Source organism: Pithys albifrons, chromosome 4, assembly GCF_047495875.1.
Source record: "Pithys albifrons albifrons isolate INPA30051 chromosome 4, PitAlb_v1, whole genome shotgun sequence".
NCBI lineage: Eukaryota > Metazoa > Chordata > Aves > Passeriformes > Thamnophilidae > Pithys > Pithys albifrons.
Window position 1 is genome coordinate 3118066 of NC_092461.1, and position 463692 is coordinate 3581757.

At 44.4% G+C, this 463692-nt stretch overlaps 3 protein-coding genes across 13 annotated transcripts; 2 read left to right on the forward strand and 1 right to left on the reverse strand.

The window, feature by feature from the left end:
- The first annotated feature begins 1390 nt into the window (after positions 1-1390).
- On the forward strand, positions 1391-47682 carry GMPR (guanosine monophosphate reductase). The gene is made up of 9 exons (XM_071553226.1): positions 1391-1712; positions 8586-8705; positions 9751-9834; positions 11401-11574; positions 20201-20282; positions 22469-22575; positions 28484-28526; positions 35201-35360; positions 42961-47682. The coding sequence occupies exons 1-9, from the start codon at positions 1626-1628 to the stop codon at positions 43139-43141; spliced, it is 1038 nt and encodes a 345-aa protein (XP_071409327.1). The 5' UTR covers positions 1391-1625; the 3' UTR covers positions 43142-47682.
- Positions 47683-51980: 4298 nt separating this feature from the next.
- Positions 51981-273810, reverse strand: ATXN1 (ataxin 1). 11 transcript variants are annotated; one of them, XM_071553216.1, is made up of 8 exons: positions 273532-273810; positions 267084-267203; positions 241163-241261; positions 209226-209347; positions 142258-142381; positions 136583-136691; positions 64154-66194; positions 51981-56742 (listed from the first exon to the last, which is right to left on the reverse strand). In XM_071553216.1, exons 7-8 carry the CDS (start codon positions 66032-66034, stop codon positions 56212-56214), a joined length of 2412 nt encoding a protein of 803 aa, XP_071409317.1. In that variant the 5' UTR covers positions 66035-66194; positions 136583-136691; positions 142258-142381; positions 209226-209347; positions 241163-241261; positions 267084-267203; positions 273532-273810; the 3' UTR covers positions 51981-56211. The 11 variants fall into 11 exon arrangements, with proteins under 11 accessions (XP_071409317.1, XP_071409318.1, XP_071409315.1 ...); XM_071553217.1 differs by lacking the exon at positions 142258-142381; XM_071553214.1 differs by lacking the exon at positions 136583-136691.
- A 151003-nt stretch (positions 273811-424813) lies between these two features.
- On the forward strand, positions 424814-435587 carry RBM24 (RNA binding motif protein 24). Its single transcript, XM_071552963.1, has 4 exons — positions 424814-425403; positions 425851-425974; positions 427042-427096; positions 433514-435587. The coding sequence occupies exons 1-4, from the start codon at positions 425236-425238 to the stop codon at positions 433845-433847; spliced, it is 681 nt and encodes a 226-aa protein (XP_071409064.1). The 5' UTR covers positions 424814-425235; the 3' UTR covers positions 433848-435587.
- Positions 435588-463692: the final 28105 nt, after the last annotated feature.

Consider the following 463692-nt stretch of genomic DNA (forward strand, 5'->3'; position numbering starts at 1 on the left):
TGCCCTGTTCCACATGGATATTTCTGTGGGAAATGCCCACAATGGCAAGGCTCTCCTGGAACGTTATCTGGAGTTTTGAAGCCTCAAGGCTTCCTGGAAACCAGATCCAAGGCTTCTCAACCTGGGCACTGCAAGCACTTGAATGCATTGCCCTGTATAAAGCTCCTGCTTGGTCGTACGGGATTATCTGGGACACTCCACTCGGGCAGAGAGGTGGAGCAGAGCTCTGTGGGAGGTGGGTGTTTACCAGCCCTGTGTGCAGCTTTCAGATAAAGGAGAGAGCACTAACTCACCCTGCAATGTGCCTGAGGAAGAGGATTCATTATCCTCCCTGGCTTCAGCTTCCAGTCGCTAACAAGGCTTAGCTTGTGTGCGTTCCAAAGCAGTCCAAATCTTACAACTTCTTAACTAAATAGACTTTTAAGCTTCTGTGGAAGTCATCTCCTGAGTTACCTGGTCATGGATCTCTGTGCCAGCAGCTGTGCAAGGATCAGCACGTGCAATCCTGCTGCTATGCGGGGCTTGTGAGTACGTGTTGAACCGTGGCTGACCACTGCAGAAAAGCAAATAAAACCACAAATCAGCCTCCTGTAAACTGGGGAGAGCGGGAAAAACCCTCCCCCTGCTGCATCCTTAAGTGCACTGCACAGGACACCCCCGCGCAGGGCGAGCTGCAGGTGCCGGCGCTGTGACATTTCCCAGCGTGTGTGACACCAACCCCACACTGCGGCGCCGCTTCCTCCCGGGGTCGCTGCAAAGCACCCCGGGAAGGCGCTTTTCCACCTCCAGAGCCCTTTTTTGCGTGGCTGCAGGCTCAGCATTCCCGGCCGGGCTGCGGCAGCGCCGACACAGCTGGGGCGCGGGGCGGGGACCTGCGGGGCGGGCAAGGTGTGCCATCGGTGCCATTGGCCCCGGCCAGGTGTGCCATCGATGCCGACAAAGTGGGCCAGCGGTACCATCGGTCCCGGCCAGGTGTGCCATCAGTGCCATCGGCCCCGGCCAGGTGTGCCAGCAGCCCCATCAAGTCCCGGCAAGGTGTGCCAGCGGTCCCGACAAGGTGTCCCAACGGTGCCATCGGCCCCGTCCAGGTGTGCCATCAGCCCCGGCCAGGTGTGCCAGCGGTGCCATCGGCCCTGGCAAGGTGTGCCATCGGTGCCAACGGCCCCGGCCAGGTGTGCCATCAGTGCCATCGGCCCCGGCCAGGTGTGCCATCGGCCCCGGCAGGGAGTGCCAGCGGTCCGGACAAGGTGTGCCATCAGTGCCATCGGTCCCGACAAGGTGTGCCAGCGGTGCCATCGGCCCCGGCAGGGAGTGCCATCGGCCCCATCAGCTCCCGGCCCGGTCGGTCACATGGAGGCGCCACTTCCTCTGCCCTTGCTTTGCCCTTAAGGCCGCGGCGGTGCCGCCGGAGCCGCCTCGCCCCGCACGGGGCGCCGCGTCCCGCTGTGCCCGCACGGACGGCGGGAGGAGAAGGGGCAGGGGCCGCCCGGCTAAAAACAACCCTCTCCTAATAAAGCGATGTCCGCGCCCTATAAATAGGCTGCGTGAAGGGCCCGCGGGCTTTGGCCGGCTCGGCTCGGCTCGGCTCGGCGCAGCGGGACCGGCTGTGCCGCCACCCCGGCGAGATGCCCCGCGTAGACGCAGATCTCAAGCTGGACTTTAAAGATGTGCTGCTCAGACCCAAAAGGAGCAGCCTCAAAAGCAGATCAGAGGTGGGCGCATCCAAACCCGGCATGCTGCTGCTTCTTCCCCCCCACCCCTTCCCCTTCCTCAGCGCCCAACTTCCTTACCCCGCCTTCCCTCCCTGCTTTGCGTTTGTCCCCCGGGATGAGGCAGCGCTGCCCTCCCGGGCGGAGCGGGGGATGTGCTGCCCCCGGGCAGGGCACGATGGGGCCGGGGGGACGGCGGGCGAGCCCCCCTTGTGTCCCCAGAACATCCCAGGGAGATTTGTGTGGGATTGTTGCGCCCCCCAGAACATCCCAGGGGGATTTGTGTGGGATTGTTGCGCCCCCCAAAACATCCGGGGAGATTTGTGTGGAAACGTTCACTCCCCCCAGAATGTTTGTGGGGCTCTGTGGGATTGTTCGCTCCCCCCAAAGTATCGGAGGGATTGTTCGCTCCCCCCCCAAAATATCTGGGGGGTCTCTATGGCATGGATTGTTCGCTCCCCCCAAAATATCTGGGGGTCTCTATGGGATTGTTCGCTCCCCCCAAAATATCTGAGGGGCTTCGCGGGATTGTTTGCACCCCTCAAAAATATCTGTGGGATTGTTCACTCCCCCAAACACACCCGGACGGCTCTGCGGGATCGTTCACTCACCCCAAAACATCCGGGGGGATTTGTGTGGAAACGTTCACTCACCCCAAAATGTCTGGGGGGCTCTGCGGGATTGTTCGCTCCCCTCAAGTATCGGAGGGATTGTTCGCTCCCCCCAAAATATCTGGGGGCTCTGGGGGGTTGTTCGCTCCCACCGCAATATCTGAGGGGCTCCGCGGGATTGTTCGCTCCCCTCAAAAATATCTGTGGGATTGTTCGCTCCCCCCAAAATATCTGGGGGTCTCTATGGGATTGTTCGCTCCCCCCAAAATATCTGAGGGGCTCCGCGGGATTGTTTGCACCCCTCAAAAATATCTGTGGGATTGTTCACTCCCCCAAACACACCCGGAGGGCTCTGCGGGATCGTTCACTCCCCCAAAACATCCGGGGGGATTTGTGTGGAAACGTTCCCTCACCCCAAAATGTCTGGGGGGCTCTGCGGGATTGTTCGCTCCCCCCAAGTATCGGAGGGATTGTTCGCTCCCCCCAAAATATCTGGGGGCTCTGGGGGATTATTCGCTCCCCCCGCAATATCTGAGGGGCTCCGCGGGATTGTTTGCACCCCTCAAAAATATCTGTGGGATTGTTCACTCCCCCAAACACACCCGGACGGCTCTGCGGGATCGTTCACTCCCCCCAAAACATCCGGGGGGATTTGTGTGGAAACGTTCCCTCACCCCAAAATGTCTGGGGGGCTCTGCGGGATTGTTCGCTCCCCCTAAAACATCTGGGAAATTCTTTGCTCCCCCCAAACAGCCAGGGGGCTCTGCGGGATTGTTTGGTCCCCGAAAACATCTGGGGGATTCTTCGCTCCCCCCAGAATATCTGAGGGGATCTGCGGGATTGTTCGTGCCCCTCAAAAACATCTGGGGGATTGTTCGCTCCCCCCAAAACATCCGGGGGGCTCTGCGGGATTGTTCGCTCCGCTCAAAGTATCTGAGGGGCTCCGCGGGATTGTTTGCTCCCCCAAAATACCTGAGGGATTGTTCGCTCCCCCCAAAGTACCTGGGGGCTCTGGAGGATTGTTTGTGCCCTCCAGAATGTCTGAGAGATCGTTCATTCTCCCCAAAATGTCTGAGGGGCTCTGCGGGATTGTTTGCTCCCCCTAAATATCTGAGGGGCTCTGCGGGATTATTCGCTCCCCCTAAAGTATGTGAGGGGCTCCGCAGGATTGTTCATGCCCCTCAAAAACATCTGGGGGATTGTTTGCTCCCCCAAGACATCCTTGGGGCTCTGGAGGATTGCTTGCTCTCCCCAAAATGTCTGAGGGGATTTGTGTGGGATTTTTCACTTCCCCCAAAAACATCCAGGGCATTGTTCGCTTCCCCAAAACATCCAGAGGGCTCTGTGGGATTGTTCACTCCCCCAAAACATCTGGGAGATTGTTCGCTCCCCCAAAACATCTTGGGGGGCTCTGGAGGATTGTTGGCTCCCCCAAAAACATCTGAGGGCTCTGGGGGATTGTTCGCTCCCCCAAAATATCTTGGGGGGCTCTGTGGGATTGTTCACTCCCCCAAAATATCTGGAGGGCTCTGTGGGATTGTTCGCTCCCCTCAAAGTATCTGAGGGGCTCTGGGGGATTGTTCGCTCCCCCCAAAAATATCTGTAGGATTGTTCGCTCCCCCAAAATCTTCCAGGGAGCTCCGTGGGATTGTTCGCTCCCCCAAAACATCTGAGGGGATTTGTGTGTGTTTGTTCACTCGCCCCCAAAATATCTGGGGGATTGTTCACTCACCCAGAAACATCTGACGGGCTCTGCAGGATCGTTCACTCCCCCCAAAACATTCGGGGGGCTCTGCGGGATTTTTTGCTCCCCCAAAATATCTGGGGGCTCTGTGGGATTGTTCACTCACCCCAAAATATCTGGGGGATTGTTCGCTCCCCCCAGAATACCTGAGGGGCTCTGCGGGATTGTTTGTGCCCCTCAAAAATGTCTGGGAGATTGTTCACTCACCCAGAAACATCTAGGGGGCTCTGTGGGATTGTTTGCTCCCCCAAAACATCTGAGGGGATTTGTGTGGGATTGTTCGCTCCCCTCAGAGTATCTGAGGGGCTCTGGAGGATTGTTCGCTCCCCCCAGAAAGTCCGGGGGCCTTTGCGGGATTGTTCGCTCCCCCAAAAACATCTGGGGGATTGTTCACTCCCCAAAACATCCGGGGGACTCTGGAGGATTGTTTGCTCCCCAAAAACATCTGGGGGATTGTTCACTCCCCAAAACATCCCAGGGGCTCTGCAGGATTGTTTACTCCCCCAAAAACATCTGGGGGATTGTTCGCTCCTCTAAAATACCTGGGGGATTGTTCACTCTCCCCCCAAAACACTCGGGTGCTTTGCAGGGTGCCTCAGGCTGGGACCCCATCATGGGATGCTGAGGCAAACCCCATCCCACCTGGTGGTTTCACTCTAGCTGGGGTTCAAGCCCCGTGTGCCCTGTGTGTGCAGGTGCCAGGGCTCTGTGCCCAGGGCCACTGGTAGCCCAGGCAGTGCCTTGGTGGGATCCCTGCAGGGAGCAGGAGGGACCACAGGAATTCAATCCCAACAGCATCCATTGCCTCCATAAAAAAATGGTGGCTGCCTCAGGATGGAAGGTGCCTTCTCGTTTACCAGGAATTCCATCCCAAGAGCATCCATTGCCTCCACAAAAAAATGGTGGCTGCCTCAGGATGGAAGGTGCCTTCTTGGTTACCCCACGTAACCCCAAGGTTAACAAAGGATTTGCTTTGGCTAAAGGAGGAATTATGTGGTGCTGGGGGATGGAAAGAGGATTAAGGTTTTCTCCAAGGGATGTGGAGTTGTAAGTGAGACTGAGGTGGAAAGGGAAAGGGAACGGGGAGACTGTGTTTGTTACAGGACTGTGGCCAGGGATTTTGAGGACAACAGCTCAGCAAAACTTCTTTGCTACTATGAGGGATAAGATCAGAGAGGCCCTTTCAGTAGAAGAGAAACCTCTGGCGAGTCATTTTCGGTTGGCAAAGAACAGAAGGAACTAATTCCTCGTTTACTGAGCCTGTGGGTACTTTCCAGCTTAGGAACCTTGGGGTCTGTCCTTAAAATTCCCTTAAAATTCCCTGTGCTGGGCTGGCAAACAGGTGGAGCTGTGCTCCACCGAGTGAGTGGCACAGGGAGGGCTCCTTCCAGTGCAGGGTTTTGTATATTTAGCTGTGCCAAGAAGGGCTGCTGGGCATGGAAAGCGATAGCAGGAACATGAGCTGAGAGGGCCGGGTTGTGCCGGGTGGCTGTGATGAGCTGTTAGAACATTTCAGATGAGAAAAAGTGCGTGTCAGGAGGGGGTCAGTGGAAAGCGAGGAAGGTTAAGAAACTGGACACCATCACTGAGGCTGTGGCAACGGGGATAAACAGTCTGTGAGAGGCAGATCCCAAATGGACAGCCCCAGTCTGCTTCAAAACAGGAATATAAATAAATAGTTCTGGCAGGGGAACAGAGGCAGCAGAATACAGTGCCTGTTACCCAACAAGCTGCTGCTTTGAAGCTGCTATCAGCAAGTGTCTGCCCCTCTGGTGTGAATGCCTCCTTTTGCACAAGGATAGATTTTTAAGCAGTAGGATTAAGTCAGCTTCTTAGAGAGGAGGTCTGGGCTGTTTGCAAATCTCTGTGTGGCTTTGCAATGCTGCAGGTTGGTTTTGATTCCTCGCCCAGTCTTCCTTTTCCATGGTTGCTCCCTCATTTTGAAAAGATACCAGAAAATTTGATGCCTGGATTGAATGTCAAAATTCTTCAAAGCAGTGATTGAAGTGGGAGCAGCATTATCTGTTTGTGGGGTCTTGGTATTCACAGAAATCACAGAAATCACAGACTGTTCTGACTTGGAAGGGACCCACAAGGATCATCGAGTCCAACTCTTCAGTCAATGGCCCATACAGGGGATTGAACCCATGACCTTGGCATTATTACAACCAAGTTTTAACCAACATTCCTGTTGCCTGCTCTTCTTGCCTTTGCTGGGCTTGACTTCTGCAGACAAGTTCACCAGACAAGTGTCCTGTAGAAAGTCATTAATTTAAAACTGTAAATCCAAATAAGCCCAGGGAGCTTAAACAGAGCAGTCAACATCCTCATCTATCAAAGATCCAGGTATAAGTTATTAAAGATATTTAATTATTTTCTTTCTAAAGAAACTTTTACTGTTGAGTGATGGTGAGCAATCACAGGAGTTACTTTCTCATAATGTGTAGAAAAATAAGCAGTGGATTAGCTGTTACCACTCAGGAAGGAGACAAAAATAGTCAGTGGTACTAAAGAAAACCAGGTAGCTTTTCTAGCTTTTGAGGAAAAGCCTAAATATACAAGGATTATTCAGTATGGAGAAGAAGCAGCTCTGGAGGACATGCCAGAAGTTAAGATTGGAGTGGAAAAGGTGAAGCTGAGCAGTGGTTGTAGATTGTCATAAAACAAGAAGTAAGAAGCACTGAATGTAATTATAAAGCAAAGGTAATATTTTTTTATACAACATACAACTCCTCTTTGGTGTTTATTGCAACAGAGTATGGGAGAGGCTAAAGGTCTAAGGACTAAAACAAGGCAAGTTCTTGCCTTGTCATGTCAGTGTCTGTTTTGCACTCTTTTGATGTCTTTTTTTAAACATATTCCTTTCTTTAAACAACTCTATTTTTTAAACATACTCTACTTTTTTCTTAATATTCTGCTTTCTAAAGTTCCTTTGAAAAAGATATTTTTGCTCTGTAGGACTTTAAGGCAGTGATTCTGGTACTGGTGTCTGTGTGGAACTGGTTGTGGGATAATCTCTTTCCCCCCCCCTTGATTCTAGTTAATAAATTGCATTAAAAAGGAATAAAACACATCAAATTTCCATACTTACTTCATACCTATCTTCTTTGTACTATTTTCTATGTTTGGTGCAGCTGAAATTCCCATAGGAATGTTATATCATCCATGATGGCTGGAGAACCTCTCTGGGAAAAAGGGAGAGTCTCCATTAAGATGTTTTAGTTTGTTCACCAGAGTGACCCTTCCCTTGTGGCTTGTACAAAATGAGAACCTGATTCACATGTCATCACTGAGGCACCAAGTTCTCTGTCTTACAGGAATCAATAATAGATCCTGCACTATATTAATTAGAATTTAGCCTGCAATATGACAGTGTTCAAAATGTCTTGTTGTAAATATAATCAGTCCTGTAATTTTTGTATTTCTTCCACTCTGGTGATGGATTTCAGTTTAGTTCTGGTTAAAGCTGCAGTTGAGTGTTGAAAACTGTGAAAGAGCCTTCATTTTCACTGTTACTAAAGAGACTAAACTAAAATCTTACAGTTGTGCATTTCTTTTTTCTTCCCTTTTTTCTCCTCTTTTGAGGTTTCTTTATCCCCCTTTTACAAGATGCTAAGTGGGAACTGATCTAATTTGATAATACCTCTGGCAAATGTAAGAAACAAAATGCCTGATGTTATCATGATCGTTTGAAGGTGCTGAAGAAGAAATAATTGGAAGGTGAAAGTGGATGCAGTTGTAAAACATTAACTTAGAAACCAGCAGCTTCATGGTTTAGTAAGCCAGGGTATGATTGTTCATATTGTGTGGCAAGAGTGCTGGTAACCATGACCAAAAGTAAGAGCATTCTTTGTTAAATTGTCATTTACATTTAAGGCTGGGACAAAGTCCTGTCTCAGAGAGGGAGTTGCAGTTCTGAGTTCTGTGGAGTTGGGACTTCAATGTGGGTTTCTCAGGCAGCCAAACAAACAGCTGATTTTACTTCTGTGTACAATAATCCACAGTGCTCCTTGTTCTTTCTTTTCCAAACCCTTCTGCCTTGTTTCTTTTTTTATTACTATTTTTCATAGAATCACAGAATCACAGAATGGATTGGGTTGGAAGAGACCTCTGAGATCATCAAGTCCAACCCTTGGTCCAACTCCAGTCCCTTTACCAGATCAGGGCACTCAGTGCCATGGCCAAGCTCAGTTTAAAAACCTCCAGGGATGGGGAATCCACCCCCTCTCTGGGCAGCCCATTCCAAGGCCTGAGCACTCTCTCTGGAAAGAGAGTAATTTTTATTTTGATTCTCTTTTTCTTAAGAAAGAACTCTAACAAAAAAATATTATTTTGCTTTTTCTGAAGGAAGAAGTTGTAAGGAAATAAATTAAGTGATGTAATAGTGGAATGAAAGGACCAGGAGATGTGAGGAAAATCAAGAAGCTGTGCCTAAACCTGCTGTATCTGAAATCTGTGGCAAAACTCCTGTTAGACTGGAGTCAGTTCCTTAAAACAACTAACTTTGTGTGTTTGTTGCAGGTCGACCTCACACGCACCTTCACCTTCCGGAACTCCAAGCAAACATATACAGGAATTCCCATCATAGTGGCAAACATGGACACTGTGGGGACATTTGAAATGGCCGTGGTCATGGCAAAGGTAAGTCTTGGCTCTCATTTCTGCAGAAATAGGGAAGCAGCTGGGTGAGAGCAAGCACCGTTTGTTGAGTAAAAGTTCAGAAAAAGAAAAGGCAGCTGTGCTTTTGCAGCAACACAGTTCCCACAGGCAGGGGTCCTGCTGTAAGATTGCAGTGGATGTGCTTCCATACTGGGAAACTCACATCTTGGGTGTAGCTCAGCTTCAGGTGGAGCTTCCAGAGCTTAGTTTTTGAGGTCTATTTGTGCTCCCTGCCAGGAACAAAAGTAGTAGCTGACAGGGAAAGATATTGAGGGGCTGGAGCGGGGCCAGAGAAGAGCAACGAGGCTGGAGAAGGAACTGGAGCACAAGTGCTGTGGGGAGAGGCTGAGGGAGCTGGGGGTGTTTATCCTGGAGAAGAGGAGGCTCAGAGGTGACCTCAGCACTGTCTGAAACTGCCTGAAGGCAAGTTCTGGCCAGGTGGGGGTTGGTCTCTTCTCCCAGGCACTCAGCAATAGGACAAGGGGGCACGATGGGCTCAAGCTCTGCCAGGGGAAATTGAAGTTGGAGATGAGAAAAAACTTCTTTGCAGAGAGAGTGCTCAGGCATTGGAATGGGCTGCCCAGAGAGGGGGTGGATTCCCCATCCCTGGAGGTTTTTCAACTGAGCTTGGCCGTGGCACTGAGTGCCATGATCTGGTAAAGGGACTGGAGTTGGACCAAGGGTTGGATTTGATGATCTCGGAGGTCTTTTCCAACCCAATCCATTCTATGATTCTATGATAAGTTCTGGAAGTGTAGGTTATTGGATAAAGCTGCAGTGGGTTCTAAGTTAATTAGCGCTGGCACATTCAGGATACTGAGAACAGCTTCCTGAAACACATCACAAACCTGATCCTGAAAGGCTGGCTAAGTGTGCCAAGTTACCTGTGGAAAGGTGTTTAGGGTTGTGTGGTCTCTTATTCACTGGTACTCTTTCTTCAAGGGGGAATTTCTAATGCCTTATTTTGTAGCTGAGGGAAAGATTGACTGACTTGGCCATTAATATCAGTTTTCTTGTTCTTTGCTAGCATGCAATGTTCACTGCAATTCACAAGCATTATTCTCTGGAAGAATGGAAACTGTTTGCTGCCAATCACCCAGAATGCCTTGAGGTACATTTTTGTACTGTAAATTATTATGCTTTATTGCCTTGTTCTGAACTCACATACACTGGAGTCTCTTGGGAAAACTGTTGTCAAGTGAGGTTCTGGAGAATGAAGATGTTTGCTGTTCTTAAATTCATCAAGGGAAGTGGCTTGTCCTGATTTAAAAAGAATGGCTATGTGGGTCCATTATGAAAGTGCTTATATTAAGATGCAAAAAAGCAAAGTTTATATATGCCTGGAATGGAAACAGAGGAGTATCCTGAACAAAGAACAAGGAAATACTTGAGAGTAGGTCTAAGTGCTGTGCTTCTGTTGCTGTTTGGAGCTTTGGTAGGGCACAAATGTGAATAACCTTGAGTAACCCAAGCACAAGCTGGCCCTGCATGCTCTTGTGCTGGGCAGAGTCTTTGCTGTCAGGAATTCCAGGGGATTGGAGGGGCCCAGGTGCTGGGCCCAGGCTGGGATGAGCACTGAGGGTTGTCAGAGCATGTGTGTCTTCCACTTCCCTCCTTGCAGTGGAGTTCACTCTGTGTTACTGCTGGCTGGGCTTGTTCAGTGTCCTAACCTAAGCCCTTAGAGAGAACAGGTAAATTCATTTAATGCATTTAAACATTGACTTAAGTTCTGACTTTTTCATATCCAGATTTATTCTTTATTCTTCTGGTAGGCCCCTCTGCTAGGAGAGGCAGTGTAAGTGCTTGGCTGTCTCCCCTTCTCAGAGTTCAGTGCAGTTTTAAATCTTTTTCTGTGTAGAAAAGAATATCACACAGTTGTATTCTGTCTCTACCTGTGGCACATTTCAGAATTACATTATAAAGGCTGTTGATGACACAATTGTCTGTCCTGACTTAGCTCAGTCAGGATTACTTACATGCCAGGGTAGAAAGTGGTCCCATGAATATCCTGTGTCTGAACACTTTCTAACTTGACTTATTTGTGGTTCATAATGACTGAAGTAGGATCTCCTAGTGATTAAATACTGACTTGCTCTCTGACCTTGGATTTCTGGAGAGGTTTTGTGGGCCAGCAGCTGTGGAAACTATTTTTCTTTTGGAAAGAACTCCTAGGAAGACAAAGGAAGAAGCAATCTGCTTGTTTTCAGTGGTAGCTGACCCTGCTTGAGAAGGGAATTGACTGTATCATCTCCAGAACTCCCTTCCAAACAAAACTGTTCTGTGACTGTAGATCAAAGAAGTGCTTGGTGAACTTAAAGACATAGATTTTACTCTCTGACAGTGCCCCAGATTTTGCCACTCTAACTTTCTGCAAGTTAGGGCAGCTTCTGTGTTTAACAGAGTATGCTGAAACTTCATTCATCTCAGCTAATTATATAACAATCCACTTGTGAATGAAAAGCTGATAAAATGCTCATTTCCCTTTATTTTATATACTTCAAACAGAAATAACACACTGATATTCCCAGGAAGGTATTTATTTCATATTATATAGTGTGGTTTTCACTGGTTTCTAGCACAAGTTTTGCCAAGACTATGCAGAAAAAGTCATACAAATTGTGTGTTTATCCCTGTTTTTGCAACCAACTACTCTGTTTTGTTCTCCCTGTCTTTTTAGCATGTAGCAGCAAGCTCAGGTAGTGGAAAAGCTGATCTGGACAAGTTAAAAAGCATTTTAGAGGCCATCCCACCTCTCAGATACATCTGCCTGGACGTGGCAAATGGATATTCAGAGCACTTTGTGGAGTTTGTGAAGTCTGTCCGTGCCCTGTTCCCACATCACACCATTATGGTAAGTGTGTACAAAGGGTGGAGGGTGTGTGTGTGTTTGTCAACTCTGTCCTGGACCAGGATCCAGGGTTTGATTGGTAGGCATCAGAAGGAAGGATGTTTAATAACAAGTTGGCATTGTCTGTCTTCCATTGCTGATAATTCCTGTGGGAATGTTTAATGTGTGCTCTGATACAGTAATTTGATGTTGGCATGTCAGGCTGTGTGGATCCATTTTTTTTCCTACTCACATCCTCCTTCCCACACCAGATGAGACCTTTAATCATCAAGTGTGTAGGTTTATTTTGGTGATTCCAAAGGGAGGTTTGCCATGGGAATATGCCAGTGTTTCTGGCCAATTTTCATCTGTGAGATCACTATGAAGCCAGCTGAGTGTAGACTGATCCTTGCCCATGATAGGAATCATAGGGGTGTTGTGCAGTTGTGAATGGCATTATCAGAGAGCAAAATGATCAATGCCAGGGCTTTCCATGTGCCTTCTGTGGCAGTGGTGTCCTATCTCAGACCATGCTTCCTCAGCCCATTTGTGCAAGGAGTGGGGTGTTTGCAAGGACACAGAACTCCTTGCAGGAGAGTGCTCCTGCTTCTTTCCCAGGGCCCTTGGAGAAAAGTGTCTGAATTTGGTTCCATGAGAATACCAGAACTCCTCAAACAAGCAGTGGATTTGTAATGAGGCTTGGCAGCCTTTCTTCAAATCGTGTGTGTAGGCAACATTTTCTCATTTTTCCATGCCAGCCACAAGTCTGAATGCATATAAAGGAAATGTGAAGTAAAAATCATGGTAAATGCACGCTCTGCTTTGGTTCAGTAGAGAACAGCAGCTCAGGGGAGACCATGTTCCTTTGTCCCACACTGAAGGAAGGCAGTGTTCTTGCCTCTGAATGATGGTGCAAGTGGGCTGGAATGCCTGTTGGATTCTGGGTTCCCATGGGCTAATGAACAGGCATCTTTCAGCAGTTACAAGACACATTTTGGTATGGGCATATTTCCCGTGGCTTTGGAGAGAGATTTTGGAACTCTGAAGGTGGTAGATGAGGGCTTTTTGAGCTTTCTGCAGTGAAGGAAGAAGCTGTTCCATTGCTTTGGGTGTGAAGTATTGTCCTTTGTGACATGATTACTCCAGTGCCTTTGACTTGAAGAGTTGTGGGAGGGACCTTGAACCACATAGTTAAAGCAAAAGATCTTTGCTGTCAGGAGCAGAAGGAAAATTTTGTGTCACACTCTCCTTCACCTCCCCATGGATTGCTGACTTTGCTGGCTGAGGAGGGAACTCAACCAAGATGAATTGCCTAGAAGACACAGGAGGTCAATGTCAAAGTCAGGTATCAAGCCCAGATTTTAGTCCAGGCTTCTTAAACCAATCTCATGCACCCACCAAGTCTGTTCAATTGTCTTCATAGAATCATAGATTGGATTGGGTTGGAAAAGACCTCCAAGATCATCAAGTCCAACCCTTGGTCCAACTCCAGTCCCTTTACCAGATCATGGCACTCAGTGCCACGGCCAATCTCAGTTTAGAAACCTCCAAGGATGGTGAACTAGTGTCTCCTCTTCTGTGACTAAGGTTATTGATACTTCAGGTCTCATTGTCCTGACAGCACCACCTGCTTGAACACATACATCGCCCTGACTAGTCCTGTTGCCTTCTCTAATTGTAGCTCCTTTCTCTGAACATGATTTAATATGGCTTCTTTTTTTCAACTGCACAGCAATAATGTCCATTCCTAAAAGCATACTATCAAACTTGGGGTGTTCCAAATCCTTCAGTTTTCCAAAGCCACCAGAGTCTGTGCAGTCCCTGAAAGCCTCTGATCCAACGAGGGACACGCTCCTCTACCCCACTCCAAATGAGTTTGCTTTAAACTCTGTGCTAAAATGCCCTTTTGGAGCTATTCCTGGCTCAAATGCAGGAACTGGTCCAGGCTTCCTTTTATGATTCTCTGGAAGACATGTCCTGCTGCTACCTGTTCTGACTGCTTTGATGTCTCTGTGCTGTGCCTGCAGCATGTTCTCTGCTGTTGTGGCTTTCAAACAAAAGGATTAGCAGTTAAATAGGAGGTGTAAAAATAAAGCAGCTTTCTCATAGCTGAAAGTGATCTCCAGGACCTTGTAGGCTGTCTTGTTTGCTTTCCTCAGCATGACCATTCATTCCTCAGTCAGCTGCAGTGCAGCACAGAACAGTAACCCAATCCTGGCTCTCAGGGAGTGTGTGTGTGTGTTCCCAGGGGCCTTGGAATGGGCTCAGCTCTGAGGTTGAAAGGTGATGTGCAAAGCAGCTCTGGTGAATGTACTACTCTCTGTGGCCAGTACTCCAGTGCAGATGGAGGATGTCTCTTGTGCCCCAACCTTCCACATGCATGTTTTTGTCTTTGGAAATACTTGTTTTTATAATCACATCACCTTATTTTCTTCTGCCTGGCTGTGGCACAAGGTTTTTTCATTCCTGCATTTTGTATTAATTTACAAAGTAGATCAGTTTCTCCATGAAACACAAAGTGTAGGGAACACAAGCAGGGTCCCAAAGGTACAACATGACTTGCCTTAAGTCACTTATTAGATTGAGGAGGGGGGGACTAACAGTGTTTAAGTCTTCTGGGTGTCTCCCAAATGCAGAACTGCCTCCAAGAATCAGGAGTAATGGTCCACAGGGTGCACATTATCATGTGCATCAACTGTGCCCACTTTCTGAAGTCTAAAGAAAAACTTCATTTGACATTCATGATGGGGAATTAAAACTTTTATATTACAGGAAGCATAGTCCTTATTTATTAGTGAAATTGTAGACATGAGGGTTATTCCATCTCACTGAAAGTCTTGTTTAGCGAGCTAACAATTTTGTCAGCAAAGTTTGCCAAGTTTTTTATTGTGAATCTTTCTTCTTGTAGTGTTGTCTGTTCTTTATACAGAAGAAACCCTGAGGGTTGCAGGAAGAAAAAGACTGGGGCAGGAGTGTGCTTGCAGATAACAGTAGCACCCACAAGATTGGGCCAGAGGAGGAGCCAAGCAGAACTGCAGAGCAGCAGCAGAGGGAAACAGCAGGAGCCAGAAAGTGTTGCTCCCCCTTGGAGTCAGTAGCAGAACTCTCAGGCCTTGGTGCAGGAGAATTTAGTCAAAGCCATGCAGGCTGCTCCCAGTTTATCTCTGGAACATGCAGCAGAGTCAATCCAGTCATGACATGTCTGCCAGGGCTGGGGTCTCCAAGCAGGGGGCTGGTGGGATCCCAGGGCAGGAGACAGTGATGCTGCTGAGCCTGTCTTGGGTCAGTCACAACACTGAGTGCAAACACCCACCAGGTATGGCTCAGCCTCACAAAGTTCATCATCATCCCTCCACCTGATGGTGCAGCACCCTTTGCCTTGGGTGGGTGGGGAGTGTCCTTTGGCCATGCTCCTGATAGTGAGGAGGCACAGACTGCACCTTCCTCTAGGGTAAGAGAAGAAAGTTTGAGAACTGTTGTCACAGACACTTCTCCCCAGCTTGGTCCACTGCCATTTGCCAGCAGCTTTCAATCAGTGCAGCAGTGTTCCTGTCTTAGTCAGTATGGGTTGGTATTTATAGCAGGCTTTTATGAGGCACAGTAGCAAATGCCTGACTGAAATTCAGAGGCACTGCCCCACTGTGTTCACTGGTTTTGTGTCCCTGTCAGAGAAGACTAGTCTTTGTAATCCTGTTAGGTGAAAGCTTTATCTCATTAAAGCCAGTAGGGAAACTCTCTCTGACTCCTCTGAGCCCAGGATTTCCTCTCAGGACTGACCCACAGTTCAACCATCCTGGATAGTTCTGGAATGATCCAGGGTGGCACTCACAGGAACCCTCACACTGAGGGATGGTACATCTGGATGTCACCCTGATTGGGCAGGACCAGGCCCACAGCCAGGGCAATTTGTTGTAACCCCTAATTAACTGACCCCACTGAAAGCACAGCACTTTGCCTGACTTCTGATGTTAATGGTGCTGTTATTTTACTGACAGGTAAAATAATGGTGCTGTTATTTTACTGGCAGCAAAGTTAGATTAGCACTAAGGTAATTCCTGGGCTATATCTCCTGCAAGAAAGCCAGTTCTGTGGCAGGTTAGAAAGGCAACAGTACATGGACTCATCATTAAGATGAGTGTAGTTTTCACTGTATCTCTCTATATATACACTATATATACATATATGTGTATATATATACAATGCTTGCATCAATTGCTGTGTATTGTCTGTAGTGACTTCTTTGTACAAATTCCAATTGCTCTACTTGCTTTATATTCTTAGTTAATTTTAAGAGAATTTCATCTCTAGTCTCAGTCTGTCTATATTGACCTTTTCAGATTATTTCCCAGTTCAAGTATTCTGGCTTTGCCTTGCAGGTGGGGCTTTCCAAAGTCCTTTTGCCTCTCTTCAGCTGTCATACTGACATCAGAGCATTGGTTTCAGTGAAAGCAGAGCTCAGCTGGATGTCACAAAACAGCTTTCCCTGTTCTTCAGCTGTGATACCAGGGTCTCTTCACATACAGATAGCTGTGCCTCTCTCATAGTGCTCTTTTTGTGCTCTCTGAGGTCAGCAAAAGGTGCTAAAAGATACAAGCCTGTCACTGGCAGGTTGAAGTCTGCTGTGTAGAGCTTCATGTCTTTCTTGAAAATTGTTAGTGATCTGCAGATTCAGAAAGACAGAACTCACTGGTGTGTGTATATGCATTCCAGGAAAGGGATGCATGCTGGGGACATCAGTGCTTTTCCCTGCTAGGATGAGCATTTTGAATCAACATATGCAGCTCCAACATTCTCCGGCAGTAACTCAACAGTAAACGTCTGGTGAGCATTTCTGAAGAGACAGTTTGACAAGTCTCCATGCTCTGCTAGCAGAAAGACACTGCTGCTTAAGTTAAATACATACTTGGGTCCCAAATCTCATGGAACCAGCAACTTTAGCACCTGCTCCTTCCTGTTTATGCATCTTCTGCACCCACTCCAAGCTGGAATGTGCTGTGTGTGGTGCTGCACAGGGAGTTCTCTGCCTTCCAGATGGAAGCTGCTTCCTTGCTGTGGCACACTCTCCATCATCCCACCTTGGAGTTACAGCCCTCAGTGTAACAAATCACCACTGAGCAGAAAGGAAGCAGCACTTAGCTGCAAACACTGTACCTGTTATATATTTTTTATTTCCTGGCTGTTCTAGTTGATTTTATTTTTAATCAATATCACGCTGCTTTGAGCAAAGTTAAGTGTTCCTGTGTCACAGACCACAAATTGCTGCCTTATGGTATTGCTGTTTTTGTAAGTGCTTCAGGTGGTGGCTTGTCAGCTGTTTCATGCTAATAAAAGGGGGAAGTAAAAGTCAGTAAAAATAAGTAAGTGGTGAAATAGGAGCCCACAATCAGTAAGTAGAGAATAGGCCTCACCCAGCATTCCCTGGGAAGCTCCTGTTGACTTCAACAGGAATTTTTCTTCAATAAAAACTAAGAAAATAAGGATTTTAGGATTTTCCTCCTGCTCTGCCTGTATCAGTGCTGCTACAAACACTTGCCAAGTTCTGCAGTATTAGTATGTAAGGGGTTTTCTGAACATCCTAAATTCACATCTCCGCAAATGAATAGCCCATTTTGGTACAGCTGCAAAACAGGAAATGTGAGCAACCAGATTCCTGTTTCAGGCAGATTTATTTTGTGCAGTTTTTCTAGTTAGGAACATGCTGTAGACATGACACAAACCACAGAGCTGAAATTCAAACCCAGCTTTTGATGGGATGATGAGCCCTGATGGGATTCATCCCAGAGTACTGAAGGAGATGTTTGAGCAGGACCCCTCTCAGTCACCTACCCAAGGTGAGTTTGGGGAGGTTCCTGCTGCCAGAAATCAGCCAACAGTGTTCCAGTTAAACACTGAGGGACATGAGGCACTGGCCACCTTTCTAGGGTGCCTGCTCCAGTGTTTGGCCACCCTCTCAGTGAAGAACTGATTCCTCATGTCAAGTCTGACCCTCCCCTGAGTGATGCAGCTTTTTGCTGCCCTACTCTGGCACATGTAAAGACCTTCACATCTCTCTTAAATCGTGGGGCACAGTTTACAGGGTTGCATTCCAGTACAGTGTTCCCTCAGAGTATGGGAATGCAATTAGTACAGGAGAGTGAGTCATTTCAGGCTGTGCTGTGTCAGCATTCCTTTGCCTAGTGCAGCCCTTTGCAGAGAGCAAAGCATGCTCTGAAAATGTACTGGCTAACAGTTTGTTTTCAAGCATAAAGCACAGGTTTTAGCTCATAAATCCTTTTTGAATCGGATTCAAATGTCATTTGAAATCTTTGCTCCTTGAAAACTGTCTTTTTCCTGCAAGTCCTCTGGACAGAGGACATTCCTGGCAAGGGAGTTAATCTCTAGCTCACTCTGACTGCTGACCCATCAGATCTACACTTGAACCCATGCAAGGGCCTGTCCTGTCACACTGTGCTTGCTTCAAAATGTTTCTTTAAGTGAACAGACAGATTGTCAGTTTTCTGCACTTACTGCTCCAGTTTACCAGCTAATTACCAAGTGTGTGCTAGAAGGTTGTTTCATAGTTTCTTTTATTAAAAGAAAAAAAAGAGTTGCTTTGGATCTGAATAACATCATCAGTAATTTCATCACAGTGACATTCTCAGGTGTTTTCAGGTGGGTGTGTGAAAAACCAGAAGCTTCAGTCCCTAAAGGAACTTAGGGATGCCAAAAAAGAGGGAGTTGCCTTTTAGTGTTGGCTGCTGACAACAGCATGGTTAGTAACCTTCCTCTTTACTAAATACCTGCAGAATTAATGTGAAATGTTGGTGACCTGTATCCACACTCCTGCAGAATATACAGCCCCACAGGCAGCAGTCCATGAGCTGCATTGCACCACCAGCGTTTCAGCTCTTGGAGCTTTTTCAGTCTCTGGGCCAATTTGGCACTTTCATCAAGGAAACTTCCCAAATGGAAGCTCAGTTAGTGCCAGTTGTGGTTATTTCCTTTCCTGGGAGGAAATACCCATTTTTTAAGTGACCAGGCTGACACCACTAACTTCATGTTCATCCATCCTATCCAGCCACTGAGGGCCTGGATCTGGTTGAGACTCTGTGGATCTGGACTCCAGAAGTCTTCTAATGGGTGAAAGCCTCCTTAACACATCTCTCAGTCTCCACCATTCATGCTTTGATGCCAGCAAATGCATGGAAGAGTGACATTCACAGTTAGGTCTTTAGAATTCAGATTGCTGGAAACCATCGTTCAGGAAATGTGGGTTTCCTTGTTGTGAAGTCCCACTTGTGCACTACATATTGTGGATTTCACAGCACCCATGAACCAGGAAAATCTGTATCTCATGCACCATACCAGCTGAAGCTCTGATAGAGCCCCTAAACCAATAAACTGTGCATGAAAACCTATTGTAGAAATAGGTAATAATGTCAGGTGAAGTGCCACGAGTTTCTGCTGCAGTTTGGAAACACTGGAGCAGGTAAATATTCGTGGAAGGTGAAGATCACAGGGTGACTGAGCCACCAGTGTGACACAGAGAATTCATTCTTGTGTGCTGGGCAAGATACTTCTGTAGAAAAGGCAAGTGTTGTGCAAAGCCCTGGTGAGAACTCAGTGGTACAGTTCTCATTCCTCAGGTTCAGGAAAGTCTGGTATCAAAGCAAACAAAGCAGTTGATTAGGGACATGGAGAGCCTGTAGTAGATCACTAAAAGAAGCAAGACAAAGGCTGGGAGAGCTGCCATCTCTTTCAACAAAGCTGTCAAGGGGGTAGGAAAAGAGCTATTAAAGTGCAAGATAAAAATGTGGCAAAGAACACAAACCAATTATGAACTTCTTTCAAAGAAGAAGTCACCCTAAGCAGCATGCTTTCTGTGTCTGCAGAGTTCATTCAGGGGGAGCCAAGCCCTTTTTTTTCCACTTGTGGCATCACCACAACCAAATGAATGTGTGTGGTATATTGTTTACATTCCCTGCATGTGCATACCAATTTTGGCACTAATGTGCAAAATTACAAGACTAGTACCTTACTTACTCTTTCAGTACACAAAATACTGAATCCTAAAGGGAAAAAAGAGGTTTTTCTAGGATTTTAAACAAGATGTGAGCATCTTCCCACAAAGTGAGGTAGGCACATGGCCTGGCTGGCTATATAGGCTGTTCAGGAGGGATGGGCAGGGCAGGAGAGGTAGAGAAGTTGCACTGTGTGTTAGGGATAATCTGGGTGAGGATTAGAGGGATGGATGGCCAAGTGGATATCCTGGTGGGATCCTAAGGATCAGGGTTGACTGGACCAATCATTAAATTAATTTGACTTGAGAGTTTACCTGTATTTCATTTCACAGAATCACAGACTGTTCTGAGCTGGAAGGGACCCACAAGGATCATCGAGTCCAACTCTTCAGTCAATGACCCACATGGGGGATTGAACCCATGACCTTGGCATTGTTACAACCAAGTTTTAACCAGCTGAGCTGATCTCAGAGTGTTGTATGATTGGTTTAATCTCTGTGGTGTATGCAATGAGCAGTATGGTGAGCTGTATTCCTCCTTGCTCTGTATAGTTAAACTAGGAAAAGCTCTGGATAAAACTCCTTGTCATTAGCCTTTATTGCAGGAGCCTTGAAATCTCCCATACATGTGATATTGTTTCTTCTGTCCAGGCAGGCAACGTGGTGACAGGAGAGATGGTAGAAGAACTAATTCTTTCTGGAGCAGATATTATTAAAGTGGGTATTGGACCAGGTAAGTCAAATAAGGGTGACTTTGGTAACAGCTGGAGGAGCTGTGCAGATGAAACCAGTGTGTCATGCTGTTTTCTTACCTGTTAGATCAATAAACTACCCATGCCCTTGCACACAGTATGTTTAACAACTACATGAAGAGGGTGCTGGTGTTTTGTACTGCAGGTGTTACATATTGCACCTTCAGTCAGTGAAGATCCTGTTACTGGAAGCACTGAGCTGCCTGAGCTCCTGACATTATCCCTGATAAATGTGTTTATGAACACTCCTCTAGCCTGTTGAAAAGAGTCATCCCAGCTAAAGCTCAGAGGATGTGAGGTGTTCAGGTATCCACTTCTGTCAAGGAAAGATGGGCTTCTGAATACCTTTATGGTTTGGGTTCTGTGAAGCTGAGCTTGCCCATCTTCAAAGATGAAATGGCATTCATTGTGGAATCTGCATAACATTGATCTACCTGTTACTATTGCCTAGGAGCTAAAATTTGCATATTAATGCACTTAAATGCTGTCTATAACATTCCCATAGGTAAATGAGGGGATTCTGAACTCCTCTTACAGTGTTTTTTCTATCTTGCCTTCCCTAGTATTTTTTTCTGGCATACACTAACATATTCTTGCCTTTTTTTCCCCTCCTTGCCCCTTTTTTCATGCACTTCTTCTTACCCTTCAGCAGGAGTCACCACTGTGGCTGGGTTTTAAAGTGGCTGACACAAGTGGCACTGACACCATCGCTGTGATCAGCCAGTGCAGGGCAGGCAGGTTGTTCACTCTGCCATGCCAAAGAGTTGTGCTGCATGAAAGGGTAACTTGAGCACAGAAAATGATGTAGTAAAGGTTGCAGGTGTGCCTGGGAAGACAGCAAACAATAAATACTGCAAAATACATGAAGAATCAGCAACTGAGGTGTCCTGGTGTAATTGTCACAGGCAAATTCAGATTTAAAGGAAGCATAATTATAGTTTGTAGCCTCAAACATGGAAATATGAGTAAATTCTGTATAGGCCTCCCTGGAGATCTTCCTGAGCACTCAAACCCACAAGGAACAAATGTTCCTCCCTCTTTTCCAGATAATGGTCCATCCTGTGGAAAATGGCAGTGATTTATTATAAAGCATTACACACACTATAAAGTACATGCCCTGTGGAGACTGTAGTGAAACTAATTTTCTTCCTACTTTGCAGGATTTCTTCTCAGTGTTATCAATTTGCCAGTTCTTTGCATGATCTTTGGGAACTTTTCCTTTACTGGTAGCTTGAGTAAACCTGGATATTAACTGGATGGAGGGGTCCAGATTTCACTGCATTTGGTTTAGAATCTGTTTTGAAATTCTTGTTATCTTAAATTGTAGAACCAAGACAAAAAGCAGTCCTCATTTTGACTCTTAATTTGAGGAGGAAAGTAAAGAAGGTGTTCTGAAAGATCTATAGCCCTGTTACTGTGTTGAACTATAATTGAAGTGTTTTTTTAATATATGTATATTTATTTGTATCTATACATACATACATGCACAATATATGTGTATAAATATTATAGTTTAATGATCAGATATTAGGATATTTCCTGTGATGTTACACTATACAACTTTCTGATGATTGCTTACCTCACTTCTTAAATGCTGTATGCAGATTTTTTTTATATTCCCAAATATTGCAATTAACCAAATATTTCTGCTTTAAGTATTAGATACAAGATGGGTTTCTCTTTCTTGAGGAAAGTCATCACCAAAAAAGAAAAAAAAAGAACAGATTTTCCCTGAGAATTATTTTTAAAAACATACAGAAGAGAGACATGTATTTATTGGAAGAAATATTCAGGTGTTAAATCTTGCTGCTGAGTCTCATGGTGTGTGACTCTGGTCCTTTTGCCCCTTTCCCTACAGGCACACACCTCAGTCAGGTTTTCTTGCTTGTGATGCAGTAATTCCCTCACTGAGAAGCATTACTGGTGAGACCTAAACTGGGACTTGCCCTGGAAAAGAAAGGGGGATATTTGTCTCCTCAGTCATGGCTCCCATGAAGTGGATTGAGAGCCTTTCAAACCTCAAGTTCCTTTGTGTTCCTTTGATCTGTGAGAAGCCAGCATGGCAATAGAGACTTCTTGAGAGAAAAGCAGTACTAGTAGAAACATTTTTTTCTGTATCTTTTCTGTGATCCTAATGGGATGTTTCTTCCTCTTGTTTCTTGTCCAGGTTCTGTGTGTACCACCCGGATTAAGACAGGGGTGGGCTATCCCCAGCTGAGTGCTGTTATTGAGTGTGCAGACTCAGCACATGGCCTGAAAGGACATATCATCTCTGTAAGTAACTACCATCTGCTTTCATGTTCCCACTGTGCAGATCCTTGTGGAATAGGAGGATCAGTCTAGTACCTTGCATGTTAAAGGCTGTCCTTCTGTCCATGTGATCCCTATACTTGCTCCTAGGATAGTCAGTGGAGGTCTGGATGTAAAGAAACCAACTCCCTTTAATGTTACAAAGACATGGGCATCTCCCTCCTGTTTGTGCCTTTGGAAATCTGCTTCTTGCTCTCTGAACAGAGTAAGCTGTTACAGGAACAAAATAGGAAGCTTGGTAGTGTTTTCACATTGAAGCAAACAGTAATTCCTACGGAAGATTTTGGAAGAAGGAGTGGAATGTAAACAAAACTAGCGTGGCCAGCAGGCCCAGGGCAGTGACCCTTCCCCTGTACTCTGCATTGGGGAGGCCACACCTTGAGTGTTGTGTTCAGTTCTGGGCCCCTCAGTTGAGGAAAGAGATTGAGGGGCTGGAGCGGGGCCAGAGAAGAGCAACAAGGCTGGAGAAGGGACTGGAACACAAGTGCTGTGGGGAGAGGCTGAGGGAGCTGGGGGTGTTTAGCCTGGAGAAGAGGAGGCTCAGAGGTGACCTCAGCACTGTCTGGAACTGCCTGAAGGGAAGTTCTGGCCAGGTGGGGGTTGGTCTCTTCTCCCAGGCACTCAGCAATAGGACAAGGGGGCACGATGGGCTCAAGCTCTGCCAGGGGAAATTGAAGTTGGAGAGCAGAAAACATTTATTTGCAGAGAGAGTGCTCAGGGATTGGAATGGGCTGCCCAGAGAGGGGGTGGATTCCCCATCCCTGGAGGTTTTTCAACTGAGCTTGGCCGTGGCACTGAGTGCCATGATCTGGTAAAGGGCCTGGAGTTGGCCCAAGGGTTGGACTTGATGATCTCGGAGGTCTTTTCCAGCCCTATCAATTCTGTGATTCTATGGCTTTCCCCAGAGAGTGGGACTGAGGGGGCAGACAGGCAGAAGAGAGTAAAATGAGAAGAGCCTATCTCTGCACTGATTGGATTGTCTCAGCATCCTCACAGAGCTCTCTGTACCGGGGCAGGAAGGTTTGAGGTGGCTCTTTTGAGCACAGCTGGCACATGAGCCACTTGTGTTCCCACATAAGCTCTGGGGAAATAACAGGCCAGTGGAGGAAACAGAGCATGTACCTGCACTGCCTGCTGATGGCAGCTGCCACCCTACCAGCAGGACCTGATTCAGCTCACCCAGAAGAAGCAGATGTGTAAGCGTGGCTTCAAACTGAGCTGGACTGCAGTGTGCAGCACCCAGAGATCCTGTGTGTGTGTGTGCTGGGGCCACGAGTGTGCCCCTGGCTGTGGGAGGCTTGCACAGTCTCTGCAGGCTGGCTGTGAGGCAGCTGGTCCCCAGGAGGGCAGAGAGGCTGCCCTGGGTGCTGCTCTCACAGGTGCCCTCACAGCCAGCAGCCTCCCTATGAAAGAGACCACTCTGAATTTCACATCTGTGCCAAGGGAAATCACTGGAAGGCCCTGGTTTGGTTGGCCCAGTTGGGACCAGTATCCATGTGAGGAAGGAGGAGAGAGGAGAATAAACTGGCTCGGGATGGACAAATGGTTTGACTGTACCTCTTTGAGCTATGGGTATAATGGAGCAGAAACACATGTTACAGTCACATCTTTCTTGCTGTTTGTTGTTAACACATGTACATTCCCTCCTCTCTGTGGCTCCTCTGTATGAATTTTTCAGGAAAAAAAAGAAAAGCAGTCTGTGATTTTTATGACTTGGGCAGTATTACAGGTGTTATGTCTGTAGCAGAGAGCAGAACGTGTGTGCAATAAGGCATGAAAGTCTAACTTGTTACTGTGAAGGCTGTATAAGTACAGGTGTCATCCTGGCAGTGGTGCTCAGAGACTCATCCTAGTTTTGCAATAATCATTTTCTGCCAGCAGCCCTCAGAAAAATGCCATCCTGATTGTGCATGAAAACAGAGTGTGTATTTGTGCTGTTGCAAAAAATAGATGGTTCTGTACCATTTCTCCTTTCCTGCTTTGGGAATGGATCAGTTCCTGACCTGTTTAGGTCGTGTTGGCTTCTGTGAGCCCACACCTATCAACCCCCTAGACATTGTGGGGGAATGTAGGAGGGCAGTTTGATACCTGGCTGCTACAACATCTGGAGCAAGAGAAACACATTCAGCTGCAGCTGAGGTCTCTTAACACCACTGCAACTCAACTCTGTCACCCAAGTTAGGAGAGAAAAACAAGGGTGAGGACATTATGCCTGAATTCTGGAGCATTCAGATAGGTATTGGTATGTTGGTAAGGGAAAGAAAAAGCTGGACTGCATGGTTGTTGCTAGAGCTCTGGCAAGAATATCACGGAAGAGAGGTGTCCTCAGGAGGGAAAAACACCATCTGGCAGCAATCCTAAGTATAGAATTGAGTCTAGTACACATGGCATCCCTCAAAATGTCTCACTGCTGTCTTTCTGGGGATCCAGGAAGGGGCACATCCTGCCTGAGCCAAAGGAGATCACAACAGGCAGCTATCTGTGTCAGTTTGTCAGGAGAAAATGTGTCCAGCAGTTTTTTTTAATATTGATATGAAAGTAGCAGGATGTGAAAAGATTCAAAGCCTACCAGGTAGTTTCATGTAGGTTATAACTATTGATGTTGTGTGGCTTAGTCTGTTGGGGCACTTCCTTGTATCCACTTCTGGCCTGTCCAGAACCTTCATCAAATTGCTCCTGTTTCTTGTTGTGTTGGCTCAGCTTCCCTATGAAGGAAAAAAAGTGTCACTCTTAGAAAGTGATGGTGCTGAGCATGGTGCAGGCACTGCAAGGAAAACAGCACAACTGAACCCCATTCTTCAGTAGCTCTGCCAGGATGGGGGCACAAACTGGGATTTTAACAGTCATATCAGTGGTTTTTGGAGCTGATACATTGACAGAGAGGCAAACATGATAGTCCAAGTAAATGTCTGGTGTCTCCCTAGTCACACAGAGGAGGGGGAGGTAAAACTGCACCAGCTTCTTTTCTTATGCTAAATTATCTGTAAGACTCAAAGCTCACCTCAGAAGTTAATCTTTCATGACTCACTGAAAGCAGAGAGGAAACACTGGCTAAGATAGAGGCAGTGTTTCTGTCCCATGCTGTTTGTCTGGGAGCCAATAGTCTCAATTTTCATTCTCACTAATCCATTGGCCTTGAGAAGGAGCAGAAATGAGTGGAGGGGCCAGTTAGCAGCAGAGCTCCTTCAGCTTGAGATAAAGTTTCTGTTTCTTGCAGGTCAGAGATTCTGGTAAGTCACATATTCTAGTAAGGCAGCTATGTGGGGAATGGAAAGCAGCCTTGCATGTGTCCTCTCTCATTTGGCTGTCATTTGACAGAGGTCCCTGCTCCCCCTTCCCCCTGCCTGGGTGATGGGTCACCAGCACTCAGGGAAAAGAATGACTCAGGGGTTCTTCACCCAGCTGCTGCCACACCATCTCTTCTTCCACACAGAAATATGCCCAGGATATGTAGTGCAGAATAAAGCATTCTTTCTGCTGCTGTGCATGCCTCATACTTCATTTATCTTCTGCATAATAAATAGGTATCTGTTTGCTGATACTGTAGAAAACACTGATTATACAGTTTATTACAAGGGTTGCTTGAAACACAAATCATAGTTATAAACTTACTATAAATTGCATATAATAGTAAATGTTCAACCACTCCATACAGGTTTTCCATACTGTATTTTTTTTTCTCTCAGCCTAAAGGTTCTTGCTGTAAAATGGCTCATCTGCCTGGGGACTATAACACTATTTTAGCCTCATTAAAATAAATCTGTTGACTGCAAAGCTGCTTTCACCTCTCCTTCCCAGCACCCAGCTGGCTCAGAATCATGCCCTCTGCTGGCTCCATGAGCACCCTTTCCACTAGGCTTGCTTCAGAATTACACCAGTTCTCCTGAATTCAGAGGCAGGTTTGTACAGATCATTTTCCCCAGAGTTCTCAGGCAGAGGCTGATTCTGCAATAAGCTCCATAACTGAAGCCCAGCAGTCCACAAGTCATTTTAAACCCAGACCCAAGCCCCTCCTGGACAAGCACAATTGCAAGGGGAAACTTCCCAGGCAATGCAGCAGCAGAATAGTCTTACTTTCTAAGCAGAATGCCTGATTTTTCACACAGAATGAAATGTTTTAATGCTTTATTATAGAGCATCTTCTGTCATAACTGCTCAGTACATTCCCTTTGTGTTTCCCTTTCTGTGAATCACTAAATTTACCTGCCTATGTGAAGTAAGTGGAGACATCTACAGATAAAGAAGTGCTATGAATCATCATCCTCAGTTCCTTTTATCTAAAATGGTAACTCAGGAGCTTTTGGGAAAGTCTCTTTAGGTGCTCAGCATTTTGTAATTTTGTGACATTCAAAGTGATATTTTTTGAAGCTGATGATTAATGGTTTCACATTAAGGGCTCCATCCCTTAACATGAAGTATCAAACCTCCATCACTGCCACTTTTGGGTTAATTACAAAAGTCAGACACTGATCCATCCAACAGCAACAGACTGAAACCCATCTACCAGAGCCAGCATGGCCAGCACCTCTCAGTCAGACAGCAAGAGTCACGCAGATTCCCGACACTACTCTTCGAAGATTATTAGACCCTTCTTTCTGCCTCGGCTCGTCTTTCCCTGACACATGCACATGCACTCACACCCTCCTCCAGGCTCTGACAGGCTTGTCAGAGGGAAAGAATTGCACAAGCAGAGCCTTTAACAGGAGAGAGATTCAGCTGTCAGCCCAGCATTCCTTTCTGGAGCTGACAGCAAGGGTGTCTAAGCTCAACAAAGGCATAATGTGCTAGAGGTTATTAGGAAATGGAATAAAAGCCTTTAAAGTTCTCCCAGGTGCTGTTTGCAGTGTGAAAAGCCACTCACTTTTGGCCCCACCTGCTCAGTTTGTGTCTGAATCCTTTTGTGGGCACACAGAGGGTTTCTAACCCCTACCCCACTGCCAGCTCTCCACGAGCACAGCTCTGACAGGGCTGCTGGGAGGGGTGTGTGCTGTGCTCAGCTGCAGCTCTCACACAGGCAGCAGGGAGGTGGGACAAAACCAAGTGCCCGTGCAGGCTGGGAGGCAACTTCAAAAGCAGGGAAGCTATGGGCAGTCTGCAGTGGATCCTGATCATCAAAGGAGTACTGGGGAGCCCTCCTGGTGCAGTGACTGTGTGGAGTAGAAGGATCTTTCATCTGGTGCTCAGACCTTTACAAAGCCACAGCACATGATGAGCTGTGCTATGTGCCATTCCTTTTTTACAGCTCTGTCACACATGCATAACTTCCCTCCCCTCAACCAAACCCCTTCATCAGCCATTTCTTTGCTCTACTGAAACTGAAACGCGTAGGTCTAAAATGCTAAAGATCTAAAGTGCTGCTGTTTCCTTACCAAACCCATAGCAAACAGTGAGGAGTAGGATGAGAGACTCATTTTCACTTGCCAAAGATCAGATTAACCAGTTTTCTTAGAGATTATCAGCTAAAAAGCCAGCATAGCTGATGGGATATTCCCCACACCCCTCCCACTGTGACCTTTCAGTGTATTGTAAACTGCTAAGAGAGTTACTTTAAATGTCTTTGGTGGTTTAAGGTAAAAGGTTGTGGTACATCTGTATCACAGAGAGTTTCATGAAAATGGCAGGAGATGATTCAGGTCATTAGAGGAGGGTTTTTTCTGGTTTCTGGGATTTAGGAAGTTGCAGTCAGGAATTTGCATTGCTGCTGTGTCCAGTGTTACTATCAGTAAATTATACAGTAGAGTAAGTCAGCCCTAAGGAGGGAAGCAGTGGAAAGGATCATATGGATTCTCCCAAGCAGGTGGCAGAGCTGCAGTGCTTGCTGGGTCCCCAAAATGAGCTCACTGCCACTCACTGTGCTCTTCTCTTTGTACAGGATGGAGGCTGCACCTGCCCAGGAGATGTCGCCAAAGCCTTTGGTAAGGACTGTGTGTCGTGACACCGGTGACACCCTGTGTGTCGTGACACCCTTGGGGTGCAGCAGTCAGCTTGGCCCTGAATGTGTATTCAATTAGCTGTAGGTTACATTCCTCTGATGCTTCAGATCTCACACCCTGTGAACAGAGACACTCTGGAGACAAGTTAATGCAGAAAGATATACAGGGTTTTATTATTGGAAGCTTCCGAGGTTCAAACCCAGAGGGATCTGACCCCGAGATCAGGAAGTTCACAGGTTTTATACTCTTTATTAACATCCAATCAGTAGTCTTATTTCTCTTGAATGCCCACCCAAAAAGGCCTGTCAATCTGCCCCCTTCTTCATGGGGGAGCAGTCAGGCCTTCTTCTGTTGTTTGTCTCTTGTTATCTTGCAGGTGGCTTCTCAAAAACATGGTGGCCTTGGTTGAGCCTGAAAGTAGCTCCTAAACTCGTGAGAAAGGCACTTAATATGCACACTTAAAATCAGAGTAACTTAACAAAGCCTATATGATTCTAAAACCTTTTAAAATTACATTAAATTCTTAGGCATCACCTCCCTGGGGGTGACTCCCATGAAATTAATGCACCAGGGGTGAATTTGGGGTTTGGAACAGAGTCCAAATCCTGCAGTGCAAAACAGAGTGGTCCAAGTGCTGTTTGGAAATGACCTGCCAGGTGTGAGATGCAGCCACTGGGGCAGTAATACAAAGAAAAGTGATAAGGGCTTCTTCTGAGTAGGGCTCAGAGATGCCTGTAATGTTGCCAGTTCTGGCTGACTGGAGCCTTAAGCAGAGGAAGAGCTGGTGGAATGTGTGTTGGACAGAAGAACAAAACAAAAAGGCAGGCCAGATCCCTGGAGATGTTCTTGGGATCAGCTGTCCACTTGAAGAAATGAGATTTTATTTATCCTGTATCCCCTAGAGCTAGGCAGATGTCTAAAACATCCAAGTTAATAATTAACAGATTTTGTTTTCATGCCAGTAGCTTCAGTGAATCGCACCAGCTCTTGGTGATAGAATGGAGAATTTAATCTGTGAGTGTTGTGTGTTGGGCATAAAAGTTACACTGTTTGGAGGGGTCAAGCTCATGATTGTCACTTAGCCATAACCTTGTTCTAACAACATATGGGAACCAGGCTTTAAATGCATCCTGAGAGGACAGAACATTTAAAGGCACTCCCTCAAAATACCAGACTTACAAAATGCCAGACTCTTTGGAGACATCACAGTGGGATGATACTTGGAATACAGGGGGGCAGCACAGTCTCTTACTGGCATTTCAGGGTGGCACCATAACAAGAGATAACACGTTGTGATACAGCATGTCTGCTCTGCAGGAAGCTTTGCAGGTATGGAAAGTGGAGACAGGCCTAAACTCGGATTACAGACCTGCCAAGAAAAGCTCTGAGCCTCCTGGAAAGCTTGAAACCAAAATCTGTCTTCTAAGCTTGCAGACAGCTCCTGTTTTGAGACAGGTCAGATGACAGGCAAGACTTAATTAGAGAATTTTAAGCACAGCTGTGGAGTGATGGCTACCAGTAAGGAATGTGCTTGGTCAGAGGATTTCACATCATCCCTGTGTTACCCAGTGGTGATGTGATGTGGGGAATAGATACTTCCAGTTGGGTGATTCCAGCATAGCTGAACAGCAGCATCCACCCTCTTTGCTAAGCAGATTGTATTAAGAAACACCCAACCCTCTCCTCAGTCCAGCCCACTCTGACACGCTGCCTGCAGTGAGGTCTTTGTTCTGTCTGACTTGCTCTGGCCCCACAGCTCAGCAGGTTCTTACTGGTAGTGTTGTCTCTGGGAGCTTGTGAACTGAGACCATGACCTTGCTGCATTCCCAGCTGCCTACACAGAAACCTGCCCTGTGCAAAAGGTCTTTTCTCAACAAGAGCATTTCCAGAAGTTAGAGCAACAGGAAGCAACTTCAAAGTGTTCCAAATGTTTTTCTTTGTGGTGTTTATAACAAGCCTGAAGGATCTATGTAGTCTCTTCAGGCTTAACTGAACCTAAACCTGCTTGAAAGGGCAGATCCTCTTTGCTGATTGTCAGGAGGTCTGGGTTTCACAGTGGTACATGACTGAAGGCTACCATGGCTTGTCCTTTGGACAGAGGAGCATCAGAAAGCTGAGATCATACTGGCACGAGTTGTACTCTTGATAGCAGACCAGACAGATCAGTCTGACTGTGTGTCACAGCTACAGGGCTGGAACTCATTGAGATGACTCCGAGGCAATAAAGTAACTCAATTTTGTTATATACAGTTGGGGAAGACACACAGTGTTCATCTGACTGGCTGGAGCCAGGTGTGGCAAAATAAGCTTTGAATCACAGTGTTTATTGAGTGCTGTGGAGGTGATTGGCTGTGTGAGTCTCAGGGAAAGCAGCATTTACAAGCCAAAGCCTTGGTACTGAATTGTCTAGCAGAGACCTCTGTGCTTGCTAGGAGCTCCATAAATATACTGGATAGCCAAGACTGGGTGATAAAACACAGGTTCACTTAGGGACAAAGGCCTGGGCAAAGCGTGGACAAGAAGCCCAAAGAGGACTTTTGGTTCAAGTGGTTGTGCTTCCCTTTCTGGTGGATCATTGTAAAATCTTCGTGTAAGAGGATGATTCACTATAAAGCAGTGACAGAGCAACAACTTGAATGATGGGAAGTGTGAGGGAGTCCCAAATGTCAGCTAGCACTGACAGATGGCTAAAGATGTGACTGGAAGCAGGAGGAGCAGAGTGGATTGAGTGCAAGTGGAGAATTGTGAAGAACCAAGAAGCAGATGTTGAGAAGCTTTCCAAGCGGAAGGTGACACCATTGGCTGGTGTCAGGAGTCAGAGGCAGGTTGGGCATTTTGGCAGAGGGGAAACAAGCCTATTTAGAAAGGCAAGGAAGAGGGAAGCACTGAAGGTGAGAGACAAAGAGTGACAGATCCTTTTGGGGAGACTGCTGGAATTCTGGAACTGCTGGATGAGAACCTGGTGTGGATTTGGTAAACTGAAGATGTCACTGCAATCAGGGTATTAGAGATGATAATGGAAAAGATATAGGTTAATAGGAGAGAAAAGAGCTCTTTGGGTGCAGGAATGAGAAGGGTGAAAGAACTTCATGTTCAGCTCTCAGATGGTTCATATAACTGTACCCTTGGAAAGGCTGATAACATGAACACATTTCTCAGAATGCCCCAGGGAGGCAGTACTGCCTCCTTTTTTAATGATGAAAAGTCAAAGCACAGAAATATTAAGTTCAATTGCCTGAGGTCACATATATTTTTGTGACACAGCCAGGAAAGAATGTGCCTTTTGAATCCTGTGCCAGCATCTTTAACACATTACTGCTGTTCCTTGCAGAAGTGGTGAGAAGAGATACAGGAGCAGGGAAGGGAAAGGAAGGAAAAATCATGTGGAAAAGTCACCCGGGGACATACACTGCTCCCAAATTATACCTGACAGATCACCACTGACTGGGGTTTTTTTCCTGTTTACAATAACTGTGTGTGTATACCTGCTGTTGCAAAGGCTTGCTGGCTCAGCTGGAGTGCAGGTGATTCCAGGGCCAGCTCTGGTCCAGGCAAACTTACAGTGCATCTGCCTGGAGAGCTGCCCAGCCTACAGGTCCAGGCTGAGTCCAGCTGAATTTGTGCAGAGCCAGTCTGGTTATCAGTACCTTGGATAATCAGGCATAAAAAGGGATCTGAGAGACTCTACCCAGATCCAGCAGAACTGTGTGAGTGCTGCAAGATTGGGCTGGCATCAGCACTTGTGTTGTGTGAAGGCTTGAAAGGAGCCACTGGGAAATGTGAATGAGCAAAATTAGCCCAGATACAGCACAGGCCTCAGGGGGGAAGCTGGTGCAATGAAGTGGCATTTTGTACAGACAGGATGAGTCCAGCAAACTCTGAGTGAGCTACTGGGCTGCTTGTGTGCAACATACCCCATCACATCCTGTAGTATCTAGGACATTGTTGGCAGGTTTTCACAGTCCCCCACAACCTAAAATAATGACAGATCCCAGACTATTCTGAGTTGGAAGGGACCCACAAGGACCATCGAGTCCAACTCTCAAATCAATGGCCCACACAGGGGATTGAACCCATGACCTTGGCATTATTACAACCAAGTTTTAACCAACTGAGCTAATCTAAGGGTCATGGCACATTGTCAGACTGTACCTGGACGCAAAAAAATGCAGATGGATGTTGCAAACATTGCCAGTGCTTCTGATGGTTACACAAAAAACCCAGGCATAACTTAAAAAAGACCATTGTACAAACTACAGCTTCCTGGTCAGATATTAGCTGGTGGGAAAGCAGTGGGACAGACCTGAAACCTTCAGATATCTTTGCAACACAGAAGCATAGTAGAAGGTTCTGGAGAGTGTTGGAGAAGTGTATTTAATATGGGCTTGTCATTTCTGGAGTGGCAGGGCAGCAAGCATGTGTCGTTTCAATGTTTAGACGTGCTGCATCTGCTCTAACATAGCTCCTCTCTTCTGGAGGAGCTTGATGAATTATGTTGTAGTTTGCAAAAGTTACTCAAGTTGGATGAGTTTCAATCCTGTAATTCAAACATATTTGCTTTCCTCCCAAAATATGCAGTCAAAAGAGAAATAATAAATAGATGCTGAAGTGCACGGGAACCAAAATCCTGCGATCCTGAAGTGTGGATTTCATGTGACTTCTGCATTAATAATTTGGAGGCTGTGAGACCCACATCCAGAGACAGCACTAGAACTGGGGATCAGGGGACAGCACTGACAAGGCAGAGAGTCCAGAATGTCCTTTGGCAGGCCTTTGACTTGTTTAAACACCCTCTCTGAAGCCTTGACGTCAAATCTGTCCCTCCTTCCTCATGTTGTTTTCCTCCACCATGAAGAAGACGTAAACTGGATTTCCCAGGGTACTTACTTTTTATAAGGATGGTGCAAGCTTGTGCCAGGTAGCAACAGGAATTTGCCACCAGTAATTAAGAATGTCTTAAAGGATGAGCATTCCCTTTGATTTTGGCAGGTTAATAGTGTCAGACATGAGTCAAACCAAGGCTTTAAAGCTCAGCCATGTGAAACGAGAGCTCAGGAGCAATCTGCCAGGTAGTTGGCATGATAGGACACCTGAATGTGTGCCTGGCTATAAATACTGCTTGTGATGCACTCAGCAGTTTTGCACAAGCCTCATTTTTAACATCCCTTCACCATGGACATAGTGTTCCTCTCAAGCAACAGCCAGGCAGAGGGAGGTGAGGTCAGCAGAGCAGCTGGATGCTCCACTCCAGGCACTGCTCCCAGGTCTGCTCTTTGGCAGAGGGCTGAAGGGAGGGGACTGGCACAATTCACAGATTAAAATACTCCCAAAATTCAGGTTTGGCAGAAGCTGAGCAGATTTGATAGCAATTTCCCCTACTTTTCAGATTTGGGGCTATTGTTTGCATAGTGACAGAGTAGAGCGAATTCCAGGATCAGACCTACCTAGCCTGGGATCTCACCAGAGTTTGGACACGTTCTTAAGAGGGTGGGTTTAGCTCAGGCTTATCTGCTTTCTGTGATGTGAGGTTTCCAGCTCTGTTCTGCTGCCAGTTGTGGGAAGAAGCTGAGCAGAGGGAGGCCTGTTCTGACACAGACATGCTGAAGAAGCAGAGGTTGTGAACAAGAAAATGCTTTGTTTCAGGAGTGGGTGACCACAGGCTCATAAAAGACTAAAAGACTAAACTTTTCCAAGACTAGATATGCCACAGTATCACAGGAGGAGCTGCTGGTGGAACAGTTCCAGCCCAGCTGGAAATATTGGAGATCACAGTAGAAAACCAAGAGCAATTCCAAAAACCTTCTTCCTGATCTTCCTCCTGGTGGAACTGATTTCATGATTTCCAAAGCCAGAGGAGATAGACAGACTGAACAGTCATGACTGAGTATTCAGGGCTGTTCCTCAGTATCTGGAACACATTTAGCAGTTGTAGCTCTGGGTTAGACCTCTTTTGTGGTGCATCCTGAGGGCCACAGAACCAGGGGTGGTGGTCCCTGGCCCAGAGTTTTTAAGCAGGAACCAAATGCAGACCCATTCAGATCTCTCTGACAAGGGATTATCAAGAACTACATTGAACACATGGCTGATGAGCTTCAAAAATGCATCATTTCAGTAAAAAATCTACTTGCTTTATGCTATTGTTGGGAGAAGTACATGATATTCATGAGTATGCCTTCCTTCAGGGTACATTCCCACTCACAGCTTGTGCCCTGAAAGGCTCTTGAAGTAGGAACTGTCCTATTCTCTGTACAGCATTGAGCTCAACAGGTCCCACCCTGTATTTAGGACTCCTGATTATTGCAGCCACAGGAGTAGTTACTGAGGAACTGTGCTCAGATATTATTATATAATAAAGGGTTAAAACTGAATTTGAAAATAAAGAGTGTGGGGTGGAGTAGAATAATCTGTATCTTTGTCATCACAACAGGAAAGGACTTTCTCAATTCAGAATACCACAGAAATTAATTTCATCAGGTGTCAGTTCTTCAGGAGAGCTTTTCTTCTGAGTTCCCTGTGTCTGTTACAGGAGGGGGGGACTCTGTACCAAACTCCTTAGTGCTGGCTATTGTTTTTGGAGATCACTGTGTTCTTGTTTTGCCTTCTTTCACCCTAATGTCCTTTCCCTGCTTTCTTATGTGTCACTTTGGTGATCACAGGGGCCGGTGCTGACTTTGTCATGCTTGGAGGAATGTTTGCAGGCCACGACCAGTGTGCTGGGGAGGTCATGGAGAAGGATGGCAAGAAGGTGAAACTCTTCTATGGAATGAGCTCTGAGACAGCCATGAAGAAGCATGCAGGAGGGGTTGCTGAGTACAGGTATGAATCCCACACAGGAGCAACTGCAGTGAGCCTTCCATGCAGGAACTCCTGGAGCAGAATTGTGCAGGAGGCATCTGTTGGAAACAGGCCCATGTCTCTACTCCCGTTCAAGAAGCTACACCTGGGACAGCAGGTCTGAGGGAGGGATGACATCAAGAGGGAGACAGGGAGAAAGAACTGGGGGTGGGTGGCTGAGAGCAGTGATGGTCACTCATTTGCAGCCAGGGGGATGTGCTGTCACTGTGTGGTCTGGGAAGTCATTAGGCACTGTTCTGACTTACAGGTCTCTCAGGATGTGTATGAACTAAATGCTGGAACGTGGCATATCATGCATTTTCTGTCCCTCTCTGTGTCCAAGTTGGGTGTCCTGTTGGTGTTCCCAGCAGCCCAGTGCTCTTTTCTTTGCAGAAAGTGGGTGCCTGGAGAATTGGTGATCCTGGGCAGCAGAAGCCTCCTGTACAGTTCTCCCACCCCTTTTTGGGTAAGAGAGCACCAGAGTAGCCTCAAGTCATGCAGGAGCTTGGGTTTTGAGCTGAAATCCTCAGGGGAGAGGAAAGGAAGACAGGCTCTGCAAAGGAATCTGTTGCCCACTGCTATTTGACTCTGGAATGTGCTGAGAGTTTTTGAGTTTCTGAAAAGCAGATGACACCAGAACACCTCTGTGTCTTTTCTCTTGTGAGTGGCAGCTTTAGTCACTGCCCTCAGATAACATGGCCCTTAACATACTTTTGTTAGAGAACGTTTCCTGTCTTACAGTATACACTATTTTTTGAGGGGTCCCCTTTGATTTTTCTCTGCTGGTGTAGATTCAGGCTCTGGTCACATCTGGCAAGCTGCTGTTTGCAAGAGTCTCAGAGACAGTGACCTTGGCTGCTGTTCCAGCCAGGCACTCAGGGTTGGTGGGGTTTGTTGGCCTTGTCTGCTCCAGCATACAGGTTTTTTCCAGCTGCTGCCACAGGTAAGAGCTGCAGCACTGTGAAGGTGACAGCTCAGAATGCAAAGCAGAATGGGATCCACAAACCAAAGTGGGATTCGTGCTTTGACAGAGAGACAGGCTGATAGGACCTCAACAGTCTCAGATACCACTCTAGATAGAAAGCTCTTTGATCCCACCTCCTGTTCTCTGCCCTGACATTGGCTCCTGCCCTGGTTTTTGTCTGTGTGACCATGAAATTGTACATTAGTTCACCCAGCTCTTTGCAAAGTGGTAAGACACAGCCTCCTTCAGAGCATTTACACCTGTCTCCTTTGGCCTAAGTCATGGAGTCATAGAATCATTTGGGCTAGAAGGGACCTTAAAGGTCACCCAGTCCAACCCCCCTGCAGTGAGCAGGGACATCTTCAACCATCTCAGGTTGCTCAGAGCCCTGTCCAGCTTGGCCTTGAATGTTTCCAGGGATGGGCCATCCACCATGTCTCTGGGCAACCTGTTCAGTGGTTTTGCTTTCAAGCACAACTGTTTATTTGCAGAAGAAAGAACTGCACGAGGGGCCCATCTGCATCTGAGACGAGCTGAAATGATGCACTAGAAAGATGTGCTTTCAAATCTCTGAGCTTTGATTCACTCTAGAGTTTTGAGGCAAATCTGCTTGTCATCAAAGCCTCTGAACAAATAGTCTGAGTGGACAGCACTAGTAAGTATCTCACAGTTTAAAACTGGCAGCTGCCAGTGGTGCTGGCAGCCTTTTATCTGAAGGAGAATTTCCTGTCCTTTGCTGAATTCAGTCAGCTGGAGAACTGATTGACACTGGACCCCCTTAAAAATTAGATACAGTGCAAATATTCTGTCTTAGAGGAGTAAGGGATGTACAGAGAGGTGCTGTATTTGGCTCAGTGTAGACACACCCTTTGAATTCATTATGGGCAATAATATATAAATTCTGCTTGATCCATAGCTGTATTTTAATTTGCATCCTTGATTTGAGACTCCCTGGGGCTCAAGTTCTGAAACCTTCTCAGCAACAAGGGAGAAGGAGCACAAGCTGAAGTTTTTAGTCCCTGGGGTTTTTTTGTTCATTTGTTTTTGGTTTTTTCACTGCATTTTTATGCCACTAACAGGTAACTATAGAAGGAGTCTCCCAGTCTATTGGTAGATACAACAGCTCCTAAATCTGTAAACCTTGGCTGTTAACTATGAAGGTGCCAGGTCTCATGTTCTTCATGTTGCAGCCATGATGACACAGATACCAGCCTTGGTCTTGCTTGGCCTGTTCCCAGCATGAGTGGTTTAAAAATAGCAGCTGTTAATTATCCAGGATTATAAATGTGCTGAGCATTGGAGGGGCGATTTGAAACATTGCAAGGCTTTGCTTTGAACTTCTCCTACAGAAAAAGTTACAGGAAGTTCAGTCACTTATTAGTTTAGCTTATGGCAAACTCGAACTGAAAGGGTTCTTAGTCAGCATTTTAAATGCTGAATACCCCAAACTTGACCCAAATAGGTCAAATCAGTGGGGATCCTTTAAGGGCATTTAAGAAGTCCACCTGTAAGTCTGTATCAGTGACCCAAATAAGCTGTTTTGTCTTTAAAAGAGCCTGAGCACTCACAGTGTTTTATTCAAGCAGTAGAGAGAGCTCAGTGTGCTGCAGAATCAGACCATCTGTTCCTTAACTTCATCTTCTCAAAATTACACATGTTGGCTGGAGAACCTGAGCTCACAGCAAACTATTCCATTAAAACTGACAGGTAAGGTGAGATGACTGTAGCAGGGAATAAAGTCAGGAGAGTAATTGTTTTTGTAATGAGTATGTCAAGCTGATCCCATATAATTTTGTATGAAATCTGTCTACCCTTTTATGTCATTTACCTGTTGGTTTATTTTTACATTTTTTGCCTCTTTCTCTGAGTAATGTGGATCAGAGCTGGGGATTTCTGAAAGGCAATTTTTACCTTTCTTTTATGGGAGAGGAGAAATGAGGCAGGCAGGAGCTGAGACTGTGTGCAGTATTGTTCAGTTAGAGCCAATTAGCTTTTGTTAATCCTTTGGAGATTTTATGGGGGGTGTGTGAATGCTGCACCTGTGCTGTGGTCACTTCACAGCTGAGTTTGGGCACTTTATATGTACTGCAGGGTAACATTTGGGCCACAGAGATAGGACAGCACCAGCAGCTGGTGCTACTTACCATCTTATTCTGCATCCTAAATGATAGCCTGGAAGACCTGTCCCCAGTTCCTGCCTTTGTTTTACTTAATGCCCCACTCATGAGGTTGCCTCCTGCCAGGGCAGCTTGACCCCTTCATTCTGACCCACATTCTGCTTGGCTGGTGGAGCACCATCACATGTGCTTTATCCCATCCACCCTGCCAGGATTCCCACCCACCACACACATCCCAGGGCCAGGAGGTGCAGGCCATGTGCAGAGGGTCTGGAGCAAACATTCTCCCTTTTATTCACCATTCAGTGGCTGCCAAGAGCCAGTCTCTGCTGAGGACATCTGAGCACACCTTTCCCAGCTGCTGGGAGCCTCAATTGCTCTGTCTTCACCTTTCTTTCTGAGAAGGGATTAGTTTTGGGTCATAACTCCAGGAGAGTTGTCAGAGCTGCAAAGCCCTCAGCAGTTCCTGCTGACTTGCTTGTGTCCCTCTCTGCCAAGTGTCCCAGCTTTTGTGGCAGCCTCTGCAATCCATTGTTGTGGTTTAACCTGGCAGGCAGCTGAACACCACACAGCTGCTTGCTCACTCCACCCCACAGTGGGATGGGAAAAAAACTGGGAAAAAGCCCAGTAAAATCCATGGGTTGAGATGGAGACAGTTTAGTGAGGCAAAAAAGGAAGGGATAATAACAACAACAACAACAATAATGTACAAAACAAGTGATATACAATGCTCACCACCTGCCAGCCAGTGCCCTGCCAGCTCCTGAGCAGTGGCCCCATCCAGCTTTCCACCTTAGTTCATACACTAAGCATGTTGCCATATGGTATGGAGCATCCCTTTGGCCAGTTTGGATCAGCTGTGTCCCCTCCCAATTTCTTGTGCAACAACTGAAACGTCAGTGTGTTATCACTGTTACTGTCATCCTAAATCCAAAACACAGCACTGTACCAGTAACTGTCATCCTAAATCCAAAACACAGCACTGTACCAGTTACTGTCATCCTAAATCCAAAACACAGCACTGTACCAGTTACTGTCATCCTAAATCCAAAACACAGCACTGTACCAGTAACTAGGAAGAAAATAACCTCTATCCCAGCTGAAACCAGGACATCTCTGCATGGTCTCTGTGTAGGATTTGTCGTTGGCAAAACAGTGTCAACATGGGGATTTTCTACTTGGCTTCATTTATTACCAACTAACCCAAACTTTTAATCACTGCTGGGTAATTGACCAAACTGTTAAGAAAACACCTTTCCTCCTCCTTTTCCAGGCTCCATTTAAGCCAGACACTTCTCTTTGCCCTGTCATACCTTCCCTTACTTCTGCCACAGGCCACACTCAGTGTGTCTCAGCTCCTTCAGAACAAAGGGGTGGCACAGGACATTGTGGTCATGTGTGTAATGGTTTCTGTCTGCTCCTCCTCCTTTTTGTGCCTGCTCCACTGTGAGTTGTCCACAGGCCACAGTCCCTTTGTGGCTGTCCCTGCTCTGGTGTGGGTCACCCAGGGACTGCACTCTTTTGGTATGGAGCATCTTTTCTTGAGAGTGCATCTCATTGTCTCCTCAGCTGTATCCAGGTGTGTGTCCTGCCCCAGTGGCTGCTCCTGTGTCTTAAATACACTGGTGCAGAGGTGCCCTGACTGCAGGAGGTTTGGTGGCTTGCTCCTTTTTCAGAGCCAGGTGGTACCATCTTGGTGACTGGCTCCATGCAGGCTGTGGCCACCTCCCACACAGGTCACACTGGCATCCCTTGCCACCTGAACTCTGCCAACACAGCACCCATGTGGATGCTCCTGTAAACTAACCGGTGCTTGTGTGTATTAGTCATGCATTAATTTATTCAGTGCTCATGCATGAACTAATTTGGCACTCACGTAGAACATAGCAAGCCCAGCAGTGTATGGCCTATATGTCACTTCTCACCTCTGCAAGGCACATATCAGAGAACTATTAGCATGTTAATCCAATATGAACTCTTTCAACATCATCACAGTCTTAGTGTACATCAGTTATAAACTCCACTCTTCCTCCCTCTGGGTCAGACAGCAGGGGTTAGTAGTGTAGCAGCACACTTACTAAAATCTCTCCTCCATCCTGACCACTGTGTTGAAGAGGTTACCACCACAGTTTGGTGATGGACCTGTATGTATCCAGACCACATCCCTGGACCACACTGCAGCAGTTAACAGTGCAACAATGTGTGCATACACATGGTAAAACTCTATTCTGTACACCACCTTTTCCTTCTGGAACATGGTTATTCCCAGCGTGTAGGGTGGGAGCACTGAGGATTTTAGACACTTTGTTTTCAAGGATGAGCACAAAACTGGACTCCAAGCACTCTCTGTGGAGCTAATCTCACCCCTCTCTTCTGGCATCCTTCCCTCAGCATGGTATATATAGGTTACCTCTTTATTAACAGGACACCCCACCAGCTCATGAGGTGATGCTTTGAGGAGCAGTAGCAAATGTTCAGCTGTCAGGGCTTCAGGGCTGTGTCATTAGGTGTTCATCACTTTTGTGGGGTTTAGTCTCCAAAGCCAGAAGTGGCATCCCACAAGCTCCAACTTCTTAACACCTCTGTAGCTACTACAGGAACATCTCCCAGGGGGAGTGGCTGTAAGTGTCCTGCATTTCTGTGATTTTGCACTGAATAAAGGACTGCCAAGTGTTCACGCTGTTGGGAGCAATATTCCCATCTCTGGGGTAACTGAGGCTGCCTTTGTTTGCCATCAGCTCTCTGCTATCAAACCCCAGCAACTCATGTCCCACAGGATGCTCAAGCATGAATGAACAGGGCACTCATGTTTGAACTGATGGGGCATTCATACATCAGTTAATTGGCCTCTCCTGTGCGAGGTGGGTGGGCAATCAGTGCACTAAGCCCTGCACTTCTTGCCCAGTGCAGCATGCAGAGCTCTTCACATGGCAGGATCTGGTAGGCAGGAGTCACACTGGTTTCCCCAAATCCCAGACATGCACTGTCTCTCACAATCTCACAGGAAGCCCTCTAGAGCCCCAACCCAACCTCCCAACTTCGACTGGGAGAGGTGGGCATGGCCAAAACCCAAGAATGGTGGCATGGCCACTTTTGTATTGTTTTGTGGGACAGGCCCTTTCCTGCTGGCAGTGGAGCTGCAAATAAAAGCCAGGGAAGTCCCAGCAGCACAGGGCCCACAACACATCCCTGAGCCCTGTGCAGTCTCTGAGAAGGCAGTGGTATGTCCATCTTCCACTGGCTGCTTACTACAATGCTAATTTAAGAATTTCAAGGAGTCAATTACTCATCAGATGTAGGGAGATTAATCATGGTTCTTTATTCACTTGGCATATCAACACTTCTCCCTTATTGCCTCCCTAGGGCTGTGACCTCACATTTAAACTAACAGGATGAAATATAGCCAGGCTCACACTGAGTACCTCCACATAGTTGCTGCTGCTGTTGCTAACGATTCACAAATGGACCATCCAAACAGGCATGCCCTTTCTTTCTTTTCTATCCCCTAGACAACTTGCTAAAGGAAGAATTAAGTAAAGCCACATTTGCGACAATGACAGATCCCTGCCATGATTTCTGCCTCCATTCTGTAGGGCAGGAGGAGAGTGTCTGCTCTTTCCTCCACATTTCTCTTGGACCCTCACTTCCCAAAGCCTGCCTCTGCAGAGGAGCTGGTGTGCCATGCAGAACAAGCTTGCTCTAAAGCCCAGTGAGATCAGCTGCTGACTGGAGGTCTCTGCTGCAGGAGGAATTGCTGAGCAGTGGAGAAGGCTGGAGGAGCAGTGAGAGTTACTTGCCTGGATTCTTCCATCATATAACTCTTCAGATGTGGCTGTTGGCAATGGTGCAGTCTGTGCTGGCATGCACCAGTACTCGACAGTATTCACAGCACTGCTGTTTTTCTGGCCTTTTTACCTGGCTCTGAATTATGCAAGATCACCTTTTAGCTTCAGGGGACAGCTCTGCAGCAGGTTTTCTGTAACAGGTTTCCCACTCCATCTCTGTGGGCCCTGGAAAATCAGATTGGTAGGAGACAGCCAGAGCATTCCCATCTGTGTCCAGTCAGTGACACGGGACAGAGCCCAGGGGCTGTGAAGCCTCTATGGAGCTGTGCTGAGTGGTGCCTGCGGAGAACCAGCTCCAGCATTTCCCTAAGTTGCCTGAGCCTGACCATTCTTTACACTTGCAGCTCTCTTAGTCAAATTTACCTTTTGATAAAGCTGGAAATTTCACTTGCTTGTAGACAGATGGTAGAGGGGAGGAAGGGGCAGATCTGTAAATAAACTCATAGGATATTGGAGCACTTACAAGATCTATGCTTCTAGTTCCCAGTGTTGGTGGTGAGTGGGGAGAGCACCAAGCAGCAACAGGCAAGCAGTAAAGCTGGGGGCACCTTTGTAAACTGTAGCTAGCAGAGTATTAAGCCCCACTTTGCTCCAGGAAACACACACAGTTATGTGTTGCATGCAGATACAAATGCAGTAACCACTCTGTCCTGCAGGGCGTCGGAGGGCAGAACCGTGGAGGTGCCGTACAAAGGGGATGTGGAAACCACCATCCTGGACATCCTCGGGGGGCTGCGCTCCACCTGTACCTACGTGGGAGCTGCCAAGCTCAAGGAACTGAGCAGGAGAACCACCTTTATCCGGGTCACGCAGCAGCACAACCAGGTCTTCTCTTAGCCTGCGATGGAGCACTGGAGACAGGGCAGAGGGAAAGGAGCAGCAAGGGCTGCCGTTCCCTTTGCCTTCTCTGTGTTGTGTTAATGGCAAACGTTCCTCTCTCTCAGAATGGCACTGTCAGAGCCATTGCCGAGGCTGTGGCGTGGGTTTGGAAGGGGAAGGTTGTGCTATTAACACAGTGCCATTGGTTTAAAATGCAATAGCCTCATCTTTTATTGTTGTGCCTCTTTCATTTTTTAATCAACATTTCTTTACCTGTTTTTTTCCCCCTCTGATAAATAGCTGCTGAAACCTCAATTAACAAGGACTTGGCTTGTACAGACGTGGCTGTTAATGCTTGCAGACATTCACACATTCCCTTTTTTAAGACTGATCTGTCAGCTACTGCCACTTCTGGCAGTGCACCCTCCAGAAATTGCAGGCTGAGAGAGAAAAAGACTCAAGGAATTGCATGGAGAAATAAAAAATCAAATTCTCTTAATCTTTGTCCTGCCCAAAAGGTTAGTGGCACAGCTGCCAGCCTGCAGAATGTCAGAGGTGGATGAGGCCTGGCTACTGGTGACTTCTTAATGTGATGGTAAAATTGCCAGATTTCTTTGTAGTCTCAGTTCCCAGGGCTGATATTGCTTTTCTTACTTAACTCTCCCTATTCAATGGACTTGCCTCTTCAGAGAAGCTGGCACTGAATGTAGCAAACCCGTGCTGGCCCCCCTGCCCCCATCTAGGAGATCATTCAGGAGAACACTTCTCAGAGCTTGCCTGCTTTTTCTTGAGGGCAGTTATTGAATTACCTGGGTTCCTGCTCTTACCTGCTCCCTGTGGACAGATCTTTGAGACATTTAAACTCAGCAACTATAACCCACCAAGGGGATGTTTCTTGCAGCCCTCCCTGTTCTCTTGGCTGTTCACATCCCTTTAGCCAAGATGGGAAAACGCTGTGCTGTGCATTGTCTGTGGCCAGGTGGAAGAGGCCAGAGGGATCCAATTGACTTTTGGTCATTTGGTACCACTCCTTTGCAGCCCTTGGAAAGCAAAAGAGCTCTTGGCAGAACAGGCTGATTGATTGCAGGACACTGGTGGGCTGAGATGGAGTTAAAGCATTTGCTCTAAAGGCAGTAATGAATGTTTAAGACTCTGGGCAACACTTCAGTAAAGTGTAATGGCCTGCTAATTAATTGATAAATCACAGTGAAATTTCTTTGGAAATACAGGTTGCATCCACAGGAATAGACAGTAGCTTGTTATATGATAAATGGTGTAAAAGTGAGCACCAATGAATTAATAATGCTTGGCCACTTACTTTAAACTGCTGCTGAGATCATAATGCTGTGGATGTTTCTTCAGCACTTCAGAGTCTTTCCTATAGACAGACACCTGTGGAAAGAGGCAGGCTTCCTTTGAAAAGCAAAAAAGTGATCTGCAGGAAAAGGAATAGCAAAGAGAAACTCCAGAATTAAACTCATATGCTGGACTGCTCAAAAGCCATGCACAAGGATGGGTACAATTGACCACAATGAGGAGGAAATCTGGGCCACAAGCTGATCCCTAGTGATTCTGAAGTTTGTTCTGCACATCAGAAAAAGCAGAGAATATCTTCTAAATGGCCTGGTATTTTAAATGTCTTCCATTTAACATGTAGGACATACTTGTGGGATGAGCTCTTCCTCTGCTTTGGAGGTGGGTACGGGCCTTGATGTGAGCACAGATGTGAGACAGGTGATGCCTGTGCTGGCTTTTTAAGGACCATTTGTCCTGCCCATATCATAATGTGAATGCAGAAGAGAAGCAGGCCCTGTGAATACAGTGCCTGATGTCTGTTCCCTGCAGCCTGGAAGCATCATGTTCAGAAGGTGCCAGGCTTCTTTTCCATAAACACCTCCATGGCCACATTCTGCTCTGACCTGCAGCAAGCCCAGAGTCCAGGCAGCATGACCTCTGCATCAGTACAGCTGTAAAACATCACTGTTCCTTTATTGATGTGATGCCAAGGGTAGAGGGTACAAAACAAGTGAGCACCTCCTTCAGGAGTGGGGTTAGACCATCTCAGTGCAGGCCTGGCCACAGGTGTCTCCACACTCGTGCCTTCATACGTGGGGAGTGCAGCAGTCTGCTGGGCTCAGGCCCCCTCTCACTGGCGCTTTTCTACTTTTTTTAGCTACATTTCTAAGTGGAATTTAAGAAATACATATGCATATGAAATATATATATATATTTGTAAACATTTTTTTAAAAGATCATATGCACACCAAACTGAGCAGGTTCATGACATGTCTTCAGAACAGTTTCTTTATCGAAGGGCAGGTGCTGAGGGCCTTGCCACGCTTACACCTGCTTCTCTTCCCCTCCTGCACATACCTCTGATCAGTGACTAACAGGAAAGGAGAGGGACAGGCTAATCTTAAGTTGTCCCCCAGATTCTTCAGGCTGTGAACAACTTTGATGCCATGAATAGTGACTGGCAAAGTTTTGACTTGGGGTATTTCTGCATAGCAGCTCTTACCATCCTTTTGATAAAGAGCATGTTTTCTGTCATTTTCTCCTCTCTCCAAAGTGAGCAGGAGAAAGAAATGGGCTGCAGAAAGGCTGAGCTGGTGGTACCTCTGCACCTCACCAGTTGTACGGGAGTTTTGTTCAGAGATATCCCTCAGCTATGTCAGTGCTCACCAGTGATACTGTACATGTCCAGCTCTCAGGCTGGAAAAAGAAATGAGCCTGAGCCCTCCCTTAACACCCAGTCCTGTGCTGCAGTTGTTGCCCTTATCTTCACTCAGCCCCAGGTCCTGTATCCCACAAGGAACTGTGGCAGGGAGAGCTGGGGGCACACTGTGCCTGGCAGGATGGTCTGAGCCAAGACCACAACCACTGACAAATGCCCCGTGCCATTTGTGGATCTACCTCACCATCTAATGTGGTGCCCTTCTGTGGGAAATGAAATTTGTAAGCATGTAATAATGGTTAATGTTGACTGATTCTGCATAACCAGGTCTTCTCTAACCCACCACCTCAACCCCATCCTGTCTAGAGGAATGCTGTGAGTGTGACAGCCTGTGCTGTAGGCCAAGGTTACACCTCCCAGGCAGTGGTTGAGGAGCAATGTTGAGGTTCAGCTTACTGGCTCCACAGTGATTTAGGTTATCATGCCAAAGATCTACAAGCAGGGATGCTGGAAAGGGCAACATTACATCATCAAAGCAATGCCTGCTCAGCATGTCCATCTCTGGCTTTTTGAAACATAAAGACACCTGTAGTAACACCTCAGCCGCTCCCAGTCCTGCCCTGCAGCATCTTTGGCAGGGTGGGCTCCTGCCCACACAGCCTGGCACAGCAGCAGCCTTGCTCACTTCCTGAGGGACTGTATGATGGCTGTGGCCCTCCTTGCAGGTAGAGGAGTGGGCCTTGAGCCAGCATCCTGGCAGATGTAAACCAAGCCAGGCAGGTCTGCATTTTCTGAAAGAAACACATGCCCATCTGCTCATTGGAACAGCCAGTCCCCACTGGCCATGGGACAGGGGCTTTAGCTGTGCCTTAGTGCAGCTTTTTTCTCCCTTAAGGCATGGTGGGGTTGAATGTAGGATGGGGACACCCTGTAAATATGGAGAGTTGTAAGCAGGGTCAGAAGATGCCTCTGTTTGCATTTGGAGGAGCTTTTCTCATCCAAAACGTGCCTGTGTCTTTCTTTCAGCTGATCAATAGTGGCGGTAGAAGGAATGGGGATAAGGAAGAAAAGCAGCAGCTATTAGCCCAGCCCCTCCATGCTGGGACAGGCACTCAGCTAAGGACACAATGAGAGTTTGAAGCCTTTTCTGAACCAAGCACTCCCTACTTTGTACCTATGGAACTCCACTCTCTTGACAGACTTGCTGCTACGCCTTGTTTGCCAGTGTATGTTGTGTCCATCCTTAACCTGGGTGATGGTGCTGTTTAGTTGCTAATACCAGTTTTATACCAAAAATCCTTTGTTTGAGCCAGGAGTGCTTTTTGCAACCAGTGCCAGGTTTGGTCTTGTGTAAAACAGATGGAAGGGGGGGTTAAAGTTAAAAAAAGCCAGGGCCTCAGAACAGCAGTTTCTCTGCAGTAGCCAGAGCTGGCAGGTGCAGAGGGCTGGCCCTTCCCTGTGGGCTGGGGGCTGATGGGGGCACAGGGCTCAGAGCATGTCTCAGGTAGGTGCTGACACAGCTCCACACCCCTAAACACAGCATGGACCACCCCCTGCAGCCTTCCCTTCACTTGCAGTCACCCAGATGTTTAAGTGAGCTCTCCCAGCGTTTGTTTGACACCCTGTTCACTGGTTGAAGTTTACAAACATAAATAAACAAACCAGAGTGCAGAACTCCTCGGCGTTGCCTGCGGTAACTGTGAATCCCTTCTGTGTAACCTCCCCCAAAGAGCTGCTGAGTGCTGAGTGCTGTCCTGCCCTGCTCGGCCCTGCTGGGACAGCCACAGCGCTGCCTCCCTCCCCTCTGCTGTGGCATCTTCCTGCTGTTCACACGTTGTACATGGAAAGTTTTTGTTATGCAATAAAGAGCTTCACTCTGACGGTCTGCAGAGGGGTTTCTGGTCATGGATGGTCGGGCACCCACGTGGTCTGGCATTGAACACTCCCAAATGCACTGCCAGGGCAGGGGCTGAGGGGTGTGGGGGCAATTAAACTGGGCAAATGATGTCCCTATAGGAGAGCTCTCTCCCATTCACTCATAACTCATAAAGACAAAACACACGTTTGCAATTGGCACTGTTATTTTATTAGTACGAGTATACTGAAACAATAAACTTGTACTGGTATACAGACAATTTCTTTAAAACAATTTTGTTCAAATTTTGAATCAAACATTGTTTTATTATAATAATGAAATAATTTCTACCTAGAAAACCTGCAAGCACCATCAAAGAAAGGGACCATAAAATTCAATAAACAGACGCGAGTGTATCCTACAAATAGACACACCACCATTAGAAAATAGAATATGAATTCTTCCATTTTTTTTAATATTTGTTTTAAAAAAGCTAGTGCAAGTACAATATTTTACACTGGAATTACAGAGAGTATGCACGCATATGGAAAAAAGTTCTCCTGTCACAATAAAAGCTCTTAACTATGTCTGTATGCACTTAAAATCTTCTCCTCTTTTCAATAAGGTGCAAAACGTTATTCCCTCCCTATTTCTCCTTTGTACTGGCCATGTCAGCTCAATTTCTCCCCAACACAAAGCTGCGATATCCCTTTTGCTGGGCCTACACTAGGAACTACACTGGAAGTGTGATTTGCAACAACCCTCATTAGTAATACCAGGCAATTTAAGAAAAAAAAAATATTACTTTAAAAACTACTGCTGTAGAATGGCTGGACCTGACCCTGGCACGGCCAGGAGTGGTGACATAGCTAGTACAAAATGGTTTTCAGTAGCTCACCCAAACTGAAAAAGGTTGGGAAACTCCCCCCTCCCCCACTTCTGTAACACTGCGAAAAGAACAGTGTTCAACAAGTTAATATATTATTAAAAAAAAAAAAACCAACAAAAAAGGAGCAAATACATACATTAGTGAGTTTCAACGTTAGCTGACTGTCGTGAAGAGCTGCATCTATGCCTTAAGAGATTAGTAATCTGCAAAGCGTCCGGCCCCGTGGCCAGACTGAAGACACAGACCAAGCCACTCGCAGCTGCCCCTGGCCCGTGTTTGCCCTCAGCTGCCCAGATCCAAACCCCATGGCCTGGGACAAAAATCCTGCAGAGCGTGTTCAAAGGGAGAGTCCCCGGGTCCTGGATTTTTAAAGCAAACGCCAGGGTGGGATGCCCTCGCTGGCAGGTGGGAAGGGGCAGAGCGGTGCTGCCCAGGGAAGCTGGTGGTCCCAGCCCAGCCAAGGATCCGGGCACTGGGCAGAGTGGTGCTGCCCAGGGAAGCTGGTGGTCCCAGCCCAGCTCCACCCCGGCCAAGGATCCGGGCACTGGGCAGAGTGGTGCTGCCCAGGGAAGCTGGTGGTCCCAGCCCAGCTCCACCCCGGACAAGGATCCGGGCACTGGGCAGAGTGGTGCTGCCCAGGGAAGCTGGTGGTCCCAGCCCAGCTCCACCCCAGCCAAGGATCTGGGCACTGGGCAGAGCAGTGCTGCCCAGGGGAGCTGGTGGTCCCAGCCCAGCTCCACCCCGGCAAAGGATCCAGGCCCTGAAGTTTCTGCCCATCAACAATCCTGTAGTGGAGCAACAACAGCTTCAATGAGTGACTTATGCTCGCTGCAAACAACACTTCCAATGCATACCTACTGCGTGGTCAAGGGAAAGGGCACAGGAGCTTTAACTGCTCAAAACAGAAACTAACAAAAAATAAACAACCTTGGATGAAGCCTCCATAAAATCCTCAGTGGAAGACTTGAGTCCTTTCAGCTAACAACAAGAAAAAAACTACGGAAACCTCAGAGACTGTTATTGTATAAATACTACCTGTTGGCTGAATGCACTTCACTGTAACACAGCTGGGGCTGGTGGTCACTTGGACAGGGCCAGCATTCCTGCCCCATGTGCCTGTGGGAGCTGAAGTTGGGGTCACCTCTGGGGAGGGGAAAGGGAGCAGCCTGAAACTTCTCCCACTCTGCCCTGCCATCGGCTCCCAGCTACCCAGCTCATTCTTTGGACAGGAAAAGGACCCTCTCCTCAGAAACTGCTTCAGGATCCTCTCCTTTTGGCTTCTGAAAAACATCAGTCTTGCCATCAGTCAAGACCATCACTGGAAACGTGCTCTGTGTGACCGAGCGCTCCCGGCGGCTCTGCCAGCAGCGGAGGGGGACAGGGGCAGTGACAGGGGCTGGAGGGCCAGGTCGCCTTGGGTACCACTCTGCTGCCAGTGGTGGGCTAGGATCCCTTGTTACAAGCACTTCTCGCTCAGGGTTATACTCTTTGGATTTCATCTGGAACAGGAAGTGCTGAAAAAATGTGGAACAGCATCCCCAGAGAGAGGAAAGAACGGGACCAAAAGGCTTCAGGTGGAAACTGCGCAGGTCGTGCTCAGCCAGCAGCACTCCCCACCTGAGGGCTGCCAGACACTGGCAGAGCCAAACCTCCCTCAAAACCCACCTGGACCTCTGGGCTGCCAAGGGCTCCCTGGGCACAGGCAGAAGAGACTTAAAGCCAAAAGACAACTGGAGAGCAAGACTCTAGTTTTGCACAGCAGCCACCCTTGGAAGTGCCTGGTAGCTGCTCCCAAGAATTGTTGCCCCAAGGTGTATTTTCAGCACAGGAATAAACAGTGTGAAGCATTGACTCCATTCCCCAGAAACGGGACCCATGTAATACGAACAGAAAATTAAGCACAGTTGTTCTTTAAGAGCCTTTTAAGTAATAATTCTTCCTGGCCAGCGCCAATACAAATCAGATCATCTAGACATGACATTTGCTATATACAAAAAACATGTAACTTTCAACCTTTCTCTGCTTTTGTATTTAAAAACTTTTTTTTTTACAAACAAGGTATGAAACTCACTGTTCAAACAGAGCCATCTCTTTTTCAAACACTGAATGAATCATTCCAACATTCATTTTTCTTTTGTGCAATTTTTTAAAACATTACCTGTACTCCTCAATGTGAGTGCTTCAAAAAAAGTTTCTATTTTTAATAAGCTTCTCAAATTAGGTTTACATCAAAAAATATTCCCACAAGGTATAGTGCTACAAGAAAAGATCCTATCAGTAAAGGTAACACATCTGAAGCGAGGTCGTCTATGTAAAAGAAATTGAACTCTGGAGTAGAGGTGTGCAACGTGTTTGGAATTTCCCTATGGACACAAAGCAAGGCTGTCCTCAGGACAGGGAATCAAGTGGACATGTAAAAAAAAAATGCACACATATTAAATTTGTGTGCAAAAAGACACTCCTGCCTTGGGGTGTGTGTGTACAAATGCATATCTGCATCAACAAATTCTCATTTTGCCATGTATTGCAGGAGCTGGGGGAGAGAGTGGGAGGGTTGGATAAACCAGAGGAAAGGAAATTACTGCCTCCACTCTGCTGGTGCATTCATTCCCCTTGCTCTTCACATCAGCACTGGCCAGAGCCCAGAGCGGACTCTGCTGCTACCTGTGATGGAGGGGAGGGAAGAAATGGAAACTGTTTGTATGAGTGCATGTCCCAGTTTGCCATTTGCCAAGTTTCTGGGACAGCAGAGTGTTCCAACAGGCCAAATCCCCTGCACCTGCCCGAGGCTTCCGCCCTGGCGAACCCCGAGACCTTTCCAGCTGCCTGATTAAGGTCAGGACCTTGCCCTGCCTGAACCACACTTGGATTTCACAAAATTTATACATGTGCTTTACAGCAAGTCCCCGAGCAGCCTTTGTTGGCCAGCCCAGAACTCCTTTGGGCACATGGATAAGTGTTTGCAGAACTGGGTCCCAGGTCCCACAGAGCGTTGCACCAAGAGCCCCCTTCTTTCAAATAACACCATTAGTGTTTAAAAATATTGAGGATTTGCTCTCCTTGATACAGGCTCTTTTCTTTTTTTTTTTTAGCAGTTGCAAGAACTAAGAGAATTTCAGCATTTCCTTTTTACTACTGACAACACACCTGAAAATAATATAAATCTCTGCAGAGAGTGTATTTTCATGATAACCAACAGCTACAGTTCGTGCTGAGCCTGCTGCTTTTGTATTGCAATCTAAGTGAGATCTACAGAGTTTAAATCGTGAGATGAAGGAAATCCAAACTTTGTCTTTACATTGTACATCCCTACTCCGGAGCAGTAAAAGTGCTGCTTCTGGTCACATCAGTGTACCACACATACGCCAGCCCCATCCCTGAGTAAAAGGTGTGAAAGGTTTCTAAATGTTCCTTGATTGAAGGGAAACAAGAGTAGTGATGTCACTTCCCCACGCCGAGAAAATGACGGGAACGACGGGTTGAACGAAACGACGGTGGGACGAAGGAATGAAAGGAATGAAAAAAGGACCGTGTGTCCCTCCCCTCCTCCCAAGGTCTGCGTCTTCAAGGGAAAGCAAAGCCTAAGGGCAACGTACAAAATGGTCAAACAGGTCAACAGCGACTCCAATTTGGGTCTTGACCAGAGGACTCGAGGTAAGTGACATCAAACTCAAATTCCCCACGATGTGGCCCAGACAAACTGAAACAATGCCTAAGTTAAATGCTATAAGGAACAGTCACTTTATATATATAGATATATAGATAGATAGATTAGATAGATAGATAGATAAGACAGATAGATATTTTTTTTAGAAATCCCTATAAAGAGGTTTTTGTTTTATTTTTCTTTGCCCTGACTAATTTCTTGGTGATTGTATGCGTTTCATTGTAAACTAAACAGGCCTGCTACAAAGAGAAAGAAAAGAACAGACAAAAGAAAACGACTGTTGGTTGCTATTGCAAAGTGGCAGCCACGCAGCACGACAAGAGCTGAGCCTCCTCCTCCTCCTCCTTCAGCTCCCCCTCAGCATCCCCGTGCTTGCCAGGGCTATTTGACACTTGCCCCAAGGATGGATGGCACTTCCTGGGCCTGGGGACTCGCTCCAAGGGACGCTCAGGGCTGGAGGGAGAGGCCAAGCCCCTCCTTGCAAAGGGCTTGGCCCCAGGAGGATGTTCCCAGTGGGAGTCGGCTCCTGTCTGCGTGTTGTCCAGGCAGAGGGTGGCACTGGGCCATGTGGCAGAGTGCCACCCTCTGCCTGGGTGTCATGTAGACATGAATATATCTTTTTTTCTTCTTTTTTTTTTTCTTCCTGGATCTTTTTAAACATCAAGTACAAAAAGGGTTCATGATTTCCCGGGGCAAGGGATCTTTTATCACATGTTTGTGGTTTGTTTGGGTTTTTTGGAGGGGGGAGGACAGGGAGGGAGTTATTAATAGGAAAAAAAAAACAACAAAAAAAAGGTAGAAAGAAGCCAGAAGAGAACAAAATGAGGGGAAATCAGAAGTGGGTATGAGATCTAGCTAACACCACATGGGTGAGTCTAAGTTGGCACGTAAAGTATTGCACATCCTACAAAAGCCAAAGCATGGAAAGGGACAGTTGTTTGAAAAGAACCAGTTATTTCAGAATTCCTCAGTCTGAAATACAAGCACAGAACTAATACATTCCTATTGCTCCAAATGTATTTTTATTTTTTCTTTTTTTTTAGTGTTAGTTGAATAGATCCAGTCAGTTTAATAGCCCCTGCTTCCTTATTAACCACAAATGTGTATGCGTATGGTTTTACTTGAGATTTCTTTTTTTCCAAGTACACGTGAAGTACAGAAATAGTGGTACGACTGTGAACTAAAATCTGTTAATTCTTTCTCTTCCTTTACCACCAAAGCTTAAAAACAAAACAGGAAACAAAACAAAACAATAAATTGCAAGTGCCCTGAGCAGAGTATATGGAAGATTAAGCAACTTCTCTGAGCAGAAATATTAACAAATAAGCACTAACTAAGCTGTGTGATTGTGAGAAAAAACCCACTCAGCTATTTGGTAGCCCGCTGAGAGGTTAATAAAATTCAAGGAAATTCAAAAAACGTTTCAAGCTATTTTAAACATATTTCAACTTTTTGGTGCACCCCAGAATATGGTATAAAAACAATTAGGTCTGGTGTGAGCTAAATTTCAAGTAACAAGTAACAAGAGTCAAAGCTGGGGTTTGGGGTTAACATTTCTTCTCTTAAAGAAAAGCGCTGCATTTTAGGGGAGAGGGAAAACAAGACTTTGAAATCCATTTTTTTCCACTTTAGGTCACTGCGTTTCTGACGACGGACTTTTTTATTTCCTTTTCTCCCTACGAGCACAGCTTCTTCCAAACCACCTGAAGGATGCCCACCAAAACCAAGGATGCCCACCAAAACCAAGGATGCCAACCAAAACCAAGGACACAACTGGAGAGCCCAAGGGCAATCCCAGTGGAACAAGTGGCATCTCTGTAGAGGCAGCCACAGGCTTTGAGCGCTCAGCCCCGACTGCTTCACACTCGCCCCTCCCCGAGGCTTGTGCAGGAGGCTGTGGGTGCACAGCACCCCAAAGGATCCAGCCCTACCTGGGGAAAAGAAACAACTGAGCGGCGTGAATTCCGCCCCCTCCTCCTACTTGGTTTGTACCAAAACTCTTGAAATGTCGCCTTTCCAATGGAAAACGATGCAATTAAAATAACAAATAATAATAATATTAATAATAATAATAAAATAACAATAGGTTTGTTTTCAAAACAAACAAACACCTTGCTTACTTATAGAAATGTTTTTGTTTTTTTGTGGAAAACTCTCTCAGCAAGTCTGAATGAAAATTCTCAGAGGTGTCCCGGTAGGACCTGGTTCTGTGTGGCAGATACGGCAGAAAGACCAAAAATGAACTCTGAAAGGAACGTAACCCTATGAAATGGCCTAGAGTGTAGGCAGGTTAGTGAGTAATTGCTACATTTGTTTATGCTCTTTCAGACCCCCCCACCCCACAACATTATTAGGTAAAAACTGCAGGAATACCACACAAATGATAAACTCAAGATGTGCAAATTGCAAGATTCTTTAAAGTCCATCTTTTTCAAAAACACTGGACAACGATTTTTTTTCCTCTTTCCTTTTTCCTTTCTCTTATTTTTTTTTATTATGTCAGCTCGCATATGCCTTTAACTCTTTCTCAAGCATTAAAGTTTAAAAAGTGCCTCCTATTAAGTAGTCCTTTGTGGACAATGACTGTCACATACTAGTTCAATAATTCACATTCATCCCTTTGAAACCACATTAAAACTTTCAGCATCTTGCCTGTGAGAAAACTTTACATAGTTGCATGTAGTTACAGTGTTGAAGAGATTTGTTTGTTTGTTGTTGTTGCTTTCCGAGCAGATTAAAGTGATATACAGTACGTACTGAGTGTTAGACCAGGATGCTCAGCAATAAAGTGTGAACAGCATTTTAAGTGCTTAAAGACATTCTAGGTTCATCTTCAACAGCGGATTCCCGTGTCACACCGCAATTGGAAACAAGTGGCACCAGTTCTCCATCACCATGAACCAAAACCAGTACTAGAGTTAAAGGTTTGCAACCCACGTGCGAACGATGGATGCCTGTGATCTCAAAGGGGCAGTATGCGTCTACCTTGTGGAAGCAAATGTCCATGGCGTGACCCGGGCGGTCTGTCTAACACTGCACAGAAACGGGGGCGAGCCAGAGGCGTCCCGGTGCACCCCACGCACACCCACGGCACACACACACAGCCAGCGCCACCCCCACGGCCAGGGAGGGGCACCGCGCGGGCGCAGGGGCTGCACAGCCTCCCCTCTGCTGGCTCCGGGCTGTGGGACTGCACTAGCAAGCAGAAAGGAAATGTGGGGTGGCAGTTGCTTCAGGAATAAAAATCAGTGCAGTCAGACCCCATGGGGGGAAAAATATATATATACATATACACACACACAAATATATATATATATATATATGTATATAGTTGAGCCTTGAGTAAGAGTTGGCTTGTTGTTGAAAACGTCAGACTGTCTGATCCTTTTCTGTAACACCCATGGGTTGTGTTCACCACCTGGGGTGAGGAAAGCTCTTCAGCAACCCAGCACAGCGTGGCCATCCCGCCCTGGGGTTGGCGTGCACCCACACACACACACTCACACACACACACCCACGCACGCCCCACGTGTGACACACACCTCTGCTACACATCCCTCCTCCTCACCTCCCCTCCCTGCCCCCCAAAACACTAGAACAGGAACCAAACAACAAAACAAACAGAAAAAAAAAACAAACACTAAAAAAAAAAAAAGAAAGAAACGGCAACAAAAAAAAGAAAACAAAAATCACAGCTGGACCCTGTCCTACACGAGGTGCTAGAAAACAGGAGCCATGACAACACATTCATTTCCACTAAAGGTGTGTGAAGCAGATACTGCCCCTTCTGTAGCTCTCAATAAACCTGGTCACTGACAAACACTTGTGGAAAAACATATGCACCAGTCTCCTGCATAATACCAGCTGCAACTATAACAACAAGGTTATAACATAAACCTAAAATAAGATGATAACATGTAAATACTGGGTTATTTAGTCTACAGTACAGTAATCTGGATAAAAATGACAAGGGATAGCCTAATTTCCTTTCCCCAAACAACTTTTACTTTCCTACGTTGGATCGACCTTCAATGCAAATCTTAACCTCCTGAGGAATAAAAGAAGGCTTGGGAAGAGTCAAAGGTGGCTCCTCTTCTGATTTCTCTAGTTTTCGTGTTTCGGGGGCTGACCACCTCCTCTTCCTCGTTGCTGGGGGCTTGCTGGGTTCTGTTTTGGTGAGCAAAGGTGCTGCAGGCAATCCTATTTTGTCCGGAAACTTCAGTTCACCGTTCTCAGCTAACATCTGTGCGCTTCCCTGATTAATCCCGTTTTCCTGCTCCGCATACCTGTGTCTACTTCCAGCTAGACTGTCATTCTTTGAATGCTTCAGCAAAATACTAGCTGAGTCCATGGGCTGGCCCTTTTTAATAGAGCCGTTCTTCAGGTTCTTGAGCGTGAGCGATATGCAGACGTCCCCCACCGAGAGTTTGGAGCATGGCAAGTCAAAGAGCTGGCTGGTTCTCTCAGGGCAGCAGGATGACCAGCCTTGTCCAAATACAAAAAAAGGGTATTCTACCAAGACTTCCACGCTGACCTGCAGAAAGAGAAGGGACAACAGAGGGAGACAGAGGGAGAGAGAGGGGAAAGTGTGAGATTGACCCATGTGCACTTACACACGTGCACAGCGGGCAGTGCTTGTCACAGGGGAGAGGGATAAAGCTGGAATTGCAAAGATGCTGTTCAGTTTCTCCTAAACCAGTACACTGGTCATCAGACTCCACACCTGTCCTTCTCACATGGGTGTCAATAGCTTCTCTGAGCTCAGTATTTCTTAACACAATACCTCAGTGGGAATCAAGCTTTACATTTATCCAGCCACTCAGAGAGGCATAAGAGGCAAAACAGCTTTGGTGTCTGGCAAACTGTTCCCCAACATACCCTTGTGGCACCTGGAGCATGTAATCCAAATCTAAAGATCCTTTCCAAGCTGAGGGTGGCTCAAGGGAAGCTCTCACTTCTGACATACAGTTTACTAAATGATCAGGGGAGTGTCAGCCTCACCTCTGCCTGAGCAAGAACACACTTACCAGTGTGAAACAGCTGAAGGCACGTTGATTTCCAGGGGAAGGCCATGAGCATGTACAGTATTGCAGCATAAGAACAGCCAGCAGGAACCTGCCTTCCCACAGCAGTCCTGTTACCAGTCCAGTTTCTTCCCTTCTCATACTTGCCTTTCCCCTCTGCAGCTGAGTTCACCTCCTGCACTCCCTCAGGGAGAGGATCATCTCCCCTCCTCCTGCAGTTCCTGCACTGTGTCTCCTTTTCTGCATTTCCCCCCACTTTTAAAAACACATCCAGTTAGGAATCCTACCTAACCATCTGACAGGGAGCTGCCATAGCCAAAACAGACCAACAACAGGTGCCCACTCCCACCTGACCTTGCAATTGCAAGGCCCTGAGCTCCCAACATGATAAAACACCTAAATACTGACTTATCTTTGCACTGTGTGGTGCTGCATCTGCAGGCTCGAACACTCGATGTGGGCTCATGTGAGTCACAGCCCACACTGCTGAACCCCCTCCCACAGCCACCACAAAGAGGGCAGGAAATTCTGATTAATGCTTCTTGAAGATCTGGCACATTTTTCACTGCTGTGTGTAACACCAATGAGGTCTGCAAGTGTAAGAGGGTGGCTCAGGCTGACAACAGATAGATACCCCCTGTTCTGCTCCCAAGGTCCTCGTGTCCACTGGAGTTCTTCTCAGGCAGGATCCCACTCTGATCATGCAACTCTTATTTGTAAATGCAAAAAGGCAGAACATGAGTGCATGTGCTCATCCCATTTCTGAGCCATTCAGGAGGATGTAGTACATCAGAGACCCTTCCCTCCCCGGGGTCATGGACTCACTTGAAAGGAACATCACAAAAGCCTTGCAAAACCACCTCTCACCTTTGGGAACGAGTGACTCTCACACCCAGCACAGCTTTGTATTGTTAAAAGTACATTTCAATGTTTAGGAATAGCAGCAGCTGGAGATGGACACTGCACTCCAGTGTTCCAGCACTTCTGTTCCTAATATTACGAGTGGACTTTGGGTTTAGGATGCATGGCCTGTCTCACGGAAGAGGTTGGACTCTCTGACACTTCCCTGCGGGTGCCCTCCAAGCAGGGCCCAAGGCAGTGCCTCTCACACCCCACCAGCTCCACAGCTCTTGTCAGCAGAAGACATGATCAGGGATGTCCTACAGCTCAGAGGCTCCAGAACCAGGAAACCAATGACTCCCATTGGATGTTGCCAGTGCCCATGCCATGCACTAGCAGCCAATTGCATTTATGAGATGGTTGGTTCTGTTGGCAAACACCTTACTGAGTCTATAAATATATGCCATGTGCTTCTGCAACCAGGCCAGTGAGTATCACTGCATCCATTATCCTGCCACTCCACCTGCCCAACACAGCAAACCACTGTACAAGGAATTTCAAAAGCAGCAGTTTAAAGGCCTAAGATATCCCTCATTGCATCAAATATTAAACCTTTACTGACCAGACCTGTTTGCCATCAACCGACTGTTGGCAAGGCAAAGTGGAAAGGGACCTGACTCTAGGCCTGGTTTAAGCTCTGAATTATGGAGAAAGTGGGATGAGGTAACCCTGAAAGCCCCATCTCTTCGTGCTGCTGGATAGAAACATGTCAGCAGCAGGATTTGCAGAAATATTTGCCCAGAGTTTGGGATCCTATTTCATAATATGCATCTCAGTCTAGCAAGGGATCTAACTGGGAGAAGGAGCAAGCATCCAGCATCCCCCATGGACTTAAATGGAAACTTCCACCTGCACAAGAGCTGCAGGCTTTTCTCCAGACATGGATCATCTGGTGGACACAGCTTTCTACTTTATAGTGCTGTTTCTCTCCCCTCTCTTTCTTCTTTCCTGCCTTCATGCTGTGTTGTTTTTTTTTCTTTTCTACTTTCTCATCCTTGTCAAAAGTTATTTGTACCTGTGGGAATCAGACCTGCTTGTGTGCATCATCCTCACCGACACACAAGTTCCTCTTGATGTTCCTTATTAACACACAAGCTCCTCTTGATGTGAACACACTTCCACCACACATTATGCTTTGGCTTTTTTTTTTATAATTGACCATCCAAAACACTTGCCTGAACTGTCAGTCACTGAAACAAATGCCAGAACTGGTGGTGGTGACCATGAATAACACCAAGCAACAAGGATGGTGAAATGCCAGAATCTCCATGGTCCTGTCACGGTGTGCATGTACCACAATTGATTTGAAATGAGCTCCCTCATGGATTATCAAAGCCTGTTTTAACTGGTTGTTTCTGGATTCAGCTAATGAGGGATTTGAGGTAACCATTCTCTACAAGCAATAGTAGTCAGACCTTGAAAAGGGTGAAATTTCAGTAAAAACACCCCCCCATAATTTTTTTCTGACCACTGCATTAGAACACAAAAAATAATTTTAAAAGCTTCCTCCTTCAATATCTTGCCATGATTATTGTGGGAGAGAAAGAAATTTGGAACTTGTTAACCCATTACTAAGACTGTAAAGCAAGAAACCAACATGTTGGTCCCTCTTGAAGTCCTCTGAGACTCGACTGTAAGCTACATTTATATCTCTATTTTTTTAACACTCACTAGAGACAACACCCAAAACACTTCCACAGCAGCCACTATCTGCAATTTTCTATAACCCTTTATAATTTTATTTCTCAGCCATACTCAGTAGGCAAGACAAGCAATTCAGATAGCTTAGGAAATTCCATCTGGAATAGGAACATGGATGGTATGTGCTGGAAGATCTGATGCCCAGAAAATACTCTTCCCATGATTTAGAAACACAACAACTTCAGTCTTGGGCCTCACTGCTGCAATCAAAATAACAAGGTGCCTAATGGAAGTGTTTCATGGGAACTGTATTTTCATAAAAGTAAACACACATTTTCCAATTAAGTGTTTTTCTCCATAATATTATTAAAATGTGATGAAAGTAGGAGTGGCAGGCTGGAAACAAAGAGGAGGAAGCTGTTCTGGAAACAATGTGCAATTAAGCAGCAGAGCTCTCTGCTGAAGGCCTTGCTGTGGGTGCTCAAAGATTCTTCAGGCCCAAAATCCAGCTGGTGCATCCATGGAATAGCAGCTCTCCTTCTCACAGAGCAAAGTCCCTGCAGTGCTGTGCTCCCACACAACCTCCTCTGCTCAGAAACTTTGGGACTGCCTGTGTTCCCCTCACCCTGAGGAAACTTTCACTGCCTTCCCAAGAGTGGATTTCCTGTGAGTGATTCACAGTATCACATGAGCTTTATCACCTGCTGCACTCCCAGAATTCAGTAACACATCTGAGGGCAGACCACAGCCACCCCACATCACCTGGAGACACAAGGACTCCACAGCCACCCCATCACCTGGAGACACGAGGACTCCACAGCCACCTCATCACTTGGAGGCACAAGGACTCCACAGCCACCCCATCACCTGGAGACACAAGGACTCCACAGCCACCCCATCACCTGGAGACACAAGGACTCCACAGCCACCTCATCACCTGGAGACACAAGGACTCCACAGCCACCTCATCACCTGGAGGCACAAGGACTCCACAACCACCCCATCACCTGGAGACACAAGGACTCCACAGCCACCCCATCACCTGGAGGCACAAGGACTCCACAGCCACCCCATCACTTGGAGGCACAAGGACTCCACAGCCACCCCACCACCTGGAGACACGAGGACTCCACAGCCACCCCACCACCTGGAGACACGAGGACTCCACAGCCACCCCATCACCTGGAGACACAAGGACTCCACAGCCACCCCATCACTTGGAGGCACAAGGACTCCACAGCCACCCCATCACCTGGAGACACAAGGACTCCACAGCCACCCCATCACTTGGAGACACAGAGATCACAGGAGGGGAAGGCTGGGAGAGGTCTCCATCTGCACCAGAGAACTGAGTCAACATCTCTCTTTCTGTGTCTGTTACAGTGCCAAAGGTAATGAAAAGGAAAGCTCAAAGAAAATGTAACCAATTTGTGGGCATGCAGAGATGTAAGGAGTAACCAAACTAGATGATGGTCTAAAAATTGTGCACCAAACAAACCAGCTAGGTCTACTAACTACATGCTCTAATAGGAGTTTTCTATCTCCAGTGGTTATAATTCTGTTTCTTTAAGAAAAGGAAAATTAAGAGCTGCATGTTCATATTTTCTTTTAAAGCTGTACTTTAGGAATGATTAGGAACTGAAATGCAGCATCTCAGAGAAATTATTTTGCATCACCTGTGTGTTCTAACCTTAACATCAATGGGAGTTCTGCTTGCTCCTGGCAGCCAAAGAAAGGACAGGTAATAATGATGAAAGTCTTATTACAATAATAATAATATGTGAAATTGAAAAGAGATGTGGATCCACAGGGCTTCTCTTTTAGGCATCTTGAAGGCAGAGGAGTAACAGATGGCCTTTAGGTTCTGGCCAGCTGATACTTACTTGCCTTCCTCCTAATCCAGAGCAGGGATGCTGTGAAATGGAAACCCAGCATCCCTCCAGGGCTAAGGCCAGTTAGTTCAGTTATTAAGGCCTTTAGGTGGGTTAATTTTCTTCTGGGTTTCCATACCTGGGAGAGGGCTGGATTTGCCAGGTGATTGGAGGACTGGGAAACGAGGGAGGATGACTTCTTTCTGCCTGGGTGCCATGCTGGGGAGGGGCAGCCTGGGCTGGCAGTGGTTCCATACAATGCAGCTCATGGTGCCTCCCTGTTTGCACTGCAGTTGTGTGTGCTCAGCTGAAAATAACCTCCTACCTCTGCCCCTCAAAGGGTGAGAAAATCAGCTCATGTTTGCACAGAGTCTGAAAACACGGACTCATCAATATTATTATGCCTTCCCAGAGATCTCTGGGAGGAGTAAGTGAGCCAAAGCTAATGATAACAACACTATTTTTGTATGGCACTTACTCCTTACAACTTACACTCCCTTGATAACCCCACTTGAAAAGCAGCATGGATGCAACTGAAACTTAATTGTAATGAAATACTTTGTGAAGCCACACTACACAGGCAGATGGATCTCCCCTGCACTCTGGAGTCAAGGTACATATGTCAGTGCAGCAGCACCAGTGCCACTGCTCAGAGCAGTGTGACTAAACACTTTTCTTTCAGCAAGCACACTAAGCCTTCTGCACTCAAGGCAATTTTCTACAAGTAATGACTCCTGCACACCTGCCAATAAGGCTGAATGATTTCACAGAGCCACGGCAGGCTGGGGGGAGGTCACAGAGACTTCAAGCACAGAGAAATTCTCCCTCTCCTCTCAACCCAGGCAAGGGAAAACCAGCAGAGCCGTCCCTGCTATGCCAGGACACAGCTGATCTGGGAAGAGACCCAAGTCCTGGAATCAGCAGGAAACCTAAATTAAACCCCCGTTTCTAATCATATCTCTGCGTGACTCGCCCTCCATTCTGGAAGCATCCCCGGTGGGAAATACAGCTGGGGAGTATTTCGGCTGTGGTGATGTCAGCCTGCTCCTGATAGGCTTCTCTGTAAGGTGACACTTGGCTGGGTGAGACCTGAGTGCCAGGCCCTGCATTTGTACAGCCTCAGGCTCGCCTGCTTTCTGCCAGAGGATGGCACTCCACCCCCTGCAAAGGCACAGCTCTTCCCGGTGCCCAGGACTACAGCACATCATCCGACCTGGCAGGGCTGAACCACACAGGGCACAAATGCCACCTGCTCATTTGTCCCTCTCTTCTGCTGATGCAGAGACTGCTGGCCTGGCTGCAGGGAGAGAAATGTGAGCAAGATGAACATGGCAGAATAGAGATTGCTACTTTGGAAACCTCATCATTCAAGGCACTGGGCAAATTATAGTAACTGGTCCTGATCCAAGGACAGTTCTTCAAATCAGGAAGCCTGAGAGGAGCCAAAATACAGTTAAGCAGTGGAAGAAAAAATCGAGTTTTTATACTGAAAGCAGCAGAGGCCCAGCTTCTATCAGCTGTGCAGATGCAAGCACACACATGAACAAACCACACAGGGAATCTGTATGTTTGACATAAGAAAGAGGACCTGCCATATGTAATGATTTACCATGTGTGTGCAATGGGGGAAGGACAGGCTCTCTCCCTCTCTCTCACTGACATTTTTCAGTGCTGAGGGTGCAGCATCAGTGGTGCAGATGCTGCAGTTCACAGCACTCAGACCAGCCAAGAAGATTTGCAACAGGATTATCTAAACAGAATACCTCTGGGAAGCAAAATGCTCCATGGTACATCTGAACTTTCCAGTGCCAACCAAGAGAATCCAAATCTCTCTGAAAAAGGACAGCACTGGGATACCGCTTTAAGATCAATATGTTCTCACTCTCAACCTAAAAATACCTCTGGAAAGTTACAGGTTTTCTTCCTGCATTGCAAACCGAGATGCAAAGGTCAGAAGCACAGCCTGCCCAGGCACCTAGATGGTTTTTCTTCCCAAATTTCCCTTGATCACAGAATTTATGTGAGCCATAAAACCACCTGAAACCAAAGCCTCAATTAAACTCTGTAGTGTGTTTCAGTAACTTACATCCATGAAAGCAATTCCCAGGCAGCTCCCAAGTTTTCAAGTCATGGAAATTCATGGCCTTGTGCCCTACCTATCTCTCTAGGATAAGTTCTGAGCTCAATCTAACCCAAACTTGCTGGTGTGGACAGTACAAACCACTTACCAAAATGAAAAACGTAACCTCTCATACTGTATTAAATCAAACCCCATGAAAATCGTGTAAGTCCTCCTGTGGGTTCTCCAGCTATAGAAAAGACCCATTTTATATCCAAGAGACTACATTTATCATCAGTGTGACCCTGATCTTCCCCAGCACGGTGAGAAGGATGATTTTTGGTCCACAGTTTGTCTCAGGGCTGGATGAAGAACCAACTCTGAGTGGATCCAAACCAAATGAGATGCACCCCAGTGTAACCCCCCCACCCCACTCCACCCTGCCATTACCTGTGCTCGATGCTCCCCAACCGCAAACTGTATCACGGCAATGCCTGGGCTATGGCTGTCTTCGATCCTCTCCACAGTGCTGGAGTCTATTTTCAGGTCATTGCTGATCTCCGCGCTCTGGATGAAGTCTTCTGTTTTCAAGTCCTCTACTTTCTTCAGTTCCCCGTTGGCCAGCTGAATGATGGACCCCTTCATGAAGTACGGGGGCAGCGTGGGCGGGGCGGCGGCGGGGGAGGCGATGGACTGCACCACGGGCAGGTGGATCTGCGCCTGCACCATGGTGGCCTGGTAGGCAGGCTGGGTGGTGAGGGGCTCCGCGCTGAAGTTCTCGCTCTTGGGGACGGCGGTGGTGACAAACGTGTGAGGCACTGCTGCAAACTGAGGAGACGACGTGACGATGGCGGGCGCGACTCCCGACGGCTCGACGTCCGCGCTGCCCACCGGGATGAGCAGGGACTGGGTGCCAGGGATCACCAGGTGCTGTGGCAGGCTGCTGGGGTACCCGATGGCTTGCTGCTGGCCGCTCAGGTAGCCGATCACCGGCGGCTGCGTCCCAGCATAGAAAGCCGTCGCCGGCAGCCCGACGGGGAGTTGCTCAGAGGCGCTGTGGGTGGTCTGGATGACGGTGTGAGGGGACAGTGTGGCCACTGCCTTCACCCCCTCGTGGCCCAGAGCCTGCTGCGGAGACAAGGCGTAGGACCGGTGGGTTGGCTTTCCTAAGTGCAAGCTTGCCTTGTCGTTGAGGGCTGAGGGGGAGGTCTCACGGTTGGTGGCCTGCTGCACCTCCATGTCTGCCGTGGGCGTGCTGCTGTTGGGGACCACCATGACGGAGGCTCGGACACCGGAGGAATCCCGCGCGCCGTACTCAGCAGGGCTCGAGTGGACCACCACGTGCCTGGTCTCGTAATGATGGGGAGCTGGTTTATTGCCTGCTTTGACCAGACCCATGTCGGCGGAAGGTGAAATGCCGTACCTCCGGCTCTTCTCTATCTCGCCGTTCAGGACCTCCTTGGCCTGCATCGCCTGCAGCCGGCTGCTCTCGGGTTTCTTGGGGGGATCCCTGGTGACAAAGTGGCCCCCTGAGTCCGTGTACTGCACAACCACTTGGGAGGAAGGGCCGAGGGTGAGGGTGTGCGGGATCACTGTCTGATGCGGGTGCAGGGGGACCGGGATGGTTGGAGGAGAGACATTTCTGACGGTGCTCTGAGAAGAGCTGGAAATGTGGACGTACTGGTTCTGCTGGGTGGGTGGAGGAGACCCAGCAGCGATCAGTCCAGGCGTCCTGACCAGGTGCGGCTCAACTTTGTGCCCCTGCTGGCTTAAGCCGCTCATGCTGGCCAGCAAAGTGGAATAAGCCTCCAGCTGGGAGCGCTGGGATGGAGTGGTCGCCACGGCTGTGGCCGCCGCCACGGCGCTGGTCGCGGAATTGGCTGTCGGGGAAATCAGCTGCGAGGGGATGAACCCGGTGTACGACCCGCTGTACTGGGGCCCGACGAACTGGAAGGTGTGTTGCAGGTGTGTGTACTGCACGGGGGAAACGGGGGTCCCTGACTGGGAGAGGGCGGGCGAGTACACCGTGGGGAGAGTGGTGGAGGCTGGAACGGACCTGGGCGCGCTCGGCGGGGAATAGTCCAGCCCTGCGGACAGCGACTTGTGCAAACCCTGCGCCAAACCTGCCTCCACTGATGACGTTCCCCCGGGCCGGTGCCGGCTCCCCAGGCTGCCCTGGCCGCTGGGGGTCGTGGGGAGCCATGCCAGGTTGTCTGCACGGTGGTTTTCGTTTGGCAGGACCGGCTTCACCTCCGAAGGCAGGCTGGTGGCAGGGATTTCTCGCTTCTTAGGTGGCAGGCATTCATTGCTCCGCTCTTGGTTGGATTTCATCTTTCGCCGTCCCCCCTCCACTGTGCTCGCTTCACTGTCTGGCTGGCTCTGATTTCAGTCTGATAAATGGAAAGTCACATTTGATTTCTGCAAGGGATCCAGTGACTTCATGAGGAATCATCTCCCTGTGAGCACGATCCTCCGACAGCTCCTCTGGATTCTGCAATGAGAGGGTGGGCAAGGGAGGGGGAGTCACATTGTCAGAGCTGAGAAGTGAAAACAAATGAGCAGGCACCCCAAAACAGCCAACAAGAAAAAAAACGTTTGGAAAAAAAGCACCAAATGGTCAGGCATTGCCACTCTCATATCAACAGGCTGGACTGCAAGAAGCAGCAAAAATTCTGGGCATGTCTGCTAATGCATCAGGAAAATGTTTAAAACTTTAGGCAGATCAGAAACTCCCTGGCCATAACTCACCACATTTAGCAGCAGTCATTTATTTCCCAAGGCCCTTTCTCCTTCCTCTAGGAAAACCCTCATGTGTCTATGGTGCATGGTTTGTTGTTCTTCCAGACCCTCCTTCCCTGGCAATGAGCACACTGCCTTCACCTTACCATGTCCTAAAAACCACAGGAGTGCAGCAGGGAGCCCTGAGGAACAGCCACATACACAATATTTATGTTAGCAATAAGTGCAGAGGGAAGGTGGTGGGTCACTCCCAAACCCTTGAACCCAGAGTCACCTGCAGAGTGACTTCACATCACACCATGCAGGGCTGTGGAGGCAGCAGCTGCCTCCTTGTCTCCCCTCCACACCACAGCTCATTACAGGCACACGTGCCCTTCAGCTACCAGTCTGGCAATGAACCTCAGCCATGTGATCTATTTACAGCAGCAGCACAGAGCCAGATATGGCTCCCAGCCAGGTTTTTGATGTGTGCGTTGTCTTTTTTTTTTTACCCAGTGCTTTGAACTCCCTCTGCTGTTGACACCTCATGGCCAGGTGTCCAGGCAGGACTCTGTGCTGGGGGAATACTCCCTGGCAACCACAGGATGACCAGAGCCAGGCGTTGGCACCATCACCATCTCTGGCAGGATCCAACCACCACGTTTCTCAGTGATTGCCAGATCAGAGGGGCTGCAGGTACCACACTCACAGCCATGGCCATAGGTCCAAACACGGAGCAAACTCAGCCCTGTGGCTGCCTCACCAGAAGATAATCACCTTTGGGTTTCTTGACCCAAACCAGGATCCCCCACCACTGCAAAAGCTCACATTTTTCTGTTGGGTTGATTTTGCTGTTGGGGAGCAGAACAGTTGCTTTCTCTGCTCTGCATCACCTAATTCACCTAAAGGCAATAAAGTCTTTCTGACTCTTCCATTATCTGCTGAAGAACATCCCATAACTAAAACACATCATGGTTTGAAAAGGAAGAGGTCTCTCCCACCTTCCTGAAACTTACCTGGCCTTGTCCCATTACAAACTTCATGGAGAGTGAAACTTCTGCCCAAGCCCCTGTCCAGCCACCACCTGCCATTTGCATTTCTGTCTGTTTTGAAAGTTATGCCAAAATGGGTGCTGAGAAACCTCACATGACCAGCAGCTTAACATGAAGAGCATGCATTACAGGTAAGAAATATGGAGAGAGAAAGAACTAAGAGTGGATGTAAAAGAAGATGGAAGTAGGATATACCCACTTTAAAGGGAATGCTGAGCAGCAGTAATGATACTTATCTTATGGCAAGTAATATTCCTTTGGGGGATTTCTTTCCCTGCTGCCTTGCTTCTAATGAACAATAAGCCTGATGTTTATATGTGTATGAAGTACTTTGAAGACACACTAGACTAAGATTAAACCTATCTTTAAGAGCACTCCTTACGTTTATGGTCCTCCAAGCTGCTGTAAGCCTGCAGGAAAAGTCCAAACCTCCTAATGGTTTGATACAATCAGTCTTAAGTTAATTATTCCATTCTTTAAATATTGATAAACAGTAATGAAACACCAAAAGCCAGAGCAGGGGGAGGGGTGTAAAGGGTGGATTCCCTGGGTTTGAGGCAATCCAGAAGATGAAAGGACTTGAGGCAGCTTCAGATGAGCAGTGATGGCTCGAGCAGGGCAGCCCAGGGACTGGGCACCACTATCCTGCCCTGCCCTGATCTGTCAGCGCTGCCACCTCGGCACTGCAAGGGCAGCCAGGAGACAGGGGCCCTGCTAGATCAGCACGGGTCTTCCTCCTCTTCCTAACAGTTGCTCAGCGTGTCTTGGCAACAGCTAAAATTATTATATTACACATGACTTACAGATTTTTCTTTTTAAGTTTGGCTAAAAATAACATTGCCGAGCTCACATTTGCGCAGTCATCCTTGGTTAACTTTAGCTCACTGTAGCCTCCTGCCCTGGGCACTCAGCTTGGGTAGGTAAGTCAGCAGATCCTTCTGCCCTGGGCACTCAGCAGATCCTTCTGCCCTGGGCACTCAGCTTTGGTAGGCAAGTCAGCAGATCCTTCTGCCCTGGGCACTCAGCTTGGGTAGGTAAGTCAGCAGATCCTTCTGCCCTGGGCACTCAGCTTGGGTAGGTAAGTCAGCAGATCCTGGCTGAGGTGCTGCCCTCAACATGGGGTGCTCCTCCTGCTCCCCTTGCCACAGAAAGCTCTTTCTGGGCTTGGACCATCCTCCAATCTCTCCTGGATATGGACATGAGCTGCAAGCCAGAATTTAGATACACTCCCAGAGGAAAAAGCTGGGAGCAGAGGGCTGGCTGCTCTGCCTTCAACAGAGCCAGGAGCTTGTACATGGGACCAAATAGGGCCAGTCTCTTTGGCTGTGATGGATAAACCAAGTTCCCCAAAGCTAGTGGTTCCAAAAGTCCAAGGCATATGGGTTCAACTCCTCCACATCCAAAGTACTACTATAAAGCTCGATGAAATGTGGCAGTTTCATTCTGCAGGAGCTGATGCAAAGGTTTTCTTCTCAAACAGCATTGCATTGAACCACTGAGTTTTAGGTGTCCCCCAATGTCAAAACTGACATCCTTCAAAAATACCAAATACTAAATCTTTGGGGACTTTTATTTTGTGTGTAAATCTTTCATATGACTGACTTCATCATCACTGATAACAAAGGGCTGCCCAAAACCTCCCAGAGAACATGAGAGGAATAAACAAATTTGAGACAAGGGATGACACAGCCATGGAGCAGTGAATATTGCCCCACTTTTCCAAGCCCAAACACTTCATAGTGAGACTTTGAACTCTCAACAGACACAGGATGAGATTTGTAAAAATGCAAATGTGCAGCATAAAACAGCTCCTACTTCTACTTCAAGACTTAGAAGTAAAATGATAACTTTTCAGCATAACTCAAGTTCCAGCAACAGTAAAGATAAAACAGGACCGATTTTGCTTGGGAAGCAATGAAAGAGAGACAACCCAAACATGAGAGTCTCAAAGGCAGGAGGTACAAGACCTGGTTAAACAGTTTTTTGCTGGCTGTCCTAGAAAGACAAACTCCTGCCTTCTGTGGTGCACCGCAGGCTTTGTTATTTGTACGCTCTTTTTTTTGGATTCGAGTCATTTTTCTGACTCTGGAGATTTCCTTTCTCTTTGACTGCAGAGCTGTCAATCATGATTTGTGAGACACACACAGGAGCAGCAAACAGCAGGTGATTCCTTGCTCCTGCTCAGTGCGTGTGTGTGTGACCCAAGTGCGTGCGTGCAGGCATGTGCAATTATGGCTGGGAAGGTAAAGGGGACAAAGAGATCAGGCAGAGCAGCTGGACTTTGGTATCTCTGGCAGTGAGTACACATGGAACATTGCTAAAGTGTCTGGACAGCCAGTGTCCGCTGGCAGCCTGCCCACACTCCAATTCCTGGAAAGGCTTAAGGCAGAAAAATAATCACTTGGAGGAGTCACCATCTGGGCTTGCTCTGGTCCCACAGGGATTGCTCACTGGAGCTCAGGATGTGCATTTTCATGCAAAACTCCAATGTCTCTCTGTAAGGCACTTTATATCTTACTATGTTTCCCCCAACAGTGTTTTTCTATTTATTTCATCTAATAAATTTAAAACTCTGGAGAGGATACTGGGTTACAGCTTGAGGAGCTGAGCTCCTTTATTTATCTGGAGTTCCTTGCAGAGAGGTAAAACCAGCAATGCAAGCCTCCAAACACACAGGGATAGGCACCCAGGACGAGTTGGGGGGTACAGAGAAGTTTGGGCCAAACTCACCAACAACGGCAGCACCTGGCTATGCAAACAGCAGGACTTTCACTGCCATCAGAAATGAGACACTTTTTGTGGTCCCACCATGCAGCCAACATCATTTTTGGTGTCTCTAAAACTCCTTAAAAAATCTGGTCCCTCATCCTCTCTGGTCCCTGACCTTTCTGCAGTTGCCAGCAAGATCACACTGACATGTGCTACCAGGAGCAAGGGTTGGGGCCACCAGGAGCAAGGGTTGGGCCACCAGGAGCAAGGGCTGGGGCCACCAGGAGCAAGGGCTGGGCCACCAGGAGCAAGGGCTGGGGCCACCAGGAGCAAGGGCTGGGCCACCAGGAGCAAGGGCTGGGGCCACCAGGAGCAAGGGCTGGGCCACCAGGAGCAAGGGCTGGGGCCACCAGGAGCAAGGGCGGGGGCCACCAGGAGCAAGGGTTGGGCCACCAGGAGCAAGGGCTGGGCCACCAGGAGCAAGGGCTGGGGCCACCAGGAGCAAGGGCTGGGCCACCACCCTGCTTGCCTTATTGAAAGGAGCAATCACCCAAGGGGGGCAGCTGTCAGCCTCCAGCTTCAGGGATGTCCAATTCAAACCAGTCCCTTACTGTTGGAAAGGCTCCTCAGATCCCAAGCCCTAATAACACACAGATTGCTACAACTTTTCAACTTTCACCTTCCAGCTCCAGGTATTACCAGTAAACACTCACATTTATCTGTGCAATAAAAAAATGGGGTCTTCCCTGCTTCAGACACCGTTCCCCTGCCCAGCATGTAAAGAGTTGAGGCTGATAAATGGCTCTTTGTGTCACTGGGCAGAAGCAGCAGCACAGTCTGATGCTCCCGCCTCAAATCACCTGCCCATCCTATCACGATAGATGACTGAGTAACTTCAGCAGCCTGGAAATCAGTGAGAAGGGAGGGCTCTTGGCCCCAGCTCTCCCCTTCCCTCCAAGGAGGCATCTTGCAAGATCAGATACAGAGAGGTGAAAAGACAGGCACATTGCAGAGGGCTCTGCAGCTGCACTCTGGCTCTCAGATCTATGTGCCAGCTTTCTCCCCCTGCTCTCCACCCTGCCCACTGCCAGCTACATATTCATCCTTGTAACTGCTACAGATTCCATTAGCCTTGCCATGTGCAGCTCAGCACACGCCAACAATAGCTATAGGAGTTTATTGTCCAATCCCACCAATTTCACAGCTCTCTGGCAGAATTCCCAGGAGGGCCAACTGCAGAGATCCATTAATAAGAAACATGAAAACCTCTAATAAAATTTGAAATTCTCCTCCCAAAATGAAAGAATTCCTGATCAACACGACGTCTGCAAGATGGATTGTCCACTGCAGTGTTAGCTCTTATTATACTTTTGGGAATCTGCCACAGCAAATTGCTCCAGGTTTTGGCACAGTGAGCAGCTTTTCTGCACGTCCTCCCTCCTCCCAGTCACATCAGACAGACTCCAAGGAATATAAAAACCAAGCACAGCACTGCACGTGAGATGCCCAAAGGCTCGACATTCCCATGGGATTTCATGGTGCAAGTATGTAGGTACTAGAGTTGAAAGAGGAAGATTTAGGAGGAAAATACAGTGTAATAAGACACATTCCCAAAAGGACAGAGAGATGATGGAGTTTCAGGACAGCCATTCACAAATGCATGTGATACAAATTGGCTAATAGAAAACAATTCCAGTGGTAAACTCTCTGTCTCTGCTACTTAGCTCCTGAATTTTGAGCAAAAGGAGAGACAACCATGTTTCCTGTTTTACTCTGGTTACTCTGTGGTTAAGGACAGAGTTATTATGTGTGGTAGGTGCTGGTGAACTGCACAGGAATATGGTGCTAGAATTACCTTCCATTTTAGTTAAGGCAACTGCTGAATGAAGAGTTGGAACTAACTTGCATAAGTTTGTGGGTTTCTGTTCACCTGGGTGCCATGCCCTTGCTGCAACAGGATAATGCCTCTATTTTCAGCATCTGCAGGAGCCATGCCATGCTCTGGATGCACAGCAAACCTGATACGAGTTTACAAATAGAAAATTAATTAAAATTATAAAGGCAAAGGGATTTAGTATTATTATTAGTAGTAGTAGTAGCAGCAGCATCATCATCATTATTACCATTATTATAACTGCTACTTCTTTTAACTTGCCCTGCTGCTTCATGAGGCCTTTCAGGCTCAAGGGCTCTGGCTTTTCTCTGCAAGCCACCAGATCAGAAACTCACTAGTTTAGCTAAAAGTGGAATTTCCCATCTCATCATTTGACACCAGGAACTGGAGTTTTGTGAAACAGCATCAGATATCTACAGACTAGCGATAAAAATGCAAGAGCTGACAATGCTGATTACAGTGAAGTTTTTTTGAGGGTGAAGGGCTGGACTCCTGAGCCTTCTGCCTCTACAGAGGAAGGGAAGGGATGCAAGTGCTAAGGAAGGGTCTGAGCCCTGGGGCAAAGCCATGGGAGCATGCACAGCTTGATGCATGGCTTTCTCTCTCAGCTGCACAGCAGCAACTGCACCTCAGCTGACCTCATGGGAAGTACCTCTACGTGCAGCCCCAGAGGAAAGTCCTGGGGCAGCTCAGGCCTGGGGCTGCAGCTCAGCTGACTGTGAGCAGCACAGTCCCACGGGCAGAGCTGATCCAGCTGTGACACTGCAGCACATTTCAGCAGCATGATTTACCCCCATGCTGCACTGAAGCTTTTATAGCCTGACAGATGCCTGCCAAACTCCTAAAGCCCTGCTCCCAAAGCCTCAGTGGCAGCTGTGCCAGGAGCATGAGGACCACCAACTGCAGGTACCAGGGAAGTCACAAACTATTCTGAGTTGGAAGGGACCCACAAGGATCATCGAGTCCAACTCTTCAGTCAATGGCCCACACAGGGGATTGAACCCATGACCTTGGCATTATTACAACCAAGTTTTAACCAACTGAGCCACTCTCAGGGTTTGACATGTACCTGGAGTCTGTGGTGGCAGCATGGAAGCCGTGGAGCAAACTCGTATATTAAAGTGCTCCTTCAACCCCATGGACACCAGGACAGAAAGATGGATCCCACCAATGCCACACTGCAAGTGGCCAGTGTAACACCTAACCTTTTATCTCCTGCACTGCACTGACTGCCCTGAGATCAGCTCAGTTGGTTAAAACTTGGTTGTAATAATGCCAAGGTCATGGGTTCAATCCCCTGTGTGGGCCATTGACTGAAGAGTTGGACTCGATGATCCTTGTGGGTCCCTTCGAACTCAGAACAGTCTGTGATTCTGGACCCTTCCAACTCAGAAATAGTCTGTGATTCTGATTCTGTGACTTCTGCCAGAGCAGGACATCGAGTTGGCAAGACCAGTTTGTATGACAGGGCTCAGCAGCATCCTTTACTCCTCTACCCATCCCCTCGAGGCGCTTCTGCAGCTTAAATGAGTGAATAGAGTTCATTTATAAACAAGTCTAATACTGAAATTACTTTGTTGATGTTTTTCATTTATCTAAAACGTGCCTGGCTACAATGGGAGCTGCCTACACAATTTTCCATTGAAAATTTCACATGAGTGACTATAAACGTAGCGACACCCACTCGCCACTCATTTTAACTTGTGACAGAAACTGTCATGCCTGTATGAACACATTTGTACTGCAGATATGTCACACAGGTCTCCTTCCATGTGTCTGGAAACGCTTGCTAACGTTCTCCTCCTTCTGCAAAACAAATGAGAGCAATGCCTGGCTCCGCTGCCAGGAGACACCAGTAAGACCCCCACGAAAAAATGACAGAAACTGGGGGTGTTTCACCCCTTTGAAGATCCAGCCAGGAACACCAAGAGGCAGCAGCCAACTGGGAGCAGCCATGTTGCAGATAAGCACAGGTGCTCCCGGGGAGGAGTGTGCCTTTAAGCCTGGCTGATAAGGGGCTGGAGAGAGAGCAGAGCTCCAGGGACAGGGTTGGAAAGGTCTGCTGCACACTGAGTGCCTTTCCCTGGATGTCCTCCCTGCAGACTTCTTCTCTGGTAGATTCCACATGCTAGCAAATTAGACTATAATTAGTCCATCTGTAAAGTGTGAAATGTGAATTGATGTCAAATTCTCCTTGAAATGGATTCCAACACCTTGCCTTCTCTCAGGCTTCATTCAGCAAAGCTTTAACTTGAGGCAGTTGTGCACAAGCCCTTGCTCACAGGCTCAGCACACACTCAGTGCCCTCCCAAATCAGAGCACTGACCATCACTGCTGCCAAAACCAGCACCAGCCGCTGACCCTGAACTCAAGACACGCAGCACATTCCCCCAGCACTATGGAGGGCTGAGAGAAAGTTCAACATCCCCCTCAGACACCTTTTTTCCCCCCCAGTTCTTCAATCTTTTCCTCTTCACTCATGGTCAGCTATGTTTGGGTGTGCCCTGCAGCACTGCCCACTCTGACAATCTCAACACAGGCGACATGTTGCAGTCAGTGCATGTGTGTGAACACATGTGGGCAAGAAACAAAGGCACAGCAACCCTTCTGCATCCCCTCTCCCCATGAAATGCCTGACCTGGCCCTGCAGCCCACAAAACCAAGTGGTTGGTTACTCCTCCTGACTCAGTGCCTCCCTCCTCCTTAATGGAGAGCATGGCAGGCAGATAAAATGGGCACAGAGCCCAATTCCACCACCACGTCACTTGATTGAGGCCAGCACGGCGGGGGTGAGACTGCCCTGACTGTTCTGACCAGGCAACACGAAAAACAATCAAAAGAAAATGAAATAATGCAGGATTATAACAACATAGCAGGCTCCACAGTCAGGCTCCAGTTGTAATTTAAAAACCCACCCGTTCCAACTAAGAATGCAAAGCACCATCGTTATTCTCGAGCAAGGAATGTTGACAAATGAAGGCGGTGTGTTAACAGGCAGTACTCTTAATTTAAGTATGTGAGAAACAAAGGTATGTACCATCCAAGACTGCCAGAAAGAACTTGCTTTAAACAACAATCAAAAAGAACTCTGAGGATTTAAAAATTATGTTCCTTACAAAAAAAAAAAACCAACAAAAAACCACAAACCAAAAATTCAAGATACAAGAAAACCTTTTGCTCCCCCCTTCTCCCAGCCAAGTGAAGAAAGAACAAGAAAACAAAAAAATCACACCCCTCCCATCGAGGTTATTTATATGGGAGTTTTGAACTTGGGAACTAAAAACATTCCTGCAGTGAACGTGTGGGTCCAGTGAGTCACAGCTTGGAAGTCTGAATGGACCTTTTGGAAAAGCCACTGAGCCACGAACATGCTTGCTCAGTGCTGTGATCACTTCTGTGAAAGCATCTTACCCAGGTGCCCCTGGAACTCCACGGCGCAAGGCAAGGACTCCCCAACACAGTGAAGTGGCCAAGAGGAGGATAACTGGGACCTGCAGCTGCTTGCAGAAACGCTGAGGAATCATTGCAGCCCTCTCCTGTGGCTCATATGGAGCACAGCATGGAGCTATAGAGCGTTATGCAAGTCTAATGTGCTGCCAGATCTCTCAGAGCAGGCAGCAGCCAAGTCGCTCCCTCCCACCATTGGCTCAGCTTCATTAACTTAATCAGGTATTCATTCATTCATTCACTCACTCATTCAAGAAAAAAAAAATTCCACTAAAGCTGGCAAATAGCCAGTGCCATGCATGCACAGAGCATGCTCACACTGGGGTGGAGAGGAAAGGGTAGTGTGACAATCCTCAGGCTTTGGGTTTGCTCAGAGCCCGGGCACAAAGGCATCTTTGCCTCCCTAAAAGCACCGAGGGCTTTGGAGCTGGTGGGGTCAGACACCAGCACTGGAGACCTCGGAATCCAGAGTGGCCCTGAAAGTCAGAACAGCCAGCAGAGTAGGGAACTGCCCCAGAGCAATGACTAATTAATTGGATTATTTAGGGGGGACAAAGGAGTTGTGGCAGGATCAACTCAACTCATTTTGCTGCAAGGTTGCTACCCTTTCTTTCACACATACCACAGACGTTGTATAGATTAATCCACACAGAAGGGACCAAAGCAGAACAGAAAGAGGAAAGGGAAAAAAGAAAAGAAAAATAAAAAAGAAAGGAAGACCACACAACCAATGTTATAAGCAATCAGTAATGGAAATCTGTCTGACCCCTGTATCTGTAAACATAAGATTTCCTGCAGGCATGTAGCACTCAAACATCAGTCCCCTCCCTTGCACAGTTCTTGCACTTGTTTTTCTTAGTTTTTACATGTAAGTTTGCAAAGAACATTATTACTTCCCTCTAGCTGTCATCAGACTGACTTTCACTGCATTTTTTTTCCAGAATGCTACAAGAAAGCTGCTTTATGACTATTCCAACAAGCAGGCCTTGAGAGTCAGCTCTGATTTTTCTGTGAAGAGTTTCATTCAGTGAACCAGGCTGGGCATTGGGGAAAGGGGAGAGGTGTTACATTTCCCAGAGTGGAAGCTGAGCCACAGCAGGGAAGCAGCCAGCATCTCTCCCCCTCCTTCCTGCCCTGTGCAAAGAACCCAGATGGCAGGTTACTCAGAGCAAGTCCATAATAGTCACATGGAAATAAAAAGCACTTCAGACTTTTTCAATACAGTGTTTATGGTTATATAATGAAAATGGACACACCCTGGTGCAAATCCTCAGCCAAAGACCTGGCTGTCATCCCTCAAGAGCATCCACACTCCCCACCTTTCTCCAGTGATGCAAATCAGGTCTTATAACCCTCCATCTTCTCTTACCATGGAGAACACAAATATTTTGTGTAGGAACTTCAACTGCCTCTTCTCTAGAGAGCCTACAAGTCACTGTTTCTCTTCAGGTGAGAAAACCCCCTCCTGAAATCGTCTATGGCCACTGCCACAAACCACCATACAAATGGCAAATCAGACAGAGACTTTCTAAAGGGGTTGTCAGTGTAAGGTCTGCAGTTCAGATGCACTTAAAGAAAGGATTTAAAAGACCCCAAACCAACACGTGTTACTCTGATCCCAGCTCCTCCTGTGACCACACCACAGAAGCCCATGGCTAACTCCTGGTTCCCCTCCTGAAGTTCTGTGTAGGTGAATGGTTCTCAAACACACCCAAAGTAACCAGCAGACAAACCTCTGGGACCACCAGCTATTGCCACATCCAAGGGCTACAAGGGAAAGTGAAATGTTGCAGCTCATCAGCGAGTGAACAGCAAAGCAGGCCTGAACATCCCTCCTTTGCTACGTGACAGCACAGAGGATTTGCTGAGAAAAGAAAAGCTACTTAAGATGCTTCTACTGCATTAACAGAATTTAAAAAAAGAAAGATGCAAAGGTGTCTGAAGACAACAAGTTTTGTAGCCCTTGGTTTTCTGCACTCCAAAGTGTGTGGGACACCAGCCAAGCAGCCCCAGAGTACCCTCACTAAAGTCAGGCTCCTTCACCAGAAGTTCAGTCTCAAGCCTTTCAATTATCCCAGCACTTAAGCACTGAGCCTCTTTCATCACCTTTGTCCCTGTCTCCAACACTTCTCTAATGGTGTCCAAAGCTCAGAGGCTCTTCCTTTGTTGCTTTACTTCCCTTCTCTTGCATCCCTGACACAAGTACTTCACTCAGGACACAAAGCAACCCCCTTCTCCCTTCCTATGCCAACTTCCCTCTCCTGCTCCAACAGCTGCCCAAGCCTTCTTTGAGGCAGCAGATTCCTTTCCTGGCATCAGGGCAACAAACCACCCCAAAATTCCTCCTCCTGAGCCTCTCCTCCATCCATGGAACACCCAGCAAGGTGGGATTCCTGACACAGCTACAGGAGTTTTAAAGCAGGTTATCAGAAGGTGAGGAACATAAAGGAACAGAAGAAGAAAACCAGCCTGGGAACACTATGAGAATTTTATCCCAAATCATCCAAACTTGGGCAGAACTTGTAGTTTGGTCTAGTGAAATAAAAGGGATGTGGCTTGAGCAATTCTGGTTCTTTGTATGAATAATTTCACTTCTGTCTCTGAAAGAATCATTAGAAGAATGTGGGGTTTCATGCTTCAGGACAGGAGAATGAGAAGGCAATATTTCAGTCCTGTGAAATGAGGCTTGCGTGTCTAACCACACTACCAGCTCAGAGTTCACTTCTCACAAGTGTCAAGTATATTTTCCATTCTGTATTTCTGCAAGCCCCAGTTCTGTCTGTTGTCATCACTCATGGGGATTTACCTAATCCCTGAAACGGCAGGAAAAAAAAAATCATCTTTTTTTGCCAGAGAAACAGAATCACTTCTTGAGCACACTGAGAAATTCAAATTGTACAAGTCATTCACTGCAGCTCCATTCATTGTGTTGACTGTATAAATACCAGTGAGGCCCATAACAAAATGCTGAACTGCAGTCCAATGTATTAGTGGTATTTCTCAGAGATTTCCACTCGCTTTTGCTGTCTCTCTGCTCACATTCCTCACTCTTCAGCATATTCAACAGCTGCCTGTTTATACAAACAAAGCCTGAAAGAGAAATGTTGATTCCCTCCTTCATCAAAGTTGGTGGCTTCAGCTGAATCCACCGGATGCAAAGGCAATCAAAAGTTAGTGATTCATTTAAAATCTATTATCTTGCAATTCAGCTACAAAGGGAGGCTTCACAACTTTCCAAGCACAGAGATTCACCTGTCTGGAATTTTATTTTAAACTGCAATGCTGATCTTTTAAATTCATTATATCACGTTATGCACATGGGTACAACTTGCTGCACAGCTCCTTTCAGACATAAATAAATGATAATGCAGTTCCAGATTTTATTGGCACTCCTTGGACCTGCAAGGTCCCACCATCCTCATTCCTACAGCAAAAGGGAAAAGAGATTTTTTCCCTGGGTTTATTTACATTCGTTTAGTTCTGGACCAAGTGATTCTCCAGCATCAAATGTGTTTAACACTCTCTCTCTCTCTCTCTGCCTGCTCTGAGTTTTCCTCCTGAATGCATAATGATTTTACATCTCTTAATCTGGTTTGGTTTCTTTTTCATAAATGGTTAGTAATTTGCAGACTCCTTATGGTAAATATGAAATAAGTGAATGAATGTTACATTTTCTTAGAAAAATGAAATAACTGCTGCCATGGGTGATACACTTGGGTACAATGATATGGTAGAAATACATGGAATAATCATGAGATCATTACACCAAGATGACTAAAATAACTTAACTGGTCAGAATTTATTCAACTCCTAAGAAAAAAACCTTGACAACACTGTATGAGGTTAGTGAGACTAAAACCAAAAGAAGGTGCACAGTCACTGCTGCCCTTGGGCTAAAATTAAGTCAGAACCAACAGTGTCTAACAGAAAAGTCATGAATTCTTCAAGGAAAAATTACATTAGAAAACATTTGTTTTGAAACCTGAATCTGTTGGAGGCAAAACTGTTTGAATGTATTTACAGTGGGGGAAAATTGCTGGAACTTTTTCATAAATATTTTCCCAGTAATATTAAAAAAAATAAAACCTACTTGCTGGGCCCAAAATGAAATGTTTTAAATATTTAATGAGGGTGTGATTGAAAAATGCTGTAACTACAAGAAAAATGTGGTTTGAAATGAAACCATCCTCTAGCTGGAATCCAGAGCTATGGGCATTGTTGCACAGTTTTGTGAAATATTTTTATCTATTACCTGATTTTCACTCTACCTTTAAATTTCCCTCCCAGTACAGCATGAAATGTTTATTTGAGATCTTGGAAATTTTGATGGGCAGAAATACAATTTCCCCTTAGCATTGATTTCTAATTAGATGGAACTCTTTCCTAGCTGGGGCAAGACCTACCCAAGCATTTTGCAACATTGCCAGGTTGATTACCCATATATATGAAAACTCACATTGTTGCTCTTGCCTGGCAAACCCCATGGGCAACACTGGAAAAAGAGTCTTTCTTCTTCTGTGACAGCATCATTCAACTCACCACCCAAAGGTCCAATCCTGCCTGCAGGATCTTTCCTTTCAGCTCAAATTGCTGCCAAAACAGCACAGTATTCTCTGCTGTGCAGCTGGGCTGAGGTGACAGCGACCACGCTGGATTAATGAGAGGGAAGAGAAGAAAGGGAGAGAAGGAAACTGCTGGACTGTCAGGTGAATTGGGGTGAAGGAGCTGCAGAATCTCAGCAGAAATTCGAGATGTTGGTCCATCCCCTTCAGTGGGGAAGGAAGGAGAGAGGAGCTGCTTTGGCCACCCCAACCCCCTGCAGTGCTCCAGGCTGGGCACAGAGTGGCTGGAGAGCAGCCAGGCAGAGGGACCTGGGGGGACTGAGGGACAGGAAGCTCAACAGGAGCCACCAGTGTGCCCAGGTGGCCAAGAAGGCCAATGGGATCCTGGCCTGGATCCAAACTAGCGTGGCCAGCAGGACCAGGGCAGTGACCCTTCCCCTGGACTCTGCCTTGGGGAGGCCACACCTTGAGTGTTGTGTTCAGTTCTGGGCCCCTCAGTTGAGGAAAGAGATTGAGGGGCTGGAGCGGGGCCAGAGAAGAGCAACGAGGCTGGAGAAGGGACTGGAGCACAAGTGCTGTGGGGAGAGGCTGAGGGAGCTGGGGCTGTTTAGCCTGGAGAAGAGGAGGCTCAGAGGTGACCTCAGCACTGTCTGGAACTGCCTAAAGGAAAGTTCTGGCCAGGTGGGGGTTGGTCTCTTCTCCCAGGCACTCAGCAATAGGACAAGGGGGCACGATGGGCTCAAGCTCTGCCAGGAGAAATTGAAGTTGGAAATGAGAAAAAAATTCTTTCCAGAGGGAGTGCTCAGGCATTGGAATGGGCTGCCCAGAGAGGGGGTGGATTCCCCATCCCTGGAGGTTTTTCAACTGAGCTTGGCCATGGCACTGAGTGCCATGATCTGGTAAAGGGACTGGAGTTGGCCCAAGGGTTGGACTTGATGATCTTGGAGGTCTTTTCCAACCCAATCCATTCTATGATTCTGTGATTCACACATATATTGCCTGAGCTGCTGTTGAAAGCTGCCTGCACAGGTAACACAAAGGGGGAATGCAGAATGGGCTTATGATAATCTCTAAATAATAATCTTATAGTAATGAGAGATAATAATCTGAATTGCTTCACCTCTGTCAGTGAAACCCTGAACTGTTTCAGTTCTCTGGTGGGCTGCAGGCAAGGATGGGAACATGCTCGTTACACCCAGCCACTGAAAATGCTGGAAGACTCTCAAAAAATCAAGATTTTAGCAGGTGATTCTGACAACCATGCTTTGTGTTGAAACCACTCCAGTGAGAGGCTGCAAAGGTGGGGGTGACACCACTGAGTCATCTGTGTCACTCAGGTTAAGAGCCTGCCCAGGATCCTGCTGAGGCCACAGGAGCTGGGACTCAAATTGCACAACCTGTGAGAGCCCTCTGGAACCAGTGTAAGTCACAGCATGGCCACTCTGTACCAGCACATAATGGCTCTCCCATGCAATTGCACTGCCTGCATCCATCAAAACCCCATAAATGTCACAGATAAATTACCAGCTGACAGAAAACCGGCAAAACCCCACCTGCAATGCCACCTACTGCACAGACCTAATGCTCCAATTAGACCTGGTGCCTCCTCGCACAGCTTAGTTCAGTTAGGCAGAAATTTCCAGTGGAACAGTGACAAATCAGGCCTGGGATCACCAGCAGCAGCTGCTGCTTTCTGCATGCAGAGTGTGGAGCAAATCAGCTGAGATGAGCTCCCGCTCACATCAGCATCTCCAAGATGGGGATGACAACTCCAGCTAATTAAAAGACACAGGATCAGACTAGAACAAAATTGTCGCTCAGTAGCTTAGACTGAACATCAAGCTGGTCTGACAAGAAATAGAAGCTTTTCCAGTTTTCAGTCTGGGGTCAAGTACTCTTTGTACAGTTCTGGTGTAAAATTATTTCTCCCCACACTCTGTTCTTTTCTGAACTACCGTTTTAGCATTTTTCTTCTTTATTCTCCTCATCTTAGCATTTCTGTCATTCTTGCTTGCTCTTAAATGTTATTTTCTGTCCTTGCTTCAATATCAGTTAAAATGCCACTATCACTAACAGCATGAGACTGAGTCAGAACTGAGACTGTGCACTCACCCATTTCTGACTCTAGGAAAAAAATTGCTAAAAGACAAAAAAAGTCCTGTGGGTTACAGCCCCTCTCCCTGATGCCCAGAACAGAAGAACTGCACTAGTACAGCATGTCATTAAAAATGTCTATGATTGCTATGAAGGGTTCTTTGTGTCACTCTCCATAAAAAAGTTTTGCTCTGTCCTGTCTGTTCCCACCCCTCAACTTTAAGCCTAAAGACTGGGAAGGTTGTCAGGCTCATAAGAGCATTAGTTCATATCTTCAACATGTTCTTAAGGCTGGGTTTGTTTTTTTTTTTTGCATCATAACAACATAAACCAGTGGTGCAAAAGCCTTCCTGAGGGGGCTTCCTTGTACCCCTGCAAGGGGAGTTTATTCCCTTCATGTTTATTGCAGAGAACCCACCCTTATTAGGCAGGGAAGTACAAAATTTCCATAAAAATTCAAACTACTGATCTCAGACAGAGGTTAAACAATGTTAAATATGCACATGAATTGCCACTTGTTTAGGATTTAATGGCAAAGATTATAATCTTTAAAGGGAAGAGCTGATGCAAGACAACCTCTCTGTTTTCCTCATTTCCTACCTGCAGAATGTGGCCTGAAGACATTGGATGCAGAGGAGGTAACACAATCAGGACCATTCTGGTAACACAATCAGGACCATTCTGGTCAGACAAAAAAACTTTTTGCTGGTTATTACCTAAAGTTTTTCTCCTTTAGTGCTAGGATTTATTTACAGCAATGAGCACAAGATTAGGCCTTCCTTATACTACAAATTTATTAATAAGCCAAATCACAATTAAATGAGCAGCAACAAACTCTGTCCATGAGTCCATTCATGCAGTGGCAGGGCTTGCAAAACAAGACAAAGTCTGTCCTGTGCCATCAGAAAGAAAAAGCCAGTGAAGAAAACAGTCTTTAAAAATCACAGTTATAGGAGATTATCTAATTACCATAATATTTAATATTATATGGCTTTAATAGTTCTCTGTTATCATCACTAGCACTGAAAGAAAATGGGAAATTGGCTCTGATACCAACTGATAATGAGAAGGAGAGGTTCTGCCCTCTGGGTCCTTGGTTTGGAGCCAGCTCAGGTTGGAAGTGAAAGTCACTCCTGCTGGCTCCTCTCTCAAGTGAGCTGATGTTGTTGGGCTTGGTCCAGTTCCACGTTCAGAGAATAAAACCTGTCATCACAGCAATGGCTGTGCTGGAGATGGGAATTCTTGAAAACATTTTGTCTCTGGCTTTTTGTTAGCATGCAAATAAATCCTAGCCTGGAACAAGGATATTTAGACAGGAATATTTACTGCAAAGCAAATCTCACCAATGGTGACTATATGAAACTTGCATGCATTTTATGTTGCTTTAAAACTAGAGTGACTTGCTTTGCAATAACAGGGGTGTTTTCACCCATTACTTTGGTGTGGGGCAGCAAACCTAAAGACCACAAGGTCTGCCAAGCTCCAGAAACACTGGTGTGCATCTCAGTATTATTACTGCTCACTTCTTAAACATCAGAACCAGGCTCAGCTTCAGGTGCATCCTGGGTCAGGCTGAGTCTGGAGGACCTGAAAACCTTCCAGAGGTTTTCCACAAACCTGCTGTGTTGTGCAGCAGCCCACCTTAAATCCAGCTCAACAGTTAAACCTGGTTAAATTAATGAAGGTGCAGGTTCATAAAGAGCCAAACAACTCTGGTTTTGGAGGCTGGATGCTGCCAAGTGTGAGCTCACACCTCATCCCTCTGGACTGCCCCTTCCTCAGCAAAAGTGCAGCACATGAACAGCTTGCACTGGAGCTGCTGTGCTGGCTCAGTGGATTAATGGAGACTTTGTCCTCTGGGGTTGTCAGCCCTGAACCTTTCAGGAGGAATGAAACCTCTGAGAGGGAAAAAAAAAAAGAAAACCAGTAGTGGAATTACAACTAGGTGTCTTTCTGACTTCCAAATGAGACGTGAAGCATCTTCATTTACAATTTAATATTTCAGTAAGCACTTTATTGGAAAAGACTATGTAATGGGTTAATTTCCAAATGTCATTTATCTTTACTCACTGGGGCTTTCTGTAATTCACTTGAGGCTCCAGCTCTCATAGATTAATACATCACCCTCCAACTTGAGAAGATAAAAGCCTAACAAGCTCTAACCTGCTACACAGGCTATATTTAAGCAGTATAGGGTAATGATAAATATCTCCCATAAAATGTGTTCTCTTCACACTTCCTGCAAAAACTGCTGAGGGAGCCAGCTGGTGAGATGGAGCCAACAGTCCCTGCTCAGCCCCACCACCCAATGCCATGAAACTGGAGCTCTCCCTTCCCCAGCATCCCCCCATCCCTGGCCTCGGAGTGAGGGCAGTTTTGGCACCAGCTGAGGGTACTTGTGGCTCTGCCCACACCCCACCAGTGCCTGCCACTTGTGGCTCTGCCCACACCCCACCAGTGCCTGCCCCTCGTGCCTGGCAGGCAGCAAAAGACTGCTGGGGGTTGTGTGTGCTGTTTGGTTTTCCTTACACATGCCCCACTTCCCAGGCTGGACTAAACATTCTGCAGAGTGAACTGAAGCCTGGGTGTCTCCCCAGCAGAGGGGGTGGCTGTGGTGGGCAGGGCAGGGGCAGTGCAGGGACCAGGAGGAGGGCAGACCATGCAGCTGCACAGGCCACAGGTGGGCCCAGATGCAGTTTGAATCACTTCTTGCTTCCTTCTTTCATATACAAAGATGCTTCTCTAATAAGCACGAAGGGACCTCACACTCAGATGTGCTCCTGCAAGGCCAAAGGAGGCCCAGGCCAGTCCAACAGGTCTCTGCAATCTGCATCATCTCCTGCTGACCAGATGTTACCCCAATGCTTTCCAGGACTGCTTTTAACATCACAAAGCTTTATCTGCAGCCAAGTGCAATGACCTCCAGCTGGAGTTGGCCTTCCTGCCCAAGGCCTGAAGACTGAGTGACCTAAACACAGCACCAGGATGTTAACCTGGCTCCTGACTGTATGTGGGAACAATCTTGGCTCTCCAAGCATCCTTCCAGCCCCACCTTCATCAAGTCCTCTCCTCACTTTCGTCACAGCATGACACACACTGATCTCTCACATAACCAGTCTGGAGAAACAGGACAGCAAAGAGCCTTTCCAATATGCTGAAGAGGAGATCTTGGAGACCTTGGCTACCGCTGTGTTTCCCAGCCATCAGACCTTGGATGTGCCACTGGGAACTGGAAGGGTAAACTATTATGATTAAAAATCATAGTTACCTTCTACAGACATAACACAAATCCCATCACAAACTTCCTCATCTAATTAATGCAGGAAAAGAAGCCACACTCCCACCCACCTGGCCATTTAATGGGCTCAACACATCCACCATAAAACTGTTCCATAGAATCACAGAATCATAGAATGGATTGGGTTGGAAAAGACCTCCCAGATCATCAAGTCCAACCCCTGGTCCAACTCCAGTCCCTTTACCAGATCATGGCACTCAGTGCCACGGCCAAGCTCACTTTAAAAACCTCCAGGGATGGGGAATCCACCCCTTCTCTGGGCAGCCCATTCCAATGCCTGAGCACTCTCTCTGCAAAGAAGTTTTTTCTGCTCTCCAACTTCAGTTTCCCCTGGCAGAGCTTGAGCCCATCGTGCCCCCTTGTCCTATTGCTGAGTGCCTGGGAGAAGAGACCAACCCCCAGCTGGCCAGAACTTCCCTTCAGGGAGTTCCAGACAGTGCTGAGGTCACCTCTGAGCCTCTGATGGTAAAAGTTCATTTATTTTGTTATGTTAAAAAGCTCTCTAGGCCTTCACTAAACCTGACTGTGTGGGAGCTGCAGAAGTCTCACTCTCCTCTCCCAGGGATGTGTGTTCTTCCAGGGCAGCCAAGATCAAAGTCTGATCTAGAAAAAAAGAACTCTGTGCTGGCCTTTGCCCCTGGCCCCCAGGCTTTAAGGATGCCCTCTGGCTGCAGCTGGCAGAGCACTCACACTTGGCTTCCCTCTCTCTCATGAGTTAGGAGAGCATTAGAAACAATACAATTAGATGAAGCCAATTCTATCTTTTCTTGCCAATTCTACCTATATTTTATCTAGACAGTGCATTTGGATTCCCAAGGATATTAATTTCAGATCATCATGATCTCACTGCAGTTACTGTTTAAACATGTCCTGACAATATACCATTGACCAACCACTTTTTTTCCCATAACATCTTTGCAGAGATGAATTCAGTTCTTCAACAATGGCAAGAACATGATTAAATACTTGCTGCAATCATGAGTTAGTAGCATCAACTACCCTTTTGTGTCTAAATTTTACAACACAAAGAGATGCAAGAAGAAATGAATGAGGGGATATATGAGTACATGCAATGAAGAAATCCTTAGTACCTGTCATGTATCTGTTTCCATTTTCTGATTTCAAATGAACTACTGAGACAAACAGCTTTTTAATGATTCTGCAAATAGCTTTCTTTGAAGACAGAAGGAGACACTTGGCCTCGAGTGTGTGAATCCAGCGTATTTTCCCTGCAACTTTATGCTGTGTCAGGTTTGGCTTCCTCTTGTTGTCCTGTCATTCAGACTGTGAGCATTTGCTGACACGCTCTGGCACTTGTTCTCACAACACCTCTGGCAGAACAAAGGGAATGCATTTTTGGGCACTTCATAAAGTGCTCCCACAATGATGCCACATCTGGCTGCCCACGCTGCTGGCACTGGGCAACACAAAACATTAAAAACAATAATAATAACACAACTAGGCACTCCTAAAGAGTGTAAAGCAGCAGAAACACAGCCTTCACCTCACCTGTGCAGTTCCTACTCGTGAGTCGCACTGCTGACATGAGTGGGAGCTGCTCAGCACCAAGTAAGATCCAGGCATGAACACGCTGAGGAAAAGGAACTCACTCCTGCCTGAAACCTTCTTTATGTGTCTGCCATTTTTCATAGAATCACAGAATCATAGAATGGATTGAGTTGGAAAAGACCTCCGAGATCATCAAGTCCAACCCTTGGTCCAACTAAAGTCGCTTTACCAGATCATGGCACTCAGTGCCACCGCCAAGCTCAGGTGAAAAACCTCCAGGGATGGGGAATCCACCCCCTCTCTGGGCAGCCCATTCCAATGCCTGAGCACTCTCTCTGCAAAGAATTTTTTGTGCTCTCCAACTTCAATTTCCCCTGGCAGAGCTTGAGCCCATCGTGCCCCCTTGTCCTATTGCTGAGTGCCTGGGAGAAGAGACCAACCCCCACCTGGCCAGAACTTCCCTTCAGGCAGTTCCAGACAGTGCTGAGGTCACCTCTGAGCCTCCTCTTCTCCAGGCTGAACACCCCCAGCTCCCTCAGCCTCTCCCCATAGGACTTGTGTGGAATCTTTGGCTCACGCTACTGAATGCAAAACGCTCATCAACAGTGGGATGGAAACCCAAGTTCAAACTCCTTTTCCAGTTACCCCTGCCTGCAGTTCAGGGCAGACAAACCTTGGGTGACCAGAACTTGCAGTCAGTCCCATCCCATGAGCAACCTGCCATCCTCCCCAGGGCTGCACAGCTTTAGGAACACAGATGAAATCCTGTCCCCAGAAGAAGGAAAGGTAAAACCTCTGCAGAATTTGTCTGGTTCAGGATTGTGCCACGTGCCATCTGGCCACTGCCATCAAACTGCTGTGCAAAAGGAAGTCACCTGTTGATACCCCAGGAGGTTCTTCCCTCAGGAAAAGCTTTTTTAGGCACAGCATCAGAACATCACCAGCTGCCAGGCCACTGATGTGGTTTTCCAGAAGAGCATAACAGTTTTACACATAAACTACATCTCTGTATCTTATGACCAGGATGCCATTTATGGTTGCAGGTATAATACAATAGATAGAAACCCACTGTCCAAGAGGAAACTGCATGGAATGTGGTATCTTACAGGGAGTAACTTAAATTTCTGTGTGGGAAACAACTGGACAAGGAGGAAAGTCTGGGTGTTAACAGGGGACAGTAACTTGTGTGCATCTTTAAAGCTGTTTAAAACATGGTTATATCCCTGTTGCTCAGCCCTGCTTATGCTTCTTTCATATATATGGAATAATTCACCACTACTGAAGCTTTGGTGGAAAAGCAAAGACCATTTTGCACAGTCACACCACCTCTTAAACTGCTCCACCCTGTCCTTTTTGAAAATTATTATTTCTTTTTCTTAACAGTTCCGAGAAAAAAACTCCTAGGAATTTTTCTAGGGGACTTTGTCAGGAGTTGGGTAGATTCATATGATAAAAATGCATTTGCCCTCAAAACTTGTATAAACAAAGCTATAAAAGTAAATAGCAGCCCTTAGAGTATAAACACTCCATTTTCATTTTTACTTATTTCCCTTATCTAGTAATGATTTTTTCCCTAGTAGAAACCTTTGCCCGTGACTAAACAGAAGGTTTCTAACACAGACCCAGCCACTGGATACCTCTGGGCCCTCAAATCCTGTTTCCAACTCTCACAGGGTAACAACACCTACACAGATCTTTAAACCACAAGGAACCTATTCCAAATTTTCACGATGTAACCTCACTGCATCCCAGCTGAGCCACAACTCTTTTTTTTATGGCTTTAACTTCACAGATGGGAACAAATGTGTGGAGTCCTTCAGGGGATGCTGCAAACTGGCACTGGCAGCAGGTTGCACTCAAAGGTCATGCTGAAAACTGTAGTGTTGAGGAAAAGACATGTAATCCCTTTGAAAAATCAGCAAAATGGGCTGAGGGAGTAGGAAGGAGGGGGGGGTGTGGACAGCTGGAAGGGGCTGCCATTTCAGTTGTCAGCACTGAAGTTCAGGCAATATTTCCATCACTACTCTTGGAAGCTTCTCACTGCACTGGCATGACCCATCCAGAAAAAAAAAACCAAAAACAGAACCACCACCAAACCACAAAAAAACCAAACCACACTTTCATACAGAGTAACAGGAAGAGTTAAGTTTCATTCACCATCAAAAATCATCATTTGTTTTAAAAAGGTGTCCCTTCAGACATGATTCTATGTTATCATTCAATTGTTTTTAACAGGGAAATGAGGTACTTTACAACTCTAAAACAGAAGAATATTTTCTGATATTCTGTTTTCTTGTAATAATACTGGTGATGATGTCACTGAAAATCCCTCAGTAGAAAACTCCAGCAGTTTCTCACTGACTCAGTATTTCAGGGCAATGCTGTCTTTCAGATTTGTTACCAACAGATTTTACTCCTGAACCTCGTTCCCTGATGTTCCTGAAATTACCCCAATCTCCTGGGTTATCTCCCCAGTCCTGGCAAGTCACCCCAGCTTTGGTTTGTTTTAACACTGTGTTTATCTCATCTTCCACTTCAGGTTCTCTGTCCTGATGTCACCCCAAAGAGCATCCAAAGAATTAAGACGGATTCTCGGGGAGAGCAGAGATAAAAGAGGAGGATAAAGGCAAGAAACTATTTGTCTGCAATCCTGTTAGTAGAGAAAATGCTTTACAAGGCCACCTCGTGGGGAATATGCCCTATCCAACAGCAAGAAACCCTTCATGGAGCTGCTTTGTAAAAATCCCAAAGTATAAAACACATCTTTGAAGCCAAATTAATGATCCACAGCACGTTGGAAATCCTTCTGACTCTTCTGCAGACATAACGTTTTTTCATCCTTTTGACTTTCAGCAGAGCCTCAGGAACAGACTTGCTCAGTCTGATGAAACTCAGGAAGAGAAAACACCAGCAGGGATTGGCACAATGGAAGCTGCAATGAGGAATTCAGGGCATGTATTGTGCCCACAGCTCTTCGTGCAAAGTTACTCCAGGCTGAACATTTTGGGATATAAAGGACGTATTTTGTGTCCATTTAAAATCAGTTAAGAATAGAAATGTCAACATAATTCTCTTCATCTGGTTTCTTAATGCTTTCTCTATGGTTTACCTGGTTAGTTTCCCTTTTGTTTAGCAGTAGAGTTTTAATTTGCATAATTGGGTCTGTGGAGAACTAGAAGATGACCTGTATTTATGAATTGCTAAACATTGCCACCAAAATTTTCTGCAACACTTTCATGATTATCTTAAAACAATGAAATTTCTGTAGGTCAAATCTTGCCCCTGCCAGAAAAAAATAAGGAAAACCAGCCAAACAAAAAGCTAAGAGAGCCTGTTCAGGGACAGGAGAGCTCTCAGCCCTTCAGCAGAGGCCCCTAATTACAAGTGAAAGGGTGGGTCTCTCAAGAAATTCATAGAACCTGGAGAAGATTTCCACTCCCTCCCTGTTGCCTGCCCTCCACTGGCCATGCCTTTCCAGCTGTGCACACCTGCAAGGGCTGCCAAGAGGATCACCATAAATTTCTGTGCAAAATTCTCCCAAATTCTGTGTGCATCAGCAGGTGGAGAACATCAAAGAGCTTTCTCTGAGTTTCTTCATAACTTACCAGGTCCAGTAATGACAGAGCTCCAAATATTGCTGTCCTGTGGGAAGGAATTGGCTATAAATCCCACTCTCCCTTTTCTCTCTAGCCCCTTACACCTGCTCTGGTCCCTTCAGAGGGTGATCACCTCCAGGAGCATGGATGAGGCTCCTTCCCAGTTATGTTTCAGGTAGAAATGGCTTTCCAATTCACAGCTGCTGTTTCTCTGAGGTGCCCAGGTTGGACAGCCAGGACAATTCTCCTCCTCTTTTCTGCAAGGTCCACCCAGAGCTATTTCTCTGGGGGCTCCAGACTCTGCTCTGGAAAATCCATAACAATCATGTATGTGAAACCAGCATCTGGGAGCATCTGAGATCCAAGGGATACCATGAGGCCCAAATGCCACTGAAGGAGGACCTGGAAATTGCTGAGATGTACTAAGGGTTGCTTTCAGTGCCTCTTAACATTGGGCAAAGTTTGGTTCATGTTGTTTCACATGATGTAAGACAAGGGCAGCCTTTGTGCCCTTGGGCTACTTGTCCAGTGACTGAGGATCTGATAATGTTTAAGTGATATCAGAGGAGCCTTAATTAAAATCCATTTCTACCCTATAAAAAGGGGGAGAGTGACTACAACAGTGCCTTCAGCCTTGCAGATACAGGGACCAGTGGAACAAGATGTGTTTATCAGTGCATCTTGCAGGGGAGTGCCATACACAGCACAGGACAAATGCTGACCTCAGTTGCCAGGAGACTTTCCATTTACCTTATCACAACTGCCAGATTTAGACAGATTTAAACCAGTTAACAACTTCAGCTCCTTGATTTGCCCTCCTTCTTGGGCTGGGCATATAGAATTATAGAATCATAGAATCAGTTGGGTTGGAAAAGACCTCTGAGATCATCAAGTCCAACCCTTGGTCCAACTCCAGTCCCTTTACCAGATCATGGCACTCAGTGCCACGGCCAAGCTCAGTTGAAAAACCTCCAGGGATGGGGAATCCACCCCCTCTCTGGGCAGCCCATTCCAATGCCTGAGCTCTCTCTCTGCAAAGAATTTTTTTCTGCTCTCCAACTTAAATTCACTACATGAATATAGTGAGAGGACTTGCAATGTCTGGATGGTTCCCCGCCCACATCTCCTCTTGGCCTGTTAGAAACCATTCCCCATCTCCTCCCCAACACTGGAGCCTCAGAAAGGAGTAAAGCATCACTGCAGTGCTTGGTGACCCCACACAACCTCAACAGGTGCCATGCTCTTGTGGAAAACACATGTTGCTCTGTCACTATTAATACACCCAGAGTGTGAAAGGCATATGCATGTTTGTTTGTGTGGGGAGCATGAATTATGGAGATCCCAGGTTTGCAGCCACCACCTTTGGAAGCGACAGAGCTGTTTCTGGGGACAGCCAAGGCACAGACCACAGGCACTTGGGCTGAGTGAGGACCAAAGCCCCACGGGCCAGGCAGTCCCAGGGAGTGTGCAAGGGCAGGACAGCTGACCCAGAGGGTTCACAGATCAGGGAAGACAACAAATTAATCACGTTGCCACCAGACTGCCTGGCTGAAGTCGCCTCTCTGTCCATACCTCATCACCACATGGACAAGCTGCTCAGTCACCACACTGTTAAGCACAAGGCAGGAGCTGTTTATTGTTTTAGATTTCAGAATTCAAAATGGCAAGTCAAATTGATTTCCTGGGAAGTGAGAAGAAGAGAAGTACTGTCAAGCAGTCCCTCCACTCCTCATCCAGTGATGAGCTGCAAAGACATATCCTACAGAGATAACAGCCGTGGGGTGACATGTCCCAACGACTGTATTTTAACTCTGGATAGCTCTGGAGCCACACACAGCAGAAAAGTAAGGTCTGTTTCTGTAGCAAGTTAAAAGGAGCACAGATCATGAACTCATGGACAGAAATCAGGTTATATGCACAAGGCACAAAACCTCTTAGCCTGACCACAGCTGCCACTTCCAAGTCACACCAAATGAGAAAAGTGGAGAGATGATGGAAATCAAAATGCTCTATGCTCATTTATCTCAGGATCTCCCAGTTTTATGCACAGATAGAGGAAACTGTGCCCCTGAAACCTTTCTCTGATGGCTGGAAAATCTCTAGTAGGTGAGAAAGGCATTGATTCCAACTTCACTGTGATCTTATCACCCCATTGATCAGACCCCACCACACTGGCCACACACAAGCAGTGCAGAATGAAAATGGAAAACACGAGGTAGGTAGCACTATTTTTCCCCCTTGAATTCACACAGCTGTGCTACAAACCTGTCCCTGCTCTAAATTAGTGGTGCAAGAGAAAGACAACCAGACAACATCCACATGCAACCTGACACCCCAAGTGTACAGGGGCCAGAGTGGAGAAAGTCTCCATCCTCTACATTCATGGGGAAAACAAAGATAAAGCAAACAAAAAAAACCCAAACTACCACCACTGCTGACAGCTAAAGGGACAGAAGACCAGCTTTTTACTGCTCCACAGGGATCATGGCTGTGCATGATGAAACCATGGCCATTAGCAACAGAGGGGAGATGTAGGAAGTGTTACCATCCATGACATCCTGTGCAGACACTTGGGAGTCGAGACCTCACACAGGAGCTGCAATTGCCCAACACCATCCCTGCCATTGTGGCTGTGCAGGCCAAGCAGAGCCTGGGAGGTCACACCTCAAGCTGCTCCTCACCTAAGGTGGCATTAAACCATTTTCTTTTTTTCTGAAGTACAAATAACAATCAGGTAAAAATAAAATAGAACTCAAATTTAATGGGTATTTGTAAAAATAACTATTAGATCAAACAAGGCAGAAACGTGACACTGTTGGGGCAGGGTTCTCTGCTTCTCTGAGATCAGCACAGTTGGTTAAAACTTGGCTGTAATAATGCCAAGGTCATGGGTTCAATCCCCTGTGTGGGCCATTGACTTAAGAGTTGGACTCGATGATCCTTGTGGGTCCTTCCACCTCAGAATAGTCTGGGATTCTGTGATTCTCTACCTGCAGACAGCCTGTCCTGCCTGGTCTCCTGCCTTTTCAGCTGGGTCTCCCCTGGAAGCAGCGTGGTCTGCAAGCCCCAGAGTTACTATTTGACTCTGCATGGCATCCAGCAGCATGTTGATCCCATCCATGGGCTGTTCCTTCTTCCCACAAGAAGATCTGGAGTGTAGTTTGTAGGGAAGGCACAGATCTGATGGGCCCAAATGATAACCTAGAGCACTGTATCCATGCCTATCAACTGACCCATCCCCTGTACAAGAGGAAACAAATGATGCTCAAAGCAAGCTCCCTTTTGCAGGCATGACAGCTCTTACATCACTTTTTGGCAGGAACTGCAGTTCCTCCTGCAGCCTTGTCACTCTCCACCCCTTTCCTGCAGCTCCTTCCTCTCCCAGACCACTTTTACTGAGCAAGCAGTTTGGGAAGGCTGATGGCAGCCCCAGGACACTTGGGATGGCTGCACTGCTTCCCTGCTCCATTTTCCTGATGCCTTCTGCCTGTTGGCCTCTTTCCTGAGCCACCTTTAAGCAAGGGCAAGGAAAAAAGCAAAGGATCTAGAAACACTGGACTGGGATATAGTCTTCAACTTCTCATTAATGGCATTGCAGTGGAAAGAGGCAACAGATGTGTTTTTCCAGCCCTAACCATCCAGCTTGCTAGAGCTCACTCCCTGCTTTCACACAATTGATTAGCTGGGGAAAAAAAAAGTTTATCACAAAAGCATTCATTTAATTTAACTATCCACAGAGGCCTCAGATAACTTGCTTCACAGGTCCTGTTCCAGACTCATAATGATCAGCTCAATCCCCTGCAGCCTCAAATCCCTTATTTAACACACACCTTTGCATCCCAGTACAGTATTACACGGCTGGCAAAGCAGCAATTAAAGAAATATTTTTAAAAGGTAGGGATGGTGAGAGAATAATCAGTGATACAATTGTCAGAGCCTTGTGTTAACTAAGGACACCAGAGAAGTATGGCTGATCCAGCCTCCTCACCACTTAATGTGAATAAACAGCTTACGAGTGGGAGAGGCTGAAAGGGGAGCAGCCTCCTTCCCTGTCACGGGAGAGGGAATGTGATGATCACCAAGTACCAAAAAAGCTCTCATTTGTGAAACCCATGAAGGGAAGGAGCCTTCTGCTCCTCCCCACAGCTTCCTAGTGCACATTGTCGCTCATCACACCATCACACAGCAAGTCTCACGCCATCTTCTCAATGCACAAACACAGCCAGGTTAAAAGGCAAAAGCTTTCTGAGGGCCTGTTCTTTCAGAGATGCTTCTGTTTCTGATGAATGACCAAAGTCCTTATGCTGGTGTCTTCTGAAAAGCAGCCTGGAATCTAAACTAGTGCCACCAGCCTTTCCCAGAGCCACACAGACAAGCCTTCATATCCTCAGAGAACACAGGCTGGGCACAGAGTGGCTGGAGAGCAGCCAGGCAAAAAGAGACCTGGGGGGACTGAGGGACAGGAAGCTCAACAGGAGCCAACAGTGTGCCCAGGTGGCCAAGAAGGCCAATGGGATCCTGGCCTGGATCCAAACTAGCGTGGCCAGCAGGCCCAGGGCAGTGACCCTTCCTCTGGACTCTGCCTTGGGGAGGCCACACCTTGAGTGTTGTGTTCAGTTCTGGGCCCCTCAGTTGAGGAAAGAGATTGAAGGGCTGGAGCAGGGCCAGAGAAGAGCAAGAAGGCTGGAGAAGGGACTGGAGCACAAGTGCTGTGGGGAGAGGCTGAGGGAGCTGGGGGTGTTTAGCCTGGAGAAGAGGAGGCTCAGAGGTGACCTCAGCACTGTCTGGAACTGCCTGAAGGGAAGTTCTGGCCAGGTGGGGGTTGGTCTATTCTCCCAGGCACTCAGCAATAGGACAAGGGGGCACGATGGACTCAAGCTCTGCCAGGGGAAATTGAAGTTGGAGATCAGAAAAAACTTCTTTGCAGAGAGAGTGCTCAGGGATTGGAATGGGCTGCCCAGAGAGGGGGTGGATTCCCCATCCCTGGAGGTTTTTAAAGTGAGCTTGGCCGTGGCACTGAGTGCCATGATCTGGTAAAAGGACTTTAGTTGGACCAAGGGTTGGACTTGATGATCTCAAGAGGTCCTTTCCAACCCAATTGATTCAATGACTCTCTGAAACAGTCCCCGCTCTGCTGGCGACAGCGCGTCTCCCACACTGTGAGGATTCTGCAGTGGGCACAGATGCTCAGCTAAGTCTGAGGTCTCCTGGCACAGCAGCTGCCCTCTGGCCACTGGCCAGCCATGTGCTGTCTGGGAGCAGGGCATGGACATCCTTGGATGTGGAGCAAACCACTGCAAGGCAGGGCTGACCGGCTGTGCCCTCTGTGCCGTTCGCCTCACGGCTGGTGTCGCTTAAATTAAAACACTGCCCATTAAGTTTGGTCCCTGGCAGGCTGCAGCGAGGCAAGGCTGGATCTCCCAGTTAGCTGAGAAGCCAAATAAACAGCACAGTCTTGACCTCATGCTCCTCTTGCCAATAAAGCCTAAGCAGGGAGCAAAAAGGACAAAAACCCAAGCACAGAAGAAATAGAATGGAGAGAAATCTCCCTCTGGCATTCAGAGGGCTGGCTCTTCCCCTGCAGAAGTGCTGCCATGCACTTCCACCACCAGGCTCTCTGTGGCACAAAGCTGGTTGTGTATCACAGAATCCCAGACTATTCTGAGGTGGAAGGGACCCACAAGGATCATCGAGTCCAACTCTTCAGTCAATGGCCCACACAGGGGATTGAACCCATGACCTTGGCATTATTACAGCCAAGTTTTAACCAACTGTGCTAATGCACAGTCATGCATTTGCAATAGAAGGCTCTGCACCTCACAGCCATGGGAAAGAGCTGCACTGCTGTCCTAGAGGTTCCCCTAAAAAGGCAGTTTTACAAGGAATGGACACTGGAGAACTGCTTTGCCAGTTCAGCAGAACAGTTTCTGTTGCCTAGGTTTCACAATCAGTTTTCTTCTCAAAGAAGAGGTCTGGAAAAGCCTCTAAATGACTCCTGAATGATAGTTTCGAGGTGAGTTGCTATCCTTCTTATAAAAACAGATTGAAGTGAAACATATGACAATAGTACAAATACCTTATGCTAAATGACTCAGAAGCAGAAAAATCCAGGCTTTCCCAAGAAGGGTTCAAGATTGGCCTGGGCTGTAGATCTGAGGACTGTAATAGCTTCTCTCTGCATCAGTGAGAGCACAGAGCATCACCCTCACCCAGCTCAGCCCTCCCACCGTGCTCCTGGCCTGGGAATACAGCCCTACTTCAAGCTGACATCAACCACCCCAGCTTCTGTAAACAAACTTATCGCCTGTTTAAAAGTGAAACAGAAGGGGAATGGGCCAGGAAATTATCCAATATGGTTCTGAATGAGCATTTCAAGTGGTAGAGACCTCAGGAGTCCCATAGTTACCACTGCTGGGAAACAATTCCCAGCCAACAAAGACATAAAAAGACCCACCCAAGTAGGGGAAGGGCTGCAAAGCTAAAGAAGTAGGAGAAGCCATGAAAGAAAATACATTATTAAGGGAAAAGAAAAAAAAATCAAAGCAAGAACACCAAAGGGGAAAGAAATGAGTCTCTAGGATTAGCAGGAAGAAGCACAGATTTAAGAAAGATCCATTGTGTGAGTACAACTTTATAAAAGCTTACAACACAGCGACCTTTAAAAATAGCTTTATTTCTGCTGCCAAAGAACCACCACAACCTGCATCAAATAAAGTTACAATTCGTCAAGGAGCTGAATGCACTGGCTTTAATGGGATTTCATGGAGCTCAGTAACTTGCAGGATTCGGTCCCTGCCACAAAGCGCTAAATTGTCCAGGAAAACACCCAGGAGGAGAAAACAGAACAACCTTGGAGAGCTCCACTGTGCACAACCTTCTACAGAGAACCAAACGCTCCCAGCTGTTACAACAACAGACAAATCCAACATCCCAAGCTGGAATTCCTCTGCCCAGGAAACTGCACTGTTTTCCTTAGCTGTTCCATGTTAGACCACAGCAAACAACCAGGGTCCTTCTGGTGTGCTTTGGGGTGGGGGCTTTACTGTTTATTTCAGTGATTTATTGTTTATGAAAACAATCGATAGCAACAGTTGGGTTACCTCCTATCCCAAACCATCCCTTATCAATCACCACCCTGCAAAGTCTTCAAGTCCAAAGAGCAGGTTACCTCAGACTGCTGGGGGTTGAGACTGGTGAGGTTATGGTCACATCCCTTATTCCTTGGGCCATACTCAGATTTAAATGCATTGTTAAAGCTGAGGCTGGCAGCTTCTTAAAGGATAAATCTTGTCACTGAGTGAGACAGGGTGACCAGAGCAGGGCTCCCCAGGTACTGCCTCATGCACTGGCAAGACTCAAGCAGGATGAACAGAATTTCAAACATTTTTGGTAAGAAAAGCACAATGGCACTGCAGGAGCAGGGAGATGCCATCCACAACATTCTCCTGCTCTGCCTTATTTCAGGGGCCAGGTCAGAGAGGTGATTTCCACAAAAGTAGCATCACGGTTTTTTGATACTGTAGTTTTTTATAATGGTTTCCTCAAGGCACACAGTAACAACTACAGAGGAAAGGATTTTTGCTCTGTTCACCTGGAGAAATAACTGAGAGCATAATTTGCACAAAATCAGGGGAAGAGATGTCAGCAGGTAGGGAACTGCCCACAGAGAGATCACACCGAGGTCACTGCAAAGGTGGGTGATGCTCTGGGTGTGGATATTGCTGCTGGCAGAGTATGAGGGGGACAGAAACACAGGAAAAAAAGAGAAAAAAGGGCAGAGTCACTTGCAATAGAAGAAAAGACCCTGCAGGTAGTCTGTCCATATTCAAGCCAAGCCTGCAGTGCCATCAGTGAGGACTGTGAAGCTGAGCCGAGTCTGAACTCACTGGCAGGAAGGTTATACAAGCAGAGCAGCCTGGTAGCCTGTGCAGCACAAGGCTGACAATCCCTGCTCAAGGCACTCGAGATCAGGACTGAAAGGGATGCTTGTAGGTCAGGTTTAAACCTCAAGAGCCTGTGGGTGGCTGAACAAAGAAGGGGTGGGCATGAATGTAAAAATAAGAGACCGCAAGACACCTGGTTTCTCAGCACTGCCACCAGCCTGTTCCTTCCAACACCATTAATAGCATGCCAGACTTCACAGAAACAAAAGCAACCAGCCAGGCTCTTCCTCCCTCCCTCGAACAATAAAATAGAATAGTAAAACAGAGGCAGAGATGGATTCAATTAGCCCAAGATCTTTTTTGATAAAGATTACTCAAATAAGCCCCATACGGAAGCTCTCTGCATCTACAACATTTCTGCACCATTATTTGTAATAACATGACACCTCACTTTGCAGAAGGTGCCACACTGGATACTAATAGCACACTTATTATTAGATTTTCTGCATGGTTACATAAGCCTGCAAAAGAGGAAAAATGTAAATGATTCAAGAAGATATTCTTCTTCTGGTTCTCATGAAGTCTTTAGTATCTGAAGATTGAAGACGATCCCTCCTGGCAAGAAACAATCAATTTTTATGCTTCATTAAAAGAGTTCTTTTAGTACTTTTAACAAAATGCTCAAAGGCAAGTCAAGCAAAGAATACGTTTTTTTTTTTAATCTAAACATTCTGTGCTAAATTTTACTCTCAGATCTTCCAAACTCTTCTAAAATTAAAATGAAGCTGTGCATGCAACTTGGTGGTTATTTTTTCTTCATAATGTAACCGATCTGAGGACATTTTACCCTGTCTAAACTCAGCTGTGCGAGCAGGCACCCATTTCAAAGGACATAAAAAGGGCAAAAGGAAGGGAGAGCTGCACTGTCTCTGGTAACACTGAGGCAAGAACATTTCCACCAGAATACAAGGTCATAAGTCAATGTCAGTCCCACTAGAATAACTTATCCATGTCAAATGCACTGGAGTTGGACCAAGGGTTGGACGTGATGATCTCGGAGGTGTTTTCCAACACAATCCATTCTATGATTCTATAATACCCTGCCAGCAGGTGCTCAGGAAAACCTGTCCAGCTGCAGAACCAAGAGCACTTCTCTTCCACTATTCAGACATGCACAGGTGATAGCAGTGTGATCTTAAGCACATGATGGCTTGTACAGTCCCCAGAGGACCTTTCCCCTGAAATCAGTCAGTGTCATACACTCATCCCCAAAGTCCATCTCTGCATCCACTGGATGTTTGTCTGCTGAGCTCCCTCTGGAAATCCTGTCCAACATGACACACTCCCAAAGGAATGGTGGACTGAGCCACTGCTACTAACCACATTTATCTGGTATGACTTTACAGGTCCCTCAGCCATATCACAACCCCACACACAGATCCCACAACGCAGCAGATGCAGGAAGGGTTTGCTACACACCACAGCATCTGTCCTTACCTATCAATGAGCAGGAGGCTAATTTAAGTGTCACGTTGCCTCATCCTTCACTGCTGTGCAAGTGGCATATAAATGCTGCTGTCACTGGTGCACAGCCTTTGCTCTCAGCTTAGATAAGTGCAGTAAATCTAACACAAGTTCAGAGGGCTGGCTGACAAGTAGCTTCATGCAGGAATCACTGTCCTCCTCCCTTTAGACAGAAATATAAACTCACTTTTTGGAGGACTCAGCGCTCTTGCCTTAGTGCATATGGAACAGTTCCCAGCCCAGGGAAGCCTCTGGCAGTAGCAGAGAACTGGGTGGACAACACCAGCACAGCAGAAGGTTTTGCCATTGCACCACCAGATCTAACACGTTTCTAGAACATGGAGACAGCACGACAGCTGGCTCACCTTCTTTCTGGCAAACATTACTTCCACAGCTCATATGCAAAGACATACAGTGCCTTCTGAGACACTCATGGAATTGCCCATGTGAGGGAAGGTTTGGGGTAGTGTGTCCCTGTACCTTCATCTACTGAAAAAAAAAGGAAGGAAAAGGAAAAAAAAATCGACTATTGTAAAATTGCTAAGCCTTTACAGACAGAGTAAATTCTGGCAAGGAGTTTTTACATCCTGCATCCAGCTTGAATGACCAATTTGGTACAGGAGGACAAATTTCAAACTGGTTTCTGTACCTGAACTACAGCTGGAAGTAGCAATGCTCTACCTGTACATCCCTGATAAGATGACCCATCATACCCACACAAACCAGGACACAAAAGGGCTTGCAAGGAGCTCTGGAGAAACCAAACTCATTTTTTTAAATCTTCCATGACCAGACTTGGGGATTCTTAGTGATGATCTCAGTTTGCAAGAGGTAAAATGATATTGGATACTGCAGGTCCTCAAATTCCCTGATGAATTTCCATAACTCTATGAAGTCAGCATTTTGAAGAAGGCTTTGTCTGTCCTGCTGTCCTCGAAGGGCTTGCAGGTAGCTCTGCACAAACATCAGAGTGCATCTGTGTCCCTACTCATTCATTGCCAAAAACAGTCTTCGTGTGGACCAGCATTTCTGAACCTCAGATACTTAAATTAGGCTTCTAAATCCATTTTTAGGAACCTGAAAAAACACTTGATTTTTATAAGTGCCAAGCAGCTGCATCTACTTGTTACTTCAACAGAAGATGCAGTTGTTCAGCACCTTTGAGTATCAGGCCAGCTTTATTTAGGTCCCCAACTTCAATCGCCCACAGAAGAGCAGAGTCAAGTGAGATTCGAATCCTTTTCAAAGTGTTTTGCTTTTTATACAAGCAGGAGATAAAGCTGCCTGTGTTAGTGAACACAGAACTGAACAGCTACTTGGAGCCACTTGTACCAGCGACATCCCACATCTAAGTAACTCCATTCAAGTGTAAATCAGGCAGATTGCAATTTCAGGAGTATTTACTACATTTGTTTAGTACAATCACCTTGCAAGAAGCCTTAAAGCACTTTATTTACAAAGAGCTGCAAAAATTGCCCCTGGGAATGTGGATACAAGGTGTCACCTTCCTTATTTTTTTTAAACACTGAAAAATACGAATAGAAAAAAAAAAAAGAGGAAAAAAAACCCACAGGAAAACATGCTTGGCAACCAGGAAGAGAGGTATAATATCCTTTTGAAAATGCAGCTCTCAAACCAAAAGGAAAATGCTTGTTCTTCCTGCAGGTGGAAGCTACCTGCACTCATGGAAATACAGAAAGTAAAACAAAATAAAAAAGGACTAATCTGAAATGTCTTGACTAACTTAATATACCCAGATTGAATTTGTAAGCAGGTTGTTATATTAATTATTTACAGCCTTGCCTTGAGAGGATGTAGATTTTTGTGTGTGTTTGCACATTTGGATTTTTAAATACATTTATAACTGCTGATATGAAGAGTTTTGTTCTTTTCCTCAGAAGAAACGATCTGATCCTGCCTTCAGTTACACTGCTCGAACTAAAATCCAACAGTTACACTGCTGTAAAATTACTATTATCAAGGGGAAGAACATTCTAAAATTATCCCTTGAGCAGAGAGCACAAAGCCTGAAACTCTCGGTGCTTTCAGCCCCATTTTATCGGGGCTGTGATCTCGGCACTGCTGGTAAGGCAGCCCTGAAAGGGAGATTTGTGCCCTGGCTACACACCAGGCTGTGCAGGACTTGCAGCTTTTCGACTGGCCCATGGGGGATGTTGCTCTTGGTAACACAGCGAGATTGATTCGGGTACAGGATAAAATAAGGGTGTTCAGGAAGACAGGGGTGAAATAAAGTTCCTCCCCTACGAAAGCTGCTACGGTGCATGCAAAGAAATAATGCCAAGCTGTCAAAAAAAGGCAAAAGAAAATATTTCAGATGTTCAACTAGGAAGGAGATTCAGAGATTTGTTTACAAGGGGAGAAAGCTCAGCCCTGTCTGATCCAGAACAAATGCAGTGTGATATCTCTGGTGAACCACACACAGACCTGCAACTGAACCTCCAGAGAATCACCCTGCCAAGGAAAACCCAACTCTTTCCACTTTGTTGTGACATTTGCCTTCAAGATCTTATCCTGACTTCTGCTAGTACTTCACTCAGCAGGAAGACCTTCCCTGGAGAGCTGCCCTCCTTCAGAAGGCTCCAGCAGACACATCCCAGCTGGGATGCCAGAGCAGAGATGCCTGCAGTGAACCAGCCTCCTCCCTGATGATCCTGTGTCCCATCTCTTCCCCTTCAGGGGATCTGGGCTTAGGATACAGCTTTTTCCTGGGAAGACAGGAGTAGAGGGGAGCAGTCCTGTTGGCCAGCTGAAAACCACAGAGGCAGCCCCTTCACAGGGTGCTCCCAGGGCAGCAGGAATGGATCAGGACCAACATTTCTGTTGTATGCTGTGCATGGGAACACCACATACCTAAAAACATTTTGTGAACTTTCCCATCACTGACCTCTCCACCAGGTGATATCTCACCTGGATCCACAGACATCTGTAAAATTCACCCTGGCATAGTAAAAATTTCACCAACAAATGTGCTAGTTGCAAAAGGCCCCAAACCTATCAGGTAATCTTTTCCCAAGATGGTTAAGAACAAATAACAGAGCACTGCAGTTTTACTCATCTGTCAAAAAGGGTGACTCACCGTGGGCAGGTGGTGAGCCCCCCACACCACAACTGGTGCCCTGCAGGGCTCCCCAACTCCAAACAAGTAGATGTCACTCTGCTACCTCCACTCTGCCCCTCTGTGCAAAGGCCAAGCACAGTCAGTCCTGCCTGACTCCTGCCTGCTCCTCACACTGGGCAGACAGGTAGGTGCCCACCACAGGCAGTGAGGAGGAAGATGCTGGTCTCAAAGAGGATGAGAGATGGTGATAATTCATCACCCCCAGTGCTCTCTCAGCCCATGGGATGGCTTTTAGACAACCTCCTTCACACTTCATTGCTCCTCGACCCCTTCATGGGTTTCAAGTTAGATTTTGGGCTGGGTAACCCTCTTTGTCCCTTGGACTTTTCCCCTTCATCTGTACTCCTCATCCACGTGCCTGTTTTTTAGCATTTTTATAGCTCCCCCTGAAGAGACACTTAAATTGTATCCACAACGAAGTGCAGATCGGACCAGCTTGACTGCAAGTCCCTGCAGAGACAAGCCCAGCGAGTCTCTCCCAATGCTATAAAGTTTGCAGAGCTGCTTTAAATATCCCTTCTCTTCAGAACACAGATTGGCTTGTCGAGGTGGTATATACACATTACTCTGTATACTCTGTATGTGTGAACATATGTTTGATAGCTACATCGCTCTATTCCAATACATAAAACCACGTATACACTTGTTCTTTTAAACCCTCGCTGCTGCCGCTGCCTTTCGCAGAGGTTCCCTCCAGGAATCTCACTCCCCTCTGCCCCACTCACCCCCGGGAAGGGTTTCCTGCAGCCACCAGCAGGACTTTGAGGTTGGTTCCAGAGCACAGCAACGATGCTGCGAGCATCAGCCAGAGGGGGCTGCGAGAGTGTGTCGGGAGATGCAACAGCCTCGGAGGGAGGGCTGAGGCTGCCGACTGTGCTAGAGGCTTTTCTCGCTTGCGTAAACCATTTCTTGAAATAATAACGCTTAAAATAGTGCAGCAAGTCTTCAGGTTTCTCGCTTTTTTGTGCATGAAGAATGAGGCAGCCAGGGCTGAAGATGTGGATCTGCACACTGGCCGGGTATTAGCACTGCATACCTGCGTCTGGGACTGTGTGTAAAAAGGAGTCAGGTTCTGATGCCACCGAACTCCCAGGGATGGTGCTGTGCCTTCCATCACCGAGCAGTTTGTCAGCACAGTCTCTGTCGCTCAGCTAAATGTCGTTCAGCTTTACTTTAACAGTAAAGAAAGGGGCCAGACTTCTTGGGATAACGCACTTGATGGTGATAAAAATGTTTCCATGGAGCTTTACAGCAAAACAAAAATTGCTGCCCTTTATCTGATGTGCACACATTTCATACTTGCAATATGTCTAAAGTGATTTTATGACTAAATCCTGGGAAAAATGCAAAGAATGCTTGGCTAGGAGCATACTTTTCCAGTAAAAACACAACATGGCTTATTAACTGCGGCACTTGGAGGAGGCTCTTCAGAATGAAGTGCATTTTTTTTAGCTCAAGACCAAAACCATGTGTTCGGATATACGTTTTCTTTGGCTTCAGGCACCAATTTGACTGACTCCATTAGAGGGGTCTCCAAACCCTTTTAACGAACACGAGCTTCACCACAACTGAAGTGGTGTTCTATTAAACAAGCCAGGGGACCGCAGCTGAAGGCAAGGTTAAAACCTCCTGACTTTTTCAGAATATATTAAGCCGAAATAATGGAAACAAAAAGCTCCATTAGGTACCTCGTTAAGAATTTTGTATTTGCTGATCAGCAGCCTTGTTATGGCAACACTTTTCAAAGTCACTGCAAAAAATGTTAATTGTGGCTCTGGCGGGTGGGGAACACGCACAATGAACTGCAGGAGCGGTACTATTAGTGTTACCCTGAGAACAGATTATGCCATTTCCATTCTATCTTTGAATTCGGGTGGGTGGAGGGTGATGTGACTCTGAGTGATGTCAGATTACCCAGCCTACATTTTTCTTGGAAAGAAGCTCCTTCCTCCACTTCTCTAGCGGGAGAGCTTGTAAGTGCCGTGCCTGGGGAATCTCAGCTCCAGCAGACTGAAACGATCCCTGCGCTATCTGGGATTTTTTTAGTTGGACAACTGGAAGGCAAACGCTTCTTGAATACCTGGAAACGCCAGAATATTCTCGCTTGGGCTTGTGAATTGGTGACAACTGATAACAAGGGGGGGGTTTCTGGACTTCAGTCTCCCCAGAGTGGGCTGAAATCCAGACGATCTCAGCCGCATTTGTAAGCGGGTCACAATGTCACTCCTCTCCTCTCCCATTAAAAAACTAATTGTAAAAGCTTTTGTGTCTAATCTGCAGCTAACAAACCGGCAAGGCTGCCCAAAGGGGGAGAGTGCAGCTCGGTCCAACGCACCCGAAGGGCACACCATCTCCACAGCCTGCAACTCCAACACACCAAACTGCCCAGAATCCAACCTGTCAGGAAACGCAACCAAAGAGTGTGTTTTGTTGGGAAACAGCTGTGGATCCGCACACATCTCCTCTCTGCTCCCTTCCCCAGTTTGCCCCAAAGAGCTGTGACAGAGGCTGCTCAGGGCAGTGGGACCAGCTGGGCACCCCCAGCCAGGGCTGCACACACAGCACCAGGTACCAACCTGGCATCTGCCACAGAGAGAGGGAGCAAATTCCTGCCCTCCCTGCTCCAACACGCACGCACAGAGGCTGCAGGACTGCTGGCCAAACTAGGAGGATTACTCAGTTTGTATTTGAGCCCCAGGCTGGGGCAAAACATGCTGCCTCCCCTCAGTCCTGAGGCACTTCCTTCTCCCAGCCATGTGGGCAGGTCATGCTGGCACTGGTTCGGTGCAACCAGGGAGTTTTAGTTTCCTTCCTTTTCTATCAGGACTGTGCTCCTGTGAGAGAAGAGATCAGAACAGGGTTTTTTTATTGCTGGGCTGTCACGGGTGGGGAGGCAGAGATGCTGGGCCAGTTCAGTCTATCACAGTACACCAAAAACCTGACATTTCTCCTCACTTTGACAGGGTGCTCCTCACCCTCCCCTTCCATATTGAGAAGCAACTCCAGTAACACTCAAACCAGTATAAACCATCTGGAAACAGACCCAAAATCAAGCCCAGAAGGAAACACACATCAAACTGCTGATTTCTGCTGCTGCTGAACTCAGGCAGGACTGAGCTGAGACAAACTACAAAGATCACCTTTTTTCTTGTGAAAATCACTTGTACAATTCTACCTTCTCTTCATTCCACATCAAACAAGCTCCTAGTGATACTAAAAGGGGAGCAGAGATCTGCTGATGCCACAGCTAAGAGATGGTGCCTACATTAATCATTTCACCTCCAGCTTTTTAAATGCTTGAAAAAGCCCCCTCTCACAATGAAAAAAGGAACTGCATGTGTCATGTTCAGAAGCATTTGTTTCTTTTTTGGAAGTAAATACAGGAACTGAATTACTCTCTTTTCTACAGAAAAAATATGATGCAGTTGTTTTGGGTTTTTTTTCCATTGGGTTAATGGAAAAAGAAGAAAATAAAAAAACACATCTGAAATCCACAATTCTTAAACTTTATATTTTAGCCAACTTTCCAATGTGCACTGAAGCTTTAAAAATGACTTCTGAAACGCATTGAAAAAGAAGAAAACCATTCTGCCTGCACACAAACTCTTACATAAGAACACATGTGCAAACTTTCCTACTAGAAAAGTTGTTCAGACAGGGAAAGAAATTTGTCCTCAGGTGTGCACAGAAATCCCAGTCACAATACTGGAAGGTAGAAGGATGGAGAGACTACAGCAGTCTTCAGAACACAGTTGTTCCAGCAAACAGCTCTTCCCACAAATAGGAATATTTAAATGTGATGGGAAAATAAGAGTAACAGCATCTTCCTCGAGGTGAGTCTGCTGGTAATTACAGATGTGTTAATGCCTGCTTGTGTAAAAGGCAAAGATTGTTTGTGATACACAGAAATGTGTTTTTATTCATCTCCAGACTGGTCTGTGGGGTTTTCCCTCTGCTGCACAATTATGATCAGCCCTCAGCTCCTCACATTTCTGCCTGATTCTCCTATAACCTTTTGGTGCCTGCTCTTTACTCCTGAAATACGGTTCCTGCTCAATCATTTATTTCTCATCCAAGCTGCTCGTCTCACACTTGGCACACCTGATGAGCCCTGAAGGGAACTGCTGCCATGTGAGGCTGGTTTGCTCCACACTTAGTGCCACCTCATCCGTATCCACGTCCCATTTACCCTCACAGCTACAACCCAGACCCACTGATACACAAATGTCAGCCTGAGCTCTGAGCTGTCTGTTGCTCATTTCCTCTGCCTGTTCAATCTGCAAGGGAATCTCTGAATATTCTGCTGACCCACTGCAGTTTTTCTGGTGCTTCTTAATTTTTGTGTGCTTACCCTGATCTATAAAACAACACTTTGCACATTATGGTTTGTTAGCAAAACATAAGCAATTATTCTCAAAGAGTCTTTCTCAAGCCTTTATTCCTCTCTGTTTTAGGTAACTTTCATCTGAGAACTATGTCAGACTGACAGCTCTGGAGATCAAGGTATTTCAATGAGAGGAGCCAAGGACAAGTCATAGAATCATAGAATGGATTGGGTTGGAAAAGACCTCCGAGATCATCAAGTCCAACCCTTGGTCCAACTCCAGTCCCTTTACCAGATCATGGCACTCAGTGCCACAGCCAAGCTCACCTTAAAAACCTCCAGGGATGGGGAATCCACCCCCTCTCTGGGCAGCCCATTCCAATCCCTGAGCACTCTCTCTGCAAAGAAGTTTTTTTTGTGATCTCAAACTTCAATTTCCCCTGGCAGAGCTTGAGCCCATCGTGCCCCCTTGTCCTATTGCTGAGTGCCTGGGAGAAGAGACCAACCCCCACCTGGCCAGAACTTCCCTTCAGGCAGTTCCAGACAGTGCTGAGGTCACCTCTGAGCCTCCTCTTCTCCAGGCTGAACACCCCCAGCTCCCTCAGCCTCTCCCCACAGCACTTGTGCTCCAGTCCCTTCTCCAGCCTCGTTGCTCTTCTCTGGCCCCGCTCCAGCCCCTCAATCTCTTTCCTCAACTGAGGGGCCCAGAACTGAACACAACACTCAAGGTGTGGCCTCCCCAAGGCAGAGTCCAGGGGAAGGGTCACTGCCCTGGGCCTGCTGGCCACGCTAGTTTGGATCCAGGCCAGGATCCCATTGGCCTTCTTGGCCACCTGGGCACACTGGTGGCTCCTGTTGTCCCTCAGTCCCCCCAGGTCCCTCTGCCTGGCTGCTCTCCAGCCACTCTGTGCTCAGCCTGGAGCACTGCAGGGGGTTGGGGTGGCCAAAGGGCAGGACCTGCACTTGGCCTTGTTGAACTTCATCCCATTGGAATCACCCCATCTCTCAAGGCTATCCAGATCCTTCCTGTATCCAAAGTTAAAGGTGAACTCTCTAAGCTCTGCACTGTTCTGTAAGAAATTGTGTCCTCTTTCAGTCTGCCTTAGCTGCTGAAATGTCTCTGTTCACCAAACTGAGGTTGTAATACTGGGCAGGTGCAAGACCAAGCCTGTCCACACAAATCCCTTTGAAGGACCAGGACTGAAATCCCTAAACCAAGCAGGATGAGTTGTACTGGTGAAGGAGTTGCTCTCTTCCTCTGTACAGTCCCACACCTCCACAGATGATGGAGTTGAGCAGAGAGCCACAGGGAGCCTGGAAATACAAACTGGGGCCAGGTAGAGCCTTCCCAGCTGTCACCCCAAGGAGTCACACCAGCAGAACGTCCCTGACTGGACTGTGCCCACACAGCCAAGACAGTTGGTGAGAGTGAGCATCTCACTTCTCACTCCCTCTCTGGGGGAGGACAAGACCCTCTGTTTAGCCCCAGAAGGGGAAAAAAATGGGATTTGGCCTTCCAGTCCTGCTGTCAGCAATGCTGAAAGCCAAAATCCTCACCTAATTCCTTCGGGAGAAGAAAGTGGCATTAAAGGAGCCAGAAGGGCAGCACTAATAGCTACCACTTCACAACCTTCCAAACCCACTCTTTCCAGTTAACTCATTTCTCCACCTAAGAAATCAGTTTCACTGAGCAAATAGAAATATTGCCATTCCCTAAAAAATTCCCTCATTCTGGCTTCCCAAAGAGACAGGCACGTGCCATAGAAATGGCTGCTGAGGAAGGCAGCACTGCAATTAAGTCATTAGGTTAAAATTAGTCTCCCAAAGGACGGGGCAGACAGGCATTTCATAGATTATTCTGTCATGCTTTAACCCCTGTTGGCAACTAAGCACCACCCAGCCTCTGGCCCACTTCCCTCACCCTCCCCATCCATGGGATAGGGAGAAAATGGAATGGATAAAAGGGAGAAAACTCATGGGTTGAGATAATGACAGTTTAAGAGGGAAAGCAAAGCAAAAAAAGGAATTAATTCACCATCAGCACCCAGGTGTTCAGTCAGGAAAGCAGCACACAACAGTGACTGGTGGAGACAAATGCCACCACTCTGAATGTCCCTCCCCTTCCTTCTCCTCCCCCCAGCTTTATTGCTGACCATGACACTGTGTGAGCTGGAATATCCCTTGAGCCAGCTGGGTCAGCTGTCCTGGCTGTGTCACCTCCCAGCTCCTTGTGCATCCCCAGCCTTGATGCTGAGTAAGTCCTGCTGAGCAGTAATGAAACATCCCTGTGTTATCACATCCTGTGTTATCATCCATGTTTTCAGCACAAATCCATAACACAGCTCCATGCAGGCTACTGTGAAGAAAATTAACTCTATCTCAGTCAAAACCAGCCCAATTCTTTTGAGATCCAACTGCAACGACAGACAAGTCCATTTAAAAAATACCTCAGAATCTGAGTCTAGAAGTTCTGCTTCCAGGAAGGCTCAAAATAATATAAGGAGAATCATATTTGTTGAATTCTACAGGACTTAGCAGAGATATAGCTCCTTTATCTAACCTTTCTTTACCTCTGCTGTGCTTCAGCTGCTTCTTGACTGTATTATGAAATTCAAAACCAAATAAAAAGCAAAGAACACCTCACTGCTCCTTCATTAGCTCAGTTGGTTAAAACTTGGTTGTAATAATGCCAAGGTCATGGGTTCAATTCCCTATATGGGCCATTGACTTGAGTTGGACTTGATGATCCTTGAGGGTCCCTTCCAACTCAGAATAGTCTGTGATTCTGATTCTGATTCTACAAAAACATGACCAAAAAATTTCAACTTTCCTCACAGGTCTGGAACATGGGCTTTAATTCAAAAGGTTAACAGCCATTTTTGAACCATCCTTCTTTTCTGTAAGCACACACTTAGGAAGATGCTGCCTGAGAGATGACCCCAACTGCTCCTTTGAAACAGGCTTACAAACAATGCAAACAACAAAAGCACATTGCCAAGCAGGGACATGGTTCATTATTTGCAGGCATTACTCAGTGTTGATAAATGCTGATAAAAAAAATGAATAAGTCAGGCAACCAAAGCCTAGTGTATTACCAAGTGACAAAATAAACCTTTAAAATCTTGATTTGCAGGCTAAGCCCTATTTTTGGGTTGCTGGAAGCAGCCAACCAGCCAGCAGCAGAAGATGATGTGCCCAGTGACCAACTGGTAGGTTGGTTTGCCAACATCCATCACACAAATTGATTGAATATAGTCTGTATCAGTCATTTAATACAGCAGAAATGAAGCCATTGAAATGGAATATAGTTTGCAGGCCCAATGCTTCCTGCTGAGGAAATAAATGTCTTGACACCACCTCGATAAATGTTTCTCTCTCATCCCTCATCTGTGTTCTGGTACTCAGGTGGCAGCAGGAAATCACTAACCTTGCTTTTCTGACACTTGCAGAAGTACAAACCCAGGTATGAAGACACACAAATCCTCTCTCAGGGAGCTCTTGGGAAGCCAAAGCCCAGCAGTGAAACCCCAGGCAGAGCTCCAGCTGCCAGGATGCTGCCAGCCTGGTCCACAGCAGAGCTCTGCACCGGGGACACCACCCAGGAGTGTCCCCCACCTTCTCAACACAAAGTATCTGAGAATGGAACCTGTGCAACCCCCAGCTCAACAGCCTGGAGCAGTAGAACAGTCTCAGCAGTAGACTTTTCTCTCTCCAAAATTTCATAGGAGGGACTTGAGCTGAAGAAAGTGAAAGGTTTTTTTCCTTAGATTATCCATGGAGTGGTAAAGAGAATAAAGAACCAGCAATCTAAAGTCCCACTGCCACAGCAGTCTGAGGAGAGGGAAGTAAAAACTGTGGAGGATACAGTGCTGCAAACATAAAAGTGACAGAAAAAACTCTGTAGGCTTATTAAAAAAAAAATCCTGAGTTTGCATCATACACATTGTAGCTTTCTAGCCATGCACTGGAAAATTCACCTTGTGACCAAAAACACAAGAGACATAACTATGGAGACCAAACTTCTACATGAAAAATGGAATTTGAGGACTTATGACTTGCTTGGATACAGCAGAAAAGTGAATGAGTAAAACAGGCCTGTTCTGCTCAGTCATTCTCACTTGTAAGGGCTCTGTGCAGCTTTGCCAGCAGCTCTTCCTCAGCCTTGGAGAACAGCTGAGGAACCTGTTCCAAGAGAAGTTTAAAAAAGTTTATCACTGGGGAGTTTTACTGTAAGGCAACTTCTGCTCTCCTTGGTTTTTTTGGGGTTTTGTACAACCAGCAGAGACAGAAAGCTGAACAGAGAGGGATTTGGGTGTTTCTGCAAGGAAATCCCTGTTCAAATATAGGCTAAAATACAGTGCTCTTAGAAATCCCCCTGGGATTTCCAGACATTGTCGCTGCTGGCACCGCCCACAGATGGCACAGGGGGGAGGGAGCTGTGCCCCAAAGGTGATGCTCAGACCCCTGCCCAACACAGGACCTCTCCTGTGCCAGTCAGAGAGCTCTGCTTCTGTTTGGTGCACATCAAAGACCTCGAGGGACGTGGCTTTCACCCCTCCCACTGGGGACTGTTCACAGTCTGACAGATCTTGCTAGCTGGAAGTGTTCCTGGATTACTGCCTACATTTTCTGCACTGAAATTTATCCCATTACTCCAAGTCATCCTGCTTGGACCACCCAAAACAATTCCTCAAATGTGGCTGTTTATAACCCCTCGGGTGCAGCACTGGGAGTTTTAACATCACCTTGTCCTTCACCCTCTTTGTCTCTCATTCAGACTAACTGCATGCATTTAATTCTTAATCTTTCTTCTCCTCTCTAGTCCATTAATCACTTTTGCTGTAGCTGTCTGAACTCCCTGCAATTTGCCAAATCTGTCTGGTAATTAAAGACCCACACACAGATGAACTTTCCATCTCTTGAAGCGCTGTCTGATAAAAGACATAAACTAATACACATGCACAGAGGAAAACACCAGGCATTTTCCAAATTCATTCTTTCATAGAAGGAGCTTAACTTCTTTCAGTCAGGAAGCAAAAGGCATTTGTCTTTCTAAGTCCCCTAACAGAGATGGAAAAGTAACACACTGTACTTTTTTTTCTTTCAGATAAGAAACTGCCTGACTCCCAACTCTTCTCCACAACTGCTCATTCAGCCTTGCAAAAGTAGCATATTTATGATGCTTTCCTCTTCTAGTTCTTTAAGGAAGTTCACATTAAAACATCATCTGGTTTTCAGAAATGGTTTGTCTTGCCTGCGGAGCAGTTCAGTGTCCTGCTTAACAGTAACCTGTACCTGTGTCTCTCTCCTTTGCCTCCTTTTTGCTATAAAAGCTGTTCAGGGAGAGAGGTCACAGATATGAACAACCAAATCTAATTCAACATTCCCTTTTTTCTGAGGATTTTAGAACTTCACATCTCTTATGAAGAACAAAGCAACACAGAGAAGGCAGAAATTCTTTTGAGGCTCAGGGTGAAGCTCCTGCCACCCTGATGTGGAAATGCATCTTTGCTCCACCAGAGACCCTAGGGCTGATTTTGGGCAATTACACCACTGTCCTCTGTGCACCTGTTACCTTCTCCCAAATGGGCCTTTATGTAGAATATATATTTTATTACATTTAATCCTGTACACTTTAAAGGCTATTCAGTGACTACCACCCATGGCAGAAAATTAACTCCCTATCTACAGTTTGGGATCAGATACACAATAAAGGCCTTGATTTTGCATAAAGATGTAACATCACATGACTTCAAGTTCTACTTAACTGCAGCAAGAATAGGAGAAAACTGGCAAGAGTGGATATGACATCCAAATGCACTTTAAAATGAACATTCATCAACTGCAAGGCAGGGAAGAGGGAGGGTGGTCTTTGCAGGTTGATGCCACTTAACCTGCAGGCAATTTCTTTCCTCTAGCAAGAGTTCCAGCATTAGAAGCAATTTTATTTCTTGCAAATGTCTAGGGCATTTTCCCAACAGAGAGATGAAAAAAGGAAAAAAAAAAGCATGTTTAAATAGCCACTGAAAACCTATTTCCCTTTTCTAGTCTATTCACAGGCTTACACTATCCAGTACACATTTTTATTTAGAAGTTAAAGACCACATCCCAAACTCTGTTCAACTCACTTGCTTCATACCAACAAAACATGTACATGCAAATATCCCAAGCATAAAGAGAAACTCTTAAAGCCATTATGACACTATTTCATAGAATCATAGAATAGAATCATAGAATGGATTGGGTTGGAAAAGACCTCCAAGATCATCAAGTCCAACCCTTGGTCCAACTCCAGTCCCTTTACCAGATCATGGCACTCAGTGCCACGGCCAAGCTCAGTTGAAAAACCTCCAGGGATGGGGAATCCACCCCCTCTCTGGGCAGCCCATTCCAATCCCTGAGCACTCTCTCTGCAAAGAAGTTTTTTCTGATATCCAACTTAAATTTGCCCTGGCAGAGCTTGAGCCCATCGTGCCCCCTTGTCCTATTGCTGAGTGCCTGGGAGAAGAGACCAACCCCCACCTGGCCAGAACTTCCCTTCAGGCAGTTCCAGACAGTGCTGAGGTCACCTCTGAGCCTCCTCTTCTCCAGGCTGAACACCCCCAGCTCCCTCAGCCTCTCCCCATAGGGCTTGTGCTCCAGTCCCTTCACCAGCCTTCTTGCTCTTCTCTGGACTTATTTGTCTCCTGAAGTGAGTCCTAATTTGTATGCACTCTGCCAAGTACTTTCTGTCAAAGCTAAAGGAATTATTAGGAAGTATGAAAGCAGGTGGCACTTCTGGCAAGTTGTAAGATGGCTTTATATTCTCAGTTGCAATGGGATAAAAATGATCCTAAAAAGAGCATAGCAGGCTATTACTTTCCATCCAGTATATATGTGAAACACAACAGTTGCTGCCTGCACTGCTTTTTTTCCCTTTGGTATTTGAATTAAAGATTCAAGCTCCTAGAAGACAAAACCTAAAAATATGTGCAAAATCAATCTCGTTTTGCATCGTTTCTATTTAGTTTCATAACCAACTGTCAAGCCATCTGACCCTCGTTTGCATGTGCAGTAAGGCAGGCAGAGACACCCACTCTGTCCCTGTCACTCCCACACTCCAACCTCCAGCCTTGGATAAATCTCTGCCCCTTCAGCACAGAGGGGACAGTGATTGTTATGATCACAGGGCCAAAACCTTTCCAGCTTCAGGGCCTAAATTCAAACCTCCACCTTTAAGCATCTGAAAAAGCTGCTGGTGTTTCAAAGGTGTGTTGGGCACCCAACACCTCCTGCCTGTTTCTGTCAAACTTGCCAAAATGAACATCTGCCTGTAATTAATTCTGAGAGCTGCAGGTACCACAGGACCTTTGAAAGCCATCCCACTTATTTCAGTCCCTAAATATAAAGCCAGGTGCCTACCTCTAGGCAGTCAACTTTTAAAATGCTGAAAAAGCAAAAAAAAAATAGAATTATTAACTAAATAATAAATTTAATAAAACCTTACATGAAGACGTTCTCAAGGCCTTTGGAGTCTTGTTCCATACTTGACATATGACGTGATGTAGAAGAAAGCAGATCTGACTTTGCCAGAAAGTAGCACTTCATGCTGCAACTGGAGTATGTACATTGCTAGTAATTAACATAATTATAGTAAGGAAAGAAATTCTGGGAAACTTTCCTCAAAAGCATCTCCTCTTCCTTGGATAAGCAACCAAGCAAACCAACCCCCCAGAGTGGTTGTATTTATGCTAAGAGTTTAGGGAAATTGCAGATTTACTAGAGTATTTATTATGCAAGTTTAGTTTATTTTTCTTTCATTCAGCCACACACCCACATTCTTGACAGTGTAGAACTTGAAAAGATTTTTTTTTAATTTAAAAACTGCAAACAGGAGAAAAAAAATCCAGGCTACCACCTGCCTCTGCAAATCCTTTGCATGTGCATTTGAGCATCTGAGCACAAACCAACTGACTACCCCATTAAAAATAATATCCAATATTATGGCAATATTCCAAAATTATGGCAATATTCCACCCCACAGCAGGGCACTGGCTCTAAAGGCAACATGACAATGCATGGACGTAAAATGCTGTTCTGCATCAGGGACCAGGAATGCCACACTGCAAGACCAGGAGATGTTCTCCCTGGGGCTGACCAGAGAAGATCCTGGCTCTGGAAAGGAGCTGTTGGAGTCAGTGAAGAGACTCACTGCTCTGGGGCTTCCCTGTTTCTAACTGGGACATGCCAGGTAAGTGTGGTCATGTATGTGGTTTCCTTGTGAGCCTGCAGGATCATGTCTGTGCTTTGGATTAAAAAAAAAAGGCACAAACCAGGCCCAGAGTAGATACACAACATGCAGTTAATCTGTACCTGTGGGGGGGAAAGGCTGGTATTGCCACATCTGAATCCACAGTTTCAGACTATTTTCTGAACTGAGCCACCAGAGGCACTAAATCCTCAGAACAAATAAAAAAATATTAGTCCTTTGATTCCTAGTACTTTATTTTCTAAAAAAAAAAAGTCTCAGATTCCAAGAAGGTTCAATCTTTAGGTGGGAAGAGAAGGGGGAAGGAAAATATCTCTAGGGAAATCCAGAAATATACTTAGAGAAGTTCTACATAAACCTCATGTAACAAGAAGGAGTAGGACACTCCTCTACAAAGGTCTAGTTTCTGCCAGGACCAGGATGGCACCTGGCCCTGCCCTGCCCACAGCAGACTGAAGAAGCTCCAATTTGCTGCTTAAGGTGAGCTGTTACCACTGCTGTCATTTCAAAACTTCTCCCCCTGCAAGCCCTGCTGGCACAGTGACCATGAGTGCCACCATTCCCTGCCACGCTGCACTCCCAGAGCTGGTGCTGCCCCACAGCCAGGATGGCACTGGAGGGCTCATCCCATTGCCCTTCAGTCTGCAAACAGCATTCCCAAATCTCATGCACAGCCTACCCACAGGCACGCAGGGATCACCAGCAGCTCCTCACCCACAGGAGCCCAGCAGGCTGCAGCCAAACCATGGCAAGCTAATCCCCACACCTGCTCCACTGGCACGTTGAAAATGGGTTTTTAATCTTTGCAGACAGGCAGTTGTTCCCCCCACCCATCAACAGCAGCCACATCTTGCTGCCACTCGCATCAAGGCAGGGAACAAATGCCAGAACTGCTGCCCAGCCATTCCCATCAGGTGCAGCTGCAGAGAAACGTGACCCGGAGAAGCAGCCAAGGCCATGGAGCTCCAGCACCAGAATCACAGAATCACAGACTGTTTTGAGTTGGAAGGGACCCATAAGGATCATTGAGTCCAACTCTTAAGTCAATGGCCCACACAGGAGATTGAACCCATGACCTTGGCATTATTACAGCCAAGTTTTAACCAGCTGAGCTGATCTCAGGGTCTACAAGCAGATGCTCCTCCTGTGCCTCCTCAGGCCACATCTCAGCTCCTCTCATGGGACATGCAGGAAGGGGAGCTGGGTACAAAGTTTATTTTCCATGCTCCCTCTGCACACTGTGATAGGATCTGCCTTGCACTCCCACCCTGCCCTTCCTCCCACAGCACCAGTGACCTGCCTGAGCCATAGAGGAGCTACAGGGGTGGTGGTTTAGGGATAAGAGAGGCTGGTCTTTCCTTCATACTCCAAGAAACTGCTTGACATGGTGCACACCTGAGGGTTGTGCATGGGTCGATGTCTGCCCAAAGTGCGGAGCAGGGAATCCATCTCACCTCCAGGCATTCCTCCTTCCCTTACATCAGTTTGGACCTACAGCCACAGCTCTCAGTGCTTCATGGGGACTGCAGTACAGCACAATCAGATCCTCTGCAACCTGACCAAATAACCTCTTTATGGGCATGCACACATGCCAGGCAAAGGGCTGCAGGTTGCCCACCTTGCTCAGGAGGAGGCAGCTGAGACACTGGAAAGCTGCTCTGCCCTGGCTCATCTCCACCACTGCTCCTCACACACAGCTCTGCAGCCTCCAGCACAGCTCTGTCCAGAGAGACCAGCCAAGGGGTCTCACCCACCTGAGTGACTTTTAGGGGACAAAGCTGCACTCTGGATTCCTGCAGGAAGACTGGAGGGCAGCCACACACCCCACTCCCACCATGGCTCCCACAGGCTTTGAGAGCTGGCCAGAAACACTACTTGGGTTGGGGGTTTTTTGACATTCCCAAACTGAGGAAACAAAAAAAGCAGTCAAAAATAGGAGGAACCTGGAAAGGCCACTGCATATTTATTTGCCATAAATTATGCTTAGGAGAGCATTAGGCCAACAAGTCATCACCCATCAAAGCAGGTTTCTGCTATGATCAGAGCACTGCACTACACTTCAGAAGAAACATTAACTGGATAGTGGCAGGAGAGGGGGCTCTGCTTCTCCTCCTCTTCATCCCCACTCCAATTTCACCAAAACATTTTCCTCACATTGCTTTGGTTATCTCTTGGAAAGGGAAATATTTGCTTTAGTGCACAGGAGAGTAAGATGCTTTAGGACTTAACAGGAAAGCCTCTACCCAAAACAAATGTGCTTCTGGTAAGAAACTTCCCTGCTAAATCCTGGAGGAAGCACAGAGGATTAAACACCTGTAACCCTCCTCAGTCCCTCATCAGAGAGAAAACACATGGGCAGCAGGATGTGCAAATGCAAACCTGCTTGCTTTGGGTCCCAGCAGCAAAGGCTCAGAGCTGCATCTCCCAGGGCAGACCTGTAATCCTGTCAGGAAGGCAACAGGAAGGACTAGAAAGTCCTGCAAGTTACTCACAAATGGTTTTGCTGAGAAATCTGCACATGTGATGAGACCAACAAACATTCCTACAAGTGTCCCACTAATGGGAAGAGTTATTGCTCCTGTGAGACCAGGCTGGTGGTGACAGCCCAGGCACAGCGGGCTGGGCTGTGCCACTGGAAGTGAAGAGACAGCCCTTGGGGTTGGTTTACTTTAGAGAAAGTGTTCTCCAGCAAGGTTTGGGGAGGGAACAGGACTGCATTTTGTAGGTGGAGAGGCGGTAACACTTCAGGAAGAAGCGTTGATATCTGCAACTGAAATAAACCCAGCTACAAGCTGGCGATGCTAATTTGAGAGCTTGTCACCTAAAGCACAGACAACTAAGTGTGCTCTCCTGGTGCTTCTGCAAGGGCTGCTGCCCTGGCTTCTCACACAGCCCTGCAACCAAAACACGTGTGTTTTGTGCCACAGGATCCTGTCACAATGCTCTGTTTGCAGGAAGACCGAGGAGCATCACTCCATTTCCTCCTGGTGACAGTAGGAAACAGCAGAGAGCTGCTGACAGAGCAAGGATATCACCCTCATGGAGGGTATTCCCAAGGGTGCATGCAGAAAAAGTCATAGGCACGACCCTATTTTGCCTGCACCTTCCCACCCCAGAAACACTCTCAGAAGGGTTAGTCCACCCACTGCAGTATTTCTGGTAATGACTCACAAAATCCCACACGAGTCTGATACCATTTGCTTGATAAAACCAGATGCCAACCTGAAACTGTGCATTTGGTGCTTGAAAAAAGAGAGGGCAAAGAGGTTAAAAAAAAAAAAAGACAGAACTAGGTGTTCTTAGTAGCAAAGTGGTGGAACATGAAATCAATGGTGTGTGGTGTGAGAGCAAAGCTGATGGCTCTGCACACTCTGCAGACAGGGAATGAGAGACAGACCTGGGACCAAGGACTTGCTGCCTTGTGCGTTGTGACTCACACAGATGTTCACTTAATTTCTAGCATGTGGACACCAAAAGGAGCATTAGTTTCGAGAATGATGTGATTGTCTGTGTAGTAAGCATAAGAATGGAAACTTCTAACATGTATCCAGTGAAGCCAAACTGTTCCCAAATGCATTCAAAGGACTCTTCGTGAAAGTCAATGACAAAAGTCAGACGAGACTTCAGAGCACTCTTTCTTCCTCTCATTTAAAAACCCAAATTAAATTACACTCAAGAATCTTAGGAGATTCAGGAGCATGAAACATATTGGTGCATCACATTGTTCACTCACCACTGCAAAACATTAACTAAACTTGCTCTGAAAAATGATTTGACTATTTATAGAGAAGCCAAGAGGCGGGGGGGGGGGGGGGGGGGGAAGAAAGAAGATGCTTGCTGGGCTGTTGGGGTTTTTTGGTTGTGTTTTTTCTTGTCAGACTTCATTTGAAAGCAGCCAAACTCCCTTCTGCTTCTGTAAGGCAAACTAAGAGAGCACTGAGGTCACAGGAAGAGAGGGAGCACTTAAGGTTGTACTTGAATTCGGGACAGTCTTGTAACAGGTGCTTTGCCCAAAATGTTCTGAACTCCTGCACATCTCCTTAAGCAGAGATGCTGCTTAATTACTGCCTTCAAGAGAGAGACTTCCAGAGACTCACAGGACTCCAGCCCAGAGCCTGCTGCGGGTCAGCAGCTGACATTTCATCCAACTCAAAGGATGCAGGGTCATGGCACAGGATCTGAACTGCACTTCTGGGTGTCCAGCAGCCCTCAGGATGGAGCTGTCACACAGCCCTGGGAAGGGATGCTGCAGCACAGTCACTCTTGTGACAAGTAAAGCCTGTCCAGAATTTTTTATTGTGTCCATTTTCATGGCAGAAAAGATAAAAAATTTTTGTTCAAATAGTTGACTCAGCATGCAAAGGTGGGTGCTAAAAATTCCTATTAATTGGACTGAGGGTTTTGGTTGGGCTTTTTCGTTGTTTTTTTTTTCAGTTTAAAATATGAAATGAATTCCTGACATGAAGTAAAACTTACAAGAGGAAACAGACAGGTAAGGTGATTTCAGAGATCCCTTATAGCAACACCTACAAAGCTTGCAAGTCTCTCCAACATCAACCAGCCTGCAAAGGGCTCTCAGAGTCGATTTGCACATCATCCTCCCTACAACAGTACTGATATCACCAGAAACCTCAAGTGTGCTCCCACCTTCCTTCTCAGCTGGGCAAAACAACAGGTCTTAAGAGCTCCCGTTGGTTCAATGAACTCCCAGGCTGCGAAACTGCACCGTCAGCTGCTTGTGCCATGTCGCCCTCCCCTGTTTAATGATCCTCACTGCTTTAATGAGCTGAGCACTCAGCCAGCAAGAACTCTCTATCACCTCCAGGTCCTGACATTTCCTAAAGCAAATGTTAACAAAGAAAGAAGTAAGACAGCAGAAGGGAGTTACTCTGGAAAGCTGAGCAGCACCAAACAAAACTGCTAATGTTCTTTTGGCAAAGCAAGAGCTCTGTATAACACTTTTTCCTCCTACTGAATGTATTTACTCTCAAAAATCGATTTCCTCTGCCGCTATTTATTGCTGCACGTTGCTCGGCGCTTCGGAGAAACTGCATGGAAAATCACAGCGTTATGCTTGTAAAATTGACCCTACACCACCAGGGCATCCATCACCCCAAGAGGCAAAGCTGCCAAAGTCAGGCTGTGAAATCATCACTAAACCCAAGACAAAATGCAAATTGGGCTCTATCGTAGCTGATTTGCATGGCTTTCCATCGGGTTTGTACAACCTTGTCGTGAAATGCCAATTTACTTCACTTTCCTACAGCTTATTGCCACTGAGAGCTACTTACAGCTTTTATGCAAGGCAGGTTTAGTAGTTAAAACATTAGAAGAGATAATTAGATGCCTTTTGGAAACAGAATATAGCCTTAAATGTGATGACACAAGGCACAGGACTTTGAGTGGGACACAGAAATGTTAACACCCCTTTTCAGAGTGCAGACCCTCCTCTCTTACGTGCTCAGGAGCTGCACAGCTTTTTCTGTTTTTCATCTGATCTGCAAAAGCAGAAATATTTGCTTGCAAACTATGAAGGGCCTGAATCCAGTTACTGAGTACACATTTTACTCACACTGATATCAGAATGGATGGCTGCCAGTTTAGTGTCTTGGCTGGCGTTCAAACATGCTGATTGCTGAGCCTCCTTGGATTCTGAGTTCAGGATTTAAATTAAAAAAAAATAAAAAAAAGGAGAGAAAAAAAATCCCTGAACACGAAATAAATTTCTGGGATACTCCTGGGCTAATTTTGCCCCTCTCCTCTTTTGTAAGCTGCCTCTAAAAGCAAACACATACAAGTAGCAAACGTGTACAAGTCACACTCTGTCAAAAGAAGCAACTGAGGAGTTTGGACTTTATCTCCAAAGCCACGATACAATGAACATTAGACTCTCCTCACACATGTACCAGGGGCCAGCCCTCATTAAACTTAGCAGCAGAGAAAAAGATCTGTTTACACTTCTTTATCTTCACTTGAAAAAAATAGAGGGGGGAAAAAACCAAAAGGGAATTAAAAGCTTGAAATGTTCTGAGACATCACAGCCAAGAGATGAGGAATGGAAAGGTTTCTTTGCCTTACACATACCTATTTTTACCTTCTTTTTTTCTCACTACCAAACTCCAGTGGGTTGCAAGGCAAAGCAAGAGCTCCTGGGGCTCCCCTTTTGATCTCCCAAACACCCCATGTCTGCAGATCAGCCCACTCAGACATTTCAATTGAACTTGACAGGTGTTTGTTAACAGGCTCTACAGTTCTTTTGGGAAGGGCTGCCTGGAATTGTAAAAGCTTTATTATGACAGTTTAATAAGCCCAGTGCATGGAGTTCATTGCTTTGTTTTGTAGGGCTGTAAATGTGACCAAAATCTGAACTGGCAATACACACATAACCTGTAACTAACCCAATTAAAGGTAAATACAGTCACAAGGTGTCTGCACAACTGGGACTGGTCCTGCCAGGTCAGTCTTGGAGCCTCTCTCTGCTCCTTGCAGGATCTGTCCTCCATGGATTGCCACAATTCCTAGAAATCAGGTGTATCTATTCCGTGATAACTGCTTGGACTAATTATTGGAAAATTCAATTTTACGCTAATTTGCCTGAGGGGAGGTGAGCATAAAATTAACTTGACACATTTATTTAACTTTTAACAGTATTATTATTACTTAAAATTTCTGACAGCATTGTGCCCAGAGGCCCCAGTCAGGATGGAATCCCAGAGTGCTTGGCATCCCCCTGGGTGTGCATTAATGCCCTCCCAGCATCATTTCCAGGCAAAGCCTCTGTCCTGCAAACTCTTCATGCAAGTCTTGCCCTGCAGACTGGGAGCAGTGGGGCCACTGAAATAATAAAAATAATAAAAAGTGAGGCAGGTGCCTCCACCACATCCTACTATGCACTGGCAGCACACACCAAAAAATATTCCTATTTTGGAAGAAAGTGACAGTTGAGTCACTTTGGTTTTCACTATTAAACACACAGACACAAACATCCCATTTCCCCTTATCCACTGCTGTGCTTTTTTGCTTCTGTCTTATAAACAGGACCATCATCCAGTGAATGAAAAGAATCACAGGCCTCAGAATAAAGATCCACGTCAGTAACTGACCCAGGGAATTGCCAAAATCTCACCTTTTGTTTTAGATACACAAAATGGAACAACACATTTTTCCCTTGCAGTGAACTTTGAAAAACCCTTTTAAGTGTAACTGTCTGAAAAAAAAGTAGCCAGCTGTTCCAGAGGAGATGGCTGATGTGCAAATGCCATGCCCAAAGGTCACCATTTGGACAATCATAACCACTGATTGCCCTTGACTAAGTTGGCCTTTTTATTAATATTCAATATATCATTAAATAGAAATAAATATGTCATTATATATATAATCATATATATCATTAAATGACTGTACTGTAATATTACCATATTAATCAATATGCTATCATTATTTTAATTGAAGCAGATTCAAACAAGTTGAATTTGATGATTCTTGTGGGTCCCTTCCAACTCAGAACAGTCTGTGATTCTGTGAAATATTTTACAGTATTTCATCAGAAATGGGGAAAATGGGGCCTTAAAATTAAACTACTCAGAGTAGCAGCTGTGCTGCCACAAGGTACACAAAGGAGTGAACAAAGAATTGCTGAGAAAGGGAATGGGGCCTTCAGGAGTCATTAGAAGACTGTAATAATTAGGAGAGTATTGGCACTAGAAGACCATCTCTTGTTTCAGAACCAAGCCAGCCACACTGTGCACTCTGAGTGTTTGCTGGGGCTGAAGGGCACCACACAGAGGTCAGCAGGGTTTAACTTTTAAGAAACTTCCGAGGCTCCTCAGCTCAGGGGGATGGGAGATGTCAGCAACACACTCTGATCCTCCCCACACCCCAAAAAGAGTTGAGATTAGCCCATAAAAGCAAAGAAAAAATAGAAATATCAGAAAAAGATTCCCCTGAGTGGACTGTGCTAAGAACCTTGTCTCAGCCAGGGTAAGGGAGGCACACTCACCTTTCAGGCTGCTCCTCCACAGCCACCTTGTCTCTCCGAGCCCAAACACTACAAAAAGCAAATTTAAACCAAACTCATACACTGATGTAGCAAGTGGAGTTAGGCCTTTTCCAGAACCTCACACTGCAAGTTTGGTTAATGTGTCTTGTGCCATCCCCTCCCACCTCCCTGTGCTTCTCTCTCTGCTGCAGCTCCACTGGAGCTGTTTCAAGGTTCAATTAAATATGTCAAGCCTTTTCCATGCAGCCTCAGCCTTGCAGCACAAGCAACACGGAGGCAGATGAAAGAAAGAGTCGATGATTTAGCCACACACAAATTCTGTATATTTTGCATATCACTCCTGAAACTCAGTGGCAGCCCACTCAAAAGGCTTCTGTTTGGGAAGAAGGTGACATTTGAGTCACCTTTGTTTTTCACCCTAGATATGAAGACAGCAAACATCACCTCCTGGGTAGTGCCTGCTTTTCTGTCTTCTATAAGGGCACGTATTTCTGTGGTCCTTTAGAGCAGTACCTACTTGTCTCCCTTTGTAGAAGGGAGAATTTAGTCCTTTTAACCTTTTACTCCTTTTAATGGCTGGTTCTATAATTTTTAATTCCCAAAATAATAATAACATGCATTCTTTGACAACAACAGGCCTTTATCAGTTTTGGGGTTTTTTTAAATCAAATTAACCTGCTTACTTCAAAGCCACACTCTCATAATTTTAGCTGGCACATCAAGAACAAAATGATCTAGAACTAACCTCAAACAGTCATCTGGAGAAAAACAACATATTTTCCCATGTCATCACTACTATAGCACATACTAACCACAGCTATTCAGCCTGTCAATTTTCAGTTTATATTATGATAACTTCACCTAAAACCATTTCATGGTTCAAAAACAGCAAGTGCAATACCAAGGAAACATTTGCTGAGCTGAGGAGTGTGGCAACACTGGTGTGAGGAATATGCTTTCTGCAGAAGAGAAAGCAGAGTTAGAAAAGATATTTCTCAGAAATTCCCCAAAACAGAGCTTTGGGTTGGCTTAATCCCACAGTCTAGTCATGGTGGGTTGTGAAGAAGGAGGTTTAGTTTGGTCCTCAGGGGTGAATTTTCCACAAAAATCTCCAAGAACTGTGATGAATGGGAAAAGGAACACATGAATCTTTTTCACTTGCATTGGCATCTCCACTGCCACACAGAGGAAGGTTTTTCACATCCACTGAGCATTTTAGAGAGGTAAAATAAGTACAGACTCATGTGAGTCTGGCCAGGGAACTGTGTGAAAGGCACAAAAGCAACCCATTTTACAAGGGTTTCAGCAAATCCACTTTTAGCTGTGCAATCCCCATTATTCACAAGGCACCAGGCACGACAATCTTCAGTTGCTGTCCTCATTTTAAGGAGGACAAAGGCAAATCTCTCGTTAATGAAGCAGAGTGGTTCAAATTCTATATTAAAACCCCCTTGACTTTGACAATCCTGTGCCCACACTCAGGCTTCAAAAATACTCTCACGCTGCAGCACAGCCTGTGTCATCCCTCCAAAAGAAAATGAGAAGTCACTGCAGAACATTCCAGTGATCCAGAGCAAGGAGAGGATTGTCATGACAGCAAGAACTTTAACTGTGTGCTTAGGTAGGGACAGCAAACCAAGTGAAAACACCTAAAGCAAATGAAAACAAACAAAAAAGTCCTGAGAAGCCTAAGAAAACATGCTGCAGGCCATGGTATTACTCTCTTCTTTGTACTGCTTTGCCCAAAGCTGGGCCACAGCAGCACCGTGCAGGTTTCCATTAGAAATTAATTGGTAGCTTTGCTTTTGTGGGCTGCAAGAGCACTCTGAGCCACTTTGCTTTGTACCTTCCCTGTTCCTCAGCAGCTCTGTGAGTTCCCAAGGTGCAGCTCAGACACACCACAGCAGCTGGGGACAAACAGGAATGGATATCCCCTTATTGATTTTGGTGGGAGACACACTGAAGGAGAGGAGTTCTCCCCAAGGATTTTGGTGGAAGACACGATGAAGGGGAGGAGTTCTCCCCAAGGACAGGTGATTACAGTCGTGGCTGGGCTCTAAACAAGCCCCCTTTAAAGGGTCACACAAGTCAGGCATTGCTCCCCACTCCTCACTTTTGATGAGTTAGGAAGGATGTGTGTTCCTGTGTGTTCTCTCTGGACAGACCTTCTGCCTGGAAGGAAGGAAGAATCATAGAATTGATTGGGTTGGAAAAGACCTCCAAGATCATCAAGTCCAACCCTTGGTCCAACTCCAGTCCCTTTACCAGATCATGGCACTCAGTGCCACGGCCAAGCTCAGTTGAAAAACCTCCAGGGATGGGGAATCCACCCCCTCTCTGGGCAGCCCATTCCAATCCCTGAGCACTCTCTCTGCAAAGAATTTCTTCCTGATATCCAACCTAAACCTCCCCTGGCAGAGCTTGAGCCCATCGTGCCCCCTTGTCCTATTGCTGAGTGCCTGGGAGAAGAGACCAACCCCCACCTGGCCAGAACTTCCCTTCAGGCAGTTCCAGACAGTGCTGAGGTCACCTCTGAGCCTCCTCTTCTCCAGGCTAAACACCCCCAGCTCCCTCAGCCTCTCCCCACAGCACTTGTGTTCCAGTCCCTTCTCCAGCCTCACTGAAGTTTGAGCAGACCCTCCCTGACCTCACGGTGAGTGTGGAGCACAGCACACCCAGCACTCACGGAATGCACAGCTGAGCTCCCCCACTGCCCTGCCAGGGGTTTGTGCCAGTGAATGCACTGCTGCTCACATGCACTGTGCCCCCACTCCAGATGCCAGAGCTGTGCCCAGCACAAAGCCAGGACTGTGTGGTGCCCTCACAGCTGCTGGCAGCTGGATTTTCCCCTCATCTCATGGAAGCTCCACCAGCAGAAAGGGACCTGGGATTGTTTAGCCTGGAGAAGAGGAGGCTCAGGGGAGACATTATCACTCTCTACAACTCCCTGGAAGGATGTTGTAGCCAGGTGGGGATTGGTCTCTTCTCTCAGGCTACCAACAGTAGGACAAGAGGGCACAGCTTGAGCTTTGCCAGGGGAGGTTTAGGTTGGATATCAGGAAGAAATTCTTTGCAGAGAGAGTGCTCAGGCATTGGAATGGGCTGCCCAGAGAGGTGGTGAATTCTCTGACCCTAGAGGTGTTTAAGGTGAGACTGGATATGGCACTGAGTGCCATGACCTGGTAATCAAAGTGGGGTTGGATTAAGGGTTGGACTTGATGATCTCAGAGGTCTCCTCCAACCCAACTGATTCTATGATTCTATATTGTGTCCACCCACTCAATAAACTAACATTCATTTTTTGTCCAAGTATTGCAACTCAGCATCTTACTCTCATCCCAGAGAGTATGAGACTTTCTTAATTTAGAACAACTACATACTATGTCAACTACTGAAAATCTTGGTGTGCAGAAGAAAATGTTTGGAGTCAATAAAATGAAAAGTGGATTTTTGTTTGATTTTACAGCATATTTGATGCTTTCACAATAAAACTTCAGATCTAGTATCAGATTGAAATCTCTGTTGAACCTTTTATTCTTTCAGACTGTGCAATATGATTTAGTTGTATGTAAAAAATAATAAAATAAAAAAACTACGTGTCACGGTTGAGGCTTTATTATATTCAGAGTGCTTAGACATGAATCTAACTTAAAACCAGTGAAGCCAACTGCAATCAAAGGGATGAAGGGGTGTTAGAAAGTTAAGTGTGCCCTGAAGTGTTGTCCTGAACAAGAATCAGACACAAGTATGTATTAGGTGTCTCTAAAATAGGTCTTTCATGTCTCATAATAAGTAGAGATCACAATATACCAGGTGTAGGAAAGGGTAGAAAAAGGCTGAACAGAGAAGAACTGAAAGCCTCTGGGCATAAGATGTGATTGTTTTATTAGAAGGAAGATTATCAGAGAGAGACCAAGGATAAAGTTGAAACTTGAAAGGAATATGAGTCAGGGAAGTTGTTGCAGATGGCAGAGCCATGTGGGATGTGACTTCACCATCTACTGTGGAAATAAAAAGGAAGAAATGAAAACTTGAGTGTTGCGAGAGCACATAGGACTGACAGGAAAATAAGAAAGAACTGAGAGCAAGAGAAGGAAATTAAAGGCAGAGTGATGAAATGAGGCCTTCAGAAATGCTGAAGTGCAGCAACACCACTTCAATCAGCCAGAACAAAAAAGGCTCAGTCACGTTGCTTCAGATAAACCTGAACATCTCAAAGTTTCAATGCCTGCCCAGAGCACGTTTCCTTTCCTTTGAGGTTTGACATCTCATGTGGACAACAATCTCAGGAGCATCTCTGAGCTTGTACTGAAGGGACAATCCATTTGCAGTACCCCATTACTGCTGATTCCATTCCTAGAGTTATATCCAACATCATAAATGAGTTAGAATTATATCAGGTGGTGTCTTGGGCTACTTAAGACTAATGAGAAATTTTTTAAAGTGACGATTAGGCTGAATTTTAACAACTCCTCTAAGGGAAGTGCAGGAAGCCAAGAGGTCTGGACACTGGGAACTTAATAGGACAAACCACTTAAAAATGCATTGCAGAGACCTGTCCCACCCTGTCAGGAAAACAGACACACACGATCTACATAAACAGGTCTGCACATCTTTTTCATGTGCGTGAAAATGAAACAGAAATAATAAAAAAATACAAAGATCTGAAACAGATTCAGATGTTATTTGCAGGCTGCAAATTCCCTTTGATTCAAAGGTGGGATTTTCACCCAGAAGTTCAAGGGGATCTTCCTGGACTAGTTAGTGCAGTCACTGTCCCACGGCTCAGGCCACCAGCCACGAAGTGACTGCCAAGGTAGGTGGATTTGGAAGCCAAGGGACACACTGCCTGAAACCTCCCTCCTCCTCCACTCACACACATACAAGCACATTCTGACTTCTTTGGTTTGGAGAGTCCTTTTGTTACCATTTATGTATTCAAATGCCTTGCCAAAATGGGCTTTGACTACAAACCTAATGCCATAATAGTAAGTCCAGTAAGAGAAATTCTGATTAAAATGACAGAGAAGCACATATCACACATCCAAATAATCCCTGAAAATTATTTCAGAGACGTGTCTGATCTTGACTATCTGCACTGAAAGCCTGGCCTAAAGTCTATCAAATCAATAAAGAGACTTGGAGACTTCAAAGCTGACTCTGAGCTCCAGCATTTTCCCATGACTGATTCTTTTCCAGTCGTGTTCCTTCCTGGTCACAGCTTCTCCATTTCAAAGCAAGTGAACTTTTAACCCACCTAAACTAACAGAGTTGAAAACAACTGACCCTGCAGGTAGCAAAGAGTCTTGGTCTCCTTTGCAGAAGCCACAGAACCTGTGGTCAGCTGCCTACTTGTTTACCTGTCCCTTCTTCCCAGTGAAAGGATCCTTATGTAAATATTCCTTAAAAACAAACAAACAAACAAATGAAAAAAAAAATCCCCAACAGGTAAATCTCTTCTCTCTTGCAAAGGATAAACTTGTTCTTCCAGGACACAAGATTAATCTGATTGCTTTAAACTCTCTTGGCTTTATCTGGGTGTGTAAATGAGACACAGAACTGCTCCAGCCACGTACATCAGCCTGCCAGACACAAAGCAGTGCTGAAAACCAGGCTGCAACTCTTGCATATCTTTCATGCTTATTCTTTCAGCCTTGAGGATGTTTTCTTGGTTAGTCAACTTCAAATCTATCTATTGTATATACAGCACTATTTAAAAACAGCACTCAAGCGTACAAGATAAACATGTGCCCCACTGAGTTACTAAACATGAGATAATAAATTTGCATCCTGGTGAATTTACTACTGCTGTGGTGGCTGCCTGCAATGCACAGAACAGCACAAAATCAGAGCCCTGTGCCAAGTAAGTGAGAGGCCTTGGGCACAAAAATGCCAATGCTTTGGAGGGACAAACAGAGGTGTGTAAGGGAGAAATTGAGCAGCCACTGAAAACAGGGCCTGCCAGGCATTAAAAGGGTATAATGAGGACAAAGAGAGAATCTCTTCATGAGAACAAGAAGGCTCTTTCACTTGGCATAGATGGGGAGAAGCCCCCCAGATACAGGGGAAGAAGGCAGCTCTAATTTTGCATGCACTGCAGAAGTGAAATGTGAGCAGCATGAAAGGGAAGGAGCACAAGAGCTTTGCCAAAGGTGCCAGCAAAGATTCAGAGCTCCTTGTGGCAGAGGAACCCAGCTCTGTGCAGAGGAGGAGTAAAAGCATCCCAGGAACATGGTTAGAACAGCCAGAAACAAAAACACCACCAGGATTTTTAACAAATTCAGCCAGGGCCCTTCTACTAACACATTCCATTCTCTCAAAGAAAAGAGAGAGCAGGATTTGTGCTCTGCCATCCCTCTGCATTCACCCATCTCCTCACCACCTTCCCTCTGCATCCTCCAACAGCCCAGCCTTGTTTCACATCCTGCCATGCTGGCCTGGCACGTGGGCAGGATGGTTGGATGCAGCAGGCACTGCCAAAGAGTCAGCAAGGGCAGGGCTTGGCTGCCCCTTTCCCCTCGCTGTCAGCACCAGCTCATGCCTCTCACTTCTCCTGCCTAATGAATTTAGCAATAACAAAAGAAATGGTAGGAATTTAACTGCCTTTGAGACTTCCTGCAGGATCTGGTGGGAATTAGCCAAGACAGTGTTGTGGGAGGGGGGAAATGGGGATGGACAAGCAGACAGACAGACAGACATCATCACCACCACACACTTCACGTCCTTGGAATCCAGGCTGAAAACACACAGGCTCTGGAGCAATAAATACTTATGAAAGCATTTCATCATGCTTTACCAAGGAGTGATATCAGTATCATTATCTGCATTTTATGGCTGCAGCACTGACTGGTCATGACATGCCTCAAGCCACCCATCAGAGAACTGTTCCTTCAGGCTCTGCCTCTGGCTCTGCTGACTGCAAGTCCATGCCCTGCCAGTGTAGCCATCCCACACCACAGGCTGCAAGAGAGGAAAGGGCTGCAGGAATTAATATGTGGATGTCCAAGCATCAGCTATTCCCTTTGCAGACAGGACAGAGAAGGAAGAATTACAAAGTTATGGTAATGCAATTCTCCTTCCAAAAGGCAAGACCTGCCTCTAAGAGGCTCAGAGCACTTGGCATTGCAGATGCATTTAATGAAAAGGCAACATGGGACAGGACTGGGTGTTTCCTCAAATTAAGAACCAAAGCAGAAACTCAAAGACTGAGCAAGGGAGAAGGTGGGATATGAATTTCAGCTTTGTGATCAGGTGTTTTCTCAAACTCCTGGGGGACCCACTCTAAGAAACCCATAATGTTTCCACTGCACTTCAAATCCAGCCATGCTTGGCATTATTCAGCCAAACCTTACTAAGGCTGAATTGTAACCATTTCCCTTTGTTTCTTTTGCATGTGAAAGGATAAAGTAATTGGTCAGGAATAATTTAAATGATAATCTACCATTTTTATCATTTATCATTTTTATAATTTAAATGATTCCTTGTTTATTAATAAAATGCAATTTCCCTTATCTTACTCCTTAGGTTTTGAATTCTTCACGTCACAATTACTTCTTACAAGTGAAGAATGTTCCCATCATCATAAGCTGAATCTAAAAAATTAAGAAAATAGGAAGACAGGAATTTATTTTTAATGCAAGAAATGGTATGAAAGAGCAGCACCAACTGTTTCTTTATGTCTCTTATTGCATATCTTCCTCTGTATCCACTCCTTTCTTACTGTTTTCAGGTAAAGATCAAGGATACAATTTCTTCCCTATTCCACCATAAAACAGAAGGCAAGGAATGAGCCCAGGAGGTCCTGACCTCTGCCATCAGTCTCCAACCTGCTGTCAGCCTCTCTGACATCAGTGGGGTGGAAATGCCTCAAACTGGATGCCCTAAGTTGTCCCACACTGCTGCTGATTTTACTGGTCTTAAGCCTCCTGGCCCACGCAGGTAATTAGATTTCTAATGACAAACACCTGAAATCAAAGTTTTTTGCAGTGTTTGTTTGGAGTTGCTGCATTGCTACCACTATGAGATATCACATATTAATGCAATGTCAAAAAGTACCATGTCAGGACACAGCCTTGCCCTTATTTTGTGACTTCCTTCTTCAAGGTATCAAATTCTCCTTCCTGGACTACCTTTCAGCTATAGTAAAATAAACCAAGTGAAAGGATGCTTTCAGAAAGGACAGACTGAAGAACACAGTGGTTTGATGGGAACAGTTCCCCAGGTGAGTGCTCCTCTCTGCTACAAGCATGTTCCACACCATCCCCTCTGCCCAGGCAGCTTGGCTGGATTAGAGCCACATGTGGCATCTTCAAGGGTCACATCTGCTCAGATCAGGCAGTGGTCTGACTAAGAGCCATGCAAAAGCCTCCTACAGTCTCTGTTTCGCTAAGATGGTTTACAGACAAACAATCATCAATCTGCAACATCTCATCCCCCACATCATCTTTGCCAAAATAGAAATGGAAAGTACAAAAAAAATCCCGCCCCCCGTCGAACCAGAAAGAGATGCTTTAATACTGCAGATCTTTTCTAAACCAAACCACTTGGGCTTTCCAGCACAATACACTGAGACTGAACTCATCTGAGTGCAATTTCAGCTTCAGCTACACTGAGACCACACCAGCTTTGCACACCCACAGTCCAATAGTTTGCTGTGCTCTTTGCAGCATCGTGAAGTCCTGAAAGGAACATGTAAACAGAAATGCCTTCACTGAGCTTCAGTGCATTATGTCATAAGCCTTATAATGCCAATCATAACTTAATTAAGGACCATTTGTCCTACTTCCATTCCTGAAGAAGCAATCACTTTACACATTATCTTTAGCACTGGTCTCATCAGACAACAGGCTTTGTGTTGCATGGTGGTTTCCCCCTTTGACCACGGATAAACAGCATTCCCTACTGCTTCGAGGCTCCAGCCCTGACATGCACAAGAGCTTGCACAGGGCAACAAGCAGGCTCAGGCCTCAAGTTCATAAGAGAAAAAGCAGCTACCACAGGCCTATGTGGGGTGCAAACACTGGGATCTGTCCCCTGCCACCAGTGGTTCAATTCTCTTTCACCTGCCAGTCCCCACTTTCAACCTCAATGCAGTTATTTAAGTGAATAAAACTCTTCCTTCTATAAACTACTTTTATGCACTTAATTGGTGCAGATCTGGGAGCAAAATGGGAATTGCCAGTCCCAATCTGACCAAGGAGCAGCATTAAATCTGCAATTCTGATTGAGTTGTCCTGTTACAATGCTCCTGGCAAGATCTTACTAGGCAGCTCAACTGAAACCAGCAGCTGAGATTTAACACTGGTGAAATACCTGCATTACAGAGAAAAATTATCTTACTTCTTGTTTTCATGTGTGGTTTATACAAAAGAGACTTCCTCTAGAAAACGTGGAGCACAGCTCATTCTGAGTGTAGCCTGTCCCACACATGCTCCAGGGGCTGCAGAGCCAGCACACATCCTCCTGCAAGAACAAAACACATCCCTCTAGTACTAGACACGTTGAGCCAGTGTTTACACACTGCTCTGCTAATAAGGAGATCTGGGAATTCCAGAACACGAGATTTATATTTACTACTATTTTACGTTACCAAGTTCAGGCACTTTAACTTAGGAGGGTTCTATTGCACAGTCCCTTATCAGCCTTTCACACAACTGCGTTGCTGAAGCATCCTGATAAGAATGTCTAAAATGTCTGCTATGTTTTAAAACAGCAAACTCTTCCTTTTCAGCTCTGACCCAGCCATTTCAGTCAACAAAGCTCCTTCTACTCTTTCAAAACATTTTCTACTCACTTAATGGTTGCGATCATACTGACTTGTCTTGGAAACTGCTGCTCCCAAAAATAATACAGTGCAGTTATTTATTCATGGTAGTGGCTTGACATGATATTTTGAGGACTACTATTTCAAAACAGGGAATGGAACACGAACATCCATCTTTTGACAAGAGAGCTAAGCATGAAGCTTCAGAACATCACACACAGAGCATTAACTCACCTTTTAAATGAAGGAAATTGGGAAACTGCGCAACTCAAACGACCAAGTTGCCAAACCCAGCATCCGTTTTTGCACTTGCTTTCCCATTCCCAGGCTCACTAAGATCAATATGTATATACAGATAGGCATGTGTGTATGTGTGTGTACATACACATTCATTCCCCACAGCATTTCCCAGGAAGGTGCCAGTCGGAGGAACAACAGTGAGGAAATTAAAAAGCCATTTCTACCACCATGAGCAAAAATAGTTTTCTTTGTTGTCATTTTGGGGTTGTCAAGGTCTTTGTTGATTGTTTCTTCTAAAACTTGTCATCTGTCAGCTCACTCAATGTCTCTGAAACAGTATTTTACAGCAAACTTAGCTATATTGCAATAGCTACAACCAGAATCAAATGTTAAAATACTGAATTATGAAAGCCATCTATCCCTGCACTCATTTCATTCTGCAAGAATCCCACCTGGGAAGGAAGAAGGGACAGGTGGAGTGGGGAATGCACAGCTAATTAGCGAGGTTTCACAATCTAATTCAACCTGCCAACCCATTTCTCTGCCAGTCCTGCCCACATAAATAGGATGAGAGGCAGGGAGCCCAAGTTCTTCACACTTTTATTCCTCAGTTTCACCATTTCTGTTCGTTTGCCTGGGTACCTCTGTCCCCTAACACACCATCCTCAACAACCTGGGGCTCCAGGCCACCACCTCCAGAACCAGGAAAGCCATTCACATCCACTAAAGAAAACAGGCAGTTGTTCAAGATCTTCCCTAACGCTCAATACCTTTACTGCAGTCCCAGGAAGCCCCTCAAGGCTGAGTGACCCTTGATGGGACACACAGTAGAACCCCAGGCAATACCTGTGCTGGTTGCACAGACTCCATCAGGCTCAGGCATTTACAGGGGACACTGCAGGGTAAAGCTGTACAGACACACTTGTTTGACTCTTACTAGTGTCAGGCAGTCTAATTAGCATAATCAGAGAAGATGTAAGAAGAGAAGCAGGGCTAATTAGCTGGAGCAAAGCACCTTGTCAGCTGGGGAATCTCTGCACGGGGCTCGGTTGCACAAATAGATGTACCCATCGTGACTGAGCTTTTCTTACTCCCTGCAGTCAGCAGGTATTTCATTATGCCCAAGAACTATTTGCTGCTGAAGAAACGTGTCTTGTCATGTGAGAGCAGAGTGGGACAATTCCTCAGTTCTTTATGCTGCTTTTTTGAAGCAAAGAGCTCCAGGGGTCTTACATATCAATGCATGATGTTTTCTCCCATTGCTTGTGCTTGGACAGATACTCTACAGTCTCCCTTTGCATAATCTTTTTTGAGGGATGAGGATCCTCTTGTGTTTGTCATGTATTTGTGTTTTTTTTTCTATTTCCTTGTATAGCATTTTAGGTAGTTGAAGAGGAGAGGAAGAGCACAATGCTGAGAATAGTTTTACTACTCCACTGTACCTTCCCCATTTCAAAACACTCTCCAGATGGAAAGAGTTTATTTGTAAGTAGGCAAGCAGAAGGCTGACTGAAGAAAAGTGATAATTACATTAGAATAATAATAACAACAACAAGAAAACCCAGAGCTAATGAAGACTGTCTGCTTCATTTAATTTTAGAAGAGACTTCACCCTATAATGAAGACACATAAAGCTCCACAGCTCACTCGCCCTCTCCATGAATGTCATCAGGAGCAGCAGGACTGCTCACTAAGCCAAACCCCTGCAGCTGAACTGGTTCGACTGGTCAATGATAACAAGAAGGAAGTGCTTGTACTTACAGTGCCTTGATTGCTCTGCGGGCTATCCCTCAGGTTGAATAAAGATAGTTATACAAACATTTTAATGGCTCTGGGTAAAGTGAAAAGGATTCTGGTAATTTGCACTGTGGAATTAACGGACATGTCTTAACTCAGAAATACATTCCGAGGACCTTCCCACTTCAAACGGCAGCAGGACGTGACTGAATGACAAAGAGACATTATTTTGCCTCTTTTCCCCATAAGAAGCTGATTCTTTACCCAAGTCACTTGCAGACCACAGTTTTACAGGAAAACCAACAAAACCACTCTTTTCAAAAAATGTAAAATAGACCCAAAACACCCAAAAAACTGTGAAGAAGAAAAGTGTTAGCTCTTCCAGTGCTCTTCCTGTTGCTCCAGCCAGAGTGCCAAACTCCCTTTACTTCACCAGAGATTCATGTTACTAGAAGTTTCTTTTTGTCAACTATTTGCATCAGAAATGCTAAACGAAGCTGTTGAGAAGACAAGTTTTAAGGTTTAAAGCACAATTTGCTCCCTGTCTCCATTAGGGACATCTCTGTTGCAAGGAATCTCCATAGCTCTGTTCACAAATGTCCACCTGCCCAGGAAGCCAACCCACATTTTGCCTCAGTTCCATCAACTGGCACAGCTTTGGTGATGCTTAAGCAGGATTCACTGCAGCCCTAACATTGGAAGGGAGACCAAGGCAATTCATAAATCACTACCCTGATTCTGACTGAAGGTTGCCTGGCACAGAAAACCACAAATAATGTTCCTCCCTTCATCTAATGCAGCCCTCACTTCCCAAACAGATTTCCTCTATCACTAGTGCAGTAACTCGGTACTAAGTTGCACTTGAGGCATAAACATTATTTGCCACAGTGGGAAGAGTTTTTCTATTATTTAAAGAGCTGCCAGGAAAACCAATTAGAAATAAATAAAATCCCAGCATCTCAGGTGTCCTTAGGCTGCCTCTAGTTCTGACACCTCAACAGGAAAAAACGCTAAGAGCAATCCTGACAACTTGCTTATCTTCTTCCTCTTGACCTTTGTGCCATCAGGTGCCTCTGAAACATTCATCAGTGTCTGTAGCTGGAAACACCAAAGCTGATTAACAATCAGAAACATAAAACTCACCTAGAAGGAACACTGATAGCATCAATACTGCCAGTTTCAAAAGGGCATCTAATATTCCTTCCCAACATATGCATCCAGGGTCAACATGCCTGGCAGGGTGCAAACAAACCTGCAATAAATATGAATGAACAAGTTGTTCAGAACAGTATTTTGCCACAAAGGGCTCATGATCCCTTCTAACTAACTTACCAGTATCAGCAGCCTTTCCTTTTGAATGCACACCCCAAACAGAAAATGGAAAAAAACCCCTTCCTCTCTGAGAGCTTAATTTATATTCTCTTCCTGCTGCTGCTGCTGCCACAAGCATTATCAGCTTTGAGAGAAGCATTGGCAGGCTACGAGATACTGTTGGGGTCATCGTGGGCGCAGCAAACCAGCTCACAAGTGATTCTAACTAGCACAGCAGCACAAGAAAGCAGCAGTGAAACACAGGAGAGCACAAGAGAAGCAGAAGAATGTTCTCACGGGCGTGAGCCACCTGTGTTTTGATCAGCTTCACCCCAGACACGACCTGCAAATAGTAGAGCAGCTTTCACGCCGTGCTATAAACCTGTGAAGGCTGGGCTTGCTTCCCAATGCTTCCCCTTGGTTTCACTGGAAGTCTCTTGGACCAAGCAGTGCTGCAGGCAAGGACTAGAAATTTCTCCAGTCAACAGCACCAAGCTAAAAATAAGAGCAACCATAAGCTACACTGCTGAACTACAGGAGATGCTTTTCTCTCCTGGACCACGCTGGTACTGTAATCATTAACAAGCACATTCACCTGCCTGCCTTGCTGTGTTTGCTCGCTCCAATGCACCAGCACCGCCTGGACTTCTCTAATGCCAAATCATGAAACAAAGCTGACAGCAAAAAGCTGGGGCAGCAGTTAAAGTGACTGCCAAAGAGAAATCTGTTTGCTCAGGCAAAAGCTGTTCTCAGTCCAAACATGGGAGTCATAATCTTACAGCCATTTGCTTGGAAGACAATGAAGGCAAGGCAGAACAGACTGGGAAACTCCAGCTTGCCACGGTAGAGAAGAGAACAATCTTTGTGCCCAGATTTCTTTGCTCTGCAGGGTAAGTTTTACAAAGCTGACAACCGGTAGCAACATGTAGTGGCCCCAGGCGTCATGCCTGCCTATCAAAGACTTGGATTTCAGCCTTGCAGAAATTACAGCCTCTCAGTTCTCTGGAAGCTGTACCGGACAAGAAGAAAGCAAGAGAGTAATGAATGACCTAACTAAAAATTATTTTAATACATGCATTGCATACTGTAAGCCATAAAATTAGCAGCTCAGGGAGAACTGAGAGAAGATGTGGAGGACAAAAACATCTCATATTGATGGGAACATCAGAGACACAGATGACAAAAGACAATCAACTGGGGCTGCTATGACAGCAAAGTCACCTACTGGAGTGGTAGGGATTGGCACATTTATATGTCCAACAGATAAGTGCCAGAGATAAAGAAGGAAGTTCAGCAGTTCAGGCTAGAAAAGAGTGGGGAAAAATAGGTTAGGAAGTCATGAGTTGAGAAGTCAGACAGCAGAAATGTTGTGGAGAAGAGAGAGGTAAATCCAAGGAAGCTACATAGATGTGAATAAAAAGGCATTTGGCTCTGTGGCAGTCCCTGAGTGAGTGCTGGAAGCTGCATGTTGAAGCCATCCTGGCCACCTCTCTGCTGGGTGGCAGGTGCAAGCAGGTCACAGCCCAGCTCTCACCTGCTGCCCCTGTGTTACCATACACTGACCACACAGGGGACCAGAACAGCTGGGCTGCTGCAGGCTGCCAAGGCAAGGCTGCCACCACCCATACAGTCTGAGCACGGTGGCTCTGAGGCCAGAGGAGGCGGTGACCCAACCTGATGCACAGCAACACCACCCACCACCCTCTCTGCATCTGCCCAGTTGCTCTGCTGTGTTTCTGCAACATCCATTTTAACCCAATGCTCATCAGTGAAAAACTGCCAAACTCAAGGCCCAGAGTTACAGTCAGAGCCCTTTTTCTTTGAAGCCCTGCAAGAGACTCAAACTGTTTCAGCTTCCTCTCCCAAACATCAGCCCTGAGCTGTTCTTGCCTGGCTGGAGGAAGCCTGTGACATGAAATAAAAGCCAGGAAATATGACTTTCTGAATAAACATTTATTTGGTGAGAAATACTTCTGATTTTTTGGCAGAGAAATGGCAGAAACCTGAAGCCCTATGCATAGCATGCCTGCAGAGAGCAATTTCTATTTAAAGGGAAGCTGCAGCTGTCTGTAGCTCTTAATGAAGAATAATGCCTAGGAATAAATTACCGCTGTTTCTGAGAGACATTTCTCAAATTAAAGTGATTCTTCCCTTCTTCCCCCTCACTATAAATACCGAGTGGCATGTGCTGGGCAGTTGTTTGCACGAATGGACACCCACAGCTCTGCTCTTTTGTCAGCAGCCTGGTAATTTCCACAGAAAGCCAAGAAATGGTTTAGAATACGGATACAAAAGCTACACAAAAGCAAAGACATCCAGAAACATCAAGGCTTCCCATCGCTCTTCCAAGGTGTGTACAGCTCAGAACAGACACTGGGCACCACTTCTAACCACGCCACAAACCCAGCACTGAGGCTCCAGGCGTGGGAGATGACAGCTCGCAGAAAACCACTCTGAAAGGCTCCCCAGCCTTCAATTTTCACCACTGGCATGTGCCTCCTGCCCGAGGGGCTGCTGAAGATGATGCTCTGGGGAGAGGGTGTGCCTGGGCTGCCGCCAGCCCGGCCAGGCAGCTCAGGAAGCAGCACTGACATCAGCTCCAGGAGCTGTCGCTCCCAGACCCGCCACAGCTCCACGTGCCAGGAAAAACAGCCGGCAGCCAGAGCGGGGGGATGGCCCAGATAGCACCAGGGGAAAGGGAGCAAGGAGGGCCAAACAGTGGAGAAAAGACACAGCAGCTCAAAAATGGGATGGAACATGGGCTAAACCATATGTGGCTGCAGTCCCTGAGATCCTCTGTGGAATCAGCCCTTACAGCAGCAGGTTCCCACTGACCGTGGGGCATGGAAAGCCTGTCCCAGAGAGAAACAGGGATGTTTACCATCCTCCCACCTGCAGTTTGCCCCAAATTATAGATACGAGATCAACTAAACACCTTTCTGTTTTTGACACATTCTGGATTTAGAGATTTATTTTCCATTTCTCACAAACTGTGCCAGAGGTTCTCGTATAAGCAGAAAAAAAATAATGTGAAGAAATGCCTGTGAGTGAGGAACATGAAGAGTTCATTCATTGCTCCTGTTAGAATGTGTTTGTGCTTGTGTGGCTACCACTCCAAAAAAGCTGCAGAATATGTTTCCAGGATAGGAAAAAAACCACCTCAGGATACCTAAATCCTACCAGAAAATTATGAAACTGTATGATGGAATTCACAAAGTCCTTGCCTCGTTTCATTTTTACCCTTTGCTAAGTGCAATAAATGTTCCTCCTTAACGAGCCCTCCTGACATCCCTTTTTCTCTCCCAAGAAGTGGAATATGGACTTGATTTGTACCAGCTCTGCTGTTCCAGAAATCTGCTTTATCCAAATGAAGACAGCAGGAAAAAGGAAGCGAGAAATTAGTGCTGTTTAGTAAACAGGCAGTTTCTAGGTGGATACAAGACACTGGTCCCAATTTACTGCACCACTCCCTCCTCACACTCCCCTTCCTCTGAAATTTGCCTGGGTGGCAGGAGGAGGCAGCAGCAGGGAAGAGAACAGCTACTGCTTGCAGTGGGAAAGGTTTGATGGCTTTCTGCACATCTCATCATGACAACACCCTGCAAACAGGGAGGAGAGAGCAGTATTTTGCAGTAAAATCACTGTATGCTGGCATTTTCTTTCAGGAGAAACACCATCCCTCCTCATCTCTGGTAATGTTGCCTCCCTGAAAGGATAAAGGAAAGAGGAAAGGGAAGAGCAGGAGTCTGGCCAACTGCCTCCTTCTTGCAGCAGTGTCCTCTGAGAAGAAGCCAAGTGACAAAATACATTGTCAAGGAACTTCTAAAAAGCTCTCCATCACCTCCAAATGACTCCCCAGAAGGAACCAGTCCTCGGTGCAGGGTAAGAGCCATTCTCAAGAACACTTTCCCCCCATCCATACCTGGTGAGAAGAATGGTGCTTTTTCTGCACAAAGCCAGGCCTTGTGAGTGTAATTCAGGGGTTTGGCTCAGCAACAGCAGAACACCAGGCTGCTTTAAGTGGGCTCATTTGAAACCATTTAGGACAGGGCAGAATGCAATGATCACACTGACAGCATCTTCAGGAGATATTCCATCCCCTGGAATGGCTGATGATTGCCTCCTTCTCTCAGGCAGTTTATCTGGCTCATCTGGCACACCACATACCTTAAAGGACCTGGGGAATGCTCCTCTCCACATGAGGTGGTGCTGCTGTTGCAATCAGTGGAGGTGATTGCAACATCTTGAGCAAACATCTCCTGTTACCCCAACAGCTCTGCATGCCAGGACAGTTTATTATTATTATTGTTGTTGTTATTATTATTATTTAAGGCTGTCCTCTTCTGTTCTAGGAATGCCAGCATGCAAAGTAAGCTCCTGTGGTTTCAAAGAACCCTTTCACAGTGTGGGAATAAGCTGATATGGCCACATCTGTTTGGATACATGGACAGTGAGAAGCTCCAGGTCTCAGAGGCCCCTTATTCACCTTAATGAGCTATTTCCTTGGCAGCTCAGTGCCACTGGTAAGCAACAATTCCAAAGTCAGCTTTGTTAACTATTTCACTGTAATCAAAGCATGCAGGAAAGGTAAAAGATTATGAAATTTTTCAGCATCTTCTCTAATATTCTAGTAAGTGGTTCTTGGGAAAGCAGCACCACTTAGACTCTGTCTCAGTCTTCCTAAAGCCTGAACCCAAAGGAAAAGCAGAGCAAAGGAGGGCATCCAACTTTCAGGGAGACAAGGCCCAACAGTCAGAAAATAAATCTACTACATTTATGGAAAGTGCAAAAACTAACTTGCTGAAACTAGGATAACCTGCAGCTTGTTTTAATATTATTACCATCTTGAAGGACCACTGCACACTTTGGGCACAAGGATTTAAATACTAACTCACCTAACTTTGAAATCCCCATTGTTCCTTCTTAAGACAAAAACAAGGATTATTTTAAAACCTGGCAGGCAGAGAATTCTTATTTTCCTCTTTTTGTGAGGCTGTTTACATTTGAGCTGCACGTTGGTCCATTTCCACCCAGAAAAGCAGTGGGTTTCAAGAGAAAAACAATGAACATAAAAAATATTTATGCCTTCTCCTTAACCACCCCTCATGGGAACGTTTTCTTTTATTAAATACAACAGCTGGATCAAGATCTTAGTTGAGTGACTGTGTTTCCTCCTGAAAGGTGTGCTACTCCAGTTCCCATGAACACAAACCTCTGAGAGGAGCTTTTGTATGGAAAATACTCAAATATAACAAACTGATCAATGGCAGTTTGGAATACCAGGTACAAATAACAACTTTTGTCTTTGAGCACATTGAAAGAAATTTAAAAAAAAATGTAAGAGGGAGAGAAATTCAAGTCTGGCTTTGCAGCCCAACACAAACACACCTGCCTTTGGTTTCAGCAGAGCAAGAAGATGCATCCCAGGGAAGGGAGAAAACACAGGGCAGATTCCACCTCCCAGAAGACACAAATGGAAATATTTGTTATCACTAGTAGGAACTCACAACATTCACTACGTGCTGCTTCGGGGAATTCTGGATTATCCTTTTGCATGAAGATTTTTCAGAAACTGCTGGGCTGCTCACAGGTCCTCACTGGCTTTTCTCGTTCAAATAAAGTAAGATAGAGCTGTAAAACAAAACCAAAACCAACTGAGAAAAGAAAGCAAAGAATACAAAGAGGAAAATCCATAAAAGTGTTTAGCAAATGCACAATTAATTCCTACATCTCCTTAGTGCAAATGCATTTTCAATGAGCTCCCAGGACAGAGATTCCAGCACAGAGTGAGTGTGTGGCAAACACTGATCTAGGATGGGAAGAGTCATTTGCATTGCACTTCTTATTACCAACAATTAAAACCCAGTTCAGAGTTGCTGATGCAGACACATAATTAAAATAATTCTTGGATACTTCTGTTGCTGTAACAAGAGGAAGAAAAAAACTACTTGGAGCTGCTGTTTAGAAAAGTGTCTGCAAACAAAGTTCGTGGTTTACAGAGAGATCCAGGAAGATTTTTGTTCTCAATGAACCTCTCTGAGGGAATGCAAACACCTGGTTATTTCTGTGGTTATCTGTAATACTGCAACAGAGGAGCACTGAAGCCAAAAATCACACACACACTTGCTGTTCCTCAGTAAGGAAGTATTTTTCATATCTGAGACTTTTAAGATTGTGTGCTTTTAATTTTTTTTAATGATAATTTCTTTGTGGATCAACTCTTAATTTTTTTTTCTGCTATACAAGGTATCTCAACCTTTTTCATGGGATGTGGGAAATTTGCTGGCCTTCATTTATTTGTGAACCCCACACACAATAGTTAAATAGAGTGTTAATTTCCACAAGTCCAAAATTGAACATTTCCTTCAGCCAGGTTCCCATGGCCTATTTGTGCTTCCCAAATTCTTAGTTTTGCTTTGTGCCACAAACCTTCCCCTTCGTGTAAGGTTCCTCATACACTTCACATGCAATTTCAGGTCTCATGCACACAAATCCCACCCTGTCAGCCTTATGGGGGAACTCGTGTCCTCAAACCAAAAACATGTGCAGGACAAACATCTACATAGAATCATAGAATTGATTGGGTTGGAAAAGACCTCCCAGATCATCAGTCCAACCCTTGGTCCAACTCCAGTCCCTTTACCAGATCATGGCACTCAGTGCCACGGCCAAGCTCAAATTAAAAACCTCCAGGGATGGGGAATCCACCCCCTCTCTGGGCAGTCCATTCCAATCCCTGAGCACTCTCTCTGCAAAGAATTTCTTTCTCATCTCCAACTTCAATTTCCCCTGGCAGAGCTTGAGCCCATCGTGCCCCCTTGTCCTATTGCTGAGTGCCTGGGAGAAGAGACCAACCCCCACCTGGCCAGAACTTCCCTTCAGGCAGTTCCAGACAGTGCTGAGGTCACCTCTGAGCCTCCTCTTCTCCAGGCTAAACACCCCCAGCTCCCTCAGCCTCTCCCCACAGCACTTGTGCTCCAGTCCCTTCTCCAGCCTCGTTGCTCTTCTCTGGCCCCGCTCCAGCCCCTCAATCTCTTTCCTCAACTGAGGGGCCCAGAACTGAACACAACACTCAAGGTGTGGCCTCCCCAAGGCAGAGTCCAGGGGAAGGGTCACTGCCCTGGGCCTGCTGGCCACACTAGTTTGGATCCAGGCCAGGATCCCATTGGCCTTCTTGGCCACCTGGGCACACTGTTGGCTCCTGTTGAGCTTCCTGTCCCTCAGTCCCCCCAGGTCCCTCTGCCTGGCTGCTCTCCAGCCACTCTGTGCCCAGCCTGGAGCGCTGCAGGGGGTTGTTGTGGCCAAAGGGCAGGACCTTCACTTGGCCTTGTTGAACCTCATTCCATTGCAATCAGCCCATCTCTCAAGTCTATCCAGATCCCTCTGCAGAGCCCTCCTGCCTTCCAGCAGGTCGACACCTTAGACAGTGCAAGCTCTCTCCATTTCCAGTGAAGGGAACTAGGCAATCTAGAAAATTATCAATTTGACCTGTGCTAAGCATCTGCTTTAGGACAGAATGAATCACTCTAGAAAGGTCTGGCTCTCTCCATAAAGTCAGTCTAGACACTGAGCTCAGATCAGATGGCCACAGATGAATGCAGATGAATCTCACCCTATGTGAAGGCAGGAAACAAGTAACAGATGGACAAATGCAGTTGGATGGGGGAAGAGCAGAGGGAAGGTAATGCAAGGATAAAAAAATTGCCATTCAAAAAAAGTTTACACCTTGGGGTTTTTTTGTTTGTTTTCATTGAACATTCAAAGCAACAACAATAAAACTTCTTTGCAGAGAGAGTGCTCAGGCATTGGAATGGGCTGCCCAGAGAGGGGGTGGATTCCCCATCCCTGGAGGTTTTTAAACTGAGCTTGGCCGTGGCACTGAGTGCCATGATCTGGTAAAGGGACTGGAGTTGGACCAAGGGTTGGACTTGATGATCTCGGAGGTCTTTTCCAACCCAATCCATTCTATGATTCTATAAAACCTTCTCAAGCCCAAACCAATACCTGCCCAGCTTTGGTGTAAGACTGCTCCTGGATTTAGTGGCTGAAGTTATGGAGCAGTGCCTGTAAACCAGCATCCAGCTGGCTGGGACCCCCCAAGGTGCCTGGCAATGATGACAGTGACAACAATGACCACCTGTCTCAGTTAAAAGTCTCATGTCCTCTCCCTGAGTGACTGTAGCAATGCAAGACACTGTTCCAAAGATCTTCCCAGCTTGAGGAACTCTTATGTTGGAAGTACAGCTCTTCTGGGACAGAGATACTGGTCCCTCAGGAGCCTTCAGGTACCCAGGCCCTGGCTACACTTCCAAGACTTTGGACAACAGCTGCTTTCCTCTACTAAATGAGACTTCACTGCTTATCTGACAAAAAAGACACCATCAGACATCAACTCACATGACTTTTAACTTAGAAAGCAGACCAAAGAAAGAAAAATAACCCAGACCATTTTTTAAGAAAACACTCAAAATTTTCCTTAAACCCAAGCCAGTTGATTTTCAAGCCATTTATTCTTTCTTTAAATTATGTGAATCTCATGATTGAAAATACCTCTACCCAAGTTCAAAATACTCAAACCACTTTGTTTCTCAGTGTTAAAATGAAACATTTAAACACCTTCAAAATAACTTCTGGGTTCACCATGCACAGAGAGATTTGCTGCTCCTTGAAGCACAGTCCTCACCTGAAGAGCAGAGCACTCAGTTCCTAACTGGGATAATCTTTTTGCTCTGCAGATCTGATGGGCTGCAATGAGATGCTCTTCTTGGAGAACGTGAAACAGTCACTACTTGGAGTGGAAGTTTGCAGTACAATTAGGTTTTAACCAGGCTTTGCAAGTGAAGTTTCAACATGATCAACAAATCATTATCACACACACAGTTACTGATCACATCTCTGCAGTAAATGGAAAGCAACTACCAGGGAAGCTGATTTTGATGGTTGCTCAAATATCACAGCACAGCCCTGTCCTTGAGTGCTAAAAAGGACATTGAGTTGACAGATTACAAGTGTAATTGAGACATAAACAGATCTCAAATCAAAGGAGTATTTAGAAACTAAAACTGGACCCCAGGGCAAGCAACAAATAAGGACTATAGTACAAGTGAGGAACTGCAAATTGGCAAAACCTGAAACCCAAAAATTGGCTCTGTGCAATATCCTGTATTTATTCCAAGGGAAGGTCATGCTCTCCATCTTGCTTTGAAGATCAGGCAGTGAGAGATTACCATTTTACTAGTCCTTTCCTGCAGGTTTTTAATTATCATTCCTTGCTCTCTTGCATGACATAATTTGGTTATTTCTAACTCACAAATCAGCATAAGGTAATAAAACTGTTTAAGAGATGGCACCATTGTGCCCAAGTTGTTTTGTTGTTGGCCATTATCTCACAACTAATCCTTCAACTCAAATAAAACCATAATTCATTTCCTCCTTTATTCTCCCTCCACATTAAATAGTTCTAGGCAGGTTCAACCCTGCCTCACCTCAAATGAGAAAGGTGAGGCTCTATTTTCCTGGAGCATAACTAATGTGTATATCATTTATGATGTCAGGAAAAAACTTTTAAATTATTTCCAACAGTTTTAGCTGCTTTACACAGAGATGAAAGATTCTAAGGGAAATTTAAAATAAGCAAACCCAAATAAAACAAAACAAAACTCGAAACCACAAACCAAACAAGAGCTTAATATCTTTTAGATTTCAAGTTAATAAAAGCTTCTCTACAGTAGCCATGCCAAACTTTACCCATCTGAAAATCTGACATTGTGTCTCGTATATAAAGGCTGTTCCTGATGGGGTTGAGTCATCTCTCCACTAATTGTTCTGCTCGTGTAAAAATGACTTAAATCTCAATTATGCCTCTAATGCTATGGTGAAGCAATATCCCCTTAGGACAAGAGAGGTTTCATTTCCATAAAACATAAAATGGTTTAGCATCCATTCCTCATCTGAAGTTTGATTCTGCACAGCTTTATCATGCAAACAAGCATTTCCCATGGCTCTGCCTGTGGTTCCACAGTGAAATGCAACAGCTTCTCAAGGTGTTACACCCACTTTGTGCAGGGTGAATAACTGTGTCTGGGTGCAAGGGAACAGTAAATCAAGTTGTCAGCACTTTTCATATCCTGCAGGTCCTAAACCAGAAAAACAGCACTCAGGTCTTGGGGCTCAGGCAAGGAAGGAATCCATCCTGCCCCGAAATCTGTAGCAAAGGGAAGGAGATCTGTGTTACCTTCCCCAGCTCTGTGAGCAGATCCACGGGGATGTCCCAGCCCAGACATCTCTCCTGTGTATAAAGCATTTCCAACAGGAGTGCTTGCTCAGCAGGAAAGTGAACTGCTGCAGGATGGGACCATCTGTCTGTAAACTGTGCACAGACAGGACCTGCTGCTCATGGGGCTGACAGGGTAAGGCTGCAGCTCACACCCTTCAGCAGGAGCTGCTGCTCAAGGTGACCACTGACCCTGCACAATTGAAGTTAATTGTTAGTCATCTAGAAATCAGTGTCCCAAGATTTAATCCAAAAACTATTATTCATCAGTGTTTCACCCACAGCAGGTATTTTTCATGAAGTTAAGGCTCAGGTAAACCACCTTCAGTTTTAGCATCAACCTATGCAGACTGACTGAGAATGGGATTTCCAGTCCTACTCACTGGACTTCCATCCATCCAGATCTCTTATCTGGAAACCATGGAAGCAACTTTGTTCCCAGGGTGGTCCCCACTGCTCTTGTTACCCATTTCCTGATCCCAACTCCTTTGAACAATGATCAGAACACACGTAAGTCCATCACAGTCATACACACAAAAAACCACATGGCAGGTAGAAGTCAAACTCTCTGTTTCATGATGCCTAATAATCACAGACTCACAGACTATTCTGAGTTGGAAGGGACCCAGAAGGATCATCAAGTCCAGCTCTTAAGTCAAGGGCCCACACAGGGGATTGAACCCATGACCTTGGCATTGTTACAACCAAGTTTTAACCAACTGAGCTGATCTCAGGGTGCAAACACAAATCTGACCAGGACCTCAGAGACATCACCTTTACAGAAGGAACAGCAATCACAACCATCTGTATTTCAGTAATAACCTGTGCTACAAAAAGAGTCAAGGTTAGACTGTGCTTAGCCCTGTACTTAAGTTTCCAAGTTATTTTCCCTACAAAGATAGCACAGTATTAAAGAAGTAAAGAGGTGGCCACTGGATGCAACACACAATGCCACCAACTGAAAAAAATAAACTAGCACAAGCATTTTGAGGTTGTTTTGCCTAAGAAGCAACAGGACACATCTGGAAGAAGAAAAAGACCTCCCAAACACCTCCTATCAGGTATCAATGATGTGTTTTTTAATAAAAATCCAATATCCCATTTACATCACCACCCAGTATTTACCACTTTTTCATGGCTATCAAAGCAGGAACAGTGGGAGGGAGGAGAGAGAATTTCAACAGATTTAAATTTCTCTTTGTTCATTCTTATTTTGTTCTGTATCAAAACTAGCGTGGCCAGCAGGCCCAGGGCAGTGACCCTTCCCCTGGACTCTGCCTTGGGGAGGCCACACCTTGAGTGTTGTGTTCAGTTCTGGGCCCCTCAGTTGAGGAAAGAGATTGAGGGGCTGGAGCGGGGCCAGAGAAGAGCAACGAAGCTGGAGAAGGGACTGGAGCACAAGTGCTGTGGGGAGAGGCTGAGGGAGCTGGGGGTGTTTAGCCTGGAGAAGAGGAGGCTCAGAGGTGACCTCAGCACTGTCTGGAACTGCCTGAAGGGAAGTTCTGGCCAGGTGGGGGTTGGTCTCTTCTCCCAGGCACTCAGCAATAGGACAAGGGGGCACGATGGGCTCAAGCTCTGCCAGGGGAAATTGAAGTTGGAGATCAGAAAAAAATTCTTTGCAGAGAGAGTGCTCAGGGATTGGAATGGGCTGCCCAGAGAGGGGGTGGATTCCCCATCCCTGGAGGTTTTTAAGGTGAGCTTGGCCGTGGCACTGAGTGCCATGATCTGGTAAAGGGACTGGAGTTGGACCAAGGGTTGGACTTGATGATCTTGGAGGTCTTTTCCAACCCAATCCATTCTATGATTCTGTGATACAGAGGCTTAATGTAAAAACAATTCTTCTATCTGCATGTTTGTAATACAGTCATTCCTACAGGTCTTCTGAGTGAAACAGATTGGGAAAAGAATGTAAATGCTCCATAGTAATTCAGGTTCAGAGCTGGTAATGTTGAACAGATATAAGCAATAAAAATAACCACTCTGGATACTGTTACATGACATAAATATTTCTCTTTTTCTTTTATGGAAGGTGTTATGCAAAAAATGCAGCTCAGCCCTGAGTGGAGACAATGAGTCTCCTGCATATTTGAAGACCTGCAGCACTGTATTAACTTGTTATAGGTGAGAACAATCTCAAGGGTTAGGCCTTCATTAAACATACAGACACCTCCCATGTGTTGACCACAACTCTCCTGCAAAAACGGTGTTGAAAGGAGAATTCAAATGCTGTGAGCCACAAACTGTAGCAGCACCATAACCAATGGCTGAGATTCTGTTTATCTGCAACATTTTAGCTGGTCAGAGATAAAACTTTCTGAAGAAGATTGTTAGTGCAACAACCCACAGAACTAATACCAGCAAAATGTCTTGATCTCTGGTGGCAGCAGCAACCCCAGCAGATGCCCACCCTGCCAATTCCCTGGTACCAGTGAGATTTGAGTTTGGGCCACAGTCTTTGCCTCAGTGGGTTCAGGCACAGGTTCTCACAGCTATTTGCCTGCCTACTTACACAGTTTTCAGGGAGCAGCTTCCCCAATCCCCTACCTGTACAGCACATTGGGTTGAGGAGGAGCTGCCAGGCTGGGGGGACAAACAATGCACCACGTGAGCTTTGCTTCCTTAGGAAACCAGCCCAGAGCCCACCCTCAGCCTTCTCCCTGCCTCCAGCGCAGCCACATCTTCTGTGCTGCTGATGTAACGTGAAACACAGTGCTGGAAAACAAAGGCACTATTGACTAACTTTTTTTGCAGGATTGAGATGACTACGCTGGCTTACAACAAAGATTTCAACGATTTCGACACGGAGCGCTAAGTAACAGGAACACGGCTTGGCAGTAAATCCAGAGACTACCTGTTGAAACATTAATGACAAACATCTTTTGATGTGGGCTGCTTTATGTGGTGCAAAAGCCAGCACTGTAATTATGCATTTCCTTTCTGTGAATCTAGTATTTAAAAGTAAAGTGTGGGGTGTGCACATGTGTGTGTTTGTCTCTGTGTGTGTGTGTGTGTGTGTGCCACAGGAAATTCTCTGCAGCTGAGCCTGTGATTTACCAGGGTAGCTGCACGTAGTAAATCTGCACCAGGGGAGCTCAGCCCATTCATTCATCCCGCACCAAGCAGAGGGCTAAAACAATTGCCACACTTAAGACAAATGTCAGCGTGACTCATTCCAGACAGAGTGCAAACATGTTTGCTGTCGAGTGAGTCAGAATATCACATCCTGAATTCATAAACCTTCCTATAAATAATAATTTCCGAAATTGTTGCATTTCTTTAATACAATGCAATTTTAAGTATGATGCCAGAACCATAAAGGCTTTCCTGACTACAAAGTAAATGTTTTTCCTTCTCTTCCCTTTTGCTTCTGATTACGTATATCTACCTACAGTAGTAGGTTGTCTGTGGAGCCTGAAGTGGTAATTGCATTGATTCATACTCAGGAAAATGCAAGCATGGCTCAAAATAGGTCCAAATGAGAGACATATGCACCCCTCACAAAAAAATAGAGGAAAAAAAAAGGAGATAACTAAATACAAGCAGTAGGACCTTTCACTTACTGTATCTGCTTTCTAAATCAGCACTTCTTTGATGCTGTCATTCTGACAGGCTTTAGTGTGTTTAGCATTCAAAGGAAGGTCAGGCTGGCATGGGACACAGACCAGCTGAGAAAAGGGGTGAGAAATGCTGGAGAAATGGTGAGAGAGGCTGGGGCAGCGTTCTGTGTGAGCACACACAGCAGCAGCACAGCGAGCTCAGCCCGGCACAGCGCGCGGCCACCGCTCCTCCCCGGCAATGCCAACATACCTGGGAACGAAATTAATGCGCTGTAATAATTGCCAGTGATTACCCGTGACTGCCTCTAATTCAGAAGTTATGCAAGTGTCTTTTGGAACTGGGCTGAACTCGAGGATGTGACCAAATTTATTCATGAGAGCGCTGATAAAGGTTGTGACACCTTTGTAAGCAAGGAGGGTTTGGTTCAGGTTGTGGGGGGGTGTTTCTAACTTGATTTTCAGTTGGCAATTTATTTTCATCACATATAAACCTTCTCACATCAAGGCAATCTTGCTTTCTGCTAATTGTTTCGTGGAATAACCACTCAGAAGTTCATTTCTGTTATCTTTCTCAAGTAAAATAAAAGGTCTTTTAGAAAAATGGTATTGCTAAAACAATGAAATTCTCCTGGGAATGACTTGGTTATGGAAATGAAGTGACAGTCTCTTTTATCTCGCCAAGCAGCAAGTCTGCATTTATAAAAGGCATTCTGTGCACGAAGTACAGTGAGTGGGAGGACATGAAAATGCTATTTTTAAACCAGATTTCAGCGTTCCTCCCATACAGATTTCCTGGAATAATAACAGCAACAACAATAATGATAATTAATAATGCCAAAAAAAGGAGTATCATCTTAAAGGTGAGTGGCATGTGAGAAAACAAATTGTAGTTAAGGACTTGTAAGATTTAGGGACAAACGTAGAGTTCTTTCGAATACACTGGCATTGTGCCAGGAATTCACAGGATATGAGGTTTTCTCTCTTAATTTTGTAGTGGGTTTTTTCCCCAAAAAATTAACATTATGTGCAACATATGCTGCATCTCTACTATTTGTTTTCTTGCAGCAATTGTTATTTTCAGAAACATCACTGAACGAGAAGTTAACTGGGGAGCTGATGCCATCGCTATGCTGGGGTAAGTGACCACGACAGCTTTTAGACCTGGGGAAGAAAGCGAATTTTGAGAAAATCCAGGGCCAAGAAATGTGTTCAAATGCACCAAGAACAAGTGTGGGATACAGACCAGACTTTCACCCAAAGCTTAAAAAAAAAAAAAGACACTGGAAAGATCCTTTGCTGCTTTGTTGACCTTTGGACCTGTCTCTCAGCTCACTCACAGAGGAAATACATTGAATTAACACATAAAAAGTGTGGGTCAAATTCTTCCTACCAGGAATACACTGTCTCCAGTAAACTTGGGAGTGTAATTATTTAGCCCCGATTACGAGGAGATTGTTATTCAATTGTGCGATCATCCACCAGTGGTAATTAGAAGAAGCATTTCACACCTAATAACAATTCAGGAGAACGAGCAGGCAGTGCCCAAATGCAGGGGAGGCAAAGGCACACCGAGGTGACGCGGGAAACCCACTGGTGTGATCGCACCTGGACTAACCCACTGCTGGAAAATCCCAATTCACACGGAATTAGAGCGAGCTGGAGGAGCCACACATGCAGCCTCGCCCTCTCTGTCACTCGGTGTTTTGGGGACTATATGCTTATTAATTGATAATGTTATTAATCGATATACCTATCATAGAATTTGCTTAGTAGTTATTATAAAATTCACTGTATAACATCCAGCAAAACTCACGAGGTACAGGCCTGTCCTTGAAGATGCCACACCAAGAGGCCCCAGAGCCTCTTGGACTAATTAAAACAGCCAGGATACTCTATGAAACGAAGATAAATCAGAAAACATGTCAAAAGAACAAGATAAGTAGAGAAATTCACCAATTAGACCAGCTACAGTTGCCAGCAAGTCTGGTGTGAAGCAGTTTTGAGCAAAAGGTAAAAAGTTCAGGAGAGGAAGACCACTGACTTCATCCCCAAAGACCACCAGAGCCCCCTGCCCCAAATTACCAGGAGGAACAGCACAGGCGCAGGAAGGAGTGGCACGGGGCAGAGAAAATGGAAATCACTTCTTGAAACTCATTATAATAACCCTGCCCTCTCTAAGAAAACAATGTTTATGTACAAAGAAATAATAAATATGTATAACATACTTGCATATAAACCAGTTGTTAACTCGACCAGGTGTGCATGTTTTTGGAGGAACTATCCCCCGTGCCCCTGAGCCCAGAATAAACGTACCTCTCTATAACCTCACTGGATAGAGAGTCTTCATTCCACACAACATGGGCAGCTCTAACACAGAAACACAGCGGAGTCTGGCACAGACTCATGTTTGGAACTCAGGAGCACCTCCCAGCGTGTGTGCCTGCACACAAACCCCCTGCACCCACAGCCTGCTCACCCCCATCTTGTGCTGCTGCCATGGGGCACCAATCTTGTCCAAGTCATCCAGGGTTTTAGTCCAAAACCCTCATAAAACGTTGAGGAACAAGCACCCTTGGGCATGTCCAAGTCCTCCATGGTTTTAGTCCAAAACCCTCATAAAACATTGAGGAACAAGCACCCTTGGGCATGTCCAAGTCCTCCATGGTTTTAGTCCAAAACCCTCATAAAACATTGAGGAACAAGCACCCTTGGGCATGTCCAAGTCCTCCATGGTTTTAGTCAATGCAAAACCCTCATAGAACGTTGAGGAACAAGCACCCTTGGGCATGTCCAAGTCCTCCATGGTTTTAGTCCAATGCAAAACCCTCATAAAACGCTGAGGAACAAGCACTCTTGGGCATGTCCAAGTCCTCCATGGTTTTAGTCCAAACCCCTCATAAAACATTGAGGAACAAGAACCCTTGGGCATGTCCAAGTCCTCCATGGTTTTAGTCCAATGCAAAACCCTCATAAAACGTTGAGGAACAAGCACCCTTGGGCGTGTCCAAGTCCTCCATGGTTTTAGTCCAAAACCCTCATAAAACATGGAGGAACAAGCACCCTTGGGCATGTCCAAGTCCTCCATGGTTTTAGTCCAAAACCCTCATAAAACGTTGAGGAACAAGCACCCTTGGGCATGTCCAAGTCCTCCATGGTTTTAGTCCAAAACCCTCATAAAACATGGAGGAACAAGCACCCTTGGGCATGTCCAAGTCCTCCATGGTTTTAGTCAATGCAAAACCCTCATAGAACGTTGAGGAACAAGCACCCTTGGGCATGTCCAAGTCCTCCATGGTTTTAGTCCAATGCAAAACCCTCATAAAACGCTGAGGAACAAGCACTCTTGGGCATGTCCAAGTCCTCCATGGTTTTAGTCCAATGCAAAACCCTCATAAAACGTTGAGGAACAAGCACCCTTGGGCATGTCCAAGTCCTCCATGGTTTTAGTCCAAAACCCTCATAAAACATGGAGGAACAAGCACCCTTGGGCGTGCTACCCACCCAGTGAAAAATCAGCCACCTAATGCTCAGGTGTGGCCTCTTTCCCAAAGCCATCATTTAAGGACCATTCAGCCCATCCTTGAAGGCACTTCCACTCTCTCACTCTCCTACAAGACAAATTTTCATGTCATTAACCTTTATTTGCCTTTTATACAGTAAAATGTAAGTCTATTAAAATATACAGTTCCAATTTGATATTCTGATCACCTCCATCTGCTTAATGGGAAACGTAACGTGGGAAAGAGAGAAAAAATATATGTAGGAGCAGAGTAAGTTCACGCTGTTTTCCTTTTTTGTCCATTACTTGCTGCCAAACATGCTGCTGGTCACTTGCCTCGCTCGCTGCCAGCAAGTGCTCAGCTGGGCACGTCACCAATATTTAACCCTCAATAAAATTAAATTGCAATAAGGCTTTGCACTCGTTTAGGGTTTTACATACCACAAACACTGTGTAAAAAAAAAAAAAAATTAACTGCTCACTCTGTAACATCCCTGCAAGGTAAGTTGAGTTTTATTATTCATACCTTATGCAAAGGGGAATTTCACTGGAGATGGGATAATTGACCTGCCCAAAGCTATGCAACACAGGTGCTCCTGTTTCCTGGTTCTCTCCTTATGCCAATAGCCCAGTTGCAGCCTTTCCTGAATTTCGGAAAGAGTTAGAGTTCTGCCTGGATTTTCTGCCTCTTTCAGCTGCTGAAGGAAATGAAGGAGCAGGTCTCTGGACCCAGGGCTATGAGTGGTCCATGGGTGGTGTAAGAGTGGTCCCTGCCTGCACTGCACTCCCATTTCCACCTCCCTGTGGGAAGCAAGGATTAGCTGCAGGGAATAATTTGGTCTTACATTACATTACAAGCCCTTTTCACAAAAGACAACCAAGTTTTAGCTTCTGCAAATGACTCCTTGTACTGCAAGAAGGACAGCAGAGAACTCAGCAGTGCACATGCACCACTCACTGCTCCTCGTACTATCCCTCTAATCCCCTCCACTGCAAAAAAGGGTAAGACTGAACAAATAAAGGTTTCATCCAGGATAAACTGCCTGCTCCTGTGGGCTGCAGCCATCCCTGCCAATTGTCACAAGTCAGAAAAGGTCACACTGGGCTTGCTTGCAGCCATCCCTGGAGCATCAGATGGACCTAAACTTTCCAGCCATTTCTTGAGGTGAAAACCTTCATGTCACAGGCTGGACAACAGAGTAATGTAGTCAGAGATTCTGTTACAACACCAGCTGTTCATCCTGCACCACTGCCAACAGCCACAGTGTAGGTGGGACCCAACCACACCTACTGCACAGAAATCAAAGCTTTTCTACCTGTAAAAGATCTGTACACTTATGTGCAGTAACACAATTGAAGCAGAAACCTTAACCTCTAGCACTGTGGATGCAATTATCCTGGTTACAAAGAGGGCTTCTACTGGCAAAGCTCATCCCAGTTCACAGATGAAGAAAGCCCTACCTTTGATTAAAGCAGTTAGACTGGAAAAGCACTTCAACACGTTGATCAGCTTCGGAGCTAAGACAAGGCTTAAGTACAGGAGTTTATCTCACCCAACCGCTCACTTTTAACCACGTTTGGTTGGGTCAGGGCCAACTCAGTGTAACCAGATCCTCAGCCCCAGCTGCAGGTTTTGATTGCCTTGAACTGCCAGCTCATGCCAAAGCCTCTTTAGCTATCCCACCTAAGAGCACCGTCAGCTCTGCAGATCCGCGGATGAGCTCCACAGTTTAAGTGGATTAGCTGGGCTGACCAGCCCTGCTGCATCCAGTTCTCATGGCTCGAGCTTCGGTCAGCAATGATCTTCCCTTCAGCTGCTCCACGAGGGTTTGCTGCAGAGCACAGAGCTGGGCTAAGGACACACTCTTGGAGAACAACGAGCTTGGTGGGTACCCCAAGATGCCCAGGGAGTCAGTGGTGTTTGAGAAGATCACCCCCTCCCACACCCTCTCTGGCACCAGAGTTTAGGGTTGGCTTTCCACTACAACGCGCAGCCTGGATGAAAAATATCAGCCTCACACACCACAACACTGCCTTGCCACGACTTCTGATGCAAAATCCTCAGCAGTGGCACAGAGCAGAGCAGTGCACAAACTACCACAGTAACAGAATGCCTCCTGATACCACCCATCTGAGCCTGAGAGGAACAGCCTCTGCTGTGTCTTAGCAGCTACAAACCTCGGGTTCCAGCAAACCTCAGAATTTCCCAGGTACACCATACCCTTCTCTCAGCCACTCCTCCCAAAGGCAGCAGGCAGAAGTGCCACGGAACATAATCAGGGTGAAGTTGCAACAGTGTGGGGGAATGTGGCAATTCATGGAAAATGCCGTCGACCAAAAGGCAATTAGCAGCGAGTCTAAATGCAGCAGCAGAAGGGAGTGGTTTCCTAAAACAACAAGCCTTGTTAAAAAAAAAATAAATAAAAGAAAAAAACAAACTTGCTTTCCTCAAAAAAGCAGCATTCTCAAGAGACTGAAAGCATGTGAAGAAAATACTTCTGCGAAGCTTTCTGTAAAGATTATTCTTTACAGACACATTTGGCAGCTGTTTCTGCTCTGTCTCCTAATGCTATTGAGTATAACTATGTTAAGTCAATAAGCAAAGCCACTCAAAGGGGTTTTTTTCTGAGGTTTTCTAGGCCAAGAGAGGAAGCAGAGCGATAGGAAAGTTTTCAGAAGTGGGAGTTGTGCCTGCCTTGCTTCTAATTGTAGTGAAACTGTCAACCCCTGCGTTGTGTTTCAAGCCTTTACACTTCAAATCATTCCCTCTGTGCTTTGAATTGCTATCCTTTTAAGCTAACTACTTCTAAAAGTGCTGTTTAAGAAATGACATCTTCAACCACATTTAACATTGAGAATTTGCAAAGTCTCATTGGGTCCCTGCAAAAGTGCAATTTTTTTTTATAGTACTTTGACAGCCAATCTCTTGGAAAATATTTGTGCAGAAATTTAGTTTAAATTACTTCATATTAAAACATTCAAGAGAAAACATGGCTTTTGCTGTAAGTTAACAATAATTATGTTCTTTTTACCTTAAAAACCCCTCAACATTCAAGCAGTAAAAAGCACCAAGACCAATTAGCAACCTTCCAACCTAAAATCCTACCAATGTGCAGGCATGTGTTAATCGTATTTCAGAATGAGCTCCAAACGCACGTAGCTTAAAGAAAAAAGGACTCGGCTGACTTGCTCTCTCCCCTGTAAACTGCCAAAAGAGAAAGCCAGTCCATGTACTATACAGGCAAGACATTCTCTGCCTCTGAGCTCTGAGAATCACCCCATCAGTGCCAAAATGGTAAATTCATAGATAAGTCAATGTGCTAAATTTCTCTTCAGTGCCCAAACAAACCCAATCAAGTAAGGAGAGAGATACCTGCCAAACTGCAGGGAGCTGAGGGAGCCTTGCACTTCCCAGGCATCCCTGCACACATTTGAATTTCAGAGTAATTAGGAGGCCATGCTCCTTTCATTCTGTCATGAAACAAAGATTGCTTCAGCTTTAATGATTTTAAAATATGGAAGTTTGTTTTGGTAAAGTCAGGTTAAGTAATGCTCAGGTTTATTTACTCTTTGTTGGTCAGTGTGGTAAAACCAACTCAGGGTAAAGGTTTACTGCTAAATACTCAGGGAGATAGAAAATAGGCAAGTGAACAGCTCAGAATGTGCAGGTCCAGAGTCAGCTCAGCCAGGAGCTGTTTTCTACGTAGTGTGACAGTGCCCAGCACAAGGAAGCCCCAAGAATGACTCCAGTTTCCAAGTAATACTTTCACCAAGCAGAAAATTATACTGTACCTTGTGGGGCTGAGCAACTTTGAAGTATTATCTCGAGGTCTGCCAAAGCTCGAGGTGTTCCAGATGCCAGGTTTCAATTTAAGCTCATTTATTTTTCATATCCTTCTCCCAGACTCTCATCTCCCCGGTTTAAAGGAGGACAGCACACTACTTAACCCTGAGAAAAAGCTCCTACTGTTGCTCAGGAATGACTCCCCTCCACAGCATTTGGAGATCACATTAATCACCTTGCAAGAAAGTCCCAGCCCACTCTTTGATCCCTGCAGGATGGACGCTTGGCTGGGCCAAGCTGAGGTGCTCCAAACCAGCTCCCAGGTTAGCACTGGTTATCCCTGCACTTGGGAGGGAGGGGTGTGTGGCCTTCCCTCTGCACTGTGCTCATCACCATTTCTCCATGGATATGATTCCTCTGCACTCTGCTCATCCATAGATACGATTCCTACTCATCTCTTCCCAGACTAACAAAAAAAAAGCCTTAACCAGACCAGAGCAATGCTTGAAAAGAGCCTTCTACTCCAAAATCCAGCACCAGTGAGAAATGCAGCCATGTCACGTGCAAAACAGCTGAGCTACCACAAACAACACCCAGCAACCCTTTTAAAAAACCAGACAGTGCCCAGCCCAATTCTAATTTCCCAGGGGAAAGGCTGCCCTCTGCTTACCTCCTCCAACATCCCTTGTCTGCCACAGCAGTCCAGCAAACGTTGCCATCTAATCATTCCCACAGTACACAAATCCCTTCCTGCCTTGGCACAAGGTGAGTACAAAGTTTTTGCTAATCTTGCAATTATATTAATTCCCCCGGCCACGTCATGTGAATCATCCCTGTTTCCAAGCATCAAAGAGTTAATGGAAGAAAGAACCACCCCAGCATGTGCTTCATGCAAGGGTAAGAGGACTGGCCAGCTACCAAAGCAGATTGTTAAACACTGCAATGAGCTCCTGAGTTTTTTCCCTCGAGTGCCATAAACGTAAGGATTCAACGTAGACATAAATGTAAACCTAGACCACATCTGCTGATAAAGCAAAGTCTTTGTACTTGCACAACTGCCACTAACTGTGCACAAAATACTGAAATTTCATGAATCCTCCTGCATTCAAAAGCTGACCTGCAGTCTGCCCAAGGCAGCCAATGTGAACTGCATGCTCAGCAGAATTGCACATGAAAGACAGAGGGGAAACAGATTATACTATAACACAAGATCAGACTGCTAGGAAAGTAAATCATTGGTGCAACTGTTAAATGCTCAGAGTGTTTTGGGCACACTTTACCACACCAGATTTAAACTTGTCTGTTGTGGTTCTCCTCTGAAAGGCAGCGCTAAGTGAGGTTTGTTTTGTTTGCCCCTTCCATCACAGGCACAAACAAAACCAGTGCCTTCAGGACTCTGCCATACTCCACTATTGAACTTTTATTTTGAATTAATTGAGGCTACTCTGCTGTTTGAAGATTTTTACCCTCCCACAACTGCATCAATAGCTTGGAGCAGAGTATATGTGCATATGCACATCATTTCTTCCCAAAATCTCTCGGCAAACTTCAGCTGTAGATCAGCATTTACACTTCTCAGAAGATAACCAAATTCTGATATAGTATTTTACCTCTAAGTTATTTACTCACAAGATACTCCTACCTTATGTGCATACCTATCAGTCATGGGCTGTACTTTAGTAGAGTTCCCTTAGTTAACTATTACCAAATCACTTCAGTATTTCTCCGTTGCCAATCAGGTATAAGCAGCTTGGACTGACCTAACAGGACTCCACCTCTAGAAAGTTTCATTTTGAATGGCATAAATGACCTTGGGTCAGCTTATTTACTTGTTGGTTCATGATCTGTGACCTCCCCCGAGGAAGGAACTCAAGGAACTCCCCAGTCCCAAATCCATCTGTCTCCTGTTTTAGATACCTTCCCATTTCAAGTCTACCATAACTGACCTATAGGCTTGATATCCACCCTGGGATGAGACCAGTGATAATTTCTACAGTTTGTATTAACACTATTATTTACATTATCCTTATTAACAAAATATTTTAATTTACACTGTTAGTAAATTCAATTTTGACATCTATATTGACAGAAATATGCCTATGAATAGACATTTACTTTCACATGCTGGGCCTGGAGACACAAAACAAGAAATGTATTTCATAGTTGTCCCCATAGTTTCTATACCTAATACTCCAACCTCGAGTTTAGCAGAAGTTGGTGGTAACCCAGGGGTTTTTTAGTTATATATATATATACTAGTAGACCTTTCTAGTTCATTGACAGTTTAAATAAAAAAAAAAAGCTTATGATAAAATTCAGACTCAGATTTCAAAGTGTTGCAAGGTCCACAGCAGATCGTGCTCAGAGTACTTTGTACAAAAGCATCAATCAAGAATTTCGTGTGCTTCCCTTGGGATTGCTTAATTTTGTGATTCCTGTGGAGGGTCACCTCTAACAACACCACCACCACAAAAGCCACTCTGCAACAGAAATGGAAAAGCTAAGGCTGGATCTCTGGGCTGAGAGCACAGTGCTTTTGCACAGGAATTGCACACACCCCATCTACTGGCTTTTTGGGAGACTGAGAATTTTCACAGTGGCACGGCAAGATTCCCTTGCATTGGGGTGATTTACTGAGCAATCCCTGTGAGGTCAGTGCTTGATGCATATACAGGACACAGACACCTATTCCAGGTGAGCCACAAAGCAATCCAGAACTGGCAAAACTGTTCAGAGCCTACAGTGGCAGAAATACAAGTCATAGGCTAAAAAAGGCAACCCAGATCATCGCAGCATCTTGTGCATTGCAACAGAAACCCAGTAGGAGAATCAGAGAAGATATTCCAGCTGCCAAAGGTGTTGGTGTGCTGTGTGCCTGCTGTGAGGCTGCCCTGCTGCCCTGAGAGCAGGGGGAACATCCAGCAGAGCAGATAATGCAGCAGAGGCACCCACAGCAGTCCGTGTTGCTGTTGTGCCACCACTGCAGCACTCAGGATGCACAGCCACTGTGACTTTTAATTCAAGAAGGCTGCACACCACATCATTAGAAAAAAATCACAGCAAACTTCAGTCACCAAATCTAAAAGGGAACTCAGGTTCTGCTCTGTCAATCAGGATGTTTGATCGTGGCAAATCACAGAATCTGCTCGGCTCTGCTGAAAGCTTCCCAAAGCCACTGCCATCTTCCACTCCTCTAGTACTCCAGTGCTTTTATAGTAGATGGCACAAGTACTGAGATTAAATCCAGTCCTAACAGCAGCTGAGAACACTCATAGTTGTGCCACTGGAGTGACAAATAGTGGCACTTCTTTTCCAACCAATTAGTAAAGTTAATAAACCCCCACTGATACCAGCCAGAGTTTGGCTGTTCATTTATAACTCCACAATTGCAGGCAAGGGCTCAGAGAAGGGCCAGAAACAACAGGTAGGCTGTTATTGGCAGCTGAAATATACAGTGGTCCATGATATGGATTTGGTGGATTCCCAACACCCTTTCACTTTCCACCCTGGATTTCAAATGAGTTTCTTTAGGAAGCATTTGGTACTATTATGTCAGGGCTTTGCCATACAGATGCATAACAGATACTATTTCTAGCAAAGGCTGAAATCACAGAACTTTTATTTGCATACAGGGCCAGAGATGCTTTGAAAACAGACTTTTCAGTTATCTATGAGGTTTGGAGGAACTCAGTGTTGCAGAAAGAAAATGATGTTTTCCTTCATTTGCTACTTGTCCTCATCATAGACCAAAGTCTGCTCTTGCATCCAGCGAGACTTCAGTGCAGTGGCCTGGGGTCAGAGTGATGTAATGCCTTAAATGTCCACTTTTCAAACAACAGATGAACCTTAATTTTAAAATGCTGTCTTTCCTCAGAGAATTTTAAACCAACCCTTTGGTAAGAGGCTGCTGCTGACCCCTTCTTTCCATTTTCTGTGCCAAAGTTGTGAAGGGATAGTACTGTTTAAAAATGTTCATCAGCCAAGGAGAGCACAGCAATGCAAAACTGGTTATTGGTGTTTCGTCAGTACCAGCAAAGGTGTGTCTGCACCAAGCTGTGAAAACTGTCAGCAGCTCAAAGCAATTTAGATCTTCACCTGTTTGTGTGCCAGGCAGTCTTGAAGAGCTGCAGATCTCTCTCTTCTAAGCACTAATATCTCAGTAACTTCAGCTAAATAAACTCTCCAAATTAAAACAGCATATCCATCATTTTCTAGGAATACACCACAGTCTGGATGACACCGTATTCCAGCGCTTGGTTTCTTCTGGACCTGGAGGCATCCTAGAGGTCTTAAAATTCAGCCCTTCTGCAGCTCCAACTGGAGCTGGCCCAAGCGTTCAGCGCTGGCTCCACACCCACTGCAGTGCCAGAGCATTTCAGAAACGAAGCCAACAGCTGGGGAGGTGTTTTTAGGAACCCTCTGCAGAAGGCACCTCTGCCAACAAGGTTCAATGAGGTTTCTGCTGCTGACTTGAGAAGACAGATTGAATGTCAAGTGGTACATTTCTCTTCTTTGAACATTGAACTTCCTTGCAAATAACATCTAATAGGGCAGATTACTGTTTTAATACTAATCGAAACTGAGCAGAAGACCTTGGATTATTTGGCTGGTTTACCTTGAAACCTTTTCCTGTTTCAGTTTCCATGGAAAATACATCAAAACAGTATCCCTACAAATGGAGAGCCTATAAAATAACCATTGAAGGAGGTGAGGAAAACTACATTTAAAACTGAGTTATGGATAACAACGCCAGAAACCTCCCAGACCAACTTAAGAATCTTCTCCACAATTTTTACAAGAGTTAATAGGAAAATAAAACTTAGGGAACCATGCTACATAAAAACATTTGGATCCTGAGATGAGCTCAGTTGGTTAAAACTTGGTTGTAATAATGCCAAGGTCATGGGTTCAATCCCCTGTGTGGGCCATTGACTTAAGAGTTGGACTCGAAGATCCTTGTGGGTCCCTTCCAGCTCAGAATGGTCTGGGATTCTGAGATTTGAAAATTCTATTCCTTATCTACAAAAGGCAATTTCTTCTCAGTTGCCATCATGGTTAATTTGTTTAGGGACTAAAGTGGCTGGTAAACCAGCTTAAAAAAAAAAAGGAACAATACTGGCATTTTAAGCACTGTCTCTAAGAGAAGATAAACAGCAATAGTCAAATAATAAGCGGCCAGCTCTTTCTCCATGTCTATTTGAAGGGATGATGGCTGGGAACTACCTGGATCAAGGCTATCAACCCTTTTAAATACAGAAATACTGCCATGATTTCAAGGCAGAACAAATATTTCTGTCTGCACACTTTTTAAAAAACATGAACAGTAACTACAGAACAGAACATAGATGCCTGTTAACAAAGCCAACAACAATTACTGCTATGTCTAAGAATCAACAAAAAACCACCAGTGTATTCCAAAGGCATTCGCTCACAAAGCAAACTCACTCCACGCAAGCCCAAGCACAGAAACGTGATAGTATCTGATGATTTATGTTCTCTCAGCAGGTTGTACTGGGTCCTCCAGATTCCAGGCTTGCCTTTGAGAGCAATTAAGTTTCTAGCACTTCTGGGAGCGACAAAAGCTCTCGCTGTGAAAACCTGCACTGGCGCTGAGTCTGCAGCTTGGCAGAGTGAAACAACAGCACCAGGAGGGGTGTGAACTTCTCCCATTTAACTCATCTGGGAGCTTTAGTGTGTGAAGGGCCACCTTTAAAGTTTAAACCTATTTCCAAATCATGTCTTTGTCCAGTGCCCAAACAGCCAATTGCTGCTGTGATTTGAAGAATATTTCCAAAGCCCCTCTCAGCCTGTCAAAAAAAAAATTAAAAAAATCCCTTTTCTCTCCAGCTTGCACATGGGAAATTCTACAAATTCAGCTTATGTGAACTATTCCAGTTGCTCAGCAAGGCAGAGTACCCCGACTTACATAACAGCATGTCCAGCACCCAGGAGGAACCCTAAGTCCTGCTGTGCTCTGCACTGATCAAACACTCGTTCCGTGGAGTTTACACCTTGCACAGAGTAAACTGTACCTAAGGGATGATAAGGGCAAGAAGCACATGTAGAGCAGTGAGCAACAGGCATTTCACACAGCTCGTGTGTGAGTGCTGCCTCTTGAATTATTATAGTACAGGAATGCTGCCTGATCAAAAAATAGATCTGTGATACGTCCCTGGCTGAATAAACCAAACAAAATAGCAGCAAAGCCAAACTATGGAACACCCCAGCAACAAAAGCCCTAACACTGTTCAAACAACACACTCTCTGGACAGGGCACAACATCTTTTACCTCCTCAAGCAAATAAAAAGCCAAAGCCATTTGCCATCACTGTTCTTATTCTACCCATACTAGAGAGAGGAATGGTCGTGTGAAGCTAAAGCAACAGTGGCAGGACACTGTGCAGGTGAGTTAACTTCAAAGAGTGTCATTTTCAGAATTATTTAACCCTGGTTATGAGAGTTAATCCAGCTCTGTTTTCTTGCTGACAACATCTGTGGTTTCACAGCCATATTTTTTTGTACCTCCCACTCGCCTGTTACAATGCAAGGACTTACAAATACAGGGAAATGGTTTATCGTGGAGATCTGCTAAAAAAATGACCAACCATGATTTTCTATCAGATTTAGAAGAAAACTTCCCCTCCCACCTCCTTCACTTAAAGCTACAATCATTTTTAAGAACCAGAGGTAAGCACTTTTGGAGAGAGAAACGTGCTTAAAGACCCGTAATGGCAGAAGGATAAGATGCTTTCATGTCCTTTAAGCCCTCTTTAAAGTGCTTAACATCTCAGGACAGAAAGTACTGAGCAACTGTGAACTTGGTCACAATTCATTACATGTACAAACACATACAGACATGTCAAAAATGTTAAGCCAAGAACTAAAAGGCAATAAAATACCTTCATCCTCCTTCTTAATTTTGTGATCACACAGGGGTTTTTTCCACAGGAAATGTTGCCATTCATGGTATAGTAGGGCTGGTATTACTGAATAAGCAATACTCAGTAGTTTGCTTCATTCTCACTATTAAAAAGGGCTCTAAACACTCTGCTTTAAAGACAGAACAACTATTTCCTTACAGGTTATTTTCTGGCTGTCACCACATTACCTAACTGCCTGATCTACTAAAATTAGCACATGTTCACAACGCCCCTGTGAGAAGGTTTTTTTTCCCCCCAACGCAGAGACAGAACTGAGACTCAGAGAGACTGAGCCTGTGGACAAAGGTCCTTTCCAAACCCTTCTATGCTGCTTGATGAGGTTTTCCTCCCACACATGTGCTGAGCACCAGCTGCCCCTCTTCCTGTGCTGACTGTCTCCCTTCAGAAGTGCGAGCAGCCTGGTGGAAAAGCGTTTTGAAATCCGTTATGGTGAAAATAAACGGGAGCAGCTACAAACTACACTTTACACTCTTCTGTGCTAACCCAGAGTTTGCCTCCAACCAGTTGGGGAGCACTCACTGAAGAGGGTCCTTTCCAAGAGGAGGTGCAGTGAGGCACGTGGGAAGCCCAAAAGAGGACATCTGCACGTAGCTACAGGTCAAAGCCATTGCCAGGGCTGAAACTTTTAAATGCAGACACATTTCTTTTACTTGAGGAACTGAGATAACTGCAAGCTATCAAGGATCTCATGTGAACCAAAGCTCACCCAATTTGCATTCACAGACTCACGCTGGTAGCACAGGGACAGCAAGATTAAGGTGTGCAAACAGGTGGGAAAAGATGCATTCACACAAAGTACCACTGCCAGGAAGACACTTGTTGCATCTGCTTGTTGGAGGCTGTTTCTGCACCACTGAGCTGCTTGAACAAGCTGTATGAATGCTCCTCATCCACTTCATGTGTGAAGTCAGACACTTTGAACAGACTGAGCAGCAGTTTAAGCTAAACTGTGTTTTCACACCAGGGTTTTTGCACTGATGCAGAGGGACAGCACCCACATAATTCAGTCTGCTGTCTCAGTAGAGCTATGAGGTTGTGTCAGGTGTTTGGACTATAGCAACCATAAATGTGTTATTTATGGTCTTATATCTTTACACCAGACAGGCAAGCAGCATCCAACTGCAGCCTCAGGAATCACAAACTCCATACCAATGTACAGAACAGACTTTTCCCTTTTCTCCTGTGGTTTCAGTCCTGCTGTTTCCCTCCTCAGACTCTGAACACAAGTTTCCTCCTTGTTCCTCACCTTAATCCCAGTCACATCACACAATCATAGAATCATAGAATGGATTGGGTTGGAAAAGACCTCCCAGATCATCAAGTCCAACCCTTGGTCCAACTCCAGTCTCTCTACCAGATCATGGCACTCAGTGCCACGGCCAAGCTCAGTTGAAAAACCTCCAGGGATGGGGAATCCACCCCCTCTCTGGGCAGCCCATTCCAATGCCTGAGCACTCTCTCTGCAAAGAATTTTTTTCTGATCTCCAACTTCAATTTCCCCTGGCAGAGTTTGAGCCCATCGTGCCCCCTTGTCCTATTGCTGAGTGCCTGGGAGAAGAGACCAACCCCCACCTGGCCAGAACTTCCCTTCAGGTAGTTCTAGACAGTGCTGAGGTCACCTCTGAGCCTCCTCTTCTCCAATCCACCCCTGACAGCCACACCACCTCCAGAACGCTGTCCCCACACTTGGTGCTTGTAGCCATAACCACTTGTGAGTCTCCTGGTTCCAACAGCCCCATGTACCCCACCACTTCTTGTGAGCACATCCTCCATAGCTTGTGTTCTCTCTCTGTCCTTTCCTTCTGCTCCACCCTGTCTTGGCAACCTACAGCTTTGCTGGAAACCAGGGAGGACAATCTCCTCCTCTGCCTCCTACATGCCTGTGCCCACTGCAGACAGACACAGGAATATCAAAGCAAGTCCTGCAGCTTTAAAATGCAGCACACTCAGTGCTACCTAACAACCTGCTGCTGTGTGGGTACAAAATGAGAGATGTCAGGAGTTTATATATTGACTGATTATGGACAAGTTTTCCTGCAAAGGAGAAGGAAAATTCCTGACATCAGGGCAACTCTACAGCCAAATTTCAAACAGCCACCCCCAAATGTGAAGGTGCTACTCAATGAAACAGCTGCCTATTTCTAAAAAAAGATATAATAATGCAGAGGTTTGTATCTTGTTCTCAAGGCAACTTGAATCATTCATGCTGAAATGTAAAAAGGAAATAAAATCAACACTAAACTGCCACTGTGTTGGAAAAAAGTCACTTGAAAAGGTTATCCTGGAAAAATACCGAATGCTGTGCAATGCTGATTGTAGGCAGTTCAACCTGCTGTTCTTACATTGCTTGATATTTCCTACAGTTATTGATGAGAAAGTGCCTCACACAAATCCATGATGCAGAATAAAAATGAAAGATTATAGTCTCCAGTGATGTCTGGACATATCTGAACAGAACAAATACAGACTATAATAAAGATGATGCCTGTTAATGAGGCAATAGATGGCTAAAGCAGAAGGCAAGATACCACTGTCTGAAGAGATTTCTTGATTCAGATACACCAGAGACAGGAAATCCAAGTGCCCCAGTCACAGCCTATTTACAAAAATTAGGAGGAAATGTTGATTGGTTTCTATAGACACAAACACTGATATTCACACTCGAATCAAACCATTGTTCTTATGATGCAAGCAAGGTCAAAGTCTGATCATTGTAGTTCAGCAGACACAGAAAGACAGCAAGACAATCTTGTTGATACATAACCTTCACCATCTAAGAGTCGGATGACTCGGCAACAAGAAAGCAAATAAAATTATTTTAAAGTAAACATTTAGTTCTTTCTTCATAAAAATATGTAGCTTTTCAGCAGATGAGTCAAACGTGAAAGTTTGTGGTCTTTGCTCGGCAGCTGGGCGGGCTGGATTCTGATCCACCATGCAAATGACTCAAGTGTTTTTCATTTTCTAGGGTGCCACTTGCCCTCCTGAACCCTCTGCAAAGGGAACCACCACTGCTGCTGAGCCTCACAAGAAAAGAGCAACAGGCTATGAAACGTTTTTTCCTCAGAGATGACGAGCACCCAGTTTTACAGCATGACAGAGAGGAGTTGTAAAGTCACACTTTTGAAACAGAGGCAAAAGGTCTAACTTTCTAATTTTATTGAAAGAGAGGTAGGCAGGCAGATACTCCCATGGAACATTTCAAGAACAGCAGCCTTTCAAGACTGATGCTAAAGTGCTCAGATTTTAAGGGAGATGTACAAGCAGAGGAAGGAAAAACACCTGTCAGACAGGTCCCACTTACACAGGATCTTTCCCTTTGCTGGGTGGGGCGTTCCCATAAGGACAAACTTCTCTTGGTGCTCACCAGTCACTCTCCTCCCAAAAACGAGAGACTAAGCAGGTGTTTGCAGGAGCGATTTCCAAACCAGAAGAGCCTTGCAGAGCAGCAGGTGGGCAGCTCCAAATGCAGGGGTGGAGTGAAGCTGCAGATGGGCTGATCCCAGGTGCTCCACTGGAAACCAGGTTGCTGGGAACAATCCTCAAAGGGTCTTAAGGCACTGCTCAGATTTTCTGAAAGCCTCATCAGATAAAAGTCAGGGATCTAAGTAACATCATAGTGCATGACACAAACTTTGTCTTGTCCAGGTGTCTTCAAATATCACAAACCTCAAATATTTCTAGGCTTAAATATAGAAACACATGACTTTTACTGCCTATAATAGACTATAGCTACACTGGGAGAATATGAAGCATTACTGCTCTTTGTAACTATGATGAGAGCTGTAGGATAAAGAAACCCTGTGTATTTTTTTAATCCCATATAGACAGAGCTCTAAAGTGCTGACTACTGTAATAAGCTGAACTTCCTGGCTCTCAACTATCTGAATCAAACAAACAAGCTCTGCAAACATTATTGTCTTGTCTTCTGGACTCATCTATTACATATGTCTATCATGTGGACCAAGTTGAACTTTTTTCTCCCTAAATATAAGTAAATATAAGTGGGAAGAACCAAAATGCACATAGAACAGGTTATCAGGCTTTCATGGCAATCCTAAGGAGTCAGGCAAGACCAAAGAAGCAGAAAGGAAAATTGAGACCTTCCTCCAAGTAGAGATGAAATGTAATTAAGCCAAACCAAGAGTGTTCTACCCCTCACATGGAGAGTGCTCTGGCTTGAGAGCTCCACTCCTCCATCTGGTGAATGTATCTTGACTGGAGGAAAAGTAACACAGCACAGGAGAAGTAGCTGCAACCTGGTGTGAGTGCCAGGCTGAGCAACATGTTCAGCCAAATCCTCCCCAGCAGAACTGCTGCAAGAAAGATCAAACCAAGTCCAAATATATGCTTATTTTCTGAAAAAGAGTAACTGCTCAGATCACAAGACCAGACACAGATGTGTATGGCCTGACTTTATTTCATGGGCCATACAGGAGGTAATTCTGATTCACAAGAGTTTTGGATATTCAGCCTAATAACATCTACATCCTTCAGTGTCAGGCACTTAAGTGAGAGGTCGAGGCAGGTAAACAGTAACAACTCACTTTTCAGGTCCTACAAATCATTCTGATTTTCCTTTGAGTCTTCCAGGTAAATGAGATATACAGATCTCTCATCCTCACAATTCATCAGCCTCCAGACTATGCAACAAGTTCCCATAATGTTCCACTTTGGCCAACAGAGCAGTGAACAGAGGTGGAAAAAAATTGACTGACTAGTGAAGAAATTCAGAGCAAGAAAATAACCCAGAATTACCTGGACAGTGTCCAGGCCTCTTTACAGTTTTATGAAGAAGAATGTTAGGAAGCAGAGAGTACAAGCTTTGATTCCAGAGATCCAGTTTCCCATGTGCAACATGAAAAACATGGTCTACCAAAGGGTACAAGAAAGATTTTCATCCCCATAATTCACCAGATAGTCCTTTGGTGAGAACATATATGAGTTTTTCTAGGTCAAAGAGTTATAGCAACTTATGTCAGATAAGAAAGTGCCTCCCTGTATCTTAAAAAACAATTCTTTAAGGTTCAGATGGTTTATGGACTTGCCACAACAGACACTCCAAAGGATTAGTAAGTTTGGACCAGGAAATCTCAAGGGACAGCAAAAGACAGAAAAGAGAGAGAAAAATAGTTAATGTAAAGGGCCATCTGAAGGCCTGAATCTCCTTACAACTCTTATGTACTTGGAAGACAAGGCAGCAGCTGGCAGAGAAATGTGAGAGTGTGTGAGGGGCTTTCTAGTTCCTTTGGCATTACAGAATAAAAGTAATTTCTTTCTTTTCCCAACTTTCTCACAAGTTCAACTATCCCCATTTAGATTTACTGCCCACTTAGAAAAGCAATATTGTTGAAGGGACCACATCCATCAAGTTCTTATTTCATCCCTCTGAAACCTGAAATTCTCACTGAGACACAGCATGAAGGAATTCCAAGCACAAGGTCCTTTGCACATAAAGAATCTGACAGACTTCAACAACTTAACTGCTTTTAACAGACTGTAAGATCTTACACATTAGGAGTCCCCCAGACATTAGGCAATATTCATAAGTAAATATTGTAGGAAAGCAGAAGACCCAAAAAGTCCATAAAACAGGGAAGTGTATTTCAACAACAGAAAGTACATGCTCACAGTACTCAGAAAAATAAATTCTTGCCCATAATATTCATTAGTTTCAATCACAAGCTACCAGAAAAACATCTGGCTCGAAGAAAAGTGGGAAATACAGAATCTGACTGAGCCATGTCTCTGTGATTTCCTGAGATCAATTCACTGCAGTAATTAATTAGTCAGATCACTCTTTTGTAGTCTTCTTTATTAGGTCACAAATTCCTGCAAATCATTAATTTCTTCCACTACTTTCAGCAATCATCTGCTGGAGAAGTTGCCTTTGGTAAGCTCTTCAGTTTAATACTTATCTTGCAAACAAGCCAGTTCACTAAGAGTGGAACAAAAAAATCAGAAAAATTCTGACATGAAACAGCAAATGTTGGGCCAGAAGTGCATTAGTTGTTAAGAAGAAAACACCAACAGTAGAACCAAAAATAGCCCTTCAACCACTTGTCTTTTCAAACCTCTCTGCTTCCTTCTCAGGATCCATGGGACTCATAATTCAATCTTTCTCATGCTTGCACTGGGGTCTCTCAGAGACTCTTTCCACTGAGATAAAAATACATCTTTTTCTCAACCATGTCATTGGCACTCATGGCAAGTGGTTTTAATTCTCTTTTGAGTTTTGCCTATGCAAAAGCCACTGGTCAATGCTTATCACTTTTCTCTTCCCTTAAGTATTCAAATGAAGAGTGATACTTCTTATTAAAATGTATATTCAAGCCATCTCTACTTGCATGGGGAGGAATTAGGCTTTCCCTCTGGAAAAACTGTGCCACGTATTTTCCTCCCATCTTCCAGAATTTCTCATATCACATACACCTTTACTTTTTCTTTTTTTTTTTTAATGTGTGACTTGTTATCAGAAACAAAGGTTTTCCTTAAGCTCATAAAAGTCAGGTTTTGTGCTATCCCAGCATAAACTGAAATGATGCCCAAAGCAACAAAGCCATCCAAAGTCACCTGTCAGAACAGGAGTGTGTAACTGCTGCTAAAAGTCAATATATGTTGTATCTTTTGTGATTTTGTTGTAGTTATTCCTCCCCAGGAATTAAGAGACGACAGTTTAGTTTTAAAACAAGGGCATTTTCTAATCAGTGACCCATCTATGCTGTTCAACCATCTGATCTGTCTCAAGGTCAGTGCATTCAGGAACTGGGTAAGAATTACATCACCTGTCCTGCTATAGGATGGCAATTACATCACTGATCAATACCTGAGATCTCAGCAGACCAACAAATTCACGTTGGGGATGAGTTACAACTGGGCAGATACCACAAAAGGAAACTCCTGTTTGGCTTAGCCCACATTCCCATTAAGGCTAAATTATAAAACTATGAACTCTACTACTGTAGTACAGCACAAAGTGAGAGCCAAGCAAAGATGGGGTGGGGAAAGTGCCACAGTGGCCTTGCCTTTTGCACAGACAGAGAAGATGGTCTTTGCTTTGAAGAGCTTACAGCAGCCTGAAGTGACAAGAGCAACGGAGGGTGGAGGGAAGAGGTGTAAGCAGATGGCAGCAGACCACGTTATTTTTGTCAGCCTTTGGTGGCGATGCAGTTTGAGGCAGTCACATGTTCACCTTCAACAGCAATAAGTGTTTTAAGCTATTTTAGTTCCCTCTGCCTTGAAACAGAGATGGAGTTAGCAAGCAGCAAGCTACCCTGGCTCAGGGGAAGGGGCACAAAGGGGCAGCCCTTGGGGCTTCTGCTCCCCTGCAGCTGCTTTGGAAGGGAAATGAAGTTCTGCATTCAGGGAGGGAGGGAGCAGGTGAAGGAAGGTCCACACAAATGGGGATAAAGGTCACCCAGTTAGGAGTGAAGTCGGCAAAAAGAGGCTCGGGGAATAGAGAAAAGCTGGACCAAACAACAGATTAGCTGAGGGTAGAGGAGATTTATATGCAGTTTGGAGCCACAGATTGTCTTCTGGCTGATTTTGTCACTGTGCCTGTTCTGGCTGGGGTCTTTAGGAAGGGGCAACTCCCTCCATTCCCCTCAGGGGAACCTGTTGAAGAGGTGGAGTTTGCTTTGCTCACCTTCACTCACCCAGGGCTCAAGCAGCCCCCAGGACTGTGGCAACCTGAAATGTGTCAGCAAGAGCACCTATGGTAATATTTAACAAGGACTGGTAACTCTCCTGTGGGGGATATACAGGATTGAGCAGCACCTGGAGCCACTGCCCTGCTTGGCCTCAGCAATACATGGAAGAGGAGTTCCAGGGACAGGGAATACTAAGCCAACATTTTCACCCCTGGATACAATAAATTAGATACCATTCCACGTTTTGGGATGTCCAGAGCTGGCCTCCTTCATGGTGCCCAGAGGCCTCACAATGCAAAGGGGAGGGTTGCAGGTAACTTGCCTGCTCTGGAAATTAGACTGGGACTAAGAACATGTGACAGCTCTGACCCTGACAGATAAAGTTGTGAAATCCATACAAGGCCAGCACCAGCAAGAAAATTCTATGAGGTTTCTAAAACACAAATTAAATGTTGAATCCTGCATTTACACTGCAGCTACATGTCCTGATTTGCCTCTAAGGGCAAAAACTGACTGGGCCATTTAAAATGCTGGCTTTTAAAACACTTGATTTTGCAGGGTGTAGAAGGTTGCCTGAAGGACAGGAAACCTTCTCTGTCTTCTGCTGTCAGATACAGAGTGGATATTTAGTGCCTACCACTCCATCTTCTCCTTATAAAGACACAGACACAGCGTGGTTGTCTAACACAAGAAGTCAATAAAAGCAAAGCATCAGAGAAGAGACCACAATGAACTCACCTTAAAGAAGAGATTTTTTTTTCAGGTTACAGCAAGGTAATTAATTTTTTCTGACAGGGCCTACTCCTGTGTGTCTCTCACCAAGGGCCAGGCAAACTCACTGGCTTTGGAGTAAATAGCCAGATTTGCCCCTGTGGGGCTCATTACAGGGTAAGGGCATTAGACCCTTTTTCTTGCAGTGCATCCTTACTGTATTTGCAGTAAAAAAAGAATTACTTTCAAAGTTTTGTCTAAAGTACTTAAAAGTTCAGTGTTCAAAGCCTCAGGTCACATTTGCAGCAGATTTTTGCTTGCCTCTAGAAGGTTCTTCTTACCTCTGCAGACTAGAGAATAATTACACAAAGAGAGGTTAACTCTGCCATCCCTTTTGCCAGGTTTATGCTGAAATAACTCCACTGATGGGTGAAATAAGGATGGCAGTAACAAGATAACTATGGAGAATTCAGGGTTTCTTGGATTTAGCTATGTCAAGTTGTTAAGTGGAAAGCTTTTCTCCTTCCTTCAAGTCCAGCAAGTCTGGGTGACAAAGCTGTAGAAGGCAGCTGTCCTTTCTCACAACCTTGGTTAAAGAAAAAGGATGCCTATCACACCAAAGCCAGAGGATCTGCTCTCCATGGATGCATTTCCTATGAGGTTGGGGAGTTGGGCTCCTCTGGCCACTGCTTTTAAATGAGTTCATCTTGACAAACTCTAACCTCCTTTCCCCACATAACCTCCATCACCAAATGGTGACCACACTGATGAAGAGCCACGTGGTGTAACAGCTTAACTGATGGCTGAGACAGCCATTGTGTTGCATCACTTCAATGACAGCAGCTTAGAGCATGAAAATTCCTCCTTTCACCCTCCCGGCAAAATGAGCACCTTCCACTTGCCAACATGACAAGAGTGACTTTTGATGGGAAGCACCTTGGACAAAGCACAAGTGCACACTGGCAGAAGGGAGCAGGAAAGGGAAGGAACGTGCCCTGCAAAACGGCCAGGCCTCCAAAGTCCCAGGGGTGGCAGGGCACACACAGCAATACTGCAGCCAGGTCCAGCACAGAAAGGTGCATCGTGCACCCAATGAAAAACTCACCTATGGCCAAATAACTCTGGGAAAGCCTTTGTGCAAAGGGCAGGGGTCTGGAAAAGACCCTTTTTTAGAGAGAGCAGGGAAAAGAGCACTCAGCAGGGAAATGAAGGTGAGCAGGGCAGAATCCTCTTCCAAAAAAGACTTTGATGTTCACTGTTGCTGGAGAAGAAGATCTGTACCTGTGTTGGACTCACAGGATGCCCAGTTTTGGGGTCCAGCCTGCCCTCAGCAAAAGCAGGACCAGGCAACGAGGCTGGAGAAGGGACTGGAGCACAAGTGCTGTGGGGAGAGGCTGAGGGAGCTGGGGGTGTTCAGCCTGGAGAAGAGGAGGCTCAGAGGTGACCTCAGCACTGTCTGGAACTCCCTGAAGGGAAGTTCTGGCCAGGTGAGGGTTGGTCTCTTCTCCCAGGCACTCAGCAACAGGACAAGGGGGCACGATGGGCTCAAGCTCTGCCAGGGGAAATTGAAGCTGGAGATGAGAAAAAACTTCTTTGCAGAGAGAGTGCTCAGGGATTGGAATGGGCTGCCCAGAGAGGGGGTGGATTCCCCATCCCTGGAGGTTTTTCACCTGAGCTTGGCCGTGGCACTGAGTGCCATGATCTGGTAAAGGGACTGGAGTTGGACCAAGGGTTGGACTTGATGATCTGGGAGGTCTTTTCCAACCCAGTCCATTCTATGATTCTATGATATGGTCATATATGTACTGACGCCACATACTCTCAGTTTTACACTTCAACAGCAGAAACTTCTGGCAGTCACTAAAGGCTTGTTAAGCACACAGAAATGAACTCAGAGTATTTCTACATGCAATTAACCATGATTTGTTTGAAGATACTCTGTTAGAACTCCCATTTTCTGCTTCCTGAAACTGCAATTAATGAGGGCCAAGCCTCAATCCGAAAATGTTTTCTCTCCTGTGTTGAACAAAAGTGATGGGGAGAAAGTGTTATTATCTAATCCAACAAAGTGTTCTGGCAAAAAATTTCTTTGCATCTTTGAGCAGAAAAAAATGCCTTAAAAAGAGAGGTTGGGCAAACCAGATTGAGCAACTACAGCAATTTAATAATTTGGGAGCAAACCAGTTTTCATTCAATAAGCAGCTAAGTGGTGTTTCTGCTATCACTGCTATTAGTCCTCTGTTTTCTACTGTCTGCATGTTCTGGTCTCAGAAAACCAGCTAAGTTATGGTGTGTCTGAAGCAAAGGAGTGAGGAAATAAACATGCCTTGTTTGTAATAAATTAGCTACACATTTTTAAATCTATACTTTGCATGTCTAAATACATTTCCAATGGCTTTTTGCGTTTAGGAGATAGAAAATCCGCTTTAATTTTCCATAATATTTCAATTGCTTAGAGATGAGAAAATCCAGGTTATTTTTTAAAACATTTTTGTCCAGTTTAGCAGAAGATGGGGCTGGGAACACTGCATGGGTTTCACCCATCTTATTTCAGTTGCTGAAACAATTTGTCCTCCCTTAAGAACTTCACCCTCTGCACCAAATCCTGGTGAACAGGCCATACCCATGGACTGTCCTTTGTACTCCAACATCAACACAGAGTGAAAGCAGCTGATCCTGATGGTCTTCAGGCCACAGATATCCCTGAAAACGGAGGAGGAAGCTGCTTTTATCAATACAGCCTTTCCTGGAGAGATTTCTAAGCACAGTCTTTTGATACAGAATATAAATCTGTGGATATTTTAAACAATTTCCAAATACCTTTTCCCTGTGCCAGTCAAATAAAACATAAACATACATAATCTGTGCTGTACAACCCTATTCCTTTCATAATACTCTAAGTGCTTTGATACGATGCTCGTTGCTACTTCAGACCCCAAGCCAGGTTTGTTAAAATCTGTCCAAATATCACATATAAAACCATGCAAAAGATGAAGGAGCTGTGCCACAAATAGAGCAACTGCAGAGGCTCTGGCCCTGCCCACATTCACTCCAGAGTATTTTTACACAAAGCACTGCAGGATGCTGGTGCCAGCTCGAACTTGTACCACACTGCCAGCAAACAAGATCCAAAAAGAGACAACAGGGAAAATTCCAGGGCAGTGTCTGTGTACTATGAGGAACAGAATTTGTGGGGTTTTTAAGAAACCCCATTGCAACACATCTCACAGATGTCAAAGGTGTGGATGCAAACAGCAGTACAGGCATCAGGCAGAAATTATTTCAAATTCATCACCGCCCAGGCAGGAGATTTTTTCAGTAAGGTTGAGCTTCAGCTCCTGCCTGCACTACAGACAGTATCATATCACAATACAGTGATGTCATGACAGGTTTATAAAGCAAGTTGGACTTGACTGTATGAACAAGGTCATTTCACAGCCACAGAGAAGCACCTTGTTCCAGCTCTGGTAGATTCCCCAGTTCAGCACACACAAGCTTAGCACACTGAATTCAGGGGCACAGAAAAGCTTTTGGGGTTCATGGGCACTTGGGAAATGCTTTATGAAGTCATTTTACTGCAACAATTTGCAGCAGCAAGTTTGACTTAATCTTTTCTCCTTCCAGGCTTTCTAAACCTGGGGAAACTGGTTGTTGTTCCCCTCATGCCAGAACAAACCACGTTCTCTGCCACTCGGACTTATCACAGGAAACTTTCAGATACTGACACAAGAAGACAGAAAACAAAACAAAACCCTCCACACAATCTTGTGGAAGAAAAACATCTGAATTGTTTGCAATTTAAAGCCTTGACTTTCTATTTCATTAAACAATAACCAGATTTTATCTCGGAATAGAAAATTACAGCTTGAGCTGCACATCCCTGCTGAACCAGCTGTAGACTTGCTCAATCATTTGCTTTTGTAAGGGTTTGAAAGAGTCAACAGTTCTGCAAACATTTTTGCCTTTTATTTCCCTTTATTCCAGCTGAATCACAGTGCTCTGTTAGTAACATTCTGCTTGGCAGAGATACAGAACTGCAAGTCTATTGGTGTTGCTTCAGGGGTATGTGGAGGACTCACTTCAAGAGCAAATCATGTTAGAGAGACCATCTCAGCAACAGGGAGTGTTTCAGATGCAAAGCTTTGGGTTATAAAGGGCACAACAGATCCCCAGGGAAAAAAAAGAACACCCCAAACTGCAGATTTTTACATGGCAAATTGCAGATTTTTACCCGGCAAAATGCAGATTTTTACCATGGTATTCACATGCAGATTTTCCCACATTATTTATGTGCATGTTCATTAATATAAAGCAAATTATGATGTGTCCAGGAGATTATTAATGCCCTCCATAATGCAGTGCCATTTCATAGCACTTTGAACCCTGAGGTACCACATGCAGCACTTACTACTTTGGTTCCACATGACAGTACAATAGCAAGTCTGGGGTTGGTGTGTAAGATTCCTGACAAACCTGACTTCTTTAAAAAAAATAAAGACAAATGAAGACATGGCAGAGTAAAAACATTCCTAGCAGAGATGAAAAGTAACTTTCCTTTCTCCAGTGATCAGGCTTAACACACTTCCATGTGTGCTGAGTTTGGTTTTTAATTGGAAAGGTATGGGAAAATATTGGACAAACCTTCTTGGTCCTTTAGGTTTTTTCCCACTTTTCCCAGATTTATTTTGTTTTCTGCTTTTCACTGATTTTTTAAGACTGTAGATGATAAATACTACAAATTTCACTTACTAGCTTTGTCCTAACCAGGTCACATCACAGTTCACTGCCTGGGGTCCTACCCAACAAGCATCACAGGCCAAGCAGAGCCTGCTCCATCCCTCGGTTGCCATAGATACTCCTGGGTGACCTTCTGCCCCATTGCCTTGGCTGGCAAACAGAAACTGTCACCACATCGAGTGCTGGTTGTTACTAATACCCCTCTCTTGCTGAGTCACCCCAAGATCTCTGCATTCACAGTCACTCCCTGAAATTGCTGTGCAGCTTCCCAGAGGGGACTGCACTGCCTCTAACACACCTCCTGCAATTGATTCAACAACTGAAACCACCCGGATGAACCCCCAAACACACCAAACCCTGTGCCAATGGAAGGCTCCAAACTAGAAATCCAAATCCAAGACCAAACCCCAATCACAAAGTTTGGGATTCATTACAAAAGTCCTTCAAATTTCTTTTTAAAATAATTCTTCCAGGCAGGCCAGCTGTCTTTTCACACTGCCTTCCTTTCCTTCTAAGGCATTTTAAGAGCTTTACTTCTACTATAATCTAGCTAATAAAAGAAGACATAAATACCTTTACTTGTTTTGTAGAGTTGGAGAACATCTGGATACCAAAATGACAGCACAAGAAGAGAATTTTTTAAAAATCCCACAATACTTATATGAAAGCTTGTAAGAAATCAAGGTTTACTTTCCCAAGAACATTTAAATTGCAACAAAGGAAACTACAGAATATCAAAGTCTTCCACAGAATAAGTGATTCGATTTTCAATCATGGAAAAAGGACTATATTTAGAAAGACATAATATGTTACTTTTTCTTCTGGTAAATTTAGTGGAATTAGGAGGACCAGATGGCCACATGTCTATGGAGTATTCATATCTATCATCCTGATGCAGAAACATTAGAAAGGAAGAAATCCTACATGTCTTGAAGTAGCCTGTGCAGACCACATAATAACAAATGAGATCATTATGCACAGCCTCGAAGCAAAAGGTCTTTTGACTTCCAACAATTTATGTATGCCCTGGAATGTCAAGTTATTATCATCATTTTTGTGTATTGAAAAAAATTCCTGGAGCACCATCCTTGTGATTTAGCACAGTGAAAAACCTCCACTCCCAATAAATAATCGTTTGGCTACTTCAGTGACCCCAGGGTTTGAAAACATTGGTGTTTTGAATCATTGGGTTGTTATTTAAGTGCAAGTGAACAGTGAAAAGCACAGCCCTGATCCCCAGTCTGAAAAAGGGAACACGCCCACCGAAGACTCGCTGATGCAAACAGCAAAGAAACCACCCCAGCAAAGGGAAAACATCATCACCACTTCAAGAAAACTTCCTGGACAAGCTGTGTCAGAGGTTTCGCAGCATCCTTGTGGGAGTTGCACTCTGGCAAGTCAGTGGTGTTGAAAAGCACATTTACAACCCATTGCTGGGTATGAAACTGCAGAACAGAGGAAGGATGTGCTGGGAGTCCCGGGATGGGACGTGAGAGACACAGACTCAGCTCTGTTCTAACTTCATGGCTAAACTTATGGTAACACTTTCAGTACCACCACAGTTCTGAAATACAATCAGTGATTATTAAAAAGTTTTCTCAAAACAGTTTTGAGGTGAAATCTGATGTTCTGTTTTCTTGGGCTGCAAACAAATGTGACCAGCACTGACATGAAAAGCATTTGAACTGTGCAAACACCATTTTCTTCCAAAAAACACTGACAGGAAAGCACCATCCCTGACTTGGCTGGCTGATTATAAACTAATTCATGCCCTGTCTCTATACATCGTGTTAAAAATAATTTAGTGCTCTGTTTTGTAACAGGGAACTGAAAAACATGATGACAACTGAAGAACCATATGAAACACAGGCTCTAGTTTTAAAATATATTCATGGCATGGAGGATCATGAGCAGATATTCTACTGGTACTTTTCTTCCCCCCTCAATAAAAAATTTTAGCATGAGAATGTCCTACAATGACACATCCCTCAAAGGATTTCCCTGTTGCTTGTCCACAAACTGTCCAGCCCCCACAAAACCAAAGGGATTGCACGTCAGCCCAACTAATTAATTCAAGCTTACAAATAGCTGCCCAATCACTGAAGGCTGTGTACCTACACAGTGTTTTCCCACACACATTTTCTTGTGTATTTTACATTTAGACAGTCTAATATATTAATCAGTATGAAAAGAAGAAGAAGACAGAATTAATTGTATGATTTATATCTGGTTGAAGATTTTTTTGCTTGCCTCAAGAGTGTAAAGTGGCCTTTATGTGTATGAAGATCAAACCCTGTGCTGGTGGGTTTGACTTCACAGATTGCAGGGCCTACCAAAGAAAATATCTGTATTTATAGATCTATTCCATAGACCACATGGTTATTCAGTCACTACAGGTCTCATTCTAGAAGACACTGAACATGCACTGAAATCTCTAGGCCCTTAATGAGTCTCCCAAGAACACGACTTGGCTGGACCTTAAACACAGAAACAGTCTGAGGATGATTCCAAACAGTCTTTCTGCTCTGCTCCCTGCCCTTTCTTTCCCTTTTGTTTCTTTTACAGCTCAAATATATTTGCTCATTTCACTGAACTGAAGTTTACAGCAAGAAAACACAGTCATGAAACCCAGTTGTGATTAATTGGTAGTAACATCACAATTATAGTCAGGAAAAAAACCCAACACACCGCTGAAAACTCAGTATATTTTTATCTACACATATGTGAATACAAACAACTTCTTTGACACCAGATATGCCACACATTCTGTGCCCACCACTGCAGCTTCAACCATGAACTTATCTCTGCTTAACCCTTTCAAACACAAGTAAGATGTTATATTAACAAATAAAACAAACCCAAAAGGCAGAAATCAACCTCCTTCTGGTTTCCCTAACTTTACTACAGCATCTTTCTTCCCCAGGGGAAAACTTCAGTGTTTGAGTACCTGTGAACAGTTTTTTACACTTCTGCAGTTAATTTGAGCATTTTCCCCATCCATCTCTGTCAAGCTGTTGCAGACCAGGCTCCCCCAGGGACAGGGAGCATCTTCTCTACAAACCTGCACACCCCCACAGAAATGACATGCAGTTCACATAATGGAGAGGTGCTTGTGGATACGTTTGGAGGAACCTCTGAATTCCTGACACAGGATGTGAAGAGCTGTATCACGTGCACTCTGGACATCTGACACCAAAGCTGGCTGGAAACAGCTGCCAACACAACCCTGCTCAGATGGTCTCACCCTCTCATAGCTGAAGCCACGTGTTCCTTCTCAGCAACACCCAAAGTACCCACCTGTGAGGGGAAGGATCAGCATCATCAGGACAAGGGTGAGGTATTTTGGTTGAGTGTTTTTTTTGTTTTGTTGGTTTGGTTTGGAGGGTTGGGGGCAATACCACCAATATCAGTGAGGCCAGTGCAAAGCAGCCCTGTCAGCTTTGGTGCTTTCCTTCCAAGATGAGGAGAATCTCTTAATATCCAAAACATTAAATCTGCTTTAAGTAATGAGCAGGAAATGATACGTAAGTAGAAGGCCTAAGTAACAGCTCTTTATCTCAATTACAGGCACAGCACAAGCTGCCACAGCTCACGGTGCCTGTAGATTGTACTACCAGTTCCTCGCAGGCTTGGAGAGCAGAGCTAAGGTGTCACTCCCACCCTTTCTCCTGTCAAATTTCAGTTTGGCAACAGAGGAAAATTCTGCTAGGAAACAAAGAGATTAGCAACTCATTTCCATTAAATCACTGGACAGTAATAATAAAAAGGGGTTCACTCTGAAACGACTCATTTATATAAGCACAAATTAGGGTAAGACACACCATTTCAGAGGTGTAACAGATTTGTCCTTTAGCTCCAATCAGAGAATACCAAACACAGACCTGCAGTTTGGCATGGAAAGGCCTCAAACACTTTAGTCAGTGTCACCCAGTCCACTGACAGATAAATTAGGCTGACAGAGCATCCACGTTTTGAACTTTCTCGTATAAAGGATAAATATAAACAGGCACATAGAGCAGATGGACAGTCAGACAGCTATTAAAAGCTCCACAGATAACCCCCTGGCAGTATCACCCACAGAAAACACAGATACTGAAGAAATTTCACAGGCAATACTTCCCCAGCTCAGATACTGTAACACAGTTAAGATCCAAATAAGAAGTTTTTTAAGTCACATAGAAGATTGTCCATTTATATTATAAAAGAAGCCCAGCCAGATTCAACAACACACTTCTGGAACCATTAACACAGTGGCATTCACTTTTTGCTTCTTATTCTCAGTATACACACAGAGAAGGAATTAATAACTGTTATTAACAGGAGCAATACCAGCTTGCTAAACAGCAATCCATTTAATTTCAAAATACTGCTCTTGCTACAATTGACCAAAAACATTGTCCCTCCTGAGTGCTCCTCAGAGCAGTCCCTGCAGCAGCACAAAGCCGGGCAGAGGCAGCTGAGCTGACACGAGCCACAATCTGCAGCACTGTGTGCCTTTCAACACGGCGTTTGGAACCAGCAACTGAAAACTAACAATTTTTAAGCACATTTCCCTGAGCAGCTCACAAGAGAAAGGTTGTAATGCCTGACTTTTACAGATGTTTGAAGCCCCAGTGTTTCATTCCACCACCGCTCCGAATGCCGAGTGCGCGCCCCGCGCTCCACGCGCGCTCACACGTGCGCGTCACACGCACCGAGTGTCACACCACGGGCTGCACCTCTAATAGTAAACCTGACAGAGGGGAATTTTATTTTTACATCTTCACACCACCCACTCCTAATTAATGTCAATCAGTGTCTTCTGCATAGTACACACTGCAAATATACGTGGCCTTAGCTGTGCTCTGTGCAGGGTGGGGGCAAAAATTTCCACTGTTGCTAAAAACTGAGTAGGCTCCATGTGATGGATTCACACGAGAAGAATCTAGAGATCCACAACCCTCCCTTAGCATAAGTGCTGTGGGGAGAGGCTGAGGGAGCTGGGGGTGCTCAGCCTGGAGAAGAGAAGGCTCAGAGGTGACCTCAGCACTGTCTAGAACTACCTGAAGGGAAGTTCTGGCCAGGTGGGGGTTGGTCTCTTCTCCCAGGCACTCAGCAATAGGACAAGGGGGCACGATGGGCTCAAGCTCTGCCAGGGGAAATTGAAGCTGGAGAGCAGAAAAAAATTCCTTCCAGAGAGAGTATGAGGCATTGGAATGGGCTGCCCAGAGAGGGGGTGGATTCCCCATCCCTGGAGGTTTTTCAACTGAGCTTGGCCGTGGCACTGAGTGCCATGATCTGGTAAAGGGACTGGAGTTGGACCAAGGGTTGGACTTGATGATCTCGGAGGTCTTTCCCAACCCAATCCATTCTGTGATTCTTAATGACCCTCCTGAGGGGGCAATTAAAATGCTCTGACTTTTGGGGGGACATTTCTGTGGTTTGGTTGTGATTTCCCCCCCACAGCTATGAATAGGAAGCAGTTCTCCTGTTCAGAAGAGCTGTTGCAGACTTCCCAAAGTGCCAGAGGGCACAGGGACTTGCCAGTACATCTTGACAACTGCCAGGAACTGTGGCAGCAGGGGGAGGGACAGCAAGGGAATTCTGCTGGTGACTCCAGCAAAGCCAATCCACACTGTTTAGACAACGATGGTGAGAGCCAGACAATTAAAACCACTGGCAATTATGGGGTATGCACCTTTACTTGCACTCCCCAGCTGTCCCAATAACCACCCCAGCAGCAGCAGTGAGGGTGGGAAAATCTTGCACCCCAAACCCCAAGCAGACAAACTTGGTTTCCCAGCACACACACCACTCAGTTCTTTTTATAGACTGCTTTTCTCTTGAATGCAAAAGTAAATCCAGCTCAGATGATTTCCCTGCCTTAACTTTTGTACAAGAGGAAGACAGAAAGCTAAAAAAGGAAAATTAGACACTTCATGAAATCCGTGATTAAGACACAGAAACTATCAAGACAGATGGGCTGAAACATTCAGAGAGCTTCAGTTCAACAACCCATGTCTTTCAGTATCTACAGTACGCTATTGTCTTCCCTATTTAGAGTTTTCAAATCCCATCTTTCATTGCAGTAATTTAACAGCATTTCTAAACTCAGAGTACCCTTAACGGGCAGTCCAAAAAACCCCAATATTTACTCAACTGGCACATGGCCCTAAACGTATCTGCAGGGTTTTGTCCACCTTCTTTGGCTTTTTTTTTGGGTGCAGGTAATGGCCACTGCTGCTGGCTCCGAGAAGGTGAACTCGGTGGGGAGGCAGAGTGGCTGTGGATGGGAGAGGAAAGCAAAAGGCAGGACCCAGCTGCAGCTCCCTCTGCTCTGCTGCAGGCTCTGCTCCCCTGTGTGCACCCAGGGGAGGAGCTGCCATCGCTGGCCTTAGCTGGGTTATTGCCCTGCAGGCAGAAACACGAGGCCAGCTGGGCTGTGAACTCCCTCTTGCAAACCTTAGTCTGCCAAGGGTGAGAAGCAGCGGCCCAGATTTCACACTGAAACGAGGGGCTGATCTTCTAGCGAGGTGAGCTGCCCCTCCACGAGCAAGGACTCAGGCTGGTCCATCCCCCTGCTGCATCCCCTCTTCCATTAGTAATTAAGTTCTCTTTTCTGCAAGGTGCACGAAGAACTCACTCACCCAAGAAAAAAAAAACAAAACCAAACCAAGGAGGGGGCAGGGAGAAGAAGAAAAAGACAAAAAGAAGGAAAACTGTGACTCTACGCCTGGCAAATGCCAGCAATGGGCACCGAACGCTGAGTCACCTCTTTCCCTTCCACCTGGCCAGTGGCTGCCCCATCCATTCAGCACAAAGCCTCTTTTCACCAGCACAGGCATAAATCTGAAGCAATTCCCTCCACTCCAATGGAGCTGCTCAGGATTTATGGCAGGGTGACACAAGAAGCAGAATCCTGGCCGCTGGGAGTTACAAGCACAGCTTTTCCTGCACAGACCTCTCTGCTTTGCTCTTGCAGGCCCTGATTCTACCCCTGCAACAGCACTGGGGCCACAGCTCCTTTTCTCTTTCCTGTTGCTGTCATCTCCAGCAGATGCTCTGCAAGCAGGGCCTTTGGAGAAATCACCCTCTTTCACACGCTGCAGGAGAATTTTGACAACCTATGACCAGAGTAACATTTATTAGCTTGAATTAATTTTTTTTCAGATTTAATTTTTTTCCCCCAGATTTCATTTAATGCTCTAATTTGGTCTTGAAAAGATTTTTAAATTATTTTTTAACATTGCGCTGAACTGTGTGAAATAGAGTTCAGAAGGCAGCAGAAATATCTTCTGTGCACATGATGTGTGAATAAGCAAGGGATGAGATCAAGATTTAAGGAATACCAATCAGCTTTACCAGACAATAATCTACTCCTTTTCTCAGCTCAAGAAAAAGCATTGCTGGAGGATTTATGCATGCACTGGAAGGTTTCTGTAAGCAGGGAAAGACCCTGAAAAAGCTACATAATATTCTCCCCTCAGCATGCAATGCAGTGGCAACCAGAGTAACAGATGGCAAATGAACACAAAAAACAACCTTTGAAACAGGACTATTCCAATGGAGAAGAATTTCAGCTTCACAGTAAACACACCACCTATGTAAAAAAAATGCATTCAATACCTATCCCAAGGGACCAACAGGGTTTTGTTAAACAAGTGCAATGAGTTTTGTCTGTCCTGGTTAAGTACACTTACAACATTTAGGAATAGGATGTAACTGCCTAGAAACAGCAGTGTTCATGGAGTCCTTTCAATATGGGGAACACAGTGTGCTATACAAATATTAATTTAGCCCTGAACAACCAGTGAGGTTTGCAAATATTACTCCCAGCTTCAACTGGGATTGATCTGAGCACAGAGGAACAGCAAGGGGGATTTTCAGCACTGCTCAAGGAGCCAGCTCATAGTCAGGCAGAGCTGGAATTCTTGCATGTCTGCAAGTGCTTTCAATAGCCCTGCCCTGACTGACTTCCCAGACCTGCTTGTTCTCTTCAGGAGACACAGATGAGCAAACATTTTCTGTATCCTGGCTGGTCATGCTGCCAAACTGCACAGGGCAGTTGTGTAGACATGAGTGCACTGTGCAGCACCTCCCAGGTCCAGGCTGCCCCAGCCATGAGACATGATGCTGTTCCTTCCCCATCCCTACGTGGAGCTCCCGACCCACACAGGACCTTCAGTCTGAAAGCAAAAGGCTCAGTGGTTTTGACGTGGTTCAAGAAAAGCCACCCCAGCCAATCAGCCAGGCAAGAAGGACTGCAAATGTACCCCTGATGGGTATTATTACTTCTACAAATTAGCTCAGGTGGTTAAAACTTGGTTGTAACAATGCCAAGGTCATGGGTTCAATCCCCTGTGTGGGCCATTGACTTAAGAGCTGGACTCGATGATCCTTGTGGGTCCCTTCCAACTCAGAATAGTCTGGGATTCTGTGAACTGTCCCCGAAGCACTGATACAGTAAAAGCAGAGAAAAGCAGCTGGAATTTCAGCAGCTGACAGTGGCTTCTTGTTTACTGAGTAAGGACAATGATGCAGAACCCCTGGGGCTCCACTGATGAGGACAGGGCCAGAGCAGGAGTCCAGCAGGTCTCGCTGTGTATTTTGCCTTTTTAAAGTCCCGCCTCTAATCCACAGGGAAGAAAGAAACAATTGTGAAGTCAAAGAAGCAGACAAGAAAGGGAGAGCTGAAACAATGCAGAACGAAGTGACCTGAAAGGAATGATCTCCTAGACCAGTTTTTTCTACTACTGCACTGAACAGCAGCAGAGGAACGTGAATGGCAGAGAAATGGGTATCTCAAGGACAGGGTTGCAGCTGAACACAACACCCTTTAGAGCAGCAGGCCCAGGAAGGCAATTCTCACAGCAACCATGACACTGAAGACTATTCAACCTTCTCCCTCAGGAGCCTTGGTTTTAGCATTTTACAACTCTGGCAAACAATTTAATTAACATTTTAATTACACATACTTAATATAAAATATATTTTAAAATAATTTAATTAAAATCTTCTAATATCTGCCTCAGACTGATCTTTCGAGGGAAAGTTTCAGAAAAACATTTCAGCCATTCTGGAGAAAAAGAGCAAATAAATAAATATGTATTATTGGCTGTGTTGAATTTACTGTTGTTACAACTAATTTATTGAGATATAAAATTGCTTCAGGCTCTGGAGCAAGACTGAAAATTTGGCAGGAGGATTAGGCAGATCAGAGATGTGTCCTTAGCTATTCCTATGAAAAATCCCCTATATTTTGGCTAATTTTAAATCCAGGGAGGTGAAGGGGGGAGGTCAGCAGCTGGGTAAGACCTTTCATCAATGTAAACTTCACACCTCGGGCTCTGACACAGCTCCACATGGGCCACAGCAGCATCTCTGAAAGGGTCTGTCCACACAGGGCTCACTGCAGAACAAAAGGCTGAGCTCTGAGCAGCTTTGGGACTTCTGAAGTTAAGAAACTAGAGCTAGTAAAGGAAGACACAATGATTTCAATGTGCTATTCTTTACCTGAATAAGTAGAGAAACAAGGAAGAGGTACAGAAAAGCAAAGAAACACTTGAACACTTGGTGTTTCTTGTTAGTTTGACCTTTTTTTTTTCCCCCAAGAAAGTAAATCCACACAAGCAGCAAAGTACAAGCACTTAAAATATCCTCCCCACAGAACTTACCCAGGTAAATGTTTTCTGGTAACCCAGAATGTCTGCACAGAAGAATTATGGTCTGCTGTCCTTTGAACTATCCTTTTCTTTCAGTAGACACACTCAGGGTGATACAGCAATGCCAAGCTGCTCTCCCTGTATTTCAAGGCATCTCCACTCAAATGCCCCCAAATGCCATTTCTTCCCTGTCAGAAATCTTTGTTAAACAAACCTCCCTTTTCGTTTATTTTGCAAACTGTGCTTTTCCTTTTTTGTTTGTAAACAAAGAAACAAACAAAAAGCCAGAATGTAGCAAAGCTCTGCCAGAACTCAATTAATAAATAACAAGCATCGAGTGTTTTTGATCATTTCCTTCTGTCTGAGCCTCACAAACTGACAGTAAAACAGCGTCTGACCCTTTACAGAACAATTTTACTATCACATTACATCCTCTTTGGAAATTAGGGACACAAATATGACATTTTGAATGGGAATGGCTCATCCAATTAGGTTCAGTGCTACCCAGTGGGAAGCCCAGAGCCAGCTGCAGGATTTGCAGAGCATCCATGTAGTCCCACAGCAAAGCCCAGCATGGCCTGAGCTGTGTCAGCCACTCTGCACTCCAGAAATGTCACTTTGCTACTCACAGGGCCAAACTGTTTGCTTGGGGTTTTTGCAAGCCATAATTTAAACTTTAGTCCAAGCAGTTCTTGGGTTGTTTCAATCCAGAGTGATGGGTAGAGAAAAGCAGGAAAGGAGAGGAGTAAAGACATCCTATCCTGCTGCTACAGCTGGAGACACAGGGATGCAAGAAGTTATTTGCATATTCAATATTGGAGCATGGAAAAAACAGAAATAGGAGGAGTTTAAAGAAGGGGATAAAGGTGAGATCTGCTGAAAAATTGTGTTTGGTCATCTGGAAAAAAACCCCACCCAAAGGATGATCAGAGAACACCTTTAGCCACAGAGACGTTGTAAGAGAATAGAAGAAATAGACACACAAAGACAAGTTTTAAAAACAGTGGCCAGCCAGGAGGACAGACTCCCATTGCACCTTTGCTGGCATAACTTTACTTGATGGGAATATGCTAATTTATACCAGCCATAGTCCTGAGCCCCCCATTTAAAAAGAGACCAGTATATAAACCAGTATTAGAAATGCTTTCTATGTCCTGGTGTTCATCTGTTCACCTCTGGAAAACAGAGGGAGCAAAGTGCCCACCACTCATGCTGAACTGTCAAGATGCCTGAAGTGAGCAGAAAGTCAAGATTTCCATGACTTCAGCCCTAATCTGACTAACACCAGCACCAAGTGAGCTCTATCCAAAGCACAAACATATTCCTTATAACTGGTTAAATGCCAGGACTTTAAAGGCACAACTGTTGGTGTGTTGTAATCCCTCTAATGGACAAAATTCAGTCACATCCACAGAAAAGAGTAATGTGTTTGTTGCCACATCACTGAAAGGAAGCAAATAATGGCTCACACTACTGAGAAACCTGATGAAAATGGAAAAGGGAAATCACCCTTTGAATAATTTGTGCATGACCTGCAAGTTTTAGTGGGCTACAGGAAATACAAACTCAACAGTTCCATTTTGCTCTCATAGAGATACTATACTTTTATATATAAATACTTTTTAATGCATATTTACTCACTTTTTAAAAACTTTTTCAAGAAAAAAAAATTAAAAAGCCATATGAATAACAAAATAAAAAAGAAAAAAAAAGGAAATAAAAAAGAAGACAACCTCCTTTCCCTGCCTCTTTAAGATCCTGCTGCCTTTCAGCCAGCCAGTGAATGCTTCATTCAAGTAACTGAACATGTATTTCTCTTAGTAACTGCAGCTATAATTGTAGCAACTGCTTATACTGCTTCCATCCTGGGAGTGCTACAATTGTCCAAAGCAGAACACTCAAGTAAATTGCCTTAATTTCTGAAAAACATCCAATTTTTATTTTGCAACAGAAAAAAAAAAAAAGGAACCAAACACCTTCAGAATGTTATTCCTTTCCTCTGTTACTTTATTCTGCTTCTTTGGCATAATGAGCATGAATAAACAATACTGCTTTCCCTGCCTTCAATGTCTGGCATCCCTTTTTTAAATCAAAACACTCTGATTCAGTGGCTGCTCTGCCCACTATTACAGGCACTGTGCCTTTTCCAAATCTGAGTCTCTTAAGGACAATGAGGGGTGGCTTTATTTGTAACCATTCACCAACGAGTATTCCATTTAGTATCTAGTCAAGAATTGGCTTTTAGCATCTTCCTCTGCTGTATTTAGTATTTGCATGCAGTTACTGCACATTGGACCAAACAGTGACCAAAGTAAATGGCCTGTGCTGTTGTTTTTACTCACACACAGAGTACATATTTTAGGGAAGGGCACATTTGGCCTCTCATATATTCTCATTATGATAAATAAGACACAAGCATGAAGAATCTACATAAAAGTAGCATGTTGGGCAGAGAAGCAGCAATAAAGAACCCAAATTTACTGACTCATCTCCCTGCATTGACAAGAATAAAAAACTCTCACAGAGTTAAAATGGTATCATTTAAAGCAGTTCCTGCCCCTAGGTTTCAGTGCTTCACTATAAAGCAATTTTAATAGCATTATTGAGGTAGCACATTATGATTTATTCTTACTTGGTTTTCAGCTAGAAGTACTTTTGCCTCTTGCATTTCTTTCTCTTGCTTAAAGAAAGGATGGTGTAATAATAATTTAATTAAAAAAACCAAACCAGCACAAAATATAACTAATCTGATTCATAGGAGCAAATGAAGGGGTTTGAAATGTCCATTAAATCTGAACACAACTTCCAATCTTCCTTCTTGATGGCTTCGTATTTTCTGTATTTTCCTTTATACCATTGAATAACATATGGATAGGCCAACCAACTTGCTCTTTACATAACAGATTCCTGCTATATTGTCATTCCATGCTTCAAAAGCTGTGTGTGTTCTTGTTACCCCATCACAATAAACTGCCAGAACAAGGAAACAGATTTTAATATGTGGCTCTGCAGCATTTTGGCAAGTTGAAGAAAGACAGGGAAAGAGGGGGAGAAAGAGTGGAGAACAGAACAGAAAGACAAGTCTAAAAATCTTAAAAACTTCATCACCTAATGAAGCTAAACTCAAGTAATTTTCCCTCTCCAAACACTCTGAAGGAGCATTAAGTACCCTCAGTTAAATGAAAAAAGTCCTCTGTGAACTTACTTCTTGTTTCTTGCAAAATATTCCTGGCAGTTTTTCAAGCATCGTGGGAATACCTGAGTGCACGTGTTAAACTGCACATCCAACAGGCCTGATTCTCCTCTCACTGAAATCAGATGCCCTTAATTTGAACAGTGGGAGACCTGGGCCTTTTCCACTGCCATGTTCCTTATCAGAGCTCTATAAATGTCACATCTTTATTTTATTAGTGAAAGACATACTTTATAAATTAACAATAAAAGTATTCTTGTATGTGAGTTTTCTGTCCCCTGTTGAGACTATGAATTCTTGAAGGTCAAACAGAGCAGTCCATAGGAAGGGAGAGGAGAAAATGCTCTGCAACATCCTTTTAAAGAGCCTCCATAGCAAAGAGACAATAAATAGCTGATTTGTTACATGGCACAAATGCCAAGACCACAGGTAAATGAATGTGGCCATGAAAGAAGCAGCAGCTGGTCCAGTACTCTGTCTGCATTAGTTAACTGTCTTTGTGATTCCAGTCCAAGACTTTGCATTGTTCTATTTCCGCCTATTCCTCTGCTCTAGATTCCCTTTGTGACACTTTTATCAATGGAAAAATCGAGGGAGGGACTTCCAGCTGAGAGCCCAACAAAAAAACAGGAGGTTCAGTCTGGTTTTCTCACTTGTGCTGCAAGAACCATTTTAGCACCAGTAATAAAGCAAAACCACACAAAGAAAAAAAACCTCACATGACCTGAAATTATTTTATCATTCTAAATGCTGCACCACTCTTTATCCTACAGTATAGTTACTGTCACACATTGGCACAATAATTTGCTGGCTTGAACAGAGTTCCTGGCAAACAACAAATTTATACTAAGGGCCAATGTCAGCCAGAATTCCAGGGAAATGCTAAGAAAAAGTTAACAGTGCTAATGGTCAGATCTACTCCTTGTTATGCCCTTGCAATTTTGACAGATTTACAGCTGCAGTGTCACAATTTAAAAAGAAATAAAATAGTCTCCTTGGTGAGTGGTGGGGGAAATACACCCAAACCACAAGGGACAGTAACCAGGACACTGGGGAGCCACACATGGGTTTTGCACAGGACATTTACCATGAGAGGATTTCCAAGACAATTTTTAATTGATAGATTGGTCTCATTTAAAACCAGAAAAGACTAATAATTGTACTTTGGAGCATGATGACAGTACAGACCATTCATCTTGGGAGGCACCTCATACAACTCCCATACATTTGTGTGAGTGCCACAAAACACGGACAAGCTCCTTGAACTCGAATTATTTTCATACACACCAAGGAGCCTTCTCAGACAAAGGCACAGATGCCTCCAGGCCTCCAGCAGTCAATTGTCCAGCCACTGCAGGCTCTGCAAGTGTCCCAAAGACAAGTAAAATCTCTTTCTCACACATGTGCAGGCACTGCTGAGAGAAGCACCTTCAGATAAAACAGAAATCAAGGCAGTTATCACCTCAACTGCATCAGCTTGGCAGAGCTGCAATAGGACAAGAACAGCAAATCAGAAAGGAAAAAACAAGGGTAGAGAATCTGTCTGCTTAGAGACAGAGAACATTTAAAGAGGTGCTTGGTGATGAAGGACATCTGGCAGTCACCATCATTAGAAGGCATCTGAGAGACCATGGTATGGCACCCAAACTCCCCTGTAGTGATTTTAGCTTGTTGGAAAACTTTTAATATTTTCAAAAGGTCACATGGATCTCAGGCACCATAACAAATAATAAACTACTAAACCTTGAGAGCTGACAGGCAGCATTCTCTGAATCTGTACTGCAGACCTCTAACAAGGAACAAGAGTTTGGGGGGAATCAGTGACCACACACCTGCTGTGTAGATACCCCTGCCAGGGGAACAGACCAATCAAGAGGGGATAAAACCCCTCTAATACTTGTAATGTGACTGTTGAGGAACTGCCTTCATTCCTAATGCATAAAACCTGAGGTTTTTAAACAGGCTACTATTCAAACCCAGTACCAGACTCATTTACACTGAACTAATTATTACTGGTTATGTCCTCCCTAAATAAATACACAAACTTCATCATTGACTAGACAAACCCATGGATCTGGGTAATGTCTCCAGCTCCAACCATTCACTTTATTGTCTTCCACAACATACAGACAAATTCTCACTAAGTATCTGAATGTCAAGCAGCTCATAGAGAGTCAAGCAAATGCCTAATCCAAAACTAATTTAAGGGGAAAACGATGTGTAAAAAAAATTCATTTAACTTGTGTGAAGTCACACAAAGTAACTGAATGAAGTCTGTGTGATCCTACCAGACACAACCTATACCATGTCACAGACAAATGGAATAGGCAGAAATGTCCTTGAAAAATGTATTCTCAGCCCCAAATCTCCAAATCCAAAACCAGCACATGTGAATGTCACATTAATTAGATCCATCAAGGAAATCTCCATACAATTTCTGATCACTGTCTATGGTCTGATATTTCACTGTGGCCAATCCCAATGATGCTACAAAAGAATTTAAAAAAAAAGAAAGAAAAAAAAAGAAAAAAACCCCCACAACACTAAAAAACCCAAAGGAAAATTACAACACCCACAACTCAGACCTAATAATTACAAGCCAAAAAAATGAAGTGGGGAAAGAAATCACTTCCTGTCCCTGCAGGTAAGGTTGGAGTTCTGTAGCACTAAATTTTAGAATAATTAACACAAGACCAACAAGTTAAACAGCCTAACAGGGTCTTTTTAATTTATTAAATATATTTTGCTTTAACCACATTAATTTTTCAGAAATGTACAATAATCTTTGTGGTTTAAAATGACTTTGTGTTCATTTTTTAATGGAGAGTATTTTTATTCACCTAATACATTATCCTTTCAAGAAAATTATCATACTTGACTACAAGTACTTAATGAGGCACTAATTAATACTCCTGTTTCTCCCTATTTAAAACTCCTTTGAGAAATGAGGTCAGAAACCTGGTTTAAGGGGGAGGGACACAAAAGCCATTTGCCACCTTCTCCAGAGAGGACATCCCCTCTGAGCACTGAAGTTCAACACAACAGGCACAGAGTGGCTGGAGAGCAGCCAGGCAGAAAGAGACCTGGAGGGTTGGATTGACAGGAGGCTGAACAAGAGCCAACAGTGTGCCCAGGTGGCCAAGAAGGCCAATGGGATCCTGGCCTGGATCAAAAATAGCATGGCCAGCAGGCCCAGGGCAGTGACCCTTCCTCTGGACTCTGCCTTGGGGAGGCCACACCTTGAGTGTTGTGTTCAGTTCTGGGCCCCTCAGTTCAGGAAAGAGATTGAGGGGCTGGAGCAGGGCCAGAGAAGAGCAACGAGGCTGGAGAAGGGACAGGAGCACAAGTGCTGTGGGGAGAGGCTGAGGGAGCTGGGGGTGTTCAGCCTGGAGAAGAGGAGGCTCAGAGGTGACCTCAGCACTGTCTGGAACTGCCTGAAGGGAAGTTCTGGCCAGGTGGGGGTTGGTCTCTTTCTCTCAGGCAACCAACAGTAGGACAAGAGGGCACGATGGGCTCAAGCTCTGCCAGGGGAGGTTTAGGCTGGATATCAGGAAGAAGTTCTTTGCAGAGAGAGTGCTCAGGCATTGGAATGGCCTGCCCAGAGAGGGGGTGAATTCTCCATCCCTGGAGGTGTTTATGGTGAGACTGGCCGTGGCACTGAGTGCCACGATCTGGTAATCACAGTGGGGTTGGATTAAGGGTTGGACTTGATGATCTCAGAGGTCTCTTCCAAACCAACTATGATTCTATGATTCTATGAACAGTGGTCCCTGTGACTGAGCAGCAGCTGATGCTGAGCCCCCCAAACAGGAGTCACGGGGGTTGCTGACCCAGCAGCACATCCCTCTCCTCTGCCCCTGACAAGAAGGAATTCTCCCACTTTTTTGTTTGAACAGGCTGAGTTGTACTTTTGTTGGCTTGCAGCAAACATCCTGCAGCTGAAGGGCTTGTCCTACTCCACAAAGCTCCTGTAGCCACTCGCTCCCCGTGTGGCTTCTGCCAAGAGGGCGTTGTAACACAATGCCAGGCAGCTCCACCTTCCTCCACGCAGCATCCCTGGCTGAGCCATGGCACCCTGCCAGGGCCTTGGGCAGCTCCTGTGCCTCCTCAGGGGCTTGGGAGGCAAATGGGAGTCATCGGACACCTCCCAAAGCAGGAGTGGCTGTGTCGGACTCAAGGAATTGCTGCAGGTTCAAGGGCGAAAGCAGAGACCAAGTGCAAGAGTTTCTGCAGCTCTTGGGAAATGTGCAGACACTCAGCCCTGAACTTCACTTGGAGGTTTGTGCTCTGCATTGTGTACTGATGGCAATTAGCTACAAGCAGCTCCACAGTGGGAGGAGGGGAGGAGGAGGAGGAGAAGGCTTCCTTTTGGCACAGCTTCTTCAGAGTTCAAAGGACACATATGGCCTGCAAACACAGTGCAGGGAGTAATGTAAAACTAAAGGAGGGATGAGAGGAAAATGAGAACGCAGCAGGGACAAGCAGTGTTCTGGATCTGCTTGACTGGAATTTTAAATAAAGGAACAGGAGGAAAAAAAAAACAACAAAAAACCCCACATGTATTCTAATTTCACAGGAGGGCCTGCCATTTGAAGGGAAGACCCCTGGGAAGTAGGACCTGAGCACTCCTGCTGGGGACAGAGACCCCAAGGCCAATGGCTTCAGCCAGGCAGCAGGATCCAGAGGACTGTCTGGAGAGCAGGACTCAGGAAGCTGCCAAAGATCCCAGGGCTTCAGGAAATGTACTACCAACACCTCCAAAGAGACAGCAGGGGTTTATTTCAGAATAAACATGTGGATGGGACCAAACCTGCACAGAGGGACAGCACGTCTGCCCAAGGAGTAAAGCAAGAATAAATAAAAAGGTGACTGAAGAGCACAGGTCTCCGTTTCCCTTGCAGCACTCATCTCACCAGGCAAAGGGAGACACATAAAAGTCAGCAGCCTGCTAGATGGTGCCTGTGCCCATGTCAAACCCTGACACCTGCTTGTGGCCCTGTCTTTTGTTAGGGCAGAAACCAAAGCCTGCTCTTCTCACTGCAGGGCATGTCAAGTGCAGAAATAAGTAAATAAACAAAACAAAAAGAAAACTCCATCCACAACAATCCTCAGTTGTAATTTCTACATAATTATTGCACAACAACCAGCCATAATGAGAGAATGAATTTATAACCACACACAAGCTATATTTACCAGTGAATTGGTTACAAAGCAAAACAGCAGGAAACCACAATGTGTGTCTTCCTATTAGCTGCTCAGCAGTGGTGCAGAGCAGGGCTGCCTGTGCTGCAGGGCAGGTGAGACCTGGCACACCCACCAGAGAGAAGCACAGCCCCTTGGGGATGGAAGCTGAACCCAGCAGGGCACAAAGATGCCACCAGATACTCAGTGAAGTTATACAGAAGTGGGGCTAGAAAGACCTGCTTGACTTCAAGGTTTAACAGTTGGCCACCTAAACAAAAACTGAAGGAAGACTCACCTCCCAACCCTCCCAGCTTCCAGAAATTTCAATTCCTAGAGGAATTTAAAGAAAACCCAACACAGAAAACAAATTAAAAAGCCACCCACGAGTGGAAGTGCAGGTCCCCAGGCAGCCAGGACCCTGGATGTGAACTGTCCTGTCCCTTGAAATGAACAGTCACTCCCAGAGAGCTCTCTGTGCTCTTCCCCCACCAGCTGTTCAACAGTTGGTCCTGCTGCAAAATGGGCACAATTCAACCCAAACTGGGACAGTGGGACTGACTCAAGAGGAGGCCTGGTGAGGTCAGAGAGCTGAGCCCCAGCTGGCAGCTCTCAGTCACTGGGGGGAGTTGATTTGGGTCTGTGTACCAACCACCAAGCACTGCTGAGCTCAGGGCCCTTCCCACCTTCCAGTGCTGCTTTTCAGGCAAATTTGACCCAAGCTGCCTCACAGCTTTAGAAGTTACTGGAAGCAGAGCTGGGCCAATGGATTTGAGGAAAGAGAGGCAGCACACTCAGGTTGACTTCATACAAGCAGGCAGCATCCCTGCTGTCAGCAACACCCCTGACCACCTTGCCCCAGCTGCTCATTCTCACTTCTCCCTGTGCCAGTACAAACCCTCACGCTTTCCAAGGCAGTGTGAGAATGATGGTGAGCTAGATCCAGGAACAGATCCTGCTGAAAACATACCTTTTTTTTTTTTTTCTTTTCTTTTTTTAGGGATTATTTTTGACTTGGCTCCTTTCCCAGACCTGGCTCAGAGCATGACTACACAACGCTTATGTCAGCACAAGGAAGCCATCTAATGAGCACCCATGGGGGGGCAGGATCGTTGCCATCACTGTCCTGGCCACCTTAATGAGCTTGTAAAACAACAGCCTACAGACAGCAGGTTAAAAAGTCACAGAGCTTCAGTAAATCAAGGATGGCAGATAAAAAAATACCCAACAAAAAAAACCAAACAAAGACACATACACACAGGTTACCAAGTCACTGCCATGTCAAGTTGCCAAAACACAGCAAAAGCACAGGGCTGTCCACTGAGGAAAAGCAACCCTGAGCTCAGCTCCACCACAACCCCATCCAGAAAGGGGAAACCTTGCTCTTTACTACTTCCTAGGCAGGATATGCAGAAAAAAAGGGCACTGATAATCAAAATGACCAATTCTCTTATCTTTTTGGCTAGGCATGCTCTCTCTGCCCTGCTCTATCCATGGAAAGACACCAAACAGCTCAGCCCCCCACTCACGGTGGAAGCATAAAAGCAAAAGAGAGAGGAAGGTGAACAGGGGAAACAACTCTCCTTCCTCACAAACTATGAGTGCAAACCCATCACAACAAACAGTATAACCTTAAATACATGCTAAGATAGAAACAGAAATGGATGACTGCTGCTTCTTGTGTTTATGCTGAGCAGTGTGCTGTTCCTGCTCTGGTGGCAAGCAGAGAATCTGTCATGAAAAGAAAGGATGTGTCGGGTTTGCTATCGATCCTTGTAATTCCTGTCCAAGTACAATCAAACCATCTTGAAATGCAGCCCAAAAGGGCACTGTTATTCCGGAATTGAGCTGCCTTTGGAAGATGAGTCAAAAGCAGTTCCAGGTACTTAGATGTCTTCTTGAGGTTGCTGACAATTTTTCCTGGCTTTACAGCTACATTTTCTGTTATTTAATGTATTTTCTTTCCCTCATTGCTGAAGGAGCCACACAAATAAAGATAATTCTGGCTTTCCCAGGAATTCACACAACTGATTATTCACAGAGGGCTGTGAAATATGTACAAAGTAACCTAACTGAAATAATATGATTTTTTCCCTCTAATATCCTTCATTTATAATCACTGTTGGTGTTACATCTAATAACAGTCAGTGGAACAATTTCATGCAACACTTTCCATACTGAGACAGTTATTCTACATCCCCTTGTGCAGCAGTTTCTGTAATTCACTTTGTGTTATGGCAACAGAGTAAGGCACCTCAAAATTAAGCCTGGATGGAACCTCAGAGTATAGAGAAAGATGCACAAGGAGAAGGTCACTCCATTCCATCAGACATGACATGTCACACATGGAAGGTAACATAACTCAGTGGATTAAGTCTTATTCAGCACCAGCCATCATATTTTTGCATCCAAAACTGGGCCCAAAACCACATATGAAAACACATATTCCAAGTACCAAACAAAACATATGATAATAATTCAAGTGTTATGACAAACTGTCCACTGTAGCTGAAAAACAGAGAAACAGAGCCCTGAAAAAGGATTGGAATGGTACTGACCTAAAAATTATCAAGTATTCATGCTGTGTGCATTATAACAAATTCATAAAAGTGGGATTTTTGAAGGTAGGGAAAAAATGACAAAACAGGTTAATGAATTAAATGCAAATAATAAGGAAAAATGCAAGACATAAACCAGAAGAAATCTGAGCAAAGAAATATGAAAAGATGTTGTCTGCACATTTGTGTGAAATTCAATACAAATCCTAATTCCTGGTATCTTGGATCACACCTATGTTTTCCAGACCTCAATTTCAGAAGTTTACTACTTATTTCATGCATAGTTTCAGAAGGACTGTGGTCTCTTTAACAGCGAAATTCTGTCCTCCAATCCAACATGTTCCCACTGACTCCAAGTAGCTTAAGGTTAACTATAAATACAATGGAAAATCTGAGGCAGCTTGTTGCCTATTTTTCCATTTTTTCTGATGGGCTATTAGGTTACTCATAATGAATATAAAATGAATATTTGGATTAATTATTAGGACAAAGGCTCTAATATTTTACAAACCTATTTGATGCAAAGCAATAGATATGTGTTCTCTGTTTTCCAGATATTTATTGCCAAATTCTGACTTCTTTTCATTCCATTATTGCTTTCAACACTCTATTAACATAAAGCAGAGCCTTGCTAATTTGCAGTAATGTTTAGGGTATCTACTCTGAATTTATGGAAGAAATCAATAAATTAATCAATCAACAAAAAGGAACAGATAAGTGACAAAACACATTCTGTTCTATTACTGTGGCAATTCTAAATGGTGTTTTAATTATTCATACAAATACCTCTAATGCATTAGTAAATGTGACGTAAGGCATATCTACTTTTTTTTTTTTATTTTTAAGTTTTATTTGTGGGTTCCAGTTCAGGAACGTGGTTCTTTTCAGGAATACAAAGAAGGCATCTGAATATTTTAATTTTTTTTTTGTATTTGTTTCTACTCAGTCAAATGCAGTCCTGCTTTGGATCCAGAACACCACATTAGTTACTGGATCCTGATCACTGACTCCACAGCACTCTCTGCTGAGCAGACACATAGAGGAAGTCACAGAATCTGCACAGAAGCACCCCAGGCACTGCCATCCCACTCACAGCCAAGCTCACTCTGCCCACCCAGCAGCCACTTTCAAGTAGTAACATCCTTGTCCCAGGGGAGACACCAACAGCACCAAGAAAGCTGCAAAGCCCATGACTGAAATTCTGCAGAGAGGTGGAGTTTTTTAAATGATGATGATGAGCTTCAAAATAGAGACTTTAGTGCCCAGAGCCCCATAATTATGGCCCCTTTTATGTCAGCAGGGCACATAAAGGGTTGACTGACCTCCACTGCTTATATTATTAATCTCACCCTTCCCTTATCTAGCAACTTCCTCCTTAAGCCCTGGCATCTCTTCTCCATTTCCCCCACAATCTTGGGTCCTTTTCCTCCCGAGATTATCATCTACTGGAAGTTCCCCCTCCCTGCCCACTGCCCACATCCCAGTCTTTGTTCTGGCTCCATGTCTGGACAGGCTTCACATTCACTCCACATTTATTGCTCTCCTGCTCTTCCCAGCCTGTGAAGGAGGTTTTCCCTCGGCCTCCAGGTCGGGGAGCAGCACATGGAAGCTGGAAGGAAGAGCTCATGAGCACCAGGCACCAGGAGAGAAGGGCTTTGCAACTGAAATCCAGTGTGAAAAATGCACGTTGTGTGTCTTATTGAGTTCAAAGGCGAAATGTTTCTGTCTAGGATCTGTTTGTATCTCAAGTCACAAAGAAGCCATTAGTACCAATAACGTGTCATTACGGGGGCGTCAGCAGAGACTCCACAGCTAAGGTTAATTTGAGATGCGTAATTTAAAGCAGAACTAAAATCCCTCCATTTCACACTTAAATGACTGAATTCAAATCATTCCTCAAATTTGACACAGCAGCTCTTCAGGGGACACTTGAGATTTTTTTTTTTAATTTTCTCTTTTTTTTCTTTTGCCAATTTTGAGTAAAACACAAGTTGCCCATTGCAGAACAAAAATATGCAGCTCCTCCCTTTGCAGCCACTTTAACCTGTGGTCCCCCTCACTTTTCTTTTCAGCAGCTTCATACTCTACACATTCATTCTGACATGTTGGAATATGGATGATACAGGCCACTTCCACAAGTTAAAACAAAACCAAACCCTCTCAGAGTTACAATTTCACTCATCATAACCCCAGCGATTTTGCCAAGAACAGCTGACAGCACTTCTTGTCTTAAACATCCCACATCACTCAGGCAACAGGAGTACCCACACAATTCTCTGCCCCTCAGCATTTCTCAGTATTTCTACTCTCAACATCCTGCTAAAATACATTAAATATGTAATCCTTGCTTTTCACACTGAGGCAAAGACAGAAGGATGCTGTGGTTCAACAAGCTGGTCCAAGTCTCCCAAATCCACTGATAATTTGTTTTGTCAGGCAACTTCTCTGAGAACAGCTGATAAAACACAGAAATAATTAAGCAAAAACTCGTCACAACATAATGAAGCAGCACGAGAGTGAGATCTCCACGCTGCTGAAGCAAAGATGATGTCAAACATCTCCTGCCTGTTACTGTGGGTCCTTCAACAAAGCTCATGCAATGCCACGAAAACGCATAAAAACATATAATGATTTTTGCCAGCCAACACAATTTTGTCCTGAACTTTCAGGAAATCAAAGTTCAAGCACACAAACATTCTTTGGAGAGCTGCTCTCCATGCTAAAAATGGCAATGGAGTTGCACAAGTGGGGGAGGGGAGGGAAGAAAATTCCAAGAAATCTTTGACTCATCCATTGTAACTCCTCAGGTTTTTGGAGCAGGGAATGCAATGCCGTCAAGCTAAAACTCACAGAGCTATTTTCCCATCTCTAAATGATGTCAATACTTCACAAAGCCACAAGTGCTGGGAAAATTTTTCTCTGCAAAATTCTAAGAATGACTTAAATTTTGTTAGGCTGGGGAGGGAAGGGAGGGGGGAACCCAGAGCTAAAAGAGGCAATTGAAATTAAACTCCTACGTAGGTGTGCTTTTGAATACTGAGAGTATTAGTGTTCACAGCCTTGTGCTATCTGTGACTCAGACTTGCTGCCACAGGTGTCAAGAGACCAGGGACACAATTGGAGTTCTGCAGAATCCTGCTGCTTTGTGATTACTTTTTTTTAACTATAAATTAAAAATATCACCCTCAAAGGCAGACAAAAAGCAGGTTTTTCCACTCAGTACAGACCTGAATCTTTTCAGTTGAGAGGTTTTACTGTCCTGTTAACTTCCATGAAGTGAAGGAAACTTTCATGCTGTTTAATTCTTAGGGTTTTCAGAACAACACTCTCCCAGGCACTCAGCAACAGGACAAGGGGGCACGATGGGCTCAAGCTCTGCCAGGGGAAATTGAAGTTGGAGATCAGAAAAAACTTCTTTGCAGAGAGAGTGCTCAGGCATTGGAATGGGCTGCCCAGAGAGGGGGTGGATTCCCCATCCCTGGAGGTTTTTCAACTGAGCTTGGCCGTGGCACTGAGTGCCATGATCTGGTAAAGGGACTGGAGTTGGACCAAGGGTTGGACTTGATGATCTTGAAGGTCTTTTCCAACCCAATTGATTCTATGATTCTAACGCAATGTCAACCAAGCCTAACAGGCAAAATGGCTTCAATAAAGCTCTGAGAATAACACATCTACTCTGGCACACCAACACACTATTTTTAATTGCAGCTCATTAAAGATGTAATAGAAGAAAAATTATATTCACTTCCAGCACTGTTCTGTCAATGCAGTGAGATAATCCTGCTGCTGTATCGTACATAAAGCAATATTTATGAGTAGTGGTTTAGGTAATTTAATGGAAAGGCAGAAAGCAATGATTCATTCCTTGTTCTATCTCTTGCTGAAACATGACTTTTGTCAAAGCAGGCACACAGAGAGATTGGTTTCCAATGTGAGTAAAACAGAGAGCTGGAAGTGAAGAGAAACGAGTCAGCTGAAATGCCGACCAAGAAGAAGAAAGGTCTGGATTGCAGATAAGAAGTACTTCACAGAGCAGCACAGAAATAAAGGCCTCGGAGGTAATTTAAACCAAATGTAGATTGAAACTGAAGTCATTCAGTGAGTCAGCACAGTAAAAGGACACTAAAATTACATGCGAGAAAAGCACAATCCTTTTCGTGTAACAAGCTGTATCTTATTCCAAATTTACCAGAAAACAAATTAATTGTCCCCTTTGTGTTGAACTTCTTTCATTTCTTTTGCACTCAACCTCTACCTTGCAGAAACAAACTGCATTCAGGCTGACCAGTGAACTCTGATGTCTAGGACTTGAATTTCCCTTTCAGAAAAGTTTCATCTCCAGACCATGACAACGTTAATAAACAATTATTGGCATGAACACTACAGACCATCTTCTAAGTTATGATTACTTTCCTCTGGAAATAATTTTTTAAAAAAACTTAATAGTTAAAACCAGAACTGCAGAGAATTGTTACAGGCTCTGCCTTCCAGATTCTGCCATCCCAGAGGTTTCAGTCACCCACAGCTCGGTGCAGAGCAGGACTTTAGTGCTAAATATGCTCACCATCAGTCAAAGAAAGGCTTAGCCTTGTATTTGCCTCAAACATTTTTAAACCCATAACCGTTTTTAAACTTACAAAGCAATTTTCATCTCATTCTTGCCTCATACTTTCACAAAAACGTAATTCTCTGAAAGCCACAACAATTGCTTGTTCAACAGAGACTGCTACTCTCTGAAGTGCTTTCTGAGATAGATTTGTACGGACAGACGTGGGTAGAAATGAATACTCCAAAAATATCCACAATAGATAATGAGCATCATCTAGAAACAAAACAAAAAAGGGGAAAAAAAAGTACTGCAAATGCAGCCCAAATTGGAACGAATGCCTACAGTAGCAACAGTACAGGAAGAGCAAAATGTTATTGTACATTACTGGCATGCAGCCCGTAATTACAAAAAATACTGCAGTATTCCACGGTAACAGCATCAAATATTATCATTTCAAACAAGCAGCAGCCACCACGTTGCAGAGGGCCAGGGGAGGAGAGGGCAGTGGCTGCCAAGGGACTCCCCGTGCAGAGGGAGAGCAGACCACAGGGTTGGTGGCCTCGGGATGGCTTCTTCCCACCCCATGGCTGCACTCCATGGGGGCACAAAGGGCCTCTGCTGGGCAGCACAGGCTCCCACGGGGGCTGCACTGCCCAGCCCTCGAGCACAGGGCAAGCACGATGCTCCCTCTGTGCTCCACCTCTTGCTGTGGAGTGCCTTCTGCCAAATTTGCACTTCACACTGCCTTGGGTTCAACCAAAGCTTCCCCCATTGCAGCTCCCCTGCACTAACCCCTGTGTTACCCAGCCCGCTCTAACACCCAGGCAAAGAAGTTTTAGCTGGGCCAAGCAGGAGGCTCCCAAAGCACAGGCTGGCAATGCTGTCATTGTGATGGCTGCCATGACCCTGAGATTAGCTCAGCTGGTTAAAACTTGATTGCAATAATGCCAAGGTCATGGGTTCAATCCCCTATGTGGGACATGGACTTAAGAGTTGGACTCGATGATCTTTGTGGGTCCCCTCCAACTCAGAATAGTCTGGGATTCTGTGATTCACCTCCCCAGATGGTGAGGAGTTGCTCCACCACATCTCAGCAAAACCCGAGACAATGTGCCCATAAGTTTATCAGCCACACTTCTCTTGACTGCTCTTGACTCAAGGACTGCAAGAGCAGATTGAAGCCCCACCACAGCAAACAGGAAACCCAAAAAGCTACAATTAAGTCTGTCTGCTCACTGGCATGCACTGCACTGCACACAGATTAATAGACCTAGCTCAGCACTTGTAGAAATAACATCCATCATATGTGGTTTCTACATGGATCATAAAAAAATTCCATCTAAGAAGCCACATGTTTTCTGCAACTTTATGCTCTTGCAGAACTAGCGAGAGGAAAAGAAAAGCAGAAGCCTGAACAGCAAGATTAGCAGAGAAGGAAACACTGTTCAGTTGAATATTACTTATCTCTAATGCACTATTCTAGTTTCAGCAGGTATAGAGTTAATTTTCTTCCTAGTAGCTAGTAAATGTTGTGGGGGTTTGATTTATTACGAGAATAATGTTGATAACACATTGATGTTTTAGTTGTTGCTCACTAGTCAAGGACTTACCCTAAGTCAAGGACTTGCCTAAGACAAGGACTTCCCAGTTTCCCATGCTCTGCCAGCAAGGAGGAGCACAAGAAGCTGGGAGGCAGCATGGCCAGGACAGCTGATCCACACAATAGAATGTTCTGCTCATCATATAAATTGAGTGAGCTGGGCAGGAGGGGTCAATCACTCAGGAACAGGCTGGGTATCGGTCAGCGACTGGTGAGCAACTGTGTTGTGCACTACTTGTTTTTCTTGGATTTTATTTCTCTTTCTATTCTGGTTATCTCCCTTTTTTCATTACATCATCTTTAAAAAAAAAAAAAGTCTTCTTACTTCAACATATGGGTTTTACCTACTTTTTTCCAGTTCTCTTCCCCATCCCACTGTGGGGGTACAGGGACCAAGTCCTGCGTACTCTTTGGTTGTCACCTGCAATTAAACCACGACACTTGTGCTTCCCACACAGGCTGCAAACAGCACAGACTCTCCAGACAAACCTGCAAAGCTTGAGCTTTGCCTCAGCTACCGATGCTGTCTCAGGTATTTGGCCTCTCCTGGTAGTCTCACAACTCTGAAGTCAGGTTTGAAATGCACACACACTGTTGGGGCAGTACCTTTTAGAGATACTCAAATCATGATGAAAACTGTTTCTCATGCTGCCAACCAGAGATATGACATTTTTTGGGAAGGAGCAAATTAACAGCCGTCCTTAAATACTTCCCAGTTCACTTGCACTTTTCATCTTTCCCACACCAGATTTTCTCTGCCAAACACAAACAAGACTACTATATATATATGGAATATATATGCAAAAAACTGCAGTAACATATGCAAGTAGATTGAAAGGCTGCATTTTTGTCTCCTCATAAGCCATTTACTTGTTTAAGGATTCAAAGTCCCACAGGCAGTACTGCAAACACACATAAAGTCTCTGGGTGCTGGATTTGACTCTCTGACCTATGTGACAGATGTGTAAAGTAACACATAACCAGATGCCTCTCTAGTAAATGCACAGCTACAGATTGAAAAGCCCTAAAGATGTTGTGGCCAAGGGCAAGGGAGAAGGGGAAAAAGAAGAACAGAGTCACATATCTAGCAAGGAAAGCAAAATTTAGGCTTTATGGATTTGTTATCTACAATGCCATAATTTTTCATGTCTGTAATTCAGAATGGTATCACAAGAGAGGACTTTATAGGAGGTGGGAGCCCACCCACTGTGGCCTGGTTTGCTCCATGCCAGGTTGATCAGCTGTTTCTGGACGTCTCTGAAATTTCAGTGTCCTACCTCCAAAGCCACCACTGTGACTTCAAAGACCTTCACCCAGAACAGCAGCCTAACTCCCAAGAAGAAAAAATTCTCTGGAAAAGAAACATGTGGCTATATAATGGTAAACACCACAGAGACCTTTCTCCATCCCCTGAGCTGGTGTGTCCTGGCCACAGTGGCTTGGAGAAAACAGCTGGTGGGTTTTTGGTATAATTTTCTAAGGCAGAGGAGAACGGTGGGTGAGAAAAAGTAAAAAACTTGTTTAAAAGCCCCAGTTTAAAATTTCTGGCTACTCCCATTTCATAGAGTAAGTTAAAACAACTCTCTACTAGAAACTCTGTGAATCACTGACTTCAGATCTGGATCCTGCCTTTTGCAAAGCTGCTGGTGGGCTTGGATCCAAGGCTTTGGTTCAAGCTCCCATGTACTCCACACTAAAATGACTTACACCAAACGTCCTTGATAACAAATAGCCTGACAGTGAGCACGCACAGTATTGGCAGGGTTCATTTTTACATCACTCTTTTGAAAGTTTAAGGAAAGGGCTGGAAACGTTACAGCTTTCGAATACTTTGCCTTTTGTGGTTTACAGAGAGCACAGTCAGTCAGTGGCTGCACAGGCCTCACCCATCTTCATCTGGCTTCACCCATTTCCATGTGACACGCCATGCAGTGTGAGCCCAGGTGATGCCCACCAGAGTGGGCATGGGAGCAGTGACACAGGCACAGTGTCCCTGCAGGGTGCCCTCAGCTCTCCTGCCTCCCTGCAGTGAAGGTCTCCATTCTCTGTCCCTACCACCTCCTCTTTACAAAGGCTCACAAACACATACTGAAACAAATGAATAATTCCATTATGTGCCTGGCAGCCAGTGCACTTTCCTTCTGACTCACAATAGCAGTGCCCCATTGAAAAGATCCATATAAAGGCGGGGTGAAAAAAAAGAAATAAAATCTAAAGAAGTCTCCAGCAAGCACACATATTATCAAAGCCTCATTTCCACTCAACACAAGTTGCTTTGGGATCTAATGCAGCTGATTTGAGTGGAAAACACAAACAAACACACAGAGTCTTCTCCCATTAGCTGGGGAAGGGGGTGGGGAAATCAAACCAGTGCCATCTTTGTTGAAGAGCTCCACAAAACTAATGGTTTAGAAGAGCTGAGGAGCATGGACAGGGGACAATTCGTGACTGATCACTGCCATCTGAACTGCCATGGTGACAGCTGAACCAAGAGCAGAGAAAGACAAAATAAAACAGGCATGTGTTTAATCTGGGCAGGCTTGGTCCCCTGTGAAAAACACAAAGCAGGAGATGGCTGGTCTCTCTGCCTGCTCAGCTCAGCACCCACAAAACTTCCTGGCACACACCACAGGACCCTCTCCAGGCACACAAATGGGGATATTATTTCTTCACATGCTGAAAAAATAATCAAGAAAGAACAAGAGCAGTGGTATAATTTAATATGTCCTAAAATGCATCTTTTGGCCCCAAAGAAGTTCCTCCAATACTCTGACAATGAGCTTCTGCACCCTTTAATACAAAGAAAGGTAACGACGACTTCAGTGATTTTCTGAGTGCAATATAGGGCTGATTAAATGATTAGAGAGGCCACACAGATGCTGGGAAGGTGGCTTTTCCTGAACTCCACTGTTTGCTTCCTCAGAGAGCAACAAGAAGGCAGTTGGGAGAGGAACATTGTGCCTGGCCTGATGGAAGTGACAGAGAGACAGCAACAGAACATTTTGAGAGAAGGAATGTGAGAGGGGCATGGAGAGCAAGGTGGGCTGAGAGTGACCACGTGACAGTCACTGCAGTGCATTTCTCTCCCAGTGATTTGGCCAGGACTGTCCCCCTACTCCTCAAAGAGAGCAAAGCATTTCCCCACCCGAGCCTTCAAAGAGATTTGCATTAATACCTCATTTCACAACTACAAAAATCACCTCACACACTCCTGCTGGAAGAGTGCTGTGTTCCTCTTTGGGCTCACAGTCCATAGTGCAAGACTTGAATGCAATAAGGAGTTGGCTACACTGATGTGCAAAAATTTCAGGCTTTTGGGATAAATCAGTTCAAAAACCTACAGGACTATTACAATTTCCTAAGCAATGGCTCTTGTCCACTGACCAGAAAGGAAATCTTTAGCTCCCTGCAGTGGGCCTGTTGATTTCAAAAGAAACTTAATAGCTCGATTCCTACAAAGCAAATACAGAGCAGTCACCAGGGGCTGGCTGTGCCCTCCTCTCCTCTGAAATCTGGTAAGCAACATATGCCTGCAAATGGCCCTTGCCACAGGGGTTTGATATTCTGCACATTTGTGGGAATGCAAACCCTGCTTCTCCCAAGCTTTGTGTGCCTTTTCGATTCTGCAGGTTCCTTACAACAATTGTGTCTCTCTCAGCACACTCATGGGGCAGAACAGAGTAAATAACTTGAAATTTTTACTTAAGAAAGAGGCTGGTGGTTTTTAGTGTTTATTTATGCAACATTTGCAGTGGTTGAAAGTTTTACAACTGTAACATTTTCTCTTTACTAGACTCAGATATCATTCCTTTCTCTAATGAGAAATAAAAAAAAATTAAAAATGCATTTCATCATTGTCCTTACCAAAAAAAATCATTAATTCTGTATACCACAATTCAGCCTCAGTCAGGAAACTCTTAGTTCAGCTGCTGTTCAAATATTCAAGTGCAATTTGCAACTCTAGTTATGGAAGGGAACACTATTTTCTTTATATATTTAACTCTACTTATTCCAAGACACTGATGAAGCAATTAAGACAGATGAATTATTAAAGCTGGGGTAGAATTCACAGGCTCTGCTAAGAGCTTTGGTATTTCAATGAGGTGTTTAAACATAAAAATGAGAAATATGTATTTAATACAAAAATATCACTGAAGAATGCTGTAAAATCAGATAACTCATGACATTATCTCCAACAGTAAGAGAATTGTATATGCATTTTTCTGGCTCTGTGTTGCATGTTCTTCAATAGCTTTCTTCTGCTGAATTCCAATATGATACAGACTCCAAATAGGAAATATTTAGGCACAGGCTTAACTTTCAGGGAGAATAGTCTCATTGATTTAAACAGGGTTTAACCCTTATAAATGTCAGAAGGATTGCCTGTTTGGGGGACTGGACCTCATGGGGCCCATTTTCAAAAAGACAAATGAATTACATATTTTTACTGCTCTTTCTGGGTTTGCCATTACAGTTCTCTCCCTCCTTCTCCTGCCTGTTTTTATTGCCTTTGACAGAAATACCACGGCACTCTGATGTAAACAATGATTAATTTAATTACAAACTAACTGTAACTTACGACAAGACCCTCCAAGCACTTACCTCAAACCATGAGTGTTTCAAGATGCAATTGTAAATCTCCTTTTTTCCCTCCTCTCACAGGAGATGTTGCAGACTTTTTTTTCTGTATTTTGCATTAAAACTCTTTCCCTGTGCTCCAGGATCTTAAAAACAAAAACAAACAAAAAAGAAACACTCAGAATGAAAATGTCATTTCAAGTGACTGGTGGGTGGCTCAGGGGAAATCCCTGACCTTTTTCAATGTATACTTCATTATCTAAAGCAAGTGAGGTAACTTCCCCCAGCAGCAGTTCTTCTGTGGGCTGAACTTAAAACAAAAAAACTAAAAAAATTTTAAAAAACACCAAACAAAGCACAAAACCCCCCCGACTGTTTTAGACCACTCAAAACCACACCAGAAATAGACTGAAGTTGGACCAAGGGTTGGACGTGATGATCTCAGAGGTCTTTTCCAACCCAATCCATTCTATAATTTTTAAAATCTGCAAGATAGTACACCACGAAATATTCACTTAAAGCACAACCCAGACTGCACAAATTTATGATGTTGAAAAGGGAAGAAAATCCAGAATACAAACCAGAAGAAAAATCATTCTGTAAAGTATGCAACTGTTACACAGTTTGATTATTACTACCAGTGTTGTTATCACTAATAAGACATGCAGGGCCAACTCCCTGAGCCTCCTCTGAGCTCTGTAGTATTTCTGTAGTAGCAGCTGGGGGAAGGAGTAGCAGCATCAGCACCACAAACCCAGCCCAGCTGACGGGAGAGGAAGGAAGGGAGGAGAGTGAGAGTAACTGGCAGCTCTCTAATACAATCAATTCTGACGTTCTCCACCATCGCCAAAAAAGGGCTGAAGGGGGTTGAATTTTCAGCGAGTGAATTTTCAGGACAGTGTCTCACCATCCATTCCACCCTCCTCCTCCTCCCTGCCCGTACCTGCGGCAGGGCTTGGCCCCCAGCCCGATGGCACGTCAGCCTCCAAGCCGGCTCTGTCAGCAGGAAAATCCCCTGGCTCCAAGGAGCAAACGCTGCCAGCCAGTGCAGAGTTCACTTTCCCTCTGAGAGCGTGAGCTCGCGTTTGCCTGCCCTGCCTGGATTACAGGCATCCCACTTATTTCTCTACAAACAGTTTTTAGGACCAACAAGCACATTCATCTTTGCTCTGTAAAAAAAGCCTGGGAGGCAAATTGTTTCCAGGGTTACACCTGTGGCTATTCCCATCGAAGCCAACAACTCACACAACACAACAACGAGGAGGATCTGACCTTGCATGTGTGTAAGCCAGACTGCTTTGATTTTTTTCCCTCCTCAGCTCTGAATAACTTTCCCCCTTGTTTTTAATTAAGAAACAAAGACATTATCCACATGCTTTCTGTGGCTGCATATACTTCAGAAAGTACAGCTTTTCCAAAAGTGGTCAAAAATTCAGAAAGTACAGCTTTCTACATCATTTATTCCCCTAAGTACCCTGGAGGAAAACAACCCAAAAGTCCAAGCAGACCAACAGACAAGTAAAGGGGGCAAGTGGGCTTCTCTTGACACCTGTACAGAGCCTGTGCCTGTGTCAGCCCTCCCCAAAAATATTGACATATAAAAAAATCCTCTGTTTGAATGACCCTGCTCCTCTGCTTCCCCTTGCTCATTCTCCCTTACGTGGTGCTGCTCCTTTTTTCAAGCAGCCTGCTCTCACTCAACACGAGGAAAGGTTGCGACAGCCAAGCCCACAGACTCGCAGGAAGCGGACAAAGCCCTCTAAAGCTGTGACACAGAACCAGAGAAGTCTGGAAGTTCAAAGTGAAACGAGGACAGTCTGCCCATGACTCATGCCACCTAGAAACCATTCTTAATTTAAGAAAAAGTGTTAAAGGGATTATCTTACAGAGTGTCACCCTGCCAAATCAACTAGGTTCTGCCTCTCATTTTTTCCCTGACTCAAATACAAGGTGGCTGGGGATTCTATTTTAAGATCCAAATCAGCATAAAATCCTCCTGTTCTCACTTACACACTTACATTTTTAATGCTCTGTTTAAAGAGTCAAATAAAGTTGTTTGATGGACAGATTCCCAGCTATCCTCCAGGCTTTTCTGCGTGACCTATGGGCACATGCTATGTGACACTTCCTGAAGGGCTGAAATAGCTCTGAATGACACTTGAGCTTTTACAGTGCAACCCAAGTATGAGAGTTTGGCTCCTAATGCACATTGTCACTTAACCCCAAATTTCCCCTTCCTTTACAGCAAAGACCACCTCAGAGCTGTGATGCAAGGAACACAAACACCCCCACTGCTTTAGTGGATAATCTGGGAACACAAAGTTATGGATCTCTTCAGTCGCATCAGGATTGAAACTGTTTTGCTGTGTAGTCATTTCACTGGTACAACTCCCTTCTCCAGGGAGCTCCCAACAAGCGTGGGGGACACTGAATGGATTCACTGTAATCACAAAACAGCTTTACAGCTGCTGAAAAAAGGCCTATTGTAGGCCTGCATTTTACTATCTCGAGTAGCACATAAAGTTGCTGCACAGCTTCCATTACCCATCTGATCACTACAGAAACAGGACAAACAAATCAGGGCTTGGCAAAAGAAAATAGATTTAACTGTGATGGAGGAAATAGTCTGGTTTTGAAAAAAAATTAATAATTTATATAGCACAGGATAAAACACATAAAATTCAGTGTAACAAAAATACTTTAAACTCATTCTGCCCTTTATTTGCTATGTCAAAATGCTGTGAGCCAACTTCAAATTTCACCATCAGAAAGGAGCAGCAGGCCTGCCATACATGCGTGTGCTTTTCCTGCAGTCACTGTCTACTCGTGCCTTGCACCTCTCTGCATTTGATATTTGCTCAGGAACTGAACTGGTATCAAAACCAACAGTGAACTCTTAATATATAACTATTGGGTTGCACATACAAAGCCTCACTCGGCAACCAGATAATTCTGGGCTTTGCAAAACATGTGAGTAGATCTGACAGTCCCTTTCTGAATGTCTTGATTTTTCTCTGTGTAGTGTCTGGAGGAAGGACAGTGCTGAATTAGGCACATTCCTCCCAGCATTTCACTACTCCACTCTCCCCCTTCTGGAGAAATGAATGCAACTTCAAACAAATTAAAAAAGTATTTTGTCAGCTCTTTCTTTCTTCCTGGTGCACTAAGTGAGGCAGTGCTTGGCTTCTCTAACCCCCAGCAGAGGTAAATGAAGGCTCCCTCTGAAGCACAAACCTCCCTCCTCCTCCTCCTCCTCCCATACACACAGCATGAACCCTGCCAGCTGCTGCAAAGAGGCTGAATTCAGCCAGGGCTGTTTGGCAGCCTATCACACTTGCACTAACCCCCAAGAATTAAATGATGGTCAACCAGCATTTATCTCCCAAAAACATAGTACTTCCCTCAAAAAAGCAAGGAGATTGGGCAAAACTCACAGGGTCTTTGCCTTTTGGCATCACAGAATCACAGAATCAGTTGGGTTGGAAGAGACCTCTGAGATCATCAAGTCCAACCCTTAATCCAACCCCACTTTGATTACCAGATCATGGCACTCAGTGCCACGTCCAGTCTCACCTTAAATACCTCCAGGGTTGGAGAATCCACCCCCTCTCTGGGCAGCCCATTCCAATGCCTGAGCACTCTCTCTGTAAAGAACTTCTTCCTGATATCCAACCTAAACCTGCCCTGGCAGAGCTTAAGCCCGTGCCCCCCTGTCCTATTGCTGAGTGCCTGGGAAAAGAGACCAACCCCCACCTGTCTACAATCTCCTTTCAGGTAGTTGTAGAGAGTGATGAAATCACCTCTGAGCCTCCTCTTCTCCAGGCTAAACACCCCCAGCTCCCTCAGCCTCTCCCCACAGCACTTGTGCTCCAGTCCCTTCTCCGGCCTCGTTGCTCTTCTCTGGCCCCGCTCCAGCCCCTCAATCTCTTTCCTCAACTGAGGGGCCCAGAACTGAACACAGCAGAGCCACATGAACACAACAGGTGCTGTGCTGCTCTGCACTCAGAAGGCAGAAGTATTTTGCTTTTCACTGAAAGCTGAGACAGATGCTACCCCTTGCTTTGGCTACCTGGGACCTTCAGAAAACCTCAAGTATCAAGAGAGGAGCAGCCTGATAAAATGCCCATAGTAGAACTCCTCTTTTACCCCAGCCTTCCTTAGTAGTGCCTCTCTCAAAAGGCCAGAGGAGCTGAATGGACTGAGATGACTTTCCATTCCTGGTAACTTGCACGTTCTCTGTGTCAGCATGACTTGACTCTGATAAAAACTGATGAAAAACCACAGCAGTGGAAACAAAGACTCAAGTAAAGAGAGAAATGAAACTCTGGGACAAGCTACAGAGAAAGACTCAGCTCTTATTTTTGGCTTTGGGCAGGTTTGCCACTCCAAGCCTGGGTGGCAGGCAGGACTGCCAGCCCTCCTTGTTATTCTCAGGGCAAACTTTTCTGGGCTGAGAACAAAGTGGATTGCTAAAACACGATCCCATTTTGGGATTAGCTATGAGGGTGGAGATATGGCAGGACTGGGCTCTCTGCACACCTCTCATCACAGGGACAGGAACTCTTTTCCCCAGATCTCACAGGAGCAGCCCTATTGCACTCCCTTGCTTCTGCTGAGGATCTGGTAGTCTTGGGCACATGTTCCTACATGATATTTACTCTTTTTCTTGCCTTCTGCTCATAAGCACAAACACTGTAAAATCCCCTCTTTTCTTAACAGCTGAGAGTGACTTCATTGCATGATTTTTGGGGCAAGGGCTGCCAGCCCACTCTCACTGCCCCTGTGCCCTAATGCCACTGTTTATTATCACAAGGTGACACAGAGCCACACTCTCCCACTTACCCAGAGGGGGTCATGTCTTTCCAAGTCATAACCCCCCAGCCTCACCAGGCACTGACCTCAGGCTCTCCCTGGCACCCTCCTGAGTGCCTCCCTATCCCAGCACCTTAGCACAGCATGAAGGTCACACAGAGATGGGCTGAACTGCCAGGCAGAGGCTCCATCCCAAGGCAGAGGACCCTGCCCTGTGACAGCTTGCACTGAGGTGCAGCCTCCTTGGCTCATGAGCTCTGAAAACCAGGAATGTCAGTGGATGAAGAGCTGAACACCCTCCAGCCACTCTTGCACTGGCTGAGATGGTCTGAAGAGCAACACACATCCTTTTGTAAACGTTCAGTGTGCTGCCCACAATAAGCAGCAGGCGAGTGAGCTTCTGCCAAAGAGCACACAGAGTTTAGAAAGAAGTGTTAACAAAATGAAGCACATAATAATTTTCAATGCCAGATACATTGTGGGTTCTTCAAATAGAAATTTCAGGGGTTTGGGGACAGATGAGTCTGGTATCTTTTCCCCATTGCCTCCTGCTTTATTTAATCATCTCACCGACCTTCTAACTATAGAGATTGGTTTTTGAGATCTAGTTGTTTGCTGCTCTATAGAAAGATCTGAACAATCAATATTCCTTATACATTTATGTATCTTCAGTGACACAGAGTACAGGACAACTCAGAAGAAACCCGTGGTGACCTTTGTTGCAGGAAATTTTGGAGGCCTGTCTATAAGCTGTTTTTAGAACAGAAATTTGACTAAGCCACAACCAGCTCAGCACCACTGTAGTTCAGTCTCACTTTTTGAGATTAGCAGGACTATGTCAGCAGCTTGACCAGCAGCTAAAATCTTCCAGGCAGAGGTAGAAATGTTGTCCTCTGCCTGGATTCAGTGAGTTCTCTGGCTACAAAAATTGGTTGTTTTTTGTAGTTAAACATACTCTTTCAATCCAGAAGAGACAGGACATGAGAAAGACAAAACTCTTCTGTAAGTCTACTTGTCCAAATTTGTCTTTTCTTAGAAAAAACTCAAATATTGTCCTACTATTTCTGTCATCTCCACTTCCTCCTTTTCTTCAGCACAACCTGTAAGATGAGTATTTCAGCAAATACCAGGTTTGGTCATAGGCTCCCTGGGCTGCCAAATGTCAGATCCAGAAAGCAGGACTGTCACATCTGCCAGACTGGCTCTCACACCTACTCCAGATAACATCATATACTTTTCCAAGTCATGCTAGCAATAATGTGACATTACATGTCACCTTCTCTGCCTCAGGACACACACCAAAAAGAGCCTTTAAATACAAGATGCCCAGCCAGTGTCTCAGTTCGGTGCAGTATCTGAGCACCCTCCCTGATTTAAGGGTGTCAGCTCTGTCCCCATGTGAGCACAAACTCACATCAGCAGCTCGAGTACAAGCTGCTAGACATGGGTCATTACTGGTTAAGCACCTGATGTGCACTTGGCTCCTTAAAGAAGATATGATCCTTCTTTTAGGGGAAGATTTCTTCTTTCTAACTTCTCAAAACAGCTTTCCTTCTCAGGCCTGCTCACGTCATCCTTCCCCTTTCAGTAATAATTACAAAGAAAAGGGAAGAAAGAACATTACGAAGGAAAAATGATTACATGAGTTTTACCAGCTGGTATAACTATAATGAGATTGCTGAAATACACCTTTCTTTCCATGCCTTCATCCTGCTACCTCCCTACAGGGCACAGACAGATACCCTCTGCTTTTGTTAGACCTGCCACCAAATAAGAAGATGATGATGATATTATTTACTAGAATAATGCAATAGTGCAATACTGACAGCAGCAAGAGCATCCTGAAGTGAACAATGTCAAGAATAGATCAAAGGAGTTTCAGCTACAATAACTAACCTAATTTCTGTAGTTTTACAATGAGTTCTTCTACTCTTTAAAGTATTTTCTCTTTATCCTGCACTAAAATAGTAAAGAACAATAATAGAAGGGGAAAAGTAAAACAAACTGGATATTTTCGCTTCATCTTGCACCAAAATAGTAAAGAATTATTATAGAAGTTAAAAAGTGAAACAAACTGGGTAACGACCAAAAAAAAAAGTACTACCTCTCCCCCATTAAATTCCATGAAAAATAATAAACTTTAGGCAGGATAATAAACTTTAGGCACTAGTTGTAAAAACAGTCTGCAGAAAATTTTAGGCAACAGAGTTTTTTTAAAGTGACTATATTGTCATCAGAGCTGATGTCAATAGTCCTCTGACATTTTTTCCTCACAGTCCATCTTATGTTCTCTTTCAAAATGTCATTAAATAGACCCACAAAATCTTGAAATTTATCATAACTAATTCAACTAATAAGACAGTCATCACACCTTTTTCTAGAGCATGAAAGGCTAAGAATGCTCTGACATGATGTCTGGCTTTCTCACTTATTTTTGCCCCCTGTTAAAGTACCTGCTGAGTCTGTGAAGATTTACAGGCCACATGGAGGTCTGCAAACCACTGGCTAAAAAGCCACCTGGCTACACAACCCACCACATTTGTTGAAAATATTATCAGGAAAGGGAGAATGCTCTTTTCCTCATAAGCTGTTTGCCCCTGGCAGTAACAAGAGCAGAACACTCTGGAGTTTCACTGGAAGTTGCTAAGAAATACCTCCTGATGGAACCTCCCTGCAATCCCAGTGCAGGAAACCAACCAAACCTCACTGATCAATCTGCTCAATTCTGTTAAACAGTTCTGGACCTGGCAGAACTTGTGAGGAAGAGCAGCACTGACCACTATGCTGAGGACCTGGTTGAAGCCAAATGAAAAGCTCTCCTAAGTCCTCAAATACTTCTTGAAAGCTCCTCTCTTCCTTCTCACGCCTTCCAGGCAGAGCCAGCTCTGAGCTCACTGTGAGCAGGACCCCAACACAGAGGAAGTGTGTGTAAAATCCACAGTCTCACTTCACCACTACTGTCCATTTTCATGAATGAAATAGGTAGTGTTGGCAGGGGAAGCTGGGCCCTGCCAGGACTGCTGCTTGTCCTCTCCCTTCAAAGCACTGTGGATCTGTGTTAGTTTCCTTCAAAAATAATTCTTTCTATGCATTAAACCAGCCAGAGACATGGTTTCTAATATGGTTAATTTTTAGCACACATCAGATTTGTGCCTAACTCCTCACCTTGCTTTTTTGAGAGCTGTCTGAGAAGGTTTGGGACCTTTAATAACTGATCTGTGTGATTAAACTGCAGGCAGCAGTGACTCTATGCAGGACAGGAAAGTGAGGGGTTGAGCTCAGCTGCACAGGCCAGTGCCCTGTCACATGGCCCACACAGCCCTGCCACCCTGTCTGTCTGTCTGTCTGTCTGTCTTGGGGTGCACTTCTCTCCCACAGAACAGGGCAAACAAGAGTGAAGGTGCTACTGATTTAGAGCAGAGGAGAGCTGGAAACTTAACATATGACATTACTAATAAAGTGTGGGAGAAGTAGAAGGATGTAGGATATTCTCTCTCCTTAAAAGACCAAGCAGTCCCACAGGCAGTGGAGTCCATGAAGGGCTGGTTTCTTGTGGCTTTGCCTGATGTGGGCACATGACCCCGTGCACAGTAAGACACCTGGTCTGAGCAAAGAGGACTCCACTGCACTCTCCCATCTGTGAGAACACAGCACTCCACTGCACTCTCCCATCTGTGAGAACACAGCACTCCACTGCACTCTCCCATCTGTGAGAACACAGCACTCCACTGCACTCTCCCATCTGTGAGAACACAGCACTCCACTGCACTCTCACATCTGTGAGAACACAGCACTCCACTGCACTCTCACATCTGTAAGAACACAGGTGAGTCTTTCCTTCAGAAAGGCCACCCATTTCTGTCATTGTCCTGTATCCAATTGCTTGTTCCACAAACCTGCTGGGAGTTCAGGGACTTGGTGATCTCAGCCTGTCTGGCCAGTGGGTTCCAACCTTACTGCAGAGACAGAGAGACAGCAAAACAGTGTGCTCCAGAAAGAAAACAAACTAAAGTATCCATCTTGGCCTATAAGAAATGATGTGGAATTAGCAACAAAGGTAAACAAATGGATCTGATGTGAAAACTCAGAATTGCAGTGCCAGTTCTGCAAAATTCATCAGGGACAAAACCAGGCAAGTCTGGCCCAGGGAGGGTTTATTTTACTTATGCTGGTTTGAAACACAGCTTTGCTTTTACCTACTGTGAGTTGCATTGTATTTATGAATAATATCAGGTCTGTCTTCTGGGGAATTAAACTGTAACCTTTCCTCTCTTCCATTTCTTTAACACATTCAGTTTACCACTGTAACTTATTTGTGATTTACTAAATTGCAATTACAGAAAACAGGACAGCATTTAGTTCCTATGCAAGATAGGAAAAGTGTATCTAGATTTAGGTACAGATAACAGATTCAAATCTTCTTTAGATGACAAAGGACAAGTGGGTGTCTGGGGTTTTTGGGGAGAGGTGAGATAGAGAAAGGGTTTTTCCCCTGGAGGATCAAAACAAAATATTTTTTCCTTAACATGATTCATAGTAAAAGACAGATAATGACACCTTCAGGAAGAAAGCTGAGCTTATGGAACCTTCACAGTGTTGCATATGCCTTATTAATTTGGGTGAACAGACTTTGTAAATGGAAAAAAACCTTATTTACAGTCTAATTAATTTCAGATATTGTACCCCTTTACATACATACATGTACTAATATGGGCTGCAGCATTTATTAAAACCTAGGACAAAACTGCTTTCAACCTGCAAATATTTGTCATGACAAAGCCAGCACTCAACAGTTTTGCTTTCCAATACCAACTTGTGTCAATTTTAATATCATACTGCCTCTTCCAGCATTCCTTGATCTTACACCCAGGATTTCTCCATCACAGCTGGCAACTTCACCACCACAGAACTCCCCTATCACACCCACCCTGGAGGAAATGAGAGCAACCCTTCAGCCAGTCCCTGCAGGGGGACTGGCATTTGCAAGGGAACCAACTGCTCAGCTTCCTTTCAAATGGGCAGAATAGACAACATCCCGCTCTCAGTAACTGGTATGTTGCTAAAAAAAGCTTTAAAAGAGTTTAAAAATCTACTCCTTGTATTAATCCCCTGATTTATTTTATGCTAAAATGCATATGTCTCAACATATAGATATTTAAATGTAATCTACACTAGATTAATCAATTTAAGGCTCAAAGAAAATAATTAAGAGATGTTGCAAGTCAGCAAGGACCATTATGCTCCTTTAGGCTTATGCCAATCATATAACAGGGCACACAATTTCAGCTAAGAATCCCCTGCACTGTGGGAATCCTCCTGCCATTGCATACAAGTGAGCAGCATCATTTTGGGATGCATAAAAAGGCATCCAAACCCTAGAGAAATATTTCATCCACCTGTGCATGCACTACTTTCCTAGGCCTTTTCATTGGGAATCTTCTCATTATTATTAAAAGCACATTGTTCTTCACTGTGAAAGAATGAACTGTTCCTTCTGCTCTCCCAAGTTCCAATGAGTGCGATTTTCACCCAGCAGTGACAGATTTGTACTATAGAAAAATGTTTCATAAAAAAAACCCAACCAAACCCTTCACTCTCATTTGAATATTTTTCAGGAGTGCTTTCCATATATGTTAAAAACTTCCTTAAATTAACATTTGCTATTTAAAAATCTGTGTCTTTGAAAAATAAGAACAGCTGACAAGTACACAAAACTGATATTTTCATTTGCTGCTGCATCTTTTTAGAGCACTGAACATTATTGGAACACATGAACAAACAGACATGGATTCCCTCCACTTCACATCCCATCGACATCACAACCCACCCACTGGAGGCAGGAAAGGACCTGTGATTTGGGGGTTCTCCTGCATCATAAGGTTTTGAAGCAAACTCTCCAGAATGAGCCAAGGAGTCCTTTCCCTTTCTTTTTACTTCCAGGAGCAAGATGAAGGATAAAAGGGCCTTCTACTATTTGTACTAACCACCTGTTAGTCACAAGAGTCTGGAAGGTAAACTGACACATCCATTCATTTTTACTGTTTCCAGTATTTACACTATTATTTCTCCAGGACTGGGAAGCAGCTGCCAGGGATTATTAGATCTGCCCACATAGAAGTTCATGTGTATGAAAAAATACGATCAAACAACATACACCTCATTAAAGGAGGTTTGCAACTCTGTTCCCTGCCCTAATACTTTGTTTCCATCTCCTGGAAATATTTACCAGGTACCTGATTAGACTGAGCTGCTTATGTATTTTGAAAATACAAATTATGCCATCAGTCATTTGTTGTATGACAGTAAACTTACAATTATACAACTCCACGAGCTCGTGCACTGCAGCAAGGCAGGCACAGCCCAGCCCAAGTGTCAGCACAGCACAACGACATTATTCAGTCTTTACTGATGTTAAAGGAAAAGTCAGGGGATAAAACAGCCCATGCTCTGAAGACAAAGCTTGGACTGGCTCTAACCCTGCACCAGACTGAGCAGAGCCCTGACCTTCCAGTCTGCCTCTGCAGCCAAGGTGAGAGGGAAGCACTTGCAGAGCAAGGATTATTGGCTCTACACCTTCCTAGATGTATAACAGTCCTATCTTAAGACTCATTTCTCACTTGGACATCTATGCCAAGAATTTAATGGACCTCAATCCTATGTCAAAACCTACTGTAATTTTTTCTTCTCCCTCTCCTCCATTTTTTTCCTGAGCTTTCATGGTTCTCTGTGTGAGGATTCAATCCTTGGCATGTGCACAGAACTGCACATCCAGGGCATCACCCTTGGCTTCCAGGAGAAGGATCCAACTCCTCTGGACTGTTATGGCTCAGCAGAAGTTGCTCTACAGCCACCTGGACTGACAGGTAGCTTAAGGACCATGAGAAATCCTCCTTTCAACTTTTACATTCATCCTCCTTTCTACCTCTCCTACCACACTTAGAATAAAGCCTCTCCCCACAGAAAACTGGCAATAATATTTATAGTGAACTAGCAAGATGAAAAGCAAGAAATTACAGTGTGTGTGTATAAAATTCATGCTGCTGTATTTATTTCCAGTCTCATGTATTCTATCATAGCACAATTAAACTCCCCCAGTGCTAAACAGCTGGTTTCCTCTCTGTGGATGTGATGCACTATCTTGATTCACATGATACTGGATTTGCCCAAGGCTGCAGCTCATTCAGAAAGCTGCATAAATGCCAAGTCCCATTTAAAACCCAAATGAGGCTTTAAAACATCTACATAAACCTCATCCCTGACTCCTTGAGAGCAGAGAGCATCACCTGAGCCACCCTTGTGCCCTCAGGAGGCCCTGCCTTGAGGTCAGAGTGAGTGGCACAGCACAGGTACCCGCAGAGGCCTCTCTGCATCCCTGTGAGATGCCGAAGGGAGCAGCGATTGGTCCCGCTCAGATCTGCACGGCACCAGCGAGCTATTTATACAGCTGAAACTCTGCATAGAAACTGCAGCCATCTCTTCAGCTTTCAAACTGAACAGGGGTGGATGCCTCTAATTCTGATTCCCGTGGTGTTCCCTGCAAAAATGACAATCATTTTCATTTAGCGTGGGGGAGCTGCTGGCATGTTTTGTGCGTCCTTCCCTACACCAGCTTCGAGATTCCTTCATCTTGAGGATCATCAGCTTTGTCACTGGCTTTGAGAGTCCACATCTCTGCTTTATAATATGGTCACCCAAATTAAATCAAGGGTAGCGCTTCCCCTCTGTGTTCAATTAATCAGTAGGCACTGCAACTTTATTTTTTTTTTCCTTAAACAATAATCAAACAACCCCCCAAAAAGTAATTTACAGTCAATACTATACCAGACTGTCATTTGTAAGACTTTACTGTATCATTAGTCAGAGCTTCTGGTGACAATATAACCCACAAGACTGAAACTTGAGTGGCTTATACAGGTCATCAGAGCCTTAGATAAAAATGCCACCTTAGAAAGTGGGAGTATTTAATTTTTTATAATACTTTTGTACTAGTATAAAGCATTAATTTAAATCAGTGCCTTCTTCTCTTAAGGTATTTGTATTTGTTTGATCTTTTACAAATATCTAGTTCTTTTTTTCAGATCTAATAATGCTGAGTCCTTCAAAGACAATTTGCTAGGGCTTATTAATTAGAATTCCTACAAACCTTTGGGGTTTGGGTTTGGCAAGGGTTGTTGGCTTGGGTTTTTTTTTGCTTTTATGTTTTGCTTCCCCCCCCCAACTAGGCTACAGCATTGTGAATGCAAAATGGCAAACCCCTTTCCCCAAACATCAAGCCCTTTTTTGGATGAGTTCTGTGATTTGGTAACTTGTGCATGTAGAGTGGCTGGTACTAGGTCTGTACAAACACATGTCCACAGGATAGAGAACACAACCAGCCAAACTCTCAGCTACTGCAGAAAGGCTAAACCCCAATGAAAACTGCCTGTGAAAATATCCTGTGACCTCAAATTCATCACAGCCTTCACTGAGGACGTTACAACTTCTTACACAGTACTAATAATTACGTATCAGAACTTGATCACTGACTGTCCAGGTATTGAAAATGCTTATAAAAATGGAATGTTATCTAGAGGATAGAGAACACAACCAGCCAAACTCTCAGCTACTGCAGAAAGGCTAAACCCCAATGAAAACTGCCTGTGAAAATATCCTGTGACCTCAAATTCATCACAGCCATCACTGAGGACGTTACAACTTCTTACACAGTACTAATAATTACGTATCAGAACTTGATCACTGACTGTCCAGGTATTGAAAATACTTATAAAAATGGAATGTTATCAGAGCAAACATATTAAAAAAAAGTCATTGCAATGAAATCTGGGAGAACCACTTAATTTTATGGCACTGTTCCATTAGGTCATGTTGCTCCTCTGCAGCTTCACTGGGTTCATGGAAACGTGCACAGACACTCATGCACGTGCACACACAGTTTTGGGAAGGAGAGGACAAAGAAAGAAAGATTTGCTGAACAACCAAAGAAGTAGAAATTAAAGAACTGCTTCAGTAGACCAATTAAGCACATGATTCATTTCCCTTATCTTCAGTGGAGCTTGACTGTGGTTACAGTGCTTTGACAAGTGAGGGTCCCCAAAATGCAGTGTTTTCAACCCACTTAACCTGATCACAACTTTATGTGAGACAAAACACCTCAAAGGGACTAAAGGTAAGGAAATGATCAGGGTTAGCAAACAAAAGCTTTGCAGCAATTCTGCTAGGTAGAAAAAAAACCATAGTGGTTTCCTAAATGTTCATCACCTCTAATAGTTTGTGAATAATGCAGTGGCCTTTTTGGCAGCTTCCTAAAGCTGTGTGTGATCCACATGAGAATCCTACAGTGTCCCAGCAATTCCTGGGGACTTGGAGCAGTAGGACAGCCTTGCAACACAAGCAGAGATTAATCATTTTCTAATGCACAGTAATAAATAATGTATCCCCCATAGTACATAAATTAAAGCTGTAATTCCATCCTGGTTCTGTGATGACACCAGAAGCCCAGGATGGAATTTCAGCCTCGTTATGACTAGTCAGGATACGCATTATTCCTAAAATTATGTTCTGAGAGTTGATGATGAACTGAGAAGTTCTGAAGCCATTACCAAAAAAAGAAGGATGTGTAATTACAAGCAGAAAGCAAAATTATTAAGTCAGATATTGTTTGCAGAACTTGCTAAAATAAGCAGCAAATTTCATCCTTCAAAAGCCCACTCAGCTTATTTGTAGCAAGGCAAGCAAAGATCACTAATACTATAAAAAAAAAGATAATTGTTTTAGCACCACAGGGCAATGCCTCCATCACATTAAACAGTAAGAAACTACATGCTGAAGTTCAGGTTTGTAGATTAGAGAGTCCTTAAAATGCTGAATGCAAGTCCTCCTACAACCACACACAGCATTTCATTCAGAAGTCAAACAAGTATCTTACAGGTGCACGACAGGCATAAAATATATGGATAAAGTCACAGTATGTCTCAAATCCACACTCCTATCTGGCAAGAAAGGCATGGAGCAAAGCAAAATGCTCATGGTGAGAAGTGTTTGGTCCTTATGATGAACATATATATATGCATATATATATATATACACACACACACACACACACACACAATTTACATACTGTAAAGGATCTCAAAAATTTTCCTGAAGAACATGGAAGAATATTCCTCCTGCAGATAACTTCAAGAAATCTCATGAAGACTCTAAAGATATTTTACAAGTCTAACAACAAGCATTTTAATGGAAATAAAGTTAGAAGTATGAAGACTGAGAGCCAAAACAATCATGTATCTAGAATTAACTGCTATATTCACCCTGACTTCTGTTACCAATTCCCATGATTTTTAGCAAATCCCACAAGATTTCAAGGAGGTCTGGAGCCAGCTGTCTTTCAGAGGCAAGAAGAAAATAACTTTCTGACAAGGCATGAAACTTTACAGGATCATCCATGGCCTGGAGAGGTTCCATGTTCTGAACTTTTTCGCATGGTATTATTCTCAGATGTATTTTATCCCCCCTCCCTCTCACCACATTCCAGATAATGAGAGACTCTTTTTCTCTCTCTCCCCCCTCCCCAGCTAAGATTTCCAGCTTACAGATCTGTAAAGAAGGGGAAACATGAAGATTATGACAAAACTGGTGAAGGGAGTTGATATTTTTTAAAGCTAAAGACCTTTAAGCTGGTTTTGAATATCTGATGTGCCCCCACATGCCACTGTATTATTTGTTCCTTACCTTCCAACTCTTCCTCTTTCCACTTCTCCTTTTTATAATGTTTGGGTGTCCAAACCTGAACTTATATTTTCTATTCTTGTATTTGAGCACCTTCACAGCAGAGGGGCCACTCACCTGGAGAAGCCTATGGATTTTTGTGGTCTCTCTTAATCACTCTGATAATCAGCAAAATTTAAAATCTAAATATAACTGCTGTTATGCCTACCTTGTCATTTAAGGACACGTGTTTTCCAAGAACCAAGACTTTCATGACTACTTATACAAATAAAAGTACCAAAACAAGGAGAAAAAGGAGAATGAAAGCAAGACAATCAGTGTCTAACCCCCCCTGCCTCCATGGTATCTCCACAAGAAGCATATCAGCACCTCTGAATAGCAATTTGAAAGACACTCAAGAGACTTTCGTAAGTCCCGAGTCAAGAACTAAAGCAGTGAGTGCCAAAACACTCAAAGACACAGCACCCTCAGCTCCTGGTAGTAAAGGAGTAACTACTGAGAACATGCAAAGGAGATTGACAGAATGGTTTGGGACATTTAAAGATCTGTTCCAGCCCCTCCCATGCACAGAGACATCTTGCACTGGATTGTGTTGATGAAAGTCTCCCATTCAAAACTCATCCATGCTTTGGCAACAATAGTACCCTGCTGGAAAACCATCCATCTGGTCTGATCTTGGAGGCTTATTATGCCTTAAATAACAATAAAAGCTCCCACAAAGTGTTAATACAATGCCCAAAGGATGCCTAAATCTGCCTTTTACTGAGGTGGCTTTCTCTGGGATCTCTTAGCCAGCAGGTTATGTTGCTTGTGAAATATTGATAATATGGAATGGCAATCCAACACAGAGAGTAAAAGGTGACCCTGTGAATAAATGTCAGCTGCAAAATCAAATACCTCTCCTGAACAAACACTGCTATATTGATAATGTAAATAAAATGCTGAGAAGAGAAATAAATCCCCAGTGGAAAAGAAAGAAGAAAAAACCCTAGAGGTAAGCAAGGGGGAACATGAGAGAGAAGGGCACGTGGCAAACTGAGGTTCCTGTAACTCTGACCAAAGCAGGTTCTTCCCATCCTCATCACCACACCATCTGTGCCTAAGCACAAATGGGTTATGTACCATGTTCTCTTTCTTTGTGCAGCTATCATTTTCACTGTTATATATTCTGAGGACTGTATGACTTATTAATTCAGGAATGAATCTAAAATGATGCCTATACAATGCACACCATATTGATTCACAATCTCACTGCACCAGTCATGCAAACACATACTAGAAATTGTTGTTCAGAACATTTTTCTCCTTGCTGGGAGTTACGACACTGGCACTCTAAATTTAAAGGCACTTGTACACTAAAGTCTCAGCACCAGCCTGTTAATTGGTTTCTTTCCTCGCTCATTAGACCAACACAAAACACAACATGCAGCAGTGAGGACTCAGGAGCAGTGAAAATTTCAGTGCTTGCAACCCAAGGAGAGGAGCAGGACCTCGGAACTGTGTAATTATCAGAACCAAGAAAAAGCACAACTGAGAATCCCTATTTCTGACACAGCACATCTCAGAAGAAACATCAGCACTTGTAACAATAAAGTGGGGCTAAGACTTCCCCACCAACACCATACCCAGAGATGTGGCCTGTTCATCACAGAGAATTCCAGTTTTCCTACTGAAGAAAGGAAGAAGAAGGAGAAATGGCGAATTTTTTCAAACATTTTAAATTATTTAAAGCTACTAACTGAAAAAGACTCATTACCAAAGAGTTACTGCATTGTTGCAATACAGGCATTAAGAATCCAAAAGCAGAAGCTTTTGCTGCCCATACAATTATTGGTGCTGGTTTGTTCCTGACAAAATATAGGACAAATGAACATACTGCTAATGCACACTGTGTTAATTATTCTGTGGTGCTGTGCAGTAACCCTGATGGAAGTTCAAAGAAGTAGTGACAGATACGGATAGAAACAGTATTATATATAGTTTAAATTTGCATTCAGTCCAGTCTGCAGCTATAGCTTGGGAGAAGTGAGATGCCAGGCTGCACTACTGCCCAAAGGATCTCACATTATGCTACCAGATTAAACATTCCCAGGAGCTAAAACACCATAGAGGGCTGAAGTTCAGAAAATCAATTCCAATGCTGTTTTGTAAACTTCAGTGTAGCTCCAAGTCTCTGATATTGATACTAATTCAATGGGCCACATTTACATTGCAAGTGCACACCAGGCTGGAAAAGTCAACTGGTGAGTGCACAGCACTGAGAGCACCGTAGGGAGCACAGACACTCACAGACAACACGTTGCCAAAATAAAGCTTAATTTAGAGGGGAAAATACAGGCCTCTGGAGCTGTAAGAACCGCCCAGGGATAGGAACTGGGAGCACACAGATAAGCAGAAGTGATGCTATGAGGCTACACAGAGCCATTTCCAAAACTTATCCTCCCACAGCTTTACCAAAAGGCAGCTGGGTGAGCTGAGCAGCAGCAGCTGGTTGTTGGGGTCCCTGACAAGGCCCTGAAACCAGCCAAATCCCCACTCCCTGCTCAGCCCAGCTCTGCAGGACACCCATGGGCAGCCTACAGCCCATGGGCCACAACACTGACTCCCAAAACACCCAACCCAGGCAGCCACCTGCTCACACCCATCCACCCTCCACCAACCTCCTTTGCCCCCAGGGAAACACAGCAGGTGCCACTTCACCCCAGGGCACCTCTGCTCCAGCTCCTGCAATCCCACACCAAGTCCTGGGGGGTGGTTCAAGAGGGCTTTGACACTGACCCTCTCTGAACACAGCAGGTCCCCTGGAAAACTCCACCTGCCAGAGGACAGTCAGTGTCAAATCACTGCAGCTCACGCTCCCTGAGGTGACACAGTGAACACCTAAACACAGACACAACTAAACATATCAGCCCAAGTATAAAGCTTTCTCAGTAAAACCAGATTTGCATGCATTTATAACCTAAAGCCTTATGTTTTGATTTTGAAGTTTTATTACCTCACCCATACTCCTTGAAACAAATAAATAAAACCAATTCCTTTGGCTTTCTTCAGTCATTAATCATGTAACACTAATAAATAATCTGACAGTGACACTGTTTAAACAACCTTCTCTCCATCCAAAATCCACTGGCAAATATTCTCATATATAAGATGACCATCCCACAACCCTGCTTTTGAATGCTAATTGAAACCAAGTTTCCCCAGCCAGCACAGTAAAGAGCTACTCTTTGGGAAGGGGAGTGCAGAAAACAAATGAGAGAGGGGCCTTGGAGAGGAAATAAAAATAGAATCCCTTGATCCCACCATGACATGGCCCAGACATTCTCCCTGTGGGTGACAAAATGTTTCTTACTGCAGCAAGAGTTTTTACAACATTTTCTTCTTTCCCCTCCCTGTGCAACTCTGCTTCCTGAAGAATGCTTTATATAAAAGACATGACATTTGGCAACACAGCTCTGCTGCTTTGTGAAATTCCTTGGCAAGTGCCCCACGTGCTGACTGCATTAAACACATCAGTTTATTTATTTATTTAGGCAGAAGTCAGAGAGAGCAAGCCATACAATTAGCACACAGCACAGTATCACTTCATCCAAAAAAAAAAAAAAAAGAGTTGCTGGGGAGGGAGGGGCTGGAGTCTCTCCTTGTGGAAAACTTCATCATAGGAGGAAAGATGGTTCTCCAACCTCCGAGTGTTGTTACCGCTCTGGGGCATACGCAGTGATTCTTAGATCTCAAGGTATTTAGGGAACATCAATTAATTAATTAATTAAGACACAGTTCCACAACAAAGGCAGGTATCATTACACACTTATTTTGCATATGGGTAAAAGGAGCCACAGAGTAAATCTAAGCCTGTGCCCCGAGGCAGGAGGAGCCCTGCCCTGCCACTCCACAGGAGCGGGCAGGAGGGCTCTGGCCACCTGCACACCCACAATACCCCCTCACACCACAGTGAAACCAGAAAATGGGGGCATTTCTACATGCCACCACCTTCCCAGGGGGGCAGCCACAGGGGCACAGACTGTGGGGCACAGGAATGCCTGTCAGTGGGCACTGATCTGCTTTGCTCCACACCCATCGTGTCCCTCAGTGCCATTCGCAGCGAGGCAGGGACAGCACCATGTCCATGTCCCATCCACCTGCTCACAAAGGCACCACCTCCAAGGGCCCAGGACTCAAACAAGCCATGCCCATCTCTAATCAGATGCCACACGCTGAGCAGGAGGGCCCTACATTTGTGGTTTGGAGTTAGGGAGTGGATTAGTTTAGGCTTACAAGAGAAAAAGATGCTTCTCAGAAACAATGGAACATTTTTGCTTGTGATCATGATTGGCCTTGTTTGTTTACACCAGGGACCAAAAGAGCTTGGCAGGACATGGCCAAGGACACCCAGCAACAGCAAATACACAGAATCCTGACGTTTTAAGCTAAACAAGGAGAGATGGGAGTGGGAGAGAACATGACACACTTGCCCAGAGACAGAAGCCAATGGCTGGCCAGTCCCACAAGCTTGGAAAGGCAAAGTTTCTGCCCTTACCACATATCCCTGACACTTTCAGGCCAAATGGCTGGCAACAAAGGCCCTGATATATCCACACACCATGAGGGAAATGCTAAAACACAGTCTGGTGCCTTCCAGGGGAAGGAGCTACGAAGTCTCTAACCCTGCAGATTGCAAGGACTGAGATGGGACTGGAGAGTCTGCCTGATCAAGTGGTGCCATCTCAGAGGTGGGCACAGATAAATCACTTAGACTTTAGAAAGTTAACAGCTTGGTTTAAAACAAATGTTACATGTTTAACACTGAAAAGTGTTTTCTACACACAAGTCTAAAAGAGACAGACGTGCACGATGAAAAAAATGAATCTAACTTTTTGTTCCTAGAAAAGAAAATTGACACAGCAAGCTAAAGCTGCCTAATGTTGGCTAGAAGAACAGGAGGGCAACTTTTTTTCTTTCAAATAAAAAAAATCTTGTGTTCCTTCCTTTCCTCTTCTAAAACTTTTTCCAAGAATTTCTCTCCTCTGTTTTTAAGCCAATTTTTATGATATTGAAGCAGTAACCACAACAGCAATATAAAAGCCCAACTCTTCAAGGTTTATTCAAGGCAAACAGACCTCAACCAGTCTGGCAGTTCTAGAAGTTTGGTGTGGCCAAGGACTCAGGACAGTAAGATACAGAACCCAGCATCAGTTAAAACTGCACAGCAGCCTTTGCCAATCATCTGTCCTCAGAGGAGCAGGTACCAGGCTCTCCTTTGAAAAAGATTTAGGGATCTGAGGACTGAAAAGGGCCAAATGGACACAAATCTCTCCATAAGGAAATCACTGCCAGAATTTCCCTCACCTGAGGCAAGGAAATGCCAAGCCTTCAGCAGCACAACTGAGGAGTCCTCTTCAACCTGGAAACAACGTGCTAGCACTTCAAGTGGGGATTTCAAGCTTGGTATAACAAGTTACTGAGTGCCCACACAGGATGCACACCTTGGTCGTGCTGATTCTGAAAGCATAGGCCCAAAGTAAGCAAGGGAAACCTCAGTAAAAGTTGTCTGAAGCTTTGGTCTCACTAGCCCTACCCACGGGCTTGAAAGAGCACACGAAATGTGAGGTCAAGAGTCTGTGGATCCAAGTCCATACACTGCACATCAAGATATGAAAGATGCACACGTTGTCCCAGTGCAAAATTTCACATCAAAACATTAATAAACACATTTTTTTCTTTAAACAGAGGAAACAATTAAGAAAATATTCTCCACCAAACATACCTGTAAGGGCAAGCAAGAGGAAATAATGTATTTTAGCAAAGACTGGCACTCTCACTAGCCTGAGGTGCACAGTGCAGAGATGATATGGAAGACAAAATTACACAGCTTGAAACTTAGATATAGATGTTTTACTTGAGGGGAAGGAGGAGATTGTGACAGAGAGACAAGACTTAGAAGGAAAGGGTAGGAATAGAACATAACACATGAGAGAGGGACAAGACTTGGTTGCTTCTGGCTTAACACTTGCCAAGTGAAAAAGCAAGCATGAGTCATAGCAAAGGTAACTCGAAGTGTGATGTGACTGCAATGGAGAGCTGAGCAGACCACACTGCATGAATCAGCAGCACAGATAAAAAGGGTGATAAGAAGCAGCAGATGGGCCATGTCTTTACTAAACCAACCCTGCAGGACACAGGCCTCCTTTGCTCTAATGAAATGGCTGTGCCAAGCCGCCGAGCTGGCTCGGACCTTGCGATCCTGTGAATCAAGGAATGCCACGCATGGTTAGAGAAGCAGCAGGCAAACAGCTGCAGACAGATCCACACACCACAGGAAAAAAAAAAAAAAGCCCAGAAAAGCAAAGCAACAGCACCACCCCGACACTCACACAGCCCTGAGACACCACCCTCCAAAGCACTGAGGCAGCGGGTGGGGAGGAAGAGGAGAGGGGAAGGAAGCTGTCGCTGGGATCATGGCATTCAGCCTGGCAGACAGCCAGCCCTTCCGCCCCGGCGCTCAGACTCTGCCTTCCTGCAGCTCCCCCTGCTCCTCTCTGGCTCCCCAGCTCCCACCTGGCACAGCCACACTGCTCATACCTGCCTCGAAAGGGCAGCTGGGGCTGTTTGTGCAGCTACACTCCACTGTACCTGCAGCTCAGGTGGCTCTGGAAAACTCAGCTCCAACTTGTTGTTCAGGGTTGCAAAGCCCATTTTGCTGCAAGAGAGGTACATTTAGCGCCAGGAGACCAAGCAGCACATTCTTGGGCAGCAGAAGCCACACAGTCACATGCAAGGCCACATCACCTACAAAATGCAACTGCTGCCCTGACCCCAGAAACAACCTGCAGTGGTGGTTCCTCACTGTCAGGATCCCTGCTCACTGCACTTCTGAACCTGGTCAGGAAAGATGAAGGTTCTCTGTTATGAGCTCAAAAGAGGACAGAGACATAAGACAAATCACAAACTGCCTTTCATCTCCCTTCTTGGATGAAGTAAAATTATACCCTGCCTGCGAGGGGCAACATGGAAAGTGAAATGTTCTATTTTTAGATAAAAGATCCTGCTTCCAGGTTCATCTAATTTCTAAGAAAGAAACTTTGGCAAAGGTCTGCAGCTGAAGGGGATGAAAGATGACTTAATTCATTTTCTTTCAGTGCAACTCATAGTATGACTAAAGTAAATCTAAGGAAATCTGCTTTAGCCACATATACACCCCAGCTGTTTTATTTGGGAGAGATAGTCCCTATATTTTAGCAAAATACATATATGTATCTGGTTCATTTTTCCCAACCTGTCCTGCCAAAATAAGCACATTATGTCCAAGCATTTCAATGGGTTAGAAGGTGTGTCTATTCCCCCTGCTCCAAACATCTTATTTATAGATTTCAAAAGTTGGCAGGTATGCTGAGGAAGAGCAGTTGCTGAGCCTAACACACTCAGCACAGCAACAGATCTGTTGTAACAGATTACAGGCAGAGAGAGAGACAGGAAAGTGTTGTACTTTCCTTCTTTACACACATCCTTGCTTTCAAATGTGGCTTCGTGGAGAAAATGACAGCAACGACGTGTCTAAAATAAAGCTGGACTGAGAGCCAAGGCTCATGCAGTCCCACTGACAGCACAGCTTGGCTCTGCATGTTGGTCATACACTTTTCTAACCCAAGTGTGTGCATTGCAAGAAACAGGTAGAGGAACTGCTCTCATCTGGTCATCAGGAGCATTAGTGAAGGGGCAGGGTGGTTGAACAGCCTGTATGAAAAATAGTGAAGTCAGTTTTCATTTCCTGTTGGTTTTAATCTTGTCTAAAGGCTTCACCAGCTGGTATTTTCTGGCCTGTGTGCAGTGAAACTCCTTTCTTCACTCACAAACAGAAGGTCCCCCTTAGCTGCCTGCAGTGAGTGTCTCTCGTGCTTGTGGAATCCACACTGCCCTGCCCACCATTCGTGGCTGCAGCACCATTGAATCACTCTGCAACCACAAATCAGTGTTGGCCTCCCACTTGTAACCCTGCAAACAAACATCCTCCTGATTGTCCATTGGCAAGCTGCTAAAAATAGATAGATGGATGGATGGATGGATGGATGGATGGATGGATGGATGGATGGATAGATAGATAGATAGATAGATAGATAGATGGATGGATGGATGGATGGATGGATGGATGGAGAGATGGATGGAGAGATGGATGGAGAGATGGATGGAGAGATGGATGGAGAGATGGATGGAGAGATGGATGGAGAGATGGATGGAGAGATGGATGGAGAGATGGATGGAGAGATGGATGGAGAGATGGATGGAGAGATGGATGGAGAGATGGATGGAGAGATGGATGATGGATGCACGCACGCACGCACAGGATTCATGGAAGTTGATGCACAATTTTTTCCCCAGTCTAATCTTTCCATTACCCCTTGAAGAGTCTTGTCCATGCAGGAACACTCATACTCCTTTTACTGCTGGGTTTCAAACTTTTTGATTTTCTTGGAACTCATGATGCACTCACGGTGCTTCTTTTTATTCTGGAGAGGATTCCTGAAATCACTGTGCAATTTGCACGTGGACATACAGTGCTGACTAACCTGAACACAGTTAGGGACAAACTGTGATCAGAGCTCAGATGCAAGCTCAGAGAGGACTCTCTTGTCCTCAGCCTGGAGACAGTGCTGCACCTGTGTCACTCCTGCCACAGGGTTCTCAGGCCCTCAGCACGGAAACTGCTAAACAGTGACAAATGGATGACAAACCATGACTGATAGTCCTGCAAAAAGGTTCCTACATCTCTAAGTCACAGCCCCCAGGCAAGATACACACTTCTGAGCATCACCTTGCAAAAGGACCCATCACATGCACTCATCCATCCAACTCAACATGCAAGACACAGTAGGCAAGGGTGACACTGCATCAAAATGCCTGAGGACGGGTGTCAAGCCAGGAGAGAAGGGGAAGGTGCAAGTGATGCAGCACAGAGCTCATGTTGCAAAGAGTTAACCAGCACAGTAGGTGCCAGAAACAATAACTTCTTCCCATGTGTGAACTCTGACCAGGGGCAATGCCAGCAAGGGTGTGCAGAAAAAGTCATGGCTAAGACAGATGGAAGAGGAGGAATCATCCAACCCTCCTCCCGTGCCCTTCTCTGAAAATTTATCTCAGCACCACAGCCTTAATTCCTTCCCCAGTTTCCAAGAGCTGGCCTTCATACACATGCTATGGAAAGAAAATTAGTTTGTCCAGTATCTTTACTTCCAGCTTGTCTTTGCAACGCTCTCAGAGAAAACTGCCAGACTCCACAAGTGTCAGTGTTATCTCACCTGATCCATGTGTGTCCTGAGCTTGCTGCCCTCAGTGGGACCAACAGCCATCGCTGCCTTTTCCCAGGAGAGATTATGCAGCATATCAGAAAACAGAATTACCAGCTTTATTCCTAAAACCTCTCAACAGTCCTCAGTCTCAGTTCCTCATTTAAAGCTGGATGAATCTCAAAGACAGATCCAAGAATGTGACTGGGAACACAACAGCAATGCTCCAAACCCTATTCCTGTCCTCAGTGTGCTGCACAACCTTCTTTTCTCTCTGGGCACACAGATGGATCACCACCTTCTGCATACAGGCTAATACATAAGTCACCTCTTTCTCATGCATTTATATATGTCAATTAAAACATATTTTAAACTAGATTGTGACAATCCATATTACATTCAAATGCTGTACCTACTGAAACCATTTGAATTCAGGGGTTTTGCCTGAGAAACATTTAGGGAAGGTCATGTTTGCTGCTCAACTCACAGAGAAAATCCAACCTCAAAACCACAAGCGGTTACTGACTACAGTCCTTAAGCCAGGCCTGAGTGACAGCCTACATGAGCCTGCAGCAGCAGCAGCCCCTTCTGCCAGGCCAGGGAGGGCATCTTCCATGCCAGTGCATTTAGCAGGCTGAGCTCATACTTGGCTCAAACAGAAGAAAGAAACTGAAAGTTGAAGAAGTAAGAAAATAGGAGTTAAAATAATTTCTTAACAGAAGTGATGTGCAAGAGTTCAGCATCTCTTATTCCCAAAGTTCTAACCTAAGATCAAAACCCAGGTTTGACTTAATAAACTACAATTAACTGTTCCTTTTAAAAATGGCTTCATTTTAGTTCAAAACAACCTGATTTTTTTTTTCTTTTCTCCCCTCTTATTTTTCAGTTCCTATTTTAAGGAAGCATTTAGTTACATGACAAAAATATTTCAGAATCTCCTTTTGGGGCATTTTTGCTGAATGTTTATTTTCATGTGAATATAGCCTGATACAACTCACATGCAAAATTATAATCTAGTAAACAGTGGACAGAAACCACATCACTGATTAAAATAAAAGGTATGAAAATGAGAAGCCCACTGAAATCTGTGTTGGACCAGATTATTGATGGAACATCTGTAGAAATATAATGTAGTCTAAGTTTAAGAAAATATATATGAAACTATTTCAAATACTGAAAGCAATCTCTTCTTTAAGGACTATATGTAAAAAGAATAAATGTAAAACATTATTTAGAAGCTGGTTATTTCAATAAGGTTTTCCTGCTTGCTGATTTTAGTCACAATTGAAATCAGTAATTTAAATGCCCTGAAATCCTCCCTGGGAGGGGAGCAGTGCTGATTTATTTCTCATGACATGGGACACTTAAGATCATGAAGAATGGTGGTTTTCTGATAAAAACAAGTGCACTCTGCTATTCCAAATTTTCAAAAACTCAAGAAACTAGAATACATGCACACATGTGAGTACATGTCCTCATTTTGTTATCACACTCCATCTGGACACAGACCTGCATAGCAGCAGATTAGGGGCAGGAAACTTCTGCATCAAGGTAATGAGCAGCAACTCTTTGAGTGCTCAGGGTGTCTCTTCCAGCTGCAGAAGCACCAGGACTGGCTCAGCAGGAGGTTTCTTGACATAAGCACAGCACTGGGAGGTAGAGCTGCAGGACATGAATGTGTGGTGACGTCTGACTGCTCGGGGTTAGTGTGGATACGGCCAGGATTACGATAAGCCTTGCTAAATCTGTGCTGGGCACATGGTGACTCTGCACCCTCCTCTGCCAGTGCTCTCAGGCCCAGCACGAGGCTCACAAATGTCACTCAGGGCTGTCAAGCCAGAGGCTGTGCTAGGCAGGACACAATAGCCTGGCTGCTCCCACCTGGCCCTACAGACTCAGGGCCTCTCCTGTGGGTGTCCTGGGGCAACTCCACCACCCAGCTTGTTCTCTCAGACCATGGCAGCACAGACCTCCTCCTCCCTGGCATGCACAGCAACAAGAATAGGACAAGTTGTGTTTCAAAAAAAAAAAAAAACAACAAAACTTTTTTGTTCTGTAACAGAAACTGAGTTACAAGGCTTCAGGGAACCTGCAGAAACTTTTAAAGTCATGGAGGTGATCCTCCAGCGAGAAAAAAAGGAGGAAAGGATCCATGGGGACACCACAAGCCACTTCTCAAGGCAGCAGGTTACTCTGTGGGGAAGAACCTCTCCCGTTCCTCTGTGCCACCCCTACACACTGAAAGGCAAACACGTGGGGAGCTGCAATCAGTGGCTGTAGGAGCTGCTGAAGGGCTTTTTGATTTAAGAAGCAAAGGACAAATTTGAGGTTTGTTCTTCAATTGCTGCCTCATGCACTTAATGTAACGAGACAACGGAGAAGAATAAGTCATGTATATAGATAGCAATGAGGTAATTGAAGCTTAGTTCTTCTCAGCCTGCTCCCTGCCTCCCCATAACAGAAGTACACCAGTGCACAAACATCTAGGCTGGAAATACAACATCATGCTCCAATGTAAAACTCCTGTGCCTCAGCTGGCTCTACTACAGCCACATTATGTCCAATCAGTAACGGGTACTGGCACTGTTTGCACAATATTTCAATAAGCAAAGCCAACCAACATCACTTCCTCTATTTCTGTATAGAGTAAGATATTTACAGGAACAGCCTCTTTGAAACATTCCAGTAAAATTAGCTTGCTCAGATTTTTTTTAACTAGAACAGAGAGCAGAAGGATAATATCATCATTGGGGTTTGTGCATAAATCAGCTGTCTATTTACAACTGATATGTTGCAATAATGAATTGCCACTATATCCTGAGTTATTTGCTGAGTTATTAGAGATTAACTAAGTTCAAAGGATTAAAAAAAGGTAATTCTTTATTATTTCCAGGGAAACAACCTTCAGATGCATGTATTCCACCTCCTTTCCCAAAGCAATGCCCAAAATATTCCTGTAGGAGGTTTGTCTGTTTTATAAAAACCTCCAGTGATGATGCTTCCAACAGCTTTCTCAAATGCAAATAACTGCAGCACCAAAATACCCTTATCACTTGAAAGCTTTCTTAAATGTTTACCTAAGTCTTGCCACCTTCACATTGAGGCCATTTCTTTCAGTCCTCACCCCAAGCAGTCACAGAGCACAGTTTATGATCTTCCTCCCTGTAGGAACCTTCCACATACTTGCACGCTGCTATCATGTCTATTACCGGCCTCCTCCCCTGTAGACTAAACAATCCCCATTCTTTCATCTTCTTTCCCAGGTCATGTTTTCCAAATCTTTGATCATTTTCCCTGCCTTCCCCTTGGACACCATCCAGCTGGCACTTGACTAAGTTATGCCCCAAACTAGACATTAAGCCACTTCAAACACTGAATGGAGTAGTTAAGTCTTTCCTTTACAAACCCCCGAAACAGTGATTTTTTTGAGGGACACGGATGGTGAAACCTTGTTCCTTGTGTGACTGTCCGACACCCCCAGTCTCAGGTCTGTGATCCCCTCACCTCTCAGACACCATCCTGAGCACAGGGCCCAGGCCTGGGGCACTTCCCTGCAGGTGCCCACGATGCAGCTGAGTGGGCACCAGCTCCAGGGTAAGAACTGAAGCAGCAGGGCAGGGACAGAAAAGCTGCCCACCCAGCAGAGCACTGGCAGCCCAAATCCCAGGGGAGAGGAGAGACAGACACATCACAGGATGGGTTTCTCTGGTGGTCTGGGAACCAGCTGTGAATTTTTACCACCCTATTCAACTAAACCAGGCTGAAGCGCCTTCAGCACAGCCCAGCTCCAGCTCACAGACCTTTTGTAGGACCACTACTGAGTCAATCATTCCTTCTCCTGTCTCATGTAACTGGGTATTCCTATCCCTGTACTGTGCTTCCAAGCTTGTGTGCTGCTTGGTTGGGTTTTTTGTTTGTTTTCTTTTTTTTCCCTCCAAACCACTCCGACAGCTCTGAACTTTAATCCTGCCCCCAAAGAGCCTGCAGCTCTCCTTCAGGTTTCTTATCCTATGTAAGTTTAACTGCTGCCCTCTCTGCTCCATCAATCATTTCAATAATGAAAACAATGAGTATTACCAAAGCAAGGGCAAGACCCCTGGGGGGAATCTCACTCACTCTCCTCGTGCAGTTTAACAGCAAACCATGATTAACTACTTTGACTACTGCCTGGTGAAATTCTGTGCACCCACATTTACAGACCAGCTGACTAGAAACCCAGCCTGCTTCAAAGCAAGCTGTGTTAGAAAGCATCCAGAGCCCCCTGTAAAGAGGGAGCAATTTCTGTCAGACAGAGGTCCAATTACACTGTCATATGCACTGTTGGAGAGTCTTTCCTAAACACTGCCATAAAAATGTAATGCATGCTGATAAGAGGAATAGGAGGGCTGGTAACCAAGCTTTAGGATGACAGGAAGAACTTCAGCTGAACTGAGACAGCAAGAACTTGACTTTGCTCCAGCAAAAGAGAGGCTTGGAAGAAGCAAACAAGCACAACATAAAAATTACAGGAATTTTATACTTTCCATCAACTTCTGCTGACTTAGCAGTTAAAGAAGATACTACCACACAGGTGTGGTTTTGTTTGGCTTTTTTCAATAAAATCAAAACATTTTCTTAGCTCTTCCAGATGTTTTTGGAACTGGTTTCCTTACTGCTTCCCAACAGCCAATCCTGCTCAGGGATCATGAACAGAGAGCAAAGACCATGGCTCCCAAAACCACCAAAAAACATCTCCAGCCCCACACCATTTCTCAGGGAAGTAAGTGGCAGTGGCTGGTGCCTGCAAGAGGGAGAAAGTTCCACGGAAAGTGAAAGGTGAGGCAGCTTTCCAGCGCTGGCTCCCTGTGCTTGCCAAAATAGCCGTGCCCTGCCCACGCCTCACTCCCACTGCTGTGGAAGATGCTCCTGCTTCCCAGGAGAGTTTACTCTCGCAATGCAGATGTGCCTCACTGAGGCAACCACACTCTGTTGCGTAATGCCACACAGAATTAAACAGTATATGCTATTTGGTACATTTTTAAAATGTAAACCACCAGTTACTGTGGAGCTCAGCGAGCTGCCAAGAATGTTAAGGCTGTGATTTTAGCAGGGAAGAATACATCATATCCTCCCTCCTCCCACTGCTTACTCCAGTCGTAATTTTGCAAGATCCTTTTGTACTTGTCAGTAAAATACAAAGTGTACGTGACTTTCATTTTGATCTTCAGTTATTTCAGGTATCATCATCACCTCAGGACCTGACACAGCCACAGCAGTGGCAGCAGCAGCAGGAAGAACCTGACACCAAGGTGCACAAAACTGAACCCTTCACCCCATGTCCTACAAAAGAGGGGTTTAAAAAATAAATAAATAAAATCACATACAGAACCCACAACCAATCACTTTCAGTTCCCTACATGAACCAGGAGGAGCAACGCTGCAGATGCTGAGACATACTTTGAATAAGGATACACATACATTTAGATTCCTTTTAGTTTTCAGGAGTTGCACAGTGCCATTCCTCTTTGGAGGAATACAGGTCTTTTCTGAAATATATTATGCATAACCTAGTTTTCCACAGCGGAAAATTCACCAAGGGAATACTGTTTGCTCATACCAGAAATGGATCCCAAAATTACAGTAATTTATAGCCTCATTTCCATTGACAAAAGGAAATAATATCATTCTCTTCTGACAAATATCAGTACACTGAAAAAGTAATGAATAAATGCCTATAAACAGGTATCAAATAAAGCAACTATCAATCACTGCAACAAAACTTTAATTAAATCATACATTAAGCAAAAAAAGACTGAAGTAAAAACAAGCCATATAATCTGAGATCAAAATAAAAATCTGTCTATCATGCCAAGGCACAATTCAGAGCACTAAAATACCATAACCTGTTTAGCAATTGGTTGTCTAATTGTTAACTGTAAAGCTCCAAGTTTGCAAAACGAAGACAAATGTAGAGATTCAGCAAAGTACTGTGGCATATAGAGCACTTTTTACATGCATATAATACAGCTGTATTTCAGAAACATATTTTTATGACTGAGTTCTAAACTCCAGAGCTGTTCATGGACACCTCTACAGTGATTTCTTTGTAAGAGACAGGAAGTGATCTGCACTGTGCACATTTCAGTACTACACATCAAATCAGTGTTCAGCCTAAGCTGAATACATATTTCTGGAGACACATCAGAAAGAACCCTGAGGATTAGTCCTAACACAAAAGGATGAGGGAGTTGCTTGCTGTCATCCTGCCAATTTTCCAGAACAGAAGAGTTAGCAAATGAGGCATAAAAAGACGTGAGCAAAGAAACTCATACCTGCAAAAATGCAAGAAATATCAGGTGTGCAAGAAACTGATAGTGAGTAGTATCAGGCCAATCCACAAGAACTGCTGACCAGCTGAAAGTCCTTTTGGCCTCAGCTGGAAATATTTAGCACCTTAAGGCTAGTTAAACTTTTAAGCCATCATAATTTAAGGCTATAAATTAAATTTGAATATTCAGCACTTAACTTTTTAAGCCTCTGACCTTCTACTGGAGTCAGTAGTAAGGCACCAGCACCAGCTGAATTTCTGGTTACATGAAGAAGATCTTCCTGTGTGCCCATTTCTGTCTGTTATCATAAAGAAATGGATACAATTCTCTGTTTTTTCATTCCTGATAGTGAGAGTGATGGCAGTATCAAACATACCTATCTTACTGTTTTAGAAAAAGCCCCAAAGCTCCCATTTGGGGCTCTGAAAATCTCTTATTAATGCAGCTGGTGGCTTTCAGAGTGGGACAGAGGGAGAGCATTGTTGAAGTGTGTGGGTGCACACACACACATGTGCAGGGACAGTGACAAAGAACACAATATATACTGGAATTCCCTGAGCACCAAGGCAGCAACCAGATACACCTTGGGCAGATGGACAGGCTTGTTCCAGCAGTGTGGGGCCAACTGTGTTAGCTCTATCTCTAGCAAGGTGGGCTAACAGGTTTCATACAGCAAAGGTGGGGAGGAGGAGTTTTGCACCTGCCTGGAGACACCTTAACAGTCTCTTTAATCAATCCGATAAATAAGATATATTTAAAAAAAAAAACCCAAATAACAACGACAAAAAACCAGGAAAATAAATAAATTAAATTAGGAACAAAAGGCTTAACTTACTGAATAAGACACCACTTTAAGAGGTTTCCTCACTTTCCCTGCTGTAAAGCACTTCAGAAAAATTCAGCCACTGAGCTACTGCTCTTCTTGACCTTTTCGCTGAAAGAGAGCAGAGTAAAAACAGGAAACAGCTCAAATGATATGCATTAAAGATGCTTCATGTTAGGAAAGTCTTTTGAGTCACTCTTGCAAATTCATTCTGTGTCAGATTTGCCAATATAATGCTTGCTAAAGACCATCTATTAACAGCAGCAGCACTTAGAGCAAGCGTTGCCTCTCAGCTGTTGCAGCAACACCACACACACCATATGATACAGCCACGTAGCATTTGCATTCGTTGCTAGTTTTCCACACCCAAAAGCTCACTGCAAGTCTTATGATTAATTTATAATGCCCTGAGCCCCAAGCAGATTTGCTCTGCTGATTGCCTTTTTCTTAACAATAACACAAACATGGAAATAAATCTATTGTCTGAGGAACCCTTCCACTAATTCTGCTCTTTGATGGTTTGGTTGATTTAGTGTAGCCAGGAATCAAGAGTGAAGTGGATCACAGCTTAATACAGAGTGTGGTTAATCTTCCCTTTGCATAATGCTGGTACACTATGGCCCAAATACCAGAGATTTATTTGATGTGTACATGCTTTCAAGAATTAGTAAACAAGTTGCAGCCCGTTATGAAGGAAGAGCAGACCCAGAGAGTTGTGAAGCTCTGGATGTACCAGACTGACACTGGCAGTGCAATGTCCCTACATCTGCACGTGCATTACCTGGAAAATTTTGGACATGACTTCATCACAAAATATCATTTTTTGCAATATGACTAAAAATATGGCTGAGATCACTTCCCATGTCCTGATGCACTATTGTCTGAATGACAACAAAACTGAGCAAGAGGCACAGTCTTCTTTCTCTCTTTTTCTTCCTTTTATTGATTTTATTCCTCCTAACGTAGCCAAAAAGAGGAAGAACAAATACTAGAGCCTCAGAAACGTACAAACACATTAATTCCCCTGAAGAAACAAAAGGCCTTTCTCACTTCTCATTTCTTATTCTTCCATTACTTTGAAGAATGTTACAAAACATACAGAAGAACTCTATCAAACATCACTGAATTTTTTACTACTTCTCAAGACCTATTGAATAAACTACTATTGGACAGTCTGTAACTAAAACACTTTGGTTGTTGTTCATGCACAAATTAAAACAAATTGGTCCTTTAAAAGCTGGTTGTAAGACAAAATACTAACTTAAATATAAATTATTTTTACTAATGCTGTTTTAAGCAATGGTACAGTGGAAGCATTTGAAGTGCACAGAATTTACTTGCATGGGGCAATTCCTCCCTGGATAAAAGGCACAGGGTGAACCTACATTATTTTGGCACAACCCACTGAAGCTGTACCATTAGGCATCAATAAACCATCCTCCCAATATGGTGCATTTTTCCTACCTAGAACCACCAGGATTCCACACTCGGGCACTGCCTTTAGAAGATGGTACCTCACTCCTTGCACTCTCACACACACACACATTATTTTCAGCAAGTCTCCCAGTGTTTGTACTACACTCACTGACCCCCACAAGGGTACAACTGTGTATCATCTGTCAGTTGTTGCCTCTGGCCCACATTTCGTGCTGCTCTGTGCTGAAAACTAACTTGGGATGACTCAGGAACAGTTGCCTCTAATTTTTCCCCCTTTATAAATAAAGAAGCCACAACAAAGTCGGGGCTGGAGGCAGGAAGGACTTTTCAGGCAACAATTTAAAACTCTGCTCTCTAGAGGTGCAGAAAACGTACACTTCTAGGGCAAGCTGTTCAGATAAAGCCTCAAATCTTGGTGGCAACCATCAAATGGACACAGAAGTCCATGCCTGCAAAAGAGGTGCTGTGAGAACAAACACATCAGTGACTGAGAGACGCCAGGATACCACAAAAAAGTAACACAGTAAAAAGAGAGGATGCCAATGTCTCAGATAAGCAGTTATGGCCATGTTTACTTAAACTGTTCTGCTCAGTTGTTCCCATTTCAGGCAAAAAACTTTGATTTAAGGAAGAGACTGCCTTCATTTTTTTTTTCCCTTCAAAGCATGAAAGAACTTCCTTTTTCAAAACCAATTTAACAAAGTTTACATCCAAACCCTCTCAGTCCCAAAAATGTCAGATCTGAACTCTATTAAAAGCAGCAGTTAGTGCAGCCAAATGCTCCACAAGTATATTTAATAGCCTATAATATTTCTAATGCCCTACTGCCTGAAGTCTGTGATCTGGAAAACCTGCCAAGCACACCCACCCAAGAGCAGTGACTGCTACAGGAAAGACTCTTATCTCCCTTGGCTATGGCCCTGTGCCACCACTGGCATGGGCAGGCAGGGACTCTCCAGCTGCAGACAGCAGGCACACAGACCACCTCTCTGGCAAGAAGAAGCTGGAAAGAAGCAGACAAATTAGAAGTAGAATTTGTGCCAAGCACGCAAGCACAGAGCTACTGTTTCCAACTTCAGGTCCTGCAGTTTTATGGATGTGTTTTCTTGGTTGATTTTATTGGACCCTCACTCCACTAGCCTGATTCCCTCATATCACTCACAGTTCCTCCCATCCTTCAGGCTGAAAGATTGCTTAGTTTCCCTCCTTCAACCACTGACTCCCTTGAGCCAGTGAGGACCAGAGTTGGCATCTGCCCTGAGCTCACATAAGCAGCCTGCACACCAATCTGTATTTTTCTCTAGCAGGCCTAAAGGATGCTTGGGAAAAGCATTTTGATGCAGATTTCACAGCTGTGACAGTGGAAAATACAGTTCATGCTGTCTCCTGACAAAACACCACACTGCATGTTCTTCTGTGTAAGGTGTACCTGCAGGCAAGTAGAATATCCCTTTTGATAAGTGCAAAGCAACAATAGATTTTTGGTACCTGTTACAGCCAAGTGGAAGCCAAAGTGGTACTAATTATACAGTTCATTTGAACCCCAGCAAGGCTCCATGAGTCCTAACATGGAGAGCAGTGCCCTGGCAGGCACCTCCTGCCACCACACATGGGCAAGATGAGAACCAGGCTGGACTTTCAGGAATGATTTCTCCTCTTTCAGACCCATCTACCAGGGATGCAGTGGAATTTTTAAAGAGCAGACAGACAGTGAAAAAAAAGAAAAAAAAAGAAGAAAAAAAGGACTCTCTGCATATATCAAAATAATGAAATGAGGCATTTTTCACTTCTGTGCTTCAGTATGTCAAAAATGGCCAGGAAAGTATTATCCTTCACTACAAGGTATGACAAATGGATGGATTCCCACAAACATCAACAGCAACAGTTTATTCCCTTTCATAATGGAAAAAAAGCACAAAATATTTTATTCCAAAGGATGATTGTTCCAGCAAACCCTCAAGTTCTCTGAAAACAGCCATAACTACAACACTGCTCAAAGAATGTTTGGCAACTTTACAGAAGATGCTGTATGTTAAACATTAATTTTTAAATAGATTCACTAAGCTACCCTACTGTGTTTTAAAAGTCGTCCCATTTAACTGCTGTATTAGATCAAAAAAGAATTCTGGATAAGAAAAAAAACACATACAGTCAAAAAGAAGGACAGAAACACCAATCAACTCAAAATGAATGGAGAAAAAGCAGAACAAATACGTGAAAAGGAAAAAGTATAATTAATATTCTAAAAAACAATCAAAACACAAAAATGGTAAATTTTATGATCTTTTTTCACTTGCAGAAAGGCTGAGCAGGCTTTCAGTCTTTTCCCATTTCCAAGCTCCTGGAGGTAATTTCCCCAATAAAAGCGAAGCCCACCATGGAGCGCCTGCCCCAGCTGACAGAGCCAGCTCTGCTTTCCCAGGTCATAGAATCATAGAATCAGTTGGGTTGGAAGAGACCTTCAAGATCATCAAGTCCAACCCTTAATCCAACCCCACTTTGGTTACCAGATCATGGCACTCAGTGCCACGTCAAGTCTCACCTTAAACACCTCCAGTGTTGGAGAATCCACCCCCTCCCTGGGCAGGCCATTCCAATGCCTGAGCACTCTCTCTGTAAAGAATTTCTTCCTGATATCCAACCTAAATCTCCCCTGGCAGAGCTTAAGCCTGTGCCCTCTTGTCCTGCTGTTGGTTGCCTGAGAGAAGAGACCAATCCCCATCTGGCTACAACATCCTTTCAGGGAGTTGTGGAGAGTGATGAGGTCTCCCTGAGCCTCCTCTTCTCCAGGTTGAAGTCCCTGCTCTACAGAGACAGGCCCCCAAGTCAACAGACTCACAGCCCACAGTCCTGGTCCCTGTTGCCGCCACGGGGTACCAACTACAAGCACCAATACCCCAATTAACACCAATTAACAATCTCATTGCCACTCCCAACGCCCAGCGATGACTGTCACAGCCTGTCCCAAGGTTCACAGAATCACAGAATCATAGAATGGATTGGGTTGGAAAAGACCTTCGAGATCATCAAGTCCAACCCTTGGTCCAACTCCAGTCCCTTTACCAGATCATGGCACTCATTGCCACGGCCAATTTCAGCTGAAAAACCTCCAGGGAAGGTGAATCCACCCCCTCTCTGGGCAGCCCATTCCAATGCCTGAGCACTCTCTCTGCAAAGAATTCTTTTCTGATCTCCACCTTCAATTTCCCCTGGCAGAGCTTGAGCCCATCGTGCCCCCTTGTCCTATTGCTGAGTGCCTGGGAGAAGAGACCAACCCCCACCTGGCCAGAACTTCCCTTCAGGCAGTTCCAGACAGTGCTGAGGTCACCTCTGAGCCTCCTCTTCTCCAGGCTGAACACCCCCAGCTCCCTCAGCCTCTCCCCACAGCACTTGTGCTCCAGTCCCTTCTCCAGTCTCGTTGCTCTTCTCTAGGGATGGGGAGTCCACCCCCTCTCTGGGCAGCCCATTCCAATGCCTGATTACTCTCTCTGGAAAGAATTTTTTTCTGCTCTCCAACTTCAATTTCCCCTGGCAGAGCTTGAGCCCATCGTGCCCCCTTGTCCTATTGCTGAGTGCCTGTTCCCTGCTGTCGTGCACACATAACACAACACTCCTGTCTGCAGCTACCCCAAAGGGGCAGTGTTCCTAAAGGACAGAAAAATGTAGGTAATAGATATTATGCAACATCTGGGGTGTATTTAAGCAAACTCCAGGCTTAGCACTGAATGGCCTTAATATTTTCCATGTATCCTGGAATGGTGCAGCAGAAGGCGAGCAGGTGAGCAGCTCACCCTCGTTTTCTCTTTCAACCCCAGGGCTCAGGAAAGGCTCACCAGGCTCAGTCACCAGCAGGTCCCTGAAGAGGAGAGTGAGGGCAGGAAACACCCCTGCACCACCACCCCAGGAATGCCAAATGCCCAAAGTGCAGTGGACTTGCTAATAGTGGGGGATGAATTTATCACTAAAGGTAGTGGAATTCCTCCACAGGAGTAAGATACAGGTGCAACAAATACATCACTATTTAGTACTCTTTATCACACAAAAATCCGCCAAAATACCACATACAAAGCAGCCTCATCAAAATGCAACAGCCAAGGGCGGGCAGGGGCGGAGGGGAAAAATTAAAATCTGGTCACCTGCACCCAGGCAGTTCCCAGTCTCTGAATGGCACACAGGCAGGTGAAGGCTCAACTCTCACTGTTTAAGGTGAAAGAGTCCCAACCCTCCATAACCCACCCCCAGGGGCTCCAAAAGGTTTGAACTCCCTACTCTCAAGGGTTCACACGTAATTAAGCACCTCTGACCAGAGGCATGAACAACTTATCCCTCCTTAGCCAAGGGATGTCAGGTGAAACATCTCCAGATGGAACTGCATGAGGCCCCTGATCCTGCATGCACCTTTTCCAAGCTGAGTCTCCATTTTCCCAAAAGGCTTCAGTACTTAACACATAGTAATGAACAGTCCAGCAATAACATTAAAAAACAATTTCTGGGTCACAGTCCTCACTATAAGGTTTTAAAATCACTACCTGTCAAACTCACTCCCAATCTGGCAGAAGATTCAGCTTTGAAAGCAAATATTTAATAATTATTTAAACAAGAAGAGGTTGTGGACAGTTATACCTCAGGGTATTTCCAGAAATGACAAATATTTTAAAATTCAAATTCACAAATTCTTCAGCATACATAATTTGAATACCTAGTGTACATCCTGGCCATATACCATATTGCCAGCAAATACCACAGTGCAAACAGTTTTTTCAAGACTACACATATCCCCAGCGACACATCAGAATGTCGTTTTAAACAATAATACAAAGATAAAGGCCTGTTGTATATGGTGCAGTCTGGAGCAGTTACCATATGCTCTGTCAATAATCTATGGATTAACAGGGCCCCGATGCACAATAACAGGTTGGCCACTCACAGCTCCATGGAAGATTATTCCATTCACTGTGACAATTAGCTGAGGCTCAGGCATATGTCACAATTTTTCATTCATATATTTCATTTGGTCAGCTCTAAGATGCTACTGTTGGGGTTTAGGGATTTTTTTTAAATAATTCTTAATTCCTTTAAAGATCTGATCCTAATTCCATTAATTTTAACTAACATCAAGAAAGCAGGTTCAGACACTAAATCAGAAGATCAACGTTATCTTAACAATCTACCTCAATGCTCCTTTGAACAGCTATAGTATAGAATTTATAAATATATATTCATTAACCTGTTATCCTATCACTGATAGCAGGTGCAGCTGACACTCTAGGAAACAGTTGTAGAGATAGAGGAAGTACAGGATATAAAAAAAGCAATTTGTTTCAGTATGATTACCCCAAGTTTGGGCTGTGTTCCTGGGCAGTTCAAAATCAAGACAATTTTCTACATCTTGGCATGAGAAACAGGCAGTAAAATAGATCTATTATAATCAGCAGCAGCAGCAGCCCATCTTGTAACAGGCCAAAGTCTCACATGTATTGCAGTTTCTTGGGTTTTATTTAGAACAGAGGTCTAGATAGGTGAATAGCTGGCCTCAAAATAAAATGTTATTTACTAGTAACAGCCTACCCTGGGGTTTAGGAGGTTCTTTGTAGCTCTAGAGGCTCCCCATACAATCACCAGCGTTTGTGCCTGGGCAAAAGGACTTCAAAATAACAACACACTTGAAAGCTTCCCAGGCAACGTTTTCCACTCCCTCTGCCCACACTGAGAACCACCTCACAAACAGCACAGCCCTGGAGAACAAGATCTCCAGTATGTTACTATCTTGTCCATGTTTCCTTCGTGATAAATGAGACTGTGTTAACGAATTTAATGTCTGAAATGCCACTGGCATCACCCCGAGGCCAGGAGTGTGCCCAGTTTTCACAGGCAGCAGAGGATTTATGTTTCTTAATGTAAGTGCTGTTGTTTCACCCTCTGTACAGGAACGCTGAGATCTGTGATTCCCCAAAATCCCCCTGCAAAAGGCACCTCAGAGGGTTGTTCCCATGTAGGTGAGCACCACTGAGACACAAACTGCCTGCCTTTTTTTCTGCTCCTGTGGCATCACACAGCTCAAGGGAGCTGCTGACACCTGGCAAGGCAGAACGGTGCCACTTGGGCATGAATATGTTGCAGCACCTACAGATATGAGCACATAAATATTTCAGAAGGTAAACTGCACTTTGGTTTTGGTTGGTTGGTTTTTAAATACCTACCTGTCTTTTTAATTTGTCTGGTAAGCAGTTTGTGCAGGGAGAAGCATTATACAGTGCAAAATTTTGCTAAAATTGCATTTGCATTCTAAAGGTAAAAACTACCACTAATCACATCTGAAAATAAGAGAGCCTAAAAGCACATTTTCGAAGGGAAAAAGAGGTCACAACTACCAGAACACTTTCAGAAAGGAGGCTGACAAAACTGACAACATTTTCCTTCCTGATCCCCCCAAAAACCAAAACTCCTGATGTCCAAAAGCCTGCACATCACTGAACATCCAGAATTAACTGGTGCAACCTACACCACCAGCACAGTCAAAAATGTGCTCTGCAGACTCCACTGACAGGGAATTTTGGAGAGCAATGTACCCATCACCAGCTAAGTGACTTGGCAAATCATCTACGTGACAATTGCCAAAAGCAACCAAGAGATTTATCAACAGTGGGGAGATTTATCACCAGCACTGCACAGAGCCACAGATCTGACAGCAACATCCCTGTTGCTTCACAGGGGCTTGGCTTGGGTTGCTCTGTTCTTCTCTCAAAGGATAATTAGTAACTTCCACCAGACTCCGTTTTTATTTTGTATCCTCTTTGAGGCAAGTTTGTTACATTGTAAAGGCAAAGAGGACACGGTCCTTGGGCTCCATCATGTAGGCAGGCTGAAGTTTGCTGTGTGTTTGTAGGTGAAGTGCTGTGTTCTGATCTCACCACACATCACTGCAAGAACCAAGCAAGCCCCAACAAATCATAGTAAGGGACTGTGCACAAACACACATGCACAAAGACAGGGGAGAGCAAGCTTGCTTGTTAAAAAAAGGAAAGTCAGTCCTACTTTACGTTTAGAAAAGAAAGATCACTCTTTAATAATTAAAGTAACCCTCAGCCAAATCTTGACCTTACAGAAAATAACTTACAATGCATCTCAAGCAAGTTTGCAAATGGACACCAAAGACTCTACATCCCCACACTCTTTTCTTGAACCCACATCCACTCGTGTATCTGTACAAGCGAATCCAAAACACTTTGTAGCCCTGTGCCATCAGCCTTTTCTTAAACAGTCCTCATCAAATGGCAAGTGGGGGAGGAAGGGGAAGACAGAAATCACAGAGACATCTCTTTGCTTCCAACATTACCTGCATAGATACTCTCAAAACTGGATATAAAACTTCCAATCTGAAAGGTAGTTTTGCCCCAGTTTTCAAAAGATCTTTTTTCAACCTATCTGAAGGGCTCTAAAACTTTTTTGTCATTATCTGATCAGAATGCTGCCCTTCCTCCTGCAGTCCTGACATTCTTTGTGGTGAAACTGTTTCAGTATCAATATTAATATTCAAATGTCAAGTTTGTGACACTACATTTCCTGTGCTATTTAAAACACTCTGAGCAATTATTATCCGTAAAATATGAAACAATAAATGTTTGTTACCTGCCTACAATTTCAGCAGCCCTATCACTTACACCAGTCACAGGCCATTTTACACAGAAATTGTTCAGCTTTTCCAGCAGTACTCGCTCATTTCCCCAAATTTGCTTTTGTTGTTTCAAGCAAAGTTGACGTTTCTTCTTTTTCTGGAGTGCAACTGAATCCTGAATCTCTATTGAATTTATAGCATCTAATAGTTCAGACTTTAGTTCCACATATATTCCCTATCTGATAGCAACTTCTACATACAGTGAATGACTTTTTTCCTTGTCTGTTTTTAATATTTATAGAATAGGAATTTTGTCCTTTATAATTTCTACTGATCTTAAAAAGTTTTTGGGTTTTTCTGCTTTTTTCCCCCCCTCTTTCAGTACTCAGTTGAGTCTCTTCCTTCTGTGATTACCCAGACTGTGGTCACACATCTTTGGCTATAAGAGGTATTTTTATTGTAACACGTAGGTGTTTTCAAAAGCAACACACATTGGAGCTGCACCGCTGAGAAGGCACCAAACTCCTTTCTACCAAGTTGCTGAAGTTTTGGAAAACCTTTTATATCATAGTACAAACTTAAAATAATGAATTCACAATAATCCATATACAGAAGGACACAAGATGTTAATTAGATACATTTTTCTCCACGTCAAAGAACAGCTTTATTAGGAAAGCATAAAAACCACAGCAAGCCTTGCAATACCAGGGAACACTATAAACTATAGATCAAAATGAAATATCTGAAATATCTTAAGAAAAGCTTTATTTTCAGTGTGTGGCTTGATGATGCCATAAAATACTTCAGTATCATTGTACAGGTCAGTTATTTCCACCATCCTCCCCTCCAAAACTGGAGGGTGATTTCAGAACATTTCAGTTTTAATTCACTCCAAATTTGAGCCAAAGGGGTCTGATCCCAACACTCCAAAAGTCAACAGGAGCAATGCCAGTGGGAATGGGGCCTAAAACAACATGTCTCCAGCAGTCAACAACTCTGAGCTATAGAAATCCTTGCTAATATATCTTATACTGACTGGTCATCAACATCTCCATTATAATCCTTGTGCCTGGGGATCTCTGTATGTTGGATGCTGTCCATACTTCTCTCCAGCCAGCTGAAGAATTACTTTTAAGTGATACAAGGCACTCCCTCCCCTCTGGAGACCTGCAGACAACTAACAGAACCCTCATTTTTCACACAAACCAACAGGACTCTACCATGTTAGGCTGAATTCCACTTTACCTGCTTTGCTACAATGTGCTTTCACAGGGCCATAAAAGGAAGTTTTGGGTTTGTTTCAGGAAATCAAGGCCTACCAGATTTCTCATGTAGTATGTCATGATGTGAAATAACCAGGACTAGAATGAGGTTTAAACAACAGTTTACGAATAATGTGCCCTGCAATTCTTCTTCATTCTGTTTACACTGCACTGAGAGTTATAAATGGAGCAATAAACAGCAAAATCTAATCTGAAAAAATAGATGGGGTAATACCAACACCACAAACCAGTATTCTTCCCACTCCTAAGAGCAAAACCATCCCTGAATTTGATCTCCTGTTGCATCCAGAAGGATGGCTACGTTTGTCTACAGACCCTCAGCACTGCTATAGCTAAACTCATTATTTTAATTTTTTTTTAAAGTTTGAAGTACCTGGAGCATAACACAAGGCACAGAAAAACAACTTTTAGACAATATATAATTCATACTAATGTTAATTAACTCACAATCACAACATAAGCTGAAGCTGTTCCAAAAAACCCATTATGGTATATTTTGAGAAAATACTGGGAGCAAAATGAAGTTTGGCTTAGTTTACCAACCTACCAACACAACTTCATGCATCTTTCTAAAATGATCCCAAGCCTTCCTTCTCCTCCCTGCTCCTGGAACGAGGTTAATATTAGGCCCACCAAACTGCATTAAGAATCAGCTCTAGAAGCAATTCTTATTTCTGCAGAAATTCCTTGTTAAGGGGACTGAGACTAACAGTTTTTAAGAGCAATGTGGGTGATGTGAGTGGAACTGCTTTGTGCACTGCTTAAACAGCCTAGCTGAAGAAATGGGCACGTGTTGCCTTCAGCTTTTATACTGAAATGATTGTTCTTTCTCTTGCCCTTCCAGGACTCCTCTGCATCTCCCCATTCATCTCCAGGTCTCTCTGGGTGCCTGGAAGCCAAACCACGTGACAGACAGGCATTTGCAAAATGGTCCTACCACTGTGCCCCTGAATTTCCATCAATTGGCTCAGGTAAGGTAACCCTGCTGAGAACTTGCTGAGACCACAGAGCACTCTGCTCTGCAGAAGCTGGGCCAGGAACAGCAAGACAGACACCAGCAGGTAACACAGGCTTAGGCATGTGAGGTGAACCCTATGCAGGTTTTCTCCACAGCCAAAGCTTCTCAGTATTATTTTCTGAGGTACAAACACATGGAGTTTATGCACTTATGTTGTCAGGTTAGCAGCTTTGCTCTCAGGAGTAACCACAACTTCTTTTGAAGTCTTTAACTGAAGTTAAGAGATGACCCAGGTCAGTATTCACACATCACACACCACAGCTTTTCTCAAACACAAGAAGGAAAAAAAAGAACCAGCAACAAAGAGCCCAGCAACAGAGTAAACACCACTTACACACACCACAAAAGCTCGTATTTCCCATGCCCATCCAAGAACACAGATTGTCCAAAGACTGAATACTGGCTCTTCACAAAGGAGCTCTGAGCCCATCCGAGCGTCTCAGCTCCCTGCCAGCCTGTCAGCTCCAACACCCGGGCACTTGCACAGAACAGGACTGCCCTCAGCCAGCCACAGCAATGCACTCAGCATCCAGACAGTGGCTCCTTTTCATTCCACACCTTCTTGTACAGGCCTTTGCAAGACACACACACACAAGAACTTTACTAGTACGGAGGGAAATCTGGGCTACATCTGCAAAGCGCTGCGTTGCCAGCCAGAGCCGGAGAGCGCACAATGCAGCGCTGAGTGGCTGCCAGCGAGGAGGAGTCCCAGCGTCAGGCCTGGAGAGCGGCTGCTGCCTGGCTGGGTCTGTCCCCACCGAAAGGGGAAGGCTGCGGAGCACGCCCGGCTGCAGCAGCGCCGGCAGGAGCGGCAGAGCTGAGCCCACACACCGCTCTGCAAACACACCGCGGTGCGTACTCGGCTGTAGAGCGACACTGACATCGCATATGGCCATCAGCACTGAAACTCCAATCCACGGCAGGGACCATAAACACATCCTAAATAACCTCTGAAACCAACTCAAGCACCAAGTGTACGTAGGTATGGCCAGCCTTCACAAATGAAGATTTGGGCAGGGCTCTCCCCACCTGAGTGTGCCCTTCCAGCCTGCACAGTGGATTTTTAGGTGAGGCTCAGCGTGCACAGAACTGGCCCCACCGTTTCAGTCCTGAGGTTCATCTGCCACGGCCGAGCGAGCTTGGACAGTGACAGGGAAGTCCTCAGGACTAGAACCTACAGCACCCGGTACTGACCGGGGCTGACCCTACTGAGCATCCGAGATCTGACGGGATTGGATGGCAGGGAGGGATTGAACTGCCAGCAGACAGTCCCCACTGAGACTCAAACTCAGGTCCTTGGTCTTCGGAGTCCAGAGTGCTCTCCTTTACACCACGGGACCATAAACACATCCTAAACTCCCTCTGAAACGAACTTAAGCACCAAGTGAGTGATGTGGTAAAACTCCTATCCAAAAAAAAAAAAAAAAAAAAAAAGAAAAGAAAAGAAAAAAAATAGTAAGGGCAGCATCTCTCTGAAAAAAGGGACAATTTGGCATTTGCAGTGTGTTCAAGATGTCTTCATACACTTTCCTGATTCCTTGCCAGTAACTATTCAAAAAACACCACTTAACAAGCGAACAGGTCTTCAGCACAACAAATAATAAAAAAGAGAGCAAAGCTTGTGCTATTTAAATATCATGAAACATTCTGCTAATCATGCACAGATGGAAGTACAGACGCTTCTGCCAGACGCCTTGTTCAGAAACTTTGCTCTATTTTTAATTATTTGATGCACAGAGGACCTGTTTGCTGATTAAAAGGCCACTGCCTTTAAAAGGACTCCATCAATATGGAGTCTAGCCTTGTTTTTAACAGAGGACTTTAAAAGTAGTAGCTCATGTCTTCGAGCTCCCTGCACCAGTTTCTATAATCTTGTAAGCATGTGGTTGGGTTTTTTCAGATGTTTCTCTCACCTTGGGAAATTGCCTATACAAAGGAAAAGCGAAACTAACTACACTCAAGTTAATGTTAAATTCACTGACTAAATCAATTTGGGAAACATCTATTTTCTCTCAATATTCCTTAGTCTGTATCTTTTTGTTGTTATTTATAACAGGAAGGCTTATCAATTTCCAATTAAAAACATTAATTTTGAGGTTTTTTTCCAAAGCCTACTTTTTTGAGAAAATATATCAACTTCAGAATTATCAACCAAAATACTTAGCTGTTCTTTTTTTTTAATCTACTATAGCCACAATATCATTCCAATAGTCAGTTCTTGGCAAAAGCACACTAATACACACACAAAAAACCCTCTCACATATTTTCACTTCACACCTTAAGTGAACCTCACTCATTCAGTGGTTCCTTCATTCCTGTACTTCTCCACAGCAGTCCAGGAATTTTTCCCTCTCTCAAGAGCCTCACTCAAAATTCATACTATGTTCAATTTATTTTCTTTTCCTGAATGAAGTGCTTTTCAAAAATTCTTTTTTGATTTAACTTACATTTTATCTTGAAAGCTTCTCAGCATGTTACTACAGAACTTTACCACTGGATCAGAGTCATAGTATGAGCAGAAGTGGAAGCCTAAAGAAGACTGACCAAGATGCTACTTTTGTCCCATCAGTATGACATGTGGGAATGGTATTTCATTTTTTAATTTCCATTAACAATTTGAATTTTTGCTATTAACACAGTAAAAGAATCCTTTGATTAGCAGATCACATGATATGGTAAAAAATAGTGACCCTATTATTTGATGAACAAATGACCCAAAGGGAGTAGCTCCTGGTTCATGCTCAGGTACAGAGAAAAGAACTGAATGAGTTTTGGGTTTGTGGGTTTTGTTGGTTTTGGGTTTTTAATGCAATATTATACAAACAAATAGAGATCAGTGAAAAGCTGGAAAATCAAGATGTCTGCTGAAGAGACACTGCAGCAGAAGCCAGGGAAGACTGGCAGGGGCATATGGACTGAAAACCCAGTGTTTGGCCAGGGAAACAGGCACCCACAGAGAAGCTTCAGAGCAGAAATAGAGGGTCTTTTCCCATGAGGAGAAGGGGAGCGAAAGGCTTGTCCGGGCAGATCTCTGGGGCTGCAAAGCTCAGAATCCAGTTATGACTAACTAGGAAAGAAGGGAGGTAAATGAAACAACACTCAAATTTGCATTCCTGCAAAAACTACTGAGGTATTGAAACACTGAGTGGAAACGCATTTTAGACCCATAGAAACACACCAAAAAAATCAAACAGAAGAAAGGGCCAACACAATGTAAGTATCATGCGGGTAACAAACCCAGCAAGGGAGCTGTACAAGTAGGTCAGATATGCAGCAGCGAGAACTGCTGAGCACAGGAGAATCTTGGTAGAGAAGGCAGTGAGGAGAAAAATTAATTGGCCAGCAAGAAAAGAACAAAGTCTGGAAATGGTTAAAACAGGACAAGAAGATTAAAAAAGGCAAAACACTCCTTGGGCTATTCACAAATGTATCCACCTGAAGCATGACAAGGAAAGAAGACTGATGACACGACTGAGGAACAGCTTTCACTCCCTCTCCACTTGGAGGAAAAGCCAAGTCAATACTCTTGGCTGCCAAACAAGCAGTGTCTGACCAGCAGTACTGACCTGTTGGCAACAGCTCTGAGTCCAGAGGGCCCCGACACAGCTCAGGGACCCTGGGCTCACCCACCCCACACTGACACCCCCGGGCTCACCCACCCCACACTGACACCCCCGGGCTCACCCGCCCCGCACTGACATCCCCGGGCTCACCCGCCCCGCACTGACACCCCCGGGCTCTCCCGCCCCGCACTGACACCCCCGGGCTCTCCCGCCGCGCACTGACACCCCCCCAGGGCTCTCCCGCCCCACACTGACACCCCCCCAGGGCTCTCCCGCCCCACACTGACACCCCCAGGCTCTCCCACCCCACACTGACATCCCCATGGTTCCATTAAACCATCTGAGACAGTAACAGGTGGGAACCTGGCTCCCTATTTCACCACAGCCCTCGACTGAGTGCCTCAGGGCGATGCAGAACACTCACCATTCACACTTAATAAGATGAGGAGAGTAAACCCCCCCCACTGCTGCAGCACTGCTGGTTCCACAGACACTGTGGCTGAGCTGTGCGAACAGCACCCAGCTCTGCAGCCAACCAGCTGCCAGCTCAGATGAACACACTTCATAGCAGAGCTGCACATAGAGCACAAGTGTGTCTTAGTTTGCATTTCTCCCATTCCATACAGCCAACGTGACATTCAGCAAGTTCCACTCCTTAGGTAACAGGGCTGTACTTGATTGCTGATGTTTAATGTATTTCAGGTGCTTACTATAAACCTTCTACCCACTTCAGTTTTCCTTGGGGCTCATTCTGGCTGTGCACTAACAGGTAACAACACCTGGATAGTACCATCATGTAACAAATGTCTACTTTCACTCAGGAATTACTTTAACTTGCTCAGTCACAACACTCTGTATTTCCCCTGAATCTGCTACTGAGAAGCAAGAAAAACAAACTGGAGGTGACCAGCAAATGGTAGGATGTGTTCATGCTGGTTTGTATCACTCTCATAGCTGAAGACCAGGCACCAGGACTGAGTTATTCTGTAATCTGCTTCAATACTGAGTCCTTCTGGTATTGCATATATTTTAAAACACTATGTAACATACTTGTGAACGATCCAAACACATGCACAGTGCAATTTTTAACTATAAATTATTGGTCTATAAGCTCCACCATCATCCTCTTTCCCCATAAAACACAACACAGATGTGTTGCACATACTGACATGTTACTTATCTCCCCACCATTTAATTAATCAACTGTCAAGTTCACAAAGGAAATCACAAGTGACTTCCAAGACTGCCATTAGCAACAAAAATATCAGGCCAGATCACAGCAGAGATCAAAGTTTAGTAAGACTGATAAGCAGGAAACCTGAAACTCATCCCTGATTCAAAGATGACACAGGTAAGTCCTAAGCAAAGAGATGAAGCAGCTCCTCAGTTCTGCAAGCAAGGAGATGAAAAGGCAAATCATTTGACCAGATGGACCAGGTCATCTTTGGCTAGTCCATGGGCAAGAGGAGTCATTACAACATAGCCCAGGGTGGGTGGGAAACAGGGAAAGAGAATCCAGATAAAAGAAACACAATATCCAGGATGTAAGAAACACAATATCCAGGATGTATCAGTCTCTCCTGTAATAAAGGGAAGGTACCATTTCATTTCGGTGCCAAGGAGAGAACAACAACTGTGAACAGGAAAACCTCCACAGTTGGGTTTTCTTTGTTGTCAACCAGATGCCCAAATCTTAAGACATTAGTATGTAATTAAAATCTTGTGTTAAATGAAGATCACATTGACAATATTCATGTTACTGTTCTATTAACAGAAATAGTATTGGTTCATTCACTTATGAGTTGGACTTGATGATCCTTGTGAGTCCATTCCAACTCAGAATATTCTGTGATTCTGTGTGTTGGTGTTTCCAGGACCAAACATTTTACTCTAAAATTCCATCTTAGTAACAAGCAACATTGCCTGCCCTTGCTGAGGGAAGGAAATACCCTGGGCCAAATATGTAGTCTTTAGGTGGAAGCTCTTCTGAAATCCCAGGCAATGCTGTCTGAGCAGAGTCTCAGCCCCTGGGGAAATGCTGAGCCTGGAGAGGGCAGTTCACAGGTGGACAGACCATCCCTGAGTAGGTTGAAGATCAGCCTGAATCACCACCCAATAACCCTTTGGCTGCCTCCAGAAAATGAACATGACACCACAGCTCACATGTAGGTCCCCTCACAACAGCTGGGATGGTTTGTAGAAGGATTTGTCAAGGGACAACTCCTGGCACTGTAAGCAAACCTTCATATCACAGATGGAGCACTTTGCTCATTGTCATTTTTTTTTTTCTGATTCTTACAGAGGATTTCTGTTTTCAGCAATGCCTATACAGCACTACCTAAGGCATCTCATTAAAATATTAAACAGGATAAAAAATAAGTTTAAAAAAAAACACTTAAAAATGGTTCAATGACCGACCTCTTGTGGGGTTTTATTTGCTTGCATTATGCTCCCTACTTCCTGCATTTTATTAAATCTGAAATCTTATCTGGTTTTCCCACTTGTATCTTTGCTTTTAAACCATGACATATTCTCTTAAAAAAAATCCAAAAAGGAAGATGGGATTTATTTTTGTACTGAAAAAGTAAAAAAAAAAAAACAAGCAAAAAAACCTAACAAAACCCCAAGCTACAGCAAACATGCAGACAGATAGAAAGTAATTGTGTTAATATTTGAATTCTGTACTTCAAGCCACCTTTGATCAACTTGATTAATAATCCTTTCAAAAGATTTTATAGTTGCTGTACTTCACGAACACAATTAAAGTAGATTAATCTGTTTTGCATTATATGTTTCATAAAATTACTGTTGCTCTGATTAATTTTACAAAAAAACACATGTAACTGTGTACAAGTGCATTTTTCTCACTGATAGAACAAGCCTGTGACACAGCTCCCAGCACTGGCCGAGGGATATCACTGTGAATATCTAATAAATCAGCAAGCCTGATGATGCTGCAATGTCATGTGAGCTAAGACACAAAGTGCTACACTTTTTACTCTAGAAAAAATGAGCACTGCTCTCAGCTCATAGCACTGACTAGGTACAATGGAAATCTTCAGGTCTCAGTCTCTGTGGAATAAAGTCCCCAGCAGCTGATCCACAAACCTTCCCCTGCTGAAATCAGGAACAAAATCTCATTCAAATGCAGCAGCATTTTCACATGGCTGAATTTCAGAGACACTGGGAGTGAACAGGGCCCATCCGATTCCTGATCTGCGAGAGAGCCTGTGTGACCTCACCATGACTGCCCTGAGCAGGCTGGAGTCACCTCAGCCCATAAATCCCCTGCCCTGGAGCTGCAGCTGAGCCTGCTGAACTCAGGTACCCTCGAGAAACACTGAGGTTGTGATCAGCACTGAGACTTGCAATACATTCCCCAGCCACACACGAGGGTTGCTGTGGCCACTGGAGTAAAAGAATGTGAGAAGGCACTGGGGAAGAATGAAAAAGACAGGTAAGAGCAGAGAAAATACACATTTAAGTAGCTCGTATTAAAAGAGCACAATAATCACCAGGAGTCAGCTGGATGCTCAGAGAGGCATTATAAGAAACAGTGGTTTTTTTTAAAGAATAAAACTTCCACTAAAGTGATTATTTCAGTGGAGAGAAGCAATGACACATAGAAGGTATCTCTGGCACAATTCTGCTTCTTGACATCTAAATTACATCAGGTTTAGTTTTATCTTTTTTTTTTTGTCAGAAATGATGTATTTAAGATTGCAACAGCCATCTAAAGTCTCCCTTTATTTTCTGGCAAAAGCTGTGCATCGCTCACTTCAGCTGTTAACTGGGAACTGTTCACATGTCTTAGTGTGGTTTCAACGTTCCTATGGCAAGGCTGAACAGCATTTCAAAAACAATGATCTCCCCAGGCCCACACTGTAGTTTCTGAAGCACAGATTAAGCACGGTATTCTGCTCAACAAGCTCATCACTGTTAAGTAACTCATCAGAAAATAAAGAGGGAATTATCAAATGGGAATTGCCAAGTAATTAGTTCTCTGAAGCAGATGACATACAACTGTTAAAGGGAGGGGCTTCCCTGTTAGTCATATGTCAGAGTAGAGCCTACTAATCTGTAAATAAAAATGCAGTACATGATTAGTGCTGTGGGGTTTTAACTGCTAGTGGTACATGGAGAATAAATAAACTTCTTCTACTCTGATAACCTACTAGGATTTTTTTTATTCTTGTATAAAGTGGATTTTCAAACCATTCTGGATCTACTTGCTGTCAGACTACCTTGGGAAAGCTGTGAGTACAGCACAGTATCAGGCAGGGAATGTACTCAGGGGCTATGGAAGAATAGAAATGCCTTTACTGTCATACACATTTGAAAATATCACTTTCTACTCAGCTACTACACATGGCACTGAAAAGGAATTGCACCAATGAGAAAACATTCCCTAGTACAACATGTCCAAGCACAGTAAAGGAGGATTAAGCCTGCTTTTTGTAACTATTCTTCTCCATTAAACCCAGACCTTTTTTCAAGGAGCTGGCCTCAGAGAAATGTTAAATGTACAGAACTGCAAAGGCCTGAGCACGTGGGTACCTGACAAAAAAACTGTGCTAACACTCACAACCACACTCCAATATGAGTGAGAAACACTTTGACATTTTACTTTTTTACAGTGTAAGGAGTGACTCAAAAAATCCTGAAGTCGGGTTTACAGCTAGTTCTGAAGTCAGTAATTTATGAGAAAATAAAGAAGCAATCATCAAATTTGGGGGTTGCCTCCATCACAGTGTCTCATGATGAGAAACCTTTCAGCCAACACGTTTAAATCCAGATGCTGCCACCTGGGCTAACTCCTGACCAAAACTATGCCCCTGGTAAGGAGGGCTCTCACCCCAAACCACACCCCTGGTAAGGAGGGCTCTCACCCCAAACCCTATCCCTGGTAAGGAGGGCTTTCACCCCAAACCATGCCCCTGATAAGGAGGGCTTTCACCCCAAACCATGCCCCTGGCAAGGAGGGCTTTCACCCCAAACCATGCCCCTGGCAAGGAGGGCTTTCACCCCAAACCATGCCCCTGGTAAGGAGGGCTCTCACCCCAAACCATGCCCCTGGCAAGGAGGGCTCTCACCCCAAACCACACCCCTGGTAAGGAGGGCTCTCACCCCAAACCCTATCCCTGGTAAGGAGGGCTCTCACCCCAAACCCTATCCCTGGTAAGGAGGGCTCTCACCCCAAACCCTATCCCTGGTAAGGAGGGCTCTCACCCCAAACCATGCCCCTGGTAAGGAGGGCTCTCACCCCAAACCCTATCCCTGGTAAGGAGGTCTTTCACCCCAAACCCTATCCCTGGTAAGGAGGGCTCTCACCCCAAACCATGCCCCTGGTAAGGAGGGCTTTCACCCCAAACCATGCCCCTGGCAAGAAGGGCTCTCACCCCAAACCATGCCCCTGGTAAGGAGGGCTTTCACCCCAAACCATGCCCCTGGTAAGGAGGGCTTTCACCCCAAACCATACCCCTGGTAAGGAGGGCTTTCACCCCAAACCATGCCCCTGGTAAGGAGGGCTCTCACCCCAAACCATGCCCCTGGTAAGGAGGGCTTTCACCCCAAACCATGCCCCTGGCAAGGAGGGCTCTCACCCCAAACCATGCCCCTGGCAAGGAGGGCTTTCACCCCAAACCATGCCCCTGGTAAGGAGGGCTTTCACCCCAAACCATGCCCCTGGCAAGGAGGGCTCTCACCCTAAACCATGCCCCTGGTAAGGAGGGCTTTCACCCCAAACCATACCTCTGCTTTCAAGGCCCAGCAAACCCCACAGGCAAGCCCTGCCCAGCACACACAGCCAAGGGAGAGGGCAGGAGGAGGGCACACACATGCCCAGGCCTATACAAAACTGCACATGACATCTGGTCTTCTCACCATTTTTCGGCCTCCAGGACACAGAAACTCTCCATCTCTCTCATACTGGCACTAATATCCAAAACCCCACAGTCTGAAAGTAATGCTACCAAGGTGCAGTGTGTGGGACAGCAATTGCATTTCAGACACACCTTTTTAGAACAGCAAGTTGGAAGGTGAGTCAAACCTCAGATCGTGGCTCGTATCACGTTAGGAATGTGAGCCCTGCATTTTTATGTGGACAGACCACTACACCCACCCCTATTTACACCTTCAGAGTGTGTTACAAAACTTTCTATCAGTCAGACACCAGACCTTCAGCATCTGCTGAAGGAACAACATGAAAGGTTATAGCTGAGGTGAGGGGACCACAAAGCCTCATTTCTAAGTCATCTGCCTGCACTCATTTAATTTACTTTTCAGTTACCCACATACAAAGCAAATATTTTAAAAAAAATTATTTCTAATTACTATCCAATTATACCTAATCCACTGCTCCATTTCACCTGTGCTCTTACCATGTTAAAAATCTCCACTGACTACCTTCTTTTAGCCCTACAGCTATTTGAGGCCCTCATAAATAACATGAGAGGGAAGACATAAAACAAAGTGTCATAAGAGGACACTGATGTGACAACAAAAAAGCTACCACTGCACACAGTACTACAGAGACAGAGAGAAGTCTGCATAAAACAGAAATGAGGTCTTATGTACAAAGTAAGCTACAATATTGGACGGACACACTTACTGAAAATTCAGACCAAAAAATATCAAACAATTGAGCTGCAGCTGTAAATTCAATCCAGTACTATAATATGATTAATAAATATCAAGTGACTCGACAGTGGAAAAGATTAAAAAGAACTCTCTAATTGTTAAAATGTCCAGTGTCTCATGCAAAATCCTCTCAACACAACTGTTTCAAAGAAAGCATTGAGTCATTTGCCTATGTGGAAGGGGGCAGTGAATGGTCTGAACAAATAACAATAACTCTGTGTTTTGAAGAGAAGGCTAAAATTAACTATTAAAAAAAAGCTGTATCTATTTATTTATTTTCATTTTATTTTTACTAATCCCCATGTCCTTACACAGGCAAGATGCTCAGCAGGCTTTGCAGAGAATGCTGCTTGAACCGGAAGGGTAATGAGCACACCTGGAGCTCACACACAACAGTGTTACCCCCTGAAGCCACACGAGTAAAGCCATGAAGGCACACACAGGGACATCAGGCCTCAAGTAGTGTCTAAGATCTCATTTTTGGATGTGTTCAAACCACCCAGTGTTTGGTCCCTCTGACAGACTCCACGATAATAACCCAGGTCTACCTAAACCAGAGCAGAGCGGCCACCACCTCCACCCCGAAATAAATGTGAGAGCCACAAAGATGATGGGTCTGAGCAGGAGATGCTCTGCCTTGAGCTGAGAGTCCTCTCTGGCTGCTCACTGCGTGGTGCCAGGTCACATTTCTTTCACGTGTTACTACTGGGAGCTCCTGCCTGTTTCCTCCAGTGCCAGAGAGAACATTTGTACACAGGCAGCTTCTATCCCAGTAACTTTAATTTCACTTACTTAGTTATACAGTGGGCCTGATTTTGATTGTTCCATAGAGAAAATGAGAACCAACTAATGAGGTCAACAGAGGTGCCCCAAAGGCAGTGACTAAAATGTCCAACAACAAGAAAAGAAGCTAAACCAAATCTAATCTAAGGTCTACAAATACAACACTACACTTCAAACTGAGCTGGTATAGAAAACCCAGCAGTTTAGTACTGTATTCCTGTCATGCCTCTGCACCAGACTTCACTAGGTTATATTTTTTATCCAAAATGTTTGCTTAACATTTAATATATTCTGTCTCCTACAACTGCAGAAATGCCAGATGCTAAAATACTCAAGGTGATTTAGCAATACGTTGTGGGTAACAATCTGATTATTCAAAGGATCTGATAAACTGTTACTACCTCTAATTACGAAATATAAGCCTTTCCTGGAGTAATCACATGTTCATATAAATAGATTTTCACACAACCCAAGTTGATCCTGAAAAAAAAAATTAAATGCTTTATGGAAATTATAATGTCTTAACCAAAAACTTCCTCCTATTCCATCTCCCAAGTCAATAGCTGCTACCAAGTCAGTTTTCTTCCAAAACAGAGAGCTGACCACTTTGTGTGGTTTTTCACTCTCAAGAAGTTCTTACTGGGCTGAAGAGACACAGTGGTTACAACCCAACCCCACTGCTCAAGCTCATTTGTAAACCATAACAGGAATGTCTTTGCACATGACCACTTGCCCAGGCAACTTCCCTTTAGAGCACAGCACCCTTCCCTACAGCCACAATAAAATGTAAATTATGTGCTGCAGACTCTGCTATGGCATGCTGTGTACATTAAAAAGTTATTCTGCAGTGGACACTTTCTGATCAGCCTGGCATAAATAGAATGCTCCAGTAATGAAGTTTTCTGGAAGTCAATTTAAAAAAAAAACAACAAACCATCCTTTGATTTTCTGCAAGTAATCACTGTATTTAATTTTGTTTTATTTAAAGGCACAAGCAATTTTATTATGACCCTTTATCTTTTTTTTTAAAAGCATTAGCAGTATTGCCAATCCCAAGCACTTAAAAATCATAGAACAGTCCAAAAAAACCAGGCTGGCTTAATGACAATCAGATTAAAGAAATAAAATAAAAATTTATGTTCTTTTTATTGGCAGTACAATTGTTGAGTCTTGGGACTTGGTTTTTTAAAGGTATTCTCCACAACCATATGGGAAGGAGAGAGAAGAAAGCAGAGCAGACTGATGTATGTGCACTATTTTATCCTGTCTGGCTACAGGAAGAAAATCAGAGGAACTGAAAACACTCCTCAAACCAGAGTAAAAGACAGCCAGACACATCAATAGTGACTAGTTATCCGAGGAATTACTCTTATGCCAGGCAAAGTTAAATGCACAGGGGGAACTGGGGACAGTGGAAAAGTCAAGCAGGTGGCAAGCAAGAGGAGCCACTAAAAACGTCCACAAAAGTGAAGGATTTGTACAATTTTACACATGGCATTTTACAACAAAAATCAGAGTTGTTCAGCTTTCCCGTTCACACTATCATCTTTTAGTAACTGAATATGCTCTGACCTGAGGTGAGTGTAAAACCACTCATCTGGAACCCACTTGTCCTCTAAGTCACTGAGCTGAGTCACCAGAGTCAATGGAATTTTTCTGAGGAGAGTTTCTCAAGGACCTCTACTGCCAGGCAAGGGAAGTACAAACGTATCACGGGAAGGGGGTCCCACAGACACCGGGGAGGGGGTCCCACGCACACACACAGGGGAGGGGGTCCCACACACACACCGGCCAGGGGGTCCCACGCACACACACCGGCCAGGGGGTCCCACGCACACACACACCGGCCAGGGGGTCCCACGCACACACACACCGGCCAGGGGGTCCCACGCACACACACACCGGCCAGGGGGTCCCACGCACACACACACCGGCCAGGGGGTCCCACGCACACACACACCGGCCAGGGGGTCCCACGCACACACACACCGGCCAGGGGGTCCCACGCACACACACACCGGCCAGGGGGTCCCACGCACACACACACCGGCCAGGGGGTCCCACGCACACACACACCGGCCAGGGGGTCCCACGCACACACACACCGGCCAGGGGGTCCCACGCACACACACACCGGCCAGGGGGTCCCACGCACACACACACCGGCCAGGGGGTCCCACGCACACACACACCGGCCAGGGGGTCCCACGCACACACACACCGGCCAGGGGGTCCCACGCACACACACACCGGCCAGGGGGTCCCACGCACACACACACCGGCCAGGGGGTCCCACGCACACACACACCGGCCAGGGGGTCCCACGCACACACACACCGGCCAGGGGGTCCCACGCACACACACACCGGCCAGGGGGTCCCACGCACACACACACCGGCCAGGGGGTCCCACGCACACACACACCGGCCAGGGGGTCCCACGCACACACACACCGGCCAGGGGGTCCCACGCACACACACACCGGCCAGGGGGTCCCACGCACACACACACCGGCCAGGGGGTCCCACGCACACACACACCGGCCAGGGGGTCCCACGCACACACACACCGGCCAGGGGGTCCCACGCACACACACACCGGCCAGGGGGTCCCACGCACACACACACCGGCCAGGGGGTCCCACGCACACACACACCGGCCAGGGGGTCCCACGCACACACACACCGGCCAGGGGGTCCCACGCACACACACACCGGCCAGGGGGTCCCACGCACACACACACCGGCCAGGGGGTCCCACGCACACACACCGGCCAGGGGGTCCCACGCACACACACACCGGCCAGGGGGTCCCACGCACACACACACCGGCCAGGGGGTCCCACGCACACACACACCGGCCAGGGGGTCCCACGCACACACACACCGGCCAGGGGGTCCCACGCACACACACACCGGCCAGGGGGTCCCACGCACACACACCGGCCAGGGGGTCCCACGCACACACACCGGCCAGGGGGTCCCACGCACACACACCGGCCAGGGGGTCCCACGCACACACACCGGCCAGGGGGTCCCACGCACACACACCGGCCAGGGGGTCCCACGCACACACACCGGCCAGGGGGTCCCACGCACACACACCGGCCAGGGGGTCCCACGCACACACACCGGCCAGGGGGTCCCACGCACACATACCGGCCAGGGGGTCCCACACACACATACCGGCCAGGGGGTCCCACACACACATACCGGCCAGGGGGTCCCACACACACATACCGGCCAGGGGGTCCCACACACACACCGGCCAGGGGGTCCCACACACACACCGGCCAGGGGGTCCCACACACACACCGGCCAGGGGGTCCCACACACACATACCGGCCAGGGGGTCCCACACACACACCGGCCAGGGGGTCCCACACACACACCGGCCAGGGGGTCCCACACACACACCGGCCAGGGGGTCCCACACACATACCGGCCAGGGGGTCCCACACACACACCGGCCAGGGGGTCCCACACACACACCGGCCAGGGGGTCCCACACACACCAGGAAGGTGTGCACGCTGCCTCAAGGCTGGAGCACACAGAGTACACTTGCTAGAGCAAAATAAAAGCGTTGCATCCTCACCTTATTGGCAGTGCATAAATGTACAGTGAAGACAAAAGTGAAGATGGTCTCTGTCCTACGGGGTCAGGAATAAATTCACAGCTTGTATTGCTTGCCCATCTGGTTTGGCCTGCGATGTGACTGTTGATCCAGCAGTTGAGGAGATGGAAACCAAAATGAAAAGAAACAAAAGCACAGTTAGGAGTCAAACAATTTACAACACACTAAGACATCCCAATGCAGACTGAGAGAGGCTGCTTTTGCTACTACTTGAGCACAAATAAACTATAGATTTAATCCTGCAGAAAGAGCACATACAGTAGAGAGCAGAGCCCATTTATTCAAACTGAGTGCTCCTTTCCTAAATGTGATCTTAATGAGGTGAAGAATCATAAGTGAGTTGAGATTACTGTCTTCACTGCCAACAGAACATATTTCATTTGAGAAGCAGCAGCATCCAGAAAACATACTGCTGCTACTACTACTATTAGGTGAAAAATAATCACCTTTTGGAACATGACTTTATCTTGTACACTATTTTGTCATTAATGGGGGCAGGCTAGAGCGAATCCCTATTACTGTAAATTCATATAAGCACAGAAAAACTCTACTAATGTGATTTTTTTATTATTATTTTTGTAATTTTGCTCAGTAAAATTATGAAGAGCCAGCACTGAATTTCTGCTGACATCATTCATTAGCAAAATACGTTTGGGTTTCTCACTTGGAGCCTCACCAAATATTTTTAGCACTCTTGGTACAATAAAAGGATTTAGTGGGACCATTTCTCCCTCACTGAGAAGCATTTCTGTTGTTTCAGTTATGAGCATACTTACTTTTTCCTATTTATGGAAGGATTTACATGCATACTTAACTCTAGATAGGTTCTTTAATCAATTCTTATTCAGCAATACCCTCACTGGGACATGTACTAAAGTAACTTTGCAGACTGGGACCGATGAACACACAGAGATTTGCATGTGTTGTACAACTACCTCAGACTACAGCTTTGAGGGGAAAAAACACCCATGGAGCATCACATTCTCAACACATGCACTGAGATCAGAAAGCAATTATGGTCATCAATGTGCTTTTTGTCTTTTTGCAAAAGTCAGGAGCCTACAAAGTCTTTTACATTTTAAAACATCAGTCATGCATCCCCTCAGCCAAAACCGAGTAAAAAATATATCTTCTTTATATAAAAAATGTGAACCACTGAATAAGACTCCAAAATACAGTGCCTTCATCCAAATACCTATTTATTTATTTATCACACCTGGAGTCTTGCACAAGAGTAAAATGAAAGGATGAGGTCAGGATTTTCACTTTGCAAAGCTGAGGCTGTTGAAGTCACCAGAATACAGCACGTCAGTTCTTTGCCATGAAATATTTACCTGTGCTAAGCCTGCCACACTTCTGTTCCTTGTGCTAATTTTATTTCTATCTGTTAAGGCAGAGCTGGTTACAGCAGTCGCAGAGACACCTACAACTAAACCCCGTTCTCTGAATGGCACACACGGTGCCCGTGGGGTTCTCCACCCCAGCCAGACCATTCACAGCCTGCGTGCTTTGCAGCTGAGCCTCTCACACAGCCTGCCTTGTCTCCAGCAGCCTCAGCGGAGCTGCCTCACACGCTGGAGTAGCTCTGCAGCCAGCAGACCATCTATGCAGCTCTGACACGCATTTCCTTCACAGCCTGCCATACTCCTTTATTGCATTTCCCCTGCAATTAGTACACCACAACAAAAGCAGTGCCCTGCATGAACAATGACAATGACAATCCTGACTGCTGTCTACTGAGATGTGCTGCTAAAACTTCAGCGAGGGGAAAATTAGGCCTTGATTTTGTTTCACTATCTACGTTACTAAAACAATTCTTTTTAAACTCTAATGTTTAAATCCTTAGTTGATTTTCAGGTGAATGCATCCAAGTGTCTATTTTCTTAATTAATGGGAAACTAGGCCACTGGATCTATTACATAAAAATTTTTGTTAAGTGAAATTCCAGGGCTCTTGTAAATGTCTTTTAAAACAAGACTATTTACTAAATAAATTCAATCAGGCCAGAAAGACAAAGAAGAAAAGTTGCACTGTTTATTTTCAGAAAGTCTTTTAACTATGTATAGATGGCCTTTTTGAAAGTAATTACTTTCTAACACTCTCCATCACACAGGTAATTTGTCTTACAATAAAATATGTATAAGCAGCAGGCGGCACACAAAGGCTCACACTACAGAAGTCGTCCTGCACTCCACTATTCCACTCTCTCCAGCCAGTCCTCCTAACAAGTTCTCCTACTTCAAGCCACCTCCTCAGTATGGAGGCCCAAAACAAAGGCAGACACACCAAGCAGAGGATATTCTCTCCTAATCAGAAGGGGAAGAGCCAGTTGAGGCACTGAAAAGCTGCAGTTCAGATGCAGAAAATCACCCACAAACGCCCCATCCCTGTACCCCTCTGAGAAGAAACACCCCTGCTCAGCAGGCTGAGACCTGCAAACTCATCACACCCAACCCAAGACCACCAGCTGCCTGTTACCACAAGAGCTGAACCACCAACAGGCATTTCTCGTTACCTCCTCCTTCGGCTCCAATGCTTTACCACTAGAGAGATTAAAATATCTATTTTACTGAGCTATTTCTAGATTGCTTTATGTTCCAGCCTGGTACTACAAATGCTCAGGAGCTGTGGGTGCTGATGATTTCTCATCATTGAGACATGAAATCCTCTGGGCCAAGTTCACTATTAGTGTAAGTGAACATAAGATTAGTGACTGGAATAGGGGTGTTACCCACTTTACAGACACTTAATGCAGCTTCTTAATCAGGCAAAAATCCTATTTAAGCCCACGGTGCTTTTTGTCATGAAAAGTAATATAGAGAAAATAACAGTGATATGCAGCAGATCACTTTCTGAGCTCGGTTACTCTACTACATGCCTGGATTAAGTCCAATAAATGGAGTTATTCTAGATATACACCCATGTAAGTGGCTCACAATCCCGTCCCCTGGAGTCACTCCAGATTTATGACATTAGAACACAGTGCCAAATTTGGTGCTTTTAAAAAATTATACCTACATTTGTGGGAAAGTGTCTTAAAAAGAGTGATGTCCAAACACTGAGAATGAAGACTCACATCCATTGCTCAGTGAAATATGTTTTTAAGAGTAATACACAGTTTGAAGCTAATTATATTGCATATTCTTTCAAGGTATTATAAACTGTGGCAGAAAATCTGTATTTGTGGCTGTAGTATTTTGATGAGCACAAATGCAAAAAAAAGTAGATGCAAAAGAAGTATCAGTACTGGAAATGAAGTGTTTGCTGAGGAGAAAATAGTATATACTCAGGATTTTATCAGGAGAAACTGCAGTCAGCTTTAATCTAAAACATCAAAGGGCCTAGACCTTGCAAAGAACTATGACAAGGCTTAACAAACCTAGAGTGACAATAGTGATATCAAATATCACTGATTTTCATTTTACCAGCCAGAGGGTGTAAAGTACAGTACAAAGAATAGTACAGTAAAGAACAAGCCTGTGGCCTAAAATGTGAATGCTAAAATGGGAACTGTTCCAAACACTGTGACAGCCACCAAACAGTTAACCTGGACAGACAGGAGGAAAGAAAAAAAGAAAATTCCAAAGAAACTTTGTAAAAATGCTTTTGGCTTATAAAAGCTTGCATAGAAGTACCACACCTTCGCTAATTTGCTGGTAATACATGCAAGTGGAACTGATGATTTGGCTGACCTGCTAAGCGTGCCACGTACGGTCCCATCTGCCTGACACTCCCGCAGGCAAAGAACACTTCCCAAGAAGTTCAGCCATTAGGAACCCACCACCGGCATCCTCCAATTTTCGGGAAGCCCGAGGCGGTGCCTGCACCGCCCGCCCGCCCCCGGCACGGCACACGCGGGGCTGGCGGGGCCCTCCGGGTCGCCTGCCAGCCACACACACACACCTGGCTGGCCGGTGAATACGGTGAATCCCGTCTGTTACCATGGCAGCCTGATCTAATTACATGACTGATCAGGGCTGGAGTACGCGCGCTGAAAGCTGCACCGCTGACATGTCGCTGCGTGATGAGAGAGACAGACAGACAGACAGACAGCCGGGCACGGAGGAAACCTATCGACCTCTGCCTTACGTAAAAAGTGAGGAGATTACGGCCGCCCTTTCAAAATAACTGCTGCTGTAAAATACCGGCATGGTTTTACGAACAAATTAGGTGCAATAGCGTACAATTACTACTATTATCTCGCATCACAAAAATAGCTACGGCGTAATATTTTCCCTGGCCATTCTCAATTTCTCTCTCCCCCATTCATAACCCTTGCTCCTTATGATAAAATTGCACCGTCTTCATCACCCAGAACAGAAATGGATTAACACGAAGCCGGGATTTTCCTTTAGGAGAAGGCTTCATTCGAAACTGAAATTAAAAGTCCTTGACTTCTCGGTGTGTCAGCAGAGTAACTCACTATGCCTGACCATATATGACACGTAAAGTAACCATTACTGCGTAAAATACATAACCATGAGCGTTAAAGGTTAAAGTGTAAGCTGTGTTACAAAATATGAATTTCTTTACCATATGAAAGGGAAAAGGTCTCTGGCAAAGGTCATCTACCTGCACACCCTTGCCGATCTGTACACAGAAATCATTTGTAAAGAGGAAGGTTTTACAAACCCGGATTTCTTCGTCTGGGCGTACCAGGAATGCTTAAAATTTTTGCCTAATTCTATCTGGAGTTCGGGCTCACGGGGGAGAGATGCTGCTCGGAGGAGTCCCTATTACACAGCATACGGTAAACAAAATAAAAATAGCCTGTCGCTCTCGTTGTCTACACAGTGCATTATATAACGGGCTTCCGACTTGTTTTCTTTTCTATTATTACTCTTCAGTAATTCCTCCTCTTCAATAACAAGTAAATCGCTCCCAATTCTGTCATTTTATTATTACCGCTATTACTATTACAGTAGGAGCTAACGCTTTTGCAGCACGCTTTAATTTAGACTTTAATATTCTCAGGAATCGCATTGACGGATTCAAAACCCACAACCGTACACAGGGTCATTTATTTGTTTTTCTGCCGGTAAATTACGATGCCTTAGGAAAACAAACAAAAAGAAAAAACAAACACGAGCCACCACCAAACAACCCCAAATCCCCGCAACCCAACCACCCCCTCCCGACCCAAGCAAACCCGGAGGCGGCGGGGGATCGCTGAGCGGCAGGAGGGCAGCGGCGGCCGCTGGAGGCGAGCGGAGCCCCGGCCCCTCTCCCGCTCCGCTCGGGGCTCCGCCGGCCGGACCCCCTGGCCGCGGGCGGGCAGCGGGGCGGTGAATCCCGGCGCTCCCCTTCCCCCATCCCTCCCGCCCGTCCCTCCCGGCAGTACCGGGTGGCGTCTGCAGCCGGCCTGGGCCCTGAGTGAAGCGGAGCGGGGCTGCTGCCGGGCACATCCCAGCGCCAGCGCCGCCTCCTCCGCCGCCTCCTCCTCGCTTCATTCACCCTCCGGCAGCCGCCCAGCCCGTACTACATACGCCGTGCGGCGGCGGCGACCGGCCCTGCCGGCGACCGGCCTGGCGCTGCGCTGCGCCCCGCAGGGTCCGCCCGGCGTACGCGCCCCGCACGGCCCCCCCGCACCGCGCTGACACACAGGCGCGCTCACACGCTCTCACGGCACCGCACACACACTCACACACGACACCGCACCGGCACCGCACCCCCCGCACACACACACAGACACACAGCACTGCACCGCACGCACCTACCGGCACCCTCCGCACGCACACACACACACACACACACGCACCGCATCCCCCGCACACACGCACACACTCTCTCGCACACACACACACTCTCTCGCACACACACAGACTCATGCACCCCACACCCCCCCCGCACACACACGCGCAGTCTCACACACCCCGAGTCCGCCGCCGCACCGGGGGCAGCCGCGGCTCGCAAAATGTCCACCGTGCCCGCGGCCACCCACACCCCGCCCGGGCCGGGGGGAAGCGGGAGGGGGGCAGGGAGGGAGGGAGGGTGAGGAAGGAGGAAGGAGCCGGCGGGGGGGGCAGGGCTGTACGAGCGGCTCCCGCCGCGGGGCCGCCCCGGCCCCCGCTCCCTCCCGTGTCCCCGCGTCCCCGCTCCGCTCCTTCCGCGACACCCTCGGTCATGTCGCTGTCGCCCCTCTCTCCCCCTTCGTTCCCTCGCTCTCCCCCCGAGGCGGGGCCCGCGGCGGCAGCGCCTGCGAGCCGGGCCGGGCCGAGCCGGGCCGTGGGCGGCCGCAGCGAGTCGGGCTGCAGCCTCCCGGCGGGGTGGGCACTGCGCTCCCCTTTTCCCCCCAGTCCCGTGTTTTTCCAGCTGGAAATCGCCGGCGGTTTGCAGTCTAAACAAGGGAAGAAGCCGGGGGTGGGGGGGTGGGAGGCAGAAAGCAGAGGAGGAAGAAAAAACCACTTACTGTAAAGTGTCAGTGGAGGTGGGGTTGGCGGGGGTGGGGGGTCAGAGAGAGACTCGCACAAATGTCTTCCTAGCTGATCACGGGGGTTGGGTCTGCTTTTTTGTTTGTTTGGCTTTTTTTCTTCCCCCTGCAGTGACACAGGTCCGGGATGTCTCCACCACTGTAGTAGAAATGATGTCTGCGGTACAGCGCTCGTTCCCTCTCCTCTCTCCAGCATGTAAATGGGTAATAGAAGCCAAATATGGAGCAGTTGGCTGCCTCTGCAACAGCTCAAGGATCCTACTTCATGCAAAAGGCGGGGGGGTGGGGGGAGAAGGGAGGAGGAGGAGGAGGAGGCAAGGCAACACTCTGGCAGGCGGCCAAGAGAGCCACACAGATTATTGCATACGCACGGCACCGCCGGGCCAAGGCGGCCTTAACCCTTTGCGGGGCCGCCGCTCGCTGCCCGGGGGCGGGGAAGGGGCAGGGGGCTCGCCTCGGCACTTACCTCCTCCTTCCCCTTGTAACACTTCAAAGGCCGGGCCGGCTGTCTGTGGTGGGCTCAAACCCTGCGCACGCCAGCGTTCCAGAGAAGTCCCCGCTCCTGTGGCAGGCTGCGTCGAAGCGATCTCAAATCACTTCGCAGGCGGAAAGAAATGAGATGGGGAGGGGAAAAAAACCCTACAACCCCAAACCTATATTGTTTAAGGGGGAAGAAACAGCTAGCGACGTGTGCTGTCCTTCAGAAATGGCAGGGAATGCTGGTTTAAAGGATGCATAAAAATCGGTTGCTCAGTCAAGGCTGGTCTGTCTCTCTAAGGGAGGAAATAAAACTGTGCTGGAAGCCAGGGAATGCTCTGAAGCAGCCTCTGCGAGAGTCAGAAGAGGGTGATTTTATTTAAGATGCCATATTGCATTTCGCTGTGGAGAACTGTGAAGTGATTTAGAGCAAGAGCCTGCATCCCACTCCCTTTTTCTGAATTAGTTTTATTTATCCGGATCCTTGGCATATGCTTGAGTTGCTTTGTAGAAAGTACCTTCCACTTCATTCAGACCAAAGAAGCTCTGACTCATACCATCACTGAACTACAAGACAGGCAAGGCTGAACCACGCATGTTTGGGTACTAACTCCCTCTGGATTCCTCAGCACTGCTTTCATCAAAGACCTCTTTGCATCTCCCCCAGCTGTGTGCAGACCACTGAGAACCTCCCCCCTGCCCATCATGGCAACTTACACTTCCCTGGCACTCCAGTGTCAGCTTGTTACTCTCTTACCTCTCTTAAAACGGGGCTCTGCAAGTGTCATAGACTGCAGTGATAGGCAAGAAACAAGCACGGATGCAAAACACAGACCGGAGAAAACATCTTCCTTCTGGGCTGTCTCAGTCTGCTCTTCAAGCTAAAAAAAAAATCAACTTAGTAAGCCAGGTACAACTTAGAGAAATACAACAATCAATGGAAGCAATGAATGGGATGAATGCAGCCCAGGGAAAGGAAAGGACAGCAGGCTGCTATGCTTGCATGCAACACAACAGTGGTACATGAGAAACCATTCACTGCTCCAGCAGCAGAAAGAGAAGTAGAGCATAGAGAAGGCCTCTCCCCACCCCAAGGACATTGCAAAAACTGTTGCATAAATACCAAAGACTGTTATGCACCAGCTCCACGGAGCTGGATGCTGTGGGGCACAGGCCTCAAAAAGTGCACTGAGATGTCCACTCTGTAACGTGGCCATCCAGAGCAGGCCATTTTTTGCAGCTTGTATGAATTTGCCACTACAGTAAGCTCCAAGGGACCAGGTTTCTAGTGCAGGTATATCTCCTGTGTCCATCATATATTAGCATTAGAGTTTAGCATTAAATCTAGCATTAGAGTCTAGATGCAAATTACCCTAGGACTCAGCCTGTCATGCAGATCAGCAAAGTAGTTCCTTCTATAAATGACTGTACTAGCTCACCGTAATTGCTAAAGAACAGAGTAATAACATTGTAAACTGCAGTGCTTTTGCTTTAGAGTAGATACTGTAATACAGACTAGCTTTATGAAACATGAGGATCTTTTTACCACAGCACCTTCTGCATCTTTATTTCAGGTTCACTGTGAAAACCAACATGATATTCTGCTCTAGCAGTGGTCTGGGGACAGAGGCAGCAACAGGCCAAGATGTCTGGACAGACGTGCCACTCCGCACTACAAGACAGTGAATCTACAGCAGCAAAGCAGATGGCAAAATTATATTCACCCAGCTAATGTAAGGTTCATTGATTTAATAAAAGGAATCAAAGGAGAGAGACAAAGACTTGGAGATTACTGAAAATCAAGTGAAAGCCCTGGAGAAATTCAAACCAATCATCAAGGTTCAATTCTGAGTACACGGCATTCTCCTGTCTGCCACCTTTTCATTCCAGTAGTACAGAGTGTTACCTCAGGAGAAAGGAATCTTTCCTTCTCAAACGTTCACCTTGCCAAGAGGTGTGGCACACGCAGAGAAAGAGAAGCCACATTCATGCTGAAGCAAGCTTTGGGCAACTTTCCCTTCTGCAGCAGGCTCATGTAAGAGGCTTGTGTGTTCTTCCACTCTGTGGCTATGGTGTTTGCCTCAGGACCCTCATTTTTTTTCCACACTCCAGGCTTTTACATCTTTGTGTTTCTGCATCAGGCTTGAAAAGAGACCCCCAAAACGTAAATCTACTGTAGGTCAAAGAAAGTTTTCCTGAGCCAACAGGCAGCTTTAACCCATTGGGAAGTGCCACAACCACCACCAGTCACATCAGGTTCCATTTTTGACTTGATATCCAACAGGCAAGGGATGAGGGGACTGTGCCTCTAGGAACATCTACACACGGGATATACAACCCTGCCAAAGATATCCTTGTGCCTCTGCAGCTCCCCTGCTGAGGGCCCACACTGCGCCTCAATTATTCCCTCCACAAAGAATTCTACAAATATTGAGGTGCTGATGGCAGCAGTGAGTGGGACACAAGAACCCACGTCCACTCGAGTGTTTTTATTTACTGCTGCTGATGTGCTGAAACTGATACAACCCCCAGTGGAATATGGTATTGAGCAAAAGATATTGAACAATTTGACATGCAAGATGCACCCTCCTGTCTAGAAGAAACTGTTTGAATTCACTAGTTGTAATGTGCCATCTACACTGCACATTTTGTACAATTAATAGTACCTGTAGAAAATGGGAGAATAGGAGGCAATAAATTGGAATGTTTTTTTTGTTAAACGTTCACATTCAGGGAAATCCAGGGATTGACAATGTATTGAGTGTGAAAAGTAATTTCACGACTATTGATCGTTACAGCCCAAGTCTCCAGCCTGTCATGAAATGACATTGTTGGTCTCATTACAGCCTCTAGTGGACAGTAGCAACCCACTTCACAGACCTGTCATACCATTTGCTCAAGTGACAAGCGTTATCAAGGCAGAGGTTACTCCAAGTGAGCAGGAACACACAAGTCATTCTCATCCCCTGGAAAAAAGGATTTTCGAATACAATCAAATGTTTGCTGTCACTGCTTGTAAGGTGCCTCACTTTATGCTTCAGGTATTAGCATTGGCTTGTAAATAAACAGGGAACTTCTGCTACTCATTGCAACTCCTGACAGCTTTCATAAAAACTAAATTCATCTGAAATATTTTTATAACAGAAAATATTGGTTGCCATGTTTTTGGCTTAAGTAAGATGTTTTTATTCCAACTCAGAATCTGCCGACTGTCCAATTCACCTCCTATCTATTTATAGCCCTCTGCATTCAGATAATTTTTGCAAATGCAGTTATTTTCATTGTTATTTCAGACATATGCAGCTGATTTAAGGTATTTTAACAGCTCTAACAAATGAGAAAGTATAATTTGGATTGCAGCTGGCTAATTAAGGTCTGCTTTCCTCAGGAAAGTTAAAAATGTACATGATCTGAACAATAATGTATTTGGACTGTATTTTTTAAGTGCCACTTGTGTAAACATAATAAAAGATGACTAACATCTTTATTTTTTCAGATTCACTTTGAAATGAGTGTATCTCCTGTCAAAACAGAGATGTCCATGATGTTCTCCAGAACTCTGGGATTGCTTTCAGATGCAAGGAAATTAGATTGGTAGACACAGAGAGCCAGTGCTGTCTCTTTAAAGCCACAAGTATCTCATACAAATAACATTTAGTGAAATGAGAGCAAAGCATTCATGAAGACTAGACAACTATGTAGTACTACACTGTGACTCAAAGAGAAGATCTTATGCTCTAAAATGCTGTGGTCCTTTCCAAGTGAATTTAAAGCAAAGACTGCCCTTAAATTCTTTATTTTACCACACTGTGGCTAGGTAGGGGCTGTAGGGTGCTCAACAAACCATTATTTGCCATGCCTTAGAGTGTAGGTAATGGGATATTTAGGTGCAAAAATGTTTACCTTGTCCCTGTCTTGGTTTTTTAAGAGAAGCAATCAAGTCCCTCTTTAAATAACAATAGCTTCAATGGCTTTAAAATAACAATAGGTCCTTAGATGCAGATCCTTTGCTTTTTTAAAACAGGCAAAGCAAATCATGGAGGGATTAAGAAAACTGAGGAATCCTCTGAAGTCTTAAAATCAAGTCGGATTTAGTCTTCTGAATAAATTGTCAGTCAGTTACAGGTCACTGATCTGGAAGGAAGACCAGCTAACTGGTAAAACCTACCAGTGACCACGCCAGGATGGACCACAGCCACAGTGAGCCACATAAGCTGTTCCAACAGTGAGCAGTGGAAAATAAAAGTGCTCAGCCCTTCCCTAGAGGTGTTTAACTGGTCTAGGCACCTCTTAAGTAATAACTATTATGACCTGTTTGGTGCCTTATGACTGGTGATCTGAGGTCTTCCCCCATGTCCTGGTCTCCACATATGTCCCCTGTGGCTGGTGTGAGCAGAAGGGCTGAGCACGAATGGAACCTAAACAGCTGGCTTGTTCCTAGAAGTGATCACTTCTGCTCGGGGTCAAAGTACACCAGCAGGGCACAGAGGGGACGCTCTGCTCTGTGGAAAACACTCGGTTTCCAGGGATGTCAAGGCAGGGCTCTTAACCAGGATTAACATTCAACCGATGGTGCAGAGCTCAGGAGAATTTGCAGCTGCTTTCTGGGAGGGGCTCTCAGGTGCTGGCAGGGAGCAGAGAGGCCACACGTCCTTGGAAGAGACATGTGTTGTCCCTTTAAATCATACCTGTTACAGAGACTTATCTGGGAGTTCACTTACACCAGCTTTTTTTCTGTCTGTTAAGGGCGTTATGGTCCACACAGATTAGATTGGCATCTCTCGTGTAAACACTCAGCGTTGGGAAATAACTCTTGACCTTTCTTAAAGCGTCTTACCCACATACAAGGCAGTGTGGCTTCCCAAACCTGTACAGTCTCTCTGATCAATGCTGGATGTATTTTGATCAGTGCATTGAGTTTTTGGGGGAGGAGGGGAATTGGCTAGAATGGACTGGTTACCTGTTTGAACAGACAGAGGGATTGAAAACACGGATTTCTGACTCCTAAATCCTTTAATGGCCCCAGCTGAGCTGTTCTGGTCTACTGAACAAATCCTTCCTACCTCATGCATCATTCACCTGCCAGACCTCCAGAGCCAATGTGCTCAATCCTACTGCTGAGTCTGTTCATTTTGTTCACCCACTAAAAATCTTCAAGTTTTGTTGAGAAGAAGCACAACTTATGAGTAACAGCTTTTTTCTACTCTCACTGTCTCTACTTCCTCACAAAATACGATACATCAGGACCTTGGCCTCAAAGCTGTCATGCAAATTCAGAACTCAGGTTTACCAAATTCATTCAATATGGGCAAATCTGGGCTCATGCCTTGGTTTCAAGACAGAGATAAGTGCAAGTTGCTTTATGTTCAAGGCAAAAGTTATTTTGTATCTATATTTTCTTCAAAAAGAAAATCAATAATAATACAGTATTAAACAGAAAGTGGCAGTTCAGAAATATAGGCATCTTTTACACAGAAAAGAGCTGTATTTCTCTGTTTTTAAAAGGTATCACAAAGCACAAACCAGCAGTGACCTGGTGCAAAGGAATGGTGAATTTGAAGAGCTCATAAACATGAAGCAAAAATTTAAATGGAATAATTTTGGTATGAAGGAATTGCTCTATCCCCTTAGATTCACAGTCAGCTGGAAAATCCCTAGGCAGAGATGGCCCACAGGCATGGCAGTGTATTGCCTGGTGGGTAAGAAATCTTCAGCCTGCACAGCTTTGACCAACAACCTGGGTGAGCATGGTAAACATTTACCTTCAATTTATCCAATTACAAGCTGAGTGGGCATTTTTCCCATTTATTCTGCAAGGTCACAGGGATATGCCCAAAGAAACCTGTAACTCCGTCGTTTAAAAAAAAAGTCCTGGGAAAAGTGACAGGAGGTGTGAGGTCGGATATGCCTTTAAATCAGAGTTGTTTCTGCTTGTGCAGACTGTATTGTAACTAGACTGGCATCACTTTGACTCCTTACAGCACAGAGGCAGCATCTTTCCCTCAGAGATTTGTCACATCCTCGTGCTCTCTCTTTACCCTTCAGCCTTTCTACCAGTAGGCAATAATTGTTCTCATATTGACTGAGTTGTCATATCATGTCCCTCTCTTTTACCCTGCCCCCTTTTTGCATTTATATCTGCCTTCCTCTGCTTGACCTGTCCTTCATCTGCTCATCCTCATATGATATTATTCATTTATTTATACTTAAGGTAATGAAAGGTACTTATTCAAAGCTCTACAAGCCCTGACACTGAAATTAGAAGCAAAACACAACAGTGGGGAAGAAATTTTTTTAATTTTAAAAGGAGCTTAGCTGGGCAACCAAGTACACCAGAAACACCTGCCTGCTGGAAGTTTATCTTTAGCCTTCTCCCAGAGCGCTCTCAGGGCCTCTTTAAAAACAATAAAATTTAAACTCTTGTGAAGTGTAGATTGTGTCACATGGACAGACTCGCTTGTGCATGGATTGTTCTGTCATAGGGTCAAGTATAGGCAAAAAATTAGAGTGGACACCTGGGGGCAGACCACGTCATGACCAACTGGTCCTACTCAAGAGATGCTAGTTCAGAAAAGTTTCTCATGATAAGAGTGTTCACAGTTTCTATTCTGATAGAAGTATAGAATTGTTAAGATTGTAAAAGACCTTTAAGATCATCTAGTCCAAGTCGTCAATCTGGCACCACCACCACGTCCAGCATCAAACCATGTCCTCAAGAGCCATAGCCACGTTTTTTAAACACTTCCAAGGATGGTGACTGCACCACTTCCCTGGGAAGTCTGTTCCAATGCTTTATAATCCTTTCTGTGAATTATTTTTTTCCCCCAATATCTAATATAAACCTCCCCTGGTGCAACTTGAGGCCAATTCCTCTTGTCTTGAGAGTCCTCTCATGTTCCTTGTGCAAGTGGACATAAGAATGGCCACACAGTGACTGCGGGACAACAGTGGTCATAAGCACATGCTCAAGGAGACATGGGCACTACTTCCTCCACACACTCTCCAGCCTTCCAGTATTTTCAGCTTAAAGGACTTGCCAAACAGGATGTGGTTTCTGGCTATTTAGTGATCCTCAAAGGGTTTAGGATTTATCTCCCAAGACTTGTGCCATCTCCTCCACCTGTAGATTTGTGCTGTCACACTGCACAGGTTGAGTCCCTGATGCAAGAAGAACCACCTCATCCTGCCTGCTTCATTCCATGTTCTTTGCTTAGAGAATGGCCAGTCCCTACCCACACTCTCCACACCACCCAGATCTTTGCATCCATCTATAACATTTCCTCTGAATTATCCTTCTTCCAAGATGGAAAGGTTGTTACACAAACCTGCCTGTTAAAGACTTCACTGCTTCTGCTGCAATTCTTACCTGGCTTTGAGTCCCTCTGTCTTGGTCTTAGTCCTGTGACATCTTCACTCCCTCTGTTCTTCTGCCTGCAGAAAAATGATAGTAAAAATTATCCTTTGCTTTCGTGGAATGGTGGTGACACAGAGTACAAGTATTATTACTATAAAAGCAATACAGAATGCTCTCTTTTTCCAAGGCTTAGCCAAGGACTCAGAAGAGCAACAATTCCACATATCAAGGACAAGAGAAAACAGTATTAATGTAAACAAAAATAACCCCATGGTTCTGTCTACATTTTTTTCATACTTGTTTAGCAACACAGACTGACTAAAACCCTTCCCATCTCATAAACTACCTCTGTCAAGCAGTCCACTCTGGTGTTAAAAATCAGAAGTGAAGGGACATCTCCCACTAGTCTCAGGTAATTATTTCACACACTTATATGCACAACAGGTTTGAAAAATATGACATGCAACAAAAGTGGGATTGCCAGATGTTTTTCCTGCCATTTAATCTGTCTCTCCCCTTTCCATGATACATCTCATTTCTTAGGATATATATTGAGTCATTTCTCTCCCTTACTTGGCCCATCTTCAGCTAGGTGTGTAAACCTGGTGTCTGATTTAAGGTGTACAAGCTGTCCCGTTGTCTTAATGACTCTGAATCACACATTTAAAGTTAGCTTTGAGCTTCAGGGTATGGCGTCATGAGCATGTTACAGTGAGGCATCCAAGGGTGTGGATCCCCAGGACACAGCTACTCTGCAATAACTGCACTGACAAACACCCCTTACCTGCTGGGAAATGCAAGGCTGCTTAGCCCAGAGAGTCTCAGCCAAGATCACCTCTGCCCCCCTACAACTGCTGTTCCCTGAATGCTGCTCCTTTTGACAGTCTGTCCCCACTATGCCCAGAAATAACCACAATAGTTGCATACAGAGGCACTACCACCTCCCTCACCTCCCCACTGATTCACCTCCAAACACAGTTCAAAGTGTACTTTTTTTTATTAGTACACCCCAAAACCTTGAAAACCAAAGTCATATTTGAGAGACCTTGTCTCCCTTGCTGCATTACAGCCTCAACTTATTTTTAAAATGTTCATAGAATAGAGTATATTCTTTGTGGAGTCCTCACCATGTATCACATCTGTATAAATCCTGTAATTCTGCAGCCCCTCTGTTTCCCTCTGCTGGTTAAAAATGTGCAGCTGGGGTGGGCAGTGAGGGTGGTAAAGGGCAAGCAACTCCTCAAATAATTCTGAGTCAAACAGGTACCCCTGTGGGAGGAGGGGGCAGTAGGGCCAGACCTCACTGTATTCCAGAGATTGTTGCCACTGAGGATATTTCTGAGAGCCCACAGGAATTGTTACACAATGTCTATACTTCCCAGGGTCCTGAGAGGAGTTTATCAGCTGGACAGAAATTCCTGCATAGTTTATCATCTGGGCAAGCATCCCAGCGCCAGTGTTGTCTCTTGCTGGAGTCTCCTCAGAGCATCAGAGGTTCCCAGGAACATTCCCAGGAGCTTTTAGCTCAGCAGGAGTCACTGCCAAGTTGAACAGTTTCTTCAAGTCCCTTGTAGCAATCCTGAAAGCTGCAGGAGAGGAGCTTGCAGGCTCTACAACAGCCCCTAAAAGGCTCAGCTTGTACAGGAGGCATTGTCTGGCCTCCAAAAACCGTTATCTGAACAAAGACACATTTATCTCAACCTTGCACACATTTAAGGTCCCTCCAATGAGATCACAAAATCTCCATGTAGCTGGAAATTAAAGACTCCTCATGGAAGTTTCTTTGGTGATTGCCTAAAATCTTTTTTTATATTCAAATAATCCCTCTGATGCCTAAATGAGGATCAGCACCCCCTTCCTGGTGAAACCAAGTCAGTTGTGTGAGGCCAGGTTTCCTCCCCAGGCAGTTTCCAACACAGGCACACGGGTTATGTTGTCTGCAGTAACTGAGGCAGGGAAATACTCCATTATTGATCTCTCAGAGCAGTTACCTCCTGAGAAAAGGTTGCATTTTTGAGGCCAGCTGATTTTTCAGAAACCATCAGTGGGGCATAAATGTAGATTATTTCCAAAGGGGAAATAACAGTGTTTTCTTATCTTAATCCACAAAATTTATGGTTAAAAAAAAAAAAAGAAAAGAAAAATTCCAACAACCACCAAGCACCTTCTATTCTTGAAGAACCTGCTATTCCCTAACTTTGCTTTCTGAGGATTTTGCCTTTTACATGTTGGCATTTTTAATGCTTCTTACTAGCCAAAACAGTAATTGGGTGACTTAATTTCCAGTATTTTGCTTCCTCTGACCCTGCTGCTCTTGCAGTAGCACTTTCCCTTACCAGCACATTGTAGTTTACAGGCACAAGTTCCCAGATTCCCTACAGTACTCAAACCTTCAATGAACAGAAGGATAAGCTTGAAGCATTTGCCAACTTGAAATCCCCGTGAACTGGACAACAGACCCAAAATTGGTTTTTAATTATTTCAAGACATCAAACTCTGAATGTCTGGCTGTATATTAAAATCTGGATTGTTAAAATAATACTGAAATTATATTTATCATTAAAATGTTTCACCTGTTAGTTATTCTATTTCAAACTCTGTAACTCTGTAGTGTTACTACTTTGTTTTATGTTTATTCCTTAAGGTAACACTGAAGAATTTCTCTCTTACCCATCACAGTTATCAAGCTGTGGCTTGTCAGCATTGTCAGTATTTATGACATTCAACTCTCTTCTGCTCTTCCCAGCTTTTGGGAATTAATACCTTGCATGCATCGATTAATAGCCCTTCTGTATTGATATTCCTTTTAGGAGAGTTAGGAATGCCCACCAGATAATCCTCTCCATCACTTCTAACACTGTTCCTGGTCTGTGGTGTAACTCCTGCATAGGGACTGCTTGGTATGTAAATTCTCTCCTTAATCTTCCTCTTTTGTTTCAAGGATAAAACAAACACAACAATAACAAAACCTCCTTTATTTTGCATGCTGGAAGCACATGCCATTAATATTAATTAATTTATTTATTTAAAGTTGGTAAAAGAATTTGCTCTTAGGCTGGGAATGTGACTGCCAAGTTTCCTGCCTGCAATTTGTTACGGCTCAGTAGTAAACTCCTGAAAATAGGAATTTGAAATGGAAATAGTGACAGGCCTTTTAAGTGCACTATAATAAGCAGGGTGTTTTATCCTGCACACTCTACGTCGCTACACAATGGCAGCCTATCATAATGTGCACAGAAAACAAACAGGGTCTCTTTAGATCGCTCTCCTGGCTAAAACTGGGCAGACAGAGGAAGCAAAACAGGCTGGAAAGACAAAAGACTAGAAGGTCAAGAACACCACACCCAGACCTAAGCCCTTCTGTTACACAGCCCAGCAAAAGGATCTTTGAGAACTTGCACTTGAATAAATTGACTTTGATCAGCATACCATAAAAAAAAAGAGGTGTAGTCTGCCATTCTGCTAAAGGAGGTAAGGAAGGAAACTTGCCTGAAAGTCTTAAGCTGTAAATTTACGTACCCAGACTTGCCCTGTCATGCAGAGCAAAGCTCCAAAACGTGTGTTTCTTGTAAATGTTTCTTATCTGCCTGTAATGGTATGTTCTATGTGATTCTGTGCATATAAAACACATGAACATTAAAGCTGGCCTGCATATTAGTGACAGTTTGAAATGCAGTTTTTCAGAGATGTTGAACATCCAGAGTCCAACCAGCTGAGTTTCCCCACATTTACACCTCTGTAAACGAAAGCAGAACTGCATCTCTCTGAAAATGAAATGCTGCTATTGCTTTTCACAAGGTATTTGGCAACCAGGAAAAGAACTGAATCATATGTGCAAAACAGAACAGAGTATCTGGGGCTTGAACTGAGCACTTCTGGTTTGTAGCACACACGCTTAAATGCCGTATATTGAACTGCCACATCATGTCTATTTTTACTAATTGAGTTTACTCGTGTTTGGGCACTGTACCAGCTACTTGGCAAGTCCGGGAGATTAATGTAAAAGCCTCTCTGCATTTAGAAAGTATAGGCACTCTAGATTTACAGCTGCTTATTTTGAGGGTGGCTGACTGCTGATCCTGATGTCTTTGAGGAACAGATGGTTTTCTGAGCTGCACTGATAATGAAAATGATGTAATTTGCCTCTTAACACTAAAATAAAGCAGAGAGGCAGAATAAAGGAAAAAGAGATCACCTCCTACAAATAGCATACCTGAGTACACAGTGGAATGGGGGCCTGGGGAAGCCCAGCCAAAACTCAAGGTGATCAATAGTTTTGGAAATTCACATGAGGAAAAACTTGCATGAAATAACCCATCCTAATCTGGACTGTGAAAGCATTGGCCCCTGTAATGTTAGAATTTATAGCTTTAATCTTCTTAAAAGCTGCATGGCTCTTCTCACATGTGGGGAAAACAGATCTGATGTTTCTGAGATTAAAACTACTGAGCTGAACTTTGCTTGTTATTGGCCAGAAGCGTTTGGAAACCTAATAAAGCATTCCATTAAAATCCTGGCATTTTAGTAACACAAAAGAAAGAGGCTTCTCAAAATGTGAGTCCAAGACAAAAGGACACTTTTTGGTGGGGGGGAAGATTGTGGAATTTGGATTTTAACAAAGTTTGCAATGACTTAAAAATAGATCAAGAGAAATGCGAGGTAGAAGGGAACAATAAATGTTTGATGGAACTAGCAATGTGCAACTTTCTGTTATTTAAGCTTTATTACATTAGAAGACATTTTTCCATGTTCTTTTAGACCTCATATTTTTGTGAGACTTTAAGTAGCTGGAAGAAGCACAACATGCAGCACTGACTAGCTGTGTGGTCTCTAACAGGTAATATAAGGCCTGATTTCTTAAAATTATGGGGATCTCAAGCACAGCTGAGATCAACATGAGCTACTGGTATTCTGGGCTTTAGCTGGTCAGCTTTACTCTGAAAAAACACTCTCCTTAAGGCTGACTAGTATAAAAGAAGTAAAGCTTCATAACTTGCCCTAAATATGACAGATCTCTTGGTAGGGTCCATTGAAGAGGTTTGGGGTTTTGTCAAAAGGCAAATAACATTAATTCCAGTGTGCTATCAAACTACTTGATCCTGCCTGTACTGGCAAAGCCCACCACGAAAGCTACGCTAGAATTTGCTTGTGTACAGTTATAGATAAATCAGCTCTGCCAGGGGAAACTGAAGTTGGAGATCAGAAAAAAATTCTTTGCAGAGAGAGTGCTCAGGCATTGGAATGGGCTGCCCAGAGAGGGGGTGGATTCCCCATCCCTGGTGGTTTTTAACCTGAGCTTGGCCGTGGCACTGAGTGCCATGATCTGGTAAAGGGACTGGAGTTGGACCAAGGGTTGGACTTGATGATCTCTGAGGTCTTTTCCAACCCAATCCATTCTATGATTCTGTGATCTGTTACTGTCTACTTACAGATTGCCCCATAGAATCAGAAATTATGTAGCCTATCTGCTGGAAATCCTGTGGTTAAAACCCTGTGGTGATAATCAGGTAACAATCAAATGCCTACAAACAAATTTCAGCCTGGATTTCACCCCGCCCAGAGAACCAGAGTGTTGAAGGTGGATCCCACAGCTGGTGTTAACGAGTCCTGCACAAGTTCATCCCACTGTAGATGACCACACAGAGGTCACTTATGCAATTCTATTTTCTGTCCTTTGCAAAGAGATTCCCCTTTACACACCTGCATGTTACTGGGTGCTCATAGACTGGCTGCCAGCATGGCTGGTGTGCTCTGGGGTTTGTGGCACTAACATATGAAGAGCTATCTACTGTAACAGATGCTCTTTGACAGCACAAAATAACAGCACTCAGACTTAAACTGTAAATTATAAACAATCCCTCTCTAACTATAAAATGAATACACAGAATGGGGAGCCTTGTCAGCCAAGATATTAGTAAATGAGGTTGAGGAAGACAAATTATTCACTAAAGCTAAAGTAACTAAAATTTTATTCAGTTAACGTTACTGTCATTAGAGTTCTCCTGTTCTTTGCCATAATTGGTAGATATGAAGAGAGTAATTATAAGCAACACACAGTAAATCAGTTATATGTTTCCTTGCTATGTAAAAGTGACAGAAGATGTTTCTGTTCTTCATTTTTAGCAATTTCTATCAGTAGAAAAGATGCTGTTTGAGTACTTACTGCTGGCATGTGCCTGGCCACAAGACAGACCTTTCCCAAGGGATTTCATAATTATTTTCTCCACACCAAACCCCAGACAAGGCTGTGAATTAAACGTGACCTTATTGGCCCAGTGGTGCAGCTGCCATGTATTTGATTACAAACTCACTGATACTATTGCCAAGGAGGGGAGTTATAATATAAACTGAAATGAGTTCAAGCACAGCTTTCTGCACAGAATATCCCTGGTAACCTGGCTGCTAAAAGCATTCAATGCACAAAGATGATTTTTTTTAACCTTAAAAAGAAATGCATTCCTACTTTCGTCCCCATCTCTTTGGGAAATCCCAGTGCCAAGTTCTCCAGAAGGATGTGCTCAGGGCAAATACCCCAGATTACAAGGTCTGCAGCTACATCTGCAGTGCTTGTGACAGCTCAAATCTAAAACTTCTTCAGAAAGGGCACAGAGAACTTGGAGGGATCATGGGTAAAGGGATGGACACTGTTACACAGCACAGTGTTCCTGCCCTGCGGGGGAAGCCTCTCAGGAATTCCTGAACATGTGGCAAGGATGGGGAGCGCAAAACTGGCCCTACCAAATGCATGCAACTGCCCACGACCTGCATGAGGAGTAAAACAAGCCAGCAGTTCATTTTCTTCTGCATGCACTGGGAAACATTTTTGTGTCACTCAGTTCAGGATCAAGCTCTGGAAGAAACAGGCCTGCCCAAGAAAAGCCCCTGGCAGTGTCTGCAGGCAGGATTCAACACCATTGCATCACACGGGGCTGCTTGGCAGAAGTGTCAAACTGCTCTGCATGGCAAAGGCAGCCTGGTTTTCTCTCCTGCACTGGCACTGCCTGCATCTCCTTCCACACCTGGCACCAGACTCCAAATGCTGCTAAACAAAGGTACATGTGAGTAAAGTGCCTTATGGAGGTCTTGAGCACATGTGTTAGAGAACCAGAACGAGCTGAATGGCTCTCCTCTGAGAGCCAAATTTACCTTCTTTCTCCATCCCAGGAGTAGTGGAGCAGGCAACAACCCCAACAGTTTGGCTCTGGGCACTGAGGCATATTTTGGGTGCTTAAAGAACTTCACAAGTATTGAAAGACTTAGCTCAGGAAATGCAAAGGGTCAGGGCCTGCCAGAGCCTGACAAAAGGGTGTATCCATACACTGAGGAAGGAGGCTCCCTCTGTTGCACATGGCTTCATGGCTCTTTCCCATTTCCCTAGAGATCCAGGGTACTTGTATCTAGTTAGAAGGAACCCAGCAAACTAGTCAGCACGCAAGGGGACTTGGTGGTCTCAGTGAAGATTGCTTTAACGTAGCAAAAGGGCCTCCAACCCATTTTTTGGGGTGGGAAAGCCCCTGAGTCCACACTTGCTATGGCTGACAAGTGAAAAGAATCCATTAGTCTCATTTTAATGTACACAACAAAATCAGTGTGCAGATATGCCATGACAGGCCGTTTGTGCCCATGGTGCAAGCTATGCCCAAACCAGTGGAAGGATCATAAAATAAGGATTAAAGTTCAACAAGGAAGCTGATAATGAAGAAGCCTGCCCAGACTATGCCCTATTCTAGCCAGAGTTACGTTATCTTCTAATTTTAGAACAGCTGACAACTTTTCCCAGACCAGAAGTTGACAAGAGGCTGAGCAACGCCAATGTCGTTAAATCTTTGTTGTCAGGCACAGTGTTGTCTCCACACTGCAAGAAGTTGTTCCAGCATGTGAAATTTTGCAGGAAGGCACACGCTGTCGCTGGATGCCCATACAGGGAGCTGTGTAATATGTTGAAACCATCTGGCATTTTGTGGTTTTGCAGTATCAGTCAGACACGCTGTCTGGAAACAGAGGGCTCAAACCCAGAGTCCTTGATTCAGGTCAGATACCTACAGATGCCTGAGGTCGTTTGGCTGGACTGGGAGCTGCAGAATAAAGCACTTAATTAGGTGGCTGAAGTTTATGACTGAATCTAAGGGCAGCTGAGCTAGAAGCCTATTATCACTTAGGAAGTTTTAGTAAATGTAATTATTATGGTGCTTGCTCTAATACGCTGTCTCCACGAAATGCTCCAAAATACCCTTGTAAAGACTCCTTTTGTTGCTGTTATGCTTTGTACCTTCTGACTAAGGAACAGGCCAGATGATGTGAATCCCAATGTGAAGCTTACTGAAAACTGCCACTAAAATTAATAGAGCATAGTTACAGACGAGTATTTTGTATAGAATTACCTCCTCTGGAGTGTGAACAGCGCTGCTGAAAGCAGGCTCTGGGTTACATTACTCCTGTGATCCAAATTTTGTTAACCAGCTGATGTCACTGGGGAGGTTTGAACTCTTTATAATTACCGCTCAAGGCCTAGAGGAACGGGGAAGGAAAGACAAGGAAATTATGTTTCATATGTTGATTCACAGGGTAACCTACAGTGGTCTGTTAACTTGTTTCGTCTAAGCAAATTAATCCTATATCCTGTCGGGTTTATGAGTGGCAGCTCAATTTGCTTTCCCAGTTAAGCAGGGAAGAAAGTGGCCTTTGTCACAAACAATTGCTTCCTGCAATGCTGCAGAATAAGATGTAAAATAGGCAAAGAGCTTTGGATACAGCTTCCAAAGTCCTACTAAGAAGTAAAATTTCTTTCTTTCATCTTCCCTTAGAGAAGGAATTCAGGTTATGCTCTGCACTAAATTAAAGTGTTCTGCTCAGTTATGTACATGTACAGCTTTGAAAACTGTTCCTGCTTCTAGGTCAAGGGCTCTCCCTGTGGCCGGGTGCCAGCTTTATCCCTGCACTCCCATAATCCCTTGAAATAAATCAACTTTCCATTGAAATCCTCTGCCAGTTCCACTTCAGACTAAAATGTGCTGTCTGTTGCATGACGCTCTTTTATACTTTTGTGGAAACAAAAAAAAAAAAAATAAAAAGAGAGAGAGAAACAATGTGTTCATTGTGTACTGGATACAGTTCGAGGTAACCCGCATTGTGCATATCAAAGTCTATCTTTGTATGTTGCACTAACCCAAGATTTCAGCATTTATTATTAGAACTAAGAAAAATACCTTTGACTAAAGGAATAATTCAACTGATTGAAAAGGATCCCAGCTTGTGTGCGTGTGTGTGAGAGTGTGTATCCCATTACCACTCTGCTCACGTGGACTCAAGTTTGTGGATGCATTATACAACTTCCCTGGGCAGATGAATCCCTCAAAGATTTTTTCTTTCCTCTCTCTCTCTCTCTTTTTTTTTTCCCCTCTAATATCAATTTTCTTCTCTGTGTGTTATAAATGAACCCGAATACATTCACACGTTCCTGTGGAAGACTAAAAGCTGTCACTTCACTTCAGGGAACAAGGCAGCTTTGAACTCAGCTGCAAGAAAGCCCAGATGCTACTACATCTCCAGGGGAAACTTATCTACTCAGAAACAGCAAAACTGCAGAACAATAATAACAAAATAGAGCTTAAAGATGCTGCTGCCGTTCTCCTGTCGGTGCTGAGGTCAGTACTTTGGAGAGTGGGTGCCAGTCAGAAACTGCAGCACTCAGAAGACTGACATTTCTAAAAAGCTCTGCTGCTCCCCAAATCTCAGGAACTTTAAATGGTCTGCCAGTTAAATCAGGACAGCCTGGTATAAAGCCTCCAATTTTCTGACAACCTTTATAGTCTCTTGGCTCCTACAAGGCCCTAAAGCTGATCGGGTATAATCCTGAGCTGAATGTAAAATAAATATGAAAACCTGTCATGATTTCACAGTTTTTCAAAGGATATTTCACTAAATAAAAAGAGCCGCATTTTTGGCGCACAAAAACTCTCCGTGTAAAAATCACAGTTCGTTCTTTAAAATAAAGATTTCAGGCTCCACTGGCTTTACAGACCTCAAAAAGATCGGCAGGTCCAGAGCACAGGTAGAAGTCCAGGGAGAGATGCACAGGTCTAGCAAAGTAGGAGCCAAACCAGCAACACTGACAATGGACATGAGGTGCAATCTGAGTGAAGCTGTGACCAGACTAGCAAAGAATCTATTTACCACCCTGCAGGAAATCTAAAAGACACATCCTGCAAGTCCTGGGGTGGTAGCTCACTGTTAAAATCACAAGTTACACTTGCACAGTGCTGTTCAGGTGGTTGGCAGGGAAGAAACAGAGGCAAGGCAAGGCAAGGCAATTCAGAAAGGGAAAATCTGTGTTGTCACTCTCAAGGTTTCCAGGTTTGTCTGCAGAGCTCTTTCATCGTGCAGGTTTTAAATGTTATGCACCTGTGTCTCATATTCTCCTGGAACAGGGTACAGGCAATTGCACTGAATAGAAAAAACACAGCAAACCTGTGCCTAGAGCTTTAATTTTAAATCAGACTAACTGAAACTATCTGGTTTTCTCCTAGAAGCCCTCAGTGGACAGTTTATTCACTTAGCTCCACCTTTTAAGTGAGGAGTGCAGCTGAACCCAAAAATTCAAAGCAAAACTCAGCTGAAACCATCGTGTTTCATCTGGTTACATGTCAAAACCTCAAACCTTCTGCACACAGGGCTCAAATTATAAACCCATCAGGCTTAACCCCAGAGCTGGACCCAGATCTTTTAGAGAAGCTGATATGAGTTTTGAGTTCATAATGACTTGAAAACCCAAATGGCCAGGAGACTTTTCCAAGGTCAAACAGTGAGTTAGAAGGGGAGGTAAGAGATGAACCACAGCCCTGACCACTTCACACACTTTGCTACCAACAGAGGTAGAAAGTCCCTGTGCTTGGACTTCACTCTGCATGGCCTTCAGCAAACCACTCAAAATAACCACTTCTTTTGCCTGTTAATTGTTTTAATAAGTGACATGGCAATGAATGACTAAAAACTACATCATCCCTCTAAGGATTCAGCTGTGGAAAGAACATCCATTTAGCTGCAGGGTAGTTATTACTGCATAGCTTTGATTTGCTACACAGTTCATACCCTGTTTATTGAAATGCTTTCACGCTGTTCCGGGTGAAATCATCATCACTTACAGGTACACTCTGAATCTATAGGAATGAGCTCAGATCCACTCACAGACCCCAAATGAGCCCTGCCCACTTATCTGGGTCTCCATAATGCTCTCAGCTGCTGGTTAATGTCCCTTTGGACATTTTGGAATGCTACCCAAATCTCTGCATCTAAAACACGAACATAAAATGTCAAGGTGAGAAAACACAAGTGCAATTAGAATACCTGCCCCTCCTGCTGGCTCTGCCATGGCACAGCTCGCTGGACAGCTGAGATCATTTCAAGTTCACAGCACAGATAATGGAGCAGTCCCTTTCAAACCCAGACTATCATGCAGTAGTCACTTCTTTGCCTGTTCCACATCCATTCTACCAAAGCTTCGAGACTTTTGGCAATGCAGCAAGCAACTGTTCTGGGATCAAGGCTTAACACTGGAATACCACCAGGGCTGGGGTTTGCTACATGTTGCTTTCTAAAGTCCCTGTAGTTTGACACCTGGAATGGCATTAAGGAGCCCTGGCACTGCATCCAGAGTTCTCTCCCAATACCTGAAAGTGCCTCTACAATAAGACAAGAAGAGAAAGGGCATCAGCAATCAAGGATTGAGTCTGTTTAAGGTCTTGAAAACATTTTTGGGGGAGTGCAGGGTCAGCGTTTGAAAAGTAAGGTATGGCTTATATGCACATGCAGTAAAGACCTGAGATTCCAATACATACCTTTTCCAGTTTGGGTTAATTAGGAGTTTGCTGTACTCCCAGCTAGTTTTGCTTGCAGGCAAATTTCTTTTGAGCTCAGCAGCCAGGACTGTATCTAGGGCTCAGCTTTCCCACCATATCACTCCAATATTAAAAGAATTTTTCTGGCTTCCTGTTAAACCAAGCACTGATTACAAAATTCTTTTGCTTATTTAGGGCCAGATTCAATAAAAAATCTGTCCAGCTTCCGCATCATGGAAGGCCACAAAAGCCCTGAAATATTTTGGTTTTGAAGCCTGTGTGGGCTTCCATGGTTTGGATGCTGGGTAACTGTTCCAGTGAATGTGGTCCTCATAAAGCTTTTCAAGGTCCTGCTCCATATGGCCCTGGTGATTTCTCTTTATTCTCTCCAGTGTGGATTACAATCCACTTCAGAGACTCTCTGATTTATGCCTCAAGCTACAAGTTAAATCCTAAAGGAATAGGTCCTTTTTGCATCAGGTCACATCCTCTGCAGAACACTGACAGAAAAATTAAGACTTTCTGAAAAGCAAGCACCACTTAGAAAAATCTGGTATGCTTTGCATGCTTTATGTGAATATAAGTGAATGGTAAAAAAATCTAAAAAGATATTCAATAAACTACTCATTATCTATATTCATATGACTAAGCTACACGTGGAATGTAGCTTTTATCCTCCATAAAAAATGTACAGATGTTCTATAGAAAACTCCGTGAACAAACTTTAACCTCACGACTGCTATTATTTTGTAATAAAAGGCTTACAGCATAATGTGAGCTTTTTTTAGAATGTAAGTTCCATGTGAGTAGTGTGTTGTTAATTTAATATTAATGCAATGCACCAGGAAAAACTCTGCACAGAATCTCAAAGAGAGAGAATCACGATGCTGCAGACAGCAGATTTGTGGCATGGATGTTATTTGTTTCAGCACTCAGAACTAAATTCATTGACCAGGATTCCTATTGCCACAGGGCAGTGGATCTGTCTACAGATGTTTTCTCATGCCTTGGCATGAGGGCTTTGCTGCAGCATTCCCACCACTGCTCCTGAGAATCATGTGGTTAAGTCACCTTGCGCTGCACAGAAAATTTACCTCTCACTGTCAAGTGCATATGAATGAGCTGCTTTTTTGGGAACAGCAAAAGAAAAAAAGAATCCACTGAATAAACTTTTGAATCTCTTTTGCTGAACCGTCCTTCAGGTCCCAGGTGTGAAGGCTTTCACCAAACCTGCAGAGTGCAAATGTGGTGCCTGCTTTGCTTGCACCACAAATGAATTAAACTGGGGGAGCAGAGCAGAAATCCAGTTCCATCCATCCAGCTTCCCTTTCCCAGTGCCTGAGCCCCCTCCTCTGCAGTGTCTGCCATTCAGAATACATATCCTGTATTCCTCCAAGAAGTCAGTTCACTGTCTCATCTCCAAATGCATTGGTGAAGTAATTTATGACTCCCATTATTATAATCACTTAGCAGCTCCCAAGCTTGTAAAAATAGCAACAATAATCTCTCCCACTTTTCCTTGCTTAGCACCCCATAGGAGAAAGAGCTTGATTAATCCTGTAGGGGTTACACATGCATTTGTGTCTTTCTGTAACTTGGAGAGGGATTTAGACATTCTCTGAAAGCGATGATGTCTACAGACATCTTATTCACTGCAGAAATTCCTCAGTCTGGATACAACTTCTGGGAAAGTCCTGTATCCAGAAGCTTCCTGCTGTCCTGTATCCAGTGCTTCTGTGAAATGCACTCGTGTGCTCCCATGATCCTAAAGCACAGCCCAGTCTCAGAAACAGTGAAGGCCATTTCCTTGGAAGCCTTCCAGAGTCAAATCTGAAAACTTACCCAGCACTCCATGCAATGAAGCAGAATTTCCATGCACAGCAGGGAGAAAAAAAATGGGGGGACATTTATAAACAACAGACCCACAGTGATGTGTGTGTGGTAAACTGACAGCCTGCTCCCATTTGCTCCAGTTTTCCAAGCATGTTTTCCTTCTGCGTGGACCATCACAGCTGCACTGCACCCAACGGTGAGGACATCCTGGTCCTCAGGACATGGAGATGGAGCTTTCCTGTTCCTGTGCATATTCTGTGGGCAAGTATTGAAGCCCAAAAGTTAACAGAGGTGCAACAAATGTCAAACAAATGCCCTCAACACTTGGAATAGTTAAAAAAGCAAGAATTTCAAAGCACTCCTCTGCTTCTACAGGCATCATCTAGGTCTAAACTGCTAGGAAAAAGTATATTGGTTTTTCTAAAGGCATAATTTAAAATCCTTTCTGGTTAAACTGGTGTAGAAGACTGAGTGGGCATCCTCATATTTCAGTGTTAAACCATGTCTGGTTTGGTTTAAGCTTAAATCTACTTAGAAGCTGATTTTGTATTTGCCAATAAGATGGTCTTAAGCTGGCACAGTCAATTTGGTTTACATGTGATTTTTAAACAGCACTGATGCAGCTGTTTAACACAACTGATATCTTTGCCTTGTCTGGTTCACTTCTGGCCACTTGCTCTGCAGTACAACATCAGCTTCAGGTAGTCACTAAGATAATTAGCAGAAGGCAGTAATTATGCTTGCAATAAGGAATATGAAAACCTAGACAGCATCTACAGAAAAGCAGACAGTGTAGTCACCATGTGATCTCCTCAGCTCTCCTGTGGTTTCACATGTATATATAGAAGCTGCATTGTGAACTTCCAAAGATGAGGAGTCTGGAAACAGGGAAACAACTGCTGCTTGTGGCTCCTCTGGCTCCACCTTAGGAGAAGGAACAGAACACTTTCAAGGAGCTTCCACTGATATTCACAACTTCTCCACACAGGTTAGAAACATTGGATGATTAACAGTATCAAATATCACTAATTTTCACTGGCCAAAGTTACAAGGGCAGTCTCAGTACCCTGTGCTACCTCTCAGTAACAAGGATCAAGTTACTGGCTGCCTCACAGCTGATGTTAGAGATTAATTTTTGTCAACCTGATTAGCAGAGGACAGTTAAAGTTCATATGGAAGCTCGTAGGATCTTGCTCTCCAAAAGACCAATCCATGAATGAATCTCACCAGACCAAACATTACCTGTGAAGGAAGATTCAGGACAGAGGGGGAGATCATAATCTCCATTTATTAAAGCCCCAAATACTCTGTTTCCATGCCCATTTGCTCAAACCTGGGAAACCGTGTTAACGTTTTTCCTCCTGATTCAGCTTGAGTGCCTGAGGTGTTTTGGCAGAGGCTGTGAAATAAGACACCTCACACAGAGCTGTGACAAGGTGAGTAGTGTCAGCTGAGGTTTATAAAGCAACATGAGGCTCCTGTAATGTCAGAGGGTCGGCACCTGGCAGTGGCAAGGTTTGCTGGAGTATTTTGCATCCATGTCTGTGTCAGGCAGTATTTCCATCACTGGTACTCACAGGCTGTCTCAGTTCTTCTGCTCAAGCCTTCCCTCACTGCTGGGAGAGACTGGGGGCAGAGAGAGGAGCAGGAGCTGAAGGCTGAGCATGCCTGGCAGTAGTTTCATCTCTGTCTCCCTCATCTGTTCTGTTACTCCAAAATGTTTTCTAAAACCATAGGCAACACAAAAGAAACATTGGGTTGGCCTGCTTTGTCCTGTTCCAACCACGTTCCTTTTACAGTGTGCTCCTCCAACAGAACAGCTGATTGCTTAGAGAGCAAAGCCTGACAAGTTGATCCATCAGATATTTCCATCAGAGTAATGAGACTTATCAGGGTGGGAAGGATTTTCCTCCTCCCTGCATAAGTGACCATTTGTTCCTTTACAATTAATCGGGAAAACATCTTGAGGAGAAATTTTTCCTGTGCAGTTGATGCTCCCATGTCCCATAACCTGTGTCCTCTTTGTGGTTGGCTGAAAACTCTCCTCCTTGGCTGGCAGCCCTGTCACAGGGACCAGAAACAAACCCCCCACTTTGGCTCCAGTTTCCATCACACATTGATCAGTCACACAGAATGATGAAGATGACAAGGACACTACACATGTTTCAGAGTCCTGTCCACACCTTTTAGGTGAGGAGCATTGTCACCTCCCCACAGAATCTCCATGTAAGCTATTAAAAGAAAATAGCCATCACTAAAAACAACCCAATGTCTCCTATGCTAGAAGTAACAACTCATGGGCAAACTATTAATCTATTAACATTTTTCATTAAATAATTGCTCCCAGCTGAGTTATGAAAGACCCTGCCAGGCCAAAATGTCAGCTCAGTTATGGGATTTATTATTACAACTGTCAAGCCAGAAGGGTTTGATGCAGCAGCTCCATCAGGCACGCTCAGACAGGAGCTCCTGCCTTTGGGCCAGCTGCTTCACAAACAGGAACAACAAAGGTCAGATGTGAAGCTCTCAAACTGCCATGGAGCAATGGATCATTTTAGCTGTTTAGCAGCTGGCAAAGACCACACCAGGTAGGGTAAGCATCAGTGTTATCCTGCTCTTAGAGCTGATAGAGGTCTTTGTCTCAGCTTTCCCTATTTTTAAACTACTATAGCATGGCTTGAAGGGCTCGTGACTCAGTCAGCAGGGCAGGGACATGCTGGAGGATGAGATGTACTTTCCTCAAGGTGGTGGCTGCTCCCCATGGCCACGTGCTTCGAAAGAGGGGGCTGAGGGCATCCATAAGCAGCAGGTCTGTGTTTGGGAGTCACAGGCTGATCCTGGTGCAAAGAGAGGATTGTAGTTGGGTTTCATAATGGAGTTATGGAAGTCAGTGGAAATTGAACTGCAGCCAAGGTGGAGAGCCATGTAGAACAGATGTCTTTACAGAGGATAAAACAAACAAAAAGAAGGCTCAGAGCCTGAGTTAGAACTCTTGGCCCACGTTAAGCCTGTAAAAAGCCCCAAAGTGCTCTAGTGTGGCTGTCTGAAACACTTAAATTCCACATGTATAAAGTGAAACACATTTGCATTGCTAATTTACTGAAGGCCTTCTTGACCCAAAGTCAAACGCTAGCACGAGTCTTCTGCACCGAAAAGCTGTGATAAGCACGCTCTTTAACTCCCCCTGTGAACATTCAGTAATGCTCCTTTTAAAAGTACATATGCTTCTTCTCGTGTCTGATGCTAATTATCTTATCAGATAACAGGCAGCCCTGTGCTGAGTAGGTATGTAATATATTAGCCTAAGGGAGGGGAAAAAAAAAAAGCCTTATCTTTCAAGTGGATTTGAAACTGCATATGATCTTTCTGAGTCTGTGGAAACTTTCCTCTGCAGCAAAGAGCTTATATAAGGGAGACAAAGGAGGAGGAAAAAAAAAAAGGGGAAAAAAAATCCCAGACCTGTACAGCTTTCAGACTGCAATTCTCCAGGCTGTTCCTTTCTGTTGAATTTTCTCCTCTATCAGTATTTTGGAATGACATACAGGTTAAACCGTTCATCTGGCAGGGAAAGCAGCTTTGGTAATTGCAAGTTTACATTACACTATAAACGAGTGGATTAGAGTAAACAGACGAACTGTGTAAATAAAATGTCACTGCTCAGCTCTCCTTTGTGACTTGTATTCTGATACCACTACTACTGCTTTTACTACAACTACTACTACTACTGCTAGGCTTCAGCTGACAGCTCAGCCTGAAACCCTTTATTCATCTTTATTACGTCTTCAGCTGCTTTGGGAGCATAAAGGCATGGAGGACTTATTGGCCAGAGGCTGTCTAAACTCGCAGGGCCTGCCTGGGCAATCAATACGCCGCACTCCAGAGCACAAAGCTGGATTGTGGAGCCGGCGCTGGCACAGGAGCAGCATCTGGAAGGACACGGAGACAGCCGGTGCTGCTCCGCCAGGAGCCTGCCCAGCCCGCGCATGTTTGCACACCAAGCAAGCCCGTGGCACCCTGCCAAGGCAATTTGTGAACCTCGGTTCACACCATTTTCAAAGTAGGTCATACGCAGTAATCGCAGCCGAGGAGAGATAGAGACACACTGTCAGCAGCAGCAGTGGCTGCGAGAGGAGCGAGAGCTCCGCCAATGCGGGCGCGGGGAGAGAGAGGAGCGCTGGGAATGCTCGGGATGGAGCAGCGGAGCCGAGGGGCTCGCCCGGCACAACCAGGGGACAGCAGAGCTCGGACAGACCCAGCCTCTCAGCATTTAGAGCTGTAAAAAGCACCCGCTGCTCTCCGAAACACAACCACCGGCACGGCTTAAATATTAACCTCAGTGAAAACAGAGTAGGAGAGGAAATCTAACCTTTACTTAGCTCTGTGTTCCCGACAGCAGGAATCGCAGCTAATTCTGAACCACGGGATTTAAATTTACTACGAGTTTTGGATTATTACTCCCTAACGTGCTTCCCTCACCTGCCCCTGCTCTGGCAGACAAAACACAGCCTTGAAGGTGGCTGTGCCTCTGACAGGGAGGGTTCCTAAAGCACTTACAGCGTCCTGCATTTTCCCGTATCCTTTGCTTGAGCTGTTTAGGGGCTTGGAATTAAAACCACACGCATTTAAAGGTGTGTTTCTGAAAAATGCTGTCCAGGAAAATAAATGCAGAAATGAGGGCACATACTTGTTTCCACGCTACAACAAGACGGACCATCAGCGAACGACCAATTTAAAGCAACACCACAGAGCTTCACAGGCACAGGAACTGCAGGCACTGCATTGCCTTTAAACGCAGCCTGCACACCATCAGAGATGACTTGATGCTAGAAAGCTGCAGGATTGCCTGAAGAGCACTACTGTGTTATGCAATTTTATCTTTAAAGGGGTTAATTTATAAACAGGCTCACAATTTAACCTTGTTTCTGGTCAATGGTTACATGAAACTGAATGAAAATGTGCTCTCTCTGGAGAAATCCACTCCAATATAACGGGCATGCATCATTTTTAGCCCTGAAGTCAACACTGAAACAGCAGAGCTGGGCAAGCATTGCTTTTTTTTTTCTTAATCTGGCAAGTAAGAGGACTGACTTTCCTCCATCTGAAAAGCTGTGCTTTTTCTTTCTTTTTTTTTCTTTCCCTGTGATGTGTCAGACTAGAAATCTTAAAAGGAGCAAGTGAGTTTGGAGGTTACCACGCTCTGTGCCAGGGCAGAGAGGAGATGACACCTTGTAGAGTTGTGGAAAGGTGTATCTCCCATCCAAGAAAGAGTGCTCAGAATGACTGTCTTCTTCATTGGAAGTGACCCACCTGATCAATATCTTGCCCAGGCAGTTGTAAGACATGCAGAAACATGATAAGATGTGCTGCTGTTACCAGCTCAAAGGGTGCTGTAATGACTTTCTATGCAAATACACAGAAAAATCCATAAATCCAAAAAGGCTTATCACTCAGTACCTCATCAAGGGAACAATTTATTCTCTGACATGGGATGTGATACTTTCCTGCCAAAATCACATTGCTTGTTTGTTATCACTAAGCTTTGGGAAAAAAGTAACCAAAAAAATCCTTTTTGCTGTTTAAAGAAAATCCCTTTTAAGAAAAATTGTGACAAAGGAAACCCTCAGACACTTCACTATTTTTTCCAGATTGACAAATAATTCTAACTGTGCTTACAAATGGTCTCAGTATTGTACAAGTGCAGCTCATGTGAGTTTTATTATTTTTCAGGCTAACTTTTGCTTTTTCCCAGCCAGCCACTGGCAGTTGTCATTTTAGGATTGAGAACAAACTACTTGGAAAACAAATTTGTCCAGAAATCTTTTTAAAGTGATACAGAACAGAAAAATATTTAGTGTTTTTCATTTCAGCCTGGATATAACCTCTTTTTTCCACCAGTCTTTGAAAGGAATGAGACTCAAATGCTAAACAGGTCACGCAGTAATTACGCATCTACCTGAAAATTAAACACACATTCAAAGGCTTAACTAACAGCATGTGCTAATTCATAGAGGGTGTAATGTCACTCATTTTTTTCATGGTTGATCATCAGGGTGTAAGCAGAGTTTGGGCTAACCTGAGATCAAACCTGCACAGCTGTTTCCAACCTCGTACACTTGTGTCTCAAATGAAAAGACAGACAAAACCTTTGGCAAACCCTTTTATGTTCAGTGCAGAGCCAAAGTTATTATCTGGGACACGCACACCTCCTTGCTCTGGTGTTACCAATTATTTTTTGTTAACTTTCTGTGTTTTCCCTGGCCTTTCATAGCACAGGTTTGGCAGCAGCATTTCAGATGCACAAAAAGAATTGCATTTTCTTCACAGAGTGGAGGTGTTTGAGTTACCAACATCTCTCTTACAAGTTTCCTTGGTGGTAAAAAATATTTTTCTTTGACTTGGAGAGAGAAATGCACAGTGCTGGCAGAGATCAAAGGCCCAGGGAAGAAGGTGAAAGGACCTCAGCATGGCCTTTACAGAAGTGCAGGGTGGCACATAAGAGCCATGAATTAACATAACTGGTTTGTACACGACCTCCCTGCCTCCAGCTGAGCAATTGCTGTGACCGAGTTTGGGATTTTTTGGAACAAGCACTGCAGAACTCTAATAATTGGCACGGGTTAAAGGAGATCTTTGGCCAATGCTAAGATTGAAGACTGATTAAAGGTGATTTTGGTCAACCTTTGTTTCCTTATCCTAAGGTCCTCAAGATCAGCACAGGTTAAGACTGAGTGCTAAGCTATTATTTATTGCCCCTTGGATCTGCTGCTGCAAGAAGTTTGAGGAGTAGCACGATCTGACTCTTCCCAACTACCTTTGCACTTGGCTGAAGCTCCAACCTCCCAGCATGCCAGATCCCCACTGTGGCAGGGACAGGAACCCCACACATCACCTCCCAGGTAATTTTTAAACTGAGCTGAAGCTTTCCTCCTGTTTAACTATTCCCCCACACTTCTGTGGACTCTGGAATACTCTAGTTAGGCTTGGAGAATTTCACATGATCAGCTGTGATCAGCAGACAGCTAGATAGGAGTATCTAAAAGTGGGATTGCTACTATTGCATGTTCAGTAGCACATACTTGGATATCAGAGAAGGTTTTCCATGTCAGCATCTCCACTGCACTGAGGCTTCTGCAGAAGTTCATGTGGCTTCATGGTTCTTGGTGGCCAGAAAGAACATCCTCTGCTGGGCCAAATGGCTGAAAGTGCTCATGGTAAAACTGCAGAGCACAATTTTGTTCTTTCTCCTTCCATCACCTCAACTCTGTTCCTGGGATCACTGAAGTGAGCCTGTTGTAGGAACTCCAGGGAAGTCAATGGATTGTTGATTTAGCGTTTCACACCTCCTGCACTCCAATGTCAGCTCTCCTGAGAGCTGGAAGCCCCTGCTCCTTCACCCCATTCATTCCTGACAGGTAACACAACAGCTGGCCTGAAATACCCCCTGACCAGGAGCACCCCGGGCCTTTTCACACAGTGACTGACATCACCTGGCTTAGCACCACCCAGGTAAATGTAAATGTATCCCTTTGGTTTAAGCACATGAGGTTCTCTTGTGTTGGCATCAAACAAAATAGGATGCTAATCCTTCTGGTATTAGTCAAATGGGGCTTAAAAATCCACTCATATGCTTTGCAGTTGCAAGATTTCCCTGGCAAGTCCCAGTCACAAATTCCCACAGAATCTAAGCTTTTGTTAAGAAAAATAAGAAAAAAAATTAAACTTCATGGCAGCAAAAGTTGCCTTTCAAACTCCAACTGACCACAAACTGTGTAGCAACACTGGCTTTCTGAATCTGCAGGGAAAGAGTTTCAGTGCCTGTGCTGCTCCTCAATCCTGGAGCTGCCAGCCAGCACCCACTGATGGAGATTCCAACAACCCCCTAAGCTGAGGCTTCCAAAAGCTGCAGCTGGGGGCAGGAATGGGCACTGGAATAATTCACAAGAGAAAGATCCTGAAGAAAGGATGCTGAAAGAAAAGATGAGTAACAGAAATAGCTTGCTTCATTTTCCAGAGAAGCAAGGAGGAGGGTGAGGGATGCTGAAATGAGAACACTGCTGCTTTTTTCCTCACATGACTATCAGGAAGTTGGCAGGAAAAAAAAAACCTACTCTGGTTCACCAGAGAGAAATGAGTCTCCCACTAAACAAATACTACCTCAAGGGAAGAACTGCATCTCCAAGCACGCTCCTGCAGCAACTTCCTTGCAGAAATCCCCCAGATCCCAAGTGCTGGTGGGAGCAAGGCATTGAGTTCTCAGGAAGTCACCAGGAGCAGCTTGGGATAGAGGTTTGCTCATCTTCATCTCATGTGTGTACCCACATCAGACCTGTTGGTATGTTTTTTGAGACCATTTTTCTGGTCTAAAATTATACCAATTCCCTTTTATTTTCTTCAGTGAAATGGTGAACATCAGCCTGGAGATTTTTTTTTAATTCTACCATGTTATCTTTTTTTTTAAGAGAGTAAATATTAGAAAATAATTATTAAGTGTTTGTTGGGATGCATTTTTATATTTTTATCATCATAACCTGAATACCACACATTTTATTAATTCAGGGGACTGTTCTCTTGACTGCTCTTATTCATGTGTTTAAGTCACCAGTAAAGGCACAGCCCTGTTAATGTCTCATCAGTGGTCAGTGGGACTCACACAATCACTAAACTGAGACTTTTCTCAATGTAAATAACACTTTTTTTTTTTTGGCACTCCATTTGATTTGGCTTAGGCCACATAATGCAGAGTTCTGTCCATCTGTGCCACTTAACTGTAATGACTGCAGAATTTAAATTTGCTTCCAAACTTCCTTAATTAATATTATACTACAGATTGGGTGGATAAGGGGAGGAACTCCTCTGTTTCTGATTCCTAAAAGCCCCCAGCCAAAACAAAACAAGGTCTGGAAGATTTTACATTATTTTTTCAGTGTCAGTGCTGAAGATTTAATAACCACAGAATGTGCTCTGTGGTCTTTTAATAATTTCATATCATGAGCAAACATTGTTTGCTGGCAAACAATTTGCTAAAACATCTTAACTTGAATTTTTTTCTGTGCCAACATTTGATAGATTTGCTCCACGCAGGAAAATTTGCATCACAGGATATATATATGCCCTGAATGCTGTATGGAAGCAGAAAATTTTGACTGAAGTGTTACAAATATCTGAATTCAGCTGTCAGTAACACAGTTTTAGACAGGTTACAGTTGATTTCAGTTGCTCTATCAAGTCGCAGGCGGGAGGAGAAAAGCCACCTAGTGGACAAAAATGTAATTATATAGCAGAAAATATTTTCAGGCACGAAGCCTGTACTGGAGAAACCTTTTCTTATTTCATTATTCATCTGCAGCACTGCTTATCTAGGAATACTCTAGAAGAAGACTCCAGGAAATCAGGATTTGCTGGAAGGCAACAGCATAGATCTCTAAGCCCAGTTTTTTGGCAGATTTTTTGATTAGTAATTGCCATAAAACACAGAAGACACTTTGTCCCTCCTATCCCTTGCAGAGAATTAATCAGCATATTTCTTACAACGCTGAAGGGTCATCAGTTGACCGAATATCTTATCACTGGATTCAACACTATGTGCCAAGCAGACTGGCATTGCCACAGGGCTTAAATAACTGAGCTAATATTTAAACTTTTGTCCCCTCTGATCCCTGAAAAATAATGAGAAGAGACTTTGTGACTTTGTAAACAGATGAGCCAAAGGGCATCCCGAACAGCCTTTTACTAAAATTATCTTTGAGGTTCTCTGGATCGGGAGGGTTGGGGAGGGCAAGGCAGAGCAGCTGAACCACCACCCACACAAACCTGTGTGTGCAACTCCTTCAGCATCCAACACAAAAGTGGGGACAAGGGAACAAAAACTCTCCTCCTGATACTCTTTGCAACTCTCTGGCCTTTGCTGAAGTGCTGCCCACTATGGTTGCAGTGGCCTGACCATGAGTTAAGTAGCTGAATATACTCCAGGCAGGCAGACTGAGCTCTGCACTGCTCTGCTCTCCTTCCCTTCACTCTGGGGAGCACAGGGGGATAAACCCAGCAGCCTTTTTTGTGTGCAGCATTTTCACAGACCTGCCCCCACATTCAGCCTCCCCTGCCACCAAGTTCAGACCATTTAGCGAAGCGTTTCCATCTAATCTTGAAGAGCAGATAATGATCAGTCGTGCCCAGACAGGCCAAGGCATTGAAGCCAAAGTATAATTTCTGTGGGATTACAAAAACCCAAACCACCATCATCAGAGACTATACTGTGGTGATGCAATCAAACATCTGTAACTCCTGCTGCTCCTGGCAAAATACTGAAGCAGGATTAGTGACCTGCTGCTTAGGGGCTGCTCGGATGCTGCAACAACAGGTTTGGTTCCCTCTCCTGCACCCCTTTTGTTCCAGATAATAGGTAACCCCAGGTATTTTGTGCTCCCATTAAAAAAGAAAATCTCCCAATTAATCTGTTGAAACAGTTGGCTTCAGAAGCATCCCATGCAATGATTTCCACCCAAGGCACCTTTGCAGGGGCGTGCACTTACCCAGATTGCCCTCCCTTTCCCATTAACCCTGCACACACATGCTTAGACATATCACATAAGCAGCTCTGTTGCCCCAGCATAAGGACAATTTAATGCATCTCTTCTGACAGAGCCACCATTTGCTGTGCTCAGACAGCAAACCCTCGTGTTGCTGGGCTGTGAGACAAGAGAACTGAAGCTTTTGAGCCACCTTGCACAGCCCTTCTCTGCAGCCTCTTATTCATCCCCTTCCTAATGAATCACAGCCTTTTCTCTCTCTGTTCATAATAACCAAATAAGGATTTCAGGGTTTGGCCCATTCACTACATTCTGTGTTTTAACACAGACAAGAATGGAATACAAAAGGCCTGCCAAAAGCTTAGCAGCAGGGGCAACCTCTTTGCTATTTTCATGTCTCCAGTTCCCGATTGAACGATGCCGACTTGCTGCTCTGCACGACCACAGGGCAAGGAATTCATAAACAATAATAATCCCAGCTGTCCAGCCAGGCCTCGGCCCAGCCATGCAGGAGTGCAGGACTGGCACAGGGCAGGAAAGGGCTGCTCTGCACCCTTACAAAGCTTGCAACAGAAACTTTGCACTGTCAGTTTAAAACTTTGGCATCGGGCTCTGCAAATGGGGAGGAACCCATTTTCAGATACTTGTGAAATATAAACTGAAGCTGTTGCCAAGCTCACAGATAGATTTGCTCCTTTTTATTTTTAAAAGTTTCCTGAATATGTGAAGAAACCCACAAAGCCATTTTAAAGACATGTAACTATGAAAAATGTACATGCTTCTGGTTGTTGTTTTTTTTTTTAAGAAGCATTTTCAATCATTGTACTTATTCCTTGAGGATGCTTTTTAAAAAACAGAACCATGGCTATTTTTCACAGCTACAAACCCTTAAAAAACAGCTCTAGAGCTTTCTGTGAAACTTAACAAAAAAATTGCCTTTCAGCTTAGAACAGTAAAAATAGATCAAAAGCCAATTAGCTGGCCCACATGGCAGAAGACAGGTGTGTTTTGGATGTGGTATTTATACAGAATCAGGATAAGCATTTTTTCACTTTTACACAGGTTCCTGAACACTATAAATATCACAAACCTCTTCTTGCCAACGCCCATCCCATCCATTTAAAACACCAGCCACTTGAAGAACAACCTCAGGATGCAGTCTAAAACATTTCATCTTGCCTCCTGCCAGTTATAAAAGTGAATTAACATGAAAAGCAGCAGACTGATGAGTGAATTATGGTAATAACAAACCTTCAAAAGCAACAACAAGTAAACTCCTTTGGAAACTGCAGCCAGAGAGAAGGCTGGGAACGCTGAAACCAATTACGGCTGCTTTAGTGTTACACCTGTTTAAATGAATGCCAAATCCAGCACAGAATTATTTACATTATGCTATTAACAAAGGGACATATGAGTAATGGGAAAATAGAAATGGTTTATGCAAAACAGACTCTGCTGAAACCACCTAAGAACTTCAGGTATTTGTGTCAGAAAGCAAAGCTCTGGTCAGACCTTCTGCTCCGGCTGCCCTTGAGTTGGGCAAAGAGGCTCCTGCTCCCCGAGCCCTCTCCAGCTGCTGGTCACTGTCCCCAACTGCCTGGCTGGTGCCAGAATAAATACTCATGTAATTGCCCCTTATGCAATTCAGTTAATGATCTTGCCTCCTTTCAATACTTTGAGGTTATTTTTTAAAACTATATTGCTCAAGCAGAAACAGATTTATGGACAAGAAACTTAGCCAGGAGATTGTAGATAGTTTTCTGCAAATACGTGGCAGGCAACAAGCAAACTGGAAGAGTCTGAGAGCATCAGCTTCTTTCCCAAGCCATAGTCTTACCAATAAAAGGGAGATCAGGTGCATACAACCTCCTCCTCTCCTTCCAATTTTTGAGCATTTAAGTACCTACATAAAAGATGCTTCCCCATGGTGTAAGACACTTCACAGACTATCACAGAATCCCAGACTATTCTGAGTTGGAAGGGACCCACAAGGAGCATGGAGTCCAACTCTTAAGTCAGTGCCCCGTATAGGGGATTGAACCCACGATCTTGGCATTATTACAGCCAAGTTTTAACCAACTGAGATAATCTCAGCATGTATTAAAGCATGTGACAGACAACAAAAAGCCATATTTCTGAAGAGACCAAATGCAAGGCTGTGAACCTGAAGTGACTGAAGGCACCTGGCAAACCTGCCCAGGGCCAGGGATACTCACAACGCCCAGGTCCAGCTCCCTCTCCATGGCAGTTCTTCTAAAACACCCTGCCCTCCTCTCACCTTTAAGATCTTGTCCAATTCCTGATGGTTTGGGCAGATGACCATGGATGGAAACTGATAAATCACTCGCAGAAGGAGCTTTCCAAACCCAAGCCACCATCCTCACTAATCTCATCCTCTCACTGAAAAATGCCAGGCCATCTCAGGCAGATGGCTGTGGTCAGGCGTCCCAGACACTGGCTTGCAGCTAAAATCCTTTCCTCTCAATTCAGCCTTTTATGATGCATCTACTTGAACTAGTTCAGAAATGGTTTCTCAAGGCAGCGGAAAAAATCAAGCTGTCTCTTTTACTTTCAGCAAGCACAGTCGATGGTTTTGACCTTGTGATAACTATTGTCCATTCTTGTCACAGCCAGGATACACATAACTCACTTTGATCATTTCTTTAACTCAGCAATATGACAGGAAAAGACATCTCTCTCTTTTATTCCACAGAAACTTTACAAAAGGGCTTATTCTATACCAAGAGGGTACATTAAGACCAGCGAGTTTTCACAATTCAAGTTTCATAGAGTAGCAAAATAAAGTGGCTGTTGTCCATTCCATACCTCACACAAGAACTACACAGACAAGAAAGCAGAGCTTTTACAATGAACTGGACAGGCTGCTGCACCCCAGCAGAGCTCCAGGGAAATGAAGAACGGAAACAAACGTTGTATAACAAGCTGCACAGCCCAGAACAACAAAAAGCAGAATTCAATGTTATATTCAATGTTATATGTTGTATTCTCAGAGGACTTTGCCAAATCCTCACTGTCTCCTGAAGAAACCTTCATTCCAAGAGTGGTTGAACGCTGCAGAGTGACCATGGGCTCCAACAGGAGTCTGGGAATCTGTTCCCAGCAAGCTCCCAACTGAGTTTCAAACCCCAAGCTGACTGCCATTTAAGGTTCTCCGGGGCTCAAAGAACTCACACATAAGATTTTCCTCTCACAACCAAGAACACCAGGACCCAGAAAGAGTTCCAGCTGATTTTCCAAGCAGTGAGTGACTGACTTTCTCAAATACAGCTGCTTTCTTCATTAGAAGACTAAAAATAGGTTTGCTCCTAGCAGGCTGACTTCCTCTGGAGCCTTCTGCCATATCCATGTGTGTATTTCATTCAGAGTTTCTGCATGTCTGTGCCACTGTGATTCTATTTCAGCCTTTAAGTACATTCAAGAAATTTTTCATTTCCCTCTCCCATATTCACTCCAGATGTCCTGAACTGTCCAAAACTGTTTCATGTTAGGAGAATTTGTAGGGATGTTCTGGCATTCACACTGCTCCCATCTGCTTCAGTATTTTCAGGAAAGATCAACTTTCTTCCCCAACTGTTAGAGAATATCGACAACGAGCTTATGGTTTTAAAACATCCATGATTAACGGCTGATATTCTGCTTGTACCTTGTACAGCAAGAAAAATTAAATACTGCCATATCCAGGCTTTCACTTTTTCCCCTTGAAGTTGGCATATGCTTGGATCCATAGAATCATAGAATGGATTGGGTTGGAAAAGACCTCCAAGATCATCGAGTCCAACCCTTGGTCCAGCTCTAGTCCATTTACCAGATCATGGCACTCAGTGCCACGGCCAATCTGCGTTTAAAAATCTCTAGGGATGGTGAATCCACCATAGAGCTCCAGAGTGTTCTAGAGGGCCTGGTTATAGATCTAAATTTAAAATCTTGGCATATTCAGGCCTGGGTGAAATGTTTGGTTGGATAAATGGTGTATTAAAAATTTGACTGACACTCCCCAGAGCAAGGCAGCGTCAGAGACACCAGAGACATCATACCCAGCCTCTGATTGCCACTGATGTCAGTGGCAAAGTGATTCAGGCATCAGTAACCACTCCTACCACCTCAGAAGTTCTTGGATGTCCCATTGATATAAAAAGATGCAGCCCTTCCAACAACACATTAAAAGTTTGCTGCACTGGGAAGATGAGCAAAAAGGCCATTTGGGATCAGCTCTGTGGTGTTGGAGGAACCAAAGTTCGTCAGAGTTGAACCTCCCAAGCTTCAGCAAGGGTTAAACAACTCCAACACATCCCAGCTCTCTCTGCCACTTGAACCTCTCAGCAGAAGTCTCTGCATCACTTGACAGCTCCAAGCACACTTTGTAATGATGGGAAACAAACAGAGTTTAACTCCTGAATTCTAACCTGAGGTACATTTGCAGTTCCGAGGTTTGGGTCCTATGTGTGATGTCCTTCACCAAATCCATCCAGAATGAAACTGTGAAGCAACAAAGTTGCCAGTACTCAGGATATTTTGGGATGAAAAGTATTTACATAAGCATTATGAAATTTTGGTAACATTTCTGCCCCTCCTTAATCTCCTTGCAAATGTAGAAGTGCTATCTAATAAATTTAAAGATGTACAACAACCTTTCTAATACAGATAAACTGGTTGCAAAATTTTTGTTCCAGGAAAGAATTAAAAGAGAATTCCTGGTCTTTTTTTTAATCTAGAGTTTCAGTGATGTGAATTGCTAAACGTGCCTGAGAATGTAAAGGTATCCACAAACCTTTCTAACCTTATTTACTTCTAGAAGGGTTGATGTTGGTCGAAGCCTCACAGTCTTTGAGTCAAAAGTTGTTCTAAGAATAGTATTGCTTTGGACTTTTTGAAAAGAGGAAAGAGAGAAGGGAAACACACTGATATCCAGGTGGCACTACTTAAAACCAAGTATGACAAATGGCTTACCTCCTCCCCCAAATTATAACAGATAGATCCCTCCATGGAAATAGTCTTGGCCGTTTTCAGGGATGCTAAAAAGTGTAGGTTTCAGCTGTTCCCTCTGCATAAATAGGAAACACAACTGACAAGAATGCCAGTGTAAATAGAAAGCAAATTAATCCAGCCCTGGTTTGCTGGGAACAATGTTGCTGCACTCCTGTGATAACCCCAACCAGGAATAACATTTGTCTTGCTCTATCTGCTCCTTGAAATGTCTCATTCTGACCATACAACCGTTCTGTTTTCTGGTTAAACATTGCATGGAGTGTGTTCATTTCTGCTTCAGCTAATTTAGTTATGCTAAATGCAAATGCTTCCTGTACTTATGAATACAATCTGTTCATAGTGAATAGTTTTGAAGATTTGGATGAGTTAAAACAGCAACAGTATCCATGTGGGACCAATCTTGCCTGGACAACTCTTATGCTTTGATTCATAAATTCTTTCCATAGGAAATATCTGTGGAAAATCTCCAACACATCCAGAAATGCACAACTCAGTTGCTTGAGTTATTAGGAGTTCTTAGTACTTATTGCTTCTCCCTTTATTTCCCACTCTCACAACAGCATTGGCTCTTTGGTTCCCATGTCACTCCTGTTTTGCTTGTTTTCCATTATTATAGAATGTGTGTTTTCAATAACTGCAACAACATCCATCGTTAGTACTACCACATGAATCCAATAAAAAGCAACTTCCAACTCTGATATATCCAACTTCTGCATCCAAAGGAGGTGCTAAAGCACCTCTTCACCTGCTGTTACCATTCTGCATATTTACCTTAGTGTGGAACTAAGACCCATTTGCTTCATTATGAAAAAAGAATACCATGAACTGACTGATAGTACAGAACTTCAGGAAATCTTGAAAAAAACACTCAGCCTTGTGGGATGAGAGGGTGACAGTGGTGGAAGCACAATGGAAAACCTGCAGGTGAACTCCTGAGACCTGAGGCATTCATGATCCACAAAAAATTAAGCAATAGAGCAAAGCAGGGGGAGTGTGGCTGCTGGGATGTCACAGTGTGCTGGGATGTCACAGACATTGGAGGCTGAAGGAGATTTTTCCTTTCCAACAGTACATTTTGGAAGTGTGACCATTGTGCTCAGCTGCACAGAGTGTAGAGGACAAACATACCTGGATGGTTCTCTTCTCATCCCTGGCAATTTGTCACGGATCTCTGCCAGAGGAGTTCAGATCTTTACACTGGATTTTGGAGACTCCTTGTCCATCCAGACACAGGTACAGCAGTGTCAGGTGCTCCCCAAACCTGAGGAGCTGCTCTCCTATAGCTGAGTCATTTCCCTCAGCCTTGCCTGGGATGTGGTCCCACCAATGGAGTCCAAATCCTTCCTAAATTAAAATTTATACAAATTATAACAACTTTAGGCAACACTTGGCAGATTGCAGCTAGTCAAGAAGAAAGAATAAGAAACTGGCATTTCTGGTCCATCTGGGTCCAAGAACAAAATTTTTAAGTCATGATGGCACCTCTTGCCACTCAAACTAAAGAGCAACAGCTTAAGACCTTTTCACAAACCATTTGTCTTCTCATGCTTGCATTTGACAGACTCCAGATTATTCAGTATTTCTTCTCTCTTATTTTCTGTCTTCTTTAAAGGGTGTCTCTTCCTCATGATTCCACTGCTCAACATTCAGGCAGGTTCAGGGGAACAAGTGAGTGTTGAAGGTCTCGTTACTGAGCAGCATTTCCCTCTTGCTTTGTACAATTCTTGAGTGGCCATTCCAAGCCAGGTTAGACCAATAATTCCAAACACCATGAGACTCTCACCTCTCAGACCAAGACAAGGCCATTGGTCAGTCTCCCTCTCAGCAGGAATGCTGTGGCAGCAGAATTCTTTGGGTAAGAGTTCTGTGGGTTTCTTTTAAAAAACAAATTAGTCATATGCAGAGTTATGTCTAGAGTGGAGAAAAGCCAAAGATAGAAGTGGTTTTACAGCCCCAGCTATGCCAGCTGAAGATGATGATCTTCCCAGCTGCCTCTCACCCTCGCCAGAGGTTACAGCAGCTGACCTTCTAGTGAGCAAGTGTGATTGCTTCAGGCAAAAGGAGGGAAGTTGACTGAAAATGCTTATTATTAAAGTCTGTGTTCACTTGGTTTTCTCTGACCTGAACAAGTTTATGAGGCTTCTGCAGGTTTATGAGTGGTGCCCATGACCCTGAGCCACAGGTCAGAGGGGACAGAAATCTCTAGTGTGGGTAAAAAGTTTCCAGGTAGGAGAAGGATATTAGTGGTAACCTTTTGAGCTGACAGAACATATTTACACAGTTCTGGACTCACTTCAATATTCTCTGACATCCGTAGAGCTCCTTCCATTCCCTCATTGGATTGCCTTGCACTATAAGCAACTTCACACAGTATGATTATCTTTGAGGGCCCTGGTTCTTATGAGGGAACTTCAACCACCTCCATGTCTGCTGGAGGGAAAACACAGCAGACAACAAACAATCCAGGAGGTTCCTGGAGAGCATGAATGACAGGAGCCAATGAGGAGAAATGCTCTGCTGGACCTCATTCCCACCAACAAGGAGAGGTTCACTGGGGCTGTGGAGATGAAAGTCAGCCTTGGCTGAAGAGACCAGGAGATGGTGGAGTTTGGGATCCTGAGGTCAGGGAAGAGAGTGAAAAGCAGGCTCAACACTGGCCTAGACAAACTCAAACTCAACAATGAAGCATACGGAGGATGGAGGCAAGGATGGATAACCTGGGAGGAATACGGAGACATTGACTGACCACCCAGGGACAAAGTTAGGAAAGCCAAAGCCAAATGTAACTGAATCTGGTGAAGGATATCAAAGGCAACAAGAAAAGCTTCTCTAAATACATGGGTGACAAGGGGAAGACCAGGGAAAATTTCAGCCTATTGTTCAACAAGACTGGGGACCTGGTGACACAGCACAGGAAAAGACCAAAGCACTAAACACCTTCTTTGCCTCACAGCAAGACTGACCTTCAGGAATCCCAAGTCCTACAGACCGTGAAGAAAGGCTGGAAAAAGGAAAATACACACATAGGGGAGGAGGATCAGATCAGGGAATACTTAAGCAAACTGGACATACAAACTGTTCCACTGCCCATGACAGGAGGCACATGAATGCCCAGAATGCTGCCAGGTGCCACTGCAAGGTCACTTTCAATAACCATGTTTGAGCAACCAAAGTAATTGGGAGAAGTGCCTGAAGACTGAGGGAAAACAAATGTCACTCCTGTCTTCAAGAAGGAGGACAACAGGGACTTGTGCCAGGGAAGGTGTTGGAGCAGCTAATCCTGGAAACCATTTCCAGTCACATTAAGGACAAGAAACTAATCAGGAGTAGTCAGCATGGCTTCACCAAGGGGGATATGTAGAGGGCTGAACTTTAATTTCTTCCAGACTACAAATGAGTTAAAAAAAATTAAATGCCTTTTTAAGGAATTGTTTCTGTGCTTAGTTCACAGAGCATTTCTCTCAAACTCTCAGTAGATCCTAAATGGTTTAGCACAACACTACCAGCTTTGACTTCAAGGGCAAAGGAAGCTGTTAAGAAATGCCAAAGTTTACCTTCCATTACGCTTGCCAGTTTGTAAACATGGAAGGAAACACACACGGCATTTGACTCTGCCCTCATACCTGCTGCTCAGGCCCAGCAAAAAGCAGGAATGACAAGTGTTCTCATTTAAGTTGTAGTCATTACCTCGTGCTTCATCCCTCCTGTTGATACCAACCTTGTCACGCAGCCAAACAAACCACAACCACCATAAACAAAATTGATCATTCTCCTTCTTATAGTACAGAAAGGTACATAATAAACCCCATCTATTCCCACAGAGATACACTTTAAAACAGTTTAGTTGCAGCTGCAAAAAGAGACGTAAAACAAAAATAGGGTAACAGCATCTAAAGGTATTCTGGTGAGATGTTGGCAGCTGTAAATGGGTTAGTTTGGCTTTCTGAGTTACAGTTTGCAGACACATCTCTGCAAGATTATCATTGTGAGTTATTGTTGTGTGTGGTTAATGGATTTTCCTGCTCTCTGGTACTGCAGGTTCCTACTCTGGAGTTTTGCTTCTTGCCAGATCTAATCAGCTAATACTCTGTTTTACAATATTTACTTGTTAGCTACCAAATTGTGGATTCTCAGGCCAAGGAATGAAAGACTGAGTGCTACACATTTATTATGTGAAAACTGTCTGTTTTCATCTGTTTGTGCTGTAGATATATTTGCCTTGTTGAAGTCAAGAGGCTTATGCTTCTCCTGCATCTCAGATAAATATTTTATATCCCTATTTAGATGCAATTTAAAGTACAGCTGACTGTGTTGTTTTAACTTTACATACTAATGCTTCCTTAGTAGCCCTCAGACAGTCTCTATTAGCCCAGGGCCAATCCAGGGGCCTATCTTTCAACTCCCTTTCATGCAAAGAACCATTATCAAGTGCTAATACACGTGAATTTGTCCTCAGCCAGTGACAACCTTAATTGATAGGGACATTATGAAAAAATCTGAAACACCACCTTTGAATAATGTCTGCTTGTATTATTATTTTTTAATTCTCTGTCATTCTTATTGAATATATGGCTGCAGCCTTATAGGATCTATAAGCAGTTTGGTGGAAAGCACCTTTCATTTTCATCAAATTGAACTTTCAGTGGCACCAAGAAATTGAATTAGTGAAGTCCCTTTGCCATGGCTCTGCTTAGGCAGCTCTCAAAACACCATCACTAACCTGACCTAAGATTTGGGATTGTACAGTGATGAACACCAGAGACAGAAATCTCCTGAGTAAGTTCCCTGCAGAGAGTTCATAAGGTCATGCTTAATTTGAGAAAGACAATTTGTATTGCACCACAAATTCAAATAAACAATACCTATGCCATCAAAACAGCACTCCACTTACACCACCTCTGTTTAACTGTGGCACTACCAGAACAAACTGAGAAAGTCTGATCTGCAGTTTATGAGAAGTATAAAAATCTCTAAGGACAATAAACAGAGCTTTTGTGTGGCACAAGGGACTGCTGGAAAAATTACTGTGCAGGTAAAAGGTGACATTTCCAAGGGGAGTCAAACAGCTTTTAGCACAGACTGAGCAGCACAGTGAGAGTTTGATGTGGTTTTGCTGCAGTAACCAAAGGCAGTGCTGTGAAACTTTTGTCCATCTCAGAGTCTCAGTTCCTCTCTGAACTGCTTGTCTCTCAAAAGCACGTATGAAAGTACCACAAAATGCAGCACATGACACCAGTCGGCTTCCAACATCTGTTGTGTGGCACACAAGGAAAAGCACACTACAGAATTTCTGAGGAAAGCTGCCTTGTAAACACACAGCAAAGCTTTACTGAGCCTTTTCTGTAAGGAACTCGATTCGGTTTAAACCAAAAGTTTTAAAAATCAGGAAAAGTATATGTGGAAAGCAGGAAATTGCAGAAGCTTTGCATGCACAGACACACACACACAGAGACACACAGACATAGAGACAGGCACACACACACACAGAGACACACAGACATAGAGACAGGCACACACACACACAGAGACACACAGACATAGAGACAGGCACACACACATACACACACAGACACACACACAGACAGACACACACAGACACAGCCTCATGCCTTGTTAACACAGGAGTATTTACATTCGATAGCAAACAGCTGCCTTATCCACTGCCCCATCAATCACCCAACAAGGCTTGATGAGGATATTTCAGTTGAGGATATTTCAGTGGATGCTTCATGAACACGGAACCAGGAGCACTTCCCAGCTCTGGGGTCGGGCTGTCACCCCAGTTGGTGGCTGTCAGTGTGTTCAGAGGGTTGGGTACCGTGTCCTCCTGCTCAGCCTGGCTCCCTGATCCCCCAGGAAGGCAGTTCAGGGCAGAGGGTTGGCCCAGGGGTGCTGTGAGCACAGCTGAGCTGCGGCACTGCCACTGGCAGGGAGCTGTGGCTCTACTATGGGTTTCACCAGTCAGAGGGTCAGGTTACAGCCTGAGTCAGACGTGTGGGGCAAAGCAAACCCGGGATATGTTGTAAGCCAGCTAAGACTGGAAAGGTGATCAGCCCTGTCACTGCTACAAATTGAAACCATGATGTAAGGGGAGGAGGGGACGGCCTCATTATTAATCAATGACAGGGGAGCATCTGCCCAGCAGCCAAAGCCTCCCAGTCAGTCACGCTCTCCCTGCTGCCCTTCTCGCTGAGGTGAGCTGGCCACAGGGCATAATCCCTTCTGACATTGCTGCCTGCTCAGATTTCCAGGGCAGGCCCTAAATACAAGCGGAACAGATGCCTCTTCTGGGCAGCCAGTCCTTTCCAAAGGCGCTCAGTGGGAACATCTGCAAATCCCTGCTTGGAGCTGGGCCAGCTGTGGGTGGCACAGCTGGAGCCAGGGGTGACCCCACTGCTCCCTCCTGCCAGCACCATCACACCTGCTTGGTGCCTGCCATCCTCTGCATCCCCAGTGGCTCCTCTGATGTCTGAACTCAACCTGTATCATCTGTAATGCAACAATTTATTTCATGATAAGTGTTTGATATTTATATAACTGGAGATGAGGGGGGGGTGTCGGGAAAAATCTGTCAGAAATAGCTTTACAGATGAGTCTTCTCATTGTCTAACAAGCTTTTCATTGTTTTTAATTTTCATTTCTCTCCATGGTTCAGGGCACTTGGAAAAAAAATCTATTCAGCAGTTTCCCACTCATAATTCAAGGAAGAGAGTCATGTATTATAATAGAGATAATTAGCTTTGACTGAAAATAATAAGCTTGGCACCAAATATCCCCCACCACTGCACAGAATAACCATTTATCGTCTTATATACTCTCCATCAAGCCTAATTACCTCAACAGTAATTACTAACCTGTTGAAAGAACAAAAGGAAATGCAACTAGCTCTGCTCTGAAATAAGGAGAACATTGCTGGTTCTAATAAGAGGCTCTTGGTTGCCTCTTAGAACACCTTGACTTGCCATTTAGGCCCTTTATCAACACATGTACTTGTAAGCCCAGAGAAGAAAAAATAAATCCACAAATAGTCTGATTACAGTTTTTAAGTCCCACCCATTCAGGCCAAATGTTCCTTTGGACTGAAGGAATGGCACTGATTTTTAGATTTCTGGGAAGTCAAGAGAGCAGTGCCTGTCCCAGGCTGTGCTCTGCAACGTTCAGACTTCCACATGCTGGACAGATTTGCTTGTCTGCTCTTCTGACCCACCAAACCTCTCCCTGGCTGTTATTCTGTCTTGCCTCAACAGATCTGCTGCCAATCATGCCAAAAGAAACAAAAAAATTAACAAATGCAGCCCTCTGTGTTCAAAGAATAACACATGCTAAAGGGTTTGGAGTATAATCTTTATCTGCAAGTTCATTATGGAATTTCTCCCCATCCCACTGCGTCCCAGTATTGCTTCTGCTTCACCTCTGACAGCTGAGTAAGGGCTGGAAGAAAGCACTGAGTGGCAACACCAACCACTTTCACAGCTCAAGGTATTTCCCAGGCCATGGAAGAACCTGAATTTAGGAGAATTTGCACCTGATAAATTAGAGGGAAGGGTCATTGGTATGTTCATACCCCTGAATAGGATTTATCCCTTTGCCAATAGGACTTGAAGAAAACTGGTGCCTTTCAGACACCATAAACAGGTTTCAAAATCTGGACTGCCAAAGTTGTTGTGCTCATTGAATGCAGGAACTGGAACAAAGCCACACAGCATATGCAAACATTCACAGCTAATCAGCCCAGCAGAAATTTCTGATATTGAATATTCTCCGGGAAACTGTTCGCAATCAATGCACAGCCTGGAAACACCAAACCTCTCCCAGCTCTAAAACCCCCAACAAGCTGTAAAAGAATTAGTAGCATAAATACAATGAAAAAATACAACCTAGAAACCCTCAGAACCACTCAACAGGCGTGAGTTACACTCTGCCTCAAATAACAACACTGGTATAAATCAGAGGAGGTTTGAGGCTTTCTTTGAGTTCCTGATCTTTTGCCCCCTACAATTTGAAGCTTTAGGGTCATTATTCTTCAGGGATTTCTCACCAGAATCATGAGGCCTAAAAATTGCCTTTTCCCCCCCAATTTTTAAATCACTGCTTTTCTCCCTCGATCACATAACCCCAGGTGGTACAAGCTTCAAGGAAAATGCAACAAAGACTCCGGGAATTGGTCTGTTTGTTCCCTTCCCCAAGTGATCATGCACTGCTAGAAAGCATTCAAGTAACTGGGAGGACACTCCCAAAATTACAGGAACACCAACAAATGCAGAAGCCACGACACCTCATTATCCCACAGTGAGAGGGGCATGATGTGTTTTCAAAATAAAGAGGAAATTTCCTAGACTAATGGCTGTGCCATTGGTGGGTTTGGTAAAGCAGAACAGGATAAAAACACTGATGTTTTTTACAGCCTTTACTTGGCTACAAACACTACATGAATATCATCAATATATTTTAAATAAAAATACACATATTTTTCCTCCCCCAAACCCATTACCTGAATGTAATTTGACAGCACCTTTAAGATGTCATTAGTGAATTTAATAGATGCTCATATCAGGATTAGAGCCTTGAAGCTACTGAAGTTGTAAATGAAAATTTAAAACGTTACAAATATTTTCTTGATGAAACTTCTGAGATTGGTATTAAAAGATTGAAAAAAAGTTTTATTTGACATTCACCATTTAGAATAACACAAAATCAGAAAACTAATGGAATGGCCAAATTCTTCATTTTGCCCAGCATTAAAATGTTCAGTTACAGGCTCATTTTTCATGCCACCATGAATTTCTCCTCCTAACCCAAAAAACCCCCCCAAAAAACATCCTCAAAGGGGTTATTAAAAAATTCCAATTTTCCCACCTTTGCGACTCATTTATTGTTTAAACACTGAACTGTGTTTCTCTCAGTTCTTTTCCAAGCAGCTCTTCTCTGCAAGGCACAACACATTCTCTAATGGGACCTCAAAAGAAAGAAAAGGAAAAAAAATTCAATTTGAAGTTGCAGGGATAGCTCCATGCAGAGAATGTCCATGTGGGTTTGCAAAGACAACAGGCTTTTCATGTCTGGGATCTCTGTAGTTTGACCTGGAGGATTCCTGTCACACACTCTGGACTTGCTTGCTTTATCCTGCATTAGTCACAGTGAAAAAGCCCACTTGGGAAAAATATCCAAGGAAAACATGAGCAGACTGGTTAGTTGGAATTAGGACAGGCCCGTGCCAAAACCAGAGACTCAAACGTATCCGAACTTTGGGAATAGAGACTTTACCTTCATATATATTCCCCATGCCTACAATAGGTCTCAGAAGATTAATTTGTGTAATTAGTTCTACTTGTAATTATGCTGTTTGGTCACTAGTGCCTTTTGGCTCTTTTGATGCTTTCAGGAAAGGAAGTGGTTTCTGGAGAAAAAGAAAAATGGAGCATAACTCATTGTGTTTGGAATTGCTGCTTTCCTTACTAACAAACACTTCTTTGAGCACTTTGGAGAATCTCACCACCCTCATTCCCAGACATGCTCCAAAGAAGTCAGGAAAATGATTCTGATCTACCACTACACGAGTATAAATCTGACTTTCTGTGGAAGCTGCAAGACTCACGATGATGAACTCATAAAAAACATCCTCAGTCTTTCATGCACCCAAACTTTTGGTCAAATCTAAAACAGATACAAAGAATAGGTTTTGTTTTCAACACAAGTGCTCTCAGCATCTGCCGACCTTTTGCCTGAATTTCCTCTTCAAAACTCATACCACTATCTCTGCTAAAAAGCTCACAGTAACTCATTTCAGAATAAGTGGATTATCAGATTATCTGATGCAAACAGTTTTTACCACAGTTCTGTTTCACATGATGAGCCACACACAGAGAAGATGTTTTACATCTTTTCTTACACAGAAAGGGCTGTTATGTATTTTCAGTCTGAGTAGTTTTTGACTTAATCACAAATTCTGCTTTCCCCTTTAGATGCCCTTAATAAGGATATGAGACTGGCTGCAAACAGAAACTCCTTACAAAGAACCTCTCCAAGTTATAACTGCCTACCCAGCAGATTCAACAGGACATACAGAACTGGGTATCAATAACAATGGATACATCCTTATGGATGGAAATGAAATTTCTCACATTCTCAGATTAATACAGATCCTTCTGCAGATTATTTTTATATCTAGGCTCTTTGTTTATTTTGGAATGTCTTATAAATTTCATCCTCTTCTGGCTTTGCAACATACCCCACATGAATAATGCAACGACTGGACATGCCTGTAGGATTTTATGTGCATTTTGTTACAAAAACTTTAAATGTGGTCAGAGGTATTGTAAAACTCTCTCTGTGAACAGAGCTGTCAGCTGGTCTGGAACTTCTTAGTCATAATTAAAAAACAAAACAAACTTAAGTGAATTAATATTTGCCTTTTGAGAGACTCTCTGCAGTGTACAAACAGAGCTTTATAGTCTTTCTCTATGAGGTAGGTCCCCCCTGTGTGTAATTTGGCTGTGACAAAGCTTGGGTGCTGTTGGGCCACCTGATCTGTATTGACTCCTCTCTGCTAGGAAAGGTCAAACATCAGTGTCCTTGTTCAGGCATTCAGATGGTGCATCTTTCTAGATTTAAAGCTGCAGCCTTTTGCTCCAAGTGATGGCATTTTCAGACAAAGCCTGAACACAAACTGATGGGTACAGAAGGAATCAATGCCATCCCATCAGAGTAGCAGACAATTTTCTCCCATTCTGTTTTGCTGTTTTAACCACAAAGTATTAAAATTTTCACTGGAAGCACCAAAGAAGAAACAATTGCTGCTGGAAATACTCAGCCCACATATTTGCTGGGTTATGAAAGCTCTATCTCTGCTGCAATCCACACTGGACTCTCAGGCTCCCTCTTTTTCCTAGTTCTGCAATCATCTCATCCCAAGTCCTTTTTCAGTCTCTTTGCCCAGATAGGTCTATTCAGCCAAAATCTTGACATCCCTGCCTGCTCCTTGGCACCAAAAGCATCTCCCACACAGAAGGTGCCAGAGATGAACATCAAGAGTATATAGAAATAACAAGGTCTTTACATTTCCCTGCTCTAAACAATACCACGGTGGTCTGACACAGGTACAAGTGTTTCCATTGTCCTCTGGGAAAAACATGTAATGCTATCCCTTCCTCCTTCAAGTGAGAAATCATGTGTTGCTTGATGTTTGACTGGTCATGCCCTAAAGCAAACATCTCTTCCTCAATTAATGCACCTGTATCAACCAAGAAGGCCTGGCTGCTTTGCACTCCGTGGCTTCCAAGTGTCCTGAATGAATCCTCTTTCTTATTTCACATCTTATGGATCTGCAGCTCCTTCACCTTCAGCTGTCAGCTCAGACACATGGTCAGCTCTGCACAAATAACCAGAACTCCTGTGTCCATAAAGTTCACTGATACACTTTAAAAATTCACATATCTGAGTCCTTTTCTCAGTCACCAATTAACTTTCACCTTTACGAGTTTGTCTGACCTAACCCAGATAATTAAAAAAAAACCTAAAATCACTGTTAATAGTATAATATGTAATTACAAGCCTGTAAAATTCCACCCTGCAGTGTATACAGTGTCTTTGTTCAAAGCCTGGGCTGCTGTGGCACAGAAAGGGAATTAACACCTCTTCTCCCATGACAGAGTGGTTGCTTCAGGCTACATTAAACACAGTTGAGTAGTGTAGCTTGTAATGTGTAAATAACTTCAGTGCTGCCAGTCCTATAACCTTCCTATACAGGAACGTCCAGGGGAACTGTTGTTTACCTCCTACATACCTTCACATGGTATTTGTATCCCAGTTGTGCCAGGATATCCCAGTCCTACAGCAACAAGTCCTCTTGCTTCATAGACTTTTTCACAGCTACACAAAGGGTAGATGAATTTAGAGCCTAAACAGATACTGAGAACTGGCTGCATGAAGGAAGCCCAAAGCAGAGAGGAGGACTCTGGGACCCAGAGGTGAGGGAGCCATAGCTGGTTTGCAGCACATGGCATGTGTATGACTTTCCATAGGGATTCCTGCAGCTAAAGTTATTGGAGTTATGTATTGTGTGTGCAGCATTCTTGAAAAATCAGATCTGTTATAACAACAGGGATAAGAATTTAGTCTAAGTCTCTGTCAGTGGGTCTTGAGCTGCAGCATGACTAAGTCTTCTCTGAAAAAAAAAAGTCTGGAGTCCAAGACATGTGAATATGTCAGAAAACTTTCCCATGAGATCACCAGTTAGATGCAATGATCTAAGATTTCCACACACAGCTTCAGGCCAAAATGATGCCCATCTTGCTCTGGCTGTATTTGCTTTCCTGTGTTTTTGTGACTTGGGTGAAAGGGAACAAAACCTGTGCTATGGCCTCTTCTCCTGCCACCTCAGCACCCTTTGCAAGTGTCTTTCAGTCAGAAACAATACCAGTGAACCCAGCAGAAACAGAACCACATGCCTGGAGAGACAGCAACCCAAAGAATAATCCACCTTCTGGCTGTGCTAATCCAGAGCCCACCCAGAAGTGTCTTGATGGAGCCACATTAACCCCAAACCCTGCCCACCCCTCTCTGAGCCAAGCACAAACACCGGTTCAAACAGGGCTTGCTCCACTCGTGATACTGAAATGAGCAGCATTAGGAAACGGGTCCATCTGGAACTGAGAACACTGAAACATTGTTTTTGTGCTTTCTCGATCCCCAGAGTATCTGTGACTTCTGCTGCATCAAGAAACATGCTGGGTATTTCAAGTAGCCTTTTAAGCCACTGGCTGGATGGGGCGGGGAGGGGGAAGGGGGTCCAAATAGAAGCTGCCTAACAGGATCTGTGAGCTCTGACCTTCTGTCTGCAGATGAAAGCTGAGTTAGATGATTTTTCTATAGATGTCATTAAGGCAGCTTTTAAGGCTACCCTGCTTGAACTCTGCGTTGCACTTCAGTATTGTAAACAACTGCCAGAGGGAGAGTTAAGTGAGTGGAAGTCCAAAAAAGTAAGAAGCATTTTCAGCAGTGGAGAATATTGATTGTAGTGCGAAACCATTTATGCCCCGAAGGGCCATCAGCTGTCACTACTTCCCTGGCTCTGGAGCCATATTTAGGTGCCTAATAGGAGTTAATTAACATATTCATTAATAGGTGGGTGGAGCTGAGTCGACTCAACAGATAGGGAACACTGACATCAAAAAAAAAACAGGCTAAACATAATTTGCAACTGTCTAAACTCACAACTGATAGCAAACACAGAAACTGCAGCAACAGTGCAGACAAACTGGCATAAAATCTATTCCATTTGCTGTGCTTGCAATGAGTGGCCAGAAACATGTATGTAGTATTACCTGCTGTGGTCAATTAATGAATAATTGGTGCATAAGGACAGCAGTTCATCAACAAAAAGCTTATTCCACTTTGAACTCCCAGTCCCCTGAACAGTTTAAATCTTATTTAAGGCAGTTCTGGATGATCTTTATCTCCTCAGAAGCATCTGTAGATAGCTCAGGGCAATGCCTTCCACAGGCTTAATATGTATTATATAACACTGCGTCATTTGAATCAACTTCAGGTTTCCTGCACTCAGTGACTAGAAAAAAAAAAGCATAGTACCAATTCACAATTTTACACCATTCATTAATTCATCCTCAAAAAGCTGACAGGTAGTTGTAGTCATGACCTAAATTCAGAGAGATAACACGTACTCAGCTCAGAGACAGATCCACCTCTTCCCTTCTGCTGAGCTCCCAACTGACCAAAATTGCCCTGAGGAATGGCAGGTTTTACTGGAAATTTTGTTACAGCAGATACTGCATAATTTCATTTTATAAGTTCACTGTTATGTAGAGCACTTAAAAAAAAAAAAAAAAAAGAAGAGACAGTTCTGTCCAAACCCAGCAATTAAAACAAAAAAGCTGCTAGCATCAGATATTGTGAGAGAGCAGTGCAATGGAAAGGAGAGAGAAAATGGGTGCAAAGTGAGATCCTTGCAAGTGGGAATGAAATCTCACTTGCTGGCATGCACTTCAGTAAACAGGTTGCTTACTACACTCTGCTTCCCCACCACACTCCAATTCAAACGCAGCTCACATACGGAGTGTGAATGTTCTTGCTCAAATCCCATAAGGTTTTTATTTCCTTTGCTTATTGACAAAACAGTAAAAACACTATGTTGAACAATTTTGCTACAAGAAAACAGCAGTTTGTCAGAACGACCGAATAAGCCATCCCTGAATGGAAAAAAACCACAACATTATTAGGCAGTGGAACATAACAGAGAGAGTTCATTGTGTGGATACTGAGAGATTGCACTATTTTCTCTTAAAAGGTGGCATTTACACAAGTTATACAGTATTACAGGCATACGAAAATTACTTGAAAAGGGAGCAGAGAATGATGTTGAGAGGTTAAGTGAGGTGTTCCCCTTTATCTCCTCAGACAATACAAAGCAAGCTGATACTCAAGGCAACTGAAAGGCAGCGAATTTACCAACAGCAAAAGGAATTTTTTTATTCAGTGCATGATAAATAAGCCAGGAAACCTGCAGTTCTGAGACATTATTAAAGCTAAGAGCTTATCAAGATTCAAAATGAGATTTTTGTATATGCACACAATGGGAAAACTGGCAGCAGCTTAGAGAGGAAGGTTCTTTTGAAAATTTCTGAGCAGACCTAGAAGCTGAGGTTCCACCTTCAACACTGATTTAAGCACACAGTGATTACGCCCACATGAATAAACCCACTTCTGTAACTGACTGCATCATTCAAGACTGTGCTGGTGCTTAGAACCTCATAATTCAAACTCATCCTATTTTGTCTGGCCTCTCAGAGTGGCAAACCCAGCTAGGATTTATCTGTCTAACTCCTGGGTTTCTGTAAAGAATTAATTTGTGGTGCCAACACTTGTTGCAACCTCAGGGGGCTGACTGAGGTGGTTACTCACTGGTAAATTCTCCTCCAAGATACAAGTCCTAGACCCCTTTAGAGGTCAGAAAGAAACCTGTGATTGAAGGCAGAACTTGGCCTCCAAGAGGTACTGGCAATAGGATCTGCATGGGAAGGGCTTTAAGCCCATTCTGGATTCTTGCTTTCATTATTAAACTGCTTGGACAGAGAAGGCCAAAATCCCACCTTGCACAAAATTACCATAAAGTCAGATGGGACCTGAACTAGGCAGGGAGTTCAGCAAGTAGCAAATTCACCAATGAATGCAGCTTGCATTATTCCAAAGTATGTGCAAAGGTATGCTCAGCTCACCAGCCAGTTTCATCTAGCAATGGCTATCCTATTGCAGGAAACTCCTCACAAAACTGTTATTTATAATTACCCCATTTATAAAATACCCAAGCAATCAGGCTAATTCATTTCTCTGCCTGAGGAAAACAGACTCCTTATTTAGGAGCATCTCTTTGTCACCATCCTACCAGCTGTTGCCACTGTGTTGGGGTCACCTCAACATCTCCTCTTTACACAAATATTCCTTCAGTAGCAGGGGCACAAGGAGCCTCCCCTTGCAGAGAAGAGACCTAATCATCAGGTTGCTTTAGTTTCTCACTAATTCAATTTTCTGCCTCTGCTCTAAGTAGCAGAATCTGGAGCTCTAGTAAAAGCTCTTGTTTCAGCTGCTTGTAAACATTTAATAGCTAGAATAGGTGAAAAGGTAGGAATTCAAAGCCTTTTAGAGAAAAGGAGGAAAATCTGGAATTCAGTCTGTGAAGGGATCCTGGTTTGAACAAAGCTTTGAGGTGGATGTGGGTCTTCTCCCGCAGCAAGATCCCAAACAAAGCCAAAAAGAATTTCAACTGAAAAGAAAGGCATGTATTTTTGAGATTACAAACTACAGAAGTTCTTTAAACAGAGAAAACTCAAAGCAACTTGTGTAAGTCCCCAGAGCCAGCCCACTGTGCCCATCCAGGCAGGTCCTGGTTACAATTAATGCTGGGACTTGCTCTTCTCCAGGCCCAGGATTTCATAACTGGAGCTCAGTGTGAGCTGTCCCCCAGACAATGCTGTAAAGTTCACTATTTGCCTGAATCTGTATCATGTAGTTAGGGTCAAACAAAACATGTCCATCTGCTGCTGATGCAAGAATGGATGTGTGTTTTCCTTTGCAATTGGCCATAAAAGAACTTATTTTCCTATTACGAAGCCTTTCATCGAGAAATAGGAAGTGGTTTCTTGCTGTAACCACTGACTCTCTGAAACATCAACTGGGTCAAAAGGGAAGTTCTAAAGGATAGTAAGAAGGAAGCTTCTCCCCCTCACCTTTTTCTTGAATAACTGTACCATAATTTTCACCTGAGGGAAATTTCCTTTGTTCCTCTGCACTCACCACAGTATGTTCATGGCTGTACAGAAATGGCCACAATATGAGCCACATGTCACTGGTTCTTCTACCATACAACTGACAGAGAGAAAAAGAAAACTCAGCTTCACAGAATGACAGAAGTAGCTGTAAGATGATAGAGATGCTCTCCCAAGAGCATTAGTTCAGGATCACCTTCTTACCACTAAAAAGGGCATTGTCAGAACTTCCACAAGGAATTAGTCCACACAGTCATGTGCTCTCAGTTTCCACAGGAGCATCATGCACAGCAGCTTTTTTATGTAGACAATACCAATGCAAAGACAATTCTCTGATCATCTCTTGAACAACCAGAAAAATGAAGTTTATTTACTCAGCTAAGAAGCCACAGGCTCTGCTGAAGTCAAAGCTGAGAAGTTTGTCTTTGTGCTGAGACTAACCTGGGGGTCCTCTCTCTGTGTAAGTGACTACAGAAAACAGATTAATGATACTTTATGCACATCCCAGAGCTGCTAATGGGTTTGATCAATTAATGTTCATGCATTGTTCTGAGGATATTAGTATTCTTCTGGAAGTTTGTATCCATCTTGGTTGGCAGACAATTTTCAGCACTGAGATCACTTCCAAATAGCTACACAGCATTCAATGCAACAAGGCTGGAGAAAAGTGACTGTGATTATCTGCTGAGTGTACACATAAGAACAGTAAGTGGTTTGGAGACAGGTATTTATGAGACAGATCCTGTTTGCTGCTCAGAATCATAAAGTTTTGGAAAAATACAGAGATTTGCCAGAAAGGGTGGCAGCAATACTGTATTTTTTGGCAATTTTATAATTTGCCTTTCCTCCCCACCTTTCCCATCCTCAAAACATGCTTGCCTTGACTGAATAACCTCTAATCTGCATTTATATTCTTGTATCTTTATCTATTATGCATTACATGCACATGAAGCCAAGTCTCTGATCATACAGAGATGTTATTTAGAGTACATAAAACTTCCCTGGAGTGTTTCCATTTAAAGAAAGAAGCAGATTATCCTGAGTCTCATGCAATGGTAAAAATACAAAAGGCTCAGCTATTTCCACTGCAGAGTATCAATGTCATTCATGTGTCCCCATTTTAATATATTCAAGTATACCAGCAGTCCTGCAGGAAGAACTGGGAACAGGTTTCCAAGAAGATCAGGCAGGAACCAGTTTTTGTTCTCTCTCCTGCTGTTGTTCAATTTAAACAGCGAAGAACTTCAACCAAAATTTACAATAGTCTGTTATTCAGCTCACCTGCAGTACTACAATTAGTGACTTCAGAGGGTTACATGCTGCCTTTCATTTTCAGCATGCTTGGGCTGCACTGAGGGATAGAAAAGGGCAATGTAATCAAACAATACAGTAAAAATTGTACAGAGCAAAACAAAGGCGAGAAACACAACTAAAGGAAAAAGTAAAAAACCTTTTTTTCCATGTAAACTCATGCTGCTTACCAATTTCCCTCACAACAGAACAGCAAGTCATAACAAAACACAGGTAACAGTGCCATGCCAAAGCACTTGTGACTGGGTTTTGGCAAGGGATGGGCAGCAGAAGGGACACGTGTGTGGGAGAGTTTGTGAACAGTGCTGAGTCTGCCCCTTTGACAATTAATGCTGGGTCATTTGTGGGAACACACTTGCATGTTGGGTTCTCCCTACGGACCAGATGGGAATCACTCCTAGGGGAGTTTGTTCCTGTAAGAACAACACTTAAACCAAGTACCTCTACACAGCCAGATGGAAGCCCAACTCTTGAGGCTGCAGGGTTAAAATTCATTCCTCTGAGACTCCATTAGTACCCCTGGAGTGACACCAAAAATATTTCTTATTAAAAAAAAACCAACAAAGAATTAACTACTTTGCCTTAATACCCTTAAAATACATACATTAGTTTTCTCTTTTGCATTGCCATTGGGTGGTGCTTTCAATTCTTCAAGGAGGTTGCATCTGGTTAGGCACAACATGTCAAACCAATCCACTCCTATCACTGATTCATAAGATGATGTGTGAATAAACATTCTTTATTGATCTCTTGGCCAGCCTCTTACCAGAAGAGGGTACCAGACATGCCTCATTCAGGTGCTGACATCAAAGCAAGCTCGTCAGTCCAACTGGCAGGGATAAAATCTCTGCCTGACAGCAACTTTCAAGTCTGTGACCATCTTTGCTGGTCGTTCCACTGGAGGTCAAAGGCTGATGACACCAGACAAGGACTGCTCAGACAGCACAAGGCTGGCCTACTCTGAATTTGCAGATAGGATGAAGTAAAGTAAACAAAAGACTGAACTGTCTTCTGACCCACCTGGTTGATTCGTTCCCAGTTAAAGCAAAGCACTTGGGTCCACACAGAGTTAGGAGAACTAAGTGTTAAGTTCAAGGTCCTGTGTTCAGTTCAAGGTTCTTTAGGAAAGAGCAAGTGGTTTATGTCTTTTCTCAACCCTGACAAAGGGAGAGAGCAACTAGAAGCCTTATTTCTCCCAGCCCTATTGAAATGTCTTGGGCTTTCCTGAGTTTGGGTATAAGCAAGGAAGAGGAGAGGGGCCTGTGCAAAGGCAATGACTCACTTCTGCTGCATCACCAGCCTGGTCCAAACAAGGTGCAAGTCCTCTAAGTCAGAAGAGTTCTGTCATCTCAGCTTGTGCAAACAGTGCAGCCATAATGACTGGCCTGTACATATACACATGCCAAGGGATGGGGCAATATTCTTACATACAGACAAACAGGAAAGAAAAGAAAAAGTTGAGAGGTTTCAGGGCAGCACTGAGCACTGCACTCACATGTGCTATGACTGGCCATCAGCAACACAGACAGATTCATGATAATGTGAAGTGACACTGGCTCCTGGTGCTTTGCAAACAAAAAGGCTGGTGACTCTCTTCAGCATACTGGCCATGATTCACCTTCTGCAATGAGACAGGAAGTTTCCATGACAGCTTCTTTCCCCTAAGGCCCAAAATTTAATGGATGCTTAACTTCTTGCTGCCAGGTGCTCCTTCCAAAGCCTACATCAAAGTCCACTTGCCTTTGCTTCTCTCCAGTCCCCCTATGTTCCATGGGGAGGAGATGACACCTTGGGATACCCGCAAGGGCTGCACTCCTGTGGTATGCTGGAAAGACAGTCTTTGTGGCTCACTCATTTCATGTCTTCTCCATGGCCTGGAAGGAAAGGCAGGGCAGAATGCTCTGACCTATAAAGAGTATTCCTTCCACTGGGTCCTTGTCTGAGGGATGGAGAAGGACATCTGTGTCTCGGATCCTCTCTCCTGAGTGCAGAGAGGCACAGCTGGATGAGGAGCTTGCTGTTTGCAACCCTTCTGCAGGAAACACTGACGTGCCCCTTGAGATGGCCCAGCAGGTCAGGTTCTGTCTCCTTTTCAGTATACACAGCTTTTGATATTTTTAGAAGTTTAAACCAGCATCACAGAGCAGCTGGCACAAACCCAGCCTCTTCTAGTTCTGCTGATGTCTGCTCATATTTCTACTAGGAGATTCTCCCAGTAGCAGAGCCACAAAGCAGAACACTGTCATCACAAATACATGAGGACCTTTGTCCCCACTACCCTGGCTGCATTTCTCTGTGCTGATACCTTGCACATTAAGCATGTGTATCTAGAGCATCACCTTGGTGGTGTGGCTTGGAGATGTTGGGCCTGATAAGATACTTCTGGAGGCATTTTTTATTGGCTGGGCAGTAGAGCCTTGATGTGATGTGGAGGGTGAGCTGGTACAACAGCATCAGAAAACTCTACTTTGGAATGGCTCCTTTCCATCTCCAGAGACTATCTAGGTTATCATAGGCACCTGTATGAAGAGGTGGCCAAAAGGAGAGGCTGCAAATAACCTCACTGTCTCTGTGCTAAACAGCACATGGCAGGACAGTTTACCACAGAACTTGAAAACAATTTCTCCATTTTCTTCTCTCCATTTTCCTTCATTCTCCTTCTCATCACACCCCCGTGAAATGGAGGGTTTCCCAAAATTTCAGACATAGAAATCACAACAGGTTACCCAGGAATTGCGTGATTTCCCTTAATCCCTGACAACTATGGTATAGTTAGAGAATCCTGCCACTCGAACTTCAGATTTCATACCTTAAACATACCAAAAACCCACTAGAGATCCAATTCTCTGCTGCACAGCTGTACAAGAGAGGGCTGAAATATCACTGGTCTAGAATAGTCAGTGTGGAATGGTGGAAAAGGAAACACCTGGCACCTAATGAGACGTTACAAGCTTGTATTTGCAATGAAAGTACACAAATTCAAGAGGAAAATGGACTCATGCAGCCTGAAGCCAGGAAAATCCAATGAGCAATGGATTGATATTTAGGCCTTCAGCATCAATAGGACTATTCATGCACTTAAATGTTACATGTGTATTTTAGCACCTGGTTGAATTAAAGCCTCAGATAGCAAATCAGGAGATGGCTGCCTGTTTTCAGCCTGCAGAAAAGCCAACCCTTTTTGAGAACTGCACTGATTACCCTAGTTCATAATCTCCTTAATATCAAAAGTTCCACAAAGATACATTTTGTTCCCTAGAGCTCCTCAGAAATCAGCTAAACATATGGACTGCTTGCTTACACCTACTACAGAAGGCTGAGTATTGAGGATTTATATATTTTAGTCTATGTGGTGTAAATATGTATAAATTTATATTGTGTTAATTTATGGCATACACTACAGAAGGTTTTGCGTGAGCTACATTGCATTCCTTCCCACGTTTCTGCTGAAATATTCATCTCCGGGTCTTTTGCTCCATGTTTTCCTTAGTCTCGCCACAGATGTTTGGGCAGCTTGCGTTAGAAGGGAGTGTGCCTTCAAAGTACATTTAGGAATTTAGGTGATGAGAATACCAAACTCAACCGTGTGGCTACAGCCTGACAGGACTAACAGGCTCGGTGAACGCTCACCATTTTCTCAGACCTGCCCTCTGATACCCAGGGGAGCATCGCACGGGAGGTGGTGAATTAGCACCACCAAGGCAGACACCCAGAGCACGGAGAATTCTGTCTCCAGGACTGCCAAAGGAGTGCCTGACAAACAGTGAGTTCACACACAAAACAGGGATACATAAAGCTGCCAAAGTGCCAAAAGAAGGCACCTGTGTACCAACAAACGGCGCTCGGCAGCAGCACCAGCAGTGCCTCCCATCTGCCTGCACGCGGCTCTCCAGACTGAAAGTGCATTAATGTGTCCCAATCACTTGGAAATTGATAGGACTCCTGCTGTTGAATCAACAAGAGCAAGGTCAAGCCATTGGGCCAAAACACTGCCCTTATCTTCCCCCTGAGCTCTTATCACAATTCTATCAACACAGTGGTTGTGTACAAGGACTGGCAGTGACCCAGGAGCCACAGTGCCAAACTGTGGCAGCATTAAGAGCCTGCTGCCTGTCCTGATGTCCAGCAAGAGACATGAAGACATACAGAAAACTTAATTAAAGAATGACCTAATCAACTTGGGGCCCAATACACTGCTTAATTGCTTTAACATTCCAGTTGTGCATCAACACGTTGCATTTCACTGACTTACTGGAATATGAAAATGCACAACTACATAAATAGTACCAGAGGGAGTTACCTGAATAAATAAATCATATCCAGCTAAATAAATCTTTCAGCTCTCATGGAGTCCCAAATGCAACACTTAGCACTAACTAACAGAGAGGAATGAGTAAGAGGATGCATCTGCAAATATTTTCTCAGACACAGCTGTGAACTACTTTGCATTTTTGACCCTTTCTCCCATTCATTGTCCAAAAGCATTTCCATGTTCTGTGTTTATGGCAACATACTGCAAGATCTGGGTTCAAAGTCCAATGCTGCCTCAGATTCTCTAGCTAATTCTGGGAAAGTCACTTTCTCCTTTGAGGCCCTCTGGGAAGGACATTTTTTCTCCAGTCCTCTTTGCTGTTCTTGTCTATCTAGGATCAGAGACAGGTTTAAAAGGTATTCTGATTTCTAAAGCTGCAACCAGTGCTCTTGAAAATCCCATCAGTCACTTCATTTTGCCCTTGAGAACAGCAGTAAATATTTCCAAGACCCAAGTCCCCACAGATCCTCACCAGCTCTGGCCCTGTGCTCTGGGATGGTGAGTGCCCACAGGGTGTATGTTACCCAATGCTGGTATTTCACAGAGCAGTGTCAGAAGAATAAAACATACAGTAGTAGAGACATCAATTTCAGTAGAATTGCATTTCATTTTTCTGGATAGCTTTTCCATTACTACTACTACAGCTACACCACACAATAGCAGATCCATCAAAAATGCTGAAAAAGCATTTTCACTCAGAGAGGGTGAATAATTCTAATTTAGCAGGCAAAATTCACAGTAATTCAATGAGGGTGCAGATTACATTGCCCTGCTATGTTGTTGTACGCAGGTTTAAATAGACCATACATTTTGCTGCTTTTATTTTATAAACAGACCAACTAAAATCTCACATGTAAAATAATCCACAACCAAAAATACAACTTTCAAAGCACTGCCAACTCTTATACCTCACCCTTGTTTGCCCAACTCTTTCCCAACCTACAGCCCTGGACCTTCTTGTCTCTCCTGCCGAAAGGATCCCACAGTGGAGCCTAAAGTTGCTCAATGCAGGGGAAAGTCACCAGGGCTGAGCATGGCAATGAGTGTGAGTGTTCCCTGGTCCCCCACGTGCTGCTGCCTGACTGACTCCAACCCTCTCCAACACCAAGGAGTGACACAGCACTGGGGGGATGTTCTTTGGCCCTCCTTTCCTGAAGCAACAGAGCCACACTCTTAGCCAGGGTCCTGTAGCAATCCTCAACGGTGAAATAACGAGTAACACAGTCTGGAGTTCTCATGGGGTTGATTTCCTGATTCTCCTGCTTTCCTCCCCCTTCCTTCATTCTGCTAAGATTTAAATAATGACTGAAAGACTAAAAACAACAGAAGTTAGTAATCATCCTCTCATGCCTTAGAAACAACAGAACACACTCAATGAGTGTTGACGGTTTGAATACTTCAGTAAGCTGAAATATATTCAGAGAGCATTTCAGTGAATTTAGGAAAATGGGGAAAATTGTTAAAAAAAAAGCCCCAAACAATAAAAGTCCAAAAAGCAAAATCTGATCTTGGATAATTAACAGCAGAAACGGGGCTAAATTGAAATAAATTATTCAGTGCAAGTACTTCAGACAGCTCTTACGAATAACACATGGATCCATGGCACTCTTTAGGGGACTTTGTGCCTATAAACTAATTAATAGATCTGACTTCTCCATATGTAGTTTTTCCATCTGTAACAGATAAAGTATGGATAGGTTTCTTCATGTAACAGGAAAAATTAAAACTGAAGTTATTTTTGTAAGTTGTAGAATATTCTCTAACTTATTCAGAACGCGAACGTGTGAAATACCATGACAGAATGGAAATTGATTTTGTAAAATGTGCGAGTGAGCGACCGAGCTCTGCAACATGTGGTGCCAAGTCAGACTCAGGGCGCTCAGCTCCACTCCTGGGTGGCAACCCCAGGGCAGGGTGCAGCTCCTCGCCCGCTCCTGGCCATGCCCAGCAAGCAAGAGGGTGATGGCAGAAGTATTTGCATTCTAAAGCTGAGAGGCTCCAAGTTTTTGCCATCACGATCCATTATACAACAAGGCTTTGCAAGCCATTGGACACTTTGGTTTAATCAATACAGGAGATTCCAGTCGCTCCTTGGGGCAGCTACCACCCTGCACATGTAAGAAAATGCCACAGAGCCTCCCAGGGCAAGCAGAGCTGCCAGGCAGGAGCTTGTCCAGCCTTTCCAGCTGGTTACAAATCTGTCTGCAGCCATTTCACCCAGCCCAGGATGGAAATGCTGCTGGAAGTCAGGTGAGAAATAGCTCATTTCTGTTTTCAGAGATACCTCTCATTTCACAGGATTAGCCCTGACACCTGGATTTCAGAGGGAGCTTCCACAGTTTTAGCCAAGCTAAAGTAGCTCTGTCAGGGTCACTCACACGCACTAACCAAATCCCAAGTGTGAGGGCCAACAGTTTCTCCTCCCATGCTTCCCTCTGCCTGCCTGGAGAGCTGGTCAGTGCTCTGACCACACACAGCCGACTTATTTATTTGTAAAGGTGACTTAAGAGAATGTATTTACAGAAAGCGACACAGTCCTACATTTCAATGTTCCAAAAGCAAGAATTGTTGTACAGCCAAGTCACCATCAACACTCATAAAGCCCTCAAACCTATTCAGAGGCTCAGAAACGTGGGTAGCTTTTTTCCTGGCACCTTTTCTCCCAATACTTCATGACTCCCATCAACAAGTTGTCCAACAGCAGTGCCATGCCCAGCCACTACCTGTGCCTCTTAGTTGCCTCCCTTCTTATCCCACCTCCATCTCCAGCCCGCACCTCATCACCCAGCAGCCCAAACCTCTTGCCACCTTCTCTGGAAACTGCCTCTTATCCAGCCTAATTGCCACAGCCTGATCAACATTGCCCAGCAATGTTCCTGCCCCGGTCTCTAAATGCAACAACTGCTTTAGTGTGTTGACATCAGATCTCATTATTAACTTTAAGGAGAGCATCAAGAAGAGTTTTCTTCACTTCATCTGCTGTTGATGAATACACACAACAAGTCCTGACACCTACCTTGAATTAGCATGAATAATGGCAAACTTTGGGAAACAATCTGGAGTTTCATCCAATCTGAAGTTAGGCCCAAACCCAAACTAAACACTCCTCAACATTTCTGAAGGCTGTACTCGGATGCGGGGGTTTGGTTTCACTTCCCCTGTAAACTGATTCTGCACACAACAGTGCTAAGATATGTTTTTCTTCTTATTCTAGCAATTTTTCCCCCTCAGATTTCACTCCCTGCAGAAGTGCCTTGTTGTCATATTTGGGGCAGTGAGAAATACAAAAAACCCCAACCATACACATTTACATTATTCTTTTGTTTGTGTTAGGGTCTGGTTGTGGTTTGCTGGTTAAGTTTCTGAGGTTTTTTTAAAACCTACACAATTTTTTTAACATAGCTGGGATTCATCTGTTCCTGCCCTTTCTTTGCAGTTATGTGCATCTTCCTTTTGTCATTCCCAACATGCTTTTCACTTCAGCAAGCTAAGAAAAGAGTCTTATATGCAAGAGATCCAGATTTGTGCTAGAAAAAGACTATGAGAACATTTCAAAAGGAAAAGGAGACAAGGCAGCAAAAGAGCCTATTGCCCTCTACCATCAGTGCCCAGCCATCTGCTGGGATGCTACCTATGCAGAACTGGCATGGTCTTTTACACTGGCTGTATTTCAAAAGAATAAATTCATTTGGTGATTAATAAATCTTCCCTTTGTTTCATCTACCCTTCTACTTAAGGAAACAGAGTTTCCTTGCAGTCTCTCCAATCTGTATTTACTCAATTAGTTAAAGAATAAGACATGAGACTGCCCAAAGCTGTATTTACTGGATCAGTTAAAGAATAAGACATGAGACTGCCCAAAGCTGGTGGTGTGGCTGCTGCAGTGGCTGAGCTGAGGGTAAATGGGGGCAAGCAGCAGCCCTGTTTTGTCAGCAGGCATCCTGTGCAGGCTGCTGGTATCACTGTGATCAAGGCAAATGCTGCTCAACAAAACCAGCAGCCCACCCCAGCACCATGGGGATATCTCATCTCCACTTACAGCTGTGCAGTTAATAAGCACCTGCTCTGATATTGCACACTCTGCTGTTTGTAAAGGTGCAGTTGGAATGTACGTGAAGGCAGCCCAGGAGCCCCTTTGCAGCCTCAGCCTCTGCTCACTGCCCACACTAGGGATAAAAAATTAAAAAGGGGAATAAAAAAAAAAAGAAAACGTGCTCCCTCTGGGGGCTGAGCTTGTTTCCTATATATAGTAGCTCCACAGAGGTGAATCTTCCACTAACCTGGTTGGCTGACACAAATTGTGCAGGGAACAACAGGAGGTTTGTCAGCACTGCTCCAGCATACAAATGAACGGAACAGACGGGTAGCAACAAACTCACCTAAAGATAAAATTATGATCTCCAGTCATTGAGAAAGATGATAACTTAACCACAGGATGTATTGCAATTAGCTTCCTCAGCAGCCTCCAGAAGCAGCAATATATACAAATTACAAGATAATCTTCCGCAATTTGAAACCATTTAGGATCTTTAGCATCATATACTTGGATCAATTTAAATCTTAAAGTTGCTATCATCTTTCCTTCTTACTCAGAGATAAATATCTCCTCATTTTCTAGTGAAACACAGTAAATGTTGGGGGTTTTTTCTGGCCTGTTGTTTCATTTCTTTCTCCCAGGGTAGCTGGTTGAACTGTCACGAGCTCCCCAGGACTTGGTTGCAAAGCACAAGCGGCGCTGGCCACCACAATACCTGTGTTGGATTGCCCCCAGTGGCAAGGAACTGTAAAAGGCTTTGGCAAAGAGACAGAAATGAATATTTTCGGATTGAGAAATAGGGGAAATAAATAACCAAATAAATAAATAAATAAATAAATAAATGTAGAAATCATCAAGCTTTCATCCATTTCTAGGAAACTGGAAAGGGAGGAGCACGCCTCCTACTCTCCTAGAGACATCTGCACCGTGGGGATACAGGGAAACTGCTGCACCACAAACAAGGGTTTGGCAAATTAAAGCTTGTCAGAAACACACTGAGCTTCCCATTGGTCTGGGTCTACTTATACTTCCATTACAAGTTCGTGTTTCTTTCTGCTATTCCCCTCTGGGCATATAATACTTAAAAACCAGCACAAGAACTTGATTCTCTGCAGTCTAGAAGTAGCCAAAACATTTCTTTCTATGGCCTTCTCCTTCCTCTTCCTGCCTTGTTTTTGACTTAGCATCTGGCACAAATGGAAAAACCCTGGGACATAAAAATTCCCTTAACTGTGAGTAAGCCCTCATTATTATGTCTTTCTTTATAAAATGGCCTGTTTGATTAATGCCTGTTTGCATGGAAAATTCTCTCCTCTCCTTTCTCTCTCCTGCAATTGCTCTGTGTTTTGGTGTCTGCTTTGGCAAGGGGAGAAAGCTGGAAGCTGGGTTAAATCACTGCCCCTTTCTGAGATCTGTGGCACTTTGGTTGTTCATTACCATGGCACCAGGATTTCACCCTTATTCTTAACAACTCCAGCCTCCAACAGTGGCCTGCTGCACCACTTGAAGTCTCTGGAGCCAATGACTTAGTCCAAAGTTGCTATTTAAACACAAGTGACTTTTCAAAAGCCTGTTTAATTCATTAGGCTTTATCCAGTCCACTCAGCCTTGTTCAGATGAATCCAGTAAACTGTTCCCTCCTGCTCTCTTGCCTTTCAAGTGGCAGCACTTTTAACTTTGCAGAGAGTCAGAACTTACCCAAACAAGTATAAAAATTAAAAATTCTTCCCTCTTGAAATCTGAGGCTGAGGCTGATACTTGTGTGATGATTTCAGATGGACTGAATCTTTGCCACAGAAAGGTGTCTGTTTAAAATCCAAGCAGGAGACTAACACTTTTTTACAAATCAGTTTTACTTAAGTTTATGCAAACCAGTAACAGACCTGCAAACATTTATGTGCTTGGCAATTACAGGCAGCTGTCTGGACTCGCAGCCAATGGAATTAAACACTGGAGAGATTGTGATTCTATGATATAATCTGGTTGTGAACCTAATTACACCTCTTGTCATTGTTGACAATGTATGATTAGAGAGACAAAAATCTTGGTTCTGCTGGTCAAATGCCATGGAGGGGCATGGACAGGGAGAAAAAAAGGAAAAAAAAAACCAAAAGAAATTAAAACAACTTTCTGTTCATTTAAGAAATGACTATCTGAGCCCTGAAAAAGAACAAAAAAGAAAAAAAAAAATCACACCCAACAAGAGCACTGAAGTTCCCTTAAAATGCCAAAGATAAAAAGGTATACAAAGTTATTTTCAATTCATCTGTAAATAACAAGGAAAGGCAAAGTTGAAACTTTCAGAAAACCAGCATGGAAAAAAAATTATGAAATAAAATCTTGAACATAGCACAGAGTTCCAACTTTGCAAGTAAGGCAATACATCCCAGGACATCAGGCAGATGCCAAGGATTCTCTCAGACAAAAGCACGTCCCTTTGGAGAACCAGAGATCCCCTTTAGAAGCAACAACTGGATTCACTGCCCTGGGGATCTGCAGTCCCTGGTTCAACGTGTGCAGCAGCTCACACAGAACTGAAACTGCAAACCTTCCGTATTTTCCATCACATAGTTCTTAATTTTCAACATAATTGGAATGAAGATTAAGTCAATTGATCACGTTATTACATCAAATCAGGCATGACCAGAAAGCTTTGGCATATTCTAATAACGAAACTTTAAAACCCCAATTAGTATTGCACTTATTTCCAAGACACTAACTGAAGTTTAAGGAGTCTGTTTCTTGCAAAACTACTGAAATTCTAAACAAGCCTAAATTTTTTCAAGATCATAAGTTTCAGTGACGTTACTGAAAAGGAAATTCTGATTGTTTCTTTTTGCAGAGAAAACTGAGAGCCAGAAGTAACAACCAACAAAACAAATAACTTTATAACACACACACACAAATAAAATTCTGAGAAATCTGGTAGACAAAGGAAAAGCTCTTGACTTTTGAGCTTTTGTTTGGCCAACTGCTACAAAAAGAAGGATGAAGAAGTGTCTGCAGAGAGATGTAGAATTAACATTCTGTGCTGGCCCCAAAGACCCTGCAGGTCATGCTACAACATGTACCTATTTATTTATACATATTTATGGCTGTCTGGCCAAAGTAAGGACAGTGACACAGCTTGTTTCTACCTCTGGTTAAGTGCTGATTGTTTTTTACACTTTTTATTTATCTAAAAGAGGTCTGGACCCTCAGCTTGACTCCTACATACCCCATAAATGATAAAGGCACTTCAGTTTCTCTTGGTATAGTTTTCCTTATCATGAATATTTTCTTCCAACCCACTGCAGATGGACAGCAGAGGTAGGAAGAAGTAAGGAGACTAAATTACTCTTTCCCAATAAAGGTATTTCTTTAATTTTTTTTGATTAATACTGCTGCTAACATTTTGTTTCCAAAGCCAGAGGTGAAGATAATACCAACAAAGGAGAAGCTGAAAACAGCACTTAGAAATGGCATTTATCTTTCCTGATCAAAAACCAGTCAGCCCATATAAATTGTACTTGCATTTTAAATTTAAACTGTACCTGTACTCAGTCTCCCAGAAAACAAAATCAAATTTTGAAGTCACAAAACAAAAGGGGAAAAATTGTATGTTAATGTTCTAACCTCTGTCAATGTTTTAAATCTGGGTATTGTTATTTTTAAGCAAGACTGGTAGTTCTGGAAGCCATACAGGTAGACAACTTGAACTAAATTGTGTATGATTGATATTCTGCTCACTCAGAAATTCAAAGTAAATGGCAGAAACTGTAGGGGAAGGAGAGCAGAAATGTGCTCAAGGATGCTTATGGTGCTCAGGTTTTGGAAGAGAGAAGTTTATTGCAGGCAAACACAAGTCCCTTCCTTTCATACCCACAAGACAACAAAGCCTGACTGGTTAGTGCTGGGGGCAAACTCCTGATGAGCATTTAAAGTGGGATAGGAGATAAATCAAGCTTTTATTCTATAAATAATCTTACACTTTAACCATAGAAATGTGAGCTGCCAACAGCCAGGCACACATATAGCCCAGAAAACGCCATTCCCTTTAATGGTTGTAAACCAAAACAATAAATCATTTCAGTAAGATCATTTTGTGTCTTCTGCTTGTTCCTACAAATAAAGAAAGGCATGGGCCTATCCCATTTTCAAACAACAACAAAAAATCATTTGGGAATTTAACAATAATTTAATGCCTGTTAACCATGGCACAACATAAACATTTTCCCCAAAGCTGAAGCACAAACAGCTTACACACATTTTCCATGTGTGGTGTCTTTTGTGTCTACGACCTGCTGAGACTTCCTTCATTAAAACAAAGAAAAAACCCACTTCCCATACGAACCAGAGTTTCATATTTAAACTGCAAGATTCCTCATTTAATGGTTTACTTGTTGATTGAATTAATAGGGATGTTTAGCAAAGCTGGAGCAACCAGGAAAACTGAGTAAAAGAACAAGGAATACCACTTCTATACCAGCAGCAGGGAAAAGTGAGATTAAATTAGCACAGTGCCAGAGCAAAGACATATGACATGAGAACTTAGACTCTTTTGTCCCCTTATTTCCCTCAAAATGACTTGGTGACATCCTTCCATGCCCCATGAAGTAAACACAAGCTTTGAGGCAGGACAACAACTTAGAATCAATATCAGAAAGTGATAAAAGACAAAGTGCATGAGTTTCAGCTGTGGTGGCTCATCTTGGCACTGTCAGTGCACCTCGTTCCAAAATCTGTGATTATTTAAAATGTCCTCAGAGTTGATACTGCAGCTTTTTTTGTCTGGGAGGTACTTGGTGGGCACCTCTTGGAAAGGTGGCAGGATGGGTGGGAAACGGTGCTGCAAAACAAGCCACTTGCTGTATCTGGGTGACCAGGGCCAAGAGAGTTCCTCTTCAGGTGGCACTGACAAACCCCTGGGCCTCTCACAAACCACTGCAGCAGGGCACAGATGGCAGATCTGACACCCAGACCAAGGATTCAGCATCCCTACGTGTAGAGCTTAAGGGCTGAGTGGCAGCTCTGGATTCCTTCCCATCCCAAAATCATAATGAGCTCCACATATCATGACCTCACTTGTAGCTGTCCAAGGTTTGCTGGACACCAAGGAGGTCAAGACACTTCTGAAAATTACATAATGGTCTCTCAGTCAGGACCTTTTAGTAGACAAGCTTTACCTTATGTGTGAGCCATTGTTTCCTCAGGATGCTTCTCCCATTGCATTAGAAATCACCCCACTGACTCAAGTTAATAGAATTTGAACTCACTGCTGTTTTCTGCCAAGAAAGCAGAATCTTTTAGCTTTCTGTGCACAGGAACAGAGATGGTAAAATTAGCCACAAGCATTATAATGCTCCCTGAATACAAGAGAAAGGTGCTGCAATTTGCTGCACAAAGGAAATTAGTTAAAAAATGAATCCAAGAGTAACAGAATTAAACAAAATGTTCTGTGGTTTGCCAAGACAACCACCATGTAAACAAACATCATACAAATAGCAAAATGTGTATGTTTGGGGTTTGTTTGATCAAATGAGAACCACTGAGAGGTGACTGCCCATAGTGCTATTACTTATTGCAGCATCTTACAACCAGTGTTACAACGTTTTTTAAGCCATGAGGCACAGAGCACATGGTAATTCCAGTCACTTTCTGTGGCTCTTAATTGCTACCACTGGTAGAGTAGCTATTTCTGCAGTTAGTAAATCCTGTAACATTTCTGAGGCCTGAGGAAATTCTGGAGCAGCTGAGGAATTTCCACCACCTTAGATTTTCACCTAGATGGCTGTAGCCATTGTAAAAGGATGAGCAGGTAGAGAGGAAAACACCCTCAGAGCTCCTGCTTAGTTGGATTTTGTTAAAACTCATTGTGAGACTCAGCTGCAGAACCAAACCTTACTATAACCCAAACAGGTTGTTTCTGCTTCCCTTTCCTGGGCCAGCAGAAGGACCTGAGATAGCATCCAAGTGTCTCACCATGCTGAGGATTGGAGACAGACTCCAGGAAACTGGAATGTGCAGTGGCCACACTGACTCCTACCTCTGTATGATGGTTCAACTCACTAACCTGCAGAAAAATGAACCCAGCTAAAAAGAAGAGGCTGGAAAGGTGCTGAACTCACAGGCAAACAGCTTGGTGCAGCCAGGACAGGGGTGGTGCAAAGCAGCAGAGGGAAGGCTGGGAGTTGGGAGTTCCCATTGTGGATACAACACTGTTAAGGTCAGCTCTGCCACTTACAGAGCTATGGCACTGGTGTGTGAGAAGTCCTGGGTGTTTTCTCTTTCACACACACACACGCAGAGAGAGAGAAAGCAGTAAATCTTTTTAAAATGCAGAAGTATTGAGAACCATGAGCAGAATTTATCTGAACTGGTCAGCACATTTTGTCTTCCTTGCAGCAAACCAGCTCTGTGAGCAGCAGATCCCACGAGCACCTGCATCCCAGGGCTTCCTTCCCCCAGAGGAACTCTGATGTCTCACAGGCCTGGAAATGTTCTTGCTGCCTTCTCACTCCTACCTGACCACCTGTGTTCCAGAACTTCAGACACTTGATATACCTTAGGCTGCTGTCAAATTGGGTTGAGACAGACTGTGAGTTCATAAAAGATTGGTTTCATCATGTGGAAGGAGAGATTAATAATTAATACAGTCTGTCCTAATGCTTTTTTCATTTAGCATGTCTAATAAAAAGATGTAAACATGCTCCTGCTCTATTAAGAACCACTTGAGGCCAGCTTTTACCTCTGGTTTTACAGCTCTAAGCCCAGAATTACTCTGATTCACCAGCCAACTTCAGTGACAGTGAAGAACAAGCCAAAGCACCTCACCACACTGACACATACACACCACCTAATTAATAGCAATTCTCTGTCAGGTAACAGTGCATGTTTATCAGAAATGTATTAGACCTTTGAGCAACTCCTCGCTTGTGTTTGGCAACATCTAAAATAGCGGGTTAGAATTGGGAGCACTGTACAGCATGTTTTCATTTTCCCTTTTTAGTAGCACACCACAAATAAGAGTATTTAAACACATCTCGGAAAAAGCTGCACTTTGCTGTCTGAGGTACAGTATTTTCAGAGGACGTTGCTAATCCAGCAAACATCACAAAGTAAACAAAGCAAAATTCATTTCCTTTGTTACTGACTACTGCTACATCATAAAAGAATTATAAATCTGAGTTCATTTTGTTCTGCCATTGTTTTATGCCTACTTTTGTCTTCTATTGGATTAGAACAGATTAATGTGTTTGAGTTTCTTTCTAGACACTTTTCATGTCCTGGCTCAGTAACAAGGCTCCATTTTTTAAAAAGAACAAAGTCTCAACATCCTCTATAATTTTTCCCTTCATACTACAGTTGCTTTAAAAAAAAAGTCTTAACAACTTTAATATTTAGACTTAGACTATCTGGCAAAGTAAATTTCTCAGTAAGTGACAACACTTCTTCAGATAGTTGTCTTCAGCTCATTTTTTAACACTTTATAGCACTGCATTGCTTCAGGCCCCAGATCATTCTAGATAGCCAGCTGAGTTCTTGCTTTTACCTCAGCACTGACTGCTTTGGCAGGAAAACCTCCATTATTGCCAATGGAAAAACAAGATGTGGCTTAATATTTTTAAAAAAGCCTTACAGACCATCCCCTCACACCCCAGACTGCACCTCCACTCGCCCTGAAACCACCTTGCTGTGAAGGCAGGGAAGCCAGTCCCAGATGTGCAGCTTCTCCCAGCTGGGAACGGAAGGAGCTCGTGCTGTCACCCCCAGCAGGTCCCCTCCTGCAAGGCAGGGCTCAGCTGCTGGGGAAAACCAGCACCCTTGTGTGACCCAAGGGCTCCTGAGAACACAGAACTCCCCCAGGCTGCCTGCTCACCTTCTGTCCTTAGTCAAGGGCATTGCTGGCCTTTCACCTCACCAGCTGGAAGCAGCAGGTGAATCACAGGGAGTTTCCTCCCCAGCAGGTCCCAGCTTGTGCTGTTCCAGTCCTGTGCTGTAGCAGGAAGAGGGAAATAGCTGAAACTCAGAACCCAGGGAAAACAGGGATGGGTTCCCCTCCACGTAATCTCAGGCAAACCATCTCTCCTACTTTCCAGCTGCAGACTAGAGAAAAGGTGACAGCTCAGGGGAGACTTTATGACTCAACAACTACTTGAAAGGATGTTGTAGCCAGGTGGGAATTGGTCTCTTCTCCCAGACAACCAACAGTAGGACAAGAGGGCACGGGCTTAAGCTCTGCCAGTGGAGGTTTAGGTTGGATATCAGGAAGTTCTTTACAGAGAGAGTGCTCAGGCACTGGAATGGCCTGCCCAGGGAGGTGGTGGATTCTCCGACTGGGGGTTTTTAAGGTGAAACTGGACGTGGCACTCAGTGCCATGATCTGGTAATCAAAGTTGGGTTGGATTAAGGGTTGGACTTGATGATCTCAGAGGTCTCTTCCAACCCAACTGATTCTATGATTTTATCTGCTGTTTCAATCACAAAACTCTTCCAGTGGTCTGCAAGACCTGGCACAACGGGGCCATGCTATTGTTTGGAGTCTCCCTGTCCTTCCCTCATACAGACAACAATAACAACACCTGGAAACAGAGGCACTCATATCCTGGGGCACTTTAAAACCTGTGCATGGAAGTTAAATGTTCTCCAGCAGACTGAGCGTGATTTGCTGCAGCACTCACACTGCTGAGCTTTTACCCATGGTAACTGGCACTTGCACCAGCCTGGTTTCCATGAAGATCAATCTGATTCCTTCCTAAAAACAACAAAGAGTCATCTCGGGTGACAGGTATTAGCCAACAACTTAATTGGTCATACTGACAGAGATTTTGGGAAACACTATTCTAGGGTAGCAACCCAAATCAAATTACACAAGAAGACCCAGAGAAAAGTGAGTGACTTTCCCAGAAAAGGGTTTTTAAGATATTTAAGAGTAGCAAATACTGTTCTGACACAAGACAAGGAAAGGAAATTTTAAGAACTACACACTAAGTCTAGAAAACACAACAACCATGTCCTGTTACCGTTTCTAAAACTCATTAGCTCCTTTCCCTGTGAAAAGTAACACTGAAAACTCTTCATGCTCCAGGGCAGCAATTCCGTGGTATCTTGTTCATGGATCACTGTCAACTTTCTGAATGCACTCTGGGCTGCCCACACTGCCTTGTAACACCAACCTTTTAAGGCAGCCTGGCTTTGCAGGCCACTGGTGATCCGTGAAGCGTAACTGAGAATCACTGTCCATGATAATGTGACTCCAACAAATCCCAAGTGAACTAATGACAGAGCTGCCCACATCCAAGGTCGAGTTGTTCTGCTGGCAGCAATTCTGGTATTTCATTTCTAAAGCTGAGGCAAGTGGAACGGTGATGAATCCAGTACCTCTTCCCTTAGAGGTCACTCACTTAAATATCAAGCCATAACTTCTGCTGTAACTCTTGGGATTTGACTTGGTGGCTCAATTTGGAGTGTCCTTCTGTAGCAGTGGCAACCTCGAGGGAAGTGACGAGCCTTATCCTAAGCCTTCCCCTGGCATCAGATTGCACAGTAACAAGGAATTCCTGGCACTGTGGTACAGCCAACAGTTCTCCCATGTCCAGGATATAACACCAGAACAGATGATAATAAATAAGCCACTCCAACAGGGCTGTGAAAAATGATCCGTGACATCTCTGTAGCGTAGCAAATGTCACCTCGGAATGGGCTTGTCTGGATGCCTCCAGGAGAGCTCCAGCCGTCTGGCTCCCATTCGCAGCCTGCCACCAGTGGGGCGCAGTGAGCGCTGTCGTGACTGACTAATCGCACAGCGGTTCCCTCCCCGCTGAGCGCTCTTTGCAGCGATTGCCGTCACGGCGGATCAAACGGGCTGTCACAAACCTGTTTATCGCCCTTTCCCAAACTCAGGCAGGTATCCAGCAGCAACCACTCCATATGGATGTATGCACACGGTAAGTGTTAGTCTCTGCCAGGCTGGGCCAGTGCATCTAATCCAGGGCAGAATTACAGCCCTCGTGTATTCTGAGATCACTTCAGACGTGTGGGATTAGAAGTGTGGCTCGTTGAAAGCCTCTCCATGTTCACTTGAAGAGCTAGTCACAAAAACTGACTTCAGCCTGGCAAGACCTGGCCTCTTTCGACAGTCAGTGGAGAAGGGACTCCAATGGACAGGAAGGTCAGCCAAAAATGAATCCTCACCTAACCATTCCTGTGGCCTTCTCTCTATTCACTGCTGTCTGGATAGACTTGAGAGATGGGCTGATTCCAATGGGATGGAGTTCAACAAGGCCAAGTGCAGGTCCTGCCCTTTGGCCACCCCAACCCCCTGCAGCGCTCCAGGCTGGGCACAGAGTGGCTGGAGAGCAGCCAGGCAGAGGGACCTGGGGGGACTGAGGGACAGGAAGCTCAACAGGAGCCAACAGTGGGCCCAGGTGGCCAAGAAGGCCAGTGGGATCCTGGCCTGGATCCAAACTAGCGTGGCCAGCAGGCCCAGGGAAGTGACCCTTCCCCTGGACTCTGCCTTGGGGAGGCCACACCTTGAGTGTTGTGTTCAGTTCTGGGCCCCTCAGTTGAGGAAAGAGATTGAGGGGCTGGAGCGGGGCCAGAGAAGAGCAACGAGGCTGGAGAAGGGACTGGAGCACAAGTGCTGTGGGGAGAGGCTGAGGGAGCTGGGGGTGTTTAGCCTGGAGAAGAGGAGGCTCAGAGGTGACCTCAGCACTGTCTGGAACTGCCTGAAGGGAAGTTCTGGCCAGGTGGGGGTTGGTCTCTTCTCCCAGGCACTCAGCAATAGGACAAGGGGGCACGATGGGCTCAAGCTCTGCCAGGGGAAGTTGAAGTTGAAGATCAGAAAAAACAACTTTGCAGAGAGAGTGCTCAGGGATTGGAATGGGCTGCCCAGAGAGGGGGTGGATTCCCTAGAGATTTTTCAACTGAGCTTGGCCGTGGCACTGAGTGCCATGATCTGGTAAAGGGACTGGAGTTGGACCAAGGGTTGGACTCGATGATCTGGGAGGTCTTTTCCAACCCAGTTGATTCTATGATTCTAAGGAGCCTTGGCAAATACTTCCCCATTTTATGCTGTCAACTCCTAAGACTTTGTTATGAATCTCAGAGTATTCAATGTTTCTATTGAAAGCCCATTTTCTGAAGTAATTTGGCTTTACAGCATCCTACCTTTTGCCAAACACACACATAAATATATAATTATTATAAAATACATATGCTTTGCTGTGGAGGAGAAAACCTGAACATATGAAATCCAGAAATTTTTTAAAAAAGGTGGCAGAATCAAAGGGTAAAATTAAAACAAATTAGAAATTACCACACCTTTTTTAAAGTCCAAGGCATGACAGGTCATGGCCTTGACATCAGCAATACTCAACTCTTATTGCAACAGACTAAGAAACCATTTGAAATTTGCGAAAAGGAATACCTACATTTGCCTTGTGTCATTTTCCAAGGGGTTTTTTTATAGTATGTGCAACGTTTGGTTTTCTAAAATTCCCACATGTATTAGAATTCCATTCTGTTTGCAATCTCAAGACAAAATTAGCTTTTTACAGCAGATTAGGGAAAACTTTGCCTCTTTTTAATATCTGCACACTTAAGAATTGTAATCAGATTTACTAAACCATCACAAGCATTGCTTATGACTGACAGTCACAGATGCTTTAAGCAAAAGGGACTCCCAAAAGGTTTAAAAATACATTCATTCTCCACAAGCATCCAGTAAAATGACCATTGCAGAAGCCATTTCAGTATCTTTAAGGTCATGTCTAAAAGTCAGGATGTTGTTCAGAGAAATAAACAGTCTTAAGTACTTGCCTCCCTGTTAGCTGATCATATATCCAGCATTACAGGAATGTGTTAGGTCTGTTCCCATCCTCCTTCACCTGGAAAATATTCATGGAATTCCTTGTGTTCTGGTTATGATCATTAGATGAAAATAGGGGAGCTGCCCCAACGATTTAGAATAATTCACTTTTTCAATATCTGAAGTTGGACTTAAATTCACTAAATTTGAGGTGAAGAGGATTTCATTTTATTTCAATGTTAGAGCTCTTTTAACTGCCTCAAGCTGGATTTTTCAAAATTAAGGCCTATAATTAGTTAAGCCCCACATTCTCTGGTAAGAGTGAACTAATGGAATTTAAACTCCACAAGGAGATCCCCCATAGCACACACTGGTTTCCAGCCAGCAGCAGCAACTTGCACAGCACCCGGACAGGTCTCCAGCCCATGATCTGCCAACATGGAATCAGCACTTCAGGGAATGCCATATTGTGCCCAGACAGGCAAACCCCAGACTCTCTCAGCTCCATCTCTTTGTTTGGTAGAGCTTCAGGTTACGTTGAGAGTTTTCTCACTTTCTGTATCACCAGAGGAGGGGAACAAAGGTATAATCAGTGTATACAGGTGTTCATGACCTGTTTTCCTGACTCCATGTGTGATGTATTTTAACTGTCATACAGTAAAGGAGCACAGGGCATGGAGGAGATGAGGATACAACACAAGCTCTCTCTTCTGCTCTGTGTTCTTCACATACAACTTTCATAGTATTTTGAGAAATAAAAAGAAATAACCATTTTATTTCACATCTTTTATGGACCACAGAAGTCTGTTCTGCACAGCAGTGGATATTTCTATTAGGAAATTACTCAACACACACTTAGTCTACATTTTCTTACATTGAGCTATTGATCTTTCTCTTAATTCCATCCTTTGGTCCATACCAATCACAACCTTATGATTTCTGGCATTGAAATCTGAGGATGATTACCAGAACATTGATGTAATCAACTTTCAGCTATTCAAAATGTATACAGGGACATTTTGTTTTCTGTTACTTTTTCTAGACTTATTGTTATGTTGAATAGCATTCTCTATTTACTCTTGAAAGGAGGATGAAGAGTCTCCCCAAGGGAAGAAAGAACTTCCTAATACAAAAAAAGTACTACAGAACACAGGGCTGGCCCAGGTACAGACAGACAGACATGACATGTCAGAAACAACTTGTTAAGTGAAGATCACAAACAGTGGAGTCTACTACTCCATTTTTCCCCTTTTCCAAGGGGAAGACAGGAAGCTTATACTTCCACTCAAGTCCCCAAACACATCCTTTGATCTTACTGTCCTACCTGAACCCTACTGCAATCTGTTTATGATACATAGCACAGTTTTCATGCATCTATACACACTCAGCAGCAAGAACATCTTGAGTGTCACGTAATTAGTTTATCTGTATTCCATAACCTAAATTAGTATTCTTCATACCATGGGCTAAGATATAAACTTGACATACAAAATACACAGAGAAAGCTCTGAAATAATTAGTAAATACTTGGTCTACTTATCCACAGTGAGCTCTGGGCTGCCACAGCTGTAGGACTGTCTGTGTCCAAGTCAAAGATGCCTGAAAGGTTGAAGTATGTATATACCATGTATATACCATGTCAGACTGGTCTGCTATGAAAGAAAACATGGTAGCTCCAGGCATGTGAGAACATGAGTTTTAAGACAAGGCTACAACTCCAATGGGTGAGTCCTCCAGAAAGTCAGAGTCCCTTCAGCAGCTGCCTGCAAGGCTGGGATGTGGTTCAAGATGCAGGCACTTGATATGCAGTAAGTTTCTGGATTCCTATCACAGTCAAAGGAAGCCTACTCAGTGCAGTCAGTGAAGCTCATAGAGCCACTCTGCTGACAGCTGAGAGGTGTCTACTCCAAGGTAAACTAATTCACTTGGTTTCATAAACTACATTCATTCAACTTCCAGTGACTACAAGGGGAACTGAAGGGGAACATGACTTTGCTTCTGTGAATTCATATTTAAGCACTTACAGTAACACCAGTTCTCTAAAAATCTCACTTGGAGTTTTGATCTGGAGCCAAATTCTGCTCAAAATGGCAGGAAGAACTCTGCATAGAAGATGACTTGCAGAACCAAAGGCTGTGTTGGGATTGTGAGACAACATTTGAATGCACATAGTGAACCAAACTTCTGGGATCACTGATGAACAACTCATTGCAGGTGTTGGCTGCACCACTCCAAGGGGCACAGATGTTGGAACCTGCTCACTGTTGAACTGGACCTTCCAGAAGACTCCAGTGAAGAGGCACTCACATGAGTGACCTTATTTAAGGCAGTTCTGCAACATTTCTGTATTTCCTGTGTTTGGCTGGCCATGCTGACTTAGACTGACAGTCTGGTTAGGAAAAGGACCAACAGTCACATGAATCCCTTTGGATGCACAGAGCTGTTGGAACCCATGAGAGCCTCAAGGACAACATCCCTTTGTCCTTCCCAACAGCAGAGCAGCACAACATGGACAGGCCTGTGATGTCTCAACACACAAGGTCTGCACCTGCACCTTGCTCACTGCTGTGCCTACACCTCCTGCTCTGTGACAACAGTGGTCCTGAAGAGAGGTCCCAACTGCTGAATTCACAGTGCTACCCACAACTGCAGTCCCACTGAAGCACCAGAACCAGCACCTAAACCATCAATTCTCTGGGCAATCCAGGAACAACTAGACATAGAAACATACAGAGAAAGACCAGAAGATGTATTTGAATTAACTGGTTCCTCATATTCCTTTCCTTGCCAATCCCCTTCTTGCAAGAGAATATGTCATCAGCCTTATAATTACAACACCCACATCCCTATTACCATAAAAAAAAGGTAGATGCCCTTTATGTGCCCTTCTGAAGTCCTCTGCACGTTTCTTGCTGCTCCCTTAGACTTAAGGGGCCAGAGTCAACCTGTTTCATCACCTGCTGACTCCGGACAGCTCTCTGAAGACACTGTCTGCAGAAGCCTTTCCCCTGCAACAGTTCTATTGATAGGGCAAGAGAGACAAACCTCCTCGGGACTGGAGGCTCCGAGGTGAGCAGCTACAGTAACAGATCCAAATGTTTCCCTTGTATTCTACGATCAGTGAGAATGTGTGTTTTCATTTGCATTTTCACCCTTTGCTTTTCTGCATCTGGTAAATCCTGGCAGAGTAAATGTTAAGATGTCAGCTCTCTCTCCTAGGAAGTGATTGACAGTCCCTGAGTGCTCTGGGCTTTTTATAACCGATGTGACTGACAGCTTTTAAGTGGAAGCAGTTCGTGCAAGTTTCAAATGTTAGTTGTCTGCACGAAGAACGTGGAATATTGGCTTTTCTTGTATCTATCTAATGGTGTTTCCTCCTGTGCCAGCAGCCACTCTAAACCCTCAGTTGTTAAAAGGGGAAAAAAAAATGGGAAGAAAGAAAAAAAAGAGAGTCTGCGTTCTCTGCTCTGCACATTTCTAAAGCTCTCAGTCTAACAAAAGGCAGAATAAACCAATACCTGTATTTCAAGTTCATGCATTTCAAGGCAGTGCAGCAAATAACTAATTTCACTTCATATCAGGCTCAGCTAAAAGATAATGGTGCCTTGTACAGATATACTTCTATTTAAGAATTTTCAAGCATTCTTCACCAAAAACAATTCCAGGAAATCCAGCAGTATTATTACCCCATCAGTGCACTCAATCAAAGCATTAGCAACCATGTACTGAGTCCAGGATTCCTCTTGTCCTGTCCCTCTAATAATTAAGGCAAACAGATACACTAAACATTAGACATAAAATTTAATGTAAATACTAGAAATGTACGTGCTACTTCACAAATAAATGTGCCAAAATCAGCCTCTGCTACAGTTCTTCATTTCAAGTCCAAGCACAGGTGAAAGTCAAACAAGGGCATTTAGTGCATGAACAATTGTTCAATTAAATGCACCTATTTCACTTTTGCAACAGACAAGCAGTTTAAGTGCAGTTCGTAAGCACATCTCACCCCTGAAAGAGGAACTTGTAAAAATGTTTCTGGCCTTTCTACTCAGAAAAGAGACTGAGGGATCTAACAGTGTTCATTCACTGAAAAAGCTTCCTAGAATGGATTTGAAGTAGATGGAGTTGAAAGGCAACCTGGTTTTCAAAGTTTTAGAAATACCCATCATTTCATGTGTACTTTTACACTGAAGGCCTTCAATTTCATACTTCTTCCATGCTGGGTAATTCTGGAAATGTTTTCAATATGAGCACTTCAGTGTGAATCAATCAAAAAATGCCTTGTGAATAAAAGCAAGAGGACAGAGGCTTTACACGAGGAAACAAAGCCCATTACCACAGAAGCATCAAAGAGTGAGGTCCCTCTGTCCCTACCCATCAACATAAAAGGATTACTGTTAGGACAGACCTTTCCAAACCTGTAAATAACACAGGCCTCTTAGTGGAGAGCCTTTGGCTTCCTACAAAAGAGAAACCAGTTGTGCACTAAGTGATATTCACCTCACTGTCTTAGATACAGTGCAAGATTTTTATAGTTCCCTGTCTTGTTCAGCACTTTTTTTTTCTTAAGGCAGGTAAGTGACCCTCATTTGTTAACTGTACAACATAATCTACCTCAGAGAGTAACACAATTTCCTCTTCAGCTTCTCATTTTTCTCAACTTTAATGCAGTTGTGTAAGATTTTCCCCTCTCCAGAGGGCAAGCAATAATCTGCTTAGGTTGGTATCTTTATGACACTGACCTTAAAGTTCACTTAATTTTCTCTCCCATCCTCCCCTCTCCCCAGCCTTTCTTAAATCCTTTCCAATCCAGTTTTTGCTGTTGAATACACCTAAAGAGATCCAATGGACACAGATTAATAACTTTACCTCAAAACTGATCAATGTGAAAACAAACAAATTGCTGCCCAGCAAATGTAGAAAGTTACTTTGATCTTTGGTACCAACTGTGTTCATTCATTGTCTTTCTTTTTATAAAGAACAAATTTCATCTTGAAAAATATTAGAAAAGGGACAGAACCCTAGTTTGGTTTCCATTAAAGAAAATAAAGGAACTCAATCCTGCCAAGATAAAAGTTCCTCCAAGCTTTGGAGAGCAGTGCTTTATTTATACTCTATTTAGGTGCTATACACAGTTAAAGATTTTTGTGTTTCCTCTGAGTAATTGATTTGAACATGTGCAGCAACATCGATCAGTTTAAGCCACATCATTTCCTGGAAGTGTTTTCTTTATATCTGCGTCTTTCAGGCTGCAAATTATAGCCCAAACAGACCTAGTGAAAGTTCTACAGAACTACAAGTTTCTCAAATTTCCAAAACCTCATGCTCCCCACAAACAAATGGTAGTAAAAGAAGAATAAATAAATGTCTGCATTTGAGTGGTTCAAAAAAAAGGAAAAAGGAAAATTTTCCCATGGACAGCAGCATTTCAAGTATCTACATTGAGTAACCAAACTGAGGGTCCTGCAAGTTCCTTTCTCCTCCAACTGTTCACTTAATCACTGATATGCACCACCTGCATTTTTAGAGGCTGGAAACCCAGAATTAGGATTTGACAGTGTGCATTTTCTAAAATAAATAACACATCCATACATTTTACTTGCTATATTAGCAAAGATTTAGCTAGAGATGATTTATTCCAAACATTCCATTTGGCATCTGCCAGAAATGCTGGATCCTGCCAAGGTCAGCTACAGGAGTTTTCCCTGACTCCAATCTCCACTCCTGGAGACTATTATTAAGATGAGGAATATATTATACTTTAATAGGCATATGATGATCACAATACAACCAGCAAATCAGATGCTCTTCTGAGATTACTTCATAATCTCGTCAGTACAATTCTCAAAGAAGCCCCAGAAAGTACATGATGTGCAAAAGAAAAGATAATTCCAGATTTTCACAGCATTCTTCAACTTACTATAAGAAAACTTCAGTTACAGGAAAGTCAGTGAGCTGGTCAGTAGCAGAGCATGAATTCCTGAGCCATGACATGGGAGAAGATGGTGCTTTTTAAGTTCAGAAATGCTGGTTTTTAAAGCTTTCACTTTCACATAATGAAGGTGAAACAACAGGTTCCAGCTACTGCACTTAGAGAGGAGAGTGTCTGAAGAGTTGTGGTATATATAAACATGGAAAAAAGACATTTGTCCTTGTTCTGGGTGTGGCCTGCACTGCTGTGCAGGATGGTACCCGATACCACAGAATATGTGGCTGTGGAGGAATGTGGGTTTATATACCTGGTTATCTGTCAGGGATTCTGGACAGAGCACACTATCATTTAGTTTTGTTTTAGTTTTGAATGATGAAATTCCCTTCATTCTCCAAACTGGGCTTTCTCTGGTGGTGTTCAGACTGTGACATTTCTGCATGACAGTGGGTTCATGCACAGGCTCTGTGTCCCTCCTGACTAAGCCAGGAATACACTGGCAGGACTGGAGAGAGTCTGCCTGTTTGGAACTGCTCAGGATTACACCCAGAATGTCTGTAGTGACTCAGAGATGTTGTGCTTGCAGAGGCAGTTGTGACTAACCTTTCTTTGGTGAATGCCTGGTGATGTGTTTAAGGTGCAGCAAGGATTAGGGAAAGTAATCTTAGCTTGAGACTGGATGATCTGGAGAGCTCAGTAATGAACACTAGCAGTTTACAACCTTAACAGGAAGGATTTATTTTTTATCAGCTATGTTATGGAAAAGACAGACAACATATATATAATTCAAGAAGGTAAAAGAAAACTTGAATTTCAAACCACTGTTTTGTTTTTTTAAAGTGTTCCTGCTTCCCTTATTCTCTTCTGTTTTACATATCCCAGATCTGTCATATTGGTAAAAAAGGAAGTAAGTGTAAAAAATCCCTATCCTTTGGGAAAAATTGAGTTAGTGTAATGTAATATTCTCTAGCTGGCTGTCAACAGCCATAACAACTGCTCAGCTGTAACAGCTTCCTGATCTACTTTTCGAGGAACTCATTCTTGAGCTGACATATTAATGACAATACCTGTGCCCAGGGCCCCCAGGACCTGGTTTTATAGTGGGAGATAACTCGAGCTCTGACAGGACTATTAGACACAATTAAACCCCAGTAACTGAATGCAGTGATTATTACAAGGCCAAGCTCTCCCTGTAGAGTTATATTTTCTTTACTATGCATCTCCATTGCAGATCAAGGGTTGGGGTTTTTTAAAGGAATATTCCTGTGGAGCTCTCAATCCTCAGCTGATATGAACAGGACCAGGCACACACCTCCAAATTATAACTCAGAGAGGGCTGCAAGTAACAGAAGTTGTCACTGCACTCGGCTCACATTCAAAATTATAAATGCTTGGAACAACCTTTTATCCATTTATTTTTTCTTATTGCTCAAGCCATGGCAAGGGATCCAAGAACATGAAAAACTGTTTTATTAGTGGGACCTGTGTTGCCAGAAACTAAGTTACATTTCCCAGGCATCCAAGCTGGTCTAGTACAAGACATCATAACCAAAAATCCACTACCAGAAAATGGATAATAGGTGCAAAGTGGCCTATTTAAATAAGATAGCAAAGCAGAGGAATAAGAACTGAACCAGCAGGTCAGCACAGAGTTAATAAAACCCATCTAGGACTGCTAGAAAAGAATCACATGCTATTCACAATTAGGAAGAAGACCCACAGTCTCACTGGGTAAAAGACTAAGGAAAGTTTGGGTCAGAACAAATGCACTCAATTAGGCAACAGAAAATGGTTCTTTGGCCTGAGTATAGAAAGGAAGAAAGATTAACTGAAAATGCCTTCTTTGGTTAGACAGACTAACTGATGTTTAGAAACCAAGCTAAGGAAGCATTTTGGTCTCAGCTTAACGCTGTCCCTGTGGGTAGCCCCATTTGTTTATTTTGCCTTGAACCTTCCAACATCCCCTTTGCACAAATCATCTGGCCTTCCAACTCTTGGGCACTGTCCTCTCTTCAACCACAGCTTTCCGGCTCCTCCAGGCCTATTATATTTCAACCTGCTTGTCATAAAGCCTAACAAGCTCTTTCAATAACTTCCTAACACTTGAGAGTTACTGAGCTTTTAAAGCTTCCCCAACCTTACTTAAAAGAGACTGGTATTGGAAAACCTAATATATTCAATGTGACAGGGCTGGGTTTACAAATCTACTTGTCTGGTTTCTATTGACATTTAAAAACAATGTTAGTGACAAAAATGTAATTATTCCTAAATGATGGAAACAAGGAGCGAGGCGTACTGAGTGAACTTTTTCTGAACCTCTATTCATTTCACTTCAGATTTTGGCAGAGGGTTTTGCTGGTTTCTATTTTATCCTAACCAGTTTATCCATGTTCCAGACTTTATATGTTCTGTGGCTGTAAAGCTTTCCTGTGGAATCTGCCCGTTGCCACAGAGCTGTGCTGCAGAAACCCAGCTTGCCTCTGAAAAATGAGAGTTTTCCTGCACTCACATGTACAGATAAAGTCGAGAACATGTGCTGAGCATATGCTGACATAGCTCGCTCTCCATCGTGTTTCAGGCTGCCTTAAACTGCAATTCTGAAAGGTGTGAACTACCTCATCTACCTCGGCTGGGGCTGGAAGGATTCCCCTCTCCCAGGCTGTGGAATCTGCTGATTTGTCCCGTGCCACCGACATTCGGCATTTTTCCTACTGAGTTCCCTGTTTTACAGCAGTCCAATACTTTGTTTCCTTTCTCCCAAACTTCCCAAAATCCATCTACACGACAGCCTCTTCCTTGCTAATTGCAGTGGGCAAACTGAAATACAGGGAACTCCATTTAAATGCCCTTTCAAGATAAAACTTTTACTACATGATTGGACACTGGCACAGGTTGCCCAGAGAGGGTGTGGATCTCCATCCTCGCAGATACACAGAACATGACTGGACAAGGCACCTGGGGAGAGCTGTCCCTGCTTTGAGCACTGGCTGCAGACTATTTCCACTGGGCTCTTCTCCCCTCAGCAGTTCTGCAACTGGGTGAGTTTCTCCACAGAGGAAGATATTTGCTGTATTTAGCATTTGTTCTCCATGCACTGTTCCACAGTCCTTCCAGCAACCAGCCAGGGATCTAATGAGCATATACAGGTTGAGTCCACAGGTGTCCTGCCCTACTGCAGCAGGAAAACGATACAGCCACAAAAGCCCCAGGAAACCATAAAAGAAATTCTCCTGTCTATGTGGAAGAGTGCTAAGGGTTCATCAGAATTGTTTGGGTAGGAGGCAAAGAGCTGCCTTCTTGAATACCAGCTATGTCTCCAGCTGAAAGAATTCACAGAGAGAAAAAAAAAAAAGCTAAAGGAACAAAGATGAGTTTTGGTGCAGAAAGATTAGAGGAGATTCGCAGATGGAGGAACAGTGATGTTTTGACAAGGTTTTATGACTCAATGAGTTGTTTTCATAGCATACCATGACCTCCACAAACAGCTGCTGTGTTCACTGGATTACTTTCTAGTTCTTCCTACCCCACAGTATAACAAAGCAACACTGAGACTTGTGTAAAATAACATAAGGCATTTCATTGTCTGCTTTCAGCTGAACGATGCCCACTCTCAATTTATTTATTCTGCCACTGTTACACTTTGCCTTAAGGTCAGGTGAGATTTTTGGATTCAGCCATTTCAAATTTAGGTACTTGGTATCAGCTACTCATCCAGGCTCCCCTTAGAACAAATCACAAGCAGCAGATATCTCAGAAAATCAAACTTTCACTTCTCAGAATAAGTATCTGAGACAGAAATAAACAGAGGTGCAGAGAAGGTTGTTGTGCACCTAGGTCTGCTTTAACATCAGTGGAGAAAAACTTCTAGATACCAAAAACATATTCATGAGCTTCCTATGACAGGGACTCACCTTGTCAGTGTCATCACAGCACAAACAAACAAACAAGGTGCTCCAAGTTTAGTTTAGGACCACAATAAATGTTTGTAAGCTACCCCACAACACTGGTCATCTGGACTGGAGCAATGCAAACTGAAAATCCCATCAGCAAATAAATATTTTAGTCCATCTAAAAAGAGCCCAAACAAATGTTCTGGTATCTCCTGTTGGCTGTATCTGGTTAAAGGAGACTAGAAGTTGCTCAGCCCATATTCTGTCATTCCCCAAGAACAAACAGGTAGGGGTCAGAAAGTACTTTACAGTCACCATCACAAGCTTCACAGTGGACCAAAGAAAATTCAAGATATACTTCATTAACAACTGGAAATGAACGAGGGGTGGGAGTGGTGAAAATCAATCTTCACACCATTAAGGAATGAAAGCTACCTGCAAGATACAGTGACAGCAACAGTTCCAAGATTGAATGAAGCATGAAAATTGCTGGAAGAGTAGGACACAGGTGGGAGTCAAATCTCTTTGCCTAATTTTGTCTCTGATGCACTGGAATGACTTGAGCAGATCTTTTATACTCTTTGTGCCTTTGTTGCCACATCTGTAATTCAGATCACAGCCGACCTGTAACGTTTACCTGCCCAGGATACAGAAAGGCTTGAAGGGGTTTTGAGATCCAAGATGAGGCTTAGGAAACACAATTATTAAAAACAAGATCACCTGGGAGATGATCAATAACAACTCTGAAGAGTAACTCAAAATCAGGAAGGGCAGTCTGCAGGCAGGGCTCAAAGAGCTGGAATGGAAGGGGTGGGTCTGCAGGTTAATCCCTTCACAGAGCCTGGGACCTCCATTCACTTCCAGGAGCTTCCACACCCCCCAACTGCCTGAAATGTTGTGCTCTTCATCACTGCCTAAGCACAAGCCAAACAGAAACAAAGCCAAACTGTGTCTGGACTTCACACGGCACCTGAACCACAGAGCTCCAATAATATCTCCTTGGTGGGATCAAGTGTTCTGGGAGTAACTAATCCATAGGGAATAAACTGCCAGAGTACCAAACTGCCCACAAACACTCAGATGATGGCACAGGCAGGAATTCAGGACTCAGCCTCACTGAAAGATGATGCACCACGAGCAGGCCAACCCCAGAGAGTGCTGAAGGGGATGCAAGGAAATGCTTATTACTGCAAGGTCAATTTACATTCCCACCCCTTCGAACCTCACCTGCATATAAAAAAATAATGTGAAAAATAAGGTAATTCAGTCACCATCATAAATCACTACAATGTGAAATGATAGGTAATGGTGCCCATAAACAGACTACAAGACTCATTTCCTTAAAGACTCTGCTCAAATGCAAAGCTGTCAGTGGTATTATTAACTAATGACAGCAGGAATTTGGTCCCATTTATAACAGGCTGTTATGTTTTCACTATCTTTGAAAAGCTGATGTAGTTAAGCCATGGGAAATAGAAGAAAGTTACTGGAATTAGCAAGGGTGCATATGGTTCTGGGTTTCTAGGAAGGCTGAAGTATGAGAATTTCACAAATGTGTGGAAACTTTTGATAGCATTCCAGTTGAAACAAACTTGTAACAAACCCTGCGGAGAGGTTCATTCAACAGGATGAGCTAACCAAGAAAACAGTCAGTTCTGGCTGGTTGCAGGATATTAGCAGCAGCTGTGAACTCAGTAAACAGCCCTGTTTTCTGCTCCTCAAAGAGCTGCTAAAGCAGATGTAAAATGCAGCAAAAATAGGTCACAAACAGAAAACATGCAAGGGAATGCATCAATATCAGAGTGACCTGAAAATAAGTAATGCTGGAACATCTCGGTAGTGATTATAACCCTGAGGTGTGCCCAGCTCAGAGCTGCACCCAACAATAGGCTGCTTCACCCAATTCTTGGGACAGGACCTTCACAGACTGCGCTGGGTGCGGTGCTCTCAGCAGCCGAAACCTCAGACAGGAGAAAAGGTACTGAATTGCTCTCTGCTTCCCTTTGAATGAGGTTTTCTGAGAGAGGCTTTCATTCCCATCTTCCCCACCCCCCCAAACTCTATAATTAACTCAGACTGAGATCTCACAATGAGCCAAGCATGGTATTTGCCACTACAAACAGATTACAAACTGGCTCTGTCTGATAGGCAGCCCTCCTGCAATAGTCATCCCTCCATGGACAGGAATCTTGGCCAACACGGCAATTACATCCCTCCTTTTTTTTTTCCTTCTCTTTTTAAAAGCCCACGGGACCCAACTCCTCGTAATTCTCCAATATGGAGATTCACTTGGATCTACTTCTAGGACTCTTGCAGTATTTCAACACTTTAGTCCCTTTATTACCAGGTATATAAAGGAACAAGGTTTAACTCTAAAGGGTGCAGGTTAAGAAAAATAATGTACTTGGGCTATAACAGAACTAAACAAGGAACCTTCATGTCCTGTCATTCCCCTGGCAAGCCTTTGTGGACACCCTTCACACTACAGGTGTGAGATTGTCTTTGGCCAAACACCTTCAATGAGCTGAGTCCAAGCATCATAGCCTGAAGCAGCTCAAATACTTGCCATGTCAGTCAGCCACAAGGTGAGGACAGACACTCTCCCTTGTCTGGTTGCTTTTACTTCCATTACCATGGCAAGTTTTACCCCTCCAAAGCCTAAAGACATTGTATAATTAAGCATTAGTAACAAGAGATTAATGAGACAAAGAAAAAAAAAAGCTGTTGATATACTCCATTCATGGTAACATCAGCTCTTATGTTTAATTGTAAAAACAGGTCTTAGGTAAAGCATTCACCAACTAAATCCCTTCTTTTAAGTAGCAGTGGCTCTAGAACAGTGTTTAGAACAGAAATACTGAAGATATTTCACATTACTAGTATTTTAAAACAGCAACCAGGCTTCCAGAACTTGTTGTCTGTCCTTCAGAGGAAGGCAGGAGGCAAAAAAATCCCCCCCAAACCATCCATATACAACTTAAAAGAAACACTTTGTGGCTCACATTCAGCTGGAAGCCTTTGCTGAAGCAACTGTTATTTTAGCATGGATTTCTTAGAGCCCAGAATCCAAGTTGAAACGTGGTAGTTCATTACTAGGTTAAAACTGGCAAGGTGAACGTAATAATCATTGTCATTAGCAGTTATGTGACAATGCTCAAAGGTGGGGTGTTTTTGTTGGGTTTGAGGGTTTTTTTAGGTTAATGGGGGTTCATTCATTACTATCATTCATTCACCTAAGCAATAACCCAAGAGAAGGCAGTTAAATGCCTCCCTGCCATCCGATCCCGTCAGATCTCGGAAGCTCAGCAGGGTCAGCCCCGGATTAGTACTTGGATGGGAGACCTCCTGGGAAATGCCGGGTGCTGTAGGTTCTAGTCCTGAGGACTTCACTGGCACTGTCCAAGCTCGTTCAGCCGTGGCAGATGAACCTCAGGACTTAAACTGTGGGGCCAGTTCTGTGCATGCTGAGCCTCACCTAAAATCCACTGCGCAGGCTGGAAGGGCACACCCACGTGGGGACAGCCCTGCCCAAATCTGCGTTCGCGAAGCTGAGCCACACACACAACCCAAGAGTAGTTGTATTTCCTGAAGCTACTGAACCTTGAAGACTGCAGCACGCTGCTGCACCGTGCTCTTTTGAAGAACAGTTTTCTAGAAAAGGAGGCTGCAGAGCAAGAACAGAAAGCTGTTTCTTTCCTACAAGGACACAAAATGATTGTTTCATTCTTTCGGAAGAAACTGGGATACGTACTCGTGCTCAGTTCTTGGCCAGCCTGTCCCTCCCCTCCTCGTGGGACAGCCCGTCAAGCACATTTGGCCGCATTCTCCGCCTGCCGGCAGCGCCTTCATTCCGGTGGCGATGCGAGTTTGGGAAGTAGCAGGGGCGGGCAGGGACGGGAGCAGAGCTAAACTTTTGCTGACAAGCCATTTAAGAACATTCTATCTGTTCCTACAGGTTGCAGTTCGCGGGTAAGCTCTCACTTCCAAAAACAGAGCAATATGCGTTTTTACCAAGTAAATATCATGCAGACAAATCAGATGGTGACTACTTCAGAAAGCTTGGCAAAGGTTCCGTTTACGCAACGCTTTCCAAATGTTCCATATTTGCAGAATAGAGATGAAAACTCTGATCTTTGTAGTCTGAACTTGTCTACTTGGTTTACTGTTCCTTTTTGGCCCGAACAGAACTTTTATGTATATGAATCCTGATTTAATACAGCGAACCTAAATAAATCCCTGTGCAAACATGAGACTGTCAGTGCTCGAGGTCTGGCTCGGAATTTGGGGCTTCTGACACTTGAACTGCATTTTCTTAATTTGCTTTGAAATGTACTTGGGCTGGACTGAAAATTAGTTCCATAAATTTCTTTGGATTTTTATTGACTTAGTGACAGAGAAATCCTTCCTCAAAGACAACTCATAAACTGTTTGCCATCAAATGCTGTTACCTTTTGTGCTGTAATCTGTTGGTAGAACGTTTAAACTGGTGCTTACCCCAGATTTCCACTAGCTGCAGCATGTTATGAGAATCTGAAATGGCTGACTTCAACCTGCCTGCAATGATCTGTCTGTCTAGTAGGAAGCATAAGGAAGTGAATGATTAATTACATTCTTTCCAGTAATTTAGAAGTGTTGATGAAAGCCAGGAAACACTGTAAAGAGTATTGAACAAAATGAAGGCAATACCTTGGAAGCCTTATTGTTGCTTTCAATAGAAGAAAAATAATTAAGTCTGCTAATTAGATATTACCTTTAAAAAAATAAGTAACAATAGAGCACATTTCATGTACTGTCTGTATTTTTGTGTAAAAATCATAAGCTGAGCACATAGAACTGTAGCTGACAATCACCATCACAGAAACCCTGCAGTTTTACCCCAAAATTAGCAATGTGCATAGACATCCACACAGTCAAATAACTCTCCTCCACAGACATCTCTCAGTCTATAATTGACTAAGCAGCTCATTGCTTTGAATACAGACTTTGGTGAAAGAAGCAGGAAATATATTTATGTTTTTCAAGGTTGTCTTGAACTAGAAGATCGTGTAAGGCTCCACCTTTATTCTGTCGTGAGGGGCAAGTTGCACATTAGGGAAAAAAGACACACTACACAGTTCATTCAACTACCTGGAAAGAGTTCTGAGCTGTTAATTATGTACACCAGGAACCTGTACAGGATCTGTAATGCTGAGGATTTTCTCTGGAACAATTCAGAGATCGTGTCACTCAATTCATGCCATATTAATTTCAACTCCATATTTTATGTAACTGCTTGGCTTAATATCTGTACAAAGGCTCATATCCAATGTGGATTGCAGATTTCCATGAATTTGAACAAACTGAGTTTGAGAGTTTACACTCCAGAAAGCCAAATTTCCTTCACAAATGCTCAAAACGAAGTAGGAAAGCTCTGCTGTTATTCTCTCTGCTGTTTGTGATCTTGTATTGGAGTAGTATTAAAAAATTAATAACTAGAGACTTAACAAGATCATTCTTAAAGGCAAATGTCTATTTTACTTAAAGCTTTCACCAAAACACATAAAAACTGGTAACATTTCTCTATAAAAATTCTGGAAAATGGGGAAAAATATCAGAAGGGGAAATTATACTGTTATTTTAATTCCAAAGTGTCCCTAATTAGAACTACCACTAAAAACACTCGTGCTGGCAGGAGGAAGTTCAGCAAACTCAACTGTGGAATTGAAGCCTATTAAGCCTAAAGCTGAAACTCAATTTTCATGAATGGTGAAATTCCCTCAGGGCTCACCTTGAGGGCAAACACCAAAGGACTTTACAACCACAGTGCTGAAAGACATTCAGCTTGAGCTATTTGCACCTGCCCCGGGTAGGAAGTCACACAGCAAGTCAGTATTTGTGGGTTCCCTCAAAACAGCAACTAGTAAATCTGTTATTGCCTCAGAAGTGGAAAAGAATCAAAGAAATAATCTTTCTTAACTGGAAAATACAAGTTTATGCTAACAGCACTTGAAGCTATAAGTTAAATTGTTCAGAGTTCTGTCAAATTTATTGTTGTTTATGAAATGGGTACTAAGATCCTGAAAACCCAAAGCAGTTTCAAATAGTTTTAATGTGAAAGCCATGAGGTTCATGTCAAGCAAGACCAGAATAAAAGGAGTATTTTCAGAGGAGTACACAATGAGAGGAAAATAGAAGCCAAATTAAGTTGCAGTAAAAACACCCCCACCAAGCATCTCACCCACCCTCCAGCATCACTTTCATTCTATTGAGAGGTGAATGCTCCCTTTGTCAAAACAAAAACCTTCACAGGTTGTTCATGCAAGTTTAGCAACTTATAAACATATTACTGATTAAATAAAGAAAGAGAAGTGGCCAGGACACAAGTTTGATATTTGAGACAGCTTCTACTTCTCTCTGATATAAATTGGTTTGACTCTTTTGTTTCCTTTCCATGTCATGACCTGTGGGTAGCAGGGCTGCCTGTGTCACATTTTAGTGACTGTCCCTGGCACAGCTCAGTGTCAGGGACAGGGCAGGACCTGCCCCTCCACAGAGTGTGCAGGTGTGTGCCCATTCCCATAGGAATTTGTAGACCATGAAAGAAACCTTAAAGAATAAAGGGGAAAAAAACAATCCCCTTCTTTGTATAATGACAACAGATTTATACACACACACACACACACATATATATATTTGTATCTTTCTCTTGATTACTTACCCAGACGTTGGGGTTGAGGAACGTGATCAGGTAAAAAGTGAGCCTGACATTACGAGGAAACAATTCTGTCTGGGAACTTCAAGCACCCATTTCTTTTTGTCCTTTCCTTCCCCTCTTCCCCTGCACAGCACTGTAGCTCTGAAGCAGCACCTTTACAGGGCAATTTACAGCATTCTTCTCTGAGATTAAACAAAAAAAGAAACCCAGTTTCAGTGTCTGAATAAAATTCAAGAACAGTAACAAACCATTTCCCCACTGCAGCATCTGCATTTGCTAAAATAAGTAACCAAAACCCATTCAAAGCACAAGGTAAAAGTGGTAAGAGGGAGAGAATACAACAGGCAGATGTGTTGCTACTCTGAGTGTCTACACAGACAAAAGAAGGTTTTGAAGCTGCAGAGAAAGATGAAATGTTGTGCCTGCTGGGTTACACAGCAACATGCCACAGCAAAAAGAAACCATCATCCAAACATCTGGGATGCTGCAAACATCAATGCAGGGCTTCGCATGTGGAAAGAAGACATGCTAACCAAAATTCCCAGAAAAATGTAGAGACACATTCAATCCACTTCAGAGAAAGTACATTAACTCTGTACATGAATCAGCAGCAGCCCAAAGAGGATCTTGGGTCCTCTGAGTACAGAGTGATCAGAGGACCCAAAATCCTGCCTCCTGGGCAGGACCAGCTCAGGCCCTATGGCTGAGGGGTGGCAGAGGTGGCTGAAACAGCACAAAATGCCAGCAGGAGACCCACAGGGAAAGCACAGTCCTGGTCTGTGGTGTGTGTTCCATGTGATCCCTTAAGCACACGTGGAGGCTGCACAGGGTCAGCTGCGCATGTTGCTTCATTCCTGTCCCGCTGTAGAGCCCTCAGAGCCACAGAATGAGGGGAGACATTCCCATTGCACACTGAGGCAACAGACCAGAAAGCACATTTTCCGTTCCCCCATGAAATGTTTAACCCAGCCTAAAAGTTGGAAGCTGGGCTGCTTACTGTCTTCCCATCTCCTCTGCCTTCAGCAACAGTCTAATGCCAATGCACTTCCATACTGCAAATCCTTAGGAGCTCCTCAGAGATCAAGGAACTCTGCCTGACCTGAGCTGAAGGGAACAGCCAGCAAACGAGGTCCCCCCTCCCACAGATACCAAGCACTACCAAAAGCAGGAGGAACCAAGAAATGACAGATCATTTGGAGCTGCCATCCTCCCCTTCTCAGCACCAGTAACTTATGGATTTACGTGGACTTTTGTTCTGTCCATAAAGAGCAGGAGTGACTTGTCAGAGCACTCTAAAGCCCAGTTACAACCCAATTAACGTTCCCATTGCTGGCCCTGTGCAACACAAGGCAGACCTTCAATGCAGAGCCCTCAGTGTGATGTCCACGGACCCTGAGCAAGGTCACACCCTCAGCACGTGGATGCTTCTGCTTTAGGAGAGACATGATCAATGGAAGTGACTGAAGGATCTGTGAGGGGCATTTTAATCCTCATTCTGGACAGGGAAACAACCTGGAGCAACCAATGAGACCCAAAGCTCACATTGCTTACAGGGTAAGGGAATTGCAAAAAAAAGAGGTACAATAAAAGATACAAGTTGTTGTAACCTTTGCCATGAGAAATCCTGTTGAAACTTATATTAACACAGAAGAAAAAAAATATATAGCATTTCCTTCTTAACGTGCTAGAGACTAATTGAACAGAGCCATCCTTGTTCAAGCCCTAAGCAACATTTCAAGGCACATGAAGGACATGGAATCACTTTAATTTTATTAGGTAGTTACTTGAAATAAGGTGATTGAGGAAGAGGCTTTATCTAGGGATAAAAGCTAAGCTATATTTTCCTCCAATATAAAACGTTGCTGTTAAGGATGTCAACCTGCAAAAAAACCCTATGTGATAATAAATGTAGAAATGCTCCCAATGATTTCCTAAGTTCAGCTTGCAGGGACTCAGAGGAGATATGATCACTGCCCGTCACTCTGGCAACTCTGTGGGACTTGTATTTGATTTGCTGTGGCAAACTATGGAACCTGGAGCTAAATGGGAGGGAATACAGAGAGGGGCAGTAACACTGAAAGGGTTCAGAAAACGTTAATGAAGAGAAAAGGTTAAAATAATTGTTTAGTCAGAGAAAGAAGAGATAAGAGAGACAGGTTTCCCAGATGTAAACGGTTCAGCTTTTAGACAACAAGACAACATGGCCCTTTGTGCATCTAATAACTTGAATACAACTTTCAGTAAAGACGATGGATTTAAATATTACCAGGAAAGTATTTCGAGGTTTCGAGGTACATCATGCAGATACAGTTACACAGTAGAACTCAGGGGATCCAGGTCTCCTCCTCTTTGGAGGGGCCGAAGTTAAAAACTCATCTCTCAGGGGAGTCTGAACGCAGCCCCTCCTAAAAGCTGGTGACAAACAAGATGAATTCCTGAGGGGCACTCTAGCCTTGCCTTTCAGCCGTGCTTCGTATCGTGGACAGACATCACACAGGCTCCTCATTCCGCTCCGCAGCGATCGCGCTCCGTGAGGGCGCTCCGGGAGGGGCAGCGCGGCGGGACCGCGGCCGGGGTGCCCTCGGGAGGGTGCGGGAGAGTTTGAAAAACTACAAAAAAATTGGGGGTGTGGGGAAACAAACCCCCAAAACAATTCATCAAATCCCCCGACCCCTCGTGCGAGGCCGACACGGGTGGGCGGCGAGCGCGGCGCGCCCCCTGCCGGCCGCCGACAGCACCGGCGGCGCGACACAGCGCGCGATAGGGGCACGCGATAGGGGCACGCGATAGGGGCACGCGATAGGGGCACGCGATAGGGGCACGCGATAGGGGCACGCGATAGGGGCACGCGATAGGGGCACGCGACACCCAGCCCCGCGACAGCGCGCGAGATCCCTGAGGCGCGGGGCGCGAGACACACCCGGCGGGAGATTCGGCCGCGCGACACCCGCGCAGGCGACAGGGCGCGAGAGAGGGCCCCCCACCCCGTCCGGCGCGCGACACGGCACGCGACAGCCGGGCACGAGGAGAGGCAGCACGCGAAGGAACAGCGGCGCGCGACAGCCGGGCACGAGAAGGGACAGCGACCCAACGACCGGCACGGGGGAAAAGAGAGAGGAGGGCAAAGAGCAAACGCGTCGGGGAACCCGCTCCCCAAAACCGAGGGGAAGGGGAAACCTCCGTGGAACTTCCCGGCGCTTCCCCAAGTCCGAACCTCGAGACGGGCGAACAGGGGTGGGCACTGGCGGGGCGGGCCAGGAGGGGAAGGGGCGCAGAACGGAGATGCAGGGAAGGGAAATCGGCGAAAGATGCTGCGCAGGAACACATGAGAGATCAGGGAAAGATGCTGCGTAGAAATACATAGAGGCAATTCACACCCAGGAAAGGGAGATTAATTTGACTATTGAGGTTGGGGCTGTGGCCCCAGCAGGATTTGCGCTGTCCTGAGAGTGTGCTGCCTCCCCAAGGCACTGACCAGCAGCGAACGGGACAGCGAGACACGCCACAGCCCCCTCCTTCCCCTGCCCACCTGCTGCAGCCGTGAGGTACCTGCCTGCCCTTTTCCACTGGGAACCAACCGCCCAGTTCATCCTCCCCGCTCCCAAGCTCCTTGGAAGAGTGATTTTCAAATCATATCCTGCTACAGTAAACCTTTAATTTAACAGGCTAAATATTACAAGACGTTATTAAAATCTACTGGGACCTGTTGCTGTAAAAGGATTTTGACAATATCAAAACATGAAGAAAACTCTGTAACAAAGTCGAAACCAGGTAGTCAAAATGAACATTTTAATCTGAGACGTCAATGCTATTTTTAATTTATATATTCTGATAACTGAAATTCATCTCAGGCTGGTTTTTCATTTTCATTTAAGAGTTACACACGTTTGAAATCCATCAAGTGCTTGCTTTTGCTCTGGAAATATTCCCACACCTGCCCGTGCTTTCTCCTTAGCAAAACCTGGCTTGGCTTCTTCACTAAAATGCTCCATGTGGGAGAGGAGAGGTTTGTTTTGGTTGGCGTTCTCCCCTCCCACCCCAAGGTCACATTGCACACCAATCCATGATCCTACAGCTCCTTGTTTTCCATTAACAACTCCTGTGGGGCTGGAGGTTGGAGCCCACCAATACCATCCTAACATGATCATCATATACACAAGTGAGTAGAGTTTCCCTGCAATTTAATTTAGCAGTTTAAACAAGCCCAAACCTCCCACAACATTTACCCTCTGATTACTCTAGAGGTGATTCAGCAACACCAACTTCCTAAAAGAGATTCAAGGACAGCAGAATAAAGCCATGCTACAAGTTCTGTTGACTTCCATAATTCCAACCCCTCAGGAGGTCACCTAACTGAAGAAATAGTTCCTTGTTACCAGCCCTACATGGAGAGAAAGGTACACACCTGCCCCTCCCAAAAAAACCTGCTGAGTCTACTCTGACAGGCTGAGGGAACTGCAAGAATCAAATAGTTTCAGCTTCGTGCTCTGGCAGGATCAAACCAAGTTCCCCCTCATCATCCTCACTCCCATAGGTCCAAGAGTAAAGAAAACATAAATAAACTAAATATCTTCTAAATAAACTAAATATCTGACCATATTTAGTTTATTTAGAAGGATTCTCATGTTTCCATGTTCACTATTCCAGTTAAAACAGTCCCTTTTTCATAGTCACGACCATCCACCAGGCAAAGCTGCCCACATAAGTGAATGAAACCCATTTTAAAGAGGCACAGGGTGGTCCTGCTTCCCTTCAGGAGGATCCCATGAGAACCAAGGTCAGAGATTCTGCTAAGTTCACTTTTACAAACACTTCAACAAACCCACCTCATCTCTAATTTTCAAGGTCTTCCCAAAGAATGTGTATTTGAAAGCCTGCCCTTGCCTACAACTTGAAAATCAGTTGAACAAGTTTAAAAACATCTGTACCCTGTCGTTTCCCAGCTCTGATTTACTTCCCATGCTTTCTGCCTGCTTGCCTGCCACAATAATGGGGTTCTCCCCAGCTGCAGAGCCAACCAAAGGCTGCTGACAGACAAAGTGATTTGGGCAAGTAGATACACCCTTCATTTTGGGGTTCGCTCAGTCTCTAAAGAGCCCCCAAAAGTGGTAATAACTCTTATACATAACTTTAATATAAATAAATAACATGCAGGGAAAAAACCCTGATGCATTGCACAGCCTGGGTCCATGTGTTTCTTATGCTTCCAAGAGGCTGGTTGTGATCTGTGGTTTTATTTGCTCTCACTACCATTTGTCTACAAAGAACTGTAAATACAGCCTTGCCATCTCCTTGTAGATCAGAGGGAAATTGCACTAAAGTGGCCAGGAGATCCTCACTACACTGGCACTACTACTGGGAAGCTAAAATCCTAAAGAACTATCCATCCAGGGAGGGGAAAATCTAGACCTGTAGCCTGCTCAGATGTGGGAAGTCAAGAAGTGCAGTGGCACCATATATGCAATATATGATGGCAGCCTGCTGAACACCCAGGCAGGAGCAACTCCATCAAGACTTTGAGGGGAAAACAAATGATGGCACATGAATCGCCAGCACATCCCTTTTTACTCACCAAAGTCCCACCAATGTGACACAGAAAAGGCAGAGCTATCTTGGCATCAAGCACCAGAGACCCGACAGCATTCCTGAAGTTTTCAATAAATGAGAAAATACAGCTGCCAACTTTTCACAATTTACAGACATTTTTTAACAGCGGTGCTGACTCCTGCAGATCAGATTTAAGTCCTATGACAAGAGTCTTTCTCCTCTTATTTACATTTAGCAGATCCTTCAGAAATCATCCTAGGTCTCCAGAAATCATCCTACATCTCCAGAAGTCCATGTGTCCACAAGTTAAATACGTTCTCAGACACGAGAATATGTTTCATAGCCTGGAAAACCTACCACAACTGGGCAGGCAGCCAGAGTCAGTCTTCAGGCTTTTATTTGATTGTCATGACTTAACTGCATCCCTTTTATTTATTTATACAAGGTCCTCTTGTGACAGAATGGGGAGGATTTACAGAGAGATGTTAAGTATCTGCTCAGCTCTTCCCCATCATCCTGCTGGCACAGTGCCCTGCAGAAAGCACCAGAGCCTTTCTCTTTGCATCCTTGGCTAGGAGTGGATTGCCAGGCAGTGCAGAATATACCCCCAGAGTATTATTGTGAATCCCACAGGTGATGCTCAGGGGATGCTGTACCATGATCCTGTAAACACATCCTTGTGATGTCATGCATGCTACTCACAGACATTTGGACTAGTGCATCAATATTTATACTTTTATGCCCAAATATGAAATGCAAAGAGATGTATATAATATTTACTGAATACCTATCCCTCTAGGAGAGGCACAAATAGGTAAGTGACTGAAACCATTTCAAATTGAAAGTTCACCCACATCTCTTAAGCTGTTCACTTAAGGATCATGTTGTGAGAAGGAATTATGCAAACTGAAATGCACACCCTCATCACTCTAACTGGAGTTCAGTCTGCGGTTGTTCTCACTCCAGTGCCCTGCAGAACTTCTTTGTTCTCCTGCTTCACAGGCACATAGTGAAACTATTTCCAAACTCTCTACTGCAGGGACTCATGGGACAAGGGACAGGCAAACCAGGCTGGTTCTGTGTTCCTCACAATACAGGATAGCAGGTGGTGGATTTTTTTTTCCTGGGTAGACAGAATAACTGCTGTGATGGAATTAAAATATCATGTCCTACATGTGAAACAAGCAAGCCTGAACTGGGAAGAGTGCAGTGTAGAAAGATGTTTGAGATCAGGGGAATTCCTCCTTGAACATGTGGAGAGAAGAGCAGCCCAGAGGTGGGTGAACTCTAGAAGAGGTAAGTGTGTGGCAGGGACAAACCTACTTTCACTCCCTTCTGTAACACCTCATAGAAGGGGCAGTAAAGCAACGAAGAAAAAAAAGCTATTTAAGATGATCTGAAATGATAAAGATATAATCTGAAATTATCTGAGTTGTACTCGTTTTTCTCTTAACTTTGTTTTCAGCTTTGTAATTAGCACACTATTATGTGCTACACTGAGATCACAGTTTTCATTGTCAGCATGAACAGCATCAGCAGCGACTCAGGCAAGAAGCAAAGAGCAGTGCCATGGACAAACCCCTTGGGGTGCTCAGAGGACCAGGCCATGCTCCCCATCTCACTGATGGTGACAAGTGTGCAGATACTGACAGGTTTTCTCTCTTTGTGCCAGCCCCGGAGCAGGAATGACACACTCCCAGCCTCAGGTACTTTGCCTGCCATCTAATTTTCAGGAGGCAAACAAAAGCTTAACTCTGCCTTCCTCTGGGTACTGTACACACAGTAAATACCTTGTGTAAAATCAAATCCTTTGCCACAAGAAGGTTTTTCTTAATGATATTTTGTGTCAGCCACCACCACATAGAGTGCTTCCTGTCTGTTCTAGAAGAGACCAGCTATGGAGGAACATTTGTCCCCAGTTTTTAGACAAGCAGCCCGTCCCTGTGCTATCACAGTCTGCTCCAGAGCTTCAAGATAGTGATAAAAAGAGGGGAGAAAACCCCCCACCTCTGAATCTTTCCCGCTGATTTTAATACACATTGTGCTAGTTGGCAGACTAGGCTTTTGTATCAGGAGATTACCCAGGATCTGCAGCAGCACAGACAAGGATGTGCATGTGTTCTGCCACCTATAAATAGGCTCTCCACTTAACAAAAACACAACCCAAACAGCCAGCTGTTGCCAACTAGACCAGAGTCTATCCAGGCAGCAACTGTCGCTTGCTGCATAAATCTGTGCAGCTCACTCATGCTTCAACTGGCAAATGATGTACAGATTAATGTTTGATGAGAGGTGGTAATATTAACATGATGTCTGAAGAGGCAGGAGGGAAACATGCTAAGCAATCTTTGAACTGCTGTGAGTGGGGCTTTCCTGAAGTGAGCATTTTTAACTCTCAGCTGCCACTGGTGAGTTTGGCAAGAACAGCAAAGACTGGCAAAGAGAGAAAAGCCATCTCCACCCCCAGGGGCTTGTACCTGGCCTTGAGGCTTACCCCTGTCACAGGTTTCTTTGCCCCAGCTCTGTGCTAGACATTCAGCAGTTGCCTGGAATTACCTACAGGGGCATTCTAAGGATGAATGTACAGAAGACAGGACAAGTCTAGCCCTAGATAAGGTCATTGCAGAGCAGACTTGAGTCAGGGAACAGGAATGCAGACAAGTTTGCATTATGCTGGGTAAGAGTTTTAAAGGACCAGCCCCAAGAAAGCTGCACTGTAGGTGCTCTGCAAGAAAAGTAAAGTCTGATTGGGTCATGAAGTGCCAGTGCTTCTGGAAAACATCATTTCCTCATGGTACAGACTACTTGCCAGCAGTTCAGTTCTTCTGTGCCATCCCAAGACCCACGTGCTGACCTGACTGTTTGCAAGGCAGGACAGAGATGCACAAAGGCCAACCTGGTTTGACTTCTCAGTTAAAAATAACCAATCAAAATCCACACACCTCAAACCCCCCCCCAAAACTCACCAGCAACAAAAAGCCCAACCCCTTTCCTGCAGTCAAACATCTGAATCCTGTCTTAGGGGCTGATTTTGTCCATCATTTAGTCTAAAAGGCTAAGCAAGGTTATCAAAGCTGCCAATTCATCCAGCTTGTATCACCTGGGCCAGAATGTCTGCACCCCTGGCAGGCAAATCTGCTTTTAACCAGCCATACATGTCCTTCATCACATGAAACAGCAGCTTTGACACCAGAATACCCATGGGAACAAAATGCAGCATAACCACCTCAATGTCTTACTCTTCCTTTTATCTTTTTTTTTTAATTAGGGTGAGAATCAAGACCTTTACAAGAAGACCTTTACTGCTCAGTTATTTAAGCCCTGAGTTGTTTTCCATTATGCATGCCAGTAATGATTCCAGATTCAGGCCAGTCTTACACTGCAGCAACTTCCCAGGCTTCAGAAGCAAGGCTCCAATTTAGGTAAGCAAAAGCAGAATTATGCTGAGAATTTGGAAATATTAACTAGAAACAAACCAAAAAAATTCATCCACATCCAGAATGACCCAACAAAAAGCTTAAAAATCCCTCAAACGGGCACTGCTGAACTTAGCCATGGTAAATCCAAATTTCATCCTTTTCCTTCTCCACCTTGTTTTCAGCCAGAGGTCACTGCTCCTGTAACAGGAATGGCAAAATATTGCTCTTTTATGTAGTTTTCACATGTAGTTTATGACAAGATGTTGGCTGTATGCAAGACTATAAGGCTAAAAAAAATCACAACAAAACCTGCCACATCTTACCTGTCAGAGCTCTTGGAGAAAACCACTTAGGCCACACTTTGAAATTTATTCTAGCACTATTATTTTAAAGGCTGTCATAAACTTTATGAAGGACAGAGTGTTTGCTCTTTCACCACCCAGCATGGACACCCTCTAACTAAGGGCAAACTGTGTCGTAAAGGTTTGCATAGAACAACAAACTGCATTAAAAGCTTGAAATTCCTTTAGGAGGAAGTGAAATATAAGTCAATATAACTTAAAAGAAGAGCTTGGAGGTAGGGGAAGTGATTGACAGTGCAAGGCCAGAGGGCACTTTTTACTCCTTTCTGGCTGTGAAGTTCACACCTGGGAATGGTTTTGGCATCTAAAGATATTTTTCTTTCTCAGTGCTCCGGAGTGCATGTCAGATACCTGTCAGTTCTGGAAGGAGCACAGTGTGAAATGCTGGGAGAAGCTGCCATTGTATCACTGAGCCATATGTTCTGCTTTATTGGCCACAATGGGAGCCCCTTGTAAACAACAGGAGAAATTATCACGGATGTTTAAAGGCTGAACATTTGCTTAATTTATGCTGAAGAGAAACATTACTGGTGCCATTATGTTGGTCAGACATTAAACTATACACAGCATTAAAGATCTATGATGACAGGTATATAAATCACAGTCCCAAATGGTCCCAAATCCATTTGTAGTCTTCCTTTACAGGAATGCAAATTCCAGAGCTTGCAACACGACTGAATGGCTTTATCAATGTACTTTTCATCTTTATAAAGTGATTACAACTGAAACTCCTTGCTCACAACTGCACAATGAAACATGATTCCTATTCCCAATGTGACCACTAATGCCTTGTTATAAATGCACCAGGACAAGCTGCTAAAACATTCCTGCAAGGCTTTATAAAAGTCATAAAGGCTGGTTCTCCACAGGTATTCAAACTGCATTGATATCCCTAATTTTTGAACGTGTTTTTGTGTGTATATTTCAGTTTTCTTGGATAAAAACAGGGAAATGGAGCAACATGCACTTACACTTTGCTTTTACAATGACTCTCACACATCTAATCAGAAAAATGCAAAATCCTGGATGCACTTGCCAGGTTTAGACAGTTCTACAGTTTTACATTTTACATATCTATTCTCTTAAAACTGCTGAAAAACATCTTTTAGGAACTAACTCACTGAAATCCAAACATTATCACCCTCAACAACAGCAGGTTCTTGGGCATGTTACCTTCTCTAATGCAATAATTAAGCTAGTCTGGAGTGCAAGAAATGCACAAATGCACACTAGGAAAAGGTATAAAGGAACTCCACCAGACTTCAGCCACACCAGTTTTTAAAAATGGAGCAATCAGAACACAAGAGGCAAGATCAGCTCAGTGGGTTAAAACTTGGTTGTAATAATGCCAAGGTCATGGGTTCAATCCCCTGTGTGGGCCATTGACTGAAGAGTTGGACTTGATGATCCTTGTGGGTCCCTTCCAACTCAGAATAGTCTGGGATTCTGGGATTTCAACAGTGTGTCTGCATTTTGCATTTCCTGCAGTACCAGCCTGTTCTGCTGCACTCGAGCGACTCTTCACCAGTTATATTTGCAAAACCAAAAGCCATTTGCAGAGGGTAATTAGCAGAGCAGAACAGTGAGTGTGATGGTCCTGGTATCATTGCCTGAGCAGAATGATGACTCAAACTCCAGCAACCTGACAAGCCCACAGCAACCTTTTATTGTAAGGTTTTGTGTTAGCATTTCATCTCCAACCGACCACATGTGTCAGAAAAGCCTGGGACTGTTGTTGTATCTTAGGAATGCACATACAGGCAGTGCCTGGTCTCACAGTCAGTTAAATCTTCAGGAAAGGGGGTTGAGCAGGAGTTAAGATGCAACTCTTGCTGTCTCTTTACACAGGGGACATTTTCCATCCTGACCACCGAGTGCCCAACTGTTTTGGGCACCTGGCAGAAACAGCCCAGGCTTTGCACTGTAATGTTATTTCAAGTGTTTACAGTTACAGGCAATAGCTTTATGAGTTCTTCTCCAATGAACTAACTTTGGCTGGTTTGTTTTAGACTCCTGGCCAGCACAGCCTTGCTGACTTCTTCCAAAAAGCACCAAGCTGTGTCTGTGTCTAGTGGTACTGGTTTGTCATCGCTTCTCCCTTAGTAAATTAGCAAAGTCATCCATGAAGCGAGTTGGGGAACAGCCTCATCCTGTGCTCTCCTGTGCAGTCTGCAGCACACCACTAAAAATAGCTGCTGCTTCCACTCCAGAGATGGAAGCTTCCTGAGAGCAAGGCATTTCTGCACTGAGGGTATACCCAGCACTCTATCACCACTTGTCCATATGTAAACTGAATAGATTTGCAATATTTCCCCAACCAAAAAGCTGTCCCAGCCACGCAGTGAGTGTGTTTCCAGTAAACACTCTTCGGCCTCTGCCCCCCCCCAAGCTTGAGCAGTAGCATTTTAACTCATGTTTTTTTAATTTCATCTCCACAACTGCCAAAGCAGTTCCATGTTTCTGCTAATCTTTTTTGAAATAGAAGAAAGTGAAAAATGTTTCAGGAGAAATTTTGGAACCTCTTCAGATTATTTAAAAAAAAAACAAACATATTTTGTTTAAATAGAAGCAAACAACAAGTTTTTGATCTCAGCTTTCACATACAAATCTGGACCATTCCACATTTAGGCAGAAAAATGGAATGAATCTATTGCTGAACAGAACTGCCTCCAGGCAAGGATAGGCAAAGCATGAGAGCCCCTCACTCAGGAGAGGGCAGAATCTGTTGGAATGTTCCCTGACAAAGGGAAGGGATGCACTGAAACAAGGGATGGAAGAAGTGACCACAAAAGGTTAAAAATACAGATACAGGGCTATGAATCAGTCACAGATAAAAGAGGCTGGGAGTCTGAAGGAATTTGTTACTCAGCAGAGCAGCAAAGCTGTGGCACAGCTTCCTTAGAAGCTCTGACGATTTTGCATTAAAGATCTGCTAAAATGGTATTTGGTCACTGTGCAAAAAGTCCATCTATGACGTGTGGCTCCCAGGAAGGATGGATTGCAATGTGGCAGTGCCACAAGCCTGTCTGTGCCCCATGCCCCTGCCAGCCCCAGGGAATGAGGAGTGCCAGCTCCTCCCCTCATGGCACAGTCATCTCCCAGCAGCACAGAAACACCACCAGGAACAAGCTCCTTCCCTCACCCCTCCTGCCTGCCAAGGAAGCGTGAGAGCCCAGTGCTTTGCCTTTTCAAACTGAGAAAAAAAGGTGTTTGAAGAGCTTTGCTCAGCACAGCCAGCACTCTGTGAACAGTGGCAGAGCTCTAATTAACTGCACAGACTTCATCTCAGCAAACTGTTTTAAAAGAAATCTAAAAAGCACACGAATGCTCCAAGTTAATCCATAAGGCAAAGAGCTGAATCACAGACTCTGACAAGGCAGTCCCTGGAAAGCAGATAGATATGTCATACACTCTGCTTCTCATTCCAGGAGCATCCCAAGTTCAATGTGTAGCAGCTCTATATACATATAAGCTGAAAGGAGAGTGCCAGTTTCCAAACAGCCATGAGGAAAGTTCAAATCTGGAGTCTAATTAACTTCACAAGTCTTCACTCCTAGTACAGGAAACTTGCAGTCAAGTCAGAGTCTTCCTTTGTGTTTCTGCCAGACATGTAGATTCCAGAAAATGGCATTTCTCCTGAGCCCTTCCACAAATCCCAGACTGCAGACAAGAACAAGCAGGAACAGCAGCTCACCCAGGCTTGAGGTGCCCACTATCCTGGGTCACTTCAGAGACAGGTGCTGCTCTCTTGGAACAGCACTTTTCCAGAAGCAGAGCTGTCCTGTCTCACAAAGGGACCTCCACCATCACTTCACAACAAAGCAAGGCTGATGCCTGGAATATCCCCAGTCTGCTCCCAACCAGAAGTGTGTGGGATCACAGGCCTATTTCATTCTCTGTAGAGTAACTTGCCCCTAACATACTCTTATCCCAGTGATGTGCAGAATCTCAAGGTGGGGCTTTCTGTACATCCACAATTCCTTCTCCATGAGCACATCTCTGATTCCACTGGGACACAGTTCAACAAGGCCAAGTGCAGGTCCTGCCCTTTGGCCACCCCAACCCCCTGCAGCGCTCCAGGCTGGGCACAGAGTGGCTGGAGAGCAGCCAGGCAGAGGGACCTGGAGGGACTGAGGGACAGGGAGCTCAACAGGAGCCAACAGTGTGCCCAGGTGGGCAAGAAGGCCAATGGGATCCTGGCCTGGATCCAAACTAGCGTGGCCAGCAGGCCCAGGGCAGTGACCCTTCCCCTGGACTCTGCCCTGGGGAGGCCACACCTTGAGTGTTGTGTTCAGTTCTGGGCCCCTCAGTTGAGGAAAGAGATTGAGGTGCTGGAGCGGGGCCAGAGAAGAGCAACGAGGCTGGAGAAGGGACTGGAGCACAAGTGCTGTGGGGAGAGGCTGAGGGAGCTGGGGGTGTTCAGCCTGGAGAAGAGGAGGCTCAGAGGTGACCTCAGCACTGTCTGGAACTGCCTGAAGGGAAGTTCTGGCCAGGTGGGGGTTGGTCTCTTCTCCCAGGCACTCAGCAATAGGACAAGGGGGCACGATGGGCTCAAGCTCTGCCAGGAGAATTTGAAGTTGGAGATCAGAAAAATCTTCTTTGCAGAGAGAGTGCTCAGGCATTGGAATGGGCTGCCCAGAGAGGGGGTGGATTCCCCATCCCTGGAGGTTTTTCAACTGAGCTTGGCCGTGGCACTGAGTGCCATGATCTGGTAAAGGGACTGGAGTTGGACCAAGGGTTGGACTTGATGATCTGGAAGGTCTTTTCCAACCCAATCCTTTCTATGATTCTATGATCTCACATAGCTTGTACCCAGGACTGGAGAAATATTATCAAGAGATCCTCCTTGATGCGCATCCTTCTGACCACACACATGTTTTTGAGAGCAGCCCTGTGGAGAAAGACTTAGGGGAGATGGTTGATGAAAACCTCAAAACCAGCACACACAAAGTGTGTGTGTTCACAGCTCAGAAAGCCAAAGGAATCCTGGGCTGCATCAAAAGCAGGGTGGCCAGCAGGTCCAGAGAGGTGACTCTGCCCCTCTGCTCTGCTCTGATGAGACCACACCTGGAGTGTCACATCCAGTTCTGGTGTCCCCAACATAAGGACAGAGAAGTGTTGGAGCAAGTCCATGAAGTTGATAAGAGGACTGGAGCAACTCGTCCATGAAGGCAGGCTGAGAAAGTTGAGGCTGTTCAGCCTGGAGAAGAGAAGGTTGTGTGAAAACCTCATGTCAACCTTCCGGTATCTGAAGGGGGCCAACAAGGAAGCCAAAGAGGGACTTTTTTTCAGGAACTGTAGTGATAGGACTGTGAGTAATGAGTGGTTATTTAAAGAGGGAAATTCAGGTTAGATATTGGGAAGAGATTCTTTATTGTGAGGGTGGTGAGGCACTGGAACAGGCTGCCCAGTGAAGTTGTGGATGCCCCATCCTTGGTTGTGCTCAAGGCCAGGCTGGATAAAGCCTTGGGCAGTCTGGTCTGTTCAGAGGTGCCCAGGGCAGGGGGCATTGGGAATAGATGTTCTTTAAGGTCCCTTCCAACCCTTAACTTACTATGATTCTATGAGTGTTCCCTATACTGATAGGGCTTTGGTTTGCCCCTGTGTGGGGGTTTGCTCTTCCAGGTTCCTCTATTCCCTTAGGAAAGTGTATTTCAGCTTAGTTGAACAGCTGAGGAGCAGCCTGGCAATTTCCACTGTATATTTGAGAACTTGGTTATTACAGTCATTGGCTTCAAATCTAATGCCAAACCTGGCATCAGATAATCCAGATAAAATGGTCTGAAAAGGCCTGAGGAAAAGACAAACTCAGCCCAAACTGATGCAAGACTCCTGAACTATTCCCAACCCATCTGATTCACCTGCCTTGAATATTTTTGAAGAACAAATGCCACTATGAGTTACTTCATGCAAGACTTCAAGGACACTTCAGTGGCAGAAATACAAGTTCTCAGAAGATCAGAACATCCACCAGTTCAAACAGGATCTCACAGATATCACCAGATACACTCAAAACACTCATAACCTGTTTCAGCAAGATGGAAAAGGCTGGTGTGGTGTATTTGGGCTGAGAGCAAAAGCACCTGAGATAGTCATGAGGAGCTTTCATAGAGAGCAACTTAACTAAGGAGCAGGAAGTTTCTGCTGTTGCTTGCAAAAGGGGAAAAAGGACAAAGAGGGATGCAGACAAAAGACACACTTCAGATAAGCACCATCCTTCAGTTTTTATGAAGCTTTTCTAGTTGGATAGGAAAGAAAAAGCTCTTGTGTCTCAGACAAACTGTGTTCTGCCCAGAATTGGATGTGGAGGTGGGACTCAACAGAGGGGTTCTGAACACCATGAAGATTTGTCTTTCAGAAAACTCTCTGAGTTAGACACTGTGCCCCCCACCTACACACACACACACACACTTAGTACTTTACCACAGTCCAACTAAAATCTTGAAAAACCAACCTGAATCCTTGTTCAAGAGAGCCCCATGCAAGAGCTGCTTTGAACATTTCAGTAAGAGAACATACTGGCACACCAAGCTCTCAACTCTGCAGCAGAATACCTGACTCTAATGGCAATTAGCAGAATTAACTTTTCTAACTGGGGAGGAAAGAAGACACCAAGTTTTAACAGAAATTCCCATTTCCTATTTGCTTAAACTGTCCCAAGCTCATGAGAAACCTGCAAGCCCAAAGAGAGGCTTTAAGCACCCCCACTCCTCACACCAATTCACCAGCTTTTCAGTGCTATTCACTTGAGTAGCATTCAGTGAGTCAGGGAAACTGAAACAATAACATATGTGCAACAGCTTGAATCTTGAGGATATGATCTATACAGAATTAGTTAACAGAATTTTTTCCTTTAAACCCACACACTCACCATAACATTCATTTAGTAAATCTGAGTAAGAGCTACATTCAATAGCAGCACAATCTGCATGTGAACATTCTGTGAACAGAAAGAATCCATGAATCAATAATTTGGTTCCATTGTCTTGGTTCTGTTTACTATCTACACTATGTTTGATGAGTCTTAACACATCAATGTTGGACATCCTCTGTTTTAAATCTCTGTATAAGGCTCTGAGTGAACAAGACCTGTGTTTACTTGGACTTCAGAGCTAATTAGGCATCTGCAGAAGTGTTTTCCAGACTGAACTGGACTTTCTTAGCTCTGTTGTCGTAAGTTCAGGAAAAAATAAATCTCTGCATCACCTAAGTTTGAGACAAGAGGCCTTTCACTCAATGCAAAACAATACTATTTACATAAGGTTGGTATCATATGGAGTATTGCAGTTAACATTAGCATAATAATGATGACATATGTGCTATTACCATTACAATGTTGGCATGTTGACTTTCAGTATTGAGAGAGCTGCCTGAAATATCCACTGTTTACAACATTTGTTCTAGCTACAGAGATCTGGGAGCATTTGCTAATCAACTGCAACCTCTTCCCACCCATAAAACTGATGCAAAGAAGGGGAAAAAACAGCTAGTGGGTTCCAAAGACATAAACACTTTTACTTATAACTCTACAGAGAGAAATCCCTTTCTCTCTCTCCATATGGTTTTCTCTTGGCTCTTAATCATCTTTTCATTGGCTTCCAGCTGGCTGTCTCACTATCATCTAGCAGTATCACTAGCAAGACCAACTTGTTATGCCAAAGTCAGGCTCAGAAAGATGAGAGCAGCAAAGCAGCGTGACTGGATGCAAGTCTGGCACAAAGGATGCATAGCAGGGTCACTCCACTTGCCTCAGCAGAGCAACCACTGCCGTGTTCCCAAAACACAGCAGCAGGTCTAGTTCACACTTTTTAGTAGTGGGAGTGAAGAACCACTACTACAATTGAAGCTGTGGGGAAATTCTGCAGGCAGGAGTGTGATTACCTGAGTGGGAATTCTGGCAGAAAACCCAAACCTCTTTCTCTCCCTAAATAGGAACAAATACTGTGCAGTCACCATGGCGAGATTACGTGCAGCATTTGGATCACACACAGCACTGAAATACAACACACACACCCCAAGGGACCAGCCATGGTTTAGCAAAGCACACCCAACAGTCAGTTCCCCATTGATACAGCCACCATTTTAGCCAGTCTTACAGATATTAAGCTGTATGTCAAAGCTCAGGCTCCACACTGAGGGCCAGCTCAGCAAGCTGTTCAGTCCATCTGGGGGACACCTGGAGCCTGACATGAAAGAGGCAGAGGTGGAAGCACTGACAAATTACTACCACCCAGGTAAGGTCTAGAGTTAGGAACTGAAGAAAACCACAGGGAAAGAAACATCATATAGTGCCTGTGTGTGAAATCCCACTTGGATTCAGTCTTTCAGTCCCTCCAGCTTCAAACTCTCCCCCAAATGTTCTTACTAGTAGTCAGGGAGCTTTTCCTTTGGCCACCTGATTATTCAATCCTAGTTTCAAAGACAAATACGGCTGCTCAGAGTCCCTGAAAAATCCACCCTGTCGCTTTCCATTGTTTGAAGTCAGCAGGACTGTTGTCAGGCTAAAAAACATCAGAAATTGCCTCTCCCCTTCAAATCAGCCAAACTTTGCTTTGTTAATAACTTCAGCCAGCCCCCAGCACTTAGGAGAGTGCTTTTTATCTGCATACATGGCAAGCCAGTGATACTCCATGGGAACCTTTCACTCAGCAAGAGCAGCAAAGCCTTGCTGTGGATCAGGACTGCCATTCCATAGACAGTCATTTTCTCACCCCTTTTTGCACACTAATTTAGGAGCATAAATCAGAGTCAGCTGATAAGGTTGCTGACACCAGAATGTCCTGCCTCCCCTTCTGTTTTCCTGCAAGCCACCAAAAAGCTTCAGATTTGATAGTTTTGAATAGAATAAAATAGAATAGAATCAATTGGGTTGGAAAAGACCTCCAAGATCATCAAGTCCAACCCTTGGGCCAACTCCAGTCACTTTACCAGATCATGGCACTCAGTGCCACGGCCAAGCTCAGCTGGAAAACCTCCAGGGATGGGGAATCCACCCCCTCTCTGGGCAGCCCATTCCAATGCCTGAGCACTCTCTCTGCAAAGAATTTTTTTCTGCTCTCCAACTTCAATTTCCCCTGGCAGAGCTTGAGCCCATCGTGCCCCCTTGTCCTATTGCTGAGTGCCTGGGAGAAGAAACCAACCCCCACCTGGCCAGAACTTCCCTTCAGGGAGTTCTAGACAGTGCTGAGGTCACCTCTGAGCCTTCTCTTCTCCAGGCTGAACACCCCCAGCTCCCTCAGCCTCTCCCCACAGCACTTGTGCTCCAGTCCCTTCTCCAGCCTCGTTGCTCTTCTCTGGCCCCACTCCAGCCACTCAATCTCTTTCCTCAACTGAGGGGCCCAGAACTGAACACAACACTCAAGGTGTGGCCTCCCCAAGGCAGAGTCCAGGGGAAGGGTCACTGCCCTGGGCCTGCTGGCCACACTAGTTTTGATCCAGGCCAGGATCCCATTGGCCTTCTTGGCCACCTGGGCACACTCTTGGCTCCTGTTGAGCTTCCTGTCCCTCAGTCCTCCCAGGTCCCTCTGTCTGGCTGCTCTCCAGCCACTCTGTGCCCAGCCTGGAGCGCTGCAGGGAGTTGGGGTGGCCAAAGGGCAGGACCTGGACTTGGCCTTGTTGAACTTCATCCCACTGGAATCAGCCCATCTCTCAAGTCTATCCAGATCCCTCTGCAGAGCCCTCCTGCCTTCCAGCAGGTCGACACTCCCTCCCAACTTGGTGTCATCAGCAAATTTGCTGATGATGGACTCAATCCCCTCATCTAAATCATCAATAAAGATGTTAAACAGGACTGGACCCAACACAGACCCCTGGGGAACACCACTGGTGACCGGCTGCCACCTGGATGCAGCTCCGTTCACCAGCACTCTCTGGGCCCGACCCTCCAGCCAGCTCCTAATCCAGGAGAGGGTACACTTGTCCAGGCCATGGGCTACCAAGAAGCCAACTCTCCTCATTTTAAAATATACAGAGGTTTCCGTTTCCTCCAGTAGCAGCAGCAATTCCAGATCAGCTGTTTCTGACTGGGTGGTGCTCATTCCCCAGCACATCCCTGTGACTGGCTCTTGTTTTCATTCTCACAAAACGAGGCATAAAAGACCTGCACTTGTTTCTGCCCTTCTCACAGCTCCTCTTTCCCTCCAGTTTCTGTGTTGTCCTTCACACAGTCTCCATTCCCTGGGTTTTCTTAAAGGGAAATATATCCTAATTTGTATTTATGAAAATCCTGTATTTTTTCAAATACCACACATCCTGGGGCCTTGACTATACTGAAACTTGCTTAGTTTTAATTTTCCATATTAATGAAAAGCTGCTAAAGTGAGAGAAGGATTTTAATGTCATCAGTCAGCATCAGCATGAGAACAGTCTGCTCCTGAAAGCATTGATTGTTCAGAAACATACTGTTCATCACATCAATTTAATCATGTGCATGAGACAGTAAAGGATCAGGGTCTAAGTGTACAAATCCTGGTGAGATCTGAGGAAGTTCTTTGCCATAAATATGAATGAGGGCCAATTTCATGCCGCTTGTTACATCCCATGTACTCTTATTTCTTCAGACTATCGCTTGTCTTGACTTTTATGTGCCAATAATCAATTTGTAAAGCATAAATCATGAAGCTTCCCTAGTTTTTCATTATGCTACATCCTATGATGTTACATTTAATCAATTTTACTTCAATAACTGCCATTGTTTCCATTTTATCACCTTATCTCTGTTTGAAGGAACAAATAAAAACAACTTTTTTGAAAAGGATTAAAATTTCACCTGTTATTTACTTAAAAACTTGTTTAAGAACTGCACCATTTCAGCAAACATTTAATCAGAAATGCAAACAGGAAGCTCAGCCTGTACATCATGTTCTGCCATACATCAAGCATCACATTTCAGCATCATCACATGCAAACCTGCAAACATCTGCTAAAGACAGATAAGTTTTAAAGAAAGTTTTCCACTACCAATCAGAGTATCACAAGCTGACAGTAATTTATTACCAGGGTTTCAGAAAGTTAAAAAAAAATTAAAAAAATTCTTCATAGGTATTAACAATTACTTGAAGGTTTTGAATCCTTATTTCTTACAAAGAGTCTGTTTCATGTAAATATTTGTGGGAAAAAAGATCCATTTCTTATAACAGCTGATGATCTCAGCAGAAGTGGCCCAAGGCATGACCTTCCACTGACAGCCCTGACTTCACATTTCTCTGCTCTCTTTTATAACAACCTCTTGAAAGTATAGACCATAGTTGCTTTTTTCTTTTTTTTTTTAAATCAGCCACAGACATCCACTCCTGAGGATGTGAACAGACTCAAAGAGTAATCAAAAAAATTGTACAATGATCTCAAAGGATGCTTAACACATTTTCCCAAGTCACAGCCTTTCCCCGTCTCCTGATGATGTTTCCTCCCATTTAAATCTTGTCTTGCTGCTTGGAATTCCACATTGGGAATTGATCTCCTCCAAAGGCTAATGGGTTTGAAGAATACTTAAACTCAAGCAGAGGCTGAAATAGGTGTGTATCTTACATGACAGTATCTTGTTCATCCAACAGCCTGAGTTTCCACAAGAGGTTCACTAACACCCTGGGTGACCTCTCCAGATCTGCTGCTCCCAGATCAACATCCCAGCTGTGCAGAAGAAACATATTCCCTCTCAGGTTCTGAGCAGGGTGCCTGAACAAGGACAATGATGCCTGTGTGCCAGGATCTAAGAAGAAAGGCTTCTGTGGTGTTATTTATGGTAGTAACAGGCCCTGGGAACAGTTGGACTCCATGGTGATAACAAATAACCAAGTTCTCAAGGAAGAGACCAGAGCATTCCTACTCCCCAGAATTGCAGCAGGGAGAAGCAGATGGTCACAATGTCACCATGAGGTGCAATATTTCTAACCAGGTCACACTGACAGATACAGAACAACCAGGAAAGCCAGACAGTGACTTGTTCCCCATGAACCCTGTATAAGGTATATTAGGAGGTTGGGCACGGAGTGGCTGGAGAGCAGCCAGGCAGAGGGACCTGGGGGGACTGAGGGACAGGAAGCTCAACAGGAGCCAACAGTGTGCCCAGGTGGCCAAGAAGGCCAATCATCATAAAAATGAATCAAAAGATTTCTTTTCTTCAAAAGAAAAAAACCACCAAATTTCTACTAATGAGAAAGGCCACTCTAGTGAAAGTCCAAAGTGAGCAGGTATTGCATAGTGACCATGTTCTTCTTTAGCCAAGATAAACTGTGGAGTGCTTAGGAAGAGAGGGATGGAAAATTCTTCCCAAAATGTTCAAACAAAGCAGAGTATTCAGCAAGCAGGTTGCTTTCTAGATTGTTCTTTGTCTATATAAGCTAAGAAAAGAACTCTCAGCTAAACGGTTTTTGGAGATGAACAATCTTCATAGCGTCAATGAACCCACAGTGAAATGTAACAGCAATGGAAACACTCAAATTACCTGTGCACGTTCCTTGGAAGTGATAACTCATGATAAGGAGATAAAATGCCCACAGACCATTTCAGACCATTTGAAAAGACAGCTTTTGATCCTTTTGCCTGCCCTCAGGCTCACACACAGAGAACTGCCTTTAAAGGCAGATTTGGAAAAAAGGTACCTGATAGCTGACATCCTACAGCTGTTGGTGCAAAATGTGTCCAGTTCTGCCTGTAACTCAACTCCTGCCACTTCTTGGGAGAAAATAGCGTGGCCAGCAGGCCCAGGGCAGTGACCCTTCCCCTGGACTCTGCCTTGGGGAGGCCACACCTTGAGTGTTGTGTTCAGTTCTGGGCCCCTCAGTTGAGGAAAGAGATTGAGGGGCTGGAGCGGGGCCAGTGACAGATACAGAACAACCAGGAAGCCAAAAGCCAGGCAGTGACTTCTTCCCCATGAACTCTGAATAGAGTATATTGGGAGGCTGGGCACAGAGTGGCTGGAGAGCAGCCAGGCAGAGGGACCTGGGAGGACTGAGGGACAGGTAGCTCAACAGGAGCCAACAGTGTGCCCAGGTGGCCAAGAAGGCCAATGGGATCCTGGCCTGGATCCAAACTAGCATGGCCAGCAGGCCCAGGGCAGTGACCCTTCCCCTGGACTCTGCCTTGGGGAGGCCACACCTTGAGTGTTGTGTTCAGTTCTGGACCCCTCAGTTGAGGAAAGAGATTGAGGGGCTGGAGTGGGGCCAGAGAAGAGCAACGAGGCTGGAGAAGGGACTGGAGCACAAGTGCTGTGGGGAGAGGCTGAGGGAGCTGGGGGTGTTTAGCCTGGAGAAGAGGAGGCTCAGAGGTGACCTCAGCACTGTCTGGAACTGCCTGAAGGGAAGTTCTGGCCAGGTGGGGGTTGGTCTCTTCTCCCAGGCACTCAGCAATAGGACAAGGGGGCACGATGGGCTCAAGCTCTGCCAGGGGAAATTGAAGTTGGAGATCAGAAAAAACTTCTTTGCAGAGAGAGTGCTCAGGGATTGGAATGGGCTGCCCAGAGAGGGGGTGGATTCCCCATCCCTGGAGGTTTTTCAACTGAGCTTGGCCGTGGCACTGAGTGCCATGATCTGGTAAAGGGACTGGAGTTGGCCCAAGGGTTGGACTTGATGATCTCGGAGGTCTTTTCCAACCCGGTTGATTCTTTGATTTGGCCACATACATGATCTGATTTTACAGCACCTGCAAAGTTGCTTTTCACAGTCTGTTCCTCTTGTCTCATTAAAGATATAATTAAAGGCACTTATCTCCCACACCAGTGATAAATTATGACACTGCAGCAAGGTGGATTTTGCCTCAAAACGTTATATTGAGCCAGGGGGCTTGTACACATGGAATTATTATGTATGCAAAATATATATCTACAGCCACTTTGTGAAGCTTACAGAGCTGAGTTGGCTCAAGCCCAAACATGCAGAAAGGACAAGAACACATTTAGGCTCTAATCCTGCAGTATCTGGAGGTTCAGAACTGTTGTTTAGAAGGTGCACAGGTTAATACCTTACCAAGTGCTAATTTAAACCTGAGCTTTAAATTTCTAACCAATGTTCTGCATACAGAAGGCATTTAAAGTATTGGAACAATACTCCAGTACAGTCAATTAGATCGTGGACACATGGAGGTTTAATGCTTCCTTTTGAATATGGTCCAAGAGACCTTCACTCACCATCAACATCCACCTGTGACAAAATATGGATATCAGGGTATATCTCAGTATATCTGTCTGCCCTCTGAACCTGCCAGTTCTGTGGGACTACTCCAGATTGCCACTGACATATTCAGAAGCCCGAGGAGCTTCTTGTCTGCTTTTTCATTTTCTTGTAGACTAAAAATGATGACATTGATGGAACAGAGACAGTTCTCTCATAGGCTGGGGCAGCTTGGCCAATAGGAACTTCAAAGGATGGAGCCAAACTTGAAGATGAGACTAGTGAGGAAAACACCCCCAAAGATTCACATTTTTCAGATGAGATTCCCAAAGCACAGGCAAACGGTAACTGAAGTTCATGGGAAAAAAACTATAAGAATTCCAGAAACCATCATGACAACAAGCAAAGCTGTGCTAAATATTTTTTTTCTTTTAAGTGTAACGCTTAAATCCAAACTTTTCTATAATTTCAGGATTCCATTGCAGTAAGGGTTGCTAATGAAAAAGCAGCACCATTTTTTGGCACATTTAAAACCCCTAATTTTGGAGTTTAACTCTCATATTTTTTTCAAGTGCTATGAACAGCTTATGTTCCACAAACATGCTAAATGGAGAATCTACAGTGGTTGTTTACTCTCTATAATAAACAAGACAGTTTAATAAAATACTTCAAATTGAACACAAAAGGAATAATTAGTGGTGTTTGCTATTCATTAAAGAGGACTTAACTCCCAATACCACAGAAGGGTTTTATGAAAGGAATTCATTTCATAATGAACAAAGTGATTTGCTTGCTCTGAAATTGTTTCATTTAAATTTTAAACTCCTTTCCCTCCCACTTGCTAAAAGAAAACTTCACAGGAAATTTCTAAATAAAGTTTTTTGAAATTATGCTCTAATCTTCTTTTTCAAGACCAAAAAAAATAATAAAAAAAACCACCCAACATACCATACCAAGATACTTCAACTACATTTTTCTCCTGAATGGATTAGTAAACCCAATACAAATTCACATCACTTGTCAGTGTTGCCCACTCATTCTGCTTTTATTTTTTTTTGTGCCAAGCTGTGTTTTGCTGTGTTCTTCCTTCTGACATTTACATGTTCTGACTGACAGCTGAACCCCAGAGCTTTTTGGGGAACTGTTTTGGCTATTTTAGGAGAGGTACAGTCAGCTCCTACAGGATGGTAGATAGTCCATATTTTTGGTTTACAACTCAAAAATAAGACAACGTTGTCATAATCACTCCACTTATAAAGACTGGGAGATGTCAGAGAACTGTGATTTTTTATTTGGTCCAAGCATTCTTCATACAAAAGCTCTCACTTGTGCCAGTAGAGGTTGGGCAGATGGTAGAACTGTCAGCTGAGGGCTGGAAAGCCTGATGGCTCTTGGCAATAAAGTTCCTCCTTGTTTATTCATGTCTAACATGTGGAAACTAAACAGCCACTAAAAAGAGTTATCAAAATAATTTGGTTTTTAGCCCTAATTGCTGTTTATAAATATATAATTGTTGGAATGGTCATGATCAGACTCAAACATAGCAATGCTGTTACAACAAAAATCAGAGACCACAAAAACGCAGGAAAATTTGGGATTGTTTTACAGAAGGACACAGTGACCTTTACACTATGGCTCATTAATAGTCTTGTGCTCTCCCATCCCATCCTGCCTTTCTCCAGCCAGATCACAGAACCCTGAAAAACTCCAATTATCAGGAGTTCCCAGGGACCCTCTTTGGGAATATGCTCAAAAACATCTTCAGCATTTGCTTCCATGATTTCCTGACTGTGCCCTCTGGGTGGAACTGGTCACAGTGAGGAACTGGACCAGGTGCCTGCACCATTTTCCAAGCCACTAAAAAGCTTATGAGAAGTTGAAGCAAGAATAAAACCTCCAGCAGGCCTTTTCCACTGGACAGTCTCAGTATGCAGCCCCTTAAATAAAAATTTTAGCACTGGAAATACATCATGAAGCTTTGTTTGAATGCCAAGTGCTCTGCAAGCATTAAGTTTTAATGTTTTCATCTTTTGGAGACACACAGCTCATCAGTGAGTTGATCAGTAAATGCTCACCCTTAGAGGAACCAGGGAGGAAAAAATCATCAGACTTTCTTGAAGAGCTGAGGGTGCAGAGAATAATTAAGAGCCAAAGTACCACTGAACTGAAGAAGATGAGAACACGGGAAGTGTCATTATATGAGGCAGGATTCCTGCTACAGCTCTGGCCATGCTGGGAGCACCTTGAGATCCACCTGCACACACAAAGCAGGTTGTTAAACAACAAACATTGTAGGGGTGTTGATACAACACATGCTGGCAGTAGTTTCCACTTGTTTAGGACTTCTGAGCTTTCAAATGGGGATAAAGGAGACAACAGTGCTAAGAATGTGCTCTTTGAAAAACTCACAAGAAGTGACATGCCACAAACTTGGTTCTCAGGTCCATGAAACCACAAAAAAATACCACTGTCAGGGTTTATAATTACAATTAACTTGTCAGAAATCCCAAATATTCACACTGCTGAGAAATCCACAGTTCATATTTGATCTCAGGCTAAGACACTGTAACAAAGTGATTTACAAAAAATTATAACACTGATACTTGACTAAAAGCTGGTGCCCTTTTTCTTTTCATTCTGACTGATAACCTGAGGTTTATTTTGACTTCTGAACTCAGTTGTGTTCTTTGGTTGTCAAACACTGTGTTAAGGATCAGATGTCTCTTCTAGACAGGGTTTCAAGTGCAGATGTCAGGAGGGAGAAGGTCTGCAGGACATCCCTAAGAAGTTTAACACACTTATGGATATGTGTTGCCCACAGCACGATCCCACCACTGCTTTAACACAGGAACAAATCAAACCAAACCAAGGATGATTCTGAATAGCTTTGTCACCTGAGGCAAGCCAGTCACACACCTTTAAGCTCAGCCACTTCCATGATCGAAAAAAATCAAACAGAAACGTTCATATTCTGTGATAAGAAGGACTAAACAAGCAAGTGCCACCTTACAGTCTGCTGCCTAACACATTCCTTGTTGCCAGCACTTTGGAAAAAGGGGGTGGAGGGGCTCCAGCTTCTCTGTATCCTTTACTTACTCCTTCAGATAGATTTTTGAGTATCTAAGAGGATTAGCTCCTCTGTGGCTAAATTTAGGTAACATACTGCAGGCAGGTTTTTGTATTTTTCCCCTTCATAAGATAGTTGAGTGTCTGCTCTTTTATTCCTATTGTATTAAAAAGCTGTCTGGTATTAAATTACACAGATTCTTTTATTGACAGAAACTCAGCCTGTGCTGTTTCTCCTTAGAGAATTTCTATCCTCCCAACAGGAGAAAGGCACTTTTTTGGGTCTTAAAAATCAGTATGGCTTTTAAAAATGAACCTCATACTTTTCAATAACAAAGCAAACTTTTCTAAGTGATATTTTACATTTGAGCTGGGCCCACTGCTGGGTAACCTACAAGTGAAAACATAAATCTGTCACCTGCTGTTAACTATTAGCTCTCCCTTAGCAGCAATAGAAAACAGCCTGTGCTGCCTCCTGTAAGAATAACCCATTCCATTAAAGCTCAAATCCAGAGATTATCCATGAATAGATGGACTAAATGCACTGAGATGCTGTAGGAAAGTTGTATTACCCAGACATATTGCAAGTGAAAAGATGCAGCTCTGAGTTTGGTGCATTAACACACAGGAACATTCAGTCTGAAATACTGGAGTTGATCAGGAATAATCATCCATGGCTTTATGCCAAGGTTCACTCCAGCACTGTCTTCCATGAAGAAATTAACTCAGCCCTCCCAACACTACAAGTACTACCAGGTTTGAGATTATTTTCCCAATTATACTGGACCTTTCCCTTCCTTTGCATAGCCCTGCTCCACAGAAGCATCTGCAACCCTTAAGCCTTGGCAGAATGACCTGCCTTCTCCAGATTTCCTGTCATTCCCAACACCATGAAGCAGCTACATTACAAGTCTTCAGCCTTTTGCCCATCCCTGACTTTATTATGAGTGAGGGAACTCCAAGCAGCACAGATTAGGATGCCTTGGTACACTCTGGTTTCTAAGCATTTCTGCTCTAAAGGAGAGCTCCTTTGAGAGCAACATCTTGTGGGTCTGGCATAACCAAGCCAAGAGCCACATGCACCATGGGGTAAACCAGCCTCTACAATTTTTACATTTTATTAAAAATGCCAGCAGAGACAGAGCTTTCACCTAAGGCACAGCTATCTCGGCCTCTCTGCATTATCCATCTCAGCATTTGCTGAAAGATGGGGGGTGAGAACCTGCTATTTTTCCCTTCAGTGCTTCAAAGAGATTGTATAGAATCATGGAGTAACCCAAGTTGGAAGGGACCCATAAGAATCATGGAGTCCAACTCTCTACTCCTCACAGAACTACCTAAAATTAAACCATATAATTGTCATTCAGATGCTTCTTGAACTCTGACAGGTTTAGTGCCATAACCACTTTCCTGAGATTCCTGACCATTCCCTCAAGGAGGAACCTCTTCCTGATGTGTAAAGAATCATAGCTGATGTCAAATGTGAAAATGTTTCCTTCTCACCCCTGAAGAGCAACATTAAGATCTTAATAAACACCACTTCATGGAATCATAGAATGGATTGGGTTGGAAAAGACCTTCCAGATCATCAAGTCCAAACCTTGGTCCAACTCCAGTCCCTTTACCAGATCATGCCACGGCCAAGCTCAGTTGAAAAACCTCCAGGGATGGGGAATCCACCCCCTCTCTGGGCAGCCCATTCCAATCCCTGAGCACTCTCTCTGCAAAGAAGTTTTTTCTGATCTCCAACTTCAATTTCCCCTGGCAGAGCTTGAGCCCATCGTGCCCCCTTGTCCTATTGCTGAGTGCCTGGGAGAAGAGACCAACCCCCACCTGGCCAGAACTTCCCTTCAGGCAGTTCCAGACAGTGCTGAGGTCACCTCTGAGCCTCCTCTTCTCCAGGCTAAACACCCCCAGCTCCCTCAGCCTCTCCCCACAGCACTTGTGCTCCAGTCCCTTCTCCAGCCTCGTTGCTCTTCTCTGGCCCCACTCCAGCCCCTCAATCTCTTTCCTCAACTGAGGGGTCCAGAACTGAACACAACACTCAAGGTGTGGCCTCCCCAAGGCAGAGTCCAGGGGAAGGGTCACTGCCCTGGGCCTGCTGGCCATGCTAGTTTGGATCCAGGCCAGGATCCCATTGGCCTTCTTGGCCACCTGGGCACACTGTTGGCTCCTGTTGAGCTACCTGTCCCTCAGTCCTCCCAGGTCCCTCTGCCTGGCTGCTCTCCAGCCACTCTGTGCCCAGCCTCCCAATATACTCTATTCAGAGTTCATGGGGAAGAAGTCACTGCCTGGCTTTTGGCTTCCTGGTTGTTCTGTATCTGTCACTGGCCCCGCTCCAGCCCCTCAATCTCTTTCCTCAACTGAGGGGCCCAGAACTGAACACAACACTCAAGGTGTGGCCTCCCCAAGGCAGAGTCCAGGGGAAGGGTCACTGCCCTGGGCCTGCTGGCCACGCTATTTTCTCCCAAGAAGTGGCAGGAGTTGAGTTACAGGCAGAACTGGACACATTTTGCACCAACAGCTGTAGGATGTCAGCTATCAGGTACCTTTTTTCCAAATCTGCCTTTAAAGGCAGTTCTCTGTGTGTGAGCCTGAGGGCAGGCAAAAGGATCAAAAGCTGTCTTTTCAAATGGTCTGAAATGGTCTGTGGGCATTTTATCTCCTTATCATGAGTTATCACTTCCAAGGAACGTGCACAGGTAATTTGAGTGTTTCCATTGCTGTTACATTTCACTGTGGGTTCATTGACGCTATGAAGATTGTTCATCTCCAAAAACCGTTTAGCTGAGAGTTCTTTTCTTAGCTTATATAGACAAAGAACAATCTAGAAAGCAACCTGCTTGCTGAATACTCTGCTTTGTTTGAACATTTTGGGAAGAATTTTCCATCCCTCTCTTCCTAAGCACTCCACAGTTTATCTTGGCTAAAGAAGAACATGGTCACTATGCAATACCTGCTCACTTTGGACTTTCACTAGAGTGGCCTTTCTCATTAGTAGAAATTTGGTGGTTTTTTTCTTTTGAAGAAAAGAAATCTTTTGATTCATTTTTATGATGATTGAACATTGCTTTGTTCGGATTTTTTTGTGTCATCTGCATTTAGAATGTCTCCTTTGTATCTCAGTTTTCTTCCTACTGATTCATGCTCCACCTTCATCTCCCTACATGAGTCATCTTCTATACTATTTGCAGCACTTAACACTTCAGGCAGTGAGGCCTGACTTTGAGAGTTATTTATGGCAATAAAACTCTGAGGGGCAGATAACTCAGGAAACTTGTAACAGGATAGTGCTTATTTCCACCCTGGGTCTTCAGTGAGGGTTTAACAGCACTAAACCTCACACAGCAAATAGTAGAATTGAACCTCCTGGCTAATCATATAATCACCACATCTTTCCAGGACTCAGTGCTATCCCCAGTGCAGAGCTCTAGGATTGGGATGCTCATCTGTATGCAGCACAGCCCAGCAGTGTTATGATCACCAAGCTCTAACAAAACTATTCTTAAATCTCTTCAGCAGCAATAAAGGAAGATATTGAGGGGCTGGAGCGGGGCCAGAGAAGAGCAACGAGGCTGGAGAAGGGACTGGAGCACAAGTGCTGTGGGGAGAGGCTGAGGGAGCTGGGGGTGTTCAGCCTGGAGAAGAGGAGGCTCAGAGGTGACCTCAGCACTGTCTGGAACTGCCTGAAGGGAAGTTCTGGCCAGGTGGGGGTTGGTCTCTTCTCCCAGGCACTCAGCAATAGGACAAGGGGGCACGATGGGCTCAAGCTCTGCCAGGGCAAATTGAAGTTGGAGATCAGGAAAAACTTCTTTGCAGTGAGAGTGCTCAGGCATTGGAATGGGCTGCCCAGAGAGGGGGTGGATTCCCCATCCCTGGAGGTTTTCCAGCTGAGCTTGGCCGTGGCACTGAGTGCCATGATCTGGTAAAGTGACTGGAGTTGGACCAAGGGTTGGACTTGATGATCTTGGAGGTCTTTTCCAACCCAATCCATTCTATGATTCCCTAAATCCTTAGGACCTCATTACCAAATCCCCACATCTGCTGGGTGTTACAGCAACACTGCAAAGCTTCACAGACCACCCCTCAGCAGCAAAGGGGCATTCTCACAGCAGACAACACTCCCTCCTGAGCGAGCACTGAGGTTATTAGCACATCGTTATTTCCCGGCTCTCAGTGGCATGGAGTCCATCAGCTTCATGCACAAAAATAAAGCAGAAGGCAAGCAGCAAAGCGTCCCCCCAAAACCAAAATACACTCTGGTTTTAATGTCTCTACAGAGAGATGCCCTGGCAAAGACAGTGTAGAAACCCCCAGCTAGGCTGGAAATGAGGAAGTGGGTGATTTTACAGTGAAGGACATGAAAATTTCTGCTGAAGCAGAGACAGGTTATCTAATTCTGCTGTGTATTTTTTCCATTGTTTGCTTTACCACTGGAAACCCTCTACTTTTTTATAAATCAAGGTAACACAGACACTGTTTATGTACAACCTACTACCAAAACCTGATGAACTGCAGTACAGTGAGTCCTACACTCAGCTCATAGATGTTGCAAATCCAGGTTTATTTTTGCTGAAAGCCTGGATGATTCCTCTAAAAATATTCATAAGGGAAGAAGCTTCTGAAACAGCCTTTTTTTGTTCCTATAGCAGAAGATGCATTTCCACGGACACCTGAATAAATTAACTAAATTTGGTGCTAACTGGAGTGTGTGTGTGTGTGTGTGTGTGTGTGTGTGTGGCTTGGCTTCCCTAACTGGAGTAACCTCATCACATTTGGGTAGAAAGAAAGAACTGCTGCATGTTCTTGACACAGATCTCCTTTGTCCCTCATTACAGAACATTGCTGGGTTTGTTCTAGGTTAAGGAAGAGGAACTGAACAAAATGCCACCACACATCTCATAATATTTTCCCCAGCAACTGCTCACCAAACCCCATGGAAACAGAAAAGGACTTCCCAAGTTTTGAAAGTCAAGGAGGTACCAACACCCTCAGCCCTCACCTTTAGATGGTGATCCAGGGGTACTGGTGGAGGAAAGAACTGCAGTAGAAGCCACAGAAAATTATACTGAGCACTCTGTCATGAGTCTGGTCATTTACAGCTGTGCCAATGAATGAGTCTGGGTCTGTGTTTTCTTACAAACATGAACTCCTCTGTTCCCCACAACTGCCTTTTTTGAGGGCATTAGTAAATGACGTATCATGGGGCACAGCTGAGTCTTGTTGCTACTACCTCACCTGGGAAAATGGTATCTAATCTTAATTGTTACACACTAATTGGAAGTAAATGAGAAGAACCAGGAAGAGGCAAATTAGTAATGAGCCAGTCACTAAGTTCAAGCACATAAATATTATTGTGATTCTATCAAATTTAATTTATTATTAAACTTAGCTAACTTCTTTAATGGCTCCACAGAAAGGTTCCCTTTCCCTGGGGAGCAGGAGATTGGAAAGACATTGTGTGCACACAGAAAGACATAAAAGCAGGAATATTCAGGGGAAAAGCTGTGGCCAGCAGGGATTTGGTGCAGTAGAACACGGTGAGACCCTGAGAAATTTAACTTACTGCACAGAGAGACTGGCAAAGAGGTGAGACCTTCAGACAACAAGGTGACAACGGGCCCCAAGAACATCTATTTGACAAGCATTGAGCATACAAGGGAAAACCAGAACAAGTAGCAAAATTGCAATGGAGAAAACAACTAATAGGCTGAGATATGCAAAGTGCAGGTGAGTTGGAAGGAGATGACTGTTTTGTTACAGAGTTGCATGTTTGGTCACTCAATCTCTTGATTTTGGAATCCTCCAGTGGGCACAAAACTACAGCCAGCTCTTCCAAAAATGAAGTAAAACAGTTGTACCATTCACAGGGTCCCTGTCACCACCTTCTGATCTGTCTCTAAACACTTCCATCCCCACTTCCATTTGGGCCACTGGCTCTGCCCACCTCCCTTCCTCCCTCCCTCATCAATCCCACACCGTGCTTCTTCCCTGGCTTTTTACTTTCTTACCTTCAGCCACAGGTGTCACATCTTCCTCTTCGAGGCAAGGAATTTCAGCTTCACCACAGGACTGCTTTTCTCTCAAATCCCAGACCAGGCACTGTAGAACAGATGAAAAGGTAGCTCCTGCTTTCACAGTCTTACAGCAGTTCTACTATCACTCTTAGGAATAAAAAAAGCTTTCCTGCTGTCTCTTCTCTTGCCAGACTTGCACTAAATCACTAAGGGGAGGAGCAAGAGCTCGCCTCGTTTCCTGAGCAGCTGGGATCCCACCTGAGAGAGGCAGCCCGTCAAAAGGAGCTTTTTTTTTTTCCAGGAGTACCTTCAGGTCTCCTCCAATTGGCAGGTTCTGTGAAAAAATTCTATTAGCAATAGAGAGGAAAATGTAAACCTGGTGTTGCTGAGAAAGAACAATGGAGAAATAGGAAAATGAGAAAAAAAGTCTTAGGAAATAGAGAAACTTTACTCAGCTGGTTCAAAATTATCCAAAAACCTGACAAATAGGAGAAGCAGGAGATCTGAGGGTACATTCTCACCACACAGCTAAACCAAGATATTCCATTAATTTTGTTTCTTTGGTACTTTAAGTAAGACTACCTGGCCAAGTGTGGAATAAAACCTGGTTTGTATGCAACACAATGTTCACAACAACTTCAATTATTGCTTCTGTTAGGAGGATCTGCTGAAACCCACCCTCTCATACTTTTTGGCACAGTCAGTTTCTGAGCCTTTTCCTGCAACAGAAAATACAAACTCTTGGCTGGGCACATGGTTTAAATATTTTCTGAATTTGGAAATAATTTAAAAATAAAGACCAAATCTCTCTGTCAAGTAAGCTAATTTTTGTGTTTTTAATAAGAGGAGCTGTTACAACCTGCCTTACTGAATTGTGTGTTTAACTGAACACTGATGCAACTCCCACTGAAAACCATCCATGTTTTTCCATTTCCTTCAGTGGATGTTGGAGTTGTCTCTTGATGCTGAGGAGAACAGCTAAGCAGGGAGAGCAAAGCTGCATTTCTGAGCAAAGAACCACCTCGCTGTTTCAACTGAGTTCAAAGGAACAGCACACTGGGAATATTCCCGGGTATAAAATTACTCTGGGATACAGCTGACAACTGCAGGGCTCTGGCCATGGCTAACTGCCTGCACAGAAAAAGCAGGGCAGCAAATAAGTGCCAGGTGTCTGCTTTTAAAATTCCTTTAAGGATTAAATGTTGTCCTGTTTGACTGGTAGGTCTCCCACCAAAGATCTCAGGGCACAGTTCAACAGTGCCCATGACTGAGCACCACAGAGTTGTGTCACAGACACATCTGCACTAATCCCTGTCCCTTGACAGGTCCAAAAGGTGACAGTAGGAGCCCACAGCACCCTGGGGGGGGAAAGCACTGACCTCCCTGTCTGTGCTGATCTCTCCCTGCTAGTCATGAATGGAGAGAGACACACAAGTCCAGGCAAAGGTGACTTGAGCAAAGATCCTTTTCTTCCACGCTGGGACTGAGATGGGGGAGAACGCAGAAGCACCTCAGGAGGTCAGACCAGCCAGGGCTTGCCCTCCTCAGACCTGACCATCATGGAACTGTTCCCATAGGATTTGCTCCCTTGAGCTTCACCAGGGGGCAGCCACTTTCTGAAACAGAACTCAGGCTGAAAGAGCAACCGTGTGAATGGAATTGGAGCTACAGACAGCTGAGTGTGGAAGGTCCCAGCATCACCAGCACTCAGCTCAGGTGCAGCTGGAGCATTCCTGCCCTTGCTGTCTGGAGATGACACCAGCACTCAGCTCAGGTGCAGCTGGAGCATTCCTGCCCTTGCTATCTGGGGATGACACCAGCACTCAGTTTGGGTGCAGCTGGAGCATTCCTGCCCTTGCTGTCTGGAGATGACACCAGCACTCAGGTGCAGCTGGAGCATTCCTGCCCTTGCTGTCTGGAGATGACACCAGCACTCAGCTCAGGTGCTGCTGGAGCATTCCTGCCCTTCCTGTCTGGAGATGACACCAGCACTCAGCTCAGGTGCTGCTGGAGCATTCCTGCCCTTGCTGTCTGGAGATGACACCAGCACTCAGCTCAGGTGCTGCTGGAGCATTCCTGCCCTTGCTGTCTGGGGATGACACCAGCACTCAGCTCAGGTGCTGCTGGAGCATTCCTGCCCTTGCTGTCTGGGGATGACACCAGCACTCAGCTCAGGTGCAGCTGGAGCATTCCTGCCCTTGCTGTCTGGAGATGACACCAGCACTCAGCTCAGGTGCAGCTGGAGCATTCCTGCCCTTCCTGTCTGGGGATGACACCAGCACTCAGCTCAGGTGCTGCTGGAGCATTCCTGCCCTTGCTGTTTGGGAATGACACCAGCACTCAGCTCAGGTGCTGCTGGAGCATTCCTGCCCTTCCTGTCTGGGGATGTCCTTTCAGTCTCTGCTCTAAACCTCAGATGCCTTTGGAGCCTCTTGCTCCTATGATGAGGAAATGGTCCAGGCACGATGATGTAACACGCAGTGGAGCTTCCCTGAGCACAGGCTTAGGTGCCACTTCCCTGCTGCTCCTGCACAGGGATTTTCCCTGGAATTCCAGCTCAAGGTGCCCCCAGCAGGGGTCACTCTGCCCCGCGGAACTCCCGCTCCCATGCCCGGCACTGCCAGTGGGGAGGTCAAATGTTTGCTTGTTCCTGCCTTGCTTTTTTTCCTTCTTTCTTTCTTTTTTTCTCCCCCTCCACGAGCTTTGGCACAGGAAGGAAGAATACACCGTGCAGGCAGTATTTCTGCCACCGTGCCTTTCAGTCACAGTTTCCTAAGATACTCAGCTAAAAGGAAGATGTGAATAACTATTCGTTCACGCTGTCACTAGGAAGAAAAAATGGGGAAAAAATAGACTCCCAAGAGAACAGAAAGGCAAGTTCAAGGGAAGTAAAATTATGAATGTACTATCAGTTTGCTTTTTCACTTACTCCAAGGCAACTCTGACACAGGAAGCAATACCAACCCATCCATCCCCTCCCAGCTTTTTCCTACACGAAACACTTCATTTGAAGGGAAATGCTTCATGCGATGGTGAGATGAAAAGTTCAAGAAATATTCAATTAGTGGCTCAGGGGCAGGTTTTGCTCCGATGGGGATTTGCCCCTGAAGGAAAGTGACAGCAAGGATCCTGCAATAGTGAGAATGCCCAGAGTCCTCTCCCTTTGCCTCAGCCTGACTCTGGTGTTTGTCCATCAAGCTCATTCCTGGGCCAGTGCAAGAGCTGCGGGAGGTCCCTGTGGGACACAGAGTTCCTCCCTTCAAGAGTTTGTGTTTCTTCTCCTTTCACATCTGATTTTTCCCTTTCTCTTCCATTCCCCATTTTGTTCATCTGCTCCTCTGACGTTGTTCTTTCTGACCCAGTTTACCTTCTCTCCAGCATGCAGGAGTCACTAACCTTTCCCCTGTCCTTGCTGCACTGCAGTTCTCCATATACCAAAGTAGAATGTTCCATTTAAAATACCACAACCTGCTGCTGGACCAGCGAAATTCTCTCATTTCAAAGCAATGTGTGAACAGCTGGGGCAAACATTCTTCTCACAAAAAGCATGACACAACTGACCACTATGCCCTATATCTTCAGGGAGAAATGACACACACACCCAGAGCAAGAGCAGCATTCTCATTGTACTGTTCAACAGAGAGGAGTAGCTGGCAGGAACTGAGATGTTTCTGATTCTGAGGTGTTTGAGCTCAGTGTCCAAGTGGTTCTCTGTTGCATAAGTCTCTGTTTTATAAACAGACTGGAGTGCTGAGCTGTTCTGCAGCAGCTCTCGGGAGCTCTCTCCTGTGAAGATGCAGTTTCCCAACTTGCTCTGTGCTCACTTCTAATATTATCCAGACTGGTGCTTCCAGCTTTATTTAAGCTCTGCCTTAGCTCCCTGCCCCTGTCAGGGTACCCCAGGCCAAGCCAAGTTACTGAGGGGTGGGGGTACAATTGTGCTGCACAATGTGATGCTTTGGCATAAATTCACAGAGCTTAAAGCCAGGAAGGGTCAGTAAATAAAGTCCTCTGACCTCCTACATATAAAGGACATTACATTTCATTACTGACTGCAGTACTAAGGGTATAGAGGGATCATAAATGAAAAAAATGAACAAGGAGCCTTCAACCTCCCTATGTTTTTTGATGTTAATTTTACATTTCACAACAACTCTGCTGCTTTTCTACTGCTGTCAGAAGTGCTGGTTTCCTCTGAGGAGACAGCAAGTTCTTATTTCAGGCAGCACATCAATAGAAACCATCTTTTTTCAGTGCAGAGTCAGCAAGGACTGAAAAGAGACTTCAGTGACTGTAGAAATGACTCCTGAAGATACCCCAGTTGGTGTGAGACTCCCAGGTCTTCATGAAGAGGGGAAGGTTTGGGGGCAGAGGGAAAGGGCAGGATTATTGAGGAGGGAGGGTTGGATATCAGGATGCTTTAGGACAGAAAAGTTTCTGCAGTAACAAAATTATTTCCCTCTTCTTTTTGAAAAACAAAACAAAGCAAAACAAAACATGAAGCATTTGATAAAACCAAGAGGTCACTTTAAAACCAGTATCAATCACACACAGCAGCAACTCAGTGCACAGTGAATTCCCTTTGGTTTCCTGTCGACTTCCAGATTAGGAAGGCACAGGATAAAGAGATCTTGTCAGGGATATTAACAGAGCTCTCCTGCAAAGATACCATCCATAAGCTCTGGTGCCAGGCTCTCCTTACCAAGAGGCAGCCAGCTCTGGAGATGTGTTTCCAGCTGATTGACACTATCTTGGAGAGGGTGAGGGCTGAGCAGAGTTAGAATGTCCTGCTGAGTGTGTGATCCCTGTGTGCCCTCACTCCCAGCTACCCCATCAACCCTCCAGCCTGGGATTTTATTCTGTGGAGTGATTTGTTCTGAAATAGAGGCCTGACTGACATGCAGAGAGCAGAATAAATTTGCCCCCTACCAGCACTCCCTTTACATTCTGTTTTCTCTCGTTCTTTCTGGGGTTTGTGTTTAACAGGCCCTCTCTTATTTTTAGTATTTGAACATCTCTGGCAGGTGCTACATCCATTCTTATTGCCCTGCAGGTTTAGCATAAGAATTGTTTTGGTTTGGAGGAGAGGAAAGTGGGGAAAGAAAACAAATAAGGTAAACATAAACTAATTCAGAAAAATATTTGCAGAGCCAGCACTGGGAGAATTCTCTCTCTTCCACATGAGAATATTCAGTGTGCTGTGGCAATACAGAGTGCCTGGCTACTATGGGATCCTGATAAGACTGCTCCATTATTTTGAGTCTGTTTATATTCTGGAAGATACTAGAGCCAGCCAGTGATATGGAAGGTGATGGTTACTGGTGATGGCATCTCTGAGAGCTGCTTAGACCAGAGTCATATTTAAAAATCAAATGAGTGAGATCCTTCTGCAGAACTGCAAACTGTAGAAAGTCCTGCCAATGTTAAAACCTCCCTTCTGAAGTTGTGAGAGCCATTACCTTTCCTGTTGCACTCCCTGGATGGCTAGAGGTAGAAACATGAGCTATTACAGTTGGAATTACAGAGCTAAAGGTCTCAGGCTAGGACTGCAAGGGATCAGGACTCTCAGTAACACACTGTGTTACACTGTGGCTTCCTCTGCAGTGGGAAATTAAACCTGCCTGGGGTCAAGTGGAATGGAACACCAACATACATCCCATTAAATCCAGAGTATCTTCTGAATTGTGCCTGGAGCTCTTGGCAAAGTGCTGGCTGGCCAATGTAACAACTGCCAGGGGCTGTTCCAGCAACTGAACTCATGACAAGTTTGTTCATACTGAGAAATCTTCCTCCTCACTGTAAATTACCAGAGTGGACACATTCTGTCTGAAATGGTGTTTTCCTCACGGTTCTGACCAATGTAATGCTCCATCCTCTGTCCTCTTTATTATGTGTTTGACTATCCTATCAGAATACTTATAATTTTCCCATGATTGGATACTTACCTGGTAGAAATGAGCTAATTTAGTTAGCAGTCATATTAAATACAAAACTCATTAAACTGTACCCAGTCTGCTTGACACAAATACTGTGTTTTTATCACCAGCTCTAGCAATAAATAAGTCTTATGTTTTACCATATTTTTCCTGTAAGTGTTCCTGGTACATCACCCATTGCAAAGGCAGTTCAGCCATTCTTTGAGAGCACCTGTTCACTACAGCAGGTAAAAAAAAACAAACAAGAAAACAAAAAAACTAAAGAGAGGCCAGTGATGAGAAAACTTTCTGATGGATAACCCTCATGAGCTCAGAAGTCAGTGAACTACAAGTGCTCTCCAGCAATTAAGCTGCTTCTTGGCATAGCTGTGCCTCTCCAAGGATATCAGCCTTGAAAAGAAAGATGTTTCATGATCCTATAGGATACTGAGCACAAGCACTAGATGGAGCAGCGGGCAAACTTCTGGACTCTTTCCCTGCTTATACAAAATCCATGGAGTTACCAGAGAGCCTGCTTGGAACCTGAGCTGGGGCAGTGCTTTGTGAAGATGCAGGTGTGCCTTGTGTAGGGCAGAAACATCAGGCTGTATCACATGGCACTTTGGATTCAGTGCAATTCATGCAATCAGTAGTGGCCACGTTCTTAGATCTATCCTTAGATGTTCGTACATACTTCCTTGTCTAATGGTTTTAAGCAAAATATATTCTTTTGGAAGATTTTCACTAAGAATCTCCAAGGCAGAATTATCCCACTGGTCATGAGAGTGCTGAAGGCTTCAGTCAGAAAGCAGAAATCACAGACAGACCTTTCTTGTTAACTATGGATGGTGGATTGCACCTTGTCTGCCTCACAGAAACAGCACAGCTTTGGCACAGCTGACAGTCCAGAGACTCTGGGCTTCCCTGGGGATTGAATATTCCCAAGGATGTAAAACATCCCCAACTTTAGAAAGCTCAAAATGTGTCCTGAGGGGAGAAATTTTCTTAAGGCATCTGGTTTGGGTTCCAGGCATTTTATGAGTTGGATAAAAAGTTGCATTGTTGGAGGGGCAAAGGAATATTGTTAGGAAACAGTTTCATCCTTCTTAGGGTGACTTGGAGGGAGAGGGGAATGCTCAAGTACAGCTTTTAAGCATTTGGGAATGCCAGTGTGAACCTCAGGTCTCTCTAGAGAACAAAAAATAGAAAAGGAGAGGGAATATTTTTACCTCTTCCCTTGACAAAAACAATCTTTGTAATGTCAACCAACAGCTTGTGCTGAGCTTATCATTCCCTTCACTCCTCCCTGCCCTCCCATCTCAGTAACCTGTTCTGGCTTCTGAAACTCACACCCTTTGGAACTAATTGAATAATGGACTTTTCACTTCAGTTTTGTTCTCAAATAAGAGAATGAAACCCTGTGGGTTGGATATGGAGTTATTCAATCTAAATTCAAGACTCCACATTTTAAATTTAATTGTAAAAATGAAAGAGTCACTTCTAAAATGAAAGTTAAACTGGATTCTTTAAACAAGTTGTTCTAAGGCCTCCCCCCTCCTTGCTTCCCCCTCTGGACTATTTATAAACACCTTCCCTAGTCTGCTACTTTCATGGCAAAAGGCTTCAGTTCTTCAGAAACTGCAAATTTCCCTCACCAGCTTACTAAGAAAATAACAATAGAGTATAAAATGGGGGGGTTGTGGGAGATATTTGAAGAATTATTCATGCCAAAAGTTAGTCATAAACCTTTATACAACATCTATAAACCCAGAAAGCTGATGACAAGCCCAGATTCTTCCCTGAAGTTTCCCCCCCTTTTCTAACATGCTTCCTAAATTCATCCAGTGATTTTCCCAGAAATCACCAGCCTGACTTTATGCCTAGAATATGATCCAAGGAGGCAGGAAGAGATTGGTTAGAAAGACTCAAAAAAACGCTTCATTGACTCATGGAAGGAAGAGCCATTCCCAGCCCTCACAGCATTAACCTCGGCTTTGTTCACCTTGTTCCCCTTCCTGCCCTGACACCTTCAGTCACCAGCAACAAGAACTGATGCTCAGGCAGCATAAAGTGCTCAAATAGCTCGTTCTCACCTCTTTCAGAACAGGCAGTCACTGAGGAGGACAGACTGCAGGGCCCAGGGATTTCCTTCTTTATCTGTGCCTGAAGCTGCTCCTGATTCAAGGTGAGATGACAGTGCAGGTTAACATGTGACAGCAGCCTTGTTTGCAGAGTGTATGTAAGATACCTGCTTAAAACCTGGGCCAGGGAAAGGCTGAAAATAAGCAAAGGAATGCTAATATCACACCTTAAACCCTTCTCCAGAAAAATGCAAACAGGCACTGTTAACCTGTGTTTCCTGGAAGGAAATCCCAGGCAAGAGCGGGTAAAGTGACAGAAAAAGACCTCCAGTTATGCAAATCTGAGTGACAATATTGATCAAGGCCAAGAACATCACTGTCACATAATGGGCAAAAGTAATTTGCAGATGGCAATATCTGCTGGCAGAATTGCTTGGAATAATTATCTGAGGTTCCATTCAGTAATTGAGACCATTTTAAAGAAGAGTATAGGATGTCAGCAGAGAATATTTTTTAAGTTTCTTACTTTATTAATAATTATTTGAATAATGCCTTATTAGTCATCATTTGTATTTGTGTAGAGGCTTTTCATTTAAAAGTCACTCTACAGAGAGGCTTAATTGCTTCTGTGGAGAGACCCACACTAATTCTGAGGACATGCACAATAAATATCACATCACTTTCACGTGCTTTTCCATTGGCTATAAAGGAGACAAATCCTATTTCCACGACACACTCTCTCTGCAAAACTGCAGGTCCAGATGCAAACAAACTGTGCTAAAACAGCGACTGCAAACACCCCACTCTGCATTTGTTTCACACAAACAGATTATTGCAGAATGCTCCTGTTTCAAATGACAATTGCTCTGAATTATGCTAAGGTACTTTCACTAAAGATTTCTTAGCATTTAAACACATTCCTCGAGCTTGAAAGCCATGCACTTATTTAGCAGTGTGTTATTTCACTTAATGGGATAATGAGGAGTAGGAGCAAACCAGGCAACCTGCACTTTTTGGCATCCTATGTAGCATTGTCATGGAAATGATGCAGTGGCAAGAACAGCTCAAGGGTGTCACTGAGCTCTGAAACAAGCTATGCCATTATGTGAAAGTTCCCATAAATTATTGAATGTGAATTGCTTGAGAAATGCAGTATTTCCAATAATTCCTTTGCAAAAGACTGAAATTTGGTTCACTGCTAGATGTCTCAAGCAATAATAAAACCAAAGCACAAAATCCCTATACAAGAGCAGATTAAAGAGAGTCAAGAGAGAGTAAAGTATTACTGAAAAATAAAATTAAGGATAATTAAGTGTTTGGATCCAGTCTTCATCCAGAAAGAAGAAAATCCTTAATTTTATTTTTCAGTAATACTTTACTCTCTCTTGACTCTCTTTAATCTGCTCTTGTATGGATTTATGTCCTGATAGCATGAAATGTCACTTGTTTCCCCACATTTTCACTTTGACTGCCTATGCAGTGAAATCAAAATTATTTGGCTCATTGCTGTGAACTTTCTGTTCTGTTATTGCCAGGAGGCAACACTCCTTTTCTGCCAAAGGGCTGGGATGTGTGCAAAGCATGATGATTTGGGCCCCTTTCCCTTTTCCCTTTCCCTTTTCCCTTTCCCTTTCCCTTTTCCCTTTCCCTTTCCCTTTTCCCTTTTCCCTTTCCCTTTCCCTTTCCCTTTCCCTTTCCCTTTCCCTTTCCCTTTCCCTTTCCCTTTCCTTTTCCCTCTCCCTTTCCCTCTCCCTCTCCCTCTCCCTCTCCCTCTCCCTCTCCCTCTCCCTCTCCCTCTCCCTTTCCCTTTCCTTTTCCCTCTCCCTCTCCCTCTCCCTCTCCCTCTCCCTCTCCCTCTCCCTCTCCCTTTCCCTTTCCCTTTCCCTTTCCCTTTCCCTTTCCCTTTCCCTTTCCCTTTCCCTTTCCCTTTCCCTTTCCCTTTCCCTTCCCCTTCCCCTTCCCCTTTCCCTTTCCCTTTCCCTTTCCCTTTCCCTTTCCCTTTCCCTTTCCCTTTCCCTTTCCCTTTCCCTTTCCCTTTCCCTTTCCCTCTCCCTCCCCTCTCCCTCCCCTCCCCTTCCCTCTCCTCTCCTTCACTAACTGTGCTTTGCTTTGGGACAGCCCAACAGCTGATTTGTTTCTGTGATCCTGGAGCACTCTGAAGATCTATCAATTCATACCCAGGGATTTGCACACACAGCATTTCATATTAGGCAGTTTAACATGATTACAGGGCTTTGTTTTCTTGCTGGTAGAGTATATTTCTGTTTAATAAGAGGAGCACAGGTATTGCTGTTCTGCCTCCTGGGAACTTTCTTTAACATCTAAAGCCTTTTTCTGGCAACCAGTTTGTTCTCTTAACAACAACAGGCTGGGAGTTGTGATAGACCCCATTTAGTCTTTTGAGAAACAACTAAATTCTGGGAGTTAACTTGTCTTCTTTTACCATCTAAGGAATATTGGCAGGCTGCAACCATTTTCTTCTGTTAGCCCTTGAAATGATTCTTCATGCTTTTGTCACATAATTAAAATTAGATTATTGCAACTCCCTGCTGGCTGGCCTTAGAGCTTTGTAAACACTCCAGCTGGCCCCTGGGTTCATAGTGAAAGGGATGCTCTAAGCATATTCTCTCTTTGTCCTCTCTTCTCTCATCTGTGTTGAAATCACTGCACTTGCTCACTGCCAGCAGAATGCATTTGGTTGTTGCTTTCTAAGGGCAGCAAACATAATGTTAGAGACATTATGTGCCAAAGTCCCTCTCAAGCTTTGCTTGAAAGAGTCTGGATGCAAGAGCTTTCAATCTATTTTCTCTTTGTTGGTGAGGTCTCTTTTGACTGAAAAGAAGGAGAAGAAGGGGGAGGGAGTGGAGGAGCAGAGGCTCTCCTAACACAGCATTCAAACAGAAAATGCATCCAGCTACACGATTTCAGAACCAGGGACTGACTTCCATTGACTGGTGTGTAAATACCTTGGATATTATGCAGTTGCTTCTTCCCCTATGACAAAATTCCTCCTTTCCACCCCAAAAAATGGGAGCTGTTTTGCAATAACAGCATCTCCTGCTGCACCCAGAATGTCTGTGTTCAGGAGGCTGCACCCCTGGCTGACTTCTCTTTATGTCTCATTTGCTTATGGCCTGTTACTCCCACATTCACATCCAGCCAGTTCTGACTTATAAATCTTGCATGGAACATCACGACCGTGTGAGATCTGCTTGATGGGCTTGTAGGGATTATCATATTAAAGTTCTCAAGGGCCTGAGTGACTAATTGTTAATGAGAGAGAACAATGCAGGGATAATGGCGCTTTAAAAGTAAGTAATACTAATGGCATAGTTGGTGTTTGGCTGTGATTGCTCATCTTGCTGTCACATGTGGAGATTATCCCTTAGTGCCCTCTGGTTTTATGGGCCTGTAACCTCAGCTCTGTAATCAGCTAGTCAGGAAGCTGAGGGAGAATTATAGTGGGGAATAAGCACACACAGGCAGTAAAGCTGCTGTATTGAATTCTCCATAACCATCAGAGCCTCATCACCTTCACAGAGCCAAGAGGACATTTGTTTGGGGGGATTTTTTTACACAGCCAGTGTTATGAAATGGTGGCTATGGCTGCAGAACCACAGTAGTAATACTGTATTAGAATAGGAATGTTCCCCTTATTGGTGCTTCACCTTATCACTCATACTAATGATTTATACTCCAGGATAGTCACCTCTCTGCCCAGGCACATTTTCTGTGCTTTTTCTGTTCTATTTAGTCCTCTGGACACCAATATTTAGTGATACAGTACTGTTACCAGCCAGGGCTTGATTTTAAATCCCTTGGATAGATTTTCAGAAGGGCTACTCCCCCAGCCAGCTGAAAGTGCGAGCGCTGTGGGTCTTTGGCAGCTCTGCAAATCAAGACTGCAGCTCCCAGAAGAAATCTGAAAACAGTTGATTGTTACACTCAGCTCCCTGCCACGGTGCAGTTTGTGACTGCTGGCAACCACAACACAACATGAGCTTCCTTTCTGTTTTCCCCTGTCTCACCGGGGCTTTTCATAGAATCACAGAACTGATTGGGTTGGAAAAGACCTCCGAGATCATCAAGTCCAACCCTTGGTCCAACTCCAGTCCCTTTACCAGATCATGGCACTCAGTGCCACGGCCAAGCTCAGCTGAAAAACCTCCAGGGATGGGGAATCCACCCCCTCTCTGGGCAGCCCATTCCAATGCCTGAGCACTCTCTCTGCAAAGAAGTTTCTTCTGCTCTTCAACTTCAGTTTCCCCTGGCAGAGCTTGAGCCCATCGTGCCCCCTTGTCCTATTGCTGAGTGCCTGGGAGAAGAGACCAACCCCCACCTGGCCAGAACTTCCCTTCAGGCAGTTCCAGACAGTGCTGAGGTCACCTCTGAGCCTCCTCTTCTCCAGGCTAAACACCCCCAGCTCCCTCAGCCTCTCCCCACAGCACTTGTGCTCCAGCCCCTTCTCCAGACTCGTTGCTCTTCTCTGGCCCTGCTCCAGCCCCTCAATCTCTTTCCTGAACTGAGGGGCCCAGAACTGAACACAACACTCAAGGTGTGGCCTCCCCAAGGCAGAGTCCAGGGGAAGGGTCACTGCCCTGGGCCTGCTGGCCACGCTAGTTTGGATCCAGGCCAGGATCCCATTGGCCTTCTTGGCCACCTGGGCACACTGTTGGCTCCTGTTGAGCTTCCTGTCCCTCAGTCCCCCCAGGTCCCTCTGCCTGGCTGCTCTCCAGCCACTCTGTGCCCAGCCTGGAGCTGCAGGGGGTTGGGGTGGCCAAAGGGCTGGACCTGCACTTGGCCTTATTTGCTGACAAACTCCTCACCACATGTCAGCAAGTGCACAAGGCCATGGCTAACACAGAGAACATCATCTCCTGTGGCAGAGGTGGTATTTGACATGCTCTGCTGCCTTCCCAGGGCAAGCATCTCTGCTGGGGACCTCCCCACTGCAGTGCTGGCATGGCAATGCCATTGAACAGGGCTGGTGCCAACCTCCCAGACAGCCACAGGCAAGCCAAGCCAAGGCACCACGTACCAGGGCCTGCCCATGTGGCAAGGACAGGTTTCCCAGCCTGAAATGTCAGAGCAACTGTTTTTCCCCAGGAGGTGCATTTGTCTCTATGGTGAAGAAAATGTATTATCACAAGTGTTGCCTTTGAGCTCAGAGCTGGATAAAGACCAAAGAGACACTGAATCCAGCAAAATTTCAGCATCCTCATCTTAGAACATTCATGTCCTCTGACAAGTTCTTTCTTCCAAGAACCAGTTTGCTTCCAAAAGGAGAGAGCTGAATACTGACCAACACACTCCTTGATTTCAGACTTGACATGACAACTGCTTGGAAAGCAACTCTTCCGTTCTACTGAGGACTACTCTCAAACCTCGTGCCCTTGTTAGCCAAATTGGCACTCTGGTGAGCCCATGACCCCAAATATTGGCACAGATAAATGGCCTCTAACTGGGCTCTCTGTTTTGCTGCTGACATTGCAGACCCCACACAGAGACACGACCCCTGTTTCAGACCTGGGGCTTGCAGAGGGCTGGGCAGTGATGCTGTTGCTGCCCAGTCCCAAAGGCATGAAGGGAACCATCTGATTCCAGCAAGCCAGGTTGGATCCTGCCCCTGACCACACATTCTGGGTCTCAGACAGCAGCCAGGACCCACAGGGTGTTTAACACCTAAAACATCCTGCAATGCTGCAGAAATTAAGGCTTGGGGAGTAAAACAGACGGTTAAGCAGAAGGAGGTGGATACTTTATCACTTGACTAAAACAGGCAAGAGGAAAATCTCCAATTGTTTTTTTTCACATGTAAATTCTTATTATTTCTCCTGTGTTGCTGTGATCATGTTTTTCTCTTTCAAAGTAACAGAAGGGAGGGTGGTATGGAGTTTTGCTTCTTTCTTTATTTTTAATTAGCACATCTGGGCAGTGACCCAATCAAAGCCTCATCTCCGTAACAGAAGCCTGTCTGACCATAACTTGCATATTCCAATTTTCATTCACAGGCAAAGACTATCTGTTGGCCAAGTATTTTTACTCTGTCATAAGCAAAATACAAATTGTAGCTTAACTTAAAATAGACATGTCAGAAACACTTGACATGACCTGCATACCTGTCAACAAGTGATAATCAAATTTCCTTGGCATACTAAAGTTGGGCAGAAGATATTTATTTAAAAAAACCCCAACCTATCTGGTTTCCGTGTCATATTAAATTTATGAGGTACAATGGGAGTTTTTCTTTTATGCAAAAGAGCTTAAAAGGAGTGCAAGCAGTTAAAGGGATGTCTGGTGAAGCTGGTACAAGGTTAGAACTTCTCTTTGAAACAGCCTACGTGCAGGGGAGCTGAAACTTAAACAGCAGAGGGGGGATTATTTCTCTGCCTTTTCTGTTTATTTATTATGTAAATGCAGTTTCCCTTGTATAAATATTTCACTTCTCTCTTTCTCCCTGGAAATCAAACAGCAGCAGGGGTAGAAAAGCAGAGGATGCAATTGTGAAATTGGCCTTCAGTGGATTTGTGAAAGTCTGAGAGCAGAAACAAATATTGGTGCACTTGTTATGAAGGTAAAACCCAAACTGACACTGTCGCTTACAAAATCACTGGGAAAAAATTGACATAAGTAGCAAAAGGAAATTGTTTCTTTTAAAAGAATACAGTGGTAACATGGTAATGTTTCACAGAAGGAGAAGATAAAGGTGTAAGGCGAGAGAAATCATTCCAGCTCTTTTCTGCACTGACTTCCTCTGGAAGTGTTTGCCAGAAACAAAAAGCACATCCCAGGAATACAAACAAATTGGCCTGTCCAGTACACGGTTAAAATTATCAGTGTCTCTGTAACTTGTGATCCAGACCAAGCAGGGCATTAAAAACAATCCAAAGGAGCACAGCATCTCCTATTCCCGAGGAGACCAAAAGGGTCCACTGACATAACAGTTTCCAACAGCTGTGATAACAGGCTGAGCAGGATCCTGCAGCAGCTGATGGACAACAGCCCCTGCACACAGAGCCTTGCCACGGGCAGCTCTGGTTACCTTGTACTGTATATCACACTCTAACCCTTCTCTGATTGTCTGGATCCTCCCCCAGGGGTTCTCCTGCATCTCCTTTTCTGGCTTTGCCAAGGCAGAGGGATGCCTGTCCCTGCCTCCTTCACCTCCCTCTGCCTGTCTCAGCTCCCTCCTCACCTCGAGGTGTCACGAGATGCAGAGAAGAGGGCTTTTCCTTTCCACACTAATTGCACTGTTTTGGGATGTAAGAGTTTCAAATCTCTGATAAACACAGCACCAGAACAAAAGAATATGTTTGCTGTGACATCCCTGCTCTAAGACAGGAATTTCCTGGGTTAAAATCTGAGATGTTTCTTATTTATTTGAACAATCTCCCACTAAACTCAATGCAACTTCACTGAGAGGAAACTACAGTGAGGACTGCTGGACAGAGAAGCTCATAATTGCCAAATAATTATCCCAGAAAGCTGACTGTTGTCCCTGTTCCCATTAGACAGGAGGACCAGGACAGGGAGACCTTTGGCTCTCCTTACCAAGCCTTACCCCCAGCTCTGGTGTTCCTCACTGAAAAGCCCCTCCATGGAAAAGCACCACAGCAACACATCCCAGAATACTCCAGCAGGGTGGAATGGAGGGCAAGCTGCCCACAAACAGGCATGGCAAAGTAAGGAAAGCAGATACCAGGCCTCCTTAGTGATGAATATTCCTAAATAAATGTTGCAGGGAGAGACGTTGCTCCTGTCCAGCAGCACAGCCCCAAGAGGGATGTTGGCACATACAGGAGTTCCCATGGGATATTTTCAGACACAGTCCCAGGATGTCTTGACTGTTTCCTGTCCATTCACAGGGCAGGTGAAAGAGTGAATCCTAAAGATGTTGTTCTCTCAATATGCAGTCTGAGGGATTTGGAGACTGACTCTCCATAAGTCTAAGAAAATAGCAAAGACCAGGGGTTTGGAAAGTGAGAGTGACACCACAGGAAAGATGAGGAGCATTAAAAAAATCAAAAAAAAAACCCAATTTTTTTTCAGAGATGCCACCTGGATTCTGAGTCAGACAAAAACAGATTTGCAATGCAAATGCCATATTTTAGGAAAGTCTGTGTGCAGAAGGCTAGGAAAGGTGTCAGATGCCTGATACAAACTATGGTCTGAAAATACATGAATGTGGATAAAAATTGTGTTCGAGGCATTAACCAGTTTTCTGATTATTTGTCTCTGCAGATGGCAAATTGAGTGAGTGTAAATTTTAAGCTTCTTCTGGACTTTCCCTGTTCCTCCAGTTTCAGCTGTCCCTTGCCATCCTATTGCTGGACTACATGTTAATGCCCCCTGATGTGCCAAAGGTGGAGAGAACCAGCTGCATATCCCATTCTTTACTGGGGGGGATAAAACATCTGAAAAGCAGCAGGAATGGTCAATTTTTAACCTTTTCTTCTTTCCTCTTTCTCCTCCAAACTGACTGTGTGATTGCACTTGCAAGGCAGAATTAATACCTGGGACAACACAGAGTGAAAGGATGAGGGATTCATATTCTAAGCAAACAACAAAAAGTAGCTCCAAGAGTTTTGGCACCTGACTATGATGAAGCTCTCAAGAGAATTTTTTTCTGAAGGGACATGAACTATTGGAGATTACACCTACTGCACACTCAATTTGAGAGAAAAAAATCACTTTTAGGCCATTGTAAAATGCAGGTGTTTCGACCAGTTTCTTAGCACCAGTGTCAACAAAGATGAAAAGAGGGTTGCAGAGCACAACTCACAGAGGCTGGGGATTAGTGGAAGGAACACGAAACCATGAAAGGTGTATATGCCCATATTTTCTCTAATGCTCACAGTAAGCAAATGGCCACTCCTTAGTATGACTAATGATGTAACTACTTAAGGACTTGTTTCTACTGAAGTTTATGAAAGTTAGATCTAAACAAACCACACAGTTTAAAATAGAAATGTTCACTATCTGCTGTCAGCTGCAGGAGACTATTTCAGCACATGTATGAGTTTAAGCACACACAAAGTTCTGCACAATGAGATATAAATGATTAAAACCTCGTGCTCACATTAACTGGAGTGGAGTCTCCACGTGTCCATTCTGAGCTGCACAGCCAAAGTCTTTGCAGCTTCACTTTGCAGCCATTAGTTTTGGCCCCATGGGAAGCTATTTATAAATACCTGAATTAATTGAATAAGATTGTACAGCAGAAAAGGGAATCAACGATATATGGTCACTATGGCAACAAATATTTCCTGGATGTAGTTTTGCTTCTAATCAGCAATGGCCTCCCCATGTTCCAACAATGGCAAAAGTTGTCAGGCTTTTCTTGTTTGCTTGTTTGTGTTAAGCATGTTCTCACATACGAAGTAATGTAAAAATAACACCCAAGTATTTGACAAAGGTCCTTTTTCAGTAGTATTTTACACTAGTAAAAAAAAATTATGAAGAACTTGAAATGGGAATTCATTGTTTTCCCATCTTCTCACTGCTGATCCCCCTGTCCTCACTAAACCAAAATGGCCTCAAAGGTACGTGGTCAGTGCAGGTATTTGTTTCCCTTCCTTAATGGCTAACAAATCCACTGGCAGTGTCAGCCAAATGCAGCAAAGGAGGTCAGTCCTCAGACATAGTTAAGAATGTACAAGCTTCATGAAAACAGTTCTCCAGCAGAGAGAAATCCTTTCCATGCCATGACTGTTAAAAAAGCTTTTCATTGTCTTGTCAGCTGGGCAAGAACCTGTGTCAGTGCTGGGGCAGGAGGTGAAAAGTCCACAGGCTTAGATTGCCCCAGCCAAGGGAGATGCTTCAGTGGGAGCTGACACCTTTTTAGACACTGATGTAAGTCAGGGCTCTGTATGGGATCAGCCTTTGCCACTCTCAGCATCCCTGACCTTGCCAATCTTCCATCAACTATTAAATTGTTAATATTGATCTTCAAGTCTCTTCACAGTTACTTGTGCCAGCTCAGATGGGAGGTTTTAGACCGAGGTCCCTCCACAATGCAGATTTACTTATTTGGGGTTTGTTTGCTTATTATAATTATCATGTGAGAGTTTGGAGAACACAAATCAGTTTATGCAAGAGAGGTGTAAAGTTCAAGCTACACCCTCCACACAACCAAAACAGCAGAGGAGCCACACAGAGGTGCCAGGGCAAAGGAAATGCTCATCAGTCTCTAACTTGCAAACTTTGGACTTTGTTTTTCTTCTCTTTTTCAACGCAAGAAATTCACGCTGGCAAAGGAGCTGTAGATGAAATGAGGTATTTAGAAAAGCAGTAGCAAAATTCTTGGAGCTGACATGACTGCTCTCCCTCTGATCTTTAGCTTTCAAGCCTCTCCTGACACAGGTCACCTTCTGAGCACAGCAAAGGGAGCAAAGGAAACCAGTGACCTCTCACCCACACTGGCAACCAGGGCAGCAGCACCAGCTCATTAGCCCAGGCTGGTCCAGGAGCTTATAGATGGATTTGGGGTATAATATTGTCTTCTTTATTAATACAGTGTTCTAAAGCAAATATTCCTAGTAAAATTACATGCTACCAGACTTGTCCTATAATAAAGAATAACTTCATGTCCCCCCATGTGTGAATAAGGAGTTCATAAAATCTGAGGTTCTTTGTGGTTGCATTGAGAGGGTCCCCCTAACCCCAACGTGGCTGTTTGCTAATGGGGTGACAACTGCACTGTAGAGTTTCCTATATTTGTTTTCTACTGCACATGCTGTTTCAAAATAATAATGAAGATGTAAATAAATGCAAAATAACTCTGAGGATAGAAAAAATTTTACCAAGAAAACCCACTTAATGAGAAGCCCATCTATTGCTCTGCATTGTGTCACTGACCATATATATATATATATATATATATGTTAATTCTTCTAAGCCTCATTTGCCAGAGAGCATGGAAACTGCCAGCATTTCAAGAACTGCTATCAGATAACTTGAAATGACATTAGACAGACCATACAAGCAGCAAACAGGCTCTGGTGACTGTTCTTGAATCCGACCCGAGTATTGGTGTGTTTTTGTTACACAAAGACTTTAAGATGGCCAGACACGACCCGAGTCCCTGAACTTCTATGGTAAGAGAAGTTATACAGCACAATGCAAAGATGGGGCTCTGAGAAATTTCATGTGTTGAGGACTCATCTGAAATTTTAATTTATATCCTTGCCCATCCCGTTGGTTTTTTTTCCTGCTTCTGTCATCTCATACTTCGCTGTCAATTCTCAGTCAGTCAGATGAGAAAAGAGCTGCATATTTCCTGAATTTCACTTTTAGAACAGTTTTCCTGACACATCCAGGGTCACAGCAGTGCAGAGAAACCCCAAGCCAAAACTCCCTGTGCTACACTGCAACTCCAAACAGTCCCTAAGAGAGACAGGCGGAATGTATCTGAACCGCAGAGCCACTCTGAGAGCTCCAAAACACTCACGCATGGACTGAGCTCATTATAAGGAATTGTGTGATTCTCAAGGAGCCTTTTCATATGTTTAAAAAAAGCCTAATAAGATGACAGCACAAACAAAACTACTAAACTTACACTGGACTCTGCTACAGAACACATAAGAGAACAGAACAAATGCCCCAGAACAAACTACTTCCCCCACATAACTCTGCATCCTCCCCCTTAAATAAGACCAGGAAAATATTTTCCCACTATTAACTTTAAATGATTCTTCTCCCTCGCTAGTATTTCACATGAACTTCTAACCTGGTTGCATTCAGGGTGTCTTTTTTTTTTTCAAGATAAGTGCCCCTCCAATGCCTCATTTTAATAAAACCCATTAACACTCCTGAGAGTCAAACATGAACAAAAATCTCCCATTCCCTCCAAAGTATGGCATTCATGAAGATGTCATGAATAAGTAAACGTTCTCTAGTGTTCTGTTTCTTTTGTCTAGCTTATTGGTGTTGAGAAACCTTCTTCTTCATTTATTTATGTTGGTATTTTATTTCCTTACTGAGTTTCAAAGATGAAAGGAGGAAAATAAGTACCAAGGAAATAGCTGATAGGTTGAAATGACCACAGATTTTCCCAGGGAGGTTATAAAACAATTACACTTGAATACGAAGATTTTGGTGTCTCATTATTTAATTTAATACACCTGCTTTGAATAGAGAATGCATGACATGCTGTGTTTGACAGGAGAGAGCAAGCCAGTATAGCAAAATTCTGTTTATCAGTGTGCAGAAATCCAATTTATTTTCCTAATTCTGATTGAATGATATCACATTTTAGGCCCCTAAATTGCTATTGTGTTTTGAAGTGAGGCAATCCAGGCTTATTCAAATGGCAGAATATGTACAGGTCAGACTACAATTCAGTTTTCCACAGACCTCATCAAGGTCCCAGAAACTCTCCTGAGGCAGATCCAGTATTTTTATTTTTCCAAATTCCCTGGGGAAAAAGTGCATGGCAACCTCCTTGCAGTTCTGAGTGGAAAAGCAACGTGCAAGATCAGGTCAGCAAGTGGGCTGATTCTTGCTTACCTCACCTTGCTGTACTCCATAACTTGGTAAAATGAGCAGCAAATCTCAGAAAAATTATTGCCTGGATCTAATTTTTAAAAGAATTGATAAACCTCAGTGAGAATTGTATTACCAGACTGTGACAAATTCTAATTTTTTAGGCAGGATCCTTATCTTAGGTCTGAAAATAAAGCCTACATTTTGTGTCTTGGAAAATCCAAGCACTATACCTGATCCCTTGATGCAGTTAACATGAAACTTTGGCTGTTTCATGTTGACAGGGTCTGTTTTTCAAAGCCATGAGAACTCTTTGGTAGAATTAAATCCACCCTGATCCTTGTACATGGCTAACCAAAGCACAATGCAATATCTTTTCTACAGCACTGCTGACACAGCTGTAATTTCTTACCAAAAGCCCTTTCCAAAGGGGAAAATGGAGGCATTAGAGCACAACATGTTTTCTGTGTCCTATTTCATAAACCCACACCTTATATGCACTGTGAAAGTTAAGACTAAGGGACAAACATGACAAACCAGCCAAACAGTACTATTTTTATTCTCATGACAAAGCCCGAGTTTGGTTGGTTGGGTTATTTTACTTCTTTTTAAAGGCAAAAGTCACGCCTTTTCCAACTGAGGACAATAAAGGCTGTGAGAATGCTTAGAAACCTCATGTTACCTCCCTGGTTGCAGCGATGAGATGCTGGATTGACAAAACTCCGCTGGTTAAGCAGTAACATGCTCAAACTTCCACTAGTGCTGCAAAACAAAGCAATGAAGAAACAACCTGCTGCATGGCTTTGAGAAGGTACCCTCGTGGGTAGGATCTGGCAGGTTAAAGACAATTTTTAACAGAATTTGGCTTCTAAATTTGTAGGGCAAATAGAGAAAGCAGTGGTGACTCAGTGAAGGCAGAGCTCCTCCCTCCTGAGTCACTTCTGGTCGGAGAGGGCAGGAAGATGAGAGAAGTGCTCTACACCTGCAGGTGTCACCTTATCAAGTGATCACACTACAGACACCCTGACCTTCTGCAGGGGTGTGAAGAAATCCTTCATGGTCTTTCACAGATGGAGGGGTTTATTTCACTTTACTGTTTGGGCTAAATTCTAACTTACCTCATTCTACCTACCAAAACAAACCAAAACAAAAACAGGCAGGAGAAAAACTCTGTGAACCAGCAAAGATAATGTGCTCTGACAGACCTTGAAGAAGAGGAATGCTGTGTCACAGAGGAGCACTGGCTGTACCACAGCAGCAGGTGGTGAGACTCAGAGCAGGCTCATAAATCTCCCCAAGATCCTTCTGGAATGAAAGCACCGTGTGACAATCACATGCTGCTACTTTTTTCAACAAATCACATCTAATCCAACAAGTGGAAACACCTGAAAGTTATTGTTGTCTTAGGGCTATTTTTAGCTGAAGAAACCAGGACTTGTAAAGTAAACTGGATATTAAGAAGCTCAGACTAAAAATACTTGACAGCAACATATGATATCTTTGGATCAGAAAAAGGTTGAACTAGTAAACAAGCTGCATTCTCCTACAACACAACTCATGAGCACATTAAGGGTGAGACTGGCAATATACTGTCTATCCAGAGAGAGGACAGCACATAAATGGGATGACCTCTGGCTAAAAGTCCACCTTCCCTCCTACAAGCTTTCTTCAACCCTTGCAAAGGAAGTCTCAAGCTCTAGTCTGATTGTCCAAGTCACAGAGCGAGGAACCCCTCAAACACCCCCAGCAAAAAACACAGAGCACAAGTTTAATTCATCCACTCTTCCTTTACATGCCATTGTGCCCCTGACACCTCCAAGGGAAAGGAGAGGACAGCTTTGTGGAGCAGTTCTCCCCTTTCTCTGCTCACCCTGTGATTATCAGACATATCCCTGGATGAGGGCTGAGGAACACTGAAACCTTTCTGACTTAATGAAAAAGTAGTCAAAAGAATGTTTTGGACTCTGCTTTAATTACTTCAGCAACAAGATGACAGAAAATTTTCTTGCAAATTCAGTTTCCCCAGAATAAGCAATAGCAGAACTGAGTCCTTTAAAAACAAACAAACAAGTAAATAAATAAATGAACAAACAGGGAAGGAAGGAAGGAAGGAAGGAAGGAAGGAAGGAAGGAAGGAAGGAAGGAAGGAAGGAAGGAAGGAAGGAAGGAAGGAAGGAAGGAAGGAAGGAAGGAAGGAAGGAAGGAAGGAAGGAAGGAAGGAAGGAAGGAAGGAAGGAAGGAAGGAAGGAAGGAAGGAAGGTCGGTCTGTCTTGGACTGGGCTGAACATGACAAACAAGGATGTGATATCTTCTAGCCATCAATTAGAACTTCCCAGCTCTCTGACAGAAAAGCACAAGTCACTCCTCTGGAGGGCTGGGAGTGCATGAGGGCACTGAAAGGCAATTCCCAGATCCAGAGCAGCAGCACTAAGATATTTATCTGAGAGGTAATCAGCTTCTCACTAGGGACTAAGGGGCTGAAGTGTGTTTGAATGAGTCCTTCTCTGCATTTCTATCCACCTATCCACATTTCCTTTCTTTTCTGCTAACCTACTTCTACTAAGAGATGTGCACTGTTCTATGAGGCTGATGTCTGGCATACAGCGTGTCAACTGTCACTTTAATCCCCTGTAATAAAATAAGTGACTAGGAGTTAGTGCCTCTTTCACCAGTAGCCCTGTATTTCTGTTTCCTTTTTTTTTCCTTCCTGCTTGACTGCAGGCCAGATGTAACCTCATGCAATTTGGTTTAGTTTCTTTGCTTTTAGCAGTGCTTCACTGATTTCAGGTTGAGAATTTTCTTTCAAATACATTCTTTGTGTCAGGACTTCCTGCTTTGCACACAAAATACAAACAAGCAATGAGTTTGGTGGTTGTGTCAGTCCAGGCTGTGTATATGCCTCAGCAGACAGTCATTCAGCCATTAGGCCACACAGAACAACACTCGTGGGATTTTGCAGATTTTTTACATCTCTGTCTCAGTTCCTCATGGCCAGGACAGGTAAGTGTGAGAGTCTGGTGTTTCAGACTGCAATTTCTAAGCTTCAGCTAGTGTGCAAATCTGTTATAGTCCTTCCCCTGCTCAACTTTGCTTGCTGTCAACATTAAGAATCATTGTTGTGACTCTGAGTGTGTCTCGTGGTGGGTGTGGGAGCTTTGTGATTTTGCAGGTTCAGCCTCTGGTGTCAGTGCTCCCTCAGCTACAGCATCACAGGGCAACTTCAGTTCCTGCCAGGCACCAGCCTCACTTTACCTTCTGACCTGTTCTAGCACTATTCAGCAGAGCACTCATGATTTGGTATTCATAAACCCTTTCCCTTGTTGTTCTTTTTTTTTCCACCACACCTTTTCCACGTGTTCCCCTACCAACATAATGTGCTCATTGTAACCTTTATGGATGTGTTCAACCTTCTGGGTACACTGACATTCACCCCTGCTTCATCTGACATGTCCATTATTTTATTATATATAGGCAATGTGTCCTAAAGTTCCACAAGCTTTGAATTTAGTTTGCAGAATCACTGAAATTCTGCATCACCTCTTCCACTGCCCTTTAAAGGGAAGAGTATTCCCATCAGAAACCACCTTTGGTGGTCTACATTTGGTGATTTAATTGGGAATAAGGTTACCATAGTTGAAAGATCATGTGGTTCAGAGCTCAGATACTGTAGCAAAAGGGACTTTGGAATACAGTAATTAATAAGTTTCAGGGGGGAAAAGAAATCTGTGATGAAATCTGTTATAATGGGGGCACTATCAGGAGAGAGGTGGTGGAAACTTCCCCAGTCAGGAAACTTTTAGCAGAAATTCACAACTCAAGAACTAATAGATAAAGATTGTACATCAGCAAGAAGAGTGGGAAGACGATGAGGTTTACAAGTTTCTCACACTATGACCTGTTACAACATGAGTGTCCTACCTGCTATGGCACTTTATGCTTCCCCAAAGTCAAACTATCACCATGTAACACACACTGAGCAGAGCAGAGGTCGGACATTCTGCTCCTCTCTGGAACGGGATGTGGCTGGTGGAGGGGCACAGATTTACAAAGCTGTGCCCAATATTATCAGCCAAATGTTCTCACAGAGCTGTGGCATTATGGAACTTCAGCAGAAATGTCTCACTGGCCAAACTGATGGTCTTACTAGGATAACAAGAAAATAATTACTTTTATTTTCAGCCCTACCTAAAAAAATCATGGAGTTTTAGGCCTCCAGGCATCCTAGTCATAGTGTTAGCAAATAAAATGTGTGTCTAAGCATGTGGATATGTAGATATATAGAGAAATTCCAGCCATGTGTAGGTGATGGTGTACTGAATGTTCTGAAGACCACTATTATTTACTGAAATAAAGCACCAGCAAGAATGGCTGGTGTGCAATACAATCAGGGGTCTTTGTTGTTTTCAGAAGCCTAATGAATGAACACATCCTATCCATTGGTTTCTGACCTGACCAGCATATGGTGCTCGTAAATAAATAAAAAGCCTGATATTACAGTTACGCTGATCCCAGTGAGTGGGAACATTTGGTAAACTGGAAAGCTGTGGATCCTATCTTACCTCAACAGCAAAACCACAAAATCTCTGAGTGAAAACAATTAATTGTAACTGGTAGATTTGGGGTTTCCTCTCATTAAGCCATGTTACAAGGTTCCATAAGAAACACTAAACCACTTTTTAATGTATAGCTTCATATCTATATTTTAATACCATTAAAATTACCTAGAAGGTAATTGTCATCTACAAGAGCCCTCAGCAACAATACCCCCATACCTAGGAGAGATTCACAGCAATATAAAGGAGTGCAGCAGGACCCACATTCTACTTTGATTCAAAACTGAGATCCTAAAAGCACCAAAGTAGCTGCCCACAGGGCCAATACTGCCCTCAGGTTTTACAGTGGTCCACTGATTGTGGTAGTGACCAGAACATGGGTGACCCAGGTTCAATTTCCAAATTTCCATGGGTTTAGGAACCTCAGTTTCTCATCTCTCCCAGCAATGCCCTACTCTGCACTCCTCTTCCCACACGTTCTCACTGCTTTCTTGAACTGTCATGCTCTCACCAGTGGCATCACTACTGCAAAATTTGCCACATATAGGAATACATTTCTTTTTTCCAACTTGCATTCCAAAGCCACAACCAGATCCCTAACAGTAAGTGATATTGCTGATTCATTTCAAAACACAAAATATTTGCATTATCTCGAGCAATTGGGAAAATGACATTGGCAAAGTTGCCCACTGACCTCTCTTCAAGCACAATAAATGCTGCACAGTCCTGAACCCCTGCACAAAGACACAAGCCCTAATGAGGTCAGGACATATCTAAAATGGGTGTAATCTGAAAGAAATTCCCTCCTGGGGTGTTTGTGGTCACTTCTTTTGGGTTAAGACTCGGCCAAAATTTGGAGTTAACACATAGTATAGAAGAGAAATATACAATACATTCCTAAACAAAAGTGTTCAAAATGGTCTTTAATTAATTTCCATATGACAGAGGTCACTTCTCCTTGGGTAAACCTGAAGTGATGATTCAAACTGAGATACAGTTGGAAAATATTTTTATTTCTGAGGGCTGCTGAAGTGATGTATAGGCTGGTCCTGGCAGTAACAAATCAGCCCCAATTTGGTCATTAGATAAAGATCATCCATCCAAAATTTGGAGGCCTGTGTTTGTTTTTCATAGGTTACTCCACACAAAAACACAGGCTTGTGTTGACAGTGGACTGAATGGACTAGAGCTCGTTGCAGAATAGCAAGGTATCAGCTCTCTGGATTTAGGTCAGAAGTGGCTGCAGTGTCAGGTTTAACACAGAGTGCCAGACTAACATGAGAGCCATGCTGGAAAAAATTTTGGAACAGAGCTGACCTAACTGGATTCAGGTCAAGGTTAACGGCTTGTCATAATTTCAGCAGAAAAGCAACATGTATGTGTCACCTTGCTAGGGTTGCTGGACTTCATCTGAGTAAGTTTTAACATATTAAACCAAATTTAATCTGAAGGATCAAGTAGGGTTTAGTGACAGCATGGCCTAGTATTGTACAGTCCATAAGGACTAGGACAATGACTGATGGAAAAAATCAAATGGAGCTAAGGTTAGGTATTGGACAAGAAAGGCCTAAGTTTAGGGCTAACTCTTGACATTATGCCTGATTTTGGGTCCTAGGGGTCCCTTCTGCAACTGATGCATTTCTCTTTTTCCCCGAGGGAGAAAGGGATCATAGAGAAAAGCCCAACAGATAGAAGGAGAAAGAGGAAAAAGAGGCACCAGTACCTATCAAGACTTTGGAACCACAAGGGAATGCTTTAAAAGTCTATACACCTATGCACGTCTGTTTTCCCCAATTTTTACCCTTGCTCCCATCCTTCCTGTCTCCCTGTAACTCTCCCTTCCCTCCAACTCTTACAGTCCTCTGCCTCTCCATGTCACACAGACATTTCTTTCTTTTTGTTCCACTCCATCCTCCCCTGTACCAGCACTGGGCAGAGGCAGCAAGAGCAGAGAAAATCAAGGCAAGCAGCTTTACCATTCCTTTTTTCACCTTGTGACTAAACCAACAGTAAGAACCAGCACCACCACAATAGTAATGGAAGTGTTGCAGCACCGTAGCTTTGCTAGCCTGGAGAGAGAGGTAAGTGAGGGTGGCAGGGGCTTGACCACACTCCTTCAGGGAGGGATTGAAGCACTTGAGGACCACCAGCTGCCCATGAGCCAGCCCTGCCCGCGGGCTCCCCGGCCGGGCAGCGCTGACCCCACCACACTCTGCCTCCTGGCATTTACTCGCAGCAAACCTGCCTGCGAGGACACCGGGCCTCCCCTCGGGGCACCCCCTCGGCAGCCCCTTGTCCCGGCGGCCCCGAGAGCCGCACAGGGGGCATCCAGCTGTTGCCGACAGCTGTGTGTGAGCCCCTGCTGCGCCGCGGCCGAGCGCGGGGTCCGCCCCGCCGCCGTCCCCGCCCCTGCCAGCAGGAGGAGGAGGAACCGAGAGTGCCCGACCCGGTGGCTTTTAGGGGGGGAGGCCACTCAGTTGTTAGAGCCCAGGCCCTGCGCTGCTCTTCCAGCTGCTGCTTCTACTCGTTTCCAGCGCTACGGCCGCCAGGCTGGCTGCTGCCCGGCCTCCCCTCCTCCTTTCGCCGGTACCTACCTCAGAACCGCCGGAGGCTGCGGGGCTCCGCTCCTGAAGGAGGAGGAGGAGGAGGAGGAGGAAGAAGCTGGGTCTGCAGAGGCAACAGGGAATTGCATTGTAGCTGGGTGGTGGGGGGAAAACGGGGGGCGGGGGAAGAGAGGAGGAAAAAGAAACAATCCGAAGGAAAAAAGGAGCGGGGCTGAGTGTGGCAGCGGGTCTCGCCGCCCAGGACCCGCACGCCCCGGCGGCCACGCGTGGGTGCAGATCGCGGCGCGCAGGGCCGGGCGGAAGATGCACACGACGCAGAAGGACACCACTTACACCAAGATCTTCGTCGGGGGGTTGCCCTACCACACCACCGACTCCAGCCTGCGCAAGTACTTCGAGGTGTTCGGGGACATCGAGGAGGCGGTGGTCATCACCGACCGGCAGACGGGCAAGTCCCGGGGATACGGCTTTGTAAGTGCCAGGGCGAGGGGCAGGGAGGGGACATCGCGGGGACACTTCGCGGGGGCCGCTCTGAGAGCTCGGGGGGCGGGAGGGGGTGCCGGGCGTCCTTTTGCTTTGCTCTTGTTTTTTTTTTCTTCTTCCCTTTTTTTTTCCCCCCCCTCCTTTCCGTGCTGGAGAGTTTGGCTAGAGGCGGGAGGGGGGTATTACTGAAAAAGGAGATTGAAAGGGGGGGAATTGCCCAGCTCCTCGCAGCGCGCCTGTTGCTCGCTGATACGGCCGCGCCGGGGTTTATCTGCCGGCGGCGGGGCTCGGCCCCCGCCCTGTGCTCGCCGCGGCTCCGTAAGCCGGGCCGGGGTCCGGCCGGGGTCCCCTCGCCTCCCCCGGGGCAGCCGGGTCGCAGCTGTGGCTTCTCCTTCCCCGCGGAAAGGGCTCTAACGCGCAGCATCCCCCGTTAAGGTCACCATGGCTGACAGAGCTGCTGCCGAAAGGGCTTGTAAGGACCCCAACCCCATCATCGATGGCAGGAAAGCCAACGTGAACCTGGCGTACCTGGGTGCCAAGCCGCGGATAATGCAGCCAGGTGAGGAAGCGGCCCCGAAAGGCTTTTCTCTCCCTACCTCAGGTTGCTGAAGAGAGTAAAACTTTGCAAGAGGTAGTGCTGCCCTCCACTTTTCCCGAAGTACACGCATAGTTGGGCGTGCTTTGGCTTGGACTTTTAAATGCGGCATGTGGTAACTTTTTGGCTATTTTGTACGTGTGCCTTATTTAAAACCCAAAAGCGATCAGAGATAAGGTATCTGCAGTTCCCAGGAATCCTTCCACAGCTCAGCCACTTCATTGGTTATTCCTGCTGCTGGGAATGTGGTGGCGCTGACCATTTACAGTATCGTTGCAGGGTAAGGTTGGCCTAGGAATGAATCACTTCCAATGTGTGCAGTCTTATTAATACAAACAGTATCTTAATGTGAACTCTTCAAACAGATGGGAGCTGTTATGCAGACTTTAAAATGAAATGGCTCTTCCTAAGGCCACATCTGAGGCAATCTCATGTCCTAGCTGCTTCCCAGAGTGCTGCTTTGCAGCCAGAGCGAGGGGAGCGTGGAGTGTGTGCACATTTGTGCTCTGAAAGAAGCTGCTCTGAATTCCCCCGTGTTTAGCCTGAGGAGCACTTGTGTGAGTAATTAAGTGCCTGCCAAGGAGAGACAGGGTTTATACTTAAGTGAAGAACCGAAATGAACCTGGGATTTGACCCTGCTGTGCTAAGTCCTCAGGAGTAGTGATGGCTCAAATTTTAAGTCTGTAGAAATGACACAGATACACTAATGAATAGGAAATACCATATAATCAATCCTTCAGATGTTGAAAGTTAGGGACCAGAATGGGGCACAAATTGATATGTAAATGAAAACCCTGTGCTTGTTTAGAAAAAGTTGTTCTCCTAAACATCTCTAGGAAAATGTGTGTTTTATTGGACAAGTTCTGTGTGTGTGGACTGATATGTTTTGCTTTCTAATTTTTGGTTCTACAGCCTTTCAGACTTTGTTAGTGAAGGCTCTTACTCTGTGCTTGTGTGTGTGTATGTGAATAGCATAAATAAATGGCCAAAAGAACACCCATACAGAGACTGTGATGTGTTTTTGTTGGTAGGTTTTGCCTTTGGTGTCCAGCAGCTTCATCCAGCTCTCATACAGAGGCCTTTCGGGTAAGTCTGTTCAATGGGACCTCAAGGGGAGGAAAAAACCTTTTTTTTAAAAAAAAAGTAAAAGTTTGATCACTGAAGGCCTCTTGCAGTAGCATCTTTAAAACTGGCCAGCAATGCTGAAGTGCTCAGATTTATAAATGTATAGCCATAAATGCACTCACCTTGTCGGTCATGTTCCAAATGCCGCAGCTGAGTCAAGTTGTGTGGGACGTGGCCCTTCCGACTAAGCAGTCCAGTGCCATGTGACCCTATGATAAAACAAGGAGGTATGAGTTGATGCAAGATTGCTGTGCCCCGTTTCTCTTTTTTTCAGCTTGACTCAATGTTATTTATCTCTTTCTAATCTGACAGGGATCGTTTACAGTTAAGATAACTGATCAGAAGGATATGATGATAAGAGGTGGAATAGTTCTGTTTGGAGTTAAACTCTGTAACCAGTAGACTCAAACACAAACAAGCTAAAATGGTGATTAACGATGCATGTATGTTTTTTTCATATAGTCAATAGACCTCCGTGTGCTTTTTTTATTTATTACAGTAATGAAGTGGTGTTGATAGCTAAACTGTGTGCTTTTATTTATTTGAAAGAGCTGTAGTGAAAGTTTTTTGGGGGTGGTCTTTTTAATTTTGGTTTTGTTGTTGAGGAGTGACTTTGCCATGGGGAGCAAAGGGCCTTTTTTTTTCCTTGCTTTCAAGCTGTAGCCTGTGACTTTTTTAACCATATTTTGTAGTGAGTGCTAAATTGTGTGACTTCTTGATTTTTAAGTAAATCAACGTATTGCTTGCATGTTGATAATTTTTTGGGGGGTTTGTTTTTGGGAGGGGTGTGGAGCTCCCTATTAACGATGTGCGTCCATTTGGGCTTTCTAATTTGAGGGTTTTTTTCCTTCAATCTGTCTTTAATATGTAGTGCCTTTCTCCTGTATTGAATACACTGTTCCTGAGTAGATCTAACTCTTGCTTCTCATAGGCATATAATGAGGAGGTGAAATCTGCTTGAAGCTTTCCATAGAGTGTCACTTCACTAATGCACACTGACTGAGAAACTCATTGCAAAATAGTGCATTTTGCTAATTAATGAGTGAATTAATTAACAGTGAAGTAGGGAAATTGTGTCACAAATGTATTTTGTGTATTTGATTAGAATAGCTTCAGAATATTGTACCTATCTGTTATTCTTGATAGTTTGATTTGTCAGAATGGGAGGAAACAGCTCCTATCCTGAAAACCACAGGAAAAAGTTTTCCTAGAAACTTCATGTAATTTTAAAAGACAGTGTTGGTTCTTCTGAGAGTGGGGAGGCTGTAAAAAATTTCTGGTTTTTTTTCCCTTCTTGTGATTATTTTCTATTTTGCTCACTTCTTTGAAGTGTGAGGAGATGACAGTGCACATGCAGTGATCAGTTTATGATGCCTGTCCTAGGGTAGGCAGGAGGCAGAAAACCTCATCTGCAGAGCTGTTAAAACACTTGTTGCAAAGAGGAACAAGTGGATTGTGCAGGGATCAGCCATGGAGAGACTGAGTATTTGCTGAGCACTACAGAAAAGGAGGACCTGTGGCAGTGCCTTGCTTAAAGGACTGTGCAAATGTAGGGCTCTTTCTTGCTTTTCTTACTCAAAGCCAACAACAGATCATGTAAACCATGTGTGGGCCAGGGAAATCCTTTCAACGGGCTGAGTAAGGTTTTATTTCTAATGCAATGGACAAATATCTGAAGAAAAGCAACGTCAGTCACAGGGTCACATATCTGAAACTGGCCATTTTTGATCCTTGGCTCTTGCCTTTCTTTTACTACATGCAAACAATGGAGGTTACTAATCCTGCTTTCTGCTCAAAATCTCCAGTGACCTGCACCTTTTCTAAAGTACATAGTTCAGGTTAAGAAGAGCAGCATTCATTAGGATGAATGAACACCATCATTCACTATATTCCTTGACACTAAGGGGGGATGTTTCAGTGCTTGCCTGAGTCTCCTCCTGTTGAAGAGTTCACTCCTAGAGGTTTCTACATGGATAGCACTGAGACATGGTTAACTTAAAGCCTTTCTTCTTCCTGTGCAGTTGCACTTTTTAAGTACACTTTACCAACACTCTGCATAAACTCAGTTGTAGTGGTGGGTCACTACCAATACTCTGCTAATCCATACAGAAAAGCTTCAAAGGTTCTGTAGCTGTGTTTGGTTTGGGTTTTTTTCCTAACTCAAGGTGTTGCCATGTTTTGGTGTGGTCAGCAGCGTTGTAGGATCATGGAATCACAGAATGGCCTGGGTTGGAAGGGACCTTAAAGCTCATTTAGTTCCAACCCCCCTGCCATGGACAGGGACACCTCTCACTAGACCAGGTTGCTCAGAGCTCCATCTGGCCTGGCCTTGAACCCATTCAGGGGTGGAGCATCCACAACATATGGTTTCCAACCTATCAAACAAGAAACTAAATAACTGGATTAGGTTACAATGACTTTATTGAGAAGATGCAGAAGTTCAATGTTCTGACTTAAGTACAACATTATTGTGGTGGAGGGAGACAGAAACTAGATTAGCTTCTAAGCATGATGCATTGAAAATGTAGGGAATTTTTCTTTATTTGGTGCTGCAGAGATCAGTTCATCCACCAAATAACATTTCTTCTTGCATTTTACATTCTGCATCTGTCTTACTTCTGGTGTGTTTTGTAAAGCTGTTTGATCACAGGACGGGTTATTTATTCAGCTTTGTTTTCAGGATTGTTTATTAAAATATTATCTCTGAATTCAACAGGAATTTATGGAGGGGGAAGATGACTTTGCTTCCTAAGATAAGCAAACCAAGAAAAGCTATGTAATTTATACTTTCAATATTGGTGGGAAAATGTGGGATTATACAGAAGTATTGGTGTAGGATGTAACTGTTGTAGAGATTTTTTTTTGTTTATTTCTTATTTAAACTTGTACTTTAGTCAAACTGACAACACTCCCACTGTTTTCAGTAAGACCAGAGTTAAATCCAAAGTTGTTAAATTAATTATCAAATTATTAGATGATACTACCTGCTTGACATTATCTTCTGAGAGTTAGGCAATTCTGTCCTTCTTAAGAGAGAAGGACAGGCCCCCTCTTGAGTTTGTGACCAAAAGACCTGTATAATATTAAACTTGGGATAGTCTGGAAAGGGAATGAAGCTGGAACAGTCAGAAGTCAGCCTGCTATGTCCTCTTATTGGTTATCAGATAAAAGGAAGCATATGAAGGGTCTTGTATGTCTTAGTGTTTATGTAACCTATTTTTGTTAAAGTAAAGCTGTTCATTGGTGAAAATCTGCTCTTTAATTATGCTTTCAAAACCAGACAGTGCTATGCAAGGGCCAAAGCAAAGCATTTTGTTCAAAGTTAAAGATCTACTTTCACAGGAATATAATGCTGAGAGTCAGAGATGTGCTGCTCAATTTCTCTATGCCACTGAAAAGTCCCTCCTTTCCTTTGAAACAATTAGTGTTCACTTTATTATTGCTTATAGGATTGTTTTTGAGGTCTTGGTTAAAGACAAATATTCTGTTATAACAACAATGAAGGCATTAAGGCTTGTGGCAGGGGTGTATGTTATTGAATTTGAGTATCTCAAAGCTGCTAAAGTTGAATGTGTCTTCCCTTTTCCTTTATTGCAATAGCATAAAACAGCAAACAGACATTCCAAAATAAAAACTCCTGCCAGGAAAGGGCTTAAATCACGTGCATTTCTCACACTGTTACTCTCAAAAGTAAAGCAGCAGCTTTTATTTAAAATTAAGGATTTCCAGCAATACTTGGAATTGCTTTTTCAGCTTTTGACCTGGCAGAACATGAAAAGCAGTTGGGTTCTGAGTGGCTGAGACCCTCCTGCCCTGGCCTCTGCAGTAGGTAGAAATGTACTTTGGCCATATAAAGCCATTTTACTCGACTCCAAACAGTTGCAGCATGACAGATGATCAGAAATAGCCCCACTGCAGCTTATGCTGTCAATCATCATGTGTGAAATGGCACGGGGGAGAGGAGCCTGCACAGGCTTTATGTTTATTGTAGAGTAAGATGTGGCAAACAGATAATGTTTCATAACTTCACCACCTGTTAGTTTCTTGGCTTAAATAAACCAAGTCACAAGAGTTGAAGTGGAAGCACATGTATCTTTCTGTCTTGCTCAAGGAGATGGCTGAGTGTCCTAATGCCTTCAGAAAACCTTAGTAATGTCATTTCAAGCCAAAACAACAAACAGATTGATAAGCTTTGCTCGCTGTCTCTTCTGTTAGAGTTACTCTCTTTCATAAGTGCTGTATGTAAAGATTCCTTTGGTGTGGTGTTAAATGGGCTGTTTGTGATGCAGAAGAGGCTCTTGGTGACGTCACATTTGGTTTTATACCTCTTTCCTTACTACTTCAGAAACATGGTGTTATATTTATTAGGGTTATGCTTGGTTGGTGACCAACACAAAATGCTTGTTTCTGCTCATCCACTTTGCATGGAGAGCTCAGGTAATGGTGTGTATTTAAATACCCAGAGCCAGCTTAGCTATGCCTCAAATGCACTTCTGGCTAATCACTTCATAAATTAGGTGAGTGTTAAAAACCCAACTTATAGTTTTGTTTTATGTTTTCTTTCCCTTCCCAATCCCTCCCTATTTATCACTTTTTTTTCTCTTTTCATTTCCCCTTCACACAATAGGAAATGAATTTCATTGACATGTTGGGTTTTTATGACTGTGGTGTTCCTGTCTTAAACACAGCAACTGAACATTTCTCTCTGCTAATATTCCTATTCAATCAACTGAGCTCTTTTTTCTTAAAAAGAAAACTAGGCTGTTCTAAAACCTATCACTTACCTTGAACTATGCTTTGCTATGATTCCAGCTGACAGTGTCCCTTCTGATTGAAATGTTTCCTTGTTGACCACTTCAGTACATCTTGAAGCTATTTTAAAATAAAACAAAAAAAAATCTCAATTTCAATTAGACCTGGAATTTGGAGAAAAGAGGACAGTTTTTACTGCTGCAATTTGCATCTGTGTTTAAAGTATGCCAGAAAAGGTTGGTGCAGTCTCTAGCATTGTCTGTGAAGGTAAAGTTCAGTATGAAGTACTACTAAATGTGCACAAGCAGTTTTTGATGGATTTATTAAGATTAACTGCCTGGAAAGGAGTTACATACATGAAAGACTTCTCTGGAAATCCAGATGCAAGACAGGGTTATGAATGTCAAATGAGAATTATATTGAGTACATATTTTTAAAATCATATTATATGATAAAAATACAGCTGTGAGATCAACTTGTGTGTGTACTTGTGTGCTAAGACAATGATATGACCAATTTTCAAAGCTGAAGGGTGAAGTAAACAAGACAAGGAAGCAAGTTTTGTGACTTGAGGAAGATGGGAAAGTGTGTAGTGATCTGTTCAGAATGGTTATGTCTTAAGCTGTAAATGTGTGGTTTTTTTGCTTTTGTTAAGCACCAGATCTATTTAGACTTAATCTTATGCCCACCTCCCAGAAAACTCTATGCTGTATGTCTTGCATAGAAATAAACACGCTGGCACAAAACAGGACATCAGTGACCTGATAATCAAACAGGTTTGACCCTTGTGTCCTTACAAACTTTTATAAAAGTGTGATGCACCTGTACTTAGGAGTCACTGTTATGGATTTTAATAGCATCTATGTAGCTTCCCCTCAATGGCCTCTTGTGACGGAGTGAGCTGCACTATCGTTCGTTTGGAAAGTGTGATTCTTGCTGTGTTTACCACACTTGTGAACTCTATTTAAACTCTTTTGTCGCCTGTGTTGGTTTTTTTTTTCTTATTTTTAATAAGGGTGACTGAGGTTGCAGAGAAATTAATGTGTGCTGAGTCTGCATAGCAATATAAGTAGGGTTGCCACAATACACTCTCTCCCCTGCTCCCTGGGAAGACTTTACATAAAGTCAGGGTTCAACTATTTTCTTGCCTTATTGGCTATTGTCAAACAGTGATAGTGTCAAACTGCTCAGTTACTAATAATAAAAGCATTGCAGGAAATAATTTTACTAAGAGTCGAGTAGTTCAGACAGAAGCAGGGTAATAAAAATGACTTACAGGTGATTTGAAAAACAAGTACTGCAATTTTCCAGATGGAATCATCAAGCTTAGTCCTTAAAACTGGCTTCAGTATTGCTGGCCCTCCTCAAGATTGTAATGGCATTAGAGATATTACCCTGAAGCAATGCTGAACACTCTGATTGAACTCAGCTCTAATGCTGTGCTTTGGAGCGATGCATCTCTTCGAGCCAGCGAGCTGACAATTGGCCTACTGAGTGTAGTTATTGTGGCAACCCTATGCACATAACAACAACTAAATTGAGTTTGGTTTAGTTCGGAGTACGGATATGACTCTCCGGCGCTGCCTCGCGTGCCGACTCTAACTCCCTCTCCCATCTCTCCAACAGGATACCCGCTCACTATGTCTATCCACAGGCTTTTGTGCAGCCCGGAGTGGTGATCCCGCACGTGCAGCCCGCAGCCGCCGCCGCCTCCACGACGCCCTACATCGACTACACCGGCGCCGCGTACGCGCAGTATTCGGCCGCCGCAGCCGCCTACGAGCAATACCCGTACGCTGCCTCTCCGGCTGCCGCTGGGTACGTGGCTGCGGGGGGCTACGGCTACGCGGTGCAGCAGCCCATCACCGCGGCAGCGCCCGGCACGGCCGCAGCAGCAGCAGCCGCGGCGGCGTTTGGCCAGTACCAGCCCCAACAGCTGCAGGCCGACCGCATGCAATAGCGGCCGCAGTCCCGAAGGATGAGCGCTCTTTCTCTTCCTCTCTTCGGCCTTCCAGAATAAGTAGTTAACAGAGACAATTGGTAGTAAGTAAAGGAGCTTTAAGGAAAGCGATGCTATAAGATTTTTATTCCGCTGTCTTCATGTTCATGGTAGCGCGGCATGTCTAGTTTCAAGTATCAAGCCAGAAGAAAATGGGGGGGAAAATACTGTTACTGTCATGGAAGAGTGGCAGGAGTAGCAATGGGACTTTATGTTTTCAAACAAACAAGCAAACAAGAACCAAAAAAAGCAAAGGTGTACTCTTTACAGTATCAGGGAAGCAAAACTGCCTTTTATAAGTAAGAAAATGGTATTTGCAAAGTTTGAACCAGGGAGAAAACCGAGTCAGCAATACGCAATCTTTATCCATTTTAAGAGGAAAACGAGCTTAAAGCACTGATTGTCCTTTCTAGCTTTCAGAAGTTGTCTTCGTGAGATAGTACCTTCTCTCTGCCTCACTAACGGGCATCGAACAAGCCAAGGAAGATGGCCAGCTAGTAAGATGGTGGACAGGCACCAAAGTTATTTTCTTCTCTGTCCTCTGGATGAGTGGAACTATGGAGCAAGTGATGTGGAAGTAAGGGGTGCAACAGCTGTAGAGACAATCAATAACACAGACAGTTCTGGACAGAACACATCACTCGTGCTCATGTGATGAGCTTGTCACATCCTAATCCCTCGCCCCATCCCGTTTCACTTTTGGGAAACTTTAACTGCTGGTGTCAGCTATTCTGATTCTAAAATAGGATCAGCCCTTTACTACAACAGCCTTCTCTTTCTATTTATTGCATCTGTTCGTAACTTGTGAATAAAGGCAGGAAGAAGCCTAAAGAATTAAAACCTTTAAGAACTGTTGTAAGGGAATTTTCTTTTCTGAAACCATTTGTACAATTTTAATATCTATTTCAGGATTATATTTAAGATATTTATTAGCAAACATACAGTAACACAAGGCAACTTTTTGTTACCAAGACTGCAGTTCTTGAAGGGTTAATGGTATGTGATTTATACTGTGCCTTAATTGTTATGCTATTTAAAAAGAAATATTTATTTTGAAAGTTTTACTATGCTGCCTCTGAAGAAAGCGACTTTAGATGTGACACTGTAAAATTATGTATTCATCTCATGGTATAAATTATTTAGTAGGCTTAGATGTAGCATATTAAATATTAACCTAATTAACTAAGGATGTTGACTTGGATTTATTTAATTTCAGTATGTGCACTGTATGAGGGTACTCTTAAATTAACACTTTTTTAGGTTTTTACATAAAACATTGCTAGTTCATCCTTTTTCCCTCTACTAGTTAATTCATGTAGACCTCTCAAATACATTAGTGCTGTTTTCTCACTCATCTGTATGTAGACTGACTATTTTTCCCTTTGCTAGAAAATGCTGCTTTACATTGTCCTGTGAAACTACAATACTTGCAATTTTTACTCTTGACCGAAATGGAATTTAATATTTTACACTGTATTGGATTTTTTTTATACTTGAACAATTTCATACAAGGGAAGACAGGATAGCATTTTTATGGACTTTATCCAATGTCACTGGATTTATTTGAAGTATTCTGAGTACTAGCCAGTGTTATAATGTAGACATGACTCTCCTGTGCATATTATTTATTCAGTATGTATATTGCTTTACAACATTTCAGATCTCTTAATCTATTCACTCGTATTAAAACAATAAAAAAACGTTGTCTCATCCTGTCTAGTGTTGGTTTTGCTTAAATAGTCTTAGATGTTGTTTAGTTAAACTTGGGGGGGCAGCCTTTTGTGTAGTTTTTTTGGTCTGTGGGGTGAACAGCAGCAAGTACAGACTTCAAATACATAGACTGATAGACCTGTCTTACATGGAGGAAATTCTGAAGAGAAGATGCAGAAGGTCCATCCTGAGAGTTACCATAATTCAGAACAGAAGGGACATCAGGAGGTTCCCAGGTTGTTTATGTCTTTGTCCATTCAGGTCTTAAAACCCCCCATGTGGGGACTGCACAACCCCTCTGGGTAATCTGTTCCTCTACCTAATTATTCCCAAAGTGTCTTTTTTTTGCCCTTCTCTCTAGCCAGCCCCTCCCCTGTTTGTTCACCCCCTTCATCTCTCATCCTTTGGCAGAGGGCCCAGCCCTATCTTCTCAGTAACCTCCTCTTAGGAACTGGAAAATTGTGGTTCTCTTCCATAGGCTGAATAAGCCTCAGCCTGTCCTCACAATTCTCATGCTTCAACCTTCAGCCATCCAGTGGAGTCATTCAAGTTTACCAGCAGCTTTCCTGTACTGGGAGACTCAAGACTGGACTCACCGTGCCAGCTGTGGGTTAATGAGTGCTGAGTAAAATGGAATAATCAATTCCCCTGCTCTGCCATCTGTTCTCCTCTTGGTACAGTCTGATGCACTTTCACTCCTGCCAGAGTTTACCACTGACTCCTGCCCAGCCTCCCCCAAGCCTCCCATGTTCTTTATAGCAGAGCTGCTACCCAAGCCCTGGGGGTTAGTCTGTCTGAGATAAAGAACTCTGTTTGTGCTGACTGAATTTCATGATGTTCCTGTTGGCCTAGTCCTCTGGCAAGTGGAAATTCCTCTGAATGGCAGGTCTGATCTCAAGTATATTAAGTGTACCCTCCATTAGGTATAATCAGCCCACAGACCTGACAGAACTGCATCCTGTCTCTTCCTCCAGGTCATTGATAATGGCATCAGACCAGACACATCCCCAGGGAACACTGAAACCAGGCTCTGGACAGAGCAGAAGCCCTTTTGACCAATGATTCAGCTGTTTTTTTGCTGAGCTAGACTGGACCATCTGAAACCGGACACGAGGATTCTGTGGGAGACAATATGGAAAGCCTTGCTAAACTCAGACAACTGTGTGCTTTTCTCTTGCTGACAGATGAAGCCACCTCATCACAAGAGGCAATTAAGTTGGTCTGGAATATTTTGCTTTTGTAAATCCACGCTGGCTGTTCCAAATCACCACCAGCTCCTTCATGTGCCCAGAACTTGCTGCCAAGATTGCTCATTCCATGATTGTTGGGTAGTCTCCTAGATTGTCCTTCCACCCTTTCTGAAGATGAGTCCATCATCTGCCTTTCTGCAGTCATGGAAAACCTCCCCAACCTCCTGACCTTTCAGAAATGACAGTGAGCAGCCTCAGGATGACAACACCCTTGGGTGCAGCCCGTGAGATCCCATGGATTTATGTGGATTGAACTTCCTCGAGAGGTCCCTGAATCAATCCCCTCCCACACCTGGCAGTTTCTTTTGTCCTTGAACCCTTCCCACAAGCATAAAGTAGTGTTACTAAAAACCTAAGCTCGTGATCCCTTTCTGCAGGTAGTACTTGAACTGGGAAGCACTGAAGTAGCTGCTGAGATCCAGCTGATGATGGGTTTGTAATCTTTAGGCCTATCCAATATTTCAGCATCAGTCCAGACCACTAATGACCAAAAGCAATTGCTACCTGATTTCTGAAGGAAACCTGTGTGAAACGCCTGACAGTCTTGGCCAGTTCTTTCAGGAATGGGGGAATAAGTTGGAGAGCAGAAAAAAATTCTTTGCAGAGAGAGTGCTCAGGCATTGGAATGGGCTGCCCAGAGAGAGGGTGGATTCCCCATCCCTGGAGAGGGGGTGGATTCCCCATCCCTGGAGGGTTTTCAACTGAGCTTGGCCGTGGCACTGAGTGCCATGATCTGGTAAAGGGACTGGAGTTGGCCCAAGGGTTGGACTTGATGATCTCGGAGGTCTTTTCCAATCCAATCCATTCTAGGATTTTAATATTTACATAATTTTCATACTGAAATTCGTTACTGCAGCTGTCACCCTTCCAAGTGACTTCAGCAGAAGTACAGGCATGACTGTAGAATTTGAGCTATTATTTCATCCTCAAAAAGGGTCTTTTTTCATCTGCAGTGGAATTGATGTGATAGAAACAATTTTTCTTGGTCTTGGGGTCTGACTTCACTTCACCACAGAAAATTATGGAACTCAGTTGTCCAGAAGTGGTACATTCATTAACATCCTGGGCCAACACTGTCAAGTTCTGTTCTTAATGAGTGCTCAGAGTTTGGCTGCTGAGAAGTGTCACTGAACTGCCTTTTGCAACCTGACCTCAAGATCTGTGACCCTGCAGAGCGCTCTGCCTGCTAAGAAGGATGTCAACAGCCAGCAGGGAGGTGAGTAGGAAACAATAAATGCTGTTTTCTGCTCTGTTCTCCTATTTCCCTACCCTGGTCTTGCTCCAAGGAGTTTGGCTACAAAACCTGGTATCAAGTAGGAATTAAAACCAGAAGTCCCTGTGAGAGGCAGGCAGAGCACAGTGATGGCACACTAACCTTTTATTTGATATAGGATGAAGAAAATCTTCTCCCCACTGATCCACACCCCTGACAATGCCCTGGGCCTTCCCTTGCCTCCATCTGGAGGTGACAGACACCCCAGAGTGGGTCATGGAGGGCAGCACTTGTTGCCCTGCAGGGTCTGTGTTGTAAAAGCCACAATGGGAACAGAATAAAAGTTTATGACTGACTTTATAAAGGTCACTGCATGCTGGCTCTATAATTTGACAGAATAAGTAACCTCAGCCAAAATGTGAATGTGCTTTGGGCATGCAATGAGAACAAGAACTCCTGTTTCTCATAAATGAGTAGCTGAACAGACCTTAGTATGTAAAATACTCCTCAGTAACACCTCACATGCACGAAATACCAATAGTTCATATTATGGGGACCAAAATAAAACAAGTGAGGAGTATCAACATGTAATGGTGAAGTACCTGAATACTCAGCAAAAATGTTTCCATTTCATTTGAGAGATGACAGATGTGCAAGAGGCAAGAAAATGCCCACAACACAATTTATGGTTGTGTTTCCCAAACTTTCAGAAGAGATTTTATACTGAGGATTCACCAGTGCTGAGCTCCTTGCAGAGGAGGACCTGGAACTAAGAGCCATTGGTAAGGAACGTGTAGATTAGAAAGGGGGTAGGTAATACCTTGAAAGGTTCCACTGATGACCTGGCTGCCAGAATTGCAATTTTCCATAATATTTGTATTTTCCTATTAACTACTGAACATGGCATTACTGCAGCTCATTGATTCTAATTTTTCTTGGATTTTTCAGACATGTGAGAGGACTGTATTAGGATTAAAATAAGGATCCAACCATTCAAAGCACCTCTTAGTCCTTTTTTTTTTTTCAATGGGATGCTGAGGCATTTTAAGCTCAGCAATTCCCTAGTTATGCTCAAAACTTTGGGAGGAAAAGCATTCCATTCTGAACCTGTTTGAAAGAGCCTGCACATGTTACTGAAATGCCTTCAGTTCAATTTTGATTTATTTTCCAGGTTTTTGTTTTAAATAAACATGTGAGCAGTATATTCAGATTGCCAAATATGTAACCTTTGTGTTTTCCTGTGTGCTTGAACCTCAAATTATTAGGTTATACTACCTCAAAGTAGCAATAAAACAAAATCTAACTGTAAAAATCTCAGGCATTTAGGAAATTTTTAATAAAAGTTTTATGAGCAGGTAAAAATGGAGGATTATAACAGAATTTGGCCTTGTAATTATCCCCACAATACACAGAGTTGTGAATGGGAAGAATGGAAAAATGCAAAGAAAGGAAAATCATTTAGCTTTATAGATTTAATATTACAGCTTATTGACTAGGAAGATTATCTTGCAGAGGGCATGCAATAAATTTACATCCAGCCATGCTTTGTTTATCCCTGAAAACAATACTGAAAAGCTCTTTTAAGTTAGTTTATACATTTATGCCACCATATTATTGGGCATAATGACCCCAAGCAACAGATTCAAGATTATTTGCTACATTCAGGAAAACCAATGGAACACCTGACAGTAGCAACAACTAAAGATTTTTGAGGACTTTGAATATGTGTGAATTAACAAAATGCTTATTATGACTGATGAGTGGACTTTGGGGGCTTGTTTGTACTTTTTTCCTCCAAAGTGCAGTGCAGAATTATGAGGAAAAATAAACTTGACATAATAAGGAGAAAACTACAATATGACCTCCTTCAAACATGCAGATGTGCACACAGGCCAATTCCCAGCTTTGCCCAGCATAAAGGAAATTACCTGTGGAACATTCCCCAAATTCAGGTGCTGATTTTGGTGAGATAAGCTGTGACTTTGGACTAACTTATACTATCATTATTTGTGACCTACACAATCTGGGAATAGGGAGGAACCCACCAAAGTCTGGTTTGCATCTGAAAGTCAAAAGATGCTACCCAAATTAATTGGTGAGAGGTCTCTGATATATATTTGTATGTATATATGTGTGTGTGTATATATATATATTTTTTTTAATGTATATATGTGTGTCTATATATATATGTGTGTGTGTGTGTATATATATATGTATATACATATATACATATATACATATACATATACATATATATATATACACACACACACACATATATATATATGTGTGTATATATATATATATATATATGTATGTATGTATGTATATAATATTTAGGCTGTTAAAAGAGTTTTGTCACTGCCCTTGCAAGGACATGAATTGATCTTTACCACACACTTTAATAACACAACACGTTTTTATCCACCAAGGGATTTTGCCACCCTGTGAATAACTTGTACTTTTCTGTTGTTTTTGTTGTCTGGACTTGTGGTGAAAACAAAAATAAACTAATATTTAAAGTCCTGCAGTAACCAAAATTGTCTCCCAGGAAAAAAAAAAAGTGATTTTTTAAAACACTTCTTGGTCTGATTATTTAAAAAGCTATTTTTAAAAAAACACTGAATTGTCTAAAAGCAAACTATCCCTGCATTTACAAGTACCAGAGTAGATTTTTCTTATTTTTCCCTACAACAACCACTACAACTGAATGGCTTTCAGCAGAAACAAATCAGTGCATTTTCCAGCTGCTTCAGAGGGAGGACTGACTACTTGCTCAAGGCTGTGGACACCATGAAGTTGCCAAAAATTGGGATTCCCTGGCTATTTGTTCAAACCGCTGGAATTTATCTCCTAATTTGCTCACTGGCAATATTTCTGAATGAAGACAGAAGTAAGGAAAGTCTAGTGGAAAATCTTGGTTTTGTTGATGGTGGAATCATAGAATTGTTTAGGTCAGGAAAAGGTCTTTAAGATCATCCAGTTTACCAACAATGTTTTTTGCAGACAAGTAAACATGGGCAAGAACAACCCAGGCATAACCAAGCTGAATCACAGGCTTTGTTTCAAGGTATGGTCAAAGCTTTTTGGAGTGATGGACAGTCTCAATTACAAGATAATTACTTCATCACACTAGCAACTAAAGACCTCAAAAGTGGGCTGTTGTCTTTGCCCACTGTGGTCTCTTCCCAGACTTGCAAGATGGTAAGTAGCATATTACTGCAAGTTTATGCATCATTCTTCCTTGATTTAATCATGGAATCATAGAATTGATTGGATTGGAAAAGACCTCTGAGATCATCAAGTCCAACCCTTGGGCCAACTCCAGTCCCTTTACCAGATCATGGCACTCAGTGCCACGGCCAAGCTCAGGTTAAAAACCTCCAGGGATGGGGAATCCATCCCCTCTCTGGGCAGCCCATTCCAATCCCTGAGCACTCTCTCTGCAAAGAAGTTTTCTCTGATCTCCAACTTCAATTTCCCCTGGCAGAGCTTGAGCCCATCGTGCCCCCTTGTCCTATTGCTGAGTGCCTGGGAGAAGAGACCAACCCCCACCTGGCCAGAACTTCCCTTCAGGAAGTTCCAGACAGTGCTGAGGTCACCTCTGAGCCTCCTCTTCTCCAGGTTAATTTTCATCATTATTGGCTTTTTTTATCCATTAGAAAACTGCTTTATGAAGTAAACTCTTTTCTCATTTTCTGTAAAGTGAATCCTTTCACTAACCTGAGTGCCATCATCACTTTACTGGTTTTCATGTAGGAGAGAGTTAAGAGTTCTCCAGGCTTTATTCTTCTGCAAATGTCACCAGTTCCATGTGTTGAAACTGCTTTTCCTTTGACCTTCTCGGGAACAGCAGTTCTCCTGCTCTCCAACTCTCCTACTCTAACGACACCTGGGATCTTGCCAAAAGAAATCAGAGTCAAATGGAAAGCTCTGAGGGCTCTACCTGAGTGTGGAAACACAAGGTGCCCACCAGCTGGTGTGAGAAGGGAGCTACCCCTGATGTGGCTCAGCTGGGAGGGTGCCTGAGAAGGGCTCTCTTTGCATGAGCACATCAGTTTAGCTGAGTAAAGGAGAACAAAGGGCAAACAGATTAGCTCAGTTGGTTAAAACTTGGTTGTAATAATGCCAAGGTCATGGGTTCAATCCCCTGTGTGGGCCATTGACTGAAGAGTTGTACTCGATCCTTGTGGGTCCCTTCCAACTCAGAATAGACTGGGATTCTGTGACATCAGAAGATGTTCTACAAACATCATAGCCCTGGAGTGTCTTTCTGGGGAAGAAGGTCTTGGTGCCCACTGGAACTTCAAAGATCCTGAGTCTTGCCTCAATGCAAACTGTAGAGAGTGCCTTGGCCTGATCCTGACAGTGCCAGTGGTGCCAGAAGTTCTCTAAGAATACAGGTTGGCAGAGATACAAACAGTGTGTGCAGGAAGCTCAAGGAATCTGCCTTTCCCAAATGCAGGGAATGGCAGTGTTAGGGAGAAGCAGGCACTGTCTCTATTGCATTTCAGTTGCAGTTTATTTGAAATGTGGCTGCACATTTAATGAGCCTTTGTTTCAGCAGGACAGTTGGGTTGCTCACTGCAGAGAGGACAGAATAGCAAGCTTGGGGCACAATCAGGATGAGTTTGGTATCCAGCCAGGGCCCAGGCTGTAAATAGATCTGCATGAATATACCCCAGAGAGCTGCTGGAGGCCAGAGAGGTTTGCTCCAAAGGAGTAAGAAATACAGTCTGCTCAGTGAAGGGTGGAAGGGCTACTACTTGCAAACATCAGAATATTTTTGTGGATTCCCTACATTTATTGTGTTATTCAATGTGATTCTGAGGATGTTCTGATTGTCTGGAGTTTAAAAGCTAAGAGGAGATATTTCAAGTGAGAACACAGGTAGTTACTGCCCACTTGGTGATCCCTGAGGACAAAATATGCCAACATGAAAACAAACTGTTTCTCAGTGGGATGTTCTTCAATGCAAGCAGGGTTACCTCCAAAGCCTCAGGTTCTGTCAGTCACACAGGTAAAAGATTTAATGATACTCCTAATTCAGCAAAGAGCTCAAGAAAGGACAGTTTTTCTGCACTGTTCCCAGCCCCTGGCACTCAGAGGGTTTGCAGGACCATTTGGCTGCCCAGAGAGTGACTCAGTAAAAGCCCTGTTGGTGAGCAGAGCAAGCTGCACATAAACTCTCCTGCAGGACTGTGTTCTGCCAGGCATTGCCCTGCTCTCAGATGTGCAGAGTGGGAACACACTCTAACAGCTGTGTGTTCACTGGAAGGACAGTTCTGCTGTTTAACGAGATGTGCTGGAAAGAAGAAAAGGGCAGGAACATGTTCATGTTTGTGATGACCTTTGGGTCCCCTTCTGATAATGACTTGGTGGAGAGAAAAGGAGAGGAAAAAGAACTATTTAAGTGATGTTCAAGTTTATTTTCCAGAGTTTGAACCAAATTATCAACAGTGAAATTTCTCATGTCTTTCTCATCCTTGAGGAGGGGTCAGAAGTGCCTGACCTCGGGATTGTTTGAGAAACTGTAAGTTTTGAGTGAGATCACTCAAGAGAATGACATGGGGGACCTGTGCCAACTACAAATGTCTTGTGCTCCATTTAATGGAGCTGCCTAAGCACAGCTCTGGTTTGCACATTTTACAGCAGCTTGTCTGTATTTACACGTTCATACTCCTGATGTAGGAGGTCCTGCAAGCTCAGTCTCTCCACCACTGCCTCATTTTAATTAAAAATATCACTGACCAAACCATTCTTCCTTTTGCAGCCTCCTTCTCAAGATCTACATCTACATGAACGTGGGCAGCTTTCCTGGGGAGGGGAAATGATGCTGAGTCACAAGGTGGTGCAAAGCCACTGGCACAGACCTTCTTATCCTACAGGCTGAAAAGCAGGATTTGTAGAAGGCAGAGTTATTTCAACTGTCAAAGACAATGCACTGAAAAACCCACAGTTGGACGGTGCCTCCCCCATTATTTCCCAAATCCACTATCTCACTTCTTTTCAGATAAGTGCACCTGCACTCATTTCTCATAGACTTTTGTTTTTTTTTTCAGCAGAGGCCATGTATATTTACACCAGAATGTAGAATAATTAATTGCTTAGTCTGCTGCTAATCATGGAGAAAATGAAAAAAGGGAAGATGAAGTTTCCTATTCCAAGAGAAAAATTTACTTAAGCCTTTGTTTGCTTGTTCCTGTTATGGGTATATCATGTCAAAGGCTTCCAAAACAATAGATCTTATTTTAAAAGACAGAGTTAAAGGCTTTCAGGTGACTGAAAATTTAACTTAAATGCTTTCTTTAAAAACAAGCAATTTGCACCATGAATATTTCTTCTCACTCAGTCCAACTATTTTTCCCTATTCCAGACAAGCATAACTTTCCCTGGAAAAGGCAAAGTGATCCCTGTGCTTTCTGTCTCATTTAGTATTTTACCAGACTGGATTGTAAATGTTTTGCCCTGACCCTGTTATGTTCCTTATTTAAAATATTTATTATAGGCTGCATATTGAATTATATATCAGCAATAATAAGTGGTAATCATTCAGATGTCTTTCAAAAATGATCAATGTAATATATTTTAATATGCACTTTTATACCCTCTGCCCCTTTCAATTTGCTCTCTTATGTTATTATTCTGTCAATCTATTTTCATGCCCTCCAAAAGCTGCTGCTCTTCCTGGACACTACAGAGTGTGTCAGGCAGTGTGGAAGGTGTCAAGAATTTGATTCCCAATTACAGCTTTGTTGTTGTCAAATAATTATTAACTACATCCATTCTCTCATTCTCCTGTTTGCATCCTTCTCTCAGCCTGATTTTTTTTCTACTCTCAGGCTTCAAGGTAATACTACACTCTCTAAAAGTTTCTAATTCATTGGGGGTAATTAACAAACAGCTTCACAGAAAATACAACAGAAAAGAGCTCTTTGCTCTTTTCATGCTGCTGTATTTTGGTCTTTGATGGGACAGAATCTATTAAGATCTTTTCCTGTACTCTTCTCTTCATGTAAGCTCTTTGTTGCTTATGATCTATAGGGGGGAAAAACACACACATACTGTCTCTTGTTTCACAGCTGAAAACCAGCAAAGACACAATTTCAAACTATCTGATACTGGCACATCTTGACATCACTGGTGCACACACCCAGACTAGATTAAAATATATAAGTAAATGATGAACTGAATGTATAGTAAAATACATAAGAAAGTACATTTGCAACTGTAATGCATAAAACCTTGAAAATCATAGAGTTATAGAATCATAGAATTGATTAGGTTGGAAAAGACCTCCGAGGTCATCAAGTCCAACCCTTGGGCCAACTCCAGTCCCTTTACCAGATCATGGCACTCAGTGCCACGGCCAAGCTCAGGTTAAAAACCTCCAGGGATGGGGAATCCACCCCCTCTCTGGGCAGCCCATTCCAATGCTTGAGCACTCTCTCTGCAAAGAAGTTTTTTCTCATCTCCAACTTCAATTTCCCCTGGCAGAGCTTGAGCCCATCGTGCCCCCTTGTCCTATTGCTGAGTGCCTGGGAGAAGAGACCAACCCCCACCTGGCCAGAACTTCCCTTCAGGCAGTTCCAGACAGTGCTGAGGTCACCTCTGAGCCTCCTCTTCTCCAGGCTAAACACCCCCAGCTCCCTCAGCCTCTCCCCACAGCACTTGTGCTCCAGTCCCTTCTCCAGCCTCGTTGCTCTTCTCTGGCCCCGCTCCAGCCCCTCAATCTCTTTCCTCAACTGAGGGGCCCAGAACTGAACACAACACTCAAGGTGTGGCCTCCCCAAGGCAGAGTCCAGGGGAAGGATCATCTGCCACACTGTGTATTTTTATAGCTTATTCTCCAAAGTTCTTATTACAAATTTGTTTTAGACCCTGCTGGATTCCAGAGGCTGCTCATCAGACCCCTCAACCTGACAACTCCTCCAGCCAGAACTCTGCAATTCAAAGGCACCTGAATCTCACAGGTCCCCCCCAGAATGAGACTTGGAGCTTTTAAACTCCACTGCTACCTGTGCATTTCCTGCACAGAGAACAGTGTGCCACCGAGAGGTTTTCATGTTCAGAATAATAAGCAGGGAAAGTCTTCATCAGGTCAGGAAATAGATAAATGAACAGTTAAAATATTGGCTTTAGAGACTGTAAACAAGTGAAGAGTATTGTGCAGAGATACCTATTTTCTGTGGAGGAAACAAAGAACCACAAAGTCAAGAGGAGGAAGAGGCAGCAGAAAAGAACACTTGCAGATTCTGCAGGTAGAGGTCATTTGAGAAAACAAGAACTTACAAAAGCAGCAAAGAAAATAAAGTAATTAATTCACCCATTCAATAGTTAGCAGAATTTGCATATCCATCCCTGTTTCAGAGGCTTTGAAATATTGTTTTCCTCCAGCTGTTTTTCGTATGGTTTTTGGCCTGTTTTCTCATCACACACAACCCTTTAGCTCTCAGATGCTCCCACTGACAGCCTGTTGGCATCTTCCAGCTGCTCCCAGGCCTTTTCTTTTCCCTCTCCCAGCTGCCTCTCTTACCCCTCACAGCACTGGCCTACCCATCTTGTGTATTTTATAAAATTGTTTCCAGCTGCCACATTTGGTGCTCCAGATACTTTCCATTCTCTCCCCAGATTATGGTATTTTGGAGTGTTTCTGTGGGCTGATGAGATGACAGCAGCTTTTCAAAGCCTATTTCTACCTTAATAGGAATCTCATCCGTGTCCTTTCAGGACTTTCATGCACCAAAATGAATGGGTTTTTTGCTATTGGTGAATGCTGGGAAGCTGAGAGGAGGAGGAGAGCACAGTGCTAAGTTTCCAAGGGGGTAATAATACAATTATCTATGACCACATAATCATATCTCACCTCTTACTGTTTCACAGATATCACGTATCTCATATTCTCTTCTCTCAGGCACTGCCCAATATCCTTCACTGTATCAAACTCACTGAAATTTAGAAAAAATTCAGCTAATTTCAGTTTCAACAGCATTCCTAATCCCCTGGAAGTGACATGGAAAAGGCTCTATTAAGAAACACACTTTGGTACATGTGAATCCTTTGACTTTCATGGTCAAGAAAAAAAAATCATATGCAGATTCTCCTTAACTAAATGATAGTTTAGACACACCTGGTGATGATTCTCCTCATTTGCATTTTATAAGACAGGTAATGCTTTCATGTAAAATGTTTGTAAAAGTTTTTCCCAAGTCAGTATGATTATAGGAAAATCTAATTGCCATCTAATTAAAGGTCCTCAAAATTAAATTTCAAAGCTATTTGCCTTCTTTTTCTCTGTATTTGGACAAAAGTAAAATGAAATATGGTCATGAGAGGCACTTAAAAGTTTTGGAATACTAACTGGGTTTTAACAGTGTCATTTGAATAAATGTGTTGGAGTGTTCAGAAAAGAATAATAATTTCAAAATCTTATCTGCATATCATCTAAGTTTCTGTATGATTCACCCAGGGCTGTTCCTTGTCATTCAAGACCTTTTCTTATCTGGATAGAAGGTTAAATTTACCCAGCAGAGAGGCCTGGGGAAAGAATCTTCTCTGCAACAGGTGCCACTGCACTCTGGATGAGCCAGGACAGAATGAAATAGGTCACAGACTCAGAGAATCCATTTATAAGCTCTGCACCAGGTTGTTGAACAAGACACATGTTTGGCAGAGTCTGAGAGAGGAACCTCTAACCCTGGTGAGGGAGGATCCTCTGCTTCCTTTCTCCTCCCTGAAACCCCCAGCACAGCATCAGGGGTTAATCCCAAATGGCAGCTAAGCAGCCAAACCCAGGACAAACAGGGAGAGGAAAAGGATTTCTGGATCTGTCTGGTCATGCTAAAGTTGTTTGAGGGAGAAAGGAACCACAAGGCTTTGAGAAACACGAAGAGGATCTTGCAGTTTGAGTCCCCACAGTGGTCAGGAGAGAAGAGAGCACAGAATTGGCAGATTAAAGTAGAGGAGAGGCTGAAAGAGAAGATTTTAACAGAATCACAGACACTTTCATACTGACTGAAGATAGTTTCCCTCTTAAATGGTCCCATGGTCTCCACAGCACAGTGAAATCATGGAGGGCTCTCCAGATACCTTCAGAGATCAGTGTTGGGTCTTGTGGTCTTATCTTCAGATGAGGTGACTTTAATAAAGTGCATTCACAGATGTTTTCAAACACTAAAATCAGAACAGCTGTGGGATCTTTGCAAGACATGAGATTGTCACCAGACCCAAGAACAAAAATCCAGGGTCCCTTCCCAGTTTGGTTTCTAATGCTTGCAAAATGCTTCCCTGGTAAAAACAGAAAGAATTTGCAAGTCATCACAGAAAATAAAGGAGAATCAAATTCCACAATTAACTAGGCCATCATGTAGCACACGTAGTTCTGCATCCCTGCCAAGTCCTATCAATACTCTAAAAAGAACCCTATTAATAAGAAATGTTGTTATTTGGGATAGACTAAGTTGGGGTTGCCTAGTTCCAAAGAAACCAAATATGCTGACCATGACACAGCACTCTGAACTTTCCACATGAGATCACCAGATATCTTTGACAGTGAGAAATGAGAATGGGATTATATAGTCAGTATACAAAATACAGAATCACTTTCTATATCTAGGGTTGCATCAAGTTCAATGGCAAAAATGGGGTTGAGTGCTTTCCTTCTTAGATAAAAATTTAAAAGACAAGAGGACAGATGTTCTCCCATTCCTGCAATTAATTAGAGAAGCATTTGCAGATAATGCCAAATGCTGTAATTGTCCACCTTGCATTTTACCAGCACTGGATACTGGAGTCTGGTGCAAAGCAGAATTTGTTTCTAATAGAGAAAATTGAGAGTCATTTCCACAGGCTTGACTTTTCCACAGGGAGGAATCTCCCCTAGTCCTGCTCTGTGGTGCAGAGACAAACAGAGCCACTGAATTCCTGTCAGAGGAGCCTCTTTCTGCTGCTTGCAGAGGGATGCAAAGGGAACTGGCTCACCTCAGGTCAAGTTTACTTCTGGAGTGTTATTTGTTTCTATACAAAAGGTTTTCTGCTGATTTTTTTTGTTTGTTTTTCAAATAGGAGTAAAAGGCAGCAATTGCCTAGTTTTGCCTTCCTGATTAATACTGAACTAAATCCTAAAGACACTACAAAGAGACAACCATAAAAGCCATTTGGCAAGACAAGAAATTATGAATGTCTTGCATCACCAGCAATGGTACTGCTGCTAACTCAGTTCAATCACTGTCAGCTTGAAAGATAAACCCTTAACTATGACACTGAATATTGACAGTAAGGAATAATAGTGAGAATAGCCTGTGTTTAGATAGACTATTTGAAACCACTGGGATATATTCACAATATATGTCACCTAATTTCCATTTCAGAAAAATCAAAACTATTTTGTGAAAATTCGTATCTGAAATTGTGAAAATGCCAGTTGTAAAAAGTGGTGGTTCCAATAAATAGCTCTTTAAAGAAGGAAAGAAGATGTCTAAGAAGAAATAAAGAATGGAAGGAACACATACCACCACACTTTTCATTGTTTGAAACAACATTTTCTCTGGAAAAAAATCATTACACCAAAATTTTGTAAGCACATAGTCCAGTCAAATGTTCTTTTGTGAGGGCGAATGAAGGTGCACAATGTAAGTGCTTGGAGAGAGGTGTATTTTTGGTTGATTTTCAAGTGTTCCTGTAAATCAGCACAGTGTTTACATCACATGAAGTACATATTTCCACGTAGCTGTTGCAAATGAACATTTGTAATTCTCTAAACGCCCCAGACTGTAAGTCAAGAACAGATGTCACAGACTTGCACTCCTATCATCGAGTACTAAGGTATGAAAGGATTAACCAAATATAGTAAAGGAAAAAAAAATCACATAATTGCATATTGAATTTATCTCACATATGCTGTGGGATACCAAACATGTATGTAACACATTCATTTTTTGCATACAACTTGTATTTCTTAGATACTGGTTATCTTCTTTGAACCAACAAATACAGTGTCGACACAGAGTTGCCTGTTTTCATTTACACACATAGAGCTGAACATAATTATCTGAGTATATTCTATGTAGCCCATGTAGGAGATTATACAAGTTATTTCAAAATACTTCAGCTGGAATTATTGTGGTTTTAATTGCCACTTTTACCTAGCCAAGGCAGTGGGTCAATACAGTATGTCTGTTTATTAAATGACCTCAGACAAAGGAAGGTAGCAAGTATTTTTCTTTTAGAAGTATGGGTTATTTAAGAAGCTGTGAAAAAGTGTAAAAAGTTGTGACATATAAGGAAACTTATGTTAGAAAGTTTCATTTTCAGGGTCCACCAGAATTTCAGGGATTATGCTATAGAATCATAGAATGGATTGGGTTGGAAAAGACCTCTGAGGTCATCGAGTCCAACCCTTGGTCCAACTCCAGTCCCTTTACCAGATCATGGCACTCAGTGCCACAGCCAAGCTCAGCTGAAAAACCCCCAGGGATGGTGAATCCACCCCCTCTCTGGGCAGCCCATTCCAATCCCTGAGCACTCTCTCTGCAAAGTAGTTTTCTCTGCTCTCCAACTTCAATTTCCCCTGGCAGAGCTTGAGCCCATCGTGCCCCCTTGTCCTATTGCTGAGTGCCTGGGAGAAGAGACCAACCCCCACCTGGCCAGAACTTCCCTTCAGGCAGTTCCAGACAGTGCTGAGGTCACCTCTGAGCCTCCTCTTCTCCAGGCTGAACACCCCCAGCTCCCTCAGCCTCTCCCCAATATTCCCTCAATTACTAAAACACAGTGACTCTATAAATTTGAGAATTATGTTATACATTACCACAAGTATCCCTTTTCTTTTTTGGGCAACACCACAAGTGTATTGCAGGAGATACAACTCAGAGCCAACCAAATGTTTGTTGCTGCAACACGTGTGGAGGATTCTATCTTTATTCACTGCATATATAGTTACTGGTATGCAGGTTTGATGATAAATTATTCCTTAGAGCACAGAGCAAATTATAGGTGGATGTATTAGTGCTAAACTGCAACACTGCAGAGCAACGTGAACTGGGACTTGCAAGTGCAAGTTGTCCTTTTAAAGCCCAGAGCAAAGTTCAGCCACGGAGCTTTTGGTCCATGGGATCTGCTCCATGACTCACGTAGGGATTTGACATATTCGTATTTTACTTTGCTGTAAGCACCTTGATTCAGGTTTCTGAGGGTAAAAAGTAAATAAATAAGGGAGTATTTGACTGCCCATGATTCAGGGATCCCTGTCAGCACCTCAGAACTCCCACTTCCCAGTGCCAGATCTGTGTCCAGCATCTGAATTCCAGGTTGATTACGGAGTCTGTGTGGGCATGACTGGACAGTGACCTGACAATATTCAGTATAGAAGCCACTGTTAACTGGCATGTATTTATGCTACAGGAGTCACAGAAATAAAGTATTAAATCCTTAACAGCACACACATTCCTGCTTCCAGATTCTATTTCAGTGAAGTAACTGCATCAGATGTGCAGTGCTATAAATCAGCAGATCTCTACAGCTTTCTGTGCAGGTCTGGAGATCCAGAAGAACTGAGAATCTCCCATAGTTGTCTCCAAAGATACACTGGCTGATTAATACTGCCTGAAGGCACAGTCCTTCCCCTAAACAGATACCTAATCTGAGATGCAAATGAACAGAGAAAATAGGGGAAAATATTATACTGGAGACATTTAATACAATAAAATCTTGAGTTTTGCAGTCTTTTCAGTATTAATGCCCACTTCTCTGAGATCAGCTCAGTTGGTTAAAACTTGGTTGTAATAATGTCAAGGTCATGGGTTCAGTCCCCTGTGTGGGCCATTGACTTGAGCTGGGCTCGATTATCCTTGTGGGTCCCTTCCAGCTCAGAATAGTCTGTGATTCTGGGATTCTCACTAAGACAAATTTGAAAGAAGAGGGTGGGAAGTCACACATTTGTTCTGGTCCAAATTTAATCTTCAGTCAAAACCCCCAAAGCCCCAAACCTCTGTCAAAGCAAAATTGCCACCCCAAGCCACTTCAACTCTCAAAACATTTCTGTGACTGTTTTTAAAATAACTGGGAATGGCCTGTCCAGATTTTGTACCCTAAAAATGCTCCCCTAAAATAAAGGAATTAAAGCCCTGTGCTCTAAAAGTCTTTGGCATAGGAAATAATGAGTTAACAATAATAAGGTGTCAGTAATGAGGTTATTTTTTGATCCCAAGCTAATCCAAACTGTTGGAAGATCATTCCTTATGTGCCAAATAAGTCCCACCTCTCTCAGCTTGGAGAGAACAAAAGAAAAACAAGCATGAAAATGGGAGAGTGAGATTTTACAGAATCAAGTCCTATGAATGAATCCAGGAAATCAATAAAACTGTAGAAAATTGGAACTTATGTATATGGAGCCACAGGATGGATTTTAAGCACTTCCAATGCTGAGTTTATTACTGAAATCGCTCTCACTTAGTATAGAATTTCATTCAACACCCGTTTTGTGGCTGAAACAACAAAAAGCTGTAGCTTGGCCAAGTTTCCTGACAGATCTGTGGATAAGACCACAAAGCTTTGGTCTACAGGGAAAAGCAGTTGACTTGGCAAGTCTGCCTGTGGCATTCTGACCTTTCTTTCGGAAAAGGTCAGCACAGAGTCAGGTTCCTGAACTTCCCAGGGATTCTGCAGCCCTAAAGCTGGGGATCTTTTTGGCCAGAGCATCATGATAGCCTAAAGCAACATGAATTAATAAGCCTTGTTCTAAATTCCCACAAAACCTTCTAGGAAGCCTAGGGGCAATCAGGAGTGATCCCAGCCCAGTTCCTGGTGATCAGCTGCTGAGGCACTGCTGGAAATCACTGTCAGGACACATAAAACCACCTGCACGAAGGTGGAAGGCTGAAGGTTTCTGTGTCTGATTCTCTGCTGTCTGCTCTGAGCAGAATTATGAACATTTAGCTTACCAAGCTGGCTCTTTTTGTTACATTCAATGCAATGAACAAAAAAAAAAAAAAAACCAACAAAAAAAGGCAGTGAATTTTTCCCCCCCCAACTATTTTTTGTGTAAATAATGCACTATATACCTCAGACTGCAGGAATTAAGTTCTAAGCCATGGCAGGTTGTAATAAATTGATTTGCTAAATGAGTAAATAGAAACTCTTGAGTTATGCAACTCTTGAGTTATACTACCTGAAGGGAAGTTCTGGCCAGGTGGGGGTTGGTCTCTTCTCCCAGGCACTCAGCAATAGGACAAGGGGGCATGATGGGCTCAAGCTCTAACAGGGGAAATTGAAGTTGGAGAGCAGAAAAAAATTCTTTCTAGAGAGAGTGCTCAGGCATTGGAATGGGCTGCCCAGAGAGGGGGTGGATTCCCCATCCCTGGAGGTTTTTCAACTGAGCTTGGCCGTGGCACTGAGTGCCATGATCTGGTAAAGGGACTGGAGTTGGCCCAAGGGTTGGACTTGATGACCTCGGAGGTCTTTTCCAACCCAGTCGATTCTATTCTATGATTCATTTTAAGCCAGAGAATGAGTGACTGAAACAGGTTTAACAGTGATACTGGGTCAGATCTTAAATTAGGTGTGCAAAGCCTTTTGGTTTTTCGGGGTGTGGCTCACACACGGAATGAACAAACCAGTTTTTAAAGAGGTAAAACACCCACAATTAGACCAATTACTTTAAAGAATCAGAATAACTCAGATATGAAGTTGTAGATGCTATCAAGAAAAATCCTATTATTATCAATTCCAAAGGAGCAACAGCTGCCTACACTTTAATCCTTTTGGATTAAATTATTAAAATTTTTCTAAAATGTGCATTAATTTTATATGCCTTATATAATTTATATCCTTTTCTTTGGTTTCTTTTTTTTTTAAAGATATATGATATAAATCGCTTAAGGCAGATGAAGCTGCATGAAAGGACTAAAGCTGTGCAGTTTTGGAAAAAAGAAATCATTTAGGGGCAGATGAACTAGATGAACTCAAGAGGTCCCTTCCAACATGAACAATTCTGTGATTCTCTGAGAGGTATTTTTATATATGTTATATACCTTATATGTAATATACTTTATATATTATATACACAATATATTTTATTTACAAGTATTAGATAGATTTCTTTATATTAAATATAAAATATTTTCTTACATATTGTGTAGTTATTATTCATTGTATTTTATATACTCTATAACATGCAAATAAAATAAAATAAAATTTAAAATAAAATAAAATAAAATAAAATAAAATAAAATAAAATAAAATAAAATAAAATAAAATAAAATAAAGATAGTGTGGTCCTGTTTCTTTAAATAAAGCTACAGACTAAAAGAGTATTAGCAAAGAAAAAGAGTCAGAGAGGAAAATAGATGTTTCTAAATTCTTGATTATTTTAACAGTACACCCTCCAATTCAATGTGGACAGTGACAACAGAGAAGTAACTACTGTGACTCTTGGCACTGTGATTCCTTATACAAAACAGATCACTCGTATGTGTCTGTACATATATATACAGGACAAACCAGTGCTAATATTATACTGGTTCATGTGAAGGTGGAGAGTGGGAGGTGAAATACACAGGCAGTGAAGGAGGTTGCTGGGCAAGAGACAGACACACAGAGACAGACACAGACACAGAGACACACAGAGACACAGACACACACAGACACACACACAGAGACACACACAGACACAGACACACAGACACACAGACACACACAGAGACACACAGACAGTCACACAGACACACATGGACACACACAGAGACACACACACACAGAGTCACACACACAGACACAGACACACAGACACAGACACACTGACAGACAGACACAGACACAGACACACGGACACACGGACACCCAGACAGACACACAGAGACACACAGACAGTCACACAGACACACATGGACACACTGACAGACACAGACACAGACACACAGACACACACAGAGTCACACACACAGACACAGACACACAGACACAGACACAGACATTCACACACACACACACACACACACACACAGACAAACACTGACAAACAGACACAGCCACAGACAGACACACACAGACACAGACAGACACACACAGACACAGACAGACAGACAGACACACACACACACACACACACACACAGACACACACACACACACACACACACACACACACACACACACACACTGACACACAGACACACAGACACACAGATACACACAGACACACACTCCCACATGGCAGCTGCCACTGCTGTTCCTGTCACAGCCCCACCACCTGAAGGAGAAAGGCTTTCCACAAAGGTGAGGTGATTCAGCTGCACAAAGGTTTAAGGACATTGCTACTAATTATTTGGCAAATTACAGGTATCTTCTATTAAACAAGGGTAGACACTCAGTTGCTTTCATCTGGGACAGGACTGTACTCCTATGAACTGCCACCCACTCTCTGGAATCAATGACTGAACTTCTGCTGACTTCAATCACACTGGAACAAACAGATCTTTAAACCTGAGGCTCTCCCTCAAACAACAGTGGACTAAAATCAGCAGCTGTTCTGCTCAGAAAGGCTCCTGCATGAACTTCCAATTGCTAAAACCAGCTCCTGGACACACATAAATGGATATTGCCACTACCCATCACCTATCTAGTGTGTGTACTGAAAAGTGCTTTTGTAAAAGACCTAAACACCTCTGAGGAGCTCAGACTTTACTCCTCCTCCTCCTAGAGAGTATCAGGGAGCATGAACATATATATGTGCATTTTCACCTATACATGAAACTAATTGTCCTAAAACTTGTCATTTGTTGGCACCCAGCCCACAGTCAGAAATGTGACGTGGTAACTCTTAATCTAGGTCTTGGCTGTACTCTTGAAAATGAGTATTTGCATTTCAGAAAATGAAGACATTAAAAAGGTTGTGATTGGTGTCATAGAACTGACATCCAAAATAAAACCAGGGAAGAGGGAAAATGTAGTAACAAACATAAAAAAAAGAAACATAAGTAAAATCAAAACATAACAGTCCCTTCTGTTCTGCTTTTCTTAATTGAACAGTAGAGGATATACAACCTTCTGGCTGGGGATCTGCATCTTATAAAAATCAGGGCAATTAATGAACAAATCAACCTCAAGCAACTCCCATATGTGGAACACATCAGGTTCTCCACCAAATTTGTTCAATAACACACAAAAAAAACGGGTTTAAGAAAGATCTGATATGAATATCATGAGGATTCCTGGGAAATACAGGCTTCAGAAATACTTCAATTTCTTAAACATTATGACTTAACACTGGTGAATGTTTATAAATACTGGTGAAAGACTCAGGAAGGGGGTTGTGTTGCTCAGCACAACTGATGATGCAGATCAGCCTCTGGTTCCAAGAACTTTAACATGAGGACCATCTTATCTTTTGTTTCCCTGAAAGATTTCACTCCACTGCTCCCCCTAACTCATTTTATTTTCCTTTTATTAAGTGCTACGCAAAAGAACTCTCAACAATTCACTCCTTGCTGCTGCTGAAATGCTTTGCTGATCTCCAGGGTACCCCAGAGAAGGTGAGAGATGGACAAACCACACAAGGACAGGGAAGCAGAGCAGGTTTGGTGGATTCTCACAGGCCAAGTGAAGGTGGTGGCTGGGAGGGGCTGACATTTCAGGACTGGTCAGCTCAGATCACACCTTTTATATGCCATGGCACAGGGGAGTGCCTTCAATACTGGTCTGGCTCTGTAAATACATTCTTATGGCAACACACAACTTATTTGGGTTAGTATTTTATAAATACCACAAGGTTTTGATACTTTATACAACCTGCAATGCCTGAGTGTATCTTTTATTAAGGAAATGAGTTGGGGCTTCCTACAACAATGATTTGGAGACCTCCGAGCTCAGCAGCTGGTCAGGGGAGACAGATCAGAAGGACAGGATGGAGCTGGACCTCACTGGGATGCTGAAAGGTCTCACTAATGATTTGGAGATCTCCCAGCTCAGCAGCTGGTCTGGAGAGGCAGATCAGAAGGACAGGATGGAGCTGGACCTCACTGGGATGCTGAAAGGTCTCACTAATGATTTGGAGATCTCCCAGCTCAGCAGCTGGTCAGGGGAGACAGATCAGAAGGACAGGATGGAGCTGGACCTCACTGGGATGCTGAAAGGTCTCACTAATGATTTGGAGATCTCCCAGCTCAGCAGCTGGTCTGGAGAGGCAGATCAAGAGGACAGGATGGAGCTGGACCTCACTGGGATGCTGAAAGGTCTCACTAATGATTTGGAGATCTCCCAGCTCAGCAGCTGGTCAGGGGAGACAGATCAGAAGGACAGGATGGAGCTGGACCTCACTGGAATGCTGAAAGGTCTCACTAATGATTTGGAGATCTCCCAGCTCAGCAGCTGGTCAGGGGAGACAGATCAGAAGGACAGGATGGAGCTGGACCTCACTGGGATGCTGAAAGGTCTCACTAATCTGACATGTACACCAAATAAGTAACAATAATCTAATAAAAGACCTTACAATGCTTTGTAGGCTACAGATTGTCTATGAAGTTGCTCCTGGGTTCTTTCTTTGAATCTAAAATCTTTACATTTTAACCTAAAGGAATATATAGGAACTTGGACTAAAAGCTCTTTTACCAACTATTTGTTTCACAAATATTATAAATGACAGTATTTACAGTAGAATTTATGTTGTCCTCTAAGCATTTCTTTTCCCCTTCAAATCTTACATATATTATTGGCCTTATTAGCTCAAGGCTAAATATCAAATCTTTATCATATTTATCTTTTATGCTCCTTTTTTCATGCTTTGCCACGAGCCAGCTATAACAGAGGAAATCTGTATCCAACCAAGAGTATTGTTTCAGAGGTACTGCTGTAACTGAACTAGAATCAAAACTGAAGCTCTTATTTATACCAAGGCTTTATGTATTTTTAATGTTCATGGTCTAATTCATAAATCAGCATTAGAGTGTTGCTTTCCTTTCTTTTCCTCTATGAAGGTACAAGGATGGCACATTTGATGGTGGATTAAAAGAGAACTCTGAGATTAATTATTCAGGAGAGCAACCAATATTTTTTCTAAAGAAAATGATAGCTTTTAGAAATGCAGTGCAGTGTGTGCATTGCCTGTGTAAATACAGGAAAGCAAGGAAAGAAGAATGAAATAAATGACTAGTTTTGAAACAAAAATATTATTTCTGATACCAAAATGATTGCCCTACATTTATTCAAGTGAAATCTGAATTTAGACATGTAGAGTGAAACTCTGTCCCTGTTAGTCAGTGATAAAACACAAATGACTTGAGGGGAGCCAGGATTTCACCCCATCAGTGTGAAATATTTATAATTCCTTCTAATCCATTTTAGGCATTAAATGGAAATACATTTTGCTACTTTTCTTTAGGCTTTGTTACTTTTCTTTGCTTCTCCTTCCCTTTTGAGGAAAAAAATAGGAAGATAAGGTGGCAATTTGGACTAGATGATCACTGTAAGTCCCTTCCAACTGAAATTATTCTATTCTATTCTATTCTATTCTATTCTATTCCATTCTATTTCCTATTCCTATTCCTATTCCTATTCCTATTCCCATTCCTATTCTATCTCCTATTCTATTTCCTATTCCTATTTCCTATTCCCATTCCCATTCCCATTCTATTCTATTCTATTCTATTCTATTCTATTCTATTCTATTCTATTCTATTCCCATTCCCATTCCAATTCCTATGACATTCTATTCTTATTCTATTCTTATTCTATTCTTATTCTATTCTATTCTATCCTATTCTTATTCTTATTCTATTCTATTCTATTCTATTCTATTCTATTCTATTCTATTCTATTCTATTCTATTCTTATTCTATTCTTATTCTACTCTATTCTATTCTAATTCTATTCTATTCTATTCCCATTCCCATTCCAATTCCTATTCTATTCTTATTCTTATTCTATTCTATTCTATTCTATTCTATTCTATTCTATTCTATTCTATTCTATTCTCTCTGTCTCTGTCTCCATTCCATTCCATTCCATTCCATTCCATTCCATTCCATTCCATTCCTTGGCTTGATTTATCCTCAAATGTATTTTGGCTTCATATTTTCAAACCTCTTATAAAGGAGCAAACTCATCTCTGCTCAACAGAGGAACCCCTTTTGCCCCAGATGCTTTGGGAAAATCCTGTATTGAGCAGGACAGATTTCAGAGAAAGGGTCTGGTCTTAAAAAGCTCTCAGAATACTGAAAAATAAAAAGACACCACTTTATTTGCCATGGAGAATATAAAAGCTGGAGTAAATGACTGTGCCTGGCTCTGCTCCTGGACCTGATCAGATCCTTGTACCTAATCTAGGTAGTCATAAATTGCAAAACAATAATTTAGGCTGACAAAAATGCATATTAATATAAGTAATGTACTGTACCCAGGGAGCCTTGCCAGCAGCAGGATATAAAGCTGAGATATCCTTACTCTTCAAGTCCTTGGCAGAGGGAGAGGTCGAATGAGCAGAAAAAAATTCACATCCTGTCGCCCCTGGCATTCCAGTTCTGTAAAAAAGCACAAATCACCTCAGATATTTTTAAAGAACTCGGTAAAAAATATTTCACTCACATTAAAAACTCATGGTTTGGCCCCTCTATTCCATATTAGGGCAGTAAACAATTAAATGTAAAACTGTCAGAATACACATTGATTATCTGCCCATATTCCTGTTTCATTATGTCCTAAAAAGTGTTTTTTCCGTAAAAAATTATGTTTCCAAGTTATTAATTCATGTGATTTTTTTTCATAATTTGGTGTTTTCTTTATAGCACCATTTCCCAAAATCAGGTGATTCTGTAATTATTAAAAAAAAAATTCTTGCCCAGTTGTTTGCATAGTAAATCCTGAATTCATTAACAAAAAGGATCTCAAATATCCCCAACTTTTAAGGAAAAAAAAAATCTAATTTTCTGTGTGTCTGGATTTTTCACTACTTGTGCTGAACCAGCTACCTGGGCTTTCCTGTGCAACAAGAATATTGACCTCAGAGCATCACTTTTAAGTCTTCCCAGGAAAAAGTTTAGAGCTGGTTCTATGTTTCTACCTCTAGGAGATGGGGGGAAAAAAAGCAATCTGGATTTATTGTGGGATAAAAAGAGTATTTTGAGGTAACACAATAAGACTTCAGTCACAGACTTGGAAAATTTGCTTTCCTTGCTCTCTGAGCCAGATCATCCTCACTGAAAGTTCCTTGAAAATTTCTGCTTGTGATTAAATGAAAACCACAAAATTTCACCTGAAATCTGTATCAAAACAGGATATTTGGAAAACAGACAACACAAGCCTGTATGATGTGATAATCTATAGATAGGGCAATGAAAATACTGAATATTTTACAGGTGATCAGGTGGAATGATGACAAGTTCAGCCTTATTTCACACTGGTTTTAAAGAGGAAAAATAGTCCACTTCTTTGGTAGAATCTCCCTTTTTTTGTCCCCTTCATGTTCTGACACTTGATCTGTACAAGATATCCACAAAGTGCTTTTCCCAGATCCATTTTGTTCATTAACTACACGTTGTTTTTCAAATTCTGTAGACTTAACAGCAAATTTGGAAAGCAAAAGGCATCTTGATATGTCCTGAATGCAGCCTGATATTATTTAAGGAGATCTGGCAAGTCACACTGTAAGATTTCCACATGATGTTCCAATTTATTTTCACATCCAATTTATTCTGCAATTTTAATTCATATTAACACTTATAGAATCATAGAATCATAGAATCGATTGGGTTGGAAAAGACCTCCCAGATCATCAAGTCCAACCCTTGGTCCAACTCCAGTCCCTTTACCAGATCATGGCACTCAGTGCCACGGCCAAGCTCAGCTGAAAAATCTCTAGGGATGGGGAATCCACCCCCTCTCTGGGCAGCCCATTCCAATGCCTGAGCACTCTCTCTGCAAAGAAGTTTTTTCTGCTCTCCAACTTCAATTTCCCCTGGCAGAGCTTGAGCCCATCGTGCCCCCTTGTCCTATTGCTGAGTGCCTGGGAGAAGAGACCAACCCCCACCTGGCCAGAACTTCCCTTCAGGCAGTTCCAGACAGTGCTGAGGTCACCTCTGAGCCTCCTCTTCTCCAGGCTAAACACCCCCAGCTCCCTCAGCCTCTCCCCACAGCACTTGTGCTCCAGTCCCTTCACCAGCCTCGTTGCTCTTCTCTGGCCCCGCTCCAGCCCCTCAATCTCTTTCCTCAACTGAGGGGCCCAGAACTGAACACAACACTCAAGGTGTGGCCTCACCAATGCAGAGTCCAGGGGAAGGATCACTTCCCTGGTCCTGCTGGTCACACTATTTTTGATCCAGGCCAGGATCCCATTGGCCTTCTTGGCCACCTGGGCACACTGTTGGCTCCTGTTGAGCTTCCTGTCCCTCAGTCCCCCCAGGTCCCTCTGCCTGGCTGCTCTCCAGCCACTCTGTGCCCAGCCTGGAGCGCTGCAGGGGGTTGGGGTGGCCAAAGGGCAGGACCTGCACTTGGCCTTGTTGAACTTCATCCCATTGGAATCAGCCCATCTCTCAAGTCTATCCAGATCCCTCTGCAGAGCCCTCCTGCCTTCCAGCAGGTCGACACTCCCTCCCAACTTGGTGTCATCAGCAAATTTGCTGCTGATGGACTCAATCCCCTCATCTAAATCATCAATAAAGATGTTAAACAGGACTGGACCCAACACAGACCCCTGGGGAACACCACTGGTGACCGGCCACCACTGCATTGTCCCAGCAAAGACACATTGCATGAAATCAGGGAAATGAGCAAAAATATTTGTGGGTTTCTCCAGACTCATCTGTGAAACATTTAGATGCAACTTTTATCAATAGGGATATTTTTCAATCATAAATATTACAAGTCCATTTTCAACACAGATTGGGAAAGGAAGAATTAACATTTTCAAGTTTTTGCCTGTGAAATAAAGAAATGTACTCAAATAAATGATGCACCAGAGTATTTTCTTCTAAGTGGGTTACGATGTTGTCACTCTACTGAGATTTTGATAACTTATCTCTACAGCCTCTGATCTGTACTTTGGGATCCCTGCACAACTTCAGAAATACTCTTCTATAAAAGGGAATAAAACATGCCAGCCTTGGCACAGATTGCCTGCAGCAGGAAATCAGTAAAATGAAAAAAAAAAAACAAAATAAATTTTTATTAAATGTCATACACCAGGCTCCATGAGCTGTTACATTTTAATCATGTAACCCCCTGCAAAAGGGCTCTTACTGCACCTCGTGCCTAATGAGAGCTCCTCACAATTTCAGAAGGACTAGAGCATAAATTAGAATTTTAAGGGTTTTTTCCAATGTTTTGATCCTGAATTAGTGACTCTGTCTCCACTAAAAAAAGTATGCAGATAAAAACCTTTTAGTCTTGCAATGACTGGCATCAGTGTAGTTTCTGCATAGAAATCTAAGCCAATACATGAATGTGTTTTTAGACTGAGGGCAAAGTGCTCAGCCCCAAAGTCTGATCTTCCAGTCAGTCCTTGCTCAGTGTTCCATTGGTGCCAATTCCAATGCCACTTTCAAAACTTATTCTTCATTGCTGTCCAAGCCTCTTTTCCTTGTTGGGATGAAACAACAGCCTGCCATCTAGTCCATATGTTTGCACATACAATATTTCACAAAGTCCCAAATTTGCATGTCTCTCATTTGTTTCTTCTCTTTAGGGGGCTGTTGATCAGCCTGAATTAATAACTACAAAGTTCTTTATAGAACTGGCCTTCCAGATTATTTTTATTTACTATAGAAACAGCAAGGCTTTCTTCTTTAATGTTTTCAGCACTACATCTTATATCTTTGCCTGCCATATTGTGAGATCACTTTACAATTACTGAATCTCCCTTTTTTCCTTCTTACTAAATTTATTTCTTCTTCTTGCTCCCTTTACCTTAGTCTTGGCCTTTCATGTTTGCCACAATTCTCCTGGGGACAAGAAAGAAAGGATTCATTTGGTTTTGTGTGATAAGCACTAGAAGATGAATGACAGACCTAGTTTGGACATGTAGAGCATCACAAAACTTTCTATGGAAAGGAAATGCCCAATAGTTTCTCCTTTTTTTCCACATGCCAATGATGCAAAAGGATGATGTGGAGTGTTCAACTGACCTCTTACAGTAAGTGATTATAAAACTTTTCATCATTTTAACTACACTACATTTTTTCTAATAAATTGACATTCTATAGAAAGTCCACTGCATTTATCATCCTAAACTTTCAGGTATTGGGATTTTTTCTTCTCCCTGAGTTATAAGGAATATGGAACTTGAGCTTTAATCTCAGTGTAGCAGGTTCACCATTTCTTAATCCTTTTGGGTTTTCTTTCCAGAAGGAGATTTTCTGGGCTTGTTCCTCGCTTCTCTTAGGTAGTTTCTGTGTTCTGTGCATTGTTTCAATCAGATCTTCAGTTCCAAATCACCTTTTCCCTCTTGGAAGGTTTATCAAGACCCTCTGGTTTAAGCCCAGTGCTGTTCTGTTGGTTTTATCTGGCTGCTTACACATGCTGAGGAGAAGCAGTTCCTTTCACTGCAGACAGGAAACTGTTCCACTGGGGTTTTTTTTGCAATTTCCAACACCAATTACATGGTTTGCACTACTGAGTTTGGATCCCAGGCAGGTCCTTGCACTCTGCTTGCTTTT

Excerpts from the sequence above, each read along its gene's own strand:
- RBM24 (XM_071552963.1), top strand. The coding sequence starts at position 425,236 with ATGCACACGACGCAGAAGGACACCACTTACACCAAGATCTTCGTCGGG. Across the intron at positions 425,404-425,850 it reads AGTCCCGGGGATACGGCTTT|GTCACCATGGCTGACAGAGC; the intron begins GTAAGTGCCAGG and ends TCCCCCGTTAAG. Across the intron at positions 427,097-433,513 it reads CTCATACAGAGGCCTTTCGG|GATACCCGCTCACTATGTCT; the intron begins GTAAGTCTGTTC and ends TCTCTCCAACAG.
- ATXN1 (XM_071553218.1), bottom strand. The coding sequence starts at position 66,034 with ATGAAATCCAACCAAGAGCGGAGCAATGAATGCCTGCCACCTAAGAAG. Across the intron at positions 56,743-64,153 it reads TTGGGGAGCATCGAGCACAG|GTCAGCGTGGAAGTCTTGGT; the intron begins GTAATGGCAGGG and ends CTCTTTCTGCAG.
- GMPR (XM_071553226.1), top strand. The coding sequence starts at position 1,626 with ATGCCCCGCGTAGACGCAGATCTCAAGCTGGACTTTAAAGATGTGCTG. Across the intron at positions 9,835-11,400 it reads ATCACCCAGAATGCCTTGAG|CATGTAGCAGCAAGCTCAGG; the intron begins GTACATTTTTGT and ends CTGTCTTTTTAG. Across the intron at positions 11,575-20,200 it reads TCCCACATCACACCATTATG|GCAGGCAACGTGGTGACAGG; the intron begins GTAAGTGTGTAC and ends TCTTCTGTCCAG.